The sequence below is a fragment of the Heterodontus francisci genome, chromosome 4, assembly GCF_036365525.1.
Source record: "Heterodontus francisci isolate sHetFra1 chromosome 4, sHetFra1.hap1, whole genome shotgun sequence".
NCBI lineage: Eukaryota > Metazoa > Chordata > Chondrichthyes > Heterodontiformes > Heterodontidae > Heterodontus > Heterodontus francisci.
This window is the reverse complement of record NC_090374.1, coordinates 148,859,381-149,346,967: the sequence shown is the minus strand read 5'-3', so window position 1 is coordinate 149,346,967 and position 487,587 is coordinate 148,859,381. Positions and strand designations below refer to the sequence as shown.

Here is a 487,587-nt window from a genome sequence, read left to right as displayed (position 1 = left end):
CATTTCTACAGTGCGTCTTGTAGATTGTACACACTGCTGCCACTGTGTGTCGGTAGTGGAGGGAATGAATGTTTGTAGCTGGGGTGCCAACCAAGCACTTTGTCCTGGATGGTGTCGAGCTTCTTGAGTATTGTTGGAGCTGCACCCATCCAGGCAAGTGGAGAGTATTCCATCACACTCCTGACTTGTGCCTTGTAGATGGCGGACAGGCTTTGGGGAGTCAGGAAGCCAGTTATCCAGAAAGCCAGGTGGTGAGGATAGAACTGTAGCCAATCTTTATAGTTTTTTTTAAGCATTCATTTATAGAGATACACATTATATACATGCACCTCCTAACCTAACAATCACAGTTTGGGGCTGTTCTATTTATAGGAGCACAAATGAATCCCCAGTTCATGCCCACACCTGCATACAATTAAATAAAATTCATATACAGTTAACAGATTCTCTTCTTTTTCTTTAAATAAAAATTAGTGTTTATATGTACAGCCAAAATTTCAAAGAACAAATTAAATCAAGGACCTCCATATTCTGTACAAAGCATTACATTGTGAGATGCCTCTCCTCTAGGACCCTAACAATTTCATCATACGTGCATTTCTTTTTGTAAAACAATCCAACAGTAGATGACTTGCATCCACCCATTTAAACTTAGCAGTTTCCTTTCTCTCCAGCATTTGTTTCAAGTCAGCAGGATCAATCCATAACCTTATATCACTCACACTTTTCGTAGAGTGTACATTATCCCACAAGCAACAATTATCTACATAACATTCAATGGGTATACTATCTCCAGTATGTCCATTGTACAGAATCTTACTTAAAATATCTAACAAAATAGAATCCCATATCCACTTCCTCCACAAGAGCCAGTGTTTCAGCAACCGGAGTATTTTTAACAAGCTTTTCATTTTCTTAACATCCTAAGCTAAAGGACAACATTTCCCATTCTCACCCATCAGAACTATTATGAAACCAGCTGCAGTAGCATACCTGTCATATTATGGTGTGGGTATCTTCCACTTTTTACCTCCTAACTGACCACATATAGTGTTTTGTTAAAACTAGTGTGTTAGTCTTAAGTGTTCCTTAGGGTCAAATAGACAGACAAATGACAGATTTTCTTGTAGTTTTCAAAAAAGGAAGGTTACATTTTTATTTAAACAACAAAACCTGAATTGTTCGCAACCTTCACCCACTCATGCATTCACACTCATACATGCACAACATAAAGATAGATAGATAGATAGTAGGGAAAGGGTAAGATGCAATTAAAGTCCCAAATGATTTAAGAGCTTGTGGTTCACAGAAATCTGTTGAATCTTCTCGGAAGGAAAGTCTTTTAAAGGTGAAGCCTGGATGTTTGCAGTCGTGATCTTGTTGAGGTTTTATAGATTTTTGGTTGTTAAAACTTCAGTCCAGAGGTGGTGGTCACCTTTTAAATTCGCTGCTGCAACAAGTTGAAGTATGTTATCGACAGCCGGGCATCTTCTTTAGCTGGACGAATCTCACAGTCTTTGTCTGGAACTGGCTTTCTGTGGTCTTTGCTTGATCTCCTCTCTTTTTCCAGAGGGCTACCTTTTAAGATAAAAATGCATCACATTTGAGTCTCTGTCAGGTGATATAGGGCCCTCTCGCCTGGTGTGACTACACAATGGTTCAGGATATTGAAATCATTGCTATCTGTTGGCATCTGGATGGGGACCATTCTGTTACAATGGTGCTACTTCACACCTATTTATCTTGGTTTGGGCTGTGGAGTCAGTCTGTCTACAGAACCCTTGTTAATTCATTCCTGGAGATAGGAGTCATGAGAATGTAATGGGCCCCTTTCAATTTCAATGGGTTCACCCCAGAGCTAATTCAGACTCAGTTGATGAGTTTCATTTTTGCAGAAGGCTTGTTTATTGACAGTACAGGAGAGGTCACCTGACCTCTGCTCCATTTTGTCTGAGGTATAAATGTGCACATTTCTTGTGGTTCAACTCAACAGTTGACTTTTTATTTCATAATTTCTCTAGTTCATTGTTTATTTCCTCACAGCTCCTTCTGAACATGACAATCAGGAAGATTAGTACGTGAAGCATTGATAAAGATGACTAGATTCGTGCTCCTTCGGTCATTTAAGAATGGCAACTTAAGGACACATTTTCCAGATTTAACTTTCTTAATGTTTAATTGCCCTTAAAACATATTTCCAGCAATAGATCTCCCAGAAAAATACTAAACCCTGGAGGCATCATTCAGACCAAAGACATAAGTCTTTGTTAAGTCTCCATAGTTTTCCTTTTGCATCTGCTGTCTCTTTGGGTGGTTTCAGAAACATTTCTGTGTGGAAAGTATCGCCCTGCAGAAATAGGGCTTTTATGGCGATTGACCTACACTCCTATGAATATGTGGCCAAAAGAGTTAAAACGATTTTTTAAGTTACTTTCCCAGTTGTGGTAGTATTCACTCTCAACATCTGTATCACCTGTTAGCAACTAGCCTTGCTTTAGCCTTATAAAGTCCCATCTGCAAGGACATTTTTGGTACCAATCTACCTATGTGACAAAGCTGGTTGCCCCTTATCTGGTACCACAGAACAAACTCCAACTTTCTCCAACTATCTAATTTCCTTTGTTTTGCCTCTCTTATTAGTTTATCAAGTTTACTGGCAACAACCAAAACTTCAATGTCATGAGGAATTCTACTTCTAGTTTTGCTGCGAGACTGTTCTGTGGCCTTTATTTCATTGTCTAATCTATTCAAGCTAGAGGCCTGCTACCCGACCCGAACCCGATGGGACCCGACGTCAAGTGTCAGGTTCGGGTCAGGTCGGGCCCATCTTTAGGGCTCGGGTTGGGTCGAGTTCAAGTCGAGTCAGGTCGGGCCAGACACACATGGTAAGTGCTCTGCTGGTAAGTATTGAAATTTTAAAAATTTACCTGAGCTGGGAGTCCGGGACGAAACTGAGTCTGCGCGGTGAGCGAGTGACGTCACTATGGCGTCATCACGCATGCGATGCAGCTTTGTGGAGATTCCGAGTTCGAAGGTGAGTAAACAGATGGTCGGGTTGGGCTCGGGTCGGGGCAGGTTCAGGTCATGTCGGGCTCGGGGCAAAATCGGAGGGACTCGGGCTGGGTCAGGCTCGGGTCTGCAGTGATTCAGTCAGGTTTGGGACAGGTTCTTTTTTCCCAACCGGAGCAAGCTGCAGCCTCTACTTCCACTTTTATTTCTGTCAGAACTACAACTATGAGATGTCCCTAATGCACTATCAGAGGTTCTTTCTGCAGTTCATGATCGTTTTCTGATGCAAGAGTCACTGCTGGTGTCATGATCACTACTTGCACTGCGCTTCCTTACTTTCTACTGTTTCATCCCATTCTGCAGTCCATAAACCTCGCTTTTTGGCCATCATTCTGAACATTCAACCAATATTTGAACTTGCCAGTGTCTTTTCCTACATGTCCTAGAATTGTCACATCCCTCTATTCACTAGACCACACCATATGTCACCCAAGTACCCACTCTGGGCAATTGGCCTGTGGATGTGATAGCTCTGTCCTGTGATCACTCAGATTACCACTAGCCAGCCCTTGATAGACTATATTCTGTTCCTGAGACCCCTCATCACAAGAGCACATGAACATTTGAGATACAAGGTGCCTCGTTTACTTCTGTCAGCTGCTCAGATTCCGAGATTTTGTAATTAATTCTGATTAATTATGATGAATGAACCTTAACAGTTTGATTACTATGGTTAATAAGTATTGTCTTACCATCACGACCTGTTACCTGACCAGGGCCATTTCATTCCATTTTGTTATGATCCCCTTGGAGACCACTAACAAACCAAAAGAATCAAATCTACCGATTGACCCCATTTTAGGAAAGCAAACCAAAAAGATAAGATTTCACTTTTATAAATTTTACTTTAACACTCAAACCAAAACCAACATAAATTAAACATGAAGCAACAGACAGATCACAGCCAATTTACACCTTAACTATCAGATACAACAGAGGTTTCACTGGGCAGTCCACCTAGCATTTATGGTATGAAATTACAGTCACACAGTTCTTCACAACTCTCAAGTTCCTCAGGTAGATTTTTAGTTCCTTTCTTCATGGATTTAGCCACTGTTCTTCTTCTGACAGCTGTTCCCTATCAATCTGAACTCCACAAGTGTGGTCTTGACCACAGGTGCACTTTTCTATAACCTCCGCATCTCTGCTCACGACAGTCTTGATGGCATGGATTTACCAGTCTTCTCTTTATCCTTCAGTGACAACCTGTGCACTGTATGGCCAGGTCTGGTTAGTTTGCTACACTAAGTGACAGAAACAGCTCCTGGATTCAGTTTTCACTTTCTTCTGCTTGCTGGCACTCTACTCCTGCCTGATCTGCTTCATCTGCCTGGTCTACCTGGTCTGGGGAGAACTCTCACCTTTTATCTGGTTCTAACCAGTGTCAGTTTCCCCAGAAATCTAAAGTTGTTTTCCCAGCTTCTGTTTCAGTTTTGGTTTCCATTTCTGTTTCTGTTCTTAGGTTCTGTTTCTGTTTCAATTCAAGTTTTCCTCTCAGTTAGGGTCTAAAAAAAAAGAAGCTTTGCAACCATGGATTCCATCACACTATGACCCTCTCTTTTATAGTATACCTGATCTCCTGAATTAAACTCTGTCTCAGATGGTCTTATACGATGCCTGAGTGCTCTCCAAATTTTCTCAAAGACTTAAGCCTGGATGAAAGCCTGTATCCCTACATGTAAAGCATTCAAATGTGCCAGAAAAAAATGGAACTAATTGTAGTATCTTCTAGAGCAGAAGGAATATCACACAGCACAGAAGGCAATTTGGAATTTCATCCATAGACTAAGTGATATATCGTCCACATATCTGGAGTGATTTCTTTGCATGAACTGCCCATACCAGGGTTGCAGTGTGGTTGATCATCTAAAATTTTATGCAACATTTCATCAATCACCACATGATTCTTTTCACAAAGTCTTGCTGAAAGGAATTTCTGCTGCAGTCTTCATGTCATAGAGTCATCGAATTATACAGCACAGAAACAGGCCCTTCAGCCCATCATGACCATGATATTCACATTTTCACATATGTCTCTGAACTCATCACCGGCAAATTACCCTCCATTATCAGTCAGAAACTTTACGGGTGTCTAAAGTCCAGTCCCTATCCATCTCTCCATGATTTTGTCAATGATAACCCTTTGGTCCTTATTAAGTATTATTGTAAAAAGTTTAAATCTGGTCACCAGGTCTATAAAATGAAGGATGAAAATATTTCTGTCTTTGCCCTATACCTTTAGATCCATGACAACTATCTCATTAAAGTCATATGCCAATGGACAGCCTACAATAGGATGTGGCGGTGTTCTTCAATACTTTTTACAGATTTCACTCTTCTCAGTGATCTCTTTTATTAGCTTGTGTACTCTTCATCAACCACACCTACATCTTTGAGCAGACGTTTAACCTTTGACAAGTAAGGTCTGTGTAACTTTAGGAATTTTTTCTCACTGATTCTTATCACCTGATGCCATTAATACTTGCCTAACACTCTGAAGAGAAACTGCACGGAGTAAAAACTGCAGAGAGGATACTCCGCCTTAGTGAGGCACAGTCAAAGTGTGAAGGTGGGAATTTGGTTCATGTGGTAAGTTCTGGTAACTTTTTCTCAAGTTCAATTTAGATTAAGAGTCAAGTTTGACATAGAACTTTCAAACTTCAGGTTAGTTAAATTTCCTTATTAAGTGGGTGGCACAGTGGTGCAGTGGTTAGCACCACAGCCTCACAGCTCCAGCGACCTGGGTTCAATTCTGGGTACTGCCTGTGTGGAGTTTGCAAGTTCTCCCTGTGTCTGCGTGGGTTTCCTCCGGGTGCTCCGGTTTCCTCCCACAAGCCTTGCTGTTTGATAGGTTAATTGACCATTATAAATTGCCCCTAGTATAGGTAGGTGGTAGGGAAATATAGGGACAGGTGGGGATGTGGTAGGAATATGGAATTAGTGTAGGATTAGTATCAATCGGTGGTTGATGGTCGGCACAGACTCGGTGGGCTGAAGGGCCTGTTTCAGTGCTGTATCTCTGTAACTGTAACTAAATGGATAGCTGCCTGGTCGTGGCAGTTACCTGTCAATCAGCTGAAAATAGTTGGTTCAATGGGTGTTAATTACTGTAGCAGCCAGCTAGTGACTCATCAGAGGCTCTATAAAAGCAATCAGGTTTTCAAACTGCATGGAGCATGGAGTAAGGGGTGCATGGAAAGGAGACGTCACCTGAGTGAAACACAGTCAGAGTGTAAATGTGGGAATTTGGTTCATGAGGTAATTTGGTGCAGAGAGGGAAAGAGATGTTCTTTTTTCAACCTCCAGTACCTGTAGAAGATGCAAGTTGCTTCCCAGAAATAGAGGGCAACCTTGAGACAGTGACATCACAGGAAGGCTGTAAAGTGATTGGTTGATGAGTAACTGCTGTTAGGGAGTATCTGTCAATAGCTAGGTTAGGGTGTGTGTGTTAATAGCTGGAAATTAGAAAAATGTAAAATTAAAATTTAAGTAGCTACTTTCTAATTAATTAAGACATGCAAGTAGAAGGGAAGTCTACTGTTTTGTTTCATTTTTAAGCAGTAAGGTTTATTGTATAACCAAGGTTTAAATTAGTACAGTAAGTGCTGGTGAGGAGATACATTAATTTTTTAAAAATTAACTAAGAAAATAATTAATTAGTTATTTAAAACACAATCAGGATGGCAGGGCAGGTGATGTGTTGCAGCTGCAGTATGTGAGAGCTCATAGACACCAATGTGATCCACGGCAACCACGTCTGCAGTAAGTGTCTACGGCTTGAGCAGATTCAGCTCAGAGTAGATGAGCTGGAGGCTGAGCTACAGACACTGCGATACATCAGGGAAGGGAAAAGTTACCTGGACACTTTGTTCCAGAAGGCAGTCACATCCCATAGGGTAGCGTCTTCTGATTTGGTTAGTGGTCAGGGGCAGGGGGGTGTCACTTCAAGTGAGGCAGGTAAGGGATTGAGAAGGCAGAAGTGGAGGAGCCTCAGCCCTTACAATTGTCCAACAGGTTTGAGGTCGTTTTAGCTTGTATAGATGACAGCGAGGGCTGCAGGGTGGATGAGCAAACTGACCATGGCACCGTGGTACAGGAAGCCATTCAAGCCGGGGGGAGTAAATAGGAATGTAGTGGTAGTAGGAGATAGTATAGTCAGGGGGATAGACACAGTTCTATGCGGCCAAGAGCGAGAGTCCAGAAGGCTGTGTTGCCTGCCCGGTGCCAGGGTTTGGGACATTGCTCGGGGCTGGAGAGGAACTTGCAGTGGGAGAGGGAGGATCCAGTTGTTGCGGCCCATGTGGGTACCAACGACATAGATAGGCCTAGGAAAGATGTTCGGCATAGGAAGTATGAGCAGCTAGGCGCTAAATTAAAAAGCAGAACCTCAAAAGTAATAATCTCTGGGTTATTACCTGGGCCACAAGCAAATTGGCATAGGTTGAATAAGATTAGAGAGGTTAATGTGTGGCTCAAAGACTGGTGTGGTAGAAATGAGTTTCAATTCATGGGGCACTGGCACCAGTACTGAAGAAAGTGGGAACTGTACCATTGGAATGGTCATCACCTGAACCCTGCTGGGACCAGTGTTCTGGCAAGTCATATAACTAGGGCAGTACAGAGGGCTTTAAACTAATTAGTGGGGGAAGGGATCATATGAGAGGAGATGTGGTAAATTGAAAGGAAACAGCGAGGTAATCGAGCAGGGTAGCGATTTGGGTAATGATAACCAGAGTGTGGCAGGAAGGGCCAGAGCATACAAATGTAAGATTGCACCAACAGATAAGGCCAAAGATTACAGAAATGGTAAAAAGACAGAGTTAAAGGTGCTGTATCTGAATGTGTACAGCATTTGTAACAAAATGGATGAATTATTAGTAGAAATAAAAAAAATTATGTATGACCTGAGAGTCATTACAGAGATATGGATGCAAGATGACCAAGGCTGGGACCCAAATATTGAAGGGTATTTGACATTTCAAAAAGACAGTTAGCTAGGAATAAGTGGTGGGGTAGCTTTGTTAATTAGTCATTAGTACAATGGTGAGAGATGACCTTCGCTCAGAGGAGCAAGATGTAGAATCTGTTTGGGTAGAGATAAAAAATAGGAAAGGTAAGAGGGTAGTTGTGGGAGTAGTTTATGGGGCCCCCTAACAGTTGCTACACTGGAGGACAGTGTATACAAGAAGAAATGAATGGGGCATGTAAGAAAGGTACCGCAATAGTCATGGGTGAGTTTAATCTACTTGCAGATTGGGCAAATCAGATTGGCAAAGGTAGCCTGGAAAATGAGTTCATAGAGTGTATTTGGGACAATTTCTTACAGCAGTACATTCTAGAGCCAACTAGGGAGCAGGATATTCTACACCTGGTAATTTGCAATGAGACAGGATTGAACAATAACCTCATGGTAAAGGAACCTCTAGGCAACAGTGATCATAACATGATAGAATTTCATGTTCAGTTTGAAAGGGATAAATGTGGATCTAAGACCAGTGTTTTGAACCTAAATAAAGGTAATTTCAAGGATATGAATGCAGAGCTAGTTAAAATAAACAGGGAAACTAGGCTAAAAGGTAGGACAATAGCGTTGCAATGGCAGGCATTTAAGAAGATATTTAATAACTCTCAGCAAAGATTTATCCCAGTGAAAAATAGAGATTCTTTGAGAAGGATGCATCATCCTTGGCTAAATAAGGAAGTTAAGGGTAGTATCAAATTAAAAGAATCACTGCACAAATCTGCAAAGATTAGTGGTAGGTCAGAAGATTGGATAAATTTTAAGGTCCATTAAAGAATGGTGAAAAAAAATTAAGAGGGAGAAAGTAGAGTATGAGAGAAATCTAGCTAGTAATATAAAAACAGATAGTAAGAGTTTCTGCAAGTTGTTAAATAGGAAAGGAGTAACTAAAGCTGGAGTTGGTCCTCTAGAGAGTGAGTTTGGGGAATTGATAATGGAAAACAAGGAAATGGCAGAGGCGTTGAAGAGATATTTTGTGTCTGTTTTCACTGTAGAAGACTTGGAAAACCTGCCAAAGATACCTGAAAATCAAGAGGTGAAAGGGAGGGAGGAACTTAAAACAAACACCATCACTAGGGAAAAGATGCTGGGAAAACTATTAGACCTAAAGGCTGATAAGTCCCCAGGATCAGATGGCCTGCATCCAAGGATCTTAAAAGAAGTGGCTGCAGAGATAGTAGATTCTGGAAGCATCCCAGCAGTTTGGAAATAGCAAATATAGCACCACTATTCAGGAAAAGAAAGAGACAGAAAGCAGGAAATTATAGGCCAGTTAGCCTAACACCTGTCAGAGGGAAATTACTAGAATCCATTATTAAGGAGGTTGTAGCAGGATACTTAGAAAATCATAATGGGATCAGACAGAGTCCACATGGTTTTGTGAAAGGGAAATCGTGTTTAACTAATTTATTAGAGCTTTTCAAGGAAGTAGTAAGCAAAGTGGATAAAAGGGAACCTGTAGATGTGATGTACTTAGATTTCCAAATGGCATTTGATAAGGTGTCACATCAAAGGTTACTACACAAGGTAAGAGCACATGGTGTAGGGGGTAACATATTAGCATGGATAAAGGACTGGTTAGCTAACAGGAAGCAGAGAATAGGGATAAATGGTTTTTTTTCTGCGTTGGTAAGCTGCAAATCATGGAGTGCCACAGGGATCAGTGCTGGGGCCTCAACTATTTACAATTTATATCAATGACTTGGATGAAGTAACTGAGTGTATGGTAGCTAAATTTGCCAATGACACCAAGATAGGAAGGAAAGTAAGTTGTCAGGAGGGGGCTAAGAGTCCACAAAAGGATAGGTTAAGTGACTGGGCACAAATTTGGTGGATAGAGTATAATGTGGGAAACTGTGAACTTGTCCACTTTGGCAGGAAGAATAAAAAAGCTGTATACTATTTAAATGGAGAGAGATTGCAGAACTCAGTGGTACAGAGGGACCTGGGTGTCCTGGTACATGAATCACAAAAGGTATGCAGGTACAGCAAATGATTAGCAAAGCAAATAGAATGTTGGTGTTTATTGCAAGGAGAATGGAGTACAAAAATAGGGAGTTTTACTGCAGCTGTACAGGACTTCGGTAAGACTACATCTGGAGTACTGTGTACAGTTTTGGTTTCCTTTTTTGAAAAAGGATATCATTGCACTAGAAGCAGTTCAGAGAAGGTTCACTCAACTAATTCCGGCGATGAAAGGCTTACCTTATGGAGAAAGGTTGAACAGGTTGGGCCTATACCAGTTGGAGTTTAGACGAATGAGAGGTGATCTTATTGAAATATATAAGATCCTGAGGGAACTTGATAGAGTGATGTTTCCTCTTATGGGGGAGACTAGAACTCGGGGACACAGTTTAAGAATAAGAGGTCTCCCTTTTATGACAGAGAGGAGGAGAATTTTTTTTTCCCAAAGGGTCATTAGTCTGTGGAATTCTCTTCCCCAGAAAGCAGTGGAGGCTGGGTCATTGAATTTATTCAAGGCTGAGTTAGATTTTTGACAGACAAGAGAGTCAAGGGTTATGGGGAGCAGACAGGAAAGTGGAGTTGAGACCACAACCAGATCAGCCATGATATTATCAAATGGCAGAGCAGGTTCGAAAGGCCAAATGGCCTACTCCTGCTCCTAAGTCCTATGTTCCTATCAGGTTTTGGTAAGGGATATGATAATGTCCTGACTGGGCAAACTGCAGATCACCTGACTTTCCAAAAATAATCATGCTCCATGTCAAGTTTCACTTGTGCCTTTTTCATATAAGGTTTACTCAACAGCATAGATATCTCATTAGATACTATAATAGTACTTATAAAATTGCTTACTCCAGTTATTTCACATTAATTTATTTTTATTATTCGTTTCATGGGATGTGGTCGTCACTGGCAAGGCAAACATTTGTTGCCCATCCTTTATTGCCCTTGAGAAGCTGGTAGTGAGCCACCTTCTTGAACCACTGCAGTCCATCTGCTGTGGGTACACCCACAGTGCTGTTAGGGAGGGCGTTCCAGGATTTTGACCCAGCGACAGTGAAGGAACAGCAAGTCAGGATGGTGTGTGGCTCAGAGGGGAACTTGCAGGTGGTGGTGTTCCCACATGTCTGCTGCCCTTGTCCTTCTAGGTGGAAGAGGTCGCGGGCTTGGAAGGTGCTGTCGAAGGAGGGGTGGTGAGTTGCTGCAGTGCATCTTATATACGGTACACACTGCTGCCATTGTGCATTGGTGGTGGAGGGAGTAAATGTTTAAGGTGATGGATGGGGTGCCAATCAAGCAGACTGCTTTGTCTTGGATGCTGTCAAGCTGCCTGAGTGTTGTTGGAGCCATACTCATTCAGGCAAGTGGAAAGTATTCCGTTACACTCCTAAATTGTGCTTTGTAGATGTTGGACAGGCTTTGGGGAGTCAGGAGATGGGTTACTCACTGCAGAATGCCCAGTCTCTGACTTGCTCTTGTAGCCACAGAACTTACGTAGCTGGTCCAATTCTGTTTCTGATCTATTGCAACCCCCAGGATGTTGATAGTAGGGGATTCAGCAATCGTAATGCCGTTGAATGTCAAGGGTAGATGATTAGATTCTCTCATGTTCAAGGTCATCATTGCCTGGCACTTGCGTGGCGCAAATGTAACTTGTCACTTATCAGCCCAAGCCTGAATGTTGTCCGGGTCTTGCTGCGTATGGATACTGACTGCTTCAGTATCTGAGTCATGTGAAATTACAGCACTCTTTAGTGACCTCAATGTGTTGCCATCAGCAAACCTAAAGCAAGTAGTATTTTTATATTCCTTACCCTTGAATCAATCCTCACTACTTAGTGAATCAAGATAACATTTTAACCAATTATTCGCACATACTGTTGAAATACAAGCATTATGTAGCACTGCACAGTTAAATGTGTGCATGACTAATACATTCATCAAAGGATTAAAACTCCTCGTGACCAGTATAATTTGTTTGGATTCATCATTATTTTCATCTTCTTCCTTAGAATCTTTTTTGCCATGTGTCATTTCAAGGACTCTGCCTCTTTGCTTTGGGCAGTTCATCACAGAATGATACTTCGAGTCACATTGGGCATTCCTGGAATTAATTTACCCATTATTTCTGTTCCAATTTTGTCTTCTGCTGAAGGTGCTTTTATCCTCATATCCTGTCTTTCATCCTTTCTTTGTATTATGCTTGCATCCAGTATTTGGACCATTTCAAAATCTGGCAATCCTTGAGTCTTCTATTCTTTGTGTCACCACAGGATATCTTATTTGTTCTATGAAGACTAAAGTACATGACTTTCTCCCCAGGAATTTTTTTAAGGCAGCAGACATCTGATCCAATATGTTCGCCTTCTCTGAGAACTGAACAGCAGTTAGAACCAGTTGCATGTTCATAAAGACACCTAAACGTAATCCAGTAATTTAATCCAGGGATCCCAGATTGAATTTCCTCAATATTTTATATAATCTGTTAAAGTCGATGATATATTCCTCCATGGAATGACCATCCGAAATCTATCAAATTCTGACCATGCCTCATAGGCATTTAACAGATCATCTTTTTTATAAATTTCATCCAAGAACTCTAATACAAGGTCCAAATCTACATCAATATCCAACTGACACGCATTTATCTCACAAAATACTTTACCTCTGATTTTACTTCTTGTAAGAAGCCACAACTCTAGAGCCATACCTTGTTTTCTCTTTGGTATGGATGTAATCTGTGTCCAGATATCCATTTCATTCTTCCACTGGTCATATGGTTCAGACTCAGAACATCAGAGGGTAATCATACCCTGACAATTTACACTTACTTTCTGCTATTTTTTACAATGGCCACTAGGATTTTAATTTTCCATCTGAAAATTTTTTCTTAGTTTCCAGCCTTCACCTTTAGGCAACCATCCTCTGCTACCACACAATAAGCTCGGAAGTAAGGTGGTGAAGGATGAAACTAAAACAAATCTTTACACACTTTTATAAGCATTTATTTACAGAGATACACATTACAAACATGCACCTCCTAAACCAACAACCTCTGTTTCAGTCTGTTCCTATTTATGGGGCACAGGTGAATCCCCAGTTAATGCCCACCACCTGCATGCAATTAAATACAATTAATGTAGAACTGACACCTTTTTTCCTCCACACATTCCATAATCTTACCATTTATTGTGCATTCCCTTGCTTTATTTTTCTTCCCCAAATGCATTACCTCACACTTCTCCAGATTGAATTCCACCAGCCACTTTCCTGCACATCTGACCAATCCATTGATATCTTCCTGCAGTCTTCAGCTTTCTTCCTCAAGCTCACCCACACAGCCAATTTTCAAATCATCTGCAAACTCCTTTATCATGTCCCCATGTATTTGATTCTAAATCATTGATATATACTATGAAGAGCAAGAGACTGAATAATTTTCCAATAATTTGCCCACCACCGAGATTAGGCTTCCTGGCCTGTAATTACTTAGGCTATCCCTTCCTCCCTTTTTAAACAATGGTACCATATTAGCAGTCCTCCAGCACCAATGCTGTAGCCAGAAAGGATTAGAAAATTAAGGTCATAACTTCTGTTATTTCTTCCCTTGCTTTCCTTAGCAGGCTGGGATACAGTTCATCTGGGCCTAGTGATTTACCCATTTTCAAAGATGCTAGGCAGCATAATGTTTCCTCCCTCATGATATTTATCTCATTCAATATTTCACACTTATGGTCTCCTTCAGTGCCGTAATGGCTATGTGACTCTATGACTTCTCCTCCTTAACCACAATGTCTGCTTCTTCCCTCTCTTTTGTGAAAACAGATGCAAAGTATTCATTACTTTGAGAACCATGCCCATATTTTGTGATTCCACAAACAAGATACCTTTTTGATCTCTAATTGGCCCTACTCTCTCCTTAGTTATCCCCTTGCTCTTTATGTATTTATAAAGTATCTTTGGTTTTCCTTGATTTTACTTGCCAATACTGTTTCATGCCCTCTCTTTTCTTTCCCTCATAATTTCACCCTGCACTTCTATACTCCTCTAGGATTTCTGCAGTATTGAGCTCTTGGCATCTGACATAAGCTTTCTTTGTTTGTCTTATCCTACTTATGTACTCTGTGACATCCAGGGGGTTCTAGATTTGTGAGTCCCGCCCTTTATCTTTGTATTAAACAATCTTTAGATCTTCATTGAATGCCTCCTACTGCTCTGACACTGATTTACCTTCAAGTCGCTGTTTCCAATCCACTTTTGCCAAATCACATCTCAGATGAGTGAATTGGATTTGGTGTGAGATAGTATACGGGCAGTAGAGTTAACATGAAGAGTTCATGTTTGGCATCAATTTCTATAATAAATTCTATCAAGCTTATAAGCTGGTTTGTACTTTGACAAACATCACAAGAATAATGTTACCTTTGTTCATTCTTCATTGACAATGCCTTCATGAACTGAATGGAAGTCTGTGATCATCAGAATCTTGCATGTTCCTTCATTGGCAAGAAAGATGGGAAAAAAATTAAACAAAGCTACCTCCGCTGTCTCCACAGTATATATATATTAAAATATGGATACACAAGTTACTTCAAGCACGCAACCTCATGTTAGGCGTCAGATGGTATTTGTGAACTGCTCAAGCTTGGCTGTTGTTATTGATGGCATCACCTGAACCCTGGAGTGGGCCTTTAGCTTAATACCATTTCCACCCTGAGTTAGAGGCTGCAGACTGTCCTGATGAACAGAGACTGGAGCTCTGGCTCTGAATTCTGGGTTGACAGCCAATAGCATACTTGCATTTGTTAGGTGTGGGTGGTTCCCCTCATAGTATGCGTTGTGAGTGCCCAAAAAACCCTCCCACCATATAGGGTTAACCACTCTATTGACTGGTATAAAGGCAGTACAGCCATGGAAGGAGCGTTCACATCACAGCCTATTAGACCGTTAATCATCCTGAAAATCCTTCCCCTACATCGGGCTATCCTCCAAGGCAAGAGTGTGAAGATATGAAAACAACAACATAAACCTTTTTGATAAGATTCCTCTATTGTTATCACACCCAATATGAATTGTTCTTTGTCTTCCTATGTACAAAATAGGGATGATCATCCTTGGCTGGCAATTTGGTTAACAGTCAATAGTAGTATTAAGTTTATAAATGGCTGCCTGTATAGTGCAAAAAAAAAACTGTGTTTCACTCAACGGTCAAAATTTAACCACTGGAACTATTTTGATTTAGTTTTCCAGCCAATTGTGACATAAACCAAATCGTGTACAGAATATGCTGTAAAGTTAACAAAATACTTTTCCCAAAATAAATTCAAATCGGTTACATAATAAATATTTGTGGAATATACTTTCTGTGCTCATTGAAGCTTATAGGCTTGGGATGAATTCATAGCACACTCCACTGAAATTCCTTGGTCGGTAAGATTTCAAAATGTTTATTTATTGGACTTTTGTAAAGGGCAGAGACACTGGTCATACAGGATGATCTTGTGCATACATGTGTGAATATTAATGACTTTACTGCTGAACTCAAGAAAATGTTACCTTTGTTCATTTCTCGTTACATTTTTTTTATTAAGATTTTATCATGTTGAAACTGCAGGCAGCACAGTGGAGCACCAACACCAATGCTATGAAGTGGTGGTCTGTCAGTTTGAGCCCACCATCCCCAATGCACTGACTTGCCACAATACGGTGGAGGTGGTAGGCACTTTTATGCAGGGGTGCCGGGTGGCACAGTGGCGCCACAGCCTCACAGCTCCAGCGACCCGGGTTCAATTCTGGGTACTGCCTGTGTGGAGTTTGCAAGTTCTCCATGTGTCTGCGTGGGTTTACACCGGGTGCTTCGGTTTCCTCCCACAGCCAAAGACTTGCAGGTTGATAGGTAAATTGGCCATTATAAATTGCCCCTAGTATAGGTAGGGGAATATAGGGACAGGTGGGGATGTGGTAGGAATGTATGATTAGTATAAATGGGTGGTTGATGGTCGGCACAGACTCGGTGGGCTGAAGGGCCTGTTTCAGTGCTGTATTTCTAAATAAATAAAAAGAGAGAAAAATCAGAGGACGACCAGCTTTGGGTAGTCTTGTCCATCTCTTGGTGGCCGGTTTAGAATGGTATTGGCATTACCTGGAAGCAACCATTTGGCCTTAAGTGATGGGTTAGGTAGGGAAGTCATGAAAGGAGAGAAAATAACTGAAAAACAGGGAGTTATTGTCACATGATGTAAATAAAGTAAACCTTATACCGTTCTTGTGTGCAGTATACATTATCCCTATATGAAATATACTATAATAAAGGTGCATGAAATGATTTATTTGCTACTGCTGCAATCATAAACACTATGTTTTATATCAGTGCCTATCATCATGTACATCAGAAACTGTTCTAGTGATGGATTATTCCAACAAATTGCTAATTACATGTAGTTCAGACTAAAGTGTCTAAGAAAGACTGATAAAATGTTCTATATGCAACATTCAAAGTAAAAAATATCTTCTCTGCTTATTTCAGCTTTCCGTCTTTTGCACCTTTTTACGTAATGTCAGAAGTATTTGAATATCGAATAGATATTGATCATAAATTCAACAGGAAGGTGATCATTTTGAGAGGGAAAGCTTCAGGGATTCACTATATGAAACATAGTAAACAAAGAAGGAAAAAGATTATTATTTGTTTAGGATAGCTTTATAGTGTAAATATTCCACTGCTCCAAGGAATAGGAGAAGACCTGATACCTGATGTCACAATAAATGCATCATCTTAACCGTGCCATTGCAGGGAGATCCTGAGCAGAGGTCTGGTGATTCTGCACAAGGAGGGAGGAAATAAAAGAAAGGTCACCATGGGACAGTTTCAGGAGATCATTGGTATGATCTTATTTTCCACAGTAAAGAGGATTCAATTTGTTATGTTAGAACATAGAACCTTGGAAAAACTACGGCACAGAAGGAGGCCATTCAGCCCATTGTGTCTGTACCAGCCGAAAAAAACTAGCCACCCAATCTAATCCCACCTTCCAGCACCTGGTCCATAGCCTTGCAGTTTACAGCACTTCAGGTACATGTCCTGATACCTTTTAAAAGAATTGAGGGTTTCTGTCTCCACCACCATTCCTGGCAGCGAATTCCAGATACCCACCACCCTCTGGGTGAAAAAGTTTTTCATCATGTCCCCTCTAATCCTTCTACCAATCGCCTTAAATCTGTGTCCCCTGATAACTGATCCCCCGGCCAGGGGAAACAGGTCCTTCCTGTCTACTCTATCTAGGCCCACTCATAATTTTGTACACCTCGATTAAGTCACCCCTCAGCTTCCTCAGTTCCAGGGAAAACAACCCTAGCCTATCCAATCTTTCCTCATAGCTGCAACTTTCAAGCCCAGCCAACATTCTTGTAAATCTCCTCTGTACTCTCTCCAGAGAAATTATGTCCTCCCTGTAATGTGGTGACCAGAACTGTACACAATACTCCAGCTGTGGCCTATCCAGCGTGTTATACAGTTCCAGCATCACTTCCCTGCTTTAGTAGTCTATACCTCGGCCAATAAAGGAAAACAATCCATATGCCTTCTCCACCATTCTATCTACCTGTCTTGCCACCTTCAGGGACCTGTGAACATGTACTCCAAGGTCTCTCACTTTTCTACCCCTCTCAATATCCTCCCGTTTATTGTTTATTCCCTTGCTTTGTTTGCCCTCCCCAAATGCATTACCTCAGACTTCTCTCGATTGATTTACATTTGCCACTTTTCCGTTCACTCAACCAAACCATTGATATCATTCTGTAGTCTATGGCTATCCTCTTCACTATTAAATCCATGGCCAATTTTTGTGTCATCAGCAAATTTCCCAATCATACCTCCCACATTTAAGTCCAAATCATTAATATATACCACAAACAGCAAGGGACCCAACACTGAGCCCTGTGGAACGCCACTGGAAACAGCTTTACATTCTCAAAACATCTGTTGATGGCTACCCTTTGTTTCCTGTCCCTGAGCCAATTCTGGATCCAACCTGCCACGTTCCCCTGTATCCCATGGGCTTTCATTTTACTGACCAGTCTGCCATGTGGGACCTTGTCAAATGCCTTACTAAAATCCATGTAGACCACATCCAGTGCACTACTCTCATCAATCCTCCCTGTTACTTCCTCAAAAAACTCAATTAAGTTAGTAAGACATGACCTTCCCCTAACCAAATCCACGCTGACTATCCCTGATTAATCCATGCCTTTCTAAGTGGCAGTTTATCCTGTCCCTTAGAATTGATTCTAACAATTTACCCACCACCGAGGTCAGTCTGACTGGCCTATAAATTATTTGGCCTATCCCTCGCACCCTTTTTAAACAATGGTACAACTTTTGCCAACCCTCCAATCATCTGATACCTTGCCTGTATCTAGTGAGGATTTGAAGATGATCCTCAGTGCATCTGCTATTTCCTCCTTGGCTTCCTTTAACAACCTGGGATGCAATCCATCCGGTCCTGGTAATTTATCTACTTTCAAGGATGTCAGACCCTCTAGTACTTCCTCTCTCATTTTGCTTATCGTATCTAATATTTCACACTCCTCCTCTTTAACTACAATGTCTGCATCATCCCTCTCCTTTGTGAAGACAGAGACAAAAAACTCATTAAGAAAGCTGCCCACATCTTCTGCATCCACACATAAGTTCCCTTATACATCTTTGATCGGCCCTACCCTTTCCTTAGTTATCCTCTTGCTCTTAATGTACTGATAAACATGTTTGGGTTTTCCTTGATTTTACCTGCCAATAATTTTTCATGTCCTCTCTTTGCTTTTCTAATTTCCTTTTTTACTTCAACCCTGAATTTTCTATACTCCTCTATGCTTCCTAAAGTATTAAGGTATTTTTGATCATCATAAGTTTTCTTTTTGTGCTTTAACTTACCCTGCAAGCTTCTAGATAACCAGGGGGCTCTAGATTTGCCAATACCACCTTTTATCTTTGTGGGGACATGCCTACACTGTGCCTGTAGTATCTCACTTCTGAATGCCTCCCATTGGTTCGTCACTGATTTTCCTTCAAGTAGCTGTATCCAGTCCACTTTTGCCACGTCACCTCTCAGTTTCGTAAAATTTGCCTTCCCCCAACTTAGAACCTTTGCTCCTATTTTGTCTTTGTCCTTTTCCATGATTATGCTAAAACTAACTGTATTATGGTCACTATCTCCAAAATGGTCACCCACTGTAACTTCATCCACTTGCCCAGCTTCATTACCAAAGACTAAATCTAGAATTGTGACCCCTCTTGTAGGGCTTGTTACGTGTTGGCTAAAAAAGTTCTCTTGAATGCAGTTCAAGAATTTCATCCCCTCTGTGCCTTTCACACTGTTTGTATCCCAGTTGATATTGGGGTAGTTGAAATCCCCAACTATTATTGCCCTTTAGTTTTTGCACTGAGAAATTTGCCTACATATTTGTTCTTCTCACTATTAGGGGGTCTAAAGTACACTCCTAGTAATGTAGCTGCCCTTTTTTTATTTCTGAGCTCCACCCATTTGGCCTCGTTTGATGATTCATTTAGCATATCATCCCTCCTCAAAGCTGTTACTGATTCCTTAACTAATAATGCTACACCCCCTCCTTTTTATCCTCCTCTCTATCCCACCTGAAAACGCTATATCCAGGGACGTTGAGCTGCCAAGCTTGCCCCTCTTTAAGTCAAGTTTCTGTTATAGCAACAATATCATGTTGCCATGTGTCAATCTGTGCTCTCAACTCATAGGTTTTATTTACTATACTCCTTGTATTTAAATAAATACCCTTTAACACTGCCAAATTCCTGTGCTGCACATTTTTTAACCTTTGCTTCTTCTGTCTTTCAGTGTCACTCACTAATTGTCTGCCTCCTGTTCTCTGCCCTGAAATTGTCCCATCTACGACTGCGCTCAGGTTCCCATCCCCCTGCCAAACTAGTTTAAACAATCGCCAACAGCACTAGCAAACCTTCCTGCAAGGATATTTGGCCCAGTCCTGTTCAGGGGCAGACCGTCCAGCTTGTACAGGTCCCACCTTCCCCAGAACTGGTCCCAATACCCCAGAAATCTGAAGCCCTCCCTCCTGCACCATCTCTCCATCCACATATTCATCTGGTGTATTTTCCTATTTCTATACTCACTAGCACATGGCCTTGGGAGTAATCCGGAGATTACTACCTTTGAGATCCTACTTGCTAATCTCATTCCTAACTGCCTAAACTCAGCCTGCAGGACCTCATCCCTCTTTCTGCCTATATCATTGGTACCAATGTGGACCACGACCTCCAGCTTTTCACCCTCACCCTCCAGAATGCTCTGTAGCCGCTCAGTGATATCCATGACCTTTGCACCAGGGAGGTAACACACCATCCTGCAACCACATCTGCAACCACAAAAATGTTCCCTTAACTATAGAATCCCCTACCACTACTGCTCGCTTGTCCTTTCTCCTCCCTCCCTGCACAGCTGAGCCACCCATGGTGTTCTGGTCATGGCTCTTGCTGCACTCTCCAGAGGAACCCTTTTTCCCATCGGTACTCAGAACCGAATACCAGTTAGAAAGTAGGATGCCCTCAGGGGACTCCTACACTACCTGCCTTGACCTTCTTGTCTGTCTGGCAGCCACCCAGTCCCTCTCTGCCTGTGTTCTGTTGAGTGTTAATGGTGTTCATGTTTTTTTCATTATATTTTGACTAGATAGGTCCATTTCCTTATGTACAGATTTGCATCACAAAATTAAAATTTCTCTTCCATCATCCCAGCTATATTGTTTCTAAGTTTTTTCTTTAGTCTATGGCATTATGCTGGGCCCAGCCCAAAATCTTAATTTGAATGTTCTTGTGCTAGTCTGTTTATTTAACATTTTATGTTTAATCTTATTATTTGTCCATCTACTTTATTTATATGTTTGTGCCTTTATGGTTTTGTAGGAATGACATTTAAGAGTGAATGACATTTACACTACATTTTACACTACAATTATGTTTGTTGCATATTTAATCACCTGTCAGGTAGTTTGTTATTTTGACTGTGATGGACAGGCAAAATCTTTTTTTAAACACATTGTATTTGAATCTGAATTAATAGTTCTTGTCAGAGAACAAATTAGTTCTATTTGTTGTCTCAGTGCAGAGTGCAAAATTTCAGAGCCATTTATGGAAGGTCATTTCACTCATTCATACTGTTACATCATGACATGTCTAACAAGTCAGTGACTAGTTGCTGTGTGTATGTTAATTAATGCTACCATGGAAAAGCAACAAATCCAAACATTAACATGTGATTTGACTCTTTTCCATTGATTCCTACATAATGACTTATTAACTTCAGCTAGGCCAACTGAGGGATGCATATATCCTGGAAGGCATCTCCAGACCTGCATCAGCAGAGACCAGTGAATAGGATGTCTAAATGGCCTCTTTTTTGATATGGAGAGAATATAACTTATAATATGTGTACAGGAGCCACAGTTTTAAAAATTTAATTTTATTTTATGCTTGAAAATATATTCATCTGTTGATGAAATCATAAATATATATAATTGATCTTGGACCTGCTGCTTTTTGGAGAGCACTGAGATGTTCCAAGCTTAATACAAGACATTGTTAGTCCTTGGAACTCCATTTCAATTCTGGTCCCAAAGAGCATGCAGGCCAATGATTATTTGGTGCAATGTCTTCATCATAATTAAACAATAACTTACATTTATATAGCACATTTAACGTAGCAAAATGTCCCAAGTCATTTAACAACAGTGATATCAATACATATCAACAAAATTTTTGGCAACAAGTCACAGGAGATATCTGAACTCTTGACAAATCAGGATAACCAAAAGCTTAGTCATAGAGGTAGGTTTTAAGGAGCATCCTAAAGGAGAAAGAGATAGAGAGATGAAGAGGTTTAGGAAGCGAATTCCAAAGCTTAGGGCCAAGGCAGCAGAAGGCACTGATGCCAATGGTGGAGCAATAAATATTGGGATGTGCAAGAGGCCATAATTGGAGGAGGTCCCAGATCTCAAAGGCTGCAGGGCTGGAGGACGTTGCAGAGATAGAGAGGGGTGAGGCCATGGAGAAATTTGAAAACAACGATGAGGATTTTATAATTGAGGCACTTTCAGACCTGGAGTCACTGTAGGTCAACGATATATGAAATAAAAAAACAACTTAAGGATAATAAAACATTAAATACTGTAGAGATGTAACCACACTGAAACACTTGGTATGGGTGATAGTCTTGTGAGAAAGCAGGGTTGCATACATCATATGTACAAAAGTGAATTTTAACATCTTTCCACGTCATGTATTTAAGTTGACCAAAATAAAACATATAAACTATCAAATGTCTATTTATTAATATTCGTTGTGTCTATATATTTCATTGTGAATCAGATAACAGAACTCTAAGAATTGTAAACATTGTCTTTTCGCACTATTCGCTGACTGTAAAATGAAGACATTCCAACACCGAACAATTGTAAGGTGTACAATTAAAACAAACTGAACAGAGTATCCGGCGGTTTTGCCTTCACGCTACTAGAAATCACCATTAAGAATATGACTGCTATGTTTATCTTGCTGTTTATTGACTAGGTGCAAGAGGTTATACCAACTGTACTCTCCAGGTGACTCAGGTTCATTACTCTTTTTTTCAGGACGATGTAAATCTATATATACCACTTACAATCATCACATTTGGTTCTGTTCTTAATCCCCTATCAAGAAATATCCCAATGGAAACACTGCCGCAGCGCCTAAGTCAGTGGTCCAATTTTTTTTTAGAAATTGAGTTTTCGCCCGAAACTTTCTACTAACGCTAGCGGGATAGAGATCGGTGCAATCTTGTGAAAACAGCGGTTTGTGTGATAGGTGCCGATTCGGGGCAAATGGAACTGTTACATTCCAAGTGAACCACGTCTGTTGTCAATCCTTGAATTTAGGACTTCACAGACTCACACAAATCGGCCACATTTTCCCTTCAATTGCCTCAACGACTCCAGAGCAACAGTTCTAACATTTTTCGGTCCCGATTAGCTTTTCCAAACCTCCCAAGTATTGAATAATCAGCATTTGGAATTAACGAACTCCATTGGGTAAAAGTGGAATTTGGTGACACTTGGGCGTCCATTTCGGTTTTCGTTTTATCAGCTACGCAATGGGCAAAATGTGAGTACACTCACGTTTTCAAAGGGAATAAGAGATAAGTGTATTTTTATATCCCTGCACTGTTAACTGGGGTACAATAGAGGAACTAATAACCAAAGCCCATACCGCTGAGAGAATAACCTGGACAGCTGATTGATACCGAATGCCTGAAGGGTGCCAAATTCTTCACAAATTTAAAAAGCTTATTGAAAATTATAATTATCATATGGTCACTTGCGAAAATTCTAATGTAGCCTAGTTGTGAATTGGATCATTGTTTTTAGCGATGCCCGTTTAAAGTTTTGAATAAACCTTTAAGGGTGTGAAAACTTAAAGGTGCTCTGAAGAAACGCTGCTTAGTAAAAGCAGAAAAGTTTTTTATATTGATAGCAGAACAACTGGTATGTGAAACAAAGACAACGTACGATTTACTTAGGTGTCATTGATACACTGGTAAATGATAATTGTAAAGGTTAGTTCTAGGCACAGCAAAGTGTGTTAACCGTTTTGTCCCGCTTCATACAACTGCCTTTTAATGAATAAAAAGGAGCAGCGAGGGCTATGGGGTTCATGTAATTACTAAGGGCTGATATCAACGAGGAAACTAAACACAATACATTTTAATGTGGTGTCGACTAATGATGCATAACTCACTATTAATCATTTTCCAGATATTTATAAAGCAATTAAATATTTTGAATACTTGTTTAAAACAGGTGATCACAGTTTATAGCGGGAGACATTGCACTCGCACATTGAATATCAAAATACAAATTAACTGCGAGGATCTTGGGATTGAGTAACTTCGTAAAGCCCCAATTTTAACTACATTCGTATGAATTGTGTTTTAAAAATATGTGCTATGTGTTTACTGCGCTGTAATGTTCTAATTCTAAAAAACTTAGTCGAGTGAATTTCCATATTTTGTGATCTTGGGCAGAACCAAAAATCTAGAAGCCGTTCGGAACCAGGAGACATAATTTGCAATTGATTCACAAATAAAACGACAGGAGGCATAGTCATTTCTTTCTTGTGTTAGGAGTTAGCTTCTAAGGTTGCAATGCAACTTGTAAGTGAACTGTATTTTTACCCTTCATGAAATTGCCCCTTCACTTGTCAGGAAGTAAACTATCGGCCGTGTTCAGCAGTTGTATTGGTTTTATGCTATTAATAGCATTGTTGAACGTGAATGACCCTACGATAAAGGGCATGTATCTCCTTTTAAGTCTTTTAGGAAGGATTATTTATAACTTTTAACAATGTAAGCTTAATAAGGTTTAGCCGTAACAGCATTTCCTGATCAGATCCTGATCAGAATCTCTGTTTGGTTTGATCTGTTACATACGTTTTCCAGTTAATATGTAATTGGTTCAAAAACTTTCAAACACCTTGATTCTGTGACAATTGTCTAATAATTATTTTTGATCATTCGTTGAGGAGTGTAACAGTTTTATTTAAATTAAACAAATTGTTTTAGGTGATCCAGATTTAAGCGGCGATCCTGTCTAAACCCACCTGTTCCAGTGTATTGATCAACACGAATATTTAAATTTACAATTAAGACGCATCAACTGAAGATTTTGGGCATTTTAGAATAATAATATATTAAAACGCCGAAATATAGGAGACACTGTCCTTCCTATTGATGACTGTTGTCTTGTTTATTTCAGAGCGAATATTTTTCAGCCCTTCGCATTTCACCTGTAAATCGATAGCACTTCAGAGACTGGGTTGAATCGGGGATATAGCCTGTCCGCAAATCTTTGCAAAACAGATAGTCCATGTTCTGAACTACTATCCTTTAGGCGTGTGTACTTTAAAAAATCGCTTTTGTTCATAAACATTTCTGGCGGGTTGTCTGGCCTTTTCCAGAATAAGGTCAATACGAATAAGTAAACTGTCAGAGCAATATGAATGGAAGAACGTTGGTGGATTTATTCTACAAGACGTGCTTTGAGCTTGCTCATGAGATTACACCCAGCTAAAATGTTTTATCTAAGTATTGTCCGTATATATAGCGACTCTGCTTTTGCGTTGTGTTATGGGTTAAAAATGTGAAATATAGCGAACACAGGAAAGTTGCGAGCACTGACAATCTGACCCAGGTTCCAGTAATTTGAGTTTTTATTTAACTCAAATCACTACCATTTGTACTTTTGCAGGGTGATGTAAACATCCCCCAAGAAATCCGGATTTCTAATATAACAGAGAGACTGGGATATGATAAAGTTGTACGGTGATCACCGATTAACGGCGAAGAACGGTGGGAACTGTGCATCCGAACGGTCTGCGGTACTGTTGTGATTACCTGTCTGAGCAACTACTGCAACCCTCTCACAACCCCCTACCCCAATATTGGCACAATTTCAGAAAGGGTTGAAGACAGAAATAGGGCGAATTATCTGTAGGTAGTTTGCAGTTTCCTTTTTTATATTGAGAGTATCCGGTTTGCACATTTCACTACTTGTGTGTGTATGTGTGTGGTGGGGTGGGGGGCGGAGGTAATTATATAGCTCCCCCTCCAATGAAAAGAGAATCAATTCGATACAATTTGTAAACAACCTTCGCGCTATGTTTAAGGAATAAACTGAAAGCTGGCAAATGAGTGCACCGAACTTTCTAATTTCCCGGGGAGGGCTACTGATTTTTTAAATTACTGCTCCTAAACTGTAGGTATTTGGTACATTTCTTGAGGCAAATTGAGGAGGGGCGGGGGGTGGGGTGGTAGACAGTGAAGCCATGAGAAAAGGCTTTAATTATTCAGAATGTTAGAGAGCAATGCTTTGATCGGCGTGTGATGCAGTGTTTCAAAATCCCCATCTTCACACTGTGCAAGTGTTTGTAGATGCCAGCTTTTGTAAACGGACTGATTCGCAGGTTGAAATCAGGATAGGAGGCGAGAGAGACAACACCAAAGTTATCAAGAACCGTAGGTGGGTGTGATTTGTCCGGCAGATGTGAGAGTTTTACTTTCTTTTCGCTGTGTCGAGGGACTTTGCGATTTTTTAAAAAGGCGAACAGGACATGATCTCACATGTAGCGAGCTCTTTTAGTTCCTTAATCATTTCACGGTTTGTTCAGAGCCTTTTCTCCACCTAAAACGTTTAGTTTCGGATCAATGGGCAGCACCAAAGACGCGACGGGGTAGCGGAAGAGTCAAATTATTCGGAGCCGACAAAACACGCACACACACCGAAAAAGGGAAACTTTTCTTCCAATCTTTTCACAAAGGACTCGAAATCCCAGAACTAGTATGGAAAAAAGCGGCAGCGCGCTCAGGAGCGTCCGATCAGGTAGGTTTAAAAACCTTTCTGTGAAAAAATACAAATAATTAGAAAGCATGAAGTGACTGCATCGATGACAGCCTCGTGTTTATTTGTACAGTTAAACGGTATTCAATTGTGTAGAAACATATGAAGAGTTCAGACACTTTGTTTAAAAAAACAATGTATTTTAAATAACCAAGTGAGATTCAATGGCCGTTCAAGTCTTGGGGAATATTTAAAGCACATTTAATATACTTTGAAAACTTAAAATGAATATTGAGCGAAAACAAAGGGGAAATGTACGTGAATGTCGGTTCTTGCCCTGTCTGTCTAAAATGAGCAGGTTGTTGGAAGGCATCTGGTTAGTGCTGACTCGAAAGTAGTTTCCCCTTCAGAACTGAGCATGATAACTTTTTCATGCGTTGTGGCGAATTCCGATTGTACTAAAACCCCGCCCGCGATCACTGATCTATAAGATAGATCAATGGTCACTTCTGAGGTTCAATCAGTTAAATAATTGAAAACATATTTAATTCACGTTTAAGTTCAAAAGTCGTTTGGTTTCCATTTAATATTTACAACGTGACGGTTGTCATCACTCTGCGCAACGCGAAACTGCTGAAATCAGGTCTGCAGCTGAAACTACTGGACAAAAACCGGCAAAAAAAATCTGCAGTTCGCTGCAAATCTCTGCTTTCATGTGCAAGAAGGTGAAGCTGGCTATCGCTCCTGCTTGTGTCTGTGTGTCTGAGTGTAGGTGAGAGAGTTGGTTGGGTTTTTTTAATAGAGTTCAGTCATTATGCTGTTTTACAATATTAAAAATAGCTAAAATGTGTACAATGACTGGATTCAGTGTTCTGTGATTGTTTTATTTGCTTTCTGCATCTCGTTTGCTTTTTTAAGTATCTAGAGGCAGTTCGATAGACACGCTGCAGGTGTGGGCGATGCTGGACACTCCACATTCTGGTTTCGGGTTAGGAAATTGATAGAAAATATTTGTGATTGACTTGTTGGTGAAAATCTGCCCCCAGGAACTGCTTTAAAATAACCGTCTCCCACTACTTCTTAAACAAGAATACCAAATGTGAAATCAGGGTGTGGGGCCTCTATAACGACCAGAAATTAACCCACCCTGTTCACTTTGTTGATAAACATTAATATAAAACTTGAAAATGAAACTTCAAAAGGCAAAAAAAAAAGAGAAGTAGTAAAATAACCCTACAGACTTCGGCTTTGGAGATCTGCAGGCCCAGCTCCATGGAATATTTGTTTAGTTTGATGTCCCTTTTGTACGGTACAATGCCGCTATAGTCAAATGGAACTGAGTTAAAACCTCTTTTGGATTTTCACTTGTTCCGATTCTCTATCACCTGCTGTTTGACTAATTCTGACAAAATAATTGAACATCACATTTCATCGGAGAATTAAAGACATTTTTTACGCATATTTGTTAGCGAATACACGTTAAGTGTGGATATGAGTGCGATAGGTTTAATCATGCGTTTTAAACTGCAATATAAATGTCTCCGGCCGTGTTTGTCAGTAACTTTCGACACAACACCCACACGTACTGAACCTTCAGGGCAAGACACGCTCCTTAAAGGTTCTCTAATCAGTTTGCCAACACAACACCCAGTCAATCCCAGTTCCCTCCGATAAATCTGCACGATTTTGCTGGTCGCTATTTCATATTAAAAAAGCAATTCAACAGGCAAAGGTGACTATTGATTTGAAAAGTACAGTTTCAAAGTACTTTTAATCTCCGGTGTCCGGATATAGTCTAGGGACTGGGAAATAAGTCTGCAAATAAGAAACTTTTATTGTGATATCTTCTTTCTGTGCCTACCGTGTGGAATGTAGCTCAATTTTGTTTTATATCCTCCTGCGTTTCTTATCACAGTACCTGTGTACCAGCTGATTATAAACAGCACAATCTCCATTGATTAGCTGCGGCTCATTTTAAACTGTAGGACACCAGTCGCCGTGACACACCAAACATGGTGGAATCAAGTGCTGAGATCATGTTTTTGAGAACAGTAAGGGAGAAACAGGTTGCAAAGTGAACGGTAAATAGCGAGGGATGTTGTGAAATGCCATGTGATTTTCTGGAAATTTCAAGACACTGTAATTTTCTTATTTGAAAATTAATTCAACAGGTCTGCTCAGCAGTCTGTTCGCCCATACCAATTAAACAACCCATGGCTTCTGCTGTGATGGTTCAGATCGGCGGGTCATGCTTAACGTTTTCTACTCTCCACTCGCCACCAGCCCCCTCACCACTAGCTCTTTTAAAAATTTAAATCTTGTGACAGATAATGGGTTATGTCGCAAGAAAGGAGTACTTCAATGAAACTCAATCCCGGGCTTCCTAAAGCAGAAAGTCCAATACCGACACAGCTCGGCAAGCGTTGGCATTCATAGTTTGCAGTTTTGCCCGCTACCCCTTTTCCTATTTAGAATAATACAGAGCCGTCTGTAGTCAAGTTGCATTCACCGGGCACTCTTTTAGCAGGGCGTTTTGCTCTTCCTTTCAATGACAACGTGTTAAAAATAAAAGAAACAAGAAAATGATTTTCAGAATAGGATCTCAAATGGGCTTAGTTTAAAGAAAAACAGCCCGCATTTGACCTCAAGTATTCTTCAGCGTATTAATTTGAAATCCGTCACATAGTTCACGTGGAATCACTGAAAACAAAGACTGGGTTCCTGTGCCCTTCAGTCCCTGACAGATTAACTGACCCTTCCACCCTTCCCCAGTTCAACTTCCGAAAGAATCCTGCCCAGTTATTGATCATAAAGGGCTCCAGTTGCAGAGCTTGACACAAGAATGAATTTGTGCCATTCTGGGACATTAACTGCTTTTCCTGTCTGTGACCCGTGAAATAATCTATATCATTGTTTACTTTCAGCTTCCGAGCTGACAGATGACAGTGTCGAAATCCTTTGTATCAGCACGTGCAAGCCACGCTTGTTCGGTATGGTCGGGCCTGTTTTAAAGTGCTGCCTCTTTGTTAAATTAGTTGCCCTTCTGGTGATGAACTTTACATCATCTGCGAGTGCATTCATGTTAAATAAACCTTCCCGACTATGTGCCACGCACTATCTATTTATACACACACATAGTGTTCAAACCGTGCAGACTTTCAAGGGGGCTGCGCTTCCTGGGCCAAAAAAGACTCTGGATGAGATTTAGCACAATTTACAGTCACTGCATTCCGTCGGTGGATCCTGGTCTTTACTTAAAACTTTTAGAACATTAAAAAAAACCAAGATTTCCAAACCGTGTATTCACGCCTAAGGAGCAGCTGTTGAAAGTGTCCATTTAACAGGACAAATGCATTTTGAATGGACCCCATCTAGTTTTACAATGATGCATTTTAAATATGCTGGGCAAGTGTTGCTTTGTGATTGAGAGCCCCACATGACACATTGAAGATCAATTCTTATTAGAAGGTTTGGCGAAATAAAAAAACACACACCTCACATCTCTGTCAGACTAGACTCACTGGGCTGCCGACTGGCACGTTTCCGGTTCAGAAAACCTGCAGCAGGAATGTCCTCCAGAGGCTGTAAGGTGAAAAACCATTCACCGAAGTGAAGCGCGCTTAGCACAGGAGGCCCCCAAACAGTAGAAAAGAAACGAGCAGCAGTTGCTTAAGATAGAAACGCGATGAACTTCCCCTCACCCCATCGAAGAGTGCGATTTCACTTTCTGCACCTGCAAGACTAAAATCACCAGAGCAGAGCGGAGGGATGAAGGGATGGGAGGAATACAGGGAATAGAGCAGCATTTTCACGTGGACATTTTGGAGCAAATTATGAATTTTTCTCTATCATTTAAAATTATTATTACTATCATTAAAAAATGTTTTAATCATAGGAAGATTCAGATATTACGAACTGTGGTGAAGGAAAGGGAGAGGATAAAGACGGACTTGTGGAATGCACAAATATGTGAGAGTTGGGGTTTCCAGCACGGCCCAGCCTCCTTGCTCTTCCTGACAACAACAATCATATTTTTACCCACCTTCACATTCACAGATAATTCCAAGCGCCTTCTAAAATGTCTCCTTTAAATCAATGGGCACATGTTGTAGAAAGATTAGAATTGCCAGGTTGCAAGTGTCAGTCACCTGTCAGGCTACAGGAAAACACAAGAGTAAGCCAGACCTTTAGAAGTACGTTGTATGTTATACAAGGAGAATCGATAGATGTATTATCTTCCGTCACAATTCTTTCTATAATTCATCCCCTGTATCTGTTTCACTGAATCCCAATATGAAATATTGCAAATAGTGGGTGACTGACACCACAGTAGATCAGAGATCTAACACCAGACCCATATAGTACAGTGCTTTCGCGGCATGCTAAGATACACATTGGTGATTGATACAACCTATCCTTCACATGCATCTCGTGTAGATTTGAGTGAGTTACAGGACTACTAGGGCCAAGTTGCACTGTCAGATCAGAGTGTCCAGTCACTTGCAAAAGGACTTTTGTCATTTTCACTGATAAAGTTGGAAGAGTTACTGTTTAATGATGATTCAGTTGCAACGTTTCTGAATTTGTTTGAAGACAATATTGTGTCAGAAAACAAATAACAAGTGAAACCAATGTTCACGGGCATCATTGCAAACCTCGACCCGAGTTCTGGATTTGCCAGCAATACCTGATTACCGGTGCTCGTTTTTTGGCGTAAATTTTGCCGGCAGCACCCCATCCCTACTTTGACATTGGGATTCTTTTAATGAAAATAAAGCCTCTCGATTAATTTTACAGATTATGTTCCGGTTAAAAGAGAGTTTCGGGAGGAAGGACGCACACTCATTGGACGGTATTGTTCACATTGCCAGTTACACTCACTTCCGACCCAGGAGGTGAATTACACTACTGAAACTCTGTTTTTAAATTCTGGTTATATTACAATGTCAGTATGTGCTCATATGCAAATACGAACAGGCATCACATTTAAAACATCGTAGTTGACATTTTTGGTCGCCCTGAATAATGAATATAGCTCCACTAGTTACCGAAATTTAATATATTACTTCTGCACAGTTATTTACATTTGATTATTAATCGTCCCAATCATTGAATTTAAAACTTTTCGCAGACGTAAATTATTTCAAAATTATCGCCGCTCTAGTTAGTTGGCAGCAGCCATAACCGTTTAGTCCCAGTGATACCCTCACTAACCTTCCAACAGTTAAGTGGAGTATAAGAAGCGACTGGTTTGCTCCATTAGGGGTTCTGAATCCACCCCAAGATAATAATGCGGTCAAGCAACACCTCAAAGGCAAACAGTTAAAGCAAATTTAATTTAAAAGAAACTATTAGAGACGAGGGAATGAATATATTGAGGAAATGAGAAATTATACAGACAATAGAAAAAAGTGAACAATACACTCCGAAGAATAGAGAGAGGTGTCCAGGAAAACAAGGAGAGGGGAAAGTGGTGCTGGAGAAGGAGAAAGTGACAAGCTGTAGTTTGCGAGAGTTGGTGCCCTCTGTCGAAGGTTCCAATGCACAGCTTTGCACAAACACTGTAATCTTCATTACCACCTCACGCTGCCCCCACCCCCAGTGTGGGCTATTACACGGGATTTTAAAGAAAAATTCGAGAGGACCCGCTTGATCCGTGGATTCAAACTGGAAGCGGAAGTGGCGCAAGAAACGTCCCTCTCATTCTGTGGAATGGTGCACACAGTGACCGCCAATTATAATCCAGACCGTATAAACAGAATTTGTATATGCGGTGCTTTAGAAGTTTGTCTCAGAAGGTGGCATAGTTGTAATATCACTGGACTAGTAATCCAGGAACCCAAGTTAATACTCTGGGGAGGTCTGGCAGCATCTGTGGAGATGTGATCAGTTCTGATGAAGGGTCACAGACCTGAAACGTTAACTCTGCTTCTCTCTCCACAGATGCTGCCAGACCTGCTGAGTATTTCCAGCATTTCCTGTGTTTATTTCAGATTTCCAGCATTTGCAGTATTTTGCTTTTATAATACTCTGGGGACATGGGTTCAAATCCCACCATGGTAGCTGGTGGAATTTAAATTTAATTAACAAATTCAATTAATTAATTTTGAAAAATCTGGAATTGAAAGCTAGCCTCGGTAATGATGAAACTGTCGATTGTCGTAAAAAACCATTTGGTTCACGAATGTCTTTTAGGGAAGGAAATCTGCTGAGCTTACCTGGTCTGGACTACATGTGACTCCAGACCCTCAGCAATGTGGTTGACTCTTAACTGCCCTCTGAATTCAGTTTTCAAGGGCAATTAGGGATGGGCAATAAATGTTGTCCTTGCCAGCGATGCCCACATGTCATGAAACGAATAAATATTTTTTAAAGCCCATATAAGGGAACTGCAGTTACTCTCCCCATTGAACAGGACCTGTTTCAGTAGATGTGCCCATTATAATTTGAGTTTGTATTTATACTACTGACACCTTCTCAGACAGGTATGTTTACAGTAACACTTCCAGATTTCAGGCCCCTGTTATACTGTACCTGGTGGCGAGTTTCGCTACAAAGGGCCTCTGACTATGGGTGTTTGGATACATACGTGAGCCTCTACTCCCCTGGGAGCTAATTTTAATACCATGCGAGGGCACAGAGGAATGAATGGCAGTATGAAAAGCCAATGATAAGTTTGTAAAGTTAATTGTGACTCCAATTGACTGCAATCACTTTTAAAACGTGGCTTGGCACTGACCTGGAGTTATAATTCCGCTGTGCCTAATCTACTTGGGAAAGTCTCACAACTCTCACTTGAGTACATAAAATGCTGGAAATGCTCAGCCGGTTTAGCAGCATCTGTGAAGAGAGAAACAGAGTTAACGTTTCAGCTGTTCAGGATTCTGCCATCTGGACACATCTTTTGTTTCTTTACTTGTCCCATTACCACTCCCTTTGACCTTGCGACATCAAACCTTTTGTCATTTAATCTCTCCTGTCTTCCACCCTCTCACAGACCTTCCCTTTTGTTCTCCCCCCCCCCCCCCCCCCTTCACTTGCTTAAAACCTATACCATATCTAACTTTTCCCAGTTCCGTTGAAAGGTCTTCGACCTGAAGCATTAACTCTGTTTCTCCCTCCACAGATAGTGGACACACCTGCTGAGCTTTTCTAACATTGTCTGTTTTCATTTCAGATTTCCAGCATCCGCAATATTTTGCTTTTGGCTTGCTTTAGCACCTTTGGGAGTCGGATAATTGATCTGATTCCCGATCTCTAATATCTAATATCGAGCACCATGCTCACCTGACATTACTGTCCAGCCAATAGTAAAGTGATAGTATAATTGCGGCCTCGGGTTCTTCCGATTTCATTTTTAATCTGGCCATGCATGCGCATCATGCCAACGAAGTTAAGATGGAAGATGACTGAAATAATTCTACCCATTTGTTAAGCCAAGACAATTAATTTTGCGGAACAGAAGAACTCTTGTTTGGACCTTGGGAACAGAAACCGATCTGACGCCGCCTCGTTGGGGCTGGTTTTCTCAGTTATACTGTAGCTTTTGTGGGCCCAAATCATAACAAAACATTTTTGCTTAGTAAAAATGCAACCTTTGATTGCGAGCGTTAAAAATTGTCATGGCTTTCTGGGTAGATAATAGACATGGATAGTGGCTATGCTACTGGGCTCCTAATCCGGAGGGCTGGAGTAATAATTCAGAAACCTTGGCAGTTGAGAGTTTGAATTCAGTTTTAAATAAAATACAGAAATAAAGATCAGTAAAAGTGATCAAGAAGCAGTTGGATTGTCATAAAATTCCAACTGGTTTACTAACGTTCTTTAAAGAAGGAAACCTAATGTGCTTACCCATATATGACACCAGTCCCACGCCCAAATTGGTTGACTCTTAATTGCTGTCTGAAGTGGCCGAGCAAACCACTCTGTTGTTATGGATGAGCAATAAATTCGGCCTTGTCAGTAACACCCACATCATGAGAATGAATAAAAACCTAATTTCCCAAAAGCGGATATTTTAACACGTGATTCATGCGTTGACCTTTCAAGAGCAGATTTAATCCCAAACTCCAAGCGCATATGTTTATAGACCAGAATGTTTCCAAATTGACAGCCCTGGCTGTATTTTCTGCCTACTCCCCTCTTACCAACCTTCAAGGCGAGTATCCCATGTGCCCATACATCACCAGCATCTTGCCGTAAAACAAGTATCGTGGTCCGCGTGAAATGTCCTCCCGCAGATTTCTGTGTACACCTGGATTTACCCCTACCTCCTTTTTTGCCAACCCTGCTGGCGTGTCTTCAGAAGTTAGCTGTTGTTTCGATGATAAGAATCCCTTGCAGTTAATTAAAGATTCTTCAATAAATTAAGTTTTCTGCAAGTTCTCTGAAATTAAATGTGATGTTCGTGTTTTGGAGTGAGTCAGATGTTGTATTTGGGACCGGTGATGAAAAAAACAAAATAGCTTTGAGTTGGAGAGTAACTTTCTGTTCTGTGGAAGCTGAGATGGGCCAGTAAAAAAACGGAATGGCCTATTGCCTTTTAACACGACACCCCACAATGATCCAACATCGACGACTTATTCGAGATGCTTATGCATCGGAAATTATAGGTTGGAGTCTAGTTAGTTAGCGTTCCTAACTAATGACTATTGTGTAGTTTGGAGGGTGCGTTAATTACGTTTGATTAGCGTAGGGTGAGTGGAAAAAACAACTCAACTTTAAGCAGTTTGTTTAAATACATGTAGGGATTAGTTCGATTAACTAAACTGGCACTTTTAGAAATTTTGTAATGCTTAAATGTTTTCTAACAGGTGAAAATGTCAAGAATGTTAGAAAAACATTGTTTTGATGTCCTTGCCATTTATAAAGAGGCAATCTGTTTAAGAATATTTTGAGTTGAACCAGTGGGATGGCAGTGAATTTCCAGAGCCATCTAAACTTGCATCATTGCAGGTGTCCCCTCACGAGGAGATCACCAATAATGCAATACCATCACATAGTCTATTCCAATTGAGAGGTACAAAATTACGCATAAAACGAAATCATAATTTGGTTTTCCCCTCAATTATACGGTTGCCACAGGACGTGGAACACTTGAGCTACGGATTGACACCGCAGGGCCATGACAAGACGGCGGAAGAAGGACAAGACGCAAAGCAACCCTCCCGCTGGATCTCACGCATTCTGGCCTATGGATTTTTATTTTATTTTATTCTTTTCATGAGATGTGAGCGTCGCTGGCATTTGTTGCCAATCCTTAATTACCCTGGAAATGAGTGGCTCGCGAGGCCATTTCAGTGGAGTTGAGTCAACCACTTTGCTGAGGGTCTGGAGTCACATGTAGGCCAGACCAAGTAAGGCCCTAAAAGACATTAGTGAACCACATTTTTTTGCAACAATCGATGATAAAACTAACTTTCAATTCCAGATTTTTTTTTTCATTAACTGAATTTGTCAATTAATTGAATTTAAATTCCACCAGCTACTGTGGTAGGATTTGAGCCCACGTCCCCAGGGCATTAGTCTGGGCCTCTGGCTTACAGATTCATTACCACTATACCACAATCTCCCCAGTGATAGTAGCTTTGGCTAGACCCAAGATCAGCCCCACGAGATGATTCTCCATCCTGCTCGCTCCCCGCCCCCCCCCCCACCCCCACCCCCACCCCCAATGCATCAGTTGGCCAAGGAACATGAGCGTAGGCAGAAAGTGAGTAGCTGCCGCTTTAGATGATGGAATAGCGATCGGCCAAGGAAATTATGACAGGAAAGGCAGGCCTTGGTTATTTGCTTTTGCTACCTTGTAGGATTTTATAAAGGACATTACCCGCTTGGATATGGATACATCACCATAACTAGGCTTGCAGCATGAGGACACCACTATTGCGGAGGGGAGTTGGCTGTTGTGAGCAAAACTCTGCAGTGTCCTTACATAAACAGTTTACAATAGCAACACTTCCGGGGATCAAATGTCAAAAAATGGAAAGGGTGCCCTTTACTAGTCCCAATCAGATGCGTCTGAGCACTGGTTTAGTGGGCAAGACCCCAGTTTAAATTTCAGTTAGTTCTAAAGCCCATTTGTGGGCCTGTTGGAAGAATTTGAAAACGGCAGTTCGCTACAAGAAATAATTGTTTGATTTGATAAATCCGTATTCACAAGTAGAAGAGGATTCTGCAATCCTTCGAAAAGTATAACTTTAGAGAAGTTTATATTATCAGCGACTGTCGCAATATTTTACCACGTGAGGCAACGCATTATCAATACAGTCAGATTGTTCCTAGACAGGAAACTGTGATCTTGGTGATATGAAAACAAAATCGTATCGTGGAAATCATTTAGGCCCAGCCGCAGGTGCTAACGAAACAGCCGGGTTCAGTGACAGCTTTGAAATGGGGGGAGGGCGGTACCAGGGGATTGAAATTTCTCAAGACCTAGGCTCGGGAACACTGCGCTGGATTCAGGTAGCGATGCTGAAATGTACCAGTCGGGCTGAAATTACTGGGTGCTGATTCTCAATGTCTCACCAAAAGCATTTTATTCATATTTAAAAAGTGCGGCCAGCCATCATTTGCCCTCAGTTCAGAAAAACCCAGCTTCGAAATTTCACATCACCCCTAATCAATCCAATTAGAAGTTTCCAAAACGCCATGAAATTCAGCCTTCTCGCCAAATCTCTGCTCCTTTAAAACTTCGTATAACCGGAGCTTTCCGTTGAAAATAATAAAATCCAGATTTGGATTCTCGTTTATAAAGATAAATGCCCCAAGTTTCTTAGAATAGTGGAAAATTTGATTGAAAAAGTTATCAAACAGGTTACTATAAATAGCAAAGACTAAATAGGCGTGGAGGTTTCATGTGTTATTAATTAATACATGATTGTCCATTAAAATTGATAGGTGACATTTTATTTCTCTTACTGTATTGTAACGTTCATATAAAATACAAACAATTGCTGAACTCGATTAACCTGTATCTGTAAACATGTCAATATGGATAGTAAACATATTGCATGTCAAAAAGTAAGTTATGATTTTAATTAGTGGCATTTGAAATCCAAGTTAAATTCTGACTTGACATATTTAATGTGTTTTTATGTATGATATTCGGCGAATTTTACTTTGAAAATCCTTTCCAATTCTTTACTGATATTCAGAATAAAACAGCAAGACGATTAGTTTCGATAATTCTGGGAGAAAAGTTATTCCGAGCTTACGTAATTAAATAGCATGTTATCTATGTATTGATGTGTGATTTCTGCTGTATTTTTGCAAACAATACATGTGTTATATAGTCGTGGAAGTTTACTGTGTTATTGATTAAAACACGATTGTCCATGAAAATTGATAGGGATGCCCGATGCAAATATAGTATGGATGCAAAAACAAAAAACATGTGTGTGTGTGAAAATACAGGTATATGAGTGTGTGTGCAAATATAGGTGTATGTATGCGTGCCATCACTGTGGAGTCCTATAGAAAAAGTGGTGTTCAGCACCCGGGTGGTCTCCAAGAGCAGGTGGAGAATTAGCAATGAAAATGAGACGAAACCCTTTAAATAGGACTGACCACGATTACAATTAACCTGTGTAAGTGACCACTAAGATTCTTTAAATTAAAAATGAGAGATTCATTGGTTTAGAGGGTGAACTCGTGGTGGGCTTTTTTTTCTCTCTCTCATTATTTCCAAACCAACGGGGTTGAAATGTTAACGCTTTCCCTTGTACGCTAAGTATTTAAGCTCAATTAATGTTACACATTTAGCCTATTATTTAATGAACTTTCATCGACAGTTAAGCTGAATAAAATGTAACATCAAATTTAATGGTCAACAGGTTGTGAACATTTGAAACCTGTTAACTGGTCAAAAGATGTTCGGCTCTTTGCAGGATTATTAACCGCTGCAGGTGACCACTCCTAAAATAAGATAAAATCCTCAAGATCCTTTATGTATAGTCAATATAAACTGACATACAAATAGCCCCTTCATTATTAACAGCTTTGCATTTAGTCCTTCCGAATAACTGTTTTGTAAATAAAATTTCCAACAATGTCTTAATTTTGTTGTACTGCCATGTATGTTCTAACAAGCTAAAATCATTCATTGGTTAGTGTCAACATCTGCATCTAAAACTGGTATTAGCACTAAAGTCAGACACTAGAATTTTATACAGGCTCTTTAAGTTAGAATCAAAGTGAAGGGTTTATTTATATATTGAAAAAGCCAAAAGAATTTCTGTGGAAAATTATTGTCTAAAATTATTCAGATGAAAAATTAAATTCATTTTTCAACATGTGAATGGATTCCCTTTAATAGAGGCCCGCCTCGAGGGTTTAACAATGTGAGCCAATCAGGATACTGTATAAGATAACCAATTAGTAAAGAGACCTCCTGTATCTATAGGACTTGCACATAATTGGTGAATGTTAAAAATGAGCTCCGTGCGATTGGTCAGTCCTCTTAGACAGAGGTGTCATTGGTGAATGAGTCAGTAGCTCGCTTGGGGATTGGTCAACAAGCTGGGCTGTTGGGCGCGATTGGTTAGCGAGAAAGAGGACTGTTCATTGATTGGCTGGTGGTGGTGTGATTGACAGAGACAGAGGCTGTTCGCCGTCCCAACAGGGCTGAACCTCGGGCGAATCAGCGCCGAATCACCGCGGGCTCAGCCACATTTAAACACTATGGAGGAGAGTGAACGCGACTGAATACAGAGCAGGGGGCCAGCGCACTCCGGGGAAACGGGAACCCGCCTTCATTCACACACAGCGGACAAATTGCATAGGAAAACGCCAAAAAAAAAGAAGCTGGAATTCATAAAAGGATTTTTTCCGCTTTCGAACGATTTCGAAGTTAAAATTCACTGCTGTCACTGGGTAGCAATTGGATCCTCTTTGGGGGCAATGCATTGCATTGGACAAACTTAACTTTTACGTTCCTTGCACAATCCGTCCGAAACCTTGTGGATCACAAAGACGTAGGACCTGCAATTAGTGGCCGTCATCGAGATCTTCTGGGTTTGCGTTTGTTTTGGGAGTATAGGTGAAGGGGTTAAATCCAGACCAGGAAATCGAGTTTTCTTCGAGTTGAAGACCGGCTGCGCCTTTTCATGGAAATCCACTGTAAGCACGACCCGTTTGCAGCAATGCATAGTAAGTAGGCAGCTCCTTCCCTGGCTTGTCTGGCGGTTCCTAGTGAGTGATAGTGTGTAAGGAGTGCTGGGGCACCCGGATCCACAAGCAGATGATCAGATACCCCTAGACCAGGAGCAACGCGTGAAGTCTTTGAAAGGGAGCCTTTTTGCAGAAAAGCACCACCGAGTTTCACGTGCACGGCTAATTTTAATATCATCCCGATTTTCCCGAATTAAAAACGAGTTAATTAAACGATTTCTTAATTCCCTCATTTGAACGGTAAACGGCAACATTTGCGGACCGTGCAATATTATCTTAATTATTAATACTTTTACTACGAAATGGGACGTGGTATTGTTGCTTTCTGCGACGAGCATCGTTTGTTAGTAAAAGTCAGTTGCATTAATAGATGCATCATTAAAATTCGTGAACAAAACAAAAATAATCTAGTTGCCAGTAAATTGCAAAAGAGCATTAACCAGCGGATTAAATAAGGTCGATGTGTAACTGTTTAATTTTCCTTTCTCCATTGTATTTACTTTTGTGAGTAAACTGCGAGGATTAAGTTGATGTAAAGCAGTGAAAGTCCACTCTGATGGTTTTAGAAATCTGCAGCACGTTAGTTTAGCGTGACAGAGATGGCTGGAGCTTGTCCATTTGGTCGGTGTTATATGAAATGACACATCCTATCACGGTGTGTTAAGAGTTATTATACCTACAGCTTGTAAACAGATGCTTTATCAACTCGAACTAATCATATTGTAGTGGGGTCTAAACACACTTCAGGAATCACACCTCGTTGACCAGTTTTCCTGAGTGAAAATCAGACTGGAGTTTTTCCTTCCGTCTCCAAAAATTGAATCGATTTAAAATTGTTGCAACACGGTGATGTGGAGTAAAGGCGCGCACACAAACTTTCTGATCGAAACAAACATTATCGATTTTTTAAAAAAAAAGGTTCTTGTTATCAAAGTCATGCTTTTTTATAATCCTATTCCATATTTCTCTGTTCTCAATTTGAATTTTACGTATACTCATTAGGGCCCATTCGCAATATTAAATAATTTCGGCATTATTTGTTTTTTAAAAATGGACCAAAATCTCAATCAAATTTGGAAATGAAAGGGAATTTAAACAGATCCGGCGTGAAATCTGATGACACTTTATTTAAAAAAAACAGCTAGTCTTTCAGTTAGCAATTTTCTGCTCCATATACTGAAATGAGATACCAATTCACTGAAAAAACGGAAGTAATGCAGCATTTTTTTGACTCATTAACAGCGTTAATTTCACTTATTACTAAAACCAATAAAAGTAGCAACGAAGCAGGCTAAGTAGCTCGCGGCGCCGATTACCCCTTTGCTGCAGGTATTAATCCGTTCCCGTTATAACTTTCCTTCCCTCCGGCTGAGAGACAGACTAATATAACAAAAACCCAGAGATTTAAATAGGGCGATTTATCTCAAACACTCCCAGGTTTTGCAGTATTAAAATGTTGTATCCGACCTACATTCATGACGCACTTGTCATGTTGAGGGGCTGTATTTTATTTCTGAATATAGATCTCAATATAGATCCCATTTCCTTTGATTTCAATTTGGAATGATGCTAGAAAAAATCTTATTATCGTTTTGAGTTAGGATTTATCATTCACTTTCCCATTGGTTTTCTTGAAAGACTTGTAGAAATTTACTATCGCTTTAGAAGAAAAATAGATACTATGTTGCTTTAGAAAGATAACCCACGAGCTGTCTCGGCAAGTCTAGTAAACATCTAAAAATTCTGTCACAGTCGGTGTGAGAATCGAGCCGCTCGCAATTCTGCAGCCGATTACTCAAAAGGAGCACGTCTTGGTCCCAGAAGGTTGTGACAGCAAAAATCGGTCCATAAATCTCCGAGCGACCACTTTTTTTTACACACAGGAAGCTGAAGTTTCACCGAAAGGAACTCATTTTCTGTTCCGAATTCAGTGGATCACTTTCGCTTTCAGTGAACGACTCGTATGTGTCTCTACCTCACAACAATAACCTTTCATATTTTTAAAAGCTGCTAACTGAAGCTAGTGTTGATCCATATTATATAAATCTTACAATGCACTGGAGATATCCTCGTTCCTAACCGGACGTCCAGTTGCTGGCTGAGAGTGTGTGACTGTGATCGGCTGTGATATGAGGGTGTTCCAGGAAGCTGTTGTGTCCCTGTGTTCCTGCACATGCTGATGTGGGGAGCCCATGTTTGCAAAGTGTTCCCCTCTTTAACACATTGCGGTATGATCCTCATCTTTCTGCTTTTCTCCTCACTATTCAATGTGCTGCAGTATATCCCCACCCCCTTGTTCCCCCACCCCCATCTTCCCGTGCCTGTGGAAAGTCACAGTGCAAAGGAGGGGGTTCTTTCCTCCTCTTCCCCATGTTTCTGCTGGCTCTCTGTGTTGTCGGTAAACACTAACTGGGAGATACAGACGTAGTGTTGGAATTCTACGGTATAGCTGCAGTGTTTCTTTTCTCTCTCTCTCTCTTTTGTATGTTGTATACAGGGCATGGCGGGGTGAATCAGCTTGGAGGGGTCTTTGTGAATGGTCGCCCTCTTCCCGATGTTGTCCGGCAGCGGATCGTGGAGTTGGCCCACCAAGGGGTGAGACCCTGTGACATCTCCAGGCAACTCAGGGTGAGCCACGGATGCGTCAGCAAGATTCTGGGCAGGTAAGAAGCAAGAGGAAGAGAGAAATGTCACACAGAGTAACTGTCTGGAACCAAACCGGATCCAAACTGACAATTACAGATCTGCAACAATAATCTTTTAGTTAAAAGGCATTGGCTGGAGTAACCGAATCTGAAATTATACAGAATTAATACCTTGGATTTCGAAGCCAAATCCCGAGCAGGTATCAAAAAGCCAAAATAAATCAGAAATTATAGTGCAAACAGGATAGACGTTGATCATAGGGCTGTGTAATTCTGCAGAATAGTAATATTGGAAACAATTTTACAGACGAGAGTAATAATGGGAAATAGTGTTAGAGGCAAGAGAATCGGAAGTAATTCAAACCTAACATTACAGATATGAGAAGCAGAAATAATCCAAGAGCGACATATCCCAGACAAAGCCTTTCCTGCAGGTAATCCATCAGAAAGGATATGACAACAAGGTAATCCTTAAATTAAGAGAATCAGATATTAGAGAATAGCAGAAAACGATTCACCAAAACTCCAGCTAATAAAAGACACGCATAATACAGAAAACATCCTTAGGTTATAAGAAAGCAAAATAATCCTTTAATGTATGTGAACCCTTCCGGTACAAGCAGTAAACACCTGGTCGGTACACAGATAAACACTCAGAAATGCCTGGGAAACGCATAGACACAGTGAACGTAATGTTAGTGTGCAGGACAGTGTCGGCACTGCTGCTGCACCAGCTTCAGTCTCACCGTCAGCTTTTTCAGCAGAGACAGTATCCTGTTTAGGGACAGAGAGAGGCAGTCTGAGTACTTGGAAAACCCTACTCTCTTACCGCAAACGTCAGCCCTAACCGCTGCCCTGCCTTTAGACCAGGGCAATGAATACAGATGCCGTGTACAGGGGCACGAGGGTACACTAACATGTAACATTACACGTATACACAGAAATATACATTTCCAACCACACTAAAATGAAACTGTGCCAAACGTGAACGAACATTTGCACACACATTTACTGGTACAAGCAGCATTCAATTCCATGTGAACACCAAAAAGCTAAACTTTGCATATTTACATCGACGGAAAGGAAGTGCACGTAGACAAATTCACAACTGAAAGGAATAAATCTAGACAAGGCACTATATATTTCTCTTACACCGTGATACCCGATTTAATTAGATATATTTACTTCATATTTCATATTTGTGGTATCACATTTTGTTACAGCAAATCGTCCACATTCCACACTAAAGTAACTTAATTTTCTTTAGAAATTAATTACCTCGCTATTATTGTTAGGAAACCAAATCGTTAGAATTCATAGTTCATTCTTCTGGGATGGGAGAGGCGTGAACTATATGATCACTGCATGAGCTGCATGAGACGATGAGATTTGGTTAGATTAAACCCCTTAATAGATTATAACAGCACGATTTATAATAGCAATTATATGTGCATGAACATTGGGGCTAGGGTACAGAGGGGGCGTCATTACCCATGTCAGATATATTTATCAAAACACAGGCGGGAAATGAACTTTTTTATTGATACTCTGCCAGCGCTCCGGTCAGTGAACATCTGAAAACTTTTTTTGCTTCAGTGAATTCTTATTTCCCTGTACATATGGAGACGCTCCATATTATTTTTTATTCTCAGTGTCCCAGTTCTATAGATGAGAACTTTGTACTAAATAGTGAGGTGTTCCAAGCTGTCTTTGGATCTGGTACACAAGACATCGCGCTTTGCCCATCAGAGTAGGGAAAGCCGGCCTGTTCGAATGGCCTTTCACTACATTAAAAATCTGTAAACTATCACTAACGGGACTTTTCTTCCCCCAGAAAAAGCCGGGATGATCCATATCAGTACCGCGGGGGAGAAACATTGCTTTTAAAATTAATTGACACACTGGAGATTCAAGATCTGGGAGTTTGGGTTTAAAAAAACAACATTTTTTGATCATAAAATTACCAATAATTAGACAAAATAAACGAAATATTGGCGAAATCTGCGCCACTCGTTTTTGGAAGTCATTGAAGCTGATAAATTGCGTTGGGATCAAACTGTGGTTGCAGATCAGAACCTGGATAGTTGATCGCACTTGGTGAATGCGACAGTTTCTGCGCCTATTAAACCAGATTGCAGTGCTCATTGTACCGTGCGGCCTTTTTTGTTCATTTTCTTATATAATTTACAATAGGCCAATAGATACTTAAATTGCAGATGCTGCATTTGAATCCCGTGCCAGGCTTGAAAGTTGGGCAAACGAATAACGAAACACTTTCTAAACAAGAAGGTTACAAGTCAGGTCAGAACAGTGCTAGCTTGTAGGTACAGTGTCGGGGAGCGTTTAAACAGACAGGCGTTAGAATAAACTCTAATTACATCAACAAATCATTACAACATTGCAATAGTTATGATTTCCCTTACATTTCCTATCGGCTTCATTTAAGTTATTAATTTCAATGAATCTGACATGACTTTAGAAAGGCTGTCATTTACTAATTAATTTAATAATTAACTACTAGTCACCGATTGCCTTCCGTGTTAATGAGAATCTGACATGTTCCTAGCCAACTTTCACGGTTGATCTGCAAGCAAAAATAATCCGTTTGGACAAAAACTCGGCCAATTCGCTAATTTTCCGGCCCGTCGCCACCACTAACTTCTACGATCCCACTCTGACCAATAATATTGGGTTCAGGTCAATCTCCGCGGCAGCCGCACCTTCAAGGAAAGAAACATGACATGTTAAGGAAAAAGAGAAGCGTATGGAGGGAAGGGCGGTCGGAGCGCAGTGAAGCAGGGATGAACATTCAGGTCCCCACTGACTGAGCTTTAAACACATCCAACAGTCCGCGGTTGCCACCAGTCACTTTCTCCACCTTCTGTATCACATGCATTTATTCCCTACAAAGAGAGAGAGAATGCTATTGCATTCAATTCCACTTAAAACAGATCGGAAGGTCCGCTCCAATGGTATCTTACAGAAACGAGAGCAGTTTATATGTGAGTGCTTTTTTCCTGTTGGTGTCTGTTTAGGCGGGATGCATCATTTGAAATTAAACTGTAATTGTTCTTTCAACTGAAATCTCTGATAATTTATTGATCTATTTCCCAGTGTAGGTGTATTACCCCGTGTGAAGGGCACTATAGGGTACCGGTTTAATATCGCAAAACTGCTCTTGCCGTTTAAAGCTTCACTTCAAAAACTTTTCACTCATTTTTTGATTCACCCAGCAGTTTTGCCGCTCGTCTCACCACGTCATTCAGTGTCGAACATGTTTTCTTTCTATTTATTTTGCTGGTGTTTCGAGGAAGGGGCTTCTTAAAGATCATTTTATTCCGAATTTTCTTGCTTGCCAGCCATAGGTCACTAATTCAGAGAAAATTTGTTTCTTTTTGGAACCTGTCAGCAGGCTGGGGATTCAAAGGGTTCTCCAGCCCCGCCCATTGCACAGCAGGGGTCACGGTTTAAGATCCTTCACTATCGATGTATTTACAGAAACCTGTTTACAAAAGATGCTGGAAATCTGAAATAAAAACATAAAATGCTGGAAATACTCAACGGCTCTGGCAGCATTTGTGGAGAGAGAAACCGAGTTAACGTTTCAGATTCTGATCAAAGGTCACAGATCTGAAACGTTAGCTCTGTTTCTCGCTGCATAGAGGCTGCCTGACCTGCCGAGTATTTCCAACATTTTATGTTTTTAATATAGAAACCCATCCTTGGACAGTGTTTCATAGAGAATAATTCTGACCTTGAAATAAGAGAGTAAAAAAAGAAATATAAAAAGAAGAGATAGAGACAGAGAGATGGAAAAAGGCCGAGAGAGAGAGAGCGAGATATGAAGAGAAGACATTTAGCCAATTTATTCCATCCCAGTTTAAAAGGAGTGTTTGGACGGGGATGGATGTTTTTTTGCCGAAACTGACAGGATGAATGTCCTGTGCTGCCCTATAGGGCTGGCTCGGCTCCTGCTCGTACAGATCTGTATGCTAAGGCCAGAGTTTCGAACAGACACCTGGCTTGGTTTTGAGAAGCACTTGCAGTAAATCAGTAATAAGAGCATCCTGAAGGTGTCTCTGTTTGGTGAGTTGTCTCTTCAGTCTTCTCGAGATGTTTCAGCCCCCTGTGGAGGCTCACAGCTGCTTCCACGGTCAGGAGTAAACAAAAACCTGGTGGAAAACAGGTTTTCTGGGCGCCAAAGTAACTCCCATGCAAGTCTTGGGTACAAGGGTATTGATAATTCTACAGTCTGTATTTACGACTAAACGATGTACTTCTCGCCCATTGCCCCTGTGGTTAATCTGCAGTTCTGAATAGGAAGGTGCTGACGGCTGTCCGAATTGATTCATTTTTCACCTTCAAATCCCCCTCCCTGTCCATTTCTCTGTCTTTCCCTGTCTGTCTTCCTCTCTTTGTCTTCCTCTCTATTTCACTCCTTTTCACTCACCTCTCTCTCTAACTTCCCATCTCTCTTTCTCTCTCTCTCTTTCGATCTTTCAGTCTCTCTCTATTCCTTTCTCTTTCTTTTATGTGGGTTTCTGTGTCTGTGTCTGAGTTTTTCTGTGTCTGTGTCTGAGCCCCTCCGCTCCCTTTCGTTTTGTGCCAACTGCAATCGATCCCGCCACCTTCAGGACCAAGGACAGGGGATCCTCTCATTTCTGGCCGCTGTTCCTGATTGTGAGGGTTTGGGCAATTTGTCCTAAAGCTGCGAGAATGTCGAGTGCACACTGATGGTCAAAGGGCCGAGATCAACAGGATCTTCTGGACTGTCACACAGATTAGCGCCACATCGCTGTCAACAGCGCCGCCAGTCTCACAGAAGACGCAGGATCCAAAAAGTAGATTAAAAAAAATCATAGAGAGACAAAACTGACCAGAGCAGACCAGATCCGCCAGGTCCGGCACGGATGATTATCACGAACAAAGTGCAAGCTGAAAGAGAGAGAGAAACAAAACCAGAGCAAAGGAGCCAGCGTGCAGTCATGAAACTAATTATGTTTCCTGAAAATAGAAAAAAGTGAGCCGAAAGATTGATACTGATTGTAGTAATTTCGCCTCTCACTTGGATGTAGATACTGCACAGCAAGAATTTGTCCATGTTTTACTAATGGTGTCTTATTTTCTGTTTCTTTCATTTTTTTCACCCATTTACTATCTCCAATTAAATATTTCCTACTTCCTTAGTCACCAGATTTTCCATTTGATTCTAATCCTTTACCTTTGATTCTTTCAGTGTTCTGGATCGGACAGGAAGTCGGCTTGAGATATGGGGAAGTGTGTGTGTGTGTGTGGGGGTGGGGGGGGGGCGGTTAGTCAACAACAACTTGCATTCATACAGATCAAAAGTAAAACACAACTCTAAAACTTCACTAATAAATTATCTACAAAAAGACCTTAGTGCATCTATACAATAAGAGGGTATCAGCGACAAACAGAAGTAGGGAGTTAAAAAACTTTCCTTGCTTTTCAATAAAAGTGAGACCTCTGACCTCCTTTGACATGTATAATAGAACATTTTTGGAGCTTGTCAGGAAAACGGAAATGCTCTCACCCCTTATTTTTGATGGCTCTTTAACACCTGATGAACAACGTTTAAGTTGTGGCTCCTGTCCCAGTTTTGGGATCCTTAGTTCAGAATAGTAGGGCCTCTCTTCCACTTCCTGTCTCCTTTCGTGTTCTCTGTATTCTTTGCTATTCCTCCTCATAACAAACATTAAAAATATGTGTGTAAAACTGGATCGTAAGAAAACTGGAGTAGTTTGGCCTCACGTTGACCCATTCACCTTGCTGATGGAGGCTGTGTTTGCGGGGAACTCTCCAATTGAGATCTGGCCGTGTGTGGGATTGAGGCTGGAAATCTACAATGTGTAATTCCACAAGGCAGCAGATTGGTCAAAGAACCAGTGGCGCCATGGGTTGAGCCTTCATATACCTTGTTTCCATACTTTCTCCGAATTACATTATACCGAGGTGGCAATGCTCACAATGGGATACAGTTCTCTGATGATTTGAGGTTAAAACAGCAATTAATGTGAACGGGCCACTGCACATTGTGGCTATGGATTTTTTTTATTGGAATAAAGTTCATTTCCTTCTGTCCCTCTCCAGGATTTACATCGTTTTCCGTTTGACACAAATTAAAGCGGAAATGTTCAAGTAATAATGTTACATCTGTCAATAGGTTCTCAAAGACAGTCTGCTCTATGCATTTAACGGGTGTAACTGTCTAGAACACCTGAAATCGAAGATTTATTTTCACAATTTTAATTCAGAAAAGAAATGAAATACACAAAAAAATCTCAACAGCTAAACAGTCTGTGTAGACGTTTTCCTTTTTGGAGTTCAGTTGGAGCTTAGAGAGGAACACGCTGATGTTATTGGGATAATTGTCTGAATTACATCATGTACATTGACCCGAGGGATGCATTGCAGTTATATTATTTTTGATGTTTCTCTCAAAATCTATGGTCCATCGACTGACAAAAACTGCACTACATTCACCGAAACTGAGGCTGGTTGTATGATCTCCTGAGAGTCAATTGGCATAGACAGAGCCTTCTACAAATCTAGAAAAAAAACCCAGAAATGAAGACTTGAGTTTATAAAGCAGCTTATCATATCTCTCAGAAATATTCCAAAATGCTTCAAAAACAATAAATTACTTTGAAGTACATTTACTGTTGTTTTGGAGATAATTTGAATGTATCTGAATGAACTTGGTATTGGAAATATTAACATCTCTGCCAGTCTGTCCATCTATTACTGTTTTGGTGTACTGACACAGGACGTTATTTAATGTTTTTTGCCTGTCACTGTATGGTATTCTGATTTTTACCACACTCTTCTTGAAATGTATTTGTGCCTTGTCCCTGTTTCATGGCCTCGTTCTCCTTCTCCACACAATTTCAGTGTAAGCTGCTTTTCCCTCCCTTTAGCCCCGGTTGTATCTTCTTTCTTCCTCTACCCTAGCTTCTCTCATAGCTGCTTTTTTTTCTCTTTTTCTCTCCCTTTGTTGCACTTACAGCCTAGTTTTCTCCTGACAGCACAGAATTCTGTCTCCCTCTTTTGCACTCTTTGTGGTCTCTGATACTTGTTGCGTTAGAGATGTGTAAGCAAAGATTAAAATAGCTGGAAAGGTTGACTACAAACAAAAGATATAATTGCATTAAAACATTAAAAGTAAGACATTAAGTAGAATCTGAAGTACAGAATAATTACAAAATTGAACTGACAGCTAACAAAAATAATGTAAAACAAAATAAACTGAAAATAATTGCTACCTGATTGAAAAAAGAAAGCTAAGTCAAAATACAGCAATGAAGAATTTTGAAATACCTATAATTTATTGAAGGTACTCCAAGCAAAGAATTTCATGATGTTCCAGATCTGGATGTGCATCCTTTTAACCATCTGCTGCTATTATTTCATAAGAGACAAACAACCTGCTACCATCAAACTGAAAATTGCATTTTGTTGTTTTTGAACTTTCACAGTGAAAATTCAAAGGAAAAAAACGCACTAGAGTAAAGATCATAGACCAGCTTGTAGTATCATGAATCATGAGATTGCTGTCTGGCAACATGTTAAATAATAAGTCTGTTTACAACCTTAAGAAACCTACTGTGAGCTGGAAGTGGTCACTTTGCAAATGATTAATTTGTAATTTCATTAGTAAGGAATCGCTGAGTTAAACATTTTCTCTCACTCATCCAACATGTATGCATATATACACACCTATATAAGCATACATTTACACACATAATATGCACACGTACATATATCAACAAACACACACATGTGTACACAAACACATGAAGTTTACACATTCAACCAGATGTATACACAACATACATTCAAATTAGTTCTGCTCATCTAAATGCTCCTTTTAAAGATTGTCAAAAAGAGAACAAGTGCTTTATTGCTTTTACAATTAAAGAAAAGTTTTTCTACTGCTTCCTCACTCTAATGGGACATGTGTCAGTCACACATACCAGACAAAAATGATTGGCATTAACACATTAAGTGAATTCTATTTGCATATTAATTTTGCTTTACCAGGATTGTGCCCATTCTCAGATAATGCCCTGTGATCCATTTCTCCTTTTCTTTTTATAGGTATTATGAGACTGGAAGTATTAAGCCAGGAGTCATTGGAGGATCCAAGCCAAAGGTTGCTACACCCAAAGTGGTAGATAAAATTGCTGACTACAAACGCCAAAACCCCACCATGTTTGCCTGGGAGATTCGAGACAGACTGTTGGCAGAGCGAGTCTGTGACAATGATACAGTGCCTAGTGTCAGTTCTATTAACAGGTACTGACCCATAGGGGGTGCACTGTCCAACATTAACCCATACTGTGATCCTCAGTCTGTAAAGCAGCTGCTTCATTCTGCTTTATAAATAACATCTGGAATAGATAGACAAGAGAAAAAAAAACTCAAAGCATTAATTCTTTGAGGGATTTGGTAGATGAAATATATATGTATATAATTTTAAAAATTATATTTAATTTTCCTGCATTCCCATCTCATCTTCTGAAGAATTAGACTCCTAACTGAGATACAGCTCTACAGGTGCTGGACCATTTTGACATTCCAAGCAGTTATTTCTCCTCCTCCAACTCTGCCATTTTACACAGTGGCTTCCCATGGCACTGTCTTCTTTCCTACTCTGTTCCTTCTTCATATCAGTAACTTCTTTCTCTCATCATGCAACCTTTCATTGTACATCGTTTGGGTCATTCTATTTTCATCTCCCTCCTGCCTTCCATTATGGGGTCCTTAAAATTTAGTTTCTTTTAATGCTTCTAAGACATAAGTTCTTGATATCTGTCACAAATCTAAGCAGCATCTAATCTAACCTTTGGCTTCTTGCACAGTTCTTGGCATCTATGACCAAATTATCAGTCATGACTTCAAATGGAACACTCACTTCTCCGTTGTTGAAGTTGCCTCCAAGAAGCCTAGTTTTCTCTTTCATAACAAATACACCCATCACCAGCAATTCTTTACTCTTAGCTTCTCAAGTCTGTTCAAGGACTTGAATACTGCTCCAAAAGCCTCTTTCTCGCACTCCTAGACAGGATACAATCCCTCTCTCACCTTTAGCCTTCAACTCTCTCTCTCTCTATTTTATCTATACTACTGTGGTCAGTTCTCCTGTAAGTTTTCCTCTCTACTTTTCCTCTAAGCTGCAAATAGACCATCTAAATGCTCTTCCAGCTACCTACATCTGCACTGTTTTACTATTAAAGATGTATTGCACACTTTACTTCTCTAACTGGTTCTACTCTAAATGATCCTCTCTGGGGTCCTAAAAACTGTGAAATAGAATCATAAAATGCTTACAGCACAGAAGGAGGCCATTAAGCCCGTTGAGTTCGTGCCAGTCTCTGCAAGAGCAATCCAGCTATCCCAAACCCCTGTCCTTTCCCTGTATCTCTCCAAATATTTTCCCTTCAAGTACTTATCTAATTCCCTTTTGAAAGCCACGATTGAATCTGCCTCCACCACCCTTTCAGGCAGTGCATTCCAGATCATAATCTCTAGCTGTGTAAAAAAGCTTTTCCTCATGTTGCATTTGGTTCTTTTGCCATTCACCTTAAATCAGTGTCCTCTGGTTCTCGACCCTTCTGCCAATGGGAACAGTTTCTCTCTATCTACTCTGTCTAGACCCTTCATGATTTTGAACACCTCTATCAAATCTCCTCTCAACCTCCTCTGCTCTAAGGAGAAGAACCTTTGCTTCTCCAATCGGTCCACATAACTGAAGTCCCTCATCCCTGGAAGCATTCTCATAAATCTTTTCTGCAGCCTCTCTAAGGCCTTCACATCCTTCTTTAAAGTGTAATGCCCAGAACAGGACACAATACTCCAATTGTGGCCGAGCCAGTGTTTTATAAAAGTTCGTTATAACTTCCTTGCTTTTGTACTTTATGCCTCTATTTATAAAGCTCAGGATCCTATAAGCCTTTTTAATGGCTTTCTCAATTTGCCCTGCCCCGTTCAACGATTTGTGGACATATGCTCCCAGGTTTTTCTGTCCTTCAACCCCCCTTTTAGAATTGTACCATTCAGCTTTTATTGCCTCTCATCATTCATCTTACCAAAATATATCACTTTGCACTTCTCTGTGATAAATTTCATCTGCCATGTGTCTGCCCATTCCACTGGCCTGTCTATGTCCTGTTGAAGTTTATCACCATTCTCCTCACTGTTCACTACACTTCCAAATTTCGTGCAATCTTCAAATCTTGAAATTGTGCCCTGTACACCCAAGTCAAAGTCATTAATATATAGCATGAAAAGTAGTGGTCCCAATACTGACCCCTTGGGGAATGCTGCTGTATGTCTTCCTCCAATCTGAACAGCAATTGTTCACCACCACTCTCAGTTTACTGTCCGTTAGCCAATTCCATATCCATGCTGCTGCTGCCCCCTTTATTCCATGGGATTTAACTTTGTTCGCAAGCCTGTTCTGTGGCACTTTATCAAATGCCTTTTGGAAGTCCATAGACATAACATCAACCACATTACCCTCATCAACCCTTTCTATTACCTCATAAAAAAAACAATCAATTTAGTTAAATACGATTTGCCTTCAGCAAATTTGTGCTGGCTTCCCTTAATTAATCCACAGTTGTCCAAATGATTATTAATTTTGTCCCAGATTATGGTTTGTAAAAGCTTCCCCACCACTGAGGTTAAAATGACTAGCGTATAATTGCTGGTTTATCTTTACACTCTTTTTTGAACAAAGGTTTGCATACATTTGCAATTCTCCAGTCTTCTCCAGTATCTAAGAAGGTTTGGAAGATTATGGCCAGTACCGCTGCAATATACACCCTTACTTCGCTCAGTAACCTAGGATGGATTTCATCTGGAGTTGCTGAATTATCTACTTTAAGTTCAGACAGCCTTTCCAGTGCCTTCTCTTGATCAATTTTTAGCTCATCCAGTGTCTCAACTACCTCCTCTTTTACTGTGACATTAACAGTATCTTCTTCGTTGGTAAAGACAGAAGCAAAGTTCTTATTTAGTACCTCAGCCATGTCCTTTAGTACCTCAGCCATGTCCTTTGCCTCCATGGGTAGGTCTCCTTTTTGATCCCCAATCTGCTCCCCCCCTTCCCCTTACTCCCCGTCTACTATTTATATGCCTATAGAAGACTTTTGGATTCCCCTCTATGTTAGCTGCTAGTCTATTCTCATTTTCTCTCTTTGCCCCTCTTATTTCTCTTTTCATTTCCCCTTGGAACATTCTATACTCAGCATGGTTCTCACTTGTATTATCAACCTGACATCTGCCACACACTCCCTTTTTCTGCTTATTCTCTATCTCTTTCATGATTCAGAAGCTCTGGTTTTAGTTGCCTCACCATTCCCCCTCATGGGAATGTACCTAGACTGTGCCCGACCCATCTCCTCTTTAAGTACTACCCATTGTTCGTTTACAGTTTTGCCTGCCAATCTTTGATTCTAATTTACCTGGGCCAGATCTGTTCTGAAGCTGCTGAAATTGGCCCTTCTCCAATTAAGTATTTTTATTCTAGATTGCTCCTTGTACTTTTCTACAGCTAATCTAACCCTTATGATCACTGTTCCCTAAATGTCCCCCTACTGACACTTGCTCCATTTTACCCACATCATTCCCCAGAACCAGATCCAGCAAAGTCTCCTTCCTCGTTGGGCTGGAAATATACTAATCATGTTGTTACATTGTTAAATTGTTACAGGCCTCAGATTTTTCCTCTTCCTGTATCTTGAAGGCTTTTAAAATTCAAGCTTGGGATCACTTAATCAATCCTTTATAATTTACCTAATATTATGCTATTTTGTGTTTTCTCATCCTAAACCTCTTTTATGACCCTCCTTAAAACCCATCTCTTGAACCACCCTCCTAATATCTCATGCTCTGGCTTGTCATCCATTTTTTCATTTGGTAATGTCTTAGGGCATTTTTATTTATGTTGAAGGCGCTATATAAAGGTAAGTTATTATTTGTGATGCCCCATGCTATGAGCCCAGGTCCCACATTTTGCTTTCTTATTTTAGAGAAACAATAGTCCTCATCAACAACAATATATTTATATAGCACCTTTAATGAAGTAAAATATCCCAAGGTGCCTCACAGGACCATAGTCAGACAAAATCTGGTATCTATCTACACATGTGAAATTCCAACATGATCACTGAATAACTTTTTTCTCCCTGTCCAAAGACTGACATCAACAATTGTAGCACTTGCTCCACTGTCCTCACTAATTTAGCATGGACAGTTGAACAAACCAAGGACCTAAAAGCTCTGCTTGGCACAGTCATTTCCTTTTTAACTAGCTAAGCCATCAGGGAGTTCAAACTGGATACAATTTTAATAAAGTAATGATTTGCATTAACATGGAGCCCTTTTAACATATTTAAAGTTTTAAATTTGTATTATCATTATACTTGGTATAGAAATTTCAGCCACCAAAAATGCACCAGGATAGACACACTTCAGTTACCAAGAAGGATACCAGAGAAAGGTAGAAATGATTAAAATCTACAAGAAAATTTGTATCAGTTGAGTGTCATTTGAAAAAAAATCCAATGTTAAAGCTGTAAGATACAAAGAAATAGAATATGCTTTGAATGTGAGTGAGTCCCATACTTGGATCACTGATGAATGTAGGAATGGGATTCACCATTGTAATCCTTTTGTAAGTGTTTAAAAAAAAAAATCAGACTGCACAGTAATAGCTGTATAAAACTGTTTGTGTATTAACTTCCACAAATAGAACAGGAGTCACATTGTAAAGTAGCATTAATGCTCTGTGTTGCACTGATTTTAAACTTGATTATTTGTATGGGTATTACCTTCTTATGGCAGCTGTGGCTCAGTTGATAGCATTCTTGCCTACTGCATTAGAAAGTTGTGGATTCAAGCACCACTCCAGGAACTTGAACATAAAAATCTAGACTGACACTTCTGTGTAACACTGAGGGAGTACTGCACTGTAGGAGGTGATGTTGCTTGGATGAAATGTTAAATTGAGGCCCTGTCTGCTCTCTAAGCAAGAGGGAGAAGATCCCATGGCACTATTTTGAAGAAGAGTAGGGAGTCATCCCTGATGTTCGGGCCAATATTTTTCCCTCAATCAACATCATGAAAACAGATTATCTGATCATTATCACATTGCTGTTTGTGGACCTCGCTGTGTGCAAATTGGCTACTGCATTTCCTACATTACAACAGTGACTGCACTTTAAAAGGTCATCATTGGTTGTAAAGTGCTTAAGGACGTTCTGTGGTCTTGAAAGCGCTATATAGATGCAAATTTATTTTTACAATAAACACTTTATTATTAAAGAAAAGTAGCATCAGAAAGCATCTCTATGTAAAAGAGGAAGAGTCATTGTATATCTTTTGGAGCAAAAGTTCCCAATACCCCTGGAAAGAATAGACTCAGCAGAGATCTGACGGTCTCACCTGTAGCTTTACATTCACTGTTCTCCATCCTACGAGACAGACAAGGAATAACAGTAAAATACTCTACAATGAAGGCAGGAAGCCTTGTATCAGCTTTGGCTCAGTAGTAGCACTGTTGCCCCTAAAGTAGACAGTTGGAGATTCAAATACCCACTCCAGGGTTTGAGCACATAATCTCTTCTGTCACTTCAACACAGTACTTTAATATCAGTAATGTCGTCCTTTGGATGAGGCAACCAAAGAGAGGTCAGTCTGCCTTTCAGATTGATTTCAGAGATTCCAGGTGTGTTTTCTGAAGAAGACCGGAATTCTCCTACTTTCTACTAACATTCATATTTCAACATAACCAAAAACAAATTCTGGTTAATCATCTCATTTGTTGTTTGTGGGGCCTTACTTTGTGTAAATTGGTTGCTCTGACTACATTTTAAAAGTTTTTCATTGGCTGTGAATCACTTTAGGACACTTTGAGGAAAAATTTCTCACACGTCTCCGAGTGTCTAGCTCCACAGTCCTGTAGTCAGGAATCTGGGAGTTGGTGGGCTCTATTTCTCTTGGCTGGGACATGACATATGATTCAAGGGAAGGTGAGAGAAACACAAAGTAATTTAACTCCTTGAAATGCACACATAGGCTATTTACTTTGCAGACATTACTATGTGTTAGGAATTTCACAAGTCATTCATAAGAGAAATACGGTATTGAAAGAGTTAGTAGAAAATGGCCAATTGTAGGACAATAATTTATTTTTCCTTTTAACAATGTATTCTTGAAAATTGATTTTTTTTCTTTAATTTTATTTTTGTTCAGGATTATTCGAACAAAGGTACAGCAGCCTCCAAACCAGCAATCGCCGGTCACATCCCATACTATAGGTGAGAGTCATTGTTACTATGTCGCTTCACCTCTGTTCAAGAGATAGTGCTCTAAATCTTGGAAAAATCTGATGTTCTATCTGGGGAGTAATTACATTTAACACAGCTCCTTATCTCTGTAGAAGCTCAGTCTTGCTCTCGCTATCTAATCCCTTCCTGTGTTGTTCATTGTGACACCACCCCCCAACCATTCTCCCCACCCCCATATTCTCCCTGCCTTTCCTGATGACAGCAACTTATTCTGGTGTATGGTTCCATGGAGAGTGCCTGCCTTTCACAAGTGAGCTAGGCCAGTGCTTCAAGGATAAGGAGCTATTCTGGGAACACTGAGAGAAGAGCAATTTGCAAATATTCCCAAAGACACTGACATTTGTTGTGCATCTCACAGATGTTATGCTCTTCTCTCAATTGAATGGAAGATATCCTGAATGTAATTGATTTTTAGTGAATTGATTTTAGCACCTGATTCTCTCCACTTTATGGATGATTCAAGAATATATTTGAGTAGGGGTGGGCTAAAATCAGAATTTTGTGGGGCAACACTTGGGTAAGAGTGATAATTGTGTCATAAGGTTTAGATTAGCAAAGAACAATCTAAAGTAGGACTTCTAAATTGGAGAGGTCTAACTTCAATGGGATGAGAGGGGATCTAGCCAGGGTAAAATAGAACCAAAGATTGACAGGAAAAACTGTAACAGAGCAATGGGTGATATTTAAGGAGGAGATGTTTCAAGTACAGTTTGGTACATTCCAACGAGGGCGAAGGTAAGGGAACCAAAGCCTTGGCTTCTTGGATGATGAGGGAGATAGGGAATATGGGAAATAGGAAACAAAAAAGGGTGCATGATGTATGTCAGGTGAACTCTTCAAGTGAGAACTAGACCAAACACAATAAGTTGAGAGGAGAAGTGAAGAGGAAAATAAGACTGGCAAAGACAGAATATGGGAATAGAATGGCAGTCAACATAAAAGGGAACCCAAAAATCTTCTACTGGGATGTAAATAGTAAGCAGGTAGTAAGAGATGGTGTGGGGCCTATTAGGGACAAAGAGGGTGATATATGCTTAAAGGCTCAGGGAAAAGCTAGAATACTTAATGAGTACTTTGTTATTAAGGAAGAGGATGCTGACAAAATATCAGTAGAAGCAGAGATGATAAAGATTATGGATGAGGTGAAAATTGATAGGCAGAATGTACTGGAAAGGCTGGCTATGCGTAGAGTGGATAAATCACCTGGTCCAGATGGCTTGCAGCCCAGGTTGCTTGAGGAAGTGGCAGTGGAGATAGCAGAAGGGCTTGCCATAATCTTCCAATGTCCCCTAGGTAGTGGGGGGGGGGGGGGGGGGGGGAGGTGCCAGAGCATTGGAAAGTGGCAAATGTGACACTCTTATTCAACAAAGGATGTAAGGACATTCCTAGTAACTACAGGCTGGTCAGTTTAACATCTGTGGTGGGTAAGGTTTTAGAAACAATAATCAGAGAAAAAATCGACAGACACTTGGAGAGGTTTGAGTTAATTAAGGAGAGCCAGCATGGATTTGTAAAAGGCAGATCGTGCTTGACTAATCTAATTGATTTTCTTTGATGAAGTAACAGAGAAGGTTGATGAAAGGAAAGCAGTAGATTCTGTCCACATAGATTTTAAGAAAGCGTTTGATGACGTACCACACAAAAGGCTGGTTACCAAAATTGAGGCTCATGGCACAGGAGGGTCAGTGTCAGCTTGGCTTAAGGGCAGAAAACAGTGAGTCAAGTAAATGGTTGTTTTTCAGACTGGAGGATGGTAGACAGTGATGTTTCTTCAAGGTTCAGTGCTAAGACTACTGCTTTTTTGATCTACATAAATGAATTGGATATTGGAGTACAGAGTAAAATTTCTAAATTTGCTGATGATACCAAACCTGAAGATGTGGCAAACAGTGAGGATGATACCAACCAACAGCAACAGGACATAGATAGGCTAGCAGAATGGGCAGACAAGTGGCAGATGGAATTTAATACCGGGAAATGTGAGGTTTTGGCAAAAGGGATAAGGAGAGGCAATATAGACTAAAGATTCTAAAGAGAGTACAGAGACAGAGGGACCTGGGAGTTCATGTACATAAATTTTTAAAGGCGGAAGGACATATTGAAAGAATAGTTAACAAAGCATATGGGATCTTGGGCTTCATAAATAGAGGTATTGCTTTTTAAAGTAGGGAGGTTATGCTGAACCTTTATAAAACTCTGGTTAGGCATCAACTGGAGTATTGCATCATCACACTTTAGGAAGGATGTGAAGGTTCTTGAGAGGGTGCAGGGGGGATTTACCAGAATGGTTCCAGGGATGAAGGATCTTAGCTACAAGTTTGGAAAAGCTGGTGTTGTTCTCCTTGGAGCAAAGGAGATTGAGTGGAGATTTGATAGAGGTGTACAAGATTCTAACACGTTTGAATAGAGTAGACAAAGAAAAGCTATTCCCATTAGCTGATGGTACAAGGACGAGGGGACACAGATTTTAGGTTTTGGGCAAGGGATGCAGAAGGGATGTGAGGAACAAGTTTTTTACGCAGTGAGTGGTAATGACCAGGACCTCGCTGCCAATGAGGGTGGTAAAGTGGAGACAATGAATGATTTCAAAAAGAAATTGGATGGGCACTTGAGGTAAATATACTTACAGGGCTACGGGGATAGAGATGGGGAATGGGACTGATTGGATTTCTCTGCAGCGAGCTGGCATGGACTCGATGGGCTGAATGGCCTCCTTCTGTGCCATCATGACTCTATGACTCTATTTCACCATGCTTAAAATATCACTCAGATTACCTTCTGAAGTTTGGTAACTTTGAATCTGTCCATATATCAAAGGGTCACGTCTTTTTATGTATTTACTAAACATAAAGATTATGAAATAATTTGGTTAAAACTGTTTCTTATATTCATTCATGGGATGTGGGCATTGCTGGCAAGGTCAGCATTTATTTCCCATCCCTAAGTGCCCTTGAGAAGGTGGTGGTGAACTGCCTTTTATAACCGCTGCAGTCCATGTAGTGAAGATACTTCCACAGTGCTGTTCGTTAGGGAATTCCAGGATTTTAACCCAGCGAAGATGATGGAACACCGATATATTGCCAACTCAAGATGGTGTGTGACTTGGAGAGGAACTTGCAGGTGGTGGGTTCCTAGCACCTGTTGCTCTTTTACTTCTGGTTGGTAGAGGTCATGGGTGTGGGAGGTGCTGTGGAAGAAGCTTTGGTGAGATGTTGCAGTGCATCTTGTAGATGGTACACATTGCAGACACAGTAAGCTGCTGGTGGAGGGAGTGAATGTTTAAGTTGGGGGATGGGGTGTCAGTCAAGTGGGCTACTTTGTTCTTGATGATGTTGAGCTTCTTGAGTGTCATTGGAACTGAACTTGTCCAGGCAAGTGGAGAGTATTCCATCACACTCCTGACTTGTGCCTTGTAGATCGTAGTGGAAAGGCTTTGGAGAGTCAGGAGGTGAGTCACTGACCACAGAATTCCCAGCCTCTGACTTGCTCTAGCAGCCACAGTATTTATATGGCTGGTTCAGTTAAGCTTTTAGTCAATTGTGACCCCTAGGATGTTCATGGTGGGGGCTTTGACAATGGCAATGCTATTACAAATTAACATACGAACTAGGAGCGGGAGTAGGCTATTCGGCCCCTCGAGTCTGCTCTGCCATTCTATAAGATCATGGCTGATCTGTTTGTGGACACAAATCCACAATTTCTCCTCATCTCTGTCTCTAATGGGAGACCCTTTATTTTTACACTGTGCCCCCTCGTTTTAGTCTCTCCCACAAGGGGAAACATTTTTTCCACATCCACCCTGTCAAGTCCCCGTAGGATCTTATGTGTTTCAATAAGATCACCTTTCATCCTTCTAACTCCAGTGAATACAGACCCAACCTGTCCAACCTTTCCTCATAAGATAATCCTCTCATCCCAGGAATCAGTCAAGTGAACCTTCTCTGAACTGCTTCCAATACAATTATATCCTTTCTTAAGTAGGGAGACCAAAACTGTACATGACAGATGTGGTTTCACCAATGCCCTGTACAACTGTAGCAAAACATCTCTACTTCTATATTCCATTCTCCGTGCAATAAATGACAACATTGCATTTGCCTTCTTAATCACATGCTGCACCTGCATACTAACCTTTTGTGTTTCATGTACTAGGACACCCAGATCTCTCTGTATCTCAGAGTTCGGCAATCTCTCTCCATTTAAATAATATGTTGCTTTTCTATTCTTCTGGCCAAAGTGAACAAGTTCACACTTTCCCACATTATACTCCATCTGCCAAATTTTTACCCACTCATTTAACTTATCTATATCCCTTTGCTGACTCCTTATGTCCTCTTCATAACTTACTCTCCTACCTATCTTTGTGTCATCAACAAATTTAGCAACCATGTATTCTGTCCCTTCATCCAAGTTATTGATGTAGGTTGTAAATAGTTGAGGCCCCAGCACTGATCCCTGTGGCATTCCACTTGCCAACCTGAAAATGACCAATTTATGCCTACTCTCTGTTTCCTGTTAGATAACCAATTCTCTATCTATGCTAATATGTTACTCCTTATACCATGGGCTCTTATTTTGTTTAGTAACCTTTGATGTGGGACCTTGTCAAATGCCTTCTGGAAATCCAAGTACACCACATCTACAGGTTCCCCTATATCCATGTTGCTTGTAACTTCCTCAAAGAAGGCTAATAAATTAGTCAAACACATTTAAAGCCAAGTGGAGGGAATTACACTTTGTCCTGTTGGTAATGGCCATTGCTTGATACTCATGAGGCATGAATGTTACTGGCCACTTATCAGCCTAGCTAGTCCTGAATGTTGTCCAGGTCTTGCTGCATGCAGATAAGGACTGCTTCATTATCTGAGGAGCTGCGAATGGAAATGGACAGTGTGCAATCATCCCTACTTCTGACCTTATGATTGAGGGAAAGACACTAATGAAACAGCTGAAGTTGGTTGGGTCTCAGACACTGCCCTAAGGAATTCCTGTAGCTAAGTCCTGAGATGATTGCCCTCCAACAACCACAACCACCTTCCTTTGTGCTAGGTTTCACTCCAGTTAATGGAGAGAATTCCCCCCAATTCCCATTGACTTCAATTTTACTAGGGCTCCTTGATGCCACACACAGTCAAATGCTGCCTTGATGTTAAGGGCAGTCACTCTCACGTCACCTCTGGAATTCAGCTCTGTTGCCCATGCTTGGACCAAGTCTGCAACGAGGACTGGGGCAGAGTAGTCCTAGCAAAACCCAAACTAAGCATTGATGAACAGGTTATTGGTGAGTAAGTGCCACTTGATAGCATATCAATGGTATCTTCCATTACTTCGTTAATGACTGAAAGTAGACTGATGGGGCAATAATTGGCCAGGTTGGATTTTCCCCTCTTTTTGTGGACAAGACATACCTGGGCAATTTTCCACTTTGTCAGGTAGATGCCAGTGTTGTAGCTGTACTGGAACAGCTTGGCTAAAGACATGGCTAGTTCAGGAGCACAAGTCTTCAGCACTACAGCTGGTATGTTATCAGGGTCCATAGCCTTTGCTGTATCCAGCATGCTCAGCTACTTCTTGATATCACATGGAGTGAATTGAATTGACTGAAGTCTGGCATCTATGATGGTGAGGACATCAGGAGGAGGCTGAGATGGATCACCCACTTGGCACTTCTGGCTGAAGATGGTTGCAAACGCTTCAGCCTTGTCTGTTGCACTCCTGTGCAGGGCTCTGCCATTATTGAGGATGGGGATATTCATCGAGCCTCCTCTTATTAGTTGTTTAATTGTCTACCACCATTCATGATTGGATGTGTCAGGGCTGCAGAACTTTGATCTGATCTGTTCATTGTGAAATTGCTTAGTTCTGTCTATAGCATGCTGCTTCTGATATTTAGCATGCATGTAGTCCTGTGCTGTAGCTTCGCCAGGTTTGCATCTCATTTTTAGGTGCACCTGATACTGCTCCTGGCATGCTGCTCTACATTCCTCATTGAACCAAGGTTGGTTCCCCCTAGGTTGACGATAATGGTAGAGTGAGGAATATGCTGAGGAATGAGTTTACAGATTGTGGTGGAATACAATTCAGCTACTGCTGATGCCCTACAGCACCTCATGGAAAACTCATCTCCTGCACCTGGCCATGCCTAGCCTTAATATGAATATACATCAGGCCACTCACTATTGTATTCACCCTTGATCAGATTGCAGCTGATCTCAAAACATGATAGGAGGATTAACCTCTAATTAGTTACTACTCGTTTGGGCAATAACTGAAACGTAACCTGATTGTTATTACGGTTGGCTTTTTCTGTCTAACAATCAGAATGTTTAAATTCTCCACTGCCTCTGTATTTCTAAGCAACTTAATACTTCAAATGAAATTCACCAATATAACTTGGGTTCTGAAGTCTGACGATTATTATGATAAAAAGATTTCACATTGTAATACAAAATTGAAATCTAAAATTTAAAGTGGCAATAGAATGGCCATTGAATGTGATGTAATTAAAGAAATAAATCCACAAAGGGGACTATTCATTACATTTTCTGCATCATTAGGTACTAAGGAGTTATGAAAGTTTTTTCTCTTTTCTTTTAATTCCCGTTCCTCGGTTTCTCCTGTGTTGATTGTGACTTTGCAGTTTGCAACATGTGATTCAGGTTTCTATTAAAATGAAGCATTTTTTAAAATTCATAATTTTTTAAGTATAACACTCAGTGCTTCTGTATGTTTGTGATTTACAACATTGGTAGACTATCGATTGCCAAACTCTGTACTGACTGTGCTGTATAATTGGGGATTGTAGGCACGAGGGTATTTTCAAAAACGGAGTTTGAAAGCAGTGAAGGTTTCATTGAAGAACTTTCTCTTTACATCTGAATTACTGACAATACAGAGGAAATGCTTGTAGCTCCATTAGTAAAGAAGTGGGAAAGTTCATTCTTGTTTGTTCTGTTTAATCCCTTTTTGCACTGATGTTTGTGTTTAACCCCTTCCCCATTCTCCCTGCATTTCCTGAGGTCAGTGTCTCATGTTGGGGTACAGTTCCACTGGTAGTAATATCTCCAGTACCTCAATTGAGTGCCTTTATGTGCCAGCTTGGACAGTGAACTTTAGCAGGCTATTAGTCGATAGGCAGTATCATACTATATTATTGACTGGAGGTAAACTATTAAGTGTAGTTTATTCCTTTCAATAGAATGGCGTTGATCTGATTTTTTGATTTAGAGATACAGCATTGAAACAGGCCCTTTGGCCCACCGAGTCTGTGCCGACCATTAACCACCCATTTATACTAATCCTACACTAATCCCATATTCCTACCACATCCTCACCTGTCCCTATATTCCCCTACCTATACTAGGGGCAATTTATAATGGCCAATTTACCTATCAACCTGCAAGTCTTTTGGCTGTGGGAGGAAACCGGAGCACCCGGAGGAAACCATAGAATTCATTAGAAGTCTATGAATATTGGTCAACTGAACTAATTTCTTTGCTTGGGTTAGTTTTGCCAGTCTCTAAACAGATCAATGGATAAAGTGGCACAGTGGTGCAGTGGTTAGCGCCGCAGCCTCACAGCTCCAGGGACCTGGGTTCGATTCCGGGTACTGCCTGTGTGGAGTTTGCAAGTTCTCCCTGTGTCTGCGTGGGTTTTCTCCAGGTGCTCCGGTTTCCTCCCACAAGCCAAAAGACTTGCAGGTTGATAGGTAAATTGGCCATTATAAATTGTCACCAGTATAGGTAGGTGGTAGGGAAATATAGGGACAGGTGGGGATGTTTGTTGGGAATATGGGATTAGTGTAGGATTAGTATAAATGGGTGGTTGATGTTCGGCACAGACTCGGTGGGCCGAAGGGCCTGTTTCAGTGCTGTATCTCTAATCTAATCTAATCTAAACCCACGCAGACACAGGGAGAACTTGCAAACTCCACACAGGCAGTACCCAGAATTGAACCCGGGTCGCTGGAGCTGTGAGGCTGCGGTGCTAACCACTGCGCCACTGTGCCACTTTATCCATTGATCTGTTTAGAGACTGGCAAAACTAACCCAAGCAAAGAAATTAGTTCAGTTGACCAATATTCATAGACTTCTAATGAATTCTATGGACCAACATCCATAGACTTCTAATGGTTTCTTTTGACCAATATCTATAAGTTTCCAATGGGTTCAATGGACTAATATCTATATGCCTTCAAATCAGGACCTTTAAGTTGGGACAAAAACAGAAAGAGCTGGAAATACTCAGCAGGTCAGGCAGTATCTGTGAAGAGAAAGAAAGAGTTAATGTTTCAGGTTTTTGTTTCAGATTTCCAGAATCGCAGTAACTTGCTTTTGTATTATTGTTTAAGTTGGGAGTTAGGTGCTTAACTAATTGAGACAATGTAACATAGAGACTGCTGTACTGGACAAGCAGAACTATTGGGGCTACAGTAAAACAGCTACAGACTTTGGCCGCCAAATCAATTGTACGGGGACTGTAGAGCCAGTTATGCTAATTGTTTGACTTTCAGGTGTTTTCCTATGAGTGGTCTGGCTGTTTTTTCACTGAGGTCAGAAAATTAAGCTCTGAAAATCCATAGGCCATTGGTCCTGTCATAAATGCTGGGATTCACCTGTGATCTCTGGTGATGACCCTGGAAAAAACATTACTCTTATCATTGCCTACTTAATGTGTAAGGAAGAGCGGATATGTAGGGTTGAATGGCCTTGATATTTTGGTTAGAGTTGAAATTGCCTCCATGGCTGCAGCTCAGGGTTACTTCTTCTCTCCCAGGTATCAAATGCTCACAATCCTAGTCAAGAATTAATTATGTTCATCCTAAGTGTGGCAGGTGGCTTTGTGTGGCATTCGTTCTTGAAACTTATCTTGGTTGGGAAGCCAGCATTGATTGCTGGATTGGCTTTACACGGGAGGAAGTTTCAGATCTTGGTTTGCTGTTTTTTTCTATGCTACCTAAACCTTGCTGTTGTTGTTTCCCTACAGCACCAAGCACCGTGGCAGTGACTCCAGTTCCTTCTGCCACTACGGATCCTGCAGGATCTTCCTACTCCATCAGTGGCATTCTGGGGATCACACCTTCCAGCTCTGAGAATAACAAGAGAAAACGTGATGAAGGTAAGTACAAGAACACCAAGATTGAAAGAAAACTCACTTTTGGGAAACTAAAAAGAATGTTGCCCTATCAATGAGAGAAATGCAAACACTTTTCTTCTCATATAGGCAGAAGGTTCTGCTTTTGCCATAAAATCTAAACTCTTCACTGGTGTGAAGTAAAGGCAAATGGTCAGAGTAGGAACAATAATGCCTGGAACTGGTTAGCACTTTGAATGATGGAGCATAACCTGTGTGAGATGGTGTTTATAATACAAAAATATAAACAAGTGGAAATAAACAAATCAAATTTATTATAATTTATAGAAGACAAGCACATTGTGCATTTTTTTCAATTGCAGTAAAAGCGTTAGCCTGTTATGTTACTTATGCTAAAATTGATGGCCGTTTTGAAGTGTAAAATATTTCCTGCTAATCAACATCTTGCAATTTAATGCTCTCACTATTTATATTTTGCTTAGTGATCTTACTTACATAGAGTTGAAATATAACTACGTGTAACACAAATGGCCCTGAATGAAAGTTTGCTGGTATTCTTGATACAACCAGGTTTATATATGGGAGGTAGGATGAAATGTAACAGTTTTTCATTGTCTTGTTTTGTTATTTATGTACAAAACCAAACGTTTTTCCAGGCTGTTTGCCTTTTACTTACCCCGGTTGTGCTGTGCAAGCTGTTATAACGTGTAAAGTTTGAAAAGTATTTTGCCATAACAGAGGTGTATGTCCAGGCACATTCACTGAGACATTGTTTGTACTGCTGTAAGCCGGATTTAATAGGGTGACGGTGATCGGAGGACAATGACCTCCAGCTGTGGTCCTGTATATTGAAATGTTGAAGACTGGGAGAGGGATGATATGCAGTTCAATTCCAATCAATATTGGAACAGTGCACACTTTATACAGTGCGTGTGATGCATGGTGCGTTTCTGTGCTGTGAAACCTTAATCGGACTGTTGTGTGATGTGCCCTGTGTGCTCAATGAACACCCTAATGATTGGTGGTACTGTATTCCAAAACATAAAACATTCCTATAGCAGAATAACCTTTCACTGTAACGCTTTAAGATAAAAGCACACAAATCACAGCAGCCCTTACGTTGAAGGTTTTTTTCTGCATTTCATTACACAAAGAAATATTTGACAGTCTGAATATGAAGTATTTTCCAGCCCAGGATCTGTAACAAAGTGTGGTACACATTTTCCAAAAAGATTCCAACTATATTCCAAAGCCTGCTTACCAATATAGCCTCTCCCAACTGATCTAGCTAACTCTGATTTGCTGCCTTATAGAGAGTAAAGGCAGAAGTTTCCATAAATATTATAACTACAGTATGTCCCAAGCACATTGTTTAAAAAATGCAGCATCCCAGTGGCATAAAGCACGATGGAAAATGTCAATTTTTGAATGAATTGAAGGAATGGTGTCTGTAATCCTTCAGTAATATTTAGTTCACATCATGTTGCTGTCATAGGCCAGGAGCTTGTCTCCATCTCCTATATCCTTTCTATTTCCATCAGTGAGTAGGATTCTATCCAATCTGTTAGCTGAAACTTTATTTGCAGAAGAATACTATACAAAGCATTTTCTACCTTTGCTAGAAATATTTTCTCTGTAGGTCTTAAAGTGCGGGAGGGTTTAAACTAGTTTGGCAGGGGGATGGGAACCGGAGCCACGGATCAGTGGATGGGATAGCTGTTGAACAGGCAGATACAGAGTACAGAGAGTCTGTGAGGAAGGTTAGACAGCTGACAGGGCAAAGTTGCAGCCAGTATGATGGGTTGAAGTGTGTCTATTTTAATGCAAGAAGTGTCAGGAATAAGGGTGATGAACTTAGAACATGGATCAGTACTTGGAGCTACGATGTTGTGGCCATTACGGAGACTTGGATATCACAGGGGCAGGAATGGATGTTGGATGTTCTGGGGTTTAGATGTTTCAAAAGGAATAGGGAGGGAGGTAAAAGAGGTGGGGAGTGGCATTGCTAATCAGGGATAGTATCATAGCTGCAGAAAGGGAGGTCGTCGAGGAGGGTTTGTCTACTGAGTCAGTATGGGTGGAAGTCAGAAACAGGAAAGGAGCAGTCACTTTATTGGGAGATTTCTATAGACCCCCCAATTGCAACAGAGACACGGAGGAACAGATTGGGAGGCAGATTTTGGAAAGGTGCAGAAGTAACAGGGTTGTTGTCATGGGTGACTTCAACTTCCCTAATATTGATTGGAACCTCCTTAGTGCAAATAGTTTGGATGGAGCTGTTTTTGTCAGGTGTGTCCAGGAAGGTTTCCTGACTCAATATGTAGATAGGCTGACTAGAGGGGAGGCTATGTTGGATTTGGTGCTTGGCAACGAACCAGGCCAGGTGGCAGATCTCTTGGTGGGAGAGCATTTAGGTGATAGTAATCACAACTCCCTGACCTTTACTATAGTCATGGAGAGGGACAGGAGCAGACGGGATGGGAAAATATTTAATTGGGGGAGGGGAAATTACAATGCTATTAGGCAGGAACTGGGGAGCATAAATTGGGAACAGATGTTCTCAGGGAAATGCAAGACAGAAATGTGGAGGTTGTTTAGGGAGCACTTGCTGCGACTGCTGGATAGGTTTGTCCCGATGAGGCAAGGAAGGGATGGTAGGGTGAAGGAACCTTGGATGACAAGAGATGTGGAACAGCTAGTCAAGAGGAAGAAGGAAGCTTACTTAAGGTTGAGGAAGCAAGGATCAGACAGGGCTCTAGAGGGTTACAAGGTAGCCAGGAAGGAACTGAAGAATGGACTTAGAGCTAGAAGGGGACATGAAAAAGTCTTGGCGGGTAGGATTAAGGAAAATCCCAAGGCGTTCTACACTTATGTGAGGAACAAGAGGATGGCCAGAGTGAGGGTTGGGCCAATCAGGGATAGTGGAGGGAACTTGTGCCTGGAGTCGGAGGAGGTAGGGGAGGTCCTAAATGAATACCTTGCTTCAGTATTCACTAGTGAGAGGGACCTGGTCGTTTGTGAGGACAACGTGAAACAGGCTGATATGCTCGAACAGGTTGATGTTAAGAGGGAGGATGTGCTGGAAATTTTGAAAGACATGAGGACAGATAAGTCCCCGGGGCCAGACGGGATATACCCAAGGATATTACGGGAAGCGAGGTAAGAGATTGCCGCGCCTTTGGCGATGATCTTTGCATCCTCACTGTCCACTGGAGTAGTACCAGATGATTGGAGGGTGGCAAATGTTATTCCCTTGTTCAAGAAAGGGAATAGGGATAATCCTGGGAATTATAGACCAGTCAGTCTTACGTCGGTAGTGGGCAAAGTATTGGAGAGGATTCTGAGAGACAGGATTTATGATTATTTGGAAAAGCATCGTTTGATTAGAGACAGTCAGCATGGCTTTGTAAGGGGCAGGTCATGCCTCACAAGCCTTATTGAATTCTTTGAAGATGTGACAAAACACATTGATGAAGGAAGAGCAGTGGATGTGGTGTATATGGATTTTAGCAAGGCATTTGATAAGGTTCCCCATGGTAGGCTCATTCAGAAAGTAAGGAGGCATGGGATACAGGGAAAGTTGGCTGTCTGGATACAGAATTGGCTGGCCCATAGAAGTCAAAGGGTGGTAGCAGATGGAAAGTATTCAGCCTGGAGCTCGGTGACCAGTGGTGTTCCGCAGGGATCTGTTCTGGGACCTCTGCCCTTTGTGATTTTTATAAATGACTTGGATGAGGAAGTGGAAGGCTGGGTTAGCAAGTTTGCCGATGACACGAAGGTTGCTGGAGTTGTGGATAGTGTGGAAGGCTGTTGTAGGTTGCAACGGGACATTGACAGGATGCAGAGCTGGGCTGAGAAGTGGCAGATGGAGTTCAACCTGGAAAAGTGTGAAGTGATTCATTTTGGAAGGTCGAATTTGAATGCAGAATACAGGCTTAAAGACAGGATTCTTGGTAGTGTGGAGGAACAGAGGGATCTTGGGGTCCATGTCCATAGATCGCTCAAAGTTGCCACCCAAGTTGATAGGGTTGTTAAGAAAGCGTATGGTGTGTTGGCTTTCATTAACAGGGGGATTGAGTTTAAGAGCCGCGAGGTTACGCTGCAGCTCTATAAGGCCCTGGTTAGACCACACTTGGAATATTGTGTTCAGTTCTGGTCGCCTCATTATAGGAAGGATGTGGAAGCTTTAGAGAGGGTGCAGAGGAGATTTACCAGGATGCTGCCTGGACTGGAGGGCATGTCTTATGAAGAAAGGTTGAGGGAGCTAGGGCTTTTCTCATTGGAGCGAAGAAGGATGAGAGGTGACTTGATAGAGGGGTACAAGATGATGAGAGGCATAGATAGAGTGGATAGCCAGAGACTTTTTCCCAAGGTGGAAAGGGCTATCACCAGGGGGCATAATTTTAGGGTGATTGGAGGAAGGTTTCGGGGAGATGTCAGAGGTAGGTTCTTTACACAGAGAGTGGTGGGTGCATGGAATGCACTGCCAGCGGTGGTAGTAGAAGCAGATACATTAGGGACATTTAAGCGACTCTTGGATAGGTACATGGATGATAGTAGTATGAAGGGTATGTTGGTAGCTTGATCCGAGTGTAGGTTAAAGGTTCGGCACAACATCGTGGGCCGAAGGGCCTGTACTGTGCTGTACTGTTCTATGTTCTATAAACACACACAGCATGCAGAAACCAAATTAAATGATTTACTTCTGAATTGCTTTACCTCTGACGTTATGCCATTTTTCAAATGACGCTATCTCTCTCAGGTTAGTGGGTGTTTGATTGGTATTGGTCAGGTCAGGAATTCCAACTAGAGGAGTGTGGGAATCAATGTGAAGGACGGATGTAATTTATTTCCTTGCTACAAATCTTAGTTCTTTTTCCAATTTTCCACACACCCCTTGTCCTAAGGATGTTGACTGCTGCTGGGGAACACATCCACAGCTGCTGTACACGGTCTGGCAGCTCACTAAAGTGGCCATTCTTCACAAGTATGCACCGAGACGGTGGCTGATGCTGCCCTTCCTTGCATGTGGACTTTGCAGCACATGCTAGTGATTCCCGTATGTTTCCCCTTTCCTTTCCTGGGATGCTGGGGCTAAGCTGATTGTAGTATTGCTATTCCCATCCTGGCTGAGATCAGCTCATTCAGCATCAATCCTGGGACCTTTTCTAAAACTCAGCGACATCCTGGATTTACCAGCTGAACGTTGTGTTTATTATGCATGTAAACGCATGCATTTTACCACGTTAATATTTCCCTGGAAAATAATAGTATACAAATTGAAACTATAAACTCTTCCTAAATTACATCAGTGATTATACTTCACAAGTCATTCCTCGGGTTGAATTTAGTCTGGCTGTCGAAGGCGGGTATGGTGGCATGGGGGGATGGAGAATCGCATTGGAACTGTCCGCCAGGAAATCCTGCATTGTGATGTTAGTTCTAGGTTTTGTCAGTGACAGGAAAGCATCATGGTGGCCTTGCTGCTCCAACACGATGGGAAGCTGCTTTAAATTGCTGAAATACTGATTTAAATGTATTTAAATATAATTAGTTCTGATCTAATGATCAATATATGATTATGTGAATGGTGGACAGCAGTCACGTACCTTTGCATTCACGACCGTTAACATTTGGTGGTACCAAGGTGAGAGGCCACATTGCCACCAGGGAGGAGCCTTGAATGTTGCTGCATAGAGGAAGAGAGGCGTTCGGAGGCCATTGTGGGACTGTGTTGCTGTGTGCTCTGCAAGGAGGTCCAGGGTTTGGGGAGCTCTGCAAAGGGGTCTGGGGTTTGGAGGGCTCTGCAAGGGGCTCCAGGGTCTGGGGGGCTCTGAAAAGCAGTCCAGAGTCTTGTGGGATCTGCAAAGGGGTCCGGAGTCTTGGGGACTCTGCAAGGGGTTGCCAGGGTTTGGGGGGCTCTGCAAGGAGCTCCAGGGTCAGGGGGCTCTACAAAGAGGTCCGAAGTCTTGGGAACTCTGCAAGGGGCTCCAAATCCAGGGGTTTCTGCAAGGAGCTGCAGGTCTGGAGGGCTCTGCAAGGGACCCCAGGGTCTGGGGGGGCTCTGCAAAGGGGTCTGGGGGGCTCTACAAGGGGCTCCAGGTCTGGGGGGTGGTGCTCTGCAAGGGGCTCCGGGATTTGAGGGGCTCTGCAAGGGGGTTAAGTGTGGGTTCGGGAGGGCCAGTATTGGGTTCACAAAATGCTGTTTGATGTGTTTGGTTGCTCACACTGCTGGAAGAGGGTGGGCCATCAGCAAGGTTGGGCTCTGAAATCCATCAGTGACTCTGCTGAGAAAATTGTCAGAACCTAAGGTTGGGTCGTCTCTGCATTGACATCGCTCTGCAGGGTCACAGGTCTCATACACCCTGTATTTCTGGATCCCTTGGTGTGATGTGGCATTTCCGACAGAGGGAGGGCCACCAGGCTGCTGGGCCTGTCCGTGAAGCTCCACAACATGAGCAACATCAGCTGGCCTTGCCAAGATGGACCCACCAGTGCCACAGAGTGTACTGGACTCAGATCAGCTACCTTCAAATGTCCGAGCGCCACTGTTAAATGAAGACTACGGCTCTCCAGGGAAGCAGCCACTGAATTATGCGCCCGGCTGCAGAATGAGTTGCAGCCTCTGGGATTTGGGGGTCACTCTATGCCAGTGGCCCTGAAGATTGCTGTTGCACTAAACCTTTACACATCTGGATCTTTCCAGGGATCCACCAGTGACGTGTGTGAGGTCTCCCAGTAGCTGTCTACCACTGCATCAAGGAGGTGACCAATAGCCTATTCAAGAGGGCCAGCGACCATGTTCACTATGGGACAGACCCTCTCAGCCAGGCCAAGAGGGCCATCAGATTCTGGGCCATCACTGGGTTTCCCCAGGTGCAAGGTGTGATACATTGCATGCATGTGGCCAGCAAGGCTGCCACGGACCAGCCATCCGCCTTCATCAGCAGGAAGGGTTTCTATTCAATCAATGTTCAACTGGTCTGCGACCATCGACAGCGTTTCCTGCAGGTGTGTGCCTGCTTCCCGGGAAGCAGCCACGATGCCTACATACTTCGACAGTCCCAGGTGCCACAGCTTTTCAGTCCTCTCACTCGCCTTCAGGGATAGATTCTTGGAGACAAGGGCTACCCATTGAGGACATGGTTACTTTTGCCTGTGAAGAACCCTTGCAATGCAGCAGAGAAGAGGTACATTACTTGCCATGGCTCCACCTGAGCGACCATCGAGCAGGCCATTGAGCTGCCTATATTGATCTGGTGGAGCTCTGCAGTATGTCCCAGCGAGGGTCTCGTGGTGTTCTGCTGTGCTCTACACTATTTAGCTGCAAAGTGGGCAGGCCTTAAATGACGAGAAGATGCCTGGGTGACACTCACCCACTGATGAGGAGGACACAGAGAAGGGAGAGGGGCAAGCAGCAATGGATGATGAAGAACCTGCTCGGGAGGTCAGATGGGTTGAGTGAGGCACAAAAGAGGCAAGAGACAACCTCATAATGACTTGGTTCCAGCCACCCTGATGTCCATTACAGAAAGTCGAATAACGCCTCACCTTAATGCCTGAACTCTGTCGCCTCCTTTCCATTTCTGGTCCCCGTCTTGTGAGCGGCTGCACTGTGTGTTAGTGACCATGGGGACCATATGGTAATGAGGGCTTTTCTCACATTGGCATGTTAATGAGGGCTTGTATTACATTGACATTGCTCTAACGAGGAAGGGGGAAGTCAGCAGCTCACAATTAAGGCATAATGGCACAAGGCTTTCAGACAATGATGGCTACTGATTTGGACAAAGGAACTTCTAAATTAATAACAATGAAACATATTAGCTACACCTGTGAGACCCAAAGTGTGGCTTTGTGCTCTTCTGAATACATTTTTGGGTGCTCCGACATGGTGTGATCCCTGTGACAGCAGCTGGGACTGGAGGCAGACTGCTGATCAGGCTGCCCCTTGGCCTGTGATGACTTTGGCAGCGTCCTCTGGCTGCCTGAGGCCTGGAAGGCCCTGGTTGTCTGAGGTGTCCTGGACTGGTACAGGACTCCCCTCAGGCGTATTGACTGCTGGAGCTGGCTTTACAGGCAGAGGGGCTGAGGAGCCACTGTCCACACTCGGAGCACCCTGAGGGGAGCCCCTAGATGTGGAGGGCAGCCTCTCCTCCTCTGTTTGAAGGTTCGCTTGAGCCTCTGGCATCTCTGTTATATGTTGCGTTACCTCTCTGCAATCCCAGCATGTCCAGTGCTGTCGACACCAGAGGCTTGTCATCATACTGGGCTCAGCATGGGCTTGGCCACCCACAGTCCTCCGACAATCAGAGACCTCAGCTGTCTCAGCCTTAGCTTGCTGTTCGGGTGCCTATGTGGTGCTCTCACAAGCCTGTGACTCTAATTCTAAAGCTGAGTGGAAGCCCACTGAGGTGAAAGTATCAGCACTGGTGGAAGGTGTAGGAGAGTCTTGGGACGGTGCTTCCTCTGAGTACTCCTCCTCCTCAGAGGGTGACAAATGTCCCCCTGTGGCTGAGGTCCCCTGTGCATGAAAGAATGCAAACATGTATGAGTTAGGCTATGCAGATCACATCATGCCAACCATACATGATGTGTGTTTCCAACATTAATGAGTATGCCGATGGGAGCCACTCCTTTCTTTCTTCTGCAGGGAGTCCAGTCTCCCAGTCGGAAATAGCATGGCTGCCCTGGATGCTCACCAGCTCCAATGCCTCTTCCTTAGCGGAGGTGAGAGGATGCAGATCTCTGCCAGTCCAGGCAGTCTCCCTCCTATTATGGGCCTTCTTGTCCTGCAACTGGAAGGATGGAGATAGTAGAGAATGGCAGACAGATCAACATGACAGTTCTGCTAACGTTAGCCCCTCGTTCCCCTACTGAGTGATCTGCTGTATCTCCTGCTGACACATGCTGTCAAAGGAGTTAATGGAAGTGAGCTATGAAGGAAGGTGGCCTGTGGCCAAGATGCAGCCATGCATCTGTAAGGATGAGATGAAACTCTAGCCCCTCTGCCATCACACTTGTAGTGCTAACCTCCCTATGTCATGCTCACTCCCGTGTAGTTACATGCACTCCCCATAAAGGAGTTTTGGAGCTCTCACCTTGACTGAACATAGGAGGTCATTGACCCTTTTCCTGCACTGGACCCACTTGCACTGGGTTGACCCCACGGCTGCTAACCTCCTCGGCGATCTCCACCCAGGCTTGCTTGGTCAAGTGGGAGGACCTCTTCTTGCCATCGCTGGGGAAGAGAGCCTGGAGGAGAATCTTCAGGGAGGTATCACTGAACCATGGGGCCACCTGGTGTCTTCACTCAGGCGTCCTTTGCTGTCCTTCCCCGGTGGGGGAGTTGAGGGTTCCATTACAGAACTCAGGTCCATTTTCAGCTCTACACTGAAAACTACCAGTGACTCTAAGACAGGAGTGAATGCAGGGCTGGCAGGCCTTTAAATATGGCACCAGCACTTGCTCTGGAGTCATCGGATGCCGTAATCACCGACTCACCTCCCACCCATGCCATGTGATTAGGAACCTAATCACATCTCCACTATGCAAAATAGCCATCCGCTGTGTAATCATGGTGGGTTGGCCGCCCACATGATGGACGGAAACGGCACCATTTTCCAGGATCCAGAGGTGGGCTCATTAAATTCAGTCACTTGCCTGCAAAGTGCTTTGCGATGTACTGAGGTCATCAAAGGTGCTATATAAATGCAAGACTTTCTTTACAATAAAACAGGTTTTGTGATTAAGGGTTATGGACACAGATCATGTTCAATTTGGTAAATAAAGATGATACCAGGTTCAGGAAAAGTCATATGTTGGGTGACAATACATAAAAAAACTGAGACTGTGCTGTCTGAAAAGTTCATTTTCTCAAGGAGGTGTTTGATCTTGAGAATTATTTAGAAGTGAGCCGTGCTGTGTAATATTTTGGAATAGTTTGGAAATCATTATTTCAGAGCGGAAAACCCAGAGTTGTCATTGCAACATAGCCCTTGGTGCTCATAAGTGGGTGCGGCTGTGTATTGTGTGAGTTTGTCCTGTGGCCTTTGCAGAATTAAATAAAAATAACATGGTTCTCCAATCTGTATCCAGAGACCCCTACTGGAAATGGATGTGTGCATATGTGTACATATGGATATTGGGAGAGAACCATAGAAAAGTTATGGCACAGAAAAAAAAACTAGCCGCCCAATCTAATCCCACCTTCCAGCACCTGGGCTGTAGCCTTGCAGGTTACAGCACTTCAGGTGCAGGTCCAGGTACCTTTTAAATGAGTTGAGAGTTTCTGCCTCCACCACCGATCTGGGCAGTGAATTCCAGACACCCACCACCCTCTGGGTGAAAATGTTTTTTGTCCTTTTCCTCTTTTCTCCTCTAATCCTTCTACCAATCACCTTAAATCTGTGCCCCCTGGTAATTGACCTTTCCGCTAGGGGCAACAGGTCCTTGCTGTCTATTCTATCTAGGCCCCTCAAAATTTTGTACACCTCAATTAAGTCACCCCTCAGCCTCCTCTGTTCTAAGAAAAACAATCCTAGCCTATCCAATCTTTCCTCATTGCTGCAATTTTCAAGCCCAGCCAACATTCTTGTAAATCTCCTCTGTACTCTCTCCAGAGCAATTATGTCCTTCCTGTAATGTGGTGACCAGAACAGTACACAATACCCCAACTGTGGCCTAACCATTGTTTCATACAGTTCCAGCATTACATCCCTGCTTCTGTATTCTATACCTCAGCCAATAAAGGAAAGCATTCCATATGCCTTCTTCACCACTATATCCACCTGTTCTTCCACCTTCAGGGACCTGTGGACATGCACTCCAAGGTCTCTCACTTCTTCTACCCCTGTCAATATCCCCCTATTTATTTTGTATTCCCTTGCTTTGTTTGCCCTCCTCAAATGCATTACCTCACACTTCTCCAGATTGAATTCCATTTGCCACTTTTCTGCCCACTGAACCAAACCATTGACATCATTCTGGAGTCTACAGCTATCCTCTTCACTATCAATTATACGGCCAATTTTTGTGTCATCTAAAATTTCCCAATCACATTTAAGTCCAAATCATTAATATATACCACAAACAGCATGGGACACAACACTGAGCCCTGTGGAATGCCACTGGAAACCGCCTTCCATTCGCAAAATAATTTGTTGACCATTATCTTTTGTTTCCTGTCACTGAGCCAATTTTGGATCCAACTTGCCACATTCCCCTGTATCCCATAGGCTTTTATTTTTCTGGCCAGGCTGCCATGTCAAATGCCTTACTAAAATCTATGTAGACAACATCCACTGCACTACCCTCATCAATCCTTCTTGTTACTTACTCAAAAAATTCAATTAAGTTAGTAAGACATGACTTTCCCTTAACAAATCCATGCTGAATATCTCTGATTAATCCATGCCTTTCTAAGTGACAGTTTATCCTATCTTTCAGAATTGATTCTAATAATTGCCCATCACCGAGGTCAGAATGACTGGCCTATAATTATTTGGCCTATCCCTCACACCCTTTTTAAACAATGGTACAATGCTTGCAGACCTCCAATCCTCTGGTACCTCACCTGTATCGAGTGAGGATTTGAAGATGATCCTCAGAGCATCTGCTATTTCCTCCTTGGCTTTCTTTAATAGCCTGGGATACAATCCATCCGGTCCTGGTAATTTATCCACTTTCAAGGATGTCAGACCCTCCAGTACTTCCTCTCTCATTTTGCTTATCGTATTTAATATTTTACACTCCTCCTCTTTAACTACAATATCTGCATCATCCCTCTCCTTTGTGAAGACAGTGACAAAATACTCATTAAGAACCCTGCCCACATCTTCTGCATCCACATATAAGTTACCTTGTACATCTCTGATAGGCCCTACCCTTTCCTTAGTTATCCACTTGCTCTTAATGTACTGATAAACATCTTTGGGTTTTCCTTGATTTTACCTGCCAATATTTTTTCATGTCCTCTCTTTGCTTTGCTAATTTCCTTTTTTACTTCACCCCTGCACTTTCTGCACTCCTCTAGACTTTCTGAAGTATTACGTATTTTGTGACTGTCATAAGCTTTCTTTTTTTGCTTTGTCTTACCCTGTGTGCTTCTAGATAACCAGGGGGCTCTAGATTTCGCAGCACCAGCCATTATTTTTGTGGGCTCATGTCTACACTGTGCACATAGAATCTCGCTTTGAATGCCTGCCACTGGTTTGCCACTGATTTTCCTTCAAATAGCTGTCTCCAGTCCACTTTCGCCAGGTCACCTCTCAGCTTCGTAAAATTTGTGAAAATTTGACAGGTTGGAAGAGGGCTCAGTTGTGATGCCCCAAGCAGACAAATTGCCTGAAAACACCTGCTGTCTAACGTGATATTTGAAGGATGGGCAATTGCATGAAGTACTAGAGGGTGGCCACTAATGGAGTCGCTCCCCTAACAAGGATCAGCACCTTCCAGGGAGGGGAGAGAGATTCTGCACCGTCCGGGGAGGAGAGAGAGAGTCAGCACCTTCCGGGGAGGGTTGAGAGAGTCAGCACCTTCTGGGGAGGGTTGAGAGAGTCAGCACCTTCAGGGGAGGGGAGAGAGAGTCAGCACCTTCAGGGGAGGGGAGAGAGAGTCAGCACCTTCTGGGGAGGAGAGAGTCAGCACCTTCTGGGGAGGGGAGAGAGTCAGCACCTTCAGGGGAGGGGAGAGCGAGTCAGCACCTTCAGGGGAGGGGAGAGAGAGTCAGTACCTTCAGGGGAGGGTTGAGAGAGTCAGCACCTTCAGGGGAGGGGAGAGACAGTCAGCACCTTCAGGGGAGGGGAGAGAGAGTCAGCACCTTCTGGGGAGGAGAGAGTCAGCACCTTCTGGGGAGGGGAGAGAGAGTCAGCACCTTCTGGGGAGGGGAGAGAGAGTCAGCACCTTCAGGGGAGGGGAGAGCGAGTCAGCACCTTCAGGGGAGGGTTGAGAGAGTCAGTACCTTCAGGGGAGGGTTGAGAGAGTCAGCACCTTCAGGGGAGGGGAGAGAGAGTCAGCACCTTCTGGGGAGGGTTGAGAGAGTCAGTACTTTCAGGGGAGGGGAGAGAGAGTCAGCATCTTCAGGGGAGAGAGAGTCAGCACCTTCAGGGAAGGGGAAAGAGAGTCAGCATCTTCAGGGGAGGGGAGAGCGAGTCAGCATCTTGGGAGTGGGGAGAAAGCCAGCACCTTCAGGGGAAGGAAGAAAGAGTCAGCACCTTTAGGGGAGACAGAAGGGAGAGTCAGCACCTTCAGGGAGTGGGGAGAAAGTCAAGACCTTCAGGGGAGAAGGAAGAGAGAGTCAGCACCTTCAGGGAGTGGGGAGAGAGTCAGTGGCGGGTGGGGGGAGAAAAATCAGAGGTTGAAATAGAATAAGTAGCTTGCTGGTTGGAGGTTTTAATGGACTAAGGTTGATGAGCAGTGAGAATTAAAGCTCATGTTTGACCAAACGAGACGGTCTCGATTTATTCCAACTCTGCTTTTCATATTAGGATTTCTTAATAACAACTTTCCTCGTACACACTTGACTTTATCAGAGGAAGCCTAAGATTTTAATGAACTTTGTTATCGCTGCTCGAGACAGCTTTACAATATCAGTAAGTAACATTTACAAACAGTGCAGGCATTCTGAGTCCAGGGTATTGTAAAAGCAAGCTGTAATCTAAATAACCTCAGGGATTCTGAAACTCCTGTACAATCTAATGAGCTCATAGTTCATTAACCACCACATATAAGATCTTTTCTTAGATTTGGTAAATGTGGACTCCAAGTGCCTATTTTCAGAAGAACAAGCATAGGGATAGGAGTAGGCCATTCAGCCCCTTGTGCTTGCTTCTTCATTCAATTAGATCATGTCTGATATGTACCTGAACTCCATATCCCTTGATTACCCTTACCCAACAAAAATCTATCGATCTTAGTCTTATAAGTTCCAATTGCCTCAGCATCCAAAGCCTTTTAGAGCAGACAATTCCAGATTTCTACTGTTTCTATTGTGTGAAAAAACACTTCCAGATTTCCCTCCTAAATGGCCTAGCTCGCATTTTAAGGTTATGTCCGCCTGTTCTTGACTCCGTCATCAGAGGAAATAATTGCCCTCTATCTACCTTATAGATTTTTAAAACATTTTAAACACCTCAGTAAACTCAAAGAAATACATGCCTTTCAGTCCCGGTATCATTCTAATGAAGGGGAGACGGTGGCATAGTGGTAATGTCCCTGGACTAGTAATCCAGTGACCCAGGATGATACTCTGGGGACATAGGTTCAAATCCCAACATTTAAATTCAATTAATTAATAAAAATCTGGAATTGAAAGCTATTCTCAGTAATAGTGATCATGAAACTACCATTGACTGTCGTAACAACCCATCAGGTTCACTAATGCCCCTTTAGGGAAGGAAATCTGTCGTCCTCACCTGGTCTGACCTACATGTGAAAAGGAATAAATGAAACCGATGGAACACCTGGCATTGTCCTAGGCACTGGAAACGACAATGGCAAATACACCCTGTTGACCCTGCAAAGTCCTCCTGACTAACATCAGGGAGTTTGTGCCAAATTTGGGAGAGCAACAGCCTGACATAGTCATACTCATGAAAACATACCTTACGTTCAATGCCCCAGACACCACCATTACCATTCCTAGGTATGTCCTGTCCCACCGAAGTGGCAGCACAGTGGTATAGGAGTCATATGGGAGTCATCAACATTGACGCCAGAGCCCATGAAGTCTCATGGCATCAGGTCAAAAAATGAGGTGTCAACCTGGTGAAGGTACAACACCGGACTACTTACATGCCAAACAGCAGAAGCAGCATGCAATAGACAGAGCTAAGCGATCCCACAACCAATGGATCAGATCAAAGCTCTGCAGTCCTGCCACATCCAGTCATGAATGGTGGTGGACAATTACACAACTAACAGGAGGATGAGGCTGCAGAAATATTCCCATCCTCAATGATGGAGGAGCCCAGCACATCAGTGCAAAAGAAAAGGCTGAAGCATTTGCGACCATCTTAAGCCAGAAGTACCGAGTGGATGATCCCTCTCAGCCTCCTCCTGAGATCCCCACTATCACAGATGCCAGTCTTCAGCTAATTTGATTCACTCCACGTGATATCAAGAAACGGCTGAAGGCACTGGATACTGGGTCCGGACAACATCCCGACTGTAGTACTGAAGACTTGTGCTGCAGGATTAAGTAAGCCCCTAGCCAAGCTGTTCTAGTACAGCTAAAACACTGGCATCTACTCAACAATGTGAAAAATTGCTCAGGTATGTCCTGTTCATAAAAAGCAGGACAAATCCAGTCTGGCCAATTATTGCCCCATCAGTCTACTCTCGATCTTCAGCAAAGTGATGGAAAGTGTTGTCGACAGTGCTATCAAGCACCACTTAAACAGCAACAACCTCATCAATGCTTAGTTTGGGTTCCGCCAGGGCTCGCGACCTTATGACAACCTTGGTCCAAACATGGACAAAAGAGCTGAACTCAAGAGGTGAGGTGAGAGTGATTGCCCTTGATATTAAGGCAGCATTTGGCCAAGTGTGGCATCAAGAATCTCTAGCCAAATTGAAGTTAATGGGAATCAGGAGGAAAACTCTCCACTGGTTGGAGTCATACCTAGCACAAAGGAAGATGGTTGTGGTTGTTGGAGGTCAATCATCACAACCCCAAGACATTGCTGCAGGAATTCCTCAGGATAGTGTTCTAGGTGCAACCATCTTCAGCTGCTTCATCAACGACCTTCCTTCCATCATAAGGTCATAACTGGGGATGTTTGTTGATGATTGTATAATGTTCAGTGCCATTTGCAACTCCTCAGATATGGAAGCAGTCTGTTTCCATATGCAGCAAGACCTGGACAACATTCAGGCTTGGCTGATAAGTGGCAAGTAACATTTGTGCCACACAAATGGCAGGCAATGATAATCTCCAGCAACAGACAATCTAACCATCTCCCCTTGACATTCAGCGGCATTACCATTGCTGAATCCCCCACTATCAACATCCTGGGGTTACCATTGACAAGAAACTGAACTAGACCAGTCATATAAATACTGTGGCTACAAGAGCAGGTCAGAGGCTGGGAATTCTGTGGTGAGTAACTCGCCTCCTGACTCCCTAAAGTCTATCCACCATCTACAAGGCACAAACCAGGAGTATGTTGGAATACACTCCACTTGCCTGGACGAGTGCATCTCTAATAACACTCAAGAAGCTCGACACCATCCAGAACAAAGTAGCCCACTTGATCAACACCCCATTCACCACCTTAAACTTCCACACTCTACCACCGATGCACAGTGACAGCAGTGGTACCATCTACAAGATGCACTGCAGCAACTTACTACGCCTCCTTCGACAGCACCATTCAAATCTGAAACCTCTTCTACCTAGAAGGACAAGGGCAGCAGATGCATGGGAACATCATCACCTGCAAGTTCCCCTCCAAGCTACACATCATCCTGACTTGGAAATATATCGCTATTCCTTCACTGTCACTGAATCAAAATCCTGGAACTCCCTCCCTAACAGCACTGTGGGTGTACACGCAGCAGATGGACTGCCACGGTTCAAGAAGGCAGCTCACCACCACCTTTTCAAGGGCCATTAGGGATGTGCAACAAATGTTGGCTTTTCCGGTGATGCCCACATCCCATGAAATGAATAAACAAAATCTGTGCTGCACTCCCTGCAAGGCCAGTATATACTTCCTGAGGTATGGTGCCCAAGACTGATCACAGAGCTCTAGATGGCATCTGACGAACGCTATATGCCACTGAAACATAACTTCCACTCTTTGTAATCCATCTACCTTGAGATAAAGGCTGCCATTCCATTAGCCTGTTTGACTGCGCTTTTTACCTGTCTACTAGCTTTAAATGATTTGTGCACTTGGACTCCCAAATCTCTTTGCTCTTCTACAATCCTAATTTCTCACCATTTAGAAAATATTCTGATTTATCTTTCTCAGGATCAAAGTGGATGGCCTCACACCTGCCAACATTAAACTCCATCTGTCATAGTTCTGTCCATTCACTTAATCTGACCTTTGCACTTCCTGCTCCCATCTGCACTACTTACTGTGCGTCCTCAGTACTGCCATATGCAAACTAGGATATACAACTCTCTCTATTCCTTCATTCAAGTCATGAATAAATATGGTGAAATAAGGCCCCAGAACATTTGCCATATCCTGCTAATCAGAGTACCTACACTTTATCCCCACTCCCTGTCTCCTACCTCCCAACCAATGTCCAACCTAAGTCAAAAGGCCACCTCCAATTCCATGCACTTTCATTTGTTCCAAGTGGGTATGAATTGTAGGGCAATCTATACAAGTCAATAAAGTTGATGCATTATGTATAATAATGAATGAACAAAATAAAAGTTAACTTTTTAAAGAATCCAGATGAGTTAAAAATAAAAACTTGACAGACTTGTATTTAGATAATGCCTTTCATAACCTTAGGACTTCCCAAAGTGTTTCCCTGACAATTAAATACTTCTGAATTGTAATCACATTGTAATGTAGGAAAAGCTGCACAGTTGGACATGTAAATAGAGGGCTAAATGCTCCAAGCTAGCTGATTTCAGTCAGGGCAGTGCTAGGGGCCACTATAATTTAACCCAGCTAAGAATAGGAAGAACTCACCCACATTTCCACTCCCAGTTCGCTTTCCAGTGTATCCCTCCTGGAAACTGCATGCATGCAGACATCATATGAGGATAGGATTGGGGGCTGGGGCTGTGGTGCTTTCATGGTCGTAAAGGTTCCTACCACTCACATGAGGAATGGCTGCCTGGGAGAGCCACTGATGTAGGTGAAACGATAACTCAGCAAGAGTCACCATTTTTAGGAGAGGGAAGAAAGGCAAGAGGAGAGTGAATGGATGCCTGTGAGTGAGAAGGTTTTGGCATCGTAGTTGATGATGTCTGAAAATCTCAGATTACTGCTTGAAACTAACTCCTTGTATTTTTCATTCTTTCTTGGATACACTGTATATATATATGTTTATTGTTTAATATTAGCCCTGCTTTCTCTGTGCGCTTGCAGCAGCTGTCAGTGAGCACACCATATCCTTGATGTGTAGTGACATTCACAAAAGGTTAATAATGTCTTGTGATGCCAGTACTGTAGATTTATCAAGGAATAATCTGCAGCTGACTACAAAAAAATTCAGCATCCCTTGTAGATGTTCATTTGCACTGCATGGGAAATTACAAATTGTAGAGACCAGAATCCTGATCAATTGCTTGAATGTCAAAGGAGGTGAAAATTTTGTAATGATAAACTTGCAAGTGAGTGCATCAGTTTGATCTTGCACATTTTACATTTAGTGCAGAATAGTCTTAGTCCTGTAACAATTGTATTCGCTTGGCTCAGTGATAACACACTTACCTCTGAATCAGAAGATTGTGAATTCAAGTTCCACTGCAGGATTTGAGCGCATAATCCAGGCTGATACTTCAATGCAGTACCTCGGGAGTGCTACAGTGTCGGAGGTGCTCTCTTTTAGATGAGATGCTAAGCCATGGCCCCATCTGCGCTTTCAGATGGATGTAAAATATTCCAAGGCGGTATTTGAAGAAGGGCAGGGCATTTCTCTCTGGTATCCTGGCCAATATTTATGCCTCAACCAATATCACTAAATCAAATTATCTGGCCATTATCTTATTGCTGTTTTGCATAAGTTGACTTCCTACATTATAACAGTGACTATTCTTCAAAATGTACTTAATTGGCTATAAAGAATTTTGGGACATCCTAAGGTTGTGAAAGGCAATATATAAATGCAAGGCCTTTTTTTCTGAGATGTTATACTGAGGCCAAAGATCCCCAGGCACTATTTCAAAGAATAACAGATTATCTAATTGTCGTTTGTGAGACCTTGCTATGTGTGATTGCCTACAAAATGCTGTTTAAAAAAGCAGCAATTCAGGGGCTGTGAAGGACTTGGGAATGTAAGGGTGCAAGGTCTTTCTACTACAGACCTGAGATATAGTGCAGGAATTAACATGTCTTACATCAGGACGGCAGTTGTTTTGATTCTGGACTTTGGACTCCTTTAATAGTGTGGCTCTTTTGCTGTCACCTGCATTGGTGCTCGCCCTAAATTCACAGAATATTCATATTCACCAGTCCCATCTGACTTGCAGAATCTCCGTTTGTTCCTGCCCCATATAGCTTGACCTGAAGGAGCTGGAATGATTAAAAAAATCCATTGTTATTCTTTCTGTATTTACTTGCAATTGATTGTTAACAGATTACCTTCATGCTTAACCCAGTAGGTCACAGAACATTGATTGACAGGGATAAACTGAAAGCAACGTCTGTAAGGTTTTTGCCTGAATTAAAGAGCAATTTTCCCTCCTCTGTTTCCTGGAGTAAATGGACTTAGAGCAGATGTTGTGTCTTGGTGGGAGATCTGTTGCTGAGTCTCAGCACAAGGACATGTGTCGTGGATTGTTATACAAAAGAGGGGGCCTTCGCTCCTCATCTCACACTTTAAAGGAGGAGGGACTTTGGAAGGGGCTTGATTAATGCAGGCCATTTACCCCTGACAATCTGAGTGACCATAGGAGTTCTCACTTCTACATTTCACAATAGTTAATATAGCAGTAGGACTAGAAACACTTTGCTTCTATAAAGCAGCTCCGTTTGTACTGTCAACAGAGGCTGTATACCCGACTGAAAGTTTTTTTTATAAAACACATACAAAGTGCCTTTGACTCAGAACAGGATCCCTGCGGCACGGGCGAAGGATTGTCACTGCTCAATCCTGTCCGCGGTCTCTATCATTGTTTCATTTTCAGTCACTAGAGGACTCGAGGTGAGGCTTCTCCTTGTTGATCATCTAATGAAATTTCCTGATATAAACATCGGCGAAGATTCATTCAGTGTTAAAGGAAAGTGGCGGCTGCATGAACAACCGCGCGGTAGAGCAGCTCTCCCTCTTAGTCGCCTGGCTTCTGCTTTGATTTCCTCCGCTCACTCTGCCAGGGCAGTTAGACAATGAAGATCCGTCCTGTGAATACTTTCCTCAGAGACCAAGAGATAATAGAATCCTCTACACTGAGGATTTGTCAAGTCCATATGTTTAAGGCACAATCTATTATGGAACAACATTTGATCTGTTTAACTGTAGTGAGTTTCGCTGCAGCTCAATATTTCTTCTAGGGTTTACTAAAATTCACACCTCCTACCCTACCAGAGTTACAAATACAATTCCTGCCTTTTACTGGAGCAGATAGGAAGCCTCATCTCTACAAACTGTTGTTTTGAATGCATATTGATAGAAAGGCTGTTGTTGCTCTGTAAAAGTATGGAGGTGTGTGATAAAGATCATATTGGACATCTGCGGCTGGATTTTCGATTCGGGGTCGGGAAGGTCGGGACCGTCTCAGAGCTTTTCAGGGACCGCGACCCCACGCTTGCAAGAGGCGAGCTCGGCGCCCAATTCAAGGCACAGCGCGCCTCCAGGAGGCGGGAACTGCCTGCCTGCAGCATAGGCAGGCGGCTGGCATGTTAGGGGCTGCCTGCTGCATTGCCATGGAGCGCAGGCAGCTCATGAAAGGGCCAGGACGGTAAGTGGACATGTAGGCCAAGTGGAGGTACAGCGCTCGACCCGGCGCTAGTTGGCCCCTCAAATTTATTTCCATTTACACTTTCTAATAAAGTTTATTTGGCTGCGTGGCGACCTTAAAAGCTGTGCACTAACATGCCCCAGACTGGTCAGGATCACCAAAATCAGACTGAAAATTGTCTTCCCGAACGCCCGGCCCCTTAATCAGAGGCGAGCAGCTTCCCTGTGCCCTCCCTCCTGTCCTCACATTGAAAATGGCAGATTGTTCCTGAAGCGCCGGGTTCCAGAGACAAGCGCGCTTTTTAAAGTCGCGTTTGCTCTGCTTCCGACCCCACAGCTCTTTGAAAAGCCAGTCCCTGGAATTTCATAAGGAAAAGGAAAAGACTTGATGACCGCTGGACGTCCCAAAGTGCTTTACATCCAATGAAATACTTCATTGAAGTTACTGTTGTAATGTAGGGAAATGTGGCAACCAATTTGCACAAAGGAAGGTCCTACAAACAGCAGATAAGATAATGACCAGATCATCTGTTGCAATGACAATGGTGGAGGGATAAATATTGGCCAGGACACCAAGGAGAATTTCCTTGCTCTTCTTCTAAGAGTGCCTTAGAAACGTTTACATTCACCTGAGACTCTTGGTTAACCTCTCATCTGGAAAATGGCACTCTTGACAGTACAGCAGTCCCTCAGTAATGCACTGAAGTGTTGGACTAGGCTATGCACTCAAGTTTCTGAAGTGGGTCTTGAACCCACATCCTTCTGATGCAGATGTGAGAGAGATACCAATGAGCCAAGAAATGTGAAGGAAGTTGAGGTTTTTTTCTTTAGAAATGAGGGCACTTCAAGATTTTCAAGATTGTAAAAGGAATTAATAAAACAAGTTCAAGTAAGCTGCTCACTGTGGTGAAAGACACAAATACCAAGAGACAAGAGTTAAGGATGAGGGAGTTGGAGGTCAAGAAGGAATTTTTCACTCTGGGCAGTAGACTTGTAGAATAATTTATCAGGGATGACCATTAAAGCACACAGTATATGCAGGCTCAAGAGGAAATTGGATACAGTTTTGGAGAAATAAGGCATTGGGAGATAAGGTGACAAGGTGAGTGAGGCAACAGATCATAGAATCATACAGCATAGAAGGAGACCATTTGGTCCAGCGTACTTGTGCCGGTACTCATCAGTGATGGCAGCAAAAAAAGGGGAAAATTTGGGTTACTGGGGCTCTTGATGACCAGCTTCCTACTGCTGATGGTCAGGATCAGGCACAGGGGAAAAATCTGGAATGTGCTGTGTGCTCCCTTTCCAGTTGTTGTCAGTGATAGTACTAGCCCTTCTGTGCAATGGGGCCTTGGCACATCATATGTTACAAAGTAACACAAACATTCAGGCAAAATTCTTTAACAGGCACACCATCTCCACATTGACACCATAATCATACTATTATATAAAGCTGCAGATCTGGAATCACAATTGTGGCACCGTATGGTCTGTGCATTGCGCTGTGCTGTAACACTGAAGCGGGGTGGGACAGGACCAGCTTCATTAATGGGTTATGTCAAGTGGCAGCAAATTAAAAAAAGTAATTGGCACTGCATTCAGTGCCATCTGAATTGGCACTGTGCTCGGCAGCCAATAACTCCACTCTGGAGACGGTGTAGTAATGGCAGGATGCCACACTTCACAGATTATTTTACTAAAGCGTGCACTTCTGTCCCTGATGATGTTGGGGAGCTGAACAGTCTATTCCATTAGAAGCGTTAAAAATATATTTTGGAATTGCTCACATGAGAGGATGTCTTCTTAAACTCCCTGTGCCACATGTGGCAATTCCAACCAAGCATGCAGCAAAAAATGTTACGAGACACTTGAACTAAAGGCGTTCAGCATTAGTATTGTTTAAGCATTCACACAATGGTGCTTGTTTCCAATTTGTGTCTAATATTCAGTGTGAGTCTTATGCTGTTCATGATTGCTTTTACAAATATTACTAGCATTGATTCCAATGCTGGATCTGGAAATCTAGCTCTATGCTTTTCTGGTTACTTTATTATATTGGACTTAATAATTAGAAAGGAGCTGAATCATTTTGTCTTCAATGGTATCTTGCTGTTAGGGGCTGATCTGTCTCTTATTTCAGCACTTGTTAGCACATCATTTGAAACATTAATTTCAAAAATGGTGTGAGCGTTAAATTGGCTTTACTAAAATTGCAGGGTTAAGTGGAACACAAGCCATTTGGTACCATTTTATTCTTGAGTTGCTTCAGCTCCTTATGCCCACGGTATTGCTGACTGTGCTGAAACTGGGGCATCTGTTCAATTTTATATCTCTATGTAAACCAAACACTTTTTGGATGAATCATACCATTGGGTTTGCTGCTCACCAGCTCCCCATACCATACTTTACATAAATGCCAGAAAAAAATAAAAACAGATCCTTGATCTAAAAGTTCAGAAAATGACTGGCCATAAGAAAAGTGACAAAAGTTAAATTTTTTTTGTTCTTTGATTGCACAAATCTTCCCTAGTTTGTAAAAGATGTGATCCATAATTATATGTGACAAGTGTTCTTTTGGTTTCTTTCTCAGAACTATACTGTAAAAAAAATGCAAATTTGCCAATGTATACATAACTTTTTTTTGTATCTGGTCTAGTATCTTTATCAGGGCTGTAAGTCACTGTCAATTTTCTTCCACATTGGTTAAATATTTAAGTCTCTATTTTTTCTCCCCTTTAACTGCTCATTTCCTGCTTTCTCATTCATCTATCATATTGCACAAAACTTTCTCCCTGATTATGAATTTCTTCCCCCATTGCACATCATCAAAGATATTTCAGTCAAATTCTAGCAGAAAGTATTTTCTGAGATTGAGGCAGTCCAGTACAATCTTCAGAAGAAACACGTGAAAAAACACTTGAACAATTCATCAGCAATCAAATAGTACACTTGTCCATTAACTTGGTTCTATCAGCGTCCCTTTCCCATCTCTTCTCAACAGCATGATGCACCATACAAGGACTCTGAAAATCCTTAACCTTCTAATCTGCGCTCTCCTTCCTCTATACCCAGCTAGTTGAACCCCTACTTTTATAAGCATCCTGATGTAAACCAACAAAATCCTTGGAACAGAGGAGGCTGAGGGATGACTTAATTGAGGTGTACAAAATTATGAGGGGCCTAGATACAGTAGACAGGAAGGACCTGTTTCCCCTGGCGGAGAGGTCAGTTACCAGGGGGGCACAGATTTAAGGTTGTTGGTAGAAGGATTAGAGGTGACACGAAGAAAAACCTTTTCACCCAGAGGGTGGTGGGTGTCTGGAATTCACCGCCAGGAACGGTGGTGGAGGCAGAAACTCTCAATTCATTTAAAAGGTACCTTGACATGCACTGAAGTACTGTAACCTGCAAGGTTACGGACCAGGTGCTGGAAGGTGGGATTAGATTGGGCGGCTAGATTTTTCAACCAGCGCAGACACGATGGGCTGAATAGCCTCCTTCTGTGCCATACTTTTTCTGTGGTTCTATGCATGTGCAGGAGCCTGGCACTGATGTAAAGCATTAGAGTTCCAATGAGTCGACATGCAATCTTCCCATCTCTGCTCTTAGATTATTGCTTAATTGTGCAATCTCTTGACTTGGTGTTTAGCTGCCAAGGCTCTAAGGTCTGGAATTCCCTCACTAAACCCCTCCACCTCTCTACACTCCTTTAAGACATTCCTTAGGACTTACCTCATTGACCAAGCATCTGTCCTAATATCTCCATATTTGGCTTGGTGTCAAATTTTATTTAATTATGCTCCCGATAAGCACCTTGGACTATTTTACTATGTTAAAGGTGCTATGTCAATGCAAATTGTTGTTATTCTGTTTCATACTCTCTCTGTTGATCCGTTGTCTGCTCGGTCTGATTGTTGCTGTATTGCCTACGTTCTTGGTTTGTTGATTTTGTTTGCCCATGCTCTGCCCTTTTGGTTTGTTGATCCGTTGTCTGCTCTGACTGGCTGTTGTCCTCATGCTCTCTCCAATTGTTAGTGTGTTTCACGCTCTGTTGTGTTGTTCTATGGTATGCTTGCTGAAGGCAAAAAAGGAAAAACAAAAATAAATTAGGAGAAAAAAGTAAAAGCAGAGCACAGAGGTGAGAGAAGTGGAGTGGAAAAGTAAAAAGAATTGAAAGGCAAGAAAGAAAAATAAAAGAGTTCAAATAAGAAAAGAGAAATGAAGTTGAGGGAAGCTGGGATGCAGAAAGAGCAGGAAAGTGAAAGGTGAATAGAAATGAAGGATAAGCAAAAGACATAAACACAAGTGATGGAGTACCGAGAAAACAAAAGAGAGGAAGGAGATCAAAAAATGGAAGTGAAAAAGGAAGAAGATTTTTGCAGAATAACCTGTACCAATATTCCTAAATAATAGAGCAGGAGTGAAGCCTGGGCCATGTAACTGTGGAGCTCTATTCAAAAATACTTCAGAAGATTGATGCAACCAGCAATGGTCTGGATATTCATGCTCAGTGGGGAAAAAAGCAGGTGAAGGCTGGAAGATAGCAAAGAAATCAAAGCTGTTTTCCTAAGATGTTGCTTTCAGTGCATCAGAACAAAATGATGGGCAGGCATCAGAGATACTGAGGGATTCTTCTTGTTTATTTTAAATTTAATTACATTCAAGTGGTGAAGCTGGTGAGAGAGAGTCTGCAAGGGAGGAAAAGTGACACAACTTAGCGGAAGGTTGTGGAGATCCTCAGGCTGAGGAGATCCTGGATGTGAGCATAAATGCTAATAGCAATTGAAGGGAAACCAGAGATGGAGATTGAAGGTATTGTAAAAACTGCACAGAAATATGCAGAGCAACTAGACAGCAAAATAAATTAGGAGAAAACATTATGAAACTGTAGAAATAGAAAAACAAAAACAGAGAAATCAGATATATTGCAGAAATTAGAGAAAATGAATATAATAAATGGAGAGAAAAAAAAATTACAGGAATAATTTTTCAGTATTTGACTGGACAGTATTAGATAAAGTTGTGTTGCACAAGAGATGTTAAGCTAATCAGTCCCAGGGTTAAAACCTGTTACTGTAATGACCATAGACGGTGCTACCTGTGACTGGTGAACACCAAGTGCTGGTGGTGAGTGAGTAACCCTTCAGTAAGTGTCAGCAGCTTCTGGTGGATAAGTGCCCAGAGGAGGGTCAGTTAGATCCTCAATGGAGGAAATGATATCAAAAGATGTATGAGCTAATCCTTGAATAAGCTGCTAGCTATGACATAGCCACAGTACAAAACAGCCGATGAAAGAGAGATTGTGGACAGTCCAACAGGGTTCAGGTCCTTGCCTTAAAGAAGACAGCCACAGGAGCTCTGACAGTAGTCAGCTGATGTTGGTGATGGTGATAATGACATTTTGATTAATAATTTTTTTTAGGGCTGTGTTAAGTGACAAAATATTTGGCTACTTTTGGGCCAGTTTTTCACATGATCATTTGTAAATAACACCTTGAAAATTTGGGAATGCTTATTCCAGCAGCACTTCATTCCAGGGAATGGGGAAAGAGACAGATGTGCAGGGGAGATGAGAGAAACAGATAAAGACATGAGCTCTCTGAGTTGATGGAATTCTTTGAATCACGAGAGCATGTTAAATCCAGGAGAGAAGAGCCTTGTAGACCTTAAGGTTTTTCATGTAGGATAATGCAGAAGTGTTTCACTGCAGTTGAATAGGAACAGTGCATATTTCTGCCCTAATTTCATTGTATGCAACAATCACTATAATGTCAGCAAATGTGTGTGATTCATTCTGTAATGTGGTTTGACATAAACCTATATAAATGACTATTGATCGCACTATAGAATAAGAGATATGAGCAGGGGAATTACAAGCAGTGATCTAATCACAGGATCAGAGGGTGTTGGTAAACTACAAGAGTGAAGTGAGAACAGTTCATAAACATAATCTGCACCTGCAAATTGGATTACAGTCTTGACCTGTCATGCGTTGGCGTTTCTGACTTGTACGTTTACTAATGTTTAAAGTGTGTTCAGTGAGTTTACTTATGGTTTAGTGTGAAGTAGGAGCAATTGCAAGGCTTTGACTTCAACCAGAGATACTCTGTTTGCTTAGAACATTGCTATCTTGAAGGCTTATAGAAGTTTGTGTCCCATGAGGTGTATATTGTAAAGTTATTACAATCCATTTTCATAGGATAGAGCATGAATTATGTTACGAAAGATAGGTGAAGGGCCTAGTGAAGGCCATCGCCAAAGGTGAAAAAGTGTAGAAAAGAAGATGAGGTCAGCCAAGATGCTGTGATTAGGTAATTGCAAGTGTGGGTTTAAAAGCCTGCAGACAATGCGCTGTATGGATTCAGAGCTCTGTAAATTGGTGAAACATATGACCAGTACTGTACAGTGCTGCATAAACTCGCCAAACGGTAGGAGTTCAACTGTATAGTGCTGGAAGAGATATGTAGAGACCAACTCATGTTCAGAACTGTGGATTCATGTATGTGAGAGAGACTGCTTCAAGAGGCCGATCTAACCTTGTTAAAGACGGATGAGATTTGTCACACTTAGTGAGTGGGCAAGAACATGGCAAATGGAATATAATATGGAAAAATGTGAGGTTATCCACTTTGGTAGGAGGAATAGATGTGCAGAGTATTTCTTAAATGGTAAGAGATTAGAAAGTGTAGATGTCCTCGTCAATAAGTCACTGAAAGCTGACATGCAGGTGCAGCAAGCAATTAAGAAGGCTAATGGTATACTAGCATTTATTGCAAGAAGATTTGAGTACAGGAGTAGCGAAGTCTTGCTTCAATTGTATAGAACCTTGGTTAGACCACACCTGGAGTACTGTGTGCAGTTTTGGTCCCCTTACCTTAGGAAGGATATTATTGCCATAAAGGGAGTGCAACGAAGGTTCGCCAGATGTGTTCCTGGGATGGCAGGACTGTCCTATGAAGAGAGATTGGGGAAACTGGGCCTGTATTCTCTAGAGTTTCGAAGAATGAGAGGTGATCTCATTGAAACCTACAAAATACACAAAGGGATAGACAGGATAGATGCAGGTAAGATGTTTCCCCTGGTTGGGGAATCTAGAACCAAGGGACACAATTTCAAAATAAGGGGAAATCACTTAGGAGTGAGATGAGGAGAAATTTCTTTATTTAGAGGATTGTGAATCTTGGAATTCTCTACCCCAGAGGGCTGTGGAAGCTCAGTCATTGAGTTTGTTTAAAGCAGAGATTGACAGATTTCTAAATACCAGTGGCATAAAGGGATATGGGGATAGTGTGGGAAAAAGGCACTGAAGTGGATGATCAGCCATGATAGTATTGAATGGCGGAGCAGACTCGATTGGCTGAAAGACCTACTCCACTCCTATGTTCCTATGTTCAGCAAATTGCCATGGAACAACATCGCTGGTGCACAGACAGACTGTTAGAACAATAGATGAGGAACCAAGGGAAAAATAAGTCTTTGCCATTAATGAGGTCAATCCTATTGGTTTGGATGACTTGGAGTTTGTTACACTTAGGCTTGAGTCTGGCAACTACCCGAAATTTTTAAATAGACCTGGGTGCACATGTAACATAATTCTGCTTCATCTATGTCAAAAGGCAACAAGAGATTTTAAGCTTGCAAAGGTGGAACCATTTAAGTCAGCAGTTGTAGAATTTGGCGGACCAGGTCTCCTCATTAAAGGACAAGTACAAATCCTGGTCTAACATATCGACGATAGGCATAAGCTGGACTGTAAGCTTGTCGAAAGCATGACTATAAGACCTCTGCTGAGTAGGAAGGGCTGCCTGGGCATGGTCTTTATTAAGTACAATGATAATAATTATACTAATAGAACACCATCTACTGGAGTAATGATATATATGATCAATACAATACAATACAAGCCACTAACCAAGGAATGTTTAATTCTGAAACATCCTTGGGTATTCAGTGATTGGGTAGGATAAGTTGAGGGACAGTACCGAATCAGGCTCGACAAGGCTGTAGATCCAGTCCAACATGTCTTGCGGCATGTACCAGTGACTTTCAGGGATAAGTTGAAGGAAACCCTGGATGGTCTGGTCAGACAGGACATCATCACTCCTGTAACAACACTAACCTGAATGGATCAGTTCAATGGTAGCTGTATCTAAAGAAGGATGGCAGACGACGCATCGGCTTAGATCCTAAAGACTTAAACAAGGTTATGAAGCGAGAACATCATCCTCTATCAACAATTGAAGATATAGCTAGTTGCCTACATGATGCTAAAGTCTTCATGATTCTTGATGTCCGAAATGGGTTTTGGCATGTGAATCTCGATGGACAGTCGTTATATTTTGCAACATTCCACGCACGTTTTGGACAAGACCGCTGGACGTGTATGCCATTTGCGATCAGTACAGCGCCAGAAGTTTTGCAACAAAAGATGCATGAGTTGGTGGAAGACCTGCTAAGGATAGAGGTTATTGCAGATGATTTTATGATGGTTGGTTTTGGAGAAACGCTTGAAGTAGTGATTCATGAGCATGATAACCTAGAAACTTTCCTACATGGATGCAGCGATCATGGTGCTGTATTCCACATTGATAAAATTAAACTTTGTGGGGAAGAAGTTCCCTTTATTGGACATGTTGCTACGGGAAGAGGACTGCGTGTGGATCCAGCCAAAGTTAAAGTGATTTTGGAGATGTTGATACCGACTGATACAGCATGGATCCAGTGACTCCTTGGACTTGCTCAATATCTTAATAAGTTTCTCCCTCAACTGTCAGACATAACAAGACCCTCAGAGACTTAAAGCAGAAGGATGAAGAATGGTTTTAGGATGAGTCGCAAGAATTGGCATTGCAATGACTTAAAGTAGTGTGCACCAGCATGCCAGTCCTTAGGTATCATAATCTCAAGGAAGAAGTCACTCTACAATGCAATGCATCTCAACCTGGACTTGGAGTAGCTTTGATGTAAAATGAACAAACAGTCACGTATGCGTCATGGATATTAACAGCAGTAGTGACGAGACGCGCACAGATTCAGAAAGCACTTCTAGTTATCATATTCGCTTGTGGTAAGTTTGAAGATTACATCTATGGTCGGAATGTGGTGAATATTGAAACGGATTACCATCTGTTAGAATCAATAGTTTGCCAACCACTAAACGGTGCACCTAAGAATGATGTAAAGAGTTCAAAATTATTGTCTGAAAATAACTTATAAGGAGGGGCAGAAGATGGTCCTAGCAGATACATTGACAACACCTGCCAGATGTTAAAGCCTGTGATTTTACTTGTGAGCTAGAAGAAATTGACCATCATGAATTACTTCCAGCTGGAGATTCATTCTGGCAACAATTTAATGCTGCAATGGATGACTCGGTTCAAGAGTAACTACAGATTATTATTTGGCAAGGCTGACTTGGGATCAAATTGGAAGTACCTGAATGCCTACACCTTTAATAATAATAATAAAAACAAGAAATGCTGGAACCACTCAGCAGGTCTGGCAGCATCTGTGGAGAGAGAAGCAGAGTTAACGTTTCGGGTCAGTGACCCTTCTTCGGAACTGGCAAATATTAGAGATGTCAAAGGTTATAAGCAAGTGAGGTGGGAGTGGGGCAAGAGATAACAAAGGAGAAGGTGTAGATTGGACAAGGCCACATAGCTGACCAAAAGGTCATGGAGCATAGGCAAACAATATGTTAATGGTGTGTTGAAAGACAAAGCATTAGTACAGATAAGGTGTTAACGGACTGAATATTGAACAGCAGCAAGTGCAAACATGAAAAAAAAACAGTGGGTAAGCAAAGTGAACAAACTAAGATGAAATGAAATAAATGCAAAAAAAAGATTGTAAAAATGTAAAAAAGAATTTATTTCATTTCATCTTAGTTTGTTTAGTTTGCTTACCCACTGTTTTTTTTTCATGTTTGCACTTGCTGCTGTTCAATATTCAGTCCGTTAACACCTTATCTGTACTAATGCTTTGTCTTTCAACACACCATTAACATATTGTTTGTCTTTGCTCCATGACCTTTTGGTCAGCTATGTGGCCTTGTCCAATCTACACCTTCTCCTTTGTTATCTCTTGCCACACCCCCATCTCACTGGCTTATAACCTGTGACATTTCTAATATTTGCCAGTTCCGTAGAAGGGTCACTGACCCGAAACGTTAACTCTGCTTCTCTTTCCACAGATGCTGCCAGACCTGCTGAGTGGTTCCAGCATTTCTTGTTTTTATTTCAGATTTCCAGCATCTGCAGTATTTTGCTTTTATTTGCCTACACCTTTACTCTGACTTTTGAGATCAATTAATTGTCCAAGGGACTTTGATATTCAAAAGACAGCAATTAATGGTACCAGCTGCAGTGAATAAGGAATTAATGTCAGTAGATTATTTAACACACATTGACACAAAAGGATGTACCTGTAGAGTCTGTGACTGCCTCTGTTGACCCAGGATGTCAACAGAACTTAAACAATACATTGCAAAGTCTGAGAGCTGTTTGGCTCATTGGAGTTTTCTAGGTAAGGAACCATTACTATGACACAAGATTGTGGCTAGGCCTTGGTCAAAGTTGGGGCTGATCTTTGTGAGTTACATGGCCATTACCTGCTTATTGTATGTGACTGTTACAGTAACTTTATAGAAGGAGCCAGCCTCACTTCTGTTACTATTACTGAGAGAGCTCCAAGAGTTATTTGCAAGATTTGGGATACCAGACATGCTAGTAACTGATAACAGTTCACAATTTGCATCTGCAGAAGTTTCAGTGTTTGTCAAGAGATGGGGTTTGAGACATCTGACATCATCACCTTACTACCTGCAGTCCAATGGCAAAGCTGATAATACCATCAAAACTGTCAAATGACTCCTCACAAAATGCAAGGAGCCTGATCAGAGTTTCTAGCTCTGGTAGATTGTCACAACACACCGGGTGAAGGTTTCGGTACATGTCCATCACAGAGACTTATGGGTCAGACATTATTTCCTATAGTGGGAACATTCCTATAGCCTAGATATTCAACCAAGGAAGACACTGAGGCACTTGTCAGCATTTTTTCAAAAATTTATTTGTGGGATGTGGACGTCGCTGACTAGGCCAGCATTTATTGCCCATCCCTAATTGCCCTTGAGAAGGTGGTGGTGAGCTGCCTTCTTGAACCGCTGCAGTCCATGTTGGGTAGGGGCACCCACAGTTCTGTTAGGAAGGGAGTTCCAGGATTTTGACCCAGCGACAGTGAAGGAATGGCGATATAGTTCCAAGTAAGGATGGTGTGTGGCTTGGAGGGGAACTTGCAGGTGGTGGTGTTCTCAACCATTTGCTGCCCTTGTCCTTCTAGGTGGTAGATGTCGCGGGTTTGGAAGGTGCTGTTTAAGAAGCCTTAGTGCGTTGCTGCAATACATCTTGTAGATGGTACACACTGCTGCCAAAGTGCGTCGGTGGTGGAGGGAGTGAATGTTTGTGGACAGGGTGCCAATCAAGTGGGCTGCCTTGTTCTGGATGGTGTCGAGCTTCTTGAGTGTTGTTGGAGCTGCACCCATCCAGGCAAGTGAACAGTATTCCATCACACTCCTGATTGTGCCTTGTAGATGGTGGACAGGTTTTGGGGAGTCCGGAGCTGAGTTACTCGCCGCAGGATTCCTAGCCTCTGACCTGCTCTTGTAGCCACGATATTTGTATGGCTACTCCAGTTCAGTTTCCGGTTAATGGTAGCCCCTAGGATGTTGATAGTGGGGGATTCAGTGATGGTAATGCCATTGAATGTCAAGGGGAGATGGTTAGATTCTCTCTTGTTGGAGATGGTCATTGCCCGGAACTTGTGTGGCGCGAATGTTACTTACCACTTATCAGCCCAAGCCTGTATATTGTCCAGTTCTTGCTGCATTTCTACATGGACTGCTTCAGTATCTGAGGAGTCGTGAATGGTGCTGAACATTGTACAATCATCAGCGAACATGAAGCAATGTCAGCAGTATTACTATAAGAGGAATGTAAAACCACTTCAAGAAATATACCCTGGTGATATGGTATTGATAAGTTCCCTGACCAGAATACTTGGAATGCTGGAACAGGCACACATATGGTGGGTCCTAGAAGTTACAGCATGTAAGCCGGAGAGTCATCATGCACAGTAATTGCCATCAGTTGACTCATGCTGCTGAGCCACCTGTATTCAAAACTCCTGAGACTGAGGACTTTTCTGAAATGCAGGTCTCCAGAGGTCCTCTGAACTGTCCACAGTCTCCAAAAAAACAAACTGTAACACCTGAAAAACCTGGTGGTTAAGCACCAATCACCAATTGTAGATCTTGAAGATAGCATCAGCCTCCATTTGATTGAAGGGCTATTTGTTGTTATAGTTCCCGCTTATGATTGCATTTTGTTTTGATTAAATGCCCCAGTTCCTCTATGTGTGCTTTTTTAAAACACTGAAATAGGTAGAAAGCTTTTTTTGAAGGGAAAGATGTGATGTGAGGCACACACAGGTGCATAGCATCTGGCTAATCATCATGGGATACATCATTTGACTCATCAGGTGATTTATTTGTTTTATTTCTCTCCTGTATGTGTGTGTGATCCGGTAAACAGTGCAACATTTGCAGTGCCTGAAACTTCTGTAAATTAATTTGTTATTTTATAAAGGTAAAGACTAACCAATTAGTTCCACTCCCCTGCTCTTTCCCTGTAGCGTTGAATTTTTTTCTTTTCAAATATATGTTCAATTCCTTTTTGAAAGTTACTATTGAATCTGCTTCCATCACCCTTTCAGGCAGTGTATTCCAAATCATGACAACTCGCTGCGCAAAAGAAATTCTCCTCATCTCCCACCTGGTTCTTTTGCCACTTTCTTGTATCGCCCTATTGTAAGGCCACAGACTTCCTTATTAGCAAAGACAAGTTCTAGGAAAATCCCTGCAGCAACATTGTCTAGTATGGATAATATTTAATCAACAATCTCCAGTAATTTGATACAAGAGTTTGCAAATACTGATTATTTAAAGGATAATCTATTATTAATTACATTGTAAACACTTTGATTTCAGCTCCAGTTCACTTAAATGCATCTTCCCTGTTGCTTCCTCATTGCAAGATGTTAAACCAAGCAAAAGGAAGAATTCTTTTTCCAGGGACTAATGATGAAAATCGAATCTTAAAGCCAACTAATGATGTTTCCTAATGACGAGAAGGCCATTTTTACCTGTCATATTCTGTTTTAATTGGATGACTGTTGGTGAAAAAATTATGCAGTTCTTTGAAATTAAAGTCAAATTAATTTGTACCCTTAAAAGTAAAAACAGTTTGTATTTGAAGGATCTCTTATGATTCATATAACATCTTTGATAATGGGTGTTGTTACATACAGCACATTGTATGGGGTTGGGGTGGGGGGGACGTCTCATGGGTCTGTGCCCAGATGCCCAGGATTGCCAGGATACAGTGAATATTCTGGGTGATGGAAGCAGATTCAATAGTAACTTTCAAAAAGGAATATTCTGAACTGAGATGGTTCCTTTATAGGCCAGTGCTTCAACCAATTTGAGTTCCAATATTTGCTGTTCCCATGCGCAGACCCAGGAGAATCTTCTCTTATAAATCATCAGAAGATGCTGATTGAGTCCCCCGAGAGTGCAGAAGCTGTTGTTTTGGGAGGTCACTGACTTCAACCACATATGTTACTTAAACAACAATGAAGATGAAATTTGTCATGGGTGGTGGCACTAAATGGACAAGAGCTAGTTGGCAGCCCGTCTTACACCCGCTCAATTTTATTTTCCAACAGATTTGAGGATGTTGGTGTATTAATAAGAAATGGTGCTTTTATTGGTAATGAGAGCAGATTGAATGGTTGGGGAGGCGGGGGGGGGGGGGATTATAAATGGAGAGAGTGGGCTTGTGAATGGGTAGCAGCCAGGTGAAGGTTGAGACTGGGAGGGGGCGGTGAGGGATTTGAGGCTGCTGCAGGGAGGGAGGGAACAGAAAAGTTTGGGTTTTTGGCTATTTCATGGGCTACTTGAAGTTGGTGTGTGTTTGCTTGTTTATGATATATGAGCTTTACAGAGTAATAGTGCTTGTTTGTGCATGAATAATAATAGAATATAATGCAGTGGCTTGTGGAAGCTGGAGTGTGGCTCTAAACGTTGGGTTTTAGCTGAACCATGGAGTATTGGGAGAATGTCATAAAGATAATTGGCTAAAGAATCAAGGGGCAGGTGAGGAGAAGTTTCATAACGTAGCAAGTTTTTATGACCTAGAATGCACTGCCTGAAAGGGTGGTGGAAGCAGATTCAATAGTAACTTTCGAAAGAGAACTGGTTATATACTTGAAAAAGAAAAATTCGCAAGGTATGGGGAAAGAGCGGGGGAGTGGAACTAATTCGATATCTTTTTCAAAAAGCTGGCACAGGCACAATGAGCCAAATGGCCTCCTTCTGCGCTGTATAATTCTATGGGATTGGACAACAGACTTTAATGGAAAATCATTACTTAATTTTTTAATGCTGGAATGTGATTGAAAATTGTAAATATTGGGAGAAAGGTTTTGCATAACGAGACTGGAAAACAAAAGTGGAGAGTAACCAATTACAAAGCAGAAAAACACAGCCAATGAGGAAAAAGAAAAATGATGTTTACTGCCAGCTTAACATGAACAACAGATACAAGGAGTGTTGTTATAAAAATACAAGAATGAAAGAAAGACTTACATTTATATAGTGCCTTTCATGGCCACTGGACGTCTTCAGCCAATGAGGTACTTTTTGAAGTGTAGTCACAGTCGTAGGAAACATGGCAGCCAGTGTGCGTACAGCAAACTCCCACAAACAGCAATGTAATAATGACCAGATTATCTCTTTTTGTGATGTTGATTGAGGGATAAATACTGGCCGGAACACGGGATAACTCCTTTACTCTTCTTCGAAATACTGCCATGGGATCTTTTACATCCACCGAGCAAGCAGATGGGGCCTCAGTTTAATGTCTCATCTGAAAGAGGCATCTTCAACAGTACTTAGTACTGGAGTGCCAGCCTTTATTTTTGTAAGGTAATTTAACAAGGCATCCTGCTAGATATGAGCACATGCTGGGTATGCAACCATTGCTCTACAGTCTTGATTGATCCACATTCCTGTCTAGTAAGGTTCCAAGCCACAGTGAATCTTTGAAAATTTATCCCAATACAATTATATCTTATCTAGGAATTTATGTAATTGTAAAATAGTCTTGTTTGAAATTCTTAAGCATTCAAATTATGTATTGAAATCATTTTAGCTACTTAACTTCTTTACCTATAATCACGTACTTCAAATTCTGGGACCAGTGAAGATTTAAAAATAACTTTAGGAAGTGGTAAAAGATCAAACAACCCAGATTCAGAACAAAAAATCAGATAATGTTTGATGTAATGAATGGGAAATTAAATTTGCCGTAATGTTGACTACAATACCCTAAGCAACTTGACAAGATAGAAATGGCTTTTTTTTTAAAGTTGACATTTGCTTCCAGTGGGAATTCAGTTCCACTAGGTAATGTCAATAAACTGGTAGCACACTACAAACCAATTAGTAAAAGCTTCATGTCAGGAATGTGACTGTAAAGGAGATTTTTAAAAAATACCAACAGTACAATATCATTGTTATGTCCAGGTGAGAAAGAGGTGTAGGGTTCCCTTTCGGTCTTCACCTGGTCTTAGAGTAACAGGGTTTAATTTTTTAAATACACCATGTTTTTAGCTTCCCCCTGGTGAATCCTTGTTCACCGCTTTCCAATTATAAGGCAAAGAAACCAGGACAAACAGGCTTTCTTAGGTTTAAAGAAGAAAAGTTGAAATTGATTAAACTTAAACTCTAATTCAGTTAATGCCTATGGATACACGACGTGCTCACGCTAGCACACATGCAAATAAAGACAGAAATGAACAGAAGAAAAATAAAGTGGAAAAGTTTGAGGCAAAGAGTTTTTGTTAAAGTTCTTCGAGCTCACTGTTGAGTCCTTGATTGTAGGTAGATCTTGCTTTTCATTGGGGCCCAGTATTCTTCTAAAACCTTGCATGCTGTAGGAGGTTCTCCCTCGGGGTTCATGTGTCTTCAGTGGATTCAGAGGCTTGTGAGAAAGAGATGGGAGCAGACAGGAGAGATATTCTCAGTCCAGGAACAAACAGACTTTTTGAGTTCAAACTGTTTGTACAATTCAGAAAACCCCAGGTTGCTAAGCAGGTTAGTCATGTGACTAATTGGTCTGACCACACCTTGGAATGTATCACCTTAGCAGTCTCTGGAATGCTCCTCTTACACACAATACCTAATGATCAAGGTCCATTGTGGGTTGAATGTGTCAGGGAATGGTTTGTCCTTCCAACCACCGTCTGTTAATATGCAAATGTCTCTTCGAGCCACGGCTGATCTGTTTAACAAGTCCTTTCTTCACTTCAGTAACAGTTTAAAATCAATGTTCATGACAAAATTAATGTGTCTCATTCTTGGCAGTGGGGGCCTAGCATGACAATCCTATTACCTCTTTGGAAGAGTCTGCAGTACTAACTGCTCATTTGTGAATGTACATTATGGTCATGGTGTTACCCTGATGACTGAAGTTATGGCTTGATGACATATTATATGCTCGTGCTCATGAGTGTCTGCATGCAATAGTCATATTTGTTGACTTTTGATTGAACTTAGTGGTCCGGTTTTATTTTAGTGAAATTACTAACCATTGTACTGATGTGTTTGCAACTTTGCTAATAGGGGCTGACCTTTGAATGCAGATATAACAGGGATTGATGACTGTTTGATGGGCAAGTTCATTCTCTTTACATTTGTGACATTGTTTTGATTATGGGATGGCGATACATTGATAATTCACTATGATGATGTACCTCGATGAATCGATATGGTTACAAAGGCACTGTCATGACTCCATGTCAATGGTTAAAGAAAGAACTTGCATTTATATAGCATCTTTCATGACCTTGGGACATTCAAGAGCCAGTGAAGCACCATCATCACTGCTGTAGTGTAGGGAAATGCAGCAGCCAATTTACACATCACAGGATCTCAAAACCAACAATAAGATAAATGACCAGATAATCTATTCTAGTGATGTTGCTTGAGGGATAAATATTGGCCAGGACACCAGATCTGATCTTCTTCAAAGAGGGCTATAGGATCTTTTATGTCCAACTGAGAGGCAGACAGGGCCTCAGTTGAACATCTCATCTGAAAGATGACAGCTCCAACACTCTAGCACTCCCTCAGTAGTGCACTAGAGTGTCAGCCTAGATTATGTGCTCAAGTCTCTGGAGCGGGTCTTGAACCCATATCTTTCTGACTAAGAGGCAAGAGGGCGGCCACTGAGCCAGAGCTGATACCTGATTAATTATGATAATTGGTACATTGATACGCAGCGGCCCATTAAAGTCTAAATACAATTGTGGTAGCATCTTTGTGATTGTCTGGGATAACCAAACGCTGGTGACTCTATGGCCGGAATGTAACGGTGAGGCAGTGGCCCTGCCCAGCGGCTGGAAAGCCATGGGTGAACCCGCCTCCACCGGGCGTGAAAGCCTCACAGCTATTTTGTGTAAAATACCAGGCGCAGTGGGAAGAGGCCCTTAAGTGGCAATTAATTGGCCACTTAAGGGCCTCAATGGGCCTAAGGGCGGGCAGGCCGTCTGCCACCACCCCCGCCACTGGTGAAATAGCACCAGGGCCGGGTAGGTGACAAGCACGGCACCCCCCCACCTCCCACCTTATTTTACGCCCTCGCCTCCTAGCCTGCTCCTGGGGGAACGTTAAATTCCAGCCAAGATTTTGATCATGGTTATAATTTGGTGACTGTATATAATGACCATGTCTTTCATTGTATGTTTAGTGATTGTGTATTGTTACATTGGTGACTTACATGATGGCAACAGTTTAAAAACTGCATATCACATATCTTATATTTTAGGTGTAGAGGAATGTAGGAAAACAGCGGAGCTAAAAAGAACTAAAGTCCACCTCGCCAGTTAAAATGTTTGATGATTGCTGCTGTATATGACAGTGCAGTAATGACTGCACATGATGGTACATTAGAGACTGTAGATGATGGCACATTGGTTATTGTGCCTGATGGTACAGTAATGACTATTTATGAAGGTATAGCAATGACTGCATATGGTGGTACAGTAATGACAATATGAAGGTATAGTAATAACTATATATGATTGTACAGTGATGACTATATGATATATTGGTATCTGTATATGATGACACTGCAGTGACTGTAATCATGGTACATTGGTGACTGTATATGATAAAGTAATAACTGAGTATATTGGGACTCTATGATACATAATGACTCTGTGATGGTACTGTATAACTGCATGTGATGGTTCATTGGTGACTGCTGTATGATGGTGGTAGAACAATGGCATTGCTGGCATAGGAACATAGGAATATATGAGCAGGAGTAGGCCATTCAGCCCATCAAGCCTGCTCCGCCATTCAATACAATCATGGCTGATCATCCACTTCAATGCCTTTTCCCCACACTATCCCCATATCTCTTTATGTCATTGGTATTTAGAAATCTGTCAATCTATGCTTTAAACATACCTGACTGAACTTCCACAGTCCTCTAGGGTAGAGAATTCCAAAGGTTCACAACCCTCATGGGCATGTTGGTGCCTTTGACTGTAGAGGCACGTGGATGGATACTAGTACATTGGTAACTCTGTAAGATGGTGATAAATGGTGGGCTCTATGATATTTGTTTATAGTGCCTGCTACAAGTTCATAGAGGTTACTTTTGAGAAAATCTGACTTTATCTCAGTTCATTCCCAAACCAAAATAAAAATGACACTGTCAAATAAATCTGTATAACATCTAGAAAAGGCTTCAAGCTTGTTTGCAGAAACAGGCAAAAAGATACCAAGTCTTACTTTTGACTCCTTTTATTCATTTGCCACCCTTTCTTGTCACTCAGAAGAAAACATTCTTCTCTCATGAATGCAAAGGCTAAGTCAGAATGAAAGCAAGTGACATCAGCATGTCATAGACGTCACTGTAATTGACAGAGAGCTTTGCTTACAACATATTTCTGCCACATGTCAAGAATCCAATATCAGGGCAATGCTTTGAACATCACAAAAAATTACTGCATAAAAATGCATTGTGTACAGAATACAAGTTAAATGTAAAACCATTTCTTTCTATTTTTTTTAATTGCAGCATTTGTGAGATCTGCAGTTTCAGGATATGAAATCTCTGGTACTGTGGGTTTCTGTGTGTGGTGATAATGCAAATACTCTTTTTTAATTAATCGATTGAGTACTGAACTTTGGCATTTTGCAAAGCAGAAACTGGGCTGAAGCAAGGATATGTATTGTTAAAGATACAGTTAAATACTTTAAAGATAAAGCCAATGGGGATAATTTTTAATGTAAAAGGTTTCAGATGCATTTGTCACACTTTAGACTTTACACTTTGGACATCACACATGCAAATTTCCTGTGTCACACTTAAATCAAAAAATAATAAAAGAGAACGACAGGCAGTCATTTTCTACTGGTTTCCTTTGACCTTGGGAGGAGCTGTAAATTTAAAGGATACGTGCCAATCTATAGTGAAACTTCCACAACAAAACAAAATAGGCTTTAATAGACAGTGATAGTGTGGTGTGCTTTGTTATTTTCTGTTAGTAATGAAATAAATTGAAATCTGAACTTTATTTTGTTCATTTATATATGGGGGGTGGGGGGGGTGGTATTTTGGCGAAAGGGTAAAAATAGATGTTAAATGGGTGCTCTGCTAATAAGACATACCTGGAAGTGTTAAAGCAGACACCTGCATGTTTAGCATTCAGGTGCTGATTGGACACAATTCTCGTGGAGCCATATATATTGGCTCCTTGCATCCACTTCCACTGAAGGTTTGGAGTGTGCTGATGGATAAAGCAGCACATTCCAGAATGACTCAAGGACCAAGAGAGAGGGCACATATGTTCTCAGATGCGGCAGTGGAGGTTTTGGAAGAGGTCCAGAGGAGGAAGAATGTCCTACATCCTTGGGGGAAGGATGCTACATTGCTCTCCCAGTCCTCCTGTCCCTCTCTCCTGCAGAAGTTAATACTGTTCTGCTTGGCACCATGTCCTCCTCCAGACCAAGGGGGACCCCTAGCAAGATGCCGATGATCAAGCACTCCGTTTCTCCGAGTGACTCCAATAAGATAGTATAGTATAGCACAGCACTCACTCTTTTTAGGTGAAATCCTCAGGGAATTTCCAGACTAAGTGTTGATAGAATGTTGAATTCTTGAGGAAGTGTCCCAGAAGGTCTTCTGATGTATTTCAAACTTCCTCTTCAAAACTCCAGCAAATGAAAGGTGATATACCTTTAAGTAGCACTCAAAATCCTCTTCAACAATGTGTTTACTCCCAATCAGCTGTTTGGTGTTATGTCAAGCGCTCAGCACCAAAATTCTGTGCAGCTTCCTAACTGACGGTTAGCAGTAAATTGAAGTTCCTAGCACTGGCTTCAATCCCTTTACCAAGATTCAGGCTTGTGCTAAATGTGGACTAAACCAGAGTTTCAGCTTAAGACCCCAACTTGGCCACCTCAGAAGTTCTTTAGCATCTAAAGTATACAGGGAAAATTTCCCCCTAGATGTTTATGTGTTTACATATATTGGCTTTATCTCACTAGATGCTTATCAGTCCACCTTGCAAATGGTAGGAGAAATGCACATGGAGATATGTGCAAAGTTATGGGTCCCGATCAGTGTTCCCTGTAATTAGCGCAGCTGCAAACGTTCCGGCGCAGGCCATGCAGAAGTCAGTATCTTTAAGGTACCACATGTGCGTGGCCGCACAAAAAATGTAAAGGGTCCATGCACTTAAATGAATCGGCTGCACACTATCTAATAAAAATTAGAGGGTACGTTGGTCCCCATGCTTATGAGAAGGTGGGAAGGGTGCAGGGCAAAAACGGAAACCCGCATGACAATTGTTAAATGTAAATCAGGCTTCTAATTCACAGTGGGAGCGTGATTTCAATATGTTAATTATATCTCTAAATATGTTAATTACACATTCCAGAAAATCACCACTATAAAAATGGTGGCAGGCACGAATGAGGAATGAGGTGGGTTGTGTTCTCTCTTTTGACATATTTTAAACCACCCCCCTCCCCCCCTCCCTCCCTCCCTCTCTCCCTCCCTCCCTCCCTCTCTCTCTCTCTCTCTCTCTCTCTCTCTCTCACCTACCCACCTACCTGTCATATGGGGTGTTAATTTGTCAAGGCCATAGTATTCAGCTTTCCAATGAGAGATTTCGTTGTTATGACCGCCCCAGTTCACAGTATTGTAGGAATAAATATTGGACATGAAGGTAAACATCTGCTTTTAAGGGACATGGGGATTTTGAGGGGCATACAGGAGAGATCAATGATGCTGCAACTGAATTTAGGGTTGATGCAAAATTGAGACTTTTTAATGAGGTAGATCAGGGAAAAATCTATTTTGACTGGTTGGTGAGTTGGTTATTAGCAGACATAAATTTAAGAAAAGCAAATGGAGAGGTAAGGAGAATTATTTTTATACATATCATTGTTGCGACATTGAATGCCTTTCTAGAAACCCTCTGGAAACAGAATTTTTAGAGAGTTTTTAGAAGGAAATGAACAATAGGTATGTGGATAGAACAGAGGAATGGACCAATTGGGATAGCTGTTTCAGAAAGTCAGCACAGGCATGATGAGCTGAATGGCTACCTCCTGTGCAGTATAATGCTAGGGTTCGATGAACATATAGTGGGGGAGCTTTTAAAAGTCAAGCTTGCTAAGCATTTGCAAAGTTACACAGCAGTTTGTGCAGGTGTGTTGTGCATGGTGTCATTACTCAATTGATGTAAGATGTATGAGGGGGACTCCTGATGAGTTTTGTTAGTCAGTGGGGCTCTCTGTGTCTGGTTTACTCTCTGCAGTAATAGGGATTGCATTTAAAGAGAAACATAGACCTTGGTCAGTCTATCAAATGAGCAGCTCTGATGAGGAGTTCACACCCAAAACTAATCTTTTCTCTCCAGATGCTGGTTGACATTTGCATATTTCTCTCATTTTTTTGATTTCAGATTTGCAGTTTACTTTCTTATGATTTGACCAGGTTTCACTTTCTGTCAGATGAAGTGTCCCCTGCACACTTAACAGGGCTTTTGCAGTGAGCAATTTTCTGTAGTGATTGAAATCTCTCAAACGGGTACGTTGTGGGTTACATAAGGGGCTTGCTAGTTCATTGTGACAGCACATTGTGCAAAGGGAATATTTCCATTCAATAGCAAAGTTGGTAGGTCAGCAATTTTAACTGAACTGGTGCATGTGTGTGATACTCTACAGCATGATTTTATCGTTACACCAAAAAAACTCATACTTGAGAGTTTAGCATTGATGGGCAGAATTTTACTTGGCCCTTGGGGATGGGAATGGAGGTGGGGGAGGCATTAAATTGGGACGGTTGACATTGGACCAGAAATCCAATGTCGTAATATCCCATCCCGATTTTATGGATGGCAGCAAACATGGAGGGCGGAGAGCAGATATCGACTCAGTGGGCAGGGAATTAAGGTAGTTAAGATTGGCAGTGATTTTAGTTTTAAAGATTTATTAACGATGCACAGTATTCACAGGGCTTCAGAGCCTTCCCTGGTAGAGAGAGATGACATGGAGATGGGAGCTCATTGTTGGCTGCAAAGGGAAGCCATCAGGAGAGGCAGCATCAATTGCTAGGCAGGGTGGAGAAGAGAGAGCATTGGGTATCGTCTGAGGAGTGGGGGAAAAGGTGCCAGCACTGCCATACTGGGGGGCAACGGGCAAGTGTGACAAGTGGGGGGAAAGAGAGGAAGGTACCATTGCCGAGAACGTAGGGGAGGCAACCTATCGTGGGCCCCATTCATCAAGGCTTCAGGGACCCTATTGGAGAGGAGGTGCAGCAGAGCCGGAGGGAGGTCCAGGCAGTGGCAGTGGCACCGGAACAACCTGTCAGCCCACAGGAGAGTCAGCATCGGCCTCCAGACGGTGGAGAAGGGCGCAGAAGGTAAAGCCAGCAGCCTCTCCCACGCAGAAGAAGGTACCCTCCAGAGAGGCTCGAATGCCTACAGATGTCCGAGAGGCAGTGCTAATTAAGACTCCGCCTCTCCAGGAAGGCCATCACTGACCCATGTGCTATGTTGCAGGACGAGCTGGTGGAAATCCAATGCCAGTAGCACTGAAGGTCACCATGGCACTTAATTTCAACGCCTCTGGATTATTCCAGGGATCCACTGGTGACTTGTGTGGAGGGATCTCACAGTCTGCGGCCAATCAGTGCATCAGGAAGGTCACCAGTGCTCTTTTCAGGAGGGCTGCCGACTATGTGCGCTTCCGCATGGATCCCAACTCTCAGGCTGAGAGGTCCATCGGATTTGGGGCCCTTGCTGGACTCTGCAAGGTGCAGGGTGTCATCGACTGCACGCATGAGGCCATCAAGGCTCCAGCAGACCAGCCAGCAGGTCAACAGGAATGGCATCCACTCCCTCAAAGTACAACTGGTCTGCAGCCACTGTAAATGGATCCTTCAGGTCTGTGCACGCTTCTCAGGAATTTGTCACGATGCCTACATTTTGAGGCAGTCCCAGGTGCCAGAGCTTGTCTGGCCTCCCACGCGCTTCAGGGATGGATCCTTGGAGACAAGGGCTACCTGCTGAGGTCATGGCTAATGATGCCTGTGAGAAACCCTTGCACAAATGCAGAGGAGAGGTACAACACCTGCCACGGAACAACGCGAGCGACCATAAAGCAGACGTTTGGTCTACTCAAGGTGACATTTAGGTGCCTTGAGTGGTCCGGTGGGGCCCTTCACTATTCCCTGGCAAGGGTCTCATGTATCGTGGTGGTCTGCTGTGTACTGCACAATCTGGCACTATAAAGGGGGATGCATTGAACCATGAGGATAACGAGGACCGTGATGCCTCCTCTGATGATGAGGATGCAGAGGAGGAAGCTGGCCAAGCAACTCCCAGACGAAGGACCCCAGGGACGACAGGAGAGATGCCGTGAGATATGTGCAAGGGAGGCTCGCGATGCCCTTATACATTCGTGTTTCCTTTGATCCTTACTAATAGTTGTAGGTTGACCAGTAAAAACTTAACTTTATGCATCCCTTGCAACATAATCACTCGCCTCACACCCTTTGACAGAAGTTGAAATTAAGCACCAAAGGCCATAAAGAAGGAGATCTTGTAGGATAAAAGCTTGTCTTTATTATCCTTGACAACAAACGCTACCCTTTCTATTTACATTAGACATTCACCCGTGAATCCCCCATGCTTTTTGATGCTCTTCTTTATTTTTTTGCGTGCACTCAATGCGGTGCTCCCCATACACTGTCAGCTGAGGTGAAGGCAGGTTGCTGACCTTGCTGTCCCTTGGTTAGGGATGACCTTGGCAGTTGTCCTCTGGATTCCTTAGGCTTGGAGGCCCAGGCAGGCTGAGGGCTTCCTCAACAGAAGCATTACCATCCTCTGTGGTCAAAGATGAAGGAGGATCTGGCGTCACTGCAGAGGGGCAGAGGAACTGCTGCCTGCACCAGGAGCACGCAGAGAGCAGTCCCCAGCTGCAGGGGGCAGCAGCTTCTGTTCCCTTGCAAGGCAAACATTTGTGCTTCCCTGCTGACCTGAGAGGGTAGAGGACCTGGTGGTGACTCGAGGTCCTCAGTCCCCCTCTCACCTTACACTGCTGCCTTGAACTCATGGTCAAGATGAGGGTATGCAGGCCTGCACAAATATCCTGCAGATACTGGGCGTGTCTGAGAGAGAGAACAAGACCAACAACAGTATAAAGGAGCAGGCCTGAGAGTGAGCTCAGTGAGACCAGTGGCAGTATAAAGGAGTTGGCCTCAGAGAGAGCACGGTACGACCAGCAGCAGGATAAAGGAGCAGGTCTGAGAGAGAGCACAGTGAGACGAGTGGCAGTGTAAAAGAGAAGGCCTGAGAGAGAGCACAGCAAGACTGGCAGCAGTATAACGGAGCGGGTGTGAGAGAGAGCACAGCAAGACTGATAGCAGTATAAAGGAGTGGGCCTGAGAGAGCACAGCAAGACTAGCAGCAGTATAAAGGAGCGGTAGTAAGAGAGAGCACAGTGAGACTGGTGGCACTATAAAGGAGCGGGACTAAGAGAGAGCACAGTGAGACTGGCAGCAATATAAAGGAGTGAGCCTGAGAGAAAGCACAGTGAGACTGGTGGCAGTATAAAGGAGCGGGTGTGAGAGAGAGCACAGTGAGACTGGTGGCAGTATAAAGGAGCGGGTGTGAGAGAGAGCACAGTGAGACTGGCAGCAGTATAAAGGAGCGGGCCTGAGAGAGAGCACAGTGAGACTGGTGGCAGTATAAAGCAGTAAGGCTGAGAGAGAGCACAGTGAGACTGGTGGCAGTATAAAGGAGTGGGCCTAAGAGAGAGCACAGTGAGACTGGTGGCAGTATAAAGGAGTGAGCCTGAGAGAGCACAGTGAGACTGGTGGCAGTATAAAGGAGTGGGCCGAAGAGAGAGCACAGCAAGACGGGCAGCAGTATAAAGGAGATGGCCTGAGAGAAAGCACAGTGAAACTGGTGGCAGTATAAAGGAGTGAGCCTGAGAGAGAGAGCACAGCAAGACTGGCAGCAGTATAAAGGAGCGGGCCTAAGGGAGAGCACAGTGAGACTGGCAGCAGTATAAAGGAGCGGGCCTAAGGGAGAGCACAGTGAGACTGGCAGCAGTATAAAGGAGATGGCCTGAGAGAAAGCACAGTGAAACTGGTGGCAGTATAAAGGAGTGAGCCTGAGAGAAAGCACAGTGAGACTGGCAGCAGTATAAAGGAGTGGGCCTGAGAGAGAGCACAGCGAGACTGGCAGCAGTAGAAAGGAGTGAGCCTGAAAGAGAGCACAGTGAGATTAGTGGCAGTATAAAGGAGCAGGCTTGAGAGAGAGCACAGCAAGACGGGCAGCAGTATAAAGGAGCAGGTGTGAGAGAGAGCACAGTGAGACTGGCAGCAGTATAAAGGAGATGGCCTGAGAGAGAGCACTGCGAGACTGGCAGCAGTATAAAGGAGTGCGCCTGAGAGAAAGCACAGTGAAACTGGTGGCAGTATAAAGGAGCGGGCCTAAGGGAGAGCACAGTGGGACTGGCAGCAGTATAAAGGAGCGGGTGTGAGAGAGAGCACAGTGAGACTGGCAGCCATATAAAGGAGTGTGCCTGAGAGAAAGCACAGTGAGACTGGCAGCAGTATACAGGAGTGAGCCTCAGAGAGAGAGCACAGCAAGACTGGCAGCAGTATAAAGGAGTGAGCCTCAGAGAGAGAGCACTGCGAGACTGGTGGCAGTATAAAGGAGTGAGCCTGAGAGAGAGCACAGCAAGACTGGCAGCAGTATAAAGGAGCAGGCCTGAGAGAGCACAGCAAGACTGGCTGCAGAATAAAGGAGTGAGCCTGAGAGAGAGCACAGTGAGACTGGTGGCAGTATATAGGAGCAGGCCTGAGAGAGAGCACAGTGAGACTGGCAGCAGTATAAAGGAGCGGGTGTGAGAGAGCACAGCAAGACTGGCAGCAGTATAAAATAGAGGGTGTGAGAGAGAGCACAGCGAGACTGGCAGCAGTATAAAATAGCGGGTGTGAGAGAGAGCACAGCGAGACTGGCAGCAGTATAAAATAGAGGGTGTGAGAGAGAGCACAGCGAGACTGGCAGCAGTATAAAAGAGCGGGTGTGAGAGAGGGCACAGCGAGACTGGCAGCAGTATAAAGGAGCGGGTGTGAGAGAGAGTTGCTGACTGACTGTGTACTAAAGTAAATTAAAGTGTGATGTCACAGGGAAGAAGTTAAGTGATTGGTTGGTGAGTATTTTTCGCTTTTTTCTCTCTTAACTAGGGTATTGGTTCAAATTAGGAGCTGGCAAGTAAATAATAAATCAAGGTGGTATAACAGTAAGTGTTGTAATAAGAGTATAAGCACAGTGCAGGTCTAGAGCTATTAATTAAAATTGATAGTTTAAAGAAGGTATTAAATAGATTGTTAAAAAAGGGAATGGAGGGGTTTAAATCATGGATAGGCAGCTGCGACCTGTTATTTGCAATTCCTGTTCCATGTGGGAACTCCAGGGTACTTCATGTATCTTGGGTGACCATGTGTGTAAGAAGTGTCTCTAGCTACTTCAGCTCGAGCTCAGGATTTCTGAGCTTGAAGGGCAGCTGGAATTACTATGGAGCATCAGGGAGCAGGAGAATTTCCTGGATTCTATGTTCCAGGTGGTGGTCACCCCACAGACAGTAGGAGTTCAGGATGGCCTTCTGGAAGAGTAGAAAGAGGCAGGAAGTGCAGGAGTCTTTGGGGTGTGTGCCACTCTCAGACTGATACTCAGCATTGGAGACTAAGCCTTGAAGCAGTGCAGTCCAGACCATGGCATCAATGGGTAAGGGACTGTACAGCAAGGAACAGCAAAGTGCAGAAATGCAGTGGTGATAGGAGATTCTATAGTCAGGGGACTAGACAGACATTTCTGTAACCATTATCGTAAGTTGATTGCCTCCCTGGTGCTAAGGTAAAGGACATCACGGAGAGGGTGCAGGATATTCTGCAGGGGGAAGGGTGTGAGCCAGAAGTTGTGGTACGTGTTGGTACCAACAACATAGTGAGGTCCTGTGAACAGATTTTCAGATGCTAGGGAGGAAGTTAAAGAGTAGGATCTGGAAGGTAGTAATCTCTGGATTACCCCCAATGCCATGTGCTAGCGAGAGTTATAAATAGGAAAATGGGGGGATCAATGTGTGACTTGAAGCATGGTACAAGAGGGAGGGCTTCAGATTCTTGGGGCATTGGGACTAGTTCTGGACAGAAGGCACCTATTCAAAAGGGATGGGTTGCACCTCAACAGAACTGGGACCAATGTTCTCATGGGGAGATTCACTAGTGTGGTTGGGGAGGGTTTAAATTAAATTGGCAGGAGGATGGGAACCAGCATATATAAGTAGAAAAGAGGAATGTGATGCATAATGTGCGAGTGTCGACAGTACTAGAGAGGGGAATAGTTCCATATTCAATGGGAGTGGACTGAGAAGGACTACATGGAATGCAAAGACAGGATTACAATGCATGTGTGTAAACGTACAAAATGTGGTGAATAAGATTGGTACAAGCACAAATAGCAGTATGGGAACATGATGTAGTGGCAATAATGGAAACATGGCTTAAAAATGGCAAGGACTAGGCACTTAATATACAAGGATGTGAAGTGTTCAGAAAAGATAGAGAAGGAAAAAAGGGAGGTGGGGTGGCAGTACTGATTAGGGAAGACATTGTAGTGTTGGAAAGGAAGGATGTCCTTGAGAGGGAAATGTCAGAATTCATTTGGTTAGCATTGATAAGCAAAAAAGATATGATCACTCTACTCGGGGTATTCTATAGGCCTCCAAATAGTGTGAGAGAGATAGCTCTATAGAGTGGTGATATTAGGGGACTTTAATTATCCAAATATCGATTAGGATAATGTTAAGAGTAAAGGGTAAGGAGGGGGAGGAATTTCTGGATTGTGTTCAGGAGAGCTTCCTTGATCAGTATGTTCTCAGCCCAACTAGAAAGGAGGCATTACTGGATTTGGTGCTGGGGAATGAGGTGGGCCAAGTGGACCAAGTATCTGTCCAGGAGCATTTGGGTAAGAGTGATCATTGTATCATAAGGTTTAGATTAGTCATGGGAAGAAAAGCAAGGAACAAAATAAGGTAGCATGTCTAGATTGGAAGAGGGCTAATTTCAACACGGTGAGAAGGGACCTAGACAGGGTAAAGTGGAACCAAAGACTGACAGAAAAACCTGTATTGGAACAATGGGTTGAGTATCTTTAAGTTGAGATGCTTCAGGTACAGGCAACGTACGTTCCATCAAGGGGAAAAGGTAATGGAACGCAAAACAGAGTTCCTTGCGGAGACAATCAATGACTTCAAAAAGAAATTGGATGGCCACTTGAAGGAAATAGACTTGCAGGGCTACGGGGACCAAGTGAGGGAATGGGACTGACTGAATAGTTCCGCGGAGAGCCGGCATGGATTCAATGGGCCGAATGGCCTCCTTGTATGCCATAAATGGCTCGATGATTCTGTGAGGGAGATAGAGATTATGATGAAACAAAAAAAGAGGGTGTATGATGCATGTCAGGTGAATTCTTCAAGTGAGAACCAGGCCATATACAATAAGTTGAGAGGGGAGGTGAAGAGGAAAATAAGACTGGCAAAGAGAGAATATGAGAATAAATGGCAGTCAACATAAAAGGGAACCCGAAAATCTTCTACCGGCATGTAAAAAGTAATTGGGTAGGAAGAGGTGGAGTGGGGCCTATTAGGGGTAATATATGCTTAAAGAATAAAATATTAATTGAGTACTTTGTATCAGTGTTTACGACGGAAGAGGGATCTGACAAAGTATTGGTAGAAGCGATGAGAGTAGAGGCAATGGATAGGGTAAAAATTGAGAGGGGAGGTTTTGAAAAGGTTGGCTATGCTTAGGGTAGATAAGTCACCTGGTCTGGATGGCTTGTATCCTAGGTTGCTAAAGGAAGTGGGGTGGATATACTGGAAGGGCTTGCCATAATCTTTTAATTTTCCCTGGATAGGGGGAGATGCCGGAGGATTGGAGAGTGGAAAATGTGACACCTTTATTCAAGAAAGGGTTTAAGGATAGTCTGAGCAACTTTAGGCCAGTTAGTTTAACATCCATGGTAGGTAAGGTTTGAAAACAATAATCAGAGAAAAAATCAACAGACGCTTGGAGAGGTTTGAGTTAATTAAGGAGAGCCAGCAAGGATTTGTTAAAGGGAGATCATGCTTGACTAATCTAATTGCATTTTTTGATGAAGGAACAGAGAAGTTTGATGAAGGGAATGTGGTGGATGTTGTTCATATGGATTTTAAGAAAGTGTTTGATAAAGTACCACATAAAAGGCTGGTTAACAAAATTGAGCTCATGGAATAGGAGGGTCAGTGTCTAATTGGATAAAAATTGGCTTAAGGACAGAAAACAGCGAGTCATGGTAAATGGTTGTTTTTCATACTGGATGATGGTAGACAGTGGTGTTCCCCAAGGTTCAGTGCTAGGACCACTGCATTTTTTTACTCGATATAAATGACTCGTATTTTGGAATACAGAGTTGAATTTCAAAATTTGCTGATGACACCAAACTTGGAAGTGTGGCAACAGTGAGGATGATACCAATCAACTGCAACAGGACATAGATCGGCTAGTAGCAGGGCTACGGGGATTGAATGGGGGAGTGGAACTGACTGGATAGCTCCGTGGAGGGCCAGCCTGGACTCAGTGGGCCGAATGGCCTCCTTTTTGCCGAAAATGACTCTATGACTATGCTGGATGTGGCTGCCTAGGAAAGCCGCCAATCTCTCCATGGAGGACACCACTTGTGCACCAGTCAGAGACAGTGCAGTGCTCAAGGCCCGGATGGACTCCTCCATCGTCAGCACTTGGGCATGCATAGAGTCTGGCATCTCTGCCAGATGCTGCCTGAACTCTTGATGCAGCTGCAGCATTTCTCGTTATGCTAGTAACACTAGACAACGTCATGAGCTGCAGTTCAGCATGGTCCTGGCCTCCCACAGTTTTCTGACTGTCAGAGGCCTGGGCTGTCACAGCCTCCATCAGCTGCTCATGCACGTCTGTGCTGTGTCCACCAGGCTGTGTGCCCAAATCTAACCATGAGCACATGTTGTCATGGGTGACTTCAACTTCCCTACTATTGATTGGAACCTCCTTAGTGCAAATAGTTTGGATGGAGCAGTTTTTGTCAGGTGTGTCCAGGAAGGTTTTCTGACTCAATATGTAGGTAGGCCGACTAGAGGGGAGACTATGTTGGACTTGGTGCTTGGCAACGAACCAGGCCAGGTGGCAGATCTCTCGGTGGGAGAGCATTTAGGTGATAGTGATCACAACTCCCTGACCTTTACTATAGTCATGGAGAGGGACAGGAGCAGACGGGATGGGAAAATATTTAATTGGGGGAGGGGGAATTACAATGCTATTAGGCAGGAACTGGGGAGCATAAATTGGGAACAGATGTTCTCAGGGAAATGCACGACAGAAATGTGGAGGTTGTTTAGGGAGCACTTGCTGCGACTGCTGAATAGGTTTGTCCCGATGAGGCAGGGAAGGGATGGTAGGGTGAAGGAACCTTGGATGACAAGATATGTGGAACAGCTAGTCAAGAGGAAGAAGGAAGCTTACTTAAGGTTGAGGAAGCAAGGATCAGACAGGGCTCTAGAGGGTTACAAGGTAGCCAGGAAGGAACTGAAGAATGGACTTAGGAGAGCTAGATGGGGGCATGAAAAAGTCTTGGTGGGTCTTCTTTCTTTTGGGCCTCCTTATCTCGAGAGACAATGGATACGCGCCTGGAGGTGGTCAGTGGTTTGTGAAGCAGCGCCTGGAGTGGCTATAAAGGCCAATTCTGGAGTGACAGGCTCTTCCACAGGTGCTGCAGAGAAATTTGTTTGTTGGGGCTGTTGCACAGTTGGCTCTCCCCTTGCGCCTCTGTCTTTTTTCCTGCCAACTACTAAGTCTCTTCGACTCGCCACAATTTAGCCCTGTCTTTATGGCTGCCCGCCAGCTCTGGCGAATGCTGGCAACTGACTCCCACGACTTGTGATCAATGTCACACGATTTCATGTCGCGTTTGCAGACGTCTTTATAACGGAGACATGGACGGCCGGTGGGTCTGATACCAGTGGCGAGCTCGCTGTACAATGTGTCTTTGGGGATCCTGCCATCTTCCATGCGGCTCACATGGCCAAGCCATCTCAAGCGCCGCTGACTCAGTAGTGTGTATAAGCTGGGGGTGTTGGCCGCTTCAAGGACTTCTGTGTTGGAGATATAGTCCTGCCACCTGATGCCAAGTATTCTCCGAAGGCAGCGAAGATGGAATGAATTGAGACGTCGCTCTTGGCTGGCATACGTTGTCCAGGCCTCGCTGCCGTAGAGCAAGGTACTGAGGACACAGGCCTGATACACTCGGACTTTTGTGTTCCGTGTCAGTGCGCCATTTTCCCACACTCTCTTGGCCAGTCTGGACATAGCAGTGGAAGCCTTACCCATGCGCTTGTTGATTTCTGCATCTAGAGACAGGTTACTGGTGATAGTTGAGCCTAGGTAGGTGAACTCTTGAACCACTTCCAGAGCGTGGTCGCCAATATTGATGGATGGAGCATTTCTGACATCCTGCCCCATGATGTTCGTTTTCTTGAGGCTGATGGTTAGGCCAAATTCATTGCAGGCAGACGCAAACCTGTCGATGAGACTCTGCAGGCATTCTTCAGTGTGAGATGTTAAAGCAGCATCGTCAGCAAAGAGGAGTTCTCTGATGAGGACTTTCCGTACTTTGGACTTCGCTCTTAGACGGGCAAGGTTGAACAACCTGCCCCCTGATCTTGTGTGGAGGAAAATTCCTTCTTCAGAGGATTTGAACGCATGTGAAAGCAGCAGGGAGAAGAAAATCCCAAAAAGTGTGGGTGCGAGAACACAGCCCTGTTTCACACCACTCAGGATAGGAAAGGGCTCTGATGAGGAGCCACCATGTTGAATTGTGCCTTTCATATTGTCATGGAATGAGGTGATGATACTTAGTAGCTTTGGTGGACATCCGATCTTTTCTAGTAGTCTGAAGAGACCACGTCTGCTGACGAGGTCAAAGGCTTTGGTGAGATCAATGAAAGCAATGTAGAGGGGCATCTGTTGTTCACAGCATTTCTCCTGTATCTGACGAAGGGAGAACAGCATGTCAATAGTCGATCTCTCTGCACGAAAGCCACACTGTGCCTCAGGGTAGACGCGCTCGGCCAGCTTCTGGAGCCTGTTCAGAGCGACTCGAGCAAAGACTTTCCCCACTATGCTGAGCAGGGAGATTCCACGGTAGTTGTTGCAGTCACCGCGGTCACCTTTGTTTTTATAGAGGGTGATGATATTGGCATCGTGCATGTCCTGGGGTACTGCTCCCTCGTCCCAGCACAGGCATAGCAGTTCATGTAGTGCTGAGAGTATAGCAGGCTTGGCACTCTTGATTATTTCAGGGGTAATGCTGTCCTTCCCAGGGGCTGTCCTTGGTGGGTAGGATTAAGGAAAATCCCAAGGCGTTCCACACTTATGTGAGGAACAAGAGGATGGCCAGAGTGAGGGTAGGGCCGATCAGGGATAGTGGAGGGAACTTGTGCCTGGAGTTGGAGGAGGTAGGGGAGGTCCTAAATGAATACTTTGCTTCAGTATTCACTAGTGAGAGGAACCTGGTCGTTTGTGAGGACAGCGTGGAACAGGCTGATATGCTTGAACAGGTTGAGGTTAAGAGGGAGGATGTGCTGGAAATTTTGAATGATGTGAGGACAGATAAGTCCCCGGGGCCAGGGATACCCAAGGATATTACGGGAAGCGAGGGAAGAGATTGCCGCACCTTTGGCGATGATCTTTGCGTCTTCACTGTCCACTGGAGTAGTACCGGATGATTGGAGGGTGGCAAATGTTGTTCCCTTGTTAAAGAAAGGGAATAGGGATAACTCTGGGAATTATAGACCAGTCAGTCTTACGTCGGTAGTGGGCAAATTATTGGAGAGGATTCTGAGAGGCAGGATTTATGATTATTTGGAAAAGCGTGGTTTGATTAGAGACAGTCAGCATGGCTTTGTGAGGGGCAGGTCATGCCTCACAAGCCTTATTGAATTCTTTGAAGATGTGACAAAACACATTGATGAAGGAAGAGCAGTGGATGTGGTGTATATGGATTTTAGCAAGGCGTTTGATAAGGTTCCCCATGGTAGGCTCATTCAGAAAGTAAGGAGGCATGGGATACAGGGAAAGTTGGCTGTCTGGATACAAAATTGGCTGGCCCATAGAAGTCAGAGGGTGGTAGTAGATGGAAAGTATTCAGCATGGAGCTCGGTGACCAGTGGTGTTCCACAAGGATCTGTTCTGGGACCTCTGCTCTTTGTGATTTTTATAAATGACTTGGATGAGGAAGTGGAAGGCTGGGTTAGCAAGTTTGCCGATGACACGAAGGTTGCTGGAGTGGTGGATAGTGTGGAAGGCTGTTGTAGGTTGCAACGGGACATTGACAGGATGCAGAGCTGGGCTGAGAAGTGGCAGATGGAGTTCAACCTGGAAAAGTGTGAAGTGATTCATTTTGGAAGGTCGAATTTGAATGCGGAATACAGGCTTAAAGACAGGATTCTTGGTAGTGTGGAGGAACAGAGGGATCTTGGGGTCCATGTCCATAGATCGCTCAAAGTTGCCACCCAAGTTGATAGGGTTGTTAAGAAGGCGTATGGTGTGTTGGCTATCATTAACGGGGATTGAGTTTAAGAGCCGCGAGGTTATGCTGCAGTTCTATAAGGCCCTGGTTAGACCACACTTGGAATATTGTGTTCAGTTCTGGTCACCTCATTATCGGAAGGATGTGGAAGCTTTAGAGAGGGTGCAGAGGAGATTTACCAGGATGCTGCCTGGTCTGGAGGTCATGTCCTACGAAGAAAGATTGAGGGAGCTAGGGCTTTTCTCATTGGAGCGAAGAAGGATGAGAGGTGACTTGATAGAGATGTACAAGATGATGAGAGGCATAGATAGAGTGGATAGCCAGAGACTTTTTCCCAGGGTGGAAAAGGCTATCACCAGGGGGCATAATTTTAGGGTGATTGGAGGAAGGTTTCGGGGAGAAGTCAGAGGTAGGTTCTTTACACAGAGAGTGGTGGGTGCGTGGAATGCGTTGCCAGCGGTGGTAGTAGAAGCAGATACATTAGGGGCATTTAAGTGACTCTTGGATAGGTACATGGATGATAGTCGAATGAAGGGTAGGTAGTTACTTAGATCTTGAGTAGGTTAAAGATTCGGCACAACATCGTGGGCCGAAGGGCCTGTACTGTGCTGTACTGTTCTATGTTCTATGTTCTAAGGAGCTTTCAAAGATGAACTGTGTTCTTTATGTTCGAAAGAGTTTCAGGCCTGCTGTGTTGAATTAAAGGGAATACAGACAGAGAATTATTGTAGTAGTATTATATTGTGCTTTATTCTTTGAGATTGTTCTGATGAATTATTAGCATATGCTTTTTAAAGAGAATTATTTAAAAAATATATTTTATAGCTTCAGCTGTACCACTATTTATAGTTTCCATAATCCAGGAATATTGATTAAAAAATGCTCATTAGGTTTTTGTGATCCATGTTTCAAATGCAATTTTAAGAGACAAAGCAAAAATTTAGAACAATAAAATTCTTTGGCCCTGTGCTTCCTGCAGGGAACCTGCGTCAATGACAGTTAGGCTCAGATTCTTCGACCCAAATTCCCTTCGAGCATGGCTCCCCAGGTACAGTTTCTATTCACCCAGTGTGAAGTGCATACTGTTTTGCCATAGAAACATACCTGACTTATCCAGAGAACAGAGGTACAGGTTGGCAGAAGCCAAGCTTTGGGGACTTTGGAGTGTCCTGAATGCTGCTGGAGTTTAATTGGATAAATTTGCATAGCTTGCCAGCTCAAGGCATTAGTGAGCTTTCTGCTCCTTGTGTAGTTAATTCCACTTTACCAACTAGGGCATTGCATTTGCAAGGTTATCTGGAGCTGAGTGCAAAAATATCCAAAACTCCAGTTACTGGTGTGTTCCTCACCCCAAGTTGGATTAACAAACCAGTCTGAGTGGTCAATTATCAATGATGATTGGGTGGCACAGTGGCGCAGTGGTTAGCACCGCAGCCTCACAGCTCCAGTGACCCGGGCTCAGTTCTGGGTATTGCCTGTGAGGAGTTTGCAAGTTCTCCCTATGACCGTGTGGGTTTCTGCCGGGTGCTCTGGTTTCCTCCCGCAGCCAGATTGATAGGTAAATCGGCCATGGTAAATTGCCCCTAGTGTAGGTAGGGGGATGTGGTAGGGAATAAGGGATTATGTAGGATTAGTATAAATGGGTGGTTGTTGGTCAGCACAGACTCGGTGGGCTGAAGGGCCTGTTTCAGTGCTGTATGTCTTTGAAGTCCTGGAATGCTATATACTTGCCTGGCTCAGGTATCTGATCATTGAATTTGTCACAGAACTTTGGCTCCATTATAATCTATCATCTCCAGGAATATGACCTTGGAACTCGTCCTACACGTAAGAAAGTCACCCAGCATTGTTGCCTCATAAACTTTTCATGAGTTATTTAAGGTGCATTTGCCTTCAATGTTGTGGAAGAACCTACATGGCCAATTCGCAATGTTCTAGATGTTCAAATCCAATACCATGTACTTATCATCGAAAACTTAATTCAGGTCCTCATGAAAGGAGCTTGAGCAAAGAGATGTTCTCAAAGTTTGCTCCTCACCACAAAATTGAATGAGAGGTTGCTGGAGGATGGAGCTCCCTCTCCTTGCAACTGTTTCCTATTTCTGCCAAAAATCCTCCTCACATTTTGGTCCTTAATGAGCTTCCATTTCATGCTTCGCAGCTTTGAGCCATAAAAGAGAACTGCTTGGGTGCATGTCTTCTATTCCAAAAGGTCAACCTCTTTGGAATGTTGGGACTGCTTATTACATTCAGCTGGGATGTCATTAACAATCTGTATAACACAGCTTTTCAGTAAATGCTCTGCATTGAAACAGCCATTCTCATAGTCCAAGATACTCATGGACCTTTGCTCATAATGATCAGTGTTTCTTTAGACAGACTAATCTGCAGAACTACTGATTGGAAAATGGATTGTCTGAGATACCAGGATTCCATGAGGGACATTGATCCTTCCAAGTCAGTTTTGACTTTCAAGATGTCTCTCAGTCTCATTGTGTTGGATGAGTCGCTGTTGAACTTGGTCCACCATACAGGGACATAACTTTTTTTCATTCATTCATGGGATGTGAGCATCGCTGGCTAGGCCAGCATTTATTGCCCATCCCTAATTGCCCTTGAGAAGGTGGTGGTGAGCTGCCTTCTTGAACCGCTGCAGTCGATGGGGTGTAGGTATATCAACAGTGCTGGTGGGAAGAGAGTTCCAGGATTTTGATCGAGCGACAGTGAAGGAACGGCGATATAGTTCCAAGTCAGGATGGTGTGCGGCTTGGAGGGGAACTTGCAAGTGGTGGTGTTCCTATGCATCTGCTGCCCTTGTCCTTCTAGGTGGTAGAGGTCGTGGGTTTGGAAGGTGTTGTCGAAGGTGCCTTGGTGAGTTGCTGAGTTGCTGCAGTGCATCTTGTAGATGGTACACACTGCTGTCACTGTGCATTGGTGATGAAGGGAATGAATGTTAGGTGGTGGATGGGGTGCCAATCAAGTGGACTGCTTTGTTCTGGATGGTGTCGAGCTTCTTGAGTGTTGTTGGAGCTGCATCCAGGCAAGTGGAGAGTATTCCATCACATTCCTGACTTGTCCCTTGTAGTTGGTGGACAGGCATCAGGGAGACAAGAGGTGAGTTACTCGCCGCAGAATTCCCAGCCTCTAACCTGCTCTTGTAGCCACAGTATTTACGTGGCTGGTCCAGTTCAGTTTCTGGTCAATGGTAACCCCCAGGATGTTGATAGTGGGGGATTCAGCAATGGTAATGCCCTTAAACATCAAGGGGAGATGGTTAGATTCTGTCTTGTTTGGGATGGTCGTTGCCTGGCAGTTGTGTGGCACGAATGTTACTTACCCCACTGCTGCTGTATTAGAACATAGTAAGATGTGATGCATTGCAAATTGGCATATACCCCAGTGGATGATCCTATTCTCTCCTATGATCTATACTCTCTTTTTGTGTAGGCCTTTTCATGTCTACAGTTATACTTTATTTTTGTAGATGATTCTGATATGGATACAATCCTGCAATTTGTTCTCCTCACAGTGATCTTTTTTCTTAAAAAAGAAAACTGCTTGATTTGATATTTTAGGTATGTTTTGAGTGTCTATCTGCCTCTGGATTACTTGGGCCCTCAAAGTAATTTCATGTTTTATTTGTTTTCTAAAAGCATTGCCCTAACGGATTAAATTAAATCCAGGGTTTAGAGTAAGAGTTGCCTAGCTACGCCATCAAATTATAAAAGAAATTGGTCCATAAAATATCTCCTTATTTCCCAATTTATCTACCATGTGTTTTCTCTAAGATTTCAAATAATAACAAAGGGGGGCTGGACCCAATGTCTAGCTGTCATCTCCATAGGTAACCTAAAGGAAAGACCCAGTTCCCAACCCATCTTCTGGATTTTGGTATGAAGATAACAAAACAGATACAAAACAAGTAAAAAGTATTTGCTGAAGTGCAGTAATGGGCTGTTCAGTCCTGCTGGAAAATCAGAGTATCAGATCAGATTCTTTTAACATTGGATCCTTTGTGTATAATTAATGTAACCTCATGAGATGATTTTTCCTTTTGCAAAGGAGGAAGGTTTTCATAGGTTAGGGCAAGGACAAACAGAAAGTTGATGGGTTGTCAGACTTATTGTAGGTTTGTTAAATTGTGCAGCTAATTTAATGCAGTGCTTTTGACCACTTTGGAAGAAGTATATTGAGAAGTCCACACCAATTAGTTGGTTTCAAGCAAATGTACTGTTTGAGGTTTGACTCCGAGGGTTATCATCAAGAGCATTATTGTCAACTCTTATCTGACATAGACTAGATGGCACATTGGACCATAGGACACTCTGCTCCAAGGGGCCATGAGAATGGACAGTGGTCCTCATACTGTCACAACTGCACTTTCAACAACCTGTTGTGGAGCAGATTAGATGGATGTTGACTGTATGCAGACCGTTTCCTCTTGCTGGTTGAAGGATATTACTTGGGTTCCGAGGGCTTTTGCAAAGAAATAAATCACAGGCAAGATATTAGGTATAGAAAACAATGCCAACAATTTTAAAAAATGGAAATAGGACAAATTCTCCTTTAGTGGAAACTGGCTTGTACCATTTACAATTTGACAAAACTCCTGAGGCCAACGTGCAGGGAAATTTCAAAAAACCTATAGATTTTAAACCAGTTCGTGAACCTGTTCAACTTAGAAACAAAAGAGAGAGAGAAAGAAAAATAATTAAATGCAGAAAGATCTCCTGAAGCAGAGCAAATAATCACTGCGATGTATTGAAGGAACATTTCTGTCTAATACAGTCAGCATTGTTATTGTAGGTTAGTAGAGTCCAAGTACATGAATAACTGCAGTAAGTGCCTCCACAAAGATATAGATTTTTCTTTATAGTATGGAAAAGAAAATAAATCAAATTATGTTGGAACAACAGTAAGGAGAGGGGAAGGGGTTGAGCATCTGAAGACATTTGCAATTTAATTGATTTTTGAAGGTAGGAAGTCAATCAGTATAAGTAAATTGACGTTATGAGATAAAAATGATCTCTTAATGTGATCCCTTCCCCACATCGCAGTTTCAGTGCAAATAAATGTGGCTGAACCCCCAGGATCAGCGTGACAGCAGTTATTGTGCACGCCACAGCACTGTCGAGTCAGTGGGGTTCTGTTCATGTTGCAGTTTATTTTTCCTACATGTGTCTATGCTCCCTGAGAGAAGGCAATGAACAGTCTCACACTGATTGCTGTTTCAGCCAACAGCAGTTGAGAGAATGTAATTAATGACTCTATTTGCTCGAGCACGGCTGAGAACAATTGAGTTTGTTATGGCAACAACTGATGCCAGCTTCTCTAGGCTCAAGGGATGTGTTAAGTCTGCAGCTACAGCTGGGCAGAGCACCAGATGATCCTCATGCACTGGGAGTGTTTGGCAAATGAAGTGTCAATAAAGTTAAGTGATTCAGTCCTACATTTTCAAACTGGAGTAGATGAGGAGGTGGAGTGATTTGATGGATTGCCTGTGTAGCAGCCTCATGAGCAGTATTTGACCTGTCCACAATTGGGCCTGTAGAAACCAGGATACAATAAATGAACAGCACATAGAGATTGAAAAAGCAACCTCTTAAATGAGAAAAGTAGCATTGTTGGGATTGTAGTGGTGTATGTTGCAGTGATTTTAATTGCAGACTAAGTTGGCATAATAATAACTTCATAATGCAGAAAGATGAACAATTTTGCCTTAAACAGCTTTTCTATAAATAGTGAAACCTTTGTTGCTACCACATTCAGTCTAGAGTTTTGCTATATTATGAGTTGGCACACTAAGCCTTAATAACTGATGCTAGGTTCATGAAATGGAGAAAGCAGTAAGTTGGAGTTTAGCAAACAGCTTAACTTGAAATTTACTTTGTTCCCAAAATTGATGGGAAGGCTATCTGATACAAGGAATGTGATAGAATCCCTGCTTTTCATTTTAAACTTGCCCCGATAGAAACACGTAACATACACTTCCCAACAGAATCTCCTACAGTTAAACTGGAATGAATTTTTTAAATTAAAGGAAACAGCCAGTGTGTGGACAGAGATATTGGTACTTGATGATTGGATGCACCGATTTCCATTGCTGTGTTGGGTACATTCCTTATGAAATAACCAATGAAAGACAATAATATGGTAGAACTTTCACTATGACAGATGTGCTATCCCATGTAGATACAAGGTAAGAACTTTGAGACATTAGAATCTATTCGCTAAAGAAAGACTTGCATTTATATAATGCTTTCCATGAACCCAGGATGTCCCAAAGTGTGTTGCAACCAAGGAAGTACTTTTTTTTTAGAGATACAGCACTGAAACAGGCCCTTCGGCCCACCAAGTCTGTGCCAACCAACAACCACCCATTTATACTAACCCTACAGTGATCCCATATTCCCTACCACCTACCTAGACTAGGGGCAACTTACAATGGCCAATTTACCTATCAGCCTGCAAGTCTTTGGCTGTGGGAGGAAACCGGAGCACCCGGAGGAAACCCATGTGATCATAGGGAGAACTTGCAAACTCTGCACAGGCAGTACCCAGAATCTAACCCGGGTCCCTGGAGTTGTGAGGCTGCGGTGCTAACCACTGCGCCACTGTGCCGCTGTAATGTAGTCACTGTAATGTAGGAAATGTGGCAGCCAATTTGCAAACAGCAAGATTCCACAAAACAGCAATGAAATAAATGACTAGGTAATATGTTTTAGTGATTTTGGTTGAGAGATAATTGTTGGCCAGGTCGCTGGGAAAACTTCCTTGCTCTTCTTCGAATAGTGCAATGGGATCTGTTACATCCACCTGAGAGGGCAGGTGGGACCCTCATCTGAAAAGTTCACAAGGCCATAATTGTTGCTCCTGTATGTCCCACTGTGGTAATAGGATGGGGATGTGGATTATTTCCCAATTTATCTACCACGTGCTTTCGGGGGAATACTTCTTTGCTCATGACGTTGTAAACATAGTTCTCTTGATTATTTTGAGCAAAACTGTACAGAAACACATACTATTAGAAAACTTTTATGATTTTATGATTTTGCTGTAAGTAACCAACATAGACAATCTTTCCACTATGTTCATGATGTAGCTAACACATAGTGGTCAGAGGAAATCTTCCCTTTGCTGTTATTTCCTTGGTGATGATTGAACTTGGTTGTCTCATCGTTATTGTTCTTGCCTGATCCTGCAGCAAAGTGAGCATCAAAAAGGAATCAGGTAAAATGACTAATTGAACAAATGTCCCTACATTACAACAGTGACTACGCTTCAATAGTACTTAATTGGCTGTGAAATACTTTGGGAAGTCCTGAGATTGCAGTGTTTAGACCTCCTTTCATTTGGTCGAGAGACTGAACAGATAACTGCTGCTCTATAAGTCTAAGATTTTTGTTAACTTGGTCTTATGTTGTCACCTCTTATTCAATTAGGAAAACATTTTGCTTCCACAGAATGCCTTCATCTAATTACTTAGTTTAGACACTTTTAAAAAGAAGCACTTTTATAACATTTTTTTTTGAGGACTCATATTTTAGAATTATGGACATTGGTTTATTTGGGAAAACTAAAAAGTGAATGTGTTTTTTTTACAAGGGTCACAGAGGTCTTGTTTGAAAACTAACATTTACTGGATGTCACATGCCTTAAGCTCAATAAACATCAGGAATCTTTGTGACTTGGGGAAGATGTTTGCAGAGAAATGACTTGTCAAGATTTATGGTGGTCAGGAGGTTTCACTTTTAGGATATTGTTTTGGTTCAGTTAGGATGTGGATTGTGTTGAAAGCAATTGGAGATCAACTTGCCAAGGGAGAAGCACCCAGCTCACCTCCTTCCTCCTGCCTCTGTGAAACCCTATGTATCGAGTGTGATATTTGAAACCCCTGATGCTGCATTTCTCCTGGAAAGCCTGCCAAATTAATTCTTGATGCCACCTGAAAAGAAGTGCTCCAGAAAAGATCCCAGTCGCCCATCTATGTGTACCTGGATGCCAGACTGTATGCCATTTTGGGACACAACATATCTCATCCCTTTTCTTCAAGAATTAACAAGTATTTGGCCAAAGTGTTCTGTTTTTGTTTTTTGTTGTAAAAGATCTCTGCAGAGAAAATGTCTTTTTTTTTTCCTTTAACCAGTGTGTGTGTGGATGTGCATGTTGGATATTTAAAAATGGAACTTTCATATTTCAATCTGTGTTAATGCTTTGCTTCATTACTGGATAAGTCTTGTTTTATAATAAACTGATGGTTTTGTTGTTTATTAAAGAAACCTGGTTGGCTTATTTTATTCTGGGATAAAGAGTAGAGTATATGATTGATTATATTGGTAACTGGGTGAACATTTAAATATATGTTGTGACCTGTGGAGAAGTGGAACTAGAGAAAGACAGTGCACCCCTCCCGCCTTGTTCGTAACAACACAAACCCATCTCTATGATAAATTAAGGACACAACACTGTGTTCTACCAGTCTAATGCAGTACCATATTACACCAATATACTGCTGCAATGAAGAAACTTGCTAAAGATATCTGCATGAATTCTAAATTGAAAAAGTTAACTATTTCATCTCACTTTATTGCTCTTACTATCACAAGCTTTCTGCTTCAATGAAGAAGATGAGATGGAGTCTGTAGACTCCCTACAGTTTCAGAAGCTCCAAGTATGAGCTCAACAGAGGTGTGGAGTATTTCATGAAATAGTTCAATGTGATTGAGGTGACTGGAGATGTGGAATGTCTCACATACGAGCTCCTCAATTCAGCTAATCAAAAGGTTGAGTGCCTCACGCAATAGATCTACATTACCTTGGCTCTAGACGTAGATGCTTTGTATCACCAAGTATCTGATGTAGTGGCATGATAAAGAGAGCAGCAAAATTCACCACACATATTTGGAGGCGGTTTTGAATGGCAGTCACTATTTGGAGTTAAGCTTATGGTTATTCGGCTGTACACTGGGGACTGTGATCACCTGACTGCAGGGCTCCATAATAAACAGATCTGAAGAAAAATGAAAACTAACTCATTATTTTATTAAAGTAAAAGTGTGGGGTTCGTGTCTAAGGATCAGGCACATCCAGCTGGTGTACTGTAAATGGGCACGTGTATCATTAAAGGTGTGTATTGAAGTAGCTGATCTCTGTATATCCAAGGAGTATGGAGCTCGTCCAAATGTATCTTACAGGTCAAGCTTTGAAATGAAGAAGCAATAAGCCAGTGAAATGGTACTATCACCAAAACATGATTGATCAATTGAATTCTATCAAAGAGAGTGGACAGCCAGATTAAGTCAGGGCTGATAGGTTCAATGAGTTAAAGCATGATGTTCATTTCAGCTTCATTTCACCAGTCTTTGCTTGTGAAATTGGTCAATCAATAGAGGTTGAAGATCATATATCGGTGACCATCTTATAGGGAATATAATCTACTCCAGGCAGCCCCTGACTCCAGCTGCCTTCACTATAATGGAGACAGAGCCGAAACTCCATCAGTATAACTGAAATGGGCTGATATCGTGGACAAATGAAAAGTATTTTTGGAACTCTGTTGATTTATCTTTTACTCAGGTTGATTTACAGAGAAACTGTAACCATCTTGGAGGAAATATAATGATCTCGCTTCAAAATTTGTGCAATAAATATATAGCTAAAATATAATCATAAAACTTTGATTTTTCTTTCTTCTGCCTTAAGAAAAAGATTTTCTTTTGATCAGCGGGTGGTGGTGGGGGTTGGGGGAGGTGGTGGTGTGGTGGGGGAAAAGAATGCTGTTTTGTTTGATATTACAGAATTTACAAAATTAGATCATTGTGCTTTTGTGCCTGAAGGCGTTTGAACACAAAGTAATATCTTTAGCTGTATTTGGAGGCTAAAAAAGACTGGGATTGTGACACAAGAGTTTCTATGCACGAGAGAAATGAAAAATATAGAACTAGAAATCTGAAAATGGAAACCTCGTAGGGTTCTGCTGACAATTTTTACTCTTGCATACAAAGAAATAACAATAATGTAGTGCCTTTAATTCATTCACTGTCAGTGTTGAAGTCTCCTGTTGTTCCTCATATTTCTCTAACTGTGCTGTATAATATTTAGCAATAGAAATGATCTTTCCAGCTGCTAAATGCTTGAAAGCATTTGCATATTTGATAGCTGAAAATTAAATCTGCTGGATAGAAGATTCATTTTGATGTTTAACAGATGTGATATACATGCTTCTTTAAATGTTTAATACCATTTCTCGCAGCTTAAGTAAATCCACTCCTGTGCATAGGGCTCCAAAAGATTTTTTTGGAGGTGTCTAAAGAAGAAATCTCTGACAGTAATTCATCAATATGTCCAGCTCAGTGTTCTCCCATGTGCCTTTAATACACTATGCTAAATGTCTCTCTATGTCTCTTTTGTCAAGGTGCTCAGGAAAACCCAATGCACAATGGACACTCCCACCCGAGCAGGGATTTTCTGCGGAAACAGATGCGTGGCGAGCTTTTCACACAACAACAGCTAGAAGTGTTAGACAGAGTCTTTGAAAGACAGCACTATTCAGACATCTTCACAACTACAGAGCAGATCAAATCAGAGCAGGTGAGAACAAATACTTGCACACAACCTTCTCATTAATAAACTGAGATGGGCCTTGCTGCAGTGGACCTTTGAGGCTAGAAGTTTGAATCTCTCTTCTTTCAAAGACAGTGATGCCAACTAAATAGTCAGAAAAAGCCAAGGATCTCAAGTGAAATTAGTTTGTCAGTAGGTCGGTTTAGAGCGTAAGTGGGATAAAAATCTCTGTATTACAAAAAACAAAGTGTCAGACCATGAAAAACTGTGGCTTGTGTACGCCAGTTACTTGGGGTGGGGGAGGGGGCCTTGAGTTGTATAAGGAGATGGGGTCTTGGGCACAATGCAGAAAAGAGAAGTTTTATACTTTAGACACAATATAAAAACAAGAACAATACAGGACCAAGGAGAGATTTTGTTTGAAATAATTGGGTGATAATTCGGTCACATTGGAACATAAGAACAGGAGTAAGCCATTCAGCCCTCAAGTCTGTTTCACCATTCAATTAGATCATGACTGATCTGTTCCTCAACTCCATTTACCTTCTTTTCTCATATCCCTTGATACCCTTACCCAACAAAAATCTATACATCTCATGCTTGAAAATTTCAGTTCACCAAACATCCGTAGCCTTTTGGCAGAGGAAGTTCCAGATTTCCAGGACCCTTTGTGTGTGAAGATTTTCCTCCCAAATGACCTAGCTCTAATTTAAAGATTATGCAACCTTGAACTAGGTTTCCTCACCAGAGGAAATTGTTTATCTCTATCTACCCTATCAAATTCTTTTTATCATTTTCATAGTCTTAATTAGATCCTCTCTTAACCTTATACATTCAAGGAATACAAACCAAGTTCATGAAACCTGTCCTCATAATTTAAGCATTTAAGCCCTGGTATAATTTTGGTGATTAGAGTTATCATATGTTTCTTTCTCTTAAGAAAACTTTTAAATTCTTTTGATCCAAAATATGTAGCAGTTTCACTTTTCTCTTGGAACTAATTCATCAAACCTGGCACAAATAGTCTACAAGACAAGAAACCTAGAACAGAAATTTGTATTTTCCCTAACAATCTTAGCACAACAATCACGAGCAGTACAGAACATGAATAATTCAAATTAAAGAGGAATTGTATTGCCACATAGTAATGATTAGTATAGTCATCTTACTATTATAATCTTTTATTCTTTAAAACTGATAGTTTCAGACAGCTTTGGAGCAAACATTTCATTAAGGGACCCCCTCCCCCTCGCCATCCATTGCAATGAATTGGGGATGCCGGCCACAGTCCATCATTCTGTCTCAGGAAGTCACATGGGCAGCTGTCCCACACAAGGACCTCGATATTAATGGTGAGGTGGAAAGGGTGTGGGGGAACCCTGTAGCAGGCAAAGAACCCAGCAAGGCTGGGACGTGAAGGCCCCGCCTATTTTAATGGCAGGACCTTATTGAAATAAATATGCGCAGACTCCTGCCCAATTTCTGGTCAGATTGAATGCCTGGCCAGTGGGTGGGATTAGAAATTTAGTGAGGCTGCAGCTGGGGATCCATGAGATTGGTCTACGGCAGTCAGTTGGTGGGGAACCTCTAGACACGATTGGGACAGGAGGGAGAATAAATAATCTGGGCAGCAAATGGGAGGCAGAAGGAGGAATAATTCAGGCAGTGAATTGGGGGTGGGGGTGGGAGAGAAGAAATAATTTGGGCAGCAATCAGAATGGGATGGAGGTAGGCTCTTAACGTTATTTGTTTTTTATCCTTACATTTAGGCTGGTTTAGACAGATATTAGTGCAGATCGGCAGGAGGAAGGTCGGGTCTGGCGTCTTGATGGACGATCGGGAGAGGTCGGGCTGGGAAGGCCCAAGGACTCCTTGTGGGGCCTGAGCCTGAGCACTAGCTCCTCCTGGCCCACAAAGACTTCTAAAAGGAGCAGATCTTTAAAACTTACCTTAAGCAGTCAGTGCTTCTGGCCTTTGATCTGCTGCTGGGTACCTAAAAGCCCGGGACAACTCCTGATGTTCAGCTAATTTACATCATGGCGTTGATGTCATCGGGCTAGGCATGATACCAGAGCCCATTAAATGGTAACAAGGCACCCGCCAGCCTTTTGCGAAAGTCTCATGGATGGCCTGATTTGGGGCAGTAAAAATTTAAACAAGCTGGGTTTTGTTGGAGGCGGGTTGTACAATCCTGATACTTCATCTCTTCACTGACTCTCTCCTGCCTTTCTGGGAAGTAGGGGTTAAAATTGAGGGCAAGATGCATGCTCCTAGGTTGTCTCCAAGAAAGAATTTTAAAGCATAGGTAATGCAAAAAGAGACGTGCTGATAGCAGAACAAGCCTCTTCTTGGATAATTCAGCAGATTATTCTTTTTCTTCATTGGCGATGGAGGGAGGGAGCAGGAGCAGCAATGGCATCCCTCTGCCATGTTACTATTAGGGTGCAATGTTCCCCCAATCTAAGATGATTCCCTTTGGCTTGGCCTAGGTGGGCTTGTTCCCAAAACTTTCCGATGGGCAGCCTGCTTGACCCATGCAGCCGCTGAATTTAGCCAATCCCAAATTTTCCCTCTTCCAGGCAGAGCTGTGGTGACTGATGGAACGATTCCCTGTGACGTGGTGATTTAAATCGGCTGATTTTACTGGCTGCATAGGACAACAGGCTGCTAATCAGCAGGTTAATGGAAAAAACTCGCCATGAGCAAGGCAAAGGCAATCGGAGTGGGCTCGTTAAACATGCAGCACAGCAGAGTTTGATAACTGCAGATACGATGAGTCCAGTCATCAGGAATCAGGAGAGGCAGGAAGGGAATCGGAAATCAGGGTGAGAAGAGAGGCAAATAGATTATGCCTTCATTTTTTCGTCATCAAAATTTCAACCACTTTGGCATCTATGTAAGTGATCGTACAGTAAGATGATGTAAATGATTATACAATGAGTGTCAGCCTTGGCTCAGTGGTAGCACTCTCACATCTGAGTCTGAATGTTGTGGGTTTAAGGCCCATTCCAGAGCATTGAGAACATAATCCAGGCTGACACTCCAGTGCAGTACTGAGGTAGTGTTGTACTATTGGAGATGCTGCCTTTTAGATGAGACATTAAACCAAGGCCCTGTCTGCCCTCACTGGTGGACATAACAGATCCTAGGCACTATTTTGAAGATGAGCAGGGGAGTTCTCCCCAGTGTCCTGACAAAATAATTATATCTAAGCAAATATCACGAAAAATCAGACTGCCTGTCACTATCTCATTGCTGGTTGTGGGAGCTTGCTGTGCACAAAATGGCTGCCACGTTTCTTACATTACAACAGTGACTATACTTTTAAAATTTTTAACTAACTGTGAAGTGCCTTTGGGACATCATGATGCCATGAAAGGCACAATATCAATGCAAGCCTTTCTTTATTCAAAGTGATTTTACAGTTAAATGATGATTGTTCAGTTATATGGTGACTGTACAGTGAGAAAGAAGAAAAATATTGCCTTTCACACTTCAGGACATCCCAAAGAGCTTTACAACTAATTAAGTATTTTTGAAGTGAAGTAACTAGAATGCGCTAGCCAATTTCAGCACAGCAAGGTCCCACAAAAAGCAATGTGATAATGATCAGATGCTGTGTTTAAGTGATGTTGGTTGAAGGATAAATATTTAGTACAATTATGCAAGTGATTATACTGTAAGATGGTCACTGCACTGGTAAGATTGTGATTTTGCAGTAAGAGGATAGTGTGATTGTAGAATAAGATGATATAAGTGATCATACCATAAGATGGTGATTGTCCAGGAGGTTGCTGGAAGTGATTTTACATTGAAATGATCTATGTGACTGTACTGGAAGATGATGGTGATTGTACAATATGATGGGATTGCATATTGAGGTAATGGTGATTGTACAGGAAGATAATGATATATTCATTGTAAATTATGGTGATTTTACAGTAAAATGATGGTGTAATTGTAAAGTATGATGTAAATGATTGGAGAATAAGATGATGCAACTGACTGGACCATAAGAAGGTAATTTAGTGTAAGCTAGAGATTGTACTGCAAGTATAATAAGATGACGATTGCACAGCAAGATGGTGATTCTACAGTAAGATGATGGATATGATTGTAGGACAAGAAGAAGAAGTCATGTATATATAGAGCTCTTCATGTAAAATGTCCCAAGGCACTTCACAGGAGCGATTATCAAATGAATTTTGACACTGGGCTACATAAGGTGATATTAGGATCTTTGATCAAAGAGGTAGGTTTTAAGGAGGATTTTAAAGAAAGAGAGAGGTAGAGAGGTTTAGGGAGGGTATTCCAGAGCTTCGGCAGCTGAAAACACGGCCAGCAAAGATGGAGCAATTAAAATTGGGGATGTGCAAGTAGCCAGTATCAGAGGAGCGCAGAGATCTCAGAGGATTATAGGGCTGGAAGTGGTTGCAGAGATACGGAGGGGGCAAGGACAAGGGTGAAAACAAGGATGGGCATTTTAAAACTGAGGCATTGCTGGACCAAGAGCCAATGTAGATCCATGAGCATGGCGGTGATGGGTGAATGTAACTTGGTGTGAGTTAGGACATGCAGTAAGATGCTAGTGATTGTACAGTGAGCTGAGACAAGAGATTCTACTGTAAAATGATGGAGATTGTACTGATAAAATAGTGATTGCACAACATTGTACTGTAAGTTGGTCATTGTAGAGTAAACTGATGCAATTGATTGTACAATAAGATGGTAGTGTAAAATGGACATTGTGGTGTAAAATGGAGATTGCACAGTAGGGTGATGTTGATTGTTTAGTATTGTACTGTTTCCCCCCTCATTCTTCTGAATTCCAATGAATATAATCCCAATCTACTCAGTCTCTCCTCATAAGCCAACCCCCTCAACTCCGGAATCAACCTAGTGAACCTCCTCTGCACCCTCTCCAGTGCCAGTACATCCTTTCTCCATGAGGCGCTGTGGGCCATCAACAGCTACAGAATTGTACTCCACCACAATCTGTAACATCATGGCCTGGCAGATCCCTTACTCTCCCATTACTATTAAGCCAGGCAACCAACCCTGTTTCAATGTGTTGCATGTTGTCTTAAACCTCTGTGTTAGCTGCTGCTGTACACAAAGCATTGATCACTTAAGATGGGATCAGTAATGTGGACTCTTTATTTAAGAACAGATCTTCACTCTATAGGTACTTAAGACTGCCCCCAACCTAGAGGTCACATGGTGTGTTATATCACAGCTTTTACACTGCTGGCCTGATAACTCTTAAAGGTGTACACCTCTTAAAGGTGTACACACACAACATCCCCCTTTTTCACAACAGAAACACATCCCCCTCAAATAGGTAAAGGTTAACTATATACAATTCAACAACAGTAATATTTGCTATATACATGGTACAAAACAGTAATAGAAACATGTGAGTACATCAGTCACAGTAACGTAAGGGTGGTTTAATCAAACAGCCTGATTTAGAAACAGGATAACAGTTCTTTGAATCTGGAGCAGATGTGCGTGGACTTGACACTATGGAAGTGGAATGCATAGACTCTGCCCAGGGTGTTGCCTTTAATCTCGTCCTATTTGTGAAAGAGTCTTCCATGGATCTGGGATCATGGACTGTTCTGATTTGACCTCTATTCCAATGTAGCACCAGTAGAAGTAGTAACCTCGTACGAACATGGTTCTGGTCGAACCCTGGAAACTTGTGCAATACTCCATGTACCAGTTACAGGATTCTGTATCATGAGCTGCTGTCATTTTGAAAGCTCACTCCCAGCATGACTATCATGCTTCTCTCACCTTTCCCCGTCGCTCCAAAGAGCATCCTTACTTCAGGGTAGATGGAATGGTGGAATCTAGGAAGATCAGTATGGATCTGGCGCCTGAACATAAGCTCAGCCGGGGATGGAATCGTAGAACTCAACAGTGTTGCACATTGGTGGAGCATGGCAATGTGCAAATCCTGACCTGTGTGCTGGAATTTGATAATCAGTGATTTGACAGTGCGAATCATATGTTTTGCAAGACCATTGGAAAGCGGATAATAGAGCACAAATAGATGCAAACGCCTCCAGTATTCAAGTCAATGCATTTGGTGACATTGACATTGTGAAACGACTGTTCCTCTTGCCTATTTGGACGCAGACTCTCACCATCATCATCACTAGTGTTGACATCATCCGCAACTTCGTGGATGTATCGGTTGTGACGTGAAGTACGACTGCAAAGCTTGTCAGGGCGTGTAGCCTTCAGACAGTCTGTCCGACTGTGGTCAGGAGTCTTACCAGCAGCATCTGTCTTGGCTTTCTGACACTGATGTTCCAGTGATCCCTGACACCACATGCTTTGCAGATGTTGTTAAATGCTGGGCAACCCTTAGGCGTATGTAAGATCCCACACCTTTTACATGGTTTCCTGTACTTGGAATCCTTACTCAATGCACCTATGGAATTTGCACCAAGTAGGGCTTGTAAACTCTGTTGACCCGCAATGATGGACTCAAATTTTCGACCATCTTTGAGCAAGGCGTCCACTATTTACTCCTCCGGCTTCTCTAAAGGATCCCTCTGGTATGCCTTTATTGTTGTGGATGCAATCACAAGCTCGATGATACGGTCTGCCAGCTCAGTCTCAGTGAAGTCACATTCGTGGCCCTTAGCTCGACATTGGCTGACAGACTGGTCAATGGACTCAGTCAGTCGACTATACTTGAATTCAAGTCGATGGACCTGAAAATTGAGTCTGACACGAAGTTGATCCTTTAATATGGAATAGATTTTTGTGGGATCCTTCTGCTCTTCTTTGGTAAGACCAGAAGTATTAAGGCAATGTAAGCCTTCATTGCCAATGGCAATGCTTATATTCACTAACTGATTCTGTGAATCCGTGACTGCTAGGTCGTCGAAACATAGCTTGACTCTTTGCTTGAAGAGCTACAATTCTGATATCAGGTCAGATGCTTTCTAGTCATGGTGGAAAACTGTGCTGTCATTCTTGTCATGACTCACTGCTGTTGCTCTTAATAGAAATCTCCTGCTGTATAGGCAAACAGAAATAACTGCCTGCAGTTTCACTTGTGAACAGGCTTGGAGGATGTGGTGCTGTGTCCTGCTATAGTAACTGTCTGCAGTTCCAGTTGTGAACAGTCTTGGTGGGTGTGGCGCTGTTGCCCGATTCACACGCATTAGTTATGCCATGCACACAAAGCAGTCAACCCGGGAAAGGACTCTGCAATGTCAGACCAGTTTTTTTTTTTGGGTGGGCCAGAATGAGTTTTGGATGTTGCGATCCTGGAGCAGCCTGCAGTGAACTTGGACGGTGTGATCCTGGACCGAACTGCTGCTTCTTTTGATCACCAGTTCGGCAATTTTAAAATCAGATACTCGCAGTTTTTAATTAAAGAGATTTTGCATTTTCTGTGTGTGACTCTTCCTGACTTTAGGTTGGTTCCTCTCCAGGACCTTGTGCGGATATAGAGCACCACAATTCCGATCTTCTGTTTCACGTTTCGACTTTAAACTTTTTAAGTTCTGGAGCATGGCCCATTCTTCAAACGCGTGCCACTGCCACCATTTTGTGTGTTGTCTTAATCTCTGTGTTAGCTGCTACTATACACAAAGCACTGACCTTTCAAGATGGGACCAGTACAGCAGTAATGTGGACTCTTTATTTAAGGATGGTTTTGCATATACAGACAAGTCTTCACTGTACGGATACTTGCTTAAGGCTGCCCCCAACCCAAAGGTCACATGGTGTGTTACATCACAGCTCTTGCACTGCTGGCCACACCTCTTAAAGGTGTACACACACAACACAATGAGGAGTGTAGAAGAGCATACCAGGGGCGGCATCAGGTGTACCTGAAAATGAGGTGTCAACCTGGAGAAGCTACAATATAGGACAACATATGATAAACAGAAGAAGCAACATGCTATAGACAAAGAGAACCAATCCATCAGCTTAAAGCTCTGCAGTTCCAGTCATGAATGGTGGTGAACAATTAAACAACTAATGGGAGAGAAGGGTCCGTGAACATCCCCTTCCTCAATGATGGAGGAACCCAGCATGTGAGTGCAAAAGACAAGGCTATAGAATTCGTAAGCCTCTTCAGCCAGAATTGTTGAGTGGATCATCCATCTTCGCCTCCTCCTGAGGTCCCCACCATCGCAAATGCCAGTCTTCAGCCCATTAGATTCACTCTCCGTGATATTAAGAAATGGCAAAGGCTATGGGCCCTGACAACATCCCGGCTGTAGTGCTGCCCTGTGCTCCAGAACTAGCCATGCTGTTCCAGTACAACAACAACACTGGTGTCTACTCAACAGAGTGCAAAATTGTGCGGGTATGTTCTGAATACAAAAAAAGCACAGACCCAATCTGGCCAATTACTGCCCCATCAGCCTACTCCCCATCATCAGCAAAGTGATGGCAGGTGTTGCTGAAAACTCACCAATAACCCTTGCCTACTCAGTTTAAGTTCCACCAGTTCAGCTCCAGATATCATTACAGCCTTGGTCCAAAAATGGATGAAGCAGCTGAATTCCAGAGGAGAGGTGAGAGCGACTGCCCTTAACCAAGTAGGATACCAAGGAGCCCTCGTAAAACTGAAGTCAATGGGGATAAGGGGGAAAGGTCTCCACTCGCTACAGTCATACCTAACACAAAGGAAGATGTGGTTGTTGGATGCCAATCAGCTCAGCCCTAGGACATCACTACAGGAGTTCCTCAGGACAGTGTCCTAGGCCCAACCATCTTCAGACGCTTCATCATTAACCTTATAATGGAGGGAAGGTCAGACATGGGAATGTTCGTCAATGATTTTACGGTTTTCAGTTCCATTTGCAATTCCGCAGATAATGAAGTAGTCTGTCCCCGCATGCAGGCAAGGCCTGGACTTGGGCTGATAAGTGGCAAGTAACATTCATGTCATACAAGTGCCAGGCAATGGCAATCTCCAAAAAGAGAAACTTTAACCACCTCCCTTTGACATTTGATGGCATTATCATTATCAAATCCCCCACCATCAACCTCCTGGGGGTCATCATTGACAAGAAACTTAACTGAACTAGCTACATAAATACTGTGGCTACAAGAGCAGGTCAGAGGCTGGGTATTCTGCATTGGCCGACTCACCTTCTGACTCCCCAATGCCTTTCCGCCACCTACAAGGCACAAGTCAGTCATGTGATGAAATTCTCTTCACTTGCCTGGGTGAGCGCAACTCCAATAACACTCAAGAAGCTTAACATACTTCTTGATTGACACACCATTTACCACCTTAAACGTTCACTCCCTCCACCACCAGCCCACAGTGGCAGCAGTGTGTGCCATCTACAAGATGCACTGCAGCAGCACACCAAGGCTTGTTCAACAGTATCTTCCAATCCCAGGACCTTTACCACCTTGAACAAGGGCAGCAGGCACATGGGAACACCACCACTTGCAAGTTCCCCTCCAAGTCAAACACCATCTTGACTTCGAAATAAATTGCCCTTCCTTCATTTCTACTGTGTCAAATTCCTGGAACTCCCTACGCAACAGCACTGTGGGAGTACCTTCACCACATGCAACAGTAGTAGACTCGCCAACTTTAAGGGCATTTAAATGGTCATTGGATAGACATATGGATGAAAATGGAATAGTGTAGGTCAGATGGTTTCACAGGTCGGCGCAACATCGAGGGCCGAAGGGCCTGTACTGCGCTGTAATGTTCTAATCTAATGTACTGCAGCATCAGGAAGACGGTTCACCACCACCTTCTCAAGGGCATTTAGGAATGGGCAATAAATGCTGGCCTAGCTAGCGACACCAGCCTACATCCCGAGATGAGCAAATGAAAATAAATGATTGTGCAATAAGCTGGTGATTGTATATTGAATGATGGTGATTTTGCAGTCAGGTAATGGCCATTGTACTTTAAGATGATAGTAATTATATATTAAGATGATGCATGTGATTGTACAGTAAGATGTAGGACATTGTACAGTATGATATGAGCAATTGTACCATGAGATCATGGTCATTGTACAGTAAGCTAAAAGAAGAATATAAAGATGCTTTTACAACCTCAGGACATTCCAAAGTGTTTTACAAGTAATGGTGTCACTGTTGTAGCTCAGGAAACATGGCAGCCAATTTGCATACAGACAGATCCCACAAACATTAAGGAACTAAGATTGTCCTAGACATCAGGGAGAACACCCCGATCTTCTTTGTAATTGTGCCATGGCATCTTTTATGTCCAGCAGAGAGGGCAGCACTCCCTCAGTGGTGCAGTGAAGTGCTGGGCTGGATCCTGCACTCAAATCCCTGGCATCCACAATGTCTGAGTCAGGCAAGCTTGCAACCAACTGAGCCACATCCAATGGTATATGCGATGATGTAGGTAAATTTACAGTAAAATGATGGTTGTCACAGAGTAAGATTATGGTCATTGTACAGTAAGTTGTAAATGAGTGTACAATAAGATGTATGTGATTGTACACTAACATGATGGTGATTGTACAGCAAGATTATGGTCATAGTACAATAAGATAGTTGTACAGTAAGTTGGACATGTTGGAAAGTTAGGAGATAATAATTAACTGAACTGTATAACTATAACTGGTCATGGAGCAGCAGGCTTTCTAAGGAGAACAGGAGAACAATTGGTGCCATGAACTCGTCCAACAAATATGCGGATGGTGGGCGTAATTTAATATCGACAGTGGGTATAAGTAGTTCCTGGGAATTGTGATCTAGAGCATAGGATAGAAACAGTAAAGATAGAAGGTTACTCGAATGAAGTGGTCCCTCTAAAAAATTTCAGACCAGATTATTGAAAAAGGGAACCCCCATGAGTTTATCATAGACATTCTGAAAGGGATTGGGAGGAGATAGAAAAGGCATTGGAGACGGTGTTCCTGCAGAAACAAAAAGACAGTAGCCCTAAGGTGAAGAAGAAAGTGGCGGCATGGTTGTTAATGTAAGTGGCTGACCTCTTTGCACAGAGAAGAGAAGCCTAAGTGGGTGATCTAATGGAACTGGAAGAATGATATGAGGTGTTGTTCATGAAGTCAGTAAAGGAAGCCGAGGATGAGAAAGTGCTGCAGAAACAGTTAGAGATGAAAACGATGGATGCAGATTGCTCAGAAGTTCTTAAAGTTTCTGTAGGAATGGGTTGTCTCAAAGCTGATAAGATATTCAGTGAAAAGCAAAAATGTAGGAGTTGTAAGCATGGCCTAAAGGAATGAAGAATTGGAGTTGTAATGTTGAAACCAGCAATGGGAGAGGCAGTCATACAGGTTGAAATCAGATTGGCAAAGGTAGCCTGGAAAATGAAATCATAGAGTGTATTCGGGACAATGTCTTAGAGCAGTACGTTCTAGAGCAGGCTATTCTAGACCTGGTAATGTGCAATGAGACAGGATTAATCAATATCCTCATGGTAAAGGAGCCTAGGCGACAGTGATCATAACATGATAGAAATTCACGTTCAGTTTGAAAGGGAGAAATGTGGGTCTAAGACTAATGTTTTAAGCCTAAATAAAGGTAATTATAAGGGTATGAAGGCAGAGCTAGCTAAAGTGAACTGAGAAACTAGGCTAAAAGGTAGAACAATAGTGATGCAGTGGCAGACATTTAAGGAGATATTTAATAACTTTCAGCAAAGATTTATCCCAGTGAGAAAGAAAGATTCTTTGAGAAGGATGCATCATCTGTGGCTAAATAAGGAAGTTGAGGATAGTATCAAATTAAAAGAAACACTGTACAAATCTGCAAAGATTAGTGGTAGGTCAGAAGATTAGAAAGATTTTAAGAACCAGTAAAGAATAATGAAAAAAAAATTAAGAGGGAGAAAGTAGAGTATGAGAGAAAACTAGCTAGTAACACAAAAACAGATAGTAAAAGTTTCCACAAGTATTTAAATAGGAAAAGAGTAACTAAAGCTAGAGTTGGTCCTCTAGAGAGTGAGTCTGGGGAATTGATAATGGAAAACAAGGAAATGGTGTCGGCGTTGAACAGGGAAGATGCTGGTTATTTTACAGTAGGATGCTAATGTCTATACAAAAGGATTTGCATTTATATAGCACTTTACAGCAAATGAAGTACTTTTGAAGTGTAGTCACTGTCATTGTAGGAAACACAGCAACCAATTTGCACACACAGCAATGTAACAACGACCAGATGATCTGTTTTTGTCATGTTGATTGAGGGGAAAATATTGGGCAGGACATCAGGGATAACTCCCTTGGCTCATCTTTGAAATAGTGCTGCAGGATCTTATATATCCAACTGTGAGAGGAGATGGGGCCTTACCTGAAAGACAGTACCTCTGACAGTGTAACACTCCCTCAGTACTGCATTGATTTTTGTGCTACAGGACTGAGATTTGAACCTGGAAACTTGTGACTCAGGGGCAGATATACAATCAGATATAATCAGATGCTTACCATTGAGTAGGGTGCTGGTGATTTTAGAGAAAGATGATGGTGATTTTACAGTAAGATGATGTTTATTGTACGGTCAGCTGCTCATGACTATACTGTAGGATGATGCTTAATGTTCTGTAGCATGCCCTTAATTGTGAAGTAATATGATACTGATTATAGATTAGAAGGCTGTTGACTATGCGGTAAGATGGGTGCTGATTGTACATTAAGCTGTTTCTGATTTTACAGTAGAATGATGCTTAATTATTGTAGCATGCTGGTGATTGCAGAGTAGGATGATGGTGATTTTGCTGCAAGGTGTTTTTACAGTAGGATGCTGATGGCTGTACAGTAAGGTGATACCAATGGTACAGTAAAATGGGGCTGATTATACAGTAAGATGCTGTACAGTAGGATGCTTGCAATTGTGCAGTAAGATGAGGCTGATGTTTCAATAAGATTATGCTGATTGTAGACTAGGATGCTGGTGATTGTACATGAAGATGCTGGTGATTATGCAGTAAGATGCTCGTGATTTTAGACTAAAATTCTGGTGATTTTACTGTAACATGCTGGTGAGACTGCAGCAGTTGGCTGGTAATTTTCATTAAGATTTTGCTGATTTTATAGCAAAGCGGCACTAATTAATGATTCTGATTATACAGCAGGATGGTAGTGATTTGTTACGGTGATGCTGATTGTAGAATAGGATGCTGGTAATATTACATTAAGATGCTGTTAATTGCACAGTAAGATGATCATTAAACAGTAGAACATAACATAAGAAATAGGAGCAGGAGTAGACCATACTGCCCCTTGAACCTGCTGCACTATTCAATATGATCGTGGTTGATTTTCTGCTTCAACTCCACTTTCCCACCAGCTCCCCATATCCCTTGATTCCTTGACAGACCAAAAATCAGTCAATCTCAGCCTTAAATATGTTCAATGATGGAGCATCCACAACCCTCTGGGGTAGAGAATTCCAAAGATTCACAACCCTTCGATGAAGAAATTTCTTCTCATCTGTCCTAATTGATTGGCCCCTTATCCTGATACTGTGCTTCCATGTTCTAGATTCCCCAGCCAAGGGAAACAACCTCTCAGTGTCTACTCTTTCAAGCCCCCTCAGAATCTTGTATGTTTCAATGAGATCACCTCTCATTCTTCCAAACTCCAGAGAGCATAGAACCAATTTACTCCGTCTCTCATCACAGAATAACCCTCTCATCCCAGGGACCAATCTGGTGAAGTAGGATTCTGACGATTTTACAGGCAGATGATGCTGATTATACAGTAGAATGATGCTTAATGCACTGTAGGATGCTGCTAATTATAGAATAAGATGATGGTGATTTTTACAGCAAGATGCTGCTTATGCAGTAGGATGCCAGTGATTATACAATAGGATGATTCTGAATGTACAGTAAGATGTGGGTGATTTTACATTAAGATGATGCTGATTGTACAGTAGAAGATTGTACCATAGGAACAGGAGTAGATCATTTAGCTCCCCCAAGCCTGTTGTGCCATTCAATGAGATCAAGGTTGATCAATGATCTAACTCCATTTACCCACCTTTGCCCTATATTCTTTGATACCTTTGGCTGACCATCTCTGTTTTAGAATTAACTGCAGGTTTAGCATCAATTGCCATTTGCAGATGAGGGTTCCAAACTTCTACCACCTTTTGCAGAAGAGTTATTTCCTAATTTCACTCCTGAAAGGTCTGGCTCTAATTTTTTTGATTAATTAAACTCTCCAACTAGTGGGAATAATTTCTCTCTATCTACCTATCTGTTCCTCTTAATTTCTTTCTTCTTTTGGGCCTCCTTATCTCGAGAGACAATGGATACGCGCCTGGAGGTGGTCAGTGGTTTGTGAAGCAGCGCCTGGAGTGGCTATAAAGGCCAATTCTGGAGTGACAGGCTCTTCCACAGGTGCTGCAGAGAAATTTGTTTGTTGGGGCTGTTGCACAGTTGGCTCTCCCCTTGCGCCTCTGTCTTTTTTCCTGCCAACTACTAAGTCTCTTCGACTCGCCACAATTTAGCCCTGTCTTTATGGCTGCCCGCCAGCTCTGGCGAATGCTGGCAACTGACTCCCACGACTTGTGATCAATGTCACACGATTTCATGTCGCGTTTGCAGACGTCTTTATAACGGAGACATGGACGGCCGGTGGGTCTGATACCAGTGGCGAGCTCACTGTACAATGTGTCTTTGGGGATCCTGCCATCTTCCATGCGGCTCACATGGCCAAGCCATCTCAAGCGCCGCTGACTCAGTAGTGTGTATAAGCTGGGGATGTTGGCCGCTTCAAGGACTTCTGTGTTGGAGATATAGTCCTGCCACCTGATGCCAAGTATTCTCCGAAGGCAGCGAAGATGGAATGAATTGAGACGTCGCTCTTGGCTGGCATACGTTGTCCAGGCCTCGCTGCCGTAGAGCAAGGTACTGAGGACACAGGCCTGATACACTCGGACTTTTGTGTTCCGTGTCAGTGCGCCATTTTCCCACACTCTCTTGGCCAGTCTGGACATAGCAGTGGAAGCCTTACCCATGCGCTTGTTGATTTCTGCATCTAGAGACAGGTTACTGGTGATAGTTGAGCCTAGGTAGGTGAACTCTTGAACCACTTCCAGAGCGTGGTCGCCAATATTGATGGATGGAGCATTTCTGACATCCTGCCCCATGATGTTCGTTTTCTTGAGGCTGATGGTTAGGCCAAATTCATTGCAGGCAGACGCAAACCTGTCGATGAGACTCTGCAGGCATTCTTCAGTGTGAGATGTTAAAGCAGCATCGTCAGCAAAGAGGAGTTCTCTGATGAGGACTTTCCGTACTTTGGACTTCGCTCTTAGACGGGCAAGGTTGAACAACCTGCCCCCTGATCTTGTGTGGAGGAAAATTCCTTCTTCAGAGGATTTGAACGCATGTGAAAGCAGCAGGGAGAAGAAAATCCCAAAAAGTGTGGGTGCGAGAACACAGCCCTGTTTCACACCACTCAGGATAGGAAAGGGCTCTGATGAGGAGCCACCATGTTGAATTGTGCCTTTCATATTGTCATGGAATGAGGTGATGATACTTAGTAGCTTTGGTGGACATCCGATCTTTTCTAGTAGTCTGAAGAGACCACGTCTGCTGACGAGGTCAAAGGCTTTGGTGAGATCAATGAAAGCAATGTAGAGGGGCATCTGTTGTTCACGGCATTTCTCCTGTATCTGACGAAGGGAGAACAGCATGTCAATAGTCGATCTCTCTGCACGAAAGCCACACTGTGCCTCAGGGTAGACGCGCTCGGCCAGCTTCTGGAGCCTGTTCAGAGCGACTCGAGCAAAGACTTTCCCCACTATGCTGAGCAGGGAGATTCCACGGTAGTTGTTGCAGTCACCGCGGTCACCTTTGTTTTTATAGAGGGTGATGATGTTGGCATCGCGCATGTCCTGGGGTACTGCTCCCTCGTCCCAGCACAGGCATAGCAGTTCATGTAGTGCTGAGAGTATAGCAGGCTTGGCACTCTTGATTATTTCAGGGGTAATGCTGTCCTTCCCAGGGGCTTTTCCGCTGGCTAGGGAATCAATGGCATCACTGAGTTCCGATTTGGTTGGCTGTATGTCCAGCTCATCCATGACTGGTAGAGGCTGGGCTGCATTGAGGGCAGTCTCAGTGACAGCATTCTCCCTGGAGTACAGTTCTAGGTAGTGCTCAACCCAGCGGTCCATCTGTTTGCGTTGGTCAGTGATTATGTCCCCCGATTTAGATTTGAGGGGGGTGATCTTCTTGATGGTTGGCCCAAGAGCTCTCTTCATGCCATCATACATTCCTCTGATGTTTCCGGTGTCTGAGGCCAGCTGAATATGACTGCATAGGTGTTGCCAGTAGTCGTTTGCGCAACGCCTAGCTGTTCTTTGTGCAGTACTTCTGGCTGCTTTAAGTGCTGCGGATGTTAAATCGCTGGGGGCTTTCTTGTAGTTCAAAAGTGCAATGCGCTTAGCGGCTATGACAGGTTCCAGCTCTTCATTATGAGATTGAAACCAGTCTGCATTTCTCTTCGCACTTTTGCCGTAGGTGGTCAAAGCTGACTCATAGATGGCGTCTCTGATGTGGGCCCACTTGGTCTCAGCATCCCCTGTGGGAGTGTTTTGAAGGGCTGTTACAAGTGAATTTAGAAATTTTTGTAACAGCTGTGGGTGAGAAATTCTGGTCGTGTTGATGCGCGGGTGGCCCTTCTGCTTGGAATGATGCAACTTCTTTGGTCTGAGTCTAACCTTGCTGCACACCAGGGAGTGGTCGGTGTCGCAGTCCGCACTGTGGAAGCTGCGTGTGATTTGAACACTGTTTAAGGCGGCTCGCCTTGTGACAATGAGGTCTAGCTGGTGCCAACGACGTGATCTTGGGTGCCTCCATGAAACCTGGTGACAGGGTTTAGTGTGAAAGAACGAGTTGGTGATGCAGAGGTTATGATAGGTACACAACTCAAGCAGTCTCTGCCCTCTTAATCCTCTTAATACTTTGATCAAATCACCCCTTAACCTTTGAAATTCCAGGGATTTTTGTGTAATCTCTCCTCATAATTTAACCCTTGGAATCCAGGTATCATTCTGGTAAATGTATACAGCACTCTGCCCCCCCCCCCCCAACTGACCCCCCTCCTCAACGCTAATATATCCTTTCTAAGGCGTGGTGTCCAGGACTGCTCACAGGTGTGGTCTGACGAGAGCTTTGTATAACTGCAGAATGACTTCTACTCACTTGCATTCTATTCCTATAGATATAAAGGACATCTTTCCATTAGGCTTTTTGATTATTTTCTGTACCCGTTCATGACATTTAATGATCTGTGTACCGGACATCGAAGTCTCTTTGCACCTCTACTGTTTCTAGCTTTTCACCATTTAGAAAATGCCCTGTTCTGTTATTTTTATGTCCAAAGTGGAGGGCCTCATATTTGCCTACATTGAAATCCATTTTGCCACATTTTTACCCATACACTTAATCTTTATGCTTCCATTTACACTGCTTACAATGCCACCTATCTTTGTACCATCAGCAAATTTGGATATGTGGCTTTCTATCCCATCATCAAAATCGTCAGTGATTACAGTGAATAGTTGAGGCCCCAACATAGATCCTTGTGGGATGCCGCTAGTCACATCCTGCCAATTAAAGAACCTGCTCATTATCCTTATTCTCTGTCTCCTTCCACTCAGCTAATTTCCTAATCAGGTCAATAATTTGGCTTCAATTCCATGAGTTTCAACTTTAGCTGATAGTCTTTTATGAGGGACTTTATCAAATGTATTCTGGATATCCATATAAAGAACATCCATAGACATTTCCCTGTTTGCTACTTCAGTCACCTTTTCAAAAAATACCAATCAGATTTGTCAGACATGACCTACCCTTTACAAATCCATGCTGGCTCTCTCTGATCAGCTGAAAATGTTTAAGGTGTTCAGTCACCCTATCCTTAATTACAGACTCAAGCTATTTCCTTACAACAAATGTTAGGCTAACTGGTCTATAATTCCCTGGTTTCCCTGTGTCACCTTTCTTAAAAATAGCGGAGTGACATGCACAATTCTACAATCTAAACAAACAGTTCCCAAATTGCGAGAACTTTGGAAGATTATATTTCTGGCATCTGCAATGTTCTCACCTATTTCTTTTATATCCCTTGGAGGAAACCATCTGGTCCTGGGGATTTGTTGCTCTTTAGCTCCATCAATTTCTCCATTTCTGTTATCTTGCTTATGTTAATTTTGTTGTGTTCCTGTCCCAGATTCAATAATATGTTCCTTCAGATGTCTGGCATGCTGCCCTCTTCCTGTACTATGAATACTGAAACAAACTAATTGTTCAGTGTGTCTGCCATTTCCTTATTTTTATTGATGACTTACCAGTTTTCAAGGGGCCCTCATTGCTTCTGACCACCCTCTTTTTCCTAATGTAATTGTAAAAGTTTTTTAATGTTGATTTTGATATTCCTTGCAAGTTTCTTTTCATATTTCCTTTTTGTAGTTCTTACTATCCGCTTTTCACCCATTGTTGCTCTTTGTATTTTTTTTATTCACCAGAATCTGCCCTTTTTTTTGCATTTTTCTATACCTTTTCTTTTACTTTTATGTCTGTGACCACTTTAGTGATCCACGGCTGTATTTTTTGGCAAGTAAATCTCTTGCCCATTAGGAGTATATACTGGTTCTTTTTTGAACATCTTTACCTGATCTTCTGCCATTTTATCCATTAACAGATTTGTCCAGTTTACAGTGGACAGTCTCTGCCTCATAGCAGTGAAGTCAGCCTTACCTAAATCTAGAACCTTAGTAGCTGCTTCATGTTTCTCCCTTTCAAATGCTATGTTGAACTAAACCATATTATGATCACTATTAGCAGCTTTAGTCTAATATCTAAATCTGGCCCATTCCTCATTTCTAAATCTAATATGGCCTACCCCATATTGGTTCTCAGATATATTCTTGCAGAAAACAATTCTGGACACACTCAAGAAATTCACTACCATCACAGTTGGATGATACTGATTATGCAGTAAGATGGTGCTGATTGTACAGTAAGCTGCTTCTGATTTTAGAGTAGAATGATGCTTAGTTACTGTGGCATGCTGGGGATTCAGAGTAGGATGCTGGTGATTTTGCTGCAAGATGATGGTAATTATACAGTATGATGCTGGTGAGTTTACAGTAAAATGATTCTTATATAGTAAGATGTTTGTGATTATACACTAAAATTATGCTGATTTCACAGTAAAAGGCTGCTGATATTCAATGATGCTGATGATTTACCGTGCTGTGTTGCTGATTGTACAATGGGATGCTTGTGTTTTTACTGTAAGATGACGCTGTTTATACAGTAGGATGCTGGGGATTTTACATTAAATTATGCTGGTTATACAGTAAGATGATGGTCATACAGTAAGATTATACTGTGAGGTGATGCTGTTTGTACATCAGGATGCTGGTGATTTCATAGTAAAATGATGCTGATTATAGAATTATAGAATGGTTAAAGTATAGAAGGAGGCTTTTTGGCCCGTCGTGTCTGTGCTGACTCTCTGTGAGAGTAACTAAGCTAGTCTTTCTCCCCTGCCCTTTCCCCATAGCCCTGCAGATTTTTTCTCTTCAGGTGTTTAGTCAATTCTCTTTTGAAAGCCATAGTTGAATCTGCCTTCATCACAATTTCAGAAAGTACACGTCAGATCCTAACCATTTGCTGCGTAAAACAGTTTTTCCTCATGTTGCCATCAGTTCTTTTGCCAATCACCTTAAATCTGTGTCCTCTGGTTCTCAATCCTTCCACCAATGGGAACAGTTTCTTTCTATCTACTCTGTCTAGACCCCTCATGATTTTGAACCTCTAGATCAAATCTCCTGTCAACCTTATCTAAGGAGAACAGCCCTAGGTTCTCTAGCTATCCACATAACTGAAGTCCCTCATCCCTGGAACCATTTCTGTCAATGACTTGGATAACGAGACAGAGAGTAATGTATCTAAGTTTGCCGATGATGCAAAGATAGGTGGAAAGGTAAGCTGTGGGGAGGACACAGAGAGGCTGCAAAGTGATATAGACAACAAGATGGCAGATGGAGTATAATATAGGGAAGTGTGAAGTTATTCACTTCGGCATATCTCTTTCATCATCAGGGAGCTCTGGCTTTGTTTCCCCTACCTTCCCATCTCGTGAGAATGCTCCTGAACTGTGCCTGAATGATATCCTCTTTAAAGACATTTACCTAAGACAGATCTGCTCTCATTCCACCGAAATCGGCCCTTCTCCAATTAAATATTTTTACTCTAGGATGCTGCTTGTCATTTTACATAGTTAATCTATGTTATACTGTAGAAACGCTAAAGCAAAATACTGTGGATGCTGGCAATCTGAAATAAAAACAGAAAACGCTAGAACTATTCAGGTCAGGCAGCATCTGTGGAGAGAGCAACAGAGTTAATATTTCAGGTTGATGACCTTTCATCTGAACAAGCTGCAAATGTTACACCTTTGTTCTGAGGAAAGGCCATTGATCTGAAATGTTAACTCCTTCTCTCTCCCCAGAGGCTGCCTGACCTGAGTATTTGCTGTATTTTCTGTTTTTATGCTCCAGAAAGCCAGTTGGTAAAGGATAGAACTGGAACCAATCTTTACACACCTTTATAAGCATTTATTTACAGAGTTATACATTACAAACATCTGAACCCAACAACCACAGTTTTATAAAAGCAAAATACTGCGGATGCTGGAAATCTGAAACACAAAGAAGAAATGCTGGAAATACTCAGCAGGTCTGGCAGCATCTGTGGAGAGAGAAGCAGAGTTAATGTTTCAGGTCAGTGACCCTTCATCAGAACTGGCAGATATTAGAAATGTAAAAGGTTTCAAGCGAGTAAAGCGGGAGTGGGGCAAGAGATAACAAAAGAGGTGTTGATAGAACAAGGTCACAGAGAATAACTGACCAGAAGGTCATGCAGCAAAGGCAAATGGTATATTAATGGTGTGCTGAAAGACAAATAGTTAGTACAGAGAGGGTGTTAATGGACAGAAAACTGAGCAGCCTGGCCCCAAGCACAAACAAGAAAAAATACAGTGGGTAGGCACAGTAGAAACAAACAAAAATAAAATAAACACACACAAAAAAAGAAAAAAATAACTAAAAATAAAAAGGGGGGCCCGTCATGCTCTGAAATTATTGAACTCAATGTTCAGTCCGGCAGGCTGCAGTGTGCCTAATCGGTAAATCAGATGCTGTTCCTCAAGCTTGCGTTGATGTTCACTGGAACACTGCAGCAATCCAAGGACAGAGATGTGAGCATGAGAGCAAAGGGGAGTGTTGAAATGGCAAGCAACCGGAAGCTCGAGGTCATGCTTTCGGACTGAGTGGAGGTGTGGAGGTGTACCGCAAAGTGGTCACCCAGTCTGCATTTGGTCTCCCCAATGTAGAGGAAACCACATTGCGAGCAGCGAATACAGTATACTACATTGAAAGAAGTATAAGTAAATCACTGCTTCACCTGAAAGGAGCGTTTGGGGCCTTGGATAGTGAGGAGAGAGGAGGTAAATGGGCAGGTATTACACCTCCTGCGATTGCAGGGGAAGGTGCCGTGGGAAGAGGTCGAGGTGGTGGGGGTAATGGAGGAGCGGACCCAGGGTGTCGCAGAGGGAACGATCCCTTCGGAATGCTGACAGGGGAAGGGAGGGGAAGATGCATTCGGTAGTGGCATCACGCTGGAGGTGCGGAAATGGCGCAGGATGATCCTTTGGATGTGGAAGCTGATGGGGTGGAAAGTGAGGACAAGGGGAATCCTGTCGCGGTTCTGGGAGGGAGGGGAAGGGGTGAGGGTAGAGGTGGGGGAAATGGGCTGGACACGGTTGAGGGCCCTGTTAACCACAGTGGGGGGAATCCTTGGTTGAGGAACAAGGAAGACATATCAGAAGCATTGTCATGGAAGGTAGCATCATCAGAGCAGATGTGTCAGAGACAGAGAAACTGGGAGAATGGAATGGAGTCCTTACAGGAGGCAGGGTGTGAAGAAGTGTAGTCGAGGTAGCTGTGGGAGTCGGTGGGCTTATAATGGATATTAGTAGACAGCCTATCCTCAGAGATGGAGACAAGGAAGTCGAGAAAGGGAAGGGAAGTGTGTGAGATGGACCATGTAAAGGTGAGAGAAGGGTGGAAATTAGAAGCAAAGTTGATAAAGTTTTCCAGTTCCGGGCAGGAGCAGGAAAGGGCACCGATACAGTCATCAATGTACCGGAAAAAGAGGTGGGGGAGGGGGCCTGAGTAGGACTGGAACAAGGAATGTTCAATGTATTCCACAAAAAGACAGGCATACCTAGGACCCATGTGGGTACCCATAACAACACCTTTTACTTGAAGGAAGTGAGTGGAGTTGAAGGAGAGGTTGTTCAATGTGAGAACAAGTTCAGCCAGGCGGAGGAGGGTGGTGGTGGATGGGGACTGGTTGGGCCTCTGTTCAAGGAGGAAGCAGAGAGCCCTCAAACCATCCTGGTGGGGAATGGAGGTGTAGAGAAATTGGACGTCCATAGTGAAGAGGAGGCGGTTGGGGCCAGGAAACTGGAAATTGTCAAAATGACGTAGAGTGTCAGAAGAGTCACGGAGGTGGGAAGAGACTGGACCAGGGGAGAAAAAATAGAGTCAAGATAGGAAGAAATAAGTTCAGTGGGGCAGGAACAGGCTGAAACAATGGGTCTGCCGGGACAATCCTGTTTGTGGATTTTGGAAAGGAGGTAGAAGCGGGCTGTCCAGGGTGCTCGGTTTTCTGTCCATTAACACCCTATGTGCACTAATGCTTTGTCTTTGAGCACACCATTTACATACTGTTTGCCTTTGCTCCATGACCTTCTAGTCAGTTATTTTCTGTGACATTGTCCTATCCACACCTTCTCTTTTGTTATCTCTTGCCCCTCACACCCCCCCACCCCCGCTTTACTTGCTTAAAACCTTTTACATTGTTAATATCTGCCAGTTCTGATGAAGGGTCACTGACCTGAAATGTTAGCTGTGCTTCTCTCTCCACAGATACTGCCAGACCTTCTGAGTATTTCCAGCATTTCTTGTTTGTGAGCCACAGTTTTAGTCGTGCTTATTAAAGGGGTACATGTGAATTTCCAGTTAATGCCCACCACCTGCATACAATTAAACACAATTAACAACCTAAACCTTATGATATTATGATAACTCTTCCTGAAATCTTTCCCTACTGACACTTGATCCACTTGACCCACCTCATTCCCCAGAACCAGATTCAGCAATGCCTCCTTCCTCATTGGGCTATAAATGTACTGATCAAAACTTTCTCCTGAATACACTTCAGAAACTATTCCCCCTCTCTGCCCTTTACACTATTACTATCCCAGTTTATATTAGGATATTTAAAATCCCCTATTATCACTACTCTATAGTTTTTGCACCTCTCTGTAATTTCCCTGCAAATTTGCTCCTCTATATCTTTTCCACTAGTTGCTGACCTATAGAATGCACCCGAGTGTAATGGTATCTCTGTTGTTTAACGCTAACCAAAGCGATTTTGTTCTTGACCTCTCCAGGACATCCTCTCTTTCCAGTACTGTAATCAATAGTCCTGCTTTCTTTCCTTCCTTATCTTTCCTGAACACCTTGCATCCAGGAATATTTGGTACTCAATCCGGCCCTTCTTTGAACCTGATCTACATTATTGCCACAACAACATATTCCGATGTGGCTATCTGAGCCTGTACATCACCAACCTTATTTACTATGCTTTGTGTGTTTACATACATGCACTGCAAACTTAACCTCAACCTTAGTGCATTCCCTCTTAGTCTGCCCCACCTAAAGCCTACCATTTCTTACTTTAGTGCTGTCTGTGTCTCCCAATCCTTTGTGCACCTTGATTCTGCTTTCTAATGCTACATCCTGGTTCTCATCTTCCTGCCAAATTAGTTTAATTCCACCCCAACAGCACTGCGCTGTGAAGATAATGGACCCAGCTCTGTTGAGGTGCAACCCATCTGGCTTGTACAGGTCCCATCTCCCCCAAAAACAGTAGCACGTGGCATCAGGAGTAACCTGGAGATTAGAACCTTTGAGGCCCTGCAGGCTAGTCGTCTTCCTAGCTCCCTAAAATCTACCTGTAGAACCTCATCCCTCTTTCTATTTATGGTTTTGGTTCTGATATGGATCACAACCTCTGACTGTTCACCCTTCCACCAGGGTGCTCTGTAGCTGCTCAGTGACATCCTTGGTCCAGGCACTAGGGAGGCAACATAACATCCTGGATTCACATCTGTGGCTGTTTCTGTTTGTACAGTAGGATGCTGGTGATGATACAGTAAGATAATGAAATTATACAGTAGGATGCTGTTGATTTTATAGTAGGATGATGCTGATTGCAGAGTAGGATTCTGGTGTTTATACAGTAAGGTGCTGATTCTAATCGGCTCTAGACCTCATTACAGCCTTGGTCCAAACAAGGACAAGAGAGCTGATCAAGAGGTGAGATGAGAGTGACTGCCCTTGACATCAAGGCAGCTTTTGACCTAGTGTGGCATCAAGAGGCCCTAGCCAAATTGAAGTCAATGGGAATAGGAGCAAAACTCACTACTGGTTGGAGTCATATCTAGCACAAAGGAAGATGGTTATGGTTCAGATTTCAGATTTCCAGCATCTGCAGTATTTTGCTTTTATTTTACTATATAAGATGGTTGTGGTTGTTGGAGGCCAAACATCTCAGCCCCAGGACATCACTGCAGGAGTTCCTTAGGGTAGTGTCCTTGGCCCAACCACCTTCAGCTGCTTTACCAATGGCCTTTCCTCCATTGTAAGGTGAAAAGAAGGGATGTTCGTTGATGATTACATAGTGTTCAGTACAATTGCGACTCCTCAGAAACTGAAGCAGTCTGTCTCCACATGCAGCAAGACCTAGTCAACATCCGTGCTTGGGCTGATAAGTGGGGCAAGTAACATTCGCGCCACACAAGTGCCAGGCAATGACCATCTCAGACAAGAGAGAATCTAACCATCTCCCCTTGACATTCAATGGCTTTACCATCACTGAATCCTCCACCATTAACATCCTAGGGGATACCATTGACCAGAATATTAACTGGACCAGCCACATAAATACTGTGGCTGCAAGAGCAGGTCGGAAGCTAGGAATTCTGAGGCAAGTAATTCACCTCTTGACTCCCCAAACCCTGTCCAGCATCTACAAGGCACAAGTCAGGATTGTGATGGAATACTCTCCACCTGCCTGGATGAGTGCAGCTCCAACAACACTCAAGAAGCTTGACACTGTTCAGGATAAAGCAGCTCAGTTGATCGACAATCTATCCAACACCTTTAACCTTCACTCCCTCCACCACTGACGCACAGTGACAGCAGTGTGTACCATATACAAGATGCACTGTAGCAACTTACTACGCCTCCTTTGACAGTACCTTCCAAACCTATGACTTTTACCACCTCGAAGGACATGGGCAGCAGTTGCATGGGAACACCATCACCTGCAAGTTCCTTTCCAAGTCACACACCAGCCTGACGTCGAAATATATCTCCCTTCCTTCACTATTGCTGGATCAAAATCCAGGAACTCCCTCCCTAACAGCACTGTGGGTGTACCCGCACCAGATGGACTGCAGCGGTTCAAGAAGGCAGCTCACCAGCACCTTAAGGGCAATTAGGGATGGGCAGTAAGTGCTGGCCTAGCCAGTGACGCCCACATCCCATGAATGAATAAAAATAAATGCAGTAGGATGCTGATGGTTTTACAATAAGATGATGCTATTACACAATAAAATGCTGGTGATTTTACAGTGAGACAACAGTAACAATACAGTTGCAATGACAAAGTGGCAGCAAATTTGCATACCACAAACGGCAATGAGATTAGCACCAGATAATCTATTTTTAGGTTTTTGAGGGATAAATATTGGCCTGGACACCAGGCAGAACTGCCCTGTCGTTCTTTGAAATAGTGCCAAGGGATTTGCTACTTTCACCTGAGAGAGCAGCTGGGCCCTCTCTTTAACTTATCAGAAAGGCGGCACCTCCAATAGTACAGCACTCCCTTAGTACTGCACTGAGGCATCAGCTTGGATTATATATGCTTGTCTCTGAGTGGGACTATAGCCTACAACCTTCTGACTCAGAGGCGAGTATGCTGCCCACTGAGCCACTGCTAATACTATATGTCCTGAAGTAAATGATTGTACAGTAAGATGATGGTGATTGTACAGAGAGATGTGAGTGACAGTACAGGACAACATCAACTTATATAGTGCCTTTAATGTAGTAAAAAGTCCCAAGGTGCTTCACAGGAGCAGTATAAAACAAAATATGATGGAATATGATGTACAGTAGCGTGTGAGTGATTGTTCAGTAAGATGTGAGTGATTGTACAAGTGGCTGCATCCTACTATATAATGAGATGATTGTAGAAAGATGATGGGCACTGTACAGTAAGATGAAATCAGTAATTGTAAAGTAGCAGGTAGGCACTTATGCCATAAGGTGATTTTACAGTACGATCTGTGTACAGCAGAACTTACATGTTTATACAGTAAAATGTCTATGCTTGTACAATAAGATGATGGTCATTGTAAGGTTAGATGATGTGCGTGTACAGTAAAATGTGTTAAATTGTTTGTACAGTTAGAGGTCAGTAATTGTATAACACGATGAGGTGAGTCATTTTACAGTAACGATTATGTGTGTGATTGTACACAAATTTAAAATATATGATTGTACAGTAAGATGATGGCAATTGTGCAGTAGATGATGGTGATTATAAAGTAACATTGTAGTAATATGATGGTGATTGTACACTAAGATGATTTAGGTGATTGCAGTTAGGCACAGCTGCCCATGGTGGAACAGTGAAAATTGGGGATGCTTAAGAAGTCAGAATTGGAGGGTTGTAGGGCTGGAAGAGGTTACAGGGATAGGGAGCGATAAGGCCATTGAAGGATTTGAACAATTTTAAAATCGAAATGTTGCCAGACTGGGAGCCAATATAAGGCGGTGAGCACAGGGGTGATGAGTGAACAGAATCCGATGCAAGTTATAATACAGGCAGCAAAGATTTGGTTGCGCAGAAGTTTACAGAGGGTGCAAGGTGGGAGGCCAGCCAGGAGTGCATTGGAATAGTCGAGTCTGGAGGTAACAAAAGCATAGATGGGAATTTCAGTTACAGGTGAGCTGAGGAAAGGCGGAGGTAGGCAATGTTACAAAGGTGGAGTAGGCAGTCTTGATGATGGAGAGGATATGGGGCCGGAAGCGCATCTTGTACAGTAAGGTTAAGAAACTGCAAGACTGAATGATTCCCTGGATTGATCGGTTTTTAGTAAGTTGTTGCCTTTCTATTATTTTATTACAAGTATTGATAATGAAGGAAGTGCCCATTATCAGTGAACTCGGCTTCATCCTTCACCCTTGACTATCTGTCTGTATTGATTGGCCAATTGATTGCTATACCATTTTTCTTTTTCTCAAAGCCATGGTCCTGTTAAGCAAGAAAGAAAAATCACTGAGTTAAATTCCGCTTTATTTGTGATGAACTTTAATGAGTTGATACAATACACAGCCCAAAAGAATTGTTCTTATCCAAAGGAGCTAAAGTGGTAAATGATGCAGTTAGTTCTGTACAGACAGAGTTTGGTGTGCCATGGGATCTGGGTTCAAAAATTAGTCCAATATAGGGAGCGATTACAACCAAATTATGAGGTCAAATATTTTACTTTTATTTCCAATTATCAGGGTGAACTTCTCACTGCTTATTTTCAGTTAATCCAGTGCTAGGTTGCAGCTCAGATGCAATTTCCCATAGGCGTTAAGTATACCACCTTACTTTGCAGTGTATCTAACAGGCCTGTCTGAGGTGAACCCATTTTGCCCTCTATACCCCACTCTCTGACTGTTCAGGATCAAACGAGGAGCTACAGTGGTTTTCTCCCCCAGTCTCTTCCGTATCCTGCCACTGGAGTGACCACCCCTTCCTCCTGTTTTCAACTGTGAGTGTTCACCACTTTGGGAGATATCTTTCTCACTTAACTAACTCAACTAACTGGTGGCTGAGAGTGTCCAACATTGTGCACCCCTGACTATATGCTCACATCAATGTTAGCAAGCTGAGGAAAATACAGCTTTTTAGGAGCCACATGACAATTATGAATATTAAAACAGTTTCACTTAAGAGCAAAGTAGATATGCTGCGGCATTAATTATTTACTGCCTGTCCAGATCAAAGATGAAATATTTTGGTGTGTTTTCAATTGGTTAAAGTAAGAGAGCATGTTAGCAATTTAGTGACAAATGGTCAAGAAATTTGCAATATTATTACATGGACAGTTAATACTTTTCAAATAAATGGGTTAATGGCTTCCATTAAGAGAGCAGACAGAAGAATATCATGAGTGTTAAATGCTCACACAATAATATCCCAGGCTTTTCTTAGCTTATGCCAGTCCACAATAAGAGACTTTGCACTCATGTTAACTAACTCAAAATTGATAAATAGGCCAACGTCAACTGTTCACATTGGAACCTGAAGATTGCAGTTCAACTTTTGTTTGTAGGTTCTTCGATTAAAATCTGCTTAAAGAGAAAAAAAAAGTCAAGAACATGGACTGACAATGAGAGGAACTGGAAAAAGCATTTCTGCAGATCCTGTGTCCCCACCATCAGTAACAGCAGGAACACAGATTAAAGAAAAAAAAACTTGCATTTATATAGTGCTTTTCATGACCACCAGCCGTCTCAAATGCTTTACAGCCAGTGAAGTAGTTTTGAAGTCACTGTTGTAATGTAGGAAATACAGCAGCCAACTTGCGCACAGCAAGCTCCCACACGCAGCAATGTGATAATGACTGGATAATCTGTTTGTGTGATGTTTATTGAGGGATAAATATTGGTTAGGACAATGGAGATATCTCCCTTATATAATAATAAAAGCAAAATGCTGCAGATGCTGAAAATCTGAAATAAAAAGAAATGCTGGAAATACTCAGGAGGTCTGGCAGCATCTGTGGAGAGAGAAGCAGAGTTAATGTTTCGGGTCAGTGACCCTTCATCAGAGATATCTCCCTTCTTGTTCTTCAAAATAGTGTTATGGGATCTTTTATATCCATCCAAGCAGGCATCTGGGGCCTCAATTTAACATTTCATCTGAGAGGCAGCACCTCCAATAGTGCAGCATTCCCTCAGTACTGCAGTGGAGTGTCAGCCTGGATTTTTGTGCTCAAACTCTGAACCTGGAATTTTGTGATTCAGAGACAAGAGTGCTACTAATTGAGCCACAGCCGAAGTGTAAAGGATTCCCCAGCCCAATGGTCCATCTTCAGTGAGCAGTGATCTACCATGTTAAATTATCTTCCTCCTGACGAGGCCTACCTTTATGACAGCTGTAGGTAGCAGTGTCTATTCTATTGCTTCTCTCATTGCTTACTGATGGTGAGTCACAGATGTCACTTGAAGGAAATTGTTAAGAGTAGCACTGTGTCTTCAGCTAGGAGGGTGTGAAGTGTTTTTGTCTTTGTGGGCTCCTGCTTTGGTGAATACCAGAGTCTTGGTGCTACATATAAACTTGAGATCCATGTCACCATCGATCTGCATCTACCTCAATGTGTGCACACTAACAGATCTTTCCATTTTTATTTTACTATTTATCCACTCTGGAGATAACAACCCCTTTCCAAACCTCTAGGTCCAGAGAATTCAAATAGGACAAACCAGTAAGAAATATAGAGAGGAAATTCACTGATATTACACTCCCCGGCAGTGGATTGGCTGCCCATTGTGCACCCACTTCTGGAATCTTCCTTCGGGGCTTTTGTCGGCAACTGATCCATTGAAGCCCTTTATTCACCATTGCGAGAGTTAAAATCTAACCCCCCCACACATCTTTAACCAAACTTCAGCCCAAGAGTGTATAATGTAACAGGCTAATCCACACAATTCACCCATCAGAAAAATTATCAGTTCAGGATCAGCAAAAGAGTTTGAATTTCTCCCATTGTTTTTAAAATATCTCATTACAAATCCAGTTGGAAAGGACAGGAAACAATATTGATGTAACTTTCAGATCGACTGTGGATCTCATGCACAAGTGGTGCCAAAGGCTAAGATATACCAGGGCAATCTGCATAGCTTCAGTAAAAGTCATTTATTGGGCAGGAGTGTATGTGCTTACTGTGCGCTGCTTGTTTGATATCAACCATAGGCCTTGACTTCACTTTCATTTAAACATAAAGTCATCCACCAACAATGGAGTTAATTGAGCTCCTCCTTTCAGCTGTAACATGAGACAAATGCCTAGTTAAGAGCCAATAATTGAACAATATAATTGAAAATCCAATTTTATATTATCTTTTTAATCTATACAAGTTTATCTACCAGATATGTCTACTAGTCTATCTTCCTACCATGGCTATCTGTCCGATGTGTCTATCTTTCTACTTTATATTTTTTCCTACTATATATATCTCCATGTGTTCACCTTTTTTTCCTGTACTGCTGTTTATTATATCTTTATATCCCTGTTGACCTATTTATCTACCTATCAAGATAACCCAAGATATTTTGTTTAGCTAAATATCTATCCCTTCAGCTATTTTATCGATCTGCTACTAATTCCATTTATGAGTTATCTGTATGCTTTCCTCTTTTATATTTCTATTTTTTGTGTATGTTTAATCTATTCTCCAGCTATTAGTTGTATCTATTCTTTGAGTTGTGTCTCCACATACTGTACCTGTACATCTGGCTACTATATCCAACTGTCCATTATCTCCCCACTCCCTTTCTCTGTTTGTGATACCCGTCAATACACTATACTGCCCTATTTTTGTACCATTAACCCTATCTATATAGGTAAATATATAGTTATGTAGCTTTTTATATACTGCTTGCATGTATCACATTTATTATGCTAATAGGGACAAAATGTGTTTCATGTTTTAATCTTTTACACTTTATATCTATTTATCTCCAACAGTCTGCTGTTTGTACACTATATATCGCTATGTCCATTTCGTCCATCTATCTAATGTATCCTTCTGATTATACATTTATCGGCCATTTTCTATCTCCTCACCTATAATCTTTCTATCTGTTGGATCTATCCAAACGCTGTGCCTGTTCAGCTATCTGCTGTGGCTGTCTGGGTGTTATCATCTGTCCGTATTTCCCTAGATTGATTTCAGGATATGAGGATTTGTTATAGTCTGACTTGGACTTTATCCACTAGCTAATACCATCTTTGAATCTAGTCTGATGTGAGGCAGATTTATTAAGTGAGGTAGAAATCTAAACCAAGCACCGGAGCATTCAGAATGGCTTCCAGCAGGGGAAGCCTGCCCCATATTTACCTTCAGCAGACTATTAAACAACATGAGGCTATTAATTTGGTTTCTGACTCTTCACTAAAACCCATAAAATCACACAGTTGTCAAATAGAGTTCATTTTAATTTCCTTTCAATCACAGTAAATTATTCAGGTGATAAATCAGCTGGGCCAGTCATCCCTGTGTAATAGAAACCCTAATTTCTGGCTAATTACCCAGCCCATTGCTGCCAAAAGATCAATACCAAAACAAAATGAAAAGGCCTGGAAATCCAGAGCTGGGGCCGGGGAAACTGAGCTTCGGCAGAGTGATAAAAGCAGGCATTATTTACCGTCTCCATGCTCAGAGTTCAGAGGGCACGTGAGAGCTTTAACCCCAGTGAAGGTCATTCGAGAGGAAAGTTGCCCTCAATAGGAACTGCCTTCCTCAAGAATTGTAATTGATTACATTCTTGCACCAATCAAATCTAATTCCTCATTTCAAAATTTCTTTTAGATATAAAAGGTAATTTTTTCAAAGCTAAAAATGCTTAAAAATTTATTTTTTTCAAAGTTACTATTGGGGCAGGGGCACATTATCAATACTGCACTGTTTATACTACTGGTGTATGGGCTGTGTGAGATTCTACAAAAAGTGATTATTTCTCTCGAATTTATCTTCAGAAATGTAAAACTTTCTTAAGCTTCAGCTTGTTCTCAGCACCGTTCTGTACATCTGAAATGATACAAAGCTTTTCATGACAAAGAAAAACGAAATAAATTAAAAGGCGCTTATTTATAGTCTTATGCAGAAATTAAGTACATCCATTTTCATAGAGTCTCTTCTCACACACAAAGGCTTTCAGCCTCAGAACTGCAGGGGGAATCAGCAGCATTTCTGTTTGGAATACAGATCAGTGGATATTTCATCCAACAAAACACACACTGCCTACCCTGCTGTCTGTGGTGGGCGACATATTTTCATGTGGATGGTAGACCTCCTCGAAGCCTGGAATTAAAATAAAGAGGGTGTTGTGTATGGTGGGGAAGAGCTTTCTTTCTGTCAGGGGGCCAGAGATGTTAGTTTATCACAGGTAGGTTCCCTCTCAAAAAGCAATTATTGAGGAACTGACAGACTCATCATGCATATGATTGCAGCCCAGCACTGACCTCCTCAGGACTCAGACCTGCAACTCTCAAAGTGCGAAGGAGCCTGTGGTATAGGGAGCACCAAACAGCTTTCACTGCACATTTTTAATTGGAAATGCACCCACAGTTGTTTTTTTAATCTCCTTTCCAAATCTAAAATGATCTTATTAAAATATAATTGCATAATTTTAAAACAAGAGTTGAGGTTTTTGTATAATGTTTTGTTGTATATAAATTGTTATCAAATTTTTCTATAAAAATTTCTTCTGATCGATTGATGAATGCCAAAAATAATACACGCAGGTTGCAGCTGTTTGTGGTGTTGAGTCCAGTGGAATAAACTGGGGCACACGTCTTCAGAGTTATAGCCCCATTTTCCAATGAAATAATTTCTACAAGAGCAACTCCTATTACTGAGAAGAGAACACAGACATTGCGATTTATTATTATTTATGGTCCCACGACTTGTTTATGTGCAACCATGTTTGGTGTGTGAGATGGAAATGTCATTATGCAAATGACATTGAATGTCCTTACTGAGGCTAAATAATTTTTGTATTGGACGATTAAACCTCATCTGTTATCGGTATGGGCTGCAGTGGGCTATTAAACAGTCCCAGCAGTATTTACTCCCAGTAATAGGAAAATGGGAAAGGAAAAGGCAAAACAATTGCTGCAACTAGACTGTGATTGTCCTGCGGAAATTTATCTTACAAAGAAGTCCAGATAGCCATCTTGTACAGCAGTGAGAGGTAAATAAGAGAAAATATATTCCCTCGCAGAGGCCCATTTGAATCAGTTTGCTTGAAATTAGCTCAATCTTATCAGAAATAAATTGGCAAGATTTCAGATACTATCAAAGGGGATTGGAAGCCAATAGACTCCAGGATAAGTTGCACGTCATCCCTTACGCAGCTGGGGAGTCACATTTGTATCAGTGTTGATAGCTTATGAATTCCAAAATTGACAGAATTTACAGAAAAATGAGGATAATCCATCTTCCTTAGTGGCCTGTCAAAACCTGGTCATACTTCATAATCTTCAATTACCGCTGCTATTTTCAGACATTTACATGTCGGCATTACAGAGAGATGGAAATGAGGAAAGAAAGGGAGAGGGCTACAGAAAAAATACAGCTGTTTATGTGACAGAGAATAAAGGAGAAAAAAAAAATACAAGGTTTGGGCTTAGAAGCCTTGAGAGAGAGAGAGAAAAAAAATACTTTTTTTCTGCTCCATTGCCCTTAAGCAGAAGAATATATTGGTGTGTGTCCTTTAGTTTCAACCAATTTCTCTATTGGTTGCCACAGATAAATATCGGAGATTATTATGCTGTGATCTTGACATAAGGGTTATATAGACATACCTCTCGGAGAGTGTATCGTGCAATGGGACAGTGTGGCAGTAAATCACTCTGCTCACACATCATGGAGCAGAGATTGGTATAAATTGCACAGGCCAGGGTCAGTCTGCAGTCACCTGTGTGATGAGTTTGGTCGGTTCAGAGCCGGCTGCTGATCGAGCTAGGCCACCCTGCGGCAAAAACGCTGCCCTGACACTGGAGCACACGTCTGTAATCTGTGCTAACGAGTTTGATTAATCAGTCAGTAGCTCCAGTGAAGTGATACCAGCCCAGACTTCTAAATGGAACAGGAGGAGAGTAGGGCCTACTATCCACCCCTATACTGCTAACCAAAGTAATGGTATAGGGAGATCCACTTTGGATTCCATGCCCTTTATCAGCACTAGTTTTACATTCCTTCCTCCGCCAGACTCGCTTCAGACTAATCTCACTAAGAAGAAAAAATGGAGAGAGAACAATGACTTATCGTCCTATCGATGAGCATTCCAAAATTCTAATTTATTTATTTTTTATTTATTTAGAGATACAGCACTGAAACAGGCCCTTCGGCCCACCGAGTCTGTGCCGACCATCAACCACCCATTTTATACTAATCCTACACTAATCCCATATTCCTACCACATCCCCACCTGTCCCTCTATTCCCCTACCACCTACCTATACTAGGGGCAATTTATAATGGCCAATTTACCTATTAACCTGCAAGTCTTTTGGTGATGGGAGGAAACTAAGCAACAAAGGAAAACAAGATATGGGGTGGGTGCTTTGAACAGTAACAGAGAGGTTATTTATTACAGTGCCCTAGTGATTGGGAGACATTCCCCATTAACTGGTTGCCTCTACCCAATAAAACTGACGCTAAAGACTGTTGAAAACCCTAAATCTGTGCACTCTAGTTATCCAGGTGATCCATCAGACATCTGCTCTTCAATGCTGTCTTTCCAAAACATAGTAAAAATGTGTTAATTCAAACTGGCCAATGTCCTAGGACTGGAGTATCTTCTGCAGGGAGGGTGCAGAAGTTTGGGGTGCAATCCAGACCTTCCAGAATTCCATCCCATTTACACTGTGTCTGGAGGGAGATGCTTCAGTCGCTCTTTCCCCACTTTGCACCCTCATCCAACTTGGGGGTGTATGTGTGGGATATTGCTGGGAAACCCACAGCTAGCACACCCTAGTTAGTTCCAAGGGAAGCCAGGTCTGCAGGGAGCAAGGGTGGGCTCTGAACTGGGTCTTATAAGGCCCCAGACATCAGAGGGAGTCAAGGCCTTCGATCCCAAATGGGATCAGTTATCTCACTGTGCTGAAATTCCTAAACCCTGTGGGAAGGAATATTAAATGATAATTCGCCATTTGTATAAGCATGTGCTCACTGCCCCTGTTGTTCAAATTACCCCATCCTTGGGATTGGGATGGGATTGTTAGCCATTAGAGTGGGCAACAATGTCCCCCTAATCTGAACAACCCGAAAGTTGCCATGCAGGCCGTGCACATGTAGACCCCTTTAAGTTACTGCGTGTGTGGGGCCATGCAAGAAAATTTAAAGGGTTTGCGCACTTAAACAAATCACAGACACACTACAAAAAAAAATTAGAGGGAACGTTGGTGGGCAGCCAAAAGTCTTGAAATTCACAGTGGGAACAGGGATCCCAGAATTTCAACCCGCCGCCCCTCTTTGTTCCTGACTGATTAAATGATCAGAGATATCACAGATGAAATAATCTTGCAGGGAAAAGTTTGAGTGAACATTTCAATGGCGTATAAAAGTGAAACTAATGATGCCATGGGGGTGATTAGACATGCGACTCAGACCAATCATTATTTGACAACAGCTCCTTGAAGCATCGCTTCAATGTGGAGATGTTTGACATGAAAATCTAAGCTTTGTTCCCAGGGGCCCTTCCACTGTGAGCTACCAGCAGGAGCTGGCACTCAGGGAAGTGGCAGAAATGTTTACAGGGAGAAAATGTGCATTAGAATATTTTAGAATCTGATTTGAACAGGAGCTAAATGAAGGTTCTTGAGCTAATCTTACAGGTTCTGGTTAATTTTGAGACCTACCTTAAAGGGACAGGTGCCAAAGGAGCTGCCTCTATTAAGCAATAATTAACTGTTTGCTGCAATTCATAAGAAATTTCCATTCACCAAAACCCCTTAGTTCATTGTAGAGTTGGCATGTTTGCCACTTTAACCATTACCATAAATTTATTGGTGCAAGGTTTTCTGTTCGTTAGTTAATCCAGTTAAAACTAATTATCAATAATAGTTTATAAGAGCATATGCATGCCACTAACTTTAACTGGACTTTGTTGCATCAATCAAATGATGTCCACATCTAACAGATTAAAAGCTATTCAGAGCATAAACTCCACAATACTAACATGAAACGCAGCTTAAGCGCAAATTTAGAATGGTGGGGTGGGGGTGGGTTCATTTTGAACTTTGTCTTTAGGTGGTAACCAGCAGGAGTGGATTTCCCACCCATTTTAGATCCCACCCATTTTAGAACCCACCCAATTTTGGTTCCTTTGCAGTCGTCATATGGGTTCTATATGAAGGGCGGACAATCGGCTCGACCAGATTACCCCTCGGAGAGAAGTTGAAAATGACCCTTGTGGTTTGTTCTAATCATTATCCAACAATGAGTGAAATGATTCACAGTAAAAGGATTTAGAGACCAGGGGGCTGATTTTCCTGCCCTTCTACATTTACTGCCAAAAAATGGGTGTAATGTGTGGCGGAAGAATGGGTGCTTATTCTTTGCTTCTATTTTGTTCTTGAACAGCACTGCACACAAACTTCCTTTACATCCTGTACCTCACTGTCCCTGAAGAGGGCACTATGAAGTAAATTGCACACAAATAAATGTCATAGGCCTCTGCACTGTAACCTCCTTTAATCGCACTGGGGACAGTTCAGGATCTCTGCACTCTAAATATAAAATGGTTTTGCAGCTTCTGCACTTACTGCAGAATGCAATTAGTCCTTTACACATGGGGATAGAGGTGGAGGCTGTGTTTAGTGCCGTGCCAGCCCATTGTGTGGCTTATTTGGAGGCAGATGAGGTGGAAACATCAAGAAGCCCCCTTGACAGCTGCTGAAGTAATTTGCTGGGCCATCTCCACAAACAGCTGTTTCCTTTCCCTGGGGTAGCAATCTTACTCTCCTACTCCCAACTTCACACCACCTGAAATAAAAAGGAAAGCTTTAGTCAATACAACTCCCTCCACCTACTCCACGTCATCATTCTTCATACCCACTCTTGGTTTCACTGTTCCTGCACCTACTTCTAGGCACCATGGTACCACCCTTTTACCAGCTCCCTCCATTGGCAGACTGTGTGGGATCTGAACTGCTGCTTTAGTTGCATTTGCCAACCCAGTCATGGTACAGCCACACACAGTCATTTATGGAAGGTGGAACCATTAAATATAGACCTTCAACATGCAATTCACAGCTTCTAGCACACATAGATTGATTTAAAATTGTACCATTTTTCACCAGTATCCAGAAATGATACTGTCAAATATTTACAAATATCTGGTTAGGCCTCAGTTGGAGGACAGTGTACATTTTTGGGCACCACACTATAGGAAGGATATCAGGCCCTGGAGAGGGTACAGAGGAGTTTTGCTAGGAAGATACCAAGGATGATGAATGTTAGTTATGTGGAGAGATTGGTGAGGCTTGGATTGTTCTTAGAGCAAAGAAGGTTGAGGGAAGACCTAATAGAGATATCCCAAATTATGAAAGGTTTTGATAGAGCAAGTAGGGAGAAACTGTGTCATCTGGAAAGTGGGTCAGCAACCAGAGGTCATAGATTTAAGATAATTAGCAAAAGAACTGGAGTGGAAATGAGGTAAATTTCTTCACACAAGAGTGTTGTTAAGATCTGGAACGAAGTACCTGAAATGGCGGTGCGTTCAGATTCAGTAGGAACTTTTAAAGGCAATTGGACTTGGTTTTGAAGAGGACTAATTTGCAGGGTTTTTTTTTTAGATTAGAGATACAGCACTGAAACAGGCCCTTCGGCCCACCGAGTCTGTGCCGAACATCAACCACCCATTTTATACTAATCCTACACTAATCCCATATTCCCAACAAACATCCCCACCTGTCCCTATATTTCCCTACCACCTACCTATACTAGTGACAATTTATAATGGCCAATTTACCTATCAACCTGCAAGTCTTTTGGCTTGTGGGAGGAAACCGGAGCACCCGGAGAAAACCCACGCAGACACAGGGAGAACTTGCAAACTCCACACAGGCAGTACCCGGAATCGAACCCGGGTCCCTGGAGCTGTGAGGCTGCGGTGCTAACCACTGCGCCACTGTGCCGCCCCTATGAGGACAAAACTGTGGGGTGGGGGACAACATTGGACAGTTCATTCAAAAAGGGATGATGGGCCGAACGGCCTCTTTCTGTGCTGAAAGATTCTGTGATTACCTGAAAAAAAAATTCATCTTACTCTCTCCTGGGACTTTAACAGCACCTTCCCCACTAAAGGTGCTGATAGCCTTAAGGACCCCAAGGTGTCCACACACTTCCTGTTCTGTTAGGACGGTGTGTGCGCCCTTGTGCACTCCTGTGGTACCTCCTTTATATTAATAAGGCCTGGCAGCAAGTTCAGAGGCTCAGCTCTTGGACTAGGAGAGGGAGATTGACCCTCATCAGTATGGCCTTCAGTATAATTAAAAGTTAATATCTAGCATGCTTCTATAGTGTCTCACCTCTCAGATGCCAAATGTCCATGGGCAAAAAATTGTGATTGGCTGAAATAACCACCAGCTGTAAAGTTGATCATGCTGATTGGTTTGCATTTAGTCAGTTGGATAGTTGAGCCAGTCAAAAAAAGGTAGAAAGAAAAGACTACCAGTCAGTCGAAAACCAACAAATCAAATTGCTCAATGTTTTCCTTAGTGGCAATCAGCAATCTTTAACTTAATAGTTAAGTTTTAAGCCTTTACAAAGCAGTTAAATAAATGAACACTAACATACCCATAGACTTTTATAAATATCTTCGACAGCTTTTCTCTGTGGATGCCTCCTCTGTGTCAGGGGCCTGGTTTGTATTTTGTTCGATTTCCACAGCTTGGCCATTTATCTAGGGCTTTGTTAATGATTTTTTGAGGCCTACCATGTGAGTATCTATCCCTGACATTGGCCACTTGGATGGACTTACAGTTGGTGTCATTCTGCTGATGGATAAATAAGCAATGGCCTACCTTGGTAGCGGTCAGATTTATTTTCTTTATGTACTGCGTGTCAGCTATAGCTCAGCTGGTAGCACTCTGAGTCAGAAGTTGTGGGTTTAAATCCCACTTCAAGACTTGAGCACAAAACTCAAGGCTGACATTCTACTGAAGTAGTGAAGGTAGTGTTGCACTGTTGGAGGTGCTATCTTTCGGATGAGATGTTAAACCAAGGCCCTATCTGCCCTTTCAGGTGGATGTAAAAGATCCCAAGGCACAATTTTGGAGAATGCAGGGGAGGTATCCTGGACAATATTTATCTCTCAATCAATATCACAAAAACAGATTATCTAGTCATATTCACATTGCTGTTTGTGGGAGCTTGCTGTGCACAAATTGACTCCTGTGTTTCCTATATTACAACAGTGATTAAGTATTTCATTTGCTTTAAAGCACTTTGAGATGTCCGGTGGTCAAAAGAACATAGGAAATAGCAGCAGGAGTAGCCTATATGGCCTGTTCTATCAGTCCATACGCTCATGGCTGATCTTTGGCTTCAAATCCACTTTCCTGCTCGCTCCCCCATCCCTTGATTCCCTGAGAGACCAAAAATCTGTCAATCTCAGCCTAAAATTTATTCAACAATGGAGCATCCACAACCCGCTCGGATAGAGAATTCCAAAGATTCATAACTCTTTGAAGAAATTTCTCCTCATCTTAGTCCTAAATAATCAGGCTCTTACCCTGAGATTGTACCCCTGTGTTGTAGATTCCCCAGCCAGGGGAAACAACCTCTCAGTATCTACCCTGTCAAGCCCTTTCAGAATCTTGTATGTTTCAATGAGATCACCTCTTATTCTTTTAAACTCCAGAGAGTATAGGCCCAATTTACTCAGCCTCTCACCATAAGACATTGGGGAGGCAGAGGCGTAGTGGTAATATCACTAGATTAGTGATAGGCCTAGGATAATGCTCTGGGGGCATGGGTTCAATTCCCACCATGACAGATGGTGAAATATGAATTCAATTAATAAATCCGAATAAAAAAGCTAGTCTAATGGTGACCATGAATCCATTGTCGATTGTTGTTAAAAACCCATCTGGTTCACTAATGTCCTTTAGGGAAGGAAATCTGCCGTCCTTACCTGGTCTGGCCGACATGTGATTCCAGACCCACAGCAATGTGGTTGACTCTTATCTGCCCTCTGAAATTGCCTAGCAAGCCACTCAGTTGTATCAAACCATTACAAAGTCTAAAAAAAGGAATGAAACCGGACGGACCACCTGGCATCGACCTAGGCACTGGAAACGACAATGGCAAACCCAGCCCCGTTGACCCTGCCTCCTTACTAACATCTGGGGGCTTGTGCCAAAATTGGGAGAGCTGTTTCACAGATTAGTCAAGCAACAGCCTGACATAGTCATAATCACGGAATCATACCTTACAGACAATGTCCCAGACACCACCATCACTATCCCTGGGTATGTCCTGTCCCACTGTCAAAACAGACCCACCAGAGGTGGCGGCACAGTGGTATACAGTTGGGAGGGAGTTGTGCTAGGAGTCCTCAATATTGACATTGGACCCCATGAAGTCTTATGGCATCAGGTCAAACATGGGCAAAGAAATCTCCTACTGATTATTACCTAACCCCTCCCCCCCATGCACCCCCCCGCCCCCCCCACCACCATAACCAACGGATCAGATCTAAGCTCTGCAGTACTTCCACATCCCGTTGTGAATGGTGGTGGACAATTAAACAACTAACAGGAGGAGGAGGCTCCACAAATATCCCCATCCTCAATGATGGGGGGGGGCCCAGAACTTCAGCGCAAAAGACAAGCCTGAAGCATTTGCATCCATTTTCAGCCAGATGCGCTGAGTGGATGATCCATCTCGGCCTCCTTCTGAGGTCCCCAGCATCACAGATGCCAGTCTTCAGCCAATCTGGTTCACTCCACGTGCTATCAAGAAACGGCTGAAGGCACTGAAAACTGCAAAGGCTATGGGCCCTGACAATATTCTAGCAATAGTACTGAAGACTTGTGTTCCAAAACTAGCTACGCCCCTAGTCAAGTTGTTCTAGTACAGCTACAATACTGGCATCTACCCAGCAATGTGGAAAATTGCCCAGCTATGTTCTGTACACAAAAAGCAGGACAAATCCAACCCGGCCAATTACCGCCCAATCAGTCTACTCTCGATCATCAGCAAAGTGATGGAAGGGGTCGGCGACAATACTATCAAGCAGCACTTGCTCAGCAATAACTTGTTCACTGATGCTCAGTTTGGGTTCCGCCAGGGCCACTCGGATCCTTGCCTCATTACGGCCTTTGTCCAAACATGGACAAAAGAGCTGTACTCCAGAGGTGAGGTGAGAATGATTGCCCTTGATATCAAGGCAGCATTTGACCGAGTATGGCATCAAGGAGCCCTAGAAAAACTGGAGTCAATGATAATCGGGGCAAACTCTCCACTGGTTGGAGTCATACCTAACACAAAGGAAGATGGTTGTGGTTGTTGGAGGTCAATCATGTCCCAGGATATCACTGCAGGAGTTCCTCAGGGTAGTGTCCTAGGCCCAACCATCTTCAGCTGCTTCATCAATGACCTTCCCTCAATCATAAGGTCAGAAGTGGGGATGTTCGCTGATGATTGCAAAATATTCAGTACCATTTGTGACTTCTCAGATACAGAAGCAGCCCATGTCCAGATGCAGCAAGACCTGGATAATATCCAGGCTTGGGCTGATAAGTGGCAAGTAACATTCGCGCCACACAAGTGCCAGGCAATGACAATCTCAAACAAGAGAGAATCTAACCACCTCCCCTTGATGTTCAGTGGCATTACCATCGCTGAATTCCCTACTATCAACAGCCTAGGGGTTACCATTAACCAGAAACTGAACTGGATCAGCCACATAAATATTGTGGCTACAAGAGCAGGTCAGAGGCTAGGAATTCTGCGGCGAGTAACTCACCTCCTGACTCCCCAATTCCTGCCCAGCATCTGCAAGGCACAAGTCAGGAGTGTGATGGAATACTGTCCACTTGCCTGGATGGGTGCAGCTCCAACAACACTCAAGAAGTCGAAACCATCCAGGATAAAGCAGTCTATTTGATTGGTACCCCATTCACCAATGAAGCACAGTGGCAGCAGTGTGTACCATCTACAAGATGCACTGCAGCAACTCGCCAAGTCTCCTTTGACAGCACCTTCCAAACCCGTGACCTCTACCACCTAGAAGGAGAAGGGCAGCAGATGCATGGGAACACCACCACCTGCAAGTTCCCCTCCAAGTCACACACCACCCGGGCTGCACAGTGGCGCAGTGGTTAGCACCGCAGCCTCACAGCTCCAGGGACCTGGGTTCGATTCTGGGTACTGCCTGTACGGAGTTTGCAAGTTCTCCCTATGACCGCGTGGGTTTTCGCCAGGTGCTCCGGTTTCCTCCCACAGCCAAAGACTTGCAGGTTGATAGGTAAATTGGCCATTGTAAATTGCCCCTAGTGTAGGTAGGTAGTAGGGAATATGGGATTACTGTAGGGTTAGTATAAATGGGTGGTTCTTGGTCGGCACAGACTCGGTGGGCCGAAGGGCCTGTTTCAGTGCTGTATCTCTAATAAAAAAAATTTAAAAATAAAAATAAATAAATATATTGCCATTCCTTCACTGTCACAAGGTCAACATCCTGGAACTCCCTTCCTAACAGCACTGTGGGTGTACCTACACCCCAAGGACTGCATCAGTTCTTGGAACTCACCACCACCTTCTCAAGGGCAATTAGGGATGGGCAATAAATGTTGGTCTAGCCAGGACGCCCACATCCCATGAATGAATAAAAGAAAAAAGAAGCCTCTAATCCCAGGAACCAATCTAATGAACCTTTACTGTGCCCCTTCCATGGCAAGCATATCCTTCCTTAGATATGACCAAATTTGTAGCAAGATTTCCTTATTCTCATACTCAAGTCCCCTTGCAATAAAGGCCATCATGACGTTTGCCTTCCTAATTGCTTGCAGTACCTGCATGCTAACATTTCCTTGTACAATTGCACACAAAACTCTCCGAACATCAAGAGTTACAAGTTTCATGCTGTTTAAAAAATATCCTGCTTTTCTATTCTTATTACCAAATAGACTAACCTCACACTTCCCCACATTATACTCCATCATTCACCGTGTTACCCACTTACTCAACCTGTCTATATCTCTGCAGCCTCTTTGCCTCCTCCTCACAATTTACATTCCCACCTAGCTTTGTATCATCAGCAAACCTAGGTACATTACTCTCTGTCTCTTTGTCTAAGTCATTAATATAGATTGTAACTAGCTGAGTCCCCAGCACTGATCCTTGCGGCACACCACTAGTCTCAGCCTGCCGACTTGAAAATGCTCCATTTATCCCTACTCTTTGTTTCCTGTCCGTTAACCAGTCTCTATCTATGCTAATATATTACTCCCAACTCTATGAGCCCTTATCTTGTGTATTAATCTTTTGTGTGGAACCTTATCAAATGCATTTTGGAAATCCAAGTACACTACAGCAACTGGTTCCCCATTACCCTACTGGTTACATTCTCAAAAAACTCTAATACGTTTGTGAAACACAATTTCCCTTTCGTGAAACCATGTTGGCTTTGTCTGATCATACTATTGTTTCCTAAGTGCATTGTTAAGACTTCCTTATAATAGATTCCAGCACTTTCCTGATGACTGATGTCAGGCTAACTGGCTGGTAGTTCCCTGTTTTCTCTTTCCCTCCTTTCTTGAATAGCGGTTTTACTTTTGCTAGCTTCCAATCCGCTGGGACTGTTCTAGAATTTTGAAAAATTGTAACCAGTGCATCCACTATCTCTGCAGCTACCTCTTAGAACCCTAGGATGTAGGCCATCAGGTCCTGGGATTTGTCAGCTTTTAGTCCGTTAAGTTTCTCCAATACTTTTTCCTCTGCTGATGTTGATTACCTTCAGTTCCTCGCTCTTATTGGCTCCTTGGTTACCCTTTATTTCTGGTGTAATTTGTGTCTCCTACTGTAAAGACAAACACAAGGTATTTGTTTCATGTCTCTGCCATTTTCTCATTCTCCATGATAATTTCTCCTGCCTCTGCTTCTAAGGGACCAACGTTTACTTGAGCTACCCTCCTTGTTATATGCTTGTGAAAGCTTCTTTTATTCTTTCATGGGATGTGGGCATCACTGGCAAGGCCAGTATTTATCGCCCATCCCTAACTGCCCTTGACAACTGAGTGGCTTGCTAAGCCATTTCAGAGGGCAATTGAGGGTCCAGATGTCCTTCCCTAAGGACGTTAGTGAACCAGATGGGTTTTTACGACAATTGATAGTTTCATGGTACCATTACTGAGTTTAGCTTTCAATTCCAGATTTTTTATTAATTAATTGAATTTATTAATTAATTGAGGTTAAATTCTGCCAGCTGCCTTGGTGGGATTTGAACCAGTGTACCTCGGGCATTAGTCTGGGCCTCTGGATTACTAGTTCAGTGGCATTGCCACTACCACCATCTTCCCTTCTTACAATCTGGCTGGTTATATTCCTGGCCAGTCTACTCTCATAATCTATTTTTTCCCTTTTTATCAACTTTTTGATCGCCCTTTGCTGTTTTCTAAAACAGTCCCAATCCTCAGGCTTACTACTATTTTTTGCAACATGATAAGCTTCTCTTTTACTCTAGTACTATTCTTAACTTCCCTAGTAATTCAGGGATGGATATCTCTTGCTTAGTTTTTGTTTTTTAATGGAATGTACTTTTGTTCAACATTTTGTATTATTTCTTTAAATGTTTCCCACTGTTTATTTGCTGCCATACCTTTTAGTCTATTTACCCAATCAACCTTAGTCAGCTCTCCCCTCATACCTATTGGCTTTGTTTAAGTTTAAGATTCTTGTTGGTATGTCACTTTCAAATTTAATATGGAATTCAATTGTATTATGGTCATTTTTTCCCAGCAGATCTGTTACTATGAGATTACTAATTAACCCTGCCTCAATACTAGATCTAAAATAGCTTTATCTCTAGTTGGTTCCACAGTATATTGTTCCAGGAAACTGTCATGAAAGCATTCCACAAACTCATCGTCCAGTGTATATGGAGATTAAGTCCCCCAGAATTATTACATTAACTTTTGTTACAAGCTCCAATTATTTCTTGCTCTGTCTAACAGTATAACTACTGTTAGGGGGCCTATAAACTACTCCAACCAGTGTTTTCTGACCCTTATAATTCCTCATCTCCACCCATATTGATTCTACTTCCTGATTATCTGAGCCACAGTCCTTTCTCACCACTGTCCTTATGTATCCTTTACTTTACTCCTTCTCCTTTTCCATTCTGTGTGTCTTTTCAAAATGTTTGTACCCTGGCATATTTATTTCCCAAACTTGGTCACCTTGTAACCATGTCCCTGTAATGGTGATTAGATCTAAACCATTTATCACTGTTTGTGCTGCTAGTTCATCTATGTTATTGTGAATGCTTTACGCATTCAGATAAAGAGCCTGGAATTGTATTTTTTTCACTACTTTTATTTGCTTGGACCGTATTTGCTGATGCACTATTATTGCTAAACTCGCTGTTCCTTACTCTCCCACTCTGCTTGACTTTACTCAAATCACCACAGTGTTCTATGGGGGGTGGGGGGGGGGGGCGTGCAGTGCGGGCCAGTTGCTCAGTTGACTAGACAGCTACAGTGTGATGCAGAAAGACACCAACAGCGTAGGTTCAATCACCCTACCACTGTGGTAGTTTATGGAGGCCTGGCTCCTTGCTTTGTCTCATGCTTGACGTGCGGTGCCCTCGAGCTATACATTATCAACTGTCTCTCTGTAATAGAGAGAGATTCCTTTGGGACTATGGCTAGAACAAGAACAATGTTCTATTGCCTCAACTTTTCTCTTTAGATTTCTAAATCTCCCCTCACCTGAACCCTCCCCCCCACTTTTAGTTTAAAGCCCTAGTTATATTATTTGCCAGGACACTGATCCCAGCCTGGTTTCAGTGGAGCCCATCCCAATGGAACAACTCCCTCTTTCCCCAGTACTGGTGCCAGTGCCCCATGAAACTCCTTTTTCCCACACCATTCTTTGAGCCACATGATTAATTCTCTAATCTGGTCATGAAAGGCTCCATATAAATGCAAGCCTTTCTTTCTATTTTGAATTTCATTTTCTTTTGGCTCTTGGGTGTTGAAAGTAGTTGACGCTCCATTTGCTGCTCCTGAGCCTTGACTCCTGATCTGTGGTTCCCATTTTCCATCTGTTGATCTGCCTCCTCCTGAGCTAATCTGTTGAAGCCCCGTCTCAGAGTACGCTACCTCCATTGTACCATTGGAGATATATGCACAATTAGGAGGATCCTCTCGGTCCCTGTACTCCTCCTGACCTGGCTGTACTACCTACCCTTGTCGCATAGTCAGTTCCAGGGTTTGGAGTGATGTGGGGGTGCAGGGGTGGTGATTGAAGAGGGGGAATGCAAAAGAGGCAATGAAGGCCAAAAATTTGGTGGGGAATTAAAATATCTCTGTTATTTTTAATGGACTGCTTGTGCAATTTGGTTGCTTAGTTTGCCTACATTATACCAGTGACTACAATTCAAAAGTACTTTATTGGTTGTAAAGCACTTTGCGATGCCTGGAGGTCATGAAAGGTGCTATAAAGATGCAAATTCTTTCTATTCCTTTGTGTCCGCAACTATGAGGTAGCACGCTTCACTGTCATACCAGAGTAAAGTTAACTGATTAAAAATCAGGTATGTGCCTGGGTGTTCAGTGACTAAATGTAGCCCCTCCACCCACTCCCCACACCTCCATCCCCAACTTTTGCACAGTGTGGTACTGTGACTTACAGACCAAGGAAGCCCTGGGTTCCATCCCTAGTCTCTGCTGAGTTAGTTGATATCAGTCAACACCCACAGCTATTTCCTTTCCCTGTGATTTGCATTTTCACCCTTATGCTTCACAGGTTCCTAGTTCATTACAGTCCAATATTGCCAAACTCTTAATAGTTGAATGCTACAAGTAGTGTTACTGGGAGTATATTGAATAATAAAGTGCTTGCATGGGAAGTTACAGACAAGCTTTTTTTGTATTTCCAGAATGTAGAGTATTCCACCATGGCGTCACTGGCTGGGGGACTGGAAGATATGAAGTCAAGTCTAACAAGTTCAGCTGACATAGGGCCCAGTGTCCCAGGACCTCAATCTTACCCTATAATAACAGGTAAGAGGGTTTGGTCTTGGTATGAAGCATTTCAATGTTTCCATGTGATTGCACAGCAGTATTTTTCAGATATCATTGACTTTCTAAGAAAGGTATTGAAATATGGAATGGGTGGCTGGATAAATAAAGATATTGAAATGGACGGCTAGTTTTTTTGGCTGACATGGACACGATGGGCTGAATGGCCTCCTTCTGTGCTGTAATTTTTCTATGGTTCTAAATACTACTGACCTGCTTCCACTGCAAAAAGTTGCTCCATTTGCAAGGATTATTCAAGAACTCTAATTTTGTGTCACTGCGTGTACCAAGCTGCACACAAGTGCACACAGGTCTCATCTGCTAAAGTGTTCCCCAGAATGCAACATGTCTTCATTTGAATATTGAAATGAGGACTATGCAGTAGCTCTCACCATGATAAATATTTCATTGCCTACACATGGGTGGACACTCGTGGCTGACGTTTATCCTGGTGATTCTGCTTTATTGGCAGGAGGAGGAGTGATGAGGGGTTTTTGACAAATAGAATTTAAAACTACACAGCAGCGTTCCTTACATTTTCTTGGAAATGGGATTGGTGCATACTGACAGAGACAAATTCACACTCATTCAGGTTGCAAAACCTCCAGGATTGTTCTGGAGTTGCCTGGAATTGAAGATAAATCTCCTGGACACTGCTGTGAGCAAATTAGGAGAAAAATAATTTGGACATTAAAAAAAAGTTTTTTTTTTCATTTTTTTCGAACAGTTTTGTTTATTAGTTATAAAAATATTTGAGATGGAAAAATAGGCTGTTTGACTGGGCGATTGGATACAGGAGGTCATGTGATGAAACCTCTAAGAATATGTACAACTAGAGTTGAAAACCGTAACACACACACAGTCAGACACACTCTCAGAGCAGTATTTTATGTTCTCCCCCATGGCAAGTTTGGAGGCGGGGAGGGCATTTAATCAGGTGGGATGTGGCAGGTGGGGACCCCGCCACCTCCCACCTCCACCCCGATTAAGTCCGTGGCAGGAAGGCTGTCCAATTAATGCCCAATTAAGGGCCTCTTCCCATCGCCACTGGTATTAACCCAGTGGCGGGCAGGCCTGTCGTCATGTGGGGGGCATGACGTGCAAACCCGTGCAGGGTTGCTTGAGGCTTCCCGTTGCAGAGAGCCAGTGCCTGATTGAGGGGCCTGGCATTGGGAAGGTGGGGGGCACGCTGAGAGCCACTCCCTGCCTTACTGCTGACCCCCGCCCGCTCCTCCATGACCGTATCCCACGAAACCACTGCGGCATCACTTACCTCCTTGGTCAGTCTGTGATCCTGGGCCTCCAGTGGGTGTCATTCCAGCAGCAGCCACTACCTCCCTGGTGGCACTGCTGAGCAAAAGATCTGCCAGCTTCTGATTGGTTGGCGGTTCTTGGCTGGTAGAACGTCTCGTCCCCGGGATCCTGATCCTGGGACAGGCCCACTGGTCGCCTCTGAAGTGCCTGATTGGCTTGTCATTTGGCAGGCCTTTCCCAAAAGAGGCAAAGTGGCTCACACACACACGTACATAGACACAATCTCTCACACACACACAGACACAATCTCACACACACATACAGACACAGAGGCACAGACACACATGCACACAGGTGCACACACACAGACACAGAGAAGTGTGCACACACACACATAGAGGCACACAGGCATACACACACAGATAGAGAGGCCACATACACTCAGAGGCACATATACACACAAGCACACACCATACATAGACACAGAGACACACACAAACACACAGACACAAACACACAGACACAAACACACAGACACAAACACACAGACACAGACAGGCACACACATACACACATAGACACAGCGACACACAAACACCCAGAGGTGCGCGCACACGCTCACACACAGACGCAGAGAGGCACATAGACACAGAGAGGTGCATAGATGCACACACACACACACAGAGTTAGAGACAGACACGCACAGAGGCACAGACAGACAGAGACACACACACACAGACGCACACACTGAGACACAGAAAGACACTCATGCACAGACATACAGGCAGATACACACACACACACATACACATACACACACACACACAAACCCACAGACACACAATCTCTTTTGCATGTGGAAAAGAGCAAACTGTGCAAAGTATGTGAAGAATGGGCAAGTATTCTCACTTATACCTGAGCTTGTGGATGGTGCGGGGACTATCGCATCCCATGAAAATGTTGCTTGTGTGTTTCACAGTAGGCACATATTACTCTACAGAATCTGGAATTACATTATTATTAAATCTCAACCATAAAACTCCTAATAGACCCAGTGGCAGTGACACATGGGAATAATATACACATTAGTATGATACTTTCAGTCTGATTAAAACTTGACCAGTGCAAGGAGAATCTAGAAGTTTCTGCAATAAAGGGACAGTCCATAAACTGGGCTGAGAAAATATGCTGCAGTGATTCAAAGTAGCTTTGTCGTATGTTTCCACAAAGTTTACTGCATAGTTAAAAATAATTTACATGTGGAGTAGGTTCAGTGTGTATCAGAATGAAGTAAGGATGGAACTGTTGTGTTTTAAAGATTTCAAATGTAGGTTAAAATGTTTCAAAGATTTTGCATCTTTAAATTACTCAGAGGAAGAACAGTCCAATCAGAATGTGGCTGAATAAAGACAGAAAATGCTGGAAAATCTCAGCAGGTCAGGCAGCATCTGTGGAGAGAGAAGTTATGTTAATGCTTCAGGTCTGTGATCATTGATCAGAATTTGCAAAAGTTAGAAATGTAATAGGTTTTTAGCAGGTGATTTGGAGGACGGTGAGAAAAAGAACAAAAGGAAAGGTCTAGTCTGTGGCAGGGTAGAAGACAGGAGAGAGTCGGGCAGGGCCAATGGGAAGGGTAATGTGGCAAGAGAAGAAGCAAAGAAACAAAAGATTTACCTACGGCAGGTGTGCTGAAACCTGCAAAAAAAAAAATGAGACAAAATGAGGGCAGGGCTTACCATCTAAAATTATTGAACTCAATGTTGAGTCCGGAAGGCTGTAAAGTGTTTAGTCGAAAGGTGAGGTGCTGTTCCTCGAGCTTACATTGAGCTTTCTTGGAACACTGTTATAGGCTGAAGACAGAATGTGGTTGTGTTGGCTGGAGTCTCCATGTTGCACTTTCAGTACCTGATGTGCCTTGGAACTCTGGGCAGAATATTACGCCCCCCTCTTCCCCACCCGGGAACGGGCTGGCAGGCAGGGTAGCGGAAGTGCCATGCATGTTGCCTACTTGCCTCTGCTATTTTACCAGCGGCGGGTAAGTGTCAGGTGGCCCAATCTCCCTTGGGCCAATTGAGGCCCTTAAGTGACTAATTAATGGCTAATAAATGGCCACTTACAGCTCTCTACTCGCTGCCACTGGTATTTTACCCTGGTGGCCTGATTGCGGGCTCAGCTGGGGGTGGTGGGGAGCCCTTCCTGCTTGTACACCCTATCACTCTAGGCTCCATAGAGGCCTCCCCCCCCCCCCCCACCCCACCCCCCAGCAGAAAAGGCCGCCCTGGCTTGATCCCCTCCCTCCCTCCCTGGCTTCCCGATCGCCGACCCTCACCTTCTCCTCGGGGCTTGCCTGACTGGCCCTGACAAGCCTGCCTCACTTATCTGAACTCGGGGCTTCCATTGCTGGCTCACTCCGGGGCTGAGTGCAGTCCCTGCAGTGGCTACCACTCCCGGTGGTGCTGACGGGACTAAAGAGTTTCTGGCCCTCTGATTGGGGCATCCTGCCTCATGGGGGCGGAAGCTACGACCTCAGACAACTAATTGCCTGAGGTCGCACAATTGCCTCGTGGCTTCCTGGGAAGGCGGAGGCGGGCTCGCCCCTGACTTTCCAGCTGGCGGGTGGGGCCGCCACCTTCATGTTAAATCCTGGCCTCTGTGTTCCTCCAATTCCAGCCTCTTGTCCATCCCCTACTCTCTTTGCCCTGCCATTGGGTGCAGTGTCTTCAGCTGTCTTGTCTTTCCCTCCCAAAATCTCTCCTCTGCTGTTTCCTCTTTAAAACCTACCTCTTGGACCAAACTTTTGGCCAACTGTCCGAATGTTTTCTTCTTTGGCCCAGTGATCAGTTCAGGTGTGCTGCATTCACTCCCTATTCTAATTTGAAGGGAGGAAACCTAAGACAGGTGCATGGATGACGATCTTGGGACTTTGGTCCCTTTTGCCTTCTGGAAAAATTATGACCATATTCATGAGGATTGGCTGGTTACAAATATTATAGACTGTGCTAACAGCAGGCATGTTGTCACAGATGTCAAATTGGCAGACAGCTTGTTAAGTATCACTGACACAATACGTAAAAATGCATAGGAAGTGCCACTTGTGGCATTGTCTGCATTATATTGAGAGCTTCATTCACTGCAGTAATTTTAATACAGTAAACTCCATCTGGTACAAAATGTGTGACGTAGAGAGGGTTTAAAAAAAAAAATTGAGAGTTCTCGTTTTGAGAGGAGCATAAACACTGGGCTATATTTTCCATGACTTGAAAAAAAGAATGGGTAGGATGCCAATTTTTCTTGATGAATTATGACCTTGAAGTGACAGGAATGAGGAGTTTGAAAACAAAGGACTTGTGAGAGACTCACCTGTAACAATGAACCTTTTTAATGTTCTTCAAGCAGCTCATGAGACTTTTAAGCAGTGTACGAGTCAAAGTTCATTAAATCAGATTTGGAGAAGAATGGTATAGTGAAGTGGAAGCAAAGTCTAATTTAGAGACCAGGCCATCAATGCCCAAGTAACCATTGTAATGTAGCATCACCACTGATTATAGATGGATAATGAGAGCCCACAAAATATGTAAAGGAGATGACCCAGAAAGAGTGAACTCGTTGTCTATGATCAGGAGGACCTGGTGGAAGTTTGCAAGAAGTCACGTAACTTAAAGAGGGCACAACAGTAAAGCATGAATGGAGTAGTAGCAGAGGACATGAACAGTTGTCAAAGAAAGTCATGGCTGCTAAAAGTATGGACCAAAAATGTTGTATGAGCGAACAGATAAATGTTAATAATGATGTACCAAGTCATGTAGTAGAAATTTAAACAGGCTGTGATAGGAAAGAAAATACATTGTATGAAGGAATTTCCATGGGCCAATCACCCTGTCTCTATCTCACTGCTGTTCTGTTTAAGCCAAAGTAGGCAGGTAACCAGAACAGGTGGTGGGTGATACGATCAGAAACAACTCACTGGATATGAGGAAGCAACGGCTAAATTATTTGGGATGGAGACTATGGAAGGTGTTGTGCAGGAATTGGAAGTGTTTGCAGAGATACTGCCAAGTGCCATGATAATAATGATTATGATTTGCGCTCTATGCCACAACAACCTTTCAGAGTGAGTTGGATAACATATCCAAGTGGCCTGAACAATGTAAGATAAAATCCAACACAGATAAATGTAAAGTGTGCACATGGGAAACAAAAATGGGCAATGTGTACCCATGGTATTGAAATACCTAAGGAAGGTCGCAAGAGACCTAGGAGTCTAATAGGCTCAATGTTCAAAATGTCCAAGCAACACAGAGCAGCAATCAACAAAACCAATAGGCTATTGAACTACATAGAGCCAAAACAGTGGAATACAAGTTAGAAGAGGTAATGCTAAACTGTGCAGGGCTTTGGTCAGACCTCCCCTTGAGCACTGGGTCCAGTTCTTGTCGCCAAGGCACAAGGGAGGCATTCAAGCATTGAAGACAGAGCAAGAAGAGTCACAAGGCTGATCTGTAGTGTCAGCATTCTGAGTTATGGTGAAAGATTGGAGAATTAAAAAAAAAATCATCTCTAGATGTGGGTGTTGCTGGAAAGGTCAGCGTTTATTGCTTATCTCCAGTTGCCATTGAGAAGTGGACAGTTTTGTAGTGGTTTAATACAACTGAATGGTTTGTTAGGGCACTTCAGAACCAAGCATGTTGTTGTGGGACTGGAATCACATACATGCCAGACCGGGTAAGGATGGCAGGTTTCCTTTTCTAAAGGACAGTAGTGAACTAGTTGGGTTTTTACCACAATCCGACAGCTTTTTCTTTTTAAAATTGTCCAGATCTAATGAATGTGTCTATGTATAAGCATTATATACTTACAGTATACAAATGAATAAGTGTGCTTATGCACTCATGATATCCTATGTGCTCTCTTCATAGAACAAAGAGTTGCCTTGTTCAATACAGTGTATACAAAGACCACCACTAACCTGAGCACCAATCACCACCACCCAAACCTGAAGCACATATACACACACTGCAGGAGAACACCAAAGTGAAGAGTAAACCTGAGTGAATGAAGTGATGGCAATGGATTAGGGATCACCTGATGCAGGGCACCTCCTGAATTATGGGGTATCTTGTCACTGGGGTTGATTTCCAATGGACCATGGTTCAGTATCAGGCCCATGCTTTATCTGCAGCAACTTCACTGGGTGGCTAAGGTTGGACACACTACTTTTTTTTAAATTCATTCATGGGATGTGGGCGTTGCTGGCTAGGCCAGCAATTATTGCCCATCCCTAATTGTCCTTGAGAAGGTGGTGGTGAGCTGCCTTCTTGAACCATTACAGTCCATGTGGTGTAGGTACACCCACAGTGATGTTAGGTAACGAGTTCCAGGATTTTGACCCAGCGACAGTGAAGAAACGGCGATATAGTTCCAAGTCAGGATGGTGTGTGACTTGGAGGGGAACTTGCAGGTGGTGGTGGTCCCATGCATTTGCTGCCCTTGTCCTTCTAGTTGGTAGAGGTTGTGGGTTTGGAAAGTGCTGTCAAAGGAGCCTTGGTGTGTTGCTGCAGTGCATCTTGTAGACGGTACACACTGCTGCCACTGTGCGTCGGTGGTGGAGGGAGTGAATATTTGTGGATTGCATGCCAGGCAAGTGGAGAGTATTCCATCACACTCCTGACCTGTGTCTTGTAGATGGTGGACAGGTTTTGGGGAGTCGGAAGGTGAGTTATTCGCCGCAGGATTCCTAGCCTCTGACCTGCTCTTGTAGCCACGGTATTTATATGGCTACTCCTGTTCAGTTTCTGGTAAATGGGTAGCCCCGAGGATGTTGATAGTGGGGGATTCAGCGATGGTAATGCCATTGAATGTCAAGGGGAGATGGTTGCATTCTCTCTTGTTGGAGATGGTCATTGCCTGGCACTTGTGTGGCACAAATGTCACTTGCCACTTATCAGCCCAAGCCTGGATATTGTCCAGGTCTTGCTGCATTTCTACACGGACTGCTTAAGTATCTGAGGAGTCATGAATGGTGCTGAACATTGTGCAATCATCAGCGAACATCCCCACTTCTGACCTTATAATGGAAGGAAGGCTATTGACAAAACAGCTGAAGATGGTTGGGCCTAGGACACTACCCTGAGGAACTCTTGCAGTGATGTCTGGAGCTGAGATGATAGACCTGCAACTACCACAACCATCTTCCTTTGTGCTAGGTATGACTCCAACCAGCGGAGAGTTATCCCCCTGATTCCCATTGACTTCAGTTTTGCTAAGGCTCCTTGATGCCATACTCAAGTCAAATGCTGCCTTGATGTCAAGGGCAGTCACTCTCGCCTCACCTCTTAGTGTCTCCAATCTGTAGCTAAGCACTTGGCAACACCAGTGAAATCTGTAGTGACCACATCAATTTTGCGGGGCATCTCCTTTGAATGCTGCCTCCACTCGTATGAGGGGTTTGGTGTCCAAGCTGGCTTCAACAATCACGGTAGGCCTGAGGTAGGAGTTAACAGTTGCTTGATGCCCCATTGTTCTAAGATCCCAAAGATCAATGGGCATGTTGAAGACTTAACGTCCAGCAGTGGCATGTGTGGAGCAGCACAGGGGCATCGGCAGGGTGGCACTCATGCCAGCAACAGTTGTGTGTCATCACTTAGCTGTACACAAGTGCCAGTAAGCTCAACCTCTGAACATGGTGAGCCCATTGCCATTGCTTCAGTCCCTTGATATTGATGTCAGATCAGGAGTGGTTACAGATGCAGCCAGTGGATCACAGCATCTCTGTCGTTCTGTACTTGTTTCTCCAGCCATCTACCAGTGCTACTTCCCCAGGAGAGGAGGAATTAGCAGCACTAAATATCCACGAAGAACACAGAGACACCAGGGGCAAAGATACTAAGAAAACTCATTGAGCGTTACACAATGATCACTGGAAATGCAGTAAATGAATTTACTTTTACTATATTTCACTCTGTATGGTTTTGTTTTATCATCATTGTCATGCCATGCCCCCACCTGCCAAGAATGAGGCACATCAATTTTGTCAAGAACATTGATGTTTAACTGTTGTTGGAGCGAGGAAATGACTTGTTAAACAGATCAGCCATGGCTGGAAAAAGACATTTAGATACTAACAGACATCAAAGGTGAAGAAGCATATTCCAGGGCCTGCTAAGGAGGATAGAATCCACAAGGGCCAGGACTGGTTACACCAGCTGGTCACATGACTAACTGGCTGTTCCTGTGTTTTCTTTTGAACTGGCCACAGTGAATTTGAACTCAGAAAGACTGTTTGCTCCTGGACTGAGAAAATCTCTCCTGTCTGCTCCCATCTCTTTCTCACATGCCTCTGAATCCACTGAAGCCACATGAACCCCGAGAAAGAAAAGTCTCCTACAGTGAACAAGGTTTAAGAAGAATACTGGGGCCCAACGAAAAGCAAGATCTACCTACAATCAAGGACTCTACAGTGAGCTCGAAGAACCATAACAAAAGCTCTTCAGATATTGCCTCAAACTTTTCCACTTTATTTTTCTTCTCTTTCTTTTCTGTCTCTATTTGCATGTGTGTATCGCGTATGCATGCTAGAGTGGGCGTATCGTGTATCCGAAGACGTCAATCGAATTAGAGTTTAAATTCAAGTCGAAAAAATGTCAACTTTTCTTCTTTAAACCTAAGAAAGCCTGTTTGTGCTAGTTTCTTTGCCTTATAATTGGAAAGTGGTGAACAAGGATTCACCAAGCGGGAGCTAAAGCACGGTGTGTTTAAAATTAAACCCTGTTAGGTAAGACCAGTTGAAGGTTGAGAGGGACCCTTGGATACCTTCCTCACTGGGTTGTAACAACGGACAGATAAAATAGTGGCAGTTATCCAAGAGATAAAAAGCGAGAAATTGGGCTCATTAGCGCTGTGTTTTGGGCACAAGTAGTGACCTTAGAGCTCCAAAGTGGTGTCCCCAGACGTGTGCACACGTGTGGAGACAGTAGTGGCCCAGATTATTTATTATTTATCTTTTCCTTTACCTCTTCAGCTCTATCATCGATGAAACTGATCAGAGAGTGCAAGGCACATGGTCACACCAGTTCTGTGCTGAAGTGCCAATTGGGGTTCTATGTATGTATATTATGTATGTTCCAGAAACCCAGTTTGCTTCCTAAAAGGGACCTTGTGCCTGGAACAGGCGGGCAGTCCTCCAACCAAGGGAAGGCTCCCTGTAAAAATGGTGGGCCAAACTTTCAACTTTAGCGGGGTGTAAAATGGGCTATGGTAAACAGCCGCCTGTTACCCAGCCCGCCATGATTAGAACAAAGAACAGTACAGCATAGGAACAGGCCATTCGGCTCGCCAAGCCTGCGCCGATCTTGATGCCTGCCTAATAGAAAAGAAAATCAGGCAGGCATATAATGGGTGCAGACCCAATATTGCCAGTTTCATGCCTGGCATTGCATGCAGTGTTGACACTAATGGGGCGATATCTCTACTGACCCCGTTTTGAGGCCATTATCACCCCATTAATGCCAATTTCAGCAAGTTAAAATTGACCCCAAAATGACATAAGGTCAAGCCATATTATGGTAAACGGAATGACACTTAGTTAATTACAAACATGTGCAGTGCAGTAACTGCAAAGGATGCACAGAGGTGTAGATAAAAGACTCAAAACTTTAAGCTTAAGGGCTCAGCCAGTATGGAGGTTGTTACAGTAGCTAATATTTGGCCTTTAAATTTTAATTCCGGCCATTCTTTAGTAAGAGGTGAAAAATCTTAAAAATTGAAAGATGTCGCATTATTAGCTTCAGCATTCCCTCTGTAAATGACCAAGGGCTGAATATTCAATTGCCTGTGGGGGTTAAGTGCAGGTGTAGGCACCCATTGAAAGTTGTGTTCCTGGAAGGCATCACTGGAACTTGATGCCTCCAGAATGCAACGTGATTTTCAAAGGGAAGGCTGTGGGGGTGGGGAGCTGGAAACCTGCAGGCCTCCAATCAAATGGGTGTTGAGCTCATTGTTGAGGTAATTAAAAGGCTTCAGAGGAACAGTTTGAAATTTTCATTTGGGAGGTCTGGCACATGGCAGGGTGTAGCTCTCATGGACACGCAGGAAACCATGAATGCTAGTGGTCAACGTACTTAAGAATTGGAGAATAACGCCCAGCTGGTCAACTCAGTGGCATAGAGTTTCCATCGCTGGTGCTGAGAGACTTGCAATTGTGAACGGTGAGTGGTAGGACTCTTGGGAGGGATGTGAGGCTGCTGGCATCACTTGGGCAGCAGAGGTTGGCAGAGGAAGCCCTGGTGAATGACCGAATGCCAGCTGAGGGAGTTGACATGGGAGCAGGCTAATCTGACTTTGGCCAGAGCAGCGAGGAGGAGCTTCAGCAGATGTATCCTCCTGGTCATGAGGAGGCCAGAGGAGCACAGTGAGGGGCTGAAAGGGGAAGAAGGCACCACTCAAGACATCAGGTGTACCGCCTAAGAGTCAGCTACCTGCAAATGACTGAGACTGCGCCTATCCAGGCAGATGCCCTTGGAGATTTGTACCTTGATCCACAATGACCTGATGTCTCATGGCCCCCATGGCAGTCCCTTACTTGCAGCCATCAAAGTGACCATCGCTTTTTTATGCATTCGGGTCATTCCAGGGATCAGCAGTGGACCTGGGTGGCATCTCACAGTCGGCAGCTTATCATGCCATCAGGCAGGTCATGGATGCCCTATTCTGGAGGGTGGGAAACTGCATTCATTTTGAGACAGATGGGCCAGCGCAGGCACAGAGGGCATTGGACTTTGCCGCATTCGATGGATTCCTCCAGGTCCAGGGGGTCATCGATTTGTACCTATGTAGCCATCAAGGCACCAACAGACCAGCCAGCCAGATTCCTGAACAGCAAAGACTCGCCCTCATTGAATGAGCAGCTGGTCTGTGATCACAGGAAGCGCATCTTGCAGGTCTGCGCCCAATTCCCAGCCTGTTGTCATAATTCCTTTATCCTTCGAGAATCCCAGGGGCCACACCTCTTCAGGCCAACATCCCTATTCTGTGGGTGGGTGCTGGGGGATAAGGTGATTCCTGACCCCCATCAGGCACCCAGACATGGATGGGGAGAGACACGACAACCAGAGCCATCTCCTAACACGAAGCTGCATTGAACAGACCATTGGCATCTTGAAGATGCGCTTCTGTTGCCTTGACTGCTTGGGTGGTGCCCTTCAGTACAAGTCAGCCAGCGTGTCTAATTTTGTGGTCGTCTGCTGCGTGCTGCACAACATGGCAATACAAAGAGGCCAGGAGCTGGATAAAGAGGAGAACCTGGAACACCACTCTTCCTTGGAGGAGGACTGAGAGGAGGAAGGAGGATAAAGGACCTGCTCCAGAGGTGCCCGGCGCCCAGACATTGGAGGGAAACTACCAAGGCTATCCCAGGGCTCAAGGCGATGGGCAGGCTGGCGTGGCTAATTCAGCAACGTTTCACTTGACCTTCGCTCAGCCCTTATGACAGATGACTCTGTTGCTCACCTTCCATCAGAGAAAGAGATCATCCGGCAGACACACACATCTGAAGCACTACAGCAAATTCAGTACCCGCACCCCACCCCCCGACACCATCACTCACCCACCCCCAAACTCCATTTCCCTTTTGAAATCAAGCAATAATAACACACAAGTCTGAGCAAAAGCATAAGCAGTTATTATTATAGTAAAAGTCGAAGAACAAACAAATTGAGAAAACATCACTGTGACCGATAAAGTGCAACTAACGACGTGACGTCTTGCATTTGCGTTTGCTCCTATGGGGTGCTCCCCCTGTGGCTGAGGATGAGGTGGAGGAATCCTGCTCCCTTGTCTCTTCTCACGGCTGAGATGCCCTTGGCTTCTGTCCTTGTCTTGGAAGTGCCTGTGGGAGTCCTGTACAGGCTGCCTCACCTGCATCATTGCAGGGGCAGCCTTTGTCACAGGGCCTTGCGGCAAGGATGGTTCCTCAGTCTGAGAAGCCGAGGAGGCGAGGGATGACGCCAGTGTCCCCTGAGGGGTGGCCCTCTCATCAGCCTCTTCGACTTCCTCAGCCCTTTCATGGTGCCCTTGCATGCTGCATGGGGCCATCAGCTGGGACGCAGCTGACATCCACTCCAAGCATCTCTGCGCCATCATTGGCACTGAATAGTCAATGCTATAGAGAGTCTCACTCTTCCTGTGCATGTCAGTGCACTGCTCCTGCACCCACTCAGAGTGGTGCTGCATATGGCTCTCTGAGAGGTTGGCCACTCTTTCAATGGAGAAGCTGATGCACTCAAACCACTGTCATAACAGTGCACGTGCACTGCGTGGCCTCCTCCATTGTCTGTCCCTGGCTCCACAATGCCTCAGGGAGCTCCGACATGTGGGAAATCATCTGCCCCTGATGCTTCAGAAAAACCCTCCTTGGGGGTGACACCCAAAGCCCAGCATCTTCGCCCAGCAGAGCAGGGCTGTGTCTGTCCTCCGTCCTCCGAGGTGGACGGCCCACAGCTGACTCTGCTTCACCCTCCTCCTCCTGCTCACTCATGATGTGCTGCTCACCCAGTGCTCCCTCTTCTAATCTTGATTGTGGTCCAACCACGTTGACTGTGTCTGCACTGGTGGATGTTGTGGCGGAATGATGTGATGGTGCAGGCTCTGGAACATCTCTCTCTGCCGAGGAGGCCTGTGATAACTGGGCTGGGACACTCTGCTCCCATCCGTTACTGGCCCTGTGGGAAACACAAGAGGGTGGTGATGAGAATTCAGCTACTCAGCACGTGCCTCAGTACAACCAACCTTATAGATGATAGCGGTTGTACAGCCACCATGCGCAGGGGTAGCAGTGTCCTCCAAACCCTTCACCCGAAGATAGAGCTAGCAAATGACCCTACACTTCACAACCTCCCGTCTCATTATTGCCCATGGCCTGACATGGTGGCACCCTCACAATCTCCAGTGCTGCTTCCTCCATTGGGGTCAGTGTGGAGGTCCAGCACACCACCATCCATCCGAGACATTTCACGGGAGTTGTGCTCCCTCATCGTGCAGGATGAGGAGACAATGATTTCTGGGAATTCATCTATTCCAGCATGACATTCACATGAACTGTTGTGTTCCTCAGTGATGCCCCCTTCTCAATTGTGCCCCATATGTGAGAGTTGCTCACAGCTCAGTGATGCAACTGGCCACTTGATCTGACAATGTTGGGAGAATTATGGGCACCCAGTCAGCTCAGCTCATCTGCATGCTCATCTATACAGAGTTGAAGACCTTTCACCCGGATATCACTTGCCATCACCTTTCCAGACCTTATCAGGTCATTGAATCACTTTCTACACTGGACTCATGTCCTGCTGGTCACTTCTCGGCTTCTGACCTCTGTTACCACCTCCATCCAGGCCCTCTTTGTGTTTCTAGGTGCGTTTGTTCTTCCAGATAGTGGGATCAAGATTTCTGTCCTGTCTGCCACTGCATTAGTTAAAGCCTCAGGGAGGCATCGGAGAATTTTTGTGCCACTGTGGTGCCTGCCTGTGCCAGCACTGGCCGGGCCAAGGTTCCTGCTACTCCACCTTATCAGAGAATGGCAATCCCAGTCATGGCTGCCGTTTGCCTTTTCGAAGGGCCCTTGGTTACTGGGTTCCACCTTCAGGCCACTCCTGGCGCTGCTAATTGGAGGCCAAACTCGCCTCTATGAATATGAAAATTGCGTCACATCGCTGATGCTGACGCGATGTGGGGTCGGGACCCGGAAATTATATGTGCGTTGGGTTCCTGACTCTGGACTGAAAATCCAGCCCCAAGTGTCTCAACTTGTACTATTGTCTAGTGAATGAAAGAAATGGACAATCGGTTGAATCACAGCAACTAGTAGTTCCTGCTGCATTCATAAGCTTTGCTTCCATTTGCAAGCCAATGACACCTGCAGGCTGTGTAAATGCTGCAGTCAGCACTCTCCTAGTCTCTTGATTGTTACTAATTACTGCCAGATACAGTTCCCTGGCTCAGCATGCTGACTTCAGCTCCATCCCGTCAGTTTGAAAGGACAAAGTGACAATGAAATTGACACTTCAGCTGTGTTCTCCAATACAGCACTGGGGAAATTGACAATCCCACAGCCAGCTTGGAGTTTAACTGCCCTAAGAGTCAGTTTGTATTAAGAACCAGGGACCAACCAGATCAAACTGTCGACTGGCTGCTCAGAGACAGGCAGTAGAAACTCCTGAACTTAGTGAAATCTGACATAAGAGCTTTATGGCTTTGAAAAAATGGTGTAGTTTGTTGATGGTTGTTCGATCTTCTGAACTTTTTTCATTGACTTACGGGGGAGACACTATGTCAGAGCCGACTGGGTCTTCAGAATTCACCTGCCAAGACATTTATTCATTGATGCAATGAGCAACATAAATGAACAAGAAAAGGTAGCCACTGCAGCTTGTGTTTTGGGCAAAATTAACTTGCAACATAGAAGTTCAGTATTATGTAACTATAACTACAATTCCCTCTGTTAGTTTTCTTATGCATCAATTTGTATAATAACATTGAAATGAAACTGGTTATTACTAGTTGTAGACATGAAATTGTAACGGGGAACTGTGTATCAACTAAGTGTATTCTGCCTCTTCAGCGGGTCCTAACTCAAGTCTCACATGAGAGATTCTTATGCTACATACTAGCGAAGCGTAGCTGAGGTGATTTCTTATTGCCTTCCTTACGGTGTTTCTCCCCGAAGTACCTACTCCTAGGTGGATTGCTACTTAGGCTGAGGAGTCCCACCCACCCTTTATATTGAGGGTGGGGTTTCCATCTGCAAACATTGGAGGCAAGTCAACCCAGTCTTCTGAGCCTGCACTCCAGTCCTTGCTCCCTGGACCCAACCCTTCTGACTGATGTGGGAATACTAACCCAATTAACAGGACTGTCTAGGGTGGGCTCAACTTTCACCTTCTTACTCAGAAGTGGGAATGCTACCACTGAGCCAAAGACTCACTCCCCCATCGACCAAGGTGCTAGCTGATTTTAGACCATGATAATACAGTTTTGTTGGCAGAACCATTAATTTATCTGCAGTCCAATTAGTTTCTTTACAGAGACAGTGTTGAGAATGTGGAGCTTGCTACCACTTGAAGTGGTTGAAGCACATAGCATTGACACTTTTAAGGAGCGGGGCGAGGTTTGATGTATATATGAGGGAGAAGGGATACTGGGGCAGAGTGGGAAGAGGTGTTTAGAGTCAGGGGAGGCTTGTGTGGAGTAGAAACACCAACATAGACCAGTTGGGCAGAATGGCCTGTTTCTGCGCTGTAGACTCTGTGTAATTGATACTTCGGGATTTCATGCTTCAAACTATCAAAAGTATTTAAAAAGAGGAAGGAGATGAGGAGAAATTTCTTCTCCAGAGGGTCATTAGAGTTTGGAATTCTCTTACCCCGAGAGCAGTGGAGGCTGGGTCATTGAATATATTCAGGGCTGAGTTAGACAGATTTTTGATCTACAGGGGAGTCCAGGGTTATGGCGGTGGGGGGGGGGGGGGGGGGCAGCAGGAAAGTGGAGTTAAGGCCACAATCAGATCAGCCATGATCTTATTGAATGGTGGAGCAGGCTCGAGGGGCTGAATGGCTTGCTTTGCCTATTTCTTATGAGCTTATGATCTTAGGAAAGAAAGCCAGTCAACTACTGTTTTCCCTGATATTGTGTCGTAGTCAGGATTTTACAAGCAGCTGCCAATCTACAGAGGGACCTTTATGATCTTACAGACCTGAAGATATGCTTATTTATATGAGCCTTCAGCTATCTAGGCCCTAATCTCTGGAATTCCATCCTCATATGTCTTCGCTTCTTCATCCTTTGTCTTCTCTTTCAAAACAGTACTTAAAATCTGCCTCTTTGATAAAGCTTTTAGTCACCTCTCCTAATATCTCCTCCTTTGGCTTGGTGTCAATTTTTGTTTGATTATGCTCCTGTGAAGCACCTTGGGATGTTTTGCTATGTTAAAGATGCAAGTTATTGCTGTTAAGATTTCTGGCCTTAAAGTAATAGGCTGGTTACACACAGGTTCACCTGTGCAGCAGAATAATATATCATGCTTTGCATGACATATTGCTTATGCCATTATAAGGCCTTAGTGGGAGGCTATTGTTATAGCAATGACACTGATTTGAGAGCTCTACTGCAGTAATATTAAAAGCTTTTGGAGTTAGAACAAACACTTCCTGCATTATTTTAATTAAAAACAAAACATTTTAAACACTTGAATTCTCCCTACTTTTTTGTCTCTGCTTTCCCCATTTGCTTCCTCATGTTCTGTGTCTTATTTTTATTTTTTACTCGTTTTTAATCTAACCTCTCATATCTCTTTTTTTTAAATTTGTCCTCACCAATTTCCTCCCCAAGATGTTACCCCCAGGATGGTGGTTGAGAGTAGACCAATGAGTGTGTCGAGCAGATAGGTGGGTGCTATCTTTTTATTTTAGAGCAGTATACTAGGATCTATGGAGTAAACTTTTTTATTTTTGGAAAGGCTGTGGCGGAGGGTAAACCACAGCGTATGGTGTATACCTATTTTTTATTTTTAGAAGAGGTAGAGTGGAGAGTATACTGGGGTATGTGGAGTGTACCAAATCTTTGATTTGGGGGAGTATAATAGAGGTTATATCAGGATATGTGCAGTATTCCCTCGTTTTATATTTTGGGACCATGCTAGTATAGATGATTGCACATAGTGGGGTGATTCCATGCTCTGATGCTCCCAAGGAATTGATCTCTGGAAATTGCAGGCATGTTATGAATGGATGTAAAATTGTTGGCTGCATTCCCATGTTTTCCCAGGATGTGCTCCCCCATGAGAGCCTCTCCCTGTGGGAGCACTGTATCACGAGCCTGTTATTTATTTTCAACATCAACATATTATCCAGACCAAATAGCAGACAAAAGAATGTCACCAAAAGTCACTTCTAGGTTCACTCTCACTTGGTTTTTATTTGTTCTCAGGATGTGGGCATTAGATTAGATTAGATTAGAGATACAGCACTGAAACAGGCCCTTCGGCCCACCGAGTCTGTGTCGAACATCAACCACCCATTTATACTAATCCTACACTAATCCCATTGCGGGCATTTATTGCTCATCTCTAGTTGCCCTGAGAAGGTGGTGGTGGGCTTTCTCCTTAAAATGAAGTTCTCGAAGTGGATACATTGTTAATGGTGTTAGTGGCTTTCAGTTCAGCTCAGCAGGGTATGTACCCTCACATGAAGTAGTGTAAACACGACCAAATATTTATTAAAAAGTCTGCTCCAAAATGTTGGCAAATACACCCAATAAAGAGCCAAATCAACACTTTCTGTGGCAGCACAGACACAGACCCCCTCTAGAGATCAATATTGTACATAATGTACAGTATCCCCAGCTCCACCAGTTGCTTTTTGTAGGGTCTGGTTCCACAGGCCCCAGACACCTTGTCCAAGTGGCTGATATTTACCTATAACAGTGAGTGTGGGTAGGCTATTTGACTGCAAAGACCATCACAGCCGGGCTCAACACTCTCCCAACCCATTGTTGGTGCAATTACCAATGGGGACCCTGGCTGCTGATTAGTAACAGTGACTGAAGCTGACATTCTTCTCTAATGAGATGAGTTATACAGTTTTGAGCACAGACCCAGCTGAGATCAGCTAACACAGCACACACTGAGGCTCAAGCCTGGGTCCTACTGGTCCTTGTGACTCACTTTTTTAAAATTTCCAAAATATACTTTATTCATAAAAATCTGTGAAAAATACATTCCCAAACAGTTTAAAACAGCATCAAGTCAAAAAATACAGTTTCCTTCTATACAATCATGGGTTGCCTCACAACCCTTCCATTTCATTGTCATGCCAATTACATTTTTACATTTACAGCACACAAAATTTTCCCGATACAGTTCGAGGGGTTTCCCATGGATCCAGCCCCTCAGTTCAGCTTGGTGGGGGGGACCTTACACTGTGGTCTTTCCCCATTGAGCCTTTGCTGCGGCTGCCCCAAGCTTTAGTGCGTCCCTCAGCACATAGTCCTGGACCTCACATACTCCCTGGATAAGTTTACTGAACAGCTGGGACAATGCTTTAATCCCTCTTAACCCTTTTTCCTTTAAAATAGATGCACCTTTAAAATGTTTTACTTTCTGTTTCTCTCCTTTTCTGGCTACTGCTATATCATTTGGATGCACTTTTTAAGCAAAAGGGATGTCTTTGGCTGAAAACCAGCTCTGAAGACTGGTTTTTCATTCAATCGAAGTCTTGGTCATAAAAAGTTGACCAGAATGCATCTATTTGTGGTAATGTCAATGTTTGATATGTTTTTACCGAACCACTCGGAGCAAGAGGAGCTTTGCCAGTGAGTATCTTGGGAGATTAAGTAGGAACTGCAGTGTCCACGACAAGACAGGTTGTACATGAGGATAGCTGTTGTGTATGCATGCTCGTGGCATACAACTTCATACATTGGGGTTGTTTAGCAAGAATTCAGGCTCTGGGTCCAGCTGGCTGCACAGGATCCTCCACTTATTAATGGACCATATCTTGTAGAGACTACTGACCTCCCCACTGAAATTGCCTATATGTACCCATGGAATGGGAAGCTGTGCATCAGGGGCTCATATTGGTAAAGTGTGCCCCATAATGTGTGGAGGGAGCAGGCTTGATGAATTTCTCTCATCCCACGCAGGGGTCTGTATTGTGTAAATCTATAAATGATTAAAAACCTTGCTTATGGTTGAACTTTCTTTTCATAAGCCTTACTTCTGTTGTTGTGATTTTTGGCCACATTTTTCTGTCAAAGTTTCCCATTCAATTCTGCCATGTCAACTGTCACAATGCAGTTACAGGCCTTGGCCATTAGATGACTTCATGGAACAAGTTTCTGAAATACATCTTCCCAACTCTGCCAGCATCTTGAATATAACAAAGACATATTTATTAACTAACCGTAGTCAACACCACAGGCAATTTACTAGTAGCTTTAATCTTTATGGAGAGCAGTATTAAATGGTTATTTTGACCAGTATATCGCAGATCATTACAACCTGACAACAAAAATGACAAAGCAAATGAACTTTTGAATTGTCTTCATTACTGGTTGCTTCTTAATGCAGCAGTAATAAATTCCAATTGTCCAATGTGCTTTCAGCAATAACCTCTACCGCACTTTGATTAAAAGCTTGACCTTCAATATTTAATTAACAAAACAGAAGGAGATATTTTCCTGAAGTAACTGCCCGTCACTATGTATATTTTGTATAATCATTCCTTGATCCAAAGTCAGCTTCTACAAAATGTCACGTCCTTCACTGTTTAAAAAATAGTAACAGAAATCCCTTTTACTAACCTGTGAAAAGTTAAAACCAGATCATAATGTAATTATACTCCTGGGCTACTGTACTTAGAGCTAGCTTTCCAACTGGGATCCATGCCAACATGGTTGCATTGAGACCATTTATCTTGAAGCAATAACTCCACCAATGACCTACCTTTTGACCAATTTCTCCTTCGACATGCTTCATCCAATGAACCCCGTCTGCTATTCCCACTGGCCCTTTGCTGTGTTCCTCCGACGTCCCTTTCAGCTTCATTAGAAAGTTTTCATTTTCACTTGTTTTTCTGTTTTTTTATGAAAAAATGTGGAGCTATATGAATAAAAAAATGGCATTACATAAAATATTTTCAGTAGAAAAAATTTTATGTGTTTGGGGCATATCAAAAAAATGGTGCCCTGCAAATGTCCTATTTTGTTATTTCTTAATGTTTTTAACCATCTGAAATGATTTCTACGGCAATCACGGGTGACAGTTTAGAGATTCCCTTCATTACCATACTGTCACTGCTCAAGTGAACAAAACGGGAGAGGACACATGGAGAATTAACAGCATAGATAATAGTCTGGTAACAACAGTGCAGAATGCAAGTAATTTAATTTGTGTAATATTCATAACACAAACTACAAAAGTGTCAAGAGGATAGATGAGATATACTTCATTTTGTATGAGAGACAAAGAGGAGACAAATAAAAATAGTTTGAAAAGGCAGAGAAACAGCAGGTGCTAAATATTATAACTTATCAAAGAATAAGGCCATGCCAGGAGATGTATGGAAAGATTAATTGTTTCCATTCTTTCTCTTAGTGTACTTACAGGTGTCTGTATGCTGTCTTTCACATATATTTCCAAGTAAAGAAAATGGGTAGGTGAATGAAACAGGAAGGGATGATGATGAAAGCACTTTTCCCCTTCACAGGATGTCGCAAAGTGCTTTACAGCCATTGAAATATTTGTTGAAGTATAGTCACTGTTATAATGTGGGAAACCTGACAATCTGCGCACAGCAAGATCTCACAAACAGCAATGAGATAATGACCATATAATTTGTTTTAGTCATGATGGTTGACATCAATGATGTAAGGTTCTACAGACAGCCTAGTCGTGTCTTGTTTTCATGTCAGCCTATTTAACCATGGAGGGAATTACAGCCGAGCCCAGTCCTGTTTCCACCTGACTTTTACGCACGAACACTTTTCAGAATTACCTGGTTAGCAGGAATCCTAGCTGATTTTTAACTCCCTGGCCCAGGAGCACGGAAATCAATTTTAGAGCTTTAACTGCTGCCCTGCCTGTGATCGGCCAACTCAGCCCAGACCAGCGATCAAAATCTATGCCGACCCTCTGTTGTTTAGTATTGCTTTGGCCTTAAACCCATTGGCCAATGGGGAAAAGCCAGCAAATCTTTATTTGTTTTTAACAATTATGTACTGATATAAATCAATCTGGAACACGTCACTCTGTGGCATCATCTCATCTGCCTCACCAGACAGAGATTTTCCTTCAAGTAGAACCCAACACTGCAGTTCAAGATTTTTGACAGTGTTGTGATACCAGTGCTAGCTTTTAAATATAGTACAACTTGAGTAGCTTGAAGATGTTTTAACATTTTAATTCCCAAGGATATTTCCTTTAAAGTCCAGGTTCTTTCACAATTTTACCGAATACTTAACATCATGGGCTGGATTTTGTTCTCAGCCCAACGTCGGGTTTTGTGGCGTGGTGAAGGGGTGGGCAGAACCAGAGAATCGGAGTGTTAGTGGCCGCCACGGAACCTGACGCTGGAATTGCCGGGCCCGAAATTCCAGGAGGCGGGGAAGCTCAGTGGCGGCCCCTCTGCCGCTCTGCGACGGGATCCTGGTTTAAATATTTCATACATTAGCATGTCATCCACTGCAATCTTCCCATCCGTTCCCAATCTTCAACGCGACGTGTGGCATTCATGTGCCTTTACTTTCCTGTGCAGGAAAAGCTGGCACCACCGAGGAGGGGAAGGAGTCTCTGCTGCATTCTGAATATTGATGGGTGGGGGGAAGGGGTCAACTCTGTATTGTATGTAAGGAAAAGGGGAGGAGGGGGCAACACTGCAATATTTTGTGGATATGCGGTTGGGGGAACAGGGTCAACTCTGCATGATTTTGAACTGTTTGCAGGGCTGGCAGCCTTTTAGAAATGGCGGCAGCATCTACTCCAGCATCAGGTGACGTCATGAGCGGTGTTGCCAATGCTGCCACCGACACATGATTTGGGGGGGGGGGGGGTGTTGTTGGAGTCAATATGTTAAGTGGCCATCCACCACGTAATCGTGGAGGCGCGGCTGCTCTGCGGAGCGGCCAGTATTTTCCGCACCTGCTCCCGGCGGCGGGACTGCAAAATCCAGCCCCATGAGTATATGAACTGTGTGTTGTGCAGTGTGGAGTTAAAGGGAGATTTTAACTGTTTGACCAGCTGGGAGTGACGGGGGCGGGAGGGAGGGGGTGGGGTGGTTGGTGCGGGGCGGTGCTGTGGACCTGGTGGGCGCGGTGGTGCTGTGGTGCCTGGTACTACGTGAAAAACCCAAATGTTGGGGTTTCCCCACATGGGGTAGATCCCCCATAAGCCTCTGTTCCCTCAGGCTGTGACCACCGCATCCAGCTCCCCCCCCGCCCCACCAAACAGCCGGGATTGCCCCTCCTCCAAGCAGGCTTGGACCCCCCCCCGCCCCCCCCCACCAGCCCCACTCAATCGGGACTGCAAGCCAAGCCTCTCAATTAGGCTGACTTCCGGATGGGGAGCATGTCAGTAAGGCCCACTTACACTGGGGAGTTAAAACTCCACAATGTGCGGGGAAAACTCTGACTTCCGGGTTTCCCACACACTATTGGGCGACAAGTTAAAGTCCCCACCTCTATCTCTGTCTGTCTCTTTGCCTTTCTCTGCTAACATTACACTGTTGTTTTAAAAAAGGAAAAGTGATAGACCAAGTAATTACAGGCCAGTCACTCTAACCTCGATGGTGGGCAAATTATTGGAACACATTCTGAGGGACAGTATTAAGTGTCATTTAGAAAGGCACAGATTAATCAAGGATAACCAACCTGGATTTGTTAAGGGAAGGTCGTATCTGACTAACTTGGTTGAATTTTTGAGGAGGTAGCAGGATGGGCGATGAGGGTAGCACATTTGATGTAGTCTGCATGAATGTTAGAAAAGCTTTTGACAAGGTTCAACATGAAAGACTGGTCAGAAAATGAAAACCCATGGGATCCAAGGCAAAGTGGCAAGTTGGATCCAAATTGGCTCGGTGGCAGAAAGCAAAGGGTAATGGTTGATGGGTGTTTTTGTGACTGGACGGCTGTTTCCAATGGGGTTCTGCCGAGCTCGGTACGGGGTCCCTCACTTTTCATGATATATATCAATGATTTAGACTTAATGTAGGGGGCATGATTAAGAAGTTTGCAGATGACATGAAAATTAACCGTGCAGTTTCTAGGAAGAAAGCTGTAGACTGCAGGAAGATATCCATGGACTGGTCAGGTGGGACAGAAACATGACAAATGGAATTCAATCCAGGGAAGTGTGAGGTAATGCATTTGGGGAGGGCAAACAAGGCAAAAGAATACACAATATAAATGGTAGGATACTGAGAAGTGTAAAGGAGCAGGGGGCCCTTGTAGTGCCTGTCCACAGATCCCTGAAGGTAGCAGGACAGGTAGATAAGGACAGTCCTAGCAACTACAGGCCAGTTAGTTTAACATCAGTGGTGGGTAAGGTTTTAGAAACTGTAATCAGGGAAAATATCAACGGACACTAAGAGAGGTTTGAGTTAATTAAGTACAGCCAGCATGGATTTGTGAAAGGCAGATCATGCTTGACAAATCTAATTGAATTTTTTGATGAAATAACAGAGAAGGTTAATGAAGAGAATGTGGTTGATGTTGTTTATATGGATTTTAAGGAAATGTTTAATAAGGTACCACATAAAAGGCTGGTTAAAAAAATTGAGACTCATGGAATGTCAGTGTCAAATTGGATAAAAAGTTGGCTTAAGGACAGAAAAAGTTGGCTTAAGGACAGTTTTCCAGACTGGAGGATAGTCGACATTGGTATTCCCCAAGGGTCAGTGCTGGGACCACTGCTTTTTTTGATATATATAAATGACTTGGATCTTGGAATGCAGAGTAGAATCTCAAAATTTGCTGATGACACAAAACTTGGAGGTGCGGCAAACAGTGAGGATGATATGAACTGCCTACAACAGGATGATAGGCTAGCAGAATGGGCAGAGAGGTGACAGATGGAATTTAATACTGACAGATGTGAAGTAATGCATTTTGGCAGAAGGAATAGGGAGAGGCAATATGTACTTAATGGCACAGTTCTAAAGAGTTTGCAGGAACTGAAGGATCTGAGGATGCATGTGTATCGATCTTTGAAGGTGGCAGGAGATATTGAGAGAGTGGTTAGCAAAGCGATTGGGATCTTTGGATTCATAAATAGAGGCATTGAGTACAAAAGCAGAGAAGTTATGCTGAACCTTTATAAAGCTCTAGTGAGGCCCCAGCTGGAGTATTGTGTCCAGTTCTGGTCGCCACACTTCAGGAAGAATGCGAGGGTCCTTGAGAGGGTGCAGAGGAGATTTACCAGAATGGTTCCAGGGATGGAAGATTTTAGTTACAAGGTTAGGTTGGAAAAGCTGGGTTTGTTCTCTTTAGAACAAAGGAGATTGAGGGGAGATTTAATAGAAGTGTACATGATTATAACAGATTTAAATAAATTAGACAAGGACTAGGGGACACAGATTGAAAGTTTTGGGCAAAAGATGGAGGGGGAATATGAGGAAGCATTTTTTTATGCAGTGGGTGGTAATGATCTGGAACTCACTGCCCACAAGGGTGGTGGAAGTGAAGACGATCAATGACCTCAAGAGGAAGCTGGATGACCACCTGAGAGAAATAGACTTGCAGGGCCACATGGGGTTCGAGCTGGGGAGTGGGAATGACTGCATAGCTCCGTGGAGAGCCTGCATGGACTTGATGGGCTGAATTGCCTCCTTCTGTGCTGCAAATGACTATTTGACTGTATAAGCTGGGTAAGAAGGCCTGCGGGATACTCTCCTTTATTAGCCGAGGCATAGAATAAAAGAGCAAGGAGGGTATGCTAGAACTGTAGAAAGCACTAGTTTGGCCACCGCTAGTGGACTGTGCAGTGTGGACAGGAAGGACCTATTTCCCTTAGCAGAGAGATCATAATTAGTAGAAGGATTAGGGAGGAATTGAGGAGAATGTTTTTCACCTAGAGGGTGGTGGGGATCTAGGACTCACTGCCTGAAAGGGTGGTAGAGGTAGAAAACTTCATCACATTTAAAAATACTTGGATAAGCACTTGAAGTGCTATAACCTAAAAGGCTACGGACCAAGTGCTGGAAAGTGGAATCAGGCTAGATACATATTTTTCATCTGGCACAGGCACGATGGGCTGAATAGCTTTCTTTTTTGTTGTAAATTTCTATGATTCTCTCTATCTCAATGTCTCTTTCTCTCTCTCTCTTTCTTTCTGTCTGCCTGCCTCTCTCTTTTTCTGCCTCTGTCTCTGACTGTACCTATCTATGCCACTCTCTAGCTCTTTCTTGCTGTTGTATTATACTAACAAACAAATTTCTCTGCAGCACCTGTGGAAGAGCCTGTTACTCCAGAATTGGCCTTTATAGCCACTCCAGGCGCTGCTTCACAAACCACTGACCACCTCCAGGCGCGTATCCATTGTCTCTCGAGATAAGGAGGCCCAAAAGGAAAGATTATACTAATGGTCTGTAAAAGGTGTTGCTGGTGGTTTTGTTTTTCAAATTCCTGGCAAGTTCTATATCTGTAAAATGTTAGAAGGTATTCTCATCATGGCTGCAAGGACCTTGTGTGTCTTTATAAAAGAAAAAGGAATGGAATTTGGTATACAAAGGTTTGGTTAAATATGCTCTGACATTAGAATCTAAGGGGGAACAAACAGATCTGAAGGTTGATAAGGGAATCTAATAATTTCCACTTTGAATTGTTTGTTCCAGCTACATGCTGCCTGTTGAAAGTCTTTCTGACTTGATAAATCTGAGTTCCTGATTTGCTCTTTGGGTGGAAGGAGAGGAGAGGATAGTTTTATATTTTATGTTCACAATGCCGTTGTGAACTATAGAAGACTCTGGTCGCAACATTTGGCACTGTAGATGGTAATTCTGGTGCTTCGGATGCCAATTACAGTGAAAAATGGCAGGGGGTCACTCTTGACCACTTCCGTTGCAGGTATTAACGTGTGTTCGCCAGACGTATGCAGAGTAAGCAGATCGTGACTTCAGTCAGCATCTGATGACGATTTGATGCATGACCTGCCATTTGTAATCGTGCCACTCTAGTTGCCACCCTCTCTTAAACATGCACAGCTGAACATGCATGAGTGACCCACCTGCTCTATTTAAAGGGATCCATCCAACTTGCAAGTTTGTTGCTTATTGTTATCTACTGGCTCTAACAGAGTTTATAGCAGTACTGGGTTGTTGGAAGTGTTCTGAAAAGTTGGTAAAGTCCATAGCGAGTGGTGCTGGAAAACCTCCGACTACACAATTAGCTCCCAGTAATGGGAACGATACTTTCCCCTTGGGGTGCAGCATCAGAGGGGGATGGAGCAGAGGCAGCAAAGAGTCCAAACTGCTTGCAGAAGGAGGAGGAGGAAGGCTCCCATCATGGCACCTTACCCAGCTAGGGTCCTCGGGGAGCACTTCTCCAACCTGCACCTCAGCTAGGAGCACTGTGCTTCACCTGGTCACAGAACTGTGCCAACACTTGGAACCAGACCTGCAGCCTCAGGGCAGGACGTGGATGGTACTGCCAATGGCCATCAAGGTGACTGTGGCCCCGTAAATGTTTTGCTAGCGGATCCTTCCAGGTTGGAACAAGTAATATAGTAAACAGCTCACCATCCATCCCTGTATCCGGGAGGTCACAGAGATTCTGTATGTCAGGAGAGAGACAGAAGCAGGAGTACACGTGTTTCCCCATGGTGCAGCGTGCCATTGACTGCACATCCATGGCAGGTGCTGCATTTTAATGGTAAGTGCATGTGCAGTTGGTGTTTGGCCATTCCCAGTATATCATGCTGGTGAATGGCTGCTATCCTGGCAGCAGTCACGATGAGTTCATCCTGCACCAGTCACTGTGCCAGAAATCTTCCAACCGTCATATAAATCTGCAGGTGGCTGCTCGTTGACGAGGGCTATCTTTTATACACGTGGCTAATGACTTACTTCCACAACCCCACCATTCGTGGCCAGCACCCATACAATGAGAGCCGTGCTGCCACATCATCGAGCAGACAATTGGGGTGCTGAAGGAAAGGTTCTGCTGCCTGGACTGCTCAGGAGGACCTCTGAAGTACTCGCCGGAGCGGGTGTCCCAATTTGTAGTTGTCTTTTGCATCCTCTACAACCTGACCGTCATGAGGATGCAGCCCTTGCTACCACAGGTTCGGTGAACACCTCAGGAAGAGGAGGAAGGGAGGAGGCAGCCGACACACCCATGTTATGGACGTGCTGTCTGTGAGCACCTCATCGGTCTTTGGTTCCGCTGAATGAAACTGCAGATCTCCGTTGCTCATCAGCTCGCCAGGTTACCAACCCTTTGTGACGGGTCATCACAGTGTCCCCTTGCCACAATCCTGAAATAAAAGAGACCGCAAAACAACCACTCCATGGCAACTTTATCCAACAGCATGCCAAAAACTCCATACAATACACAACTAATCACTTTTATACTTTTCCTTAGTCCCAGTCTTGAAGGTTCCTTTGCCTGTCCTAGTGCTCCTATGCAGTGTTACCACAGTGGCTGCAGCATGGTTGGTGGAAGATTGCTGTTTCAGTGGGGGATGTTAATTGTATATCAATTGTTTTTTATTATATGCAGGTGGAGGGCATTAATTGGGTCTACTTGAGCACACATAAAAAGACTGAAACTGTATGCGGGCTGAATTAGGAGCTATATGCTCTGTAAATAAATATAAGACTGAGTAAAGATTGGCTCTTGTATCATCCTTCACCGACTGGCTTTCTCGAATATAATATGGTATCAGAGGATGGTTGCCTAAAGGTGAAGGTTGGAAACTAAAAAAAATTCAGACGGAAGACTGCAATCCTAGTAGCTAATGTGAGAAATGGCTGAAAATAAGAGTAAATTCTTGGGGTAAGATTACCCTCTGATATTCTTGGAGTCAGAACCATATGACCGGTGAAAGAATGAAGTGGATATGTGGACACAAGTTATGTCCCTGCCAAAGAGGAACCAAAGGCGGCGCAGTGGTTAGCACCGCAGCCTCACAGCTCCAGCGACCCGGGTTCAATTCTGGGTACTGCCTGTGTGGAGTTTGCAAGTTCTCCCTGTGTCTGCGTGGGTTTTCTCCGGGTGCCCCGGTTTCCTCCCACATGCCAAAAAAAAAACTTGCAGGTTGATAGGTAAATTGGCCATTATAAATTGCCCCTAGTACAGGTAGGTGGTAGGGAACTATAGGGACAGGTGGGGATGTGGGAGGAATATGGGATTAGTGTAGGATTAGTATAAATGGGTGGTTGATGGTTGGCACAGACCCGGTGGGCTGAAGGGCCTGTTTCAGTGCTGTATCTGTAAATAAAATAAAAAATAAAATAAAAAGTATAGCCTTGGTATTGTCACTTCCTACCAGAAGTAAAATCAGAAATAAAGAATTCAGTGAGCTGGATGCCCATCAGTTAGATACTGATGAAGGTTTGAATCCTCTGTTAGAATTCTTGGATGAAATTTACAAGAAAGATGATCTATTAAATGCCGATAAGGCATGGTCACACTTTGATAGATTTCGGAAAACAGATGGTCATTCAATGGAGGAACATATGGACTTTAACAGACTGTATAAAAGATTGAGGAAATTCAATTTAGAGATCCCTGGCTTAGTGCTAGCAGTTCAATTGCTGGATTGCGCTGAGGTGTCGCATATGGACAGGCTCCTGGCTCTAACTGGAGTTCGGTTCGTGGAGAGAGACTCCCTGTTAGATCAGATGTCTGCTGCCTTGAAACGTTTCCTGAGGAAACCAACATTTCTTGCAGCCTTGCTGGAAAAAATGTGACATTTTGCAGTGACACAAAGAATAGAGAACTCAATGATTGCTGGATTTTGAAATGGTCCAGATATTGGATGCAGTCATCAGTTCAATGGAAGAGTTACAGACAGGTGGAATGAGGATGAAAGCGCCTTTTGCAGATCTAGCTATTGTAGCAGAAGATAGAATTGGGACGGCAATTATTGGCAAATAAATCCCAGGAATGCCCAAGGAATAGTTAATAGGTGTGACTCGAAGTAGCATTATGCAATGACCTGCACTAAGCGGAGAGGTAGGGTCCTCAAAATGACACATAACACAGAGAATTCTGAGGCAGAAGATGAAGATAATGATGAATATGACCAAATTGTACTAGTCACAGGTGTTTTAGGCCTGTGATGAATGCGTTAGTTGTGGACTCATTCAACTGTGCTGTGCTAGATAGTGCTTACACTTCGACAGTATGTGGAACAGATTGGTTAAAATGTTATCTAGATTCACTCAGTAGTGAGTAATGATGCAAGGTTAAGGAGTATAAAAGTACTACTTGCTTTAGGTTTGGTATGACAAGACATTGAGGTCATTAGGAGTGTTCTAATTCCATGTAAAATAGTTGTAGTAAGCCACTTTATTAGTACTGATGTAGGCTCCAGTGAGATGCCTTTGCTTTTGAGTAAACCTTCTATGAAAAAAGACACACATGAAATTTGACATGGAGCGTGATAAGGCAATTGTTTTTGCAAAGTCAGTGAATCTGCAGTTTAACCAATCAGGACATTATTGTATCCCCTTGACAAAACCTGATGTTTCTCATCAAAGTGTTAGAGAAGTATTAATGGTATCAGGTGATAAGAATCAGAGAGAAAAAAAGCAAATTGTCTTAAAGTTACACAAACAATTTGCTCACTCTTCTTGTCAGAGATTAAAAAGGATGCAGGTGTGGTTGATGAAGAGTATATGAGGCTAATAGAAGCGATTACTGAGAAGTGAATGATCTGTAAAAAAGTATCAGAGGATGCCACCATGTCCTATTGTAAGCCTACCGTTGGCACATGACTTTAATGAAGTAGTTGCCATGGATCTAAATGTATGGGACAAAGACAGAAATATTTTCATTCTACGTTTTATAGACCTGGCAACCAGATTTAGTCTATCTACAATAATAAATTGCAAGGACAAAAGGTTTATTAAAGCCAAAGTCATGGAGAAATGAATAGGGACTGGAATTGGGGCACCAGCTAAGTTTCTGACTGATAATGGAGTGACGGGTTCAGAGACGTGTGAAAACATGAACATTATGGTCATGAATACTGCAGCTGAAAGTCCTTTCAGCAATGGACTCTGTGAAAGGAATCATGTGGTGATCGATGCAATGCTGCATAAAATCTTAGCTGATCAACTAGACTGCAAGTTAACAACCTCCCTGGTATGCACAGTTCATGCAAAGAATTCACTTCAGGTGTTTGGAGGGTATAGGCCCTATCAATTCGTCTATGGGCAAAATCTCAAATTGCCTTCTGTGCTGTGCAATAGTCCTCCTACTCTAGAAGGTACTACAATGAGTTAATTTTTTTCTGCACATCTGAATGTTGTACATGCAGAGAGACGGGCTTTCATTAAGGTTGAGGTCTTGAAAAAATTTCGGAGAGCTCTGAGGTATCATGTGGGACGATCTGAGACAGAATTTAATTCAGGAGATTTGGTGTATTATAAAAGAGAGGGTCGTAGGAAATGGAAAGGCCCTGGTAAAGTAATAGGCCCTGACGGTAAGACAGTAGTTATCAAACATGGGAATCAAACTGTTAAGGATCATTTTCTACGATTAATTGGGAGAAATTACAAAATCTCAGACTCTGAACAGCTGATAGAAGGAAATGACGCACCTTGTACCTCAAATGCTTGTGATGAAGGTTCTGAGGAACATAATATGGTTGATCAAGGGCTGGATAGTGGTATTGTGAATGTTCATGATGCACAGGATAGAACTATCGCATTCAAGGGCCAATTGGCCAGAGTGGGTACTCGGATGACATATATTCCAGAGGGGTCGAATGAATGGAGGAATGTGATAACTGTGAGATGTGCAGGGAAATCTACTGGCAAGTTTAAATATTGGTTGACTGTTCAGGATGATGGCCAAGAAGCGAGGTCCATGGATTGGCAAAAAGTGTAGAGTAAGAAAGTGCAGTGCAGTGCAAGTTCTAATAGTGGGTCTGGAAGTGACTCTTGCATCAGGAAATGATCACATACTGGAGAAAGAGCCTCTGATAGTGCGAGAGGGCGATCTTACAGTAGTACTCCTGAAAGACATCAAAGTGCAAGTAGAGACCATAGCTCGAAGTATTACACAATGAAATGAAGGCCAAAGAACAGTCTCATAATAGAACTAAAAGCAGAAGTCCTCATGGTGGCTTGCCAATAAACTTGAGGACAAACTAATAAGAGAGGCAAAACAAAAGGAATTAGATAAAGTTTGGTGTTTCTTCTGAGATGCCAGATAAGGGGAAGCCAGCCTTGTCACATAGGATTTTTTTAGTACAATTCCATCTTTCAGATGAGACTTATAAGGCTAAAGTGAGGCTAGTTTGTTGGGGGTTTTTAAGAGCGACTGGGTGATACACATGTTGCAGTGGACTCTTTAGCTCTTTAGGCCACATATTTATGGGAGTGTAGATCAATTGACATAAAAGCCACATTTCTGCAATACTTTTCAGAGAGAGGTGTTTCTGAAATCGCCCAAAGAGGCAGCAGATGCAGAAGGGAAATTATGGAAACTAAATAAATGCATTTATGGGCTGAATGGTGCATCCAGGGTGCGGCACTTTGCGGTGAGATCTGTTTTGCTGAAAATAGGTTGTGTTCAACTAAAAGCAGATCCTACGTTTTAGTGCTATCATAAAGAAAAACTTTCCGGCATCTTCATGATGCCTGTTGATGATTTCTGATGGGATGGTACTGCAGAATTTGAGAAATGTGTTATTAACAAGAATGGAGTAGAATTTAAGATTGGGAGTCAGGCTTTTGGGGCTTTTAAGTATGTTCATTTAGATATTAAGTAGAGCAGGTCTAGAATAACTTTAAATCAACAATCCTATTTTGAGAGTGTTACTCCCATCCCATTTCATCGTGCTCAGTCATCACAGAAAGATGATATTATATCGAAAGAAGAGACAGAACAATTGTGAAGCTTGATTGGTTAGTTGAACTGGTTTTGCACTCAGACTAGACCAGAGGCTAATTTTGATGTGTTGGAGTTATGAACCATGATGAAACACCCCAAAGTTGAGAATATTTTAAGGGCAAATAAAGCATCTAAAGAATTAAATCTGTAGAAATGCGTACTTAAGTTCTCATCCTTAGGTGACCCAAAGAACATGAAACCAGTCATTTTTAGTGATGCTTCACATGCTAAAATCCTTATGGGTATTCAAGTGCAGCTGGTTTCATAATATTTCTGATGGATGAAAATGGAAAATGTTGTCCTTTAGCTTTGGAAGCTAAGAAAATAAAAAAAGGTTATTTTATAAGTACTTTAGCTGTGGAACCACTGGCTCTTGTGGAAGCAGTGGATAGGGGGTTCTATTTGTCAAATATTTTAAGTGAGATTCTATACAAGGGGCATACTGAAGATAGTATACCCATTGAATGTTAATGTTATGCAGATAATCGTTCCTTGTGGGATAATGCACACTCTACAAAAAATGTGAGGGGGAAAAGGTTACCGATTGACCTTGCTGGCTTGAAATAAATGCTGGAGAGAAGAGAAATCTCTAAAATTAGATGGGTAGATGCAGGTCATCAATTGTCTGTTTTACAAAAAGCAATGTTTGTACAAAGAAATTGTTAGGGGTCCGAGAGGAAAGGCGACATGCAATGTAATGCTTTGTACAGAATATGGAATTCTGTTTGATTTGTTTTGAAATGTTGTTTGTGCATATTAATTCTAAGTTTTATTTAAAGTGGAAGAAGAGAATCTATTAATTTGTATATCAATTGTGTTTAATTATATGCAGTTGGAGGGCATTAATTGGGGTCTTACTTGAGCACATATAAAGTGACACTTACTGAAACTATGTGTCAGTTGAGTTAGGAGGTATATGCTTGTAATGTTTCACTCTGAAAATAAATATAAGACTGAGTAAAGATTCGCTCCTGTATCATCCTTCACCAACTGGCTTTCTGGAATATAACAGGGGCAGCCACAGATGGTCTTGCAGAACAATCTCCTGCAGCTCTGGGCCTTGAGGGACCAGCTTCAGACTGCATCATCTTGGCAGGGACAGCAGCAGTCTGGGCTGGCTGGCTGAGAGGCAACAGCAGAGTCACTGACGGAGTGACAGTGGTGGGAGCATAAATTCTGTAAGCCTGAGAGAGGATAGTCGATTGTGCTTCATGAGGCCACTGTCACTCCCTTGGGGTGACACCTGAGCAATCCTAGTAGTTTGCTGGAGCACAGATTGCTGGTCTGCTGTGAGAGCCTTTATGCCCCTTTGAGCACTGGTATCTGCAGCCATGATGGCAGCAGTCTGATCCTGCATGGCAACTAGCCGAGATTTCATGACCTCAGTCTGAGCTTCCACTGCAGCAGTCAGATATTGTGTGGCTTCTGTTTGTGCTACAATGGAAGCTGAGTCATCAGCCACCATACACTACGTGACAGTTAGTTCTGCAAGTGTTCTTGTGCAGTTGGCAACCACTTCCATCCTGGAAAGGATGGGCTCAAAGCTCTGGGCGATGCCCTGTGCTAAGTTGGATCTGGACTCCTCCATGCTTCTTGACATGAGTGACAAGAGGCTCTCTGGCAGGCCTGCCAATGCATCAAGCCTTACTGTATGCATGCACATCGGCTTTTTTCTGTATGCCGCCCCATCAAAGTCCTCATCTGATTTCTCTGTAACACTCATGTGCGACTTCGTCCTCTGGGGAGTGGGCACACGCTGTATCCTTTTCCCCTGACCTGGCTGCAGTCTACTCATGTTGGATGACTCACCAAATTCAGATCCCCCCCTCGAGACCACCCTCTAAAGCCCACACACTCCCAGTATCTAAGTGGTATTTGCGAGTGCCAGATCAACTGACAGTGCTTCTTTGTCCTTAGTCTGCTCCTATTCTAGATCTTCAGTCTTTAGAACATTAGAACATTACAGCGCAGTACAGGCCCTTCGGCCCTCGATGTTGCGCCGACCTGTGAAACCATCTGACCTACACTATTCCATTTTCATCCATATGTCTATCCAATGACCACTTAAATGCCCTTAAAGTTGGCGAGTCTACTACTGCTGCAGGCAGGGCGTTCCACGCCCCTACTACTCTCTAAGTAAAGAAACTACCTCTGACATCTGTCCTGTATCTATCACCCCTCAACTTAAAGCTATGTCCCCTCGTGTTTGCCATCACCATCCGAGGAAAAAGACTCTCACTATCCACCCTATCTAACCCTCTGATTATCTTATATGTCTCTATTAAGTCACCTCTCCTCCTCCTTCTCTCCAACGAAAACAACCTCAAGTCCCTCAGCCTTTCCTCGTAAGACCTTCCCTCCATACCAGGCAACATCCTAGTAAATCTCCTCTGCACCCTTTCCAAAGCTTCCACATCCTTCCTATAATGCGGTGACCAGAACTGCACGCAATACTCCAGGTGCAGTCTCACCAGAGTTCTGTACAGCTGCAGCATGACCTCGTGGCTCCGAAACTCGATCCCCCTACTAATAAAAGCTAATACACCATATGCCTTCTTAACAGCCCTATTAACCTGGATAGCAACCTTCAGGGATTTATGTACCTGGACACCAAGATCTCTCTGTTCATCTACACTACCAAGAATCTTCCCATTAGCCCAGTACTCTGCATTCCTGTTACTCCTTCCAAAGTGAATCACCTCGCACTTTTCCGCATTAAACTCCATTTGCCATCTCTCAGCCCAGCTCTGCAGCCTATCTATGTCCCTCTGTACCCCACAACATCCTTCAGCACTATCCACAACTCCACCGACCTTAGTGTCATCCGCAAATTTACTAACCCACCCTTCTACACCCTCTTCCAGGTCATTTATAAAAATGACAAACAGCAGTGGCCCCAAAACAGATCCTTGCGGTACACCACTAGTAACTAAACTCCAGGATGAACATTTGCCATCAACCACTACCCTCTGTCTTCTTTCAGCTAGCCAATTTCTGATCCAAAGCTCTAAATCACCTTCAACCCCATACTTCCGTATTTTCTGCAATAGCCTACCGTGGGGAACCTTATCAAACGCCTTACTGAAATCCATATACACCACATCCACTGCTTTACCCTCATCCACCTGTTTGGTCACCTTCTCGAAAAACTCAATAAGGTTTGTGAGGCACGACCTACCCGTCACAAAACCGTGCTGACTATCGCTAATGTACTTATTCTTTTCAAGATGATTATAAATCCTGTCTCTTATAACCTTTTCCAACATTTTACCCACAACCGAAGTAAGGCTCACAGGTCTATAATTACCAGGGCTGTCTCTACTCCCCTTCTTGAACAAGCGGACAACATTTGCTATCCTCCAGTCTTCCGGCACTATTCCTGTCGACAATGACGACATAAAGATCAAGGACAAAGGCTCTGCAATCTCCTCCCTAGCTTCCCAGAGAATCCTAGGATAAATCCCATCTGGCCCAGGGGACTTATCTATTTTCACACTTTCCAAAATTGCTAACACCTCCTCCTCGTGAACCTCAATCCCATCTAGCCTAGTAGCCTGAATCTCAGTATTCTCCTCGACAACATTTTCTTTCTCTACTGTAAATACTGACGCAAAATATTTATTTAACACTTCCCCATCTCCTCTGATTCCACACACAACTTCCCACTACTATCCTTGATTGGCCCTAATCTAACTCTAGTCATTCTTTTATTCCTGTTATACCTATAGAAAGCCTTAGGGTTTTCCCTGATCCTATCCGCCAATGACTTCTCGTGTCCTCTCCTTGCTCTTCTTAGCTCTCCCTTTAGATCCTTCCTGGCTAGCTTGTAACTCTCAAGCGCCCTAACTGAGCCTTCACGTCTCATCCTAACATAAGCCTTCTTCTTCCTCTTGACAAGCGCTTCAACTTCTTTAGTAAACCACGGCTCCCTCGCTCGACAACTTCCTCCCTGCCTGACAGGTACATACTTATCAAGGACACGCAGTAGCTGCTCCTTGAATAAGCTCCACATTTCGATTGTTCCCATCCCCTGCAGTTTCCTTCCCCATCCTACGCATCCTAAATCTTGCCTAATCACATCATAATTTCCTTTCCCCCAGCTATAATTCTTGCCCTGCGGTATATACCTGTCCCTGCCCATCGCTAAGGTAAACCTAACCGAATTGTGATCACTATCACCAAAGTGCTCACCTACATCTAAAGCTAACGCCTGGCCAGATTCATTACCCAGTACCAAATCCAATGTGGCATCGCCCCTGGTTGGCCTGTCTACATACTGTGTCAGAAAACCCTCCTGCACACACTGGACAAAAACTGACCCATCTAAAGTACTCGAACTATAGTATTTCCAGTCGATATTTGGAAAGTTAAAGTCCCCCATAACAACTACCCTGTTACTCTCACCCCTGTCGAGAATCATCTTTGCTATCCTTTCCTCTACATCTCTGGAACTATTCGGAGGTCTATAAAAGACTCCCAACAGGGTGACCTCACCTCTCCTGTTTCTAACCTCGGCCCATACTACCTCAGTAGACGAGTCCTCAAATGTCCTTTCTGTCGCTGTAATACTCTCCTTGATTAACAATGCCACACCCCCCCCTCTTTTACCATCTTCTCTGTTCTTACTGAAACATCAAAATCCCGGAACCTGCAACATCCATTCCTGCCCCTGCTCTACCCATGTCTCCGAAATGGCCACTGCATCGAGATCCCAGGTACCAACCCATGCTGCAAGCTCACCCACCTTATTCCGGATGCTCCTGGCGTTGAAGTAGACACACTTTAAACCAGGTTCTTGCTTGCCAGTGCCCTCTTGCGTCCTTGTAACCTTATCCCTGACCTCACTACTCTCAACATCCTGTACACTGGAACTACAATTTAGGTTCCCATTCCCCTGCTGAATTAGTTTAAACCCCCCCGAAGAGCACTAGCAAATCTCCCCCCCCCAGGATATTGGTACCCCTCTGGTTCAGGTGAAGACCATCCTGTTTGTAGAGGTCCCACCTACCCCAGAAAGAGCCCCAATTATCCAGGAAACCAAAACCCTCCCTCCTGCACCATCCCTGCAGCCACGTGTTCAACTCCTCTCTCTCCCTATTCCTCGCTTCGCTATCACGTGGCACGGGCAACAACCCCGAGATAACAACTCTGTTTGTTCTCGCTCTAAGCTTCCACCCTAGCTCCCTGAATTTCTGTCTTAAATCCCCATCTCTCTTCCTACCTATGTCGTTGGTGCCTATGTGGACCACTACTTGGGGCTGCTCCCCCTCCCCCTTAAGGATCCCAAAAACACGATCCGAGACATCACGAACCCTGGCACCTGGGAGGCAACACACCAACCGTGAGTGTCTCTCGTTCCCACAGAACCTCCTATCTATTCCCCGAACTATGGAGTCCCCAATGACTAATGCTCTGCTCCTCTTCCCCCTTCCCTTCTGAGCAACAGGGACAGACTCTGTGCCAGATACCTGTACCCCATTGCTTACCCCTCGTAAGTCGTCCCCCGCAACAGTATCCAAAACGGTATACCTGTTGTTGAGGGAAACGGCCACAGGGGATCCCTGCACTGCCTGCTGGTTCCCTCTCCTTCCCCTGACGGTAACCCATCTACCTACTTCTTTTACCTGAGGTGTGACTACCTCCCCATAACTCCTCTCAATAACCCCCTCCGCCTCCCGAATGATCCGAGTCTTAGGCACCACTGGTTGGCCAGGCAGTATCTGAAAGCATAAATGCACAAGGGGGAAGTTTAGGATGAAGGAAAGGGACGGGGAAAGCAAAAGTTACGTGGTTACACCATCTGCTGCTTGTACGTCATAATAGATTATGGGATGAAATTGCAGTGGGATTTGAGAAGATGCATTAGGCAGGAACAGATGCATTAGGATGTCTTCAGTGACGCAGTTGGCCACTGCCTCAATGATGCTGCTCAAATTAAAAGAAAGACTTGTAGTTATATAGCATCTTTCATGACCACCAGACATATTAAAGTGCTTTACATCCAGTGAACTACTTTTGAAGTGTAGTCACTGTTGTAATGCAGGAAACACAGCAGCCAATTTGCACAAGGCAAGCTCCCACAAACAGCAATGTGATAATGACCAGATTATTATTTTTTGTCATGCTGATTGAGAGATAAACATTGTCCAGGAGCTGGAGATAACTCCCCTGCCCTTCTCTGAAATTGTGCCATGGGATCTTTTGCATCCACCTGAAAGAGTAGACGAGCCCACTGTTTAATGTCTCATCCAAAAGGTAGCATTTCCTCAGCCTTGGTTTTTTTAATGTTCAAATCCTGAAGTGTGATTTGGACCCAGAACTGTCTGACTTGGAGGTGACAGTGCTACCAACTGAGCCACGCTGACACACAATTTTCCCCAGCATTGTCTTCTCTATGGGAGTCAGCACATGCAGCTGTGCCTGCCCCCTGCCGATTTGCTGCTGCTGATGTCAATTATGGGCCAACTTGTCCTGCAAAGGAGAGGGAGTGTGTCGGTGAATGTGTTGCAATGTGTTTGGATGATGTGCCTGCCACAGTTGAATGGCTGGCAGCATGTGCAATCTGAGATGTGTGTGTGGGAGGGTTTTGGTTTCCTGGATAATTGGGGCTCTTTCTGGGGTAGGTGGGACCTCTACAAACAGGATGGTCTTCACCTGAACCAGAGGGGTACCAATATCCTGGGGGGGGAGATTTGCTAGTGCCTTTCAGCAGTGATAAGTGTGTGAGGGTGAGGTGAAGCATATGAGTGTGAGGTTTGAGTCATGTCTGATATAGATTGATGGTGAGTGAGTGAAAGGGCTGTGGTGAATGGATCGGTGTGTAAGGCAAATAGTGCAGTTGGTAGGATTTGACATGTAAGGATGCATTCACTGACCTTGACAACTTGTGTGAGGTCATTTAATTTCTTGAGGTGCTGTATCCAGGTCCTTGGCGAAAGACTGGTGGCCTTGACTGCCAAGGCCACCTGCGCCCATTGGCTTCTGAGCAATTGTCTGGAGTGCCTCCTGGCCCCTGAGGGAAGAGAACCTCTCTCCTCTGGTCCATCTGCTATATCAACGACTCCAGTGCGCCATTTGAAAACCAGGGGTTTTGGAGGGGGTGGGAAGCTCACTCTTGGCTTTTGCGTCATTTCAGATCCTTCCTGGAGGTCTTCAGATGTTGCCCGAGCAGTTTCAGTCTTCAGCCCCTGTTCCAGCCGGAATGCACCACACCTTTAAGAGGTGCAGCCTGGTTTTAGGTAGTGCAGTCTAGCTTTAAGTGGTGCTAGCCTTGCATGAAATTGGGCTCCTTGTTGAGGTGTACAGCCACCCAGCAGCATGTTCAGTGCTGGACCACATGCCAGAATCATGAAAATGAGCAGGCAGCATGAAGATTGTGTACTGCCTGCATCACTTTGATCAGGCATGGGGTAATCGCGCATTGCAATCCTGGGCCCTATATCCCGGGCTATCCAATTACCCCCCCCGTGTCTCTGTGTTGACTGTGATGAAAGTATAGACCGATTTTTGAAGAATGGGCTTATCATTTCAGTGAGTCTGATGAACAGAGGAAATCTGCCCTCATCCATTCTTCCTTTACAGTAACTTTGAAATAACATATTGGGGAACTGGATGTTTCATGCACTTCATTGGAACAACACTTTTAACTTTGGTTCAAACCCATTATTAATATAAACCACCATAAGTATAATCCTGTATAATCCCCTCTTGCTATAGGTAGCTCGTTGGGGACAAGATCCCTGTGTTGGTGTTGTAATGTGAGGTGCATTTGAGATAAAGAACGCAGGGTGGATTTTAGAGAGCAGCCACATGAATAATGCACAGTAAAGAAGGGAGCTGGGTGAGTAATGCATTACAGCAGGGTGTTTGTTATAGAAGGGATCTCACTTCTGGTGCATTATATGTACTCACAAGAGCCTTGTGCTCTGGTATTAGACTAGCAACCCAGAGGTCCTTGGTTCTAAATCCCACTACAAGAAGTTATGAAGTTGAATCCTATAAATCTGGTATTTTGTGCCCATTAAAGCTGTTCGATTGTTGAAAAAACCCAACTGCTTCACCAGTGTGCTGCAGGGAAGGGGACATGATACTCCCACCTGGTCCTGGCCAATATTTAACTTCAGTCACACTCTATATAATTGATTCATAACACCTTTTGAAACAAACACTTTGTTGAACAGAATGAGCATCGTTACCTCAATGAGTACAGCTGTTCAAGGAGGACCTTCTTAGGGTACCTAGGGATGGGCAATAAATGTGGCCTTGTTGCTGTCATCCACATCCTGAGACATTTTAAAACAAAAGGGTAGTACGTTGTAGCACATAAATTAAAACTATAGAATCAGTGTCTTTGTTCATTAGTGTCTCTCTGAAAGTCATGCAACATAACCCAATGGTCTAAGTAATTTCTGCCAATGCTTACTCCAGAGCTGATCACAAAGAGGTGCACTTGGTGCCTTGAATTTCCTAGATTGGGAATTCATTGCAGTAAAATTATTTGTTAGGTCATTAAATTTAATCTCAACAACAGGCATAATTTAAAAGAACCAAAGAAGGAGATATTAGGAAGGCTGGCCAAAAGCTTGGTCAAAGAGGTGGGTTTTAAGGAGGAGAGGGAGAAAAGAGAGAGAGGGGCAGGTGGAGAGATGGAGAGGCGCAGGGGGAGAATTCCAGAACATGGCCTGAAGGCACTGTGGTGAGATGGAGAGAGGGAGGGAAGGACTGGTGCACAAGAGATCAGAGTCAGAGGAATGGGAGTTTGGAAGGTTTTGGACTAGACAATGGCTGGAATTTTACAGGGTCATTTGGACCATGTTTGGAGGTGGGGTGGAGGGCCATAAATTTAGAACATCTTCATATCATTTCTGGACCTTACCAAAGGCGGGCAACATTGGGGGCAGACTTTGAACATTGACACGGCGGGAGAGCAATTAAGAGGCCAATTAACTGGAATTTTACGATGCATTTCGGATTTTACCAATGGCACAGGGGAACCACGGGGCTTCAGAAACGTGTCTAATTAAAGAGGCAGCAAGCAAGCAGTAGCTCAGTGCTGGCTTTCTCAACCAGCCATTGAGAGAGCCAGCATGATGTGCCAGGGAGGATGGTGCACAGAAGGCATTGCCAAATGACGGCAGAAGGGGGGAAAGTTGCCACCACAATGGGGGCATGCTGCCAGGGTGCCATTGGGCAGTGGCATTTGCTGGAAAGAAACAAATCAGGGAAAGGGGGTTGGTGCCATCTGAATAGAAGGCCTTACACAAAGAGAGGGGCCACCTACCATGGGCCTCATCCACCCAGCCTTTGGGGCCCTCATTGAGGAGGAGCAGCTGAGAGGGAAGGAGGTCTGGGCACTGGCAGAGGCACATGAATAACCTCAGGAAAAACAGGAGGGCCAGCTTCGGGGATGGGCATGCTGGAGAAGGATGCTGAAGGACACGCCAACAGCCTCCTGTCTGCAGAAGAGGCTATACCCAGGAGAGAGTCAACCGTCCAATGCTCAATTACCTCCAGATGTCCGAGCAGCAATGTCAGTGAAGATTGCGACTCTCCAGGGAGCCCGTCACTGATCTGTGTGCCATGATCTAGAATGAGCTGAGACCCATGAGGGTTGGTGAACACTCATTGCCAGTGTCGCTGAAGATCACTGTGGCTCTCAACTTCTACGTCTCCAGATCTTTTCAGGGATACACTGAAGGCATATGTGGAAAATCCCAGTCTGCAATACATTGGTGCATCAGGGACATGACCAATGCCATGTTCAAGAGGGCTGGCGACTATGTGCGCTACTGCACCGGTCCAGAAAGTCAGGCGGGGAAGCCCATTGGGTTTGGGGCCATCACTGGATTCCCCGAGGTGCAGGGTGTGAATGACTGCACACATGTGGCCATCAAGGCTTCTACTGACCAACCAGTGACCTTCATCAACAGGAAAGGCTTCCACTCGCTCAATGTTCAACTGGTCTGTGATCACCGAAGCGGATCCTTCAGGTATGTGCACAGTTCCTGGGAAGCAGCAACGATGCCTACGTATTTTGGCAGTCTCAGATGCCATAGCTTTTCCAGACCCCTGCATGCCTTCAGGGATCGATTCTGGGAGACGAGGGCTACCCACTAAAGATATGGCTGCTCACACCGGTGAGGAACACATGCACGGATGCAGAGGAGAGGTTCAACACCTGCCAACACAGACGACCATCCAGCAGGCCATACGTCTCTTGAAGATGTGATTCAGGTGTCTGGAGCCCTTCAGTATATCCCAGTGAGGACCTTGCATATTGTGGTGGGCTACTGTTCTCTACACTACCTGGTGCTGCAGAGGGGGGTGGTGCTGAACAATGAGGACATCGTTGATCTTGGTGCCTGCTCTGACAATGAGGATGTGAAGGAGGCAGCTGCCCAGGTGATGTATGATGATGGACCACAGGCAAGTTGAAATGAGATACGTGCAAGGGAAGCCCGGGATGTACTTATACATAGATGTTTCTTGGGAGCTTTATTACCTTTTAGAAGCATTCCAGTAAAGCCTTACTTTTATGCAGACCTGCTGTTGCCACCTTCATTTTGCACTCCATCGACCAGTACCCAGGCACACATCACACATTGGCAAGACTGAGGTGACCAAATGCAGCTTAGTCCATCACTTCCAGCTCACTAAGATAGCCAGGCTGTCGATGAAATCCCAAAGGGCAGCAGAAATTGGAAGCAGATATAGCAGCATTACATGAACCATTTATTGAATGGCACAACAAACACGAAGCTTAACATCTACATACTGTTTTCACCCATGATCCCCAAGTGCAGCAAGGTGCTCTTCTTAAATCTCTTACGCATGCTCCTATCAGGTGCTCCCCCTGCCCTTGCAGCTGAGGTGGAGGCAGGTTCTGTCATCGGGACCAGAAGCGGGTGCCACTTCCGTTCGGTCTATCAGTGACTAGCCTCATGCAATCTGATAGTGGCCAGCCAATTAACTCTGGGGAGGCGCAGGGACCGTCCACTTACACTGCAGTGGTGGCAAACGAGGCTGCGTCAGGTCTCCCTGCAACAGGTGCTGGTGCCCTACAATCACTGCTGACTGTCTTCAAGATCATCCCAAGCCACTGGGCAGCAAGGACCTGCGAAATTCAACCCAGTATGACAGAGGTAGGGAGTGGCAAGAGCATGAAGAGGTTTGAACAGGGCAATGTCAGCACGAAGATTGCAATAGATAATCCAACATGTATTGAGCACAGGAGTTAAGGGAATGTGCAACTTCAAAAGTTTCCAGCAGCAAAATAGATTTTCCCCAAGTCCCTCTTCGATGCCAAGAATAGTCTCCTAATCATATTACTTTCCCTTTAGTCTACTGACTGTGCAGACCCTGGGCACAAATGGAACTGACTGTAGTAACTGATAAGGAGTGAGTGTTTTTCAGTCAGTCTCCTGGAACATGCTTTCATTAATGAATTGCTGGGCATGTTCAGAATGCTTCTACATGTTGTAAGTACTGGTACTGACAGAGTGTGATTGGAGTTTGGTGGTTCTCAGTAGGTATATTATTGTCAGATATTATACATTATTACAGATGATGTCTGAATTATCCCCGTTGCTAGTTTCAGAAGAGAGTATGTGTGCCAGTTAAGGAATCGAGTCAAGTCCTCAAAACCTTGTCAACAGAATAGGCAGTGAGCTAGAGGACTGGCTGAGAGAAATTGAAGAATGTTGGAACTGTGCAGAGGAAAGAGACTCTCCATTAGGTTAGTTATCAGGAAAGTGATGGATTAGATTGCTGAAGATAAATACTTAAAATTGGAATGGCCATTTCTTTGTCAATTTTATGCTTTCATTCTCCTTGATGACTCTGTGCTAATATCAGTTGTGCTGGCATGGAGTTAGGGTGCATTGTAAAAGTGACACTTGCACAAATCAGTATGCAAAAGGTGCAGCCTGCACCAGATCCGCTGGGGAGGAATTCATTCAACTTGCGCCTGACCTGGTGCGTGGATCGCTAACCAAAGGATACAGATTTGAGATAACTGGCAAGAGAACCCAAAGGGAAATGAGGAGACTTTTTTGACTCAGATTGGAATGCACTGCCTGAAAAGGTGGTAGAAACAGATTCAATAGTGACTTTCAAAAGGCAATTAGATAAATGCTTGAAAAGGGACAAAAAAACTGCATGGCTATCGAGAAAGAGCAGGGGAATGGGACCAATTGGATAGCTCGTTGAAAGATTTGGCACAGGCACAATGGGCCGACTGGCCTCTTTTGGTGCTGTAAGAGTCTAGGATTCGAAGAAATGAGTGGTGCAATTGGAGTTTGCTCCTTCAGATGACAGCTTGAGGCCTGATCAAAATTGGGCTGCCGGCCTGATAGGAACAGGAATACAGGAACAGGAGTAGAGTAGGCCATTCAGTCCATCGAGATTATCTACCTCAATGCTACTTTCCCACACTGTCCCCATATTCCTTGATGCCATTAGTATCCAGTTATCTATCGATTTCTGTCTTGAACATGCTCAATGATGGAAGCTTCCACAGCCCTCTGGGGTAGAGAATCTTTGTCTGCATTAAAGACGTGAGGTAGCTTGGTGATTGGAGCCTGAGGAATTCTGGCTGGCTCCAGTGTTGAGCTGACCCACAGATAGGTCGTGGGAGGGGGAAGAGGTGACACAGAGGGGTGATCCTGGGCTCGCCGTGACCCACAGTATTTTTGTGGAGCCAGGAAGGAAGTTCCTATTCCTCCTGGATCCACAGACATGAAACTAATGAGAAGTTTTCTGATCATTTTTAGAACAGCCTCCAGTCTTTGCTTTGAGGGATGCTGGTTAGGCCACTGAAGATCTGGATCAACTGGGTGGAGTACGTGTGGTGCAAGCTTCACCTATTTGCAGACCAATTCTGATTGGATTCAAACATGACTGAGATCAATAGATTTTTGTTAGGTAAGGGTATTAAAGGATATGGAACAAAGGCAAATACATGGGGCTGAGATACAGATCAGCTACAATCTAATTGAATGACATAAGAGGCTTGAGGGCTCCCTTTAAGGTGTGTGGCTGTGCAGCAATCTGGAACGTACCACGCAGTGCGAACAGGCTGCACACAACTAATGTTACCTTTAAGATGCATGTCTGTGCAGCAATCTTAAAGGGACCATGCAGTTCAACAAACAGGCCGCACACAACAAAGCAAAGTTAGATGGAACATTAGCTGAATGACCTGCTTCAGTTCCTGTGTTCTTATGTGCAACCAGCATTAGGACCCCAATTTGTATAACAAGGCCCCATGTTAGGCTCAAGATGTTTTGTTTAACTAGTTCAAAAGCAAATGCTGGAAATCTGAAATAGAAGCAAAAAGTGCTGAAAATACTCAGCTGGTCTTGCAGCATCTTTGGACAGAGAAAAGGAGTTAAAGTGTCAGTACATTGACTTGAAATGTTAGCTCTTTTTCTCTGTCCACAGATGCTGGCAAGCCAGCTGAGTATTTCTGGCATTCTCTGTTCTTATTTCAGTTTAACTAATTGTTCATGTTATGATTTCTTCACTAAATAGAAGCATTGGGCTGAATTTTACAGCTCCCCCAACGTTGGGTGTCATGGTGGGGAGGGCCAGAAAATGCCTCCAGCAGAGGGCCGCCAGGGGCCTCGATGCCGGGAAGGCCCGGCCTGATATTGCTGGCGGAGGCGAGGCCTCATGGTGGCCCTCCCGCCGCTTGGCGATGAGACCAAAATTTACGTACGTAAATTTATATAAATAAATGAATTAATTACTCACCCGCTCCCGACGCAGTTCCGGTGGCTGGCACTCCCACGCCTTCGGATACCCGTCCGGGTATCTGAGGTGGAACACTTGTGGGGAGGGAGGAGCAGGTAAGTTTCAGTTTTCCAGTGCGGTGGGGGGTGGGGGGGGGGGGGTTGCGGCTCAGACTAATTTTATGGTGTGGGGGATGGTGGGAAGGGGTAAAGATTAAAGTTTATGAACTTTGTGGGGGGGTGGGGGAAGGTCAGGTGCTCAAGGTAAGTATTATGGTGGGGGGAAGGGCAAGGAATTAAACCTACGGTTGTTGGGGGGGTGGTGGGAGAGGGGCAAGATCACGTAATTTCATTTTTTACAAACCATTTCCCTTTAAAAATTTAAATATAACAATAGGACTCGAAGCCCTTTAAAAATGGCGTCAGTGCCTGTGCAAAAGCTGCTGACGCCATTGCTGGGGACGGACCGCCCGCTCCCTCCACATCATCGGGAGAGGGACGGTCAACCCTGGCCATTTAAATGAACCGCTGTGTTTAATCATAGAATCATAGAAAGTTTACGGCACAGAAAGAGGCCACTTGACCCATCGTGTCTATGCCAGCCGAAAAGCGTTGCACCCATTCTAATCCCACCTTCCAGCATTTGGGAGACCCCTACCACCTTCTGGGTGAAAAAACTTTTCCTCATCTCCCCTTTTATCCTTCTACAATCATTTTAAATCTATGCCCCCTAGTTACTGACCTCTCTGCTAAGGTAAATAGGCCCTTCACATCCACTCTATCCAGGCCCCTCACAATTTTGTACATCTCAATCAAATCTCCACTCAGCGTTCTTCATTCCGAGAAGAACAACCCCAGCCTATCCAATCTTTCCTCTTAGCTGCATTTTTCCAGTCCTGGCAACATCCTCGTAAATCTCCTCTGTACCCTCTCTAGTGCAATTAATAACACGGCGGCTCCGTAAAGTGCGGCCTACACATGCAAGCCGCCATTGTTTCTGGACGGCAACAATGTAAAATCCAGCCCATTGTCTTGGTTACACACCTCTGCTGACTAAACATGCACTCTTTTTTTTGGCCTGCTTTATTATGGGAATCTAGCGACCAGCAAATAGCAAAGGTGCCAGTAACAGTTGTCTCTCCATGTAAGCACTAGTTAGGGTTGTCAACCCTCCAGGATTGTTCTGGAGTCTCCAGAAATTAAAAATTAATCTGATTAATGTGAACAATGATCAGGACATTAAAAGAAGAGTCTTTTAACACTTTCATTATTGGTAATAAAAATATTGGGAGATGGGAGAAAAAGGCTGCTTGAGTGGGCAGGGCTGTTGGAGGTGGGAGCTCATGCAGTGGAGCCTCCAGGAATATGTCCATCAAGAGTTGGCAAGCCTTGCACTAGTTGGCCAGTTGGGCGGATGGATAATCCCAAACCCTTTCACTAATGTCTGTCTCAATTGCCTCAGGATCAGTTGGGGACTAATCCTCTAATTTTCCCCTCACTGTGTAGTGCTCCTCCTCATGTATCCTTGTGTTTTACAGCCGAATAAAGTAAATGAGGTTACCAGTCTTGAGCGCTTTTAGTCTTTATCTATTAATGTGCTGTACATTGAAATTGGTGCTTGGCCTTGGCCCCTAGCTTGTCGAATGCACTACTCCATATGAGTACCTCAGCTGAGTACTTGTGCTTGCTAAATCTAATTCTGCCTAACAAGTGGGAAGACTTGTGATATGCATTTAATTACAGTTTTGAGTGGAATTAATGACCATAGCTTGCCTGTGTGTGTGTGTGTGTGTGTGTGTGCCTGTATGACTGATGTCTTTTGTAAATAAGGTCATTTATCATGCACCGACAGAAGTACTCATTTTCTCCCTCTAATATGAAAACAATTCACGAGTTTTTTTTAAACCATTGAATTTTTTTTCTCCCCAAATGAACAACATTGTTTCAGAATTTACCAACTAGAATTGCCTTTGTGTACAGGTTTGTGTTAAAGTACCCTTTGAGAAAGCAGAATACTAAGATCACAAGGATATGAACAAATAAGAGAGTGGAAAACAGCAAAATGAAACTTTATTTTTTTTAGATCTGTTTTTTGATTGAAGGCCAATAAATGGCATAGGAAACAGACCCCTTCTGAAGTCTTGAGAACATTGTTCAATATAATTTTAATATAAATAAATATAATTTTTGCGCAAATGGGCATTTTTACTTTCTCAATATGATACTTTTAAATGAACAGCCAACAAATGTATAGTAATTAGCAGTCAGTTTGTATGCAGTAACATATCACAATCAATTTAGATACAGTAAGGTCCCACAAACAGCAGGTGAAAGAATGGGCATTAAACTGTTTTTAGTGGTGTTGTTTGACACGAGCAGAACACCCATCTCCCAATCAAATAATGCCATAGGACATTTTATAACCACTGAAATATGTTTAAAATCTCATCTGAAAGGCAGCATCTCCAACAATGTAGCACTCCGTCCACACACCACTGGAGTATCATGCCATCATGATGTAAGGCTTGAGCCCATAACCACTGAACCAAACTGACAACCATTTTCCTTTGGATGAGATGTTAAGATGAGGTTTTGTCCACATATTCTGGCAAATAATAAAGATTCCACAGTACTAATTGTAAAGAGTAGAATATAAACCAATATTATTCCCAAAAGGTGGGGGAGTGGGAGTTGTTAAATGATTACTTTTATTTTTAATTTCCAAAATATACTTTATTCATAAAAATCTGTAAAAATTACATTCCCAAACAGTTTAAAACAGCATCAAGTCAAAAAATACACAGTGCAAAGATGATCAGTTTCCTTCAATACAATCATGAGTTGCTTCACAACCCTTCCATTTCATTGACATGCCATATACATTTTTACATTGACAGCACACAAAATTTTCCAGATACAGTTCGAGGGGTTTCCCATGGATCCAGCCCCTCAGTTCAGCTTGGTGGGGGGACCTTACACTGTGGTCTTTCCCCATTGAGCCTTTGCTGCGGCTGCCCCAAGCTTTAGTGCGTCCCTCAGCACGTAGTCCTGGACCTTGGAATGTGCCAGTCTGCAACATTCGGTCGTGGACAACTCTTTGCGCTGGAAGACCAGCAAGTTTCGGGCAGACCAAAGGGCGTCTTTCACCGAATTGATAGTCCTCCAGCAGCAGTTGATGTTTGTCTCGGTGTGCGTCCCTGGGAACAGCTCGTAGAGCACAGACTCCTGTGTTACAGAGCTGCTTGGGATGAACCTCGACAAAAACCACTGCATCTCTTTCCACACCTGCTTTGCAAAGACACATTCCAGGAGTAGGTGGGCAACCGTCTTTTCCCCACCGCAGCCACCGCGGGGGCATTGTGCGGAGGGGCGAGACTTCGGGCGTGCATGAAGGATCTGACGGGGAGGGCCCTTCTCACCACCAGCCAAGCTACATCTTGGTGCTTGTTTGAAAGTTCTGGTGATGAGGCATTCCGCCAAATGACTTTGGCGGTCTGCTCGAGGAACCATCCGACGGGATCCATCGTCTCCTTTTCCCGTAGGGCCTTGAGGACATTCCGTGCAGACCGCTGCCTGATGGAGCGGTGGTCAAAGGTGTTTTCCCGCAGTAACTGCTCCACGAAGGATAGGTGGTACGGCACGGTCCAACTGCATGGAGTGTTCCACGGCAATGTGACCAGGCCCATCCTTCGCAACACCAGGGACAGATAGAACCTCAGCACGTAGTGACACTTGGAGTTTACGTACTGGAGGTCTACACACAGCTTGATGCAGCCGCACACGAAGGTGGTCATCAGGATGAGGGCCACGTTAGGTACATTTTTCCCGCCCTTATCCAGAGATTTGAACATCGTGTCCCTCCGGACCTGGTCCATTTTAGATCCCTAGATGAAACGGAAAATGGCTCGAGTGACCGCCACAGCGCAGGAGTGGGGAATGGGCCAGACCTGCGCCACGTAGAGCAACAACGTGAGCGCCTCGCACCTGATGACCAGGTTCTTACCCACAATGGAGAGAGATCGCTGCCCCCACATGCTCAACTTTTGTTGTACCTTGGCTACTTGCTCCTCCCAGGTTTTGGTGCACGCCCCGGCCCTTCCGAACCATATCCCCAGCACCTTCAGGTAGTCTGACCTGATGGTGAAGGGGACAAAGGATCGGTCAGCCCAGTTCCCAAAGAACATGGCCTCGCTCTTGCCGTGGTTAACTTTGGCTCCCGAGGCCAGTTCGAACCGGTCGCAGATGTTCATCAGTCTGTTCACTGACAGCGGATCTGAACAGAAGACGGCGACGTCATCCATGTACAGGGAGGTTTTCACCTGAGTGCCTCTGCTGCCTGGGATTGTCACCCCTCTTATGCTCGCATCCTTCCTAATAGACTCAGCAAAGGGTTCAATACAGCAAACAAACAAGACCGGGGAGAGAGGCCAGCCCTGTCTGACTCCAGATTGGATCGGGAAACTTTCCAATTCCCACCCGTTGATTGAGACTGCGCTACTGATGTTTGTGTACAGCAGTTTGATCCAATTGCAGATTCCCTCCCCAAACCCCATTTTGGAAAGCACGTCCATCATGTAGGTGTGCGGTATCCTGTCAAAAGCCTTCTCCTGGTCCAGGCTGATGAGGCAGGTGTCCACCCTCCTGTCCTGTACGTAGGCGATCGTATCCCTGAGTAGCGCGAGACTATCAGAGATCTTCCTGCCGGCTACAGTACAGGACTGATCTGGGTGGATCACCAACTCCAGAGCAGACTTGACTCAACTGGCTATGACTTTGGACAGAATCTTGTCAACATTAAGCAGTGCTAAATGATTACTGCCCCGCACCGCTCCGCCCCGGTGACCTGAAGCAGAAATCTTTGTCTTTCATGTGTGTATTTTCTCAATCCTCCTTAAGGTAGCTGGAGTGAATACTTGTAAGACCAGACTTAATAGGAATTGTTGAGCTGTTTTTTCACATCATGTGAACATGCAAAGTACCCTTTGTGATCAAAAACACTTATTCCAATCAGCTTCACTTGTCTTCCCATACATAAAGTAAATTACAAACACTCCATGCTACTCTACATTGGTTCCTGCCTTACTTGTGTTTTCAGTGTGATCTTATTTTCTGCACAATCACTCGTGATGAGAAACCCAGTCTCTGCATTCGGATCTTCGGCCAAGGGCAGAACCAGCTCTCCCTCAGTCTGATGTTTCTCTCCACTCAGCCTGACTCCAGTATCAGCTTTCAGTCCAAATGACTCTGATCCTCTACCCAAGAGCGGAATCACCCGGCCTAACTTAGCATTGATTGCTGCTGAGTTTAAGTGAAAAGAGTTGCAGTAGCAATGAATGTGAATGATCACTAGCTGGTTATACTATCTATCATTGTCTGCAGCATATTGGTTCAGACAGCCTTTCTAAGTCTAAATCTAGGTTAACATTTGTTCCACAACTAACATCACTTATACAGATTGTCTGGTCTTTTACCTCATTGATGTTTGTGGGATCTTGCAGTACACAAAATGGTTGCCACATTTCCTTACACTACAACAGTGACTACACTTCAAGAGTACTTTAATGTGAAGCACTGTGGGGCATCCTGAGGTCATGAAAGGCATGATATAAATGTAAGGTCTTTCTTTGTTTCGTTAATCTGCATCTTCCAACCCTGCTGTTTTGTGGATTTAACCCATAGACAGCTAATTTTAGCTCCTATTAAATTAGGGTTCTCTCCCCTCCCTTTGCTTATCCCGTGGTGACATGCTGTGTAAACTTGTACTGTAATAGAGACATTGCGACATGAAAGGTAAAATGGAAATACAAATACTTATTATTATAAAAATTGGAGGAAATGCAACCCGACATGTTAAATAAGTCGAGTAGGCACAGTCAGTGAGATAGGTCATAAACTGCAGCTAATTCCTTATGGAATAGTTTGCTTTGTGTTCTATAAAACAGTTTGGGTGTGCAGAAGCATCAGGAGAATGTCTTGTATGTTGTGGCAGTTTGTATTTCGAGCAGATTTATTTGATCATATTATTTCATATACAGGACCTGTTCTTGAATCTTCAGCCTTGAACTCAAAGCGATAAGTTCAAGAGGACACAGCAGATTTGCTATTTCCATATTGAAGGCATTCTTGTGAGGCAGAAGTGACTTTCAGATGGCTTCCCTATTCTATTTGTTTTGTGTATTATATTTGCATTGCAAAATCCAAGGAGTCAGATGAAACTAGGGTTAAACTTAGTGAAAATATTAGAGAAATAGCAGGTTATCTGTATTGTTAATGTCCCCAGTTAGTACTGGACTCTGATTTCCTATGACACCACCATTGTAGAGTGATGAGACTCTGAGGAGTTTCCTTGATGTGATCTCCCCTCTGCTGTCTACTGAATGAAATGAAAAGTCCACAAGCCTCCGTAGAGGAGCCTTGTAAATAGACCCAACCTCTTCACCAACACAAAGAGCATCATTTAGGTGATTTACTGGTATGTAATAAATCTGGAGTCCTTTAATAAGGTTTTGGTCAGCCACATTAATACTTGCACTCAGTTTATAGTTAATCTGTTCAAAGTGACTTACATTAGTTCTTAAAATAACCATTAAAACTCTAAACAATTTATGGTTTCCAGTACAAGTTTTTTAAATCATTCAATCAGAAGGGGAAAACTGGCTCAAAGTGAATGTTTTTCACTTGCTGAGGGAAGCTGCTAGCTGTTGAAAAACAGCTTTCAGTGCAGTATTGAGGGAAGGCTGCACTGGTGGAGGTGCCGTCTTTCAGATATTGAACTGAGGCCCCATCTGCCCTCTCAGGTGGACGTGAAAGATCCTGTGGCATTATTTTGAAGACAAGCAGGCAAGTTCTTCTGGTGCCTTGGCAAATTTTTATCCCTCAATCAACATTGCTAAAAACAGATTATCTGGCCATTCATCACATTGCTGTTTGTGAGGTATTACTGTCTGCAATTTTGGCTGCCACATTTCCTACATTACAATAGTGGCTACAATTCAAAAGCACTTCTTTGGGTTGTCCTGAGGTCATGAAAGGCACTATATAAATGGAAGTCATTCTTTTTATTTCCTTAATTTGTTTTGTTGTAATTGCTATTAATAGAGTATGAGTGAATTATATAAATGGCCACTCTGTACAGAACCTTGTGGAATGGGAGCACATCTTGAGATTTTTGGTGCAGAAGTCATGTCCGATCCTGCACGATTTCCAATCCAATTGTTTTAATCGGATGCGTTCACCTCTGGCCCAAATTCCAAATATGCAGCCCATTTCTGTGAAACTGTGCTTCAAGAGTCTTATTATTTACCCCATGGGTTACATTTCTAAACTGTTAATATGCAATGCAATTATCTTACTATAATTATCTCAGGATTGATATATTGACTTTGGAGGGGTAACAGTGCAGATTCACCAGAATGATTCCAGAGCTTTCAGGGTTAAATTATGAGGAGAGGTTGCATAAACTAGGCTTGTATTCCCCTGAGTTTAGAATGTTGAGGGGTGATCTGATTGAGGCCTTTAAAATGATGAAGGCATTTAACAGAGTAAATACAGAAAAGTTACTTCCACTGGTGGGGGAATCCAGAACAAGGGGACATAGTTAGAGCTAGGCCATTTTGGAGTGAAATCATAAAACACTTCAGATAGCCAATGTAATATTTTTGAAGTATAATCATTGCTGCAATATAACCAAATGCGGCAGCCAATTTATGTCAGCGAGGTCGCATAAACAGCGATGAGCTAAATGACCAAATAATCCATTTTATTGATGCCAGTTGAGGGATAAATATTGACCAGGACAGCGGGGAGTACTCACTGCTCTTATTTGAATAGCTCCATGGGATCTTTTATGTCTACCTGAGAGTGCAGCCGAGGTCTCGGTTTAACATCTCATGTGAAAGGCAGCATCCCAAACAGTGTAATCTAGGCTGCCACTTCAGTGGACTACTGAGGGAGTGCTACACTGCCAGAGGTGCCAGTAAGGTGAAGTGCCTTGGGATATTTTACTATGTTAAAGATGCTATATAAATGCAGTTGTTGTTGTTATGAAAGCTAAACTGTTTATATCTATTTGTAAGTGCAAATGTCTAGATTAGTTTTGTTCATTGCTGATTTTGAAATGATTCCCATGCCAACTGAGAAAAAAATCATCTTTGCAATACCTATCTATTTATATACAGAGGGTGATGTGGAAGAAAAAAAGAATTTGCAATGTTCCTGAACTTCCCACATCTTACAGACAATGAATTACTTTTTCAAATGCATGGAATCCCACCATGGCAAGTTGTGAAGCTGAATCTAATAAAGCTGATAATGTGGGAACTGTCACCAGAAAATGACTGTGAAAGCTCTTGAATCATCATTAAAAAATAAACTGTTTCACTAATGTTCTTCACCTTCAGAAAGGCACCTGTCATGCCTCTCCAGTCTGGCCTACATGTGACTCCAGTCCTGTGATATCTGGTTGACTCTTAATGTCTTAAGGACAATTAGGGAGGTGCAATAAATGCTATCCTGTTAGAGTTGCCCACATCTCAAGAACACTTTAAAAAAAAATCTATCGTTGCCATAAGATTTCAAAAACAGCAAATGAAATGACTAACCAGATAATCTGTTCTTGCTTCAAGAAGGAACCTACATTTTTAAAGTTTGGAATTGTATCCATCAAAATACAAAAAACATTTTCCCAAATACTGGACTAAAGTTTAATCTTCTAGACAATTAAATTAATTTCAGGAATTGCAGTTAACAGGAGGTGTGATTGTGGGTTTATATAAACCCATTAATATCAAAAGCTCTGGATCATATCTCTTAGCTGCAAAATTCAGCCAGTGCAGGCTTGGGGTAAGCCCAGAGCTTGTAAAGTGGCAGCTGAACATCCTTAGCCACTTTATGGTACAGCCCGCACGGCATGCCATGATTATAAGAGCACTAGTGTGGGGTGCCGTGCATGTGGTGGAAGCATGCAGAGTGGGAAGATCGTGACCTGAAACAGCATCTAAAGCTGATTTTGTGCATGACCTATTATTTTGGAACTCGCAGGTTCTGTTAACAACCTCTCTTAAACACTCCCAGCTGAACATGCACTATTTAAAGGGATCACCATGAGACTTCAAGGTGAGGTGCTTTTGACTTTCTTTTGCTGCTGCAAGGTGAGTGGAAGTATTGTGTTCAGTGTTGTTGGAGGAGTTTGGAAAAGTTTTGGATTTGGAAGTGAGTAGAACTGGACTTTGACAAGGAGGTCAGAGAGGTTTGAAGGCTTGTCAGCAAAAAGCCTGCTTTCACTAATGGGGACGAAAGTTGCAGTCCCTCTTGGAGTGCAGCACAACAGGGACATGGAGCAGAGGCAGCAGAGAGGAGAAGCTGTATGCAGAGGGAGGAGAAAGGCTCTCAATAGAAGGCTCCATCTACTAAGGGGCTTCAGGGAGCACTTCTCCTACCTCCACCTCAGCCAGGAGCAGTGTCTGAGGCACAGTTACTTTTCACCAAAGAGTTGCTTACTAGTCACAGAGTCATAGAATCATAGAGTTATACAGCACAGAAGCAGGCCCTTCGGCCCATACTGAACTGTCCCACCTCCTTCAACAGGATCCACAGCCACAGAGCAGGACCAGGACATCGCTGTCAATGGCTGTGAATATCACCGTGCCCCTCAATTTCTACACCAGTGGATCCTTCCAGGAGGGAGCAGGTGACATTGCCAACAACTCACAGTTCACAATGCATCAGGGAGGTGACGGAGGCCCTGCATGTCAGAAGAGGGGACTTCATAGTCTTCTCTCAAACCAGAGAGAAGCAGAGAAGAAGAACTACTATGGCGGCACAGTGGCGCAGTGGTTAGCACCGCAGCCTCACAGCTTCAGGGACCCGGATTCAATTCTTGGTACTGCCTGTGCGGAGTTTGCAAGTTCTCCCTGTGACCGCGTGGGTTTTGGCCGGGTGCTCCGGTTTCCTCCCACCACCAAAGACTTGCAGGTGATAGGTAAATTGGCCATTGTAAATTGCCCCTAGTGTAGGTAGGTGGTAGGGAATATGGGATTACTGCAGCGTTAGTATAAATGGGTGGTTGTTGGTCGGCACAGACTCGGTGGGCCGAAGGGCCTGTTTCAGTGCTGTATCTCTAAATAAAATAAAATAAATAAATAAACTAGGCAGGTAGTGCAGGGATCCGCTGGGTCCATCTCCCTCTCTAACAGATTTTCTGCTTTGGATACTGTTTGGGGAGATAGCTTCTCAGGGGAATGCAGCAAGAGCCAAGTCTGTGGCACCACGGGTGGCTCAGCTGCACAGGAGGGGAGGAAAAAGAGTGGGAGAGCTATTTGGATAGAGGATTCTATCATAAGGGGTACAGATAGGCATTTCTGTGGCCACAAACGTGACTCCAGGATGGTATGTTGCCTCCCTGGTGCTAGGGTCAAGGATGTCACGGAGCGGCTGGAGGACATTCTGAAGGGGGAGGGTGAACAGTCAGAGGTCGTGGTTCACATTGGCACCAACGACATAGGTAGAAAGAGGGATGAGGTCCTGCAACAAGAATTTAGGGAGCTAGGTAGCAGATTAAAAAGCAGGACCTCAAAAGTTGTAATCTCTGGATTACTCCCGGTGCCACGTGCTAGTGAGTATAGGAATAGGAGGATAGAGCAGATGAATGCGTGGCTGAGGAGATGGTGCAGGAGGGAGGGCTTTAGTTTCCTGGATCACTGGGTCTGTTTCTGGCGAAGGTGGGACCTGTACAAGTTGGACAGGTTGCACCTGAACCGGAATGGGACCAACATCCTTGCAGGGAGGTTTGCTAATACTGTTGTGGGGGGGTGGGTTTAAACTAATTTGGCAGGGGGATGGGATACCGAGTGGAGGTACAGTAGGGGGTGATGCACAGCCAAATATAGAAGAGAAACTAAGTCATTCTGGAAGGCAGAGCAAATATAGACCTGTTAAGGCACAAGTGAATAATGCAAGGCTGGATTGCATCTATTTTAACACGAGGAGTCTTACAAGTAAGGCAGATGGATTGAGGGTGTTGATTAACACATGGAAATATGATATTATTGCTATCACAGAGACATGGTTGAGGGAAAGGCAGGACTGGCAGCTCAATATTCCAGCATATAGAATCGTCAGGCGTGACAGGGGAAGATGTAAAAGAGGAGGTGGCATTGCAGTATTGATCAAGGAGTCAATTACTGCAGTAAGGAGGGATGATAACTTAGAAGGTTCCTCAAATGAGGCCATATGGGTAGAACTTAAAAACAAAAAGGGGGCAATCACTTAGCTGGGAGTGTACTACAGGCCTCCAAACAGTCAAGGAGAGATAGAGGAGCAGTTATGTAGGCAAATCTCAGAGAGGTGTAAAAATAATAGGGGAATAATTTAGTTAGTTAGTTAGAGAGACAGCACTGAAACGCCATCTATGAGTCAGCTTTGACCACCTACGGCAAAAGTGCGAAGAGAAATGCAGACTGGTTTCAATCTCATAATGAAGAGCTGGAACCTGTCATAGCCGCTAAGCGCATTGCACTTTTGAACTACAAGAAAGCCCCCAGCGATTTAACATCCGCAGCACTTAAAGCAGCCAGAAGTACTGCACAAAGAACAGCTAGGCGTTGCGCAAACGACTACTGGCAACACCTATGCAGTCATATTCAGCTGGCCTCAGACACCGGAAACATCAGAGGAATGTATGATGGCATGAAGAGAGCTCTTGGGCCAACCATCAAGAAGATCACCCCCCTCAAATCTAAATCGGGGGACATAATCACTGACCAACGCAAACAGATGGACCGCTGGGTTGAGCACTACCTAGAACTGTACTCCAGGGAGAATGCTGTCACTGAGACTGCCCTCAATGCAGCCCAGCCTCTACCAGTCATGGATGAGCTGGACATACAGCCAACCAAATCGGAACTCAGTGATGCCATTGATTCCCTAGCCAGCGGAAAAGCCCCTGGGAAGGACAGCATTACCCCTGAAATAATCAAGAGTGCCAAGCCTGCTATACTCTCAGCACTACATGAACTGCTATGCCTGTGCTGGGACGAGGGAGCAGTACCCCAGGACATGCGCGATGCCAACATCATCACCCTCTATAAAAACAAAGGTGACCGCGGTGACTGCAACAACTACCGTGGAATCTCCCTGCTCAGCATAGTGGGGAAAGTCTTTGCTCGAGTCGCTCTGAACAGGCTCCAGAAGCTGGCCGAGCGCGTCTACCCTGAGGCACAGTGTGGCTTTCGTGCAGAGAGATCGACTATTGACATGCTGTTCTCCCTTCGTCAGATACAGGAGAAATGCCGTGAACAACAGATGCCCCTCTACATTGCTTTCATTGATCTCACCAAAGCCTTTGACCTCGTCAGCAGACGTGGTCTCTTCAGACTACTAGAAAAGATCGGATGTCCACCAAAGCTACTAAGTATCATCACCTCATTCCATGACAATATGAAAGGCACAATTCAACATGGTGGCTCCTCATCAGAGCCCTTTCCTATCCTGAGTGGTGTGAAACAGGGCTGTGTTCTCGCACCCACACTTTTTGGGATTTTCTTCTCCCTGCTGCTTTCACATGCGTTCAAATCCTCTGAAGAAGGAATTTTCCTCCACACAAGATCAGGGGGCAGGTTGTTCAACCTTGCCCGTCTAAGAGCGAAGTCCAAAGTACGGAAAGTCCTCATCAGAGAACTCCTCTTTGCTGACGATGCTGCTTTAACATCTCACACTGAAGAATGCCTGCAGAGTCTCATCGACAGGTTTGCGTCTGCCTGCAATGAATTTGGCCTAACCATCAGCCTCAAGAAAACGAACATCATGGGGCAGGATGTCAGAAATGCTCCATCCATCAATATTGGCGACCACGCTCTGGAAGTGGTTCAAGAGTTCACCTACCTAGGCTCAACTATCACCAGTAACCTGTCTCTAGATGCAGAAATCAACAAGCGCATGGGTAAGGCTTCCACTGCTATGTCCAGACTGGCCAAGAGAGTGTGGGAAAATGGCGCACTGACACGGAACACAAAAGTCCGAGTGTATCAGGCCTGTGTCCTCAGTACCTTGCTCTACGGCAGCGAGGCCTGGACAACGTATGCCAGCCAAGAGCGACGTCTCAATTCATTCCATCTTCGCTGCCTTCGGAGAATACTTGGCATCAGGTGGCAGGACTATATCTCCAACACAGAAGTCCTTGAAGCGGCCAACACCCCCAGCTTATACACACTACTGAGTCAGCGGCGCTTGAGATGGCTTGGCCATGTGAGCCGCATGGAAGATGGTAGGATCCCCAAAGACACATTGTACAGCGAGCTCGCCACTGGTATCAGACCCACCGGCCGTCCATGTCTCCGTTATAAAGACGTCTGCAAACGCGACATGAAATCGTGTGACATTGATCACAAGTCGTGGGAGTCAGTTGCCAGCATTCGCCAGAGCTGGCGGGCAGCCATAAAGACAGGGCTAAATTGTGGCGAGTCGAAGAGACTTAGTAGTTGGCAGGAAAAAAGACAGAGGCGCAAGGGGAGAGCCAACTGTGCCCCAACAAACAAATGTCTCTGCAGCACCTGTGGAAGAGCCTGTCACTCCAGAATTGGCCTTTATAGCCACTCCAGGCGCTGCTTCACAAACCACTGACCACCTCCAGGTGCGTATCCATTGTCTCTCGAGATAAGGAGGCCCAAAAGAAAAAAGAAACTGAAACAGGCCCTTCGGTCCACCGAGTCTGTGCCAATAATTCCATATTCCTGCCACATCCCCACCTGTCCCTATATTTCCCTACCACCTACCTATACTAGGGGCAATTTATAATGGCCAATTTACCTATCAACCTGCAAATCATTTGGCATGTGGGAGGAAACCGGAGCACCCGGAGAAAACCCACGCAGACACAGGGAGAACTTGTAAACTCCACACAGGCAGTACCCAGAATTGAACCTGGGTCGCTGGAGCTGTGAGGATGCGGTGCTAACCACTGCGCCACTGTGCCGCCCTAAATAATAGGGGATTTCAACTTCCCCCAATATTAACTGGGATAGTCTTAGTGAAAGAGGCTTAAAGGGGGCGGAATTCTTAAAAGTGCATCCAGGACAGCATTTTGAGCCAGCACATAGAAAGTCCTACCAGAGAAGGGGTGGTACTGGACCTAATCTTAGGGAATGAAGCCGGACAAGTGGTAAAAGTGTCAGTGCGGAGCATTTCGGGGATAGTGAGCATAACTCTGTAAGATTTAAGGCAGTTATGGAAAAGGACAAAGATGGACTGGAAATAAAGTTATTGAATTGGGGGAAGACTGATTTCAATATGATAAAACAGGATCTGGCCACAACTACCTGTGGACTGGGAACAACTACCTGTAGGAAAATCTACGTCAGACCAGTGGGAGTCATTTAAAAAGGAAATAGTGAGAGTTCAGGGCCAACATGTTCCCGTAAAGGTGAAGGGTAGGACCAACAAGTCCAGGGAACCCTGGATGTCAAGGGATATAGAGGATTGGATAAGGAAAAGAAAGGAGGCTTCTGACAGATTCAGAGCACTGAAAACAGCGAAGGCTCTACAGGAGTATTGAAAGTGTAGTGGGGGGGGGGGGGGTACTTAAAAACGTAATTAGGAGAGTGAAGGGGCATGAAAAAATACTGGCAGGCAAGATAAAGGAAAATCCCAAGGCATTTAATAAGTATATTAAGGGCAAGAGGATAACCAGGGAAAGAGTAAGGCCCGTTAGGGACCAAAGTGGCAATCTTTGTGTGGAGCCGGAGGATGTAGGTGATTACTTTTCAATGATTACTTTTCATCTGTGTTCACTATGGAGAAGGACGATGTAGGTGTCGAGATCAGGGAGGAAGATTGTGATATACTTGAACAAATTAGCATTGAAAGGGAGGAGATATTAGCAATTTTAGCGGGCTTAAAAGTGGATAAATCCCCAGGACCAGATGAAATGTATCCCAGGCTGCTATGTGAGGCAAGGGAGGAGATTGCAGGGGCTCTGACACAAATTTTCCAATCCTCTCTGGCCACAGGAGAAGTGCCAGAGGACTGGAGGACAGCGAATGTGGTACCATTATTCAAGAAGGGGTGGTAGGGATAAACCAGGTAATTACAGGCTAGTGAATCTAATATCAGTGGTAAGGAAACTATTGGAAAAAATTCTGAGGGACAGGATTATTCTCCACTTGGAAAGGCAGCGATTAATCAGGGATAGTCAGCATGGCTTTGTCAGGGGGAGATCATGTTTGAGGGGGAGACAAATTTGATTGAATTTTTCGAGGAGGTGACTAGGTGTATAGATGAAGGTCAAGCAGTTGATGTAGTCTACATGGATTTCAGTAAGGCTTCTGAAAAGGTCCCACATGGGAGATTGGTTAAAAAAGTAAGAGCCCATGGGATCCAGGGTAGTTTGGCAAATTGGATCCAAAATTGGCTTAGTGGCAGGAGGCAGAGGGTGATGGTCAAGGGTTGTTTTTGCGATTGGAAGCCTGTGACCAGTGGTGTACCGCAGGGATCGGTGCTGGGACCCTTGCTGTTTGTTGTGTACATTAATGATTGAGACATGAATATCGGAGGTATGATCAGTAAGTTCGCAGGTGACACGAATATTGTTAGTGTCGTAAATAGTGAGGAGGAAAGCCTTAGATTACAGGACAATATAGATGGGCTGGTAAGATGGGCAGAGCAGTGGCAAATGGAATTTAATCCTGAGAAGTGTGAGGTGATGCATTTTGGGAGGACTAACAAGGCAAGGGAATATACAATGGATGGTAGGACCCTAGGAAATACAGAGGATCAGAGGGACCTTGGTGTACTTGTCCATAGATCACTGAAGGCAGCAGCACAGGTAGATAAGGTGGTTAGGAAGGCATATGGTATACTTGCCTTTATTAGCTGAGGCATAGAATATAAGAGCCAGGGAAGTTACGATGGAGCTGTATAAAACGCTAGTTAGTCCACAGTTGGAGTACTGTGTACAGTTTTGGCCACCACACTATAGGAAGGATGTGATTGCACTGGAGAGGGTGCAGAGGAGATTCACCAGGATGTTGCCTGGGCTGGAGCATTTCAGCTATGAAGAGAGACTGGATAAGGTAGGATTTTTTTCCTTAGAGCAGAAAAGGCTGAGGGGGGACATGATTGAGGTATACAAAATTATGAGGGGCATAGATAGGGTAGATAGGAAGAAACTTTTTACCTTAGTGGAGGTGTCAATAACCAGGGGTAATTGATTTAAGGTAAGGGGCAGGATGTTTAGAGGGGATTTGAGGAAACTTTTTTCACTCAGAGGGTGGTTGGAATCAGGAACCCTTACAACATTTAAGAAGTATTTAGATGAGCACTTGAAATGCCGTAGCATACATGGCTATGGGCCAAGTGCTGGAAAATGGGGTTAGAATAGATGCTAGATGGCTGGCACGGACACGATGGGCTGAAGGGCCTGTTACTGTGCTGTATAACTCTATGACTCTCTGAGGCGGAGTGGGCACGTGGCTTTATCAGGGTAGCAGGATTCCCAATGGTATAGAGAGCCATCAACTGCACGCACGCAGCTAGGTGGGCTCCACGTATTAACGGGGAGATCTACTGCAAAGGGTTCCCAATCTCTGTGCGACCATGCACAGAACATCATTTCAGTGAATGCCTGCTATCCTGGAAGCAGGCATGACACTTTCATCCTGCAACAGTCAGCTGTACCCATTATATTTAAGCCACCATGATGAACCAGAGGCTGGCTGCTTGGCGACGAGAACTATCTGCTCTACACGTGGCTCATGACTCCTCTCTGCCACCTAACCATGCCTGAACAGTGCGCCTACATTGACAACCGGGAACATCATGGAGCAAGCCATTAGTGTTTTCAAACAATGGTTCCACTGCCTGGACCGCTGAGGGGGTGGTGGGGGGAGCTCTCTCGTACTTGCTGGAGCATGTCTCCAAATTCGTGGCACAATTTTATTCTCATGAGGGCGCAGCCCTTGCCAGCCCTTGCCACCTCAGGCATCAGCAGGCACCTCAGGAGGAGTAAGAAGAGGAAGACAAGAGGGATCCTGCATCCTTTTGCTCTGGATGGGCTATCTGTAACCAGCTACTCAGACTCTGGTTCCCCTCTATCTCATTACTACATTACTGCTGCTCCTCAATTCTCCACCTTTCTGTCCCTTTGCTATGGACCATCACAGTGTCTGTCCTCTTGGCATCAATCCTGTAATAAAGGACACCACAAGAAAATATTCCATAACAACTTTATCCAACAACACTTCCAATAATGCATACTAAACTGTACTATTCACCCTCGTGCATTCTCTTAGTCCCTGTCTTATTTTTTTATTTATTTAGAGATACAGCATTGAAGCAGGCCCTTCGGCCCACCGAGTCTGTGCCAACCAAGAACCATCCATTTATACTAACCCTACAGTAATCCCATATTCTCTACCACCTACCTACACTAGGGGCAATTTACAATGGCCAATTTACCTATCACCTGCAAGTCTTTGCGGTGGGAGGAAACCGGAGCACCCGGCGAAAACCCACGCGGTCACAGGCAGAACTTGCAAACTCCGCACAGGCAGTACCCAGAATTAAACCGGGATCCCTGGAGCTTTGAGGCTGCGGTGCTAACCACTGCGCCACTGTGCCGTCTTGTGGGAGCCTTTGCCTGTCCTAGTGCTTCATATGCAATCCCACCCCAATGGCTGTAGCATGGCTGGTGGAAGACTGATGACTTTCACCAGGGGAGACTGCAGATGACCTTGCAGGATGACTTCAAGCAGTTCTGGACTTTGAGGGCTCAGCTTTGGACTGTAGCACCTCAGCACAGGTGGCAACAGTCTGGAATGGCTGGCTGACAGGCAACAATAAGGACACTGGTGGGGCAGCAGTGGTGGGAGGGTGAATGCTGTCATTGCGAAAGAGGGCAGCACGTTTGTGCTCTATGGAGCCACTGCCACTCCCCTGGGGTGGCACCTCATGCCACTTTGTGCACTGGTATCCATTGCCATAATGGCAGTAGTCCGAGTCTCCATCATACCAAGCTGGGCTTGCATAGCAACAAGCATGGATCTCATGACCTCAGTCTGAGTTTCCACTGTAGCATCGGGCGGCTGCTGCTCGTGCTGCAGTGGAAGCTGAGACATCAGCCATCAGATGATGCATCATGGCTGGGACCGCAAGTGCTGGCATGGTGTTGGCCACCACTACCATACTGGAAAGGATGGGCTGCAAGCTCTGCGAAGCCCTGTGTTAAATTGGAGTTCGACTCCTCTATGCTCCTTGACAGTGATAACAGGCTGTGTGACAGAGCTGCCAAAGCACCAAGTGTTGTGATCTCACTTTAAGGGTAGATGTAAATAGTGAATGTGCATCATCCTGTAGGAAGTGATGTCATACAGCATGTGACACAGGAGTAGGAGTTGTGTTGATCCCTAGTAAGACATGTATATAGAGCTCTTCTGTACTTGTATATAGTGTTGTGAATCTTCAATAATAAAAGGACCCAAAGTGTTTACTATCTTTCATCAGTGTGTGATTGGTATGCTTGTGTGAAGAAGCAAGTAACACAATATGGTGGCAGTGGTGTGTTTTGAAGAACACAATATAGAAGCAACTGTGCATTTTTGAACACCATGTTGCAAAAACGTCAAGATGCAGCAGTGAGGATCGGAATCACTTCAGTACAGAAATCACGGAATGGAGACAGTCCACATGTCAGGAGAAGCCAAAACGAATTTGGGACAATGCGAGTGGTTTGCTACAAAAGCAGAAGCAATACAATAAGACACTGGGAGGAAGAAGAACCGTTGAGGATCAGTGCTAAAAACAATAGTGAATAACTGACTAGAGGATAACCGGATTGGTGGTCAGGAAAGGCATTCAGTCAGTTCAGGATCGGGCTGTGCAGGTCGGTCTGAAATTGGGCTGAAAGGTTGTGAAACCATTCGGGCATCATGGTGCGGTTCCCACTGAAAACAGCTTTGTGGGCAGAGCCAAAGAGAAAGCGTAGGATACAGGCTGCAGTGCCACAGAGCTACAGCAATATGGAGTCTGGGCTGGGCATGGCGAGACCCAACTGCAAGCACAGCAGTTCTGCAGTACTGTTAGCCTTTCTGCCAAAGAAACTCCAACCCGAAGTAAACCAGCAGGATCCTTGATAGGCAAGGAAAAGCAGAACAATGACTACCAAATTTCTGGTCATGAATTGGAAGGCCACAGATGTCCTATCCAAGTTCAAACTTTTTCACCAGAGGATGGAGCTATGTGTCTTAGATCTATCCATCACTGAACCTGACAGACAGGCAATGAAGATCAAAATAGCTGTTGGCAATGAGGGACTCCATTGAATTAATACATCAGGTCTATCAGATGAGGATCAAAAAGACCCGATAAAGCTCTGGAATACATTACATTAGAGGATCAACTCTGTGTAAAGGTGAATTTCAGGATACACTGTTTAGAATTAATGGCATTCAGACAACAGCCTAAGGAGTCATTTGGTTAGTTTGTGAGACGATGCTGTGATAAGGGCAGAGACTGTGAGTTCTTTGAAGCCAAGTTGTCAGAGAGGATCATGGAGCTCGTCATAGCTTCAACGCCAATTGGAGCCATCCAGAGAGATCAGTTGGAAAAAAGAAAGGACATGATATTGACACCTTGTTGAAAGATGGTAGGAAATATGAAGCCGTTGTGCAGCTAGGCAACAGTTGCAAGCATTGGGTGTGTCTACGCCTATTGGTGAGATGGCCAAGGCGCCAAAACAGAATAAACCCTGTGGACGGTATGGTCTCCTGTACCAGCCATGGAATTGTCTGGCATATCAAGACCACCGCAAGGCATGCGGTTTGAAAGGTGCTACGGTCAAGTGAAGAGGGGTGGAAGGGATTTCCCCTTTTCCCTCTCCTTGTTTGACCACAACAGGTTTAATTCTTTCTTAAAGTGGATGTACTGGCCAATTCAGTAGGTGTTTGATTACTTACTTGCTACGATCATAACAAGAACCAATTGGACATGTTTTCTTGAGTTAACAAAGAAAGAGGTTAACTTTATTGTACCTAAACCGCACTAATCAAAATAATAAACAACGTGTCAGCTTTCACTCACACACACGAGAAGTTTACGCACACACAAATAGCTTACACACTGGGGAAAGGTGGATTGGTTGAGATAGAATCCATAAAAACGGTAACAGTCTGTGGGCTTTGATGATTTAGCTGGCTTCTAGCTGAATTTGGTGGTCCTGAGGCTTTTAGTTTGAAGAAGTAGATGACTGGTTCAGTTGGTCTCTTTGGACTAGCAATACGGATGAGTTCCTCCAATGCGGTTTCTGATTGTAGCTGGAGTATGCAAAGGTGATCAGTCAACAAGCAGGATTTGAAAACTTTTAAGCTGGAATGGAGAGAGAGAGAGACCTCACTTAGGGTCTGCACATGTCAGAGTCCAGTTGCTTCTCCTCTGTTGCAGAAAAAACACCAGCTTAAATTCCACAGATGGGGAGGGGCTTGTCACATGACAGTCATTCAGCCATTCAAACATAGCAGTTGGCGGTATTTCTCTGCTTGCTGAGAGAACAGGTAGTTCCTTTAAACTTCCTGGGTCTTGGTTCTTGCTGGGAAATTAGCAGTCATTTTGTCTCTCTCCTCGCAAGCATTGCAGTATAGGATACAGTATTGCAAATTAGGTGATCATCTTAAGCTGAAAGGATGACTTGCTGGCAGCTTGTCTTTTAAAAAAATGTATAAATTCAGATCGCCAGCCAGTGGACCAAAGAACATTATCATTCAATAAAATACATTGGCGTAATAAAGGCTATTGGGCAGGTCAGTACAGGAAATCTGGCTATGACATTGTGGTTAGAGGCTACAATAAGCCAGGATCAAATAATAAGTGTGCGCAGCGTACTGGCAGCAGCAACAAGGAATATGCCTGAAGTCATTGCAAGCACATGCACATACATGAGAGTGGTAACAGAATAGAACAGGTGGAAGTTTTTGTAAAGAAAGCTCCTCGTCTTGAAAGCAAGCAGGCTTTCCGCACCGTTGGTGTGGCACGATGTGAGGATGCGATTGCACAGCCAGAGGCTTTTGCTACAATCAACATTATTTGTTCATATGAGTATGGCAAACACATGCTCAAAGCGAAGGCAGACACTGGAGCTAGTGCCAACAACCTGCCATTAAGAATCTTGAAAGAAATGTATCTTGATTGATGCGAGTCAATGATACAGCCTGTCACAGCCAGGTTGACAGATTACAATGGGTCCCCAATCCATTGTACTGGTACACTGACATTAAATTGCAGCTATGCCAAGTCTGCATGGTCATCGTGAGTATTCTACGTGGTAGCCACGAATGGTCCGGAATTTAGAACTCCGTTTGTCAGCCCGCAGCTCCAACAATTTGTTCAGTACCACTTCCCTGGTGATTGTAATTTTCTTGAGTTCCTCCCTCCCTTCCATTTCCTGGCTTACAGTTAATACTGGAATGTTACTTGTATCCTCTATAGTGAAGACCGATGCAAAATACCTGTTCAATTAACTGCCATCTCCTTATTATCCATTATTAATTCCCCAGACTCACTTTCTATAAGACCAACACTCACTTTGTTAACTCTTTTTTCTTTTTTTAAATATCTATCGAAACTCCTACTATCTGTCTTTATATTTCTAGCTAGCTTTCTCTCGTACTCTCATTTTACTTTCCTTATCAATCTTTTAGTCATTCTTTGCTGTTTTTTATATTCTGTCCAATCTTCTCACCTCCCATCTTTGCGCAATTATAGGCTTTTTCTTGAAGTTTGAAACTATCTTTAACTGTTTTAGTTAACCACGGATGGCGGATCCCACCCTTGGAATTTTTCTTTCTTGTTGAAATGTATCTATTCTGTGCATTCTGAAATATCCCCTTAAATGTCTGCCGCTGCATCTCTATTGACCTATCCCTTAACCTGATTTACCAGTTCACTTTAGCTAGCTGTGCTTTCATGCCCTCATAATTGCCCTTATTTAAGCATAAAATACTAGTCTTGGACCCACTCTTTTCTCCCTCAAATTGAATATAAAATTCAATCATATTATGATTGCTGCTACGTAGGGGCACCTTAACTATGAGGTCGTTAATTAATCCTATCTTGTTGCACAATACCAGGTCTAGTATAGCCTGCTCTCTGGTTGGATCCAGAATATACTGTTCCAGGAAATTATCCCAAAAAAATTCTATGTATTCCTCATCTAGGCTACCTCTGCCCATCTGATTTTTCCAGTCTATATGTAGGTTAAAATCCCCCATAATTATCACTGTACCTTTCTGCCAAGCAGCTTCAGATTCAATACTGAAGGCATTGTGGTGAGTCATTGTTAATGCTTGGCTTGATACGAGGTTCAAGACAACCTAAGATCCTTTTGGCTACATAGAAAACTGTTGGGTATCAAGAGGAGTAATATTCAAAGGAAGATCCCACCATTTGCATCTTACATTGAGAGTAGGATTAAGGTAGTGGGATTTTAGAAGTGCATAAGGCAAGCAACATACCATCATCTGGGATGTTCTTGGCGACAGTGGATGCAATAGCCTTAGTCAAAAGCGGCCCCATGATGCGGAGCTTGGCCTCCTCCAAGGGGCTCAGAAAATGCAAGTTGCCTGTCCCCCATTCATTCTCTGCTGATCCCTCCTGTTATGTGCGACCTTGTCTTGCAAATGATAGGGAAGAATGTTGGTGAGTGTGTTCTGGGTGTTAGAATGATGTGCCTGCCATATGGAAATATGTGGAAGCTGTGAGAGGTGGGTATGAGGCTGGCAGCATTGTGTGTGAGCATGGGGTGGAGCATCTGAATGTTTGGTGTGAGTCCTGACTGCTGATGGGTGAGTGATGGGGCATGATGCATTGAGCAATGTGGGAGATTGGTGGTTGTGTGGATAAGAGATGTCATTTGAAGATGCATTCACTGACTTTGACCACTCATCTGAGGTCATTGAACATTTTCTGGTACTGCACCCAGGTCCTCAAGGCTAGTCTCTGGGAATTCACCTCCTGGTCACTTGCTGTCATTCCTTTTGCAGGGTATGCCTTGAGTTCCTCCTGGCCCCCTGTGGAAACGGCATCTCGCTCCTTCTGTTGATCTCCTGGACTAAGGCCTCCGGCACTGCATCAGAGAACCTGGGAGCCCTTTCTCTGGCCTGTTGCACTATTTTCAGTCTGTTTCCTTCTCTCAGAGACTTTCTGACACTGTTCGAGCAGTATTGAAGCATGAGTGCACGTCCCCTTTTAATGGGGTAAGCTGCTTTTAAGAAGTGAGTGAGAAATCATTGAGAAGAGCAGGCAGCACCAAGTTCGTGTGCTCGCTAACGGGCCTAATGAAATTTTTAGCCCTTTGTTTCAATCACTGGAAAAGAAGTTTGAGATTTAGGAAATAATTGATCTTTGGTAAATGTATTAATCATTTACCTTATAATCTGAAGTAAATGAGCACTCCTGTATCACACAAATTGAGTGGACCAATTGTGTTGCAGCCTTATCTCCAACTCATGGTTCCTTCGAGAACAGCTGTCTGCAGGAGTCTGGCATCAGTGAATTTATAGCTGCAGCTAATTGACCAGCTTACCTTTACAAAGGAAAAAGCCATCTTAAGCAAAAATTGATCTCATCAGTTATATATCAACATTATTTACACTGGACTGGCATTTGTATAGAACTGCTCAAGCACATTGTGATCTTATCAAAAATGCTCTTGAACCTTCACAACCTGAATCAGAGGTGTACAAAAGCAGTTCTAAAAGTTAAGGTAGAACGAACTGAGTGGAGTGGTTAGCTAGCAAACTGTATTTTTCCCTCTGGCATTGGGAGCTGAGTCTGAATCCAGTCTAAACCAAGATCTCCATCTTGCTTTTAGCTATGAGGATGTTGTGAGGTTGAGTTTGGACTATCTCAATCCAGTTCTAGGTGGGTTTGGGGGCCCCCCAATGCAACATCAATTTGCTACCAACTGGCACAATATTGCTAGATTCAGTCAGAATTGCCATGAGGGTAGCCTGGTTCAGTTATGCAAATGCTGGACTAGAGTTGTAGGAGTGTGATTCTGAAGCAGATTGATGGGAAAGGTAGAGGGTACTGAGGAGTGCTTAATACTGGTGCCCTAAGTGGATTAATGTTTGATTTTCCATGGTTCATGACATCTTACTTAGATGTCACAAATATTTAAATTTAAAAAGTGAAGCCAGTTCTACATAAGCTTGTAAGGTACAAGAATGAAGGAAATTAATTGAATGGCTTCCATTCTGTGGAACGATCATAAAGGCCATAGAGGTAGATGAACCAGTTTAATGAAACTTAGTGACTCCTACCTTCTCCCACCTCCCATGAAATTGTGATCCATGGAGCCCAACAAGACTGTGGAGGTGAGAATAAAAGCAGAAAATGCTGGAAATACTCAGCAGATCTGGCAGCATCTGTGGCTAGAGAAACCGAGTTAACAATTTAGGTCTGTGACTTTTCATCAGAACAGGGAAAAGTTAGAGATGTAATAGCTTTTGAGCAAGTGAAAGGCGGGGGGGGGGAGGGTGGGTAAAAAAACAAAAGGAAGGTATGTGATAGGGTAGAAGACAGGAGAAATTAAATGACAAAAGGATTTCATGGTTCAAGTCCAAAGGGAATGGTATTGGGACAAGTAAGGAAACAAAAGATGTGTTTAGCGGAGGTGTGAATGGCAGGATCATGTATAGCTGTCGTCTGAAAGCAAGAAAAGGAAAAAGAGAAACGAGAAAAAAAGCAAACCAGCCAAGAAAAAGGAAACACAATTGGGATAGAGATTACAATCTAAAATTGTTGAACTCAATGTTGAGTCCAGAAATCTGTAAAATGCCTATAAAACATAAGGTATTGTTCCTCGAGCTTAAGTTGAGCTTCATTAGAACACTGCAGGAGGCCGAGGACAGAAAGGTCAGAATGGGAACAAGGCGGCGAATTAAAATGATAGGTGACTGGAAGCTGGGGGTCATGCTTGTGGACTGAACAGAGGTTTTTCACAAAGTGGTCACCCAGTCTGTGTTGTATGCCTATATCAATACTCGCTGTCAAGGCCCCACACATGAAGAATGGTCACTTGGGCAAGTTCTGGACAGCTGGTCTGGTCCACCAATCCACCTCCTTAGGAGAAATGGGGTCAGGGAGAAAGTTGGAGGATTGGGAGTGAGGAGGTCACTGTTATTTGGCCTTTGTTGAATAATTGCCCCGGACTATTTATTTAGTTATGTCCCGGAATGGGAAAAGTTCCAAGGATGAGTGGGTTCACAATTCCATGGCATCGGTGTGAGACCGATTGAAATAAAATGTGGCAAGCCAATTAGGAGGTAAAAAAGTGAATGAAGCAGGTGAAATGGAATTGGTTAAATACATTGGGCTGATTTATCATTGTATAGTTTACAACATATCATCATTATATTTATTGTTAATTGCACAGTCTTTTTGCATTAAGGAAGCCTTTCCTAAACTCTCATTCACTGTGCTGGGTATGATGATTAATACTAAATGCCTTCCTTTCATTTGTTGTACTATTTCTATGCAATGACAGTAATCTGCTGGAATACTCATTATTACATACCTCCTGTCTGGGTCATAACATCACCACTGTAATGTTCCTAGTTAATGTTAACTTCCCCCCATCTTTAGCAGGTAATTCCAGGGAACCAGTTACATGATCAATAATTGTGTCTACCTTATCAACATTTAATGTAGAGAGTTATTAGGTTTGCCCTCTCAGTCCTTGGGTCAGTACTATTCTCACTACAGATTTCATTTAGTACCTGTAGTGCCATCCCTGCACAGATAAAGTGCAGACCTCTTGTCAGAAAGAGTAATCTAACCATCGGAAACAGTCCAGTTGAATGTATGTTAATGTTGTTTTATCCAACACTAATGAGATAATGTGTGGAGGAACTCAACATGAACACTGAAAATGTAGAAGCAGCAGCAGAGCTGCTGAGCAACTAAGCTTCCACACACGGATGGAGAGTCCTGCTGAAGACTTTATTGATGCTGTCTTCTATCAAACTAGATTTTTCAGGACTTTCTTCTTTCTCTTCCCTGCTTGAAACACACAAGGTGATGCCTTTCTCCCACTGTTTCTACACCCAGCAGATTGAGCTCTAGGTTGTTTCTGTAACAAAGGTCCTTTTATGCAGACAGGTTGTTAGCCTGACACACAGCCCCTAGGAGGAGGCCCAGTTAGAAGCAAGCTCGGATAGATGCGATGAGGAGATTGCCACTCCATTCCCATTGGACACGAGTACCAGTAGCCCAGCACACCCATAAATATAGATTCTGAGAGACTTCCATTGCTCTTTATTCACATAAGTGTTGAAATAATAATTTGTCACTAGGTTGGGAAGCTGGGCACAATGTTAAACAATCATAGTCCTGCTAACTGATAACTTAATCAGGCTCATTCAGTGCAAGCATTTGTCTTCCTTCCTTCTTGAAAGGTGATGACTGAGAATAGGGTTTAGCACGTGGCTGACAGTAGTTCTATGGTACCTTGCTCATACGGAACCCAGATAGTGAGAGTCTGCAAGCTATTTAACCATAAGGCACAACAGAGCTGAGCCTGTCCTCATCTGCATTTTCCAGAAGAACACATATGATAATGATTAGAAATAGTGACAAAGTTTGGTTTTCATGGTCCACCAGAATCCAGTAATGCTGAAGCCAGTTATAAGGGTGACATTGAAAAAGTGGTTAACAAGGCATACGGGATCCTGGATTTTATAAATAGAGGCATAGAGTACGAGAACAAGGAAATTATGATGAACCTTTATAAAACACTGGTTTGGCCTCAGCTGGAGTATCGTGTCCAATTCTGAGCACCACAGTTTAGGAAAGATGTGAAGGCTTTAGAGAGCATTCAGAAAAGATTTACAATAATGGTTCCAGGGATGAGGGACATCAGTTACGTGGATAGATTCTCCTTAGAGAAGAAAAGTTTGAGATGTGATTTGATAGATCAAAATCATGAGGGGTCTAGACAGAGTAGACAGGGAGAAACTGTTCCCATTGGAAGAAGGGTCAAGAACCGGAGGACACTGATCTAAAGTGATTGGCAAAAGAACCAAAGGCGACATGAGGGAACACTTTTTTATTCAGTGTGTGGTTAGGATCTGGAGTACACTGCCTGAAAGGGTGGTGGAGGCAGATTCAATCATGGCTTTCGAAAGGGAATTATATAAGCTCCAGAAGGGGAAAAATTTACAGGGCTGTAGGGGAGTGGGACTAGCTAAATTACTCTTGCAGAGAGCCACCATGGACTCGATGGGCCAAATAGCCTCCTTCTGAGTTAGAACTGTTCTATTCTATACAGCACAGAAGGAGGTAATTTGCTCCATTGTACCGTGCTGCCTCTTTGGAAGGGCTATCCAATTAATCCCACTCCTGGACTTGTTCTCCATAGTCCTGTAAAATTTTTCTTTTCAAGTTTTCTTTTTTAAAAATTACTATTAAATCGACTTCCATCACCCTTTCAGATAGTGCATTCCAGATCGTAACAACTCGCTGTGGAAGAAAATTCTCCGAATCTACCCCCGGTTCTTATGTCAATTATCTTAAATCTGTATCTTCTGGTTATCAACCCTCCTGCCAGTGGAAACAGTTTCTTGTTATTTATTCTATCAAATGTTGTGATCTAAATGCCAGCAATTTCCCAAGATGCATTGCCTGTGAAATCTGCTCCTTGTTAGAAAGGGAAAAAGAAAGTCTTGTATTTATATAATGCCTTTCATAACCTCAGGGCGTCCCAAAACATTCATAATCAATGAAGTACTTTTGAAGTGTAGTCACTGTTGTAGTGTAGGAACTGTCGTATTGTTATAATGTTAGCTGTGGCAGAAAGTGGAATTCTGTCATCTGAGCATTTAACTTGATGAAAACCTATATGGATCAGCAGATGCTGTTACGTTCTACAGAAGAGAAGGGAGAAAATGCCAATCGAGCCTACTGCTGTTGTATTTTCCCTCAACATACCAAGAGCCATTTATCATCAACATTATCAATGAGGGCTAATCCCAGTTGTTCCCCTTTCAGCTTAGATATTATGGGGCTTTAACTTGACCTAAGTGAAAAATTAATCATTTGTTGTACATTTGCTGAAGCATTGATTAATGTGAGAACTGAGAACTACTGCTGTAAATCTCCATGTGTGTGTGTGTCTGTTTCTGCCTGTGTACTACACCACTGTCCCTTTGGTCTGCAAGCAACCATATTCATAGTGTAGAAAAGCTACCTGTAGACTTCTGTAGATATGTAGAGCTTTCCTTTCCCCAGATACTCCTTTTCTTGCTTTTAGCCCAATGAGTTAATCGGACAGAATCAGTAAATGGCATTTGAAATTTGAGTCTGCAGAAGCATATTTCCTTGTGCCGATTGTCAGTGTCCGTTCCAATTTGTCTGTGCCACTCTTAAACTGTCTCCTGTGAATTTCTGCTATACTAAATCCTCTGAGGGCTTTGTGGAGAATCCTTGATTAAGCTGCCAATAGAGGGCAAAATTGAATGCTGGGGTCATAAGAATCAGTGCTTTAAGCTTTCTTCAAAGACAGAACAGAGCAAATTTTCTGTCCTCCTTTCATGAGGTAACAATGTGGACAAATAAAACCAGTGATCAAACTCAAAGTGACTCTAATCGGATATTTGAATGGAATCTGCTTTTGCTCAACTCAGTTAAGGAATGAGTGGTTTATTTTTTTTTAAAGTGTTACAGTTTAAGGGCAACTGTGGCATTATTCTGGTGGAATCATTTTTCTTTACTAAAATAGATTAAATATTTGGACTGGAAACCAAATGTTGGGGCTCAAATCTCTGCCAGAAATGTGGGATAAAAGAGCTATAAGGGCTTTCGTCCTAGTACCAGATACAGGTTAATATGCAACTTAAAGAATCTGCTTTACTAAAACTGTTAATAATTGGACACAATAGGCTGAATTTTGTTCTCCCTCAGGCGTCGGGTTCCATGGCAGGGGGGGTGGTGGGAGCCTGAAGATGGCTCCAGATCAGACCTGCCACTATCTCGATGCCGTGAGGGTCCGGCCCGATCTTCCTGGCGGCGGCGATGCTCTGTGGCAGCCCCCTGGTCACTGGGCGATGTGATATCAATTAAACTATTGAAATTAACAAAGTTAATACATTTAAATAGATTTACCTGTGATCTTGAGGGCCGCTGCCGCTCCCGCGCCTTCAAATCCCTGTCCGGGGAAAGGCAACACCACACTGGTGGGAGGGGGGAGGAGGTAAAATTTTCAGTGGTGGGGGGGGGGAGACGGGGTCAAATAAACATAATGGGTGTAGGGGATGGTGGGAACAGTTGACCTTTAAACTTTGTGCAGTTTGTGGGGGGGGAAGGTCAGATGTAAAAGGTAAATGTTTGGGGGGGGGCAGAGCAAATAGTTACTGTGATTGTTATTGGGGGGTGGGAAAGGGGCATTATAAATGTATTTATTTAATTTTAGGGGGTGACTTCTTTAAAAATGGCGTCAGCTGCACAGGCAGCTGACTCAATTGTCGGTGACGGACAGCCTGCCCCCTCCACATGATTTGGGGGGGGTGGTGGGGGGGGATGGGGTGGACTGCCCCGGTCATTTAAATGAGCCTCCGCATGGGAGATTGCGGTGGCTCTTTGGCGTGCGGCACACGCAGGAGATCGGCGACGTATTCTTAAAATCCAGCCCAATATTTATAGGATTTTGTGACTGTAGGTTATACTGGAATTGAGAGTTTGGATTCTTCTGATAGCTGTATGGAAGACTTAAGTAGGGAAATATGCCAAAGATACATTAACAATTTAGCCATTATGCATATATTGTCCCAACTAGCACATCATCAATAAGCCTCGGCAAAGCTTCCAGTAACCCAGGCAATCATTACTAGTCATCACATTAGTAATTGCTTCACTTGCCATCCTATTAACTTGGCAAGTGGATTGTTTGTTGTACCATGTCCTGCAGATACTGGTGGTGTGGGCTGGTATCTGGTGATTCAAGCCATGCCAAGCACAGATGTAAGACACCAGCACAGGCCAAGTACCAAGACTGCTAGAAACTCCCGTTTATGTAAAGCCACCCCCAGCTTGAGCCAGCCCTGCTATTGTGCCCAAGACCGCCAGTCAGCCTTAGGTTTTTGTGAAATAAAAAGGGAACAAACAGGTAATGCTGGAAATGGGCAGAATCTGTAGAGAAAACACAATTTATGTTTTGATGTGCACCCCTTCAGATGAAGAGGCATCTTGAGTGTGCATCTCTTCACAACAACAGATATTTTAAAGGTAATAACAAGTATATCAGGTGTGCGCTGATTCATAACAACAGGCATCCGAGGTGTGTACCCTTTCATAACAACAGGCATCTTGAGTTTGTATCCCTTCATGATAGCAGACATTTGGATGTGCATCCCTTGTGAATAACATCCATCTTGGGTATATACCTCCTGATACTGACAGGTGTCTTGGGTGCGTACTCCTTGAAAACAACAGGCATTTCAGGTGTGGACCCCTTGAAATCAACAGACATTTTGGGTGTGTATCCCTTGAAAACAACAGGCATTTCAGGTGTGTGCCCTTGACACAGCAGGCATTTCAGGTGTGTGCCCTTGACACAGCAGGCATTTCAGGTGTGTGCCCTTGAAACAACAGGCATTTCTGGTGTGCATCCCTTGAAAACAACAAGCTTTTCAGGTGTGCACCCCTTGGAAACAACATGCTTTTCCGGCGTGCATCCCTTGAAACAACATGCATTTCTGGTGTGTACTCCTTGAAAACCAAATGCATTTCGGGTGTGTACCCCTTGCAAACCAAAGGTATTTCAGGTGTGTACCTCTTGAAAACAAGCATTTCAGGTGTGTATCCTTTGAAAACAACAGGCATTTCAGATGTGCACCCCTTGAAAACAATAGGCATTTCGGGTGTATCCCTTTTCACCACAACAGGCATGTCAGTTGTGTACCCCTTCATAATAACAGATGTCTTAGGTGTGTGCCCCATCATAACAGGCAGCTCAAGTGTGTACTCTGTCATGACAGCAGGTATCTTGAGCATTAACCCCTTCATAACAACAGGTGTCTTCGGTGGGTATCCCTTGGTAACAACTGGTGTCTCAGGTTGTGTACTCCTTTATAACAAGTGTGCCTAACTATACCACCATTGTTTAATGTCTAACCATATCCCCTTTGTCTATAATCTCACTGTATCCCATCTGTCTATAGTGCAACTATATCACTTGTGTCTATAGTCTCACTGTGTCCCCTCAGTCTGTAGTCTCACTGTACCCCCTGATCTTGGCAACACATCTAGTACAGCTTGCTTGATATTCTACCTCTCTACAGTGAGTAGCTGGTGTCAGCCTCAATGATAAGTCAATGAATCACAGATGAATCTGCATTAAGAGACCACCTGCCTGGGAAGATTACCTGACGTCAGTCCCAGAGGTTGTCATTACAGGCAGCTTTCACTGTGTTGGTGGTGTGGGTGACCTGATCACAGCAGGAGCCACAGGCATTAATGTCAGATACATATCTAAGAGCTTGTCTCAGCCTAATTCATTTTGTCTTGTTTTCCAGGTCGCGATTTGGCCAGCACGACTCTTCCTGGCTACCCTCCACATGTGCCCCCTGCTGCACAGGGCAGTTACCCAGCCCCAACACTGACAGGAATGGTGCCTGGTGAGTGTGAGATCCAGCATTTGGAGCAGAGATTTAGGAAACTGAAATGTTTCAGTTTCTGTGTGTTTCACTGGAGAGAAGGATCTCTGATGCAGTCACTGGCTGAAAAAAGCACTGGGAGAAGGAGTGAAGAAACTGGTCTCATTAACCTCTATACAGTTAGACACTTCTCCACAGGGATAAAACACTTAGATACATCTCTAATATTTCTTCTTTCACTTAACTGTCAGATTTACTAATCTCCTGGGATGTTCAACATTCAGCGACAGAAAGTGTTTGGTGTTCAAGATAGTGATGTGGGTAGAAAATCTAGTCATTAAACAGGACTCAGAAGCCCAGCTGTCCTTTAAGAAGACCGGTAATTTGTTTTTAATGAAAACATGCATTTTATTTTTAAATGACCCTTAACAAATTAGTTTTCAGTGCTATTTATTAATGATACGACTCAGTGTTACATGAACAATAATAAGCCAAACACTAGTTTACTGACTGACTGCAGTCAAGAAAAATAAGGAGGTCACATATTGGAAAATAAGAATCTAAATGGGGTAGAGGAATAAAGGGATCTGGGAGTACAAATGCACAAATCACTAAAATTACACGGTTAATAAGGCCATAAAAAAGCGAATTGAGCATGTACATTTATTTCCAGAGGGATAGAATTGAAAAGTAGTTATGCTAAACTTGTATCGAAACCTTAGTTACACTACACTTGGAGTACGTGTACAGTTCTGGTCATCATTTTCTAAAAAGGATGTAGCGGCATTGTAGAGAGTGCTAAGAAGATTTAGAAGGATGGCAGCAGAAAGGTGAGGTTATACCTATCAAGAAAGGATGAACAGGTTGGATCTCTTTTCTCTTGAAAAGATAAGGCTGAAGGGTGACCTAATAGAGGTCTTTAGAATTATGAAAGGTTTGATAGAATAGACACAGAGAGAATGTTTCCACTTGTGGGGAAGAGCAAAACTAGAGGCCATCAATATAAGATAGTCACCATGGAATCAAATAGGGAATTCAGAAGAAACTTCTTTACCCAGAGAATGCCGAGAATGTGGAACTCGCTACTGAAGGGAGTGGTTGAGGCAAATCTTCTCCTTCTTCTTCTTCTTCTTTGGCCTCCTTATCTCGAGAGACAATGGATAAGCGCCTGGAGGTGGTCAGTGGTTTGTGAAGCAGCGCCTGGAGTGGCTATAAAGGCCAATTCTAGAGTGACAGGCTCTTCCACAGGTGCTGCAGAGAAATTTGTTTGTCGGGGCTGTTACACAGTTGGCTCTCCCCTTGCACCTCTGTCTTTTTTCCTGCCAACTACTAAGTCACTTCGACTCGCCACACTTTAGCCCCGTCTTTATAGATGTATTTAAGGGGAAGGAGGTCTGTTAGCTCAGTTGGCGAGACGGCTAGTGCCGGATCTTATTCTCCTCCGGATGGCGGGTTTTGTGGGTGTCGGGGAGGGGGGGGGTGGTGGGGCAGAGCGCGGAGAACTGGAGTAGCAGCGGCGCCACGCAACCTGACGCCAGGATTGCCAGTTCCGATTCTCCTGGGGGTGAGATAGGCCGTTGATGGACTTCCTGCCCAGATGCCAATTGAGGCCCTCAAGTGGTCTATTAACAGCCGCTTAAGGGCCTCTTCTCACCACCGCTGGGATCTTACCAGTGATGGAGGGGGTGGGGGTGTGGGCCTCTGCTGCGCGGGGAGGACACCTTAGAAAACGAGACACCCTCACTGCAGACTTGGGAGGGGAGCATTCCTCCATGGGCAATTTGTGGCCCACGGAGGATCCCCACCAGGAACCAATTCACCCCCTGGGACCCTCTATCCCCCTGGACCGAACGCCCATCCTTCACCCTGGGGCCATCTGGACTGGTCCCGATGACCCTGACTCAACTACCTCTTCTCCAGGGTTCCAACGCTGGGCTTGGGCCCGAGGCCTCTGCAGTACCGGCAGTGGCCACCATTCCCAGTGCCTCGCCGATTCTGCTGAGCCAGCGGCTTTATGATTGGCCGGCATATCTTGAGGGCAGGATCCCCGTCACTATCAAGTCTTTAAAGGGATGGGGATCCCACCTCCTTAAACTTTCACTCCAAAAGACTGGAGGATTGCTCTGGGGGTCTGAAAAAAATGCCAGGAGCCCCGCCTCCTGCACAAGAGTGTAATGCAGAAAGATGCCAACAGCGCGAGTTCAATCCCCGTACTGGCTGTGATAGTTCATGGAGGCTTGTCTTGATCCTCACCTTGCTCCATGCTTGAGGAGCGGTGCCCCTCAAGCTGTACATTACTGACTGTCTCGCTAATGGAGAGAGATGCGTATTGATCCTTTTGGACTACAGCTAGAACAACGACAACAATTTAAGGGGAAGCTAAATAGGCATATGAGAGAGAAGGGAAAAGCTGATAAGTGTTAAATGAGGATTGGTTGGCAGAGACTGGCGTGGAACATAAAATGCTGGCATGGACTGGTTGGGCTGAATGGCTTGTTTCTGTGCTGTATATTCTATGTAATTCTATATCTGATTTTCTTTGTGTCTCTCCATATCTCGTTCTCTGTGTGTGTCTATCTCTGTTTCTCTGTATTTTTCTTCTTTGTTTTCCTTTCTTCCTTTATTTTTGTCTCTTGTGTCGTTCTGTCTCACTCTATGACTGAATGTTACAGACTCCCGAACATCAGGGTTCGTGGTGGCGGAGTGGGGGCCAGAAAATGCCTCTGGGAGAGGGCTGCCACACACCCCGATGCCGGGAGGGCCCGGCCCAATATTGCCGGCAGTGGCAAGGTCTCATGGCAGCCCCCCCCACTGCTCGGCGATGGGACCCCCATTTACATATGTGAATAAATTAAAATTTAGTTTAGTTTTAGTTTAGAGATACAGCACTGAAACAGGCCCTTCGGCCCACCGAGTCTGTGCCAACCATCAACCACCCATTTATACTAATCCTACACTAATTTCATATTCTTACCACATCCACACCTGTCCCTATATTTCCCTACCACCTACCTACACTAGGGGCAATTTATAATGGCCAATTTACCTATCAACCTGCAAGTCTTTGGCTTGTGGGAGGAAACCGGAGCACCCGAAGGAAACCCATGCAGACACAGGGAGAACTTGCAAACTCCACACAGGCAGTACCCAGAATTGAACCCGGGTCGCTGGAGCTGTGAGGCATTAATTATATTTATGTTCCTGCCTTCCGTCCCGGTGCAATCTTCTTGCAGCTGGCCGGCACTCCCGCACCTTCGGATCCCTGTCCGGGGAAACGAGGCGCCACACATGGGGAGGAGGGGGGAGGAGGTAATTTTCTCAGTGCGGAAGGAGGGGAAATGGAGTCAAAGTGACATTGTTGGTGTAGGGGATGCTGGGAAGGGTGTTAGGTTAAAGTTTATGCACTTTGTGGGGGGAAGGTCAGGTGGACAAGTTAAGTGTTTGGGGGCAGAGGGCAAGTAAGTAATTTTATGTTTACTGGGGGTGGGAGAGGGCACAATTAATGTATTTTTAAAAAATTAACTGTACCTTTAAATCTTTAAACTTAATGTTTAAGAGCTCAAAGCCCTTTAAAAATGGCATCAGTGCCTGCGCACAGGCAGTTGGCGCCATTGCCGGGGATGGATAGGCCATCCCTTCCACCTCATCAGTGTGGGGTGGGGTGGGGGGGTGGAGGGACTGCCCCGGCTATTCAAATGAGCCGCTGCATGGAAGATTGCGGCGGCTCCATGACATGCAGTGGGTGCAGACGGGACGCTGTTTTTTCGTCCGTCGTCAATCTCGGCGGCGGGCACAGAAGATTCAGCCCTATGACTCTTTGATGCGCACATTAACCATCATGTGGACAGGCACAGAATTAATGGTGAAAGAAAATAATGATCAACAAGCAAGAAAAAATTGGAACTGTCACCAAAGTTCATCCCACATAACACACAGATCCCCAGGGGAGTGGACACTATTCTAATGCTGATCATTAACACTTTGCGAGCTGGCATTGTGCTTTTTGTTTTCATGATGCTTTCAGTCGTGGGTCCATTTGTGTTAATATGATGATATATTTCTGTAAATTCCTTACAAAACAAAATTCAGCTTTTGTACTTGTTGAAACATTGTGATTGAAATGAAATAGACCTACTGTTCCTTTTAATCACTCTGCAGAATTCACATCCCACTTAAATGCAGGCAGGAAATTCTTTATTAAAACTGCCTTTGTTTGAATCGTACAGTCCTTTCTCCGTCTATCCTGCTCTGACTATATAAGGGCAGATCTTACATATGGACTCACCCTATGTAGAATCTCGTCCACGTGTATCGAAAGATCATTTGCCCATAATTTTTAATATATTATGGTGGCAGTCTGTTCATGATTCCCAGTAAGTGCCGCCTGTGAGTGAAATTCCTCATTGGCAAAGCATGTTTGTAAAGTGCAAAGCTACAGAGACTGGAGGTGAAATTAGTAACAGTGATTGGCAGCTTGTTTTAAAACTGTGCCCAATTTTCTCGTTCATTGACTCCAATTGGAAAAGAAAATCAGAGACGGAGCAAAAAAGGCACTCGATCCACTGTGAATCCATCTCGCGTTACTGGCCAAGACCGATTTCACATCCACTTTGTCCAAATGCTTGTATTGTCTGCTGCCATTTAACTGTGAGATTTTATTGAAAAAAGCTTCTCGAATAAATGTCGTCTTAAGGCGGGAAAAACACTGCAACCAATGGCAATCGATGCAGTATAACTACTCATCAAATGAGGAAAAAATTGTTTTAGAAATTGCTGTGCATTTGTAATAACAAAATTACCATAATTTGCTCATTAACAGAACTAGATCAGTCAAGCATTTTTTTTCAAAATGCACAAGAGCTGCTCACTGCCATAGTCTGCTGGCAAGTTAAGCTATGTGAAAATTAGCATGCAAATGGTTCCAATTCCACAGTTGAGCTGTCAGTTCCACATTCACCATTTGAAATCCTTTTCAGATTCCCCACCCTGAAGTACTTACATCCACAAGAGGCATCTTGAGGCACTTTGTGAAAGGCAGTCTGGCTAGTTTCAGTCAAATAGATCAGTCACATCAACTTGTACTGAGGCAAGGCTCCTTGGGAGGGGTGGGGGTTGGGGGGAAAGAATCTTCAGCCCCTTCACCAAACTTCCACCAGACTAGTAAAGGTGGGGTTTAGGAAGAGGAGACTGGGCATTGTCTTATTACAGCTACAGTACAATAGGGGAAATCTCAGTGAAAAAGATTTTCAATCGCAATGCTGATTTTTTTTTGTAAATTAAAAATTTTGCTATAATGCTTGCAATTTACAGTTTGTGTTTCCATTTAGAGAAATGTGAAACCTGTATGAGTGTAGCCAAGCTTCAAATGGCCATTCAAGCTGGAACTTTGCTTCGATATAAAGATGGGATTATTTGGGAGGGTTTAGGGAGTGGAGGAGTTGAGGATTAAAAATCACAATGGTCGCTGGTGGCGGTGCTATGTAAACCTTACGCCCACCTGGGAGTGTCTGCTGCGCTGCGCTATGTCACGCCACTGACTGCTTCCAACGCGGCCTTTGTGGGGTGCCCCCGCGTGCACCTGAAGCAATTAAATAAGTGCTACCCTGGCCCCACACAGCCCTACCAGCTGATATGATGCTGAACTTCCTAATTTGGACCATGCGGGTCCATTGAACGTATTTGTATGTCACTCTACAAAGATCAAGGATTGAGCTGCAAGATGGGCCCAACACCAATGTTATTTAAGAGTCTGGGCACCCAACTTGGCAGGTTGGATCATTTTGAGTTACTTTTGCATAGTGTTATGACCAGGTGAGAGGGGTCTAAGGGTTCCCTCTCAGCCTTTGCCTGGTTTAACTGTAACAGGGTTTAATTTAAAAAAAAACACTGTTTTAGCTCCCCCTTTGTGAATCCTTGTTCACCACTTTCCAATTGTAAGGCAAAGAAATCAATTCAGACAGGTTTTCTTAGATTTTAAACAAGAAAGATGGAAGTTTATTAATCTTAAACTCTAACCCGGTTACCGACTACGAATATGCAATACGACCACCCTAGCATGCATATGCGATAAACGCACACACAGAGACAGAAAAAGTAGAAGGAATAAAGGGGAAAAGTTTGAGGCAATATCTGGTAGTTAGAGTCCTTTAAGTTCAATGTGGACTCTTTGGTTGCCAGTCAGTCCTGCTGTTCGTTGGGGCCCAGTTCATGCTTCAACTTGTTTCGATGTTGGAGTCTTTTGTTTCTTGAGGTTTACGTGCATTCCGTGGGTCTGGTGGCTTGGGGAGAAAGCGAGAGAGAGGCTTCCTTGTTCCAGGTTTTAGTTCAAACAGCCTTGAGTCTTTCTCTGTGGCACAATTCAAAAAAACCCCAGGTTGCCCAGCAGGTTAGTCATGTGACTAGCTGGTTTGACCACTTCTGTTTGTGGATTCTACCATCTTAGCAGTCATCCTGGAATGTGAGCTTCCTCACCTTCAGTGTCTGGTGATCAGTCCATTGTGGGTTAAGTAGACCAGGGAATAGTCCTTTGTCCCCACAAGCACTGTCTGTTAGTATGCAGATGTCCTTCCAGTCAAGTGTCTGGTGATTTTTTAACAAGTCATTTCTTCACTCCAGCAACAGTTTAAAATCAATGTTCATATGACAAAATTAATATGCCTAATTCTTGGCAGGTGGGGGGGCCTGCATGACAATAGTCTGAGTTGGTGCAAGCACTCTGGAGTGTTTCTTGAGTTAGTTTTTGAGAACTGGTGCTTACAGTTAGGGAGGACAGAGGGAGATCTGAGCCAGGTATGAGGACTGTGGGTGCCATGTCTCCTGGTCTGCAACAGGGCCTGTAAATGGAACAGAGGATGCAGAGATGGGAGGAGGAGGAGGAACTGGAAGGGGCAGGGAGGAGGCATCCTGGACCTGTTTTAACTGGACTGGCTGTGAGAGAGCAGATTATCAGACTCTGACCTCAGTAATGCAACTTCACCAGACCCACATGGACCCACCATTACATCTGTCTGAGACACCACATCAGTGTATGCTTGGCCAACAATAGAAGTCACCAAGAAAAATCTTTCTATCACCTCTTTATCTGACAACACATCCAATAATGCAAAAAGAATGAGCTAGTTACCCTTCTGCAATTCTTTAGTTCCTGTTTTGAGGGTGCCCTTGTCTTTCCCAGTGCATCTGTACAGTCCTGCAGCATAGCTGGTAGAAACTCCTGACTTTCACTAGGGGATATTGCAGATATCCTTGTGGGATGGCTTTGAGCAGCTCTGGGCCTTGAGGGCCCGGCTTCAGATGGCACCACCTCGGCATGGGTGGCAGCAGTCTGGGCTGGCTGGCTGAAAGGCAACAGCAGAGGCACTGGTGGAGTGGCAGGACGAATGCTGTCATCCTGAGAGAGAACAGCAGATTCCTGTGCTACGGAGTCACAGCCACTCCCACAGGGTGGCACCTCAGCAATCTAGTAATCTGTTGGAAGGCAATTTGCTGAATTGCTGTGAGAGTTTGCATACTCCTTTGAATACTGAGATCCACAGCCATCATGGCAGCAATCTGAGCCTGTATGGCAGCAATCTCATGACCTCAGTCTGAACTTCCACTGGACAGCCACCACCAGATGCTCGATTATGGCTGGATCTTCTATCACAGTCATTCAGTTGGCCACGACTTCCATGGTTGAAAAGATGGTCTTCAAGCACTGTACGATGTCCTCTGCTTTGTTAGAGCTGGGCTGTTCCATGCTCCGTGACAGTGACAGGAGGCTGTCTGGCAGGCCTGCCAATGCTCCGACCATCTTGGTGTGCATGGCCATCAGCCTTCTCCTGTATGCACCCCATCAACATCCTCCATCGTCTGTGTTCCCTGCAGGAAATCCCATCTGTAATCTCGCCCTCCAGGAAGCTGGCACATGAGCTACCCTAGCCCCCTGGCCTGCTGCAGCTCACTCATGCCAGTGACTCACTCTGTGCAGATCCTGCCTCAGTACTACCTCTAAGGCACATGCAGTGCCAGTATCTGAGCTGGTGACTGTCAGATCAAGTGAAGGTGCCTCCTCATCACTGATGTGGGGTTGCTCTTCCTCTTCCTTGTGTGTGCAGTGGCTGGTCAGACAGAAGTTCTTGGATATCTAAAAGCATAAAAGCAGAATGGGAGGGAATGGGTGAGGGAGGAGTGGGTGGGGAGGAAAGCAAGATATCCATGGTCTCACCACCTGCAGCTTTCATTTCATGCCAGCTAGCGGGATGAGGGTGAGGAGGGAGTTGAGAAGGGGAATAAGAGAGTAACATACCATCATCCTTGAAGACCTCGGTGATGCCAGATGCCATGGGCTCTTTCGCAGCCAGCCCATGATTGTAAGCACGATTTCCATCATTGAGCTCAGCAGATGGAGTCATGGCTGTCTCCCTGCCAGTTGTCTGTTGTTCCTTCCTGTTGTTTGTGACCTGCTCCTGCAAAAGAAAGGGCACACTGTCATGGATTGTATGGCACAGTGTTTTGGATTGTGTGTCTGCCATAGCTGAATAGCTGGAGGAATGTGGAACCAGTGAGAGTTAGGTGTGAGGCTGGTGGCCTTGGAAGGTGTGTGTGGGTGAGGTGGCGTATGTGAATGTTACGCTTGAATCCTGTGTGCTAGTGAATGCTGCTAGGTGAGTGATGGGGGTGCGCTGCATTGGGCAGCGTAAGAGGCTGGTGGTGTGGTTGGAATGAGAGGTGATGTGATGATGCATTTGTCATGCATTTCTTGTGTTATCTTAAGCAACACAATGAGTTACGTGGATTCATTTTTTGAAGATCTCCAGATGGTTTATGAACAGTTAAAACTAATACATACAATACAGAGCAAACTATGTACAGAACCTTTGTCCAAGGTGTTGCAGTGCAGAGTGCCTGTCGCTTCTAGTCACAAGACTACATCCTGGTACTTAGCTCATTAGCATACTGTGTTCTTAAAGTGACCACTCTTAAAGCGATAATACAATAGCATTCACTGACCTTGACCACATGTGTGAGGTCATTAAACTTCTTCGAGCACTAATGCCAGGTCCTCGTGACTACATTCTAGGCATTCACCTCCCTTGCCACCTGCTCCCAGTCCCTTCGGCAGGTCTGGCGTGAGGGCCTTCTGGCCCCACTGTGGAAACATGGCCTCTGTCATTGAGTGCGCCTCTGTGACTAGTTCCTCCAGAGTGAGATCACTGAATCTTGATGCCCTCTCCCTGAGCTGCTGTTCCATTTTTCCTCCTTTTTAATGTTTCAAAATCACTTTCTGGCAGCCTTCGTTTCTGGAGTGCAGCTTCCCTTTCAGAGGGACAGGTTGCCTTTAAGAACAGAAGGCTGGCTGCACCATGTGCTTGCACAATGCTGCTCGGCCCCCTGCAGAGGCAGCCAGCAGCATGGCAGACACAAATCATTTAAATGAGATGGCAGCACGGAATTTAAGTGCTGCCCACCTGCAGCGGAACCAGTGCGGGCAGGTCGCAGATTATAACTCCCGAGCTGGAAAAGTGGGGCAAACTAATTTTTAGCCCAATAATTCTAACATTTTTTTTGACGATTGCCCAAAACACTAATTAGAAATATCACCGCAATAAAATATGGTCCGTTATAAAACACTACTTCATCATCTCTATTTTTGTTCATTTTTTATTTAAAAATGGTGAGGTCAATGATAATGTATAAACAGCAACGTGAAACAGACAGCACTGGCCTGAGATGAGGGCACTGTGTTTAAGCAGAGTGTGCAAAAAAATTAATGAAGATAGCGTATGTAGCCAGCATCAAAACATTGAGAAATAAGCTGGGTACAAAGAGCATCACATGTGTACAAAAGAATATAGCATGACGTTTAAAAAAAAAAATGGGGATAATTTTAACTTCTCTTTGAAATCAGTGGAACCCACATTTTTCCCACCCAGCAGGTTAAGTTAACATTACCTCCATTAGATAAACCAATATCTAAATGCTATCAAAAACAACAGCAACTGACTCCTAGGAAACCAGTAACTAAGTATCACACAACTTTATCGTATCATGAATCATGGAATCACAGAGTACAGAAAGAGGCCATCATGCCTGTGCTGGCTCCTTGAAAGAGCTATCCAATTAGTCTCACTCCCCTGCTATTTCCCTTTAACCTTGTAAATTTCTCCTTTTCAAGTACATAATCCAATTCCTTGTTGAAAGTTACCATTGAATCTGTTTCCATCGCCTTTTCAGGCATTGCCTTCTTGTGATGGAGCCACTATTCATGGGGCCTGGAGTCAACACTGAGGACTCCTAGGTCCACTCATTGTTGTATTTGACTGAAACTACTTTAGGTATGTTCAGTGTTTTATTTTTGGTAACTGGAATTTGCTTCCCTGCATATCATATAAAAGGAGAAAGAAAGAAAGAACTTGCATTTAAATAACTTCTTTAATGACCTCAGACGCAAAGTGCTTCACAGCCAGTAAAGGACTTTTGAAGTGCAGTCACTCATGTAATGTAGGATGTAATGATGTCATAAACCTATATATAAAGTGTATTTTTAGCAGGCTGAGCTGCTCTAGACGAGTCTCGTTAGTTGGAGATGTGGGTCAGAGATGGAGCTTTAAAACTGCAGCACTGCCATTCTGGCCCTTGACCATGAGTTGAGAGTCATAAAATACCACTTTCAAATATACAGCTGTCTCCTGGCAACCTGAACCAAAAACACAGAGGGCATGGCTCCCAATCCCATTATGGTCAGTTGTGAAACTGAATTCAAATAACTCTGGTAATATATGGCTGGCACCAGGAAAATGACCATGAAAGCTTTCAGCTCTTTGTAAAAATCCAACTGGTTCACTAATGTCCTTCAGGAAATGGAGATTGCCACTCCTACCTGGTCTGGCCTCCAGTCTTAAGTGGTTAATATTCTCTGAAGGGCCTTAGTAAGCCATCAAGTTTTATAAACAAAAGTGGCCAAAGCATCGTATCAAAATAAGACCAGTTGACCCTGCAAAGTCCTCCTCACAGCATCTGGGTTTGGTCCCCAAGTTGGGAGAGCTGTCCGACAGACTAGTTAAGCAACAGCTGACAGAGCCATACTTACAGATTGTTTCAGCCAATGTCCCAGACTCCTCCATCACCATCCCTGGATATGTCCTGTGCCATCAGCAGGACAGACTCACCAGAGGTGGGGCACAGTGGTATGCAGTCAGGAAGGAGTGGCCCTGGGAGCTCTCAGTGTTGTCTTTGGATCCCATGAAGAGCAGCTCCGTTGTCAAGATTGTCTTAGTAGTATGACCACTAATCAAGCTGACTGTGTTCAAAGGAGATAGCTATCAAACTGTGCTTAAAGCAGCTGGTAAGAGAACCAACACAAGGGAGTAACCTACTTGACCTCATCATCACCAACCTACCTATCACGGCCACATCAGTCCATAATAGAATTGGCAAAAGTGACCACCACACAGACCACCGTGCTAACTGGGACAGAATAATGATGGATCTAGCACCTGAAAACCAGAGATCCAACAGCAGCAACCTAATTGTACAGCACCACAATATGTAACCATATGGCCCTGCAAATCCCTCACTCCATGATTACCATCAAGCCAGGAGACCAACACTGGTTCAATGGAAAGTGTAGAAGGATGTAGAGCAGCACCAGCCATATCTTAGATTGAGGTATGAAACAAATGCAGCTACTACACAGGGTTACCTGTATGCTAAACACCAAAATCAACACACAATTGACAGTGCTGAGGGGAGATGAGAATGATAGCATACAACCAGGATAGGCAGCTCCATGAGCTTTCCCATCCTCAATCATGGTGGAGCTCAGTTATAAGTGCAAGAAACAAGGCTGAAATGCTTTCACTATTTTCAGCCAAAAGTATCGAGTGGATGATCCTATTTGGCCTCCTTCTGAGGTCCCAGCCATCATAGATACCAATGTTGAGCCAATTTTGTTCACTGCAAATTACATTAAAAAGTGACTAAATGCATTGAACACAGCAAAGGCTGGGTGCTAACAGCATCCCAGCTGTAGTGGTGAAGACGTGTACCAGAGAGAGCTGCTCTCCTAGACTAGCTGTTCCAGTACAGCTATGAAACTGGCATCGACCCATCAATGTAGAAGATTGATCTGTAATGTCCTATTCGCAAAAAACAGGATAAATCTAACCCAACAAATTCCTGCCCTTTTTGCCTCCTCCCAGTCATCATTAAAGTGATGGAAGGAGTCATCAGTAGTGCCATCAAGCAATGCCTGCTAAGCAATAACCTACATACTGATGCTCAATTCGGGTTCCACCAGAATGACTCAGCCCCAATCTTCATCATAGCCTTCATCCAGAATAGACGCGTACTGAACACCAGAGGAGACATCAAGGCAGCATTTAGCGAAGTATGGCACCAAGGAGCCCTAGAAAAACTGAAGTCAATGGGGAAAACCTTCCAATGGGTGGAATCATACCTGATGCACAGGAAGGAGACTGTGGTTTTCAGAGGTCCAGGACATTGCTGCAGGATTTCCTCAGGAAAGTGTCCTTGGCTGTTTCATTAATGACATTTCCTCCATTACATGGACAGGAGTGGGGGATGTTTGCTGTTGATTCAGCTCCATTCACAACTCCTGTGATAATGAAACAGCCTATGTCAGCTTAAAACAGGACCTGGAAAACATGCAGACTTGGACTGACAAGTGGCAGGTAACATTCATGCCACATTAGTGTGAGATAATGAGAAAGCCCAGCCATCGCCCCTTGACCTTCAATGACGTCATTGTTCCCTCACCATAACACCTAGAGGTTCACCAAATGCAGAAGCTGAACTGGACCAGCAGAATGGAAGCTGGTTACTCCACAATGAGTGGCTCACTTCTTGATCCCTCTTTATTGTCTACATGGCTCAAGTCAGGAGTTTGTTAAAACACTCACCACTTGCCTGGATGGGTGCAGCTAAAACAACAATCGAGAAGCTTGATACTATCCAGAGCAGAGCAGTTCACTCAATTGGTGCCCTGCCACTGAACTCAATATCCACCTCATTCATCACCACTGCACTGTGGCTGCAGTGTATATAATCAATAGGATGCACTGCTGCAACTCACTATTACTTCAACAGAATCTCCCTCCCCTTTAACCTCTACTACTGAGAGAGACAAGAGCAGCAATTGTGTGCCTCCAGGTAGCCATTCCAAGTCATACACCATCATCGCTGGGTTAAAATCCTGGAATTCTCACCCAGTCTCACAGCAGTTTAAGAGGGCTACCTTCTCGGGCAACTAGGGATGGGCAATATATGCAGCCTTGCCAGTGACACATTCTGAGAATTCATTTTTTAAAGTTTGCAGATTGAGTTCAGAAAATTGGGCTCTGTAGCACCACTGGAAGCTCAAAGTCAGGAGCACCGTGCTCCTGGCCACTTCCGGCGTATCGACACTGCACCCCACGCTGGGAAGGGCACCAGTGTGTGCACTGGAAAGTTTCCATGTGGGCAGATCATGATGTCAAACAGCTGTTCTGGCTGATTTGACACGTGTTTCTGCAACTTGTACTCCGTAGGTTCACTTAACGCATGTGTTACACGACGAACTCCCCACTAACACTATGTAAAGGGCCAGGCATCCAACTTGCAGGTGAGGTGCTTTTGAGTTACTTCTGCTATTGCAAAGTTTGTTGAAGTACTGTGGAGTGTTTTTGGAGGTTTAGGAGTGAGTTGCTGCATTTGGAAGGGTGAGTTGCTGCATCCTCACAGGAAGAGCATAGGATTTGGTGACCTGTCCACATGAAAGCTGCAACAATTATGGGGGCTATAGTTGTAGTGCCCGTGGGCCAGCAACATGACAGGTAAATAGAGCACAGACTGCAGGGAGGGGAAGCCCTGCACAGAGGGAAGAGAAGGAGGGTTCTCCACAGAAGGCCCTTCCCACTAAGGGTTTTCAGAGAGTCCTTCTTCTACCTCCACCTCAGCCAAGAGCAATGCCTGAGGCGACTCAGATTCAACAAGGAGGTGGTCACTGAACTGTCCCAACTCCTTCAAGAGGACCTGCAGCCCCAAACCAGGGTGAGGATAGTGTTGCCAGTGACCACCGCCACTCTAATTTTCTAAGCGACAGGATACATCAAGATGGGAGTAGGCAATACAGTGAACACATCCCAAACGCCATCCATCACTGTATCAGGGAGATGGTGGAGGCCCTGTATGCGAAAAAAGGTGAGTTCATCATTTTCTTTCTAACCAGAGAGAAGCAGGATGAGCGGGCATGTGACTTTGCCAGGAGAGCAAGATTCCCAGTGGTGCAGGGAGCCATTGACTGCATGTAGGAGGCTCTCCAGGCCCCACACGTCAACGGAGAGAGATAGATACCAAAGGGATCCTCTTCATTAATGTACAGTTAGTGTGCATCCCTGCGATGAGAGTGTTGTCCTATGATGAGAGGCTGAGTAAATTGGGCCGATATTCAATGATGTTTAGAAGAATGAGAGGAGATCTCATTGAAATGTACAAGATTTTTAAGGGGATTGACAGGGTAGACATTGAGAGTTTGCTTCCCCTGGCCGGGGAATCTAGAACATGGGGGCACAGTCTCAGGGTAAGTGGCTGATCATTTAGGACTGAGGAAAGATTTCTTCACTCAAATGGTTGTGAATCTATGGAATTCTCTACCACAAAGGGTAGTGGATGCTCCATCATTGAATATATTTAAGGCTGGGGTAGACAGATTTTTGGTGTCTCAGGAAATCAAGGGATATGGGGAACAGACGGGAAAGTGGAGATGAAGTCCATGATTAGCCATGATCATACTGAAAGGCAGGGCAGGCTCGAGGGGCCGTATGGTCTTATCCTGCTCCTATTTCTTATGTTCATACACAAACCCTCAGGTGGGTGAATGCTCGCTATCCTGGCAGCAGCCATTATGTCTTCATTCCAAGGCAGTCTGCTCTTCCCGCTGTCTTTGAGCCACCGTGACAAATTGGAGTGGGGGGTGGGGTGGGATTGTGGGTCGATGCTCAGAGACAAGTGGTACCTATGGTACACATGGCTGATGACCTTCCGCTCCACTACCTGACCACACCAGGACAATGGGCCTACAATAAGAGCCATGCTGCCACTAGAAATATCATGGAGGAGACCATTAGCATGTTCCACTGCCTGAATCTCTCGGCGGGTGTGGGGGGTGGAAGCCCCACAATATTGTCTGGAGTGTGTCAGGTTTGTGGTAGTCTGCTGCATCCTCCACAACATCGCTATTTGGAGAGTGCTGCCCTTGCCACCAGGCTTTTGGAAACTACCCCAGGAGGAGCAAGAATAGGAGGCATCTGAGACCACTTTGCTCTGCACAGGCTATCTGTGAACACCTGGTCAGACTCCAGTTCACTTAGGAGATTATCCGTTCACGATCATAGCTCCACTATTCCCCTCTTCCCATCCATCTGCAATGTCCCATCACAGTGTTCTCTTGGCTAAAAGTTCTGCAATAAAAGCCACAGACAAAAACCTTTCCATAACATCTTTATCAAACAACACATCTAATTATACAAACCAAAATTAACTATTCACACTTGTACATTCTCTTAGTTCCCTTAGTACCTGTCTTCCGTGTGCCATTGCCTGTCCTAGTGCTCCTACGCAGTGCTACCCCAGTGGCTGTAGCATGACTTTCACAGGGGAAGACTGCAGATGATCTTGCAGGATGCCCACAAGCTGCTCTGGGCCTTGAGGGCCTGGTTGCAAACTGTAGCACTTCAGCATGAGTGGCAGCTGTCTGTGCAGGCTGACTGAGAGGCACCAGCAAGGAGTGGCAGTGATGGAAGCACAAGTGCTGTCCCCCAGGGAGATGACAGCAGATTCATCTTCCACAGTGTTACTGCCACCCTCATGGGGTGGAGTCTCAGCAATCCTAGTAATCTGCTGGAGGGCAGATTACTGGACTGCTGTGAGAGCTTGCATGCTCCTTTGAGGACTGAGATCTGCAGCCATGATGGCAGCCAGCATTGATCTTATGACCTCTGCCTATTTTCAGTGCAGCACTGAAACATTGAGTAGCTTCCACTTATGTTGCAGTGGAAACTGAAATAGCAACTGCCAGACACTGCAACACAGTTGGGTCCACAAATGCTTTCATGGAATTGGCCACCACTTCTATGCTGGAAAGGATGGGCTCCAAAGTCTGCATGATGCCATGTTGGAGCTGGAGTCCATTAAAACTTTAATTAAAGCAGAATTTGTTGTTGTTATCAATCTAATCAATCAATCAGTATTGACTGCAGCTAATATGGTGGGTATGTTGAGTTTAATCAGTGTTTAAGAAGGTTATACCATACTAGTATTACAGCAAAAACATACAACTATGACAAGTAGCGAGTGCCAGTCCAGACTGGACAAGAGGGATGGCATGCGCAAACAGCTCTTCTCTTTTACCTCTTCGCTTCTTGGTGCCTTGCTTCTTCTTGAAGTTATCTTTGAACTACTCAACAATTTTAGACCAAACCTAGGAAGCCTCTTTTCCACTGCCTACTTCATTGGCGCTCTTCAAACCTTACCCTTTATATCCTTTTTCGGGGTGGACCTGGGGTTCATTATTGACATTCTCATTATCCTATAAGGATTCCCCTTAATATGAAGTATCCAATGGTATGTCGAGTTCTTTGTCTAAACCATGGAGTAAAATCCCACCCTTCTGTTATCTTCCACTTCCAATGAACCTCTATAGCCCATGCACATACTTCTTGTCCTTGGTCAGTTATACCCTTACAGCATATTCAGGACTGTTTTCCTTATCTCTTCCTGTGCTGTTTCCCACAATCAATTCATAACTCCCTTGAATACCATCCTCGGCCTTCAAACCTATTTTCAAGGGCCTCATTGTTCGTGTTTGCTTTTTGTCAGTTATTTATGCTTAGAGCTATTCATAAGGCCATCCATCCAAACTAAATGTTTTAATTCATTATCGGATTATTGAACCATGGGGTGATTCACTGAAGTAACTCCTATTGCCACATACAAATTAACTTTCGCAAACATCTTAATTAAGAAATGTTAAATTAAAAACCAAGCACAACTTTGTAGTATGTTTAATTATTTAAGCATCTATCTAATTGTTCTCCGACGACTACAGGGGCCTCATCTGACCATGGCCCCTTTCCTGGCCTAACTACAGCTGTCATTATTTGACGATACCCATCTCATTTGTGTCAAGTGAAACAAAGCTTAAGCAATTCCCAGGAAAACAGAACCTACAGCCTTTACCTATTCCTTTATCTATTTCAAGCTGACTACTAAATATATGTTTATTCAAAGCATATTTCTAATTTCTAACAACTATTCCATGCTCCTTGACAGTGACAAAATGTTCCCTGGCAGGCCTGCCAATGCACCAAGCATCTCGGTGTGCATGCTCATCAATGTTCCCCTTTACGCTTTCCATTGAAGTTCTCATTTCAGTCCCCTGTAGCAGAATTCATCTGCGACCACACCCTCCGGTCAGCTAGCACACAAACTATCCTTTCCTCATGGCCTGACTGCAGCCCACTCCTGCCCCCATAACTCACTACATGCAGATCCTGGCTCTATACTACACTCTTATGTTCATGCTGTGCTGTGCCAGTAGCTGAGCTGGTGGCTGTGACTTTCTGATCAAGTGACGGTGTTTCTTCATCACTGGTGTGGTGTTGCTCTTCTCCTGAGGCTGCTGTTGCTGGGCAGGTGGCAGTTCTTGGGTGTCTGAAAGCAAGCAATTGGAAGGAGAGGTTTGGAGTGAGAGAAGGGTCATCGTGGGGTGGAAAGCAAGAGGTCCATGGTCACACCTCTGTGATCACAGCTTGTACTTCATGCCAGATAGCAGGATGAGGGTGAGGGAGGTAGTTGAGAAAGGGCATAAGGCAGGAACATACTATCATCCTCAATGTTCTCAGTGATGCCAGATGCCACAGGCTCTGTTGCAGCTGACCCCATTATGTGGAGAATTATGCGGTCTCGAGAGATGCAGGTGTGCCTGGCCCCGGTCAGTTCTGCACTGGTCCTTGTAATTGTCTGCGGCCTTATCCTGAAGGATGCCTGTGATTGTGTTGCACTATGAGTGCCTGCCATAGCTGAGTAGCTGCTGGTATGTGGAAGCTGCGAGAAGCAGGTGTGAGGCTGGCAACATTGGAAGGTAGGTGAGAGTGTGGTGGAGCATGTGAAGGTTAGGCTGAGTTCTGAGAGTTAGGAAGTGCTGATGGCTGAGTGATTGGGTGAACAGCATGAAAGGTTGGTGTGGTGGGTATGAGATGTCACGTGAAGATGTATTCACTGATCTTGATCACCTGCATGAAGTCATTGAACTTCCTGCGGCACTACTGTCAGGTCTTCGGTGCAAGACTCCGAGAGTTCTCCTCCCTTGCCACCTGCTCGCATTCCTTTTTGTAGGGTGTTCCTTAAGAGCCTCCTGGCCGCTGGGGAAACATGGCCTCTCTCCTCCTGTCGACCTCCATCACCAAGGCCTCTAGTACCACATCTGTGAACCTCGGAGCCCTCTCTCTTCCCTGGAGCTCCATTTGTTCAGCTCCTTCTTGCAGCCAGTTACACGACAAGCAGTCAGCAGCAGCTTCATTCCACTGAGTGCAGCACTCCTGTAAGAAACATAGAATTAGTTACAACATAAAAGGAGGCCATTTGTCCCATTAAGTCCATACTAGCTCTCCATGGAGCTATCCAGTCACTTTCATTCCCCATCGATCCCTGTAGCCCTGCAAGTTTATTTCCTTCAAGTGGCCATCCAATTTCCTCTTGAAGTCAATGATTGTCTCTTCTTCCACCACTCTCATGGGAAGCGAATTCCTGGTCATTACCACTTGCTGCGTAATAAAGTTCTTCCTCATATTCCCCCTGCATCTCTCGCTCAAAACCTTCAATCTGTGTCCCCTAGTCCTTGTACCATCAGTTAATGGGAACAGTTTTTCCTCATCTAACTTATCTAAGCCTGTCATAATCTTGTACACCTCTATTAAATCACCCCTCAATCTCCTTTGTTCTAAGCAGAACAACCCTAGCTTTTTCCACCTAACCTTGTAAGTAAAATCCCCATCCTTGGAACCATTCTGGTAAATTTCCTCTGCACCCTCTCGAGGACCTTCCTGGAGTGTGGTGACCAGAACTGGACGCAATACTCTGGTTCGGGCCTAACCAGAGCTTTATTAAGTTCAGCATAACTTCCCTGCTTTTGTACTCAATACTTCTATTTATGAAGCCCAAGATCCTATTGTTTTACTAACCACTCTCTCAATATGTCCTGCTACCAACAGGTCCCTTTATTGCTGCACACTGTTTGGAACTGTGCCATTAAGTATATATTGCTCCTCTCTATTCCTTTTGCCAAAATGTATCACCTCACACTTTTCATTATTAAATTCCATCAGCCACCTGTCCACCCATTCTGCTAGCCTATCTATGCCATATTGGAGGCGGTTCATATCATCCTCACTGTTTGCCACACCTCCAAGTTTGGTGTCATTGGCAAATTTTGAAATTCTACTCTGTATTCCAAGATACAAGTCATTTATATATAGCTAAAAAAGCAGTGGTCCCAGCAATGTCACTTGGGGAACACCACTGTCTACCATCCTCCAGTCTGGAAAACAACCATTTACTACGACTTGCTGTTTTCTGTCCTTAAGCCAACTTTTTATCCATTTGGACATTAAAATCCAAATAAATAACATCCACTGCATTCCCTTCATCAACCTTCTCTGTTGCTTCATCATAAAAATTCAATTAGATTAGTCAAATAGGATCTCTCTTTTACAAATCCAAGCTTGCTCTCCTTACTTAACTCGAACCTGTACAAGTGTCTGTTGATTTCTTTTCCCTGATTATTGTTTCTAAAGCCTTACCCACCACTGATGTTAAACTAACTGGCCTGTAGTTGCTAAGATTGACCTTACACCCTTTCTTGAATAAGGGTGTCACATTTTCCACTCTCCAATCTTCTGGCACCTCCCCCCTATCCAGGGAAGATTGGAAGATTATGGCAAGCCCTTCCTATATCTCCACCCCCACTTCCTTTAGCAACCTGGGATGCAAGCCATCCCCCGGGTGACTTCTCAACCCTAAGCATAGCCAGCTTTCCAGTACCTCCACCCTCTCAATTTTTACCCTATCCATTGCCTCTACTCTCTCCGCTTCTATTGATATTTTGTCAGATTCCACTTCCTGAGTGAACACTGATACAAAGTACTCATTTAAGTATATTAGCCTTGCCCTGCGCCTCTAAGTATATATTACCCTCTTTGTCCCTAATAGGCCCCACTCCACCTCTTACTACCTGCTTACTATTTACATAATGGTAGAAGATTTTTGGGTTCCCTTTTATGTTGACTGCCATTCTATTTTTATATTCTCTTTTTGCCAGTCTTATTTTCCTCTTCACCTCCCCTCTCAACTTATTGTAAAAGGCCTGGTTCTCAAGAACACACAAGAACATAAGAAATAGTAGCAAGATTAGGCCATATGACCCATTGAGCCTGCTCTGCCATTCAAAACGATCATGGTTGATCTTAGAATTCATCTCCACTTTCCCGCCCATTCACCATACCCTTTGATTCCCTGAGAGACCAAAAATCTGTCAATCCGAGCCTTAACTATATTCAACGCTGGAGCATCCACAACTCTCTGAGATAGAGAATTCCAAAGATTCAAAACCCTTTGAGTGAAGTAATTTCTCCTCATCTCAGTCCTAAATGATCAGCCCCTTATCGTTAGCCTGTATCCCTATGTTTTAGATTCCCCGATCAGCGGTAATAATCTCTGTGTCTACCCTGTCCAGCCCCTTTAGAATCTTATGTTTCAATTATTCTTTCTTCTTTTTCTTTTGGGCCTCCTTATCTCGAGAGACAATGGATACGCGCCTGGAGGTGGTCAGTGGTTTGTGAAGCAGCGCCTGGAGTGGCTATAAAGGCCAATTCTGGAGTGACAGGCTCTTCCACAGGTGCTGCAGAGAAATTTGTTTGTTGGGGCACAGTTGGCTCTCCCCTTGCGCCTCTGTCTTTTTTCCTGCCAACTACTAAGTCTCTTCGACTCGCCACAATTTAGCCCTGTCTTTATGGCTGCCCGCCAGCTCTGGCGAATGCTGGCAACTGACTCCCACGACTTGTGATCAATGTCACACGATTTCATGTCGCGTTTGCAGACGTCTTTATAACGGAGACATGGACGGCCGGTGGGTCTGATACCAGTGGCGAGCTCGCTGTACAATGTGTCTTTGGGGATCCTGCCATCTTCCATGCGGCTCACATGGCCAAGCCATCTCAAGCGCCGCTGACTCAGTAGTGTGTATAAGCTGGGGGTGTTGGCCGCTTCAAGGACTTCTGTGTTGGAGATATAGTCCTGCCACCTGATGCCAAGTATTCTCCGAAGGCAGCGAAGATGGAATGAATTGAGACGTCGCTCTTGGCTGGCATACGTTGTCCAGGCCTCGCTGCCGTAGAGCAAGGTACTGAGGACACAGGCCTGATACACTCGGACTTTTGTGTTTCAATTAGATCACCTCTAATTCTTCTAAACTCCAGAGAACACAGGCCCAATTTACTTGGTCTCTCATCATACCAAACCCCCGCATCCCAGGGACCAATCTAGTGAACCTTCGCTGCACTGCCTCCAATGCAAGTATATCCTTTCTTAAATGTGGAGACCAAAACTGCACACAGTACTCCAGATGTGGTCTCACCAAAACCCTGTACAATTGTAACAATACTTGCTTATTCCTGTACTCCAGTCCCCTTGCAATAAAGGTCAGTATGTGATATGCCTTCCTAATTGCTTGCTGTACCTGCATGTTAACTTTCTGCGTTCCTTGTACAAGCACACCCAAGTCTCTTTGAACATTGACACTGACAAGTTTCACACCTTTTAAAAAATATTCTGCTTTTCTATTCTTACAACCAAAGTGCATAACTTCACACTTCCCTACATTATACTCCATCTGCCATCTTGTTACCCACTCACTTAACCTGTCTATATCTCTTTGCAGCCTCTTATTTGAAGATTTCACCTGTCAAGCATCATACACCCTCTTTTATTGTTTCATCATAATCTCTATCTTCCTTGTCATCCAAGGAGCTCTGTTTTTGGTTCCCTACCTAGCACCGTTGTTGGAATGTACCTAGCCTGTACCTGAAGCAAGTCTTCCTTAATGATAACCCATTGCTCTGACACAGCGCTTCCTGTCAGTCTTTGGTTCCATTTTACCCTGGCTCACTCTTCTCATCCTCACCCTTCTCATCCTTACCCTTCTCATAGCATTGAAATTAGCCCTCTTCCAATCTAGATGTTGTATTTCTTTCTTTCTTTGCTTTTCTGCATTATTAGTCTAAACCTTATGATCACTCTTACCCAAGTCCTCCCCAACAGACACTTGGTTCACTTGGCCCACCTCATTTCCCAGCCGCCTTTCTAGTCAGGCTGAGAACATACTGATCAAGGAAGTTCACCTGAACACATTTAAGAAATTCCTCCCCCTCACCCTTTACTCTAAAATTATCCCAATCAATATTAGGGTAATTAAAGTCGCCCAGTATCACCACTCTATAGCTGTTGCACATCTCTGTGATTTCCCTGCAGATTTGCTCCTTTATCTCTCTCTCACTATTTGGAGGCCTAAAGAATACCCCTAGTAATGTGATCATACCCTTTTTGCTTCTCAACTCTAACCAAATGGATTCTGTCCTTGCCCCCTCAAGGACATCCTCCCTTTCCAACACTATAATATCTTCTCTAATCAGGACTGCCACCTGAACTCCCTTTTTTCTCTATCTTTTCTGAACACTACATATACTAGTATATCGATTTTTAAGATCCTTTCTCATCACGTTGAAATTAGCCCTCTTCCAGTCTCGATATTGCCCTTATTCTGTTTCTTGTTTTTCTGCATTACTAGTCCAAACCTTATGATACACTGATCACTCTCACCCAAGTGCTCCCCAACAGACACTTGGGGTAGGCTGCCTTTAAGAGGTGCAGACCAGCTGGAATAAGTGCTAGCCATGCATGCTGCTCAGCCAGCCAATAGTGCGGTTGCGCTTGGCTGAACATTAAATCATGCAAATGAGGCAGCATGAAGCTTGCATGCTACCTGCTCACTAGGATCAAGCGCAGGCAGATTGCAAATTGTGGCACCTCTGCACAAAAATGGAAGGAAAACCATTTTTAGCCCCGGAACTTTTAGTTGGATGACACTTCTGAATAGAAGTTACTTCTTTTAGTTGTTCTCAAAATCTCACTGGAATCTTCACTTTCAAAAACATTTTACATGAGACTGGCCCGGAATTCTCTCAAAGTTTCTCCTGTTTCGCTGTCGTAACTTTGCCAGAAGTGTAATGGAATTCAGTTTACATATGTAGATAGAGCAGGAGCAGCCTTGAGCAAATTTCATATCATTGTGTTTGAGCAGGAAGCCATGTATTTGAACTTTACTTTCCAACGTCATATTTTATGGCCCTTGTATCTTGTTATGAGCAAATTGAGTTTCATTGCAACTTGTCCATTAGTTTGTTTATGGATCAGTGAAAGACGTGTGACTGGTTAATACTTGTGAGTGAGTCAGTGAATCCAGGGAAGGAGGTGATGCTATTTTTGAATATGTTTCAGCTTGGCTCAGTGGTAGCACAATTATTGAGTGCAGATAGTCCAGGCAGCAGGGTAGAAACTTAAGTAAAAAATTAATGCCAAAGGCTTTTGAGAGATGTGGGCTCCCAGTGCTTACGAGGGAATTGGTCTCTTGGATTTGATTTCCAATCGAAAGGCTATGCCTGGAAGAAACTTTTTTGGCTGTACAATCAGAAAAAAAAGATGCGAATTTAAGCACCAAAATTTTTTGATGACTGATAGCAAGACTGGGAATTCATGACTTCCTGTTAGTAAGGCTGTGTACATTGGCATTAATACCTTCTGCAAGTTATAGTCCACCAGTGTGACAGGCACAGAATGACACTGGTATATTCTGGGAGTTGTAGTCCATCAGTGTGACATGTACAGAGTGACACTGGTATATTCTGGGAATTGTGGTCCATTAATTGAATTGCACAGAGTGAGGCTGGTGTATTCTGGGAGTTGTAGTCCATCTGTGTGACGTGCACAGAGTGACGCTGGCGTATTCTGGGAGTTGTAATCCATTAGTGTGACATGTACAGAGTGACACTGGTATATTCTGGGAATTGTGGTCCATTAATTGAATTGCACAGAGTGAGGCTGGTGTATTCTGGGAGTTGTAGTCCATCTGTGTGACGTGCACAGAGTGACGCTGGCGTATTCTGGGAGTTGTAATCCATTAGTGTGACATGCACAGAATGGCGCTGGCGTATTCTGGGAATTGTAGTCCATTAGTTGAATTGTACAGAGTGACGGTAGTGTATTCTGGGAGTTATAGTTCATCAGTGTGACATACACAGAGTGACGCTGGTGTATTCTGGGAATTGTAGTCCATTCATGTGACATGCACAGAGTGAGGCTGGTGTATTCTAGGAGTTGTAGTCCATTAGTGTGACATGCACAGAGTGACGCTGGCATATTCTGGAAGTTCTAGTCCATTAGTGTGACGTGCACAGAATGGCACTGATGTATTCTGGGAATTGTAGTCCATTAGTTGAATTGCACAGAGTGAGGCTGGTGTATTCTGGGAGTTCACTGCATTGATGTGTCTTTAATTTCAGGCAAGGAACAGGCAGCCACTGCAAGCTCAAGGATGTAATGGAAGTTAAGCCTCAGGCTGCAGCGAGCAAGAAACTTCTTAGATTAATTTCTTAAAATGGAGTAACTGGTATTAGTGTTTCTCCAAAGATTGCTAAACTTCCCACCTAATAAAATCCACCATAGCACATCAGTACAGAGGCTATCCAGTTATTGAACTGAGTTTTTTGTTGCTAGTAGTCAGAGCGTGAACAATATTGCCATGTCTGACTTCTGCATGAGCTGCTTGGTCACTTGGTGTCTATCTTACAAACAAAAGTACAGTCAGAGACATTTAATTTCATTGTTGTAACAGTGCAATGAAATCCATAAGTGAAGGGGTTAATGTTCAATGGGCGTTTGTTTGTACCTTTCACTGAGAAAAGTGATATCACTTTAAAATCCGTCAGGTCCCTGGTGATACTGCGCTGCTTACCATCATGGGGAAATTCATGAACACCTTTTTTTAATTAAGTGTATCTCCCTGACTAATTACAGAATGATCTAGAGAACCTAAAATAAAAGCAAAATACTGCGGATGCTGGAAATCTGAAATAAAAACAAGAAATGCTGGAACCACTCAGCAGGTCTGGCAGCATCTGTGGAAAGAGAAGCAGAGTTAACGTTTCGGGTCAGTGACCCTTCTTCGGAACTGACAAATATTAAAAATGTCACAAATGAGGTGGGGGTGGGGCAAGAGATAACAAAGGAGAAGGTGTAGATTGGACAAGGCCACATAGCTGACCAAAAAGTCATGGAGCAAAGGCAAACAATGTGTTAACGGTGTGTTGAAAGACAAAGCATTAGTACAGAAAAGGTGTTAACGGACTGAATATTGAACAGCAGCAAGTGCAACCACAAAAAAAATACCCCTCCCCCAAATCTTTTTCCGGTACATTGATGACTGTATCGGTGCCGTTTCCTGCTCCCGCCCCGAACTGGAAAACTTTATCAACTTTGCTTCCAATTTCCACCCTTCTCTCACCTTTACATGGTCCATCTCTGACACTTCCCTTCCCTTCCTCGACTTCTCTGTCTCCATCTCTGGGGATAGGTTGTCTACTAATATCCATTATAAGCCCACCGACTCCCACAGCTACCTTGACTACACTTCTTCACACCCTACCTCCTATAAGGACTCCATTCCATTCTCCCAGTTTCTCCGTCTTCGACGCATCTGCTCTGATGATGCTACCTTCCATGATGGTGCTTCTGGTATGACCTCCTTTTTCCTCAACCGAGGATTCCTCCCCACTGTTGTTGACAGGGCCCTCAACCGTGTCCGGCCCATTTCCCGTACCTCTGCCCTCAACCCTTCCCCTCCCTCCCAGAGCCATGACAGGGTTCCCCTTGTCCTCACTTTCCACCCCATCAGCCTCCATATCCAAAGGATCATCCTCTGTCATTTCCGCCACCTCCAGCGTGATGCCACCAAACGCATCTTCCCCTCCCTTCCCCTGTCAGCATTCCGAAGGGATCATTCCCTCCGCGACACCCTGGTCCACTCCTCCATTACCCCCACCACCTCGTCCCCGTCCCATGGCACCTTCCCCTGCAATCGCAGGAGGTGTAATACCTGCCCATTTACCTCCTCTCTCCTCACTATTTCAGGCCCCAAACACTCCTTTCAGGTGAAGCTGCGATTTACTTGTACTTCTTTCAATGTAGTATACTGTATTCGCTGCTCACAACGTGGCCTGCTCTACATTGGGGAGACCAAGCGCAGACTGGGTGACCGCTTTGTGGAACACCTCCGCTTAGTCCGCAAGCAGGACCCTGAGCTTCCGGTTGCTTGCCATTTCAACACTCCCCTCTGCTCTCATGCTCACATCTCTGTCCTGGGATTGCTGCAGTGTTGCAGTGAACATCAACACAAGCTCGAAGAACAGCATCTCATCTACCGATTAGGCACACTTCAGCCTGCCAGACTGAACATTGAGTTCAATAATTTCAGAGCATGACAGCCCCCCATTTTACTTTCATTTTTAGTTGTTTTTTCTTTTTTACATTTTTTACAATCTTTTTTTGCATTTATTTCATTTCATCTTAGTTTGTTCGGTTTGCTTACCCACTGTTTTTTTTCATGTTTGCACTTGCTGCTGTTCAATATTCAGTCCGTTAACACCTTTTCTGTACTAATGCTTTGTCTTTCAACACACCGTTAACACATTGTTTGCCTTTGCTCCATGACCTTTTGGTCAGCTATGTGGCCTTGTCCAATCTACACCTTCTCCTTTGTTATCTCTTGCCCCACCCTCACCTCACTTGCTTATAACCTGTGACATTTTTAATATTTGTCAGTTCCGAAGAAGGGTCACTGACCCGAAACGTTAACTCTGCTTCTCTTTCCACAGATGCTGCCAGACCTGCTGAGTGGTTCCAGCATTTCTTGTTTTTATATCTAGAGAACCTGCCTGATATGGAGTGGCATTTTTAACAATGCAGACTTAATTTAACAGTTGGGCTCTGAACAAATTCACTTGAATAGCTTTTGTAATTAATTAAATAAAACCAACTTTATTTCTTGCGTGCTTCAAGGTGCAACTGAGGTTGAGAGTACAAGCCTCCCTTAATATAGTCCCCTGTGGCTCTCGTTCATGCTCGGTAAGTTTTTAGAACCTTCTGTTTCTGCTTGTAGTGCTCCCTGCCATTAAACTCAGGTATGATCAATGTTGCGTTGTTGGGTTTGTATTCGTAACGTTATTGGGTATTCTACAGAAAGTCTTAGACTCCGGTAAAGGTTAGCTCACAACTCTATTATTTACAGTTACTATATGCGCTGTCTGCAAGCCCACTAAGCAAGCATCCATCGTGCTGCTATACCTTCTTCTTCTCTAACCTTCCTCATGTGACTGTTACATCATCACTTGTACGATGGGAGGAGTCTCTCACTGTCTTCGGTATTAACCCTTTGCAACCTTATACTACATCGCCCCTCAAGTCTTTATCCAACATTTTTCCAAACGTATATACATTTATGATTTCTCTCCCACTCTCTCTCCTTCATGTCTCTGACTTTACAGATTCAGTCTCATCAGAAGTTTGACAATTCTCCTCAATCGGGTTGTAATCTGTCTGGGACGATCATTAGTCCTTGTAGGAAGTCTGGGCTGCTGACTTGGTTTTTCATTTCTATGGGTTGTACTATTCTGTTCAATTTGGGTTTGTTCCTCTTCGTCTTTATCCGCAGATGGATTACTGGCTGTTGCTTTTGTGAAATAGGAATGATGTTCCTCCGATTCCTTTGTATGTTCCCTTCATTCGTTCGTATAACATACGAACGCAGACAGTCCTTATGTTTATGAATTACAGTACCTTTTCATTCTAGGTCATGTATCCAAACTTTTTGACCATTGGTTAATTTGGGTAAGCTTCTTGCTCAAAATCTCCTATTGTCATTCCAGGTTTGTTTCCTTCTGTAGGAATTTTCTCTTTCGCGAACTTTCTCATAGTGTTGAGTCTTCAATCCAGGCATTAATTGTTGAGATAATACTGGAAGCTGTGTTCTTAATTTCCTTCCCACTAGTAATTCTGCTGGTGATAATCTGCACAGCAGTGGCATTGAACAATAAACTAGGAGTGAGATGGGAAGATCTTCATTTATCTTGAGTAAAGATTTTATGCTTCTCACACCTCATTCTGCCTCGCCATTGGACTGTGGATACGTCGGTGAGCTCATAGATGCTGAAAGCCCATCATCATGGCAAACTGGGTAAAACATTCGTTCATGAATTGTGGTCTGTTGTCTGATGATATTTCATCCGGAATTCCATGTGTCATGAAGACCTTTGTAAGGATTCTGATAACTACCTTGGTGGTCATAGAATGTAATCGTTGGACTTCTTTCCACCTGGAAAAATAGTCGATAATGATGATATATGATTTCTCACCAAATATGAATAAATCCATGCATAGCCTTTACCAAGGTCTAGTTGGAAATTGAGTAGTCAACAGCACTTCGCGCTGTTCTGGCCTCTGTATCATGCATATCTGACAGTTGTTGATCATTGTCTTGATATCCTTAGATATCCCAGGCCACCATACCGAAGATTGTGCCCTCACACTACACTTGGTTATACCCAAATGGCCTTGGTGTAATCGATCTAAGATATCAGATCTCATTGAAGTAGGAATAACAATTCTGTCATTGTAAATCAATAAGTCATCAATTATAGTAAAGTATTTCCTAAACTCATGGAATGTCTTCATTGTTTTCTCTCCTGGGCTTTCCTGTGGCCATCCATGTGTACAATATTGTCTAATGTGAATGCACTCTTTGTCATTCTTTTGTGCTAGTCGTATTTCACACAACTTCTGTGTGCTTACAGGCCAATTTTGTACTATGTGTTGTGAATCTGATTCCATGTCACATACGAACTTAACATCTCCCTGTGTTGGATGATTTAACATTGCCCTCGATAAAGCATCGACTGATGATTGGAAGGAATTATTTACCTTTGTTTGCTTGACTTTGGCTACCTTCTTAATCAACTTCAGTTCCAAGCATGCATTTCTGCTCAGTAAGGAAAATTCTTGATTATGTAAGACCAGTTGTCTGCCTTTATGCTGAAGAGGTACTTGGAGTTTGCCTTTTACTTGCAGTTGTGTCCTGCCTGGACTATGCAAATGTATATCTGTCAGTTGCAGATCATGTTTCTTCATCCAAGGCTGCTGGTCAGACAATACTATGATGCCAGCCCCTGTATCAATCTTAAAATTCGTGAGGTGTCCGTTCACATAGATATCTGCTGTCCAAAAATCTTGGTCTGGATTACCGATTTCTCCCAAGAACTCTCCTGGTTCTTTTGTGGTTTTTGCTGTACTTGATTCACTGCTGTTTGCATGAAGGTCTTGTGCTTTGTACCTTTAAGCAAATAAACTTTGCTGTGGCACACCTTCCCAAAGTGTCCAGTTTTTCCACACTTAAAGCACTCAGCTTTACTTCCTGGGAATGGCTCTCGTCTGTGGGTCTTCTTGGCGCCATAATGTTGGCAAGGTTTTCCTGTAGCATGTGCCTTCTCACCTATATGTTTTTTCTGTTCCTCAAAGTGTTTCTCTGGCTTTGGCTTTACCAGTTGGATGGCCATTAGGTTCCTTTTCATCCACGCTTGTCTTCAGCATGTAGGAGGTCCGTATTCTGTTTACAAGCTTCAGCCTGTCTTACAATTTGAATGGCCTTTTCTAGTGTAAGGTCTTCCTTGAGTTGCAACAGGTCTGACAAGGATTCATCCGCTATGCCGATGACTGTCCCATTTCTGATTAGTTCTGCCTTTTATTTGCCGTATTTGCAACCTTCTGCCAATCTATACAGATCATTAATATAGGAGTCTACAGATTCGCCAATCAACTGCACCTGCTTATCAAATTTGGCTCTTTCCAAGATTTTATTGGTATGGAGATTAAACTATTTCTCAAAGGTTTGGAGTACCTCCTCGAATTTATTGGTAGCCTCGTTGATCCCTTGTCAGATAATTACGTTGCCCACAATGGCCCCGCTGAATATAGAAGGGTGTTCACTCGGTCCACTTCAGATTTTGATATGTGTTGCGAAATGATTCTAAGCCTTAGGAACCTTTTTCTCCATGAAAGTCAATTTTGAATCTGATTGGGTCCCTCTTGATGCTGGAAACTGTCAGGCATTCCTAATTTTGGATCTATATTGCTTTCTTAATAGACCTTTTAGGGTGTTCACCTTTTTTCAAGAAATTTTTTCTAGTTTGGTTGTCTTAATGGAGGTGTCACAGCTATTTTTGAGAGTTCCCTGCTGTTTTAGTTTTTTTTAGGGTTTTCCCCTTTGAGACATTCACATTGTTATTTTTCAGGCTTCTTTGTCTTAATGAAGGTGTCCCAGCTATTTTTGAGAGTTCCCTGCTGTTTTAACAAACTTTTAAGGGTTTTCCCCTTTGTTTGAGAAATGCAGTTTGTTTGTTTTGAAAGCCTTAGAATCCTGTAAAGGTTAACTAACAACTCTATTGTTTACAGTTATTATATCTCTGCAAGCCATCTAACCTAGCATCCTTCATGCTACTATACCTTCTTCTCAAGCCTATCTCAAGTGACTGTTAAATCATCACTCGTACAGTGGGCGGGGTCTCTCACTGTCTTCGGTATTAACCCTTTACAACCTTATACTACAATCAATAGATAACTGATTGTGGAAAGACTCTTTAAAACCTCCAATCTTAATTCTAAATGCGAAGAATTGCAGCATCTGGAACTCTCTCGCCCCATCAAAAATCTGGAAAACTCTCTTCCAAAATCTGGAAACCTTGGTTGAAATTTTTGTTTCTTTGTGCATTATATTTGAAAGACATTATTGAGGATCCTTAGGGCACCTGGAAAGATATTAGCTTGGCAATTTGAAAGGAAAAAAATGAAATCCCCAAATATCCCATCCCCAATGTTGTTGCTACTTTGAGCTGCTCTGTATTTGCAATTCAATGACTGGCAAGTCAGCTTACAACACAGACCAAGTACAGAAGAACCTGGAATAAAATCCTTACAATACCTGTTACACTGGCTCCAAGCTCATCACACCTGTAAAATACAGTTTCATAACCACCCCTCCTGGGAAAATAAAAAGTCCAGATTGAACCTGCATTTAGCTAATTGGAAGGCAGGGTTAGGGGAAACTTAAAACAATGAAGGAGTCTGCATTGTTTAATTTTTTTTTATTTCTAAGATTCAAACAATATATCTGAAAAGAACACAGATTTCTTGCTGAGGCAAATGGTAGAAGGGAAAAACTTTTAAAATAATTTTCTCAGCACTGATGTACCAGTGTAATGGGATGATCTGGTACTTTAAAATCTTACTCCTTCAGATCAAGCGATTTTTTTTAAATTCTAACATTTGGATTTCATAAGGTTTTTAAACCGTTCACATTATGTTCTACAGCTCCTCGGTCAGTAAAGGCAGAAATAGCAGGACATAGAGGATGTATCCAGAGTTATGGAGAGTAATCTCATTATAGAATATCAGGGCAGTGCTGGGGAGGAAAAATCATTTCGCAAATTCAAGAGACTAATTAATGACAGAGAACAGAAATTTAATGGAGCAATCATGCAGGCACAGGGGAACGCTCAGGAATGCTCTGCTTCTCCCTGTTAACATCAGTGTGTCCTTGTGCTGCTTTTTAATAGGTTTATTTATAAAATTCAATGGGTTGATAATTTTTAAATGCTGGTACTTTTCAGCAATCTAAATGTCTTAAAATATTTTCACCAGTAAACTATGTAGTGTGCTGGTGTCACACCACTGATACCTGAATTGACAAGTTTGATATGAAATGGATGGGCACTGTTCAGTGAGGCGACTGCAGGCCAATGTTCAACACCATTCGCGACTCCTCAGATACTGAAGCAGTCCATATAGAAATGTAGCAAGACCTGGGCAATATCCAGGCTTGGGCAAGTAACATTCGTGCCACATAACTGCCAGACAATGACCATCTCCAACAAGAGAGAATCTGACCATCTCCCCTTGACATTCAATGGCATTACTATCACTGAATCCCCCACTATCAACATCCTGGGGGTTATCATTGGCCAGAAACCAACTGGAGTAGCCATATAAATACCATGGCTACAAGAGCAGGTCAGAGGCTAGGAATCCTGCGGCGAGTAACTCACCTCCTGACTCCCCAAAGCCTGTCCACCATCTACAAAGCACAAGTCAGGAGTGTGATGGAATACTCTCCACTTGCCTGGATGGGTGCAGCTCCAACAACACTCAAGAAGCTCGACATCATCCAGGACAAAGCAGCCTGCTTGATTGGCAGCCCATCACCACCTTCAACATTCACGTCTTTCCTCAAGTGGGGCGTCCAGAACTGGATGCCATGCTCCAGCTGAGCCCAAACCAGTGTCTTGTACAAGTTCAACATAACATCCTTGCTCTTGTCCTCTGTGCCCCTATTAATAAAGCCCAGGATATTGTATGCTTTATTAGCGGCTCTCTCAACCATCCAAGAGGATACAGTGAATGGGTATACAATGAGAGGGTACAGTCCATATACAATCAGGGGTGCAGTGAATGGGTATGTAATGGGACGGTACAGTGAAAGTGTATACATTGAAATGGTACAGTGGTAATACAATAAGAAGATTGAGTGGGTATACGATGAGAGGGTTTAGTGAACAATGAAGCTACAGTGAGCTGGCATACAATGAGGGGGTACAGTGAACAGGTATACAATGAGATCATACAGTAGCTATACAATGAGCAGCAACACTGAACCGGTATGCAATGTGCGGGTACTGTTGTACAATGGGTAGGTACAGTGAATTGGTATACAATGAGAGGGCACAGTGTGTATACAGTGAGAAGGTACAGTGAGCAGGCATACAGTAAGCGGTCCAGTGAGCGGTAAGGCCATGAGACAATGCAACGAAAGTGTATATGATGAGACGGTACATTGGCTATACAATGACTGGGTGCCATGTACCGGTCTACAATCAGAGGATGCTGTGAATGGGTATACAATGAGAGGGTGCAATGTTTATGTAATGTGAGGGTATATTGAATGGGAATACAATGTGCAGGTACATTGGATATACAATGAGAAAGTACCATGGATGTGTATCCAACAAGAGTATACAATGAAGCTCCAGCTTCAGTATCTGAGGAGTTGCAAATGGTGCTGGACAAGGTACAGTGAAAGGGTACACAATGAGAGGGTAGAGTGGGTAGATAATGAGAAGGTACAATGAATGTCGACAATGAGAGGGTACAGTGGGTATGCAATGAGTGGGTACATTTTGTATACAGTAAGAGGATACAGTGAACTGGCATATAATGAGTGTGTGCAATGAGAGGGTAGACAATGAGTGGGTACAGTGAACAGGTGTACAATGAGTATACAGTGAATGGGTATACTATGAGATGGTACAGTGCATCCATAATGAAGGGGTACAGTGAACGGGTATACAGTGAGAATGTAAAGTGGTTATACAATGATAGTGTGCAGTGAATTAATAAACAATGAGTGGGTGCAGTGAACAGGTATCCAATGACAGTACTGTTGGTATACAATGGGAGGATACAGTGAAATGGTACCTACATATTCAATGAGAAGGTACAGTGAGTAGGCATACAATGCATGCGTTGAGTGAATTTGTATACAATGAAAGGTGTATACAATGTCAGGGTACAGTGGGTATACAATGAATGGATACAGTAAATGGGTATAAAATGAAAGGGTACAGCAGGTGAGGGGGTGCTGTTACTGGGTATACAATGAGATAGTACAGTGCATTTAGAATGAGAGGGTACAGTGAAAAGGTACACAATGAGAAGGCAGAGTGGGTATACAATGAGTGGGTAAATTTGGTATACAATAAGAGGATACAGTGAACTGGCATATAATGAACGTGTACAATGAACGGGCAGTCAATGAGTGGGTACAGTGAACAGGTGTACAATGAGTATACAGTGAATGTGTATACAATGAGATGGTACAGTGTGTCCATAATGAGGGGGTACAGTGAACTGGTATACAATTAGAGTGTACAGTGAGAATGTAATGATGGTGTACAGTGATTGAATATAAAATGACCGGGAACAGAAACAGGTATATAATGGGGCTGTTCAATGCATAACAGTGAGGGGGTAGAGTGAACAGGTAAACAATGAAAGAGTACTATGGGTATACAATGAGAGAGAACAGTAAATGGGTATAATTTGAGAAGGTACAGTGGGTATACAATGAGAGAGTACAGTGATTGAGTATACAACGAGAACATACAGTGAACGGGTATACAATGAGATGCCACAGTGTGTAAGCACTGAGAAGGTACAGTGAATGGGTATACAATTAGAGAGTATATTGTGTACACAATGAGAGGGTACAGTCGGTATACAGTGAGAGGGTACTTTGAACGGATATACAATGGTGGGGTACAGTGAACAGTTTTATAATGTGGGGGTACAGTGAGTGTACAATGAGAGTGTATTGTGAATGAGTTTACAATGAGCAGGTAACGTGAACATGATGAGAGGGTACACTGGGCATACAATGAATGGGTACAGTTAACAGGTGTATGATGAGGGTGTACAGTAAGTGGGTATACAATGAGAGTGTACAGTGGGTATACATTGAAAGGTTAATGTGGATCTTCAATGTCAGGTTACAGTGAACGTGCATACAATGAGAAGATATAGTGGATATACAATAAGTGGATACAATGAATGGGTATACAATGATCAGGTACAGTGAACAGATATACAGTGTGGGGGTACAGTCAGTATACAATGAGAAGGTATAGTGAACAGGTATACAATAAGTGGGTACAATGAACGTGTATACAATGACGGAGTACAACAACAGGTATACAATGAGATGGTACAGTGTGTAATACTGAGTGGCTACAGTGAACGGGTATACAATGAGAGGGTATAGTGGGTGTATAATGAGAGGGTACATTGGGTATACAGTGAGAGGTTACAGTGGGTATACAATTGAAAAGTACAGTTGATGGGTATACAAAGAGAGCATACAGTGAACAGGTATTCAATCAGAGGGTACGGTGGGTATAGAATGAGAAGGTACATCGAATGAGTATACAGTGAGAGGTTACAATGGGTATACAATGAGAGGGTACAATGAACAAGTATACAGTGAGAGAATACAGCGAGTGTACAATATGAAGTTAGTTAATGGGTATACAATGAGAGGATACAGCAGTTATATAATGAAAGGGTATAGCAGGTATACAATGAGTGGGTACCATAAATGGGTATACACTGAGATTGTGCAGTGGTTATTGTCACAAGAGCTTTGTATTTTTTGAAAGCTAAGAATTCTGTGTGCTTTTAAAGACTGAGAAAAAAGGATTTTCTGTAAACAGTGAATGCTGAAACTTGGAATTGTGAACTGAGTGGGACAGACTGCAAGACCCATGTTCCAAACAACTCAACAGGGAAATGACAGGTTGCATGACTTGATTGTTAGAGTTTCAGTTTCAGTTTTGCAGTGTGGAAAAGACCAGGGAGCTGGAAGCAGCTAGCAGTGAGCTGGCTGGAACCTGTGTTTGCAGACCAGAGAAAAAGACCTCTCCCTGAAACAGAAGACTTGCCTCTCTTGTAAAAAGAAATTCTACATTTGAGGTGGTGGCTGTGGTCTACCTAGAGAGAGAAAAAGACCCCTGGAGAGGGAAAGACCCAGGAAAAGAGTTGCTGCTCTCTGTGGAGAAAGGCTCCTTTGCTGAGAGGATGCCTTGCATTTTAAAAGGTAGCAGATTCCTATTGTCTTCAGTCTCTGAAAAATCTTTGCCTCAAGAATGATTCCTGTTGCCTCCTGTGTTTTGGGGGATCCTGAAAGCTCAAGAAAGCTCCTATTGCTAGATTGCTACTTTAAAACCCAAGTAGACCTGTTGCTACACAGTTTGCTGAAAGATCTGTCTGATGTCTGCTGTAGACGAATTGCTGTGAATGCTTACCCATCACAGACTGTTCATCAACCTCGCCTGGAGAGACTTTGAGTGACATCCAGCTGTTCGACTCTGGGACACCTCACTGACCCGGAAATATCCTACCAGAACGTTACAACTCAGTTATTTTATGATTCCTAAGAAACTGCTGTAATCCAAAACATCCCTTTAAAACCAGTTAACCCGTTTTTCTTTGAATATATGTGTGTGTGCATGAGGGTTAGGAAGAATAAGAAGTTATAAAACCTTTTCATATATAGATTTATCTCATTATTGTTTAAAACTTAGTTTACTAATAAATAGTTAATTTTTGTTGTTGTTCAAAGAAACCTGGTTTGGTGTGCTTTATTCTGGGGGACAAATAGAGTGTTTAATTTGGCTATTTTCCGGTAGGTGAGAAACTTTACTAATATGCTATGATCTGTGGAGGAGTGGGACTGAATTAACAGTGTATTACTCCTGCCTTGGTTGTAACAGTATACAATGAGAATGTGCATTGGTATACAATGAGAGGGTACTGTGAGTGTACAATGAAAGGTTACAGTGAATGGGTATACAATGAGAAATTTCAGTGTGTATACCATAAGAGGATACAGTGAATGGGTATATGAGAGGGTACATTGGGTATACAATGTGAGGGTACAGTGAACGGGTATGCCATGAGAGGGTACAGTGAACGTATATACAATGAGAGGGTACAGTGGGTATAGTGAACAAGTATATAATGAGCAGGTACAGTGCACGAGTATAAAACAAGGGGGTTCAGTGGGTATATAATTAGTGGGTACATTGATCAAGTATACAATGTGAGGGATCATTGGGTCCAAAATGAGAAGATACAATGGGTGTACAATGAGAGGTTACAATGGGTATACAGTGAGAGGGTGCAGTGAATATACAATGACAAACTACAGTGAATGTGTATACATTGAGGAGGTACAGTGAACAGATATGCAATGATAGGGTACAGTGGTTATACAATGAATGGGAACAGTAAACGAGTATCCAATGAGGGGGTATAGCGAGTAGACAATGAGAGGGTTATGTTGGTGTACAATGACAGGTTAGAGTAAATGGGTATATAATGAGAGGGTACGGTGAGTGTACAATGGAAGGGTACAGTAAGTGAGTATACAATGAGAAGGTACAGTGAATGGGTAAACAATGAGAGCATACATTGTGTATAAAAGGAGAGGTATAGTGGGTATACAATGAGAGTACACATTGGGTATACTATGAAAGGGTATAGTGAACAGGTATACAATAAGCAGGGACAGTGACCGGGTATACAATGAGAGTATTCACTGAAAAGATATACAATGAGAGCATACAGTGGATATACAATGAGAGGGTACAGCAAATGGGTATACAATGATAGGGTACAGTGAATGAGTGTACAATGAGCATGTGTAGTGAACTAGTGTACAATAAGAGGGTACAGTGCAAGTGTATGCAATGAGACACATATTGTATACAGTGGGTATACAATTAGAGATTCAATGGGTATACAATAAGAGAATACAGTGAATTAGCATACAGTGAGAGGGTACAGTAAATGGGTATGCAATGAGAGGATATTTTTGGTATACAATGAGAGGGTACGATGAATGGATGTACAATGAGATGATAAAATGAGTATACAATGAGAGGGTACATGAATGGGTATACAATAAGTGGGTACAGTGGGTGTACAATGAGAGGGTACACTGGGTGTAGAACGAGAGTTTACAGTGAACCAGTATACAATGAGAGGGTACATTGAGTGGGTATACAATGGGAGGGTACAGTGAATGGGTATACAATTAGAGTTTGCAATCAGAGAATACAGTTGGTATACACTGAGAGGGTACAGTGAATTCATATAGAATGAGATGCTACACTGAATGGGTAGCTACTTTCAAGTGAAATGACTATAACCTGAATATATAATACAGACTGGATGTAGAGTTTGCTGGTGATCCCTGACAGTCTGTTTCTGGCTAGGGATGCAGTGATTTTGCTAGTTACTGTTTGCTGCATTTGGACATCATTGCACATCTAGCTCATAGAATGTGCTGATGTTTTGCAATGTACAAATTGTTTTGTTTACGAGAAACCTGGCCATGATTATAGATAGTCTATCACTCAGTAACACATTGTAAATAATGGAGACAGTAACAGACTGCAGTGGAGTCACACCAAGGTGTTAGGGTCTGAAGTTCTGTTAATAGATGATAAATACCTGGTAGTTCAAGATAATAGGGTGAACAGGTGTTGGGTGTTAATTAGTTAATTGTATTCAAGTATGTATATATATATATATATATATATATATATATATATAAGCCAGCCAGCACTGACTGGTGGTGTTGTTTGGAGTTCAAAAGTAAGTTCTGTAACAAGCAATAAATAATCTACACAAAAGCGTCCTAGTCTCAGTGTCTTCTTCACAAGTAGGCTTGGAGATTTCTCTAACAAAGGTGATACTGTAATCTTGGGGATCAGATGATTTTTACATCCTATAAGTAACTTTTTATTGGCATTATTTTAAATGTGTTATCTTTGGTGTTAAAAGGAAACACCAGTTGAAAGTCTAGGCTATACTATTAGTTAACTCATAAGCATCATTCATGACCTGTGGACTTGAATACTGCCTACTTCTCATTTATGGTTTCAGGTGGGACAATCAACTGTATCTGAAAAGTTTGAGCTGCTTTTAGCAGCAGCTGAATCACACAGTTGCACAACATCCTTGAAAATCCTAACTAGTTGCTTGGAATAGCAGTTCTTTTATTTTGTCCTCATCAAGATGAGAGATGCTAGTGCTGGGCAATGCAATTATTCCCATTTACCCACTTCTTTGGTTTAATGTATACTGACTACACTAAACCCTGGCAGTCAGCAGTAGATAATAAATTATTGATACATTTTGGTTGACATCAGTATTTTCTTTCTTTACTTACCGGTAAACCGAGAATGCCACCTTTTCTCTCCTCCAGCCCCCCAAGCCAGTGTATTGAGTGGAGTTCACATTATCCTCGTTTGATTATCTGCAAACAGGAACAGTGGGGGACTGGGGATATGTCTGAGGTTGATAGACAGCAACTTCACCTTAGACTTTGCATATGCTGCAGTGAAACTCCAGTGTGTACCTTGGGCACAGTTTGGGTTGCGGATTCTATAATGTGCAAGGAACATTAGGAATAGGAGTAGGATATTCAGCCCCTTGAGCCTGTCCCACCTTTCAGTTCGATCATGGCTGACCTGTGCCTCAGCCCCTTATACCCGTCTTTGCTCCATATCCCTTGATACCCCGACCAAACAAAAATCTATCGATCTCAATCTTGAAGAAGTATCAGAGAGTGATCGCCAAGCTTAGATGCCGTTGTAAACTAACTGAACTTCACCCATATGAGGTAAAGAAATAAATGCAATGGCAAAAAAGTGACCTCGGCTTCACGCTGTTGGTCTCTGCCTCTTCTATTAAACCTGAACAAGAGATGGGAGGAAATTGCAAAAAACAACATGGAAAGGATTTTATTGTTTTCTTCATTTTGCTCCCCATGGGAGTCTTTATACTTTATTCAAACTATGTGAAATTTAATTTGACTGCCTACAAGTGCAGTTCATTGAAAATTGGAAGTGATAAATTCTAGGGAGTAATTATTTTCTATTTTAGCAATTACTATTTGAAATATTTCATAAATGTGTTGGGGGGAGCATTAAATTTTCATAGATGCTACTTCAGGCCAAGAGTGGAACAATTATTTCACAGCAAGGTATGCCCACCTGAACCTAAGACTCATCACTCATTTATGGAATATTAATGTCATGTGACTGTTAATGACACACATTGTGGTTGTGGAGCTGATTTAGAGTCCAGGGACGTTTCTCAAGGGTTCTTCTGTTTATTAAACACATGTTTGCTCTAGCATTAAATTCTATTTTCTGCTGTGGAAGTACGAAGAGGGCAGATTACTTAGTTAAATTTTATTTTAATCAGTGATACTGGCTGCCACTTAGTGGATGGGAGAAATAGAAATTACCATTTCAAATGTTTGTGGGCGATTGTTCAGCTTCACCTCACATATCCCAGAGGCCTGTGTTGCACCTAGAGTGTATAATAAACTCCCGAAACACTGATGCCCCCAACACCAAATTAAACTCCCTCCCTCGCCCACCTTATGCACCAACTCAGTGTTTATTGGGAGTCCCTCATGATCCCACTTGGGCTGGCTGCTGGAGATATATACTTTAAATTATCTTTCCTTTAGTTGACTCATTTTAAAAAGAAGTGCTTAAGTCTCCACTGAACTAGATCTGTGACTGGGGTGGGAGGGGGTATTGTTCTTTCACGGGACAAAATACTGCCAGAATATTATTTTAAAATAAAATACAATTGTGCAGCAAACCTCAGTATAGCTTTCTGAGATACTGCAGGCATCTTGTTTAAATCCAGCTATAGGTTCCTGCTGCAGAAAAGATTTAGGGAGCTCCCTAATGATCATCCTAAAATAATACAGCCCATAAAAGGTTACGACAGGGAGTTTTGCATGAATATTCTTGCCTTCATTATTCTTTAAACAGTGGTACAAAAATATTCATTTGCTTGAATCCCAATATTCCAGCTAGAGATTCTGCAATAAGAAATAACCAATTATTTTCCAATGCTACTGATTAAAATCAGCGATGTTAATTGATTTTTTAATGGAAAATAATTTGGTTAATCACAATTTTATTCACTTTTTTAATAAAGTACATGCAAATACTGAAAAACAATTTAGTTCAGAAAATAGAGAGCAACTCACACCCATCTCAAGACCTTCACACAGGGTACTATTCCACTGAGCTGCACAAGACTCTGGGCTTAAATTCTTTATATTCTTAGAAAGCAACATAAGACTGTCCAACTATGAGACTCACTATAAACCATTGTAGAGACCTGTTTAGGGTTTTTTCAGAATACTCTGCAGTTTTTGAACTAGCAGTGAGGCTGCGATTTGTCAAAACAGCAGGTGATTTAAATAGAGTGTAATCACTGAAGCATCTTCCAACACTAACTTGGTGCCTCAGCAAGTGTTTTCCATATGTGCGCTTGTGATTTCCCTGCCAACCTCTCCTACCATCTCATTCATTTTCATGGGACAGAAAAATCACAGGGTAAGTGAAAGAAAGATGTGCATTTATGTACCACCTTTCATATCTTCAGGATGTCCAAAAGCATTTTATCGCAAATGAAGTACTTTTGAAGTATAGTCAGTATGGTCATGTGGGAAAAACACCAACCAATTTGCACACAGCACATACGGCAATGAGATAATGACCAGATAATCTGTTTTGCTGATGTTTTTTAAGGGATAAATGTTGGCCAGGACACTGGTAAAATTTCCTGTGCTCTTCAAATAGTGTCATGGAAACTTTTATGTCCACCTGAGAAGGCAGATGGCTTCGGTTTAATGTATCAGTCAAAAAAACGATACCACCAACAGTGCAGCACTCCCTCAGTACTGCACAGAAGTGTCAGGCTAGATTATGGGCTCAAGTCTCTGGACAGTAGCTTGAACTTACAACCTCTTGACTCGTAAACAAGAGTGCTACCACAGAGCCCAGACTGATTCCAAATGCAATCGTGTTATTTAATTTCTTTGATGGGACTGCATTTTTTAAATAAACTGTGACTTGTTGATGTTAATTAATGTTAATGCTGTAAACTGAAATGGTTTCACTGCTATTATGATAAAGGATGGGGTACATACAGACATCCACTTTAAGGCAGGTAATTCATGTTTCTAATAGATTCTGTTTGAAGCACATAGAATTTTTTTTATTGCATTTCCCATTTAAAATTTTTTAAACACAAATTCAAGCTGGTTTTAATTAATTCATATGAAAAGCAAGATTGTTAAAATAAAAAATTAAGTTAAATTAAATTAAATTGAGGTTTATTTTATTTTCTCCTGAGAGTTTAATCCTAGTAGGTATCATGGTGGTGCTCTGCTCTCTATTTGATCTGATTCAAGCAGACTCACTCTATTGCCTACAGTCTTTATGTTAATTTCAAACATGTTCTGCTCCTGTGGACCTATGATCCTGATATTTTAAAATGTATACTGTGCTCTATGGCTGTACTATATTCAGGATGTGCAATGGGAGAATTGCGGGAGTTCCAGCTTAATCCATCTGGAACCTTCAGAATTCACCTGTGAGTTGCCCCATCCCCTCTCCCGTGGGTAATTAAATATTCCATTTGTTAGTGTATTTTACTTGTGGACCAGGTGTAAGGATTTAAATTTTTTTATTTTACCAAGATTATTACAATGATTATGAATCAGATGACTGGTCTTTGAATTCTCTCCAGGCATGGTGATGGCCATCCTGAAAATTCCTTAAATAATATTTGGTTTTAAACTCACTGGGCCTTGCTACTGAATGCAATGCTGTTTACTTCATGGGGAAATCAGAAAGCCTGTGAAAATGTAACCACAATTCAATTATAGACACAATGATGAATGGGAGTTACAATCCAGGGGGATAGACACTAGTCTTTCAACTAGGCTCAAATCCAACCCAGATTGATGAGATGAAAGTCTCCCCACTCTATTGGCTGTGAGTTGGACAATGTCAATCTGGTTTTTAGTGGTCCCAGAGCAGTTAATGACTACTAATTGGCATTCTCGTTCAGAGAGGCAACAGGATGGCTGGGCCAGGAAATAGAAAAATCTTACACTGGTGTCGGGCAAAGATGCCCTTCTGGGCAGGAACTGAAACATGTTGTTGGGACAAGATATGGGGAGGTTTACAGATATTTAATAGTGTACCAGACTCGTGAGTGCTTGCTTGGTGCTGACATAGGGTGCAGGAAATAACTTAGTGTCTCATATTTTGATAAGCACTGAAATCACAAATTAAAAGGAAGGCGAATGAAATAGATATCGGGCTGAATTTTATGAGCCCCTCGACGTTGGGGGTTGTAGTGGGGGGGCCCGTAAAATTCTGTCAGGAGAGGCCCCCCTCGACCCCTGACGTCGAGAAGGCCCCTGCCAGATATTACCGGTGGTGGCGAGGCCATGGTGCAGCCCCCCCTCCACCGTCTTTATCTAAATATTTAAATGAGCATTAATAAGCTGCAAATGACCTTACCTGCTGGCAGTGGCCCTCCTATGCCGATTTTATGGCCGCCGATCGCAACTCGCATGCCTTCGGAACGCCATATGGAGCTCCGAGGCGAGAAACTGGTGTGGAGGGTGAAGGACTAAAATTATCAGGGTGGTGGGGTTGGGGTGGGGAGCGGGGAAAATGTTTTTTATTGGCTGTGGGGATGGTGGGAAGGGATTGAAGGGCAAAAGTGGCGAGCTTGGGGGGGAAAGTTCGCGATGTTAATTCAGGGTTGCAAGCCCTAAAATAGACATTGAGGGGTGCGTTGAAAGGGCCTCCAGATTCCAATAAAATTTTAAAATGAGGTTTTAACCAGTTTCCCCTTTAAATGTTAAAATTTCATTTAAGGGTGTAATATTGCGGGGGTTTGGCAGTGGCACTTCTGTGTTGGATGGCCACTGCTTTCGCAGTGCACTGATAAAATTCAGCCCATCATCTCTCAATTGCTGCGAATGGTGCTGAAAATATCAGGTTTTTAACATTTTTTAATCCATCAAAGTTTTCACACCATATGAGGTTATAGTGCACATGTTCAGGGCTAAATCTGCGATCCGACACTCCCAGTCGGGCGCCACATTCAAAGGGAGTGCAGGTCGGAGATTGGGCTATAAGACTGTCACCCCAGTTCTCTCGGTTGTGCTTCCTCCAAGCTTTGCTTCCTGCTGGGAGTGTGGGATTGTGGAATTAGCCCTATAGAAATTACAACACAGAAGAAGACCATTCGGCCCATCATGCCTATGTCAGTGCTGGCTCTTAAACTGGGGCTCTCTACTCCAATCCCATGTCGCTGTCCTTTCACCATATCCTTCTCTATTTTATTTTTCAAACACTTATCCAGTTCTCTTATGTTATAGTCTGTGGCTCAATAGTCCCCTTGTGGTGAAGCATTCCATGTCCTAATAATCCTCTGTGTGAAAAAAGTTCATCTAACCTCCTACTCCATTTTTTCAATCTTAATCCTCAGTCTGCGTCCCCTTGTTCCCATTGGTTGGCAAATTGGAAACAATCCTTCACTATTTCGCCTCTCAAGATTTCAGAGGATTAGATGGTCCTTGTATAAACAATGAAGGTGCATGTATTTCAGTGGCACCAGGTATGAGGGTTAAGAGTCAGCATCCTCCTTTGATAGGCTTTGGTTGAGTAAGGGTGGTGGGTCAGGGGCTTGTATAGCTCTAGGTATTGGTAAGGTTTATTTGTTGACTAGTGCCTTTGGGCACTGATGGATTTTAGTAAGGCATTTGACAAGGTCCCACATGGCAGACTGGTCAGAAAAGTAAAAGCCCATGGGATACAGGGGAATGTGGTGAGTTGGATCTAAAATTGGCTCAGTGACAGTAAACAAAGGGTAATGGTCGACGGATGTTTTTGCGAATGGAAAGCGTTTTCCAGTGGCATTCCACAGGGTTCAATGTTGGGTCCCTTGCTGTTTGTGGTATATATTAATAATTTGGACTTATATGACGGAGGTATGATTAGGAAATTTGCAGATGACATAAAAATTGGCCCTGAAGTTGATAGTGAAGAGGATAGCTGTAGACTCCAGAATGATATCAATGGTTTGGTTGAGTGGGCAAAAATTGGCAAATGGAATTCAATCCGGAGAAGTGTGAGGTAATACATTTGGGAAGGGTAAACAAAGCAAGGGAATACACAATAAACAGGAGGATATTGAGAAGGGTAGAGGAAGTGAGAGACCTTGGAGTGCATGTCCACAGATCTCTGAATGTGGCAGGACAGGTAGATAAAGTGGTGAAGAAAGCATATGGAATGTTTTCCTTTATTGGCCGAGGTATAGAATACAAAAGCAGGGATATAATGCTGGAACTGTAAAATGCTGGTTCGGCCACAGCTGGAGTATTGCGTACAGTTCTGGTCACCGCAGTACAGGAAGAACATAATTGCTCTGGAGAGAGTACAGAGGAGATTTACAAGAATGTTGCCAGGGCTTGAAAGTTGCAGTGATGAGGAAAGACTGAATAGGTTAGGGTTGTTTTCCTTAGAACAGAGGAGGCTGAGGGTGACTTAAGTGAGGTATACAAATATGAGGGGCCTAAATAGAGTGGACAGGAAGGACCTGTTTCCCCTAGCGGAGAGGTCAATTACTAGGGGGCACCGATTTAAAGTGATTGGTAGAAGGATTAGAGGGAACATGAGGAAAAACATCTTCACGCAGCGGGTGGTGGGTGTCTGGAATTCACTGCCCGGATCGGTGGTGGAGGCAGAAACCCTCAACTCATTTAAAAGGTACCTGGACCTGCACCTGAAGTGCTGCAAGGCTACGGACCAGGTGCTGGAAGGTGGTATTAGAATGGGTGGCTAGTTTTTTCAGTCGGCGCAGACACAATGGGCTGAATGGCCTCTTTCTGTGCCGTAACTTTTCTATGGTTTCTATGGTTCTATGGTGTGGGTGGGGATAGGAAGACACCAGACTCATGGCATTAGCACAAGGGTGAAATAAAGAAAGAAAGAGCATACATTTATATAGTATCTTATTACATCCTCAGGCACACCAAAACATTAAAATAAAAGCAAAATACTGCGGATGCTGGAAATCTGAAACAAAAACAAGAAATGCTTCCGAAGAAGGGTCACTGACCCGAAACGTTAACTCTGCTTCTCTTTCCACAGATGCTGCCAGACCTGCTGAGCGATTCCAGCATTTCTTGTTTTTGTTACACCAAAACATTGTACAGCCGACAAATTAATTTTGAAATATAGTCACCATTGTTGTTAGAAAATGCAACAGCCAATTTGTATTCAGCAACATATCGTAATTGGAAATGAATGACCAGGCCATTTTTTTCTTTGGTTGTGTTGGTTGAAGGTGAGATGTTGTCTCAGGACCTCCTGCTCCTCTTCAAATAGTACCATAGGATATTTTACATCAAGGTCACAGTTTAACATCTTATTGTGAGCCAGTGCTGCACTCTGTCAGCAGTGCGCAGGAGTTGAGCCTAGATCAAATAATGGAATGGGGCTTTGAACCCATGACTTTCTGTATCTGAGCTAAGAGTGCTGCCATTAAACTATGGCTGGCACCAAGAGGTCCCAATTGCAATATAATCTTGCACATACCAGAAAAGTGACTAACAGCCTGATGGTTGTATGGATTGATCAGATAGGAAGCAATCAGAACCCATTTGGAATAATAATATGCACCAACTTGAAAACTGTAATGGTATTTTAAAAATTCTAAATTAGAAATTATTCCTGTGCAGAGTTCTTGTCAACTGAAATAAAAGCAGTTAATGCTGGTCAGTCAGTATTTTCAACAAGGAAGGGTAGGTTCACCAGAATTGAAGACCTTTTTCTGATGAAGGGTTACACAGGAAACATTAGCCTGCCTTTCTTTCCTCTCTACAGATCCTGACAACCTGTGGGTGCCTCCAGTATTTTCTGCCTTTGGTGCTGATTTCTAGAATTTTCAATGTTTTTAAAATTAGAATAGCCTTGATTTTAGCCTACCTGCAGTTGACGTTAATGGAGAGTAAAATTAGACAGGGTGTAAACAGAATGCCCAACCTGAACCTGGGATGGTTATATTCAAATCCAAGGTTGAACCACACTGTAAGCAACCTTGGTGTTATATTTTACCCTGAGATGAGCTTCTAACCACATATCTGCACCATCACTAAGGCCACCTATTTCCACCTCCATAACACCGCCTGAATCAGCTGCTTCAGCTCATCCCCTCCTGAAACCTTCATCCACGCCTTTGTTAATCCTAGACTTGACTATTCCAATGTACTCCTGGCTGGTCTCGCATCTTCCACCCTCCGTAAACATGAGGCATCCAGAACTCTGCTGTCCATGTCCTAACTTGCACTAAGTCCCATTCACTCATAACCACATGCTGCCTGACCTACATTGGCCCCCGGTTAAGCAACCCTCAGTTTCAAAACTCTCATCATTGTTTTCAAATTCCTCTATGGCCTCACCCCTCCCTGTCTCTGTAACTTCCTCCAGCCCTACAACCCTCTGAGATATCTGTGCTCCTCTAATTCTGGCTTCCCCAATTTTAATTGTTCCACCATTTGTGGCTGTGTCTTTAGCTGTAAGGCCCTAAGCTCTGGTATGTCCTCCCTAAACCTTTCTACCCCTCTCTCCTCCTTTAAGATGTTCTTTAAAACTCCTCTTTGGATAAGTTTTTGGTCATCTGCCCTAATAAATCTTTATGTTGCTCAGTTCCAAATTTAATTTGATAACACTCCTATGAAACACCTTGGGATGTTTTACTACATTAAAGGAACTGTATAAATACAATTTTTTGTTGTTGTAGTACTCTTTTAGTGATGACAATGTACAGTATTTAAAGTGGACTTTCTAGGGCTGGTCTTAAATTCGATTCCTTTAGTCTGTACAGAATGAATGGTGTTTGCAGGGCTGCTATCGGCCACACAGACATCTCATTCGGAGTGCACAGCCACAGAGGCTTTATTTGTGGAACTTAAAGACCTTTGGACCCCCTAAAAACTCGATCCTTCATTTCACTGTTAATTGGGATCTTTGTTTATTATTTGTCATGTTCATTCGGTGTGATTATGCCAAAGCTTTTTTCCAAGCAGCCATACAGACTGCTGTTAAATTACAAACTGCAGCACCTCTGATACCCATTGGGAAGATTTTACAGCTGAAACATAAAGGGTCTACCTGAGGCTAATTAATCAGTAATCATTAAGCATTTTGTGTTGTTAGGCAGGTAGCGGACTGGATGTAAAGAAAATTGACGCCCCTTAAAATTCTTCTGCTTGATGTTTATTAAGGTGTTTTTTTTCTCTCAGGGACTTCTCATCACAGTTGATGATTGAACAGTTCAGCTGTCAAGAATTACCACTGATGGACAGTGGTATTTCCATAAAGGGGCCGGCATATTGTTTAGATGTGCATTGATCTGTTATAGTTTTACTCAGCTCCTGCCACATCTCCAGCACAGCCTGGCTCCTGCTCGATATGCAGAATATTTCTGGATGAAGCGAGCGATTCTGTCATTGAGCTGATGGTGCTCAGTGACTCTTGCAGCTTTCCGCTGGTCTGTACTGCAGGAGCCTGACACCCTGACCACTGAGGCATAAAAAGCAGAGAATTGGAAGTCTGAGCCTGTCAGGCCCTGGCGCATCCCCCTGAGAGCAAGGAGGGGGAACGAAGGGAATCACATCGTGAAGTGTCGGCTTGCTTCAAATCATTTGAGCAGGAGTGCAGCTGATGAGTTTAAATCTCCCATCGCCTGCTGATTAATATGCAGAGCAACACAGATTGCCATCACCTTGCCTTCACAGCTAAGGGGCTGGGGAAGGCGGCTGCACTCCTGTCAGTATTGAGGTGTAAGGGAAAGTTTGGGGAACAAAGGAAGCAGACTTGGTGAAATTCTAAGAGAAAACAACAAATATTTTAATGAAGTCACTTAGCCAAGCAAGGAATGGATTTTAATGGTTTAGCTAGTTATTGTATTTATTTAGCTTATGCTAAAATGTTGATATCAATTATTCCATGAAGCACATGACCAGGCCATTTGCATTGGATTAATGTCCAGAATTCATGAAATATAACTGGCGATAATCAGCATGTGGCCACAGATCTTGATATTTAACATCATACCCATGATGGGAAAAAGCAATAGGGATTGAACAAAACAGATAAGAGAGAGAGGGACATAGAAAGCTGGTATGGAAAAGATCTACCAGACGTAATGCCAGAAAACCCTTACTAATTAGTGAAGCCAGTTGGTTGATCATGTTAATAAATCTCAACTTATTTTCCAGCATATTTCTTGTACCAACAAGTCCCAGATGTTACATGTGATGGAGTCAAATTAGTGAAGGTTCGAGTTTCACATAAAAGTGAAGAAACACATTAATTACAAAGGGTGACTAGATGTAGATTGGTTATAAATGATGGTTTGGTTCATAATATTGAGCTACTTCTTCACCATATTTCTTCAATTGTAGGATGACCTAGTGATTAACTCAAGAATCTTTACATCATTTCACCCTCCTTGTGCTCTTTCTTATTTTAGGAGGTGACTTTTCTGGGAGTCCATATTCCCATCCGCAGTATACAACTTATAACGACTCCTGGAGATTTCCCAATGCTGGATTATTAAGTAAGTGCGTTTCCGGATTTTATAGTTTGAACGATCTTATTTTGCATTAGAAAGCTTCATGAGTACATGGGGCTATTTTTACATGCCAGCATCATTTAGTCTTTCCTGTGTTCTGTGATGATCAGAGGTTATGTACAAGCAACGAATCCCTCTCTTCCAGGCTGATGAAGAAGGTAGCTAGGCAACATATATTTAAATTATTTTCTTCTTCCACCTCCAAGTCTCAAGCATTACGTAGCTTCCAAGGACTTTATCAATGCTATTTTGCATCTGGCCACTAGCAGGTGCAAAAGGCTTCCTGGAATTGATTCAGTCCCTTCCCCTTCTCCCTCTGTCCCAATTCAGTGAGCTGTCTGAGAGCAGGAAATCACAATTGGTATTCTGGGTGTGATGCCCTTATCCTGTCACTCCATGGCATAGCTCTAGATGCCACAGTTAAATCATTAACCCAAAAGAGGGCACAGGGACTAGACAATAATCCCCAGCTTTCCATATCACTTTGTGTGTGGGAATGTATTGATCAAATAATTAATTAAATATATAGGGCAGAGAGTTTGATAAATAAACAGTGTAGTGTGGTAGTTATATATGAACCAATAAGTTGTGGTATATGTAGGGTAAGGACACTGTAAGGCAAAACATAGGCAAGGTACAGTGTATATGAGATGGGGATTTAGTACATAAAGTGCATGTGATATATTATGTTACAATATATTATGTATCATGTATATTATTCCATACCATATTATTACATCTTATTTATGTTATACTCTAAAATTGTATTTGTTCCTTTTGTGTGCCTGTTATATCAGTAGCAGAGGAGCCATTGAGCCTGCTCTGCATTTTGTCAGTAATGGCAGCTCTTTTGTTAATCCATTTTTAATACTAGTCTATATCACTAACATTGTGTTTTTTTTTCTCTTTCTCACCGCCCCACCCCACCGAATGCTACGTATTACTAGTTACACAGAGATGTGACTTTAATGCGACAATATGCGACAATATCAGGCCGGTTCCTCACAGCGCGGGGTGTGTGGCGGGCTTCTCCTGGAGGCATTTTCCAGTCACCCCGGCCACAACCCCTGACGTTGGGGGATCTGTAAAATTCAGCCCATTATCCCATGTTCTACATGTGTGTATTTAAATGTGTTCGTAAGTATATAAAAAAAGTAATGTTGTGGTATGGCATGATAACATATTAGAAATATCTGCATAATTGAACACTATATACTGCATACAAGATATTATGATATATATATATATATATATGTATATGTATATATGTATATATATATGTATGTGGCGAGTCGAAGAGACTTAGCAGTTGGCAGGAAAAAAGACAGACGCGCAAGGGGAGAGCTAACTGTGTAACAGCCCCAACAACCAATTTTATCTGCAGCACCTGTGGAAGAGTCTGTCACTCTAGAATTGGCCTTTATAGCCACTCCAGGCGCTGCTCCACAAACCACTGACCACCTCCAGGCGCTTACCCATTGTCTCCCGAGACAAGGAGGCCAAAGAAGAAGATGTGTGTATATACATACATATAAATAAACACAGAGTCCATTCATATAGTGTGGTATATAATATATAACACACTACATAATATATAATGCAACAGTAAAGTGATGACAAGGTATATAATAGAGATACAATATATGGAGAATGCAGTGAAATAGGATGATACAATGCAATGCAGGACTTGGTGTAGTTAGGGGTACAGTAAACTGGGTTTTCTGAACCACTCAGTTGAAGGCAACTAGGGAAGGGCAATAAATGCTGGCCTTGCTAGTGTTGCCCATATCCTGAGAATAATTATTTAAAAATATTGGGTAGGTTGTGTTAGGCGCATGTTATTTCCGCACCCCCGCCCACCCTCCTTCCTGACTTATATCTATGTCCCACCCTCAGATGATCTTTTACACCCAGGATGTATCATTTGGTGTTTTCTGAAAATTCTAGGCCTGCAAATTCTAGTGTTCTAGTGTTAAAAATGTGTAGATGTTCTCCTATCCTGCTTTGTAATCCCTATGGTCAGATGCCCATTGTGCTTTAAAATGGACATTATTTCACCTATGAAGTCAATTTTCCTCAGCCAATGACCATTTGTTTTGTTATCTCTTTAAAAAAAAAACAAAGAAATATCAAGTGGTCATTGGATGAAACCCTGATGTGTCTGTGTTGGGGGGAATGCGAGGCATGAGAGGGGGTCCTTGTTATCTGTATTAGTCATATGCTGCCTCAGAACCAAGTCAGGTAGTGTAATTCACTCCAAACATCTATTATTCTATAACTGATTTACTACACTCTGCAAGTTTATCATCAATATAATGTCAAGCCTATGAGATCCTCAACTAAGTTATGCAAACATGTCATTCATGACCTGTACATATCCTTTGGGTCACCAGCATCAACCCTATCAGACACATTGACCAAAAGCCCAGTGTTTGGCATTTCCCTCAACTGTCTACCTTTCCAACCTGGTTTAAAATCCCAGGTAAGAACTGAGATTGTTTTTTTCCTGAAACTAATGGTTCACATTTATATCTCCAATACAACATGACATAGAGGGTTGGCTAGACAGCTAGAGTACAATGCAGGAAGATGCCAACAGTGTCGGTTCAATCCCTGCACTCCTTGCCTTGCCCCATGCTTGTGGAGTGGTGCCCCTCAAACTATACACTACCAACTATCTCGCTATAATAGGCAGAGATTCCTTTGGGACAGCAAGAATGTGACACAGACTGCGTGTCCAATTTTTTCCTTGCCTCTTACAACATTGGCTGGTTGTGAGGTGATGCATGGCATTCCACACAATGGCTGCCCGTTTCAGAGTGTCAAATGACAAGGAGTTCTGTCAGTGCCGAGGGAATGTGTATAGTGCAGATATTGATGGGAGAAAATTCAAATAAAATGTTTAAAACAAAGTATAAATGAATAAAGGGAAAAGAGTTCAAATTGATACTTCAAAAGAACACTAAATGCAAGTAACAAAATCTAATGAAGAAAAATGATCCAATTTCATGCTCTTTGAGTGTGATAACTCCTGTGCCATTTTAGCTCATTACTTTTAACTTGACGTAGATCAAGATAAATTTCTTTTGATGCATTGTTCCTATCTCCTCACTGACACCGATATGTGTATACTGCAGAATTTAACTCGAGCTGACAGAATCCCCACTCTAATGCACCCAACTGGTTAAGCATTTATTTTTTACAAGGGTATGGGGTCATTGTATATGACTGTTTGCCTTGCGACTATTAAATAATTAGAGCACTTCCGGGGCTAAGGTCATGTCCTCTAGTGGTGTCTTGCTGTATGAAAATGACTTTGACCGTTAGTGTTCCTGAGATGGTGTGAGAATGATGGATATGATATTGACATGCTCTCTGATTAATTTTAGAGTAAATGCTGCTGGATTTATTCAACAATCTCAGCACTCTGTGCCAACCTCACAAAAAATTTACACGTGCACTTTTTCCTACTGCTTCCTAATGTGTGTCTCTCGTGATCAGACTGCCCACCCCAACGAAAAGGAGTGGACAGTTAGGATTCAGCATCTTTCAGTTGCCATGGAAACTTGGCTGGGCTTTCTCTGTCCAATTTTTACTACTTTCTTTTGGCCTAGCCCATTCTCCCCACTTGGTACTATACCTGATGACATGACGAGGCTTGTTAATTTGTCTTCACCTGATTCTATTCTTATCTATACAGTCGTAGCTATGGCTTCTCTTTCTACTCCCGCACCATTACTTCTGGCATCCCCAAGGATCTGTCCTTGGCTGCCTCCTATTTCTCAGCTACATCCTGCCCCTTGATGACACCATCCAAAAATATGTCAGGTTCTACAGGTACACTACAACACCCAGCTCTACCTCTCCACCACCTCTCTCGACCCCTCCACTGCCTTTGATTTGTCACGCTGCTTGTCCGACATCCAGCACTGGATGAGCAGAAATTTCCTCTAATTAAACGGTAGAAGAACGCAGCAAAGCTGGTGACACGGACATCCTGCTGAATTTAATGGCAAAACCTCTTTTTTTTAAATTCTATTTTCAACTCGGTAGTCAGCCAAATTGACAGGCTGGCAGCTGCCGGGTGGGAAAAACAAATTTTGGGAATGGTCCTCAGTAATCGATGGTGCGCAGCCTGCAGATTCAGGCTTGGGGATAGAGTGGGTCAGCGTGATTGTGGTTTGGTGGTGGGGGGGGGGGGGGGGGGGCAGGGTTGCTGCGATTGGCATAAGGGAGCCTGAAGGCTTCCTTGAGGGGTTGGTGGGGAGAGCACTCCTGCTCCTTCTGGCTATAAATGCACTTACCCTCTGGAGCCGGCAGCTCTCGTCTCTTGCTCCTACTTGTTGAGTATTGGGAAACCCACTCAGCAGCAATTAAATTTAAATCAGACTCCCAAATTGCAGTGTGGGAACCAGATCTACATAAGCTAATGAAATGTCCTGCCTCTCCAAGACAGGACACTTTCACACCTCGCTACCCACTGCCATAAAACTGGCAGTAGGCACACGTCAGGCTTTCATTCTGGCGACGGGTGTCCCAGCAGTGAGCCGAAAGGCGGTGGGAGAACTTGCCTCAGCCCTCCGCCGGACCCCTGTTGCTATTTAATTATGGGCAGCCAATTAACTGCCTGTCATCAGGGATGCCGTCCCTTTAAGGAATGAGCTCCCGCCTCCAGAGCTGCCAAACAATCTGAAGGCCAGCAGCTCTGCAGTACCGAGGATGTTGGCGACCCCAGGACAGGTAAATGGGATGGGGGTCGCCAGGGCCAGAGTCAGGCAGGCCTCACGACGGGATGTGGGGGGTGGTGTTAGTGAGGGTGGTGGTGGGTTTTCCTGGGGGCAGGAGGGCTGCCATTGCCACTGGGGGGCCTCTGGGGGCCCTGAATTGCCCCCAAACAGGGGACAGACCCTGCTAGGAGGTTGCCTGGTCTCACCTGGCGGCATCTCCACACAGCAGTGGGTCTGGTTCCTCTGTTTTATTTTTATTTTTTTAATATTTTATTTTATTTAGAGATACAGCGCTGAAACAGGCCCTTCGGCCCACCGAGTCTGTGCCTACCAACAACCACCCATTTATACTAACCCTACAGTAATCCCATATTCCCTACCACCTAACTACACTAGGGGCAATTTTTTACAATGGCCAATTTACCTATCACCTGCAAGTCTTTGGCTTGTGGGAGGAAACCGGAGCACTCGGCGGAAACCCACGCGGTCACAGGGAGAACTTGCAAACTCCGCACAGGCAGTACCCAGAATTGAACCCGGGTCCCTGGAGCTGTGAGGCTGCGGTGCTAACCACTGCGCCACTGTGCCATCTTCTATGAAATTGGAGTGGAGGCAGGAAGAGGGTGGCCACTTAAGGGCCTCAATTGGCCTGGGGCGGGAAGGCTGTCCTTGGCCTTCCCTGCCCCGTACAAAATGGCAGGGAGCCTGGCCAATGTCAGGAAAGGCACCCCTTGCCATTTTGTTTGCCACTCTGCCTTCGTGCCTGTCTCCAAGGGCAGGGTAAAATCCATCCCAGTGTTTGTTCGGGTTTAAATCCCCCACCCACGACCATCGTGGCAGGTTGTTATCAAGGCCATTGTCTTCAGTCCCTGTCACAAGCTTCGTTCCCTAGCCACTGACTCCATTCCACTCCCTGGCTACTGTCTCAGGCTGAACTAGATTATTCACAATTATTTGTAACCTCAGCAACCTTGATTCTGAACTCAGGTTCTGACTCCATATCGACTCCATCACAAAGACTGCCTACTTCCATCTCCATAGTAATGCCAATCACTGTCCCTGCCTCAGCCCATCTGTTGCTGAAACTCTCACCAATGCTTTTGTTATCTCGAGACTCCAACTATTCCCATGCTTTTCTGGCTGGTCTCCCATCTTCCACCCTCCGGGGATAGCCTCACTGAGCTACATGTTACTATGTTAATGTGCTGTGCCATTGTGATAGGATATCAGCTGGTTGAGTTTCTAATATTAACCAAGTCATCTGAGATAAGAGACAAAGCAAGGCACATCTCCACAGAGAGGGCATTTGATCCGTGCCAGTCTTGTGTACTTACTGATGGCTAGTCAGAGTAGTTTTACAGTTTCTATTTGCCTGTCAGTCAGATACTGTGTGAGGGGAAAAATAACTAAATGTAATGGGAATGCTGTTACTTTGATCCCTTGTGAATGTATTCAGTACAAGTGACATTCCTATGAAGTAGAATGTATTAGTTTACCTGAAGTAGGCATTTTTTTTTATTCATTCATGGGATGTGGGCATCGCTGGCTAGGCCAGCATTTATTGCCCATCCCTAAATGCCCTTGAGAAGGTGGTGGTGAGCTGCCTTCTTGAACCGCTGCAGTCCATGTGGGGTAGGGACACCCACAGTGCTGTTAGGAAGGGAATTCCAGGATTTTGACCCAGTGACAGTGAAGGAACAGTGATATATTTCCTAGTCAGGACGGTCGCTTGGAGGGGAACCTGCAGGTGGTGATGTTCCCATGCATCTGCTGCCCTTGTCCTTCTAGGTGCCAGAGGTCGTGGGTTTGGAAGGTGCTGTCTAAGGAGCCTTGGTGCATTGCTGCAGTGTATCTTGCAGATGATACACACTGCAGCCACTGTGCGTCGTTGATGGAGGGAGTGAATATTTGTGGATGGGGTGCCAATCAAGCGGGCTGCTTTGTCCTGGATGGTGTCGAGCTTCTTGAGTGTTGTTGGAGCTGCACCTATCCAGGCAAGTGGAGAGTATTCCATCACACTCCTGACTTGTGCCTTGTAGATGATGGACAGGCTTTGGGGAGTCAGGAGTGAGTTACTCGCTGCAGGATTCCTAGCCTCTGATCTGCTCTTGCAGCCACGGTATTTATATGGCTACTCCAGTTCAGTCTCTAGTCAATGGTAACCCCCAGGATGTTGATAGTGCAGGATTCAGCGATGGTAATGTCATTGAATGTCAAGGGGAGATGGTTAGATTCTCTCTTGTTGGAGATGGTCATTGCCTGGCACTTATATGGCACGAATGTTACTTGCCACTTATCAGCCCAAGCCTGGAAATTGCCCTGGTCTTGTTGCATTTCTACACTGACTGCTTCAGTATCTGAGGAGTCGCGAATGGTGCTGAACATTGTGCAATCATCAGCGAACATCCCCACTTCTGACCTTATGATTGAAGGAAGGTTATTGATGAAGCAGCTGAAGATGGTTGGGCCTAGGACACTACCCAGAGGAACTCCTGTTGCGATGTATTGGAGCTGAGATAATTGACCTCCAACAACCATCACCATCTTAATTAAAAGCAAAATACTGCGGATGCTGGAAATCTGAAACAAAAACAAGAAATGCTGGATTCACTCAGCAGGTCTGGCAGCATCTGTGGAAAGAGAAGCAGAGTTAACGTTTCGGGTCAGTGACCCTTCTTCGGAACAGTTCCGAAGAAGGGTCACTGACCCGAAACGTTAACTCTGCTTCTCTTTCCACAGATGCTGCCAGACCTGCTGAGTGAATCCAGCATTTCTTGTTTTTGTACCATCACCATCTTCCTTTGCACTAGGTATGATTCTTCATATGTGAATGTTTCTTCATAGACCAACATTGGAGTCCTGCCATATATCCCATCATCACTTCACATGACATTAAGCTTGTTTTTTGTTTTCGGAATCCTGCCTAATTCGGCAGGGCTGACGATGCTCTCGGGCACTGCAGATGGAATTGGAGCAAGAGGCCAGTTTTGCGCCATGATGCAAAGTCAGCTAATGCAAACATTTTGTAGCATTCCCAGAGCTCAGTGTGCGACGGACTACATTGAGTAATGGAGAGATCTGCATTTGAATGGAAGGTACCCAGCTCTTGAGGGCTGCTGGAAGGGACAAGTCTTTCGAAAAACTGAATATTATATTTTTAAAAGAAGTTATTGACCTTTATGAGAGAGGGAGTCAAAAGAATCTAATGTCAGGGCACAAAACAGTCTGTGAGCAAGTGGCTAAGTAGCTTAGTCCTTGACTCCTGTCCTGAGCCCTGCATTTGTCAAAGTGCATGAGGAGGCAGTCCAGGGAAAGCTCCTCATAAGAAAGTAGTACATGGTGAGCAGGTTGAATCGAAGCAAAAGATGGCAGTGTAATGGAATCTCTCTCTGGTAAGTTAGGAATATCCAAAGGTACCGTGCACCAGGTAAATGGTGCATGCCACCAAAAGCTGGCTTTCATCTTGTCCCATGTCCACCATTAGCCTGTGCCCAACCTTCACACAACCTTTCAGTTCTTTTCATTTTGTCTCAAGTGCATCCATACTTCAGCAGGGCACATATTCAACCTGCAACTTACATTTGAAAGCCTTGCCACACTCATATCTTCCATAGGCTTTATATAAGAAAGCATGGTAACACTAGTGGTAAACCCACGATGGGCTTTAGGTTGGGCACATGGCAGCCATCAGTGACCTATTGTGCTTTGGGAAATGTAGTGGTATTGTGGCATTGGGCAGCTGTGTCCCACTATTCAGTGGGAAAGGAAGTGAAATTACAGACAATCTTGCTGCAGGCACCTGCTAGCTCTATGAGCATCACATTGATTGCGGTTACAGTATTGGCAGCCAGTGATCGACAAGTACCACACCTAAGGGCAGTGTAGTGTCTGGGTGGCAGTTTGCCTACAGGTGTGCTTATTGCAGATGGCAAAGCTCTGAAGCTGGCATGCTGGTGGTCCCCAGGAATCCTTGGTGATTGGCAGATTGGTTTGCACATTATGTTCTGGGGCCCGCTGACCTCCCTGGTATCTTTCTTTCATTGTATACCACCAAAACCACAAAATACAGTATGTGAAGGACTTTTGAGAACAAACTTACCTTAAGGAGTAAATAACATGATTCCCCTCCTTCAAAGTTTTCTGGTGTGGATGTTAAATTGAAATATCAAATATGGGATAATTGTATTAACAATAGGATTACATAAAAATGAAAACACTAAACAGCTTTTGCCACTTTATGAACTCCTGGAGTCACTGTGCTTTCTTTGCCTATTCCAAATGGGCGCTGGAGGAAATTATAGCATTAATGCCATATTATGGTTCTTACCAAAGAATGAAAAGGCACTTATCTTTCTTATTGTGGCTCCAACAACATACTGCCTGTATTCAGTTGGCAAACTGGCATGGCAACAAGGAAAGATACTGCTGCACACCTCAAAACATAGGTTGTGGTTTCACTTTAAAGAGGCATATCTGAAGCCAAGAGTCAGTATTGGGCTCCAATTCAGGGAATTAAGCCAAATCAGGTCACTTTGAGTTTGGGATTCTGTTCTCCCTCACAAACTTTTTAAATTTGCTATGTGCTGTTTTTAAGTATTTTCCTTTGATGGCTGGCTCTCTGACAAGGCTTGCTCTTAATTGATGCACTAGGCCTCAGTACTGCAAATGCTTCCCTACCATATTATATCACTCTGGGCACAGTAGGCATCTGCCCCAGACAATTTGAGGACCCAGGGCCATCGTTCCCTTTAAGCTGCATGGGTGCACAGCAATTGGGAATGTGCTGCACAGGGAACAAACAGCCCATGCACAAGCAGCAGTCCCTTTAAGATGTGCACATGTACTGCTGCGCACCAATCTTAAAGGGATGGCACAGTGCAACAAACGGGCTTCACACAGCATGGGGAATTAAAGGGAATGTTGGCCAAGACCCAGAGCACAGCAGAAGCACTGGGCCACAGGCACGCATTATTGTCCCCTGTATGTATTTATGAGAAAATTCTGACAAAATATTTGTGTAACTCCAAATCCTAGTCTGGGACATTACTCATATAGCCAAGCAAACTACTCAAAATTATCAACCTGAAGTTTGGCAAATTTAAAAAGTTTGTGTGAGAGAATAGAATCCCAAATGCAAAGTGACCTGATTTTGACTAACTCCTTGAATTGGAGCCCAATACTGACTCTTGGCTTCAGATATGCCTCTTTAAAGTGAAACCACAACCTTTGTGTTGAGGTGTGCAGCACTATCTTTCCTTGTTGCCATGCCAGTTTGCCAACTGAACACAGGAAGTATGTTGTTGGAGCCACAATAAGAAAGATAAGTGCTTTTTAATTCTTCAGTAAGAACCATAGTGAATATTTGCCTTGTGACCCCTGCTAGTCCAGCAGGAAGGGTGCTACCAGGCTCTGGCATTATGATGCAACTATCTGATACTTCCAGTCTAGAAGAGCTATGTTGATTTCCAGTTGGTTAGATTGATCTCTTGTTGCAAGGTGAGGTATTATGTGGCCTTCTGGCCTTGTGCTGAGTCTCTGGTAGTCCACTGTAAAGTGAAAATATGCCCACATAGTGAGAATTCATCCATTTGTTCCTCTCCGGTTCAGTGAGGATTAGGTTATGTGGCATTGTAATGAGTATGCATTAGGTCCGAATGAGGAGAGTGGTATATGGCTTTGTGTTGGGAGTATGTGCCCATGAATTACTGACAGCAGAGTGGTGAGGCAGTATATAGTGTGGGTGCATATGTCCAATCCAGTAATATGTTGCTGAATACACAACATTAGTTTTTTTCACCTGCCCTCTGGTGAAACAGTGCTCATACTCACTGAGGCTTCTCTTTCCATAACCTTGGAGAACAGTATCACCAGAGCTGCTAATCGAGGTGAATGACCACTGTCATTTTGACTGGTGTTCCATGACTCTTAAATCTGACTTGCTGAGTCGGATGAGCAAATTCCAGATTCGTTTGAAATCGATTCCAAACCTGAACCTTGGTTGAAGTCAGAGGCTACCTAAGGATTTTGTTTAATGAGAAAGCGTTTATTGTAGAATGTGCAAAGTATTATTTGGATAGTTCTTGTGTGCACCTAGTTTCTGGAAAGGTCCCAGCGGGTTGGAAAACCGCAAATGTAACACCCCTATTCAAAAAAGGAGGGAGTCAGAAAGCAGGAAACTACAGGCCAGTTAACCTAACATCTGTCACTGGGAAAATTTTGGAATCCATTATTAAGGAAGTATTAGCAAGACATTTAGAAAATCATAATACAATCAAGCAGAGTCAACATGGTTTTATGCAAGGGAAATTGTGTTTGACAAATTTATTAGAGTTTTTTTTTATTCGTTCATGGAATGTGGGTGTTGTTGGCTCAGCCAGCATTTATTGCCCATCCCTAATTGCCCTTGAGAAGGTGGTGGTGAGCTGCCTTCTTGAATGGCTGCAGTACATGTGGTGTAGGTACACCCACAGTGCTGTTAGGAAGCGAGTTTCAGGATTTTGACCCAGCGACAGTGAAGGAACAGCGATATAGTTCCAAGTCAGGATGATGTGCAACTAGGAGGGGAACTTGCAGGTGGTGGTGTTCCCATGCATCTGCTGCCCTTGTCCTTCTAGGTGGTAGAGGTCACGGGTTTGGAAGGTGCTGTCTAAGGAGCCTTGGTGCGTTGCTGCAGTGCATCTTGTAGATGGTACACACTGCAGCCACTGTGCATCGGTAGTGGAGGGAGTGAATATTTGTGAATGTGGTGACAATCAAGTGGGCTGCTTTGTCCTGGATGGTGTCAAGCTTCTTGAGTGTTGGAGTTGCACCTATCCAGGCAAGTGGAGAGTATTCCATCACACTCCTGACTTGTGCCTTGTAGATGGTGGACAGGCTTTGGGGAGTCAGGAGGTGAGTTACTCACCGCAGGATTCCTAGCCTCTGACCTATTGTTGAAGCCATGATATTTATTTGGCTACTCCAGTTCAGTTTCTGGTTAATGGTAACCCCCAGGATGTTGATAGTGGGGGATCCAGCAATTGTACTGCCATTGAATGTCAAGGGGAGATGGTTAGATTCTCTCTTGTTGGAGATGGTCATTGCCTGGCATTTGTGTGGCACGAATGTTACTTGCCACTTATCAGCCCAAGCCTGGATATTGTCCAGGCCTTGCTGCATTTCTACACTGACTGCTTCAGGATCTGAGGAGTCGCGAATGGTGCTGAACATTGTGCAATCATCAGCGAAGATTCCCACTTCTGACCTTATGAAGGAAGGTGAAGATGAAGCAGCTGAAGATGGTTGGGCCTAGGACACTACCCTGAGGAACTCCTGCAGTGATGTCCTGGAGCTGAGATGACAGACCTCCAACAACCACAACCATCTTCCTTTGCGCTAGGTATGACTCCAACCAGTGGAGAGCTTTCCCCGATTCCCATTCACTCCAGTTTTGCTAGGGCTCTTTGATACCATACTCAGTCATATGCCGCCTTGATGTCAAGGGCAGTCACACTCACCTCACCTCTTGAGTTCAGCTCTTTTGTCCATGTTTGAACCAAGGCTGTAATGTGGTCAGGAGCTGAGTGACCCTGGCAGAACTCAAACTGAGTGTCAGTGAGCAGGTTATTGCTGAGCAAGTGCCACTTGATAGCAGTGAATGGCGGAGCAGGCTTGAGAGGCCGTATGGCCTACTCCTGCTCCTATTTATGTCCTTATGTTCAAACTATATTGTGGGTTTTCTGCTCTCCATTGTGTATCTGCAGTTTAGGTGGACTTTGGGACATGCTGAATGCCAAATAGCACACAATTACCCTATACTGACGGAGATGTGTACTGTAGCTTGAACCGGAATTTCATCCAGACATATGTTCATGTTTCCAGTGGACAGTTAATATTCCAGAGATCATAATACAGAATGATACAGCCGTAAAGAGGCCATTTAACCCACTGTACCTGTGCCGGGTCTTTGAAAGGCCAATCTAATTAGTCCCACTAACCTGCTCTTTCCCCATACCCCTACAAATAGTTTCTTTTCAGGTATTTACCCAGACATTTACCCAGAAAGCCCAGACATCCAACTTGACCGCTCAGTAAAGTTAAAAAAAAAAATAAGGGTCGTGAAGTGCTGATGTCCTCCCTATAGATGTCACAAGTACCTTTAGGAAATCAAAAGCAAAATACTGCAGATGATGGAAATCTGAAATAAAAACAGAAAATGTTGGAAATACTCAGCAGGTCTGGCAGCATCTGTGGAGAGAGAAACAGAGTTAACGTTTCAGGTTGATGATCTTTCATCAGAACTGGAAAAAGTTAGAAATGTAATAGGTTTTAAGCAAGTGAAAGGTGGAAGGATGGGGAGAAGAACAAAAGGGAAGGTCTGTGATAGGGTGGAAGACAGGAGAGACTAAATCACAAAAGAGTTTTTGGTACAGGGCCAAAGGGAGTGGTAATGTGACAAGTAAAGAAACAAAAGATGGGTCTAGTGGAGGTGCGAATGACAATGATGAACAGGTGCTGTCCAAAATCAAAAACAGAGAAAAATAAGACAGTAAAACTAAAACCTACAAAGAAAAAGGAAACAAAATGGAGGCAGAGGTTGCAGTTTGAAGTTGGTGAACTCAATTTTGAATCCGGAAGGCTGTAGGGTGCCTAATTGAAAGATGAGGTGCTGTTCCTCAAGCTTATGTTGAGCTTCATAGGAATGCTGCATGAGGCAGAGGACAGAGAGGTCAGCGATAGAGAAAGGTGGAGAATTAAAATGACATGTGACCGGAAGCTTGGGGTCATGCTTGCAGACTGAACAGAAGTATTCTGCAAAGCGGTCACCCAATCTTTATTTGGTCTCTCCAGTATAGAGCAGACCACATTGTGAGCATAGTTTACTAATTGAAAGTACATGTAAATCGCTGTTTCATCTGGAAGGAGTGTTTGAAACCTTTGACGATGAGGAGGGAGTAGGTAAAAGGGGAGGTGTTGCATCTCCTGCGCTTGCATGGCAAGGTGCTGTGGGGAGGGGTTGTTGGGGGTGATTGAGGAATGGACAACGTGTCATGGAGGGAACAGTCCCTTCGGAATGCTGGAAGGGGAGGGGAAAATATGTTTGGTGATGGCGTCACGCTGTTGGTGGCAGAAACGATGGAAGGTGATCTGTTGAATACGGAGGCTTGTGGGGTGAAGGTGAGGACACGGGGAACCCTAACATGGTTCTGGGAGAGAGGGAAAAGGTGAGAACAGAAGTGCGGCAAATGGGATGGACCCGGTCAAGGGCCTTGTCAACCCAGGTGGAGGGGAATCCTCTGTTGAGGAAAAAGGAAGATGTAACAGAAGCCAGAAGCCCTGGTATGGAAGGTTGTACCATCAGAATAGATGCAATGGAGATGGAGAAACTAGAAGAATGGAATGAACTCCTTACAGGAAGTGGGGTGTGAGGAACTGTAGTCGAGGTAGCTGTGGGAGTCCATGGACTTATGGTGAATATTAATAGACAGCCTATCCCCAGAAATGGAGACAAATAAGTTGAGGAAAGGAAGGGAAGAGTTGGAATGGACCATGTGAAGGTGAGAGAAGGGTGGAAATTGGAAGTAAAGTTAATGACATTTTCCAGTTCAGGGAGACAGCAGGAAACGGCACCAATATGCTCATTAATGTACTGGAAAAAGAGGTGACAGTGGGGGCCTGAGTAGAACTGGAACAAAAATGTTCTGCATATCCCACAAAAAGACAGGCATAGATGGTGTCTATGTGGATACCCACAGCAACACCTTTTATTTGGAGGAAGTGAGTGGAGTTAAAGGAGAAGTTGTTCAATATAAGAACAGTTTCAGTCTGGAGGAGGGTTCCGGTGGTGGCTGGGGACTGGTTGGGCCTCTGTTCAAGGAAAAAGGCTCCACTGCCTCCAACCTCATGGTCCCCAAATCCGAACAGCCCGCTTCGACCTCTTCCCAGAATTCACAAACAGGACAGCCCTGGTAGACCCATCAGCCACCTGTTCCTGTCCTATTGAACTGATTTCTTTTATCTCAATTCCCTTGTTCAGTCTCTTCCCAATTACATCTGTGATTCTTCCAATACCCTCCGTCACGTTAACAGTTTCCAGATTCCTGGCCCTAACTGTCTAATCTTCACCATGGACGTCCAATCTCTCTACACCTCCATCCCCCACCAGGTTGGTCTGAGAGCTCTACGGTTCTTCCTTGAGCAGAGGCCCAACCAGACCCCATCCACCCCCATCCACCTCCATCCTCCTCCAACTGGCTGAACCTGTTCTCAAATTGAATAATTTCTCCTTTAACTCCACTCACTTCCTCCAAATAAAAGGTGTTGCCATGGATACCAGCATGGGTCTTAGCTATGCCTGCCTTTTTGTGGGATATGTGGAACACTCTTTGTTCCAGTCCTACTTGGGTCCCCTCCCTCACCTCTTTTTCCAGTACATTGATGACTGTATCGGTGCCATTTCCTGCTCTTGTTCTGAACTGGAAAATTTCATCAACTTTACTTCCAATTTCCACCCTTCTCTCACCTTTACATGGTCCATCTCCAACTCGTCCCTTCCCATCCTTGACTTTTCTGTCTCCATTTCTGGGGATAGGCTATCAACGAATATTCACTATATGCCCACTGACTCCCACAGCTACCTCGACTACACTTCTTCATACCTTGCTTCCTTTAAGGACTCCATTCCATTCTCTCTGTTTCTCCATCTCCGTTACATCCGCTCTGATGATGTAGCTTTCAATATCAGGGCTTCTGATATGTCTTCCTTTTTCCTCTATTTTTGACATAAATACAATATATATGGGTTATTCATGAACCACCATAACTATTTATCAAATGTTCTGGCTCCTGCAGCCCGCTAACATGCAGTTAGATGGTTCACTGAAACATTAATTATAAAATGCTGAATGAAAGAGCTTATTGAAAAACATTATTGAATGTTGTCACTTTGGGTAATTCTGTTCAAATTATATTATTTGCACTTATCTCTATTTATGGTACATTTCTTAAATTGATGGGTAAACAAACAACTTGCATTTATATAGCTTACATGTCCTCGGTGTCCCAAAGCACTTCACAGCCAATGCATGAGTTTTGAAGTGTAGTCACTGTTGTCAGAAACGTGGCAGCCATTTTGGAAGCCATCTTGCACAGAGCAAGATCCCACAAGTGGCAGTGAGTCAAATTTCATTGGCCAGAATTTGCTGTTAAAATAACCATCAGGTGAAAGGCACTTGCCATTATTTATGTATATAATGTACAGTAACTACAGGTACAGTGCATGTAAAAGTTGCTGTATGAGTTACAGCGCTTCACCATGAGCTTCGCTAAAGCAGCATTTCACTGTCTGCCTCGCCATTGACATGCATTAAATGGCATGAAGTTGCTGTATTTGTGCAGTGAGATATGAACTAAACTCACCGCAGGTATTTAGGAAAAGTAATTAGAAGTATAAGTAACCTTTTAACAATATGATAAGTATTTATTACTGCCAGTCAACCTCCCTAGCACTGAAAATTAACTATTACATGTGTGGAGTCTCATTCTTCAATTTTGAATTTTTTACAAAGATTTTTAAAAAGTCATTTTTAATTTTAATTTTTTTCTTACTTTTCTTTTTTGTTTCTTTTCTCTCTCTGTCTTAATCCAATCTTTTTTCCCCTTTATTTCTCTTTCTATACCTGATTGACATTGAATTCACCCACTTTTATTCACGCTCCTCTCAGTCCTTCCTGTGTTTATTTTCCAATCCTTCATTCTGATTGGTTACGGAGGTACCTGTTAAATGGATCCAAGCCAAACAGTGAAGAATGAAACTAGATGCAGATACTTTTCTGGCTAGTCAATTTATTCACAGAATGTAGCATTACACCTTTGCCTTCTGTTCACCAACCACCCTTGTGTTCAGCAGGATCTCTTTATATTCACTTTCATATCCTTAATTGAGCTGTTTACCTTTAACATAATTAACCATTTACCTTTAACATAATTATAAGATCATAAGAACTAGGAGCAGGAGTAGGCCGTCCGGCCCCTCGAGCCTGCTCCGCCATTCAATAAGATCATGGCTGATCTTTTTGTGGACTCAGATCCACTTACCCGCGCTCTCACCGTATCCCTTAATTCCTTTATTGTTCAAAAAGATATCTACCTTAGCTTTAAAAACGTTTACTGAAGAAGCGTCAACTACTTCACTGGGCAAGGAATTCCATAGATTAACAACCCTCTGGGTGAAGAAGTTCCTTCTTAATTCAGTCCTAAATCTGCTCCCTCTAATCTTGAGGCTATGCCCTCTTGTCCTAGCTTCACCTGCCAGTGGAAACATCCTCTCTACTTGTATCTTATCTATTCCCTTCATAATTTTATATGTTTCTATAAGATCTCCCCTCATTCTTCTGAATTCCAATGAATATAATCCCAATCTACTCAGTCTCTCCTCATAAGCCAACCCCCTCAACTCCGGAATCAACCTAGTGAACCTCCTCTGCACCCTCTCCAGTGCCAGTACATCCTTTCTCAAGTAAGGAGACCAAAACTGCACACAGTACTCCAGGTGCGGCCTCACCAGTACCTTATACAGCTGCAACATAACCTCTCTGCTTTTAAACTCAATCCCTTTAGCAATGAAGGACAAAGTTCCATTTGCCTTCCTAATTACTTGTTGTACCTGCAGACCAACCTTCTGCGATTCATGCACGACACCCAGGTTCCTCTGCACAGCAGCATGCTGCAACTTTTTACCATTCAAGTAATAATCCTTTTTACTGTTACTCCTACCGAAATGAATGACTTCACATTTATTAACATTGTATTCCATCTGCCAGACCTTTGCCCACTCACTCAATGTATCTATGTTCCTCTGCAAAGTTTCACAGTCATCTGCACACTTTGCTCTGCCACTCATCTTAGTGTCATCTGCAAACTTTGACACCCTACACGTGGTCCACAACTCCAAATCATCTATATAAATTGTAAATAATTGCGGTCCCAACACCGATCCCTGAGGCACACCACTAGTGACTGATTGCCAACCAGAATAGCACTCATTTATCCCCACTCTCTGCTTCCTGTTAGTCAACCAATCCTCTATCCATGCTAATACTTTACCCCTAACGCCATGCATCCTTATCTTATGCAGCAGCCTCTTGTGCGGCACCTTGTCGAAGGCCTTTTGGAAATCTAGGTACACCACATCCACTGGGTCCCCATTGTCCACCTTGCTCGTAATGTCATCATAGAATTCCAAACGATTTGTCAAGCATGACCTGCCCTTCATGAACCCATGCTGCGTCTGCCCAACGGGACAATTTCTATCGAGATGCCCTGCTATTTCTTCCTTGATAATAGACACAAGCATCTTCCCCACGACAGAGGTTAAGCTAACCGGTCTATAATTCCCCATCTTTTGTCTACCTCCCTCTTTAAACAGTGGCATCACATCTTCTGTTTTCCAATCTGCTGGGACTACCCCAGAGTCCAGCGAATTTTGGAAAATTACCGCCAGTGCACCTGCTATTTCTCCCGCCATCTCTTTTAGTACCCTGGGATGCATTCCATCAGGGCCAGGAGACTTATCAATCCTTAGCTCCATTAGCTTGCCCAACACTACCTCTTCCGTAATAATGATTGTTTCCAGGTCCTCACCTATGTTCGTCTCTTTGTCAATTACTGGCATGTTATTAATGTCCTCCACTGTGAAGACCGACACAAAATACCTGTTCAATGCCTCGGCCATTTCATCATATCCCATAACTAAATTCCCCTTCTCATCCTCTAAAGGACCAACGTTTACTTTAGCCACTCTTTTCCGTTTTATATATTTATAGAAACCTTTGCTATCTGTCTTTATATTCTGTGCTAGTTTTTTCTCATGTTCTATCTTACTTTTCTTTATAGCTCTTTTTGTGGCTTTCTGTTGACCTTTAAAGTTTTCCCAATCTTCTAGTTTCATGCTGTTTTTGGCCACTTTGTATGCCTTCTCTTTCAATTTGATAGCCTCCCTTATTTCCTTAGACACCCATGGCAGATTACCCCTTTTCTTCCAGTCCTTCCTTTTCACTGGAATATACTTTTGCTGAACACTTTGAAAAATTGCTTTGAAAGTCCTCCACTGCTCGTCAACTGTCCCACCATAAAATCTTTGTTTCCAGTCTACTTTAGCCAAGTCCTCCCTCATTCTATTGTAGTCCCCCTTGTTCAAGTGCAGGACCCTGGTATTGGATTTTATCTTCACACTCTCCATCTGTATTCTAAATTCAACCATACTGTGATCACTCCTTCCAAGAGGGTCCCTAACTATGAGGTCATTAATTATTCCTGTCTCATTACACAGGACTGAAGCTAAAGACCAGTTCTATGAACAACTCCATAACATTATTAGCAGCATCCCCAACACCGAACACCTATTCCTGCTGGGGGACTTTAATGCCAGGGTTGGGGCCGACCATGACTCATGGCCCTCCTGCCTTGGGCGCTATGGCGTTGGAAGGATGAATGAGAACGGGCAGAGACTGCTTGAGTTGTGTACCTATCATAACCTCTGCATCACCAACTCGTTCTTTCACACTAAACCCTGTCACCAGGTTTCATGGAGGCACCCAAGATCACGTCGTTGGCACCAGCTAGACCTCATTGTCACAAGGCGAGCCGCCTTAAACAGTGTTCAAATCACACGCAGCTTCCACAGTGCGGACTGCGACACCGACCACTCCCTGGTGTGCAGCAAGGTTAGACTCAGACCAAAGAAGTTGCATCATTCCAAGCAGAAGGGCCACCCGCGCATCAACACGAGCAGAATTTCTCACCCACAGCTGTTACAAAAATTTCTAAATTCACTTGTAACAGCCCTTCAAAACACTCCCACAGGGGATGCTGAGACCAAGTGGGCCCACATCAGAGACGCCATCTATGAGTCAGCTTTGACCACCTACGGCAAAAGTGCGAAGAGAAATGCAGACTGGTTTCAATCTCATAATGAAGAGCTGGAACCTGTCATAGCCGCTAAGCGCATTGCACTTTTGAACTACAAGAAAGCCCCCAGCGATTTAACATCCGCAGCACTTAAAGCAGCCAGAAGTACTGCACAAAGAACAGCTAGGCGTTGTGCAAACGACTACTGGCAACACCTATGCAGCCATATTCAGCTGGCCTCAGACACCGGAAACATCAGAGGAATGTATGATGGCATGAAGAGAGCTCTTGGGCCAACCATCAAGAAGATCACCCCCCTCAAATCTAAATCGGGGGACATAATCACTGACCAACGCAAACAGATGGACCGCTGGGTTGAGCACTACCTAGAACTGTACTCCAGGGAGAATGCTGTCACTGAGACTGCCCTCAATGCAGCCCAGCCTCTACCAGTCATGGATGAGCTGGACATACAGCCAACCAAATCGGAACTCAGTGATGCCATTGATTCCCTAGCCAGCGGAAAAGCCCCTGGGAAGGACAGCATTACCCCTGAAATAATCAAGAGTGCCAAGCCTGCTATACTCTCAGCACTACATGAACTGCTATGCCTGTGCTGGGACGAGGGAGCAGTACCCCAGGACATGCGCGATGCCAACATCATCACCCTCTATAAAAACAAAGGTGACCGCGGTGACTGCAACAACTACCGTGGAATCTCCCTGCTCAGCATAGTGGGGAAAGTCTTTGCTCGAGTCGCTCTGAACAGGCTCCAGAAGCTGGCCGAGCGCGTCTACCCTGAGGCACAGTGTGGCTTTCGTGCAGAGAGATCGACTATTGACATGCTGTTCTCCCTTCGTCAGATACAGGAGAAATGCCGTGAACAACAGATGCCCCTCTACATTGCTTTCATTGATCTCACCAAAGCCTTTGACCTCGTCAGCAGACGTGGTCTCTTCAGACTACTAGAAAAGATCGGATGTCCACCAAAGCTACTAAGTATCATCACCTCATTCCATGACAATATGAAAGGCACAATTCAACATGGTGGCTCCTCATCAGAGCCCTTTCCTATCCTGAGTGGTGTGAAACAGGGCTGTGTTCTCGCACCCACACTTTTTGGGATTTTCTTCTCCCTGCTGCTTTCACATGCGTTCAAATCCTCTGAAGAAGGAATTTTCCTCCACACAAGATCAGGGGGCAGGTTGTTCAACCTTGCCCGTCTAAGAGCGAAGTCCAAAGTACGGAAAGTCCTCATCAGAGAACTCCTCTTTGCTGACGATGCTGCTTTAACATCTCACACTGAAGAATGCCTGCAGAGTCTCATCGACAGGTTTGCGTCTGCCTGCAATGAATTTGGCCTAACCATCAGCCTCAAGAAAACGAACATCATGGGGCAGGATGTCAGAAATGCTCCATCCATCAATATTGGCGACCACGCTCTGGAAGTGGTTCAAGAGTTCACCTACCTAGGCTCAACTATCACCAGTAACCTGTCTCTAGATGCAGAAATCAACAAGCGCATGGGTAAGGCTTCCACTGCTATGTTCAGACTGGCCAAGAGAGTGTGGGAAAATGGCGCACTGACACGGAACACAAAAGTCCGAGTGTATCAGGCCTGTGTCCTCAGTACCTTGCTCTACGGCAGCGAGGCCTGGACAACGTATGCCAGCCAAGAGCGACGTCTCAATTCATTCCATCTTCGCTGCCTTCGGAGAATACTTGGCATCAGGTGGCAGGACTATATCTCCAACACAGAAGTCCTTGAAGCGGCCAACATCCCCAGCTTATACACACTACTGAGTCAGCGGCGCTTGAGATGGCTTGGCCATGTGAGCCGCATGGAAGATGGCAGGATCCCCAAAGACACATTGTACAGCGAGCTCGCCACTGGTATCAGACCCACCGGCCGTCCATGTCTCCGTTATAAAGACGTCTGCAAACGCGACATGAAATCGTGTGACATTGATCACAAGTCGTGGGAGTCAGTTGCCAGCATTCGCCAGAGCTGGCGGGCAGCCATAAAGACAGGGCTAAATTGTGGCGAGTCGAAGAGACTTAGTAGTTGGCAGGAAAAAGGACAGAGGCGCAAGGGGAGAGCCAACTGTGCAACAGCCCCAACAAACAAATTTCTCTGCAGCACCTGTGGAAGAGCCTGTCACTCCAGAATTGGCCTTTATAGCCACTCCAGGCGCTGCTTCACAAACCACTGACCACCTCCAGGCGCGTATCCATTGTCTCTCGAGATAAGGAGGCCCAAAAGAATTACACAGGACTAGATCTAGGATAGCTTGCTCCCTCGTCGGTTCCATTACATACTGTTCAAGAAAACTATCACGGATACACTCAACGAACTCCTCCTCAAGGCTACCCTGACTGAGCTGGTTCGACCAATCTACATGTAGATTAAAATCCCCCATGATAATTGCCGTACCATTTTTACAGGCATTAGTTATTTCTTTGTTTATTGCCCGTCCCAATGTGATGTTATTATTTGGTGGCCTATAGACTACGCCTATCAATGACTTTTTCTTCTTAGAGTTTCTAATTTCCACCCAAATGGATTCAACCTCATTTTCCATAGAACCTATATCATCTCTCAGCACCGCCCTGATGTTGTCCTTGAATATCAGAGCTACACCACCTCCCTTGCCTTCCTGTCTGTCCTTCCGAATAGTCTGGTACCCCTGGATATTTAACTCCCAGTCGTGACCAACCTGTAACCATGTCTCCGTAATGGCTACCAAATCATATTCATTCGCGATGATTTGTGCCGTTAACTCATCAACCTTGTTACGAATGCTACGAGCATTCAGGTAAAGTGCCTTTATGCTAGCTTTCTTACCCTCATGATTTCCAACATCTCTAATAATAACTCCTGAGTTATCCTTCCTTTCTGCTTCTTTCATAGTCTGCCTTGAACTTAAACCCTCCTGCACACATGTTAACCTGCTGCTTACCTTTTTATTTACCATCATACTCCCTGGCATTTTCCCTTTCCCTTCCCCACCGACTCACTAGTTTAAAGTCCTGGAGACCACCCTATTTATCCGTTTCGCTAGAACACTGGTTCCAGATCGGTTCAGGTGGAGACCGTCCCATTGGTACAGATCCCCCCGGTTCCAAAACTGATGCCAATGCCCCATGAAATGGAACCCCTCTTTCCCACACCACTCCCTTAGCCACGTGTTTACTTCCCTAATAACCATTAACCAATTAACCATTAACAGTACCCTGTTGGTTGCCCAGTTCAGTCAGGTCCCAGATGCCTTGTTTCCCTCACTGTGCCATTATCAGCTTGCACTTTGAGCAGCTTTGTGGACATAACTCTTTTGAGCTGAAAAGTGCAGGTGCAAGTCTAATTAACAGCAGACATCATTGGATGCCCTGCTACAACAAAGTCTGACCTAATATGTTTTTATTAAGGAATGAACATTGGCTAGGACATTGGGAGAACTCCCTGCTCTTCTTGAAACAGTATTGTGAGATCTCTTAAATTCTCTGGATATTACATAATGATGTGCAGATAAACCCCGGCCTGTTCTGGTTCCATGGATTTTTCTTTTCTCTAGTTACTTTTTAATGTCGCTTGGGTGGGGAAAGGAAAATTCTATTTAAGGAGTTGGAGTTAGAATGCTGTCCTTTCATTATGGGGGCCCATGGCTTGATTTTAGTGAGGAATAAAAATCTCTCTTTGCTATAACGGTCCAATGTAAAATGGGTTTGGATTGACTCATCCCAATTCCAATTGAGTATGGGCTTGTAGCACAGATGTGCTTACAGTTCAGCAGTAATTGTTGTAACGACCCAGTGAGAAAGGTGTCTAGGGGTCCTTCTCAGCCTTCAGCTGGTCTTACGGTAACAGGCTTTAATTTTAAAAACACTGTGTTTTTAACTCCCCCTTGGTGATTCCTTGTTCACTGCTTTCCATTTATAAGGCAAAGAAACCAGCACAAACAGATTTTCTTAGGTTTAAAGAAGAAAAGTTGAAATTTATTAAACTTGAATTTAAACTCTAATTCGGTTGACACCTATGGATACACGACGCGCCCATACTAGCATGCATACTTGATACACACATGCAAATAGAGACAGAAAAGAGCAAAAGAAAAATAAAATGTTTAGGCAATATCTGAAGAGTTGTTGTTGCGGTTCTTCGAGTTCACTGTAGAGTTCTTGATTGTAGGTAGATCTTGCTTTTCATTGAGGTCCAGTATTCTTCTTAAACCTTGTTCGCTGTAGGAGACTTTTCTCTCTTGGGGGTTCATGTGTCTTCAGTGGATTCAGAGGCTTGTGAGAAAGAGATGGGAGCAGACAGGAGAGAGATCTTCTCCGTCTAGCAACAAACAGTCTCTCTCTCTCCAAATTGTTTGTACAATTCAGAAAAAAACAGGTTGCCAAGCAGGCTGGTCTGACCACGTCTGTTTGTGGATTCAGCTACCCCAGCAGTCATCCTGAAATTTGAGCTTCCTCACCTTCAATGTTTGGTGCTCAAAGTCCATTGTGGGTTAAATTGGATAAGGTAAGTAACCTCTCTTGTCCCTATTGGTATGCAAATGTCCTCCATCCAAGTCTGGCAGCCCTTATAACAAGCCTTCTCTTTTTCCCAGCAGCAATTTGAAGTTTAATGTCCATGTGGTGAAATTAATATGCCTCATTCTTGGCAGGTGGGGACCCAGCATGACATTGTCAATCCTACCAAGAAAGGGCACAAAGATAGCTAGGAACATGAAGAGACAACTTCAGTTGACGGCTATCTCTTTGACTTTGGTTAAGGTGCATTATTACATCGATAACAGTGTTACCCAGCACCTTTAATGTTGATAAATGTCCCAAAGTGATTTGTAGGTATTTCCAAAACAAATGGACGCCAAGCTGAAGATGGCCTTTATCTTGCCCTTTGTGCCCAAGGAGATGCGCTTTCCCAGGAGCAGGGGTCTGCAAACTCTGCCTTGTACTGTTCATCCAATATATCTCTCCCTACCTTCTTTACTTCGCCTTTAACTGACTGAAATGTGACCATGATATTAATGGGAGGAGTGTGGAATGATCACTTTCCTTAAGAGGAATGGAGAGCTTGTTGCGGGGTGTGGCAAGGGAGGTGCAGAAGTGGGCGGGGGGGGGGGGCTCTTGTCTCATGTAAAACTGTATAGCTGTAACATTTATGCGATGCATTGTATTGTATGCTCTGTATTTCTGATCAGCTACCCTGTTCCTAATGATATCATTAGTGGTGGGGGGGAAACTTTCATTTACTTTTGTTACTGTAGTCCATGAAGGACGCTGATTTATTTATCCAACTGTACTTTATTTATGAACTCTTTATCTGTTATCAATGACATAGCATTGATTACAGGCTAAAAGTTGGAAAAGGAAGTCTCAGTATTTTGTGCCCATGACAAAATGAAGATACCTGTCTATATAGCACAAGCAGGTGAAGAATAGCTTAGCAGGAGTTCATAGCATGTTACATAAGGGATGACCCCCTGAACTGCATTGCAGACAGGAGCAGTGTTGATTGTGTAATCATGGCCCCACCGTGCCTGATGTTCTGTCCATTCACTTAAGTGGAGGTAAAATTGGGGCAGTGGGCTCACAGACTTCATCCAGCACTGGCTGCAAGCATCATTCCTTGCTGGGATGTGCCGGATTGGAGAATCAGCCCTGAGAATTTACACTCTTTCCAACAATATTGTTGTCTGTGAGCAGTGCCACTTGAGGTCAATGTTATTTGTTTACTTACTTGTCCTTGCACAATGCCACAGGATTTCAACTTCATTCATTTACTTAATATTTAAAGACATTGATGGCCGATTAGCCGAAGTTAATCCATAAACGCAGTTGCTCCCAAGCGGTTGCGGTTCGGTGAGTTAGCTCAGATTTCCCGATTGACATTCATATAGCACTGACGTTGACACATTTAATGTGAACTGCTTTCTTCTCTTCACTGTGCAAATTTTCTAACCCTAGTGTTGTTCTCTCTCAGGTTCCCCCTATTATTACAGCACCGCAACCCGCGGGTCAGCACCGGCTGCTGCCGCTGCAGCCTACGACCGTCACTAGCTGGTGGAGAGAAGGCATGGCCTGCAGGCAGTGAAGAAATTGTGCACTTACAACACATATCAATCAGGTCTGAGACAACAGGAAATGTGTGAAGCTCAGAAGGTCAAATGTGAACTTCCTGCAGGATAATCAAATTCGCTTTTGAACGACTGCTGCCAAACATGTGCTGTCTCCACTGCAGAATGATGGAAACTGCTGACCTAGGCCCCACACCGATAGTTAACCAGGCAACCGATTGAGTGCATCCATTTAGTAACTAAGAAAGACTGTTCAAGTTTTAAAAAAGAGGAATAATATGGTTTTAATATGAGGGTAACATTTTATTCCATATGATTATTTTTTCTGGGAAATGATTTCAAACTGAAAAGCAGCAAAATGGTGCCTGTATTTAAAAACCATGCTGTGGATTACTGAATCACTGCACTTGAGAGTATTTGAAGAGTGGTACAGGGAAGAAAGAAAGGTACCTGTACAGCTATTACACACTGCATCAGATCCCTTTGTGTACTAGAACAGCATCTGCCTAAAAAATAGCTTCTTAAAACATTTACGGCTTCTGAAAAAGTTCTAAAAATTCATAAAATATTGCACTTGGCTCAATCCAGTCTGCGAACTCTAGTTTATCAAATTTAATATTTGGCAATGATTTAAAAACATTGTTGCACTAGTATTGCGATATGATTTTTTAAATTGCAAGGTCTTCCTGCACTCAGGGTTGAGAAGGAACTGAATTGCACCTGATCTTGCACTGATAATACAGGTTCACTGAACAGGTTCTGACCACTCCAAGTTCGCTGTAAACCAGAACTGGCCACTTACTTACATTGTATCCATGAGCCTGGTGTGATGTGGGAATCACTCAGTAACAATCTGGCTGCATTTTGAAATCACCCTTGTGTGTGTGAGTTCTCATACCTAACACCGAAGGCCCTGATATTAAGGGGGAGGTCAGGAGGGTGCAGGGGAGCACAGCAGCATGGGGAAAAGCCAGGATCATTAACGGCACAGTCTCATTTAAATAACCTGCTGTAGACTCCCACCTAACAGCCTGACTGGCAGGCAGAAACATGTACAAGCAGCAGGCTAAAGCAGCCCAACAGTTAGATCTTGGTCATGATCGGGGATGGTGAGAGGACGCTGAGTGGATGGGTCACGATTGGGGGCAATGGGGGTATGCTGAGAGGTCAAGGTCACTATTGGGGGGAGGGGGATGGGGCATGCTGAGAGGTCAGGGTCACTATTGGGGGTGGATGGGGGTATGCTGTGAGGTCAGGGTCACTATTGGGGGCGGATGGGGGTATGCTGAGAGGTCAGGGTCACTATTGGGGGCGGATGGGGGTATGCTGAGAGGTCAGGGTCACTATTGGGGGCGGATGGGGGTATGCTGAGAGGTCAGGGTCACTATTGGGGGCGGATAGGGGTATGCTGAGAGGTCAGGGTGACGATTGTGGGCGATGGGGGTATGTTGCGAGGCTAGGGTGATGATTGTGGCAGATGGGGGTATGCTGAGAGGTCAGGGTGACAATTCTGGGCAATGGGGATATGTTGCGAGGCCAGGGTGATGATTGTGGGGGATGGGGGTATACTGAGAGGTCAGGGTGACGATTTGGGGGATGGGGGTATGCTGAGAGGTCAGGGTCACTATTGGGGGGGGGGGAATGGGGGCTATGCTGTGAGATCAGGGTGACGATTGTGGGGAATGGGGGTATGCTGTGAGGTCAGGGTCACTATTGGAGTGGTGGGGTCCAGCTGCAATGGAGTGGGTGGAGGATGGTGGTGATGGGAGGGTGCGGAGCTATATAGCCTGGTTCAAAGCTCATTTCCTTCTCTGGGTGTCCTGCTCACCTGCTCAACAGAATAGGTTAAATAAGGGAATAAGACTGGAAGGAATTGGGTTGGTGGAAGTAACTGACACCCTAGTTTCCGTTAAGTGGGGGCAGTTAAAATTGGAACCTGAATGTTTAGCTCTCTGAGGACTGCGTTGCATATTCATTAACATAGGGGAATATTGTTAAACTATTTATTCAAAGAATGCTGGAGATCTGACATTTCTGCATCTTCTTAATGCTGTTAAATTTGCATGGGTTGACTGATGGGAATTTGTGTGTCTTCTTTACCCAAAGAGTGATCAGAATGTGGAACTCACCACCAAATGGAGTGGTTGAAGCAAATAGCACAGATGTATTTAAGCAGAAGCTAGATTAGTACATGAGGGAGAAATGAATAGAAAAATATGCTGATAGGGTTAGAGGAACAGGGGTGGAAAGAGGCTCATGTGGGGCATAAACACCGGCGTAGACCAGTTGGGCTGAATGGCCTGTTTCTGTGCTGTAGACTCTGTGTAATATTATCTATATGTGTATGTTTTGCAGAAGCTGTAAAATACTAGAAAGGTAAAACAGGTAATTTCTTGCTGCGGACTGCATTTGCAACCCATTCTCCCAAATAAATGTCAGAACTTCACACCAGCACAAGACATAACATTTAGATCGATGAAATGCAGCCCACTGTTCCTGATTGAGCACATTGTTACTTTGTCCCTAGCTGTGAAACTCAGACAATGGTTTGGTGCAGTGGGTAAACATGTTGGCACCATTCTGTGTTCTGCTTTGCGCACAGGTTCTTTGTGTTGATAAATTTACTTGTAGCGTGTTTTGCTTCAAGAAATAACTCTTAAATGGTTGTCTCCTTTGCATAACATGTACGGAATGGGGGTGAGATTAGGGACTGTCTCGAACAAAAGACCAAGCTGCAGCTCCTGAGGAGAAAAACACTCTGTCTCTCCACTAAACTTCATAGATGAGTTAGATTTGGGTTGAAAGAACTTTGGGTGAAGTCAGCAGATATTCACACTGCTTGGAATGCTCACTGAGTTGGTCTGGGCTGTACAAACAAATCAAACTGAGTGTAAGGACATGGTGGGAAGAAACAGATTATCTGGTCCATCAAACCTGCTCCACACAATCATTATGTCTGAAACATAGTGACTAGACACCCCACCGCCACCTCCCGCCACAACCCCACTACTCACCAGCAGCCATGTAATCTCCTAAAAGAAGCAAAAAAAAAATAAAAACACAACGGCAATTAGGGTAAAGGAATCTGGAACATTTCTTTAGGGTCCCCTTAGCCAATTGAAACTAGTCCAGGAGAACACATTGACCATGCTTATATTATCTGGAGGTTCACTTACTATTTGTAAGGTATGTTCTTCGCCCTGGCTCGGAGCTGGCCCAGCTCATTTTTGAGGATTGGTTGTGTTGCCATGGTATTCTCAGACTACTTCTCTTTTCTCTCACATCTTCAGATAATGACTGGGAAACTGCTCATCCCCATCTGTGGTGAAAATGTTGGCCATTTGACTCCACTCTGATTCTAGCTCAGAGCCACAGCCAGTGGGAATGAAGCAAAATACGTTGCAGATTGCCATAACAAACTCTAAGTAGACTCCAAATAGTTAGCAAATGTGTAGTGCTATCAGTGAACTCCAGGGCAGCTTGTGAAGCCAATTATTTATTTACTGATATTGTACATGCAGTTAATGTAGCATAATTTACTTCACACATCTGTTACTGTACTGCAAATAACACAGTCCTATAGTTCAAAGAGTGACAATCTCTTATTTTCCATTTTTGTTAGCAGTGTTGAATTCTCACTGGTGTTGAAGGTTGTTTCCAACTGTGTACACCTGCTTCATTGGTTTACATGTTATAGCTCATTGCACTTCTGAAAGTCTTAAAAAGGAGTTTCCATCAGCGTGCAGCATTCATGTTGAAGTGACAGTAGCATAGGGAGTAATTTTGACCCAACCTGCCAGCAGGAAACAAAAGGGTTTGGGCCAGATCCCTGACTTGCATGCTGCCCACTTTTTCTCTCTTACTCTTCTTTGATTTCAATGGAGTAAACTCAGGTGAGGTGTAAAACCACAGTGTTGCACCTGATCCTGTCAGTTCCCTGATGAGTGAGTTAGATTAAAATTTCCCCCTATAATCTCTGCAGAATTTCACCATTTGTCACCATTTCCTACAGAACATAAGATGTCTTTCTGAAACAAAATTAAAATGAACCGTCAGTGTCCTTAAGCAGTCTTGCTCCTGACCAGGAGGAGCTAGTGTGCTCTTCCCTGCTGCCAAACACTTAGCACAATATAATGGATGTGTCGGAGAGATGAGTGAGATATTTGTTTAATGTGTGCTGAAGACTCCATAACCCTCAAGTGATAAGTAAACAGTGGGTTATGAAGCTCTATCACAAGTTGGCCACACTTAGTATCTCCCTGCTCCCCTAGATATATTCAGATAATACAGGCAAAAATAGAGACACATAAACTAACATTACATTTATTAAAATGTTACCTTTAGTTATGTGGAAACATAAAAGGGTAAAATTCATCTTGGGTTGTAGCACAAAATGAGCGATAGAGAATCGGCAGTCTCTGATACAATGAAAAAGATAATTGGCTGGAGTGTAAACAGGCTAGTGATTCACCATCGCCCATCTCACAGTACTGCCCAAGGCCAAATTATACCCTCCATTCTCTCTCATGCTCACACACACACTCACACACTTACTCTCACGCTTACCCACTCACACTCTCACACATAAATTCTCTCACGCATACTCAGACACACACACTCACACATTGTCACATTCACTCACATACACACACGCAGCCTCACATTCATACACTCGCATGCAGTCAAACACACACTGACATGCACACATGTTGTCATAGACACACACACACTGTCAAACACAGTCAAACACACACACACGGGGTGTTTTATGCTGCCCCCGTGGTGACATAGGAGGCGGGAACAGCATATAATTGGGTGGGATGTTGGCAGGGGTGGACACTGCCACCTTCCCGCCTCCACCCAAATTAAGTCCGGGGCTGGAAGGCCCGTGGACGGCCTTTCCGCCCGCTGCCAATTGAGGCCCTTAAGTGGCCAATTAATGCTCAATTAAGGGCCTCATCCCACCATTGGTATTAGCCTAGTGGTGGGCGGGCCTGTCGCTGTACGGGAAGCACGCCAAGCAAACCCCTGTGGGTTGCTTGCCAGCTGCGGGGGTGGGTGGGGTTCCCTTGTTAAAAAACACAATGCCTGCTCAAGGAACCCGGCATTAGGAAGGAGGGGCACGCTGAGAGCCACCCCACTGCCCTTGCTGCCGACCCCCCTACACGCCCCTCTCCCACGACCCCCACCCCGTGAAATCCCTCCAGCCCTGACTCACTTGTGGCCTGGCTCCAGCACCTCCGGTGAGTCTAGTACCAGCAGCATCCACTGCCTCCGCGGTGGTGCTGCTCAGTTAAAGAGCTGCCAACCTTCTGTTGCTGTGGTTCTTGATCCTGGGGAAGGCCTGCCATTGTCCACTTAAGTGCATAATTGGCATGTAATGCGGCGGGCCTTCCCCAGAAGAGGCGACGTGGGGCTCTCGCTGGCGCTTTAGCCAGTAGTCAAGATCCCCATCACCCAGGTAAAATCCCGGCCACGGGATACATACACACACACGCACACACTCTCAAAGACCCTGTAACACTCACACACTGTCACACGCACACACACACTGTTACACACGTTGCCACACACATTCTTTCACACAAACATGGTCCCACACTCTCACACTCTCAGGCTTACTCTGAATTTTCCCATTTGGGTTGCGATCCTGAAGTCATCCTCAATTCTGGTTCAGGAATCTGGAAGTGGCCATGGTGGGACATCGGTCACAATCTTCCTGGAGCCAGCCAATTAAGAAGTCAACTCCAGAAGCCTGTCCAATTAAGGACAGAGGGCAGACCAGGGAACCGGCAGGACCAAACAGAGGGTCCCCAGTGATGTCTGGCTGGCAACCCCACCAGGAGAGGTGGGCACTGCTGAGGCAGGCAGGAGACCGCAAGGGCACCTAAAAATGGAGGGACTCTTTGCATCATTAAGAAAAATTAAAAATCCCGCATGACCACAGCTGTCAGGCCATTAGTGTGGAGGGAGAAACCCCTCCACAGGATAGCTTGTGGGCATGTCATCCCAGCAGGTTCGTACTGTGGTTGAGTGCTGGCATCGAGGGCTCCCTGGTCTGTCACTGGAAGGCCATTTGGGAAGATCCGGTGGCACCATCAACTTTCCCCAACTGGTCCATTAATAGGCTTAAGTGGCTACCTGCTGCTGTCGGTGGGATCACTCGGAGGCAGGATCGTGTCAGGTAGCCAACCGGATGCGCTATTTTCCAACTTTGCTCCCAGTCCAGCCTCCTAACCCGCTTCTGCAGGCCTGGGAAAATTCATTCCCCCCCCTCGCTCTGTCATAAACACACACTGCATTCTGATGTCACGAGGAAGCTGCCATGACATCAGCAAACCTCCTGTGATACCGTAAAGTGTTAACCCACTGCTATCCCATTTCAGTGGAGTAACAGCCAACCTATCTCATGGGCTCTGAAAACAGAACTATGAGATAAGAAAACATCTGCCACATTTGATCAACTAGGTAGACAATATTTCAATGTTTCCCAAATCAATGCTTAGGTTTGGTGAAACCCTTAGCCGAGCCAAGTTCTGGAAGCACACCATGGTTGAGGTGTTTCATATTGCCTCCTTTAGTACAAAGAGATTCAGCCTTCTAATGGAATGCGAGGCACTTACTATCATATGTTCTGACAATATTGTAGGACTAACAGCATTTTCCAGAATGATTGTACTTTTGGTACTTTTAAAATTATATATCAGTATCATATTATCACAGAAGAAAGAGGGATGCCGAGACAGACCCAACTTCTTCAGCTTATTTTGTTCGATTGTACATGGTATGATGATAATACGGATGGTGGTAATACTTCTTGTAATGGCCTAGCAACCCACACCTTGGGCTGCATATTATGGGCCACTAGAAACAGGTTAGGAGGAGGGGTCCATAGAATTGTGGTGGGGGAGCAGAGGGCCTGTCGCCTTCCTGTCGCATTGCGATTAAGATGGGGTGGGGTAGGTCAATGACGACCTTCCCACCCAGAGGCCAATTGAGGCCCTTAACAGACCGATGTTCAGTCACTTAAGGGCCTCTTCCCACTGCTGCTGGTACTTAACCGGCAAACACCCCAACTCCATGAACCCCCTGCACTAAGCGCAGCGCACCCTCTCCCTCTCCATCGCTGGGGCCTGCCAGTCTGGTCCTGGTGACCCCGTCTCACTCACGTGGGGTCCCGTCTCCAGTGCTGGGTCTGGGTCAAAGGCTTCTTGCAGTTGGCAGTGGCCACTGCTCCAGGTGGCGCTGCCGATACTACTGAGATGCTGGTCCTCTGATTGGCCGGCAGCTCTTGGAGGTAGGATCCTCATCTTTAATGGGATGGGGATCCCGGCACCAGGCTGCTAATTGACCTGGTGCCATAGAATCGCACCGGGGTTGTGGGGGGGGGGGGTGGGGGGGGAGCTCCAAATGACCAAGGCAGGATTCTCCCCAGCTTTTTGGCCCGATGCCAGGAGCCCCGCCGGCCCCAGTAAATTCAGCCCCTTGACTGAAAATCCCGCCAGAGCAAGTTCTGAAATTGATTTTGAGGAATATGGAGTTAGCAGCAGGAAAACAAAATGACCATGGAAGTTGTAAATGCCCAGCAGGTTCACTAATGTCCTTCAAGGAAGGGAGCCCTGCCATGCTGACCCAATCTGTCTGTCATGTGACTCCAGTCCAATGTGGTTGACTCTTAATGTCCTCTGAAGCAGATTAGCCAATAGGAATGGGCCATAATTGCGGCTTTGTCACCTTAGGAGTCTGGCTTTTTACTCAGTACTTGTGGGTAGAAATAACTTATCTGTGTTTCTCCTCCCTCAGAGATAAGTTACTCATCTCCTCCCAGCCATCTGTTCCACTTGTCCTAGTCATTTCATACTTGCTTCAATAATTAGCCATTAATATGGTAAGTTTTTAAAATCCAATTAGTGTTGTTCACTCCTTCCCTTGATTTTAAGATATTTTTCTGCCCCTGATTCAGTTCCAACAGGGGTGAGGATATGAGTTGCCTCAGACAATGGTGACACGCATTTAACATTAACTCTGTGACTGACTACTAGGAGCTGCAAGGCAGCATCACAGGTTGACTCTCCCTCCCTCTCTTCCTCTGTGGTTGCTCCTCAGCCCTGCAGACAGTCTTCCTCAATGACTGGCCAGAGATCAGGAACTCAATAGCAAGGACTCATAAGCATGAGACCTTGTCCTTTAATTGAGTCACAAAGCGTACTGGACATACACGAATGTGCCAGGGTGGCCGATCTGTCTTTCACTTTTGATGGCCTTTCCTTTTATCCAAATTCCAAATGTCTTTCTGCCTTCATCAACTTCAGAACAGCCTCCCAAACTGGACTAGCTGGACCAGCATGGGTATGAGTGTTCACAACACAAACTTAAAATACATTTTTAAAGAGCAACAAAAAAAGACAGTTCCTGCAACCATACAAGCAACACTTTGTGAAATGCATAAGAAATGCATTCACCAAAGGTCATTAGGCCTGCTTAGAAACCCTGTACAGTAAATACACAAATATTATGTACTGCTTGTGAAAATGACTGCCTTTGAAGGGTGGAGACAAAAAAAAAGTTGTTTCCAGCAGGAAATGCTTCTTTAAACTCTGTTTTTCTATCTGTTTTTGTAGGATGTAATTTACCGACTGAAATGAACTCTTGGTGTTTTTATTTTGTGCTGTGTGTGTTGCTTTCTTGTGTAATAACATTTGAATGTAATTACTGCAGTGCCAATTTGCCAAAGATATCTGATATTTTTCTTTATCATTATTGCAATACTGGGATTTGTGCTTTCTGTTCCAAGTAAACTGTTGAATGCAACCTGAGTTTTCTGATATTAGATTTAGCTAAAAGTACCACGCAATAAGATGGGTGTAGATTCAATGTATGTGTGTTCATGAGGATGATTGTTTGTGACCTGTCGATGTATGTAATCTTAATATAAGAATAATTATTTGTAAATATTTACTATAATTTTATTGGTTCATACATAAGAATATAAGTAAACTTTTTTTAAGTTCAATGTATTTATGGTTGGTCATCTTTTGAGACTTGACTTTTTTTTTCTAATTCTGGGCATCGCACTTCAGGAATGATGTTAAAGCCTTGGAGAGGGAGTAGAGGAGATTTACTAAAGTGGTACCAGGGTTCAGGGACTTCAGTTACATGGAGGGACTAGATTCAAACTTATGAGTGGTTTTTTATGAAGTAAGTAAGAAGGAATTGTTTCCACTGGCAGGAGGGACAGTAAAAAGAGGACAGATTTAAGATAATAGATAAAAGAAACAGAAATAAAATGAGGAGAATTTTTTTACGCAGCGAGTTATGATGATCTGGAATGCACTGCCTGTAAGAGTGGTGGAAGTAGATTCAATAGTGCTGGGGAATAGAACATTTTCCAGAATCACAAAATTGTCCCTTTGAAATTAGCTTCCAGTCCTTTTTCATGCTCTCTTTGCTTCTCTTATGTGCTTTGTCACTTCCCCTCTGAACCTTCGATATTCCGCCTGGTTCTCAGTTGTATTATCCACCTGACATCTCTTATAGGCGCACTTTTTCTTCATCTTAATCTCTAACTCTTTTGTCATCCAGGGAGCTCTGGATTTGTTTGCCCTATCTTTCCCCTTTGTGGGAGTATACCTTGACTGTGCCTGAACGATCTCTTCGTTAAAGGCAGCCCATTGTACAGTTACTGTTTTGCCTTTTTTTAAAAATTCATTTGGGGGGTGTGAGCATTGCTGGCTAGGCCAGCATTTATTGCCCATCCCTAATTGACCTTGAGAAGGTGGTGGTGAGCTGCCTTCTTGAACTGTTGCAGTCCTTTTGGTATACCCACAGGGAGGGAGTTCCAGGATTTTGACCCAGTGACACTGAAGGAACGGTGATTAGTTCCAAGTCAGGATGGTGTGTAGCTTGGAGGGGAACGTGGAGGTGATGGTGTTCCCATGCATTTGCTGCTCTTGTCCTAGGTGGTTTGCAATGTCAACGAGGCTGGGTTAGCCGTTGTTGTTTCCGGTGCCTAGGTTGATGCCTGGTGGTCCGTCCGGTTTCATTCCTTTCCTTAGACTTTGTAGCAGTTTGATACAACTGAGTGGCTTGCTAGGCCATTTCAGAGGGCATTTAGGGGTCAACCACATTGTTCTGGGACTGAAGTCACATATAGGCTAGACCAGGTAAGGACAGCTGATTTCTTCCCTAAAGGACATAAGTGAACCAGTTGGGTTTTTATAACAATCGACAGTGGTTTCATGGTCACCAGTAGACTAGCTTTTAGTTCCAGATTTATTAATTGAATTCAAATTCCACCATCTGTTATGGTGGAATTGGAACCCATGTCCCCAGCATATTAGCATGGGGCTTTGGGTTACTAGTCTGTCAATCTTTGATTCCAATTTATTTGGGTCAGATCCATTCTTACCCCATTGATGTTGCCTTTCCCATTTCATAATTTTTACTCTGGATTGTTTCTTGTCCTTTTCCATAGCTATCCTAAACCTTATGATACAATGATTACTATCTCCTATATGTTCCCCGACTGACACGATCCACTTGGCCCAATTCCTTCCCAAGAACCAGGTCTAGCAATGTCTCCTTTCTCGTTAGACTGGAAACATACTGCTGTAGGAAATTCTCCTGAACACACTCTAGGAACTCTTGCCCAGTTCTGCCCTTTACACTACTACTATCCCAGTCTATATTCTCCCATTATAACCACTCAATAATTCTTGCACCTTTCTGTAAGTTCCTTGCACATTTGTTCCTCCACATCTTTCCCATTAGTTGGTGGCCTATAGACTACACCAAGTAATGTAATTGCACCTTTTTTGTTCCTCATTCTAGGACATCCTCTCTCTCCAGTACTGCAATGTTTTCCTTAATCAAAACTGCTACCTACCTTTCTTTCCTATCTTTTCTGAACAGCTTGTATCCAGGAATATTTAGTACCCAGTCCTGCCCTTCTTTGAGCCAAGTCTCCGTTATTGCCACAACATCATACTTCTGTGTGGCTATCTGCGTCTGCAGTTCACCAATCTTATTTATCACACTCGGCGCATTCGCATACATGCACAGTAACCCTAATTTAGACTTTATTACTTACCCTCTTACTCGGACCCCACCTAGTACTTTACTATTTCCTACTGTAGTGCAATCTGTGTCTCCCAATTCTCTGTGCATCTTGGTGTTCCTCTCTGATATTTTCTCCTGGTTCCCACACCCCTGCCAAGCTAGTTTAAATTGTCCCCAATAGCACTATCAAATCATGCTGCAAGGAAATTTGTCCCAGCTCTGTTCAGGTGCAACCCGTCTGGCCTGTACAGGTCCCATCTCCTCCAGAACTGGTCCCAGTGTCCCAGGAATCTAAAGCCCACCCTCCTGCTCGATCCTCTTACTTCTATACTCACTTGTGCAGGGAACTGGGAGTTTAGTTTAGTTTTTTTAGTTTAGAGATACAGCACTGAAACAGGTCCTTCAGCCCACCGAGTCTATGCCGACCATCAACCACCCATTTTATACTAATCCGACACTAATTCCACATTCCTACCACATCCTTGTCCCTATATTAGGGGCAATTTATAATGGCCAATTAACCTATCAACCAGCAAGTCTTTGGCATGTGGGAGGAAACCAGAGCACAGGGAGACACAGGGAGAACTTGCAAACTCCACACAGGCAGTACCCAGAATTGAACCCGGGTCGCTGGAGCTGTGAGGCTGCGGTGCTAACCACTGCGTCACTGTGCCGCCCTGGAGATTACTACTTTTGAGGTCCTGCTTGTTAATTTCTTACCTAGCACCCTAAACTCTGCCTGCAGGACCCACATCCCTCTTCCTAACTATATTGTTGGTACCAATGTAGACTATGACTGTTGACTGTTCACCTTCCCCCCTCAGGGTGACCAGTGACATCCTTAACGCTAGCACAAGGGAGGCAACACACTATCCTGGATTCACGTCTGCGGCCACAGAAATGCCTGTCTATTCCCCTAACTATCAAATTTCCTATCACTATTGCTCTTCCAGTCTTGTTTGTGTCCCCTTGAGCAGCTGAGCCAACATTGGTGCCATGGCCCTGGCTCTGGCTGCACTCCTCAGATGAACCATCACTTTCCCCAATATTCAGAACTGAATACTGGTTGGAGAGTGACACACACTGAAGGGTCTCCTGAACGTCCTGCCTGATTCTTCTTGGGTACGTGGCTGTCACCCATTCCCTCTCTCCCTGCATACACTTAACTTGCTGGGTGACCACGTCTATTAATTTGCTATCCGCGAAGTTCATGGATGCGCTGCAGTAATGCCAGCTGTTGCTCAGGTTCCGACACCCGGAGCTTGGGTTGCTGCGACGGGTGACACCTTCTGCAAATATAGTTATCCAGGACACAGGAAGTGTCCCGAAGATCCCACACAGCACAGGATGTGTACTCCAGAGGTCAGAGCCACCCTGCCATTCCTCTATTAGATAGTAAATCTTGGTACTACAAATAAACCTTGCTACTACTAATAAACCTTGCTACTACTAATGAATACCTGAGTTTTGAGAGAGAGAAAAAAAGAAAAAGAAAATTCAGCAACCAATCACTTACCTGCTTCCCACTGACGTCACACTTGATTTTCTTTGGAACGCTGTTGGTCAGCTCAGAACTCACACACCATCTGCTTTTTAAAATCTGCCGCTCTGGTGCTGCTCCCTCACAGCCCTGCTCTTTTAAACTCCACCGCTCTGGCCTTGCTCCCTCATCACCCCACTCTTTTAAACTCTGCCGCTCTGGTGCTGCTCCCTCATAGCCCCGCACTTTTAAACTCTGCCGCTCTGACTCTGCTCCCTCACCGGCCCGCTTTTTTAAACTCCACCGCACTGGCTGTGGTCACTCAAAGGCCCGCTCTTTATAACTCCGCTTCTCGGCTCTGCTCCCTCACCAGCCCACTCTTTTAAACTCCATCGCTTTGGCTCTGCTCCCTCACAGGCCCACTCTTTATAACTCCACTTCTCAGCTCTGCTCCCTCACAGGCCATGCTCTTTTAAACACCACCACTCTGGCTCTGCTCCCACACAGGCCCGCTCTTTATAACTCTGCTTCTCGGCTCTGCTCCCTCACAGGCCCTGCTCCTTTAAACTCCACTGCTCTGGCTCTGCTCCCTCACAGGTCAACTCTTTATAACTCCACCTCCCAGCTCTGCTCCTTCACAGGCCTGCTCTTTTAAACTCTGCCACTCTCCAATTTCAGACACCCAGTTCAACATCAAGCGCTTTCTGGGTCAGTTATAGCAGTGCATGGAAAAGCACATAAGAGAAGCAACGAGAGTATGAAAAGAGACTGGCAGATACATAAAAGGGAATCCAAAAGTCTTCTATAGGCAAAGGGTGGTAAAAGAAGGATTGGGGCCAATTAGGAACCAAAAGGGGATTTAGACATGCAGGCAGGGGGCATGGCTGTGGAATTAAATGAATACTTTGCATTTGTCTTTACCAAGGAAGAAGATGCTGTGCAGATCATGGTGAAAGCAGAGGTAATTCAGACACTTGGATTTTAAATTGATCAGGAGGGGGTATTGGATAGGCTGGCTGTACTTAAAGTTGATAAGGCACCTGGACTGGATGAGATGCATCCAAGGATACAGAGGGAAGTGTGAGTGGAAATTGCAGAGGCACTAGCCATAATTTTCCAGCCTTCCTTAGATTCAGGGGTGGTGCCAGAGGACTGGAGAATTGCAAATATTACACCCTTGTTCAAAAAAGGGTATAAAGATAAGCCCAGCAACTACAGGCCAGTCAGTTTAACCTCGGTGGTGGGAAAGCTCATAGAAATGATAATTCGGAACAAAATTAACAGTAACTTGGACAAATGTGGATTAATTAAGGAAAGCCAGCAACGATTTGTTAAGGAAAAATCATGTTTAACTAATTTGCTGGAGTTTTTTAATGAGGTAACAGATGAGGGTAATACTGATGATATGGTGTACATTACCTCCAAAAGGCATTTGATAAAGTGCCGCACAACAGATTTGTGAGCAAAATTATAGCTCATGGAATAAAAGGGACAGGAGCAACATGGATACAAAATTGGTTGAGTGATCGGAAACAGAGAGTAGTGGTTAATGGATGTTTTTCAGACTGGCAGAAGGTTTGTAGTGGAATTCCCCAAGGGTCGGTGTTAGGACCCTTGTTGTTCGTGATATATATTAATGACCCAGACCTTGGTGTATCGGGCACAGTTTCAAAATTTGAAGCATTGTGAACTGTGAGGAGAATAGTGTAGAATTGCAAAAGGACATAGACAGGTTGGTGGAATGGATGGACAAGTGGCAGATGAAATTTAATGCAGAGAAATGTGAAGTGATTCATTTTGGTAGGAAAAATGCAGAGAGACAACATAAAATAAAAGGGAAAGCACAAGAACACAAGAAAAAGCAGTAGTAGACCATATGGCCCATTGAGCCTGCTCCAACAGTCAGTACAATCATGGGTGGTCTTGGCCTTCAATTCCACTTTCCTGCCCGCTCCCCATAGCCCTTGATTCCCTGCAAGACCAAAAATCTATCTATCCCAGCTTTAAATGTATTCAATGATGGAGTATCCACAACCCTCTGGGGTAGAGAATTCCAAATATTCACAACCCTTTGAGTGTAGTAATTTATCCTCATCTCAGTCCTGAATGATTGGCCCCTTATCCTGAGACTGTACCCCCGCATTCTAGATTCCCCGACCAGCGGAAACTGTCTCTCAGCTTTTACCCTATCAAGCCCTTTCAGAATCTTGTATGTCTCAATTAGATTGCCTCTCATTCTTCTAAACTCCAGAGAATATAGGCCCTAATTACTCAGTCTCTCATCATAGGACAACTTTCTCATCCCAGGGACCTATTTAATAAATCTTCGCTGCACCGCCTCCAGTGCAAATAGATCCTTTCTGAAATGTGGAGACCAAAACTGCACACAGTATTCCAGGTGCCGTCTCACCAAAGCCCTGTAGAATTTAGTAAGACTTCTTTATTCCTGTACTCTAATCCCCTTGCAATAAAAGCCAACATTCCATTTGCCTTCCGAATAGCCTGCTGCACCTGCATGTTAACTACGTGAAGGCTCAGTTAGGGCGCTTGAGAGTTACAAGCTAGCCAGGAAGGATCTAAAGGGTGAGCTAAGAAGAGCAAGGAGAGGACACGAGAAGTCATTGGCGGATAGGATCAGGGAAAACCCTAAGGCTTTCTATAGGTATATCAGGAATAAAAGAATGACTAGAGTTAGATTAGGGCCAATCAAGGATAGTAGTGGGAAGTTGTGTGTGGAATCAGAGGAGATAGGGGAAGCGTTAAATGAATATTTTTCGTCAGTATTTACAGTAGAGAAAGAAAATGTTGTCGAGGAGAATACTGAGATTCAGACTACTAGGCTAGATGGGATTGAGGTTCACAAGGAGGAGGTGTTAGCAATTTTGGAAAGTGTGAAAATAGATAAGTCCCCTGGGCCAGATGGGATTTATCCTAGGATTCTCTGGGAAGCTAGGGGGGAGATTGCAGAGCCTTTGTCCTTGATCTTTATGTCGTCATTGTCGACAGGAATAGTGCCGGAAGACTGGAGGATAGCAAATGTTGTCCGCTTGTTCAAGAAGGGGAGTGGAGACAGCCCTGGTAATTATAGACCTGTGAGCCTTACTTCGGTTGTGGGTAAAATGTTGGAAAAGGTTATAAGAGACAGGATTTATAATCATCTTGAAAAGAATAAGTTCATTAGCGATAGTCAGCACGGTTTTGTGAAGGGTAGGTCGTGCCTCACAAACCTTATTGAGTTTTTCGAGAAGGTGACCAAACAGGTGGATGAGGGTAAAGCAGTGGATGTGGTGTATATGGATTTCAGTAAGGCGTTTGATAAGGTTCCCCACGGTAGGCTATTGCAGAAAATACGGAAGTATGGGGTTGAAGGTGATTTAGAGCTTTGGATCAGAAATTGGCTAGCTGAAAGAATGACCTGGAAGAGGGTGTAGAAGGGTGGGTTAGTAAATTTGCGGATGACACTAAGGTCGGTGGAGTTGTGGATCGTGCCGAAGGATGTTGTAGGGTACAGAGGGACATAGATAGGCTGCAGAGCTGGGCTGAGAGATGGCAAATGGAGTTTAATGCGGAAAAGTGTGAGGTGATTCACTTTGGAAGGAGTAACAGGAATGCAGAGTACTGGGCTAATGGGAAGATTCTTGGTAGTGTAGATGAACAGCGAGATCTTGGTGTACAGGTACATAAATCCCTGAAAGTTGCTACCCAGGTTAATAGGGGTGTTAAGAAGGCATATGGTGTGTTAGCTTTTATTAGTAGGGGGATCGAGTTTCGGAGCCACGAGGTCATGCTGCAGCTGTACAAAACTCTGGTGAGACCGCACCTGGAGTATTGCGTGCAGTTCGGGTCACCGCATTATAGGAAGGATGTGGAAGCTTTGGAAAGAGTGCAGAGGAGATTTACTAGGATGTTGCCTGGTATGGAGGGAAGGTCTTACGAGGAAAGGCTGAGGGACTTGAGGTTGTTTTCGTTGGAGAGAAGGAGGAGGAGAGGTGACTTAATAGAGACATATAAGATAATCAGTGGGTTAGATAGGGTGGATAGTGAGAGTCTTTTTCCTCGGATGGTGATGGCAAACACAAGGGGACATAGCTTTAAGTTGAGGGGTGATAGATATAGGACCGATGTTAGAGGTAGTTTCTTTACTCAGAGAGTAGTAGGGGCGTGGAACGCCCTGCCTGCAACAGTAGTAGACTCGCCAACTTTAAGGGCATTTAAGTGGTCATTGGATAGACATATGGATGAAAATGGAATAGTGTAGGTCAGATGGTTTCACAGGTCGGCGCAACATCGAGGGCCGAAGGGCCTGTACTGTGCTGTAATGTTCTAATTCTAATTCTAATTTGTGCGTTCCTTGTACGAGTACCCCCAAGTCTTTCTGAACATCAACACTTAACAGTTTCACACCTTTTATAAAATATTCTGCTTTTCTAATTTTACGACCAAAGTGAACAACTTCACACTTCCCTACATTATACTCCTTTTGCCATCTTGTTGCCCACCCACTTAACCTGTCTAGATCTTTTTGCAGCCTCTCTATGTCCTCCCCACAACTTACCTTTCCACCGAGCTTTGTATCATCAGCAAACGTAGAAATATTACTCTCTTCATCCAAGCCATTAATATAGAATGTAAATAGCTAAGGCCCCAGCACTGATCCTTGCAGCACCCCACTATTCACTGCCTGCCAACTTGAAAATGCCCCATTTATGCTCAGTTTTTGCTTCCTGTCTGCTAACTGATCCTCTATCCATGCTAATATATTACCCCCAACACCGTGAGCCCTTATCTTGCCTATTAATCTTTTATGTGGACTTTATCGAATACCTTTTGGAAATCCAAGTATACTACATCTATTGGTTCCCTTTTATCCACCCTATTAGTTACATCCTCAAAAAATTCCATTATATTTGTCAAACAGGATTTCCCTTTAGTAAAACCATGTTGACTTGCTCTAATCATACTATGCTTCTCCAAGTGCATTGTTAAGACTTCTTTAACAGGATCCAGCATCTTCCCAATGACTGATATTAGGCTAACTGGCCTGTAGTTCCCTGTTTTCTCTCTACCTCCTTTCTTAAAAAGTGGTGTAACATTTGCCAACTTCCAATCTGACAGGACCATCCCTGAATCTAAGGAATTCTGGAAAGTCGTAGCTAGCACATCCACTATCTCTGCAGCTATCTCTTTTAGAACCCCAGGGTGTAGGTCATCTGGTCCTGGGGACTTGTCAGATTTTAGTCCCCCAAGTTTTTCCAATATTTTTTCTCAGCTGATATCAATTTCCTTAATTTCCTCACTGCTTTTAGCCCCTATTTCTGGTATGGAACTTGTGTCTTCTACAGTGAAGACAGACACGAAATATTTGTTTAATACCTCTGCCATTTCCTCATTCTCCATGATGATTTCTCCTGTCTCTGCCTCTAAGGGACCAACGTCTACTTTAGCTGCTCTCTTCCTTTTTATGTACTTATAAAAGCTCTTACAATCTGTTTTTATATTGCTGGCTAGTTTACTCTCTGATTCTATTTTTTCCCTTTTCATCACCTTTTTGGTGGCCCTTTGCTGGTTTCTAAAACACTTCCAATCCTCAGACTTGCTACTATTTTTTGCAACATTGTAAGCCTCTTCTTTTAGTCTAATACTCTCCTTAACTTCCTCAGTGAACCACGGATGGTTCATTCTTGACGAGTTTTTGTTTTTGAATGGAATATACTTTTGTTGAACCCTTTGAATTGTTTCTTTAAATATTTCCCCCTGTTCATTTACCACCATATCTTTTAGTCTATTTAACCAATTAACCTTAGTCAGTCCTCCCCTCATACCTTTGTAATTGGCTTTGTTTAAGTTTAAGATTCTTGTTTGTGATTGAAATGTGTCACTTTCAAACTTAACATGAAGTTCAATGGTATTATGATCATTATTCCCCATTATTTGCCATTTGCCATTGCTAAATAACCCTGTTTCATTACACAATACGAGATTTAAGATAGCTTTATCCCGAGTCGGTTCTACAACATATTGCTCCAAGAAACTGTCACAAAAACATTCTACAAATTCATCTTCTAGACCACTGTTGCCAATTTGATTGTCCCAGTTTATATGTAGATTAAAGTCCCCCATAATTAATACATTATCTTTGTTACAAGCTCCAGTAATGTACCATTTAATGTTCTGTTCAATAATAGAACTACTGTTAGGGTGCCTGTAAACTACTCCCACAATGTTTTCTGACTCCTGCTATTCCTAATTTCCACCCAAACTGATTCTAATTCATGATCTTCTGAGGCCAGATCCCTTTTTATTAATGTCCTGATGCCATCCTTTACTATCAGGGCGACCCCTCCTCCTTTGTCATTCTGTCTGTCTCTCCAAAATATTGGTGTACCCTAGAACATTCATTTTCCAACCTTGATCTCCTTGTAACCATGTCTCAGTAATAGCAATTAGATCTAGATCATTTACCTCTATCCGTGACACTAGTTCATATATCTTATTACAAATACATCATGCATTCAGATAAAGGAACTTTAATTTCTTTTTTTTATCTCTATTCCCTGCAATGACCTTATCCGCCGATGTACAATTTAAAAAAAACTCTCTGTCCCTTCCTGTCCCATTCTGTTGGCATTTACCCACATCACCATTCTGCTCCGATGCCCTGACCTCTCTCTTTGGACCTTTAAATTTCCCTTTACCCAAACCCTTTCCCCACTCTGTTAATTTAAAGTCCTGTTCACAGCCTGAGTTTTGTGATTGGCCAGGACACTGGTCCCAACCTGGTTCAAATGAAGCCCATCCCAATGGAATAGCTCCCTCTTCCCTGCGTACTGATGCCAGTGCCACAAGAATAAAAACGCTTTCTTCCCACACCACTCTTTGAGCCACACGTTCAGTTCTCTAATCTTCTTGACCCTATGCCAATTTGCGGGTGGCTCAGGTAACAATCCGGACATGATTACCTTTGATGTTCTGTGTTTTTGTTTGGACCCTAACTCCTCAAATTCTCTAAGCAGAACATAATTTTCGGTTCTACTTATGTTATTGGTTCCCCATGGACCACGGCAACTGGATTCTCCCCCTCCCACTCCAGGTTCCTCTCCAGCCACGAGGAGATGTCCTGAACCCTGGCACTGGGAAGGCAATAAAGCCATCGGAGCTCCCGGTCATGGCTGCAGAGTACTGTATCTATCCCCCTGACTATACTGTCTCCTATAATTACCACATTCCGCTTCACTCTCCCCACTGGAATGGCATCTTTCACCATGGTGCCATGGTCAGTCCACTCATCCACCTTGTAGTCCTTCCCTTCATCCACACAGGTAGCAAGGACCTCGTACCTCTTGGACAAGGTCAGGGGCTGAGGCTCTTCCATCACTACATGCTGATTCCCCATACCTGCCTCACTCACAGTCATACCCTCCTGTCCCTGACCATTGACCATCTCTAATGTTCTCTCTACTCTAAGGGGTGTGACTGCCTCCTGGAACAGAGTGTCCAGGTAACTCTCCCCCTCCCTGATGCTCCGCAATGTCTGCAACTCAGTCTCCAGCTCAGCAATTCTGAGCTGAAGTTGTGCAAGCTGCAGACACTTATTACAGACATGGTTAGAGATCGCAGTGCATTCCACAGATTCCCACATGCTGCAGTTGCAGCACACCACCGGCCCTGCCATCTCTGTACAATCTTATTTTTCAATTAGTCAATTATTTAATAATTCACACAGCTAACGTAATGGAGTCAAAGGAAGAAGACTCATCAGCTGCTGGAGGTTAAAAAAGATAGGAAAAGGATCTGCTCTTTCCCCTTCTGCACCTAATTCCCATGTGCACCAAATTTCCAACTTCACTGTGGCAATGTCTCACTCAGGCAGATGTCTCCTCTCACTGCCTCAATTCTAAAGGGGTTGCAAGAGAAAGGGACCTGGGTGTATATGTGCATAAGACATTGAATGTGACCGGACAGGTTGAGAGAGTGGTTATTAAAGCATATGGCATCCTGGTGTGGCTTTATTAATAGAGGCACAGAGTATAAAAGCAAGGAAGTTATGTTAAATTTTTATAAAACACTGGTTCGGCCACAATAGGAGTATTGTGTCCAGTGCTGGGCACCACACTTTAGGAAAGATGTGAAAGCATTAGAGAGAGTGCAGAAAAAATTCACAAGAATGGTTCCAGGGATGAGAAACTTCAGTTACGTGGAAAGATTGGAGAAGTTGGGATGGTTTTCCTTGGAGAAGAGAAGGTTGAGAGGAGATTTGATAGAGGTATTCAAAATCATGAGGGGTCTGGACAGAGTAGATAGGGCAAAATTGTTCCCATTGGTGGAAGGATCGTGAAAAAGAGAGCACAGATTTAGGGTAATTGGCAAAAATATTGGAGACATGAAGAAAAATGTTTTCATGCAGTGAGTGGTTAGGATCTGGAACACACTGCCTGAGAGTGGTAGAGGCAGGTTCAATTGAAGCATTAAAGCAGGAATTGGATTGTTATGTGAAAAGGGAGAATGTGCAGGGCTACAGGGAGAAGGCCGGGAAGTGGCACTAAGTAAACTGCTCTTTCAGAGAGCCAGCATAGACATGACGAGCCGAATGGGGCCTCCTTCTGTGCTGTAACAATCCTATGATTCTGTGTAATTTGTGTATTACCGTAGATAATTTCTAGGGTACCACGGTGCTGGTCATGCCTATAAGCAGTCTGACTGAATTCAGGAGTGTGCCTGTACTGCCTAATATTGAACGATACAATATACCCTGGGGGTGTAACAACAGGGCCCCCTTGTGACCTGAACTGCGTGTTCATCTCTTTGACATACGCTTCTTCAATCTCTCTAGAGGAGAACCAAACATCCACTTGGTGAGATGAGGCCAGGTACAAGTTATTGAGCTACTTTATTTCACAGTTTTTGTTGGATTAAATTATTTGAATCAGTGCAATTTGTTTTCACGTATTAAGAAAATAATGAGCTCACTACACTTCGCCACATTGGTGGCTTATCCTGCGTGACTTAAACAGAATAATTTCTAGTTCTGTTCCTTACATTCTAACTTGCTAGTCAGCTTGTCTGGACCTGACTCTTTCTGTTTCAAAAATATGAGTTTTATCTCCCTCTGTTCACAGCCAGAAAGGGATCAAAGACTATCTAACATAATGGATGTGAAATGTTCATTGATCGCCTCAGAACAAGCTAATGAATTGGATGTTTCTTACAGTCAAGGGAGAAACAATGGCTGGAATTTTACCCCCCCCCCCCCCCCCCCCCCCCCACAAACAAGTGGACTGGTGGTGGGCGGATGCCTAAAATTGAATGGGAGGTGGGGGGAAGCCGTTCCCGATCCCCTCCCACCCCCGCTTCAGTTTTACGCGAGATTCATCCTGCCTGCCCCAGGCCAATCAAGGCTCTTAAGTGGCCAATTAACTGGCAGTTAAGGGCCACTGCCCACCGCCACAGGTATTTTACCCTTGGCTGGCAGGTGGCTGAGGCCTCGAAAAACCTTCCTGGTGAAACCAGGTGGCTTTCTTGTGGGCTGGTGGGGAAGCCCTCCTGATTGGGCACCCTGTGCCCCAAGGAGGGCCACCCCTCCATTTTCTTCTCTCCCACTCTCGGATAACTCTCTTCTGCACCCTCGGTTTGCCCTCCCCATTCCTTCAGTTTTCCCTCCTCCCCACCCTTGGTTTACTCTCTTCTCCAGCCTCAGTTCCCCTCTTCACACCCTTGGTTTTCCCTCTTCACCAGTTCACAGGTGGCCTCCTGGTTCTTGTTATTTCTGGCATAGCAGCTGTTGGTGCGAAACCACGAGCAAAGATGCTCACATACGAGGGATCCAACCTTTATAAGATAAGTGCAATAACATTTATAGAAGTCATAACACCTTGACTTTGAAAGAGCAAACCCCTCCAAGTGTAAAAATTGGCATCCTGGGGCCTGTGGAGCCAATTCCGTATCTTGAATCTCTTCAGAAGCTTCCAGAAAATACAGTGAGGCTGTCATGTGACCGTCTGTCCATCACACCGACAGTGTAGAGTCTTGCTGAAGCAAACACAGGTCACACAATCAGACCCTTGACCTCACATTTGATTCATAGTGCTCTGAATTTTGTAAGATGTCATTTTGCTGGACCACATGAGGCAGCACTGCATAAAGGTTAATTATTGGCATCAGCTCCCACACTGAATTTCCCAACATTCACCCAAACCTCAACTCCCAACCCACACTTGCCCCCACATAAAACAAGTGTGTTACACCGCACCAGGCCTGGCCTGTTCTTGCCTAAACCTGAAAGCAGATGTTGCTGCTGTTTATGAGCTGTTATCTGTATTATGGCCAGGTGAGGAGGGGTCACAGGCTCCCCTCTTGCCCTTCCTCGTATTTGACCACGACAGGTTTTATTCTTTTTTAAACAGTGGCTGTCCTGAGCACTTCAGTGAGTGTTTTATCTTTTACCTTTAATGTGATTGTGAAAGAACCAATTGGACAGGTTTTCTTGAATTTAAACAAGAAGTGAGTTTATTATACTTAGCAATCTAAACCTGATCTAAAAAACGTAATAAAAATACGCTACATATTCACACACACTTTCACACGAGAATCACACACACCCAAATAGATTACAGAGTGAAACGTAGATTTTGTGGTTGGATTAGAGTCCAGAATAAATGGAAATTAAATACACAGTCTGTGAGGTTGGATGATTCGGTGGTCTTCCAGCTGAAGTATTCCTGAAGTCTTTGGCTGGTCAAAGTGCACTTTGTGGCTGGCCCGCTTGGCTCAGGGCTTTCTTAGAGGCAGACTTGTAGGTGGCTCCCTTCCCCTTGTCTCTGTCTGTAGCCATCTAGGCTTGGAAGGTCCACAGTCGCAGACAGTTTTCAAACTTGCGGTGGTATCTGGAGACAGAGAGAGAGAGAGAGAAGGAGGCATACAGCCTTTCTGCTGCTGTCCAGTCTGAGATACTTTGTTCAAGGAAACTCCCAGCTTTCACAGAGATGGACAGACGGTCACATAACTGCCTCAGTGCATTCTCTGGAACCTTCTAATGAGATTCAAGGTTCAGAATTGGCTCCCCAGACCCCAGGATGCCAAATTTTACATTTGGAGGGGTTTGCTCTTTCAAAGTCAAGATGTTAGGATTGTCTTGAATGCTGTGCTAATGAAGCAATCTTAGGTAAATCAATCACTTAGAACAAGCCATTTTTCTGGGTCCATGATCCTTAAGACCTCTGTCTCCTGTTGGGCCTTAGGATGTGAAAAAGTGTTTCAGATGCAAACTGCATTGGCATTCTTGCTGCTAGTTTTTAAAAAAGTTAACAGCAGGATTTTTTCCATTAAAAGTTTAATGTACATTTCCAATCAATGAATTAATATTCCTTATTTGGCATATTGTTTTCCTTGACATCTCTTTCAGCATTTTCTATGTCCTGATGCTCATTTACCTGTGCTTGTTACAGTTTGGCTGAAAACCTTCGGCAGCAGCTACCTGCAATCTTGTGAATTGTTGTTGTATTACATGTTGCAGCCAACAAAATTGGGAGTTTAGGAATCCCTTCAGTGTTCCCACTAGGAAAAATGGGAATCCCTCCGTCTGTTCCTAGTTGGGGAAATGATAATCACGTCAGCTCTTCCTAGTTGATAGGATGGGAATCTCTTTTGGCTGTTCCCAGTTGGGAGCAATGGGAATTCTTTTATATATTCCTAGTTGGCAAAACGGGAATCCATTTATCTATTTCTAGTTGGAAGGACAGAAATCTCTTTAGCCGTTCCTAGTTGAGAGAATGGGAAACCCTTCTGTTCCTAGTTGATGCATTGGATGGTATGATGGAAAAGTAAGGATATGTAAACGATTGGGCTTCAATGCATAATCACACTCCTCTCAACTCTAACTTTGCTTCTTATGTAACCTGATTCACTCTATTGAAATTCTGGAGTAGTTTAGTTTAGTTTAGTTTAGAGATACAGCACTGAAACAGGCCCTTCGGCCCACCGAGTCTGTGCCGACCATCAACCACCCATTTATACTAATCCTACACTAATCCCATATTCCTACCAAACATCCCCACCTGTCCCTATATTTCCCTACCACCTACCTATACTAGTGGCAATTTATAATGGCCAATTTACCTACCAACCTGCAAGTCTTTTGGCTTGTGGGAGGAAACCGGAGCACCCGGAGTAAACCCACGCAGACACAGGGAGAACTTGCAAACTCCACACAGGCAGTACCCAGAATTGAACCCGGGTCGCTGGAGCTGTGAGGCTGCAGTGCTAACCACTGCGCCACTGTGCCGCCATTACCCTTTCCCCTTCAGAGCGACCCACCTTTTCATTAACAAATTAGGTGATGCTATCAAGAATCTTGCCTTCTCAACAGTTACACTTGGTATCAGTTGAAAGATTGAGATTGTTCATTTAAACATGCCTTTGCTCCCCTTAGAATCCAACAGGCTGTGCTCGATTATCTCAAATTCTCTGGTTGATCCTGCAAATAAATATTAATTGCAGTTTCCAGCTGGAAGGGCTTTTGATATTCTGTTTAAATTACAGGAGCAATTGAACCACCTGGAAGTAGAACTTTCATCATGTCTACTCAGATGTTGATGCAGAGGGGCAGTGGCTGCCAGGTAATTAATATTGTTATGAACACTGGACCTTGTAACATGATTACGTCTTGAAAATTGTGATTTTTAAAGGTTCGAGATGGAGTCCAGAAGATCAGGTGACCTCACCTCCACTCTGCAAAAGGTTACCAGGACAACAGAGAATACCGATCATAAACTGTCTTCTGAAAAACAGAGACTACAACACGACCACAGAATTTGGGGTCGTAAAACAAGGAGTTAATAATTGGGAAATTGCAAATGAACCAGGCATGTGTTAACAACTGGGGACAATGGAAAGGCCCGAGTGGTTTTGTGAACCCAGACTTCTGGTCTCTGCATTTTGGAGCAGCACAGTAAGCTATTGACTTCTGAGATAGATTCCAGATAAATTTAACAGACTTTCTGAAGGCAAACAGGCTGTAAGAAGAGAATGCATTGGGTTGCAGCCTCAAAGCAAGCTGTAGGAGAAGATACCCAGTGGTGGTAGCTGGAGAGAGCGAGGGAGTGCCTGCTCTCTGAAGATATGCAGTGAAAGGCTGTGAGGGGCTCTGAGGACTTAAATCTGTTTTGAGGGTCGAAGCTTGTGGAGCAGCAATGGGCCCACAGGATCAATGGAAATCATATTATTCACAGATGTCTAGATCAGACGTGCTTGGAGAAGTGAGCGAACAGAATATTGAATTTTGAAAAGTCTGGGAGATCCAACCCATTGCAACTTGGAGGAGTTTGGGACTTTAAACCGCAAAGAATTTTGTCATCAAAAAGGACTGTATAATGTATAAGTGTGGTGTGAGGTTTTCAAGTGTTTGAATAAGTAAAGAAAATACCTTTACCTGTAACTTGGGGGATTGCTACTTACAAAGTACTATTTAGTTAATTGGGGATTTCTTTTAGTTTAGTTGTTATAATAAAAGTCTTGAAATGTGAAATCTTGATATGTAATTTGTTAAATTGGTCCGGGGGTTCATAGCTCATATTTTTTCATGTTAGTGATCTCTCTGAGGTCGTAACAACATGTCTACCTATTGGAGAGATTACACGATACCCAACAGTACAATAAGAGAAACAACACCGTATCCTGACTTGTAAGTGGCTTCCAGTCATTGGGGAGCAGTCTTTTGCCATTCTGGCTGCTCCCTCATCTTAACATTATAAGATTCTGTGCTTCATTCCTTAAGATCACACAACGTGTACAGAAAAGGAAGGCCATTTGGCCCATCATAGCTGTCACCCAGTCAGACCCTCCAGCTCTTCGCATCATGGTATCTAAGTGTTCCTTAAACAGTTCTAGGGTTCTTCTCTCCACTACCCTACCCAGGAATCCAGTCCACAAATTGATCAATCTCTGTGTGCAGAGATTTCCTGATATCAATCCTAAATTTGCCTTTTTACATCTTGCTTGTGCCCCATGTCCTACTGGCATGGTTTAGTTTGAAGTAATGTTCTGGATCTACCTTTTCAATATTGGTTTACAATCTGTTTTACTTCTGTCAAGTCTTTGAGATTGCCTGATGTGACGGCAGAATCCCAAATTTGGGCAACACATGTGCAGGCAGCCTCTTCATTGTTCATTCAAGATAAAAGTAGCGTGAAGCTGCAAGATGAGTGCTGCACAAGCACTATTTAAAGGGACAGACACCCTAATTGCAAGTAAAGTAATTTCTTGGAACATTATTGTAATATGTCTGGAAGTACTGTGGAGTGTTTTTGGAGGTGTCTTGATGAATTCCAGGATTTGCCAGAGAACAAAATCATTAGACCGCCAGGTCCTCCGGTCCATACTCCGAGTATTGACTTCCCTGGCCACTAGCTCCCACTCCCTTTCTGAGGGTGGTAATTGAGGGCCTTCTGGGCCCACATGGACACATGACGTCTCTTTTCCTGCCCACAGGGGGAAGCAGGGGTGTAGTGGTAGTGTTACTGGCATTATAACCAGAGGCCCAGGCAAATGTTCTGGGGACATAGGTTCAAATCCCACCCCAGATGGTGAAATTTGAATTCAATTAATAAATCTGGAATTAAAAGCTAGTCAAATGGTGACCATGAAACCATTGTCAATAGTTGTAAAAACCCATCTGGTTCACTAATGTCCTTTAGGGAAAGAAATCTGCTGTCCTTACCTGGTCTGGCCTACGTGACACAAGACCCACGGCAATGTGGTTGACTCTTAAATGCCCTCTGAAATGGCCACTCAGTTCAAGGGCAACTAGGGATAGGCAATAAATGCTGGCTGAGCCAGCAACACCCACATCTCATGAATAAATAAAAAGAAAATCTGCCCTGCTAATGTCTCCAGCGTTACATTCATCATTCTGGAATGCTCTGTCTGCCATGGTATTCATTTTGCAATAATTTACATTGCAGCCATATTTTGGTGCAGCCCCCTTTAAGAGGCACCCTGCCTTTAAGAAGAGCGGGCTGGTTGTACCACGTGATCAGCAACCCCCCCACCTCCCGCCTGCCAACTGTGTGCAAAGGCCACAAGCAGCTTGGAGGACAGAGAGGCAGCGCTGGAGCCACTCGGGCCAATGCTACAATCATGCAGATGAGGTGGTACATGAAAATTGCATGGTCCCCACTTCAATCTGCATGGGAACGGACAGGTCACAAATCATGAATCTCCAGCTAAAAAACCAGGGCAAACCAATTTTTAGGCCTGTCAGTTCTTGTCTGGGTGCACCACTACTGGAGGGGCAGGGGAATACGACTGTCTGCCCCTATAATGACTACACCCCAAATCCCAGGCACGGAGTCATTTACCTATAGTAGATACCCACACTATTCACACCACAACTAGGGCGCCATCCATGGGGCATCAGAAATTCAGAGAAGCCCTTTGCACTTTCCTAACTCTGACATCAATTACTGTTTGTACACCTCATTTTGGGCCCCATTCCTGGCAGATTTACAGTGAAATTTGAACAGTGGGTACAGTTAATTTACGTGGGAGGACTCACTGTTGGCCAGAATCTGAGAGGAACTGGCAGGATTTCCAAGAGAACATGGCATCTCATCTGTCCCACCACCCCAAATGTGAAATTGACATCAAGACCTCCCTGGCCTGCTTGGCTCAAATCCACACTGCCTGATGCATTTACTCACAGAACTTGTCTGAGGTTGAAATGTTTATTTCCTGTCCTTTCCAATTCTGTAGAATGGTTGAATTTATGACTAAATTCTGCATTCTATCAAGATCACACCATGGAACACAGAAACAGGGGCTGTTTTCCTAAAGCCTCTCAGTTCTGTAATTTGACCAGTGAAAACCCATTAGTTGTGCTTGTGCTTCGAAGAGTTCACCAGGATATCAAAGTGAATCTTGGTGAAGTTATTGATAGATTAGCAACACAACCAATGTTTAGGCTTTGTGCTTTTGAGTTATTATCTGACAAGAGTGTATTTTCATTTTATTTGCTTTATTTGAGTTGTTATATTAATGGAAGCAATAATGTATTCAATTGAGCCTTATATAATTCCTATTTATAAAATTTTCCTTTGGTCTGGTAAGCTCATATCCAAATAAACTCATGGAAACATATTATGCCTTCAGCATGGAAGAGAACTGAGATGAAACGATCCAATACTGAGGTCAAACTGGTAGACATGGATAGTGCTCATCTGCTACTAGAAAACTAGTGCAGCACTCCTAACATTTGTCATAACCTGGCTCCTTCTCTAGAGATACCAAGGCCGAGAGTCCAGAAAATGTTTCATTACGCTTGAGTACACATCAGAAGGATGAAGTGGTAACCTCATCTTATCCAGGATAGCTTTTTTTAAGATCACCACACAGACATGATCAACATTTCTATTTATGTTATATTCAGCTGCTCCACTCAACATAAGCCTCACTTTTAAAAGACATGGGGGTAGAATTTCCTCAGGTCTTCTCCTTGCCAATGGGAACATCGGCCAAAATCCTGTTTATGTGTGTGCAGGGTTTCTGCCAATCTCTTGCTGAAGTATTCGGCGGGGGTGGGGGGGTGGTGCAAGTGAAAGAAGAAACAGGGAAATACACCTCCAATCTGTTCAATCTGGCTGTCTTCAAAACCACTCGAATCCATATCCAAACATCAGGTGCAAACATTTTTAACATACATTTTGGAATTTCACATTCTGGGGAGGGTACATACGCTCCTATTTAATATAATATATATGGATAGTAATTGGTATTGGTGAAAATAGTGTGCAAGCACTTAAAGAATTTGTACAACATTCTTCTGTTCACTTTTTAATGGAGCCATGAACCCATTTTAAATAGGTCCATAGAATCTTACAGCACAGAAGGAGACCATTGGGCGTGGATTCTGCTTTAAGGTTGGGAAACCAGGAAGAATGGGTTTCCCAAAAGTCCTACAGTCCTAACTGCAGGGCTTCCTTAAATGTTTTTCTGTTGGTTTTCCTCCCATAGGCAGCCTGGTTGACAGGCCTGTAGGGCAGGAGGTCTGTAGTACAAGGCTTCAGCCAAGGAAAGCAGGTAGGTCAAAATGGGATGCGGAGGGGAGTGGAATTAGTGTGGGGGTCTGGATTGTGGAGGTGGGTTTCTGATTGCAGTGGGTGGTGTCAGGATCATGGAAGGGTCTGATGATGGTCAGTGCAGCAGATGGAGGTTGGGGGTGTCCAATGGTGGTTAGGGGGTGCAGATGTTTGTCGGGTAGGGGGTTGTGAGGTGGGTAGATGGTGACTGGGGGAAGAGCAAATGGTAGTCATGATGAGATCCAATGGTGGTCCCTGGGGTCCGATGGTGGTGGGGGGGTCCAATTACTGTCAGGGAGAGGCAGATAGTGATCGGTGGAAGCAGATGGTGATCAGGAGGGGTCCGATGGTGGCTGGGGATGTGGGAACAGATAGACATCGGGGGAGGAGATAGTAATCGGGGTGTCCAGTGGTGGTTACGCTGGGATAACTGACGATGGTGAGGTGGCGAGCAGAGAGATCATGTTGCCTAGGGAATTTACTCCTGCTCCTCCTGGCCCAAAAGCAGTGCTTTCAAGGCACTTAACTCATGGAGTCAGCCCTTCTTGCCTTCTTTCACCTGCCAGGTTTCCCCATGCCTGGGAAACCCAGCCAACATGAGTTAAATATTTTAATATTTAAATGACCAATCAACTTTCCGTAAATGGATTGATTGCCTGTCCCTCTTTCTACCTCTGTTAAGACCAGAAGTGGGGGTGCTTGAGGTGGGTTTGGTTCCTGTTTAAGATTTTTGAATTTTAATCTCTGACCCAACCCCAACCCACCCAATTTATGATTCAACCTATTATGTCTGTGCTGGCTCTTTGAAAAAGTTATCTAATTAATCCCAATTCCCTGCTCTTTCCCATAGCTATGCAAACTTTTCCTTTTCAAGTACATATCCAATTCACTTTTTCAACATTACTACTGAATCTAATTTTACCACCCTTTCAGGAAGCTCATTTCAGCTCACGTGATCTGCTATTTTATCACAGCCATTTACTTGTTCATTTCAAAATTTGTAGTTGACACAAAACACACTGTGTAAAAAAAAAACACTAACAGCTCACTGTGTAAAAAAAATTCTCTTCATCTCCCTCTGATTCTTTTGCCAATTGTATCAGATCTTTGTCCTCTGGTTATTACCCCCTCCACCAACAGAAACATTTTCTCCTTATTTATTCTTATCAAAAAGACTCATAATTTTGAACACCTCTATTAAATTTTCTTTTAATTGTTTCTGCTCTTAAAAGAACAATCCCAGCTTCTCCAGTCTCTCCAACTTACCTGAAGTCCCTCATCCCTAGTACTCTCTCCAAGGCCTTGACGTCCTTTCTAAAGTGTGGTGCCCAGAATTGGCAACAATACTCCAGCTGAGGCCTAACTAATGATTTATAAGGGTTTAGCAGAACCTCCTTGCTTTTGTACTTTGTGCTTTTAACTATAAAGCCCACAATCACTTATGTTTTTTAACAGCTTCATCAATTTGTCCTGTCACCTTCAAAGATTTGTGTGTGTCCCCTCCCCCCACCAGATCTTTCTGTTCCTGCATCCTATTTAAAATTGTTTTTAAACAGTTGTTTTAGTTTATATTGCCGCTCCTCATTCTTCCTTCCAAAATGCATCACTTCACATTTCTCTGCATTAAATTTAATCTGCCAGGTCTGCCCATTTCACCAGTCTGCCTATGTCCTCCTGAAGTCTGTTACTACACTCCTCACTGTTTACTACTTTTGTGAGTTTTGTGTCAACTACAAATTTTGAAATGAACAAGTAAATGGCTGTGATAAAATAGCAGATCATGTAATGTCACACAAACATGTTAAGCATTCCTCCGACAGCATCTCTATGCTACAGTGGGTAGCTTGCCTCATCTACAGGAAAGAAGCTGGGAATTCTGCAGCGAGTAACCCACCTCCAGACTCCCCAATGCTGCCCACCATCTACAAGGCACAAGTCAGGAGTGTGATAGAATATTCTCCACTTGACTGGATCAGTGTCGCTCCAACAACACTCAGGAAGCTTGACACCATCCAGGATAAAGCAGCCCGCTTGATCGGCAACCCATCCACCACCTTAAATATTGATTCCCTCCACCACTGGTGCACAGTGGCAGCAGTATGCACCATATACAAGATGCACTGCAGCAACTCATCATGCCTCCTTTGACAGCATCTTTCAAATCCGCAATCTCTTCCATCTAAAGGGATAAGGGCAGCAGATGAATGGGAACACCACCATATGCAAGTCCCCCTCCAAGCCACACACCGTCCTGACTTAGAAATATATTGCCGTTCCTTCACTGTCGCTGAATCAAAATCCTGGAACTCGTTTCCTAACAGCACCATGGGTGTACCCGCACCAAATGGACTGCAGCAGTTCAAGAAGGCAGCTCACCACAGTAAATGGCAGAACCCTTAGGAGTATTGACAGGCAGAGAGATCTGGGCGTACAGGTCCACAGGTCACTGAAGGTGGCAACGCAGGTGGATAAGGTAGTCAAGAAGGCATACGGCATGCTTGCCTTCATCGGTCGGGGCATAGAGTATAAAAATTGGCAAGTCATGTTGCAGCTGTACAGAACCTTAGTTAGGCCACACTTAGAATACTGCGTGCATTTCTGGTCGCCACACTACCAGAAGGACGTGGAGGCTTTGGAGAGGGTACAGAGGAGGTTTACCAGGATGTTGCCTGGTCTGGAGGGCATTAGCTATGAGGAGAGGTTGGAAAAACTTGGATTGTTTTCACTGGAACGACGGAGGTGGAGGGGCGACAAAGTTATGAGCGGCACGGACAGAGTGGATAGTCAGAAGCTTTTTCCTAGGGTGGAAGAGTCAGTTACTAGGGGACATAGGTTTAAGGTGCGAGGGGCAAAGTTTAGAGGGGATGTGCGAGGCAAGTTTTTTACACAGAGGGTGACGAGTGCCTGGAACTTGCTGCCAGGGGAGGTGGTGGAAGCAGATACGATAGCGACGTTTAAGAGATATCTTGACAAATATATGAATAGGAAGGGAATAGAGGGATATGGGCCCCGGAAGTGCAGAAGTTGTTAGTTTCGGCAGGCATCAAGATCAGCGCAGGCTTGGAGGGCCGAATGGCCTGTTCCTGTGCTGAACTGTTCTTTGTTCTTGTTCTCAAGGGCAATTAGGGATAGGCAACAAATGCTGGCCTTACCAGTGACATCTACATCCCATGAAACAAATAAATAAAAATCAGCAATCAGGTCACCTTATATAATATACTAATCTCTTTCCCATGGTGTTGCACACAAGTAGTCAAGACCATGGGCTAAAAATTCATCTGCGCTGTTATTTGGGTGTGGGGTCGCAATTTGAGACATGCTCTTGCTGGTTGCATTGGAGGGAGGCAGCACACAAACTTCAAGCTCCCTCCTCATTACCCTGATTTCTGCGTACGACTTGCGCTGCCTGCTGGCTACATGCACAATAGGGGGCCTAAGCATGCGAGGCTAGCACATGTTCCAGCTAGCCTACAGCTTTTAAAGGCAGTTTGTCCCTATTAAAAGGAAGCTGCACTGCAACACTCAAGGGATTTCCTCAGAAGGGAGTGGGAGCAGATGGCCAGGAGGTCAATGCCCACAGTCTGGCCCCAGAACTCTAATGACCTTATGCAGGTGGTCAAGGTCACATCACATCTCATACCCACAAAACTACCAACTTCTCATGCTGCTCAAAGCACCACACCTCCACCACTCACTCAGCAGCACTCCCTGGCACTCAGGACTCTGGCCTGACATTCACATACTCCACCTCACCCACACCTGCCAATGCTGCCAGCCTCAAACTCCACCACTCGCTGGCTCACTTACTTCCAACTATTTAGATATGGCAGACACATCACCCAGACACAGTGCCACACAATCACTGACGTTCTGCCCTCTCTCGTGCAGGAGTAGGGCATCCATAACAAGAAGGAGCAATAGACGACCAGCAGGGGCCGCGACAACGCCATCCCCTGAGCTCGATGGTGGAGATAGTTCTTACAATCATGGGACAGGCAGTAACAAAACCTACATCATCTGGCACCACTGAGAAAATTGAGGATGACAGTGAGTTACAGCCTTAAGCTCCATTTTCAACTCCCTACTCACTCTCCTCCTGAGATCTGCCACAAATTGAATGCCGCAGATGGTGTGACCATGGAACTCCTGCTTCCCTACTCAAACCCCTCCCTCACTGCAACTCTCCCTTTCTCCTTTTATGCTTTCAGACATACCTAAGATCTGCCACCTAGCCAGGCTCAACACAGCCAGGAGGAAGATGGAAACGAAGCCCATGCCAGTGATGTGGAAGCACCATCAATTGATCTCACAATTCCAGCCACCAGCTCAGATACTGGAACTGCGCATAGTTTAGAGGCTAATATAGAGTTGGGATTAGCACGTGGTGAGTCACCAGGCATGAATGGGCTGCAGTCAACAGGAAAGGGTGGCTTGTGTGCCAGCTCATCAGAGGGCGTGATCGCAGAGGAGTTCAGCTGCAGGGGAGTCAGATGTCAATGGGGTGGCATACAGGAGAATGCTCATGATAATGCAAACTGAAATGCTTGGTGCACTGGCAGCCCTGCCAGACTGCCTCCAGTCACTGTCAGGTAGCATGGGGGAGTCCAGTTCCAATGTGGTACAGGGCATCATGCAGAGCTTGGAGCCCATCATTTCCAATGTAAAGTAGTGACAAACTCCACGACTGCACTAGTGGACCCGACCATGAAGTAGTGTCTGATGATTGCTGTCTCAGCTTCCACTGCTACACAGGAAAAAGTCACCCAGTGCTGCTGTGAAAGTTCAGATGGAGGTCATGAGATTCACGTCCCACTCCAGGACCTGAGCACAAAAAACCAGACTGACACTCCAGTACAGCACTGAGGGTGTGCTGCACTGTCAGAGGCATCATCTTTCAGATGTGACGATAAACTGAGGCACCATCTGACTGCTCGGGTGGATGTAATAGAACCATAGCACTATTAGAAAAGCTGGGGAGTTAACCCTGGTGTCCAGGCCAATATTTATCCCTCAATCAACATCACAAGAACAGATTATCTAGTCATTATCGCATTGCTGTTTGTGGGAGCTTGTGCAAATTGGTGGCTGCATTTCAAAGAACAAAGAACAGTACAGCACAGGAACAGGCCATTCAGCCCTCCAAGCCTGCGCCGATCTTGATGCCTGCCTAAACTAAAACCTTCTGCACTTCCAGGGTCCGTATCCCTCTATTCCCATCCTATTCATGTATTTGTCAAGATGCCTCTTAAACGTCTCTATGGTACCTGCTTTCACCACCTCCCCCGGCAACAAGTTCCAGGCAGTCACCACCCTCTGTGTAAAAAACTTGCCTCGCACATCCCCTTTAAACTTTGCCCCTCTCACCTTAAACCTATGTCCCCTAGTAACTGACTCTTCCACCCTGGGAAAAAGCTTCTGACTATCCACTCTGTCCATGCCGCTCATAACTTTGTAAACCTCTATCATGTCGCCCCTCCACCTCCGTCGTTCCAGTGAAAACAATCCGGGTTTATCCAACCTCTCCTCATAGCTAATGCCCTCCAGACCAGGCAACATCCTGGTAAACCTCTCCAAAGCCTCCACGTCCTTCTGGTAGTGTGGCGACCTGAATTGCATGCAATATTCTAAGTGTGGCCTAACTAAAGTTCTGTACAGCTGCAGCATGACTTGCCAATTTTTATACTCTATGCCCCGACCAATGAAGGCAAGCATGCCATATGCCTTCTTGACTACCTTATCCACCTGCGTTGCCACTTTCAGTGACCTGTGGACCTGGTACGCCCAGATCTCTCTGCCTGTCAATACTCCTAAGGCTTCTGCCATTTACTGTATACTTCCCACCTGCATTAGACCTTCCAAAATGCATTACCTCACATTTGTATGGATTAAACTCCATCTGCCATTTCTCCGCCCAAGTCTCCAACTGATCTACATCCTGCTGTATCCTCTGACAATCCTCATTACTGCCCGCAACTCCACCAACCTTTGTGTCATCCGCAAACTTACTAATCAGACCCGCTACATTTTCCTCTAAATCATTTATATATACTACAAACAGCAAAGGTCCCAGCACTGATCCCTGCGGAACACTACTAATCACATCCCTCCATTCAGAAAAGCACCCTTCCACTGCTACCCTCTGTCTTCTATGACTGAGCCAGTTCTGTATCCATCTTGCCAGCTCCCCTCTGATCCCATGTGACTTCACCTTTTGTATCAGTCTGCCATGAGGGACCTTGTCAAAGGCTTTACTGAAGTCCATATAGGTAACATCCACTGCCCTTCCTTCATCAATCATCTTCGTCACTTCCTCAAAAAACTCAATCAAATTAGTGAGACACGACCTTCCCTTCAGAAAACCATGCTGCCTCTCGCTAATAAGTCCATTTGTTTCCAAATGGGAGTAAGCCCTGTCCCGAAGAATCCTCTCTAATAATTTCCCTACCACTGACGTAAGGCTCACCGGCCTATAATTTCCTTGATTATCCTTGCTACCCTTCTTAAACAAAGGAACAACATTGTCTATTCTCCAGTCCTCTGGGACCTCACATGTCGCCAATGAGGATGCAAAGATTTCTGTCAAAGCTCCAGCAATTTCTTCCCTTGCCTCGCTCAGTATTCTAGGTAGATCCCATCAGGCCCTGGGGACTTATCTACCTTAATGCTTTGCAAGACACCCAACACCTCCTCCTTTTTGATAATGAGATGACTGAGACTATCTACACTCCCTTCCCTAGGTTCATCATCCACCAAGTCCTTCTCCTTGGTGAATACTGATGCAAAGTACTCATTTAGTACCTTGCCCATTTCCTCTGGCTCCACACATAGATTCCCTTCTCTGTCCTTGAGTGGGCCAACCCTTTCCCTGGTTACCCTCTTGCTCTTTATATACGTATAAAAACCCTTGGGATTTTCCTTAATCCTGTTTGCCAATTACTTCTCATAACCCCTTTTAGCTTTCCTGACTCCTTGCTTAAGTTTCTTCCTACTGTCTTTATATTCCTCAAGGGATTTGTCTGTTCCTAGCCTTCCAGCCCTTACGAATGCTTCCTTTTTCTTTTTGATGAGGCTCACAATATCCCACATTATCCAAGGTTCCCGAAACTTGCCAAAATTATCCTTCTTCCTCACCGGAACATGCCGGTCCTGGATTCTAATCAACTGACGTTTGAAAGGCTCCCACATGTCAGATGTTGATTTACCTTCAAACAGCCGCCCCCAATCTAAATTCTTCAGTTCCTGCCTAATATTGTTATAATTAGCCTTCCCCCAATTTGGCACCTTCACCCGAGGACTACTCTCATCCTTATCCACAAGTACCTTAAAACTTATGGAATTATGGTCACTGTTCCCGAAATGCTCCCCTACTGAAACTTCGACCACCTGGCCAGGCTCATTCCCCAATACCAGGTCGAGTACGGCCCCATCCCTAGTTGGACTATCTACGTATTGTTTCAAGAAGCCCTCCTGGATGCTCCTCACAAATTCTGCCCCATCCAAGCCCCTAGCACTAAGTGAGTCCCAGTCAATATAGGGGAAGTTAAAATCACCCACCACTACAACCCTGTTACCTTTACATCTTTCCAAAATCTGTCTACATATCTGCTCCTCTACCTCCCGCTGGCTGTTGGGAGGCCTGTAGTAAACCCCCAACATCGTGACTGCACCCTTCCTATTCCTGAGCTCCACCCATATTGCCTCGCTGCATGACCCCTCTAAAGTGTCCTCCCGCAGTACAGCTGTGATATTCTCCTTAACCAGTAATGCAACTCCCCCACCCCTTTTACATCCCCCTCTATCCCGCCTGAAGCTTCTAAATCCTGGAATATTTAGCTGCCAATCCTGTCCTTCCCTCAACCAACTCTCTGTAATAGCAACAACATCATAATTCCAAGTATTAATCCAAGCTATAAGTTCATTTGCCTTACCTGTTATACTTCTCGCATTGAAACAAATGCACTTCAGACCACCAATCCCGCTGTGCTCCGCAACATCTCCCTGCCTGCTCTTCCTCTTAGTCTTACATTGAAATGGCGACTACACTTCAAAAGTAATTCATTGGCTGTAAAATGCATTGAGATTTCTGGTGGTCATGAAAAGCACTGTATAAATGCAAGTCTTTTTTCTCATGCTTGGATCCAGCTTGGTGCCATGCAGGCTCAGACTGCTGTGAGAATTGCTGGCGATCTAGGTGCTCAAAGGGGCTTGCAGGCTCTCACAGCAGTCCAGCAATCTGTCCTCCAGCAGAGTATTAGGATTGTTGAGGCGCTGCCCCGAGGGAATGTCTGTGGCTGCATGGAGGATGAACCTGTTGTCCTCTCTCAGGATGATAGCATTTTTTCTCCCACCACTGCCACTTTGCTAGCGACCTTGCTGTTGCCTGTCAGCCAGCCCAGACTGCAGCAGCCAATGCCAAGGCGGTGCAGTCAGAAACTGGGCCCTCAAGGCCCTGAGCTGCTCGAGGGCATCCTGCAAAGCCACCTGCAGCCTTTCCCCAGTGAAAGTTAGCAGCCTTCCACCAGCCATGTTGCAGCCACTGGAGTAGCACAGCGTAGAAGCACTAGGACAGGCAAAGGCACTCACAAGACAGACACTAAGGGAATGTACAGGGATGAATTGTTCATTTTTGCATGTATAATTGAATGTGTTATTGAATAAAGAGGTGATGTAAAGATTTTTGTTTGTGGCTTTTATTGTTGGTGGTCCCCTTGGTGATCAAGGGGACACAGTAATGGGGTATTTGAGGTGGTGTGATGGTGGGGAATGGTGGGTCCAAGTTGGTCTGGAGATATTTTGGGCTGGATTTTACCTCAGGCGGACGGGAATTCGCCACTGACGTAAAAGTCGGTGGCGGACCCGCTTCTGCCTAGCCCGGGGATCCGTCCCGCATTTTACGGGTCCCCGGGCTTTAATTGTCCAGAGGCGGGACTTCCACCCGCTTGAGGAAGAAAGTCCCGCCTCATTGAGCTGCCGGCCAATCAGCGGGCCGGCAGCTCTTATTCGCAGCAGCGCCACCGGGAGCAGTGGCCACTGCTGGGACTGCAGCCCAGCCGACCTGATGGAGCCAGGAGTCCAGGTAAGTTGGGCTTGCCTCACCAGGAGGATCGGTCGTTCCCTGGTGAGGCTGGAGTGGTGTTTGGGGGGAGGGGGGGGGGCGTCCTGGGGATGGGTTGGGTGCCCGACTGCCATGGCCCCCCATCGGGGCATGGAAAGGCTGGCCAGCAGCTATCACTGGGCAGCCTTTCATGTCCCCAGCACGCCCGCTTGCCATGGGTAAAAAAAGTTGGAGAAACCTTTCCACCCAGTGGGGGATGGGGATCTGGAATTCACTGCCTGAAAGGGTGGTAGATGCAGAAACCCTTATCGCATTTAAAAAATATTTGGATATGCACTTGAAGTGCTGTAACATACAGGGCTATGGACCAAGAGCTGGAAAATGGGATTTGACTGGATCACTCATTTTTGTCTGGCAGATGGGCTGAATGACCTCCTTCTGTGCCATAGATTTTCTATGTCTATAAGTCCAAAGCGTGTCTCAATCATTGGGAAAGCATCATAAATCACAAGAAAAAAGCAACAACAACTATTTCATATGTAGAGTGATCAGAGAATTTAAATAAGGCACCCTGGTTAAATTACTTTGTTTAGAAAATATTGTCGGGAGGCTATACTATCAAATATTTAAAGGCCAGAATAATTTACACACTGACATTTTGTGGTCAAGTTACCAATATAATGTATGGTGATCAATTTTTTAAATCTAGTATACAATGATCAAGCTGTTTATATAGAGTATAGCAATCAGGCTGTTTATTTAGGATATAGTGATTAGGCTGTTTATATAGGATATAGTAACCAGGCTATTTATTAAAGACAGGAACCCCGATTTTAACCTAAGCTGCATGTGGAAATGGAGAGGGTTCAGGTTGGACTTCTGTTTTACATCACTGCCCAATATTATTCTGCATTAAAGTCAAATTAGAATTAGAATTAGAATATTACAGCGCAGTACAGGCCCTTCGGCCCTCGATGTTGCGCCGATCATCTGACCTACACTATTCCATTTACATCCATATGTCTATCCAATGACCACTTAAATGCCCTTAAAGTTGGCGAGTCTACTACTGTTGCAGGCAGGGCGTTCCACGCCCCTACTACTCTCTGCGTAAAGAAACTACCTCTGACATCTGTCCTATATCTTTCACCCCTCAACTTAAAGCTATGTCCCCTCGTGTTTGCCATCCTCATCCGAGGAAAAAGACTCTCACTATCCACCCTATCTAACCCTCTGATTATCTTGTATGTCTCTATTAAGTCACCTCTCCTCCTCCTTCTCTCTAACGAAAACAACCCCAAGTCCCTCAGCCTTTCCTCGTAAGACCTTCCTTCCATACCAGGCAACATCCTAGTAAATCTCCTCTGCACCCTTTCCAAAGCTTCGACATCCTTCCTATAATGTGGTGACCAGAACTGCACGCAATACTCCAGGTGCGGCCTCACCAGAGTTTTGTACAGCTGCATCATGACCCCGTGGCTCTGAAACTCGATCCCCCTACTAATAAAGGCTAACACACCATATGCCTTCTTAACACCCCTATTAACCTGGGTAGCAACTTTCAGGGATTTATGTACCTGGATACCAAGATCTCTCTGCTCATCTACACTACCAAGAATCTTCCCATTAGCCCAGTACTCTGCATTGCTGTTACTCCTTCCAAAGTGAATCACCTCACACTTCTCCGCATTAAACTCCATTTGCCATCTCTCAGCCCAGCTCTGCAGCCTATCTATGTCCCTCTGTACCCTACAACACCCTTCGACACTATCCACAACTCCACCGACCTTCGTGTCATCCGCAAATTTACTAACCCACCCTTCTACACCCTCATCCAGGTCGTTTATAAAAATGACAAACAGCAGTGGCCCCAAAACAGAACCTTGCGGTACACCACTAGTAACTAAACTCCAGGATGAACATTTGCCATCAACCACCACCCTCTGTCTTCTTTCAGCTAGCCAATTTCTGATCCAAAGCTCTAAATCACCTTCAACCCCATACTTGCGTATTTTCTGCAATAGCCTACTGTGGGGAACCTTATCAAACGCCTTACTGAAATCCATATACACCACATCCACGGCTTTACCCTCATCCACCTGTTTGGTCACCTTCTCGAAAAACTCAATAAGGTTTGTGAGGCACGACCTACCTTTCACAAAACCGTGCTGACTATCGCAAATGAACTTATTCTTTTCAAGATGATTATAAACTGAGAGGAGTCAAGGGCTGAGATGCTGTTCAGTGGAGGATGGGGGTGGGAATGCTGCTTACTAGGGTGGAGGAGTGTAAAGCATTGGAAAGATTTTGTTGGGGAGTGGCGGAGCATGAGGGGGTAGATCCATTCTGAGTGGGTTGGGTGCAAGGGCTGACGTGTATGTTTTTTTTTATTCATTCGTGGGATGTGGGCATCGCTGGCTAGGCCAGCATTTATTGCCCAGCCCTAACTGCCCTTGAACTGAGTGGCTTGTTAGGCCATTTAAGTGGGCATTTTAAGAGTCAATCACGTTGCTGTGGGTCTGGAGTCACATGTAGACTAGAGTAGGATAAAGGAGAATGATGGGGTATAGATTAAATTGTCCTTGACAGAGGACAAAGGATCGGCACAACATCGTGGGCCGAAGGGCCTGTTCTGTGCTGTATTTTTCTATGTTCTATGTTCTATTTCCTTCCCTAAAGGACATTAGTGAACCAGATGGGTTTTTACAACAATTGACAATGGCTTCATGGTCACCATTAGACTAACATTTTAATTCCAGATATTTTATTAATTGAATTCAAATTTCACTATCTGCTGTGGTGGGATTCAAACAGATGTCCCCATAGCATTAGCCTGGGTTTCTGGATTACTAGTCCAGTGACATTACCACTACAACACTGCCACCCAGTATGTGCAGGGATAGTGTCAGAATTGTTGCTCAGTAGGGGAACTAGGACAGGAAGTCTAAATTCTGTGTGTTGAGGTGAGTGTCAGGATGAAATGTTGTTCATCAGGCTGCTGTGGGTTTGAAGGGGAGGCTGGCGAGATGCCACAGCGTTTGGCAGTGACCACGATGTAAAGCAGGATCAGCGGAGTAATGGAACAGGCACCTGATCGGAAGGACAGTCAAGTGATCTGCAAAAAGACAGCCAATCTCATGGAAAATGTTGACAGTTGGGTGGGGCAGGCTTTTTTTAAGGATGGTCCCCAAAGGAAACTAACAGGAGCAACTGTTTGGAACATGGTGTGCTGAAATTGGCCAAACGGTCCACAGGCTGATGGAAGGTTAGAGATGGGATTCTTCAAAGGCAGCCAGCAAGGAGAGGTAGAAGGAAGTCCAGGAGAGCTGTAAGGGGAAGAAAGTTCCATACAAATTTCTACATTTACTTTTAAACTTTAACCCTTATCTCCTTTATCCCCCAATACCAACAGGACTGCTGACTAAGGCAATAAAGGTTCAATACCTCAGGCTGCTCCACAGTAGCACTCAGTGGCCAGAGTTTGCAACTGCATACAGATAGAACTTTTTTTTGGTACTAACTCTCAGTGTTCCACACAGCTGCTGTTGTTTAGGCTGCTAACATTACGTGACATTTAACACTGAAAAGCCCTATTTCAGTACCATTCGCCAGTGTAACAGGTAATGTGGATAAATATTGATAGTTTTATAATGGATTTTGCCATAGACAGCATCTGACAGAACATTTAACATATTTTGAAATGGAGTGTTGTAACTCAGTTACCAGTTGCAATATCTAACAGATTTACCGCACAAGTTATTTTTTATAACATACGGTGATCATTTTGTTTTCAGTAACATATTTTACACACCATCGTGGGAACGTCAGCACCAGAAGTATTCAGTGGTTCAATGAGAAGGGCAACTTCTCAGGGCAACTAGGAGTGGGCAATAAATGCCAGCCTTGCCAGGTTACCCATATCTTGAGAACAAATAAGAAAAAGATAATGGTCAGATTGCCTCCTGTAACATACTGTAGTTGACTACAGCTATGATGGTTCAATTCAGTTTTCCATTACTCAGCAGTGAGTACCTTGGCAATCTTCTGAAGATTGCGCTGGTGGTTAAGTCATACTACAGGGTGTTAGAGTTCAGCAACAGAGATGACACAGACCACAAGGCCATCTGATAGGATGAGATACTAGGGCTCCAAATTTCTGAGGGCCCACTGGCACAGGCCTGTGGTACAAATTGGTTGTGTCTTTCCCTTAGACCCTCAGCCCATCCCAAACATGGTCCTTGATGTCAGAACCCAGAGAGGCAGCCTTGCTCCTTCTTGCCCCACAAAAAATAAACACAAACTTTACCCATGGGCTCCTGGTCAGCTAAGCCACCATTTGACACTTGGCAGAATGCCCATGGTGCACACTCCACCCAGTAAAGAAAAGAAAGAACTTACATATGTATAGCACCTTTCACAACTTCAGAATGTCTTAAAGTGCTTCACAGCCAATGAAGTACATTTTTGGAGCATGTCACTGTCGTAATGTAGAAAATGTAGCAGGCAACTAGTGCACTGTAAGTTCCCACAAACAGCAATATGATAATGACCAATCTGTCTTAGTGATGTGCTTTGGGGATTGAATATTGGCGAGGAGATCAGGAGAAGTCCCCTGCTGTTCTTTGAAATAGTGTCATGGGATTATTTACATCCACTTGAGAGGGCAGATGGGGCCTTGGTTTAACGTCTCACCTGAAAGATGGATTATCTGAAAGTATTGTCTCAAAATAGCTGATGGGATCCTATGTATGTATATATTCGAAGGGCTCTACCGCCTGACTCAGGTGGGTGTTCCAGCTGCCCAGAGAAGGGTCCAGGGAACGATTGCAGCTGCCCAGCGTTGGTAGGATTGTGGAGGTCACCTTGGTTCTACCTTTTTTTTTTATTGCCTGGAATTGAAGCTGTGTGAGTGAGGTGACACAATCACCCAGATGGTTGTAGTGGAAACATCACAGAGAACACAGAAATGCAAATCTGCACAATGAATTAGACATAGTGGGCAGAAAATTTAGAAAAAAAATCCCCTAAAATTGAAAATGCAAAATGTCTCCTCAGATAAGAAGAACTTGAGGTGCAGCAGGCTGTGAGGTCACGAGTGAGATGACTGACAGGCATCTTGCCTAAAAATGCCCTCTGGTCTGACATCTATGCAGCTGTGTGCACAAGGAGGCTTTATCAGTCTTTATCTTGTAGCAAATAAAGAAAGGAATATGCTCAGTGATTGCAAATAAGGGAGGGACTGAGGCTGCCTTGGAGTGTGGGAGGTTATAAAAGGCAGGTGGTTTAAAAGACTAGTGCCCTCATGAAAAATGTTTATCAAACCCTTGGGGGTAATTTTAACCCAACCTGCCGGGTGGGAAAGAGAAGGGATCGGATTGGCCATCTGTTTTATACCCACCTAATTTTACATTCCATTGAATTCAAGTTGAATCTGCACTCTCAGGTGGATGTAAAAGATCCCATGGCACTATTTGAAGAAAAACAGAGGAGTTCACCCCAGTGTCCTATATTAATCCCTCAACCAACATCGCTAAAACAGTTTAATTGGTCATTATAGACCAGAAGGTTATGCTGATAGGATTAGATGAAGTTGGGTGGGCAGAGTTTCATGTGGAGCATAAACAATGGCACAGACCAATTGGGCCGAATGGCCTGTTTCTGTGCTGTACATTCTATGTAATGCTATGCAATTATCTCATTGCTGTTTGTGGGAACTTGATGTACACAAATTGGCTGCTGAGTTTCCTATATTACAACAGCAAATACACTTCAAAAGTACTTCATTAGCTGTGAAGTGCTTTGAGATGTCCTGAGATCATGGAAGGCTCTAAATACATGCAAGTTCTTTCTTTCTTCAGTACCTCGCTCTGTAATTTGCTGTCTCATTCCCAACAAGGTATTTATACGATTCCTCTTTGAAGGAACACAGCCTCTACTTTACTTGTTATTCTGTGAGAGAAAATAACTTTTCTCATTTCTGGTCTTTCTTGTTAATCATAATCCTGTATCCTCCAGTGCTGTGCTGATAATATAAGTCAATAGCTTACATTGGGAGTGTCCACCCTGTGGCTTTAGTAGAACATGCAGCCCCCAAACCTTGGCAAACTGACCCTCAAACCCCGGAAACTCAGTCCTGATTGTGTTTGTTTTCCTTACTTGCTGGTTTGTCCTGCTTGAATTCTGTGGAGCTGGAGGTTTGGAAGGGCTAGTCTTAGTGCTGCTGTCTTGTTGGTAGATAAATCCTAAATTGGAACCCCAATATCTGTCAGTGTCAACAGTTTGAGGTATATGCATATTATTGGGAACAAGGAGTTAAACCTTATCTGTGGTCCAAAAAGATCCATGCCACAGTTGATGTAGACATCAATACAAACCTCAACATCACTACGGTTCTCAGATCCTTAATGACCAAGGTAGTGTCTCCTCAATCTTCACTTCCTCAAGATTCCCCCATACATGATAGTCATTTTCGGGTTGGCATCCTACTGTCGACGACAGATGACGGCCACGCAGCAAACAATCCATTTAGGTGCGGTGTCTTCTCTTGTTGCACCTTTGCTGAAGGCTGTGAAGGCCAATCCTTGAGATGCAGGTTCTGCCATAAGTGCTGCACGTGAAGCTGCCAAGTGATGCTATGAGTTGTTGTTTTTGATGTTGGCGCCTGTTGCCAAGTTGCAGTAGCAACTGGTCATTATGGTTGCGCACACCAGTCCACAGGATATGTCACCCTAGTCATTTTAGAGTAAATACAGTGAATAAAGTCACAACTCCCTGAAAAGGAGCCTTTTTATCTCCATTCAATGACAATATGAAGCCAACAAGACAGTCACATTCATTCAAGATTAAAGAAAAATGTTTTCTAGCCTTTTGTGCCTGGTGTGAGAGTTGACTGATCGAAAGCTTGCTGGGCAGTTGTCTCCTTAGTGTGCAGCCATGTCAAGCTTCCTCTAAGTCTGGTTTGCTTTTACTGATGTTTTTCTTCAAAACTTGCTCCCACCTGCAAAACATAAGACATGAGTCAAAGGAGAGAGGAAAAGAACCAAGATGGTAAAAGTTTTCAAATGTTACATCTTAGGAAAGAAATATTGGGACAGTAAAAAAAAGAGTACAGATAGAGAATGGGAAAAGAGCTGGAATTGTGAAAATGGGGATGTCAGGATGGACCAAACACATGGATGATATTTGCTGAGCCCCCATATGCATCAGGCAGGTATTGGAGAATCTGGGAAGGGGCAGTACTACCTGTGATTTTCCAATATGTTCGGCTCCAGTGGTGGTATCTGGCCTCAAAAATATTTGCCAATTTGAGGGGCCCCTTCCGCCGGCACAGATGCTTAAGAGCAAAACCCCCACCTCCCCCACTAGCAGCAGCCTGATCTTCCATCAGAGACCTCCCCTCCCGAATCCAGAGGACAGAGCCACCCGCATGGTCAGGGTGGACCTATAGCACCTGCAAAAGTGCATTAGTGGCACCCTGCTTAAACCACTAGTCTGACAAAGCCTCAAAGAATCATATCCTCTTCATGGAGTATTGTGTATAGTTTTGGTCTCCTGATCTTAGGAAGGATGTACTTGCCACAGAGGGAGTGCAACGGGAGGTTCACCAGACCAATACCTGTGATGGCAGCATTGTCTTATGAGGAGAGATTGCAGAAACTGGGCCTGTATTCTCCAGAGTTTCGAAGAATGAGAGCTGATCTTATTGAAACTTACAAACTCTTACAAGGTGTAACAGGGTAGATGTGGATAGGATGTTTCCTCTGGCTGGTGAGTCTAGAACAAGGGGACACAGTCTCAGAATAAGGGGTAGGCCATTTAAGACTGAGATGAGGAGGAATTTCTTTACTCAGAGGATGGTGAATCTTTGAATTCTCTGCCCCAGAAGGCTGTGGAAGCTCAATCATTGAGTATGTTCAAGAGAGAAATCGATAAGATTGCTGGATACTAATGACATCAAGTAATATGGGGATAGTGGGGGAAAATGGCATAGAGGTAGATGATCAGCCATGATGTTTGAATGGCAGAGCAGGCTCAACAGGCCGAATGGCCTACTCCTGCTCCTATGATCTCTTCTGTGCCCAATGGAGCACAAGGGCTTCTTTGGGAAAGCAATTGATCACCTTTAGTAAAGGTCAGCAAGACTCATACCAGTTATCAGCTCCCAGCTGCTCTGAGGCCCAAGGTTATCTAAGAGGTTGTTCCCAAGCTGGCCCTGGCCCTCCCCCTATGTGCCTCCTTGATTTGGGGACATTGATGAAAGATCTGCCTCTGGCATTCACAACCGAAAATAGCAGTGGACCTGGCTCCGCTCCATTTCCGCTCATAGATTTGGGTCACCCAATCTAATCTCCGTCCGTCTGCTGCCCACATTATTTAATATTTAGCTCTCTCTGCAACTCAGTGTCCAGTTCTCGCCTCCTCACTGTTTGGGAGTTATAGGAGCCCGAGACAAATCTCCAAGGAGCGCCAATTGATTGATAGTCTAAAAGCCTAAAAGTTGTCAAAACAGGCTGAGGGAGTTGGCTCTTTTACTCTATAAAGTGTAGACTTGGTGGAAACTTCATTGAAATATTTAAAATAATGAAGGGACCAGACTGTGTATGTGTGTGGGAAGATTATTTGAATTAGGTTAATTTAGGGAAAACAAGGGAGGTGGCAGTAGGTTAGACGTCAGGGAATTTGTCATTTCCCAGGAGGTCATTTACAATAAGTTGCTGAGTCGTGCAGTGGTCGCTGATTTCACCGCAGATATTCAGTAGGGAGCTGGCCATGTTTGTGGAGGAGGCTGACATCGTTGGGTACAGAATTATTTTTTCCTTGAATTGGTCTGAGTTTTTTTTTCTCTCCCAGGAGATTATGACTCTATGAGTGCTGGTGGCTGGGGAAGATGTTGTCCAGTTATAATACGGCTGAATGTGCCATGTGTCGGCATACAGATATACTTGTACGTCGTATATTCATATATTGAACAACTGGGGATGATTTTTGGTTTGAGCGAAACGTGCTGGATTATCGGGGGGGCAGGAAATACAGTATGGCAGCTGTTTCTGAAGGTCAGCAACGCCACCTTAAAGGGGAGGGGTGGAGGTGTAAGGAGTAAAAAGGTAACACCAGTTTTGAGCACCAAGCAAAGTATTTGGAGCAGTGAGGAATTTAATTGTGGAAGTATATAAACCTCAAAGCCCACAAGCTACTGGCATTACAAAAACCTCACCAACCTGTACGACCTTCCCCGACTGCGGCCGAGGATCCCTTTAATTTCAAAATGGCCGCCTCTCGACCTGGACCACCCCATCTCCATAGCAACGAGAATGGTGCACATTCATGCGGCTCCGGCAGCCGCTTAGATTGGATAAGTCTGAAAGTAGAAGCGAGCGTCAACCGTCAGGTAAATCAGCCCATTTAGGTCTTGCTCATCGCCCATTTTAAATGAAGGTAGGGCAGTAAGGGACACACAGATTGCTCCCTTTTATGGGTCATTTTAACTTTGGGAAATGGTGTAAAATGGACAATGTCGGATTAAACGTCATACCTGATTTTCTTTTAACATGGAAGTTAATGGAAGTGAAAATCAGATGGTGCACGATGCCAATCCAATTTTGGCCATTTTATATCATTGCCCCAAAATCATCCCCAATGCCTTGTGAAAAACCTGTGGGGTTTCGTCAACGATGACGTGTCAGAGAATCCGCATTATAATCACCCTTTTTGTGTGATTATATTTAGAATCATAGAAAGTTTAAGGCACAGAAAGAGGCTACTTGGCCCATTGTGTCTGTGCCAGCCGAAAAACGATCCACCTATTCTAATCCCACCTTCCAGCATTTGGTCCGTAGCCCTGCAGATTACGGTACTTGAGGTGCATATCCAGACTCCTTTTGAATGAGTTGAGGGTTTCTGCCTCAACTACCCTTTCAGCCAGTGAGTTCCAGACCATTTATTACACCGTGTCTGAAATGTGAGATATGATTGAAGAAATTACCATCAGCATATGTGAAAAATGTTCACCACTCACTGCTAACACAACCAGTAAGAAGTACAAAAGAAACTGGTGCTTGCTGAGGTGAAATAAAATCACCCACTACGGCTGCCCAAAATGAGTGAAAACATTTCCTGTTTTCAAAATAAATCAAGGGTATAATAAAAGTAAAGATGGCAGGTTTTATTTTGGGCGTGGATAAAATTGGTTACGTATTGTCCCTTGGGTTTCAGAATAGGCGTTGAATGAGTGCAGGGCCTCAGGCATTGTACACTCCAGATAATGCCTGTAGATCAATGGCTCACTGTTGTAGATAAGTAGCACTGTTTTATATAACATATACCATTTGATGATTCCAGTTTGGATTCTCTAATTGAAAGCAAACAATGTCAGAAAAACACAGCAAGTCAGTCAGCACGTAACCAAGAAGGATGGATTGACCTTTCAGATGTGACTCTTCAGTTCATCTGTTGTTGGAATCTTGTTGTGCTTCATATTGTATCCGAACTCCTCACTGAAACAAGACTGGAGCAGTGGCTCCTTCAATCTGGAGCTAACAGAGAGCAATCTCAGATTCTACTTACAATGGAACTCATTCGGGAAAGCAGTATTTAATATCTCAGAAATATCAATCATAGTTAATAACACGAATAAAGGAATGACTGCTTCAGCTAATGACCACTAATGCTCCTCGACAGCACCTCTTCTTCATTGTCATCTGATTTTCAGAGGAAGTTTCTAGAAACTTGAGTTGAGAGACTCCTGCACGTGACTCAAGTTTTCTCCACTGCTCTTCAATGTGACATTAATCGCTTCCTTGTGTCGCTGTTCCCTGCCCAGTCGCACTCTGGCTCGTGGTTTCATCCTGCCCGCACCCCTCCACCTGATGTTTGTGTCTGAGCAGAGATTGTCATGGTCTGATCGCGCTCCCTCCAGACCCCTGATATAATTACCTTAATTCGTACTGTGGGTCAGTGACACCTCTGAAAACTGTTCTCAGAAGGCAGTGTACAGGTGACAAAATGCTTACCATAGGAATAATGTGAATATTAAGCTAATCAAAGTGTTCTCATCTAAAACCAGTGGTTAACAAGCTATCCATGTCACTTTGCTGCTTGCTCCTGCTCTGTCCCATTTGTCTACTAGTAATCTACATTTCAAATGATTACATGGGAAGCTGGAGTGGTAGTGACAAGGATAAACGAAGCTTGTTAAACTAATAGCTGCACTAATGCCCAAATATGTGAACTTCTAGTGCAATTCAGCATCAGCGCTAGCAGAGCTGTCAGCCGACTCCCCCCGGACTCGTCCAGCACTCCTGCCACATGATAAATGGCCTTGTCGAGCAAATTCATCCGGGGCCCAATTAAACAGGCAGAAATGAACTAGAGCCGTCAACAAGAAAAAATTCCGCACAAAGTCAAGGAAGCTCCAAGGCAGTGAAGTCATTCTGTCAGAAAATGGCCATTTAATGCTTTGCCGAGCTCACGACAGATATGTCATCTGAGGAAGCTTTAGTGGAGTCCCTGGGTGTTTCATTTATTAATTATCGGATACAACAGGGGATTGGAGTGCTTCTCACAGGCACTGTCAAGCAGCCCCTCCTGTCAGTACCTACTCAGGCCAGCTGCAGACAAACAGAAAAAGTTTTGTGTTTCAAAATAGAATCTTGTGTCTGTCTTTATAGGAAATAATGGTTAAAGTTTGGCAATTTTTTTGCTGTTGTTGAAGGGCACCCACCAAAGTATGTGTCAAATCTCAAGTAAACCATCTCAATCCCTTGTTTGTCTGCCAGCATACAACAGGAAAAAGGGACCTTGACTCAGGAAATGCTTCTTACAGCTTTTCTTAGGGGTTTGGGTGGTTATTGGGTGGGAAGGAGAGGGGAGCTGATAAAGGCCACCTCACTGCAGAAAACTTGTTCCCGTTGGTTGAGCAAGAAGCAGTTTGTCACCCAACTGGAGCCTGTGGCCTTGTCTGTCGTTCTAACTAAAGGAGGCCGTGCACAGGCCGTGAATCAACATGGGGGATGGGTGGGGAAAGAAGGGTAGCTAGGTGCCATTAAACGGGCAAAACAAAACAGGATTTTTTTAAACAACACATTTTTAAATTGTTTCCATAACCACCGTTCTGAATGGAAACAGCTCAAGAATTAAACTATGCAGTTGATTTAGTTACTGCCTTAAAGTTCTAAGACCACCTCAATGGATTTCTCTTTTATTCTCAAATCATTTGCATCTCAGAGGCAAAGCCCCAACCCTGAGCGAAATGTATAAAAGAAATCTGAGGCAGCTGATTGGTGATGTGCCAGTTTAGTCTTTAATCCAATGATATTGTTACAGCTTTGAGTGGCATTCATCCTGTGAGTGAGTGGAACACACACTGCAGCATGTACAATACCTCAGCAAGTTCTGTCAACACCTGCTACTGACAGCATCCCAGGTTTGTTTTTTTGTTAATCTGGTATTTCATTGGAGATTTGACAGAGAAACAATTACACCTTGTACCTCAAGCACAACACACATTCCTGTCAAAAGACAAATATGGGAATTAGCAGTCAGTACACACAACAGTTTTAAAAGTGCTTCATTTCCAAAAGTCTACTTGCATAGTTGGATATTGGCCGAGGCATCGGCTCTGCTTTGTGTAAAGATAAAGAATCTGGCAATTTGAGAATAATACGTGGAGCAAACTCGCCCATTTCTTGAACCTATTTACATTATTTTAACTGTGAAGCGGTTTCTTTGCAAATGCATTCGTACTAAATGTTATCAAATGGGTGTAAATGATGCTAATTGTATAAATGGTTCAAAACTTCTGCCGTTCAAACTCTAACCTAATTTAATCTAAAGCAGAGCTAAAGCCTTCCACGACACCAAGTTCTATAAACCTCCAAGAATTTTGTTTCCACTGATACCACATGGATTAATGTGAGCTACATTAGCTCAGCTTGTAATGGTGGTAAGACAGCATAGAAAGGAATCTGCAAAGTGGGCATCATTAGCAGTGGCATCAACTGAGGAGATTTTACCCCATTATAATGTCCACTAGAATCAAGTTAACTGTTTCCAGAAAGATGTCTGATTCATACATATGTTTCAATCATGTGAGGCATTAGTGTGCAAAAGCCTTACAGGTTCATCTGAATTTCCTCTCACCACCATGGACGTGGCAATCCATTTTTTAAACAGGTTAACATTTCCGCAAAGACAGAAAGCAAGGAATTGTAGATCAATATGTTAAATGTTCATATGCTTGTGTCCCAAGGTAAAATTTTGGGCTCTATGTATCAAAACCCTGGAAAGCTCCTAAATTCAAATTTTACCTGGGTCTGGCATTGTGCAAGGTCTGAGAACTGGGCTAATTCAGCGGAACAAAGGGACAGGAGTGGGTTATTCAGCCCCTCAAGCCTGTTCCACCGTTCAGTTAGATCACGCCTGATCTGTACCTCAATTCCATTTACCCGTGTTGTCTCCATATCCTTTAATTCTTACAAGATTTATCTTTCTTTGAGATTTCTTTAGTCAGGCTCCTTCAGCAGGAAAGCAGCAACACCTGTGGCACAAAATGGCCACAGATGTGATTGGTGATTGGCCCTGGTATAAATACTGCAGTTCAATGAGCTGACAGGCCACAAGCACCAGATATGACAAGCCTGGCCTCCAAGTAATACTGAACAGGCTGCTTCATTCACAAGTGGAAGATTGAGAGCGCAAAACTGGTCAATGCCAGCTGCATAAGATGCACTGATAGTGAATCCGATCACTGTTTTACATCCTGTGATTTTCTTTTCCCACTGACTTCAATGTTGATATGCTGTCGAGTGCTAATTACCAATTTCACCTCAGAAGGATTTTTCCTTAGGATCCCCAACTCAATGGACTGTACCCTTTTTTATAAAGCAATGGCTCTGAAACAAAATACATGGATTACTAAATACAGGGATGTGGGGAGGGGTGGTGAATAGCATAACCATATTGGGTGGCTACTTCCTGGAAAAGTACATGGAGAGGTTTGAGCCCTAGATTGCTCTCTTGGTACTTAATGCAGGAGAATGAAAAGTGGATTGGCAGATAGCGCACAAGCTGATTTGCTCTCAACTTCACTGAAATAAGGCACTGGGTTCAAAATGTGGTTGGAGTGCACTCCAGGTGCTGAAGGAGGAGCCCTCCTTTAAATTATTTTTTTAAAGTTCAGGCTCAAGTGCAGGAACACAGATTAAGGCTATTTTTTATCACCGGATCAGTTAATTGAGCACAGAACAGGGACTGAACCTCAGACTTTCCTGGCCGTTGTAGTTCTGTACCATAGTGGCTGGTGTATTTACACACTTTGGTGGGGGGGGGGGGGGGGGGCGAAGAAATTTACAGGAGCATGCTGGTGCACCACACATCAGAAAATCACGGGCACTCTGCAATTCCGCATCATTGCAGAAACTGTGATCCAATTCTCAATAAACTGCGCAGCTCTATCACGTGCTGTTATAACACCACGGATATGGATGGCTTCACTAGTGGCTGTAGCTGGTACGCGTTTCTGCAGTAACCACTCCACACTGTTCTTATATCAGCAATCCCACATTGTCTTTCTGACCTAACTGAGCTCTCCTGTCATTTCTCTCACCATGCTGGACATACAATTAGCCGCTAGGCAATCAGCTGCAATATTAGGATCCAGTTATTATGCTGTTAATTGTTAATGTAAAAATTGTTAATTTTACATCTAAAATATGTAAAGTGATACTTTGAAATCCATCTGATTTGGGATTAGTAGGAATAATCAAAAACTTATATTACAACGACCTTGACCCCATTAATGAAATGTAATTTTCCGCTTGCATCTACCTTTAGCAGGGGTTTAAAAAGACACAGAAAGCAAGTTTCATTATAATAGGAGTCCTTACAACACGGGCTCCCTGCTTTTCAATTATTTTTTTCATTCTAGGGATTTGGGCATTGCTGGCAAGGTCGCCATTTATTGCCCATTGTTGATGCAGTGGTTTTTGTCAAGGTTCATCCCAAGCAGCTCTGTAACACAGGAGTCTGTGCTCTACGGGCTGTTCCCAGGGACGCACACCGAGACAAACATCAACTGCTGCTGGAGGACTATCAATTCGGTGAAAGACGCCCTTTGGTCTGCCCGAAACTTGCTGGTCTTCCAGCGCAAAGAGTTGTCCACCACCGAATGTTGCAGACTGGCACATTCCAAGGTCCAGGACTACGTGCTGAGGGACGCACTAAAGCTTGGGGCAGCCGCAGCAAAGGCTCAATGGGGAAAGACCACAGTGTAAGGTTCCCCCACCAAGCTAGACTGAGGGGCTGGATCCATGGGAAACCCCTCGAACTGTATCGTTAATATTCTGAATTGCTGTAAATGTAAAACTGTAATTGACATGACAATTGAGAAACGGAAGGGTTGGGAAGAAACTCATGACAGTATTGAAGGAAACTGATCTCCCTTGCAATGTTTGTATTTTTTGGTGCTGTTTGGAAACTGTTTGGCAATGTAATTTTTACAGATTTTTATGAATAAAGTATATTTTGGAAATAAAAAAAAAAAAAAAAATTTATTGCCCATTGTTAGTTGCTCTGGTAGGGTGGTGGTAGGGCTTCTATTTGATACAGCTGAGGGACTTACTAGGCCACTTTGATGGTGTGTGACTAGATTCACTTATAGGCCAGACTGGGTCAGGACAGCATTTCCCTAAAGGATATTAGTGAACCAGTTGGTTTTTTGCGACAATCTGACAGTTTTCTGATCATTTTTACTGATACCAACTTTTTATTTCGAGCTTTTTAAAAACTGAATTGAAATTCTCAAACTGCCATGGTCGGGTTTGAACTCACATTCTTGGATTGCTCTTCTTCTTTCTTCTTTGGCCTCCTTATCTCGAGAGACAATGGATACGCGCCTGGAGGTGGTCAGTGGTGTGTGGAGCAGCGCCTAGAGTGGCTATAAAGGCCAATTCTAGAGTGACAGGCTCTTCCACAGGTGCTGCAGAAAAATTTGATTGTTGGGGCTGTTACACAGTTGGCTCTTCCCTTGCACCTCTGTCTTTTTTCCTGCCAACTACTAAGTCTCTTCGACTCGCCACACTTTAGCCCCGCCTTTATGGCTGTCCGCCAGCTCTGGCGAACACTGGCAACTGACTCCCACGACTTGTGATCAATGTCACAGGATTTCATGTCGCATTTGCAGACATCTTTAAAGCGGAGACATGGACGGCCAATACCAGGTCTGATACCAGTGGCGAGCTCGCTGTACAATGTGTCTTTGGGGATCCTGCCATCTTCCATGCGGCTCACATGGCCAAGCCATCTCAAGCGCCGCTGACTCAGTAGTGTGTATAAGCTGGGGATGTTGGCCGACTCGAAGACTTCTGTGTTGGAGATACGGTCCTGCCACCTGATGCCAAGTATTCTCCAGAGGCAGCGAAGATGAAATGAATTGAGACGTCGCTCTTGGCTGACATACGTTGTCCAGGCCTCGCTGCCATAGAGCAAGGTACTGAGGACACAGGCTTGATACACTCGGACTTTTGTGTTCCGTATCAGTGCGCCATTTCCCCACACTCTCTTGGCCAGTCTGGACATAGCAGTGGAAGCCTTTCCCATGCACTTGTTGATTTCTGCATCTAGAGACAGGTTACTGGTGATAGTTGAGCCTAGGTAGGTGAACTCTTGAACCACTTCCAGAGCGTGGCCGCCAATATTGATGGATGGAGCATTTCTGACGTCCTGCCCCATGATGCTCGTTTTCTTGAGGCTGATGGTTAGGCCAAATTCATTGCAGGCAGCCGCAAACCAGTCGATGAGACTCTGCAGGCACTCTTCAGAGTGAGATGTTAAAGCAGCATCGTCAGCAAAGTGGAGTTCCCTGATGAGGACTTTCCGTACTTTGGACTTCGCTCTTAGACGGGCAAGGTTGAACAACCTGCCCCCTGATCTTGTGTGGAGGAAAATTCCTTCTTCTGAGGACTTGAACGCATGTGAAAGCAGTAGGGAGAAGAAAATCCCAAAAAGTGTGGGTGCGAGAACACAGCCCTGTTTCACGCCACTCAGGATAGGAAAGGGCTCTGATGAGGAGCTACCATGTTGAATTGTGCCTTTCATATTGTCATGGAATGAGGTGATGATACTTAGTAGCTTTGGTGGGCATCCAATCTTTTCTAGTAGTCTGAAGAGACCACGTCTGCTGACGAGGTCAAAGGCTTTGGTGAGATCAATGAAAGCAATGTAGAGCGGCATCTGGATTGCTAATCCAGTATTATAACCAGTACATTATTGTACCATGACCTGCAATAAAGGAACACTTTATCGGAGTGTATACAAGGCAAGCAGTGGGTGGGACTTCCACTCTGCCACACAATGAGGTCGATGGGAGACCCGCTTAATATTTGCGGTCGGGTCTTGTTAATATTATATCAGCAAGCAGACAGTGCTAATTGAGCTCCTTATAGGTAGCTCCAAGATTGCAAGGGTGGCAAATCTGGTGGGATGGTCGATCTTGATGGCATCTTAAAGGGGAGGGCTGAGAGAGTCAGGAGGAAAATTGAACAGCAGGGAAATTTCTCCAATATCTAAAGTAGTGAGGAGATCATATATTGGATGAGTGTAAAGCTTAGAACCCATCAGTGATTACAGTGAGAGTGGGCGCCAGGTTTACTTTCACCTCAGGATCCCTTTAAATAAATGGGGATGGCGGTCTCCCAATCAGTACTGCCCATGCTTTGTGGGCAGATTAAGGAACTGGCAATGGCAATGCAGGTGGAGAAGTCCCCACAGCAATTTTGACACCAATTTGCATATATTAATGAGGCTCCACCTGCTTTTGTCGCTAGCAGCTGAAATCAGGGTCACTGATCTGAAATGTTAACTCTGTTCCTCTGTCCACAGATGCTGCCAGACCTGCTGAGTATTTCCAGCATTTCTTGTTTTTATTTCAGATTTCCAGCATCTGCAGTATTTTGCTTTTATATTAAATAAGCCTAAATCAAGGTCCACCCATTGGAATGGATAGACTCCAATGGTTCAGAAATGTGGTTTTTGTCCCACTACTACCCCATTTAAAGACATCATTGCTACTCTTGACTTTCTCAGTGGTAAAGGTCACAGTGGAGGGAGTTGCTGTTGTGCTTCATGCAGTTATACATACAGCAGCCACAGTGCAACCGGGGTTATTGAGGCCAGTGATAGGGGAACTGATCAAACTACACTCCATAACACTCCAGACTTCAGCCTAGTAGATGGTTGAGAGGCTTTGAGGGATCAGGAGGCCATTCACTGTAAAAACCCATAGCATTTGTCCTTTGCTTGTAACTGGATTGTTGATATGATTGATCCAGCTTAGCTTCTGGTCACCCCCGGATGTTCACAGAGTCTGGAGTCCTGCCGAGTCACTATTATACCATTCCCATTCCGATATAAAAGACACAAGGGAACACATGGTAAATTCCTCGCCTAATGGTGAGGGACGTATTACTTCATTTATTTACACACAAACAGGCACTGAGCAAGGACTGCAGAACCAGGAACAGGAAGGCTTCATGTGTCAACTTAAACAGAGATTTCAAAAATAAACTGTATGCATGAACTGTAAATAGACCCAATACTGTCTGAGAAAAATAAAGACTTTGTTCTTGAAAAAAAACAATGCATTAATGTTTTTTATTCGTTCATGGGATGTGAGTGTCACTGGCAAGACCAGCATTTGTTGCCCATCCCTAATTGCCCTTCAGAAGGTGGTGATGAGCTGCTGCCTTGAACCACTGCAGTCCATGAGGTGTGGGTGTATTCACAGTGCCGTTAGGGAGGGAGTTCCAGGCTTCTGATGCAGCGACACTGAAGGAACGGCGATATATTTCCTAGTCAGGATGGTGTACGAATTGGAGGGGAACTTGCAGATGATGGTGTTCCTATGCGCCTGCTGCCCTTGTTCTTCTAGGTGGTAGAGGTTGTGGGTTTGGAAGGTGCTGTTGAAGGAGGTGTGGCAAGTTGCTGCTGTCATCTTGCAAATGGTACACAGTGCTGCCACTTTGCGCTGGAGGTAGAGGGAGTGAATGTTTACTGTGGTAGTTGGGGTGCTGATCAAGTGGATTGCTTTGTCCTGGATGGTGCTGAGCTTGTTGAGTGTTGTTGGAGCTGTACTCATCAAGGCCAGTGGAGAGTATTCAATCACACTCCTGACTTGTGCCTTGTAGCTGGTGGACAGGCTTTGGGAAATCAGGAGATGAGTTACTCAGGAGGTGAGTAATGTAGAAATATTGACAATGTTTCACAGGTATTGGTGTTGAAAATACATATAGCTTTATAGGTTACATGATAGTCACAGATACATACATTGAGGGTGTTAGTTTAATATATTTGGGTGGAATTATTCATCAAGAAGGCCACAATCATTCCTTGTGAGGGAACTTATGTAATGGGGTAGGAGGTGAGGAAGAGAGAATAAGAGTGGAGTTGGGAGAATTTGCGAAGAAGGTTTGGACACTGGGTTGATGCAGTGGGTAACAGCTGTGGGAGTTGAGGGGTACAAGGTTTAGTGGGGTGTGTGTCCTGTCCATTCAGCAGTCAGCCCTGGGTCATGAGTAATGAGTACCCGAGAAGCTATTGTCTCAGAACTGTAACTGATAGTTCATGTATGTTCATATTTTGTCATTTTTTATAGAAAAGAACTTTACGCCAAATTTTTAAAACTCTGAAACTTACCAGAAAGCACAAAAATAAATAAGCTGTTCATGATGTCAAGCAATAAATCTCACTCATGAAATAAAACAAAGTGCTGTAAATACTCAGCGGGTCTGGCAGCACCTGTGGAGGGAGAAGCAGAGTTAATGTTTCAGGTCAGTGACCTTCCAACAGAACAGCACTTTCTGTTTTTCTTTCAGATTTCCAGCATCCGCAGTATTTTGCTTTTGTTTAACTCACTCATGAGTTGGCCACTTGCAAATTACTCAGCCCTCAATCCTCAATCATTTGCGTAACACAATCAATTGATTCCTGTCATGTGTTCATTATAAACACAAGTCCACAGAAATCTGCATCATGCCATTGTAAGATGCTTCCTATTGTCCCTCTCAAATTGAAACTGACAAAAGTAAATATCTTTTCAGCAGCTTTTTAGTAAGCTACGTTTTCAATTTCAAGCTGGAAAACATTTGAAAAAATGCTAATTGCAGTCAATAAGTAGTGCAAGTTTGAAAGTTCCCTGTGGGTTAGTTAGATATGGCTTGTAAGTTGTCAGCTCAGAGCAATAACAAGAAATGAGGAGTGCAATGTTTTTGTTCCGACTGTGTATCTGATTTTGCCACATCCATTAAAACCATATTGCACCTCCTTATGCTTCATAGTATGCAACTCTGAGGGGACTTTCATTTTTCCCAGTCCAGGAAACTGTAAACGCACCTGTGGGGCTTGATTTTGAGCCTGGAACTCAATGAAATATAAATTTAACATGTCAAAATTTGTTCAGCTAATCTTGTGAAGTAAAACAAAATTACTGGAGCTTATAAAGTGAGTGTTATTATGGTTATTGAAGAAAAGTGAATGGAAGTGCCAAAACAGCTGGGAAACAGAATGCTATACTTTTAGTTACTCTTCCCTGAAATTAATTTCATTTACTCTTTGAAAAGTTGAATAACTAATACCTACCTTCCACATGGCAGTGGCAGCAGTATGACTCCCACTTCACCCTAGTTCTGAGCTTCATCCCCATGCTGGGCTGCTGAAGTACGATTACTAGAAGTCATTTGGTTTTTGTCCTCGCCACCGTCACGCCTGTTGGAGACTCAAGCATGCAGCATGCATGATTTTAGGGCAACTCACCCGATTAGCTGGAAAATTAAGTCCAGCACACCCGAAAAGTCAGACATCACCCTACTGTTCATAAGACTAGAAAGTAGGAATGTGAAAAGGCCGCAGTGCCCATCCAGCTCGTCCTATTGATCAGGACCACCTCTGGTATTTTCATCACTCCCTGCTTTGGTGCTGAGATGCTTAAACCCCGTATAGGAGGGGTCAGCACTGTTGTACTCAAGACAATATCTTATGCAGACCTGGGCTTCGATATTAAACCCTGCCTCCACCATGTTGGATGGGAGAGGATTGGGGGGAAGGATTAAAGATTAAAAATTAGGAAATGTCTCTCCAGCCTGCCGGGTACACACCTACCATCATTTTTACGGCATCGAGTTGCGTGGTGTGCGTGTCTTGGAGAGGCTGGCACTTCATTATCATATTTAAATCAGACTCCCACATTGCAGTTGAGATCCTCATTTAAATTTAGCTGCTGCTGGCCGGGTTTCCCCAGGCTTGCGAAACCCGGAAATGAAATGAAGGCGGAGCTACTGGCTCCTGTAGGTTAGTGCTTCTTTGAGCTTTCCTCGTGATCCAGGAGGAGTGTGAGTGCTCCCTGTCGGCCCCTCAAGGCAGCCTTTGGCTTCCCTTCTGCTGATCACAGCCTCTCCTTGCTACCGAGAACACCGACTCCCACTTCACCCTAGTTCTGAGCTTCATCCCCATGCTGGGCTGTGAACTAACCTCCAACCCACCAAGCCTTGATCCCTCCCTTACTGCCTCACAACTGCTGGGCTCAGAACCACCCAACCCCCCCACCCCCAACCAAGCTCCACCTTCCCATGTTTTCTGGGTTTACCCCTCACTACCATGCTCCTCTGCTGCCCACCCCCTCCCCACCTCTCTGTAAATTGCAGAGAGCTGTTACCTGTAGCAGCCTTGTTTAGAATTTTGGTACTGGTATCCATAGGCACTCTTAGATATGTTCAATCCCTCAGTCATGATTGACCATAAGCATTCTCCAAGTGAATCAATGTCCTTTTTTGGAATTTGGACCCTTAATTCCCATTGGCAGCAGTGACACTCCTATTCTGCACAATGCATGCATGAGCAGTCTGGCACTGTGTGTATCACTGATATTATCATGTGCTCAATAAAAGGCTACATTACTTTATTTGGGAGGTAGCAGCAAATATCTAGGGACAGGAATTTCAGGCACCGCTGAGGTAGGAAACGGAGGTGGACAGGGCCTGCAAATACCAGCGCCAGCCAGCGTGCCGATTTCCCGGCACTATTCCCAGTGCTAGCCAATTTGGGGGAGGTGGGTTTGGAGCCTGGCAAAGCTGACTGCCCCTACAAGGCAGGCAGCCTATAAAGCTTATTAAGAGTCTTGTTAAGGGTAAATAACGGAGGCCGACTGGGATTTTCCATTCGGCCTCCAGTTTCCTGATGTGACGGGGTCAGTTCAACTGCCTGGAGACGGGACCCAGCAGCAGTCCAGGGTGCCAGAGCTTCAGGCAGGCTTCCAAGCCCTCCCAGCCTGCCTGGGCCAGGGTGCAGCCAAAGGCCGCCCTGTTGATGGAGACCCCACCCCTCACCGTGGTGGCCTGGCTGCTTTTTCTACTAATTACATTTTTTTTTATAGTTGCTGAGAGGGCACCTTCATGTTGAAGCACCTTCTTAGTACCTACCATTCATTGCTGTTGGCTGCTTTTCCAAAGCTGGAAGGTCTCTGATTGGCCCTCGATGGCTTCAAGAGCCCACCCACTGTCCTTAATTAGAGAGGGAATCTGCCTCCATGCCAATTAAGGGGGCACCCCTGTCAAAATCCCAAAGAGTGACTGTTTCCCTGTGGGGTGGGTTTGGGGCCCAGAAACAGTCCTGGCTCCCATTTTCCACCCCAAAAGCAAAAGTTCAGCCCCTCCAATCTACCCACAGGCAAGTGACTTTGCTCTAGCAGCTTCCACTTGGAAAAAAGCAATTATTTAGTAGCATTATAACTAAACAAACACTTAAATTGGCATGGCAATAACTAGCTACTTTTATTTCCAGACCCTCCAGGATATTCCATCAAAGAATAAAAAAGTAATACAAGAGAAGACCTTGGAGTGTAATTGTAATAACGTGCTTACTCCCATCAGGGGACCATCTAATTTCCAGTTAACAATATGCAAGTACCATACATATCACTTCTCAACAAATGTGTTCCATCTAACCCCATATAAACCATTATAACTGTGAATCTTTCCATGCCTGTGCTTAGTCATCCCCATCTGTATAAAATCTCCCACAGCTGTTACCTGTTTCAGGTAGGAATGGCAATGGTTAGTGTACCTCATGTGCAGCTGGTGGTCCTCAAGCTTGGCTTTCTCTGTGAAGAGAGTACAGGGTACCTGATGAGCACTTAAGAACATTAAAATCAGAAAGTGCTGGAAATACTCAGGTCAGGCAGCATCTGTGGAGAGAGAAGCAGAGTTAACGTTTCAGGTCTGTGACCTTTCATCAGAACTGGCAAAGGTTCGAAAAGAATTAGGTATTAAGCAAGTGAAGAGAGGGTGTGGTTTGGTGGGGAAGGGAACAAAAGGGAAGGTGTGTGATAGGGCAGAGGGCAGGAGAGACTAAATAACAAAGCTGTCATGGGACAAAGGCAAAGAGCATGTTAATGCTTGTGATGAAAGACAAAGCATTAGTTCAGAGAGAGTGTTAATGGCAGAGTAATGAGCAATGCTGTGAAAAAACAGGCGCATGGTTAAAAAATAAAATAATAATTTTTTTTTAAAAAGGCCAGTCATGCTCTGAAATTGTTGAACTCAAGGTTGAGTCTGCAAGGCTGTAGAGTGCCTAATTGAAAGATCAGGTGCTGCTCCTCGAGCTTGCATTGATGTTCACTGGAACACTACATCAGGCCAAAGACAGAAATGTGGGCATGAAAGCAAGGGGGGCTGTTGAAATGGCAACCAACCGGAAGCTCGGGGTCATGCTTTCGGACTGAGCACTCAAGAATGCTCATCTATCTGAGTACTGTCTGCACTGGGTGATGTTTGGACTGGAAGCCTGAAGTTGGAAAATCCCTTAATACTAATTTGAATCTTTTTTATACAAATATCCCTGCAACAGAATTTATATTACTGAATGTTTCTACTGATCAACTTGCACTCTTGCAGGTGCCAGCTTTTGTACGAGATTTTAAACCGAGGTCCTGTTTGCCCTCTCAGGTGGATATAAAAGATCCCATAGCACAATTTTGAGGAAGAGGAGGATAGTTCTCCCTGGTATCCTGACAAATATTTATCCCTCAACCAACATCACTAAAACAGATTATCTGATCATTATCACATTGCTGCAGCATTTGCTGCATTACAATCATGTCTACACTTCAAAAGTATTCCATTGGTTGTAAAGTGCTTTGGAACATCCTGAGGTCATGAAAGGCATTGTATTAATACAAGTCTTTATTTTCCTTTATGGGATCTTTTACATCCATGTGAGAAGGCAGATTGGTTTTGGAATAATTTCTGATCCGAGGAATGGCACCCCCGACAGTGCAACACTTCCCCCATGCACTGAGCTATAAACCTGAATTATATGCTCAGATCTTGGGACATGGCTTGAAGCCGTGACTTCTGAATCAGAGTTGAGAGTGCTGCCAGTGGGCCAAGGCTGACACCTGAATACTTTAATGCCATTTATCTCAGTTCCTCGTAAACATTAAAGAAATTGATCAATTTTATATACAGTAACTCATTATCCACATATATTGTTAAAATGACTGTTCAAGTACACTCAAGGTTCTTTTCTTTTGTACAGTACACAAAGCCTATCCACTTCCACAGATGGACCCTTGCTCCCTATGAATCAAAAAGTAACCTTATACACAAAGTGATCTGTGACAGTGTGCCTCAGGTGAATAATGCACCTCTTTATTATTTCTGGATAATTCCTAGCAATTCCAGGATTCCTCATGTCATCTTAGCTGATGGTTAATGTGAGATGTGTTTAGAATTAAATAGAGGGGAGAAATTCGTTTGCATTGTATCCCTTCTGGCAGACTTACCTCAATTCTCTGGGGGGAGGCTGCATCACAGGTCTGTGCAGCACTAGAAGCAGTGCTATATGAACAAATTTCTCCCTCATAGAAGATACAGCACGGAAACGAGTCATTCAGCTCAACCAGTCCATATTGGTATTTATGCTGCACTCGAGCCACCTTAGCTTCCTCATCTAACACTCTCAACATAACCCTCTCTTCCCTTCTCCCTCACGTGCTTATCTAGCCTCCCTTTAAATGCATCAATGCTATTCAGCTTAATCATTCCCTGTGTCAGCGAGTTCCACATTCTCAACACTTTCTGGATAAAGAGTTTCTTCTGAATTCCCCATTTGATTTATTGGTGACTGTCTTACTTTGACAGCCTCTAGTTTTGCTCTTCCCAACAAGTAGAAACACTCTCTGTGTCTACTTTATCAAAACCTTTCATAATTTTAAAGTCCGCTATTAGATCACTCCTCAGCCTTCCCTTTTCAAGAGAAAAGAGACCCAGCCTGTTCATCCTTTCCTGATAGGTATAACCTCGCATTTCTGGTATCGTTCTTGTAAACCTTTTTAGCGCCCTTTCTAGTTAGTGCCTTTATATCCTTTTTATAAAATGGTGACCTGAACTGTACACAATACTCCAAGTGTGGTCTACCCAAGGTCTGTTACAAGTTTAGCATAACTTTGAGGGATGCCTGTGCCTGTGGAATATTTTAGTATTTTGTTTTATGTTTCTTGATAATTTAATTTCATAAGTCCTCTTTGCCTTCCTAATTTTTTTTTGACTCCTCTCCTGGGGCAGAATCTTTCCAGCTCATTGGAGGCAGGACCAGGAGAAATATTTGAAACTTGCATGTCGGGTCAGCTCCCCGATGCATTCCCGCTTCCAAGTGATCTTGTCAGTTGGGGGGGTCAATGTAACAGCAGTACCTGCACGGCAGTGGCATTTAGCCAATTAGGCCAATTAAGGAACCAACTGGGGGCAAGTTGCTGATGCCACTGGGATCTTCCAGATGTTAGACCGGCCCCCCGCTGAGTTGGGAACCTGGCAGTAGCTTGGAGTTGGCCTCCCAGAGGAAGGGAGGTGGGCCATCGGGGTCTCCAGGCACTGGCTCCATGAATGCGCTGCCAATATGCAAAGGCCACAGCCTCAGTGATAAGCCTTCCTGTGGAGAAGTTTCCCCTCTACACTGATGGCCCTACAAGCTGTGGGCCTTCCCTTTTTTCAAATATTAATCTGGCTTCCGAAGACGTCTTCTTATTGAGCAGCGCCCACTTCTGCTAGTGGGGATACTGTAGTCCAGTGCTGCAGGCCTTCCTATTGGGCCTCCCTCTTTGGGAACCTGCCCACCATTCTTAATTGGATGGCGAACGCAGAGGTGGCCTGTTAATTGGCTGCCTCCTGCAAAATTCCAACTGTCGGTGCACCTCTGATTTATGCGGGGTCATGACCTGGAAATGGCCCTGACGCCTGAAGTTTTTCCAAAGAGTATAATGTTCCTGTCTTTTTGTATTATTCTGTCTTTTTGTATTCTTCTTTGTCCTTTTCTCTCCTGCTGTCCATGTACTTAGCGTATGCCTCTTTCCTTACCCTCAATTTTTCTTTCATGCCTTTAATCATTCCTAGTATTGGATTAATTTTTAGTTTGTTCTTGTTTTTTAGTGGAATATATTTTTCCTGGACTCAGTTGAACACCATTTTAAATGTTTCATTTTGCTGTTTTATATCATTGTTTGCCTATGTTTTTGTCCATTTAATTTTCCCAAGTTCTATTCTCAACCCCTCAAAATCAGCTTTTCTCCAATCTGTTACCCTGGTCTCCGTCATACTTATGTCCTTCTCAATTATTATGTTAAAGTGTAATATATTATGGCAACTATAGCCTATACGTTCCCCCACTTTTACTTTTCTTATCTGCTCTGGTTCATTCCTTGTTACTAGATCCAATAGGGAATCCTCCATTGTCAGCCTTCTTGCATACTGGATTATAAAGGAATCCTGTAGACATTGGAGGATCTCCATTCCCTTGTCCTCTTTATTTCCCTCTTCTGCCAATTAACTTCAAGGTAGTTGAAATCCATGATTATTATTCAATGTTTTTTTACTCAAATCCCAAATTTGTTTGTCTATGTCTTCCTTCACCTCCCTTTCACTATTAGGTGGTCTGTAGACTACCCTTATTAGTGTGATTGATCCTTTATTTTCATTTCTCACTATCCACACGGATTCTATTTTTGTCTTGGCTGCGTCACTTTTCTCTATTGTCATTATGTTCGCTCCAAAAGTACAGCTACTCCACCTTCCCTTTTCTCTTCTATATCTTTTCTAAATATGTTATATCCTGCAATGTTTAATTCCCAGTCCTGATTTTTCTGTAAGCCATGTCTCAGTACTACTATATCTGGTTCCTCACAATGTATTATTGCTTCCAGTTCTCCTGTTTTATTAAGGACACTGTGTGCATTGCTGTACAGACAGCTGGTGGTTCCGGTGGATCCTAACCTATTGGTACAGCTCCTCCTTGTCCCAGTCTGGTGCCAGTATCCCATGAAAAGGAACCCCTCTTTCCCACACCAGCCCTTAAGCCACATATTAATTCTCCTGATCTCTGTCTGTTGCTGATAATTTTCACATGGCTCGGGCAATAATCCAGAGATTATTACCCTCGAGGTCCTGCTTTTTAATTTAGCTCCTCACTCCTGATACTCTTTCAGCAGGGTCTCCACCTTGTTCCTACCTATGTTGTTTGTTCCGACATGGACCACGACAGCTGGATTTTCCCCCTCCCTTTCCAAATTCTTCTTCAGCCGTCTCGAGATAGTACCTATCTTTGCACTGGGTAGGCAACACAACCTTTGGGACTCTCGTTTATGGCTGCAGATGATGTCATCTTTCCCCCTAATTATCGAAGCTTCTGTCACTATGATTGTAGAAGCGTTTGGCAGTTTCTAGAGTTGTTTAAAGTTGCTGAAGACCATAGGAAGTGGTGTGGCACAGGCTGAAGGAGTTTGTTTTATCTTCAAGGATTCTGCGACAACCACTTGTTTCCTGTGATGGGTGCAGTAGTAGACATTCCCCTTAAACTACAGCATGACAGGCAGAATGAACGGAGGCAACACAGAGTAGGGGAAGATGCTGGAAGAGGGAGCAGGAGGAGGGGGAGAATGGTTCTCAGTAGGAGGCCATATCTTCCCAGAGTGTTCAGAGTTCAATTCTCCCACCTGAACCTCAGCGAGGAACAGTGTGTCAGATGTCTCAACATCATTAAGGAGGTCCTCGCTGAAATCTGTCACTTGCTGCAACCACAACAGCAACTTCAGAGCAGGGCGAGGACAGCATTGCCAGTGGCTGTGTAGGTGACTGTGACCATGAATTTTAATGTGTCTGGCTCCTTCTAAGCTGGAGCAGGTGATATTTGCAATACCTCCCAGTTCACTGTCCACTGTTGCATTGTGGCTTTGCATTCCAAAAGAATGGAATACATTTCATTCTCTCTTGCTAGAGAGGATTGCAGGCTTCTCCTTGGTGTAGGTTTCCATTGACTGTGCAATGTACCACAACTGGAAGGGATTCCACTCCCTCCTTGTGCAGCCAGTGTACGACCATACTTAGTGAATCTTGTAGGCCAACACTCTACTCTCAAAAAGCTTCTCGACTTCACTTGCTGCACCTGTCTCCGAACTCAAGCAACTCATCGTCGATGCTTCATGCTGACTCCACCCTACCTATGTCATCGTTAACCCACCACAGGGGACCTCTGATTTTAACTCCTTCCTATTATCTCCTATCTATTTCCTGTTTAATATCAGGTTTTTATGTATCCTAATTTTTGTGTATTGTTACAACCAAGGTGGAAGGAGTGCACTGTTTTTTCTAGTTCTACTGCTCCACAGCTCACAACATATATTTAAATGTTTACCCAGTTACCGATACAGTCAATCATAGACTCTATTTTTATCCCAGAATAAAATTCACCAACCAGGATTCTTTAATAAACAACAAAATTATCAGTTTATTATAAAACAAGACATAACCAGTAACGAGGCAAAGCATTAACACACAGACTGAAATATAAAAGTTTCCTTTTACCTTAGCCCCTCATACACACACTGGTTAACCGAAAAAATAGAGATTTTCTCTTTAGAGCTCTGTTACCAAAAAAAAGACAAAAAGAATACTTTGGCCAAGTACTTGCCAATTCTTGAAGAAAAAAGAGAAGATATGGAAAGATGTCAGTTGTCCCTTTTTTGGTTTGGTGTCCCAAATATGTGTAGATGTCTGTCACTGGGATCTTTCTGGAACAGTTCTTTTCAGGCAACGTTGAAGATCAGTTTGGCGGGCTTTTCAGGAGAAATGTGACAACAGGGGTTTCTGGCAGGCTTTTCAGGAGAAATGCAGCATCAATTTCTTTATTTCTTACACTTGATTCTCAGGAAGTTCTCAAAGAGATGGAAGAGGGTGCTGATGGTAACTGCTCTCTTGGCTGGTTTTCTCCAACTGCCTTCAAAACTGTTCACACTCCAACATACTGTTAGAAGCAAAACCAAAAACAATATCTCAAGAGTCAAGCCTCCTGACCCCGATAAATCTTGACCTGTCGCTTCAATGTAAACATCTTCTGCAAGTCAAAAAGCCCCTGCTGGGAATTTATCGGAAGACAGGTGACTTCCAGTAAGGGTTGTTTACAAACCAATTCCAAAAGACCTTCCAATTAACTCTTTTAATTGCCCCAGTGAAAAAAAAAATCTATGGAATCCTTTTTAGTTTTCACAAATAAAACAATGCCCATAATTCTAAAATACATGAGTTCTCAAAAAAAACTTAACAAAAAATATAGAAGCACCGTCAGAATACCTCCATCCTTGGAGGAATGAAATGCCATTTTCAAATGCATTTCAAACACGTTTTCACACTCATACTCATTCACTTTATACCTGTTGCTAATACAGTTTTGCTTTGTATGATCTTTGTACTCAGATAACTCAAAACTGCAATGTGGATAATCTTTAAGTGATAAGGTTGCAATTGTAAACTCCATTGGAATAGTCTAACATTCTGATTTTTGATTTTTTCCACAAAGGCTAGGGGGTTATGATCAGTATATATTAGTGTCTATCTGTAGTCATGGTGGACATAGACTTCAAAATGCTTAAGAGCTAGTAATAAGCCTATGGTTTGTTTTTCCACTGTTGAATATCTTTTTTGGTGTCGATTAGCTTTTTGGAAAAGTATCTCACTGGCCTTTCTATGCCTGATTCATCGTCTTGTAACAGGACCCACCAGGTCACTAGCATCACTTGCTAACTTGAGGGCTTAGTGAAATTTGGAGCAGCCAACACTGGTTCATTAATCAAAATGGCTTTCAGCCTCTCAAGAAATGCTTGGCACTCCCCTGACCACATTACCTTGGTTTTCTTTTTTTGTAGCAAATCTGTCAATGGAGCAGCTATAGTACTAAAATTTGGTACAAACTTGCGGTAGAAACCACACATCACCAAGAACCTCATGATTTCTCGCTTAGAACTAGGCGTGGGAACTCAACCAATTCTAGTACTTTTGCTGTTCTTGGCAATAATTGTCCTTGCCCTACTATATGCCTGAGGTAAGTTACTCTGGCTTTTACAAATTCACTTTTGGCAAAGTTTATCACTAAATAAGCCAATTGTACTTTCCTAAACAGAGCTTCTAGTTATTCCAAGTGCTTCTTCCAAGTGTCACTGTATACCAGCACATCATCAAGATAAACCACACAGTTAGGAACACTGGCTACCACTTAGTTCAATCGTCGATGCAGGGTCTCTTAGATCTATCTGGCTTAGGAACTAATACAATAGGAGAACTCCAGCTGCTTTGACTATGTTCGATTAGGTCATTGACTAGCATGTATTGGATCTCCTCTCAAACTTGAGCCAATTTATCGGGGCTCAGTCGATATGGATTTTGTTTGATAGGTGGATCTGCCTTACATCCACATCATGAATGGCCAAAGAGATGTGACCTGGTTTGTCCCTACACACTTCTCCAAACTCTCTTAGCAGTATTGCTAGGCCTTTCCTCTGCTGATCAGTTAGGTAATTAAATACTGTGTCTAGCCTCCCTAACATTTTTGTGTTAGCTAATTTCACAGTAGGAGGTTCAATCTGAGAATTTTTCCAGGTTCTCTTCTTCCTCTAGTTCCTCTTCACTATTGTTTCCATCCTCAACTGTCCTCACTATCTGGCATGCATTCACTGGTTTGTCTTGTTCCCGATTATAATATTTCTTGTGCCAAACAACGGTTTCTTTCTCGGCTCGGCAGTGTTAACAAGTAATTGACTTCACTGATCTTTTTCCCCAGACAGGATGGGTCACTAAATCTGACGTTCAGGGGTTTGCCCTGTAATGGCAACAGCACCAGGACCTGATCCACCGGTTTAAATGTCTGAGCCTCAGCATGTCTGCCTGCTTACCTTTTCATATTCTGCTGGGAGGCTTTAAGGTGTTCCTTAGCCACAGCACATGCTTTAAAAAGTCGCTTGCAAAAGGCTGATGCATAATTTAACAATGAGGTTTACTCCCTTTGATCTAGAAATTTTTCTTTAATTAGCTTAAGGGGACCTCTTACCTCACGCCCGTAGACCAGTTCAAACGGACTGAAGCCTGTCAATTCATTGGTGAATCTCTAGTGGTGAACAGCAGAAAGGTTAACCCCTTGTCTCAGTTTTGGGGGTATGCTCGACAGTCGGCTCTGATCATGGTTTTCAGGGTTTGGTGATCCTGTTCCAGAGCCCCTTTGTTTCTGTGGATATTATGCTGAGGACTTTAGCTATTTGATGCTGAGGCTATGCATTACCTCCTGGAATACCCTAGACATAAAATTGGATCCTTGATCTGATTGGATCTCTTTAGGCAGTCTGTAGCGGATGAAAAATTGGGTCAGCCCCTTGACTACGGCTTTTGCTGTGTTTTTTCTTAGGGGAATGGCCTCTGGGAATGGATGGCCATATCCATGATTGTTAAAAGATATTGAATACCTGTCCTAGTTCTAGGTAAAGGTCCCACACAATCTATCAGAGCTCTGCTAAAGGCTTCTTTGAAAGGTATAGGTATTAATGGGGCAGGCTCGATTGCAGGCTGTGGTTTTCCAACAACCTGGCAGTTATGGCATGTCCTACAAAATTTAATTACATCTTTCTGGAGGTGAGGTCAATAAAAGTGCTTATTTATCTGGGCCGAGGTCTTTCAGATACCCACGTGCCCAGCCATTGGGATTTTGTGGATTTCCTCAAGATTTCCTTACGATATTTGGGGGGGGGATCTAAAATTTGGTGGACCACTGTCCACTCCTCCTCTGCATGTCACCAAGAAGGTCTCCACTTTCTCATCACTACCCTGTTTTTTAAGTAATAGCATTTGGGAACCCCTTCTGCCTCTGCCTTTGCCTCAGAACATCAGTGGTAGGGAAACTATTGGAAAAAATTCTGAGGGACAGGATTAATCTCCACTTGGAGAGGCCGGGATTAATCAGGGATAGTCAGCATGGCTTTGTCAGGGGGAGATCATGTCTAACAAACTTGATTGAATTTTTCGAGGAGGTAACTAGATGTGTAGATGAGGGTAAAGCAGTTGGTGTAGTTCACGTAGACTTCAGTAAGGCTTTTGATAAGATCCCGCATGGGAGATTGGTTAAGAAGGTAAGAGCCCTTGGAATCCAGGGCAATTTGGCAAATTGTATCCAAAATTGGCTTAGCGGCAGGAGGCAGAGGATGATCGGCGAGGGTTGTTTTTGCAAGTGGAAGTCTGTGACCAGTGGTGTACCACAGGGATCGGTTCTGGGACCCTTGCTGTTTGTAGTGTACATTAATGATTTAGATGTGAATATAGGAGGCATGATCAGTAAGTTTGCAGATGACACGAAAATTGGTGGTGTTGTAAATAGTGAGGTGGAAAGCCTTAGATTACAGGACAATATAGATGGGCTGGCAAGATGGGCGGGGAATGGCAAATGGAATTTAATCCTGAGAAGTGTGAGGTGATGCATTTTGGGAGGACTAACATGGCAAGGGAATGTACAATGGATGGTAGGACCCTAGGAAGTACAGAGGGTCAGAACAGCACAGGTAGATAAGGTGGTTAGGAAGGCATATGGGATATTTGCCTTTATTAGCTGAGGCATAGAATATAGAGCTAGGAGGTTATGATAGAACTGTATAAAATGCTAGTTAGGCCACAGCTGGAGTACTGTATACAGTTCTGGTCACCACACTATAGGAAGGATGTGATTGCGCTGAAGAGGGTGCAGAGGAGATTCACCAGGATGTTGCCTGGACTGGAGCATTTCAGCTATGAAGAGAGACTGGATAGACTAGGGTTGTTTTCCTTAGAGCAGAGAAGGCTGAGGGGGACCTGATTGATGTATACAAAATTATGAGGGGCATTGATAGGATAGATAGCAAGAAACATTTTCCATTAGTGGAGGGGTCAATAACCAGGGGGCATAGATTTAAGGTAAGGGGCAGGAGGTTTAGAGGGGATTTGAGGAAAAAAAATTTCACCCCAAGGGTGGTTGGAATCTGGAATGCACTGCCTGAGGGGGTGGTAGAGGCAGGAACCTTCACAACATTTAAGAAGTATTTAGCTGAGCAATTGAAACGCCATAGCATACAAGGCTACGGGCCAAGTGCGGGAAGATGGGATTAGAATAGATAGGTGCTTGATGGCCAGCACAGAAACGATGGGCTGAAAGGAGTGTTTCTGTGCTGTATAACTCTATGACTCTTTGAGAACAGGCGGTCTGCGCTATTCTTTTTAAGTCGGGGTCTACCTGCTGAGCCTCAATCGAGGAGGGTCTGATGAACACCTCCTTCTCCTCTCCTAAATCTCTGAAAAAGGTTTTGGCCAGCCAGACCTCTGGATCATCTGTCTGAATTACTGGCTTAGCTGTCTCTAGCGGAGCTCGCTTACAGTCAGGGAACATTCCAGGGACTTCCTCTTGTAACTGTTCCATCTCCCTGGCCTCATTTGGCTGGTCTAAGACTACTGGGAAGGCTATCACTCTACCCTCCAGCCAAATCATTACCCAACAGCAAATCTACTCCAGCTACAGGCAGACTAGGGACAATCCCTACCTTAACCGTTCCAGACACTAGGTCGCATTCTAAGTGGACCCGATATCGGGGTATGGTATGTATCCGCCTTGAATGCCTTTTACCATAACCTTCGCATTCACCGAGCTCTCTGGTGGGAAGGTCATGCCTTCACCCAGCGTTAATGATTGAGTGGCCCCTGTATCGCTGAGCAGAAGAATTGACTTGCTCGCCTCATTAGAGAGGTAAGGGGATACCTTTCTCTTCAAGACAAAATCCTGGTAACCCTTGGGGATTTTGTCAGTTTCTACTGCACCCAGGGTGATATTCCTAGAGGGGTCCATCACCATGGTTAGGACCACAGATTTATCTGCCATGCCACTTGTTAGGGCACCCTTTCCAGGACTGGTCTTATGAACCCCAACAAAACCCACTGGCTTCCCCTTCAATTTCCAGCAGTCAGCTTTCACATGCCCTGTTTTACTACAATGGCGCCTTCAGGAATCATTCCTATCCTGACTTGTGGAAGGCTCCCTGTTATCTCACTCCTATTCTCCCTTTCACTACCACCCCATTGTCTGTCACTGTCCCACTTTCTGTCCTTGCTGGACCTCTGGGAATTATTAGGGAAGGATTTTCACTGGTTAAAGGGTTTGTGCATGAGTTCATAATCATCTGCCATTGCAGCAGCATCCCTCACCTTTGTGACCCTGTGTCCATCAATATGTGTCTTTATATTAATTGGGATACTGTTTTGAAATTTCTCTAATAGGATCACTTCTTGTAAATTCTCATACAAGGGTTCTAACTTCAGAGATCTCATCCAGCAATCGAAAGCCATGTGTTTAACTCAATCTAATTCAAGCAAGGTTTGTTCAGGCCTCTTTTGAGTATTTCTGAATTTTTGTCAGTATGTCTCAGGGACAAACTCGTAGGCTTTTAAAATAGCAGTTTTGGTTTGCTCATAATCTAAAAAGTTTTCCTCTGACAACATGGATAAGCTTCATGGGCTCTTCCCACTTATTCACCTTGTAAAAGGAGGGTTCAAAACTCTTTTGGCCACCTTAACCTGAGAAGAGATAAAGTACAATTCAACCTCATCCTCATTAAATTTTGGCACTAATCGTGAGTGTCTCATAAAATCAAAGCGTTGGGGTCAATATTTGAATTGCTAGTGGCACCCACACTTTGCAATTTCAGTCTTTCCTTCTCTAACTCAGACTGCCTTGCCTCTCTCTCTCTTTGCATTTCAAACTCTAATTCCATTCTCCACATTTCCATTTGACTTCTGTTTTGTCAGTCTCAGGTTTCATGCCTATTTCTTCTGGTTCTGAGTCAATACAAAAATGACTAGCTACAGTTTTAAGGATCTTGGGCTTTCTTGCTTTTGGCCTTAAAGTTACTCCCACCTGGTTAGCTGCAGCTTTTAATTCCTCAACATTTAGTGAATTTAATGCACCCCAAGATAACTCTTCCTGTTCTACAACTGCTTTGGCGTCAAACATGGCCATGTCTTAAGTGTTTTAGCGTAGTAAAAGTATGAGAAAGCCTGCTGATTTTTTTACAATTTATGATCAATTGACCTCCCATGTCCCATTCACTCGATTAATCTAATGTTTCAGATCCTGGATGAGGCCCCAATTTGTTACAGGCAGATGAGAGATGATAGGGATGGTTTCCCCTTTTTTACCTCTCCGCTGACTGAAGACAGCATGCTTTTTAAAAAGTGTTTTAACCCCTGAGCATTTTATTAGTCGACAAACAGACAAATGACAGGTTTTCTCGTAAGTTTAAAAGAAAGATAAATATTCAACTTCACCCACACTCACACACACACTCACACACACACACACACACAAGAAAAGATAGATATTAAAAGATAACATGCATTAAGGTCTGATCGTTTTAAAACGAGTTTGCTGTAAAACTTGCTTTTTCCCTGGGGTGAAGACTTGAAATGGTGGAGGCCTGGTTTTCCCTTTTTTCTGGTTCACTGAAGGAAAAAAGAAGAAAAAACTCGCAAGGTTCGGAAGGACGGATGCATTGTTGCACACATCTCTTGATATATCTCAGTCGCAGTTCAATGGCAAAAGCATGGTTCGATTTCTCAGGTATGGAGTTCAAGGCCAACTCCAGTCTCAGCCTACATGTAATTTAAAGATGGCGATCTTAAGGAGGGTCCTTCCCCTTCGCTGGAATAGATGGAATTTTCACTTTTGAACTAATAACTGAATTAAAACCAATACTGATTCCGCTCCGATTGTTCCAGAATGTGTTGCTGCTTCACTTGCGCACCACCATAGCCAGTCACAATCCTTTCTTCTGATTGATCAGTTTGAATCCGGGCCACTGTGGTGTGCAGCAAGTCTGTTTGGGTTTGTTTCATAAGTTCATTTTATAGGTCATAATTTTTTCTTGCGTGTGCATAACAACATCCAATTTGACTGTGACAAAGCTATATCTCAAGATATAGTGACACTTCTTCAGAACCCTGAAACGTTAACTCTGCTTCTCGCTCCACAGATGCTGCCAGACCTGCTGAGTATTTCTAACATTTCTTGTTTTTATTTCAGATTTCCAGCATCTGCAGTATTTTGCTTTTACAAAACTATATCTCCTTGTACTTCTTGACCTGTCTGCAGCCTTTGACAGGATTGAATATGCCATCCTCCTCCAATGCCTCTCCACTGTCATCCAGCTGGGTGGGACTGCTCTCAACTGGTTCCATTCTTATCTATTTAATCGTAGCCACAGAATCACTTGCAATGGCTTCTCTTCCTGCTCCCACACCGTTACCTCTGGTGTTCCCCCAAGGATGGTTATCCTTGGTTCCTCTCCCGTTTCTCATCTCATCCCCTCGGCAACATCATCTGAAAACACAGGGTCAGTTTCCACATGTACGTCGATGACACCCAGCTCTACCTCACCACCACCTCTCTTGACTCCTTCACTGTTGCTAAATTATCAGACTGCTTATCTGACATCCAAGACTGGATGAGCAGAAATTTCCTCCAATTAAATATTGGGAAGACTGAAGCCATTGTTTTCAGTCCCTACTCCAAACTCTGTTTCCTAGCTACTGATACCATCCCTCTTCCTAGCAGCTGTCTGAGACTAAGCTGGACTGTTTGCAACCTTAGTATCATTTTTGATCCCGAGATGAGCTTCCAATCATATATCCACGCCATCACTAAGACCACCTATTTCCACCTCTAACAATGCCCGACTTCACCCCTGTCTCAGCTTTTCTGCTGCTGAAAGTCTCATTCGTGCCTTTGTTACCTCTAGACTTGACTATTCCAATGCACTCCTGGCTGGTGTCCCACATTCTACCCTCCGTAAACTTGAGGTTATCCAAAACTCTGCTGACCATGTCCTAACTCGCACTAAGTCCCTTTCACCTATCACCCCTGTGCTTGCTGACCTACACTGGCTCCTTGTCAAATAGAGTTTTGATTTTAAAAATTCTCATCCTTGTTTTCAAACCCCTCCCTTGCTTTGCCCCCTCCCTAACTCTGTAATCTCCTCCAGCACCATAACCCTCCAAGATATCTGGCCTCATCTAATTCTGGTCTCTTGAGCATCCCCAATTTTAATTGCTCCAACATTGGTGGCCGTGCCTTCAGTTGCCTAGACCTTGAGCTCAGGAATTCCCTCCCTACACCTCTCCATCTCTCTACCTCACTTTCCTCCTTTAAGACACTCTTTAAAACCTACCTAATATCGCCTTGTGTAGCTCAATGTCATATTTTGTTTTATAATGCTCCTGTGAGTGTCTTGGGAAGTTTTATTACGTTAAAGGTGCTATGCAAATTTTGGTGGTTGTTGGTACCAGTGTAAACAACCCAATTCCCCATTCACCAAAATCATACATTGCCACATTGCATACTAAAGTCAACGAATCACCCTTGTGTATTCCCTTAAGATATGTCTTCCACGTGCCTTTGTCTGATCTAATGCTCCTACACAGTGCTATCTCAGTGGCTGCAGCATAGCTGGTGGAAGGTTGCTGACTTTCAGTGGTGGAGACAAAAAGCAGGACAAATCCAACCCCACCAATTACTGCTCTATCAGTCTAGTCTCGATCATCAGCAAAGTGCTGGAAGGGGTCATCGACAGTGCTATCAAGCGGCCCTTGCTCAGCAATAACCTGCTCACTGACACCCAGTTTAGTTTCCACCAGGGCCACTCAGCTCCTGACCTCATTACAGCTTTGGTTCAAACAGAGACAAAAGAGCTGAACTGCAGAGGTGAGGTGAGAGTGACTGCCCTTGACATCAAGGCAGCATTTGAAGAGTATGGCATCAAGGAATCAGGAGGAAATCTCTCCACTTGTTGGAGTTGTACCGAGCACAAAGGAAGGTGGTTGTGGTTGTTGGAGGTCAATCATCTCAGTCCCAGGACAACACTGCAGGAGTTCCTCAGGGTAGTGTCCTCGGCACAACCATCTTCAGCTGCTTCATCAATGACCTTCCATCCATCATAAGGTCAGAAGTGGGGACATTAGCTGATGATTGCACAATGCTCAGCACCATTTGTGACTCCTCAGATACTGAAGCAGTCCATGTCCAGATGTAGCAAGACCCGGACAACATCCAGGCTTGGGCTGATAATTCAGTTGCTGTACAGGGCCTTCCTGTGTGCAAATAGGCTGCAATTTCCAATAACTCAACAATTAATCCACATTAAAAGTAATTATATATAAATAAAAGTTCTTTCTGTGTATAAAGGATTTTATTTGACCATGCTAACTTTCTTATTTTTGACTTGTGCACCTCTGGATTCTGCATTGACATCCAGCGGGGATACTTGTGTCCAGTGGTCCCTCAAAGCTGCATGGGTGTGTGGCCTCACAGCAATTGGGAATGTGCCGTGCAGAGAACAAACAGGTTGCACACAAGCAACATTCCCTTTAAGATGTGCTCATGCACCTTCGCATGTCAATCTTAAAGGGAAGATGCAGTGCAACGAACTGGCTGTGCACAGCAAACAGAAGTTAGAGGGAACATTGCTTGTGTCCATTGGGTAGCCCCTCTATTGTAAAGGGTATGTGGGGCTCTTTAGCCTTGGTTGCAGTCCACCTACGAGAAGGCACTGAGAAGATTAAAACCATAAGGATGTCAACGGGAAACCACCTCAGTTACTCCTCCCTTGTAATTGGCTCAAGAATCTCTTGTGAGAATTACGTTACAGCCTGCTCAGAGGACAGAACATTATGCATGGATGACACCATAGTAATTATAAGATTCCTGTTAGGACAATACCGAAAAAAAATGATCATTAGTTTAATATTGCAATACATAGATTTGTTGTAATGTTGTGACATCCCTATTAAAGACAAAACATGCCTTACATTCTTCTCAGGATTTTACAATAATTTGCTTTCTTACTTTCAGCCACATTCCCAGGCCCATGTACAATTCATCAGACAGTTAATGTTACTAACTAGAACATTTTAGCAAATGCCAATAATTCATTTTTCTCCTAAATCTCACCTGTCATTGACCAAGTCTTTAATACAGCAAAGTGGTTTTGTTTTTCAGCTTGAATGAGTGTCCATAGATTTTCCTTCATTGTAAGTTAAGGCTGAAAGTTTTTCCTACAGTTTCTGTCAGCTCTGAGTAATCCTGGTTAATATCAGGGTAAATGCCTGCTCTTGTGATTCCTACAGCAACATTCTTGCACCATCCAGATTCTAATTAGGGCATCAGCAAATCAGTGGCCCTTTGAAACTGCTGAAGGTCACTTACATTTGCCTGTATCCTTCAATTATTAAGTACTGCTTTTGTGTCTGTAAATTACAAGGAAGTTTGATATCAGAATGCTGGTGAGATTTACACTGCTGGATGGGATAAATCTCGGTGAGTCTTTGCCCCTGTCTTTCTGTATCCTCACTAGGGTTTTATTGTTCGAACTAAGACTAACAAATTTTAAAAAATGAAATAGACTGGCTGATATTAGGATTATTTTATAGAAGGATGTGCATCTGTAAATATGCGACCTCTGGCTTAAATGAAAGGTATGGGAACAGTGTGGGTAAATGTGATTAGACTATCTGCTCACATGGAGGATAACTGTTGACGTGGACGGGTTGGGCTGAATTGGCCTGTTTCCGTGTTGCAACTTCCATGTATTTTTATGAATGGCACAAGTGGAAGAGATTACAAATTCTGCAGGCATTTCCTCAACAGCTGCCCTACCTTTCATCTGACCGTTGATGTACTCAGCCCTGCATGCCAACTTTTGACTAACCAGACATGTTCAGCTGTGACTGTTTATCATGGTCCTGAGACAAAAAGATGGCATAAGATGAAGCTCAGAAAGGGAACATGAATACACATGAGAAGGTTTAACAGACTACTCCTGCCTGTGAAGCGCTCTGTTAAACTTCTCCTTGCCTGAAACTCTATCCCTTGTATGCATACAGTTAACTGGAGGTTGCTGAGCTGGTTCTATTGGAACTTGCAATGTGCCATGAGTAACCTGTTGCCTGTCAATCCCAGTCCAATTTCTCTGGGTCTTTCACTTCTCCCAGCAATGACAAAGATCATTTTTATGAGAACCCCCATCCTCGTGGCCGTAGTCTGTGGCTGAACTCTGAGCTGCTTTTACCCATCGTGGTTTCCAACATCAAGGCTGAGGGAGAGTGACTAAATGCCTGGCGGGAGACCGGGAGCATCTCCATGGAATTTTATGGGACTGAGCTTCCCTGTCTACAGTCCTTGGCAAACCTGACATGTTTATTTCTTGACGCTGTGTGAGTCCCATGTGCCAGGAAGTGGCAGCCTGAGCACAATATGAAACTGTCACTGGTCTTTGGCCACCGAATAAAAAAATTATTTTGTGTCTTGTGATCTTCACTCTGTCAAACTTATGTCCTCTGAGTTTTCTTTGACTGAAACCTTTTCTGACCTACTTTCAACATTCTGAAACTGAAGTGATTAAGCTAACATTGGAGTTTGTACAGAATAATCTTGTTCATGGTATTGCTTTCTACTTATGCATCATTTATGGCTAATTTCCAGATCTTCTACTTTGGGAGAGGAGACTCAGATGTGAGGAGTGTAAATTGGAAATTTGAGCACATTAGGTGGCATTCACTAGTGAGGCACACAGAACATTTTACTACAGATCTAAAAATATCTGAACAGGCTGGCTTTGAAGTTGTTCCCTCACTCTATCTATGCATCTCCAAACTGCTATTGTAGGTGCTTGTGAGAACAAAATTCAACATCAAAGGCAGGTGGTACTTTAAAATCCACTTGGTGGTCTTCAAATTGGCATTAACTCCAAAGCTAGTATTACCTGTGGAGTCATAAAGATGAGAGATACGTATGGTACTTGCATATTGTTAACTGAACACTAGATGATCATCTGCTGGGAGTAATTATATTGTAGCCATTACACTTCAAGGTCTTCTTTTGTACTGTTTTGTTATTCTTTGGATTCTGGAAAGGTTCCATCAGACTGGAAAGTAGCAAATACTTATTCAAGGGGGTGGGGGGACAGAAAACAGGTAACTATAGGCCAGTTAGCTTGACGTCTGTCGTGGGGAAGGTGTTAGAATGGATCATTAAGACGGGTATAGCTGGGCACTTACTCAAGGTAATCGGGAATAGTCAGGGTGGTTTTGTGAAAGGGAAATCATGTTTAACCAATTTATTGGTGTTCTTTGAAGGAGTAACATGTGCTGTAGATAAAGGGGAGCCCATTGACATACTGTACTTGGATTTCCAGAAGGCATTTGACAAGGTGCCACATTAAAGGTTATTGTGCAAAGTAGGAGCTCATAGTATAGGGGGTAACATATTAGCATGGATAGAAGATTGGTTGGCTGGCAGAAAACAGAGAGTATGCAGATATGGGTCTTTTTCTGATTGGCAGGATATGTTGAGTGGAGTCCCGCAGGGGTCTGTGCCGGGGCTTCAACTTTTTACGATTTATAACACTGACTTAGATGAGGGGAACAATGGCATGGTAGCTAAATCTTCAGATGACACAAAGATAGGTAGGAAAGAATGTTGTGAAGAGGACATAAGGAGGTTCCAGACCGATATAAATAGGTAGAGTGAGGGGACAAAAATTTGGCAGATGGAGTATAATGTGGGAAAATGTGAAGTTATTCACTTTGGCAGGAAGAATAAAAAAACAGAGTATTACTGAAACAGAGAACGACTGCAGAATTCTGAGGTACAGAGGGATCTAGGTGTTCTCGTGCATGAGACACAAAAAGTTAGTATGCAGGTACAGCAAGTAATAAAGAAGGCTAATCAAATGCTATCCTTTATTACAAGAGGAATTGAAAGTAAAAGTAAGGATATTATGCTTCAGTTATACAGGGCATTGGTGAGACTACATCTCAAATACTATGTGCAGTTTTGGTCTCCTTATTTAAGGAAGGATGTAACTGCGTTGGAGGCGGTTCAGAGGAGGTTTACTAGATTGATACCTGGACTGAGCGGGTTGTCTTATGAAGAAAGGTTGGACAGACTGGGCTTGTTTTCACTGGAGTTTAGAAGAGTGAGGGGAGACTTGATTGAAGTTTATAAGATCCTGAACGGACTTGACAAGGTGGATGTGGAAAGGATGTTTCCTCTTATGGGTGAGTCCAGAACTAGGGGGCACTGTTTTAAAATTAGGGGTCGCCCTTTTAGGGGGAGATGAGGAGAATTTTTTTCTCTCAGAGGGTTGTGCGACTTTGGAACTCTCTGCCTCAGAAGTTGGTGGAGGTGGGGTCATTGAATATTTTTAAGGTGGAGGTAGATAGATTCTTGTTTGGCAAAAGAATCAAAGGTTATCAGGGAGCAGATGGGATGGAATTTGAGACACAAACAGTTCAGCCATGATCTTATTGAATGGCAGAGCAGGCTCAACGGGCCGAATGACCGACTTCTGCTCCTAATTTGTATGTTTGTATGAGGACCTGGTGGAGAATCCAGGCTCCTTGTCCACTCTTGCCTTGCCACTGCTGCACAGAGCTCATGGACAAGGCGATGGCATGCAAGTCTGCGCGCATCTAGGCATCTACAGACTGGCCTGCTAAATGTGACTCTCCCGGAGAGTTGCCAGTTTCTTGATGGAGGAGGCCACATGTGCAGACAAGAGGGAGATGGCAGCACTGATGGTGTGGATAGACTCCTCCACTGTCCGAGTCAGCATGCGCATACTATCTGGATTCTCCACCAGATCCTCACCCTCCTCATGCTGTATGTCCAGCATCTGCCACCTTACTGATGTCTCCAGCTGCATGTCATCAGCCTGGGATTCAGCATTGGCATGGCCTCCCACACTCCTCCGACTGTCAGTGGCCTCGGCTGTCACAACCCACAACCTCTGTCAGCTGCTCAGGCAGGTCTATGGTGCTCTTACCAGATTGTGACCCTGAATCTAAGTACAAACAGATACCCATTGATGTGACAGTATCTATGCTTATGGAGGGTGCAGGGGAATGATGTGACCGTGTATCCTCTGAGGTCCCTCCTCCTCCTCAGAGGTGGACGGCTGCCCCACTGACATGGCAGCTCTCTTCCTCTGGCTGACCTGCGTGAGAGAACAGATTGATCAAAGGGTTTTGCACATTCAAACGCATGCCTCCAAAATCAGCTGGTGTGTAGATCCATGTATGTGCAGCAGAGGACACAGGAGCACCATCCATCGTGCTCAATCAAGCCTCTCTTGTACCCAGTCATGTAGCTACTCACCCTCTTGCCCTGCACTCCTGTCCCACCATCCACAATAGAGCAGCCACCATGCTGCCCTGCTAATGCCAGAGCCTCCTTTTCCACGGGTGTGAGGATGGTGAGAAATGGCACCTCACCACCAGCTGGGCCCTTTCTTTAACATTGTGGGCTCTCTTTTCCTGCAGGAACAAACAGAGTAAGGGGCGCATTGAGAGGAGACTTCGACTGAGTGAGATGTAGTCTGAGTGTGAAGGTGGGAATTTGGTAGGCTAGGGGATTCAGTGCAGAGGGGAAAGACGTGCTCCTTTTGCAGCTTCCGGTAGTTGTAGAAGACCCAAGTTGCTTCCCAGAATTAGAGGGTAACCGAGAGCCAGCAGTGAGAGTTTGAAGAGCTAGGGTAGTGAGTCTGTGGGTTCAGAGCATTCCAAAGAAAATTGATGTGTGACGTTACAGTAAAGAAAGTAAGTGATTGGTTGGTGAACATTTTCTCTTTTTCTTTTATTTAAACTAAGGAATTTTAATTGGGGTTAGTATGACATTAATTGAAATAATAAGAAAAAGAATCTTCTGAAACTCAGCTAATTTATTAGTGAGGTTTTATTAGTAGTAGTAAGGTTTACTAGCAGTAGTAAAGTTATAAGTAGTAGTCGGGTTTGGTTGTAGTGGGTTTAATGGTTAATTTATTTATTTTTCTTAGTTAATTTAGAAATGTATAATAAAGATGTCAGGGCTATGATGGTAGACAGGCAATGACTAGCATTTAAAGAATTAATACATGGCTTACAACAAATTTACATTCTGTTGAGGAACAAAAGCCCAACAAGAAAGGTGATCCAACCATGGCTAACAGGAGAAGTTAAAGATTGTATTAGATCAAAGGAAGAGGCTTATAAAGTTGCCAAAAAGTAATAAGCCTGAGTATTAGGAGCATTTTAGAATTCAGCAAAGAAGGACCAAGAAACTGATAAAGAGAGAGGAAATAGAATATGAAAGTAAACCAGTGAGAAACATAAAAACAGACTGGAAAAGCTTTTATGGGTATGTAAAAAGGAAAAGATTAGCAAAGACAAATGTGGGATCACTACAGGCATAGATGGGAGAATTTATAATGGGGAATAAGGAAATGGCAGAGAAACTAAATGAATACTTTGTGTCTATCTTCGTGGAGGAAGATACAAAAAACCTCCCAGAAATACTAAAGAACCAAGTGACTAGCAAGAATGAAGAAATAGAAGAAATTAGTATTAGTAAAAAAGTAGTACTGGAGAAATTAATGAGACTGAAAGTTGATAAATCCCCTGGACCACAAGATCTACATCCCAGAGTTATTAAAGAGGTGGCTGTAGAAATCGTGGATGCGTTGGTGATCATCTTCCAAAATCCTACAGATTTTGGAGCAGTTCCTGAAGATTGGAAGGTAGCAAATGTAACCCTACTATTTAAGAAAGGAGGGAGAGAGAAAACGGGGAACAACAGATCTGTTAGCCTGACACCAGTAGTAGGGAAAATGCTAGAATCTGTTATAAAGGATGTGATAACTGGACACTTAGAAAATAACAGTAGGATTGGGCAGAGTCAACATGGATTTATGAAAAGGAAATTATGTTTGACAAACCTGTTGGAGCTTTTTGATGATGTAACTAGCAGAATAGATAAGGGGGAACCAGTGGATGTGGTGTATTTGGATTTTCAGAAGGCTTTTGATAAGGTCCCACACAAGAGATTAGTAAGCAAAATGAGAGCACATTGGATTGAGGGGTAATATACTGGCATGGATTGAGTATTGGTCAATGGACAGAAAACAGAGAGTAGGAATAAACGGGTCATTCTCAGGTTGGCAGGCTGTGACTAGTTGGGTACCACAAGGATCAGTGCTTGGGCCCCAGCTATTCACAATCTATAGCAATGATTTGGATGTAATATTTCCAAGTTTTCTGATGACACAAAACTGGTTGGAAAGTGGGTTGTGAGGAGGATGCAAAGAGGCTTCAAGGGGATTTAGGCTAAGTGATGGGCAAGAACATGGCAGATGGAATGTAATGTGGAAAAATGTGAAATTATCCACTTTGGTAAGAAAAACAGAAATGCTGAGTATTTCTTAAATGGTGAGAGATTAGGAAGTGTTGATGTCCAAAGGGACCTGGGTGTCCTTGTTCATAGATCACTGAAGGTTAACATGCAGGTGCAGCAAGCAATTTGGAAGGCTAATGGTATGTTGGCCTTTATTGCAAGAGGATTTTAGTACAGGAGTCAAGAAGGTTTGCTGCAATTGTATAGAGCCTTGGTGAGACTGCACCTGGAGGATTATGTACAGTTTTGGTCTCCTTACCTTGCCATAGAGGGTGTGCAATGGGGTTCACCAGACTGATTCCTGGGATGGCGGGATTGTCCTATGAGGAGAGATTGAGGAGACTGGGCCTGTATTCTCTAGAGTTTAGAAGAATGAAAGGTGATCTCATTGAGGCATACAAAATTCTTACAGGGCTCGACAGGGTTGATGTAGGAAGAATGTTTCCCCTGGCTGGGGAGTCTAGAACCAGAGGATACAGTCTCAGAGTAAGGGGCAGGCCATTTAGGACTGAGATGAGGAAGAGGGTGGTGAATCTGTGGAATTCTATACCCCAGAGGCTGTGGAGGCTCAGTTATTGAGTATGTTCAAGACAGAAATCGATAGCTTATAGATGTTAAAGCCATCAAGGAATATGGGGATAGTGCGGGAAAATGGTGCTGAGGTAGAAGATCAGCCATGATCTAGTTGAATGGCGGAGCAGGCTCGAAGGGCCGAATGGCCTACTCCTGCTCCTATGTTCCTAATAAAGAAGAACAATGTTAGTTGCCCGACAAAGACAGGTGCAGTGCCTAAGCTGGCGGTAGCCTTGCTGTCCATGTTGAGGGCACTCGAATGCCACTCTGGAGGAACTTTGCAAGAGTCATCACTGACAGACGAGCGCCTGTTGACCAAGATGCAGCCATTCCTCTTATAGGAGCTGCTGCGGCTTGACCCCATTGCCACTGACTAGGTGGGCTTTCCCTCCTCAATAAGTGCACCCTCACACGTCACCATCTGTAAACCCCTAAGGGAACTGAGGTATGGGGTACTCACCTTGGGGGAACAAGTAAGGCCATTCACGCACTTGTGGCACTGTAACAATGTTCCCCAGATAACCCCATGGCTGCTGACCTCCTCTGCGATCTCTAACCAGGCTCGCTTAGTTAGCCGGGAAGTCTCCTCCTCCTGTCCCTGGGGAAGAGGACCTCCCATATTTCCCAAGTTGTCTGGAGGAGAACCTGCAGGGAGTCATCACTGAACCGTGGGGCCACCCAGATCTTCCTTCTGCCATGCTTTTAAGCACTTCATTCCTCAGGCCTTCTGAATGCTGCTTTGGTCACCGGTAGGACTTCTCCCACTGGCCAGGGCTGGACTGAGTTCTAAGGCTCCTGTCAAGGCTGTGACTTTGGTCAAGGCTGTGACTTCAGTCAAGGCAGCAGCTGGATTCAGAGAGTGCTGGCAGCCTTTTAAATATGGTGCCAGTACCTCCAGATGCGTCACCTGACGGCGCAGCCACCGCCTCACTGCCCGTCTCCGTTCCGGGACTGGTTTGCACCCCACCAACCATTGCCTGCTGGCAGTATATTTGCCAGCCAGCATGAGATTGAATTCCATTGGGGGATTGAGTTGGGAGTGCCAGCAGCACTCGCTTCCGGTCCTGATGGTGGGACCTCAGACCTACACGGAAAAACTACATTACACTTAGAGACAAAAGCGGGGAATTGTAATGATGAGATAGTATTGGACACAAAAGCCGTAAACAGAAAAACCTTACTCTTGAATGAGAAAACAAAACCCAGAGCAAAAGAAGGCATCACTCACAGCTTTAATGGAGTCATTTAATCAGGAGCGTTTTGAACAGTCTAGAGATCACCAAGTCCCTTTGAGCTCTGGAGTTAGTTTGATAACATAACCTCCTGTCTCACTGTTGTGCACTATCTGTTGCTTGGCACAACTAACAAGAGTTTTTCAGTGCTGACTGGTCTTGTTTCTGAAACTGAGGGTAGCACTGAGGATTTGTTTACAAATGCTGGCGATATCCTCCGGGTATAGTTGCACATTTGATGAATTCTGTAGGAAAGCTTCTGCAATCCTACAACCTTGCTCATGAATATTATCTGATAACTGTGGCCCTGATGTCAGAAACTATTTTAATACATGTCATTCGTTCTGCATCTGCAAAATGCATCGATCGTGCAGACAAACACAGACATACACAAACACACACACGTACATGCACAAACACACAAACGTGTGCACAAATGCACACAGATGCACACAAATCCATGATTGTGCGCACATGTATGGACACACTAATTTTTGTGAAGGAACTATATGGGTTATGTAGGGAAGGATAGTTTCAAAATTTGAGATCTCTTGTCAGTTAAATTTTAGGTCCTTTTCCACAATGGATAGGATAATCTGTCTGGTTGTATATCAGACAGTCAGTCCACTATCGCCAGTTTACTACATTGTGGTGAAGGCAAAATATTGTCCTAGGTTTCTAACAGTGGGAGAGGGATTGTCCAGGTTGCTTTGCGTTTTGCGTTCATGAAAGTTGTGGCTGCTCAGTATTGCTATTGAAACTGTCAATGTATTCAAGAAAAACGTTAACAATTTTACAAAGAATAGAGTACTAGAAATCATAGAATGCTGGAATCATAGACTGTTGCAGCACAGAAACACGCTGATGGCCTACCAGATCTATGCAAGTGTTTTTCTTCTTCTGAGCCACTGCATGTAGTCCCATTTTCTTGCTTGCTCCCCATAACCATCCATATTCTTATTTATCAAGCAATTCTCCTTTTAAAGAATTTATGACTCTGCTTCAACGGTGCCTCCATGAATGTGTTTACAATGTTGCTACACACAGTGAGCAGTGGGATTCATGCCTCTGTGCTGTACCTTCATCCATTGTCATTGACTGTGAATTGTGTCACCACCACCCACCCTGCACCACCCCCCGCCCCGCATTCAGTGTCGTTGTGATATCTGACCTCTGCCTGCAGCAAGCTTCCAGCAGACTATTATTTTTTTCCGTTCCTCTCACATTGGTTCTGGAAGCTGGATCAGACGGATCTCAGTGCAGACGACAAACCAGTCCTTGGGGGATGGTAATCAGCTAGCTTTCAGTTTTCCCTTTTACTCACTGTTGCTTCAGCAACCAGAGAAAAGCAGCGGATAGAAACTGATTGCATAAACCGCCACAGTCACTTTCACTTCCCCGACACCTGTGACAAACCGTTTGCAGCAAAGCACTTCAGCTGTGAGTTTTGTTGCTCTGAGTAAAAATAAATATATAAAGAATAACAGATACCCAAGAGTGTTAACAAGGCAGTAATTCCTACTCAGTGATCAGAGAAGAGAGAAAAAAAACTTCTCAAACTTTTCTTTTGCAGTTCAGATTATTGATTTGTAAACAGTTCAATTCCTTTTAAACACATATAATATATGGTTACATATGGAGCAGTTGGTAGGGGGCAGTTGAACTCCATCTGTGCTTTTTTTGTTTTGTTGGCACTGATGACCAGGGTTGGAATTATCAGGTGGGCGACTGTGGCAGATATCACCACTTCAGGCCCTTGACCACTTTTAACGCTTGCCTGCTTTTCTGACTATTTAACTGAGGTGGTAATGACACAGAGACTCCAAATGATCCTATTTCAACTCTCATTGACACCAAGTCTTATTCTAACCAGAATAGGATCTACCATAGTGCTGATGTCCGTTTAAAGTAACAAATTTTTAACATTAAAAACAGAAAATGCTGGAAATACTCAACAGGTCTGGCAGCATATGTGGAGAGAGAACCAGAGTTAACGTTTCAGGTCGATGACCCTCCATCAGAAATTTTAAGATTTCCAGATACTGTAAATTTCTTACTACTGTGTTTTTTTTTCCTGGTTTTGTTTTATTTTTTGGTGTTGCCACCCACTTTACCATCTGCTTCTGTGCCAGTTGTTATGGGGATATTATTTATGTCCCCTCTTTTCATACTGGGCACAATGGGTTTTCTATTGGGGATTCCCCTCTATCTTGCCTTCTTGGAAGAAAAGAAGGAACAAAACTGGGTTGGTGAGGTTCTCATGGAGGCTACGCTACCACCTGTTAGCACTTCTGTACCAGGGCATGCAGACAGAGATGCTCCTATCTGTATTTGGCCAAAGGCCACTGCCTGCAAAGGTTTCACCTTTATGCTGCTAGCAGACCTATAATCCACCTTCACTGCAGGCACCACTGTTTCCCCATGGGCAACCAGCATCAACATAATAGAGCAGTGCAATTTTACTTAATGACAGGATTCCCAGGGGTACAAGGAGCCATAGGTGACAGTCACCTGGCTATGAGTGCTTCCTTCATCAATAGCGAGATAGACATCAAAAGCAATATATGAATTTGCAGCTAGTCGGCAACCAATTGGACATGATCGTGCAAGGAAATGTTAACCTCCCTGGCATCTGCCATGATGCCTTTGATTTTAAGGAGCTCCACAATGCAGTCCAACTCTCCACTGACTCCACAGAGATATTAGCAATAGACCACAGCCCTGACTGATCACATCAGTGTGCTTTGCCTGGACCCCAGCTGAGCAGTGCTTTAATGAGGCTCATTCATCCACCAGAACTATCATCAGCCACATCATAGCCGTACTGAGAGAGAGGGGGGAAATAAAGACTGACATGCATTTATATTGAACCTTTCATGGTCTCAGAATGTGCCAAAGCGCTTTACAATCAATTAAGTACTTTTGAAGTTAGTCATTGTAGTAACATAGTGACACATGCCAGTCAATTTGTGCACAGCAAGGTCCCACAAACAGCATGAAGATAATGAACATATAATCTGTTTTAGTAATATTGGTTGAGGCATAAATATTGGGCAGGACATAGGAGAATTCCCAAGCTCTTCTTCAAGATAACGACATGGGATCTTTTACATGCCTGATGAGGTAGACAGCACCTCCAACAGTGCAGCACTCCCTCAGTACTGGACTTAAGTACCAGCCCAGTTTACTGTTTAAGTTGCTAAGAATAGGCATTTAACCCACAACTCTCTGTCTCAGAGGCAAGAGTGCTACCACTGAGCCAGGAAACCTGCACTTAATATCAAGGAGTGTGGAGGATTCCAGCATCAACTTGGCACAAGACTTTGTGTGGAACTTGGAACTCATCTTTTCCAGCATGGAAGTATCCAACCATGATGTAGTGTCTGATGGCTTCCGCTGCAGCCCAAGCAGCAGCCACCCAATGTCTGAGTGCTGCAGTGGGAGCTCAGACTGCTGTCATGCAAGCTCAGACTGTTAAATATTAAATATTAGGAAGACTGAAGCCATTGCTTTTGGCCCCTACTCCAAACTCCATTGCCTAGCTACCGATTCCATTCCTCTCCCTGGCAACTGTCTGAGACTAAACCAGACTGTTCACAACCTTGGTGTCACATTTGACTCCAAGATGAGCTTCTGACCACATAGTCACGCCATCACTAAGACCACCTATTTTCATCTCCGTAACATCACCTGACTTTGCCCCTGCCTCAGCTCATCTGTTGCTGAAACACTCATTCGTGCCTTTGTTACCTTTAGGCTTGACTATTCCGACGCCCTCCTGGCTGGCCTCCCACATTTAACCCTCTGCAATCTTGAGGTCATCCAAAACTCTGCTGCCCATGTCCTAATATGCACCAAGTCCCTGTGCTCGCTGACCTACACTGGCTCTCAGTCAAGCAACATCTTGATTTTAAAATTTTCATCCTTATTTTCCAATCCCTCCATGCTTTGCTCCTCCCTATCTTTGTAAACTCCTCCAGCCCCACAACTCTCCAAGATATCTGCACCCAGCGAATTCTGGCCTCTTAAGCATTCTTAATTTTAGTTGCTCCACCATTGGTGGCCGTGCTTTCAATTGCCTAGACCCTAAACTCTGGAATACCCTCCCTACACCTCTCTGCCTTTCCACCTCGCTTTCCTCCTTTAAGACATTCCTTAAAACCTACCTCTTTGACTAAGCTTTTGGTCATCTGCCCTAATATCTCCTTATGTGGCTCTGTGTCATATTTTGTTTTATAATGCTCCGCTGAAGCACTTTGGGGTGCTTTATTATGTTAAAGGCACTATATAAATATACGTTGTTGTTGTTGCTATCATGCTGTGGATTACAGTATGCAGAGGCACATGGAGTATGTCACAGTAATCCACCAAACTGTCTTCTGACAGATTACTAGGATTGCTGAGACGCCACCCCCAGGGAGTGGCAGTGCCTTGATGGAGCACGAACGTGCTGTCTTCTCTCTCAGGTAGTCAGCATTTGTTCTCCCACTCCTGCCACTCCACAGTGCCAGCCAGTCCAGACTGGTGGTACCCATGCCAAGATAGTGCAGTCTGCAGTTAGGCCTTCTAGACCCAGAGCTGCTCGAGGGAATCCTCCAAGGCCATCTGTAATCTCCTCCACTGGAAGTCAGCAGCCTTCCAGAAACCATGCTGCAGCCACTGGGGCAGCACCACATAGAAGCACAAGGACAGGCAAAGGTACACGAAAGACGGGCACTAAGGGACTGCATAGGAGTATTTAGTTGACATTTGTGTGCAAAATGGCATGGTTCCACTTATAAATTTGGTTTGGAATGCTTATTTTATGGTGGCTTTTATTTTTGCATTGTGGCCAAGCTGACACTGTGGTAGTCAGTGACAGAGGAAAGGTAAGGTGTGAGATTGCTGGTGAATAGGAAATTAGGGTTTCAGTTACTGGTATTGCACTCAGATAAATTCTTCACAAGCAGCCCAGCAGCAAGGGGCTGTCTAGGTTGCCTCCTCCCTTTGTCTTTCTTCTCTTCCTTCTCCTCCTCATACCCCTGCTCCTCAGCTGCTCACTGTATAGCTGGTGACAAGGGCAGTCTCCACATGATGCAAATGTTGTGCAGTATGCAACATACCACTGAGAATCTTGACAGCCAATCTGTAGAGTACCGCAGGCTTCCTCCAGAGCAGTCTAGAATGGAAAAGCATTGCTTCAGCATGCCAGTGTTCTGCTCTATAACATTTTGTGTGCAGTATGGCTTTCATTGCATGCATGCTGTCTATCTGTGTGTGAGTTGGGCATTATCAACCATGTCATCAGTAGGTGGCCCCGATCGCCCAGTAGCATAACTTTGGTTTGCCATGGTGGCACAAATACAGCTGGTACCGCAGACTGCAGAGAATGAAAGCATCTTGACTGTTGCCAGGATACTGGGCATTGACCTGCATGGTTTACTGCCTATGGTCATGCACCAGCTGGACATTGAGGAAGTGGAATCCTTTTCCGTTCCAGTACTAGGCAGAGTTGACATGCGGCACCCTCAAAGCGATGTGCGTGCAGTCAGTGACACCCTGCACCAGGGGAAGCCTGCAATCCTAGTGAACACAGGTGTTTGCTCCACCTAATTTTCTCTGGCAAGAGAGAATGAAATGTAGTTAGCTCTTTTTGAACAGAGAGTGTCAGTGAACGGCAAACTGCAAGATGTTGCAAATATCTCCAGCACCAGCCTGGAAGGAGCCAGACGCATAAAAGTTCATCACCAGGGAGAAAATTCAAAACAGTCTAAGATGGCTCTGGAGTGCAAGTATGTGAATGCACAGAGCGTGGTAAATATAGTTGATGAGCTGCAGGCACGAGTCGTCACATGAAACTATGATATAGTGCCAATAACAGACCTGGCTCAAAGAAGGGAAGGATTGGGAACTTAATACTCCTGGCTACAAGATATCCAGGAAAGATAGGGGAGGATAAAAAGGAGGGGGTATGGCAGTATTGATCAAATAAACTATTATAGCACTGCAGAGAGATGATGTAGCTGAGGAACCAAAGACTGAATTTATTTGGTTAGAATGAAAGAACAAAGAAGAGCTATTATGTTTCGAGGTGTATGCTGTAGGCTACTGCATAGTGGGAAGGAGACAGACGAGCAAATTTGCAGGCAAATTATAGAAAGTTGCAAGAACTACAGATCAGCAATAATGGGGGCCTTCAATCAACCTAATATAGATTGGGATAGTAACAGTGTAAAGGGCAAAAAGGGGGAGGAATTCCTGAAATATGTACAAGGGAATTATCTTGATCAGTGTGTTTCCAGCCCAACGAGGAAGGAAGCAGTGTTGGATCTAGTTCTGGACAATAAAGTGAGGCAAGTGGAGCACGTTTCAGTGGGGCATCAGTTGGGGAACAGGGATCATCACACCATCAGGATTAGAATAATTAGAGAAAAGGACAAGGAACAATTAAGTGTAACAATTCTTAACTCGAGGAGGGCTAATTTCAATTATTTGTAAAGAAATCTGGCCCAGATGAATTGGAATCAAAAATTAGTATGCAAAACAGTAATTGAGCAATGTAAGGTCTTTAAAAGGAGATGATTCAGGTACAGAGTAGACACAGTTCTCTGTGGGGAAAGGAAGGGCATCCAATGCTAGAGTTCCCTGGATGACTAAAGATATAGAGGTTGAAATGAGACAGAAAAAGGATGCTCATGACAAGTGTAAGGCTCATGATATTGTCGAGAACCAAGCTGAATACAGGAAGTATTGAGGAGATCTAAAAAAGGGAATAAGAAGGGCAAAGAGAGAGAGACTGTGAGAATAAATTAGTGGCTAACATAAATGGAACCCAGAAGTCTTTCATAAATATGTAAATAGTAAAAACATGTTCAAAGGAAGGGACCGAATAGGGACCAAAGTGGAAATCATCTTGTGGAGGCAGAGGGCATTGGCTGAGGTACTAAATTAGTTCTTCTCATCTGTCTTCACTAGAGAAGAGCATGCTGCCAATGTAGCAGTAAAGTAGGATGCAGCAGTTATATTGGATAGGATAAAAATAGGTACTTAAAAAGTTTGCAATCCTCAAAGTAGAAAAGTCACCAGTCTGGATGGGATGCATCCTAGTTTGCTGAGAGAAGTAAGGGTGGAAGTTCTTGAGGTTCTGACTGGAATCTTCCAGTCTTCTTTAACTATGGGGATGGTGGCAGAGGGCTGGAGAGATGCAAATGTTACACCCCTGTTCTAAAAAAGGGGAGAAAGATAAACCTGGCAACTATAGGCCAGTCAGCCTAATGTTGGTGATGAGGATACTTTTAAAGACAATAATCCAGGATAAAATTAACTGGCATCTGGAAAAGGGCTAATAAATGAAAGTCAGCACAGATTTGTAACGGAAGATGTTGATGAGGGTAATGCGGTTGGTGGTGTTGTACATGGACTTTCAAAAACTGTTTGATAAAGTACCATATAATAGACTTGTCAGCAAATTTAAAGCCATGGGATTCAAGGAACAGCAGCAGCATAGATACAAAATTGGTTAAGGGACATAAAGCAGAGAGTAGTTTTCCCTTAGCGGAGGGGTCAATAACCAGGGAGCATAGATATAAGATAAGGGGCAGGAGGTTTAGAGGGAATATGAGGAAAAATCTTTTCACCCAGAGGGTGGTTGGAATCTGGAACTCACTGCCTGAAGAGGTGGAACCGTAACAACATTTAAGAAGGATTTAGATAAACACTTGAAACACCATAGCATACAAGGCTATGGGCCAAGTCCTGGAAAATGGGATTAGAATAGTTAGGTGCTTGATGGCCAGCACAGACACAATGGGCCGAAAGGCCTGCTTCTGTGCTGTATAACTCTATGACTCTAGCAGTGATGCATGGCTGTTTTTCTGACTGAAGGGAAGGATACAGTGGAGCTCCCCAAGGATCCGTATTAGAATCACTGCTCTTTTTGCTATATATTAATGACCTGGACTTGGCTATCAGGGCCTAATTTCAAAGTTTGTAGATGATACAAAATTCAGAAATGTAGTAAACAACGAGGAGCATAGTAACCGATGTTAGGAGGATATAGATTGGTGAAATGGGCAGACATACGGCACATGAAATTTAATGCAGAGAAGTGATACATTTTGGTAGGAAGAATGAGGAGAGGTAATATGAATTAAATGGTACAATTTTAAAGTGGGTGCAGGAGCAGAGATGCCCAGTGTTGTATGTATAGCAATCTTTGAAGGTGGCAAGACAAGTTGATAAGGCTGTTAAAAAAGCATGGAGGACCCTTAGCTTTATTAACAGAGATATAGAGTACAAAAACAAGGAGGTTATTCTAAGCCTTTATAAAATACTGGTTAACCCTCAACTGGAGTATTGTATTCAATCCTGGGAACCACACTTTTGGAAGGGTGTCAAGGTCTTGGAAAAGGTACAGAAGAGATTTACTAGAATGTTACCAGGGCTGAAGGGACTTCAGTTAGGTGGGGAGACTGGAGAAGCTCGGGTTGTTCTTCTAAGGGCAGAGAAGGTAACAAAGTGATTTGGTAGAGGTGTTCAAAATCATGTTGTGTTTTGATAGAGTAAATAAAGAGAAACTGTTTCCAGTGGCAGAAGAGTTGGTAACCAGAGGACATAGATTTAAAATCATTGGTAAAAGAACTGGAAACAACATGAGGAAACATTTTTCTACGAGTTGTGATTTGGAATGCACTGCCTGAAAGAAAGAGAATTGGATAAATACTATAAATATGGAAAAATATACTGGGTTATGGGGAAAGAGCAGGGGAGTGGGATGAATTGGATAGCTCTACCGAATGGCCCTTTGTGCTGTATCATTCGATGATTCTATGATACTAAATGCTCTCTTTGTATCTAAACCTTGGTAAAGGCTTTTATCAAACAAAAATTAAAAAGAATCTCTTGATAACTCACAGCCTAGGCTCTGGCACCTTCCTTTGTTGCTCTTCTCTGAAGATCACAAAATAGATATGGTTGACGAAAGAAAGAACTTGCTTTTATATAACACCTTTCACAGCCTCAGGAAGTCCCATAGCACTTTATAGCCAATTAAGTATTTTTAAATGTGGTCACTGTTGTAATATTAGAAATGCTGCAGCTAATTTGCATGCAGCAAGGTCCCATAAACAGCAATGAGATAATATCCAGATCATCTGAGAAAGCTTACAGAGCATCCAAAAGATGGCATCTCCAACAGCACAGCACTCCCTCAGCACTGTTACTGAAGAGTCAGCTGAGATTATGTGTTCAAATGCCTGGAGTGCCACTTGAATCCACAAGCTTCTGACTCAGAGGCGAGAATGCTACCACTGGGCCACGGCCGATGCCTTGAAAGAACATTTGGCCCAATTTTACACCCTGCATTGAGAAAGAACCTCATCATAACATCTCATTATTTCTTAAATTATTTCAGGGTATTTTTTAGTCCCACTAGCCTACCCAAGAGCCCATCCACATGTTGCTCACTCTTTGTGTGAAGAATAACTTCCTGAAATCCATCCTAACCTTGCTATTTGCCAGTTTGGACCAGTGCCTTCATATCCTACTGTCATTTCTATACCTTCTTTCCCTCAGGTCCCTTATTAATTACCACCCTACAAAGATGAAAGTTTTTTTCTCTCCTTGGACAGGCCAGAGTTGCTCCCACTCTGCCGACATAACTTTGCTGTAACTTGGCGAAAATCCTATTTACATGTGTAAACTCTGGTGAAGTTCCAGCAGTGAAGTGGATATCAGGCTTAGTTTTCCAATGCCAGCGACCAGTTTTCTGACATTTTCAGTGCGGGGGTGTGGGAGCAGGGTCGAACTCATCTGATGGGAGAGGGGCAAATTAAATGTTTTTAAATTTTTTTGTAAAATCTCTCTTTAAATAAAATGGATGGGCTCGAAGCCCTTTAAAAATGGTGTCAGCAGCCTTTGCAGAGGTGCTGACGCCATTTCCAGGGACGGACAACCCGTCCCCTCCACGTCATTGGGGTGGGCGGCCCGCTCCGGCCCGTCCATTTAACTGAGCTGCTGTGCTGACCACTCTGTGACATGCGATCCGCACAGGCAGACTATCATTGTTTACGTCTGCTGCCATGCACCATTAATCTCAGCCCCATGGGTGCCCTTTACCCATGGCTTGAGCTTAGCACTGGGTGGAGTATAACTCTGATCTGTCAGTCCGTGGTTCTTCTAGATATTTTATAAAGTTAGTATTGAAACTTGTAATCTGTGAATAATATGACAGTAAAAGCTTTGTTATCTGGCATATACCTGATTGAGAGGTGCCAGATAATCGACAATTCTGGTTAATCAAGAGTTGTACTTACCAAGGCAATACAATACAATAGTTTTAATTTTAAGAGAAATGATTACATACAAAGTATAAGAAGATGACTTTCGGCAACATCACTAATGCCGAGAACAATTGACTGTACCCGAGAAAACTCGGCCCGGGAGAGCTTTGGGAGATCCTGGAGGTGCCGGATAGATTCCGGTTACTACAATTGAGACTTGTTTAGGGAAATTTTGGAAATTCCACATAATAGAACTTGCCAGTTGGTAAAGTGCTGGATAGCAAAGCTTTTACAATAATAAGCATTGGTTTTAACTGTTTCCGGTGGAGGAGATACGGGAGGCAGCTGATCAGAATCCTGCTTAATTTTCCTGTCTGCTGTCCCACCTTCCACTTGTTGCCTGCCCAGTGGGAACAGATAGCATCACACATCCCAAGAATTAATATTAATAATTGTAGCCCCAATTTTCTGATCCCTCCTGGGACCCAGGATCACACAATCATCCCTCATCATCTCTTAGTCTGTCTGTGATAACTCAGGGAATCTAGTGAAATCAAAGCTTAGGATTCCCAGCCAGGCAGAAACCTCTGATTTGAACATGGATATTGTCATTTCGTACCTAACTATAATAATTTTCTCCTAAATGGTGTTTGTTATTTCCAGTCCTAATACTCAGAGCTCAAGATGGCAGCCAAAAGATTATCAAAAAATATTTTGAATGATTAGATTGGTTGCAATTTTATTGGTTAACTTTGCATATTTTCTTTTAAATCTCCACGGAAGCCCCTAATTGATAGTTGCTGCTTGCTCATTTTCATTGGTACATTACCAAATTCTTGAGTTGTGATTTGTTAGGGTGTTATGAATATATAGTTGTGGTAATCAAGAGCACTGAAAAAAAATGCATATTGACTGAATGAAGCCTGATGGACAAAACACTCTCCTGATTATATATAAATTGGCAGACCTCCTGTGGAGTAGGTCACAGTAAGTCAGAGGCGTAGGAATGCATATGGCCACTGATAGAATATAGAAAGAAATATGTTAGCGATGTGCTCAGAGAACATAAATGCCTTTTGATTACTTTCTGGAGAACCATGGCCTCCGCTTGCTGCCCATGGAGTGGCTGCAGTGGGGAAGAGACTGTCATCCAACTCCTTATGGAACATGCCTTTGCAAAGCAAGTTTGGAAAGAGATGCAGTGGTTTTTGTTGGGGGTCATCCTGAGCAGCTCCAAAACACAGGATTCAGTGCTCTGTGGGCTGTTCCCCGGGTCGTACACCAAGATAAGCATCAACTGCTGCTAGAGGACCATCAACTTGGTGAAAGATGCACTTTAATCTGCTTGAAACTTGCTGGTCTTCCAGTCCAGAGTTGTCAATGACCGAGTAATGCAGATGGCACATTCTGAGGTTCAGGACTACATGCTGAGGGACGCACTAAAGCTTGGGGCAGCCACTACAAAGGCTCAATGGGGTAATGCCCTCCAGCCATGGTATACGAAGGGGCTGGAACCTGTGTAAAACCCCTCAAGCTGTACGCACCAGAGAATGTTGGACATGTAGCATAAATGTACATTGCAAATATAACCTGTAAAGGCAAGTGTAGTGAGGCACCTTATGTACTGTGTTATGATCAGGTGAGAAAGGTGTCTAGGGGTCCTTCTGAGCCTTCACCTGGTCTTACTGTAACAGGGTTTTATTTTTCAAACACACTGTGTTTTTAGCTCCCCCTTGGTGAATTCTTGTTCACCGCTTTTCAATTATAAGGCAAAGAAACCAGCACAAACAGGCTTTCTTAGGTTTAAAGAACAAAAGTTGAAATTTATTAAACTTGAACTTAAACTCTAATTTGGTTGACGTCTACGGATACACAACGCATCCACGCTAGCATGCATACGTGATACATACACAGACAAAAAAGAGCAGAAGGAAAATAAAGTGGAAAAGTTTGAGGCAATATCTGAAGAGTTGTTGTTACGGTTCTTTGAGCTCACTGTAGAGTTCTTGATTGTAGGTAGATCTTGCTTTTCGTTGGGGCACAGTATTCTTCTTAAACCTTGTTCGCTGTAGGAGACTTTTCTCTCTTGGGGTTCATGTGTCTTCAGTGGATTCAGAGGCTTGTGAGAAAGGGAGGGGAGCAGGTAGGAGCGATCTTCTCAGTCCAGGAACAAACAGTCTTTCTGAGTTCAATCTCTCTGGAACTAGTTCAAAGGGCCCTGGAACAGCCAATTAGTCATGTGAGCAGATTGTATCACCTTAGCAGTTTCTGGAATGCTCCTCTTACACACAATATTTGGTGATCAAGATCCATTATGGGTTAAATGTGTCAGGGAATGGTCCTTTGCCCTTACAAGCACTGTCTGTTAATATGTAAATGTATTTTCCAGCCATGGTTGATCTGTTTAACAAGTCATTTTCTCACTCCAGCAACAGTTTAAAATCAATGTTCATGACAAAATTAATATGCCTCATTCTTGGCAGGTGGGGGCCTAGCATGACACCTCAACACCCAGCGGAATGAAATGCGATTTTTAAAGAGAGCAGTATTCATTAAAAGGGTCATGAGATAAAATATAAGATACAGGGGAGAAACATGCATCCCTCTCTCTCTCATTCATTCACATTCATTCATAAATTCTAAAACTTATTAAAACTGCACCCCCTGCCTTTTTGGCATCCCAAAAAAAATGTGTTTTTTGGGGGGGCGGGGGGCGGGGGGCGAGGTTTTTCTTCAGTTTGCCCATTTCCATGGCTGCCTAGGGTCTTTGAGATGGTTAGCTTAAATTAGCCCTAAGTTGGAATTTTTTTTTCTCAGGAGAGTCAGTAGTGGGCGGATCTATCCTGAACATTCAGTGGATGTAGGGTCTACCTTTTCACATTTTTTCGAGGTTGGCTGACCAGAAAGTAAGGGGTTTCATCCGGGATTCCTGCTGGACTTCTTTTCACCTGTCCTCTTGGTCACTTTTTCCCCTTCCCTGTCTAACCTTTTGCCAGCCATGTCCCTTTTTGTTCTCAGCAGGGGTCCCTTACTGACCACCAGCCCTCTGCTGGAGGATCCTCCTAACACTGTTACAGGACTTAGGGGTGCAGGTTTCACTATAAGTTGGGGTTTCCCCTCAACCTGGCACATGTGGCAACTCCTGCAGTGCTCCACCACATCTTTGTGGAGTTTTGGCCAGTTAAACTGCTGTCTTATGCAGGCTTTGGTTTTTCGTATACTGACATGTACAGCCTCTGTAGTCTCGTGGGCCCTTCTTAATATTTCTCTCTGGTATATCTGCGGCACCACTAACTAGTGAGCTATTGCCCACTCCTTGCTCTCAGGTCTGTGAGGAGAACTCCACTTTCTCATCAATACCTCATTCTTTAAATAGTAGCAATCAGGGGCTCCCTCTGCTTCACTTTCAGACTGGGCAGCCTGTGCTAACTCTTGCAATATGGGTCAGCTCGCTGAGCCTCAGCTAGTAAAAATCCATTTAATTCATTCCCTGTGTCTCCTAACTTTCCAAAGAAAGTCTCAGACAGACGGACCTGGTCATCTGCCTGCAGTTTCAGTCTCCTCTGGGGGAGTTGGTTTGTTCATGGCCTTATCCACTACACATTCAGGGAAACTGTCAGGGTCCGTCTCCTGCCACTGCCCTGTGTCTCTGACCTCCTGTAGTCTTTCTTTCACTACTGGAGGGGCTATCACCTTCACCCCTGCCAGATCATTACCTAGGAGCAGGTCAACCCCATCCACAGGCAAACTAGGGACAATCCCTATGGTCACTGGTCCCCAAACAGGTCACACTCCAGGTACAGGCATACATTGCCCTCCAATACCATTCACCACCATTTTGGTGTTCACTGCAATCTCTGGGGGAAAGGTCAGTCTTTTCCCAGTAAAAGGGATCTAGTGGCCCCTGTGTCCCTGAGAATTATTGTGGGCTTGCTTGCCCCACTCGAGGGGAATGGGGTTACTTTCCCTTCAAACACAAAACCCTGATAACCTTCAGGAATCCTATTAAATGTTCCTGCACTTGCAGCCGTAAGCTTCCTGGGTCTCACTCTTACTGCAGTTAAAGCCACAGCTTGTTCTGCTGTGCTTTCCATCAGGTTCGCTACTTCACTGAGCAGGTGTGCCCTGATTAACCTTACAGGTTTTCCCTTTAGTTTTCAGCAGTCAGCTTTTAAATGCCCTGCTTTATTACAATGGAAACACACAGGTCTCCGGGAGGAGGACCCCCTGTGTCTCCTGCTTTTCTTTCTCTCCCAAGGCTGCTTGGGCTCCTATCAACTTCCCACCCTTTGTCCTTTTTGGATTTGTGGGATTGACTTGGAAAGGTTCTCCCCTGGGAAACTGACTTATAAATTAAAGCAAACCCATTGGCCAGAACGGCCGCTTGCCGGGCTCGCTGATTCCGCTGCTCCTCGACAAAGAGAGTGGGAGAGAGTTTTTAAATTCTTCGAACAGAATTACTTTCTTGAGACTCTCATAGCTGAGCTGTACTTTAAGAGCCCTCAGTCACTGGTCAAAAGCCAGCTGCTTACTGATTTCAAACTCCAGATAAGTTTGATTAGCTTGCTTCTTGAGGGTTCTAAACTTTTGGCGATAGGTTTCGGGTACTAATTCATATGCCCCGAGGATAGCAATTTTTGTCAGTTCATAGTTTGATGAACTCTCATCTGGTAATAGGGAATAAACCTCATGGGCTTTTCTGGTTAGCTTGCTTTGTAATAAAAGAGGCCAGGTCTCAGCTGGCCATTTTAGCTGCCTTGCCTGTTTCTCAAAGGACACAAAAAATGTTTCTACATCATCCTCATTAAATTTTGGAATTAGTTGAGCTAGTTTTAACAATTTTGTACACAGCCCTGAAATATGCTCCTCCATATTGGCCATGCTTTCACTGGAGTTACTCCCCTTCTTAACTCAAGCCGCCTTAGATCTCTTTCTTCGCATTCTTTCTGGAAGGTTCTTTCTCTCTCTCTCTCTCCTGCCTCTCTTTTTCTTTCTCCTGTCTTTCTTTTTCTTCATGTTCCTTCTGAAAGGCTCTCACTTTCTCCCTCTCCTGCCTATTTCTCTCTTTTCTCTCTAATTCAAGTTTCCTCTGTTGTAGCTTTGCTAGCCACAACCTGTCAGGGTCTACTTCTAGCACTGCTTCTGCTTCCTCCGATTCAAGGAAAAAATGGTTGGATGTTCAGGCTTCCTAGCCTTGCCACGTACAGTGATCCCACACTGCTCAGCCATTTTCCTCAACTCCTCCATAGACAGTGCTTTTAACTTATCCCAAGTTACTTCACCCTGGCTTGGGGAGCTACTAGCTTCAGTCTCAGACATGTTAGTATTCAGGCACACACAACCACAAGGAAACCTGTATTGAAACCTTGCTCTTTTTTGATTGTGAACAATTTGGCTTCCCACTTGCAATTTTTCTTTTTTGCCTGTGGGTAAAATCCCAGATGGTAGTCCCCAATTTCTGTTCCGACCAGGTGAGAAAGATGTCTAGGGGTCCTTCTCAGCCTTCACCTGGTCTTACCGTAACAGGGTTTTATTTTTTAAACACATTGTGTTTTTAGCTCCCCCTTGGTGAATTCTTGTTCACCGCTTTTCAATTATAAGGCAAAGAAACCAGCACAAACAGGTTTTCTTAGGTTTAAAGAAGAAAAGTTGAAATTTATTAAACTTGAACTTAAACTCCAATTTAGCTAACGCCTATGGATACACAACGCGCCCACGCTAGCACACATGCAAATAGAGGCAAAAAAAGAGCAGAAGGAAAATAAAGTGGAAAAGTTTGAGGCAATATCTGAAGCGTTGTTGTTATGGTTCTTTGAGCTCACTGTAGAGTCCTTGATTGTAGGTAGATCTTGCTTTTCGTTGGGGCCCAGTATTCTTCTTAAACCTTGTTCACTGTAGGAGCTTTTTCTCTCTTGGGGTACATGCGTCTTCAGTGAATTCAGAGGCTTGTGAGAAAGAGATGGGAGCAAACAGGAGAGATCTTAGTCCAGGAACAAACAGTCTTTCTGAGTTCAAAGTCTCTGGAGCTAGTTCAAAAGACCCTGGAACAGCCAGTTAGTCATGTGGCCAGTTGGTCTAACCAGCCCTGGATTGTATCACCTTAGCAGTCTCTGGAATGCTCCTCTTACACACAATACCTGGTGATCAAGGTCCATTATGGGTTGAATGTGTTAGGGAATGGTCCTTTGTCCTTCCAAGTAAAGGCCTGCTACCCAACCCAAACCCAATGGGACCCGACCGACATGTGTCAGGTTCGAGTCAGGTTGGGCCCATCTTCTGGGTCTGGCTTTTGGGCTCGGGTCGGGTCGGGCCGAGTCCGGGTCGTGCTCGGGTCAGGTCAGGCCGAACACACACGATAAATGCTCTGCCGGTAAGTATTAAAAATAAAAAACTTAGCTTAGCCGAGACAAAACTGAGTCTGCGCAGTGGGCGAGTGATGTCACTATGATGTCATCATGCATGCGCTGCAGCTTCCTGGAGGTTCCGAGTCCGAAGGTATGTAAAAGGATGGTCAGGTCGGGCTCGGGTCGGGTTGAGTGGGGTCGGGCCCGGGTTGGGTCGGGCTCGGGGTGAAATTGGAGGGACTCGGGTCTGGTTGGGCTCGGGTCCACTGTGGATCGGTTGGGTTCGGGTCGGGTTCTTTTCCCGACCTGAGCAGGCCTTTACTTCCAAGCATTGACTGTTAATATGCAAACATCTTTTCCAGCCATGGCTGATCTGTTTAACATGTCATTTCCCCACTCCAGCAACAGTTTAAAATCAATGTTCATGACAAAATTAATGTGCCTCATTCTTGGCAGTGGGGGCCTAGCATGAAAACTGTATTGAAGAAACTTATTTGTATTGCACTTTATGTAATGTCAAATTTGAACTGATATTTTTACAATTTTAATGAATAAAGTATATTTTTGGGGGGAAAAATTCTGGAGAATTTAAGTGCTCTACAGGCTGTTCCCAGGGACCCACACTGAGATAAACATAAACTGCTGCTGGAGGACCATCAAGTCGGTGAAAGACGCACTTTGGTCTGCCTGAAACTTGCTGGTCTTCCAGTGCAAAGAGCTGTCAATGACCAAGTGTTGCAGACTGGCACATTCCAAGATCCAGGACTACGTGCTGAGGGACGGACTACAGCTTGGGGCAGCCTCTGCAAAGGCTCAATGGGGAAACTCCACTGTGTAAGGTCCTCCCGCACAGTATATCGAGGGGCTGGAAACTGTCTAAAAACCCTCCGGCTGTACGCATCAGAGAATGTTTGACATAATGTAAATGTACAGTACAAGTGTAGCGAAGCATTTCATGTACTGTATTGAAAGAAACTGATCTGCATTGCACTTTATGTAATGTCAAATTTGAACTGTTATGTAATGTATTTTTACAAGTTTTATGAATAAAGTATATTTTTGGAAAAAAGAATTCTGGAGAATTTAAGTCAGTTAGGATTCCTTGTGTTACAGCCACATGCTGGAGGCAATACTTCAAATGGGGTGCTTGATGAGTCAGAAGTTTTGTTGTTGTATGGAGGCGAGTGTTTGGATGGGGAAGTTGGGGTGGCAAAGAAATTGGTAAGAGATCTCCAGGAGTGCTTCTCCAAGTCCCACATGGAAATCTAGGGTCCTTCTCAATTTACCAACTGTTCCCAAATGTCTCTGGCCGTGGCCACCTACAGGGCTTGCCTGACTCATGCCAGCCAGCCAGCCTGACATCTTTGGCACCATGACTCGGACAGGAGTGGAGCCTGGTATAATTGACAGAGGCCTGGAGTTTAAAATGGTTTGGGCCTCAGGTAATAAAGCTGGGGAATCCTGACACTTTCTCCGCTGGAGCCATACTATTATTCCCACTTAAAATCAGGACTGATGTCAATGGGCCCTACATGCAGGGAGCATCTGCTCAAGCTTGTTTTTTTCTCGTTTTATTTTTGTGGAAATTGATGTCACACCAGACTGATACAGGGTTATACCAGCAATCAACTGGAGTAAGAACATATGAGGAACAAGGTTTACTCAACATTCCTCTTGCTTCTGTAGAACAAAAGCCTTTTGTTTCCTGCTCACAGTAATGTGCCCTCTCACCAGTGCCAGACTTGAGTCCTGCAATGTGCATTTGTCCCATTAAAATATTTTCATTATTCTGCAATGTCGATGTTAGCAGACTGTGCACTAGGGGAAAGTGTCGCCTCTCCGATTCTGACTGTGTACAGCTTTTCCCCCTCGGAGACATTGCCATCAACGTCTCCTGATCAGTAGCAATTAGAGTAAATGGATTCGTCTGTAGGCTTGAGAAGCACGGGATAAAGGTGACAATATAATTAAGGTTTTTAATTCTATGCCTGAATAGTTAAGTCCAGAATTCCTGATAATTAGCTGGCCATAATGAAAAATCTTTAGTTGCCATTTTCGCTCTTTGTTTCCAGAAACTGTTCATCTCAGCTGTCTACATTTGTCCTTTGATCTGAGTTCTGTCTGCTAGTTTGGTGTCAATTAATTTACTGCTGGCGATTGAGACAGAGGAATGACATTCACTGTGCAGTTAAATTAAAATAAATGAATGGCTTGTGTTTACAGTGCAGTCTCACTGACTCATGACAGAATTGCAGATGGTGTAAAATTGTGCTTTGATAGGCAGAAGTTTTCTAATATGAGTTTCCTGTTTTTTTCTTTAAAGAGAGTATTTTCAGACACTTTTTTATCAACAAATGGAAATCTGGTTTGAACTGAAGTCAAATGGACACCAGTCTTTGAAAAGTCCTGACATAGTGTGGCTCTTAAAGCAGTGTAATGATTCCCTTACTAGTCTGTTTCTTGTTTTATTTAATACTCTGTTGCTATTTATCTGGGCTAATTCGACAAATCCTGCTTGAACCCCACTTTTTGCAATAATGTATTTTCATCTCCTTTGAAGATACATTGCAGTCACTGATTGCAGTTTGGATATTTACAGTATGTGGTATTGCAGTGAGTTAGCTGATAAACTTGCAATTTGAACAGGCCACCACTAGGAATTAATGCTGACCATCGAGGTTCTGGCAGCTATGGGCCTATGTTGGGAATTTAGGTATATGCTCAGGAGGAGGGAGAGGAGATTTTTTTTGCACACTGCACATTTGCCTGCACAACAGAAACTACACTTCAAAGAAAATTTCATTGGCTGTAAAGGGCTTTGGGATATCCCTATGATCTGATAAGATATTGTATAAATGCAAGTTCTTCCTTCTTTTACTGTTGTGTGCTCAGCTGGTACTGGTTTGTCTGGAGTGCACTGCCGCTACTTCAGCTTTGAGCCCTGGGAATGCCATCTCCCATTCAGTCTATGGCATCCCTCAGCAATGCACACAGGCAGCCCCCCTATCACCCCTCACTGCGTCAATTCAGGTAAATAACAACAACCTGAAATGACAGTCTCCACTGTTAAAATGAGGGTATCTCCAAATAGGTAATGGGGGTCTAGACAATTTGCTTTTAAAACAGAGTTTTGGTTAAAATTAATTCCCCTACCATCTTGTCTTTAAGTTACCAGCTGCAGTAACGTCTAATCACGGGGCCAGCTCTCAAGACCTGGATGGTTCCTGAACTTGATACCAGGTATGGACAATGCATCAGACAGTTAAGTCGCACCTTCCAAACCCACGACCTCTACCACCTAGAAGGACAAGGGCAGCAGATGCATGGGAAAACCACCACCTGCAAGTTCCCCTCCAAGCCATACATCATCCTGACTTGGAACTATACAGCCGTTTCTTCACTGTCGCTGGGACAAAATCCTGGAACTCCCTTCCTAACAGCACTGTGGGTGTACCTACCCCCACATGGACTGCAGTGGTTCAAGAAGGCAGCTCATCACCAGCTTCTCAAGGGAAATTAGGGATGGGCAATGAAGGCTGGCCTAGCCAGTGACGCCCACATCCCGTGAACGGATAAAAAAAAAGGAGTTTGGACTTCCAGAAGGCATTTCATAAAATCCCTCATAAGAGACTGATAGCTAAAGTTGAAGCTTGTGGAATTGGAGACAGATTATTGATCTGATTAGGAAATTGGCTGAGCAGCAGGAGACAGAGAGTAGAGATACTGGGCGGGTAATCTAATTGTCAGTAATACAAAAGCAAAATCCTGCAGATGCTGAAAATCTGAAATAAAAACAGAAAATGCTGGAAAAACATGGCCGGTCAGGCAGCATCGGTGGCGAGAGAAACAGAGTTTAATGCTTCAGGTCGATGACCTTTCATCAGTTCTCTCTCCATAGATGTTGCCAGATCTGCTGGGTATTCCCAGCATTTTCTGTTTTTATTTAATCTAATTGGCGGGATGTGACTAGCGGTGTCCCGCAAAGATCTGTGTTGGGGTTCCAATTCTTTCCCAAATTTATTAATGACTTAGATGATGTGATAGCAAGCCAAGTAGCCAAGACTGCCAGTGACACAAAGATAGGTGGCATTGTAAGCAATGTAGATGGAAGCATAAAAGTACAAAGAGTTATTGATAGATTAAGTGAATGGGCAAAACCCTGGTAAATGGATTTCAACATAGGCAAATGTGAGGTCATCCACTTTGGACCTAAAAATAATAGAACAGGGTAATTTTTAAACTCTGAACAGCTAGAAACAGTGGAGGTCCAAGAGAATTGGGGGTCCAGGTATACAGATCACTAAAATGTCACAAACAGATACAGAAAATAATCAAAAAGGCTAATGAAACACTGCACTTTATATCTAGAAGACTAGAAGGGAGTACAAGTCATGCTTCAGCTATACAAAGTTCTGGTTAGACCACACTTGGAGTACTGTGAGCAGTTCTGGGCACCACACCTTAGGAAGGATATGTTGGCGTTGGATGGAGTGCAGTGTAGATTTTCTAGAATGATACCTTTTTTCCAAGGATTAAATTACAAGGAGAGATTACACAAATTAATGTTGTATTCTCTGGAATTTAGAAGGTTAAAGGGTGATTTTATCAAAGTTTACAAGATATTAAGGGGAGCTGAAAGGCTAGATAGAGAGAAACAATTTCTGCTGTTTGGGGAGTCGAGGATTTTCCCTGCGAGCTTCTGAACCCTGCCATCAGGCTCAAATGTGGGTCAGAACCCATGTGGGTAATAGTCACTCATAGGGCTGGATTTTACCAAGCCCACAATGTCAGGCTCCATGGCCGGGGTGGGGGGGAGGGTGGGTGCGCCAGAAGATCGTTCTGCCAGAGACCTGCCACGAAGGCCGACGCCGGGAGGGCCTGGGCTGGGCCCCACCGCCACTGGGCAATGGAACTTCAATTTCAAATATTTAAATCAACGCCATGAATAAATTTAAGTGAACTTACCCCCAGTCTTCCAGACCCACCATGATCCTCAGTGCAGCGTCCAGCACTCCTGCGCCTTCCATTCCCTGTCTGGGGAAAGCAGGCGTGACACTGGTGGGGAGGGAGGAGGAGTTAAGATTACCAGTGCGGGGGCGGGGACGGGGTCAAATAAATGTAATGAGTGTAGGGGATGGTGGGAAGGGGTGAACTTTAAATTTTGTGCAGTCTGTGGGAGGTAAGGTCAGATTTAAAAGGTAAGTGTTTTGGGAGGGGAAAAGGCCAATACTGTAATTTTTATTGGGGGTTGGAAAGGGGCGTTCCAATTTTATTTTGTAAATTTTTGGGGAGAGGGTCACTTTAAAAATTCAAATTTGCTGGCAGAGTTGTCTGCCCTTTAAAAGTGGCGCCAGCGCCCGTGCACAGGTAGCTGACGCCATTGCTGGTGATGGACAGCCCGTCCCCTCCACATGATTGTTTAAATGAGTCGTCGCACGGGCCGCCATTTTTTGAGCTCACCATCAGGAGCGACGACGGGCCCTTAAAATCCAGCCCGTTGTGATTTTCCCTGGAGTGGCCAATTAACGGCCAGAGTGGGGACTTGCCGTCCAAGTAAGGATGGTGGGCGGGCGGGCGGGCTCTCGAAGATGGAGGTCCAATCAAAGGTCGTCCAGCTTGAAAGTAGTGGTAGGTTGCAATTGAAGGTAAGTGAGGGACAGGGCGTTTCAAAATGGAGGCATCCGCTCTCCTACTTTTTAAAAGTTTTAAAATAAGGCTTTTGCAGCCAGGCCACCACAGTGGGGGTGGGGGGGGAGGTGGCGGGGGGTGGTTGGTGGGAAGAGCATCCCCTCGACAGGGCGGCCTCCAGCTACTGCTGCACTCAGGCAGGCAGGGAGGGCCTCTAGGCCTGCCTGGAGTACTGATCCCCCAGATCTGCTGCCAAGAGGCCGCTTCCAGGCAGTTAAACAGTCCCCTGCTACCTCTGGGGACCCGGACACTGACTGGAAAATCCCAATCAGCCTCTATTAACAGGCCTTATAAGGCCCTTAATTGCTTTAATTGTCTGCTTGACGTGTGCGGGCGGGTAGCCCTGCCACACCCCTCCATCATCCTACCTCTGTGAAAATAGCCCAGGGGTGGGATGGAGCACCTGCTCGCCTCTGTTCCTGGTCCCAACAGGGCCTAAACTTCAGGCCAGTGGAGTTCTGGGAAAGATGGGCACAGATTTGGGAGGTCAGGGGTGGTTTTTATGAGGAGAGGTGATGAGGGTAAATTTGAAGGGGTGGGGAACTGTAGCTGAGGAGAGGGATCTGTTAATAATATCAGCTAACATGGGGCACAGGAAGGGAAGTTCGGTGGTCAGCAGCATGGTAGAGATTAGAATTAGAATTAGAATTAGAATATTACAGCGCAGTACAGGCCCTTCGGCCCTCGATGTTGCGCCGATCATCTGACCTACACTATTCCATTTACATCCATATGTCTATCCAATGACCACTTAAATGCCCTTAAAGTTGGCGAGTCTACTACTGTTGCAGGCAGGGCGTTCCACGCCCCTACTACTCTCTGCGTAAAGAAACTACCTCTGACATCTGTCCTATATCTTTCACCCCTCAACTTAAAGCTATGCCCCTCGTGTTTGCCATCCTCATCCGAGGAAAAAGACTCTCACTATCCACCCTATCTAACCCTCTGATTATCTTGTATGTCTCTATTAAGTCACCTCTCCTCCTCCTTCTCTCTAACGAAAACAACCCCAAGTCCCTCAGCCTTTCCTCGTAAGACCTTCCTTCCATACCAGGCAACATCCTAGTAAATCTCCTCTGCACCCTTTCCAAAGCTTCGACATCCTTCCTATAATGCGGTGACCAGAACTGCACGCAATACTCCAGGTGCGGCCTCACCAGAGTTTTGTACAGCTGCATCATGACCCGTGGCTCTGAAACTCGATCCCCCTACTAATAAAGGCTAACACACCATATGCCTTCTTAACAGCCCTATTAACCTGGGTAGCAACTTTCAGGGATTTATGTACCTGGATACCAAGATCTCTCTGCTCATCTACACTACCAAGAATCTTCCCATTAGCCCAGTACTCTGCATTCCTGTTACTCCTTCCAAAGTGAATCACCTCACACTTCTCCGCATTAAACTCCATTTGCCATCTCTCAGCCCAGCTCTGCAGCCTATCTATGTCCCTCTGTACCCTACAACACCCTTCGACACTATCCACAACTCCACCGACCTTCGTGTCATCCGCAAATTTACTAACCCACCCTTCTACACCCTCATCCAGGTCGTTTATAAAAATGACAAACAGCAGTGGCCCCAAAACAGAACCTTGCGGTACACCACTAGTAACTAAACTCCAGGATGAACATTTGCCATCAACCACCACCCTCTGTCTTCTTTCAGCTAGCCAATTTCTGATCCAAAGCTCTAAATCACCTTCAACCCCATACTTGCGTATTTTCTGCAATAGCCTACCGTGGGGAACCTTATCAAACGCCTTACTGAAATCCATATACACCACATCCACGGCTTTACCCTCATCCACCTGTTTGGTCACCTTCTCGAAAAACTCAATAAGGTTTGTGAGGCACGACCTACCTTTCACAAAACCGTGCTGACTATCGCAAATGAACTTATTCTTTTCAAGATGATTATAAATCCTGTCTCTTATAACCTTTTCCAACATTTTACCCACAACCGAAGTAAGGCTCACAGGTCTATAATTACCAGGGCTGTCTCTACTCCCCTTCTTGAACAAGGGGACAACATTTGCTATCCTCCAGTCCTCCGGCACTACTCCTGTCGACAATGACGACTTGAAGATCAACAACAACGGCTCTGCAATCTCCTCCCTGGCTTCCCAGAGAATCCTAGGATAAATCCCATCTGGCCCAGGGGACTTATCTATTTTCACTCTTTCCAAAATTGCTAACACCTCCTCCTTGTGAATCTCAATCCCATCTAGCCTAGTAGGCTGTATCTCAGTAATCTCCTCGGCAACATTTTCTTTCTCTACTGTAAATACTGACGAAAAATATTCATTTAACGCTTCCCCTATCTCCTCTGATTCCGCACACAACTTCCCACTACTATCCTTGATTGGCCCTGTTCTAACTCTTATCATTCGTTTATTCCTGATATACCTATAGAAAGCCTTAGGGTTTTCTTTGATCCTATCCGCCAATGACTTCTCGTGTCCTCTCCTTGCTCTTCTTAGCCCTCCCTTTAGATCCTTCCTGGCTAGCTTGTAACTCTCAAGCGCCCTAACTGAGCCTTCACGTCTCATCCTAACATAAGCCGCCCTCTTCCTCTTGACAAGCGCTTCAACTTCTTGAGTAAACCACGGCTCCCTTGCTCGACAACTTCCTCCCTGCCTGACAGGTACATACTTATCAAGGACACGCATTAGCTGCTCCTTGAATAAGCTCCACATTTCGTTTGTGCCCATCCCCTGCAGTTTCCTTCCCCATCCTACACATCCTAAATCTTGCCTAATCGCGTCATAATTTCCTTTCCCCCAGCTATAATTCTTGCCCTGCGGTATATACCTGTCCCTGCCCATCGCTAAGGTAAACCTAACCGAATTGTTATCACTATCGCCAAAGTGCTCACCTACATCTAAATCGAACACCTGGCCGGGTTCATTACCCAGTACCAAATCCAATGTGGCATCGCCCCTGGTTGGCCTGTCCACATACTGTGTCAGAAAACCCTCCTGCACACACTGGACAAAAACAGACCCATCTAAAGTACTCGAACTATAGTATTTCCAGTCAATATTTGGAAAGTTAAAGTCCCCCATAACCACTACCCTGTTACTCTCGCTCCTGTCGAGAATCATCTTCGCTATCCTTTCCTCTACATCTCTGGAACTATTCGGAGGTCTATAGAAAACTCCCAACAGGGTGACCTCTCCTCTCCTGTTTCTAACCTCGGCCCATACTACCTCAGTAGACGAGTCCTCAAACGTCCTTTCTGCCGCTGTAATACTTTCCTTGATTAACAATGCCACACCCCCCCCTCTTTTACCCTCTTCTCTGTTCTTTCTGAAACATCTAAATCCCGGAACCTGCAACATCCATTCCTGCCCCTGCTCTACCCATGTCTCCGAAATGGCCACAACATCAGGATCCCAGGTACCAACCCATGCTGCAAGCTCACCCACCTTATTCCGGATGCTCCTGGCGTTGAAGTAGACACACTTTAAACCAAGTTCTTGCTTGCCAGTGCCCTCTTGCGTCCCTGTAACCTTATCCCCTACCTCACTACTCTCAACAGCCTGTACACTGGCACTGCAATTTAGGTTCCCATTCCCCTGCTGATTTAGTTTAAACCCCCCCGAAGAGCACTAACAAATCTCCCCCCCAGGATATTGGTACCCCTCTGGTTCAGGTGAAGACCATCCTGTTTGTAGAGGTCCCACCTACCCCAGAAAGAGCCCCAATTATCCAGGAAACCAAAACCCTCCCTCCTACACCATCCCTGCAGCCACGTGTTCAACTCCTCTCTCTCCCTATTCCTCTCTTCGCTAGCACGTGGCACAGGCAACAACCCAGAGATAACAACTCTGGTTGTTCTCGCTCTAAGCTTCCACCCTAGCTCCCTGAATTTCTGCCTTAAATCCCCATCTCTCTTCCTACCTATGTCGTTGGTGCCTATGTGGACCACGACTTGGGGGTGCTCCCCCTCCCCCTTAAGGATCCCAAAAACACGATCGGAGGGAGCAGGAGGTGGGTCTCATGGACAAGATGAGCTTGGGGTGGGCATGAAGGGAGGAGATTGGAGAGAAACTAAAGAAAGAAGTAAGTTCAATGCTAGGACATTGGGGGAACCTTAGGTGAAGCTTTGTCCACTGGGCTACAGCAAGACAGGGAAGTGGCAGAGGAAGCTGAATGGATGGTCTCAATCTTTGTGACAAAGAAGTTCAGGAGCTCCTCACACTTGTTGGAGCAGAGGGCGGAGGAGACAGGGAGAGGGCTTTAAGAAGATGGTTTGTAGCTGAGAAGAGAGTCCAGTAGCATAATGAGATGTGGAGTGTTACCCAGACTGGGGTCCAGCAGCATGATGAGATGTGGGGGTTACCCAGGATGGGATCCAGCAGCATGATGAGATGTGGGGTGTTACCCAGACTGGGGTCCAGTAGCATGATGAGATGTGGGGTGTTACCCAGGATAGGATCCAGTAGCATGATGAGATGTGGGGTGTTACCCAGGATAGGATCCAGTAGCATGATGAGATGTGGGGTGTTACCCAGGATAGGATCCAGCAGCATGATGAGATGTGGGGTGTTACCCAGGATGGGATCCAGCAGCATGATGAGATGTGGGGTGTTACCCAGACTGGGGTCCAGTAGCATGATGAGATGTGGGGTGTTACCCAGACAGGGGTCCAGTAGCATGATGAGATGTGGGGTGTTACCCAGACAGGGGTCCAGTAGCATGATGAGATGTGGGTTGTTACCCAGACTGGGATCCAGCAGCATGATGAGATGTGGGGTGTTACCCAGGATGGGATCCAGTAGCATGATGAGATGTGGGGTGTTACCCAGGATGGGATCCAGCAGCATGATGAGATGTGAGGTGTTATCCAGGATGGGATCCAGCAGCATGATGAGATGTGGGATGTTACCCAGGATGGGATCCAGCAGCATGATGAGATGTGAGGTGTTATCCAGGATGGGATCCAGCAGCATGATGAGATGTGGGGTGTTACCCAGGATGGGATCCAGCAGCATGATGAGATGTGGGATGTTACCCAGCCTGGGATCCAGTAGCATGATGAGATGTGGGGTGTTACCCAGGATGGGATCCAGTAGCATGATGAGATGTGGGGTGTTACCCAGGATGGGATCCATGAGCATGATGAGATGTGGGGTGTTACCCAGGATGGGATCCAGCAGCATGATGAGATGTGGGGTGTTACCCAGACTGGGATCCAGTAGCTTGATGAGAGGTGGGGTGTTACCCAGACTGGGGTCCAGTAGCTTGATGAGAGGTGGGGTGTTACCCAGACTGGGATCCAGTAGAATGCTGAGATGTGGGGTGTTACCCAGACTGGGATCCAGTAGAATGATGAGATGTGGGGTGTTACCCAGACTGGGGTCCAGTAGCTTGATGAGATGTGGGGTGTTACCCAGACTGGAGTCCAGTAGAATGCTGAGATGTGGGGTGTTACCCAGACTGGGATCCAGTAGAATGCTGAGATGTGGGGTGTTACCCAGACTGGGGTCCAGTAGCTTGATGAGATGTGGGGTGTTACCCAGACTGGAGTCCAGTAGCTTGATGAGATGTGGGGTGTTACCCAGACTGGAGTCCAGTAGCTTGATGAGAGGTGGGGTGTTACCCAGACTGGGATCCAGTAGAATGATGAGATGTGGGGTGTTACCCAGACTGGAGTCCAGTAGCTTGATGAGAGGTGGGGTGTTACCCAGACTGGAGTCCAGTAGCTTGATGAGATGTGGGGTGTTACCCAGACTGGGATCCAGTAGAATGATGAGATGTGGGGTGTTACCCAGACTGGGATCCAGTAGAATGATGAGATGTGGGGTGTTACCCAGACTGGAGTCCAGTAGCTTGATGAGATGTGGGGTGTTACCCAGACTGGGATCCAGTAGCTTGATGAGATGTGGGGTGTTACCCAGACTGGAGTCCAGTAGCTTGATGAGATGTGGGGTGTTACCCAGACTGGAGTCCAGTAGCTTGATGAGATGTGGGGTGTTACCCAAACTGGGGTCCAGTAGCAACCTCCACCTTTGGAATTTCAGCACCTAGCTGGACTTCAGGGAATGTGGGAGGGGCAAGGCAGAGTCCAGAAAATGGATGGATGCTGCAGAGCTGAGTTAATGTTGCAGGAACAGATTAAAGGCAGTAATGTGCCTCTGAATATCACAGTATTCAGCCAATGGCTGGTCACAACCAGGAAGCAGGAGTCGCTGGGAAGGGAATAGGGAGAACTATGGAAGTAGTCGTTACCTGTTAGAAAGAAACTGAGCAGAAAAGAACAATGATTAATTGTATTCAGAAAAGAAAAGGACAGAGAGAGACTTTCAGGATGAAGAACAAATTATGAAACCAAGGCAAGTGGCAATTTGTTTAATTTGTCCAGTGAGCTATTGATCAAAGCGTATCCATATATTTAATTTCTGAATTCATCATTATTCTCTTAACAATTGGCCTCAAGACTCCCTGTATATTAATGAACCCTGCTGTTAGTTTTGTGCCTACTTATTTAATAACAAGTTGCTCTGAGGGATCGGAAATGTCGAACATTATTTATATTTTGAAGACATGTCAGTCAGTAAATTATGCGCCTATGAAATCTGGTCAGTATTTAATGATTTAACTCAATAACTCAATTAAATATTTATTTAATAACTGTCAGAAGGCTAGATGTTTATTAGAACAGAGATATAATTATTCGAATATTACATTCACTCAAGAATTTATTTATAAAGTGACTTATTGAGCTGAGCTCTGGAGACAGTTGCCTGTAAGGATTCTCATTGCATGAGGGTTACAATCCTAAGGTGATGCATGAGTCTTGAAGTGAATGAGCTGAGCTAATAATCGGGGCTCAGTGTCATGGACTGGATGCTTGGTAAAGTTAAAATATAGGAATGTGAAACAATTATTAATGGTTTATACAAAACAAAATGGCTGACAGTCACTCCAAAATTGGCCTTTGAACAGAGGTCTTCCATTAACCTCTCAAAATAGGACCATGTACTGCCAACAGCTTTTAGAACAACTCATTCAGTTGTCACTACAGCAATCACCCAGTCTGGAAAGCAGCACCCCTGGGTGGGTGGTCTAAATAAAGGTAGGCCATACTGCTAGATTTTGACTGCATAGCCTGGATTAGAGGTTGAGATGTAACTCCCAATGACTGCTTCTCTCTCTCTCACTTTCTCACTAGGCAGCACAGGTTGTTAATGAACGTAAATGGGCAGTAGCTGTATCTGAAAATCTGTTAAACTGTGCATTTGATTCCGGTTATTTTATTTGATTTAAGCCTTGATCTTGCAGAGCGGGGCCACCTGTATTTGCTGATCTGATATGGTCTTAAAATATAGGAACAGAATAGGCCATTGAGCCCTTCAAGCCTGTTCCACCATTCCATGAGCTCAGACTGAACTGTGACCTAATTCCATATATCCATTTGCCCCATATCCCTCAATACCTTGGGTTAATAAAAATTTATCAATCTCAGGTTTAAAATTAACAATTGATCCAGCATCAATTGCTTTTTGCGGAAGAGAGTTCCAAACTTCTACCACCCTTTGCGTGTATAAGTGTTTCTCAGTTTAACTCCTGAAAGGGCTGGCTTTAATTTTTAGGCCATGCCCCTTAGTCCTAGGGCTGGGTTTTCCCTGCAGGCTTCTGAGCCCCACCGTCAGGCTGAAATGTGGGTCAGAAACCCAGACGGTATGGGAAACAGTTACTCATTGTGATTTTCCCCGAGATGGCCAATTAAGGACAGCAGACGGGCTCTCAAAGCTGGAGGGCCAATCAGAGGACTTCCATCTTGAAAGGAGCAGCAGACTGCAATGAAAGATAAGTAAGGGAGAGGGTGCTTCAAGATGGAGGCAGCCTCTCTCCAACTTTTTAAAATTAAAATTAAAAAATGGCTTTTGTAGCCAGATCACCACTATGGTGGGTGGGGGGCAGTGGGGAACCCCTCGACAGGACGGCCTGTGGCTGCTGCAGCACTCAGGCAGACAGGGAGGGCCTCTAGGCCTGCCTGGAGAGCTGGTCCCTCAGCCTGCTGCTGGGAAGCCGCCTCCAGGTACCTAAACTGGCCTCCGCCACCTGTGGGAACCTGGAGGCCGACTGGAAAATCCCAGTCGGATCCTTTAATTGGCCTTCAGTGACCATTCATGAGCTGAATTGGCTACCCACCACATATGGACGGGCACCCTCCCCCCAGCCCCCCCGCCCCCCCACCATCCCACCGCTACAAAAATGGCCCGGGGCAGGATGGCACTGGGGAACCAGCATGGGGAATGGGAGCAAAAATTTCCTCCAGTTAAATATTGGGAAAACTGAAGCCATTGTCTTTGGTTCCACCACAAACTCTGTCCCCTAGCCACCGACTGCATCCCTCTCCCTTTCAACTATCTAAGACTGAAATAGTTTGTTTGCATTCTTGGTGTTGTATTTGACATCGAGCTTCTGACCACGTATCTGCTCCATGACCAAGACTGCCTACTCCACCTCCACAACATTTCCCGACTCTTCCCCTGCCTCAATTTACCTGGTGCTGAAACCCTCATCCATGTCTTTATTACCTCTATATTTGACTATTCCAATACTCTCCTGGCTGGCCTCCTAATCTCCCAACCTCTATTATATAGGATATACAGCACAGAAACAGGCCATTCAGCCCAACATTCTATGCTGGTGTTTATGCTCCACTCGAGCCTCCTCTCATCTTTCCTCATCTAAATCTGTCATTGTAATCCTCTATTCCCTTCTCCCTCATATGCTTGTCTAGCCTCCCCTTAAATGCATCTATACTATTCGCTTCAACCATTCCCTGCCGTAGCGAGTTCCACATTTTCACCACTCTTTGGATAAAGAAGTTTCTTCTGAATTACCTATTGGATTTCTTAGTGACTTTCTTCCCCACAAGTGGAAACATTCTCTCTGTATCCGCTCTATCTTTCATAATTTTAAAGGACTTTATTAAGTTGCCCCTCAGCTTTCTTTCTTCAAGAGAAGATACCCAGCCTGTTCATGCTTTGCTGATGTGTATACCCACACATTTCTGGTATCATCCTTGTAAATCTTCTCTGCATCCTCTGTAGTGCCTCTATATCCTTCGTATAATATGGTGACCAGAAATGCATGCAGCACTCTTAGGTGTGGTGTCACCAATGCTCGATACAGGTTTAGCATAATTTCCCGACTTTACAATTCTATCCCTCTAGAAATAAAGCCTAGTGCTTGTTTTTTTTTATGGCCTTGCTAACCTGTGGCACAACGTTTAGTGATTGGTGTATTTATACACTGAGGTATCTTTGTTCCTCTACCCTAACTAGAATTGCACCTTCCAAGTATGAAGTGACCTCCATATTCTTCCTACCAAAATATACTACCTCACATTTATCTGTGTATTTGCCCATTCTGCAAGTCTATTAATGTGCTTCTGTAATTTGTTGCAGTCCTCCTCAGCATTGACTATCCACCCTCGCCCCCCCACCACTACACCCCCCCCCCCAGCTTGGTGTAATCTGCAAATTTAGAAATTGTGTTTTTCATTCCAAAGTCCGAATTGTTAACGTAAATTGTGAACAGCAGTGGTCCCAGCACTGATCCTTGTGGAACACCACTTCTCAACTTCTGAATAACTATCCTTCACTCCCATTCTTAGCTTTCTGTCTTAAAGCCACCTAGCAATCGATTCTGCCACAAAAACAAGAAATGCTGGATTCACTCAGCAGGTCTGGCAGCATCTGTGGAAAGAGAAGCAGAGTTAACGTTTCGGGTCAGTGACCCTTCTTCGGAACTGACAAATATTAGAAAAGTCACAGATTATAAACAAGTGAGGTGGGGGTTGGGCAAGAGATAACAAAGGAGAAGGTGCAGATTGGACCAGGCCACATAGCTGACCAAAAGGTCACGGAGCAAAGGCAAACAATGTGTTAATGGTGTGTTGAAAGACAAAGCATTAGTACAGATTAGGTGTGAATATACTGAATATTGAACATCAGCAAGTGCAAACCTGAAGAAAAACAACCTGAAAAAAACAGTGGGTGAGCAAACTGAACAAACTAAGATGAACTGAAATAAATACAAAAAAAGATTGTAAAAAATGTAAAAAGGAATGCCAAAAAAAAAAAGGAAGAAAAAATAACTAAAAATGACTAAAAATGAAAGTAAAGTGGGGGGCTGTCATGCTCTGAAATTATTGAACTCAATGTTCAGACCGGCAGGCTGTAGTGTGCCTAATCGGTAGATGAGATGCTGTTCCTCGAGCTTGCGTTGATGTTCACTGGAACACTGCAGCAATCCCAGGACAGAGATGTGAGCATGAGAGCAGGGGGGAGTGTTGAAATGGCAAGCAACCGGAAGCTCAGGGTCCTGCTTGCGGACTAAGCGGAGATATTCCGCAAAGCGGTCACCCAGTCTGCGCTTGGTCTCCCCAATGTAGAGGAGACCACACTGTGAGCAGCGAATACAGTATACTACATTGAAAGAAGTACAAGTAAATCGCTGCTTCACCTGAAAGGAGTGTTTGGGGCCTGAAATAGTGAGGAGAGAGGAGGTAAAGGGACAGGTATTACACCTCCTGCGATTGCAATCGCAGGAGGTGTAATACCTGTCCCTTTACCTCCTCTCTCCTCACTATCCCAGGCCCCAAACACTCCTTTCAGGTGAAGCAGCGATTTACTTGTACTTCTTTCAATGTAGTATACTGTATTCGCTGCTCACAGTGTGGTCTCCTCTACATTGGGGAGACCAAGCGCAGACTGGGTGACCGCTTTGCGGAACATCTCCGCTCAGTCCGCAAGCAGGACCCTGAGCTTCCGGTTGCTTGCCATTTCAACACTCCCCCCTGCTCTCATGCTCACATCTCTGTCCTGGGATTGCTGCAGTGTTCCAGTGAACATCAACGCAAGCTCGAGGAACAGCATCTCATCTACCGATTAGGCACACTACAGCCTGCCGGTCTGAACATTGAGTTCAATAATTTCAGAGCATGACAGCCCCCCACTTTACTTTCATTTTTAGTCATTTTTAGTTATTTTTTCTTCCTTTTTTTTTGGCATTCCTTTTTACATTTTTTACAATCTTTTTTTGTATTTATTTCAGTTCATCTTAGTTTGTTCAGTTTGCTCACCCACTGTTTTTTTCAGGTTGTTTTTCTTCAGGTTTGCACTTGCTGATGTTCAATATTCAGTATATTCACACCTAATCTGTACTAATGCTTTGTCTTTCAACACACCATTAACACATTGTTTGCCTTTGCTCCGTGACCTTTTGGTCAGCTATGTGGCCTGGTCCAATCTGCACCTTCTCCTTTGTTATCTCTTGCCCAACCCCCACCTCACTTGTTTATAATCTGTGACTTTTCTAATATTTGTCAGTTCCGAAGAAGGGTCACTGACCCGAAACATTAACTCTGCTTCTCTTTCCACAGATGCTGCCAGACCTGCTGAGTGAATCCAGCATTTCTTGTTTTTGTTTCAGATTTCCAGCATCCGCAGTATTTTGCTTTTATATTAATCGATTCTGCCACTTGTCCCCTAACTCCACATTCTCTAAGTTTATTCAGTAGTCTATTATGGGGCACCTTATCAAAGGCTTTTTGAAAATCCAGATTAATGACATCTACTGTATTACCATTGTCTACGCTCTCTTACCTCAGAAGGTTAGTCAAGGAAGATTTTCCCTTTTGAAATCCATGAACCCCTTCATCTATCAATATTCACTGACCTACATTGGCTCACCTGAACTTTAAAAATCTCATCCTTGTTTTCAAATCCCTCCATGGCCTTGCCCTTCCCTACCTTTGTAACCTCCTCAAACCCTATAACCCTCCCAGATATGGGTGCTTTTCCAATTCTGGCCTGTTTAGCATCCCCGATTTTAATCACTTCACCTATGGCGACTGTGCCTTCAGTTGCTGAGATCCTAGTCTCTGAAATTTCCTTCCTAAACCTCTTCACTTTGCTACCTCTCTTTTCCCCTTATAGATGCTCCTTAAAACCTACGTCTTTGACAAAGCTTTTCATCATTGGCTCTAATATTTCCTTATGTGATTCTGTGTCCAATTTTGTTCTATAACACTCCTGTAGAGTGCCTTGGGCCGTTTTAATGAAGTTGTTGCTGGAACACAGTGTGTCTAACACTTCACCCGGCTGAGACACTTTAGCTCCATCCTTGTTTCCAGCACTTGAAACAACAACAACTTGCATTTATATACTGCCTTTAACATAGTTAAATGGAATTTTACTGGGCCATTGAGAGAGTTGATAGGTAGGTGGGGGGGAGGGGAGGGTGGGATGGGAGGCTGGGGGAAGCCATAAAATGGGGGCAGACCGTGTTTGGCTGGAAGTCGCTTCAGGATTTTACCAGCGGCTGGAACAATGGAGGGCAGACTTCTGACATCGAGGCGGCAAGACACCAATTGAGATATTTAAAAGGCCTTCAATTTTACGGGTGTTTTGGGTTTTATCAGTGGCACACAGGGACCAAGGGGCTACAGTGCCCCACCTGGTGAAAAGGCAAGGAAGTGGGCGATAAGTTCTGGCTCTCTAACGGAGCCATTGGAGAGCCAGCGTGCAGTGGCTGGAAGCAGGGTGTGCAAAGGGAAATGCCAGATGTCAGCAGAAGGGGGGAGAAGGTGCCAGGAATGTGGGGCATCTGGCCAGGTCACAAAGGGGCAGTACAACCTGCCTCGAGGAAAGGACTCAGGGACAGGTTTCGGGGGAGTGGGGGCGGAGGGGTGGGGGTTGCGGGGGGTGGGTGAGGGGCCATTCTGGTAGAAGTCCTAGGAATCAGAGAGAAGACACTTGCCATGGACCTCACCACCCAGGCCTCGTAGCACCCCATAGAGGAGGAGGGGCAGCTCAGAGGGAGAGAGGTACAGGCAACAGCGGGTGCACATCACCAACATCACAATCAACAAGGACAGCTTTGGGATGGGCATGGTGTAGAAGAGTGCAGAGGAGCATGCCAACAGTCACATGCATGCAGAGGAGCCTATCCCCAGGAAAGAGTCTACCACCCGAGGCTGAACTTTCTCCAAATGTCTGAGCAGAAGTGTCAGTGAAGACTGTGGCTCTCCAGGGAGGCCGTTACTGATCTCTGCACCATGCTGCAGGACAAGCTGAAACTCATGGGGGTTGGTGGATGTCCAATCACAGTGGCTCCAAAGGTCACCACGGCTCTCAACCTCTACACCGCCGGCTCTTTCCAGGAATCCACTAGGGAAATGTGTGGGACCTCCCAGTCTGCAGCCCATCGGTGCATCAAGGAGTTGATCAATGTCCTGTTCAAGAGGGCCGGTGATTATGTGCGATACTGCACCAGAAAGGGATATAAGATTGTAAACAATATGTAAAAGGTTAGCTTGGAATACTACACTAACCTGTGTGAGTAGGACAAGGTGGATGCTGGCGGGGGTGGGGGCGGGTGTCCACAGCTTCAAACTAGTAAAAGGCAACTTTAGGACTGTTGTAAAGAGTATCTTCACATCGAGAGTCATCAGCACTTGGATTGAACAGAGTGGGGGAGGTGAAAATCCTGGAATCATTTGAGAAACAAGTAGATGCAGCAGTAGGGGGAGTGTGGGATTGTACTCAATGGATGTATCAAAATGGGCTGAATGGCCTTCCTTGGTCATAAGTACTTTGTGATGTAGTGAGCAGCTGAAGCTTTCTGACAGACTATGGGGCCAGGACCTGGGACTGAAATAATAAATCATTCTGCAGCTTTCAGTCAAACCGTTTGCACTAATTCTTTGTTGCAGGCATTTCAATTCCATTATTTTTGAAATCTCTATTCTTCCTTCCTGAGCAAGTGTCGAAAGATAATAATTAGCAGAAGTTGAACAAACCATATTAATATTAATAAAAGGTGCAGACATGCTAATTGGTTGGAAACTGTTTAACATACAGTCAAGCAAAGGGTTTGTTTACACAAGCAACAAATATTTATAGAGGATGCAGTTTCACCATCAGGGCTCCTGTTAAAAAATTTAATTGCTACATAGAATTATATGTAACCTTAATGTACTTCTGAGATTTTTTTGTCTGACCTGTTAAAATTTTTGGCACTATTAAAATATTTTTGCTTGAACTACTGGGGTGAATGCATGCTGTGTGATATTAACATGCACACGTGTCCAAAATTCCTTTGTCAGTTATTTTATCAGAGGGAGTAACTAAAAATTATTGTGTTAAAATAAGCAGACAAAGGAATTTCATCTGAATATGCCCACGTGTTCATATGTTAATATCACACAGTGCGATTTCACTTCAAGTAAGTGCTAATGACACCATCAGGGAAGCTGGTTTTGAAGTAATGTGTCAGTGAGAAGGGACTGGGACCAATATAGGGTATGACACAAATTTAACAATGCATTTTGCATTGAGATATATTGAGATACATCAGTGACCTTTCTCAAAAGGGATGGGGAAAATGTTTAGATTTAAAAAAACAGACAAACTGAGGGAGGAATCATAGGGGGAATGAAGTAACAGATCATCTCAGTTAAGTATTGAAGAGATACATTAAAACATTAACAAGTAAAACTTGCATTTATACAGCACCTATAATACAGAAAAACATCCCAAGATGCTTTGCAGAGGAGAAATCACAAAAATCAACAGCGAGCCAAAGAATTGGCCCAGAATCTGTTGAAAAAATAATGGCATGTTAATGGCACACTCCGTTATTGATGTGCAAATCGGCCAGAAACTTGTAGTGAGAAGAGGTACTATGTGAATTGCAAAGTGCCGCCTGTTGTTGGCTGATTAGCGCCAGTCAGCTTTTAGCTTTGTGAAAACAGCAATCCTGCCCTTAACATTCCTGTGAGTTTTATGAAGTTGCTGCATTTGCACATTAATTGTTCATTAAACTCACCACACAAAGCATAAGCACTCTTGTAATTTTTAAAAAAAATTTTTTTTAAATTTAGAGATACAGCACTGAAACAGGCCCTTCGGCCCACCGAGTCTGTGCCGACCAACAACCACCCATTTATACTAACCCTACAGTAATCCCATATTCCCTACCACCTACCTACACTAGGGGCAATTTTATAATGGCCAATATACCTATCAACCTGCAAGTCTTTGGCTGTGGGAGGAAACCGGAGCACCCAGCGAAAACCCACGCGGTCACAGAGAGAACTTGCAAACTCCACACAGGCAGTACCCAGAATCGAACCCGGGTCCCTGGAGCTGTGAGGCTGCGGTGCTAACCACTAATATGATAGTTGTTGATAGCTGCCAATCAACCTCTCTTGCCTCAAAAGTAAACAATTGAAAGTGTGAAAACTAATTTCTTCAGTTCATGGATTGTTGTTGGAGATTTTTAAAATGTCAAATTAAACATTTCACAATTTTTTCTTACTTTTCTTTTCTATCTCTTTTATCTCCCTCTCTTAACCCAATCTTTCTTTCAGTCTCTTTCTCTTTCTATACTGATTTGACATTGAATTCATCCTATTTAATTCAGACTCCTTCTCAGTCCTTCCTCTGTTTATTTCTGTTTTTTATTCTCATTGGTTCAAGAGATATCCTGTTCGTCCCATTGTTCCTAAGGTCCCAGATGCCCGGTTGCCCTCGCTGTGCCGTGATCAGTTCACACTTCTGCCAACTTCATGGTCAAAAAATGATAAAGGCTAAAGGCTGAAATTTATGGGCCCCCTAGGGAAGGGAATCTCGGCCCATAAAATTGCATGAGAAGGTGGGGAGTGGAATGGCCATTGTCTTCCTAATGCCTTGGAATTTATTTCAGGGCAATGAAGGCTGAGGACGGCTTTCCTGCCCAGAGGCCAATTGAAGCCCTTAAGTAGCCATTTAATGACCACTTAAGGGCCTCTTCCCACCGATGCTGGTATTTTACCAGTGGGAAGGAGTACCTCTGCCACGTAAGGAGGCTGCTCAGTAAAACAAGGTGGCTTCCCTGTGGGCTGGGAGGAGGGGACCCTCCTCAGTGGGCAATCTGTGGCCCACGGAGGGCCCCGGTTGGCAAAGGCCACCCCTCTGCAAACAACACCGCCTCCCCCCCCACCACCGCCCTCAACGGCCACCCTCCCTCCCCACCCCCACTGGTCCTGGTCCCGGGCCTCCTTTAGTTCCTGCAATGGCCACCACTCCCAGAGGTGCTGCCAGTACTACTGAACTGCCAACACTCTGATTGGCTGGCAGCTCATAGAGCCAGGATCCCTGTCCTTAAAGGGGGACAGGGACCCCAACAATGGGCAGTTAATTGGCTGCCCATCATGGAATTCACCCGGGGGTCCAAAACAGGGCCAAGGTAGTGTCGCCCCCTGCCTTCCAGCCCGTCACCGGGACCCCCAACGTCCAGGTAAAATTCAACCCTAAATATACACAAACTCGTCTACCTTATGGAGCACGCTGCAAGATGCCCTGCTCCAGCAAAATCTGGCCCAACAAGTAGGGTCACCATATGGTTGGTCAATGAGGTGCGTTTTAAGAAGTGTTGTTCTTGTGTAAATGAAAGGAGGGAGAGAGACAAAGGTGAAAAAGAAAAAAAGATAAAACTTGCATTTATGTAGCACCTTCCACAACCTCAGGACATCCAAAAGCACTTTGTAGACTTGAACTTTTGAAGTGTCGTCACTGCTGTAATGCAGGAAACGAGGCAGCCAGTTTGCACACAGCAAGCTTCCACAAACAGCAGTGTGATAATGACCAGATACTCTGCTTTACTGATTTTGATTGAAGAATGAATATTGGTCAGGACACCCTTGCTCTTTTTCAAATAGTGTCATGGGATCTTTTACATCCACCTGAGAAAGCAGATGGAACCTCAGTTTAATGTCTCATCGGAAAGGCAGCATCTTCAACAGTGCAGTACTCCCTCAGTACTGCACTGGAATGTCAACTTAGATTTTGTGCTCAGTCTCTGGAGTGGCACTTGAACTCACAACCCTTCTGACTCAGAGATGAGAGTGCTAGCACTGACCTATGCCTAACAAGGAATAGGCAAAGAATGGGGGGGCCGAGGGAAATATGACAGAAGGAAACATTAGAGATCAAGAATGAAACTGAAACAGATTTCAAAGTGTGAAGATTCCTTAAGGCTGAAGTTACTGGTATTCCTTTCTCTACAGTGGCATCTATAATGCTTGTTATCCTCTGATTACTGAGGCATGTTAAAAGTACATACAATATGTATGGCTATGAAATGAAATGGAACACTCTGACACTTTTCCGATCCAGTATCAGCAATCAGCTTTGGAATTGTCCTTCTTTGAACTCATCAGGCAAGGAATATCAGTGTGATGGGGAATGAAGCCCTTCACATTTACTAGGATTGCAGAAGCTTGATATCTCAATATGTGCAGCTGGCTGACAAGGCTTCTGGTCAAAAGTACAAAGTCATCCAATCAGCCTTTGATCTCCCTAATGATATAGTCAATTTTAACCCCATCATCATCAATTTTGTGTTATGAAACCACATCACCAGGAGCTGGCCGAGGTTCCCAAACACATCTCACTTTGGAGTTTTACAGACACTCTCTCATCTAGAAGTATTAGTAGCAGGGCTATGGCAATTTGGCAACACAGTGTGCTAGGGTCTTTTATCTTTCATCTCTATAACCTGATTGTTGGGATTGAAGGCTCCTCTTTCTCTGTTGGCTGGAAAGGTCCAATCTGAGACGGATCTGGGAGACTCAGCCCAGTCCATGAGCATGCTGCCCTCACCATCCAGGGCCACAGTGTGAAATGTAAGATGTTTTATTCCCCATTAATAACAATCCTCACCTGATAAGCATATGGTCGTTATTCCCATTTCCATTCATAATTTATGATATAAAGTTGCTTGATTTAGTTTTCAGCAATTAGGGATGAACTTCCAAGTTAATTAAAACATGAGATTTATATATGACATTATAGGGTTCAAAATTTGTAGAAACATAGAAAATAGGAGCAGGAGTAGGCCATTCGGCCCTTCGAGCCTGCTCCACCATTCATTATGATCATGGCTGATCATCCAACTCAGTAGCCTGTTCCCGCTTTCCCCCCATATCTTTTGATCCCTTTTGCCCCAAGAGCTATATCTAACTCCTTCTTGAAAATATACAATGTTTTGGCCTCAAATGCTTTGCGTGGTAGTGAATTCCACAGGCTCACCACTCACTGGGTGAAGAAATGTTTCTTCATCTCAGTCCTGAAAGGCTTACCCCGTATCCTTAGACTATGACCTCTGGTTCTGGACTCCCCCACCATCGGGAACATCCTTCCTGCATCTACCCTATCAAATCCTGTTAGGATTTTATATGTTTCTATGAGATTGCCCCCTCACTCTTCTGAACTCCAGGGAATATAATCCTAACTGACTCAATCTCTCCTCATACATCAGTCCTGCCATCCCAGGAATCAGTCTGGTAAACCTTTGCTGCACTCCCTCTATAGCAAGAACATCCTTCCTCAGAGAAGGAGACCAAAACTGCACACAATATTCCAGGTGTGGCCTCACCAAGGGCTGTATAATTGCAGCAAGACATCCCTGCTCCTGTACTCGAATCCTCTTGCTATGAAGGCCAACATACCATTTGCCCTTTTTACCGCCTGTTGCACCTGCATGCTTACCTTCAATGACTGATGTACGAGAACACCCAGGTCTCGTTGCATATTCCCCTCTTTCAGTTTATAACCGTTCAGATAATAATCTGCTTTCCTGTTTTTGCTACCAAAGTGGATAACCTCACATTTATCTACATTATACTGCATCTTCCATGCATTTGCCCACTCACTCAACTTGTCCAAATCACCCTGAAGCCTCTCTGCATCCTCCTCATGACTCACCCTCCCACCCAGTTTTGTGTCATCTGCAAATTTGGAGATATTACGTTTAGTTCCCTCATCTAAATCATTAATATATATTGTGAATAGCTGGGGTCCTGGCACCAATCCCTGTGGTACCCCACTAGTCACTGCCTGCCATTCGAAAAAAGGCCCGTTTATTCCTACTATTTGTTTCCTGTCTACCAACCAATTTTCTATCCATCGCAATACACTACCCCCAATCCCATGCGCTTTAATTTTACATGCTAACCTCTTATGTGAGACTTTGTTGAAAGCCTTCTGAAAGTCCAAATAAACCACATCCACTGGCTCCCCTTCATCAACTCTACTAGTTACATCCTCGAAGAATTCTAGTAGATTTGTCAAGCATGATTTCCCTTTCGTAAATCCATGCTCACTCTGTCCGATTCTACCACTATTCTCCAAGTGTTCTGCTATAAAATCTTTGATAATGGACTCTAGAATTTTCCCCACTACCAACATCAGGCTGACTGGTCTATAATTCCCTGTTTTCTCTCTACCTCCCTTTTTAAATAGTGGGGTTACATTAGCTACCCTCCAATCTGTAGGAATTGTTCCAGAGTCTATAGAATCTTGAAAGATGACCACCAATTCATCCACTATTTCTAGGGCCACTTCCTTAAGTATTCTGGGATGTAGTTATCAGGCCCTAGGGATTTATCGGCCTTCAATCCCATCAATTTCCCCAACACCATTTCTCTACTAATACTGATTTCCTTCAGTTCCTCTCTCTCACTAAGCCCTGTGTTCCCCAACATTTCTGGTCTGATATTTGTGTCCTCCTTTGTGAAGACAGAACCAAAGTATGCATTTAGTTGGTCAGCCATTTCTTTGTTCCACATAATAAATTCCCCTGTTTCTGACTGTAGGGGACTACATTTGTCTTCACCAATCTTTTTCTCTTCACATACCTATAGAAACTTTTACAGTCAGTTTTAATGTTCCTCGCAAGCTTATCTCGTACTCTATTTTCACCTTCTCAATCGATCCCTTGGTCCTCCTTTGTTGAATTCTAAACTGCTCCCAATCCTCAGGTCTGTTGTTTTTTCTGGCAAATTTGTATGCCTCTTCCTTGGATCTAATACTATCTCTGATTACCCTTGTAAGCCATGGGTTGGCTAACTTGCCTGTTTTACTTTTGCACCAGACAGGAATAAACAATTGTTGCAGTTCATCCATGCGCTCTTTGAATGTTTGCCATTTGGCATTTAGAAATGTGAATCAGAACTGAAGTACCAGTGTAACATGTTAGCGCACATGTCAAACCCCAGTGATACTGTAGTTCTGACCAATCAAAGGGAAACTGTTCTCTGAGACAGGGGCATCCAATCATTTTGGATTATGGGCCAAATTAAAAAGCAGAACAACTACTTTTCTCTCCTCCTTCATTTCTCTTCAAGCCCCTTCTCCATCAGTCCACAGACCATATTCAACTCACTCCTCCACTTCATGCAAAACAGCTTTGGATTATTTTAAAATTCATCAATATAAGCAGCAGATTTACTGTCTGGAATGGAATAGATAGTGTTACCCGTTGTAAATGGAGCAGACATCATTTTCCCCTGAGAATAGAGCAGACAGATAGTGTTACTGTCTGGGAATGACACACAGATAGATAGTGTTACCATCTGGGAATGGGACAGACAGATAGTGTTACCATCTGTAAATGGAGCAGACATCATTTCCCCCTGAGAATAGAGCAGACAGATAGTGTTACTGTCTGGGTATGGGACAGACAGATAATATTACCGTCTGGGAATGGGACAGACAGATAATGTTGCCATCTGTAAATGGAGCAGACATCATTTCCCCCTGAGAATAGAGCAGACAGATAGTGTTACTGTCTGGGAATGGGACAGACAGATAGTGTTGCCATCTGTAAATGGAGCAGACATCATTTCCCCCTGAGAATAGAGCAGACAGATAGTGTTACTGTCTGGGAATGGGACAGACAGATAGTGTTACCATCTGGGAATGGGACAGACAGATAGTGTTACCGTCTGGGCATGGGACAGACAGATAGTGTTAGCATCTGTAAATGGAGCAGACATCATTTCCCCTTGAGAATGGAGCAGAAAGATAGTGTTACTGTCTGGGCATGGGACAGACAGATAGTATTACCGTCTGGGAATGGGACAGACAGATAGTATTACCGTCTAGGAATGGGACAGACAGATAGTGTTACCATCTGTAAATGGAGCAGACACCATTTCCCCTTGAGAATGGAGCAGAAAGAGTGTGTTACCATTTGGGAATGGATCAGACAGATAGTGTTACCATATCAGAATGGAGCAGGCAGATGATGTTTACGTCTATGAATAAAACTGTCAGACAGTTTTTCAACTAAAGAAATTTAAGATGGCTGCTTCTTTCCCTGAAAATTGAAATGGATGCCCATCCTGGATGTCTACTGGATGTAGACAATAATCTTTGACCTGGGAAAACTTGAGCATCTCCTTTCCTCCCATGATAGCAGGCATCTGATTTTCCATCTGCATGCCAGAGATATGGCCACAGTGGCGCTTGCATCTCTTGGCCGCAAGGTTCCCCAATTCACATTTGAAACTCTAGAATGCTTGATGCTGGAGGGCACCAGTGGGTGCGATTCCACTGTAACTGCAGGATTGCATCTAAGTCTTCAGTTGATTTCCTGTGTAAATCCTGCAGGCAGTGTAAGAAATACATCCTGCAAAAAGATATTATTTTGGACTCACATAGAAGAATTTAGTGGATGACAAATGGAATCTCTAGTGCAAAATACCCAGGAAAATTGCCACTTGTGTATCATTCTAACCCATTCATATCAAATATAAAAGAGCAAATTCCTGTTCAGAGGCAGAATTGCTTATGAAAATTCCAAATGTGTTATAAAAATGGTCAGGGGAGCAATTTATTTGTTCTTGGATTGAGGACAACACTGGTAAGGCTGCACTTATTGTTCATCCCTTTTTATCCTGAGGGTGTCAGGAGTCAATCATGTAGTGTTGGATTGGAGTCATGTGTACACCAGGCTCGGTCGAGGTAGCAAGTTCCCTTTCTTGAAGGACATTAGGGAACCAATTGGGATTTTATGACAATCAGCAATTTTCATGGTGATTTAATCTGGTGCCAGCCTACAGATTATTAAATTTATTGAATCCAGTTTTTTAATTTGCCCTGGTGGAATTTGGAATTTACAATCTTTGGGTTGCTAGACTAGTGTCAGAACCACTAGGTTACTTTTGACCGTATGCTATTTAGTCCAGCCTTCCTGTTCTGTTTTCTGCATTGAGCTTTCCTGTTTGAGTTCTGCTATTTAGATCTGTATCATTGTCACTTTTACTCACAGCTGCAGCTGTGTCTTATATTGCAGGATGATGCAGCTTAACAAGAAAATAATGTACAATATTTCATGCAACATTAATTAGCTACTTAAAGGCCTCAACTGACCCAAGGGTGGGCGGGCCACCCACCACCTCCACCACCGCTAACAAAATACCAGTGGGAGGTGGGTAGGTGATGGGCTCGGCACACCCCTCGCCTACCTGGTTTTACGCCTCTCCCACCTCCCAGCCTGCTTCTGGTGGGGTGGTTGTGGGAGGCATAAAATTCTGGCCACTGTTTCACCTGGAAGGAGTGTCCAGGGGCCCTGGATGGTAGGAAGGGAGGAGGTAAAAAGGAAGGTGTTGCATCTCCTACCCTTGCATGGGTAGGTACCATGGGAAGGGGAGGGGTTGTTGGGTTTGATTGAGGAGTGGATACATATGAACATACAAATTAGGAGCAGGAGCAGGCCACTTGGCCCCTCGAGCCTGCTCCACCATTCAACTAGATCATGGCTGATCTGATTGTAACCTCAATTCCACATTCCCGCCAACCCACAATAACCTTTCACTCCCTTGCTTATCAAGAATCTATCTACCTCTGCCTTAGAATATTCAAAGACTCTGCTTCCACCGCCTTTTGAGAAAAAGAGTCCCAAAGATTCACGACCCTCTGTGAGAAAAAATTTCTCCTCACCTCTGTCTTTAATGGATGACCTCTTATTTTTAAACAGTGACCCCTTGTTCTAGATTCTCCCACAACAGGAAACATCCTTTACACATCCACCCAGTCAAGAACCGTCAGGATCTTATGTGTTTCAATCAAGTCACCTCTTACTCTTCTAAACTCCAGTGGATATAAGCCTAGCCTGTCCTACCTTTCCTCATAAGACAACACAGCCATTCCCGGTATTAGCCTAGTAAACCTTCTCTGAACTGCTTAAATAAGGAGACCAATACTGTACACAGTACTCCAGATGTGGTCTCACCAATGCCCTGTATAACTGAAGCATACCTTCCCTACTTTTGTATTCAATTCCCCTCGCAATAAATGATAACATTCTATTAGCTTTCCCAATTACTCACTGTACCGGCATACTAACCTTTTGTGATTCATGCACTAGCACACGCAGATCCCTCTGCATCTCAGAACTCTGCAATCTCTCACCATTTAGATAACATGCTTCTTTTTCATTCTTCCTGCCAAAATGGACAATTTCACATTTTCCCACATTATACTCCATTTGCCAGATCTTTGCCCACTCACTTAACCTATCTATATCCCTTTGTAGCCTCCTTATGTCCTCTTCATAACTTACTTTCCTACCTATCTTTGCATCATCAGCAAATGTTGCAACCATACCTTCGGTCCCTTCATCCAAGTCATTTATATAAATTGTAAAATATTGAGGCCCCAGCACTGATCCCTGTGGCACACCACTCATTACATCTTGCCATTTATGCCTACTCTCTGTTTTCTGTTAGCTAGCCAATCTTCTATCCATGGTGTATGTTACCCCTACACCATGAGTTTTTATTTTCTGCAATAACCTTTGATATGGCACCTGATCAAATGCCTTCTGGAAATCTAAATACAGTACATCCACTGGTTCCCCTTTATCCACAGCACAAGTTACTTCTACAAAGAACTCCAATAAGTTGGTAAAACATGATTTCCCTTTCACAAAACCATGCTGCCTCTGTCTGATTACCTTGAATTTTTCTAAGTGCCCTGCTATAATGTCTTTAATAATATCTTCTAACATTTTTGCTATGACAGTTGTTAAGCTAACTGGCCTGTAGTTTCCTGCTTTCTGTCTCCCTCCCTTTTTGAATAAAGGAGTTACAATGGCTATTTTCCAATCTAATGGAACCTTCCCCGAATCTAGGGAATTTTGGAAAATTAAAATCAATGCATTACCTATCCCACTAGCCACTTCTTTTAAGACCTTCGGATGAAATCCATCAGGATCCGGGGACTTGTCAGCCCGCAGCTCCAACAATTTGCTCAGTACCACTTCCCTGGTGATTGTAATTTTCTTGAGTTCCTCCCTCCCTTCCATTTCCTGATTTACAGCTATTTCTGGGATGTTACTTGTATCCTCTATGGTGAAGATGGATGCAAAATATCTGTTCAATTCATCTGCCATTTCCTTATTTTCCATTATTAATTCCCCAGACTCATTGGGCTGGATTTTACCGGCACCCGAACGTTGGGGATCACGGCTGGGGGGCCTCAACGCCAGGAAGGCCCCACCCCATAGTGCAGGCGGCGGCGAGGCCTCGTGGCGGCTCCATCACCACATGGCAGCGGCATCACAATTTGAATATGTTAATATATTTAAACGAATGAAATAAATACTTACTGTCTCCCAACGTCGGTCCTGGTTCCATATTGGTGGTAGCGGGGCTAAACATTTTCGATTCGTCGGGGGGTGGTTGGGAAGGGGTAAAGTTCATAGTTTAGTAACTTTGGCGGAGCAGGGTCGGGAGCACAAGGTAAGTTTTTTTGGGGGGAAGAGGGCAAGTACTAAATTTGATTGTAATTATGGGGGGTGGTGGTGGGAGAGGGTGTGGATAACTTTATATAATTTTTAACACCCGTGTAATTTAAAAAATGTAAATTACATTGAAGGGCTGGAAGCCTTTTAAAATTGGTGTTGGCGCCTGCGCAATGGCACCAGCTGCCGTTACTGGGAATGGACCGTCCACCCCCTCCCATGTCATGGGGGCGGGGGAGGTGGGGGCGCGGTTTGCCCCGGCCATCTAAATGAGCTGCTGCATTTAATATCGCAGCAGCTCCACGGAGTAAATACACATGTGCGCCCCGCCATCTTTGAAGCTTGCTGCTGAGATCGACAAACTGGTAAAATTCAGCCCACTTTCTATAGGAATAACACTCACTTTGTTAACTCATTTCTTTTTTAAATATCTATAGAAACTCTTACTATCTGTTTTTATATTTCTAGCTAGCTTTCTCTCATACTCTAATTTTTCCCTCCTTATTAATCTTTTAGTCATTCTTTGCTGTTTTTTATATTCTGTCCAATCTTCTGACCTGCCTCCCATCTTTGCGCAATTATATGCTTTTTCTTTATGTTTGATAAAAATACATCTTTAACGTTTTTAGTTAACCACAGATGGTGGGTCCTCCCCTTAGAATTTTTCTTTCTTGTTGGAATGTATCAGGGTGTCGCAGAGGGAACGGTCGCTTCAGAATGCTGAAAGGGAAGGGGAAGATGTGTTTTGTGGTGGCATTGCGCAGGAGGTGGTTGAAATGGTGGAGAATGGTCCTTTGAAATGGAGGCTGGTGGGGTGGAAAGTGAGGACAAGGAGAACCCTATCGTGGTTCTGGGATGAAGGGGAAGGGGTGACAGTAGAAATGCAGGAAATGGGACAGAAAGAGTTGAGCATCCTGTGAATCATGGTGGAGGGGAATCTTCGTTTGAGGAAAAACGAAGACATATCAGAAGCACTGGTATGGAAGGTGGCATAGTTGGAAATAATTTAACAGGAGATGGAGCCTGTTTTAAAATTAGTACCTGTAGAAATTTCAGCAAAACCAGAAATACAGATTTAAGATACTTGTCAAAAGTACCACAGGGGAGATGATGAGGTTTGTTTTTACGCAGCGAGTTGTTATGTTTTGGAATGCACTGGCTGAGAGGATGGTGGAACAAGATTCAATAGCACCTTTCAAAAGGGAATTGGATAAGTACTTAAAAAGGAAAATTTTGCAGGGCTATGGGGAAAGTAAGGAAGTGTGACTTGGAGATAGCTCTTTTAAACAACCATGACTGACCAAATGGCCTTCTGTGGTGTAAGGTTCTGTGATTCTATAATCACGACAACAGCCTCTTTACTGTAATGTTACCGTAATAAAACCACTACCAAACACACAAAGTTGTTTTGCTGATCGCTTGTGGAATGACTGACTGGTGGCATCTCTGCCAATTTTACTACTACTCCTTGGAAAGGAGGGCCTTAGACACAATTTGAGATGGAAAATAATCTCCTGAAATGCAGTCAGCAGCTGAAAGGCCTGCAGTTGCCTTAAACCAGTTTCTGATTAGCTCAGCATGTAAAACATTGTCCCTTGGTCAGCACATTACTGTTATGGAACCGATAATTCATTGCTCTACACACAGGGATGCCAAAGTACTTATGCTCAAAATCAGGGATAATTCTTTACACATTTAACAAGACAGAAGGAGGGAAGGAGAAAGGTTGGCAAGGAGGGACTAAAAGAGAGATTTATGAAACAGAGAATATGAATTCATGAGAATGTGACCTTTTATTTTAAATCCTAACTCTTGAGTTTCCTTTTAAAGCATGTCTTCAATTGGATATCAGTTATTTCACTTTTCTGCATCCCCACAGAGCTTGCTGCTTGCAACATGAATTTCCAACTTGTGCTTCTAGCAGATGATGTTCCCTGTTAGGAGTGCAAACTCAGAGTCATATCCTTCATACTTAAACTAAGTTCAAGTATGTGCAGTGTTTTCACAAGCCGGGTCATTATTTAGAAGTAATGTAGTTTTCTAGTTCCAACTATTGTCAACAAGGTTGTCTTCCTCAAATTGGACAAACTGCAGATATGTGAAGCAATTATCTCTGAATTGTTGTAGTTTCTTTTCCGTCCTGGGTCTTCTTTGAGGGTTGGCATGCCTTGGCCTTAGAGAGTGCGCTACTTTGAAATTTCCAGACCATAGGTGGCCATTCAGCCCCTTGAACCTGTTCTGCTGTTCAATTAGATCATGACTGATCTGTAGCTCAACTCCATTTACCTGCCTTGTTTCCAAATCTCTCAATACTTTTACCAAACAAAAATCTATTGAGAGAGGTAATGGCTAACATTTTCTTAGCCTTTTAAATTATTTTTTGTACCTGTGAACAAGCTTTCAGTGATTTTCATACAAGGATTCCTGAATCTCTGCTCATTTCTAGTTTCTAGTTTCTTAGCATTTAGCAAATACTCTGATCACTTTCTTAGGTCTAAAGTGGATGACCTCCCACTTTGTTTTAAACTGGTTGTTAACACATAAACACTCTCTAGCACGCCAGCCTGCCCCTGTTTGATGCAGGGCCGCTGACCTCTGCACCCCAATTCCAGACATGAGCTCCTGTTGTGCAAATCTCTATGCCTGGAGCTCCACCTATGGCCTCACAAATACAGCTATGGAATGTGTTAATGTGAGCGAGATGGATACTGTACATGGAGCTCAGAATGAACATATTTGGAGGAGAAACTTTGGAAGGCATGCTGGATGCCAGTATTGAAAGGCGGTGAGGAGCTCTTAGTATATACCACCTCATTCACATATTCTATGATACTCAAAAGACTTGATAAGCATTTGTCCATATACTATGATTGTGCATGCGGAGAATAGAACAAATCGAATAGTATTAGCTTTGTTCAATTGATAGAACACTTGACTCTGAGTGGGAAAGGTTATGGGTTCAAGCCCCATTCCTTGGCTTGCATGCATATTCTACATACCACTCCAGTGCATCCTGACCAACATCTGTCCTGAAGCCAACCCCATCAAAACCAGGTTATTCAGCTCATTGTTGTCTGTGGATCTTACTGTATACACTGTGACTGCTGAGGTTGCCTGCATAAAGCTGCCAAGGTATTTCAAAAGTAATTCCTTGTAATGGGAAGCACTTTACGACATTTTGAGAAAAGTTATAAGACGCTATATAAACATAAATCTTTCCTTACTGACAAAGCAGCAGCTATGAGGGTAGTTGGACCTATTTATGCATAATGTGTCATTTTATGCTGCTGAACAGCAAGGGAGATTCCAGTGCAGTTCAACACAGACTGTCACAGCAGCAAGCATTGTTAGCATTCCTGAGCCAGGGGTGCAGCCCTTGAACCAGTGCACCCAACCCACCTTTATTCAGTGCACATTAAAAGAAAAACAGGATTGTGTTCACTTTCTAAAAATATAAGTCCTGGGAATGCATAGTAGATTATGCATATATTATACAATTAAGCAACGGTCACAGAAGTTACTTCCTAGGATCACGTGCAACTTTGCATAACCAGCCATGGTTAAACACAAATGAACATTTATGATAGGAGGTTGGGCATGGATCAGAGGGACAGGCACAGAGTAAGGTGGCTGAAAGGAGGCCAGTGTTACAGGAGCAGTGCTGAGGAGCACAGATGTTACTCAGTCTGTTTTCAAGCATAGGAGCATTTTCTGCTGAAGTTACATGATTCTTAACACAACACATTGGAATGTGGTGTAGGTGAGTCCAGCACCCAATAGGTTCTGCCTTCAGCAACATTACCAATAACTTGCATGAACAGTTGGCCACACAGCAGTCTGCCACTGATACAGTAGCAACACCACGGACATCTGCAATGGAGGCCTCTGTTATGTAGAGAGTTGGAGTATCGCTCATGAATCCTCATTCTGCTGCAATCAAGACTGCCTCCATGAAGGTCAGCATTAACACTTTTATATCCAGGCAGATTTTAGGTGGGTAGGTAGAGAGGGGACTTGGAAACTTACCCGCTGCTCTTGAAATGAGGCCAGGCTGTTTTAACCCTTGGGCCTCATTTAAATCCCACAGCCCTGTGGCTGCCTCCCAACACAAGGTAGGTGTCGGTTCGGGCTCCTCTTCTCTGCCAACCTCACCTGGCAGGAAAGCTACAGTGGCTTCCGCTCAGGCCACTGTTAAAATTGCAATTGAGTCCCAATGACATCATAAGGACCCAATGTACATATGTAAAGAAGGATCCCGTTGGCTTTGAGTAGTGACCTTACTGTCTCCTTAGTGGTGTAGGTTAAAATTCAGAATGATGAGCTTCTGCAGGCTTTCCAGCAGGTAACATGGGCTACCACTGTTTCTATTCAGCCCTTTGACTATGTTCTTCCATTTCATCAGATAATGGCAGATTTTTTACCTCAACTCCATTTTGCTGCCTTCCCTTCATATCCGTTTTACCTACAACTAATAAAGATCTATCAATCTCGGTCCCAACAGCCACAGTCTTTAGGGGGAAAGTTCCTTATTTCCACTATCCTTTGTGTGAAAATGTGCTTCCTGATTTCACTCCTAAATAGCCCGGTTCTAAGATTGTGCCCCTTTTTTCTGGATTTCAACACGAGAGGAAATAGTGTTCCTGTATCTACCCTATCGAATCCCTTTATCATTTACATCACCCCTCAACCTTCTAAACTCAAGGGAATACATACCGTGAGTAGGGTTAAACATGGACAGCAAGTACAGACAGCTCCGAAGGAGGCATTCAGAAACCTCACTAACACTGATTTTCCTGTGCTCTCAGGGACCAATGGACTTTATAAGGAGATGAGGTCCAACAGAGGCATGTGTGAAGTTGCTCAGGAACATTCAGTTATCTCTCATGTCAGTTACGCTTCTGCGCCATTCTGTTGGTTTGCATAGTGGGACTGGGAGCCTAAGAAGATATATATGGGCCCGATTTTAACTCTGTGCAAGTGGGTGTGTTTTGAATGGGTTAAATCCGGACCTATACTGTCTACAGGGAGTCCAGCATGGGACACACTTATCACTGATACTGGGTATCAGGATCACTCTAACTGTGCCTAGAGGTCTTCTTGGATCAGACAGTAGATATCAGTTATGCTCACCCTTGGAACTTGAGCTTCTGAGTGTACTGCTCCTCTATCAGGCCTATTAAGTACAAATTGGTGTGGTAATAACCAGCTGCTTTTATTTCCAGAACCTCCAAAATATTCCTTCAAAGAATAACAAAGCAGTGCAAGAGAAGACTGTGGAGTGCAATTGCTATAATGAGCTTACCCCTACATTAACACAGTGACTTCAAAAGTCTTAATTGGCTGTAAAAACTTTGGGACATCCTGAGATCATAAAAGATGCTATATAATTGCAAGTTCTTTCTATTGGGGGGGCCATCTAGTGTTTAGTTAACAACATTCAAGAACCATAGTTACCAAGGCCCAGCTAGCTAGTGCACCCTTTATTCCCTTTTCACCTCCAGACTACCCTCTCCCCTTTCTCCTTCCCTCCTACAGTGACAAAAGTGGCACTGGGCTCAACACGAATGTTGTTGTCTAGAATGTTCCACTGTAACATGGAGCTCTGTAACTGACATGATTTTCCAGGCTCCTTCTGCTAGATCAACAGCATTGTCCTAGGTAAACTGTTCACACAGGACGTCCAAAGAAATTAGGCTTCCTTTAACCAAGCTGCGTCAAGCAGCATTTAACTTTTTGAATACTGGGTTGTTATCATTTATCAAGACTTGCCAAAAACAAGGTATTTGTGGCAAAGCGCTAACATGGACATACCCTCTGTCAGCCATTTCTCCACCTTTTACAGCCTGCGATCCCTTCGACAGGAACCATTTCAACCCACAAGAGTTTTATTGCAGTTTGAGTATAGTTATATACAGTAAATCAAAGGGCCATTGTTGGGTGTGAAATTGCTGCTAAGTCAAATGAGAGAGTCAATGGACTGGTAATTGGGCTGACATGGGCTGGTTGGCCATCTGGAACTATGTTGATGGTGATGAGTAAGTACAATGCTTCAAATTAATTCAGTAGCAGAGGTGAAGGAAGACAGACTGTGCATCTGCCCCTGTGACCTTCATTTATCTTCAATTTTTTTTATTGTGTTTTAAATAAGCAGACAAAGCCACCTGCCTTTAATAGCCCAATAAAGTGATCAACCAGTTAGAGCAGACTTAATTATGTGCTGTCCTTTCCTGCTACTTAAATCTGCAGTTCACAGCCCACATCATCTTGCTTCATCCTAATTCTTGCTGCAGATGAGGTTTTGACATCTTATCGTAGCTGATTCAGTGTTACAGCCAAGAGCTAGATGTCAGTTCTTTAGATTAGTTTTGAGTCATGTATAGTCCTTCATTAGAGCAAGCTGATGGCATTGTGAGTTCTTAGTTTAAGAGGAGGATTAGTTTCACCTGTGGCCTAATTAATTATCTTAGGGAATGCGGGATATGTGTTTACTTGAGGTGTGGAATTAAAGGCCATATGTTAGCTCAGGTTAGTGTTGTAGACATCTGACTCTGCGATGCTAGTGTCTCCTACTTACTAAATTGCAGCTGAATCAGCCTGTAGCCTGATAACATGTTATGCTTTGGCAACAAAAGCTTGTGAATTAACAATTGTGGGTATTTTCCCACCTGAGGTGATGCCAGAGGTCACAACACATTTCATACAAATGAGCAATGGGTGAACAGCAAATCAGAAAATGGCTTTGTAGAAATATATGTAAAAGATTATGCTGTTTTTGTGTAGACCCAATCTCAGCAAGAGTTGAACCACAGATCTTCTCCAGCTAGCCTCGAACTTTGTCAAATGGGGAAGATTCTCAGTCAGATTCAACAATGCTAGTTAATACAAGTGACATGTATATGTCCATGGCTGTCGTTATTTAGAGCAGCCAATCTTTGACCTGTACCCGTGGAGTGTAATCAGGTGGACTTGATTCAAGGTCACTGACAAAGGATATGTGATTAGTATTTCACTCCAGGAATGGATAGATTTTAGTGTTAGAGGTCATCTGGTAAGACAACTCATTTCCCCTTAATGCTGAAAGGTGGTTTTTAAAATGTGGCCTCACAATGGATTGAATTTATAATGCCTCTTTTCCCAATTCAGAATGGCATAAGCTGGCCTCTGGAGGCCATCTCATACTACCTGGCCTCGCTGATCTGTAAGGTCAGATCTAGACCTGATGTCCTGCCTATAAATGTAAATCTTGCAAAGCTTTGCCACTGACCTAGAGTCTCACTGGATGGGAGTGCAAGTTGGAGAATCAGCACTTTAATGTTAAGTGACCTATTTGCTTCTGCAACTGGAGACTTGCATTGGAAAATTTGATCTTTAGCACCATGTTGCAACATTGTGCGCCTGAAACCATTTCATATTTACACTGAAGTGGCCATATAGATCTACCCCATGGAGTTCAGAGAGAATAGGTGCTTCAAACTGGTGCAATAGATTGTTTTCTCTGGAGCTTCATGTCTGTATTATAACATGTCCAGGAGGGCCTCATACCAGATGCAGTATAATTTCAGTCCAGTGTAGATCCTCATATAAAAATTGACAAGGCAGCCTATCGATATATCAACATTCATCAGCCAACACTATTTCCTGAACATGCAGCAATCCCAGCCCATTTCAAGCTCATTTTAGTTTTTGTTTTGTAAACAATATTGTAGTTGGGGAACTCAAACTTTTAAGAAGTTGCAGAAGTGAGAAAGAGAAACTACTACAGCACGCATGGAAAAATTAACCCAAACAAACCAGCTTCTCTCTGTCCACCTGTTGTGAAATTGGGCAATCTGCTCTGTAATAGATACATAATTGGTTGGCCGATAGTCTCTGTATCAGAGCCCTCTGTGTTCTGTCATCAGCATGTGAGAATGTTAACACTGGGGGTCTACAGGGGTCTGTTTTGGGACTTCTTTTGTTGAATAACTTTATAAATGTTTTGGAGCTAGGAGTCACAAGTGCAGTGGCTAAATTTGTGGATGATACAAAATTAATGAAGGTGGTAGACTCCAAAACAGTAAAGAAGAATTTGAATATATTTGGGAATTGGGCAGGCAGGTGGCAGATAAAATTCAAAGTACTTAACACGGGAATCCAGGAAGGGACCATTACTTAAATGGAAAGAAAATAATGTCCATGAAAGAGATCTGATGATCCTCATTGATAATAAATTGAAACCACTGCAACAATGCTTGGCAGTAGTGAATAAAGCAAATCAAATGTTGGGATGTAGTAAAAGGTCAATATTGAGCTGAAGTAGTGAAAAAAATCCTGCCCTTTTATAAATTACACTTCGAATGATTACACATAGAATAATGTGTACAGTTCAAAAATGATATTGCAGCTATTGAGAGGACACAGAAAAGAGCAACTAGAATGACTGCAGGATGAAGGAATTAGAATATGAGGAATTATCATAATCTATTAATTATGCATAGTGTACACACAAACTGGATTGGGTCCTCTTATGGGAACACATTGTGACTTAGCGGGTGGATTATAATGTACAAAAAGGGTTGTGTACGTCCTGTCTGACTCATCTATTTTTTAAGGAGGTCACCAGCATGTTGGATAGAGAGTGTCTATTGATGTTGACTAAATTAACTTCTTGAGGTATTTGATAAGCTTCCATATAATAAGTTATTAGCTAGGAGTGAAATCAGGAAGCATGAAGGATAGTGGAAATCTGGAATTATCTCGTCCAAAAGACTGGGGATGCTGAGTCAATTGAAATTTTCAAGACTATGATTGATAGATTTTTGTCAGGTAAGGGTATCAAGAGATGTGGAGAAAAGGCAGGTAAAAGGGATTGAGATACAGATCAACCATGATCAGATTGAATGGTGGAACAGGCTCAAGGGATTAAATGGCCCACTCCTGTTCCGATGTTCATAAAATGCAGCTCTTAACGGTTGCAGGTGCTATTTAAGAGAGACTTTTTAATCTTTGAAATGAGAACAGAAAGTGCCGGAAATACTCAGCAGGTCTGGCAGCATCTGTGTAGAGACTACACAGATGCTGCCAGACCTGCAGTGTATTTCCGGCACTTTCTGTTCTCATTTCAGACTTCCAGCATCTGCAGTATTTTGCTCTTACTTCTTAATCTTTCAAGGGCAGAGACCTGGAAATCGGTGATCAAGGATGTGTACCATGCCGATTCTCTCAATGCTGTTTTGGAGCTGCTTGTGCCTAAAGTGCAGGAACGCAGGGTTGCCAAGGTGAGACCCCCTGGGTAGCTCCCTCAAAGGAACTCCATCCAATCTGCATGGCATGAGGTTGAAGATAGAGTCAGTGTTCTGTCCAATAGCTGAAAAAGGTGGGAACAAGTAAAGAGAAAATTAAACAATCTGAAGAAGTCTTCCAAGACATAGTAATCCAATATTTTGCTATACCAATTGAATGGGAAAATGTTCCCTACCAAGAGCTCAATACCACAGAAAGCTCAGAGGAGTATAAAAAGTGCAGGGGTGAAATTAAAAAGGAAATCAGGAAAGCAAAGAGAGGGCATGAAAAAAGATTGGCAGGTAAAATCAAGGAAAACCCAAAGATGCTTTATAAATACATAAAGAGCAAGAGGATAACTAAGGAAAGAGTCGGGCCAATTAGAGACCAAAAAGGTAACATGTGTGGAGGTGCAAGACGTGGACATGGTTCTTAATGAATATTTTGCGTCTATTTTCACAAAAGAGAGACAAAGCCGACATTGTAGTTAGGGAAGAGGACAGTGAAATATTGGATAAACATAGTGAGGGAGGAAATATTAAGGTGTTTAGCATCCTTGAAAGTAGATAAATCATGACGCCCAGATGAAATGTATCCTAGGTTGCTAAGGGCAACAAGGGAAGAAATAGTGGACTCTCTGACCATCATTTTCCAATCCTCCTTGTGGTGCCAGAGGACTGGAGGACAGCTAACGTTGTACCGTAGTTTAAAAAGGAAGCATGTCACAGTCAGCTTAGCCTTGGTGGTGGGCAAACTATTAGAAAGAATTCTGAGAAATGGTATAAATCATTACTTAGAGAGGCACGGATTAATTAAGGACAGTCAGCATGGATTTGTTAAGGGAAGGTCGTGTCTGACTAACTTGATTGATTTTTTGAGGAGATAACAAGGAGGGTCAATGAGGGTAGTGCCTTTGATGTAGTCAACATGGATTTTAGCAAGGCTTTTGTGAAGGTCCCATATGACAGACTAATCAGTAAATTCAAAGCTCATGGGATCCAAGGGAAAGTGGCGAATTGGATCCAAAATTGGCTCAGTGGTAAGAAGCAAATGGTTATGGTCGACGGGTGCTTCAGTGACTGGAAGGCTGTTCCCAGTGGGTTTCCAGGGCTCAATACTGGCTCCCTTGCTGTTCATAGTATATATCAATGACTTAGACTTAAATGTAGGGGACATGATTAAGAAATTTGCAGATGATATGAAAATTGGTCTTGTGGTTGATAGTGATGAAGAAAACTGTAGATTGCAGTAAGCTATCAATGGACTGGAAAAGTGGGCAGAAAAGTGGCAACTGGAATTCAATCCAGGAAAGTGTAAGGTAATGCATTTGTGGAGGACAAGCAAGGCAAGGGAATACACAACAAATGGTAGGATTCTGAAAAATGTAGAGGAACAGGGGGACATTGGAGTATGTCTACAGATCCCTGAAGGTAGCAGGGCAGGGAGAAAGGTGGTCAAGAAGGCACATGGGATACTTTACTTTATCACTTAGACAAAGAGACTGAGAGTAATGTATCCAAGTTTGCTGATGTTACAAAGCTAGCTGGGAATGGAAGCTGTGAGGAGGACACAAAGAGGCTGCAAGGAGATATAGACAGGTTAAGTGAGTGGGCAACAAGTTGGCAACAAGTTGGCAGAAGGAGTGTAATGTGAAGAAGTGTGAGGTTATTCACTTTAGTAGTAAGAATAGAAAAGGAGAATACTTTTTAAAAGGCGTGGAATTTCTAAAGACTGATGTTCAGAGACACTCAGGTGAACTCGTACAAGGAACGCAGAAAGCTAGCATGCAGGTACAGCAAGCAATTAGGAATGTAAATGGCATGTTGGCCTTATTGCAAGAGGAATGGAGTACAAGAACAAGGGAGTATTGCTGCAACTGTATAGGGCTTTGGCGAGACCACACCTGGAGTACTATGCACAGTTTTGGTCTCCATAGCTAAGGAAAGATATTCCTGCCTTGGAGGTGGTACAGCGAAGGTTCACTAGATTGTTTCCTTGGATGAGAGGCTTGTCCTATGAAGAGAGGCTGAGAAAATTGGGCCTATATTCCCTGGAGTTTAGAAGAATGAATGACAGGTAACCTCATTGAAACGTGTAAGATTCAGAAGGGACTTGACAGGGTAGGCACTAAAAGGTTGTTTCCCCTAATGGGGAATCTAGAACACCCGGGCACAGTCTCAGGGTAAGGGAATGATCATTTAGGACTGAGATGAGGAAAAATTGCTTCACTCAAATGGTTGTAAATCTTTGGAATTCTCTACCTCAGAGGGTTGTGGATGCTCCATCGTTGAGTATATTCAAGGCTAAGATAGATAGATTTTTGATCTCTCAGGAAATCAAGGGATATGGGGAGCCGGCAGGAAAATGGAGTTGAGGCAGAAAATTAGCCATGATTGTATTGAATAGCGGAGTAGGCCCGAGGGGCCGATTGGTCTACTCCTGCTCCTGTTTCTTATGTACTTATGTATATTGGCTGAGGCCCAGAGTATAAGAGCAGCGAGATTATGCTATAACTGTATAAAACACTAGTTAGGCCTTAGCTACAGTACTGTGTACAGTCTGGTCACCTCATTACAGGAACGATGTGATCACACTGGATAGGGTACAGAAGAGATTTACGAGGATGTTGCCAAGAATGGAGAAGTTTAGCTATGAGGAAAGATTGGATAGACTGGATTTGTTTTCTTTGGAACAGAGGAGGCTGAGGGGAGATTTAATTGAGGTATATAATAATGAGGGGCCTAGACAGAGTGAATAGGAAGGACGCATTTTGTTAGCAGAGAGGTCAATAACCAGGGGTCATAGATTTAAAGTAATTGGTGAAAGGATTAGAGGTGAACTGATGAGAAATGTTTTCACCCAGAGGGTAGTGGGTATCTGGAGCTCATTGCATGAAAGGGTGGTAGAGGCAGAAACCCTTATCATATTTAAAAAGTACTTTGATATGCACTTGAAGTCCTGTAACCTACAGGGCTACGAACCAAGAGCTGGAAAATGGGATTAGACTGGATCATTCTTTTTTGGCTGGCACTGACATGATGGGGCAGAATTGCCTCTTTCTGTGCTGTAAATCTTTCTATGTTTCTATGAAAGAGTTTACTCACACTCAGTCACCTAAACCCACCCCCAGGCTCCCTTTGACCTAGCCCTGAACCTGTCTTTAATCTTTCTCCGATCTCCCCTCATAACCTTTGCAAGCTCATCTCATCCATGATGCCCACCTCTTGCCTCTTTGACCTATTCCCATTAAATGGTTGACCACACAGCTTTCCTTCCTGGTCCCCATACTAGCTGACATTGCAAACATTTCACTCATCTTCTCTCAAAACTATTGTCAGCATCCAGCTCCTCATGAAATCCACCCTCAATTCTTTTCCACAACTCCATGTTTGAATCTTTCCATTTAGGTTTCTAATTGTGCTAGAGCTCTGAAAAGGCTCTAATCAGAGTTATAAATGACAGCCTTTGTGAGTGTAACCATGGTGCATTATCTCTTCCTTTTCCACACTGCAGTTTTTGAAATAGTCAACCATCAGGGATTTTTGTGCCGCAATACATTTATCTCTGGAGCTCCCAAGGATTTATTCTTGGTCCCCTCTTATCGGAGTTGTAATTTCCTCTAGGTAAACAAAGTCGTCATCTTTGATCTTTGCCATAAACTTTGTTCCCTCGCCAATAATTCCCTCTGCACGGCCAATGCCTCAGGTTGAACTAGTCTGATACAACTTCAGCATTCTATTCGACACAAAACTTCTGACTTCATGTCCTTTTCATCACATAGACCGCCTACTTCAACCTCCGTAACATCATCCGTCTTCTTCCCTGCCTCAGACCATCTGTGGCTGAAATTCTCATCCATATTTTGTCACCTCCAGAGTCGCCTATTCCAATGTTCCCTTGGCAGACCTCCCATCCTTCACCTTCTGTAAACTTTAGCATATCCAAAGCCTGTATCCTATCCCACACCAAGTCCCATTCACCCATCACTCCTGTTCTCGCTGACATACATTGGCTCTCAGTCCCCCAGTACCTCAGTTTAAAATTCCCATCCTTGAGTTTATATCTCTTCATGGCTTTGTCCCTTCCTATGTCTGTAGCATTTTCTAGCTCTGCAACTGAAAACCCCTGCCCACTCCAGCAATGAAGGCTCTGCTCCTCTTACACTATTCTAATGTGCATCCCCCTTCCTTTGCACCAGCATTAACGGCCATGTCTTCAGGTGCCCAGGCTCAATGCTTTGGAATTGCCTGCCTAAATTTCTCCACTATGTCGCTTTCCTCCTGTAAGATTCTCCTTAAAATCTACTTCTTTGACCAAGCTTCTCGCCACCCTATCAGTATTCCCTTCCTTGGATCAGTAACCTTTTTAAATCACACTTCTGTGACACTTTGGAATGATTTTATGCATTAAAGATGCTATATAAATGCAAACTGTTGTTGTACCATAACTGAGGCAGCATGCAATGCCCTTACAAACTGTTCTTTTCACGCTGCACTTGCATGTCCATATTCCAGCAAGGGCACACGTTACTAATGCCAACTTCAAACTGGCACTGTTCTTGAATGACCATTTGGAAAGGTGAACCCACAGATCAACCTTAGACCAAAACCTACCTGCATGATGTATGTTACGAGACTCACACATAAGTTCAATGCATGGTGAACATTCTTGGCTCTCAATGATTATGCGCTCTTCAAATTCCAAACATTTCTGCTTGCCGAACAAGATGGCGTATATCAGGAGGCAGGAAGCCATAACTGCAAGATGCCCACCTAATTTTTGGCTAGTAACTGACTTTCAGCAGGCCTTTTTCTATCTTGTAGCCTAAGACATGGAGGATCTAGGCCAGAGTCAAACTAGAGACGTTCCTGAAGCTCAGGGCCAGCAATATACCAATACATTCCAGTACAGTACCACCACACAAGTTGCTACTTATGTAAGCTCTGTTTGAAGGGGTGTCTTATAACTTGCATGCTAACATATGTCCTTGTCTGTTTCGATAGGTGTACGTGAAGAAACAACTAGAGGTTCCAGTGGTACCCAAGATGCCAGCACTTCGCAACATGCTACATCACTCACTTCTTCCATATCAAGTACCAGAACAGGAATATCCACACAACATAGATACAGATGTTAAGTTTTGGGTGAGTACATGAGGGGATACACAGAGCATAACTAAATAGTTGAAAGCACTGATGAGAGAAGAGGAGCAAGAAACCACACATGTCCTTTTTTAGGTGCTGATCATAGGTATTCAGACATCATGGGGCCCATATTTAAAAGAAGGATGCCATATGAGCAATACTTTTCTTGCCATTATTACAGTTTGTGCTAAGTATCCTGTGAGGTTTGGTGGTAATGGTGCCGAAGCCCACCACCTATGCCAGTGTATTAATGCATGGCTGCTAAACAGAATTGCAGACCCATGTGGATCACAGGGTCATTTGCAGCAGAGTCCCCATTGTCAAAGGTCCCAAGCTCAGTCTAAGTATCACTCAAAACAATTCACCAAGGTTTGACATTACCTCTCTCCGACACAACCTCCACCACCAAGAGGGACAAGAACAGCAGTGTTCTTGGAAGGTCACACATCATTCCAACTTTGACGTAGACCATTGATCCTTCATTGTCACAGGGTCAATATCCTGCAATTCCCTGCCTGATGCCATTGTAGGAGCACCATCTCCACACAGCGGTTCAAGGGGAAGGCCCACCACCACCTTCTCAGGGTGGCTAGGATGGGCAGTAAATGAGGCCTTGCCAGGATTGTTTACATCCCGTGAACACAGGTTTGAAAATGAATGGTCAGATTTGCTGACATAGATTGCAACCTGACATCTCTGGCTTCACCATGCTGGGCAATCACATGGAACGAGACAGTGCACAATCCCTCATAATTACCCTGGCGTCTGCTCTATGTAGATCAGTGGACATGCTGAGTCAATGCCCAGCAACAGAAGCATTACTGTTGTTGGCGTGGACATTGTTGCTGTTTCTTAAGGGAAACCAGAACTGGTCCATTCAGCCCTTCTCAAATGATGGTTGATATGGCAGAAGGCAGGCAGGACCAGTTGGCCAGTGCAGCAGTGGAGGTGGTGGAACCAGCGACAGGGCCTTCTCATGAATTACAGCTTCAGAAGGCAGTTTTCCTTGAACATTTTCCCAAGTAGCTAGGCGTGAGTCTTCTTCCTCTTCCTGCAAATAACACAAAGGCAGAGGAATTCCATTGGAATTGCCCACTCCAGGACTTTCATCATAACAATGATTAATCTTGCTGACAGAAATTTGGGACTTAAACCAAAAAAACTCCCAAAATGTCAGGAAAAAAAAGCTGATTAATTTGGTTGCCACAAACCTAAATGTAAATGCCACTTTCATACATGATCCAATTACATTTCTGCCCCTTCAACAGAGTTTTCTGTCGAATACACGTGATCCCTGAATGTCTGTCTTCCACAGACAATCTGAGGACAGTGCAAGAACAGGCTCCTGAGCTAGTTACAATATAACCTGAAATGTTTTTCATATTGAGAAGAGTCTCTTGCTCATTACTGTGCTGGAGTCTCTAGGTTGGTCTAAAAAGCTGCTTTGACAGAAAGAGGGCATAGATCCGACAACAGACTGCACTTGATTTCTCAGCCTCACGCACTCATACTGTTTTGATGCTACCTGTCAGGAGAACAGAAAATCTACCACTGACTATCTTCAGTGAGGGGTCCTAAATGATTTCACTGCTTCTTGGATTGATGTGGTTGAAAAGTCTCACTTGCCATCAGTCACTGGAAATTGCTACTTATTGTCCTTAATTATTTAGCATTTTAACCATCTCTCTTTGCATTTAAGTATAAGCAGGATCATTGTTCGTGCCGTTTGTTATCTGTGTGCCAGCCTAGCTCAGTGGGGAGAACTATGCATCTGGATAAGAAGATAGATTTTAGCGCCATATCACGTGCTGAATTTTGAGGACACGCCAAGGGTGGGAACTGAGGCAGGCAGGAGATGAAAATACAGCATGGAGTCAGTCATGGCTGCCCAACAAATTAGCTGGGCCCCATGAAAGGGAGAATGGCACAGAGGGGGACTTAGACATTGGCACACAGCTGCCAGTGGGACAACAGAGATTTTTTATTTTTTTATTAGAGATACAGCACTGAAACAGGCCCTTCAGCCCACCGAGTCTGTGCCGACCATCAACCATCCATTTATACTAATCCTACACTAATTCCATATTCCTACCACATCCCCACCGGTCCCTATATTTTCCCTACCACCTACCTATACTAGGGGCAATTGCTAATGGCCAATTTACCTATCAACCTGCAAGTCTTTGGCATGTGGGAGGAAACCGGAGCACCCGGAAGAAACCCACGCAGACACAGGGAGAACTTGCAAACTCCACACAGGCAGTACCCGGAATTGAACCTGGGTCGCTCGAGCTGTGAGGCTGCGGTGCTAACCACTGCGCCACTGTGCCGTCACAGATTGCGGGGAGGGTGGCCAGTAAGCGATGGACAGTGCAGGGGGCCGTCACCCTCCTAGCATCATGGGGGAATAAGAGGAGGACCAAGGCTGCTAAACACAATCAGGAAGCCACCTGAGCACAAGGAAGGCTGCAGCTGGCAATGGGAGCATGACTCAGGTTTCGGGTCCAGTGGTGATGAAGAGCACATCCTCTGCAGGACAGTCAGAGCCCCGGGCATCAGGAGGGCAGAGGAGAGGGACAAGGCGCAGGAAAGCAATGGAGGCCATGCCCTCAGCAAAGGATTTATTGCAGAAGATGGAGCGACCTTGAGATGACTGAGAACCAGTGCTGGAGGAGACTGTGCCTATCCAGACCCATGATCACAGAGATTAGTGCCCTCCTGGCCGAAGGCCTCATATCTCGTAGCACTGCTCGCCATTCTCTGCCAGTAGCCGTCAAAGTCACTGTGGCCTTGAACTACTTCACCTCTGACTCCTTCCAAGGATTGGCTGTGGGCCTTGGTGGCATCTTGCAAACAGCTGCACACCACTGCATCTCACAGGTTACAGATTCCCTCTTTAGAATTGCTGAAAATAGAGACATGCTGTCGAAGCTTTTCGTCTTGCACTCATGAGGACAATATGCAAGAATAACCAATGTAAGGGAAAACAAGAAGTTATACTGCATGAGAAGTGAGTGCTGATTGGTTGGCAAGTGAACTCTGATTGGTAGAGGCGTTGCCATGGAGAATGCACCAGTTTATGGCTACAGTTAACTGCCAAGCTTTGTTTGAAATTTAAACCAGGCAGCTTGACTTTGATTGGTCAAGGCATTTCCCTGAGGAATGAACCAGTGAATGGCTGCCACTTATTTTGTTCAGCTGAAACAGGCGCAATGTGTGTACATGTTCTTTCTGTCTGCCCTGTGTATTAATATATGTAGCTTCCTGTTCGCGCAAATGTGCCATACTGTGAGGCCTACTGACAATCTTAAATTGGTTGTCAGTGTAATTCTTAGCACATTGCAGATTATTTAGCAAATGTTGTCCAATCGTGGAATCACATCTAATGCTGGACACTGTGTTTTGAGTTTGTAAGCACGGGCTTGTTGGATATGGCCTGTACCTTGCCTGTTGCGAACAGCGGAAGGACATGTTGTTTGATACGATCTGCCAGTCGTTGGGACATACGGCCTATATACCAAGCATCACACTGGCATTGAAATTCATATATCATATTACTCATTTGTGTGATAGGCAGGACGTCTTTTTGGCTTGACGGCAGCATCCTGTTAGTGGCGAACACCACACGTATTGCTACTGCATAGTAGCAACGTGGAACAGCTAGCTTTACCTGTTGCTCAACTTTTTGGGATACATTACTCTTCCAGGATAATTTGAGGTAGACTAGGCATTTTTCAGGGCTGAAAATGATGGCCTTAGGCCCGTTCATAAGTTTGTGTGATATACAGCGAGAAATGATCGGATCAGGGTAGCCATTGTCACGCAGGATGTCTTTGATTTGCCCTATTTCAGCATCAAGCTTGCATGGTGCGCAAATGGCTCGGGCCCTATTTATGAGGTTGCCGATAAGGCCAATCTTATAGCGCGTGGAACTGTAAGAATCCCAACGCGTGTATTGACCAGTGAAGGTAGGTTTGCGGTGGACCGTGGTAAAGAAACCCTTAAGAGATTTCTCAATTAGTACGTCAAGGAAAGGGAGCTCGTTTGACTGAATTTGAGCGCAAGATGGAGCCCATTAAGACGTGCAAGGAAATTATTGCATGCAGCTGCGGATTCAAATATAACAAACGTATCATCTGCATATTGGAAATATGCAAGAGGTAGGAGGTTATGTGTCATTCCCTCAAAGACACGTTTCTCATGGAACCCAACAAAGATGTTTGCAAGACCTGAGCCTAGAGGGGATCCCATGGCAACACCATCTATTTGGGCATACACGGTGTCATTAAAACTGAACTCAACTGCGCGAATTGCCGAGTTCAATGAAAACTGATTCACGCAATGGTGGTGGGTCTAGATCACCATGATATAGTGCTGCAGCACAAATATCTATGGCTTTCTTAAGTGGTACGTTGGTGAATAGACTTAAGAATGTCAATGAGCACATGGACACAGCATTGCTATCGAAATACAAGTCCTATATGGTCTTCGCAAATGTGAAGGAATCCATCACCGTGTATGTGGAGAACTTGATCAAAACTGGTTGTAACAATTCACCCAACCATTTGGCCAATTCATATTGTGCAGACCCGGCATAGATAAGATAGGGTGTAGAGGGACATCACTTTTGTGTGTCTTGGGCAGCCCATACATACTCAGATGCAGCGAGCCGTGAGGATGAACCCTATCATATATATCACCCGGCAGCTCATTGCTCATACACAAGTCCAGCAAGCGTTTTCTTTAGCTTACTTTCGAGCAAGGCGGTCTGGTCATGTTGAGCAGCAGATCCAATGGATACGAATTTGGACCCGTCATTAAGAATGGCGTGCATTTTGTTGATATAGTCACACTGGTTAAGAATGACTATTCCTGTCCCTTTGTCATGTTTACTGATGTGTATGTCCGGGTTGGTCTTAAGGCCTCACAACGCTGTCAGACATTCACATTGCATGTGGAAATCAGTCTTGTCGTTCGGAATCCCGCTATATCTGTGCGCTAGATCAGCGAGGTGCACTTTCAAGGATTCAGCGTCTTCAGTGGACGCTGGCTTGTGGCGGGAAATTTGGGAGTAGAGGAGTTTGAACTCAGCAAATACCTCTTCCCATTTAATTTGGGATGAAGGCAGATCAGAATTGAAACCATGCACAAGAACAAACTCCTCACTTTCTGAGAGTACATAGTCAGAGAGATGTGTTACGTGTTTAGGGGCGTCGTTAATTGCGTTCCCTCTTTGTGAAAGCTGCGCTGTACGTACAATTCCTGACAGATGGTGCCTCGTGGTCATAGAGGGCAGTCGGATTTGCTCCACTACTGGATTCCCCTAGGTGCAGGGCATCATCAATTGCATCAATGTGGCCATCAAGGCACCCAGAGACTAACCAGTGAGGTTCATCAACAGAAAAGGATTCCACTCTTTCAACATTAACTGGTCTGCAACTACAAGAGCTTCCTGCGTATCTGCTCGCTTTCTTGGCAGCTGCCATGACTTCTTCATCCTCTGGCAGTCCAGATTGCTACAGCTCTTCATTCCATCCCCAAAGTACATGGATGGATTCTAGGGGACAAGGGTTATCTCTTGAAGAGATGGCTACACATCCTTTATGTGACTCTGAGAAGGGGCCACAGAGGTGCTAGAACTGCAGCCATTTGCAACTATTGAGCAGGTCATTGGGCTTTTGAAGATGCAGTTCAGGTCTCTGGACCGGTTGGGTGGTGCCCTACAGTACACTCTTGCAAGGGTCTTGGGCATGATATGGTCTGCTCTGCTTTCCATAACATGTCCGTTCAGAAAGGTGTGGACCTTGGTGTTGAAGGGCTGAATGTATATTGCTCATCGGAGGAAGAGGAGGAGCAGGACGTTGAAGAGGAGGAGCAAGATACAGAATGCAGAGGTGCCCCAGTTGCATGAGGGTCTTGTCAGGATGCCATTAACATCAGGGATCATCTAATTCAGGCTCGTTTTTGCTGAGCTCCTCTGACCCAGGAGGAACGGCATGGTATGCAATTCACTTTGACCTGCCTATGAGAACACTTGCATTGAAGACGCAGCCTGGAAAAGCTCGACTCTTACCCCCGTGCTGCCTCACTCATCATAGTGTTTATTCAGTGCCCTGTCCAGGTGGAAATCCTTGCTCAATGGGAGCACAAAACAGGAAGTCAGCATCCCAGCTTATTTCCATTTTCCTTCTTTTTCTCACACCAAAGCCACGCTTCTCTCTTCCTGATTCAATCCCCTTTTGGATGCTTCAGTTGAATCACTACTTAACGTGCTCAGTGCCATTCAATAACTCTCTATATGAAGAGGTTATTCATTAACTTATGACTGAAGGAAATAAACTTGCAGGGCTATGGGGATCGAGTGGGACTGACTGAATAGTTCCAAGGAGAGCCGGCATGGACTCAATGGGCCGAATGGCCTCCTTCTGTGCCATAAATGACTCTGACTCTACGAAGAAAGGACATCTGCCCAGAGGTTTCACTGTCACCGTTCATGGACCCTTGCTCCACTTCACCACTTCACCCTCTTCTCCTGTACCATTAATAAAAGAAGGCTCACACGTCTGTATTCATGTGTCAATATTTACATGGTGCTCCAAAAGGCATAGGGCTGATTTTTGTGTGGCCAGAATGAGTGGGAGTGGAGGCAGGGCAGCCAAAAAATTGGAACGGCGCACTCACCTGGAAACCTGATGTCGTGTTGTAGGTTCCAGATTTTGTCAATGGCGGGAAAGCTCAGATGCGGCAGCTCCGCCCCAACGCAATGGGACTGCCATTTGAATTGCTGAACAGCTAATTATAATACATTTGCAAGAAGGTGACCGCAATTTTATAGGGGATTTTAAATTTTGTCACCGGCAAATGGGGATCAGGTGCCTTCTAATCCCCGGCTGTTTAAAGGTGGTGGCACCGAAAGGAGGCCTCAGTGACGCGGCGGGAAGGCAGCAGTGGAAGGTGCAGTCGAAAAGGGAAGGGGGGAGAGCAGAGGCCATAATCGGCCTGCAGTGCTGGGCTTTCTGGCTGGTCAGGTCATATTTCAGGTGCTGAACTATCTGTAAGGGTGGGCGCTGAGAGGCATTGACACCGAGGGGAGTAGAAGAGTGAAAAGTGTCAAAGGCAAGTTCCTCTTTGCAAGGACAGCGCTCTCGAGGGCTACTGATCAGCTGGCATGGGTCTCGTAGACCCTATCTTAGTGGACCCCCGTATGGCGCAACAATGGCTCAGAGGAAGGCCAGGATGTAGCTGCACCCGCCCGTGAAGCTCCAAGAGGAGAGCGACAGCAGCCAGCCACACCAAGAAGAGCTTATCGGCGCCAGAGAGTGTACCGGACTCGCGACAGCTACCTTCAAATGTCTGAGCGGCAGTATCAGTGAAGACTGCGGCTCTCCAGGGAGGCCGTCACTGACTTATGCGCCCTGCTACAGGACAAGTTGTGACCCATGGGCTTCGGTAGACACCCAATGCTTATGGCCCTGAAGATCATCTGCGTTACCGGGCCAACCATGACAGTCAGGCGAGAGGCCATCGGTTTCGGGTCCATTGCTGGATTCCCTCAGGTGCAAGGTGTCATCAACTTGAACACATGTGGTCATCAAGACTCCCATGGAACAACCAGTCGCCTTCATCCACAGGAAGGGCTTCCATTCAATCAACATTCAATTGGTCTGCGACCACCAAAAACATTTCCTGTAGGCGTGTGTCCACTTCCCAGGAAGCAGTCACGTCATCTACATACTTCGGCAGTCTCAGGTGCCACAGCCTTTCAGGCCCCCCCAGTTGCCTTCAGGAATGGATTCTCGGGGACATGGGCTACCCATCAAAGGCATGGCTACTGATGCCTGTGAGGAACCCTCATACTGCAGCAGAGGAGAGATACAACAATTGCCACAGGTCCACCCAAATGACCATCGAACAGGCCATTGGGCTGCTGAAAATGAGATTCTGGTGCCTGGATGGATCCAGTGGAGTGCTGCAGTAGGCCCCAGTGACGGTCACACGCATCATGGTGGTCTGCTGTGCACTGCACAATCTAGCAAAGCAGAGGGGGGAGGCCTTGCATGAAGACGTCACGATTGATCACCAGTCCTCATCCGATGAGGAGGATGTGGAGGTGGATAATGAGCAGGCACCACTGCATAATGATTCTCTTGCAGCGGAGATCCGGGCCATTGAGAGATGCGCAAGGGAGGCAAGGGACAATCTCATTGATGCCTGCTTCTTTCCACCATGATGGCCTCTCAAAGCAGACTCAGTAAAAACTCACCTCACTTTATTCTGCCTGTCGCCTCCTTCCTAACTCGATTCCCTGGCTAACCAAATGCAGCCTGTGCCAACACTGGAAGCCCACTGAGGCAGCAAGGCTGATGGCAGCATCTCACAATTCTGGTATGAAAGAATGAGCATTTCACAACAATGAATGTGAACTCTATTTATGACAAAAGTGCAGAGAACAATATAAAGGGCAGACTTAATACACCCTTGAATCACCAAGTGCATCTAGGTGCTCTTCTTTATATATTTACAAGTGCTTCTACGAGGTGTGACCCCTGCGTCTGCAGTTGGGCTGGAGGCAGCCTGCTGATCAGGCTGCCCCTTGGCCTGTTTTGACTTCGGCAGCCGTCCTCTGGGTGCCTGAGGCCTGGAGGGCGCCAACTGGCTGAGGGGTTGCTGCACAGGTGCAGGAGCCTCCTCAGCTGTTATGGCTACTGGAACTGGGCACACTGGCAGAGGGGCTGAGGAGCTGCTATCCACACTCAGAGTGCCCTGGGGAGAGCCCCCAGTTGTGGAGGTCAGCCTCTCCTCCTCCCTTTCAAAGCTCACTTGAACCTCCCTGCTGACCAGAGAAGAACGAGGATCTGGAGAAGACTTCAAGCACCTGGTTCTTCTCTCGCCTTCCAATGCTGAATTGAGCTCATGGCCAGGACGATGGTGTGCAGGTCCTTGTGCATCTATGGGATCTGGCTCTCCAAAAAGGTCGCCAACCTTTCAATGGAGAAAGCCATGCACTCACACGCCTGAGACATGGCATCACTCATAGCATGGATGGACTTCTACATAGTCCGCTCATAGCCGTGCATTGCCTCTGGCAGCTCCGCCAGATGTTGCCTTATCTCACTCTGCAACTCCCGCATGCCCTATTCTGTTGACACCAGAGGCTCATCATCAGCTGGGGCTCAGCATGAACCATGTGACCCACAGTCCTCTGAATTCAGTGGCCTCAGCTGTCATGGCCTCCGTCAACTGCTCAGGCGTGTGTATGGTGCCGTCACCAGCTTGTCACCCTGAATCTCAGTGTGAACACATACCCTCTAAGGTGAAAGTATCTGTGCTGGTGGAAGTGAAGGAGAATGATGTGATGGTGCATCCTCTGACTGCTCCTCCTCTTCGCAGTTTGATGGCTCTCCCCATCACAGCATCAGCACTAGCTTCCTGCAGATCACGACCTGCATGAGAAAACATAAACATTTGTGGGTTAGGTTGTGCAGATCGCCTCATGGCAACAATGCGTGATGTGGATCTCTAGAAATGTGATGG

General features: G+C 43.7%; 1 protein-coding gene and 1 long non-coding RNA gene across 5 annotated transcripts; one reads left to right on the top strand and one right to left on the bottom strand.

Moving 5' to 3' along the window:
• Positions 1-21,574: 21,574 nt before the first annotated feature.
• LOC137369298 (uncharacterized) lies at positions 21,575-31,334 on the bottom strand. The gene is made up of 3 exons (XR_010974917.1): positions 31,155-31,334; positions 29,962-30,623; positions 21,575-26,527 (listed from the first exon to the last, which is right to left on the bottom strand). It is a non-coding gene; the product is annotated as an uncharacterized lncRNA (long non-coding RNA).
• pax5 (paired box 5) lies at positions 25,940-331,847 on the top strand. Of its 4 annotated transcripts, none has more exons than XM_068030312.1 (10): positions 25,940-26,509; positions 42,135-42,300; positions 50,401-50,598; positions 56,563-56,627; positions 65,643-65,774; positions 131,071-131,246; positions 178,280-178,403; positions 255,556-255,657; positions 304,879-304,965; positions 330,580-331,847. In XM_068030312.1, the coding sequence occupies exons 1-10, from the start codon at positions 26,470-26,472 to the stop codon at positions 330,654-330,656; spliced, it is 1,167 nt and encodes a 388-aa protein (XP_067886413.1). In that variant the 5' UTR covers positions 25,940-26,469; the 3' UTR covers positions 330,657-331,847. The 4 variants fall into 4 exon arrangements, with proteins under 4 accessions (XP_067886413.1, XP_067886415.1, XP_067886414.1 ...); XM_068030313.1 differs by lacking the exon at positions 25,940-26,509 and adding an exon at positions 39,008-39,586; XM_068030311.1 differs by lacking the exon at positions 25,940-26,509 and adding an exon at positions 39,008-39,616.
• The last annotated feature ends 155,740 nt before the right edge of the window (positions 331,848-487,587 follow it).

Excerpts from the sequence above, each read along its gene's own strand:
- pax5 (XM_068030311.1), top strand. The coding sequence starts at position 39,574 with ATGGAAATCCACTGTAAGCACGACCCGTTTGCAGCAATGCATA. Across the intron at positions 56,628-65,642 it reads GGTCACATCCCATACTATAG|CACCAAGCACCGTGGCAGTG; the intron begins GTGAGAGTCATT and ends GTTTCCCTACAG. Across the intron at positions 255,658-304,878 it reads ACTGACAGGAATGGTGCCTG|GAGGTGACTTTTCTGGGAGT; the intron begins GTGAGTGTGAGA and ends TTCTTATTTTAG.